Raw genomic sequence first — 543,656 nt, 5'->3', positions numbered from 1 at the left:
GTTGCTAGGATTGGAAGGTTTCTGCTTCACACTCAAATATGTACCGGGGGTTCAAAATGTGGCGGCTGATTTCTTGTCCAGAAGTCCCATTGACAAAGAGGAACAATTTGAAACGCCCGAGTACCCAGTCTTACAGCTCAATTTAGACACCATCACCACGCAAGAGTGGCTAGAGTGCATGAACTCTGATACTAACATGACACAAATCATTAGTTACACAGTACAGGGTTGGCCTGAGTCTTCAGATCAAATTAGTGCAGAGTTGAAAGCGTTCTGGGAGGTACGGTTAGAGCTTAGTGTGGATCAAGGCATCCTGTTCAGAAATGACAAAATAGTGCCACCAGAGTCCATGAGGGGTAAGATAATTGATCTGGTACATGAGGGCCACTTGGGCAGAAGCTTGACGAAGGCAAGGTTACGAGAGAGGTACTGGTTCCCCAGGATGGACTCCTTGGTAGAAGCCAAGGTGAGAAGTTGTATCACATGCTCCAACAGTGACAAATCTAGGGTAACCAGGAAGCCACCGTTGTCACCCATAGCTGTACCGGACAAACCGTGGGAGAAAATCGCGTTCGACATCATTGGTCCTCTCAATTCTAAGGGGGTCGGGAAACAGTTTGCGTTGGTTTTAGTTTACTTCCACTCCCACTGGATTGTGGTCAGAATGGTCCACCAGATAACGAGTGTCGGTAATTCAATTCCTAAAAGACACATTTGCACAAGAGGGCATACCATCCTCCATGGTAACTGATAATGGGGTTCAGTTTACGTCCCAGGCCATGACGGAGTTCTTAATTAATCTTAACATAACGCACTTGAGAACAGCACTATACTGTCCTAGGGCGAATGGATTGGTCGAGAGGATGAACCGCATGGTTAAGGGGTGCATTCAGTTGGCGGTAGTGAACAGAATACCAGTTGAGCAAGCTATACAGGAAATGTTGTGGGCATATCATACCACTCCTAATTCAGTCACGGGGGTTTCACCTTTTTCAGCTCTCAGAGGCAGGAAACCGGGTACCAAATTCTTTCCGTATTGGTTAGGAGGGGGATCCCACATCACAGTAGACAAACATGATTTCAGGGACAAAGTTGATACACATCAAAGCAGGTACGAAGCTCAGTATGACAATAAATATGGAACCAGAGTTCCGCAATGGAGAGTGGGGGACTGGGTACGCATAAGGGTACCAGAGAGGCGCAAAGAGGAATCCAAGTTCTCAAGACCTATGCCCATCAAAGTGGTAAGGAAAAACACAGCCACATTAGACAATAACCAAGTGTGGAGCATGGATAGGTTAGTGAAACTGCAAGGCTCACCCAACCACTGCGACGATCAAGTTACAATCCCACAAAACCCGGACACTATGGGGTTACCTGTCACTCGCAGAACACGCAAAGCTCCTGGGTGGCATGAAGACTTTGTTAGGTATAAGTAGAAATGGCTACTAGGCATGTTATGTTCTTTGTTCATTTACCTTTAGGGGGAAGATGTGTTACGTTGTATTGTACATAAGTTGTACCATGTATTTACACATATGTCGCAAATGGTATGTCCCATATCCACCCCTACCGTACTTGGTTGATCCCAGGTCCCTGGAGGCGACATTAGAATGTTGGCGATGCACACTCACTGGTGGAGAGAGGAGTCAGGAATAAAGGACGTTACTTACCTTCATGAAGTTGTATTCTTCATTACATCATAAGGCTTCTTTATTTAAAAGGGCCTCCTTCGACCCAACGACCGAAGAGTCGCGTTTCGGCTGCACCAGCAGCCTTTATCAATCTGGTCTGCGCCAATCTAATTGAAATATTTATATATCGCTCCCCAATCATAGACATCAAAGAAATTAATGGAAAACATGTAAAACCATACACAGTGGCTGTTTGGAAATGTTGTCATAAGTCACCATAAACACGCGATTGCGCATATTGTAAACTATTCCCTGTGTAATACATCAAATATGACACATCCCACTTGAATTAGTAAACATGAAGATCATTCACCCAATTCTTTTAGGGACAAGTGATATCCACAATAATAATTTAAAGCAAAATTAAAATTGAGCGCACAACCTCTTCAAGAAGTGCTAACATAAATAAACAGGTTGCATTTTAACAAATATATCATTTTTAAAGAGACCGCATTGATCTGAAATAATATCATGTGGCATGATATAATCTCCAATCAGAGTCAGTGACCCGTACATATGCGCTGCCCATGGAACCACAATTGACCTTTAACTGATTTGACTAATGCATCAGAGCCATATATAGGGGCAATGTGTCAATGCAAATAGGGACAGACCGAGTAACTCAAAACACAAAGTGTGTACTTTTAACTCAAGAGTCAACCTCTAAAATGTAATGGATATTTGGTTGGAACTCCAAATCCCATAATGCCCCTTAATCAGCACGCGTGCAGTGCGGCCAAACACCTGAAGGCTGTAGGCATTCGCCTTTCATATTAAATACATTGTTCTGAAAAGCATCGTTTCATAAGTCCATATTATCATTGGAGGCAGGCCCAATCAAAGCAAAACTGCAAATCGCGCCACTGGAGGGAAGAATGGCACCCTCGATGTTCAGGACATCGGCTACGAATGAAAATCCAAAATGCGAAAAGTTAATACAATGATTTGCAGCCGAACACAGGTTGAAGTCTGAAAGTCTCGTTGTGTAATGCAATACCAAATCTGAAAAGTCTAAACGTGGGGTCGGAGGAGACCATATAATAAAAATTGTTAAGCCACATCAGTCCTCAACGCTTCTGCTTAGGCATCAACGGTCGAAAACAAGGACAAGGGAGACCCTACTCGCTAGGAACCAGGGCAATTGGTTTGTAACCGAAACAGCGGTTCCTGCGGGACATTGAAAAACTATCTTGATAATAATATGCACAATCGCAATGGTTAAGAGTTATGACGGCAGAAAGAAAGGCTAGCAAGGACACAGACAGCTATATTTCCAATATTGCTTTTATATATCAAACAATGAATCAATTTATACATAAAGGAAAAAACATGATGGTGCTAGGTGTCCCCAGTGAAATTGGAACCAAAAGTAAAGAAAAAACTTTTAAATTGGTGACAAATGTGACCATAAACAATTGTACAATGATCACAGCCACTGTGTACAATGATCAGGGCTGACTAAATTGGTTCGTTTTAATAGGTTGTCCACGACGTTTTGACCATTTAACACAATACAGGGTCTCTTCAGGACCTATGGGTGTAGGGACATCTATGATTAAAAGAAAAAGAACGTCACTAAGAATACTACAGGTGACTTTGTTACTGGTAGGGAATGCAAGAGACCATATAGTACCTGAACTATGATTGCGCAGCCATGTGAAGAGTGTAATACACCGTTTGAGTGAAAGAAGAAATAAAAGATAGTCACAAGGGACCCGGCCGGGTACTACACGAGTGAAAGAGAAAAAAAGGAAGGGTAAACATGGAGACACAGTGGTACACAAATAGAGGCCCTTACAACGGATAACTTACCCCTTTGTGTGTATCTGGGTGAAGGACTGGCAACCAATTGGTTGCAGAGCGTGGTCAAAGCTGAAGGATGAGGAGGATGATGTGCACCGCCTGTGGTGGGAGCGGGGAGATCTCTGTGAACAATGTAGGGACCCACTTTCAGAAGGGAGAACTAGAGCTCAGTGAGTATGCACAGGCAGGGAGAATGCCAAAGGCTTACTGGGAGGTAACTGCACGCGTAGTGCAGTAGCGACTATGTATGTAAGTCGTTTTGCTAACACGAGTACTGAATCGTGCCTTCGTGTCCAGGTATCTTCTGTGAATGTAGAAAATAGGTGGTCAGAATGGCCGGCCCTACTGCGCAGCCTAAGAATTGCATAGCTATAAGAGGATGATCTAGCTCTGTGGGTGTGGTGGTTGTCATGCAGTCAAGTAACGCACACCGTGCCACAATCTGCTAAATGCTGGGGACGAGTGCCTCCCTGGTAATTTTTCATACATAGAAATGTAACTTGTGTGAAAGCCCACTAGACACCAGGGTTTTGTTTTTTTATTAGAGGGATGGGAGCTGTCCACAATGGGTAAGACCATGTATGTGGATACAGTCTCTGCTCTCCCCCCCCCCCCCCCCGGGGGAACAGATGGGGACAACAGCTCCCAATCTTCTTCCCAGGAGGGGCAGAAAGCACACTAGGCACCAGGGATTTTTACATTTGGGGATGGGGGTTGCTCAAATAGGCATGCCACCCTCAAAAACAAAATTGCCAGTCTCTTTATGCCTCCCCCCCCCCCCCCCCCCGAGGAAGGTGGAGGCAATAGCCCCTGATCTGCTTCCCCTGAGGGGGCACAAAGTCCACTAAGCAGAAGGGATTTTTTCTTTTTAATACATTGGGGTGGGGGCACTGGCATGCCCATTTTGGGCAGCCCCCACCCATAATAATTAGACAGGGGTGTCCCCGGGAGGCAGAAAGCCCACTAGGCAGCCAGGACTATTTTTTGTGTATTTGAGGTGTAGTGGCTGCCCAGAATGGGCATGCCAGTACCCCCACCCCCTAAAGTATTTGCCAATGACTTTCTGCCCCCCCGGGAGGCAGATGGGGTAATAGCCCCTGATCTGTCCCCCGGGGGGGGGGGGGGCAGAAAGCCCACTAGGTACCAGAGATTGGTTTTTTTATATGTAGGAGTGGGGGCTGCCCAAAATGGACGTGCCAGTGCCCCCAAACACAGTGTACCGTCTTTTTGACCCCCTGGGGGGGCAAGATGGGGGTTATTACCCCCGATCTGCCTCACAGGGTGGCAGAAAGCCCTCTAGACACCAGGGATATGCTTATGTGCATGTCAGAGAGCGGCCCCTTAGACACAAGTGTAGCTCCCCTTTTTCTAGGAACACATTTCAACTGTTTCCGTCCCCGTTGGGGTCGGGTCAGCAATATTTCTAGGTTCATCTGACCCCCAAGTAGGGATGAAAATCACTAGATACCAGGGAAAGTTTCTGTGTGTGGGTGCGAACTGGAGTGCTGCTGACGTTCTGCGTGTACTCGCGTTTGGCTGGCGGTATGTGTGGACTTGCACTTGACTGATGGTGTGTGGACTAGTGCTTGGTGTTGGTGTGTGCAGACTGATGTTTGCTTAGCTTTGTGCATGGACTGGCGCTTGGCTAGCGCTGTGTATGGACTGGCGCTTGGCTAGCAGTGTGTATGGACTGGCGCTTGGCTGGCGGTGTGCATGGACTGCTTGGCTGGCAGTGTGCGTGGATAGTGCTTGGCTGGTGGTGTGTGTGGATAGTGCTTGGCTGGCGGTGTGCGTGGAGGGTACTTGGCTGGCGGTTTGCGCAGTGGACACTCCTTGGCTATGGCAGAGGAGCGTCTTCCCCCCCAAACACGGCAGGAAAGGAAAAAAATAAAACGATGATAAATGTTCTTTTTATTTTTTCTTTCTTGCCCAGTCTTGGGGGGAGGGCCAGGGGACGTAACTTAGGGGATGGTAGATGCACTTCCTTCACTGCGCATGACGGTTTGGCCGGCCGTCTCAGGACGGCCAAACTGTCATGCGCAGTGAAAGCTCTCTTCAACCCATAAATGCAGCTGGGTTGGAGAGATCAGGCACAGACTCAGTCTGTTCTGAAGAACCAATCGAGGGTGCCCAGGCCAATCCTGAAGCTTCTCTCACGCATGGGAGCAGCTTCAGGATTGGCCGCCGGGCATTCTGGCAGCCTGTGCCACCTGGAGAAGAGAAGAGCACAACCCGGCTGGCTGCAGGTACGTTCTTTTTTTTCTTTTTTTCACACTGGTGACACCTATGCCCGCCCCACCTCCCCCGCCGCTCGTCCAGCACACCGGCCGCGCTGGGTGTGCGTAGACTGGCAGTGTGGCTGGTGTAGATCCCTCAGTGTTTGTTTTTACACAGAATCCCCTGCAAACCTCAAATATAGCTAAAAAGTCATATTTTCCTGATATTTCTCTGTGGGAAAGTTATAGGATCACCGTGCCAGTACAAATTTCCTAATACCCAGCGTTCCCCTCAGCCTATCGATCCAAATGATACCTCACTTCGGTGGGTGCCCAAAGCAGTCAGCCTACAAATGTATAAAGAAACTGCTCTTTTGGACCCACTTTGGTCCCCCCTCAATCTCAACAGGTTTTGGGCCCTTCCCTGTCGCAGGCACTTGGCCCACCCACACAAGTGAGGTATCATTTTTATCGGGAGACCAAGGGAAACGCTGAGTGGTTGGATTATGGGTAAGAAAATGTAGGAGGATCCACGCAAGTCGCACCTCCCTGGACTCCACCAGATATCTGGTTTAATAAATGTCTGGGTTTGGTAGGTTTCCCTATATGGCTGCCAAGCCTAGGACCACAAACACAGGTGCCTCCCCACTAGGGGTTACTTGAGTTTTTGGTTCTGGGCTCAGCAGCAATTTAGGGAAACCTACCAAACCCAGACATTTCTCAAAACTAGACACCCTGGGGAGTCCAGGGAGGTGTGGCTTGTGTGGATCTCCCAACATTTTCCTACCAAGAATCCACTGCAAACATCAAATTTAGTTACAAATGTTATGTTTTCCTCACTTTTCTGTGTGGGGAAGTTGTGGGATCACCGGGCTGACTCAAATTTCCTACCACCCAGTGTTCCCCCAGGTCTCCTGATAAAAATGCTACCTCACTTAAGTGGGTGGGCCAAGTGCCGTCCACAGGAAAGGACCCAAAACAAATTGTGGAGACATCAAAATTATCAATCACAAAGCGACCTGGTTTTCAAAGGGGGGGTCACCAGTGTTTTTGGTCTCGGGCTTGGCAGCCATCTAGGGAAACCTACTAAACCCAGACATTTCTGAAAACTATCGGGAAACTTGGGGGTGGAAGTTTGTGGCTCCCCACAGATTCCAGAAATTTCCATCACAGAAAAGTGAGGAAAATTAGATTTTTTTTTTACAAAGTTTGAGGTTTGCAAGTGATTCTGGGTGACAGAACCTGGTAAGAGCCACACTAGTCACGCCATCCTGCATTCCCCTGGGTGTCTAGTTTGAAAAAAATGACAAGTTTGCTAGGTTTCCCTAGATGCCAGCTGAGTGAGAGTTCAAAATCCACCGTTAGGCACATTGCAAGATTAAGGTCCGTTTTCACTGTAAAAATATGATGGGTCCATGTTGCGTTTTGGGCCGTTTCCTTTCGCGGGCACTAGGCCTACCCATACAAGTCAGGTAAAAATTTTATCAGGAGACTTGGAGGAACGCAGAACAGTAGAACAGGTGTTATTACCATTTCTGCCTTCCAAATGTAAGACAATATGTAAAAAAAGGTCATTTTGAAAAATGTCCTCTAATTCACATGTTAGTACGGGTATCCACAATTTCAGAGATGTGCAAATAACCACTGCTTCTAAGCTCTATAGTTTGTTCCCATTTAGGAAATACAGAGGTTTCCTTGATACCTATTTTTCATTATTTATATTTTACCAAATGAATTGCTATAGACCCGGTACACAATGAAAAACCATTGCAAGGCGCAGCTCAGTTATTGGCTTTGGTTAACTCAGGTTCTTATTGAACCTAAAAGTCCTATATATCCCTACAACCAGAAGGGTCCAATAGAGGTAACGGTATATTGCTTTAAAAAAAATCTGCCACTTACAAGAAGTTACAGGTTGAAACAATGCCACAATTGGCTGTTTTTTTCAACTCAGTTTCAATATATTTTGTATTTCAAATGTTAGTTTCTATAGGAAACCCTAGAGGGATCTACACTAATGACCCTTGCTGAATTCAGACTTTTGTCTACTTTTCAGAAATGAATAGCCTTCCGGGATCCATTATTGCTTTTACACCCATTTCTACCACCTAACTGGAAGGAGGTTGCAAGCACAAAAAATAGGAAAAATAGGTTATTTCCTAGTAAAATGCCAAAACTGTGTTGCAATTTTGGTTTTCTGACAAAAGTCTGTATGTTCCTGAAAGCTGGGAAGATGGTGATTTTAGCACCACCAACCCTTTGTTGATACCATTTGCAAGGACAAAACCAGACGCTTTCGTCTGCAGCACTTTTTTCCCCCAAACTCTGAAATTTAGCTGTATTTTGGCTAATTTCTCGGTCCCCTCCAGGGGAATCCACAAACCCTGGGTATCTTTAGAATCCTCAGAATGTTTGAAGAAAAGGACACAAATTTGGCGTGAATACATTTTGTGGACAAAACGTTACAGGGCCTAAGCGCAAACTACCCCAAATAGTGATGATATAGTTAGGAATTGTAATAATATCTTACTATATAGTAAAATAAAAAACTTAGAAATTTATTGAAAAAAACAAAGATTCAAGGATGTTGTAGTTAGGGGAAAATGTCAGTCTAAACATACCTATTTAAACAAAGAAAACCACTGAAATTGACCAGATATAGTTGTCTCAAGTAACTCACTCATGCCCTAAAGTAACTAGAACTCGCACCCCCGCCATGCAGATTGTTGTCATCACGTTATTTCAAATAGTGCACTGATACTATTAATGATGTCATAGAACATGTAATTAGTGATGTAATAAGGGAGGTAGTTAGAAGTGCTTACCAGGGCGCGAGTTATAGTTACTTTAGGCCACAACCCAACTCCACCGACAGAACACTGCTGTGCATGGCGTGTAGTTGGGCGCAGGGCAACCCACTATGGATGCACATGTCTGACGATGTGAATGTGATATAACAATATAAAGAGTGTCATTTTAAGTAATGCGTACCTAAGTAGGCCTTTTGGCTTTATCAAGGGGATCAGCATATCAACATATACAAAGCAGATCTCTTGACTTTGTCAAATAGTCACGAATAACCATAATCAAATGTATATTTTATTAGTTCACCATGGCAATGTTTAATAAAAGTAATTGTAATTGTACTGAAATGTTTTCAATAAAGTCTTTAAATAAAAAACATTAACATGTCTTCGCTAAAGAACCAACCACAAGAGCTCCCCGCACTCCAACTGAAGGGCATACAGCTCCAGCCTGAAGTACTTAAAAAAAATATGGTAAGCTCTCCTGGGGTCATGGATTCAATTCAGTGGATTCTAGTGGTTTTTGTTGTTTTTCTTTTTTTGCTGGGGGTTGGTGCATACCCTGCAAGCCCCTAGAACATAAAAAATACTCAGTTTTGCCCCTGCCTCTTCAAAGAACACCACCAGGATAATTAAAAATAGTTTTGAAAAAGCCCTTGCAGGACATAATGGGGTGCTTCTAAGCCGGAGTAGTGAATGTGAAGTGAGCGGACACTCTGCTCATTTCACATTCATTTTTTAGGTCTCGCCAGACCCAGCACATGCGCTGGTCTGGCGAGACTTATTGAGAGGGCTCGAAAAAGTGCTACCAGGCCAGCCTAGAGCTACAGTGCATGTGCGCGGGCGCGCGCTGTGCTTTTCCGCGATTACTTTCACGGCCGCACATCCGCTTTGATGTTTGATCGTGATCGCGATCACTTTCACTTTCGCGGCCGCTTTGCATAGCCAATAGGTCTTGCTTTTGGGACCTTATAAGTATTTAGTTATGCAACTGTTGCATGGCTAAACACTTATAAGGTCCCAAAGGTGAGACCTATTGGCTATGCCAATGCTTGTTTTATTTGGGCAGGAGGGCAGGCTGTTCTTCATCTTCAAGCTATTTCATAGCCCCCGGGACTCCATCCCCAAAACCACTTTTTTAATGTTCTTTTAAATGGGGAGGGGGTATGGCCCCTCCCTCACAAGCCATCCAGGGTCCCCCATTTCCTGATACCCAATGGCAGCAGTGACCCCAGCTCCCCGGACTCTGCACTTCCCTGACTGCAAGAGCACAGGCAGGGATAACTTAACCCCCCGTCTCATGCTTTTGTGGGCAAGGAACACGGGCGATAGCAAACCCCTATGGCCAGATTCCTCTGCACTGTGACCAGTGCAGGCAGGAGATTCAGCAGGTGGCACCAGGGCTCCCCCCGTATCCCCGTGTGCTCATATTTCTATGGGTGTCCCAGATGGGCATATGTGCATCCACATTAACTTCGGTCCCAGGGTATGTTAACATTTCAGCCATGGGGAATGGGGTTCCTGGGGCATTTTAAATGCTCGGAGAAGGGGGCCGGATTTACACCAAATCACAAAAAGCATGCTTTCTTGACCAAGATCTAACATTATGCCAAATGTGATGTAATTCCTTTCAGCCGTTGTTGCGATATCGCTGTTGAATTTTCCTGTGGAAAATTGCATGGCAAAAGTGGGTTTGCAGGACCCAGACCCTTTTTTTAGTCCTTGATTGTCTATTGCCCATCCGTCCGATGACCTCAAAACTTTCCAGGCTGGAGCTGAGGCGGATGAGAAAGTTTTGTGAAGATTGGTCAAACGGCACCAAAGTTATTAGTAAACCCCAAAATTGATTTCCTATGGAACCCTGGTCCTAACTATCCAGTGGCGAAACCGGACACCGACACTGCTGACCCAGGTTAATTCAAGTTTATTTTCTTCAAATACTGTGCTGTTGTAACACGTTTCGACAGGATCCCCTGCCTTGCTCACACTCCTCTATATATATATATATATATATATATATATATATATATATATATATATATATTATCTACTGGCGATCGCCAGTAGATAGTTATAGTTAGCACCGTGTTTCCATAGGAAATCTGAAAATTCTATTTTGAATAACTTTGGCACCGGTTGACGAATCCTCGCGAAGTTTTCAAAATAGGTGGGGCGCTCCGCTCCTACCCAGAAAGTCTCGGGGTGATTAGTCAAGCGGGGGCCGAGAAAAAAGGGGGGTCCCAAAACGCGTTTTCCCCATGCATTTTTCCATAGGGACCTTTAGTCCAAGGTAGAGCCCGAACGGCTGAACAGAATTATTTGAAATTTGGCAAAGAGAAAGTCCTCAGGTCAGGGATGTGCCTTTTGAATATCTGGAGTCAATCTGTTCAGTAGTTCCTGAGAAAATTTCAGTTAAAAGTACATATATATTTCTTAGCGCGCACCGTGCGCGTACGGTAAGCATACCGTACGCGCACGCTGCCGTGAGCGAGCGTAATTCTGATTGGTGGTTACATGACAGTAAACATTCCAGTCGGTCGAAATCAGGAAGTGTCGGCCGCCATTTTGTCTCTCGCAGTCTGAGGCAGTGAAAAACAAAGGTGGAGAATGTGAAAAGGGGGCAGGGTGGACAGTTTCTGACCCCCTAGCCTCTGTCAGGGGGTCACTGAAGAACCCCCAAGGATGAAAAAAAACATTTTTTTTTTCGAAAAAGCGCGGGGTGCGCGCACTGTGCGCGCACGGCACGCACAACGCATCGTGGGCGCTCAGTGCGCGGAGCGCACCGAGCGCCCACAGCGCGCGCACGGTGCGCGCACGGTGAAGAACCTGAAAACAAAAATATTAATAAATACATAACTTAGCATTTAAAAAACCGTACAAATTCACTTAAAAAACCATAGGTTTCACACACGTTATAGTTGGGAATTAGCATTTAAAAAACCTTGCAAATTCACTTAAAAAACCATAGGTTTCACACATGTTATAGTTAGCTGGACATTTCCCTCGTAAAAACCAATGAAATTCCCCCGTTATAGTTAGTGCAGGCAACTATAACTCGCGCGACCGCAAGCCTCTGCTGATGACGTCAGATATTACATCAATGATTAAATATGTGTCTTTCTGAAAAATAAATATTTGTAATATATGCATAGCTAAAGATTAATGGAAGAAGACATGGGTAAATAGGTGTCTAAATACAGTGATGTAATATCTGACGTCATCAGCAGAGGATTGCGGTCGCATGAGTTATAGTTGCCTGCACTAACTATAACGGGGGAATTTCATTGTTTTTTTACGAGGGAAATGTCCAGCTAACTATAACATGTGTGAAACCTATGGTTTTTTAAGTGAATATATATATATATAACACCACTCTTCGCTCACAAGTTTCTCCAGGAAAAAGAACGAACGTAGACCTCATTAGATGAATTTGCATATTTTTGTTCCTCCTCACCTGCCATTACGCGTTTCAGCCGTCAAAACGGCCTTGATCACATGACACTGCTCAGGTTTTTTTGCCAGTTATTTAAAGTGCATTAATGCCAAATTGGCAAGCTTTGCAGGTGGAACACTTAAAAAAGCCTTTTCTTGCCGTAAGCCACATATCTTTACGGCAATCCTCTTGTCTGTTATTGACTAATTTGTTTCCCATGCTTCTAGTTTTTCTGAAAGTGATCGATGGATTGGTAAGCATCTGATTACCTATTACTGGGTCATCTTGGATAAAATGCCAATTGCGCTTAACTATGCTCCTAATTTGTTTTTCATGTTTAGAATATGATAGAATCAATCTCACAGGTTGTGCGGTAGCAATGACCCCTGGTTGTGGCGTATTGGCCTTGTATGTTAAAAGATCTTCCCTCGCCTTGGTGCGTGACCTTCTGATGGCTGCATCTACAATCTCTGTATTGTACCCTCTGGCTAAAAACCTAGCACGGCTCTCTGCCTGCTTGATTTTCGCATCCTCCTCATTGCTACAAATTCTACATATGCGGAGCATCTCCCCCTATGGTATACTTTTGATTAAGTGGGGGGGATGGGCACTAGATGAATTTAAAACAGTATTTCCCGCAGTGGGCTTTCTAAATAGAGTAGTAGTTAAAATGTTATTGTCCACTGAAACCTGCACATCCAAGAAAGTCACTGTTTGTTTGCTGATGGTAGAAGTGAACCTTAAGTTAATGTCATTCTGATTGATCTCTTCAATGAATTTAATAGCTCCATTTTTGCTCCTCTTCAAAACAATAAACAAGTCATCTATAAAACGAAGCCAACAGATCACATTGTTGTTGTAGATCTGCTCAAATTGACGCATGAGGACCAGTTCCTCCCACCAGCCCATGAAAATGCAGGCATAGCTGGGAGAAAAACTGGCCCCCATAGCCACACCCTGCGTTTGCTGGTACATTTGGCCATTAAAAAGAAAAAGATTGTTTTCAAGACAGATTAGTAACATACCCAATAACATTCTAGTATGTTGGGCATATATAATAGGTCTACTGCACAGAAAATGTTCGACCGCCCTCAAACCATCTTTGTTACGGATACAAGTGTACAGTGAGCACACATCCAATGTTATCAAAAGGTAATCCGAACTCCAATTCAAATTTTTGATTTTGTTCAAGAAGTCACATGTTTCTTGGACATATGATTTCAAATTCTTCATATAAGGCTGCAAGAAATAGTCAATATATCTGGATAGATTCTCGAGTGGCCCATCACAGGCCGCTATGATTGGTCTGCCTGGGGGCCTGTTGATATTTTTGTGTACCTTAGGTATGAAGTAAATAACAGGAACCGAAGGATGTTCTTTTTTGATGAATTTATATTCGTCCCCGCGAAGGAGTCCCCGACTTTTCCATGCCAAAAGATATTTGAATAGTACTTCCTGAATGTTCTTATATTTGAAAGGAGTGCTTTTTTTGTAACATTCTACATCGTTGAGCTGGATGTGAGCTTCTTTCATATATTCCTCCATAGGCCACAGGACGATATTACAGCCCTTGTCAGAGTTCCTGATAACAACATTTTATTTTTGTAGTTTAGAAATCAGTTGATTGTATTTTCTTTCTTTATTAGTATATTTTCTGTTCGGTCTGTTGATGACATAGTTTAGTTTTTTGATTTGATTTACAACATGCTCACTGAAAGCGTCCAAGCCATCTCTAGCCATGATAGGCACAAATTTGGATTTGCTTCTGAACGGTGTAGTTGGTCTAGCACATGCGCCCAGGGGGGACAGGTTTGAACTGCTAGCTTGTGCTTCTTCCCCCAGCTCACATAGGTCCTGATAAATGCCCAGATCTGATACAGTGAGGCCTGAATAGTTGTCAGCTTCTGTGATTTGAATGTTCCTTTGACTTTGGTCTGTTGAAGATCTCAACTGATGGAATTTGAGCAACTTGAGTTTGCGAATGTACTGATATGTCTACACGCGTTTTGGTGTATTGAAAATTAGATTCCGAACAGTGAGACAAGCCGAGAGATAAGATTTGGGCTTCTGCTGCCGAAAGGTTGACATTGGCCAAATTGATAATAGTTTTGGCATCATGTTCGATAGTGGGTCTATTTGTTCTTTCGTTTTCGGTTTGCCTGGCGTCGCTCCCTTCGCCTTTTGGATTTTGTTTTGCAGCTGGCCCCTGGTTGCGTGGTCTCAATGTATCTCGTCTGCTTTGCTTTAAAATGTCCAACTCTTCCCAGAGAGTGAACTTGATTCCTGTGTGGGTATTTCTCCTTGCACTTTAATTATCTGATTCACTTTCGGGGGCTGAACTTAAGTCGGATATTGAAGTCAATTCAGTATGTTGCTGCACTTTTTTTGTTGAATCATCACTTTGTGTGCGCCTATTTGCTGTTGCTTCTCTAAGTGAGTCATTGCGCCGCGCAAATGTGAATATTTGGCCATTAGCATAGTCATCACGATTACGTTTAAACTTGTATGTTTCGCGTGTTTTGATTTTTTTCCTCCTCTTTGGCCAATCTGCTATTCATTTCCTCCCTCAATTTATGGCCTGCATGGGAGTCTCCTTCCTTATCTTTAATGTCCCCCTCTAGGGTTTCAATTTTTCTCTGTAACTCCTCTCTGTCTATTTCAGCATACTTGACCAAAATTTCCACCAAGCGCCGTGATGATTCCAAATTACATTCCCCCCATTCTGCCATCATCAATGGGTTTGGTGCCTCGTAACTGGGGGCAATCATGATGCGGAGTCCTCTTGGTATTCTTCCTACGTCAAGATATCTTCTAAGGGAGCGTGCCTCCCACCATTTAGATTGCTCATGCCGTTTCAGTTTTTCCAATAATTTAAACTTCTCCCCGATACCATTAGTGCGGACATTGGCATTCAACTCTTCATTTCCCCCTTTATTTGCACTTTTAGTGTCTCCAATTGCATCTTCGAACATCTCCTCTGCGGCAAGTTCTCAACTTCTAAGCATGTCGGCAGACATACTGAGTATTTGGAAAAAATTCTTTGAAGTCCCTCCAATAAAGCCCTCGTAATTTAAAATGAAATTTGGGGCTGTACAGAGGGATAAATACCACCCGACCCGTATATATATTAACCACCAAATTCCCATTACAGGAAATCACGGAGCACACACTTTAATTTGGCAGACGTGTTTCTGCAATTATGCCTTTCTCAATGCCATAGTGTTCCCATTTTGACATGCATAGTTCATTCATAATCTCTCCGTGAGTGTGCCTTTATACTCGTAAATCTCATTTCAGTAATGCTAGTCACTTAATAGAAACAAGTTATTCAGGGCACCAATATATCCAATTGCGTGTCCGATATTTCACTCACCAATGTGGCACATTGAAGACTTAGTCGATCGCCCTACCGTGCTCTGACCAACTACAGGCAAGTATCCATAAGTGCTTTGTTTGGTAACTTGCTTCCTTTCATTATAGTAATGACGATCTCGTGTCGATGAACACAGTACACTGGTGGACAGCGGCGGTTCTGGGAGACATCCCCTAAATTTTTCACCAAATGCCACAAACTGCCGAACAACTTGCGGGCGGGTGCCTCGGTCATGACTGCGGCTGTCAACAAAAACATTAACCACCAAAAGTCCCATTACAGGAAATCACGGAGCACTCTGTGGTTCAGTCTTCACATTTAATTTGACAGACTCTTTTCAGCAAATATGCCTTTCGCAATGCCACAGTGTTCCCATTAACTAGTTCACCACATTTAAAATACTCCTGTCTCCTCTTCATTGGAGAGGAAAAAACGGACTGCATTATGCTCAATGTTATCTATTTACTCAGTCCGCCATTTTGACATGCATAGTTCATTCATAATCTCTCATTGAGTGTGCCTTTATACTCGTAAAGCTCATTTCAGTAATGCTAGTCAATTAGTAGAAACTAGTTATTCAGGGTATATGTGTTTGTGTGTGTATATATATATATATATAATTCTTTTTTTAATTGTTATGTCTCCCCCAAAAAATTCAGGACGTGGCACTACAGGGATTCAGGTATTAAGGCGTTTATTTACAAACAAACTGCTGTTTCTCAGCTAAACCAACGCTTTTTGACAATCGAGTCTTGTTCACGGTATATAAGTTAGTTATTGATTGCTATTTATCTACATTCAGACCCATTATGAAGCATTGTGGGGTAAGTAGTTCACAACAAGTGTTTTGAACACAAAGAAAGATTATTTCAGTTAACCACTGGCAGATTAGTGTGAGTGATTGAGGTGTCTTGTTGGCATCCTTAATTTATCATACATGGAAGTATCCTTTTTCCATGGTGCTCTCTAACATTTCTATTGTGTCTATTATTTCCATTGACCATACGTCAAGATTGTTCACAGTGACGGTCTGGGTGATGTTATGGCATCTTATGGCGCATACAAGGACGCACTAATCTTTATGTTCCACTTTAAATCAAAGTACCCTGTTTCTTAAATTCACTATTTTTTATATAAATTTTTGGGTTGAAAATTTTTGTTTTTCAAAAAAGTACATAAACCTAGTACATGGTTGACATTTCAGTATTAATATTTGGCAAACATACGTCATTATTGCATGAGAATGAACATGTTAACTAGCAAAGTACGTCCGGGGGGGAAAAGTCGGAGGATCGATAAAAGGGACCACAGGAATATGGTCAAAAGGGAGACAACAAATTATAAATTGTACAAATTTATTAAAAATTCATCAATAATCACAAATATCAAACAGTACACATTGTCGTGTAGCTATTTATGAGGCAATGACAATGTCACATGATACAATACAAAAATAATTATCAAATATTCGTAAACAACTACCACTTTTTAAAAAAAACATTTACAAATGCAATGAGATAAGCAGCATAAAACATAGGATTGGGAACAAAAAAAGAAAGAACATATAAGTCCTATTGAGACAAAGAAAACCACCAAATCAAAGATTCATCAATTGTGACCCTACCAGATATCACTTCCGTTATATATGTCACAAAAACAAACATAGGATTCGTGTGGTTTCCTTTTTTAGGGGCATCGACGCGTTTCGGTGGGCACTGATTCACAGCCAACACCTTCTTCAGGAAATGTTATAAAAGGTCCCAATATCAGTTACAATTAAAAGCAATAATCTGAAAAAAAGCCATATACAATAATTTTAGTGGCAGCCAAAATAAATTCATTATCTCCGTGTTTGACTCATCCTACTGTCCAACAACTCATCCCACACCTTAAGAGGTGAGACTAGCATTCATACATATCACGCACTCTTGGAGTTATACATTGTATATGGGTTCTATAAGCTACTAGAAACCACTTAGCACTATAGTGCGCACAGAACATATTTATAAACTATGAGATAGTCCAAGTATTGTTTAGATACTCCTCATGTTACAATCTCATCTATGGCTATAACATCTACACTACCACTTATATTTAACAGTTGGTAGGTGTTTTCCTCATATTAACAGATAACCAAAGAACCGCAATTCACATACTCTCCTATTTGTTAGGCAGTGATTGTCAATCTTATTGTTTAACTCACATTTCTTATTAGGAGAAATATATCCTTATGTATCCTGCCGTGGTTTTATCCATGTATCTGGTCCATAAGATATCTTCATATAATTTTAGAAGAAGTTTTATTTAGATAGAACATGTATGCTGTAATAGTAACACGACAATAAATTAAAATCAAAATTCAAAGTATTGCAAGTTAGTAATGTATGAAAACTATTTGTCTTTTATACCTTGGTTATGTCAACTCCGGGTTAAAGAAAACCTCAGGAAGCTAGTCTATTTATCCGAATACGGTACTCATTCGTATTCTGATCATAAATAGTCAAAAGACCTATAGATAGAAAATGAGGAATTTTATTGGTACTCATTTCTGGGTTCCTTTTGGTATTCTTATGAAAAAACGATAAGTATTACAACACTCCTTGGTACAATTGTCCCAAATGAGGCATTATATCATCATTAACTTGAGCAAAAACTATGGTCAGATAGTAAAAGGTTTTACTCAAAATGTGGGGTTCTCACAGCACCTTTTTGGGTAAATATTTAGTTGTTCACACCCACTGTGCGTTTGTAGTCTTATAAAGTTATATACCCATTAATAACTTTCCCTGCAATCACCATTATCTAAGCCTCAGAAAAAGACCGCCGAGCAGTCAGTCAGAGCCGCTACATAGTGTATCTAATATATGTATGTATGTATGTATTTATATTTGTAGAGCGCACTGCAACCCTATGGGCATCCTGGCGCTGAAGACAGAGTGAAAGAGGAACGGAGGGGGGGCTGAAAATTAGGCTCTGGGGAACAGCCAGGTTTTCAGCTGTCTGCGGAAGAGGGTCAGATCCTGGACCAGTCGTAACTCCACAGGGAGGCTATTCCATAAACGTGCAGCTGCAGTGCTGAAAGCACGACCTCCCAGGGTGGCTCTCGTTGTTTTGGGAGTCAAGGCCAACCTAGCTGAAGAGGAACGCAGCATGCGCGTGGGAGTATACCATCTGAAAAGATTTTGCAATGGTATAGGGCCAAAGCCATGAAGAGCCTTAAAAGCTACACACAGATTTGAACGAAATTCTCTGGTGCACGGGCAGCCAATGTAATTCGAACAAGGCCCTAGTGCTGGAGAAAGAACGCGGTCTTAGAAGAGCAAGTTTTGCGGCAGCTGCCTGGATCCGTTGAAGTCTCTGAATCAGATATGCAGGGGAGGCAAGCAGCAAGGCGTTACAGTAGTCCAGGCGACTGAGAATTGTGCATTGGACTACTGTACCTCGTACATGAGAAGGAAGAAGGGGCAAAATCCTACGTAAACCTCTCATGATCCGATAACAGTTTGAAGCTACCTTGTTGACATGCGACTCCAGACTTAGCTTCTCATTAAAGCAGACCCCCAAATTGCGAGCAGTGTTTACTGGAACCAGAGGGGTGTCCAGAGGGAGAGGCCAAAAATTGGAGGGAAGGGTAAAAGGCACCCTTCCCACTGAGCAATGTAAAATCTCAGTTTTGGCACCGTTAAACTGCAAAGCATTATTCCTCAGCCAAGTCGTTATTTCAATCATGCAATTGTGGAAGGTGGATAAGGAGTCCACCTGATCATCACCATCCAAGGAGATGATCAATTGCGTATCATCGGCATAGTTAACTGCCGAGATGTTACAGGATTTGATGATCTGCACCAGAGGGCGCATGTAAACATTGAACAAAATAGGGCTAATAGAAGAGCCCTGTGGAACCCCCTGTTTGTTCAGCAAGAAATCTGACTGAAATGGAGGCAGAAAAACCGCCTGCCGTCTATCCGATAGGTAGGAGCAGAGCCATTTAAGGGCCATGCCTGTGACCCCTATCTCCTCGAGCCGATGTAGGAGAATGCTGTGGCTGACCGTATCGAAAGCGGCGGACAAGTCAAGCAGTATCAAAGTCGCAGAGTGCCCCTTGTCCGCCCGCATTCGCAAATCGTCCAAGGCAGTGATCAGAGCAGACTCGGTACCATGCCCCGGACGAAAACCAAACTGATTCTCCTCCAATTTCCTGTTGCTCTCAAGAAATCCTGAAAGCTCCTGGCTGACAAATTGTTCAGCTATCTTAGCTGGATAGGGCAGTAAAGAAATAGGACGATAGCTCCCGTAGAAAGCGGGATCCAGCGAGGGTTTTTTTAGAAGGGGGGAAACCAACGCATCCTTCCAACAGGCTGGGACTACACCACTGATTAATGACTGGTTAATAATCATATGGAGGTGCGGAAAGGTATCTGACCCTAATTCCTTCCAGAATTTCTGCAGAATAGGGTCTAAGGGAGAACCAGAGCAGACTTTCATAGCCACACTGGAAAAGTCCTCCATGGAGGGACAGGTCCAGTGATCCAGGCAAAGTCCCACGGGTGCCTCTACGCATGGCCTGAACACAGTACAGTCAGGCAGATCCACTATGGAAGTACATGTTCCAGCCTTGCAATTAGTTGCAGAATTAGGCTGCATACCCTCGAGGATTCCCTTTATTTTGTTGTGAAAGAAGGCAGCCAGCCCATCACACAAATCCTGCGAGGGGGTGATCTTATTCGCCAAACACTCTGGGTTAGCAACACCTCTCAAAATGTTAAAAACACATTTAACACTGTTCGGGGAGTTTGAAATAAGATCAGCAAAATACAACTTTAGTGGAAGCAATAGCTTGCTTGTACCTGACCAATAGTTCACGCCAGATAATCTTATCGCTGGTCAGGTACTGCCTACGCCACTGCCTCTCTGCGTGTTTGCATTGAATTTTAAAAACTCTTAGTTCCTCGGAGAACCAGGGGGCCGACGGGGAACTTCTTTTCCTAACCCGTTTCAGTGGAGCAATCCTATTAATGGTAGTTGTGATGTAGCTACAGAGCTCCTTAAAGTTGAAGTCGACTGAACGCCCTGGCACAGGGAGAGGAGCCTCCTTAAATAAAGAGGCACACTGAGCTTTCCTTCTCAGGGATTTCCAGTCCCTGCCCAAGACACTATTGCTATCTTTAGGCGGGGGGGGCAACCCCTAAGGATCGACAGGACTCTGAATCTAATTAGATGGTGATCAGACCAATCCACTGGGAGGATGTTGTCCACGGTCACTACATTCTCTGCCGCAAAAATTAGATCTAGAGCATGTCCTGCCGAGTGTGTGGGCTCCAACACATGTTGTGACAGATTAAGATTGGCGCATGATTGAACGATGTTATTATACGCAGTTTTCATCATAGCATTGGGCCAGAGATTAAAGTCTCCCAGAATCATTAGCCTGCGATGAGTGAGTGCCAAATTACTGATCACCTCCAGGAACTGCTGTTGTGACTGTTCGCTCATAGTCCCCGGAGGTCTATAGCATAAAATTCCAGTCAAGACATGGCCTGATCTGTCTTTCAATGAGAAGCCCAGAGATTCAAACTGCGAAATCTCATCAATATCTAATGGCGAGAAATCCCAACTTTCTTTGAAAACCATCCCAGTTCCGCCACCCCTGCCACTAGGTCTAGGCTTGTGAAAGGCTTTGAACCCAGGGGGGCAGATAGCGCCAAGTTCCAAGTCAAGACCGGGTGCAAGCCAGGTTTCCGTCATGAACAAAATATCACAATCATGTTCTTCAATCAGCAGCTGAATTTCCATGGAGTGTTTAGGAAGAGACCTCACATTTAAAAGTCCACACTTCAATCCCACCTGAGGAGAACAGCCAGTAGTCATTGAAGCATGTGCCAATGCCGGTACTTCCGGACTCCGGGCACCGGTGCGGAACTGGAGCAATTGTGACCGGGAGTAGCAATGCCGCATAGTGGAAGACTTCGTGCACAATAAGGGCTCGTCGGCAGCATTGCTAGCAGTATTAGGCACAATAGGCACGTCCGAGGCGCGGACGGGCGCAGACGAGCTTGCCTTTGGCGCGCCGCCGGCGCGCCCGCTGCGCGGTCGCTCCAGGGTGACGTTTATGGAGGCGCCGGCCAAAAGACTAGAGTGCTGACCTCCTAGCGCAAAAGCGCTAGTTCCGGTCAAGCGCGAGTGCAAGAGTTAAAAAGAACGAACTTTGTGCAAAGGAGCAAAGCAGCAGCAGAGTAAGTTTTGTTTTTTTAAAAGCAGTTTTGTATTTTTAAAAGCAAAGTAAATATATTTTTAAGAAGAGCAGAGTAAAAACGCAGTTCCCAGTTCAATTTTTCAACACCCCCACACCAACACTCTTTCAAACACTGTCAGCTTGTGCGCGGTCGCTCCAGGGTGACGTTTATGGAGGCGCCGGCCAAAAGACTAGAGTGCTGACCTCCTAGCGCAAAAGCGCTAGTTCCGGTCAAGCGCGAGTGCAAGAGTTAAAAACGAACGAACTTTGTGCAAAGGAGCAAAGCAGCAGCAGAGTAAGTTTTGTTTTTTTAAAAGCAGTTTTGTATTTTTAAAAGCAAAGTAAATATATTTTTAAGAAGAGCAGAGTAAAAACGCAGTTCCCAGTTCAATTTTTCAACACTCTTTCAAACACTGTCAGCTTGTGCACGGTCGCTCCAGGGTGACGTTTATGGAGGCGCCGGCCAAAAGACTAGAGTGCTGACCTCCTAGCGCAAAAGCGCTAGTTCCGGTCAAGCGCGAGTGCAAGAGTTAAAAAGAACGAACTTTGTGCAAAGGAGCAAAGCAGCAGCAGAGTAAGTTTTGTTTTTTTAAAAGCAGTTTTGTATTTTTAAAAGCAAAGTAAATATATTTTTAAGAAGAGCAGAGTAAAAACGCAGTTCCCAGTTCAATTTTTCAACACCCCCACACCAACACTCTTTCAAACACAGTCAGCTTGTGCGCGGTCGCTCCAGGGTGACGTTTATGGAGGCGCCGGCCAAAAGACTAGAGTGCTGACCTCCTAGCGCAAAAGCGCTAGTTCTGGTCAAGTGCGAGTGCAAGAGTTTAAAAGAACGAACTTTGTGCAAAGGAGCAAAGCAGCAGCAGAGTAAGTTTTGTTTTTTTAAAAGCAGTTTTGTATTTTTAAAAGCAAAGTAAATATATTTTTAAGAAGAGCAGAGTAAAAACGCAGTTCCCAGTTCAATTTTTCAACACCCCCACACCAACACTCTTTCAAACACTGTCACAATGAGATTGATAATAAAACAGAACATCGGGTGTCTATGTAATAAATTATTTGTTTACCTCCGCACGTTTATATCCAGAGGTACACAGCCCGTTTCTTCATCGGGTTTCAGAGAATAAGAACGTCCCAGACCTGGGATCTATATCAATGGAGTACTGTAAAATAATTAAAAACGTCAACCAAACCTCGTGGAAAGTGTCTAAACTACACTGCGACATCTTAAGCAAAGCGTCCAGCCACCAGTACCTACCTTTATGCCGCCTAATGTGATATGCACGGTGTTAAGATGGGAAATATACCATTGTTCGCGTGCTTTACGCTTGTTCCCAATATTGCCACCTCTCCTGTCCACTGTAACTTTTGCCAGGATAAACCATAGGAAGTCATTTTCACCATGTCCGGACTCCAAAAAGTGGGGCACAAGAGGCGCAGTAACTTTTTTCGTTTTAATTGCTGATCTATGCTCTTGTAGCCGAATTTGCAGTTCTCTCCCCGTTTCCCCTACATAGCCTAAGCCACAGGGGCACCGGAGAAAGTAAATCACATTCTTGCTTTTGCAATTGTTGAGACTATTTGCTTTAACTACAAATCCGTTGTGTGTAATCTCCTTTGTTTGTATACATAGGGGACAGATATTGCAGGTACCACATCTGTAATTACCAATCGCTGGAATGTTAATAATGGTTTTTTGGCTTTCAGCCCTATCTTCACAATACGTATGCATTAAGATATCTCTTAGATTATTGTTTTTCTTAAAGGCATACAATGGTCTCTCCAGTTTGATCTCTTTTTCATGGTTCAAAATGTGCCAATTTCTATTGACAATGTTTTGTATTTGATTGCTCAAATTAGAAAATTTACTCACAAAGACCACTTTATTAGGTACTTCCTTTCTAGCTGCAGGTTTATTTACCAAGGCGTCTCGGTCATAGAACCTAGCACGCTTCAAGGAGTGGGTCAAGAGTTTTTTTGGGTAACCCCTATCACTAAACTTACGTTTAAGCTCATCAGCATGTTTGTAAAAATCCTGTAAATCAGAACAGTTTCTCCGAAGACGGAGAAACTGGCTAAAAGGGATACTATCCCTTTGGGATTTGGGGTGAAAGCTGGAGAAGTGAAGGAGAGTATTCTTGGCCATAGGTTTAGTAAATAATTCCACTTCCAGAACTCCATTGGAGTCTTTTATCGTGATATCCAAGAAATCGATTTTGGTTCTACTATGATGAAAAGTGAATCTTAGATTAGGGTCGCCCAGGTTAAGCCAGTCCAAAAACAGTTCCAATTCTTCAATGGTGCCTTCCCATTCCCATGAATGCAGAACCCACTCTTCTAGCAGGTGAAGAGCGGGGGATATCATGCATGGGAAAAAGTGGTGTAAAAGGAGGAAATACCATCCCCTCCTCCCCATCCTGAGAGGTTTGGGAAACGTAAAGCTGAGCTGGCTGTAGGATGTCTGATGGGATGGCTCTCAAATACTTACTTTTCAACCCAAAAACTATCGCACAAAGACAAAACTAAGAAAAGCTTATTTTGTGGAAAAATTACTTGAGCAAAGCAATCCAACCAAGAAACGTTTTGATCCCTCCATTATGAGAAACATTGAGTCACATTGCATCGGGTATTTATTGAGGATACTGATTTTTACTGATTGAGTAGTACTATTATTGTTAAAAAAAAAAAATAACTTGGGCATTGATAGGTACATGGACCAAAATGTATTAAATATGGCTATGTCAACAAAGAGGCCTGTTCGCAGGAAGCAGACGGAAACATTAGACCGGATATTCAGGTGAGAGGAGAACACATTTGTGATATGAATCCAGTAAGAAGCTGGAAGCATTTGTAGGGGCAGGCCACATAGGCAGCAAAATCCCAAAGCAATGTCAGACGGTAAAGACAATAGTAGCTTCCAGCATCAGGTGAGAAGAAATGGGAAATGTACCCAGGACAGATGTGGCTGGAGTGCTGAGGTCTGCAGAAGGTACAATGGTGGCGTAGGATGACCACTTACTCTGTTGGATCCCCCCTTAGCTGCAAGCTAATGTTCCCCAGTTGCACCCTGAAGTACACGGGCCAGGGGAGAAGGTGTATGAGGGGATGATCCCGCTTTAGTCCACTCCGTTCATCAGAGTTCCAAAAAAGCACATTGAAAACTTTTCAAAGGTAAACCACATATATCCACCATACATTTGACTGGGAGTCTTCCGAAGCAGAGATTAACTGTCATCACTTCCAGTGCGTAAAGTGTTTTGTCACGCGTATTGCAGGGCACGATCTGCAAGCAAACCTCCCTTGCGTAGATCTAAAGTTAGGGTGATGACTTGGTCGTAGATGATGGATTTGTTGTTTAGAATAATATAATTGTATTGTATTGTAATTGCATTTATATAGCGCTTACTGCCCCTGACAAGGCGTTGAAGCGCTTTTTCGGCGCGCAGCACACTACTCCGGAACCCATTAAGGATTAGTGTTGAATTAGTATAGTGAAATATGAAAGTAATTTGAGTGGTGGAAAGGTTAGTCAGTTATTTGGATTGAGAAACTTAGTGGAGGGGTAGAGAAGGGAAAAAAGGTTTGTATTTATATAGCACTTGTTGCCCATGATGGGGTATTGAAGCGCTTTTTTTGCAAATAGCACGCTACTCTGGAACCATAAAGGATTAGTGTTGAATTAGTATAGTGAAATATGAAAGTAATTTGAGTGGTGGATATTAGTCAGTTATTTGGATTGAGAAGGAAAGCGGAGGGATAGAAGGGGAATGTTGCTCTCGGGGTCACATTAACAGAATTCTTTTGCAAAAGGTTACGCATTTAAGCTTATTTATTTCGGATACACCTGCACCTCCTAATGGAAAAGTGTCTCCAGCAAAATAGTGCTATCAAGGAAGGAGGTGTGGCCTTAAAATATGTAACAGATCAGTTTTTGAATTTTACAACTAACAGAAGGAAGAGTCTATGAGAGAGGATATTTGTTTTCAGATGGGTTGTTTAGTTCGGCAAACCACTGCATACATGTGCTTCGGGACCTGATATGATATATATGAATCCACCTTTGTTTCATGTTCAAAATCAGTCGGTCTACAGAGATGAGGAATAACCAATGGGACCCCCCCTTCCCCTTTTGTTCCATCCTACATCACTCTCTCTTAGGGTTCGTGGCGAGGATTGTGGCTTGTGACCCATCACTGATACATTTTAGAAACTACAACAAAATAATGGAGGTATATCAGGGACCGCTTCGTAATATAATTAGAATGAGTATTGCTTCTGCCTCATACATGGGATTCTTGAATGGGAATTATTTGATAGGAAAGCTGACTTACCCAGCAAGTAGAACTTAAATAGTGTTTAAATATAAAGGTTACCGTAACTGACTATGAAGTTGATACATATACACTATAACCCCTCCTTAAAGAACAGCATATTACATGCATTTCATGTGCAACCAGTGAAACAACATTTTTTGAAGTCCCAAAGAGAAATGATAGGATAAGAATGGAATTATTATACATGTACATCAGCGCGCCATAGAAATCTTAAAGTGCAAAGGTTTCTGTAGCGCATACTCTGGACATTCCTCCAACTCTTTTGGACCTGGTGCTGCCACTCGTATCAAATACTGAAGTATACAAACCAAGTGATGGGTGGATTGATTGAGTTAATCTCGGGCACTTTCAACACTGGGGCCGCATCAAGACCATCTTTATTTTGCACACCACGCAATCTCGGCTTGGACCCAGCCATATGCAAATCATTCTTGACCTTGCTTCAGTAGGAATAGTCCAGCCTGAACCGCCCGGTCAGATCATCCCTGAACCGCTCCTTGGTACAATCTATAGAAAAGCTTTGTGTCCTCTAAGGATCCAAGCGATGGAGTCTCTCCTTCTACCTAGAGGGATATAGTGGAGCAAGGAATGTCAGTAGGATGATAGCTTCCCCGACATGAAATGGAGTGACCACTTCTGGAAAGAACGTGGGATAATGTGGGTTGAGAGGCAGAGCCTGCAGCTCGCTCACACGTCTAGCCGATAGGATGGCAACGAGAAAGATTGTCTTATATGTCAGAAGTTTCAAAGGCGAACTGTGCAGCAGCTTAAAAGGGCTGCACATCAAAAAGGTGAAGATTAAGTTCAAGTTCCCCTGAGGCACTACAAAGGGTTTTGGTGGAAACAAATGTTGCACACCTTTCAAAAATCTCATCACAACGGGTGATTTAAATAACAAAGGCTGAGCTGGCAACCACAAAATATTCAAAAGAGCTGATAAGAAGCCATTATCAGTGTCCAGAGACTTTGCTGTGCTAGGGAGAGATTCTGCACCAATCCACAACTTTGCCCCAAAGGCTGGCGTACACAGATTTTGCGCAGGGGCACTTCGCTGCCAGGATGACCTCCACAACCTCAGGGGAAGATAAAATGTTTGACTGCTCAATCTCCAAGCATGGAGATGCAAATTGTGCAGGCTTGGGTGCAGAATCTTGCCCTGCTGCCACAACAGAAGATACTTCCAAAGTGGCAGCTTGATCAGAGGACAAATGCCCATGCCCAGGGGTCCCAGGTACCATACCCTCCTAGCACAATCCAGTGCTGCTAAGATGATACGGGACTGGGTGTTTCTGAACTTCTTCAGAACTCTGGGCAGGAGAGACAGGTGCAGGAAGGCATACAGGAGTTCCCAGCTCCACTCTAAACGGACGGCGTCTCTGAGAGTTGGAATCTCCAACATGCAAAAATGCCGATTTTACACGCGCTCAGCCGTGGCAGAAAGGTTGAGCCAGGGTGCTCCCCATTGCTGGAAGACTCCATGCACCACCTCAAAGTGCAACTGACATCTGTGATCGGCTAAGCATCTCAGTTTGTCCGCCTTGTCGTTTAAAGTATTCGCTGGGTGGATTACCACCAGAGAAAGTCCTTGGCAGCCCTGCCCCTTCCAGAGGCGCAGAGCCTCCTCTGACAGATTTCACTGATGTTTTGCGACCTGAGATTTAACGTCCCACAGCAGAGCCCACTGCTGACATCTTATATGTTTGGCCAGCAGTGTGCTGAAGGACAACAATTCTAAGAGCCTCAGAGCTGTCTGCACTGAGATCCAGAGCATAGGCTGAAACATCTGGATCATAGCCTGAATGTCCTGGACTCTCTGCCCCGGGGAAAAGACACAAAATCATACATTATCCAGAATAGCTCTGATCAAGAGGAGCATCTGTGAAGGAGTCAAATGTGACTTGGGCACGTTGATAATAAAGCCTAATGATGTTAAGGCCTTTGCTATTGTCTTGAGGTGGTTTGCGACTGCCATGGGAAGGCCTGCCTTCTGCAGCCAGCCAGCCATCAAAATAGGGTAAGGCGGCTACCCCCCCAACCTCTGCATGTTTGCTGCGACCACAGCATCACTTTTGTGACCACTCGAGGGGCAGTGGTTCGGTAAAAGGGAGAACAGCAAACTGAGAGTGCTCCTGGCCCACTGTGAAGCAATGAAAGCGCCTGTGTGACTGCAGGCCAGGGATATGGAAATAAGCATCCTGCAGGTCCAAAGCCACCGTCAAGTCTCTAGGGCCTAGGGAATGACTACAGGAACAGGATTTTCCTTTTGACTCCGATCGGTCGCGGCTGATGTATGTGAATTAATGGGAAAAACGAAAACTGAGGAAGCACATTGGAGGAAACCAAATCATGGAAAAACTATTTTAAGGAAATACAAATAAATCAAAAATCAAAGGAAACATTTTAAAAGAAAGGTAATTTTAAGGAAAGATCCAAAATCACACCCTTGGGTGAAGACTAGGGGTAGTGAGGGTTTTTCTGGGGTCAGGGATTGGTGATGTTTAGGGGTGATAAGGGTTTTTTAGGGTTCAGGGATGGATGGAGTTTAGGGAGGTGAAGGGTCTTTAGTGTTCAGGAATGGGTGGAGTTAAGGGTGGTGTGGGGTTTTAAGGGTTCAGGGATGCAGGAGTTTGGAGGTGGTGAGGGATTTGAGGGGCATGAATGGGTGGTTTTCAAGGTGGTGGTTTTTTAGGGTACAGGGATGAGCGAAGTTTAGGGGCGGTGCAGGATTTTTATGGAATTGGGATGGGTGGAGTTTAGGCATCAAAGGGTTTTCAAGGTTCAGGAATGTCTGGAGTTTTGCTGTAGTGATGGGGTTTTAGGTTTAGAGATGGGTAAGAGCTGAGGCGTAGAAAGGGCTTTAAAGGTTCAGGGATGGTTGAACTTGAGGGTCAAAGATGGGTGTACTTTATGCACGGAGAGCCATTTTAGGGGGCAGAGATTGATGGTGTTTGGGGGTGGTAAGGGGTGAGCAAATTAAAAGCATCCAAAGTAATTGCTTGACCATGTAAAAAATATAAATCCAAAATAATGTCCCATGAGGTAAAGGATTGAAATAAATACCATTCGCCAAAAATGTTTCTGAAAGTAAGACCTGCAACCATTTCATGTATACCCTAAAAAATAAGTATGCAGGAGTAAATTTTGAAAAAAAAAGATTTTCTATGAATTGGTTTCTATCAAATGGTAAATGCCATTCAGCCTGAAAATTCCCATTAAACCGTTTGGATGAAAGACTTTTTCAATAATGGTATTCCATGAAATGGTTTTTCTATGAAATCACATACAACCATTACGGCGTGAATCTTGTGAATGGCGACAAAGTTTGGCCTCACGATCCTGGAAGGCCTTCTGGTTGATCTGGACGTGGGCATCACAGGCCTTGAGATTGGAGTTCGATTGAGGCAACACAAACAGATTTCATGCAGGTTCTTCAAAAACCTCTGTTTGCAACAGTTCCTACACTGTTTAAACTGTGTAGTGTTTGTAGTGAGATGTTCCCTTGCGCACTGAATAAATTTGGTAAGAACCTCAATCAAAAGACCAAGTAGAAGGTCCTGACCCTCATCTCGAGCCACGGAAATAAAAAGCTGAAGTCCGTGCCCTCGAGTACCGATATATTTTTAGCATAGTGTAACTGCAGAATTTATTGTAGTAAATATCATTTTAGTAAATGAATACATTATTTGTAAGACTGTTGATGACCTAAAATTAACAATCACCATATAAACTTGTTGTACTTGGAGGCCGTGATGCATTTTAAACACAAATGCTTTCACTAGATTTAATTTCAAATCCTCTCAGCCCTTCTGGAGTGGAACGATTCTGATGCGTCACCACACAACACCACCCACTGGCGTGCAGGAGAACAGTTTTAAAGTTTCTGGATCAAGTCTGACACCTGAGAAATATTCACAAGGTGAAGTATCTGCGGTTAGAATAGTCTATCAGAAATACTTATATGTGTGTGTTTGTGTATTTTGTGTGTGTATATATATATATATATATATATATATATATATATATATATATATATACACATACACAAATAGGGTCATTTTTACCACTATTTCATTTTGGAATACCAAGCATATTCTCAATGGAGATATGGTCTGTAGATAATACTGTAAAAGCAAGTGAGAACCTACAAAATATATGCTGTACCAGCTCGACAACAAGACGTACATATGAAAACTTGTAATAATGGTCACGTAAATAATAAAGGGGTAGCACAATCTATGAGACATCATTAACACTAATACTTCTCAGAGTTATCAAAGAGCATTGTTTTACGTATTCAACTAAGCAGTGCTCGCTGTAGGATTCACAGTAAACAAAGAACTATTGGCTGCGATTACTAATGTTATTTCTGTCTTAACCTGCAGATACTATAACTGAGTAAGTCACTCAGAATGGTTCATGTGACATATTTTGATTGAGTGTGACTATCACGTTCTGGTACCAATGAAAACATATATGTAATTGTGAAAACATAAACCCAAATAGGGACTTGAGTAGGGATCCGGAATTCAGTCCTGATGAAGGCCAATTGACCAGCTGTGGCAAAAGTTGTAGCTGAAACACGAAGTCTTCAGATGCTGGAGTCAATAGATTTCTCCTACAGTACTGCACTTTGTTTTTAATATTGTAAGGGAATTCTGGAATAAATATTGGTATAAACATAGAGTACCCCTAGGCAATTTGAATTCTAGATCCCTCTCCAGGACAAAAGCACTGCCTTGATGATCAAGGTTGTGCCCGCCCAGATCCGTATTGTATCTCGGTGAGGACTCCATGATGAAGCATGCCACTAGAAAACCTAGAGGGTGAGTCTTTTAAACAATGTTCTCACTGGTTGAGAGACACTAAAGTATCTCTTTTGTGCGTGTTCGATCTCTTTTGATGAACTGTGTATCAAACATAGAGGTGAAACGAACCCACCAAAAATCTTTTTACGCCCTCTGTAGATTATGACACCACTCGGTGTAACAAGGATGGTTCTGTCCATGTTACTTACTGCAGCACCCACTAACACTCACCTAGTGGGCTACTGCTTGCTAGTTCATGCCGGTGATGTGCCTTATACTTCATCCCTAACTGTGCTATCCCTCAATCTAGGGAAATGTAATACAGTGAATGGCCTCGACATTAGAAAAATGATTTGTTGTACTGTGGGGCCACCACTGTGCCTACCACTATCCATTTAGCTATATGTTTCCCTCTTATGGTTCTTCTGGGTTCCCTCAATATGCTGCTCCCTGTACAATCCACTTGTTTCTCCCAGACTGCTTGCCACCAGTGCAGCAGGACCAAAGTATGTAACCGAGGTCAGCGTCCTCCTCATGAGAATGTCAATACTTGCATTTCGATGCCTATCCAGCCTTCGGCAAGTGTCGGGCGTAGGGTGACCACCTCACTCCGTGTCATTCTAAACACTGTTTCTACTCCAGTGCTTTTCATTCGCAGTGAATTCCTATCAGGTGTGTTAGTTTAATAAGGTCAGTGGCTGCACCAAAGACTAAAATACCCAGAATGAATTAGGTGGTGATTCAAAATCCCAGGGCTGGATAAAGTGTCCATAATGGCAAACTGCCATCCCAGCCTCCTCCTCCAATGTGGCCTCAGCTCCTCACTGTTAATTTTAGATATGGTTCAAGTATAGGTGTTGCTTAAATTGTTGACGATCACCCTTTCTAGCTGTAGCTGCGAGGATCACTGACCTCTCAAATGGACCCATCACCCCTCATTCGCAACTCCTTAGGCACTGCACATGCTGCACCTGCCTCAAAGTTTGGTTCTGCTGGGACCTCTGTTGAGCCCTAATCTGGTAAAATGCTCTGATCTTCTGGCTTTTTCCCCAACCGTCCAATCATGGCCACTCCCATAACTGCGCATGCATCTTAAAAAATACTTCCTTCCCTACCCTGACTGCATTGTTTTTCCATCTTTTTTACCTCTTTATGACAATCTGAATGCATCTTTAGCATTTTGTGTGTTCTTTCTCATATCTTCCCATGAAAATACCGATTTCCACCCTCAGACCATAAAATATGTCCAACAGTGTTCAGGTCCCCAGAATCATATTCTCTGAATTTACCCATGTGGGTTGTATCTGTCCATCTGTCAATACAAAAGTGTATTGTCCTAGATGGTGTGCTTAGTAGATTTGCATACCACCACACTGTGTTCACAGTTTGGACATTTTAAGACGTGCTCTTTTATCACCCCACATACATCTTTTAATCCTATCTATTAATATTTTAATGGTGCTACAAGGCATTTGAGTCTGCAGCATTTCAGACAAGCATTTCAGCTGAGGCGCTACAAGCAACTTAATTTGTACTCTTCCCACATACTGATGTTTGCAGTTAGCTCCAGATTTGTAATTGAATCAATATCTTATCCCAAAGTGATAGTATACTGCCTTTGCCCCCCCCCCCGATTCAGCTTAATTCCTAGCTACTTAATTCTGCAAGAAACCCACATTCTGTTTCTGATTGCCTCCCTGACCAGTGAGGCGTCGAGAGGCAGCACATCACATTTTGTCCAGTTGATTTTTTAATTTTTTTTTAAAACAATTTTTATTAGAAACAAAGACATCAGCAGAGACGATAACCTTGACAATGTAGATAAGCCAGTCCATACGATTACAAATCAACCTCAGCAATCCTCAACCTCGCTGGATTCCAGAGTATCACAATCCAATCGCCGCCATTCGCTCCCCCTGAAAAGCACTTGCGTGTCCATGGGTCATGAGCCTGCATATCACTCTGTCTATTCATGACCTTTCACCATGTGTGCCATCCAGTCCTCCGCTCACCCCTCACATCCCAGCGGCCTCTCCCTCCTGAGTTCTATCGTCGGAGAGACACATTTCTCCTCTATACTTATTCCATTTCCCCCACTTGTGGTCCCATTTGGGCGGGCATCCCCTCCTGTCCAGTTGATTTTTATAACCAACTGCTCTGAGAACTCTCTAATAGTTTCCAAATCAAGTATTTTATTATGTTTTGGCACTCCAAAGAGTACCACATAAATACAACCATAAAAGGACTGTACAAAGGCCAGTGCAAAGACACTAACATTAAAATAGTACAAATTTGTAAAACTCTGAGGGTGCCATGCAGGCTTGATACCATGCTCTGCGGTGAAACCCGAATACAAGTAAAGTGCGAATGCAAAAGCTTTCAATTCTATAATACAGTGCACAACTTAAACAGTAACGTGAACTATGTATCCTTAATACAATATCAGGATAAACAGCGCAAAATAGGCGGATAAAATACTTTATAAGTAAAAGAAAGATTCATTTAGCATTATGAGGCAATCCTACTACAGTACTTCTATTATAGAATACATCATCTTTAAAGTGCAGCAAAGCTGTTGAAGTACTACAAAGTCGAAGGGAGGAAGAAGGTGCAAAAAATAAAAATAAACAATAATACACCCAACACTCCTTATACCAATCGAGCATCCGGCTTATTACATAACTTGAGATACTGTTTCGAGGAGTAATTGCAAAGGACCTATACTACCCTCATCAAACAAATACAAGGCCAAAAGCCAATTAATACAAAAGAAATACAACATATAATACATCTAAAAAATACTTTAAAGTATTTGAAAAATGTAAAACAATTTATGTAGTTTGATTCAGTTTGAGGGGTGAATAGGTATTTGCGAGCTTCTGCTGTCGAGGTTATATTATACTTTATGAACAATGGTCTTCGTAATTGACAACGCAGTGAGTGAAGGAAGGGACATACAAATATCACATTGTAGGAAGCTGGCTCTGTATATGCTATACCAAAATGAGGTATAGTGTGCACAGAGTCCAGTGGCACCCCAAAGGTAGGCAGAGGTAAAAGTAGATAGCACCTTACTCTCTATTTGTGGTAGTGTGGGCGAGCAGTAAGGCTTTATCAAAGGGTGGTGTTAAGCATTTGTTGTACACAAGTCTGAACTCAGACCAATTTGTTTGTATAAAAACATATTATTTAGTTATTTTATTTCTAGAGCCATGCATGGTGCAGGTAAGTGAAATAATACTTATGCAGTAGTTTACAGTGGAAATGCAGTTGGTTGACTCACAGGTCAGTCAACAGTTCGAAATTACTTTTCCATTACTTTACAGATTACTGTGCATGTTACTTTTTAGATTACTTTTTAGGTTACTGTTGCCTAGATATCACACTGAGACATTTCCTAGACAAAAGGTAAGTAAATCACTTTAACTACATTTGCAGTTTTTCAATGTTTCATATAAACAAACTCCACACACACAAGAATTTTCAAGGCAAAACAGTCAATGCTATCCTAAAGAAGGAAATGAAGTTAACGGTTTGCAGGTAAGTACTTTTTGTGGGAGTTGATATTCTGGGGTTAGAACCAGGGTTCCCCCAGGGTCGAGGATGCTCTCTTCAAGCACCCTCAGTGGCACTAGGGTGGCTGGTTGCAGAGTGCTGAGGACCAATGTATCCAATGGGAGATGGGGGCCTCAGGTTGGTGGCTGCTCACAAGCAGGCCACAAGGTTGTGGGAGCAAAGCTCCTGGTGTTAGGCTCAGGCAAAGGGGGATCAGGTTTAGCACACAAGGTGCCCCCACAGCGGCGGCCAGGTGCAGGGTGCTCGTTTGGCATTGGTTACCCTATTTTTTTCAATGGGGATTCTCCGGTTGCAACAAAGACAACAGGCTCAGGGACGAAGATCTTCTGGAGGTGACCACCGGTTGGAGAGGTAAGTTGGGATGCTTGGGGATGCTGGGACACCGTCGGTTTGGCCACCCAAGGCCATGTGACGTCGGGTTCAGGGGTGTCTTTAGGCATCAGATTTTTCTTACCAGCTCCGCTTGTGGTCGGGGGGTACCTCCAGAAAGGGACTGCAGGCGTCGATTGGAGATTCAAGGCAGATCTGAGATCACCAGATCTCAGGTCAGGATCGCCGGGGAGACCTCCTTGTGGTGTCAGGCCACTCGAACCCGGGACGTGGGCGACTGGTGCAGAGTGGTGCAGACTTGTGGATTTGGCCGGAGCCAGGGTCTATTGGTGAGCAAATCCGGTGCTCATGGGAGACAAAGTGTTGGTTTAGGAAGGCAGGGCAGGTCCTTCGGGTTCTTGGGGGCTACTGGCTGTAAGACACACTGGGATTTCGCTGGAGCAGGTTCGAGGTGGGGACAGGCCAATAGTGCTGGGTCCAAGTCAGTAGGCGTCCTCCTCTCCTTAGTTTCAGCATGGCTTCTACGGTCCTTCGTCTTCTGGTTGGTCCTTGTCTGAAGAGGCAAAGTTCAGGGTTGTCCCTAATGACTAGATTTAGGGGAGTTACAGGTAGGTAAAGGTCGGAACCAATGGGTCCCTTCCTTGGGGTGTGTACACCCCCTATTATGCCACCCTCCAGTGGGAGGGGGGCATATGCCTCACTCTGGTTGGCTGGGTCCCCCATCTGCAAGATGGCGGGGACTGAGAGTTGTGCTTCACCTCGTCTCACCCACCTGAGGGGTGGGGTTGGCAAAGGTGGGCACACCTCCCTTCCTCGCTTGGTTTTCCCACCGATTTTCCCACCGATTCTCCCACCCAAAGTTGGGGTCAGAACCGGTGAGGGCCAGTTGCTGGAAGCAGCAAATGGCTGGGGTAGCTCACAAAGGCGGCAAGCCTTTGAAGCTTCCCGTTCGTGGACCATGCCCATCCTGGGGGAGTAGGCATGACACCTCTTCCCAGGATGTGCATTGTTCCAGACCCCTTAGAGCAGCGGGCCTAAACCGAGGGGTCCAGAAACATGTCTAGTTGTGGCAGCTGGCGAACAGCCACTCAGCCAGGACCATAGGGTTAGGTCGTTTTTCAGGGGGCATCTCTAAGATGCCCTCTTAGTGCATTTGTTCATTAAATCCCACACTGGCATCAGGGTGGGTTTAATGTGCTGAGAAGTTTGATACCAAACTTCCCAGTTTTCAGTAAAGTCATTATGGTGCTGTTGAGTTCGTAATGACAAACTCCCAGCACCATATACTCTTAATGGCAATGCTGCACTTACAATGTCTAAGAATTTGTTTATACACTGTAGGGGTACAGGGCTCATGCACCTGTACCCTCACCACTGATATAGTGCACCCAGCCAGAGGGGTGACTGACCTATGCCAGGGCAGTGGGTTGTAGGCATGGCACACAGGGATGTGTGCCCTGTCGATAGCATCGGATTGGTAATGCGGGCACTCGGGCAATGCCCGAGGGGCCGGTGTCCTAGTTCCAGCTCTGGGCTGCTTTTTTGATCAGTCTGGGGGGACAATTTGAGGGGTTTCTGCATTGTTTGGATACCGCCGGTGGCCCAGTGGGTGTCTGAGTGGCCTTTCTGGAGGCAGATGGGTGTCCATTACCTCCCTTTTATCAACAGGCAGAGGCGTCACTCCCTTTCTGCTGCTGGGCTGACCTATTCTTTTTTTTATTTTTTTAGATTTCATGTAGGTCTTTATTTTTTGTTTTTTAATACTTGTATTGGAAACGTTGGGCATCACAAAATCACATGGTATACACATTGTTTAGCATCCAGTTGCACATTTACCTTTTAACATTACTTATGAAATAATTAGCCATTACATCAGGGACTGCCCCAGCGACAGTACAATACAATAACTTTGTTCCCTCCCTTCCCCCTTTAATCGGACATTTGATCAGTTTCCATTCTTGGTGGTTCACAGATATGCCCCCTGAATTTATTCCAGTCTCCCCAGACTCTTCCTCATTTTTGAGGACACCTCCGATGCACATACGCCGCCCTCTCCGCCACCATAGCTTCATCCATGTCTTTACACCATTCTTGCAATGTAGGTGACTCTCCTGACCCCCACCTCCTCGTAATATTCCGTTTAGCAAACATAAGTCCCAGTGTTACCCAATCCTGCGCTGGATGGCTCAGGCCATTTGGTTCCCACATATTTAGCAAACATCGTCTGGCTGGCCTATTCTTGTATGCATATTGAGCCAGGGCAGGGGGCCTGAGCAGAAGTGGCCTCACTTGTTTTCAGGTCTGTTTCACCAGTGTAAACTTTTCCGTGCATTTTTTTTATTTTTTAATTTACCCCCCCCCCTTTTTTAATAACATTTTGCCAAAGCAGTGTTTTGAGAAAAGGCAATATGCAAATGTGGGCCACTTTTTTTTAGCGTGCCCGGGCCGATTTTTAATCCCAATCCAACCCTGCATGTCGACTCTTCACTTTGTTCTGCTCCAAAACACGCAGCCTGCAATGGCAGTGTGTGTGCGCGTAAAGGTACAGGGCATCTAAGGGTGGCTCAAGAAGTGCTGCCGCACATAGAGGCCCTCCCTGGCCACAGTGCCCTTGGTACCTATTGTACCATTTAAAAGGGACTGACGTGGCCAAGGAGTGCCAATTTGATTTTGCATTAATGCAGTTTTAGGGAAAGAACATAGGCCCTGGGTACATGGTTGGCAGGAACCCAGGGCACACTCAGTCAAAGTACATCAACAGTTCAGCAAAAAGTCGGGGCAACCATGCAAAAAGAGGGCAGTTTCTCGCACACATGGTTTAGATCTTAGACATAACTCAAACAAAGATCACAGAGCCTCTCATTCCTGGGTATACCCTCCCGAGATCTAGTAACAACGTGTAGTTAAATCCGTTTCAACCTTAATAATAAAATTATTCTACGCCCGCCATGGGGAAAGTTCCATAAAAATCAAGGTTGTGTTTTTTTTAGTTTTTTTTACAGATACTACTCTCTAAAGCAACATCATTTTGTGTGTGTTGAGCACAAAGCAGGATATCCCTTTTCCGACTCACTTCATAGATGGATTTTATAAGCAAGTTGTTAAAAAGAAGCTGGGGACGAGGTGCCATCTCATTCTGACCAATTTCAAACATATCCTAAACTTTCAATAATTTGAAAAAAGGGCTCTTCCTTCCTTCAAGCTATAGAATATTTCCTTTTTTTTATGCCGCACAGATGGAACCAGGGGCACTATTTAATAAGTTGTTCCTTTTCTAACTCTACATCAGAGACCTAAAAACATTAATTTGCTCTTAGAAATGTTTATTTTTCGGAAATGTTCATCAGTGTAAATTCCTAATGCAGCAAGACGCCGCTGTAATCCTATCGGGGTTAAATACAAAATTACAATGTCATCAGCATAAAGTAAACAATCAACATTCATTAACCTCAATTTAGGCAGATCCCCTTTCATCTATCCAACTTCCGAAGGTAAGTCGTGGATGTAAAGAGAAAAAAGAAGGGGCGCATGTAAGCACCCATGCTTCAAGCCATTATGTGTCTCCACTTTACGCGACAAACCCTGATTCCCTCCTATCGAGACCTGAGTCTAAGTGGGCCAGAGCAGGGCAATAATTAGCCTGAGGAGGTAATCTGGAATACCCAGTGCAAACAAATTTCAAAAGTATATTGGCATGCCTTACCCACAGGGTACTCTTCAATCCATGTTTGGAGAGCCAAAATATTATCTAAGGTTTCACAGTCCTTGCGAAAACCGGCCTGCTCAGCAGGAATTACGCTATTACCAAAAGCCCATTCCTATAGATGAAGAATACTTTTGTGTAGCAATTGTTTATGAAGTAAAAAATAGAAATGTACAGCATGGGTAAATGCCATCCAACAGTCAGGTATGACAACTTTGTACAGTAGTAAACAGGATGTGATGATACATAACAAAGAGAATGAGAAGGGAGGAGGTTGGCGGGATGTGGAAGCAATAATGGGGGGTGAGGTAGGAGTCAATGTCCTAGAGCTGCTGGGGGGGCTAAAAAAGGCCCTTGGGCAATTCCGAGGAGCAAGGGTGTAGAATAAGGACCTGCAGGGAGAGGAACTGTAAAGGCCCATGTTGCTGGCGTAGGGCTGATTCCTGGGGGGCGAGTTTCGTGGTGCCTGTAGTGTCGCATGTTAACGGGTGGGTATAGGGGAAGATAAGCACCTTGAGTAAGAGATCTCCTGTGTAGAGGGGCGGTGAGACTAATGAGTAGGTATAGCGCCTGGGGTCAGGTGGCGCAGGCCGTGTGTGGTGCAAAGGTCAAGGTTGGATTGCAAGACAGGGAGGAAGGGAGGAGTAGCCCCTAGTACTGCTGTCAGTGGTATATTCATGCATTGTTGTATAAATGGGTGGGGATGTGATGAAAAAGATAAAGAAGACGAAGATGAGAAGACTGGGCTGGTGGTGCTGGTGGCCTCGTCTGCTGTCACTGGGGTTAGGGGGGTAGTCCATATCATTTGGGGGTTCTGCGTATCCAGGAGGGGAGGGATTGTGGAGGGGGAGTGTTAGTGGAGGTGGAGGGGAAGAAGTGAGGGAGAAAGGAGGCAAAGGTGGGGAGATGGGGTGAGTAGGGGAGGGGTTGGTGGATAAGGGAGATGGGGTGGGTAAGGGGAGGGTCAGGAGGGGGGGTGAGAGAGGGGATAGGTATGGGGTTATGGAAGGGTAGGGTGTGGTAGAGTAGGGCAGTGGTGGAGGGGGTTTATAAAGTGACAGTATGCCTATAGTAGTGAAGGTAGGAAGGGGGAAAGTGAGTAAGTATTCTGAGCTATAGTGGTAGTCAGTTGTACGGTTCAGCGTGGCCCAACATGGTTCATGCCGGCAGGGTAGCCTGGGGGGAGCATGGGAGATCTGGAGTGTCTGAGGTAGGGTGTCTGCTGGCGTTCTAGTTATGGAGGAAAGGTGCCCACATCTGAAGGAACAATTTAGTCTGGTCCTGCGGATTGTAAATGATGCGTTCATCCGAAGCTGTTTGGACCATGGCCACAAGCCAAGCCTCCTGTGATGGGGGTGTTGGCGACCTCCATTGCCAGAGGATACATATCTTGGCTGTGGCCAGGGCTGTGTGAAGGAGGCAATGCTGTAGGCGTGAGAGTTCTGATGAGTTCCGTAAATCATGGAGGAGAATAACTGAGGGGATGAGTGGTAGACGTAGAGGCATAGAGGTACTCCTTCAGGTAGAGCCCAGGGCGGATTGGCAACGCCTATGTCCAATAAACTTCTCTGAGCCCATGCTAGGAAAATATGGTGCCCTTCTCACTTTTTAGTGGTTGTTTTCCTTTAAGGGATCTTTTTATTTTTTACTTGTTAATTTCAATTATAAAGTTTTTTAACCATAAACTCTGTGATGTTATTGATTTTGATACATTTTTAGAAATCTTTTTTGGGGTTGCAAACATAATGTGCACTTTATTTGGGGTTATGTTATGTTTATGCAATTTGTAAAGCGCCTATATACCCAAAAGGTGACTTGGCACTATCTACTTCTGAGCCAGAAATGCCTACTTTTTTGAAAAGCCAGGTTTTTAGCTGTTTTCTGAAAGAGATGAGAGTGGGAAGGGCTCTGATATGAGGAGGTAGTTTATTCCACATCTTTGTAGTACCCACCACAAAGCTTATGCCTCCCCAGTTTGTTCTGTAAATTCTAGGAGTGTTTTACAGGTTTGCCTCTAGGGAACGCAAATGTCTGCCAGGTGTGTATATATGCAAAAAGTGTTTAAAAAAACAGGGCCTATATTCTGTATCTCCTTATAGGCTATACACAGCGCTTTAAATTTTATTCGGCTTCTGATAGGCAGCCAGTGCAATTGTCTTATAACCTTGGATACTGAATCATATTTGGGAGTCCCAAAGAGAATCCTTGCGGCTGCATTCTGTACCATTTATTGAGAATAGATTCCTGAGCATTGATCAACAGACTATTGCAATAGTCCAGTTTAGACATAACCAAAGCAGTGACTTTTGTCCTTCTTGCATCCGCCGGAATAAATGAAAAAAGTTTTCCTACCATTCTAAGTATGTAAAAGCAGGAACCGATAATTGATTTTAACATTCAAACTTGTGAATTTTGTATTAAATAAATATATGATTTTCAAGATTTAAACCTAGCGAATATGACCAATTTTCAGCACTCAGCATACGGTGAGGCATTGAGTGATTTAATTTAATTTTAAGAATATAACCTACTGTTTTCTAGTGACTTGGGCACCAGGATTCCCCAACCACTCCAGCTTATAGTGGTAACAGGAAAGTCAGCACTATCGATTTGATTTTAGTTTCTACAGATTTGTTTTGCAAAGCTTTCACATTTTTCAGTTATCAGCAATTGTGTCAGTGACCATAACCCTGTTGGTATCATTTTTAATATTATTATGAAGATCCCTTATAATATGAAAATATGCGAACCAATTAGATTCTCTCTTAACAAGGGACTAAGAATAAGTTGGAACAAAGGTGACCCTGAGCAGTTTTTAACTGAATTAATTACAAAACATTCTATAGCCTTACAGTCATGTCTAGATCCTGGGGCCAATACGCATATTAATATAGACAGTTGTGTTACCATCTAGCACTTTGCATCTACTAAATTATTTGCTAAAACATGAGGTTCATGTAACTGTCCATATAGATGGTTCAATTCAGCTATTTCGTCAAGACATCAAAATTTGAAAAACACTTTACACTCCCACCCTCGATATACCCAAGAGGTTAAGACTGCGTGAAGGGAGTACAAACATATTGTTGCAGAGTGAATCAGAAACCAGGACACAAGCTATGAATGACCTCTTGGAGGCAGCGAATTCAAAAGACAATTTCTAATTCTTGTAGGTAATTAAGCACCCTCTTTTTTAAGGTCTTTTAACATAAAACATAGAGGCCCTGAGTCCCATGAATGAATGCTTTAATGACATTTTCTCCCATGACCAATCAATCAATCCCGATTTGTGTACCGCGGCTAACTACCCGTGAGGGGATGTATGACGGAATAGCGAATGCCTTTACCCCACATGCCTTTACAATGTGGTCCATACAACAAACCTACAAGTACAAAGCTTTTCTTTACAACAAATGTCACTACCACTCATATACATAGGTACCATTACCACGCATATATTGAAATAGATGTAAATTTATATTTTTACATAAAAAATGTCATAAAATGTATTACAATTACAAAAACATGGAAAATAAGGCATCACAGAAATATTTCTCAAAACATATTTAACGTGTAAACATTATTTTAAAAAATTTGCAGAACACCCAATACTTAAAGAAACGTGTTTTGAAATATCCTGTTTTTACAGTAGTTCTTCCTTTATTTTAAGCCTATTAGTGTAGCTTTTGCTATAAAACAAAATGTCTGTCATTCTATGTGAGGAAGGTGAAAAACGTCTTTTTACACCAAATACAATAAATATACATTTTGTCAGATTCTAAACAACATTAAAAATTACAGTCCAAAACATATTTTAGTTTGAATTATGTAATGCCACTCAAAAAAAAGTAGAATTATTATACTGGTGACCACATGCTTCAGTGTGAGCTGCAGATAAACAACAGTTTGCTGTTGAGAGACTGCCATCTATCAGTAGAAGTACTTTTACTAAACATCTTTACTATTTACAAGTGAAATCCCATAAACATATATTTATGTATTTTTATTTCACAGATTAATTCTAGATTATCTCCATAACGTTTTCTAGCCACATTTACTGGAATCCTCTTAATGTTAGTCAGCATATAAAACATTTATAGAGTATTTTAATTCCGATTTTAGGAGGACATTTTTAATTATAATTTTTCTTGAATATAATAACTATGTAAGACTTCGACAGGACATTACCTCAGGGCAGATGCAGGACATAGACTTAGGGGACAAAAGATAATACTGGCTGGGCTGGCAAAATTACTATTCTAACTCCACCGGGAGCATAACTCAGGGCAGGTGCTGGACAGTGATTTGGGGCAAAATTACTATTCTAACTCCACCGGCGGCCTACCTCAGGGCAGGTACTAGACAGTGACTTGAGACAAAATTACTATTCTAACTCTGCTGTGGGCATTTCTAAGAGTAGGTGCTTGCCACTGACTTGGAGGAGGGGGGGGGGCAAAATTACTATTCAACCTCTGCCATGGCATACCTCAGGGTAGGTGTTGGACAGAGACTAGGGGTAAAATTACTATTCTACCGCCATCGGGCGCATACCTCAGGGCAGGTGCTGGACAGTGACTTGGGGGGCAGAATTACTATTCTAACTGTGCCATGGGCATACCTCAGGGCAGGTGCTGAGCAGTGACTTGAGGGGCAAAATTACTATTCTAACTCTGCCGGGGGCATTCCTCAGGGCAGGAGCTGGACAGTGACTTGAAGGACAAAATTAATATTCTAACTCCGCCATGGGCATACCTCTGGGCTGGTGCTGGGCAGTGACTGGGGGGGGGGGGGGGGGGGGAATTACTATTCTATGTCCGCCTGGGACATATCTCAGGTAGAGAAAGAAATTGGTGCCAACACAAGTTATAAAGCTATGGCAGTGCTACTAGCCAATCTAGACTCCAATAAGGTAGTTAGACAACCCCAGTTCGGATCAACGAGAAAATGAGTGTACCACAAAACAGAAAAAAACAAGTCCAGTTGAAGTAAATTAGAAAATTTTATGACATTTAAACATATACACATAAAATGCTTTTTATATACATTGGTCGCTCCAAAACGTGAATAGCAAGTGCTAGAAAAATTGATTGTGCAGAGGTGAAGAAAGACGAAGAAGTACAGTACAATTATTTACAACCAGATGGCATTCATGCCTGTCTGATTTACATTTTTAGTTAATTTTACATCCATCAAGCATAGATACAGTGTACACTTCAATGCTGTCCCTCTATGAATAGCATATCAATACAGGTCACACAAATAAAGTATGCCGACGATTCGACCCAATATAACGAAAGGCCAATTAAACCTTATTGAAGGGTCTTCATCAGGAAAATTAGGAGCAACCTAAAAAATGGGGAGGAGAACACCAGTCAAAAAGCTAAAGAGAGTGTTTGTGATATTGAGAAACACTCAAAAACGGTAGTCAAGCTCACCTGAAATCAAACGTATTCCAGCCACTTAGATTTGATATTAACTGTATTGCCCAACCGGCTCTTCATCTATAGAAAAATTACTATTCTAACACTCCCGGGGGCATACCTTGGGCCAGGGCTGGAGATTGACTGGGGGCAAAATTACTATTCTAACTCTGTCAGGGGACATACCTAAGGGCAGGTACTGGAGAGGGGAATATGCCTTTACAAAGTGGTTGTTACATTGCTTTACCTTTACAACGCGGTCGTTACAACGACCGCCTTGTTACAATGCAATGCCTTTACATCGCAAGTCATTAGATCAACTTGCTCTAGATGGCGCTCCAACCTAAGCAATAGTATGATTTACTATTCCAACACCTTCCCTACTGTTGCGCAGGGTGGAGTTGGAATAGTAAATTATACTATTCCTAGGGTTGGAGCGTCATCTAGAGCAAGTCGATCTAATGACTTGCGCTGTAAGGTATCGCTTACTAACAACTCGGTCGTTGTAATGACTGCGTTGTAATGGAACGCAATGTAAAAGCAGGAGTTGTAGCATGCTATATTCCTGGACAGTGACTTGGGGTGAAATTACTATTTTAACTGCGCCGGGGGCATACCTCAAGGCAGGTTTTGGACAGTGACATGGCGTGGGGGGTGACAAAATTACTATTCTAACTTAACGGGTTAGTTACCTCAGGGTAGGTACTGGACAGTGACTAGGGGGAGTAAAATGACTCCTAAAAATAGAAACCATATCGATCTGTTTTTTTCCACATTCCATTAGACACATCTACCAACAAAAGCAGAGAAAATTCTACATAAAAATCACTATTTCTGACATGAGTAACAAAATATAGTAAAACCAAGTAATTCACAACAATTTCAAAAACAAATTGCAAAATTCATATTTCTATTTTTTAACAGATAACAAAGTAACGGAAATTTCCACAATTTGTGATAAAGTTCTACCAAGAACAAAGTCCAGCTGCCGGTTCCTAGCTTTAAAAAGTCACAAGAGATCAATCTCCAGGGAAAACAACTACCATTCAGTTTTCCCTAGCACAACTAACCACATTTTATACAGATGAAAAACAACAAACAATGAAAGTTGTCAATTTAACAGGGCATCCAATCTTTTTTCTTTCTCAATAGAGAATTACAATACATTTTTTCTTTCACTTACCAGGAAAAATGGCAAAGGAAAAATGAACAATATAGCAAAAGTACATTCTTATACTTTTTTCTATTATTATTTATTTATTTTGCTAACCAACAGTAATGAAATCTGCTTGGCAAAGAAATTACGTCAAGTCAAGGAGAGGCAATATGCTCCTAAATTGTGGTGACTATCTTTATTGTAAGGAGAGGTTGACTGAGCTCAGGACTCATTGGAGGTGTGTGGAATATTTTTCATCCCATTGCAAAGGCAGAGTGGTTACTCTGGTGACACTGTGGAAAGGACCACAGAGCATAACCATTCTGCCTTAGCAATGGAGATAGAAGTACATGAAAATGTACAACAAATTCAACTACTTGGAACCACCTCCAAAGAGTCTTGTGGGTCTGTTTTGAAGGAAGTGTCCCAAAAACATTCCCATGCATGTAGCAAATAGTATGCCCACAATACCCAACCTTAGGATGATGGTGCAGTGGCAAAAGCAAGCAAATAATACCCAATGAGTAACTCCACAAAACTGTTCTGACATTAACATCCCTCGTGAACTACCTGTTGCTTTCACTGATGAACCTTTCCTTTTGCATGACAATAAAAAGCCCTCAGAAAAGAATACTAATATTTAGCACAATCCATACCCGGGTAACCCTTTAGAATAGTGAAATTTGGATGATGCATGGGACTTTTAAGTCCACACCCCATCCATGCATCCAAATGTATACTATTCATGCTAACATAAATAACACTACAGTCCCATTGGTGTACAGCTTAATACCTGACAAGCAATCATCAGCATACACTTGTCACTCAGGCTAGTTGACTTACTTGAATGAGCTTAGAGCGAACGCCAACATCCACAGGAGCGAAGATCAGAATCACGACTCTCCCCTAGGGTATAGTCATCATCAAGGGTGACCATAAACTGAGTAATGAGTTATACCCAGGGGAAGAGCCGGGACCAAGGATGGATCTCAGGGTAGCCCACCAGGGAGGCTGAAGGGTATCAGATGGGAGGAGTCAGGTAGTGACACAGAAGGCTGCAGCACAGGAAAAATAATAAACAAGGAAAAAGAAAGGGAAGACTTAATGGCAATATTACCATAAGCTAAACCACACTTCTTCCCCCATTCACTGTGTAAGACGTTATGTGTTTTAAGAGAGGTGTGTACCTTCGCAATCTGTTGCTGTTCTCAATGACTCTGCTCAGTACCATACGGATGTTCCATCCAGTGAGCTAGGCATGAAGTATGAGGGAGAACTGGACTCTCCTGAATGAAGCAGCTTCCAAGCAACTTGAAAGGCAGTAGTGTCAATAAAGTTTTGTTGTAAAAAAGAAAAATAAACAAAAAACAAAACGTAACACCTCAATCCGCTAGGAAGTCTTTGAGATTGTGCAAGAGGCAATTTAGTAGATTGGCAGAGTCTCGAGTGTTTGTTGCCCTGAATACGTAAACACCAAATTCAGCCGGGATGCGAATAGAAATGGTAGCAAGAGTCCTGAGAAGAGTTAAATCAATAACAGCTGTACGCGCGCTGCGCGTGTGACGTACCAGAATGCCGGGAACTGGAGCGGGAGAAGGAGCGGAGAGAGACTCTGATGACTCTGGATGAAGTCTCCTGACACTGGTGCAATGCGGTAGGCGGAAGAATTAAAGAGACTCGTTCCCCCTGCAGGCAGCGCGGGGACCCGGGGTTCATTACACGGGAAGCGGAGACAATATTGCAGGAACAATCCTCGGCTCAGGGTTGTCGGTGACAACAAGTAGCGCAGGGAAGTACCCACCAGGGATCGGGGAACTTCAGTACAGCTAGATCCGTTTTCCAGGGAATACAGGTAATCCAGATCACAGAAAGACAAGGGTTCCAACGAGATTCGCCAGAGCTTTGAGAAGCCAAGCAATGAACTCAAGGCGGAGCTTAGTTTTAAATCATCCAGGACCAATGAGATCGTGCAATGAGGGACGGACCAATGAGCTCGTGCAATGAGGGATTGGGACGGTACACAACTCGAACCCTGAAGTGGTGCATTATGGGTGTTGTAGTGCGAAAGCGGGATGCTTGCTTACTGCACAGGTGGATGAGTGTGTAACAGTTCCCCCCCCCCCAAAGGCCTATTTACAGGTCGGGGCTTGTCAGGATACAAGACATGAAATCGTCTTACTAGACGGGGGGCATGAACATGTTCTGCAGGTTCCCATGACCTATCTTCTGGCGCGTACCCCACCCAATCCACTAGATATTGAAGTCGACCTCGGTGTCTCCGAGAATCGACAATTCGTCTCACTTCATACTCGAGTTGCCCTTCAACAGTAATGGGAGGAGGAGGAGGTTCCGGACAAGAAGGGGGTTCGTATTTCTTTAATAAAGAAACATGAAAAACAGGATGTATTTGATACTCAGGGGGCAAGTCAAGTTTAAGGGCTACAGAGTTGATGATGCGCGAGACAGTAAAAGGGCCTATATAACGAGGTTGGAGTTTCCTGGGACCAGTTAATCTTAGATTCTTAGTAGCCAACCATACTTGTTCTCCAACTATATAAGGGGGAGCAGGACGTCTATGTTTATCTGCTTGCTCTTTCATATGTTGTTTGGCTTCTTGTAGTCTTTGTTTAGCCATGTCCCAGATAGAGGAAAGATGTGCATGGTGTTCCTTTACCGCAGGTATGTCTGACAATGAGGGAGGGAATCGTACAGGTAGACAAAGGGGATGGTAACCCGTTAGAAAATAAAAGGGAGATACTTGAGTGGCTGTATGACAGGCGTTGTTGTATGCAAACTCCGCTAAAGGAAGTGCTTGTACCCAATCACTGGTAACGGTTCCCAACAAACATCGTAAATACTGTTCTAAGGTTTGATTTGTCCTTTCTGTCTGCCCATCTGTTTGGGGATGATAGGCTGAGGACAGCCGGTGATCGATATGGAGAGCCTTACATAAACCTTGCCAAAATTTGGAAATAAACTGGGGGCCTCTGTCTGAGACAATCATAGAGGGCAATCCATGCAGCCTCACGACATGTTGTATGAATATGTAAGTAAGTTCTTTAGCTGATGGCATTTTGGTAAGAGGTATAAAATGGGCCATCTTTGACAACATATCCACTACCACAAGGATAGTATGGTACCCTCTGCTAATGACACCACTCCAAAATCAGATCTTTTAAATCCTGAGAGGGAACAAATAAACGTCCTTTATGATAAAATAAGCCGTTGAGGATAGAATTCTCAGGAGTCACTAACCAGTCTTCTGGTTTCAATGAGGAATACTCAGAGGCCAGTCTTGTCATAAAGGCACATTCAATGTCTGTCTCTCCTAGGGCCACAATCTTATGTTCAGGGATGATAAGTGGGGGTGTTTCTTCAGTGTGTTTGTTCTCTTTCCCTAGTCTCGATAGAGCATCGGCCTTGCCATGTTTGGCCCCAGGTTGGAAATGGATTACAAAGTCGTATTCACTGAAAAAGGACACCCACCTCATTTGTCTTGGAGTAAGAGCTTTGGCAGATTTGCAAAACTGTAAATTGCGATGGTCTGAGTATATGGTAATAACATGTGGTGACCCTAAGAGATAATGCCTCCATTCTTGAAATGCCAATTTAATGGCCAATAATTCCCTCTCGCCTATGGTGTAATTTTGTTCGGCAGTAGAGAGGGTTTTGGAGAAATAGGCCACTGGATGTAAGGTCCCATTTTGAGGGTGTCTTTGTGAAAGGACTCCCCCTACCGCATATTGGGAAGCGTCCGCTTCCACGAAAAAAGGTTGTGAAGTATCAGGATGTCGGATAACAGGGGCTGTTATGAACTTATTCTTAAGAACTTGGAAGGCTTGTTCAGCCTTGTCATCCCACTGAAAAGCTACTCCTTTCTTAAGAAGTCTGGTGATGGGCTCAATGTGATCCGAAAAGTGTTCTATAAATCGCATGTAAAAATTGGCAAATCCTAAAAAAGACTGTATTTCTTTTACAGAACTGGGACTTGACCAGTTGATTATGGCCGTCACTTTTGAAGCATCCATGTGTATACCATCAGGGGATATGACGAAGCCAAGAAAATCCACCTTGGTGGTATGAAAAAGACATTTGTCGAGTTTGGCAAAGAGATGGTTCTCTTGCAGCTTTTGCAAAACCATTCGGACATGCTGCACATGCTCTTCTTTGTTTTGTGAGAATACCAGTATGTCGTCAATATAGACGATCACAAACACATCTAAATATTCTCTCAATATTTCATTATTGAAAAACTGAAAAGCCGCGGGTGCATTGCATAAGCCAAACGGCATTACACAATATTCAAAGAGTCCGAACTTTGTGCGGAAGGCCGTTTTCCACTCATCTCCCTGCCTGACACGAATTAAATGATAGGCCCCCCGCAGGTCTAATTTTGTGAAGATCTTTGCATTCCGAACCTGATCGAGAAGAGTGGAGATGAGGGGAAGAGGGTATTTGTTTTTCACAGTAACTTTATTGAGAGCTCTATAATCCAGACAGGCTCTCAAACCTCCTTCCCTCTTGGGAATAAAAAAAATGGGAGAAGAGACCGGTGAGGTAGAGTGCCGGATAAAACCCTTTTTTAGCATATCCTGTAAATAATCATACAGGTACTTGTTTTCTGGCTCAGTGAGAGCGTATATTCTGCTTACAGGCAAAATTGCCCCCGGAATCAAATCAATACGGCAATCATATGCCCGATGCGGGGGCAACGCTACAGCTTTTTCATCATCAAACACGTCTTTGTATGCCGCATATTCAGAGGGTAATTCGGTGGTCACAGCTGCTTCTGTTGCACAACATAAAGATGTGTGCCATGTGGGGGACTCCTGATAACAATGCATTAGACAATAATGAGACCTCAGAGTGACCGTACAGGCTACCCAATCTATATGGGGGTTATGTACCTGTAACCAGGGCACCCCTAAGATTGCACCAAAGTTGGGCGTATCTATTAAATCGAACTGGATTGTTTCGGAGTGCCCATTATCACATACCATAGTCAGTCGGGGTGTCTGAAAAGCAAGGAGCCCGGAGGACACAGCAGTCCCATCCACTGCGCTAATTTTCTCCCGCTCAGTGCTAGATAACGGGCCGCGGATGCCTCCTATTTGCATAGGTTCCCCTAGATCTTTATTTTCCTTCTTCTCAATCTTTCCTAAGAGGAAGCAAGGATAATCGGGTTTGGTCTTTTCGCCTCTTCGTTCGCTAAGACGATGATCTAATTTCACTACCAGGTCGATAAATGTGGAACAGTCCTCAGGGGGATCTACAATCTGGGAAAGGATGTCTTTCAATTCATCTTTAAGGCCTCTATAAAACAGGGAGGTTCTCTTTTCTTCAGGCCACTGCGTTTCCGTAACCAATCTATTGAAAGTGGTGATATAAGTTGAGAGATCTTTGGAGCCCTGTTTCAATCCCAGTAATTCATTGTCACTGGCTTGCATGTAGGAATGACGAGCGAAGAGGTTTTTCATCTTTTCTTTAAAGAGGTTTAAGTCATATAAGATGGGGTCGTCATTTTCCACTAGGGGCACCGCCCATAAGGCGGCATTACCTGACAAATAGGATATAATGAATGCCACCTTTGCTGCATCGTCGGGGAAGGAGGAGGCTCGACAAAGGAACTGCAGATGGCACTGATTTATGAATACCCCATACTTGCTACTGTCTCCATTAAATCGTTCTGGCATGGCTAATGGAGTTGGAGATGGGGTTAATACTGTGACGTTGACAGGGGGATTCTCACTGTCCCTGACCGGGGAATCTGAAAGCGTTGTGTGATGGGAAGTACCAAAGAAGGTAGCAGGACGGATATAAGATTTCTTGGGCCTGGTCGCGGTCTCGTCTACACCAGCCCCCACCCTTCCTTGGTTTTTTAAGTGGTCTAATTCGGCAACTAGTCTCTGGTTCTCTGTGCGTAATAGACTGAGTTCAGTCTGGAGATTGACTACAACAGAGGCTAAGTCCTGCATGGTTGTTTCCTGGGTGTCACTGGACTGGGTAACGTCCAGGAGGACACGATCCATCTTCGCTCGGGGGATGTACTATTAACGTGGGCTTGGCTTTCTGTCACTCAGGCTAGTTGACTAACTTGAATGAGCTTAGAGCGAATGCCAACATCCACAGGAGCGAAGATCAGAATCACGACTCTCCCCTAGGGTATAGTCATCATCAAGGGTGACCATAAACTGAGTAATGAGTTATACCCAGGGGAAGAGCCGGGACCAAGGATGGATCTCAGGGTAGCCCACCAGGGAGGCTGAAGGGTATCAGATGGGAGGAGTCAGGTAGTGACACAGAAGGCTGCAGCACAGGAAAAATAATAAACAAGGAAAAAGAAAGGGAAGAATTAATGGCAATATTACCATAAGCTAAACCACACTTCTTCCCCCATTCACTGTGTAAGACGTTATGTGTTTTAAGAGAGGTGTGTACCTTCGCAATCTGTTGCTGTTCTCAATGACTCTGCTCAGTACCATACGGATGTTCCATCCAGTGAGCTAGGCATGAAGTATGAGGGAGAACTGGACTCTCCTGAATGAAGCAGCTTCCAAGCAACTTGAAAGGCAGTAGTGTCAATAAAGTTTTGTTGTAAAAAAGAAAAATAAACAAAAAACAAAACGTAACACCTCAATCCGCTAGGAAGTCTTTGAGATTGCGCAAGAGGCAATTTAGTAGATTGGCAGAGTCTCAAGTGTTTGTTGCCCTGAATACGTAAACACCAAATTCAGCCGGGATGCGAATAGAAATGGTAGCAAGAGTCCTGAGAAGAGTTAAATCAACAACAGCTGTACGCGCGCTGCGCGTGTGACGTACCAGAATGCCGGGAACTGGAGCGGGAGAAGGAGCGGAGAGAGACTCTGATGACTCTGGATGAAGTCTCCTGACACTGGTGCAATGCGGTAGGTGGAAGAATTAAAGAGACTCGTTCCCCCTGCAGGCAGCGCGGGGACCCGGGGTTCATTACACGGGAAGCGGAGACAATATTGCAGGAACAATCCTCGGCTCAGGGTTGTCGGTGACAACAAGTAGCGCAGGGAAGTACCCACCAGGGATCGGGGAACTTCAGTACAGCTAGATCCGTTTTCCAGGGAATACAGGTAATCCAGATCACAGAAAGACAAGGGTTCCAACGAGATTCGCCAGAGCTTTGAGAAGCCAAGCAATGAACTCAAGGCGGAGCTTAGTTTTAAATCATCCAGGACCAATGAGATCGTGCAATGAGGGACGGACCAATGAGCTCGTGCAATGAGGGATTGGGACGGTACACAACTCGAACCCTGAAGTGGTGCATTATGGGTGTTGTAGTGCGAAAGCGGGATGCTTGCTTACTGCACAGGTGGATGAGTGTGTAACAGTTCCCCCCCCCCCAAAGGCCTATTTACAGGTCGGGGCTTGTCAGGATACAAGACATGAAATCGTCTTACTAGACGGGGGGCATGAACATGTTCTGCAGGTTCCCATGACCTATCTTCTGGCGCGTACCCCACCCAATCCACTAGATATTGAAGTCGACCTCGGTGTCTCCGAGAATCGACAATTCGTCTCACTTCATACTCGAGTTGCCCTTCAACAGTAATGGGAGGAGGAGGAGGTTCCGGACAAGAAGGGGGTTCGTATTTCTTTAATAAAGAAACATGAAAAACAGGATGTATTTGATACTCAGGGGGCAAGTCAAGTTTAAGGGCTACAGAGTTGATGATGCGCGAGACAGTAAAAGGGCCTATATAACGAGGTTGGAGTTTCCTGGGACCAGTTAATCTTAGATTCTTAGTAGCCAACCATACTTGTTCTCCAACTATATAAGGGGGAGCAGGACGTCTATGTTTATCTGCTTGCTCTTTCATATGTTGTTTGGCTTCTTGTAGTCTTTGTTTAGCCATGTCCCAGATAGAGGAAAGATGTGCATGGTGTTCCTTTACCGCAGGTATGTCTGACAATGAGGGAGGGAATCGTACAGGTAGACAAAGGGGATGGTAACCCGTTAGAAAATAAAAGGGAGATACTTGAGTGGCTGTATGACAGGCGTTGTTGTATGCAAACTCCGCTAAAGGAAGTGCTTGTACCCAATCACTGGTAACGGTTCCCAACAAACATCGTAAATACTGTTCTAAGGTTTGATTTGTCCTTTCTGTCTGCCCATCTGTTTGGGGATGATAGGCTGAGGACAGCCGGTGATCGATATGGAGAGCCTTACATAAACCTTGCCAAAATTTGGAAATAAACTGGGGGCCTCTGTCTGAGACAATCATAGAGGGCAATCCATGCAGCCTCACGACATGTTGTATGAATATGTAAGTAAGTTCTTTAGCTGATGGCATTTTGGTAAGAGGTATAAAATGGGCCATCTTTGACAACATATCCACTACCACAAGGATAGTATGGTACCCTCTGCTAATGACACCACTCCAAAATCAGATCTTTTAAATCCTGAGAGGGAACAAATAAACGTCCTTTATGATAAAATAAGCCGTTGAGGATAGAATTCTCAGGAGTCACTAACCAGTCTTCTGGTTTCAATGAGGAATACTCAGAGGCCAGTCTTGTCATAAAGGCACATTCAATGTCTGTCTCTCCTAGGGCCACAATCTTATGTTCAGGGATGATAAGTGGGGGTGTTTCTTCAGTGTGTTTGTTCTCTTTCCCTAGTCTCGATAGAGCATCGGCCTTGCCATGTTTGGCCCCAGGTTGGAAATGGATTACAAAGTCGTATTCACTGAAAAAGGACACCCACCTCATTTGTCTTGGAGTAAGAGCTTTGGCAGATTTGCAAAACTGTAAATTGCGATGGTCTGAGTATATGGTAATAACATGTGGTGACCCTAAGAGATAATGCCTCCATTCTTGAAATGCCAATTTAATGGCCAATAATTCCCTCTCGCCTATGGTGTAATTTTGTTCGGCAGTAGAGAGGGTTTTGGAGAAATAGGCCACTGGATGTAAGGTCCCATTTTGAGGGTGTCTTTGTGAAAGGACTCCCCCTACCGCATATTGGGAAGCGTCCGCTTCCACGAAAAAAGGTTGTGAAGTATCAGGATGTCGGATAACAGGGGCTGTTATGAACTTATTCTTAAGAACTTGGAAGGCTTGTTCAGCCTTGTCATCCCACTGAAAAGCTACTCCTTTCTTAAGAAGTCTGGTGATGGGCTCAATGTGATCCGAAAAGTGTTCTATAAATCGCATGTAAAAATTGGCAAATCCTAAAAAAGACTGTATTTCTTTTACAGAACTGGGACTTGACCAGTTGATTATGGCCGTCACTTTTGAAGCATCCATGTGTATACCATCAGGGGATATGACGAAGCCAAGAAAATCCACCTTGGTGGTATGAAAAAGACATTTGTCGAGTTTGGCAAAGAGATGGTTCTCTTGCAGCTTTTGCAAAACCATTCGGACATGCTGCACATGCTCTTCTTTGTTTTGTGAGAATACCAGTATGTCGTCAATATAGACGATCACAAACACATCTAAATATTCTCTCAATATTTCATTATTGAAAAACTGAAAAGCCGCGGGTGCATTGCATAAGCCAAACGGCATTACACAATATTCAAAGAGTCCGAACTTTGTGCGGAAGGCCGTTTTCCACTCATCTCCCTGCCTGACACGAATTAAATGATAGGCCCCCCGCAGGTCTAATTTTGTGAAGATCTTTGCATTCCGAACCTGATCGAGAAGAGTGGAGATGAGGGGAAGAGGGTATTTGTTTTTCACAGTAACTTTATTGAGAGCTCTATAATCCAGACAGGCTCTCAAACCTCCTTCCCTCTTGGGAATAAAAAAAATGGGAGAAGAGACCGGTGAGGTAGAGTGCCGGATAAAACCCTTTTTTAGCATATCCTGTAAATAATCATACAGGTACTTGTTTTCTGGCTCAGTGAGAGCGTATATTCTGCTTACAGGCAAAATTGCCCCCGGAATCAAATCAATACGGCAATCATATGCCCGATGCGGGGGCAACGCTACAGCTTTTTCATCATCAAACACGTCTTTGTATGCCGCATATTCAGAGGGTAATTCGGTGGTCACAGCTGCTTCTGTTGCACAACATAAAGATGTGTGCCATGTGGGGGACTCCTGATAACAATGCATTAGACAATAATGAGACCTCAGAGTGACCGTACAGGCTACCCAATCTATATGGGGGTTATGTACCTGTAACCAGGGCACCCCTAAGATTGCACCAAAGTTGGGCGTATCTATTAAATCGAACTGGATTGTTTCGGAGTGCCCATTATCACATACCATAGTCAGTCGGGGTGTCTGAAAAGCAAGGAGCCCGGAGGACACAGCAGTCCCATCCACTGCGCTAATTTTCTCCCGCTCAGTGCTAGATAACGGGCCGCGGATGCCTCCTATTTGCATAGGTTCCCCTAGATCTTTATTTTCCTTCTTCTCAATCTTTCCTAAGAGGAAGCAAGGATAATCGGGTTTGGTCTTTTCGCCTCTTCGTTCGCTAAGACGATGATCTAATTTCACTACCAGGTCGATAAATGTGGAACAGTCCTCAGGGGGATCTACAATCTGGGAAAGGATGTCTTTCAATTCATCTTTAAGGCCTCTATAAAACAGGGAGGTTCTCTTTTCTTCAGGCCACTGCGTTTCCGTAACCAATCTATTGAAAGTGGTGATATAAGTTGAGAGATCTTTGGAGCCCTGTTTCAATCCCAGTAATTCATTGTCACTGGCTTGCATGTAGGAATGACGAGCGAAGAGGTTTTTCATCTTTTCTTTAAAGAGGTTTAAGTCATATAAGATGGGGTCGTCATTTTCCACTAGGGGCACCGCCCATAAGGCGGCATTACCTGACAAATAGGATATAATGAATGCCACCTTTGCTGCATCGTCGGGGAAGGAGGAGGCTCGACAAAGGAACTGCAGATGGCACTGATTTATGAATACCCCATACTTGCTACTGTCTCCATTAAATCGTTCTGGCATGGCTAATGGAGTTGGAGATGGGGTTAATACTGTGACGTTGACAGGGGGATTCTCACTGTCCCTGACCGGGGAATCTGAAAGCGTTGTGTGATGGGAAGTACCAAAGAAGGTAGCAGGACGGATATAAGATTTCTTGGGCCTGGTCGCGGTCTCGTCTACACCAGCCCCCACCCTTCCTTGGTTTTTTAAGTGGTCTAATTCGGCAACTAGTCTCTGGTTCTCTGTGCGTAATAGACTGAGTTCAGTCTGGAGATTGACTACAACAGAGGCTAAGTCCTGCATGGTTGTTTCCTGGGTGTCACTGGACTGGGTAACGTCCAGGAGGACACGATCCATCTTCGCTCGGGGGATGTACTATTAACGTGGGCTTGGCTTTCTGTCACTCAGGCTAGTTGACTAACTTGAATGAGCTTAGAGCGAATGCCAACATCCACAGGAGCGAAGATCAGAATCACGACTCTCCCCTAGGGTATAGTCATCATCAAGGGTGACCATAAACTGAGTAATGAGTTATACCCAGGGGAAGAGCCGGGACCAAGGATGGATCTCAGGGTAGCCCACCAGGGAGGCTGAAGGGTATCAGATGGGAGGAGTCAGGTAGTGACACAGAAGGCTGCAGCACAGGAAAAATAATAAACAAGGAAAAAGAAAGGGAAGAATTAATGGCAATATTACCATAAGCTAAACCACACTTCTTCCCCCATTCACTGTGTAAGACGTTATGTGTTTTAAGAGAGGTGTGTACCTTCGCAATCTGTTGCTGTTCTCAATGACTCTGCTCAGTACCATACGGATGTTCCATCCAGTGAGCTAGGCATGAAGTATGAGGGAGAACTGGACTCTCCTGAATGAAGCAGCTTCCAAGCAACTTGAAAGGCAGTAGTGTCAATAAAGTTTTGTTGTAAAAAAGAAAAATAAACAAAAAACAAAACGTAACACCTCAATCCGCTAGGAAGTCTTTGAGATTGCGCAAGAGGCAATTTAGTAGATTGGCAGAGTCTCAAGTGTTTGTTGCCCTGAATACGTAAACACCAAATTCAGCCGGGATGCGAATAGAAATGGTAGCAAGAGTCCTGAGAAGAGTTAAATCAACAACAGCTGTACGCGCGCTGCGCGTGTGACGTACCAGAATGCCGGGAACTGGAGCGGGAGAAGGAGCGGAGAGAGACTCTGATGACTCTGGATGAAGTCTCCTGACACTGGTGCAATGCGGTAGGTGGAAGAATTAAAGAGACTCGTTCCCCCTGCAGGCAGCGCGGGGACCCGGGGTTCATTACACGGGAAGCGGAGACAATATTGCAGGAACAATCCTCGGCTCAGGGTTGTCGGTGACAACAAGTAGCGCAGGGAAGTACCCACCAGGGATCGGGGAACTTCAGTACAGCTAGATCCGTTGTCCAGGGAATACAGGTAATCCAGATCACAGAAAGACAAGGGTTCCAACGAGATTCGCCAGAGCTTTGAGAAGCCAAGCAATGAACTCAAGGCGGAGCTTAGTTTTAAATCATCCAGGACCAATGAGATCGTGAAATGAGGGACGGACCAATGAGCTCGTGCAATGAGGGATTGGGACGGTACACAACTCGAACCCTGAAGTGGTGCATTATGGGTGTTGTAGTGCGAAAGCGGGATGCTTGCTTACTGCACAGGTGGATGAGTGTGTAACAACACTGAATTATTAACTGTGATAATATCCAAAACAATGAATAAAAGTCCTAGGAAAGTGATAATTGACTTTGAATTGGATATGATTAATACCATTACAAACATGTACCCTGATGCCCAAATTCAAGGATTTATTTTCTTATGTTTGCTTGCCCTGCCTATAAGAGGGCTAGAATAAGATGGCTTAAACCCATCTGCAGTCAATTGGGCACCCATGATCACAGTCTTGCTTTGCGCATTCTGAAATTGGATGCAAAGACCCTCTTTGCCTGTGACGTGGCCAAGTATCTTGGCCTTGCTTGGATAGTAAGGTTTAAAGCCCTACGCAAGCCACTCCAATGAATTATCATGTTTATATACAATTTTAATCCTGAGGCCTATTGGTTAGCTTATTCTTATTGCACTGTCACTTTATATAATATTATGCATATTAGCTGGAACTAAATTAATGTTATTGCTGTAACAAGTTTTTATTCCCATCAGTTTGTCCTCACTATCTTCTGGAAATAAGAACCTATTGTCTTCATGTATTTACATAGTTTTTCTTTTAAATTGTTGCTTATTTGATAACTTGCATTTTTATTGATGGTTGTATGTATGTTATTGCTTTTAAGATACTTGATATCGAATAAAGCTATCTTTGATCTGATCTGAATAAAAGTTCTAGGAAAGTGATAATTAACTTTGAATTGGATATGATTAATACCATCACTAAAGTTTACCCTGATACCCAAATTCAAGGATTTCTTTTCACTTTTCACCCACATATTGGCAAACAATTCAAAAAACATACTTAGTTGAGGATTACATGTCAAACAGTAAATTGCAGTATGAGTTAAGAAAGCAAACTCTGTTGAGCTTCATGCCTCCTGGGTGTGTGGATAAGTTCTACACATCAATTATTGAATCAGACTACTTTACTCAAAATGAGGAGAAATTGGTCCCACTACTAAATTACTTGGTTCGGTCACCTAAGCCGGTCGAATCACCGGAGGAAGCCAAGGTTTCCCATGGACTGGTGGATTTGTTTCGCGACCTGCTTTGAGGGAGGTGCAAAGACTAACAATGCCATTGAGGGCGGGCACAATTCCTTCAATAAATCAATTGGAACACCTCACACAAACCTTTATAATTTTTGGGAAACTTTGAAGAAGGAGCAAAGTTTCCAAGAAACGAGAATTGCCCAATTATTGGCAGTAAGTCTGAACTCACTTTTTTTTTAGTAAAGAGATGTTTGAGCGATTATTGGCAGAAATTCAACAATTTTCGTGGATGGTGGCTTCAGACTACCTGTGCAATCTTGAATACATACTACATTTCTAAAACATACTAATACCTTTTTTAATTTAGAAATTCTTTTTTCTAAATTAAAGGAATAAAGGAAAACGGGATGCATTTAAAAAAATTAAAATGAAACTTTTCAGTTAAATTTTTTAAGGGCAGGCAGTGGTCCCTGTGACCACTGCCTGCCCTTAAAAAATATTTGTGCATGCATTCACAAATGGGAAGGGGTTCCCTGGGGACCCCTTCTCGTTTGCGAGTGCTTTACCACCCTTCTGAGAAGGGTGGTAAACTGCGAGTGTTTTGCGACCGCAATTGCAGTCGCAAAACATTCTTACATAGCTTGAGGAGTCGCTATTAGGAAGGGACGCCCTTGGAACGCCCCTTTCTAATACCGAGTATCTAATCCTATTTTGCGAGTCGTAAATTGATTTCCGACTCGCAAAATGGGATTAGTACATGGGCCACAGGTTTTATGCGGTCGCAAATGGGTCTAAAACCCATTTGATCACGCAAAAAACCTTTGTACATCTGGCCGTAAGTACCAAGAATGGCTGTGGGCCATCAAAACGGGCCAACGAGATGTACGATGTGACCAAAGGCATAGTACTAACTTTGTCCATCCTTGCTGCCCTGTATATTGCGTAACACATGCTCTCAGTGTCCATTTTTTGAGGGAGAAGAGGGATGATGGATTGTCATACAGATCTGGTCAGGACAAAGCCAATGCTATATCCCTAACCTGCCTCAGCCAAAGGATTAATAGGCCACGATCCAATGACAAACCATCTCCAATGATCGCTCTATTAAGTGCCAGTGTCTCATTGGTCCGAACTCATGACCACAACATGAGAAAGTGAGTCCAAATGTTATCCTCTCAAGGGGTTAGCCTTTCTCATTAAGACAAATAAAAGTGGTAGTACATGGCAGGAAGGAAAGCAGGGGACAGGCGAACCTGTTTTCTGTTAACTGTAACCTGATTGCTTTATTAAGACCCCAAACCCCGGCTCCATAGGTGGCCACGCTTAAGCATTTTGTCTGATAGATCGTTAACATATGGTGAACAAGCCTCCTGCCTAATTTAATGGCAAATCAGAAAGGGGCGTTAATGCTGCCGGTAATTTCACTGTTTTTGGTCTCAAACTGCTGGTACCAAGACCAGTTGTTGTTAAAGACCTGACCAAGATAACTGAAATTGTTCGTAGCTTGAATGGGTTTGGAATCCAGAAAGAATTTTGACTTAATGTTGCGTTTAAGGCTACAGGACATAACAAAAGTTTTACTGATATTAACTTTCAGGTCCAACCCTTCCATAAAGACTGAGAATCGATCTAAAAGATTGGCAGTGCTAGAGGAGTGTGCTCCATATGGACAGCGTTGTCTGCGTACAGCACTGTCCAATCTGGGGCAGGTCCCTGCACGTTAGAACCACCTCTCTCTCCAAGTGATTGATGTAAAGTGTGAAGAGGAAAGGTGCAAAGGTGCAACCTTGCCTTACCTCCTGCAGACACCAAAGGACTCTGAGCATTGACCCCCCTCCCCCCCACCTAACCGATGCACTGGAGTCATGATATCTCTCCCTGATGGGGTTGATTATGGACCTGTCTACGGGGAAGAATCCCTATGAAAGAAGCTAGTTCCAAAGACAAGCTACAGTGGCGATGGAGCAAGACTCACATTGGCAAAGTAAATTAACTTCTATTCAGAAGTATCCGAAATATAACAGAGACAAATACTCAAGAATCTATGAAATAGATGTTTTATCCAAGTAAGCCTTGGCAGTGGCTCTAAAAAAGTAAGATTGGGATCAGATTCACTATTGTTTTTAAAGTCCACCTGTAGTACGGGTAAATATTGTCAAAGTGGCACCCAGGGGGATGCTCGTAGAGAATTATGAAACAAACCTTTTCAGCAAATTTTAAAATAGCATTTTGGTTTACCCGTTTAATGCTCAAATAAAAGACAAAGCGGTGGGTATAAAACGTGTTGTAGCAGGGTATTAATATTCACAGTATATACATATTTTCTGGCTAATGACACATGTCGAAGCATGAACATATTACAAACATTTATAATGGTAGTTTACCATAGGACCATGAAAACTACACCGGGATCATTAATGCCAAAGGTTCTACATTGTTCGCTGTCTAGGTAAAGAAACACCTTCGCAAAGGAAGTGGCCATGTTGGAATGTCTAAGCTGAAAGCTGTGTTTAGAAAAGGTTATAAGCATGCATTTGGAGGTGAACCCTTTACATTGAGGGGTTGATCTCGAAGGTGAATCATTCACCGCCTGGAAGACTGTGATTGTGAGAATGACAATACTAGCTTTTATACCAAGAAGTTACAGAAAGTTCCAAATGGCCTATAAAGTGATTTCTGCGTAGCAAAGAGCATAACCTGGCAAGACATAGGGGCTAATAAACAAATTATAGTCAAATAGATGATCGTTTTAAGAAACAGTACCTCACTCTTTAAAGCCTGTGGCGTTCCAGAAGAAGGGAACATTGATTTTTTAAAATGTTATAATACCTGTCAGAGTCGGCATATCTTTATGTCACCACACAGTCAGATTCCATTGTAAAGATGGCGTATTTAAAAGTTGCCTTTGAAGTTGGGTTCACAGGTGTGCAGTGCCACCACAATGGGGATACATTTCAAGACTGTGTGTACAACGGACCATGAGCAGCCTGTTGCTTTACTACACGCAGCATGTCTTCACCAGTGTTACTTCAGCATAGCATCAGGATTATGCTCACTCCTGGGCAGATTTAACCCCCTCCTGCTAATTGAAAACAGCTCTTAAACATGCAGGGTGCTTTGCATGTATACAGAGCTCAATCCGCCTTGGTGGCAGCAGGCTCTACCTTCTTACTGTGTGGGGGTCAATGAAAGGCCTTATCCCGAGAGACGACAGACTGAACTGTCGGACAACAGAGACTCGTGTGAAAACCCCTTATTACACGAATAAATAATATTTATATTCACAAACGTTTACTGCAGGAATAGCAACTTAAGCAGCAGCTTGCTAACAATATTGTTTCTTGTTCAAAGGCCAGGCAACCCTCTAATGAAGATATGGCAAACATATGTATTCACCCTCTTGCATTCTAATGCAGTGCTGGATATGCACCACTCTGTGCTTATCTCTCCAGCTGCCTTCTTGCCATCACTAAAGCACTCCGCCTTGAATTAACTTCAGAGCTTATCTGCCTTGTCCTGTATTATCACATCCCTTGATAAAGGCTGGCACCGTGCCACAGCGCCTCTTGCAGCAGCTTCTATCTGCCCTGCCTTCAAGGGCTGCCTCTGTGAGCCCCTTCTGCAAGCAGCAGGTTTGATTTTATAGGCTGAACGCACCCCTGGCCAGGTTTGTATCTGAGGGTTTGTAAAATGCCACAGGGTAAACATGGTAGAGTCCTAGCATTTAAGGTAAACATTCTCAAAAAACTGCTTGCCACAGGCCTTGGCATGTGGCATAACATCAACAATCGCAGCATCTTGATCGCATTCATGTTCGAAAACCCCTCTGTCACATTATGAAACAAGTAATAGAAGCCCTCTCAAGTGATTGGTTGCCTCTCAGGCAGCTTGGCATACTTTTATGAAAGTAGTAGGACACAAATAATATATGGGATAAGTACCCGCTACTGTACATTAGACGCATATTGTAGGTTCACGAGGAGTTCTGTGATCTTACAGAGGAAGGAGGCTGAAGGAGGAGCTCCTTTATAAGGGTATGAAACTCCTGGGTGACCTGCAGTATCCTTTTTAACATACAGCAGAGAGTATTTTATTCCTTATAACACATGGTCATACTATTATCCATCCAACTATCAAATTGTTTTTTTTTCTTCTGAGTTTTATATAGCGCGAGCTATACCCGAGACATTGGGTATCAGAGCGCTTTACATGAGCACCAGTTTCATTACAGGTGGACACTTTTTTTTTGTTAGGCACGGGGAGATTACGTGATTTGCCCAGAATCACAGGATGTTGAGCGTCGTTGCCGAGAATTGAACCCGGTTCCCCAGCAACGAGGTCGACCGCTCCGGCCGTAAGACTACATCCTCTTCCTTAAATCCTTTTTTTTGTAAAGCTGTATTTAAGTTTTGAAGGAACAGATGAGTGCGGAACTCAGGAGGAACCCCTCTTCAAAGCCCAGGGATGCCCGGAACTATTCTGAAAGATTTGGGGTAAATGGTTAAATTTACTGCCCTGAGGGATGTAAATGTGCACATGTACCATGATACCCTCGCACAAGACTCTAGCCTTATGTTTGATTTACAGCTCTCTGTCATCTCCCCTGCGGACGTATATCACCCAGACATTGTGCTTGATTTTGCTGCCATTGTATATTTGTGATCTGTTTTAGAAATCAATAAACTATAAAAAAAGTTTTGAAGGAACAACAGCGAATAAACACATAGTGACCTTTATGATGCAGATCGTTTTCAGTCCCAAAAGCATTACAGAAAGAAGCTGGATGTAGAGTTTATACTGATGCATCGTGACCAGAGTGATGAGGAAGATACCATCGTCCATCCCTTAGTCCAGCTCTCTTCATCATCGAATTCCCCCTTGCTTCTGTGACAGACATAGCAGTAGGGCCAGGCCAACAAGCATCCTACAGTGTTTGGGTATCCCTTTAATATAGCTCCCAAGCGCTATCGGGCATCTGGCTGAATTGCCGGGTCCACGATATCACTTAGTACTTGGAATAACCGAGACCAATAGCTTGCAATCTCTGCACAATGTCGCGCCAGGCTTATGAAGTCAGACGCTGTTTCTTTACATCTCTCACATGTATCGCTGTCCCGCATCCCATATCTATGTAGGTTAACAGCTTTGACTGAGGACATTATAATGCAGCAGTCTACGCCTGCTTCTCATAGGGACCCCCCCAGTGTGGCGGCAGCAATATCCCCACTGTGTGTCTTGTCGTGTCGTGATGCCCCCCCAGGAACGACCGACACAAGGGACTTACTTGACGGAATCCTTTATTTTCCTTCCTCTCACTTTCTCGTCCCTACTCTAACTGCCCGCTCTTCCCGTCACTCCTCCTCTTCCCCTCACCACAGCTCCGCCCCACCAACTACTAGCATGCTCACAACATTACATCTCCCCCTTTGTTAATAAAGCTTGTGACCAGTGCTCACATCTCTTCGATCAGCCGTCTCGGTTTTTGAATGTCTCTTCTTGGCCGGAGGGACATGCTTTCAGACACAGTTCCATTGTCGCCCTCAGTGTCCCGTTCCTGACCTATAGGTGTCCGATCATGTCCTTCACAGTGTTTAGTCACAGACGTTGTAGGCCCCAGCGTGAGTGTCTCTTTCATGGTGGGACTGCATCTTTGAAAGTGGGGGACATTGCGAGTGGTGCACCTGTTCTCCGACTCGGCCGTCGGCGCGGTGCCCGTTCGTCTAGTGGCTGTGAGGGGCTTTGCCCAGAACCAACAGTCCGTTTCCTTAATTGGCTCTTGTTTGACCACGACGCAGTCCCCTTCATGAGGCGAGAGGGATCTAGCTCGTCTCTTGTGGTCCGTAGAAGTTTTCGTGCTCTCCTCGTCAGCGCGATCAGCATCAGGTGCTACTCCTTGGTGAGGACGACCTGATGGCACCGGTCTTAATGCATCCTCCCACGTGGGTATCCGCGTCCAGATGGGGCGCCCTAACATGAGTGTCGCTGGACATTTGCCTGTCGCGGCATGGGGTGTTGTTCGATATGCTTGAAGCACTTCGTTGAGAGCCATTTGCAAATCTCGTCTATCACGGGTAGCCTGCTGGAAAGTCTCTTTCAGTATGGCCATAAACCTTTCGCCAGTGCCATTGGCTTGTGACCACACAGGTGTTATCCGCCGATGCCGGACACCCACGGATTTCGCAAACTCGCTGAATGTCCGTCCAGTGAACGATGGACTGTTGTCTGTTTTCAGTTCCTTGGGCACACCCCAAGCTGCAAAGACTTCATCTAGGACCGCAATGGTGGCGGCAGCACTGGTGGACGGCACAAACTGGGCAATGGGAAACCGGGAGTATTCGTCCATTATTACGAGAACATATTTGCCTGATTGCATTGGGCCATAAAAGTCCAGGGCTAGTTCGTGCCACACTTCAGGCGGCGGCGGTGTCATCTGACTCGGGGCCGGGGGATCACCGTGCCCTACTGCTGGACACTGCGGACACTCTTTCAGGGTGACGTGTGGGGTGGTCTCCAGGGAGACCGCAGGCGGTCGCGCTTGATCCTCCACTAGATGGACATCTTCCTCTACACCAGACAGTCCTAGTGGGTGTGGTGCCCTGGGGTGTCGCGACTTGTAATCAGCCAGGCTGACTGATTTGCCTGGCATGTACGCGATGTCAGTGCCATTGTTGACGCGATAGAGAACCTCCACCAGACGCAGCCGCTCGGCCGTCGGCAGGCTAAGAAGACAGTCAGCCTCCGGCCCTTCTATGACGTGGATCACAGCGGGGACTGACATTGTGTTGTGTCTCAGCGTAGTTGAAAACTTCCCGAGACAGGGAAGGGGCTTCCTGGACATCCAGGTGTAGACCCGAACAAATGCAGGACTCAGACGCGGGAGGGGGTTCATTTTTTTGTACTCCGTCACCGGAATGTAATTTAGTGACGCTCCACTATCCATCACAAATTTTGTGGCATGTCCGCCGACGCTGATGTCCAGTCGGGAATACGTCTCCAGTTGGTCCGGGTCAGCGACCATGCTCGCGTATTCAACTGAATATTCTTGTTCGTCTGATGTCGATCTAGAGTCCCGAGAGGGTGATCTCCTTGACCATCGCGATGTCCGCGACTCCCTACTGGAGTGCGATGATCTTGATGACGACTTCGGACGACTATGCACAGCTCGCGCATGGTATCGGCGAGTATCGCTCCGCGGCGTCGCGGGCGAATTCTTTTCTTTCTCGCGGCGATACTCCCCGCACATGGCTTCAAAGTGGTTGCTCCGACCACACTTGCGGCACTGCTGTCCCATAGCCGGGCACACTCCGGAGTGCGGGAAGTCATACCCGCATCTGTAGCATTTTTGTGCTGTCGCCTTCTTCGCATGATCATGTCGCCTGTTGTTTCTCCCCGAGTCCGGTCGACGGCGCCCAGCATGGCGCCGGCGCGATGATGGCCGATCGTGTTGCCTGCGCTCCCTGGACCCTTGGCGAGGGCGACCTGTTCGCACCTGACATATCTGCTCTCGGCGTTCCGTACGCCCTGCTTCCATGGTCTTGGCCTGTTCCTCAGTCTGGTCATGCACTCTCGTCAGTTCTTCTATTTCGTCTAGGGTGTGACTTTTCTTTAACAATTTTCTTCGGAGGGTCTCAGACTGACAGCCATCGATGACACGCAGCCGTATGGCATCATCCGTTGAGAACGCTTCAAAGTTGCAGTGGCGGGCCAACCGTCGTAGTCGAGTTATGTATGTGGTCATCGCTTCATCTTTTATTTGGTGCGCCCGCTGGAACACATACCTCTCGTAGTCTACATTTTTTTTGTGTACAAATTTCTTATCCAGGGCTTCCCGTACCTTGGCGTACGTCCCTGCATCCGCAGCTGGGATTTCCTTAATTATCTTGCTAATGTCCTTCCCCACGAGATTGCGGAGTGCGATTAGTTGATCTTCATCACCAAGTACCTTAGAGCCTTTGATGTAGTCCTCGAAATCTTCGATCCACTCTTCCCAGCGAGGTCCCATGCTGCTCCCTACCACAAGCGCCAGAGGCTCTGGGGGTCGCAAGTGAGACAGTCCCAGGACGATGGGTTTCACCTCCTGACGCGCCGGTGATCCTTGATTTGACATCGTGCCTTCGCCTGGGTGTGTTGTAGAGCTTTCCTTGCTTTTACTTGTGCTTGTTAATTTTAATTCTTGTCTTGGCTTGGGTTTGTTGTGGATGTTCCTTGCTGGTTCCCAGGTGCCTGATCCCAAGATGGCCGCCTACACAATTTGAAAGGGGGTGTCCCAAGTGACTGCCTGATTCAAAGATGGCCGCTGGGCTGACACGGTATCCGGAGCTCACCACGAGGTTTGGCAATCTTTCAGTCCTCCCTGCTCGATCACGCTGCTCCCGAGCTTCACTCACCGGCACTCTGGGATCTCAGTCAGTGTAGGGTATGTGTGCTTCTCTGTCGCCGCTCTTCCTTCTGCACGCGACGCCCACGCTTCCCGTTTTCTTTTCGGCAAGGGGGGGGGGGGTCCTTTGAATTTCGCGCGCCGATCCTCTCTCTGCGTCTCCGCTGGTGCCACGCTCCGGTCCACGCAGCAGCGACCAGACTCAGGGGCTCACCATCGCCCTGGTTACTTCATGACATTTACTCCGGCGTGGCTCCCAGCTGCAGCGCGCACGGCGGCGGCTTCACTTGCTGTTCGCTGTTCTTCGTGCCGGGCAGACCGCTTCTCGCCTTGGGGTTCGGGATGGCACAGCGCCGATCCCACCCTCGTCGCCAGCTGTCGTGTCGTGATGCCCCCCCAGGAACGACCGACACAAGGGACTTACTTGACGGAATCCTTTATTTTCCTTCCTCTCACTTTCTCGTCCCTACTCTAACTGCCCGCTCTTCCCGTCACTCCTCCTCTTCCCCTCACCACAGCTCCGCCCCACCAACTACTAGCATGCTCACAACATTACATGTCTGTAAAGTGAATGCCTAGATTGTTGATCCGCTCTGGGCATGTCTCGCAATGTAGTGGTGGACGTTACAGTAATGGCCGCCTTGGGGTTCAATGAGCCGGTGGCAGCAAGACTCGGCAGTCTCAAGTCTGCCGGCTACTGAGGGTAGGGGGGGAATGCCTGTTTCATTGCCTCCCACGGCCTGGTATACGTGAATATTGCTAAAGGAGTAGTGCTACCCGTTTTATTAGATATTCAGTTAGGGGGAGAAATTACCCCCCCCCCTGCCCCCGCCCCCCCCCCCCACCTCATATATGCTCCCCAGCGTAAGAAGCTGTTTAAATCTGTAAGTGACGAATTACCACGGGTTTTCTGGTGAGGGGTATTTTCTGGTTGTGTATCAAAAGCACTTAAATCCTTGGTGTCGCATAAGGAATAAAAACAGAATTTGTAGTACATCATTAAACACACCCCAAAACAGTTGGTAATTTATTGCGAAAACATATTAGAATCACTTTAATATAATTCAGATAAAAAATAAAAAAAAGTCAGTAACTCAGTGTAAGTAGTGACATGCATACAAATTATTTTTGTTCAGTAATGGACTATAGAGTACAAAAAACATAAACATGTTTACATACATTTCTGCTTTGTGCTGATCACTGTTCATTTTAAGAAAAACAAATCATAATAATGGAAAGTGTTTAAACTGCAGCTGTAATGGAGCTCCATAACCTGCCATTCACCTTGGCTGCTGGTTCTGGTAGCAGGCATTATGATGTCGCAACTCAACTACACTAAATTTAAAGTTATTACAGGGGAGAAGTTAAATTGTTTTCTTATTGCAGGTGACTAGAGACGTCACAACTTGACTGTAATGGAGAAATTAGAGAGTTTTTTGTGTTTGGATTGCAGGCGCTCATTTATGAAATAAACACTGGAGATTGTCTGTCAAGTAGCTGCGCATATTACGAAACACGTAATCAGTGCTTAATTTGTAAAATATTAAAAGTGCTAGGGCTCTGACCAGGAGGCCACTGCTGCTTGTACCACCCATCTCCCTTGTCATCGCTGCCAAAACAACTACTAACCATCTCTCTCGCATGTAAATGCCACAGTTCAGATTATTCCAGGTCCCCAAAGCTAAAGGAATGGCTGGGGAGGCAGGTATTAGCAATCTTAATGTATATTGTATTCCTAAACTACCGCTGTTCAGCTCATCTCTAAATTAGATGAGCAGCGCCACCATGTGGTGGACTGTTCAAAGTGTGGTGCGGACAATTAGCTGCTGGTGCCGAGCACCGAAAACCAATTAAGTGCTGGTGCTGAGCACCGGAAAGCACCGTCTCAAATTAAGCACTGCACGTAATACAAACACTCTCAGGAGGCTGGCTTCTTTTTAAAGGCTTCAGCCACCGAACAAGGGAAACAAGAAAGCAATGAAACATTATAGCTCTATTTGCACTAACAAGTATGGTCCAGCCAACCCCCTTACTAATACATGCTACACATACAGTAATAACCGAAATGTCTAACAGCTGAGGAATGAACACACGGTATCAGCACAAATAAACAAGCACTGCACATCTATCACAGGTCAAGAGGGACTCAAAGAATAAGTGAATGAATCCGCCACATTTGAAGCCATCAACAAAGATCTTACCAAAACCATGACCTTTACAGACAGACAATGTGAGAAGGAAAATCTTGTAGAATCTCAAACCTCAATACAGAATTTATATGTCCTGTAAAGTTAAGTCGGGTGTTGGGAAAAGCACATCAGGTAAAAACATTGACTTCAATCAAACTGTATGTGCCCAAAAACTATAAGAGGCTTCTTCGGTCACTATATATGGTGTCATTATAGAACCTCAGGTGTGTGGATGCCAATAGGGGATATTAACACAGTTGTTGAGATACAGGATAGTAATGTATATAGCACTGCAAAGTGTTAATATAATTAGTTTCTGAAACTTTTCATTGTTTTTAAATTTAGCAATACACTAACACGACTTTAGTTGCATAGCACTCACGGTAGGTAGGACAATAGTAATGTTTGTTGCCTTACAGATAAAGAAAATACAAACATCAAATCAATAGGGGAATATCCATGTGGACTGTAGTCATCTTCACCACCACCTGCAGCCTTCATTTCAACCCCTTCATGCCGGCATTCCATCGCCATAGGAAGTCGTGCTGCAATTCAGAAATCCCTTCTTTAGCCCCATATTTTTCTTCCATTTCCAGGGAGAACCTTTTCCTTCCCCAGTCCATGCATCACTACCAAAAGCCTATGTCTAGAGTACTGTCATTGCCTCATTCCTGTTCTCTATCCCAGCATTCCGTCATCAGGTCTACATTATATAGAATCATTTAAACATTTTTTTAGATAAGGTTATTTTTCATGTTATACCCAAAAATATCATTTTGGCTCTGAACTCCATTTTAACACCCTAAATATACATTGCTTGAGAAATGATTGCCTGCATTTAAATTTGCTATTTAATAGCTTCATCCATATCCCTGTCAGGTTTGGGGATATGACAAGGAAATCATATTGGGAACTCTGGGAACTATCTGGATTATTACCATAAATGAGCTGGCTATTGACATCTATTTTTCAGGGGCTCCCTGTAATCCAATAAACTTCTGTGGTGCTGGTAGTTTTAGAATTCTTTTAAGAAGAACTAGTCCTTTTTTTAAAAAAAAGTTTTTTTTAATTCCCAAATCTCTTTATAACGCCTGTAGCTACACATTTCACCCAGGTTGTAGTGGGGATTGTTAAGTTGGTCGTTGCCCAGTGTTTAAATGAAGAGACCCAAGATGGGTCTGGACATATGTAAAAAAAAAAATAAACAAATAAAGAAATGGAAGTGGAAAAGTCATAACATTTGGACATCCCTGGGCCTTTAATTAAAAGCAAGGAGAACTAACAAAGCCGCTTACAAAATGAGATCTGTGTGTCAGAAGAGAGAATGGAAGAAGAATTGACATTCGTAATTTAATATTTACAAAGAAAAGTGGAAACAATCGGTTTGGTGAAGATAAACTCAAACCTTCAGAGACCACCACTGAAATCAGCTATGTGAAAGCAGACCAGCAGGTGGGGGCTCATAGATCATACGTTCCTATTGTTACTGAAAAAAAAACACATTGCAGTCCTCCAAAAGTACCGAACTCTGAACAACAGATCATTGCCTCTGGTCTGTAATATCACAAAAGCAGACGGAGGCAGTGCCACAGTCGTTCAAAGAATTCCGGCCATTGCCTGCTCTGCTGCCTCTATTTTTTACCAATTAATACCAAGGGGATGGGGTGTCATCTGACAACCTACTATCTAGTCCCACAGAATCTGTGTAGAGCACATTTTAAAACCTAGTGTGTTCAACATGATCTTATACGTTATCCCTCACTCATCCACAGATCTTCAACACTGCTAATACTTTGAACCCTTTGTAGGGTCTGCATCCCAGCAACCTCCTTTCCTCTCGACCACTGGGCCCTGCAGAAGCGATGGTCCCTCAGGTGTAGACCCACCAACTACAGTTGATAGAGTACGCAGTATGAATGTATGATGGAATTCCGCATGCGTTTTTCACGCATGCCTTAGGAACTGCGTCATTTGAACGAATGAGTCTTGAGCACACATTTGTTCTGCAAGCAAGTCGTTTTAACAGCTAGCCTTAGGGTGGGGCTGGATATTGGAATAGTTTAATTTACTATTCCAACTCCAGTCTGCGCAACAGTAGGGAAGGTGTTGGACTTTAATTCCAACACCACCCAACCATCGCACCCCCTAAAGCAAGTCGTTGTAACGACTTATGTGCAGAACGATTGCGTGCTAAAGATGCATTCGTTCTGTTGCCGGCGCTGTGAAGGCATAGCGTGATTCTGGCTTCGTCCTAAAGGTCGTTTCCTGCGCAGTACAGTGTGCTTGTTTGAATGGTTGTGTTTTTTGGTTCGCATAACATTGTGTTAATTTGTGCATTGTTCTTTTCTTCTTTTTTCTGCCTACTTTTTTCTTGTTTTTTCTGTGCACATGCCCTATTTTTTTCTAGAACGTCAATGGTCTAACGCTTTTTTATCAAACTCAAAAAGCTGCTCTCCTATCTCACTTCCAAACACGCTGATATAGCTCTCCTTCAGGAGACGCATCTCATTGAGGCAGAGAAGCTACTGTGTGATTGCGTGGACAAAGAGATACACAATTGCGGTCTTCTGCGAGTGGCAGATGACCCATTGGCGCCCAGGTAACGTGGTGCAGCCATTTTGATTTGGAAAACACTGCCCCATGTTGTGCTTAAAACCTGGATTGATCCTTAGGGTCGCTATGTATTTGTCAAACTAAAGAAAAAAATAAAGGTATTATGTATAGGTTCAGTGTATGCGCCCATGGGTCAGAAGCGAACCTTCCTTCTTTACTCACCCGTGTATGGACGGAAATAGATACAGCAAACATCCTGATAGGCGGTGATTGGAATGTGGCCTGGGATGCACTGGTCCGATTAATGTATTCAGTAATGCGGACAGAGCCCTCTTAGGAGATCTTGGGGATGATCATGGCCTCCACGACACATGGTGTCTCTTACATCCAAGAGACAGGAAGTACAGGTACTTGTCCTCATTTCATGGTATACAATCACCGCTGGATTTTTTTTTGATGTCACACCCCTTGCTTCCCCTTCTTTGCAAGACTTCAATACTAGAGCGAGCATTTTCGGGACCACTACCCTATTGTCCTGCAGGTTGATATGGGCCCGTCACTACCAATTCATAAACTCTGGTGTCGTAATATGTCGCGCTACAACTACCTAGTAGGTAAGAACTATCTTAAAACCCACGTGCATTCTTACCAGGAGAACAATGATGGCTCAGTTGAGACTGCTTCGACATTATAGGCGGCGGCAAAGGCGACCACCAGGGGACAGCTGATGAGCGATGCAGCCCTGTCCAATAGGCACAGGGAGAAGCGTCAAAAGGCACTGGAGGCGGACAAAGTCCACCTCACGAGCGCTTACACACCACACCCTTCTGCTATTGCCAGGCGCAACCTTGAGTAGGCGCGTATGGACCTCAATACTCTTTTTACTTCCAAAGCTGAGTATGCACTACAGAGGTTGAAATACCTGCACTACGAATAGGGAGAAAAGGTAGGGCGGCAACTGGCAGCGCAGCTCAGGCAGAGGGAGGCAGGCATGGCCATTCTTGATAACTTCACTGACTCAGGGTCATTAGTCACTAAGCCACAGGAAATTGCAGATGCGTTTGCATCCTACTATAAGCCCCTCTACTGCCCGAAAATGTTATATCCTACTGGAGTGAGTTTGTACTAGGCAATTCCTGGCACTCACTAAATGCATCTTGATTATATAACATAGGCCCACTTAGCTGCGATGCTCCAGGGGAGGAGAATCACCTTAAACCCTCCAAATAAAGTCAGCTTTCGAGTCACCGACTACAACACTTTTGCGGGAGATATGTACACGAGCATACTCGCTGACAGGACATTATACTGACATTTTTTAAAGTGCGGATTGCATTATACTCGACTGGATTGAAGTAATTTGGAACAAAACCCGTATTTTGGGGTTAAACCACACTGAAGCTTAATCAATACACGGGAGAGGACAATAATATATGAACAGCCGGGACGGAAGTAGAACCGGCGGAGAGGTGGGAGAGGAAGATAGGAATTGCGAGCCTGACAGCCCAGAAGAAGTCGCGGGGTAATCCCCTATCAACAAAACACGTGTTGGCTGAGCGCAGACAATTAAAGACAAAGACCAGAAAATAACAAACTATACTGCCCGGAAATTGTCCAGGGATCAGCACAGATGAACGCCTTTTTGGATGGTATTCATACACCGTGCCTCTCAGAGGAAGGTAAATGCAAAAACAAGAATTGATGGACAGAATGCAGAACAATGTCATGCATTCACCCCAGTACAGAGATCTGGGCCTAAATCCATCGTTTTTTTGCTCACCATGCCATTCCAGTTTGGACCCAGCCATATGCAAATCGGTCTTGACCCTGCGCCCAATGGGAACAGTCCAGCCCGAACTGCCAAGCCAGGTCCTCACTGGACTAGAAACAAGCATCCTAGGACCGGTTTCGGGCTTTCAGCCCTCATCAGCCAGGATAGCTTGACTCCAGTGGCATGGAGAGCACGGGACCCACGTCTGGGCATACCCGTCCCACTCAGGGTGACAAATGCAAAAACCACAATTGATGGACAGAATACAGAACAATGTCATACATTCACCCCAGTACAGATATCTGGACCTAAAGCCATCGTTTTTTTTGCTCACAATGCCATTTCAGTTTGGACACAGCCATATGCAAATCATTCTTGACCCTGCGCCCAATGGAAACAGTCTAGCCCGAACTGCCAAGCCAGGTCCTCCCTGGACTGGAAACAAGCATCCTAGGACCAGTTTCAGGCTTTCAGCCCGGATAGCTTGACTCCAGTGGCATGGAGAGCACGGGACCGACGTCTGGACATACCCGTCCCACTCGGGGTGACAAATGCAAAAACAACAATTGATGGACAGAATGCAGGACAATGTCATACATTCACCCCAGTACAGAGATCTGGGCCTAAATCCATCGTTTTTTTAGCTCACCATGCCATTCCAATTTGGACCCAGCCATATGCAAATCATTCTTGACCCTGCACCCAATGGGAACAGTCCAGCCCGAACTGCCAAGCCTGGGGTGGCGTAGTGGGCAGAAGAATGATGGATTTAACCCAGATCTCTTGACTGGGGGTGAATGTATGATTTATTCAGCATTCCGCCCATCATTTGTTTGTGTATCACTTTTCGCCCTAAGTGGGATGGGTATGCCCAGACGTGGGTCCCTTGCACACTTTGCCACTGGATTCAAGCTAGCCTGGCTGATGAAGGGTAATACCCAGAAACCGGTCCCAAGATTCTTGTTTCCGGTCCAGGGAGGACCTGGCTTGGCAGTTTGGGCTGGACTGTTCCCATGAGGCACAAAGTCAAGACTGATTTGCATATAGCTGGGTCCAAACTGGGGTGGCGTAGTGAGCAGAAGAACAATGGATTTAACCCAGATCTCTTGACTGGGGGTGAATGTATGATTTATTCAGCATTCCGTCCATCATTTCTTTGCGTATCTCAGAGGAAGGTAGGCAACTGCTTCAGGGCGTGATCACTAAAGAGTAGATTGAGCAGGTCATCTCTGATCTACCCTCTCATAAAGCCCTGGGTGAAGACGGCTTCCCAGCAGTTTCACAAATGGACGAAATTCAAGGTAGTGGATCTTCTCCATGGACCTTCGCTGAGGCCAATAGCACAGGCTCCTTGGGTTTAGCTTCCAACAGGGTGCTAATTTCGGTCCTTCCCAAACTAGGAAAATACCCTTTTCTTCACAGCAGTTATTACCGCATATCCTTGCTCAATGTAGATGTCAAGATACTGGCTTGTATTCTAGCTGCCCGCCTCAAGCGGGTCCTCCCTTATTCACCCTTCGCAAGAATGCTTTGTCCCAGACCGCTCATCCCGTAATCATCTTTGCACATTAGCTCATGCGGTCTCGCTAACAAGAGATCTTCTGGATCAGGCTTTGGCGCTGTTGTTGAATGCTGAGAAGGGCTTTGACAGGATAGAATGGGACTACCTGTTTCCCGCACTCTGTAAATTTGCGTTGGTGATGACTTCATCTCCAGAGAGAGGTGGCTCTACGATTCCCCCTCAACACAGGCCAATTACGTGGGCTTTCTTTCTGATCCGTTCCCAGTTCGCAGGGGTACCCGTCAAGATTGCCCTCTCTCCCCCCTGCTATTTCTCCTTGCGATGAAGCCTTTAATGGCATCCCTATACCAGTTAGACCAGATCAAAGGTATCCCCATGCCTGGAAGTCCCTCAACACTGTATTTATATGAAAATGGCATTTTACTCAACCTATCAGCTTTATCTTCCTCCAGTCCCATAGTGCTAGAGATCATTGATGTTTTTGCTGCAATATCCAGCTATAAGGTAAATTGGGGAAAAAGCGAGGCCTTGCCGCTGTCGTAAATCACCACATGTGTCGCCATCGCCGGTTATTCGTTCCAGTGGGAGAATTCCTGCCTTAGGTACTTGGGCATCCTAGTTAACAGAGGCCTGGAGCACATGGTGGCAGATAACCTGGACCCACTTATGGAGCGGATGCGATTGGACTTTGTGAAGTGATCCCACCTGAATCTCTCTCTCTGGGGACGGACTCAAGCAGTGAAAATGGTTACCCTCCCCGGAGTCGCGTATGTCTTGGGCATGCTTCCCCAACTAATACCCCTCTTGACCATCTGTTGATTCTCTCATCATTGTCACTGCACTCCACCCCCCAGCATTACTATGCTTTGCCTGAATGATCCATTTCCCTGCCCTCTCTACCCTGCTTTGTAGTTTAGTTTCGTCAACACTCCCTTCTTTTTCCTCCTGTCCTTTTTCCTTTCTTTTCTTTTCTTCTCTACATCTTTGGCTTATTTTCTCCCACCTTTCCATCTTATTTCTTCCTTTCTTATATTTTAGTAACGTTTGGTATGGGTACATGTATCGCAAACAGCATTTGTATCTTACTATAGATTTATTCTGATCTTGCATTTCATTGAATTTGCTGATATTTCTTTTTTTTACTTATTTTATGCCAATAAAATAATTGATAAACAAGCAAAAAAAAAACTAGGGACTAGTTGCCAAGTACACTGCTTTCATCTGCCTTCTTTTAGAATGAAACCTCTCACTTCAGACATGCTACTGTTGGTGACTGCAAACAAGAGTTTATCAAGAGATCTAAGTACATGAAAATCAGTCAACAAGTTGATCTACGTGGAAGAACACATTCCAGTATTTTTTTCAAAGATAAATACTTATTATTTGAATTGAATTGATTGTACGGTCAAAAATTTTCAAAAGCTCGCTACTCATTGGTACCATTGGTGATGCAAAGCAGTTCAATCTGGTAATAGTTTTTTTTTTACTAAAAAGCTTTTTATCAAAGATTTTCACAAACCAGGAGATGGTGGAAGGAGCGCTGAAACTTTTCAGACACTCGCCCACAGTCACAGTCACAGATCTGGGTTGAATCTATCATCATTCTTTAGCTCACTTCGCCACCCCAGTTCAGACCCAGCCATATGCAATTCAGTCTTGACCCTGTTCCTCATGGGAACAGTCCAGCCCGAACTGCCAAGCCAGGTCTTCCCTGGACCAGAAACAAGCATCCTGGGACCGGTTTGGAGGTAACAGCCCTCATCAGCCAGGCTAGCTTGAATCCAGTGGCAAAGTGAGCAAGGGACCCATCTCTGGGCATACCCTGCCAACTTAGGGCAAACAAAGCAAACACAAGGAGATGATTGACGGAGCGCTGAAACTTTTCAGACACTCACCCCAGTTACAGATGTGGGTGGAATCCATCATCAGTCAAAGAGTTGGAGGGCTCTGAGCCTGGGCAGTGTAAAGCAGGAGTATTACAGACGGGTAAAGTAATGAATCAAGGGTTGCCAGATGCTGGAAAATTTAGCATCTGTGTGTGCTATCCTATAGGACAGGACTTCCATGGCCATGACATGCCAAAGGCATGTAAACCATTGGGCAATAGGAGGAGCAGAAGGTTTCTTCCAATGAATTGCCATGATTAATTTGGCAGCGCCCAGCATGTGACTTATAAAGTGCCAATCTGTCTGAGTCATCGATTCCATCGGTACTGGCGCTGTGTCCCCAGCTGCGTTGTTGGCGGGGGTCCGACGATTCCGTATCCACTGGGGGTGCTTTTTTCCAAAGCGAGGTGACTGGATTGTCCTTAGTTGATCAAATTGGTGTGTCTTTTGCAGATAAGTTGTCACTTATGCTTCCTGTTTTACCACAATGTCCATTATTCACACCATGCACCCTTTTGAGCTGACCAGCACACCATCATGAAAGGTGCCAAAATAGAAATTGTGGGTGACACACCTAGCGACTTACTTCCCTGCTGCTGGCACCGATGAGGATCAAAAGGGACTGCTGCTTTTTTTATTTAGCTGGGAAAGGCATATTCATGCAGTCTTGCAACCTACCAGAGGATGACTAACCTTTTGTCTACACCACCACGGTGCTGAATGCCCACTCTGCCACTATGGGAAGCCCATACTATGAAAGATTCATTTTATGTCAGGTGAAGCAAGTGCATGAGGGACCTGTTGATACTTTCTATGCCAGGCTGAAAGAGCTCGCCAGCTTCCGCGCTTTGAATGATGAAAATGTAGAAATGTGTTCGCAGCTGACGTGGGTGTGCATCAGCAAATTTCGTGGGTGCGTCATGTGTGAACCAGGCAGGTCTTTACCCAACATCCTGACTCTTGGCCGTCCACTAGAGCTATCTCACTCCTGAGCATCACATATGGGGTCAACCCTATCTACCCCAATCAGATGCACAGAGAAACCACCTGAAGCAAGCAATCCTTGAGATCACAGAAATGCTGCCAGTGTTCCCACGCTCTGATGGAGGCTCAATAGAAGGGAACAAATGCTAAGTATGTGGGAGGTTCATGTTGTTCACCCAAGACTGCCGCTCATACACTTGTCACTGTTCTCAATCAATTCTCGTCACAGTCAGTATTAGTGTACACAGTAGATCCTGTTCCGTCTACACTGGTTGCGGATGACATAGACAAAGATGAAGGCAATAAAGGGGCTGTACACCTGGGCTATGCTATAGCCCTCTGTGAGCCAAGATTCCACACCATGGGGTCTATTCACTAGGAAATGGCGCACTGTGTCATTTCAAAAACACAGGGATGTGACTTATTTACAAAATGTATGGCGTGCCCCTGTGTTTTCCCTTCCGCTGTCCCTAAGAAAAGCTGCCTAACACCAACACAGACACCCTTGCACTATGGTGCAAGGGTGGCTGCGTTTCAGGAATGATTGTGTATGTGGAGGAAGGTATCTCTTCCTGCACATAGACAATCAATAATGGTGATTTGCTACTTCTATGTGTGCTGCATTCTGCAGGACACATAGAAGTAGCAAATCGCCATTATCTAATGATTACTTTTGTGCAGGAAGGTGCGCCTTCCGGGACGTAAACACCAATTAATGGATCAAACAATGAGGAGACATAAAAGTATTTCTCCTTGCTGCACCATTCTAACGCCTACTCTTGCATGGCGTTAGTTTTTGGCGCTGCCTCAGATTTACAGATCCTTGTAAAAGCAATTGGTGTTGCGATGGAATGCCCTTAGCAACACCTATTGCATGCCCCTTTCACACAGATGCCTGTGTGAAAGGGTACCATATTTACAAAGCAGCGTTAAGCCACTCAGAGTGGCTTAACGCCCCTTTTTAAATACAGTGCAGGGCATTGCGCAACCAGAACATCGTTCCGGTGGTGCAATCCCCTTGTAAACATGCCCCAACTGTACTGCAAAATACATGTGAGTGGCCTGCCAGTCATTGCACTCATCGACACTGGTGTGTCTATTCATGTCATCCCTAACACTTAGGAGTATATTTACTAGGAAATGGCACAGTGCAGCACTGTGAGCAATTTTGCCGCGCTGCAGCATTTAAAAAAACGCAGGGACGTGCCATATTTGGAAGAATATGGCACATCCCTGTGTTATCCCTTGCGCTAAAAAAAGCTGCTCAGCGCCAACACAGACACCATTACACCATAGTGCAAGGGTACCTAGGTTGCAGGGATGGTTGTTTGTGTGCACAATGAATCAATATTGGTGATTTGAGACTTCTGTGTGTGCTGCATTCCACAGCACACACAGAAGCAGCAAATGGCCATTATTTAATGATTGTTTTTCTTCAGGAAGGGACACCTTCCTACACGTAAACAATCATTAATGGCATTTTGCTCCTTCCATGTGTGCTGCAAAATGCAGCACACATAGAAAGAGCAAATAACGAGGAGAAATACAAGTATTTCTCCTTCTTTCGCCAATCTAACCCCGACTTTTCAGTGGCATGTGTTTTTGCGGCTGCCTCAGATTTACAGATCCTTGTAAATCTGGGGCAGCATCAAAAAGCAATCGATGTTTCTGTGAAACACCTACTTTGAATGCCCACAGCAACACCCATTACACGCCACTTTCCAGAGGTGCAACTAGAGCCAAATTTGGGGTGGGGGCTAATAAATAAATTCGGGGGGGGGCTGAATCTTTAAGCAATAGGCAGAGTGGAGCTGATTTCGGGGGGGGGGGCTGAATCTTTAAGCAATAGGCAGAGTGGAGCTGCAGGGGCTCTTAGAAGGGGTGAAACAACAGCAAGGCCTCATTAACATGCAAATGGTCTTTTAAAGACCTGTAAAGTGCTTGGGTGCGGCTGTGTGTGTGCCCGGGAAGCTGTCTCATCCCGGGCTGCCACACACGACGGGGGGGGGCTGAAGCCCTTTGAGTCCAATGGGTGTTGCGCGCCTGCCACTTTCACACAGAAAAGTGCATGAAACGGTACCGTATTTACAAAGCGGCATTAAGCCATGCAAAGTGGCTTAACGCCACTTTGTGAATATGGTGCAGGGCATTGCGCCTCCGGAACGTTGGAAAAAGTGACGTTCTGGTGGCACAATCCCCTTGTAAATATGCCCCTTCATTTGACAATCTCTCCTGCACCGGAGTTGAGACACTCATTAATTCACCTCTTTGCCTATGGCACTGGCACACCTCTCCCGGTGCATGGGATGTTTACCACCAACATCTCCCATGAAAACCAGCATGTCTCCACAAAATTCTACATTACAGAGACTGACTCTTGAACATTAGTTGCTAAACTATTATGGCTTGTATTTTTGCCCACAAGTGTCCATGCTTGTGACCTCATTGCCCTCCTGCAAAACTTTGACTCTTTGTTCCAAGCCCTGGAGCTCTGGAAAACAACTGTTTGGCTTTACATCGACTGTTCCATCCTCTAAGTTCAGGAAGAGTTGTTTAGTGTTGTGTACAAACCTGATATGCTTGTCTAGACAAAACAGCCGCGGCCCATTCAGTGATAGGAACAGAGGAATAAATAAGTCTAATTAATTTCCAAGAGATGTACCCTATTGCCTGTCTCTCTCAAAAACATTCTGGACATCCTATACTAAAGATGGCTGTGTTCAGTTGGCAATCCTGGCCATCCGAAGGGGAAATTGGAAATGTTGCCATGGGCTGATGGCTCCATAGACCCTCAGAAAGAAGGCGGTACAACCGGTGCACACTGCATATGAAACAAGAATTTGCAATGCAATAGGGCTCGCAATTATTAGAGTTAGAACGATTGGTATTGTGTATGATAATGTTTATTTTTTACCTAGGGCAGGTATGTAGCAACGAGAACCCGGTACGGCCGATTCTGCCTTTCATGTTTCCGAGATATAGAACAAGAGCGCTATTAAATGCTACGAGATATTTAGTGGTCTATTATTAAACAATCTACCGTGCCAGGGGCAATTTAAACAAAAGAACATATTCCTATGAAGAAAAGGGTGTTTCAGACAACGATAAACAGTCATACAAAAATGTCCCTACCAACCCCGTTTCCCGTAAATACTCTTAGGGTTCTTACTACTTTTCACTACCATTGACCCCTAGTTTCAGTCATTTCCAAAAAATCATCTAGATGCTCAAAATACACATCAGAAATGTTGAAAATTCTGGAAAAGTACTTCAAGCCACATGCTCCAATAGAATTTCGAAATTATGAAAATGTCTCACATAAGCAATCTGAAACCTTGGGCCGTATAATGACAGTGTGTGGCACTGGACAGCTGTGCTTGCCCCCGACCGGGGGGGGGGGGGGAGGGATGGGGACGACTGAGCTCTACTATCTGGCATGTCAGCTGCAGTGGCTGATAACATGGCAGTCCACGAGGCGCCACTACCTCTGGCCACAGGTGGCGAATGACAACACCCTCAGAAGAGTATTTGGATAGCCATGCGCACGGAACAAACCCCACTTTTGTTCCAGGGGGGCTGACATTCTTGGATGCGCCCACGGTGCGGAAATGTTCGCTGGATCTACCTCTTTGGTAGCTTTTGCTAGGGCCGGACTCACGGTGCATCAAATGCCATGGGCCGTTTGTTTGCAAACAGGACCACTGTCTTGTCTGAAGACCTCTGCAGTGTAAATAAAATTCCGGCAGGGCAGTTTTTGACCCATGCGGTGCTTAAGCTAGCCTTAGCAGAGGTATGGGGAGGCCTTGACCACGACCCAGAGGCAGACCCTGTATTGCAGGTACTGCTAACATGGAGCTTGAGCACCACCAAACAACCAACGTGTACTCTGCGATGTGCCAGGCTGTGGGACCGGCACTGCTCGACCCGAAGAATAGAAGGAGTCACGCCTTACACACAGACTGGAATAAGTTCTTTGGGCACATACAATGGAATTCAATTACGACCATCACACGTCTTACTCTCACATGACTCCACAGGATATTTCCAGCTGTATCTCATTCTCCAGATGGAGTACCGTGCAAAAAAACTTCTATCACATGCGCAAAGTTGCACCCTTTTTGGAGAGATGTGCATACATCACACAAGTGGTAAGCATGCAGGACATTCATACACCCAAGACAGGTCTGCTAGGGTTGAAGAATCGCCCCAAGACAGACAAAGTAGGGAACAGACTTATAAACCTAGCGCAAGTGTTGGTGCCCCATGCGATAGCTATGCACTGGACGGCAACTTTAGCGCCGCATGTGGTGGCGTGGAGAAGAGATATTACGCAAAGAAGAAGAGCGGAGTGTAGCGCGGTGCAGCACCTTCAGGCGCGAGAGCTACAGATCACGGGATGGAATGTACTACTGTAAGCGTTGGAAGAAGTCAACCCGGCCTGAGACTGCCATGAAGCGTGATGCACTGCACAAAACTGGTAGCTTCTCTGGGAAGGCTGGTAACCCCCTGATGTGCTTCTAAAACCTCACAAATGACACAATTCACACCGCAGCTCCTGCAGATAGAACCAAGTTTAGCCTATTTGTGTATGACGTTGCTTCTGGTCCACTCACCTGCGCTGCTTCCCCGTCTTCTCGTGGGTCCATCGCCCCTGGTCCTCCACCTTCTGCTCCGGTTTCCTCCAGTGGCCGTTGACGCCAGTCTTCTCCCGCGCCCTGATCAGCCATCTCTGTGCCGGGAGAAACACTGCAACTTCTTCTGCTTCCTGCTTCCACCAAAGGTACAAAAAAAAAAGCGGCTACGTCACCTATGAAAGAGCAAGAGCCGTGGGCAATAACGGCACCTGAGAAACCATGGTGACAAGGAAGAACCGCTCGGACGAGAAAGTAACGTGACCTACCAGACTAGCCCTTTATTGGAGCTTGTGTGCTGATGACAACTGCTAACAAGCAGCAGTGAAAGCGATCGCGAAAGCGATCGCTATTGCAAAACACTGAAACCCGCGAGTGTGCTTTCAATTATCGAGCCCGTGTCTGGGCACGATAATTGAAACCACATGGCTTTTGGTGCGCGTAATAGACACCAATAGGCCATGGGCGGAGCAATGCGCCCGCCTTTGGCCTATTGCGTGCTCTGTTTCTGAAATACACACACGCACAAGCCAATCCGGTAACACAAAAGAAAAAGCACACGCACGAGCGTGAGCGATTCCAAGCTCCGTTTTGGAAATCCGGACAAAAGGACTCTCGCTGCGCGAGCAGTGTTGCACACTGCAACGTAGGCGCGAGCCCTAAAAATGGGGGAGAGCGGAGGAAGAGGTGCTCAGAGAAGAGGAGGTAAAGGGAATCCGTAAGCATCCTATCTCTTTAGAATGGGCACAATTATTACACACATTCACACATTCACACATCCGACAGAGACACCTGCGGACTCCCAACCCCAGACCCCACCGCTATCTCCTGCAAGATCCAACGCAGAACTTCCACAGTAGGACCCACCTGTCCAGATCCAATCCCAGGCGGACGCCACGCCTGGAGTCCCCCACTAGACTGCGCTAGAGTACCCCGCAAAAAAGGTTCCACAATTCTACCCCTCCATATGCATACTAACACACCTTCACACCGTAAAAAGGTAACGATACCACCGGCACAATTGATCTTGTTGACACATAGTCCGATCGCTCCTCAACATTCGCCACAGTTTACCCCTATTGTTGACAGTTCGCCGGTTCGCATCGGCAGATACAACTCCGATGACAGTTTAAAGGGAACACATTCAGACAAGACTAGAAACGATAACATTGGGAAGAATACACAAAAGCGGAATATTTATGCATGCCCATTGGTGGCAAACTCAATCAGAACACAAGACAGGAGCGCTGAAAAGCACGAATCAACAGGAGGGCTCCTCCCTAAAAGTCTCTCTCTAAGGACTAATGGTTATAATAATGTGAATTAGTAACAATTTGAATGCTTATACTTACAAGTACTCCACACCCAACTGTAATTGTGTATTAATACATCGTAATAACGTAAAATGTTAACAAGCAATAAGAAATGTAAAATCCCAATAAACAAATTTTAAACAAGAACCGGTGCACACTGCACAACAGGAGATTAAAAGTGAGACTATGCAACAAGGTGTGGTTTCTCATGCATGATGAACTTGTAGAAACAACAGCTAATGAGTGTGTCACTTGCCAGGTGACAGGTTCTGCTGACTCGTCTGCACCAATGATTGCTGAGGATATCCTGTACCCTCCCTGGATTCAAGCAGTGCTGACTACTGCAGACTGTCCGATGGGTGGCATCACCTTATTATACTAGACGACCACTCAAAGAACGTGGAAGTCGGGATTCTCACCACCATGACTGCAGAAGACGTCATTGCAAAGTTTGAAAAGATCTTGGCTACTCATGGTTTAATTCAAGACCTAATAATTGAGAATAGCCATCCACTTCAGGAGCAAGAGTTTGCTGACTTGCATCTCTGAGTATGAAATATATCAACATCACCCCAAGTTTACCTCAAGCCAAAAGGGATGTCAAAAAGTCCATGCGAACCATCAACAAGGCTATCCACAATGCTCTATTAGCCATTTATGCTTTCTTAAGAGAATACCACCAAGCTCCTCACATGACTGCTTTCTGCAGTTCTGCCGAGATGTGCATAGGCTGTATTTTAGAGGACACTATTTTCAACCATCATTAACAAGTCCTAGAATCTCTACATAAGTCTGCTACACTATCCAAGTGTAAATGAAGCACAACAGCACCGGTGCCCATCACTCAGACGGTATCAAAGGAGATTGGGCACTAGTCAAGTACTGCCATTTTGTCAGCTCATTCTTTTAGCCTTTTGAGTCATCTCTCTGGCAAGGCACCTGATAACTGTCAGAAGGAGAGGGAAAGTGGTGAACCAGAACATTTCCTTTTCCAAAAGGTTCAATAAACCCTCAAGAAACTGTGAGGTGGAGGATGTAGCACTCTGTCCAACAATTTCGACAGGCCTGTAGGTACCTGGTCTCCAGTCCATTGGTTGAAGATGATCATTCAATGGTGACCACCCACTTTGATGAAGTGACCCTACAGGTTTCCATCCAGAGATTTTCAAATCTTAAGAGACTTTGATGAGCTGTCACCAATGCTGTCTGACTCCTCAGGCAGATCTGAAGTCTTGTTACCCTCTCAGGGTCTACCCTGCTCCTTCTCAGCAGGAAAGAGACTTTGTGAAGTAAAGGGTTTGCTCCTCTCATCATCTGGAATAGACATTTCTGTGTGTTCTAATGTATTTGTTAGAGGAATGTAATCCCTGTATTTTTGCATAAATGGTTGAGTCTGTAAAGTGGGAACATTAACACATAAATGTGGTTGGCTCTTCTAATGGCACTTCCAACAGATTTAATACTCCGCTTAGTGTCTCTGTGTGGTCTTTACCCAGCCGCGCCCCGTGTATGTAAGAGCAGTGGGGCGGTGGGGTCGGGTGGGGGAATTTCAACAGATAGAGACGAGGGTAAATTAAATAAATCATTAATTTTCCCTCATCGTATGTCGCAATCCCCCCTGCTTGGCCCCACCGCTCTTACCTGCACGGGCTGCAACTGTCTTTATCATTGTTGTAGCCACCGACACATTGCTTACCGACATGGAAAACAGAGACACTAAAGCTAATGAAATGAAACTTTTACACACAGTATCATAAGTGTTTATTCAATTGCTTTCTAACAAGGGCTGCTAACTAATCCTGCACAAGAAGACATGAAACCATACCTCCCTCCATGTTCCAGTCTGAAGAAGGTGATTGGGGACTGAAAGCACGCAGAGCAAGAGAGTACGGTGTCTGGAAACATGTGCAGCCTAGATCTGAGCGAAGACCAGAACAGCTCTCTGGAATCGAGAAAACCTCTTGGGTGTTGGCTTCTCGAATGTGGCAGCCCCTCTCAAAACCAAACACGAATAGTACTCACGGCTGAGAGGACACTGTAATCCTGTGCCGTTCCCGGGCAAGATTTCCAACATGGCACCGGGGATGCTGTGTCAGGAGTGTGAAAACAGTGCTCTAGCTGCCCCAGGGGACGTGATGAGGACACGTCAAGAAGGCAGAAGCAGCGACATGAGGGAGAGAACTATGGATGGGGGGAGGAGGAAGCCGAGAGGACTGCAAGAAGGAACAGCGAGCCACAAGAAGCCGGCAGCGATTGTTGGGTCAAGAGGAGAGACGCAAATGCTGCAGGGTGGAGAAGGAGGCTCCAGGGAGCAGTCAGGAAGCGCCAAGGAAGAGAGAACCGAGGAGCCAAGAGAACTGATGCCGAAAGGCACTGCCAGCCAATCAAGCCATTCTCTGCCATGACCCTGGAGGGCCGTGGCTCAAAGCAAGTACCCTTCCTAAATTTCCTTACATTTGGCAGGTGGGGGTTGGGACACAAATAGGTTTTGTCCCACTCACTGGTGTACTGAGCATGCCACACTGATAAAGGCATGACGACACCCCTGGGTGATGGTGAAGGGTTAATGTGTGAGCAGGAGTAAGACACAGACGCCTGACCTTTTGTTAATTGATTATTTTGAGAGACGTATGTCAACCCACTTCTTCTGACGGGACAAGAGGAAGCAGGAGACCACTGCTCAGGCCAGGAACCCCTGGAGAGAACGAACCACCCAGGTGTACAGTGAGGAAACTGGCACCGCTAAGGCTGTTTATTCCCCATTTGTGTTTAGAGATATACATCCAAGGACTGCGCCCCATCACATTGTTTTTTTTAACTATTAAACATATAGTAACACCACTCTCCGCCTGAGCATCGTATATGACCGAGTGACCACAGACACACTCTTTTTAAATAGAAGTGCCAACCCAGAAGGCGATGCCCTCAAGTATGCACCACGTGCTTGAAAAGAGTAACAACTAATGAGTTATCGGAGTCAGCACAAACAAATGATTAACAGATTGAAGCTATTACTGGCATGCGTGTTAAAGTAAACAAAACAATAAAGAAAGACATTGCAGTAATACACGATATCTTGTTGTTTAAGCATTGAAAAATTATTGGTATATACAAGCTGATGAGATGGACTTTTAATATTTGTGGCAAGGAGTTTGTGACAACAGCTGAGGTATGTTTTGTTCTGCCCAAAAATCCTTAAAACATCACTGGGTGGAGAGAGCGACAGAGAGGAAGAGAGGTTCTGATAGAGAAAACAATAAAAGTGAGACAGCATAAGAGAAACTGAGAAAAAGTTCACTTTCAGTCAGTCAAAAAACTTTATTTCGGCCACAAGGGCCATAAAAGCAGAATACAATACAACAATTTATATGTCGAAAGCAAGAGCAGATCACATTTTAACCACCAAAACAGAATAAAATAATCAAATTAAAATTTTCACATTATTAAAAATTGGTGGAAAGTTTCCTACGCTGAAACCATACAGCATTAAGAAAGCGTGAAACTGCGAACACAATTGGGGGATGGGTGTCGTATTTTAAAACTCGCAGGGCATTAACACAATCTCTAAAACCAAGGTTCCTACAAATCGATTTTACCCAACGTTTCCTATGGGTAAGGTACGCAGGACAAACAAAGAACACATGAATTTCATCCTCCAGTTTGTAGCCACATGCAGGGCATGAAATACTATTCTTAATGTCCCATCTAGAAGTGAAAGACCTGAGTGGTAAGGTACCCATTCTAAATTGAACATATAATTTCCTGGCTAGAGGAGGGAAAATCAGATCCAGGAATAACTCCCTCCCATAGTTCGGTTTAATCTGGAGAAACTGTTCGGTCAGCCTGCCTATGTTAGGATCCATGTGCAGGCATGTTAGATGAAAGTATCTTAGTTCTTCAGCAAGATTGGTTTTAGAAACAGATAGGCAGGAAGCTTCTGGGGTATCCCAGAGTTCCCTGCGACCAATCCTGAAGCAAGTTTCCCTAACGTGAGTTAACCAAGGGATCTTCATGTGTTTGAGTGTAGGCCAGAGATCCAGAAATTCATCTCTGAAAATTTCGAGGTCTGGATTGGACCATAATCTCTTCCAATATTGGACAGGCCGGGCCACCACCACTTCTTCAATGGGAAGCAGTCCCAGATCTAATCTAATTGGGACCAGCGGAGTACTAGGGGGTAAACTTAATAGTTTCCTGATAAAGGAGTTTTCGACCCTCATTAGACTATCTATTTGGGAGTGGCCCCATAGTTCTGCTCCATAGGTAGCGGCAGATCGGGCTTGAGTTTTAAAAATTTCTACCACTGGGGCCGCTGGTTTAAAAACCGTGCCACTAAACAATCTAGCCATACCTCCTGTAGTTTGGGTCAACTTAAGTGTAGAATTGACCACCTGGCCTCCCCAGCCAAGATCTTCCTGGAGTGTAATCCCCAAGTAAGTGAACGTTTTCACCCTTTCAAGGGGGATACCATTCAATACTGGGCTCGGGCGGGTACTTTTAGGAGGGTTGAGAATCATAAATTTCGTTTTGGCTAGGTTGATCTCAAGGCCCCTGTCACCACAGAAGTCAACGAAGCCATCTAAAACTCGCTGAATTCCCATGGGAGTGCGTGACAACAACAGGGTGTCGTCAGCAAACATTAGAGCAGGAACCTTGCCCGATACAAGCCTAGGGACGTCAATGTCTTTGAGGGCTAGAAGGTGTTTTATGAGTCCATTAATGTATAGGCAAAACAACGTGGGAGCTAGCACACATCCTTGTCGAACTCCTCGACTAACAGGAAAGCGGTCAGAGAGTTCGCCATACTTCCCACATCTAACCTGGGCGAAATTGGCCTTGTGTAAGTTCTTCAAAACATCCAAGAGATAGGGGGGAATGTTGAGCCTTTGCAGAACGGCCCAGAGCTTTTCTCTCGGGACCAGATCAAAAGCTGACCTTAGATCAACAAAAATGAGGTAGAGGCTGCCACCCTCTACTCTCACAGTCTTCCAGAATATAACCTGAAGACGAAATATCTGGTCAAGGGTTGAAGTACCCTTCCTGAAGCCGGCCTGCAAAGTGCTTAAAACGTTATTTTCTTCTTCCCAGGCCTGTAATCTATTCAAAATTATGCGCCCGAATAGTTTTTGGGTCGTATCAATTAGGCTTATCGGGCGATAATTTGAGGGCTGTAAATGGCAGCCTTTTTTGTGAATAGGCACTATCTCCGCGCCACGCCAGGTTACTGGTGGCTCTGCACCATACAAAATGGAGTTAAAAAGGACACATAAGTAGGGAGCCCACACCGTAGGTTCAGACCTAAAAAGATCGCCAGGGATTTTGTCCAGGCCCGGCGCTTTGTTAGGTATGAGCATAGAGATGGCATTTTCAACCTCCTTAATTTCGATTCGTGGGATAGCTGCAGCACAACAAGCTGTAATAGAGGGAGAATCAACTGGGGGAAGTGAATTAGAATCCGCTATTGAGTATAGGCCACCGAAATGCCCTTCCCACAGTGCAGGGGCAATATTAGAACCAGTAATGGGGTCAGAGTCTTTCTTACCATTGCTAACAATGGCCCAGAAGGTCTTAAAGTCCTTATTCTGTAAAGATACTCTTAACTCCTCCCACATATCGTCTTCCCAAGACTTCCTTGCCCTGTTGGTCTGTTGTTTATAAAGGGCACGGAGTGATTTAGTTCTAAGTTTATCCTTTGCTTTTATTGCCACAATCAGCTCAGTTTTTAATTTCCTGCATTCACCTGTGAACCAAGATTGCTTGTTGGGCACTGGTGCCTTAGGAGCCTCTGAACGAGAAAAAACGTCCAGGATTTTCGTTGATAACTGAGTGTGGATAATAACGGGGCTGGATAAACTTTCCGCGGAAGAGCAGTCTAGCACTACACCGGCCATTTCATTAAGGCAGGGAAGTGCCAATCTATAAGTTTCTGCCAGTTTCTCAGGATGCATGAGGATGCTAGACCATTTAACTCTTCGTTTGTTGTTATGGAGAGTTAGAGATTGCAATGGAGGGGACACCCCGCTGACATACGTTGAAAATCCCCAATGATCTGGTTTTAATTTCAGAGTAAGGGCATTGTGGTCACTATCATCACGAACGACCACTCTAAAATCTAAGACCTTGTTCCATGATTTTGTGTCGATCAGGATATAATCCAAGATCGACAAATGCCCAGCTCTATTAAAAGTAGTATGTCCAGGCTGGTCGGATTTAAATCGGCCATTGCAAGCCCTCAATGATAAAGAAAGGGTAAGAGAAAGAATTTGAAGTACTAATGGGGTCCAAGCTCTGACCGTAGGGATCATAGGGTCAGGGATATTTAAATGTGTGTCTTCCGCCACAGGATCATTTTGGGCTGAGAGACTGAGCGGCTCAAACTGACAGTTAAAATCGCCGCCTACTATGACGGAATAATCTGGATCTAAAGTCAGAATAAAATCATTCAGAGCTGTAATGACCTTAGATTCACGTCCTCCTGGAGATGGTCTAGAATAGACATTTATGAGAACCAAATGCCTGTTCTCAGGCAAGTCCAGTATAACACATAAAATGTCATCAGATCCTGTTTGGAGTTGCCTGGCTTTAGCACCCAGATGAATTGCAACCCAGGTGCTAAGACCTCCAGAAGGTCTCCCCCTGCCACTAGATAAAGCCAGAATGCCAAAAGAGGCGAACCCCTCTCGTTGGTAGTTATCCATGGCCCATGTCTCTTGTAACAAACAAATATCAAAAGTGTCCATAAAATTACCCCACTCATTGCATATCTGTTTGTTCTTTAGGCCCGCTACATTCCAAGAGATAAGGTTGACATCAGTTTTGGGCTCTCCTATGGTAGGGGCATCTATGCTTAGGTTTGGAGAATCAGCTATAGAAGGAGAATTAGAGCATACGACAAAAACATTATCCCTGGTACAGGGGCCAATAGGGGAGCTCACAGGAGACACAATCTGTGGTAAAATTTTAAAATCCTCATCCGGATTTGAATATGGAGTCGGGCTTGGTGGTATGGTTTTAATAACTCCCATGTCTAGATCTCCTTGGGAAGATGGTTCAGCGTAGAGCGACCCACTGATTGAACATGTATTTGGAACCAGTCAATCAACCTCGCTAAGACATCTGAATCGATTGTAATCCCCCAAATATAGGGAAGAGCCCTGTAGTTCATATCTAGTACTATGCCCATTACAGAATCCATTACGACCCACACGTGTCCACCCTTGGTCATAATCATGTTCCTGTTGTCTTCTCGGTGGGGGATAGAAAAGAGCTAGTGGGAAGGGCTTTATTAAAGATTCAGACCCCACATGAGGGGAGTTAAGGATGAAAGAAACGGCTCCCTTATCCCTCAGGGTTATAATCACACAATCCCCGATAAGATCTTTCTTAGTGTTACCCACCCAGTGGGCCCTACGAACCATCAAAATCTCACCCGAATAGTTTGGGGGGAGAGGTCTATGGTTTGTAAGCCAACTCACCACTTTATTCTTAAGCGATGAGAATGATTCGATGGTTCCTTCAGTAAGTTTAGGGACTCCCGTTAAAACTACAACAAACGGGGCAGCATCTGGGGGGAGGTTTGGGGTAAGATGTACTCCAGCAATGGGAGGATTGGTAGTAATGGTCTGGTGGAAATCTGGCTCTACCCTTCCTAGAGAATTTGTGTTTGTCACCGTAGAGGAGGGAGGGATGAAGCTGCTGATAGGGAGTGTGGGAGCCTGGGCTGGCAATGTCGAGGATACGGGAGTATGTGTGGGTAATTGTAGAATTGGAGCGCTTGTACTCTGTAGTGCAGCGACATTACCCCGCTCCCTTTCAGAAGAGGATGGAACTATGAGGGGATTGGGGTAAGACTCAATTACCCTTGTCAATTTGGCTATTCTATCCTCCAATTGGTCCAGCTTGAAACAAAGAGGATCAAGCAAAGATTTTAATAAAGCCTTTACATCTTTGTGAAGCGGTTCAGTATTTGTGCCCAAATTAGTATTAGAAGTAGGGGTAACTAAGGAATGGAGGGAAGCCACCTGATCTGGACAAATAGTCATGGTAGATACAGATCTGCTTATTGCGACGGGAGACGCGCTAGAGTTTGAAGTGCTTTCAGGAACTGTATCAGTACAAGGGGGAGAAACTAATGGCTTGTGCAACTTGTTTCTCTTTATTGGGGGGCCTTTGTTCTTCTTAGGGATGGCTCCCTCCCTAACAGGTCTAGAACGCTTCCTACAAACCATACTGTTTTTAATAGTGGGATTAGGATTGGGGCTTGTCACGGGCGATGTCCTAGCATTAATCGTTCTCTGGGGACACTCATTATCGATAAGGGAGTTAAAAACAGGAGTAGCAGGGCTAACAATAGATAGTGTCTGTATGCCGGGCAGAGGGACATTGTCAGGCGTCCTTGCCTGGGCAATATGACCCAAAGAGGATCTTTTGGCATTTTCAATGCCTATAGAGAGGCGCTTTTCAAGGACCGTTATCTCATTATTTAATAGAGAATTGGCTCGAATTAAAAAAGCATCTAAAGTCCCTGATACAGACCCACTACTTACAAGGCATTTACTACGGGTTTCCCTTGCTGCCATTTTAAGCTATGGTCACTGAAATGAAAGAGAAATGGCCCGGTCCGGTCTTACCCGGTCTGTAACGGGCTAGAACGGGCCCGCCCTTGGCCCGGGCTTCGCCCCGGACTACGCCCCGCACGCGTCCCGCTAGCGCGAGAGCAGGCAAGGATTAAATGGGCCGGAGTAAGGGGCGGGAAGAGGAGCCAGGTGCGAGTAATCAGCAGGAAAGAAAGCACTCTGGTCCTCGCAGTCCCGCGAATCACACAAAGTCAAAATTAAAACCCCCTGTAGAGTTCAGTGAAGATCCGTGCTGTCCTGCGCCAAGGTCTACTGCGGGAGACAGTTCCAGGTGAGTCTGAATGGGAGCAAGGTCCTGCGCCTGCGAGCGGCACCCCTTAATAATAAAACAAGCCGTATCCTAAAAGTACAATGTATAAAAGTGCCAAATGCAAGTTGTAAAGTGCAAAGTGCCAGTAAGTACCCTGGAGGGATATACAGCCTTGGTGAAATTGTCCGTATCCTCAAAGTGCAATGTGCTAATGTCAATATAAACTAAAGAGCGAAATAGCAAAATACATTAGTATATGGAGGAAGGGGAATATAAAACTATCAAATATAATAAAACAGAGCTAGGTACGACAAATTAGTGACCCACGAGGATTAAAATAGGTTTTGTGTTAAAAAAAGACCAAAAATTTGGCATTTAGAAAAAAATTTAATTAAATAGCGCTAATCACCCCAAATAAATTCGATACTAAGCATATAATAAACAATATGCTACACATGGATAAAATTTAACCTATACGGTTGAACCGGTCTTAAAAATCCTATCTATAAGTACTTCAAGTAGCACAGACTACTTACAAACCCTCCTGACTACAAAGTCAAATAGAGTCACACAGTCTTGGTAGCCATCTACTGCAAACAAAAGGGACGGATCTTTATCTTAACAGCTCACCGTCGTACTGCTGGATCGGGCGCCAAAAATCAATCCACAGGATCTGAAGCAGTATTTAGGCCCTATAATCAGCAAACCAAGAGGGGTTGCAGAGCCTCTTTCCGCGTGCGTCCTGTGCTGCGGGAGCCCTGTCCGGCAATTAAGCACCTCCTGGCATGAAAGGGAAATGTTGGCGGCGTCCTCGCCACAAGGCAGGCCGGATATTGTGGTTCCTGTGGGCTTGGCTCCTTTGCTGTGGCAGCAACAGTCGCGGACTTGCTCGGCGCTCTCCCGCACTGTGGGAGCCCTGTTCGGCAATTAAGCGCCTCCTGGCACGAAAGGTAAATGTTGGCGGCGTCTTTGCTGCAAGGCAGGCCCGGAAATTGTGGTTCCTGCGGGCTTGGCTCACCCACTGTGGCAACGGTTGCGGACTCACTCAGCGCTCTCCCGCGCTGCGGGAGCCCTGTCCGGCAATTAAGCGCCTCCTGGCATGAAAGGGAAACGTTGGTGGCGTCCTCGCCACAAGGCAGGCCGGAAATTGTGGTTCCTGTGGGCTTGGCTCCCCTGCTGTGGCAGTAACCGTTCACTTTCCAAAGGGGCCCCAGAAAGTGGGAGGCCTGGGCAATTGCCCAATTTACCAATACCTTAATACCTCTCTGGCTACACATAAGCCACAAGTTACTCACACACTTTCTATAAATCCATGCACCAGACTCTAATGCTCAAGTGTCCTATCTCGCACCTTTTTGCTTGTATTCCCCAAGGTACAGAGACAAAACATAAGATCACAACTCTGTTCCTCAGCATGTCAAAACACCACCTGCATAGGTCACATGCCACGCGCCTCCATCTAAAGCACTCCAGTGGTGTTGCATGCTACCCATCTGGAAATGAGCTTCAGCATCTCATTGGGGCTCGAATCTCCATATATAAACGTGACTACCGAATGCTACAATGTTAAAATAAAACAAGCACTGGCATAGCCACTAGGTCGCATTGTTTTTAAATAAATGGCGGCATTCACATTTTCATTCTCTTCAGTCGCTGCAGTCACCCCTTTCCTCCCTCCAGTACTCAATTCCTTATGTCATTACTTGAGATACCGCAAGTTTTTAAAAACATTTTTTTAATTGTATTGTGCTGAGTAGTGTGTGTATGTTGGCTTTTGTGGGTGAATTTGACGCCATGCATCATGCAGTGCACATGAGATTGGGGCTTATTTAGTAGGGCTGTCGCTGTGCTATCGAACGTCGGGTCTAAAAAGATGTTGAGGTCACCTCCTAAAAAAATGTGGTCAGCATCTACGAAATCTCTCTGTGTTTGCAGGTGTTGATAAACTCCGGACAGTCCACATTTGGGGAGTATACATTAATCATCAATATGCGTTGCCCCAGGAGCCAACCTAGTACCAATAGATGTCGTCCCTCCACATCAGCAGTTGTGGACAAATATTGAAATGGCAAGGATTGGCGTATTAGAATGGACACCCCCCAAGAATAAGATCTATAGTTGGAGAAGTAATGATGGGAGCTCCAGGTGGAGCGAATGTAGGCGGGCATGTGGGCGTTAAATGCGTTTCTTGCAAAAATACTACGTCAATCAAATGCTTGCGCACATATTGCAACACCTGTCTGCATTTACGCAGATTATTTAGTCCCCTAACATTCCAGGACATGAACGTGATGTTCGCATGTGTTCGACATTAGACTGCATTGATATATCGTGTAGGAATGTGTTTGAATTAGTATCTCACCGAGAGGGTCAGTTAATAGTTCCCCACATAAAGAAAACATCCTACCTTTCCCTTCCCCCTCCCATACCTGTCTGCTGTCCACCAAGCACAATCCCCAAATGTCGAACACCTCAACTGTAGTACTTTCCATAGCCAAAAACGGCTACCAGTTATCTGAAGAGTGAACATCGCTGGGGGGTGGCAAGGCCACGTTAATTCGCTGCGTCCTGTAGGTGTAAATGCTTTTGACAAGGCAACCTCAGCTGCATCCCCATATCTTAACACCTACGCTACAATCAAAAGCAAAGAACAGTCTTAGACATGCAATGCCAATTACTCCAACAATTGAGGCAGGCGTTTTCACACATTTAATGATCAGCCAGACGGGAAAAGGTCCATGCTTGCACTGGAATGGATGTGGGCTGTGATCCCCCAGGGGATTCTCGCGGGGGTTCTTTTTTCTTTCAGAGTCTGTCTTACAGAAATATTGGACTTCCGTGGGATTGTCAAGGATTGGTGCATTACCATTTACATGCACACGCAATCGGGCCGGGTATAGCATGCCATAGCGCAAGCAGAGATTTCGAAGAGTAGCTTTCACGCCCATGTATTTACGCCGAGCCTCTTGCAAAAGGATAGTAAAGTCCAGAATTATGTATATGACCGATCCTTGCCATGTCACTGGGCCTTTTCCCCTTGCAAGTCTCACGGCTGTGTCCCTGTCTCTGAAATTCAATACTATCGCAAATATTTGCCTGGGGGGGCAACCAGGATAGGACGTGGTCCAAGCGACTGGTGGGCCCTCACCACCACAAATGTTGGCGCAAAATGGTCCTCACCAAAAATGTCCCCTAGTAGCCGTTCAACAAATTGGTCATGCGCCCAGTGTTTGTTGATTCTGGCACCCTCAGAATGCGTAGATTATTTCTTCTACTCCTTGCTTCTAAATCTTCATTTTTCATTCGCCATGGTTTTCATCTGTTTTTTCAATGTGTCCAGTCTCTTTGCAGTTTGGGCCACCCGTCCTCCAAATCCTATACTCTGCCCTCCGCGATGTTGAGTCTGACCTCATGGCTGTCTATGTGCTCCCCCATTTTGTCTAGCCTTTTGTCCAGTGCATCGAACCGTCTGTTGAGTGCTTTAAACACACTGTGAAGCTCCACCATGAGTGCATCAGTACCCGACGGCGCTGGTTCTCCTCCCATCTCTTGCGCCATATCTTCAACTATATCTTTATTCGCTGCTGCAGGTTTATCTTTTACTGCATCAAAGGGCAATTTCTGCTGTTTAGGGTGGCTTTGTGCCATTTCCGCCTGCCTAAGGGTGTGCACCCCAGTTGCAACCAAGCCGGCCGCTGTTCTTCTGTACTGTGGCCACTCACCACTCGGTTTTAAACTGTCTACTCCAAGCAAGAGGGGCCTCTGCTCTCTACAGCCGTATGGTCATACTGGAGGGTGGTGGAGGAGGGGACTCCCCTGATCTAATAATAGGGGAAGGGGTCGACTAATTGCCTGAATCCCCGGTCTTACACCTCCGCCGAGGGAGGGTTGGCAAGTCATAGATCTTTATGCAGCCCCTGAATCAGTAATGTAGATTTTAGTGGTCTTAAACCTCCCCAAGTGCCTACAGGCACTTCTTCTACAGGTGTGTTGGTTGGGCCCCTCTTCCATTTGTCCTGTAACCGGGTTGGTCCGCCGATTGGGCAGGCGAGAGTTTATATTAGGGAGGCGCAGCTTGGGGAACAGGCAGAGATTTTGCAAGTTAGACATGAGTGGGTTCTTTAGTAGATTGCTGAACCTTAAGCCATTACTAAAGATCCCATAGGCATGAGCTGCCTGTTTGTCATAAAACTGCAATTGTAGGTCACACATAAAGTATACAGACTGAGGAGGTAGAAGTAGATTAGATATGGTAATTTAAGGATAGTAAGTATCTTAGGATAGATATGATGGGGAAGGCTAGGTATGGTGGGTTTGGTTAGGGAAGATACAGTAGGTAAGGTAATGAAGGTAAGCTAGATTTGTGTGTCAGGTTTGCTATGTCAACTGCCATTTCTCTGAAGCCTCCCTTTTTAGGTCTCCGCCTACCAGACAGCGCATGGCTATGCGAAACACATGTCGAGGACTTTCAGAAAATTGACCTGGGAATGCATTCCGCCCGTGGCTTGCTATTGGCTTTGTGGTTTTCAACTCACATTTTCTGCCTTTCAATTTGCTGCCTTTTTTTTACTAGGCTGTGCAGTTTGAGTTTGTACCTCCCCATGCTAAAGCTGTGTTTACAGTATTCTTCCACAAACTTGTTTTCTGTAATAAACAGGCCTTTAAATCTTGTTCTTATCTCCTTACATTTGCTGGACATTCAAAGACAGAGGTTAAATATCAAGCTGTATTTTTGTGGGAGCCTGGTGTTTACTTTGCTTTTGGCTGACTTCAAAGTGAGAGCATTTCTAAGAAAGAGGAATGCAGCATACTTTCTCCATGGCACCTGCTTGTGCCCTTTTTTTATTTTTTTATTTTAGTCATAACCATCTCAAAAGGTATCTCATTTTTCAGCTGCACAAAATATTTGCACGTTTTTTGAAAAATTCCTCTTTGGTGAGTCCATAAAATTTGTGAATTTTAGGAACAAAGTACACAACCCCATTTCAGTCTCACCATCAGCCAAAGATATGGTGATCTTGGCCAATTTACACTGTTGATGGCCGATTCACTAAAGCACAGGATAAGATATTTTCACAGGAAAGAGCCAGCCACATTGTACCACAATTTAACAATGCATGGTTTTCACTTGATGTGTAAAGCATATGCTTTATTTATGACATCTATGGCAACTTGTTTTAGGGAGTTTATAAGTTTAAAGGCACTTTTCATGAAAGCTTTTCTGTTTATATGTAGCTACACAATAATTATGTACTCCATCTGAAACTGTGCCTTTTTCGGAAACACAAGTACTGGATATAAATGATTTCCTCATTTGTCCTTGTAGGCACTAGGGTCATGATTTGAAAGGTTCAGCAGGCGTAGTGGCACAGGGGCCAAAGGGTCTATGAAACCCACTGAACACTGATTATTGCTATATTTTACTACTAAACAATTAGTCAAGTGCACTTACTTTGCAGGCACTTGGGTCATGATTTGAATGGTGCAACAGGTGCAGTGGCACAGGGGCGAAAAGCTCTTAGAAACTCCACATAACCCAAAACATCACTGTAATAAAAGCTGTAACCTATTGGGCTTTTCTGTCTACCTACAAGTTATGTTACATTCAGCACATTTATATGACATATTTTCAGATTTTTTGTATGGTCCTAAAATACTTCTGAATCTGGAAACACTAACACCTTGGTAAATACATTCTTCAATCTATAACATTATATATATAACTTACAGTATAACATTCCATACAAAGCATTGGCAAAGCCAATAGGTCTCGCCCATGCGAGAGCTATTGGTTTTATTAATGTTTTTTAGCCATATTATACAACAGCTCTAGTTTCAGTGCAGCATAACTGAAAATAAAAAAGCGCTATAACGCGGACAACGCTGGCTGCATCATACAGCTTTTTAACATCACTTTCAGCCATTTGCAACATAGCTAAAAAAACAATAGCAAAGCCAATAAATCTCACATAGGGAGGACCTATTGGCTTTGCCAATGTTTGTTCAAAGAAGCTGTTATGGCTACGGATCTCTATTGATCCGCATTGTGCGGGGTGGTATCGCAGCGGCGTAGCGTGTGTTGTCTGCGCCCGGGGGGCAAGGCATGTAGTGCGTGGCACAATTTGCACCCCCAAGAATTTTGCGCCCGGGGCAACAGCCCCTGTGGCCCCGCCCACGCTGCGCCACTGTGGTAACGTAATGGGTAGAGCATTAGTGCAAGAGCAATGGGGTTAAAATCCCGGCGAGCATGTCTGGTGTAACCTGGTCACTATATACTGGCTGAGATGGTTGTGTCAATTCCACAGTTAAAGCTACCTGTGCATCTAGCTGTGGTAGGGGTTGTTTGTTGTAACTTGTCGCTGGAAAAACAGTTTAAAAAACTGAATCTGCTCTTTGGACTCTCTGCACATGCCCTGAAGATTAATTACATAAAAGCAAACATGAAGAATCTTTATTATAATGTTAATTAAAATCATCTCTACTATAATTGCAACTCAAAGGGTATTAAAATATTCACAGACTTTCATTTCATCGTAATACTCAATATGCAAGTTAAAAATATGAATATCAAATATCAAATAAGGAATCACTTTGATTCCGCAGAGTCAAACGTCTGATATTAATTAAAAGTTTCATAAGTGTTCTTATGCATCCAATTCCGATAAGAAAACTAAACCTCATCTCACAAACCAGCCTTGAGGGTAAAAAATTAAAACAATGTGATTCAAGGGCTGAGTGAGCCTTCTATGATCCATGTAGGTTCAGTCGTTTATGCTGCATTATAATTGCTCATATATGTCAAGAAGCTGTGTGCCACTACAGTTAAAACAGTTTTCAATTGCAAGTTCTCAGGGCGAGTCTACGAAACGGTGTTATTAAAAGATGTTGTGTCTCTTTTTGTGAATCTGTGATCGACAGACGTAAAGAACAATTTACAACACTGGTAAAACAATGATTAAGGGTTGTCATGTGTTACCGCCTCTGTACAGCTTCCCTGGAACTGAACAGCCTGAACTTAATTCGCCAAAAATCCATTCTAAGAGTTGTTTTTACAGCATATGTAAAATAACGTTGCATACCCGAGTCAGGACACTTTTAACAGCACCAAAGAATACGCCCTTTTTTTAATATTCCTCGATTCCAAGATCAGAGTTGTATTCAGGGTAAGAGGCAAAGCAACTTCTGCACTTGTCTCTAGAAATGTTTAGTTCCACCCATAAAAGAGCTCTTAGATTTCCAAGACCAGAGATGTTATTCCTGTACCAGCACCGAACTAGTGCAGCTTTTCCTGCTCACTGGGGGTTAGGAGGCCGAGCTGCGGTCATGCTTGAGCCTGAGTACACACCTGGATACATCACACTGTGCCTGATCTACCCAAGGGGATCACTCGCCCACATTCGCCTCATCACCATAGCTAAAAGCTGGTAAGAATCCTCCATTCATTATTCCATAAACAGATTTCACAGTCTGGCTTGTTAGGTCTGTAGACAGATGTCATATAGCAAAAAAAAAAATCTGCTTTTTTAGCTTTAGGTTGGCTAGATGATGTTAACGCCTCCTCTCTGTGCAGCTAAAATCCCAAATAACTGTATTATGCAGCTCTTGTGATAGGTTCTCCCTTAAGCGAGCAATTGGCTGTTTTTTTTTTTTAGCTTTTTGCCAAAAAGTACTACATTCGTTTTTGAGAGACTGAATGGCAAAAATTGTTTTGCAATAGGTCCCCAAACCAGAAAGTAAATGCTGCACACCAGCACCAGTCATGTCTAGCAACACAGTGTTGTCCGCGGACAGCACTGTGTGGATAGGATTGCTGAAGGATTGGCACTGCATGCCTCTGTGGGCTTTGTGTGGGGATCTTTCGTTTGCAAGGGCAGACCCCATATTTGCGACAGACAAATTCAACGGTGAGGGCACACAACCCTGTGTCAAACCTCTATTAATATGTACACTATTTGATATAAAACTGTTCTTTCTAGTTTAACACAGACCCAGGTGTCATGGTGTAGCCGCTAGACTACTTGGAGACATCAAGTGGGGTTCCCCAAAGATACAACTTACGTCAAAGAACATTTTTGCTTATGTCATCGACGCTGTTTGGAAGTCTACAAAGCAGGTATGTAACAGGGTGCCGCAGGGACTGGTACGAGTTTGTCAGCATCAGCAGTGCCCCCCCCATTGAAACCCCAATAATGATTGACATTTGTTAACCCATCTTCTTATACCCTATAGCAAGGTGCCATAAAACATTGAGTGAACGTTGATTAAGGTGATCAACCTTCTATCGCTCTTGGAGTCGGCAGGGCTGGCCTTCTGCAATAAAGGATGTGCCACCGCACCCTGCCAAGGATCTGGAGTGCCTGCTTCCTTATGCCAGTTGTTGAACAAGGAGCTTAGGCATCCTACCAAAATGAAGTAGCATGTTTAGAAAGAGCTGAAGGTAGGCTATTGGGGCCTGGGGCAGAATCCATCCTACTATTTAAAAAAATCTTCTTAACCCTTTTGCTAGAAGCCTAGACCCTGGTGTCATCATGGCCTTCAGTTTGAGGCGGTTCTGGTCCTTTATCCACCTTTATGTGCCGTGAAATAATATCCGCGTCAAACTGGTTTTCTCAGAAATGATTGCCTGATTTTATGATCTGCCGTTGGTCCAACTGATGTATAACAAACGTCTCTGGATCTTTACATGTTCTTATTGCATACAAGTCGCGCCATTATCCATCCTCCACTTGCACACAAGCATTTGCAAATAGATGGCAAACTGTGTCGATCGGGTGCTGAAGGGACTCATTAAATCCTAACATGCTGATGTCCAAGGGTTTCCTTCGTATTCCCTTTCAATCAAGAAAAAAAGCAGATGTAGCAGTAAAATTCTCACCTAAGCAGCTTTTAAAACTTGATATTAAAAATATAAGCATGTAGAGTATGGGAAATTGCAGGAGTGGTCATGGTACCAAGGAGCGTGGTATTCAAAAACTGTCATGCAGGACTTTCGAAGACTTTAATAACAGGGCTCAAGTCGAAGAAATTATCCATGGCATATCTTTTAATAACATATGAAATCTTCACAGAATATAGGGGGGGAAATTTCAGTGGTTAAACAATTGTTTTTTTAATTCAGGAAAAAAGCAGACTTTCCAAATCATTTCTCTAGTCCTAAAACTGGAAACCTTTCACAAAGTTCAGTGAGAAATGCAGTGGACGCAGCTGATTCAAAAACACACCCAAAGTTCTGTGAAGTATCCTATGCAGACAGGGACATCTTAAGGATTTTGGGGGCCCTGGGCAAAAAGTATTTTGGGCCCCCCGTTTGGAGCAGTTTTGAACTAATGATCCAATTTCAGCTTTTCCATGTTGATTTTGGCTAGGTCACTGACACTGCACGGACACACTAGTCCAAATTCTAAATGTGTTTTCATCTAATATTCAGGGATAGTGATGTGTGCTTTCTATATTCTAATACAGCAGCAGCTCAGTAATATTATTGCAAATAATTTCTGTGAGCCACTGCAATTTCTCAAATGGGAGGTCCTATTTCGATCTAAAATTAACTTTATTTATGGCTGTTGCATGGTGTTGAAGAACATAAACACAACATTTCTCCGAATAATGTCTGTAAAAGACTCCCACTCACCACCTGTATTAAAAATAAACTAAAATAAAGTGGTATTTAAAAAATCTATCTTTAAGAATCCTTCAAGGTCATCAGGGCAGGACTGTGTAGAGAACAAAGCTGAATCTATCAGCCCCCCCCCCCCGCCCCCACAAAAGGCTGGGACCCTGGGCCAGAGCCCACATTGCCTAAGCCTTGAAATGTCTCTGTATGCAGACAACAGTCACCCCAGGACAAGCTGGACGCCTCAATCGCTCATGCATGCCTACAGCTGTACTCTCCACAAACCAAGAGCTCTGGTCAACACCCGAAACCCTACAATGTTTGTCAAACTTTGGACCACTTACATGCATGCCAAAATTTTTAAATTAGAAAGAGGGAGATTATGAAAAGAATTGGGGACTGTATTTACTCCATAGATTTCCATTGAAGCAGGGTTCAATTTCAGGTTGGAGGCGGCTGAAATAAAGTTGTGTTTGGCAAACAAATCGTGAATCTTCCACCTGAATTAGGTCTATTGGCATGCGTGCACTGGCTCTGGGCTCCTGGTGTGGGGGGCAGAGGGGAGAAATCCCCCATCTAGATTTTGGAGTGAGGGGGACACAGGAGGCAAGATGTGGAGACGAGGGGTATACAAAGCAATCTACAGAGCTCCTCCAGGGTTAGCAAGGCCATTTCCTCTGTCTCTCTCCTCTTATTTCCCTGCAGCGACAGAAGGTCATTATCTTGCAGTTGTTATATACACCCCCATGCTGTGCTGCAGTGTCTCAGTGAAGCATCAGAGCAGGAATGATGTAAGGAGAGGCAGATCAGCATCTGAGAAGACCCTCAGCTGATGTCCAAGTCCATGAGATTTCCTCTTAGCTTCAAAACAAACGTTTGAAAAGGAGAGGCGTTATTTAATGACATTATTTTCATTTGAATTGTAATAGAATTTGACAAAACTTTGATGCACTATCAAGTTTAAAAGAAGACCATGTGTGTTTTCTTATTATTTCCATATTGTTGACAAGTCAATTTTTTATGGATCCTTGTGATTCTCTCCACCACCTTCCCTTCAGTCTTGTAGGCACATATTTAGGTCCTGGTTATATAATTTGCTTTTAGGAACTTTCATTTCTGTTTCTACTTTTGTGGCAGCAAAACATCAAGTTCCAGAATGCAACCAAACTGAACGTATAAGGTGGGCGAGTCACTCGAAGTTTGAGCCAGGATTTAGCCAGATGCCTGGCTCTGGCCCAGCTTGAGGTTCTCTTGGAACCTTGTGCCCAAAACAAGCCTAGCTTTCAAGGGAGGCGATGTGACCTCATGACTACAGCTGCTCACCAGGTAACATGGGGAACCAAGTTTGAATACCAGCCTTGACTCAGCATCCTGTGAACTCTGGCAAAAGTGCTAAAAAAACTGTTTCGCAGTCTGTCTTGTGAGGACCTCTTATGCCCTTTGGCAAGGTTTGTATTATTTAAAACTTACCAAAATTAAATGTGGATTCTGCCTTTTACCCGCTCTCCAATCTCATTCTCTAAGAATTACGGACATTACATCAACCTTTTATGTCAGAAAAGGACACCCAACAAGTGGCTGATTTGCTCAGGGTGAAACTGGCAAATCTGGGTCCAGCTTTCCTGCTTGACCAAACTGTGTGATCCTAGGCAAATACTTTAGTACACCAGATCTCTCTGTTGTTCATTCTCTCCCTTAATCATACAAAATTGTAGCCCTGCTTCTCTGTTTGTCAAATATTCCAGTTTTTTGTTTTTCAAAATGTGGTCACCTTAACCTATGATGTCCATGGTTTTGCCTTTTGGACCTGAACCTAGCACTTGTGATCCCTTTACACAACGAGTCAACTGTCTCGAAGGTCCCCCCCATCTTAAACTCTCAGCCTTTTTATTTAGACTATAGGTCTTTGCCCAATCTTTGTGTGTTCACCTGTCTTCTTGTCTACAGCTTCAAAGTGTTCTGTGCTGCTGAGGACAAGAGAAAAACAGGAAGCTGTTTGCTGCCTTCTGTTTTCTGCCCGCAGCCTGCCCGGACGAGAACCAGAATCTCGGCATGCTTCACACTGGCTGGCAGGCCCTGGCTCTGGGTTGTCTAGGTTCTCAGGCAGTCCTCAGCAACAGCCCAGCCAAGTTTCCTAGGTTCATGCATTATGAGTTGCTCCAGTCCATGCTTTTTTTGTTTGAATTCTGGGACTTGTAGTTTTGTTTATTCATTATTAAACCAAGGGCCAGATTTACGAAATTGCGTGCTTGCAATTTCCTAATAGAGAATGTTAGCAAATTGCATTAGGAAATTGCAAACTGCATTGTACAATAGTTTGTTTGACACTGTTAGCAATTTGTAGTGGACAAAATGGACCTGCCTCATCAAGAATGAAGAGGCAGGTCGCAATGTGCGACCCGTTGCGAATGGCTACAATCACAGAGATTGGGGCCTGGTGGGTCAGCAGACCACCATGTCTGTGATTGCTTTTTAAATAAAGCAATATTTTTTGTAATGCAGCCCGTTTTCCTTAAAGGAAAACGGGATGCATTTCAAAAATAAAATTGAAAAGCTACCTTTTCATTTTTTAAAAATAGGCAGTGGTCCGTGGGACCACTGCCTGCTCTTAAAAAAGTTGGCTCCCACATTCACAAAGGTGAAAGGGTCCCTTGGGGACCCCTTCCCATTTGTGAACGGGTTACCTTTGTGACCGCATTCCTGGTCAAAAAACATTCGTACATACCAGTGCTATTTGGAATTAGGACGGGACGCCCTAAACATGCCCCTTCCTAGAATCGAATCGCAAAAGCAATTTGCGATTCAGAAACAAGTTACCGAGTCACATTCTACCTTCTGTACATCGCAAAATGCATTTTAGCAGTCGCAAACTGCCCAATGGGCTGTTTGCAACCGGTAAAATGCTTTGTACATCTGGCCCTTAGACTACAAGTCCCAGAATTCAAAGGGAAAAAATCTCAACTGGAGTAGCTCATCTGCATGGACCTGGGAAACTTGGCAGCTATGCATCCCTACCCCACTTGCCGCTTGGAAGATGAGCTTCACGCTGAAAAAGAGGACGATCAATGTGCCAACTAGACCATGCTTGCAGACTGGCACTGCCAGGTAAGAGATTATTGTTAGAGTATAACAATGTACAGCCTAACAACATGTGAAGTTTAAACAGGCAGAAATTAAATCCCTATTCAAACTTCACTCATTTTTTAGTTCATAAAAAGCATTTGAACTGTGATTCTGACCACAATGAAAGCAGGGGTAAAAATGTGGCAAAAAACACAACAACATATTAATTATTTTGCGGCATTTCACACACAGATAACTTGTGAATGCAGTTTTACTTACAGACCCAGCAGACTTTTCACCCCAGTGTTAAGGGTCTGTCTTTTTCTGCTTTATGAAATATTTAATCATCATATTCTGGTTAAAAAATTGAGAAGCCCATGCTGAAAAAAAATCAGTGAATTAATCATGTTCATTTCTGACTTAAATTCAGCATGACTGTTTTCAAGAAGCGGCTAGCGGCTGCAAGTGCATCTTAAGCAATATCTCAACCATATGTTAGGACCGCTCAGCCAGAGGTGGAGTTACTTATGTAAATGAATCCAGTCCCTGAAATAATGTATGTTTGAATATCAGGCGGTAGGATCTCAGGACTTCTGTCTTGAACCTTTACCTTTTAGTCACCTTTCAGGAGCTATTTTTCCTGTTCTGCAGTTCCTTATCGTTACTGTCCAAAAATGCATTTTGGAATTCATGACGGGTCACCTGATGATGGCTGCGTTTCCGTCAGACTGAACACAGCCAATCTTGACAAGTGCTTTCATTGTGCATTGTGCTAATGTTTAGTACACATATGTGTGACCCAACTTCTAACTTTTCTTAATACCCTGTCAAGCAGTTCACCATGAGCAGGGTCACTGGAATAATGTGATTCTATACCTGTTGCATTTTCCACATAGTTATGGATTTGCCGCATTTGTTACATTATTCCCAAAAATATATGGTTAACCCTGATACTTGAAACAAAAATATTAGGGACTTAATTTCTATTTTCTTGCGGATTTGGTCAGGATAGGGTTGAACAGATTCATTTGTAATGTCTTCTTTTCCAAGTTTGTCAGGATGGTGCCACCAATTCCCCTTGAAGAAAGAAGAATGCCTAGGTAAGGGTCTGGTAAATGTTTTTTATGATCACTCCTATCTCCCTTTACAATGCATCTTTTCCACTGTGTCCTGCAAATTCTCCCAGATCAGGTAAGTATTCTCAGAGGAAGCTCCCTCCACAAGCACAGATTGCCTAGTAAAGGGCGTGGTGTTTGGGCGGGGCTTTTACACTTTTCTATTTCAAAATGGCCGCTAAGATTTGCATATTTCTGGAGGTCTTTGTTGGAATCTGAGATGGCTTTGTAAGTGATGCAGCTGGTTTTAAAGATGGTGCGGACCAGCTAGGAAAGCGAATGGAGTTTCATCAGGATTTAGGTGCAGACTTCCGATTTTTTGTGAAAAATGATGCAATGTTAGATTTCTCCCATATAAAACTTCCTTCACTCCAATGTATGTTCATGAGAAAATAGCCCCCCCCACCCAAATGTTTCCCTATATCATCTTTCTGGGTGTCCCCATCTTTGCATGTATGGAAAAGCACTGTGACACAGGGCAGATGTAAGAAAAACAGACCAATCTTTAAATCTGGAAAGGCTGTTCTTCCTAAAAAGAGCTTAAGATCAATAATTTGTGTGCCCCGCTTTATGTTCAGCACCCAATTCCACAACGGGAACTCAGACTATTCATCCTCTCTGTCATGCAAGAGCTTTATACTACCTAGAATTGCAAACTTACCTAGTGTTTTACCGCCTGGATGATGTATTAATGCCAAGACAGGTAAGTTACACGGATCATAAAATCTGGAATGTGTTTCCCAGTGAAATATAAACTTAACCAATAAATGCTAAATGAAACTACATCACAAGCATCCTAGGGTTGTCTAAACTATTTTTACTTTATTTTAATGCATGTAGAATAAAACTGCAATGTTAAAGAAGACAACAACACTTTTTAGACAGTTAATTTAAGTACTATATTCGGGCCCTTTCAGTGCATCAAAACATGCACAACAACCCCCTATTTTTCAGTAAGAACAGTGGCAGCCCTAATACTACCTTGATTTTAAAACTTGCAAAGAGAACCAATTTGAAGACAAATACTGGTGTGTTAAACTTCCAATTTGAATACAATTAAGTGGTATTTAAAAAGAGTAGTTTTGTGCCCTAAACAGAGGCGGCTGCCTCCAGAAGAGGATACTTTAGACACACAATTCATTTCCTCTCTCGGTTCCTTTCTTTTTTACTTCTATTCATATAATTGCAACAAAGCAAAATTATATTTATCTGAATATTAATGCAACAACCGATATAGAATTTTTTTTTGAAACAATGTATGCTGTGCCTGCAACTTCTGTTTTCTTAACAACTAAATGAAAATATTGCATATGTCAGCTGTTACATAGTTTGTGCTTTGATAACATTAGATTTCTTAAGTTTTCCTAAGCTTTCCTGTCAAGGGTGCAGAAAAATTGGACATTTCCTTAAGGTTTGCAGAACTTCGCGCTCTAAAAAGATTTACACTGTAAAAGAGTCCAAGTCTGAAGTAGACTCAGACGAGAGTGAACTACTGGAGAATTTGGTGCTGCTGGTTGCCACTATCAACGGTGAAGATGCACAAAACCAACCCAAGTGTGATGTTGGTGTGTATGATGAAGATGTTGAGATGTTGGTGGATACTGGGTCAAGAATTACAATTCTGTCTAAGGACACGTACAGCGGTCTCAAGTGCAAGACTCCGTTGGAATCCAGCAGAATTATTCCAGGTGCATCTGGCGGATACAAGATCAAATTGGAAGGGGTCTTCAAGGCGGATTTGTCGTTTAAGAGAAAGAACACCTCCACAAGGGTCTTTGTAGTGGATTACAATGTGAACATTCTGGGTTGGCTGGAACAACAAAAACTCAAGATGATCATTAACCCTTGTCAATCACCGTATGTATTCAGCATTCAAGAGGGCAGCATGGAGGCCATTCTCAAGGAATTTGAGTGGGTGTTCAACGAGCGATTGGGATGCCTAAAGAACTTTGAACATCAGATTATCCTGAAGAGTAAAGCATAACCAGTGAAACAGAAGGTCAGGAATATACCCTCATCTGCCCGCGCCAAAGTCAAGACAATCCTGGAGAATTGGTGCAAGGATGGCATTATTGAGCCAATCAATGCATATGAGTGGTTGTCGCCCATGGTTATCACTAGGAAAAGGAACGGAAATATCCGTTTGTGCATTGACCTTCGCGAACTGAACCGCCACATGGTAGCTGATTGCCAACCTCTGCCTTTGATTAATGAAATGGTAATGACGTTAGGTCAAGCAAAGATCTTCACGACACTAGACTTTAGCGCCGCCTATCATCCAACACGATTGCAAGATGAATCAAAGAAATACACAGCATTCGTCACACCAGAAGGAGAGTATCAATTGCGCAGGTTGCCCTTCGGGTTGTGTTCGGCGTCAGCTGTATTTCAACGCACAATGAACCAGTTGTTCAACGGCATGGAAGGAGTCAGATCGTTACAGGATGATGTTCCGATTTACAGCAAGACAGAAGAGGAACACCTGATCATCCTGAGGAAAGTTCTTCAGAGGATTCAGGACAGTGGTCTCACATTGCAAAAAGACAAGTGCAAATTCCTAAAAGGAACTGTTGAATACTTGGGACATCTCATCGATGGAAATGGTATACGACCCAAACCATCCCTGATTTCTGCAATTTCATGTTCACCAAATCCAAAAAATAAGGAAGAACTTGAATCTTTCTTGGGTATGTGTGAATTCCATTCCAAATTCATACAACATTATGCAGCCAAGGTTGAACCGCTTCGGAAAATGGTAAAGAAGGATGCGGAATTCATTTGGGATGAAGCATGTGAACGAAGCATAAAGACCATTAAGATGGAACTTGAGCAAGCACCGTCTCGCCAGTCATTCGATGAGAAGTTGAAAAGCACTGTAACAACGGACGCCAGCCAAATCGGGTTGGGGGCTGTGCTTAGACAAATGACAGAGATCGGGGAGAACATCATTGCATTTGCATCCAGGAAGTTAAGAGGCCCAGAGACAAAGTACTCGGTAATTGAACGTGAATTGTTGGCTTGTATTTGGGCTGTCACAAAGTTTAAAAGTTTCCTGTGGGGCAAGGAATTCACCATCAATACTGACCACAAACCGTTGGTCAGTATACTTGAGGGAAAGGGTTCGAGCCAGCCTTCGCCAAGAATTGCGAAGTTGGCATGCAAATTGCAGGAGTATCAAGTTAGGATGGAATACATTCCCGGCCGAGTGAATGTATCGGCAGATTACTTGTCACCTGCTCCATGTGAGGATGATTCTGAATGCGAAATGGATGAAGAAGATGATGTACTTGTTGCATGCTTATTTGAAGGTCATGAATCCAATGGTACCATTACTAAATCAGAATGGTTAGAAGCTACAAAAGATGACACAGTGTTAGAAGCAATTAAAAAGTATGTGATCAAAGGTTGGCCACATGAAAGGGCACTTGACGAAGCACTCAGACCCTACTGGAAAATAAAGGATGATATTGGTGTTGTCGAAGAAGTCATTCTCCAGGGTGGAACTTTAATAGCACCAATGTTCATGAGAAGCAAGTTGGTGACTTTAGCCCATGAAGGGCATGTAGGAATGACAGGCACCAAACAGAGGTTGAGGGAAAGGTACTGGTGGCCCTCAATGGATCGTGACGTTGATGTGTTTGTTACTGACTGCTCGATTTGCAATGAAGCTGACAAAACTTTGACAACACACCATTGCCCCATGACCTCCGTTGAACTACCAGAAGGTCCATGGATCAAAGTCGGCATCGACTTCATAGGTCTCATGAATACTTTGGGTCTAGAATTACGCTATGCCATAGTGTTGATTCATTATTTCAGCAAGTGGGTGGAAGTCAAATTTGTGTCTCAACCCACCATACGTGAGGTAATTGACTTCTTGAAGGAGTTGTTTTGCAGGGAAGGTTTTCCCCATCAGCTTGTCTCCGACAACGGAGAGCAGTTTGTGTCCTCTGAGTTAGTCTCATTCTTTAAAAAAAATGGCATAGAGCATGTTAAATCCTCTTTATATCACCCACAAGGCAGTGGCCAAGTGGAACGGGCCAATCACCTGATTAAAGAAACCATCCAAATGGCCTTGAAGTCACATATTCCCGTTGAGGCAGCACTACGCACTAGGTTGTGGTCGTACCGTACCACCCCCCACAGTACCACTATTAGAACCCCATTTGAACTCATCAGGGGTAGGTCAGTGATCACACGTTTGCAACCACATTGGTGTTTGGCTTGGAAAAAATGGAAAAATGAGAACCACAAAGGGAGTGAGAGCAGGATGAGAAGTCTGGTGAATGAGTGCTAGAATTGCATGCGCACAAATTATGACACAAGGAATGCTGTACGAAAGATGTCCGTGAAGGAAGGTGATGTGGTGAGAGTGAAGTATCCCAGGAAGGGTGCCAACATGAGCAAGTATAGTGAACCTAGGCATGTGGTCAAAACAAAGGGTACTGCTGTTCTTCTTGACAATGGTTAATTGTTGAATGGTTCGAAAGTTGCCAGAAGCAGGATCTCTGAGCCTGTGAGCAGGCCTAGTGGATTGCAGAACGATGGTCTGGTGTCCTCTGCTGAGTCACACATGGGTGGAGAATGTGGGGATAACACTAATCCTGTGTCTATTGATGATATTCCCAGAGTATCTCCTCCTAGTGTGGCGGCTGGTCCTGTTGATACCATTCGTAATAGGAGAACAATTGTTCCGCCCATAAGATTTAAGGATTATGCAATGTATTAGCTCATTTTAGGGAAAGCAAGAAAAAAAATGTGTTTCCTTTGCTTATTTGAAAACTATGTATTCCAGAGTTGTTTTTTAAAAAACGGGAGAAGATGTAACATGCTGTCACCTCCCAACCCGTCTTGTCCCTTCCCTGTTCCAGTCCTACCTGCTGTGTCTGTGCGCGTATCTCCCGGCACGTGTTTGGAACGTTGAGGTTGTGTGAGTGGGAGCCGTTACTCTAACGTCCATTCCATGTCATGCCATGAATAAAACTGGTTGCTTCCTTCACCTCCGCCTCTCGCCTCGTCCTTACAAAGGCTGCTCCTGGTGGGGCTCTAGATGATAACATCCATCTTAAATAAACCACCTAAAATCTACATGGACCAGGCGTCATTTATTCACAACAATTTACAAACTATTTTATAGACTAAAAAGACTTTACATGTTGGAATACATTAGAAAATCTTATTCAGGGTCTTAGCTTAGGGCAGTTGCTCACTCTGACATAGAAAGCATTCAATTAACAGTTTATTCAGCATCACAGAGGCCTTGAATTGGGTCATTCCGAAAGTAGCGTTGCTCTCTAGTTGTTTCCTTCAGCTGTTGGAAAGAGTTACCATCCTAAGATGGCCGAAGAGCTGTGGCAATACATTGTGTTTATGATTGTCCTCTTTCTATGTCTTCCTGCAAGAATGTCCTGCCTGTGCATCGGCAGTGGGGCTTGAGTGCATTTCTTCATAGGCTGGAAGGGAACATTAGCTGCTCCGGGGTCTGCACCGATGCAAGGCTGGTGCTGTGGCCGCGGGAGAAGGGAAGGAGGAAGGGTGACTCTTCCCCCTCCGTATTTTCTTCGGGAGAGGCGGTCGTGATTTCTCGCATCTCATCATCCTCTGTGGTTGGGGTGAGTGCCGCACTTTGTTTAAAAGGTGGGGGGCCTTTTGAAGCCTGTGGGTTCTTTACATATATGTCATAGGGGTGGAGGATGGGTTTTTTGCGAAATAAACCGTTAGAAAAGCAGCGCACAGGATCGGGCAGAGCGTAAATGGATGTATTCGGTCATTGCTACTTAAAGAAGCAGCCTCTAACCCAGTATTCAAATGTGTGCTCGCTGCAAGCAGCAGCAGGTGCTCACGCTGATTTAGAAGTTTATAGCATCCTTTTTACTTTGGGCTTAAGCCCATTCTTTAATCGATAGAAACAGAATCTTGATTAGTGCGAGCAGCGATGGCACTGATGGGGTAATAACGATGCTGTATTTCTTTTATACCACCTGTGGTGCACGCACAGTAATAAGGCGATACTGTTATTGAGCAGATGTGGATTAACATGGGAGTGAGGCGAGTGAGAGCAAAGATGAGGACAGAGGGAATTGGGATGGATTGCGAGGAGGCAAGGGAGGTGGGTGATGGGGCGTCAGTGGGAAGGAACAGAACAGCAAATGGGGAAATGCCACGCATTGGGAGGGAGACTGTTTCAAAAATGCAACTTTCCGTAAAATGCAGTGTGCTTGAAGGACAACCCAGCTACCCAACAGCTAAGCATGAAAAGTACCCGAAAGGCAGTGGTTAAAAAGTGGTAATCCAAAACTAATTCTCTCTGTGATCTGTACCGTAGAGCGGTGGTGAACCACTGAACGCTCGAGCCATATGTCTGGTTTTGGCTCAGCTCGGGTCCTTCTTCAGCACTCAAGCCCGAAATAAGCTAAGCTTTCACGTGGCTTCTGCCTGCCTCCTACGCTCTAATCTTGTGTGCCAAGAATTCAAGACAAATTATTAACCTTCGTTACAAAAAAAGGAGAGAGAATGAGATGCACATCTAGTTACTGAATTTGCGCAATGTGAAACTAGAACACCTGTGATCTGTCCTGGCTTCCCTGCTTACTTATGTGATCCTAGGCACATATTGTATTTCACAGAAAATCTCTTTTTTATGGTCTGGTTTGACACCGCAGCTGTTGCCGTACAGTTATGCAAGGAACACTGGAGAGGGGCTTTGGCTCCGCCCACATGTCAGGAGGCAGGAGTACATGTTTTGATTGGCAGAGGTTGTGTGCTTCCACAAAATTAAAGTGCTTTTGTTTACTTATCCAGCTGCCTGAGCATGAACTTTTAGGGGCAATGACATTGGAAAGCTATTAAAGCATGTTAGATAACTAGAATCTTTATGGTATTTTTCTCTGGCAGCAGCACAGTCGGGAGTTGAGCAGTCAAATCAAATCAAAAATCACTTTATTCGGTTTTGCGAAGAAGACCATAAAAGTTCATAGAAATACATTTCATACATTAGTTCAATTTAAAAAGACTGTTAAAAAATCATGAGTTTAAAATGCATTTTGTAAAATCATTAAAAGAAGAGGTTAGACTCTTACTACCAACCCTTGTAGTCTCTTCATACATTTGATTTTCAGAGATTAGACCTATGGCGTATGCAAAATTTCAAAAAACGTACAGTTGCTTTTGCTATCAATTCATTTTCCAGATATTGTAACGCCAGGTAGGCTGGGCGACATTGGCGTAGACCCCAATATTTAAATATGGGCAATAGCCATTGTCTGCGGGGTGCCTCAAAAAATGTACAAAATAAGACTGTATGTATTGTCGACTGCTTTGATTGGGAGTCACAAGGGCACAATGACATTTTTGATGACCAATCATTTTGTGTGGGAAAGCAGACCATTAAGTGGAACATGTTGAACCTGAAGCGTGTCAGAAGTAGTTTTTCAAATTGGGTCATGTTATACAGCAAATAAGGTTCAATGGATGATACTGTTTGGACTAATAGACTTTGTTGTACAGAGGATTTATGGATTTCTTTTAGCAGACGTGTTTGGTGCAGGTGTGATAGACATGCTTTCCTCAGATCTTTTTTGGAAATACTGTATAAAGATGATGGATCTGTAAAATAATGACTGTGTCCCATATCTGTAAGAAAGGCTTTTACATAGGCTGTCCATTTCATCCGCCCGTAGTGCTCCAGCGTCTGAATGTCTTGAATGATGAGTCTGGTTAAATTGCATTGTTCAGTGACCCAAATTCTTCTCCAGAGCATTATAGGTTGTGTTCTTATAATGTCCTCTAGGTGGTCTATGCCCAGCTCTTCGTGACAGGCGTATGTTGAAGAATTTTTCGGCAGCCCCAATAAGAATCTTAAAAAGGCATTTTCTATTTTTTGTAATTCAGTCACGTTTGCGTAGCCCCATATCCCTGCCCCATAGATAGCAGTACTGACACATTTTGCCTTGTAGATTTTTAAGGTTTCTAGAGGTGGCTTGTGGCCCAGTTTTTGGACAAATGTTCTCAAGGCCGCTGTTGTTTTTAGAAATGATAGTTTTCTCGCCGAAATTGCCGCTTTCCACTTAAATTTATCGTCAATGACAATTCCCAGGTATTGGTAAGTGGGTGTTCTTTCCAGGGCTTCCCCTTTCACAAATAGTCTTTTAGGTTTCATGTTTTTCCTCCCCGCATGCATAGTAAAAGTTTTTTTAACATTTAAAAACAAGTTCAAACTTAACATGAATTCACAGTATCTATCCAATTCTCGCTGCAGTTCCACAGATGTTCTCGCTAAAATGACCGCGTCGTCGGCATATAGCAACGCGGGTATATGCCGACGACCGACCGATGGGAGGTCTTTACTTCCCTCAAGCAGTGCTGTCTCAAGGCCATTTGTGTAGAGGGTGAATAGAAAGGGGGCCAGTACGCATCCCTGTCTGACCCCCTTTTCTACCCAAAAGCTATCTGACAATTGACCCTTTGTCCCGAATCGCACTCTGCCTGTTGTTCCAGTGTAGAGTTCTCGTAGGAAATCTACAATAGGGGGATCTACTCCCATATTCAACAGGATCGTCCACAGCCTTGAATGTATAACACAATCAAAGGCTGCGGATAGGTCCACATACACCATGTGAAAGGCACTCCCCTTGGCCTCTAAGTATTTTCCTGCCAATAGGGTCAAGTTTAGTGCTTGATCCACAGTGCCTAGGCCTTCGCGGAAACCATATTGTATGTCTGATATGACATTGTTAGTGACTGCCCACTCCTGGAGTCTCTCGAGAATTATCCGACCAGCGACCTTCCCGAGAGAGTCCAGGAGGGAGATAGGCCTATAACAAGTTGGTGAGTTTCGGTCTCCCTTTTTAAAGATCGGGACGAGTACAGAGGTCTTCCATGATTTAATCAGGCCTTCTTCTAGGGAAGCGTTTAAGACATTTGTCAGGAGCGGGGACCAGAGTTCTTCCTCGTATTTATAAATGTCAACGGGAACCCCGTCGGGCCCCGGGGCTTTGCCTAATTTAGTGGATCTTAATGCTTTCTGTACCTCGTCATGCGTAAACTGCAGGTTTAGCGGATAGATAACTTGCTTCAGCAAGTCCGTTGTTTCCATATTATCTGATGGACTTAAACCAAAAACATTTGAGTAATGTTTTACCCATTCAGTGTAGGAGATCGCGACGTCAATAGAGGGTATATCCTCCTTCCCTGTGAGGTATGGTGACCTTACTATTTTCCAGAACTCAACACTATCTTTGAGTTCTGTACTTTTTTTTAGACACTCCCAGAGGTCAGTTTTTATCTCATGTTTTCTGTTTTTAATTGCTAAGGCATAGTCTCTCCTTAGAGCGGTAATTTTCACCCTGTCTCTATACTTACTGGCCAATGCTTTTTTTAGTTTTACGTGTGCTTTCGTACAAGCTGAATTGAACCAGCCTTTCTTATCACGGTTAATCTGTTTGCAGGATCTAGTTAAAGCCTTTTTTATCTTATCTGTGATAATATTGAAGCTAGCTATTATCTTGGAGCTTTCTGCCTCATGGTCTAGACAAAGTGATATCTCACTTTTACATGCTGTAACAATTGTTGAAATGGTCGCTTTTTTATCAACATTTCCCCATTTTAGGGTGTAGCCATTAAGAGACCCCATCTCTAAGTTTTGTTGATGCAGTAGAGAAAAAGTATCAAAGTCTTTTTGTTTTCTTTGTTCTCTTAGGCTGATTACAATCGGAAAGTGGTCACTTAAAGGATTTTTGGTTACTTCGAATAATTCTATAATTGGACCTTTATGTGCTGAGATCATAACGTAGTCTATCAGACTCGTCAGTCCCCTGCCATTAAAGGTTGGGGAAAAAGGTACTTGAGGAGTTTTTAGTTCGTTTGCATAACCCAGTTCTAGTTCAGTTACAGCCTCATTCATTTTTTCACCTTCGTGTGAATGAGTAAAGTGAGTGATCATATTTCCATCATCTTCTACTATCCCACATTTATCAGTATTATTGTTGTCACATAGATGGATGTTAAAGTCTCCGCCCCATAGTATGGTGCATGTTTTATTAATATATTTCTCTTTTAGGTTTTGTAGAGTACCAGAGATTTCTTGAAGAAGGTTAATTAGGTCGTCTAGTTTTTTGTTATTGTAAAAGTTTACAATAATGTATACTGTCTGTTTAGTTGTCTTCAAAATTACTATTTGGTAATTCTCATGTAGTTTAACTGGAACTATCTCTTCATGTTGTAGGGTGTTGGCTATATAGATAATTAGACCGCCACTGTTTCTTCCAGAAGAAGATTTTTTTGCTGAAGAAAGGAAAGTCTTGTATCCCATTATATGCAGTGGGACGATAGCCCAAGTTTCCTGAAGACAGATAATACTGCTCGCAGTTACTTGGTTTAAAAAGTTAGGATTTGTTACTTTAGCCAGCAAGCCTGCTATATTCCAGAAAGTTAAAATTATTAAGGAAGTGCTTTTGTTATTGCAGTTTGAAATTTTCTTGATTAATGAGTTTCCATGATGTTGGTGGCTAATTTTTGATTGAGCTAAGTTAATTTCGTCATTAGGTCCTATTTGATTTTGAGTATTTAAGGTATTCTCTGGTATTATGTTCTGCATGTCTAATCCATAGGTATTAGGGGGGCTATCTGACGTCTGGCCTACTGGGTTTAATGTATGGTTCACTGAGTCTACAGGGTAGATATTTTCTTGTCAATCGTTAAAGTCAGGAGTAGAGAGTGCAGCAAACCTGTTTTGAGTTGGAATACTATAAAGGTTACCAGGTGCTGCGGCAACATGTTGCCAACGAGGGTCCCTGTATTCTTTGTTTGGCATTGTAGACAAGTAAGGGTGAGATGTGAAATGAGGATGAACCTGTGGATGATATCTATGCATGTGAATGTTTGGATATGTAAATTTGGGATACTGCTGTAAAAAGGGGGAGTTGTTTGCAAATATTGAATGATGATCGAAGAAAGGTGTGACTAGGTTAGATTCTGTTGTTGGTACATCAGTGATCAGATGCCTATAGAAGTACCCCAGTGGGAGTAGGGTAGTATTAAATTCCCATACGGAAGGTGGAGGGGCTCTGGCCAGAGTTTTCTCGGCCCACTGTGAATTCTTGAAACTAATAGATACACAATCACCTTCAAATTTCTTTTTTAAAGGACCTATCCATCCTACTCTCTGTACATTGTTTATTTCTGCTGTGCATTCTATCGGATAGTTACAGTTTGCTATCAACCAATGCAGGATCTTGTTTTTCAAGGATGAGTGAGTTTCCTCTTGATCGTTCCTAAGCCTAGGCACATTCACTAAAATCAATACATAAGCACCACATTCGGGAGGAAGATTGATTCTTGAAGGGATCTGCCTTGAATTATATGGTGGATCGTGTGTTAACCGGGGTTTTTGAGAGTTTGTGGTAGTGAATGTTGAATAATTTTGACTCTTTTTTTGATCTTGAGATGATGTGGTCGTCTTTCCTGGAGTAGTGTTTACCGCCTGAGTACTAGTGGTTGTGCTTGAAGTTGGGCCACTTCCTGTGGTAGAGTTGTTTGTAGGCTTATTTTTGCTCACTGGAATGGATAAGTTTGGTTGCGGTTTTATTGTACTAGTTACAGTCGATGTAATTTTTTCTGTCTGTTTTGTAGTGGTAGTTTTACCGGTGTTTGGTTTTCCTGCTGTATTAGTAGGTACAATGTCTCTAATGAGAGTCTTTTTATTAACAGCGATGAGTTCCTCAAGTTTCTTTTCAATTCTAGTCAGTCTAGATTCGATGGGTGAGATGTAGATTGCCAGGAGATTGCCGACGCTTTCTATCAGTTGATCATCTTTTATTAGCTTTACTGATGCGTCAAGGTTATTTACATACTCCTGGACCTTTTCCTGCATGGCTTCAGTTGAAGGGCCAGGTTGTTTAAATGTTCCGTTGGCTATAGGATACTTGATTGTGGTTTTTCTAGATTGAACTTTGGATTTTTTGCGTAATTTACCCACGGAAGGGATGCTTATTGTTGGTTGTTGAGTCTGTTTACGAATGGCGCCCTCTTCAGTGGGTCTTATTAGTATGGGACTATTTGGTTCTATGTTTTCCGGAGTAAGGTTTATGTTTAGATCTGGTGTCTTTTCGAGATCATTGCTCGTGTCAGAGTCGCACTCTATCAGTGGGTCTGTGGCCGATAAATTAATTTCATTAGGAATGGTGTGAATATCAGGCCGTATTTCTTGCGGGCAGCCTAGTTGTTGTTCATGTTGTTTGACAGGAGTTTTTGCCAACAAAATGTCGCCAAGGGAGGAGCGTTTAGTTGTTAATAGTTCATATGAGGCCCTACGCTTGGCAGCTTCTAAGTCTTGTGAGACTCTTCTTTCAAGGAGAGAGATGCTTAAATCGATCGCGTCATGGGTTCTCGTGATAAAGTTGTCAATGGGGCCGATGATGGATGTACTGTTTGCAGCAGCAGTTTTGCTTCTACTTCCCCTGGTAGACATTGCGATATAATTGTGGGCCGGGTGTGATGGCAAGCAGTGATAGGTGAAACCAGAGATCTCTCAATCAATCCGATGCAGGGGAACTCAATATCATGCAAGCAGTTTTGGTTTAATATACTAAGGAGCGAGGGAGGAATTTTAGACACGTGTAGGTAATAATAGAAAAGTACCTGGAATGACGTAGGGCACAGATGATGATAGAGGGGTGTACCCAACCCAACCTCCTCGACCTCAGAGGGCCTCAGAGGGCCCGCCCTTTGGCCGGGCTTCGCCCGGCGTCCCGCGAGACGGGGATGATGGTTAATTTATGCGCCTCCTGGCGCCGAAATATCGCGGTATGTACCGCTAGGCCTGCTAGGTGTTGTGGTCCTGTGCCTGCACCACACCCACACTCCGCTCGTCAGCCGGACTCCCGAGATGGCAGAAGGGGTCCCACGGCGAGAGGCGGGAGGCGGGCGGGCGGGCAGGGTCTTAAAGAGTGTCCCAAGCGGTGTCCCAGGGCAGAAGACAGGCAGCGCCTGTCCAACAGTGAAGGATTCAGGAATTTTTTTAACAAATGAGTTACAATGCAAATCCGTGTTTGTCCGTATGGGCAGTCTTCCCTTGCCAGAGCAGACAACCGAGGCTACCACTAGTTCTTCAGTATAGCCGAACTTTTCTGCTATTTAGCTATTAAGCAACTAAAGCGAGCAGGGAGCCTCCAATCAAAGAAACCTCGGCATGAATGTTTTCCCAGAGGGTCCTGATCTCCTCCCCAGGCAGCAGAATATTACACGCTAATGAATTACGGAGTTCTCACCGCAATTCCCTCTTAACGAGTTCCGCAGAGCATCCACCAGGGCATCCACCGGCTTAACGCTGAAACAGAGTTTTCCACTGTGTTTGTCCAAGCGGGCTCCGAGTCGGGTAGAACGCCCTGGCCGCCGAAAATCAACACAGGTGTGCCCGGAGAGCGGAAGCTCCTCCTCCCGGATACTCAGTCACTCCCGGATACACCAGGGTCAGAAAGTTCAGAATGCGATGAGCAGTCATTAACCTACATGGATGTTTAGGTGTGGCTTGAAAGTTGAACTGTCTCTTCACCATTTAACCTTAACCAATATCATTCTACAATTCTTTACTTCCACACAAATATATAATAATTCCTGTACTATTTACTTCACATTACTATACACACTCCTTTAAAGCCAGACCTATTGGCATTGCCATTGCTTGTCCTTGATTATCACATTTGAGAGCAAGTGCACCGCAGAAAATCCTGCTTTGTTTGATTTAATACACTCCAATGTTGCTCCATCTATAATAAGAATCTAGTGGGTGTCTCCGCGTCACTGCACTAAAATGCATTGTCACATATATTTAGCTCTTCTTCTTGGCTGGAGGCGCTATAATCACAATGCAGCATGTGTAAAGCCAGCGGTAGTTTGGTCGATATTTAAATGTACCCCAGGCTCTGTGAGCTGGGCTCAAAGAAGTGACTGTAGTTGCCATGGAAACCAACTTAGCTTTTTGTCCTGGGCGGGTGAACTGTGCGTGAGAAAAGCAGTGACACAGCAGAAGCCCGACTGGCGCTCCTTGACTGCAGCACGGACTCAGCCAGTGCAGCCCAGATTGAGTACCCAACAATGTTTGTAAACCCTTAAAGCGATCCATGTCAGCGATGCAAGATGAGTCCCGGTTTACATTTCACATTTTTATCTCTATTTTTTTTTCTTGCAACATTTAACTTGTGTAAAGTGAATTCTGAGAAGTGAGTTGCCATTGGGTCTTTAAATAGCTTCAGGTAATGGGTGAGTGCACATGACTGGGAATGATGGACAGCTTTGACTTTAGGTTGAAGGCAGTGAGAATTTCTCAAAGGGTATGCTGGTGGGTCATAAAGGCGTTCAGGCTACATGTTCATCCAATCCTTTACTTTGTTGCATGATTTTCACGCCATATATTTACACAGCTCTGCTCGTTCTTTGGCTTTTAACCACATAAGTGCTTAGTACGAGATGGTCTCGTCCTCAGCAGAACCAGCTTTGTTGTGACATAGGTTTGGCTTACAAACTGCTCACTGGCACGGGATCCAGGAAAAATCTCTGCCCCCTGGTTTGGTATTTTGGCTTATGCACATTGTTGGCTGCTGCCATCATGATGGTACTCTGTTGACTACCTTTACTGACCCGCGCCATCTTCAACACCAGCTGCATCATTTACAAAGCTGTCATGTTCAGCACCCCTACTTATCTTGAAAACAAGCTCACCATCTGTGGTGGATCTCAGCACACCAGCAGCCAGGACACCATCAGACTGCAGTCTAAGAAGTGTAAAAGAAAAAAAAACAAGACGTCATACCTTTTACTGCTGTGCACCCAGGATCAGGAACAATATCCCTTTATCTATCGGGACCACCTCAAAACTGCTCCGATTCAGGAAAGAGTTTAAGACTCACCTCTTCAAGGAACACCGCATCACAATGTATTAAATATCCACAACCTAACTTCCTCTTCTCTTACTCGTTAACCTTATGCTTGTCTTTGACCTTGTGCAGCACTTCACTGCATTTTGACTAGGTTTGTGATGTAGAAATACCATATGCACAACTCCATGTTTTTTGAGGTTTTGGAAGGGGCAGAAGATGGTATTTAAATAAGTCTGTGTAAAAGCCTCTTAATTATTTTTTAACACATCAATACTGCCGCAGTTTGTTGTAGTTTCAGTGGTTTATATTTTGTATACTACATCCTGGGCAAACAGGTCCACTTCTTGTAGTAGCATCCACCTGTAATAAATCTCCAATAACCTTCTCCCTCCCACCGAATCACCCCCTCCCCCCCCCGGGTCTCTCGCTGATATAACGCAAAATTCTAGTACATTTCACTCTGCCATGATCAATGATGCGGCAAATCAGGATAAAACAGCCTATTTTACCAAACCCAAGGTCATTGGGGATTGCGAACAGGTTAGGCCTCTAAAATCTTAGCTTAAGTAGGACTGGGGTCAATAATCTAGTGATGAGTTGAGAAGTTTCTGCAAAATCATATGCTAGTTGGTCATGCCCCAGTACATTCCATAGTTTATGTATATAGATTCAGTTTGTTTTTAAAGCATTTTGGAATGGTTTGGACCAGGATTTTTTGACCTATGGTCCGAGGACCACTGGGGGTCCGCAAGTCCTCTTCAGGAGGTCTGCGACTGTTACAAAGCTAATTGATATTAAAATTAATACATTAAAATTAAGAAAATATTTACAAATAAAGGTGCACGAGTCAACATGTGAAAAACCTTTTCTATATTTAATTGTGAATTAAACAAAATATATCAATATTTGACCATTCATTGATGTATGCTTGTTTTTGTATTTTTGTGCATTGTTTTGAAGTTCAAATCTTTAAATTTGCATAGGCTGGTGGTCTTCAGATTCCAGTAATGATTCAGTGAGTATCTACAGAAGTCACGAATCGCTGGTCTAGGAAGCTCTAAACTATGTCTGGTGTGTTTACGTCTTATTTGAGTTGCTGTAAAGGGGACGTCAAGTGAAAAGAGAAAAGCACTTTTCTTTACGAGGCCTGCATCATTAAAAATGACGAACAGTAAACATCCTAGAATGTTACTTTGCTTGACATCTGTTTGGGTTTAAAACTGTTGTGACATCATGAACCCCCTCCTTCCCCTCTGAGGCCATAGTTGTGGCCTCAGAGGCAAACTACACAGAGACCTGTCATATAAAATGCAGCAGGTGTAAAGATCATAGAAGATCCCAATTCATAAACAGATCATTTCTGCCATGTCTGGTTTGTTAGTGCAGCTGTTGCTGGACCTTATGTGGTCAAAAGATAAAGTTTACTTGATCAAGATGTAAAGAGCTACTACTGAGAGAGGTGCTTTGGCTTAGCGTACATGCTGATTTGTCTTTTTGCAGCATTTAATTGGACAAAAAAGAGAAACATTTTGATTTTTATGCCTTGTTGGAAATCTTATGCTAAATACAGTAGACCTAAGGGTGGTTTTGATGCCAAGTCAATGATGTCATAAGTTGGAACCATTTATTATGAGAAGATTTAACAAAGCTGTAGACCTGGATTGCTTATTATGAAGAGTATATGTTGAAGCCAGTGCTCTTTTAAGTGTTGGTTGTTATTACTCTGTGAAAGCCTGTAAACAGGTTGTTACTCAGAATCTAAGCGGTTATCATAGTAGTCAAGGGTATTGGTGTCTGCTGCTTCCTCTGACAAACCATGGGTTGGGAGTAGACCAGTTGCATTGTAAAAATCATTGTTAGGCCCTCTTCGAAGAGTTGTGTATTGCTTAGCCAAGATTAATTTTGTAGCAATTTGTACTTTTATGCCTAGTATTTATTTGTGTGTACATTAAAGTGCATTTGTGACCTGACAGTTTTAGCGGTCTGGCAGGCTATTGTATTCAAATGAATTCATAAAAAATACACATCTACACATTCATACATAGAAGGGCTTTGGGTCAGCCCACTTCAGCCATTGGCTCTTTTGCCTTGCTTTTGATACCATTTCGTCTGATTGCAAGTGCATGTAGCCCTAACATTGAGTGTTATTAACTGCCTGTGCTGGTGGGAAAGTACTTTAGTTTGCCATGTTTCCTGTTTATGGGTCCCGTTCATTTTTGTTCTTAATTTTGTTTTGAGTTTACTGTTTTAGTGTGTCCAGCAGCTTCCAAGATAGTGCTGCTTGTTTGCTGCATTGCTCACAGCCGCTACTGGTAAACTGTCATGGTTCCCGGCTATGCGCGAACAGTTACCTCTCTGCGCATGCGGGCTTGCACTTCTCTTCCTGGTACGTAGCGAGCGGGTGGCGGTCTAGTTCTCAGACCGGAACCGCTGCTACGTGATCCGAGCGCTTCCGGGGACACCGCTTAAACAGCAGCGGAGTCCGCCGGCTCAGCGCTTCGGATTAAAGCTGACACCATTCCTGCTTGAGGTGTTGTTCCGGATTCCGAGGAAGGTGAGCGCTTCAAACCACGAGGCTTCTGGGGGCATTTTCCGTTCAGCGCAGGAGCGCTTTGACCACAAGACTTCTGGGAGCATTTTCCTTTCAGCGCAGGAGCGCTTTGACCTCGAGACTTCTGGGGGCATTTTCCTTTCAGCGCAGGAGCGCTTTGACCTCGAGACTTCTGGGGGCATTTTCCTTTCAGCGCAGGAGCGCTTTGACCTCGAGACTTCTGGGGGCATTTTTCTTTCCGCGCAGGAGCGCTTTGACCTCGAGACTTCTGGGGGCATTTTTCTTTCCGCGCAGGAGCGCTTTGACCACGAGACTTCTGGGGGCATTTTCCGTTCAGCGCAGGAGCGCTTTGGCCACGAGACGTTGTGGGGGCATTTTTCTTTCCGCGCAGGAGCGCATTAGACCACGAGACTTGTGGGGACATTTTTCCTTTCCGCGCTGGAAGCGCATTTAACCATGAACCTATGTACAAGGCCTACGCTGTAGCGCTTGAGAATTCATCTATAGCGCTGGAGCGCGTATCTTATGAGTTCAGCCATTCTTCTTCATGCTGTCTTTCACCAGGTATGAGTCCAAGCCCTAGGCGCATAGGTGGTAACATAGAGAAGGGGGTTGCGCGCTCCTATTCTAATTAGTTTCCCTTGCTTCCTTCACCAGGCAGAATCGAAGACTGGTACTTTCCAGGGAGGTTCCCGGTTCTTGGTTGCCCATCCTTGTTCGCCTCCCTCTTTACTTTGGCTACTTTCCCCGGTTCCTCTCCATCCTTGTTGGTGTACAGTTCCGACTGGGGTGAGGTGGGTACGGGGGCGATAGCTCATGTCGTCTCTGTGAGAACACTCCACAAGCTACAGGTGAGCGTTGTGGGGTACCTGACATAAACAAGGCAGTACAGCACTATACTATGTGTAATACCATTTCTAGATGGTCACCTACAGCAATGTATTTACCAAACCGGAATGAGAGAGAAGGGAACTTGTTTGTCTTCCCTGAACTGTATATCAACCAAACAAAAGGAACAAGCTCGCTGCCAACCTAACAAATGTTACTGAGGGGTCTCTTGCTAGGTTCGCCTACAGTAATGTTCATTAGGTGGCCATCTTGAAATAGTATTGTACATCATAATGCATTGCTTCTTAATGTTGTGACTATGATAGCATTTCAACACAAGGATGCACAAAACCATTGCAAGATGGCAACCTCTGCTTTTTTAAATATTTTACTTGTTTCTTACAAGCACTTGCCTATTTATGCTGCAACTTTTTTTTCTTCATTTTTTAATCTTTTAATGTATCTTGCATCTGCTTGCTGATCTTGTATATATGTTTTTTGAGTATGGGTGACAGGGTGAGTACATCAGTCAGTCAGTGGGCAGATGAATGGATGCATGAGTGCGAGGGTGAGTGACAGAGTGCATGTATGATGATTTATTGAGAGCCTGAACTCACCAGTCGCTATCAAGGTGCTTTCAGCTATAAGCCAGACCTATTGCATTCCCTATGTTTTTATACATTATGTTAAGGTAATAGCTTAGGTTAGATTATTGCATTACATATTGTCTTACAAACACTCCCAAAAGGTCAATTTAGAAAGATTGAAGAAGGAATTTCTTGACAATGGTGCCATGACTGAGCCAAGACATAGTTACATTTTCTGTGTATGCTATTTAAATGATGAACTTATATATCGAGATGTTGCCCTTTTTAGAACACATATATATATATATATATATATATATATATATATATATAAATATAATGTTATTTTGTATTGCCAAAACTGTGGGCTTATTTGGTTTTAAATGGTCCCATATTTAGCAGCTCTGGAAGGTAAGGTCCTGTGAGCTCATGTGGTATGTCCGGCATCAAGGTTTTGGCTTTATGTGGATTCTCTGATTGGCACACAGGTTTTCCAGTCACATAGTCTACACGTTAACCACAGGAATGATCTCCTGTTTTACAAGAAAAGGCAATCATTTGTACACGGTTGTCCTATAAGACTAGAGTTTTAGTACAGCGTTCACTAAAGCTCCCACTTGTAAGTATAGAAATGTCATGATAAATCTACCTGTCGTTGCAAAGACGTTGTAGGCCAAAGTTGGGTCAACTGTTACTCAAACCCAAAAGGGAATGATTTGCTTGCTGCAAAATGTTTCAGGACATTGCGGAAAGTACAGCAAATTCACTAAATGTAGCATGGAGCTTGCTCTAATGTTAAAGACATGCATCAAGAAGTTCAACTAGCTGCAATACATGCCGGACATATATTGACTTTCTCATTCGGTTTTTATACAGATTTCAGAATCTGCTTAGGCTTCTGCATTATAAACATTTACTTTTAAGGCTGAATTGGTCTGTCTGAACATTTTGTCGTCCTTATGCTGTCACTTAGTCGCATGTGAAGCAGAAGGTACACCTATAGTGAACACTTTCTGGCGTTGCCCAAACTAATCACCCTCCCCATGCACCCAGCCACCTGAATTTGAGCATTAAAATACCTCCGACATGTGTCTTTTGTTGACAAAATGATTGTCCACATGTTGGTAATTGCCTCTAAACTGGCTTGCATTTCTGGGTGGGTGGAATGACTAAGGTGAGTAAATGTTCTAGATCCTTGGGCATGGCTAAATATCCAGTGTTGTTTTAAAGTTAATCACATAATATGGATAAACATTGTGTTTTATTTTTCTATCTTTTTAAGTTTAAAAACGATTTTATTGAATATCAAATACAACGATAGTACAGTACATCTCAATTAGCCAAAATAGAACAAAGTCAATAAATATCATAAAAAAAGGGGGAGGGAAGAAAATATCAAATGATATAACAAAGTTTATGCAATTAAGTGTAGGAATTGACATGTTAGAAATCCTCTAATTAAAACTATATAAGGTAACCAAGATAAAAATCTCCATATACAAAAATTAACCATATTAACATCAAGGAGGTTTGGGAACTTCTTCAATGCGAGAAGCATGTAAAAGTGAGGCTTGAGCGGACCTGTTCAAAAAGTCAGTGATGGGCAACCATAATAAATCTCGCTTAATAGCAAGTGAAATGGGATAAACATAGGCCCTGTCTAATCTATGATTATAACAAACTCCATACCACCAAGCTTGGAAGGAGACATCCGAAGCGGTCTTCCAAGACTTAGTGATCTGTTGGAAGGCTACAGCAATAAGTAAGTCAACAATGGAGGTATTCACAGTGGAGGAGGACCAAATCTCAGAAAGACTACCTAAGAAAATATGAGAGAGTAAAGGGGAAATGAGTAGAAAAAATAATATTGATTTGATTCCACACCCTAGACCAAAAAGTAGAGATCGCTGGACAAGTAAATAACATGTGCTTAAGATCCGCCACTGCACAAGGATAAGACCAGCAGGTGGAAGGGATAGAGGGATCAATAATATGGAATTTGGCAGGAGTAATCAGAAGTCTGTTGTATATAAAAACATAAAGTTTGAGTTGTATTCGCTGCTCTAGAGGACTTCCTTATTTTGGTCCAAATTTTTTGCCAAGTTATAATTAGGGCTCCCGGTTTTATGGTATTTATTTTTTTAACCTTTCCGTCTGTATTTATCCATATTTATTTTTTGATCATTTTATCTGTATTTATCCACATTTATTTTGCCGCAAGCAAAAACAGAAGATGCAGCTAGTATTTTTCCACATTTATTTCAATAGGCAATGCACGCTTGGTTGTTATAGGTTTAGATAGATTTATGTAGATGGTAAATGGGTAACTGCTTTTAACATAGATCCTTTTTGTTTAATTTAATTTAATAACGATTTTTAAAGCGCCTGGTGACCCAAGGGCATCCCCGTGCTATAAGAAATGTGATCCTGTAGAGGGAGAGAGGAGAGACACTTATTGAGGGACTCTATTTCGGGAATAAGTGTGTTTTTAATTTTTTGCGGAATACCAGGTAGTTGGGTTCCAGTCTGAGGGAGCGAGGAAGAACGTTCCATCCAGCAGCTGCTTGAACGGAGAATCGTCGACCTCCTGTGCGAGTCCTTTTGAATCTAGGAGTGTTGGCCAGGTTCTCATTCTGGGATCGTAGGGATCTGGGTGCTGTGTAGGGGGTGATCATGTTGCTAAGGATCGCCGGGCCAGATCCGTTGATCAGCTTATGCGTCGTGCACATGGCTTTGAGGGCCGGCTTGGCGGACATTCTGGAGGGGAGGTTGGTTAGCAGGCGTGCTGCAGCGTTCTGTGTCCGCTGGAGTTTCGTCAGGGTGGCCTCAGGGGCTCCCAGGTAGACCAAATTGCTGTAGTCTAGGCGAGACAATACCAGTCCCTGGATAAGCAGTTTCCTGGAAGTAGGTGGCAGTAAGGGGAGAATCTTGCGGGTCGTGCGCATAAGCCCGAAGCAGGTGCCCGAAGTTTTAGCTGCTTGTGTCTTCATAGAAAGCTCTGATTCGAGCCACACCCCGAGTGTCTTAATTTCACGCTTCGGGGGGGGAATTTCCCCGAACACGTCGGGCCAGAGTGCTGGGGGAATGGTCGTCCATTGTTTCCCCTGGAGCATCACCTCCGTCTTTGACCCATTAAGTTTTAATGATGAGTTATTCATCCAATTGTGGATTTCTATGAGACAATTGGTCAGGTTTTCTGGGTGGTCGATCAGTTGGGCTAAGGAGACGACCAGCTGAGTGTCGTCAGCATAGCTTACCATTTTTATGTCAAATGGTGTCACTACGTCCTCAAGGGGGGCCATATAAGCATTAAAAAGCGTCGGGCTCAGGGAAGAGCCCTGAGGGACACCGCTTGTAAGTGGAAGGGTGGACGAGTGGTGATTGTCGTCCCACACTTGGAACGTGCGTCCTGTGAGGAAGGATTCAATCCAACTGAGTGCCGTCCCGGTAAGTCCTGCATCCGCCAGTCGATGTAAAAGGACACGGTGGTTGACTGTGTCGAAGGCTGCGCTCAGATCCAGGAGGATCACTGCCACTGACCCTCCTGAATCCAGTATGCGCCTTGCCTCCTCGATGACGGCAAGAAGGGCGGTATCTGTGCCATGACCCGGGCGGAATCCAGTCTGGGATTGCCTAAGTACGTTGTTGGTCTCAAAGAACTGAGATAATTGTCCGTTGACCAGTTTCTCTGCTACCTTGCTGATACCAGGGAGGAGTGATATAGGTCGGTAATTTGACATGTCTGCTGGGTCGAGCTGGGTTTTTTTTTGAAGTGCCTTTACCACAGCACTCTTCCAGCTGTCCGGGACAGATCCCTGGGCAAGCGAGCTGTTGATAAGTTCCGTGACCGTAGGCACGATGACTGAGGCTACGGTTTTAAGGAACCTGATAGGTGCTGGATCCAGAGGTGATCCGCTTTTCATTTTCGTCAAGGTTCGTTCTACCTCTAAGCAAGTTACTGGTCGGAATGTCGGCAGTGTGGGGCGTAGTTTGCTTTTGGCCTGGTCGAGGGATAAGCGGCTATCCATGTGACTAGGGGGGCCGGGGGGTGGGAGGGAGGCCAGGATACGGGTGATTTTGTCGTTGAAGTAAGTAGCTAGTTCATTACTTCGGTCGACTCTAGGGGTGATGGAGGAGGGAGTGTTGGGTACTTTGAGCAGCTCCTTTACAATTAGGAAGGATTCCCTGGCTGAGTTGGATGATTCTTGTATCCGCTTATCATAATGTGAAGCTTTGGCGAGTCGGATGGCTTCTTTGTAGAGCCTGACTGTGTTCTGGTAAGCTTCTTTGTTGGCGTGCTGCCAGTTTCTCCTCCAAAGCCGTTCGGCTTTTTTGCAGTTTTTGCGAAGTAGTCGGAGGTCCGCGGTATACCACGGGGCCGAACCAGGTTTGCCGTTTTTGTCCTCCCTAGTTCTAAGTGGAAGCACTAAGTCCAGGGAGGAGGTGATCCACTCTCTGAATTTTTTGTCGGCGATGGTCGGATCTTTCGCGTATGCAGGGGTGGTCCTTTTTAGGATCTTGGCCCATTCTTCAGTGGGGAGTCTGGACCAGGTCCTGTCCCTGCTGTAGGTGGGCGGTTTTTGAGGTTTCCTGAAGGTTCCAGGTAGTTGGAAGGAGACTAAGTGGTCTGTCCAAGGAAGGGGAAGAGCCTCCTTCGCTTGCATCGAGGGAGAGCTAGTGAACACTGGGTCCAATAGATGACCCTTGATGTGGGTGGCTCCGGAGTTAAGGAGGCGGATGTCAAGTGCTGCCAGATCTAAGATCAGGTCATTAGCTATCGAGTCTACCGGGTCGTCGAGATGAATGTTCAGGTCACCTGTTATCATGAAGTTCGATAGAGAGTGGGCCTGGGTTGTTACTGAGTCCAGGAGGGAACTAGCGAAGGGACCTGGGGGGCCGGGAGGACGGTACACAAGTATTCCTGTTAGTGAGTTGGTTGGGTTTAGCTTGAAAGTAAACTGAAGACTTTCTGATTCGGGAATCTGCGCATCACTGGTTTTACAGTGAAGATAGTCCCGGTGAATAATGGCAACACCACCACCTCTACCTAGGGGGCGGGGTAGGGACTGAATTAGGTAGCCAGGTGGAGTTGCTAGTGCCATGTCTGATTGTGAATGTGGAGCAAGCCACGTTTCCGTTAGGAAAAGGATGTCTATCTCCAGGTCTTCTATAAGATGGTTAATTTGTGTCGCGTGTTTAGGAAGTGAGCGACAATTTAGTGATGCGAGTTTGAGGGAGGCGGGCTTGTGAGATTTAGTGGGGAGTGTGAGCTGGGCTGGCTTACAGAGGGAGCAGCGGGTGAAAGGTCCATTTAGATCATGGACATAGTCACAGGAGGAGGTTGGGGGTCTAAGACTTAGTAGCTCTCTACGTGAGTAGCTTACCTTTGGGTTGGCTGTTTTAGGCAGGGGTTCTGGCCCTGGGCCCGGTCGTGCGCGGACGGGCGCAGACGGGCTTGCCTTAGGCGTGCCTTCGGCGCGCAAACGGCGCTCCCGCTGCGCTCGTCCGCTGCGCTGGTGTGGCCGGCACATTTGTAGTCTCTGGGGGTGGGTGTGGCCTCGCAGTGGGCGTGGCTACCGCCTTTGGGCGTTTCCTGAGTCAGCGCTGGTGTCGCTGTGTCAGGGGTGGTCGAGGAGGGCTGTGAGAGCGCGTTCAAGTCGGCGCTTCCAAGCAGGTGAGCTCTGAGGTTTTTTTTTAAAATTTAACACAAGTGAAAACAGTGCAGTTTTAAAAACAGTGGAAACACGGTCCTCCGGCTTCCGCCTCAGAGGATACACAAGTCAATATCAAGTCCGCTTGTAATCGGCGTATTTGTAGTCTCTGGGGGTGGGCGTGGCCTCGCAGTGGGCGTGGCTACCGCCTTTGGGCGTTTCCTGAGTCAGCGCTGGTGTCGCTGTGTCAGGGGTGGTCGAGGAGGGCTGTGAGAGCGCGTTCAAGTCGGCGCTTCCAAGCAGGTGAGCTCTGAGGTTTTTTAAAAAAATTTAACACAAGTGAAAACAGTGCAGTTTTAAAAACAGTGGAAACACGGTCCTCCGGCTTCCGCCTCAGAGGATACACAAGTCAATATCAAGTCCGCTTGTAATCGGCGTATTTGTAGTCTCTGGGGGTGGGCGTGGCCTCGCAGTGGGCGTGGCTACCGCCTTTAGGCGTTTCCTGAGTCAGCGCTGGTGTCGCTGTGTCAGGGGTGGTCGAGGAGGGCTGTGAGAGCGCGTTCAAGTCGGCGCTTCCAAGCAGGTGAGCTCTGGGGTTTTTTAAAAAAAATTTAACACAAGTGAAAACAGTGCAGTTTTAAAAACAGTGGAAACACGGTCCTCCGGCTTCCGCCTCAGAGGATACACAAGTCAATATCAAGTCCGCTTGTAATCGGCGTATTTGTAGTCTCTGGGGGTGGGCGTGGCCTCGCAGTGGGCGTGGCTACCGCCTTTGGGCGTTTCCTGAGTCAGCGCTGGTGTCGCTGTGTCAGGGGTGGTCGAGGAGGGCTGTGAGAGCGCGTTCAAGTCGGCGCTTCCAAGCAGGTGAGCTCTGAGGTTTTTTTAAAATTTAACACAAGTGAAAACAGTGCAGTTTTAAAAACAATGGAAACACGACACGGTCCTCCGGCTTCCGCCTCAGAGGATACACAAGTCAATGTTACTTGCAGTCAATAAATTGCAGTTCTCCTAATGTAACCCTCACAGTCTTATGCAACACATCATATACATTGATTTACACACATATGATTTATTGTCAAGCGCTCTGACACCTTGCATTATGATGAGTAGGGCTATAGCGCTATAAAATAAATAAATCCAATAGCAGAATTTAAATTATTTGTGAAAATACTGGGATAAACCAACACATCTAATATTCCTACAATGCGTGTATATCTTTTTGCTCCAGTGACTGAACCAAGTCAAATGCAGGCCTCTCTTAAGTACCTGTGAAGTGACAAGCTGTGCGCATTTGTTTTCTCTCAATTGCTTTTAGGGATGGGTCTTCCTCCTCACCGACCCCCACCCCCCATAGCTTCCAGACAGGATACTTAACCAAAAGGAGGCCTGATGGCCCCTTAATGTCGACCTTTGTTATGGGCTCAGCTGAACTTTGATAAGCCCTCTCCCGCACTGGGACAGGCTCGTCTTCTCGTGGCACACAGTAGCAAAGGTAAACATATTTATTGGCATTTTCCCGTTTCTATTTATAAATACAGACGAAAGAAAAATATTTTTCGGTCTGTATTTATATGCAAAAATCCGTTTAAACGGAAAACCGGGAGCCTTAGTTATAATAGAGAACGATTCATCAAAGTCTGATTCCCAATCACTTTCTATTTTAGATTTTTCTCGAGTAAGAGAAGGATCGCGCAGTTTTTTATAAATTTGAGAAGCAGAGGAAGAAGAGAGTAAGAAGGGAAGAGTGATAGGAGAAGAAATGGAATGAGGGACAGAAGAAGTGAGGGCATCCTAACTATGCTGAGCAGCATTACATAATAATCTAAATTTGGATTCAAAAGATATTGGTAGAGAAAAGTGAGCCTGAAGAACAGAGAAGGGAAGACAAGAACCATCTTGAAAAAGTTGGTGAGTCCACTTAAGACCGAGATCTCTCCAATTCTTCCAAAAATGAGTCTTATTGTTAATCTTAATAAGAGGATTGTACCAAATTGGGAAAAGTAGAAAATGTGAGCGATCATCAATACCCTCTGAAAAAAGAGGAGAAAATATTTTACGGGAATTTTTGAGAATAGGGAGCGAAAATTTCTGCGGAATTCGAGGCAATAATACAAACTCTTCAAAAGTGAAAGGGTGAAAAAAGGAGGATTCAATCTCTACCCAGAGAGGCTGAGAGGAAAGATCAGACACATGTTCGGGTAACAAAGAAACAGAATGTTTAAGAAAAAATGAAGTATGATAAGAGGAGAAATCAGGAAAATTAACTCCACCCAAATGTTTAGGACATTTAAGTTTTGCAAAGGACATCCTAGCTTTCTTATTCTGCCACAAGAATTTTGATAAAACAGAATACCTATTTTTATAACCGGATTTAGGAATATTAACTGGGAGATTCAATAGATAAAACAGAATTATTGGAACTAACATCATTTTAATAGAATCTAGTCTACACCACCAGGATAAGTTTAAAGGGTTCCAACAAAATGTGGAATTGATTAAAGTTGTTTGCAAGTTTTTGATATTTAATGTTACTGTATCTTTAATAGAGGGAGTAAACCATAAACCCAAATATTTGATCTTAGTGGGGCTCCAATGAAAGGAGGACGTTAAGAAATCTGCATGAAAACAAAATTTATTTAAGGGAAGAATCTCACATTTATCAACATTAAGTTTGTAGCCAGACACCTGTGCGAAATCAGAGACTTCTAATAGAAAAGCTGGGATGGAAGTTTGGGGATGAGAAATGAATAAAAGAATATCATCTGCATAAGCAGAAATGTTTAAATGTGTATCGCCATAGGGAAAGTCTGTGATACGATCATTCAGACGAATTTTTGTGAGAAAGGGCTTCAATGCTAAAATAAACAATAAGGGAGAAAGAGGACATCCTTGTCTAACACCTCTGAAAAGAGGAAATGAAGAAGAAATAAGGCCATTGGCTAATATAAAGGACCTAGGAAAGGAATATAATAACGGGATATAGGAAAGGAACTTTGGACCGAAACCAAACCAAGCAAGGGTTGAGAAGATAAATTGCCAATTGACCCTGTCAAAAGCTTTCTCAGCATCTAAAGCAACAGCAGCTAATGAGTGCTTGTAGGAAAAGGACTTGCTAAAGACATAAAAAAATAGACGAGTATTATCGGAAAGATGACGACCCTTGATAAAACCGCATTGTTCTCTACCAATTAATTTAGGTAAAATTTTGTCTAAATTAAGTGCGAGGATTTTGGCAAATATCTTGTAGTCTAAGTTAATTAAAGAAATAGGCCTATAATTTTTACATAAAGTGTGATCCTTATTATCCTTGGGAAGAAGACAAATCAAAGCTTCTTGAAAGGTGCCTTCAGATTTATTGGAAGATATAAAAAAGGAAAAAAGTTGATGAAGTTTAGGAACAAGTACCTTGGAGAAATGTAAATAAAATTCTATAGTGAAGCCATCCGGCCCAGGGGCCTTCCCTTTTTTAAGGACTTGGATGGACTCTAGAATATCTTTAGGACATGTATCAGATTCTAAGGAAGAGAAATCTATATCTAGAATGGAAGGAGAAGGAATTGAGGACAAATATTGATCAATATCAGAAATTAAAGGAGAGGACTCCGGAGTGTAAAGATTCTGATAAAAGGTAGTAAACTCTGACAGAATATCTTCATCTTTATAAAGCATGATATTAGAAGAGTTAACAATAGATTAAATTTTAGTACGTTCCTTTTTAACTTTGAGATAATTAGCAAGGAGGTTGCCAGCTTTATTTTGTGCGCTATAATATTTAGCACTAGATTTGAGTAGATATAAATTTGCAGACTCGGTAGACAATTTATTAAAAGAGAATTTCGCTTTAAGAAGGGAATCTAAGTCAGATTGAGAATTAGTTAAATAATAAGAATGTTCCAATTGTTTAATTTGCGTATTAAGTGAATGTAAGGACTGAGAGGCTGTACGTCTCTTTTGTGCAACAAATGAAATAATGAAATGTGAGGGGGTGCCTCTGCATGAGCAGGACCCCTCTGCAGCTGGCAGAGTCTATTCTCTGTGGCTGTTTGTGGATGCGGTTAAACCATATACTCTTAAGTGCATTATAACCTACCGGTAAATGCTAACTTTGGAATGACTGCATCAAAACATGTCGTGTTTGGTGTTAAACAACTTGGAATCATACCCCCACACCAGTAAGGTGTGGGAGTATGGTCCCACCCTTCTAGAGGGGACGACATGTACCCAGTGTGGAAACACGGTAGAAATCTGAAAGAGCCGTGGCATCACAAAATGGATGCCACCAGCACAGACACTGGGCTGCCCTCCTGCTGCTGACTGAAACTCGTAGTGGAGGAGGCCCAACAATAGGCATCCTGTCACAGGGAGGTGTCACCACCTTCCAGATAGGATTTAGTGTATTGGGGCTGGGTGGGTGCACTCCTAGAGTGCTTTGAAGTCCTGCACTTGGGGAGCAGTCGGCTCCTCTGTGCATATGCCAGCTCAAACTGGTTCAGGGGCTACCTGTCCCTGCTCTGGCGCGAAACTGGACAAAGGGAAGTGGGTGTAACCACCCCCTACCCTGACCCTCCCAGAGGAGTGGTCATAAAGCTAGTCCCTCCCTTTCTTTTAGTGTAAGATAGGGAACCCTTGCCATTGCACACTAGATATCCATGGACGACGCTTTACAAGAAGAATCCTAGTCCTTCGACGTTCAACTACCTTTGGAAGACGGAAGAATCTCCCTTGGAGTCAAGGAGTGACTCCCCTGCTTGGCAGGCACCAAAAACTCTAATCAACGGTTGCAAACTTTCCCGCTCCCGCCGGAGTCCGAAGTCCTTGCAGCCCCGGAAGTGGATTTCCTGACTTCTCGACGGCCATTTGAGTCCCCAGCAGAGCTGAGGCGAGTGGACCCCACGAGTGACAAGGAACAGCAATACCCGGGTACTGTGCACTATTGTCGAGTGCAACCCCTTCACGATGTTCTACGAACTTGTGCTTTGGACCATCTGTCGCCCAAGCCTCCAGCAGGTTGTGCACCGCAAATCAGAGGCCTACCCCGTCCCGAGTGACCATGGGCTCCTGTGAAGTATTTCCTCACGAGGCGTCTTCGCGATCCATTGCCCGTTGGCTTGTGGGTCCCCTGAAGACTTTCTGATTGAACCAAAGGGCTCCCCTGGTTGCTCCAGGCCTGCCCTCACTTACCCTTGCTGGGTGAGTCCCTCAGACCTTGCTGGTGTGCACCATTGACTTAATTCACTTTTCACGAGACTTGCTGTTGCCAAGGCTTGTTGGCTCCAATCCAGTTGCCGACACCTCAGTAAGCTGCAGACGTTGTGGGACACTCCGAATCCAGATGCTGGTCATCGTCGATGCCTCCTGGTCCTCGTGAGCGAAGAGTCAAAACACCCTTGATCACCTGAAAACACCCGACTTCCGTGGGCATCCATCTTCCTGGCCCCGGGTCACTAGCAAGTGACTGTGAACACTGTCCCTTCTGCTTTCAGGTCATCTTCATCTTGAATCCAGCCTTGGATTCCACCGGACACTTCTCCAGTCTTCGCAAGCAGTAAATCTTCTTTGGCTCCCATAGAAAACAGTGACGCGACCCGACACCAAAAGACACCTATGCACCCGGCTTCCCTGGGTGAGGTAACTCGTGCACTCTGGTGCCCTAGTGTGTGTTGGCCCTCGAATTACTTACCTTGTAAGTAACTTGCTTGTAGACTTCCTCGAAGTACCCTAAAACTTTAAAAATCCAACCGCGACTTGCTCCATTGAAATCAATAGGGAACCCGCGGCTGTGTTCTCACACTGCACGTGTCTCCTATGGGTCTTTTACTTACCTGCCTTGAGTGGATTAGTGAAGCCCCAGCGATTGTACAGGCCCTAGGCCTTGTCCCCTTGCAAGTCGACTTTCCTAAACCTCTTTTTTAGTATATGGTTTTTAGTATATGGTTTGGTACGCCCCTAGGGACCCAGCCATATTTGTGCTTCACTTATTGTGAAACGTTGATATTTGAATGTGTTCCTGACTTCTAATCTCATAAAGAGATTAGAGTGTGTTTTAGTAATAAATACATATATATTTGATTTATATACCTGTGTGGTGTCCTTTCATTTGGTAATTCGAGATTATAAGGTAAAACAAGCTGCTTTACATTCCTCTGAGACTTAGCCTGAAGGCTGCTCTCCACAGCTACCACTAGGATAGCTTTCTTTAAAAGGTTGTCTTAAACCTATCTACCATATGAGTCGAATTGGACTGGTGCAAGGTGGCCACTATAACTAGTGACCAGCATATGCCAGGCCAACTTCTCACACCAATTAAGTCACTTTACCAATGACATGTTAACAGTGGCCAAACACTTAAATCAATAAATAGCTCCTGAGTCTACTTACAAATCCACTTATCAATCGATGACTACAGCATCAATACAGCATCAAAGGGGGCTAAAAAAGTGCAGTTAGCTCTGACATTTTCAATAGATGTCTGACCAGATCCCTACATTTGAGAGAATGCTATGTTGCTTGTTTGAATATCGCTGTATACTAGGCTGTCACTTGAAAGAAATGGGGGTGAGTAGGCAGGAGACCTGGGAGAGAAGGCCCATGGGGGGGGGGGAGGGGGCTAAAAGAAGGGGCAAGATGGAGGGGGATGATGCAGGTCTGTAGATGGAGCAACCTTCACAAAATGCTGATATCTTCCTGGGCACACAATAGAGCACTGTGGGTAGAGAGCCTGAGGTGGCAAACGTGGCACCCACACTTTAGCTTAAGATGTTTAAAGCTAAAGCGGGGCGTGCTGCGATTGTAACAAAAGAAATAAAATTTAAAAAGGCATGCCGCAGAGTAAGGCGAGCCGTAAATAAGAAAAAAAAGGTGAGGCCGCCATTATTGCAGCAGAGGCGCGCCGCGCTGGTTAAAAAACAAAAAAATGAGTTGCGGGAGGGTGTGACCTGCTTGCAACAGCAGAAAGGAGTACATGATTTCATGTCATGTCAGGAATAGCATGTTATGGAATGGAATGTCAGGAATGGAATGGAATAGAATGTCAGGAATGGAATATCATGAATGTCATGGAATGTCAGGTCATGAATGTCATGTCATGGAATGGAATGTCAGGAATGGAATGTCAGGAATGTCATGTGTTGGAATGTCATGGAATGTCAGGAATGTCATGTCATGGAATGTCAGGAATGTCATGGATTGTCAGGAATGTTATGTCATGTTATGTCATGTCATGTTATGTCATGTTATGTCATGTTATGTCATGTTATGTCATGTTATGTCATGTTATGTCATGTTATGTCATGTTATGTCATGTTATGTCATGAAATGTCAGGAGTGTCATGGATGTCAGGAATGTCATGTCATGAATATCAGGAATGTCAGGGATGTCATGTCATGGAATGGAATGAATGTCATGGAATGTCATGTCAGGAATGTCAGGAAAATCATGGAATGGAATGTCAGGAATGTCATGGACTGTCAGGAATGTCATGTCAGGAATGTCAGAAATGTCATGTCATTGAATGGAATGTCATGAGTGTCATGGAATAGAATGTCAGGAATGGATTGTCAAGGATTGTCATGTCATGAATAGCAGGAATGTCATGTCATGGAATGTCATGGATTGTCAGGAATGTCATGTCATGGAATGGAATGTCATGGAATGTCCTGTCATGAATGTCATGGAATGTCATGGAATGTCATGCCAGGAATGAAATGTCATGAATGTCATGGAATAGAATGTCAGGAATGGATTTTCAAGGAATGGAATGTCATGAATGTCATGGAATAGAATGTCAGGAATGGATTGTCAAGGAATGTCAGGAATGTCATGTAATGGAATGTCATGGAATAGAATGTCATAGAATGTCATGGATTGTCAGGAATGTCATGTCATGGAATGGAATATAAGGAATGTCATGGATGTCAAGAATGTCATGTCATGAATATCGGGAGTATCATATGGAAACTCATGGAATGTCATGGAATGGAATGTCATGGAATGTCATGGCAGGAATGTCATGGCAGGAATGTCATGTCATGGAATGTCAGGAATGGATTGTCAAGGAATGTCATGTCAGGAATGTCAGGAATGTCAGGAATGTCATGTCATGGAATGTCAGGAATGTCATGGAGTGTCAGGAATGTCATATCAGGAATGTCATGTCATGGAATGCCAGGAATGTCATGTCATGAATGTCATGGAATGTCATGTCATGAATGTCATGGAATTTCATGTCATGAATGTCATGGAATGTCATGAATGTCATGGAATGTCATGAATGTCATGGAATGTCATGTCATGAATATCATGTCAGGAATATCATCTCATGGAATGGAATGTCAGGAATGGAATTTCATGAATGTCATGGAATAGAATGTCAGGAATGGAATATCAAGAATGTCATGGAACATCAGTAATGTCATGAATGTCAGGACTGTCATGTCATGAATGTCATGGAATGTCATGGAATAGAATGTCAGTAATGGAATGTCATGGAATGTCAGGAATGAAATGTCATGGAATAGAATGTCAGGGATGGATTGTCAAGGAATGTATTGTCAGGAATGTCATGTCATGGAATGGCAAGTCATGAAAGTCATGTCATGAATGTCAGGAAAATCATGGAATGTCATGTTATGCCAGGAATGTCATGTCATGAATATCAGGAATGTCATGTCAGGAATGCCATGGAATGTCATGGAATGTCATGGAATGTCATGGAATGTCATGGAATGTCATGGAATGTCATGGAATGTCATGGAATGTCATGGAATGTCAGGAATGTCATGGAATGTCATGGAATGTCCTGTCAGGAATGTCCTGTCAGGAATGTCCTGTCAGGAATGTCCTGTCAGGAATGTCCTGTCAGGAATGTCCTGTCAGGAATGTCATGAATGGATTGTCAAGGAATGGCATGTCAGGAATGTCATGTCATGGAATGTCAGGAATGGATTGTCAAGGAATGTCAGGAATGTCATGTCATGTAATGGAATGTCAGGAATGTCATGGAAGGGAAAGTCATGAATGTCATGGATTGTCATGTCATGGAATGTTAGGAATGTCATGTCATGGAATGTCATGTCAGGAATGTCATGTCAGGAACGTCATGTCATGGAATGCCAGGAATGTCATGGCATGTCATGTCATGAATGTCAGAAATGTCAGGAATGTCATGTCAGGAATGTCATGTCAGGAATATCATGTCAGGAATATCATCTCATGGAATGTCAGGAATGGAATATCATGAATGTCATCTGTCATCGAATCGAATGTCAGGAATGGAATATCATGAATGTCATGGAACGTCCGGAATGTCATGTCATGGAATGGAATGCCAGGAATGTCATGGAATAGGATGTCAGGAATGGAATGTCAGGAATGGAATATCATGAATGTCATGGAAGGTCATGTCATGAATATCAGGAATGTCATGTCCGGAATATCATGTCATGGAATGGAATGTCCTGAATGTCATGGAATAGGATGTCAGGAATGGAATATCATGAATGTCAGGAATGTCATGTCATGAATGTCAGGAATGTCATGTCATGAATGTCATGTCATGGAATGTCAGGAATGGATTGTCAAGGAATGTCATGTCATGAATGTCAGGAATGTCATGTAATGGAATGTCAGAAATGTCATGGAAGGGAAAGTAATGGAATGTCAGGAACGTCATGTCATGGAATGCCAGGAATGTCATGAATGTCATGTCATGAATGTCATGTCATGAATGTCATGTCAGGAATATCATCTCATGGAATGGAATGTCAGGAATGGAATTTCATGAATGTCATGGAATAGAATGTCAGGAATGGAATATCATGAATGTCATGGAACATCAGTAATGTCATGTCAGGATTGTCATGTCATGAATGTCATGGAATAGAATGTCAGTAATGGAATGTCATGGAATGTCAGGAATGAAATGTCATGAATGTCATGGAATAGAATGTCAGGAATGTATTCTCAGGAATGTCATGTCATGGAATGTCAGGAATGTCATGTCATGGAATGGCAAGTCAGGAATGTCATGAATGTCATGAATGTCAGGAAATCATGGAATGTCATGAATGTCATGGAATAGGATGTCAGGAATGGAATATCATGTATGTCATGCATGTCATGGAATGTCAGGAATGGATTGTCAAGGAATGTCATGTCAGGAATGTAATGGAATGTCAGGAATGTCATGGTAGGGAAAGCCATGAATGTCATGTCATGGAATGGAATGTCAGGAATGTCATGGAGTGTCAGGAATGTCATGTCAGGAACGTCATGTCATGGAATGCCAGGAATGTCATGTCATGAATGTCATGGAATATCATGAATGTCAGGAATGTCATGTCAGGAATATCATGTCAGGAATATCATCTCATGGAATGGAATGTCAGGAATGGAATTTCATGAATGTCATGGAATAGAATGTCAGGAATGTCATGGAATAGAATGTCAGGAATGGAATATCGTGAATGTCATGGAACATCAGTAATGTCATGTCAGGACTGTCATGTCATGAATGTCATGGAATGTCATGGAATAGAATGTCAGTAATGGAATTTCATGGAATGTCAGGAATGAAATGTCATGGAATAGAATGTCAGGAATGGATTGTCAAGGAATGTATTCTCAGGAATGTCATGTCATGAATGTCATGAATGTCATGAATGTCAAGAATGTCATGGAATGTCAGGAATGTCAGGAAAATCATGGAATGTCATGGAATGTCACGTTATGTCAGGAATGTCATGTCATGAATATCAGGAATATCATGTCAGGAATGTCACAGAATGTCATGTCAGGAATGTTATGTCATGTCATGTCATGAATGGATTGTCAAGGAATGGCATGTCAGAAATGTCAGGAATGCCATGGAATGTCAGGAATGGATTGTCAAGGAATGGCATGTCAGGAATGTCATGTCATGTAATGGAATGTCAGGAATGTCATGGAAGGGAAAGTCATGAATGTCATGTCATGGATTGTCATGTCATGGAATGTTAGGAAAGTCATGTCAGGAATGTCATGTCAGGAACGTCATGTCATGGAATGCCAGGAATGTCATGGAATGTCATGTCATGAATGTCAGAAATGTCAGGAATGTCATGTCAGGAATATTATGTCAGGAATGTCATGTCAGGAATATTATGTCAGGAATATCATCTCATGGAATGGAATGTCAGGAATGGAATATCATGAATGTCATGGAACGTCAGGAATGTCATGTCAGGAATGTCATCTCATGGAATGGAATGCCAGGAATGTCATGTCATGAATGTCATGGAATGTCATGTCATGAATATCAGGAATGTCATGTCCGGAATATCATGTCATGGAATGGAATGTCATGAATGTCATGGAATAGGATGTCAGGAATGGAATATCATGAATGTCAGGAATGTCATGTCAAGAATGTCATGTCATGGAATGGAATGTCAAGAATAGAATGTCAGTAAAATCATGGAATGTCAGGAATATAATGTCATGGAATGTCAAGAATGTCATGGAATGTCAGGAATGTCATGGATTGTCAGGAATGTCATGTGTTGGAATGGAATATCAGGAATGTCATGGATGTCAGGAATGTCATGTCATGAATATCAGGAATGTCCTGTCATGGAATAGAATGTCAGGAATGGAATATCAAGAATGTCATGGAACATCAGTAATGTCATGAATGTCAGGACTGTCATGTCATGGAATGTCATGGAATAGAATGTCAGTAATGGAATGTCATGGAATGTCAGGAATGAAATGTCATGGAATAGAATGAAAGGGATGGATTGTCAAGGAATGTATTGTCAGGAATGTCATGTCATGGAATGGCAAGTCATGAAAGTCATGTCATGAATGTCAGGAAAATCATGGAATGTCATGTTATGCCAGGAATGTCATGTCATGAATATCAGGAATGTCATGCCAGGAATGCCAGGAATGTCATGGAATGTCATGGAATGTCAGGAATGTCATGTCAGGAATGTCATGTCAGGAATGTCATGAATGGATTGTCAAGGAATGGCATGTCAGGAATGTCATGTCATGGAATGTCAGGAATGGATTGTCAAGGAATGTCAGGAATGTCATGTCATGTAATGGAATGTCAGGAATGCCATGGAAGGGAAAGTCATGAATGTCATGGATTGTCATGTCATGGAATGTTAGGAATGTCATGTCATGGAATGTCATGTCAGGAATGTCATGTCATGGAATGCCAGGAATGTCATGGCATGTCATGGCATGTCAGGAATGTCATGGCATGTCATGAATGTCAGAAATGTCAGGAATGTCATGTCAGGAATATCATGTCAGGAATATCATGTCAGGAATATCATCTCATGGAATGTCAGGAATGGAATATCATGAATGTCATCTGTCATCAAATGTCAGGAATGGAATATCATGAATGTCATGGAACGTCCGGAATGTCATGTCATGGAATGGAATGCCAGGAATGTCATGGAATAGGATGTCAGGAATGGAATGTCAGGAATGGAATATCATGAATGTCATGGAAGGTCATGTCATGAATATCAGGAATGTCATGTCCGGAATATCATGTCATGGAATGTCCTGAATGTCATGGAATAGGATGTCAGGAATGGAATGTCCTGAATGTCATGGAATAGGATGTCAGGAATGGAATATCATGAATGTCAGGAATGTCATGTCATGAATGTCATGTCATGGAATGTCAGGAATGGATTGTCAAGGAATATCATGTCATGAATGTCAGGAATGTCATGTAATGGAATGTCAGAAATGTCATGGAAGGGAAAGTCATGGAATGGAATGTCAGGAATGTCATGTCAGGAACGTCATGTCATGGAATGCCAGGAATGTCATGTCATGTCAGGAATATCATGTCAGGAATATCATCTCATGGAATGGAATGTCAGGAATGGAATTTCATGAATGTCATGGAATAGAATGTCAGGAATGGAATATCATGAATGTCATGGAACATCAGTAATGTCATGTCAGGAATGTCAGGACTGTCATGTCATGAATGTCATGGAATAGAATGTCAGTAATGGAATGTCATGGAATGTCAGGAATGAAATGTCATGAATGTCATGGAATAGAATGTCAGGAATGTATTGTAAAGGAATGTATTCTCAGGAATGTCATGGAATGTCAGGAATGTCATGTCATGGAATGGCAAGTCAGGAATGTCATGAATGTCAAGAACGTCATGAATGTCAGGAAATCATGGAATGTCATGAATGTCATGGAATAGAATGTCAGGAATGGAATATCATGTATGTCATGAATGTCATGTCATGGAATGTCAGGAATGGATTGTCAAGGAATGTCATGTCAGGAATGTAATAGAATGTCAGGAATGTCATGGTAGGGAAAGCCATGAATGTCATGTCATTGAATGGAATGTCAGGAATGTCATGGAGTGTCAGGAATGTCATGTCAGGAACGTCATGTCATGGAATGCCAGGAATGTCATGTCATGAATGTCATGGAATGTCATGTCATGAATGTCAGGAATGTCATGTCAGGAATATCATCTCATGGAATGGAATGTCAGGAATGGAATTTCATGAATGTCATGGAATAGAATGTCAGGAATGTCATGGAATAGAATGTCAGGACTGTCATGTCATGAATGTCATGGAATAGAATGTCAGTAATGGAATGTCATGGAATGTCAGGAATGAAATGTCATGGAATAGAATGTCAGGAATGGATTGTCAAGGAATGTATTCTCAGGAATGTCATGTCATGTATGTCAAGAATGTCATGGAATGTCAGGAATGTCAGGAAAATCATGGAATGTCACGTTATGTCAGGAATGTCATGTCATGAATATCAGGAATATCATGTCCGGAATGTCACAGAATGTCATGTCAGGAATGTCATGTCAGGAATGTCAGGAATGTCATGTCAGGAATGTCATGAATGTCATGTCATGGAATGTCATGAATGGATTGTCAAGGAATGGCATGTCAGGAATGTCAGGAATGCCATGGAATGTCAGGAATGGATTGTCAAGGAATGGCATGTCAGGAATGTCAGTAATGTCATGTCATGTAATGGAATTTCAGGAATGTCATGGAAGGGAAAGTCATGAATGTCATGTCATGGATTGTCATGTCATGGAATGTTAGGAAAGTCATGTCAGGAATGTCATGTCAGGAACGTCATGTCATGGAATGCCAGGAATGTCATGGAATGTCATGTCATGAATGTCAGAAATGTCAGGAATGTCATGTCAGGAATGTCATGTCAGGAATATTATGTCAGGAATGTCATGTCAGGAATATGTCAGGAATATCATCTCATGGAATGGAATATCATGAATGTCATGGAACGTCAGGAATGTCATGTCAGGAATGTCATCTCATGGAATGGAATGCCAGGAATGTCATGTCATGAATGTCATGGAATGTCATGTCATGAATATCAGGAATGTCATGTCCGGAATATCATGTCATGGAATGGAATGTCATGAATGTCATGGAATAGGATGTCAGGAATGGAATATCATGAATGTCAGGAATGTCATGTCAAGAATGTCATGTCATGGAATTGAATGTCAAGAATAGAATGTCAGTAAAATCATGGAATGTCAGGAATATAATGTAATGGAATGTCAAGAATGTCATGGAATGTCAGGAATGTCATGGAATGTCATGTGTTGGAATGGAATATCAGGAATGTCATGGATGTCAGGAATGTCATGTCATGAATATCAGGAATGTCCTGTCATGGAATGGAATGTCATGGAATGTCATGGAAACTCATGGAATGTCAGGAATGGAATGTCAGGAATGTTATGGACTGTTTGGAATGTCATGTCAGGAATGTCATGGAATGTTATGAATGTCATGTCATGGAATGTCATGTCATGGAATGTCAGGAATGGATTGTCAAGGAATGTCATGTCATGTAATGGAATGTCATGGAAGGGAAAGTAATGAATGTTTGGAATGTCAGGAATGTCATGGAATGTCATGTCATGAACGTCATGGAATGTCATGTCAGGAATATCATCTCATGGAATGGAATGTCAGGAATGGAATATCAGGAATGTCATGTCATGAATATCAGGACTGTCATGTCATGGAATGGAATGTCATGGAATGAAATGTCATGAATGTCATGGAATAGAATGTCAGGAATGGAATATCATGAATGTCAGGAATGTCAGGAATGTCAGTCATGTCATGAATGTCATGAATGTCATGTCATGGAATGTCATGTCAGGAATGTCATGTCATGGAATGTCTTGAATGTCATGTCTTGGAATGTCAGGAATGGATTGTCAAGGAATGTCATGTCAGGAATGTCATGTCATGTCATGTAATGGAATGTCATGGAAGAGAAAGTCATGAATGTCATGGAGTGTCATTGATTTTCATGTTTTGGAATGTTAGGAATGTCATGGAATGCCAGGAATGGATTGTCAAGGAATGTCTTGTCATGAATATCAGGTATGTCAAGTCAGAAATGTCATGTCATGAATGTCAGGAATGTTAGGAATTTCAGGAATGTCATGTCAGGAATATTATCTCATGGAATGGAATGTCAGGAATGGAATATCAAGAATGTCACGAATGTCATGGAATAGAATGTCAGGAATGTAATCTCATGAATGTCATGGAACGTCAGGAATGTCATGTCATCAATATCAGGAATGTCATGGAATGGAATGTCAGGAATGAAATGTCATGAATGTCATGGAATAGGATGTCCGGAATGGAATATCATGAATGTCAGGAATGTAATATCATGAATGTCATGAAAATAATGGAATGTCAGGAAAGTCATGTCATGGAATGGAATGTCAGGAATGTCATGGACTGTCAGGAATGTCATGCCAGGAATGGAATGTCATGAATGTCATGGAATAGAATGTCAGGAATGGATTGTCAAGGAATGTCATGTAATGGAATGCCATGGATTGTCAGGAATGTCATGGATTGTCAGGAATGTCATGTCATGGAATGGAATATAAGGAATGTCATGGATGTCAAGAATGTCATGTCATGAATATCGGGAGTATCATATCATGGAAACTCATGGAATGTCATGGCAGGAATGTCATGGCAGGAATGTCAGGAATGGATTGTCAAGGAATGGCATGTCAGGAATGTCAGGAATGTCATGAAAGGGAAAGTCATGAATGTCATGTCATGAAATGTCAGGAATGTCATGTCAGGAACGTCATGTCATGGAATGCCAGGAATGTCATGTCATGAATGTCATGGAATGTCATGTCAGGAATGTCATGTATCATGTCAGGAATATCATCTCACGGACTGGAATGTCAGGAATGGAATTTCATGAATGTCATGGAATAGAATGTCAGGAATGGAATATCATGAATGTCATGGAACATCAGTAATGTCATGTCATGAATGTCAGGACTGTCATGTCATGAATGTCATGGAATGTCATGGAATAGAATGTCAGGAATGGATTGTCAAGGAATGTATTCTCAGGAATGTCATGTCTAGAATGTCAGGAATTCTTGTCATGGAATGTCAGGAATGTCCTGTCATGAATGTCAAGAGTGTGAGGTATGTCATGTCAGGAATGTCATATCGTGGAATGGAATGTCAAGAATGTCATGGATATCAGGAATGGAATGCCAGGAATGTCCTGGAATGTCATGTCACAATTGTAATAGAATGTCATGTGTTGGAATGTCATGAATGTCATGGAATGGAATGTCAGGAATGTCATGTCATGAATATCAGGAGTGTCATGTCAGGAATGTCATGGAATGTCATGAATGTCATGTCATTGAATGGAATGTCATGAAAGTCATGGAATATCACGAATGGAATGTCATGAATGGCATGTCAGGAATGTCATGTCTAGAATGTCAGGAATTCTTGTCATGGAATGTCAGGAATGTCCTGTCATGAATGTCAAGAATGTGAGGTATGTCATGTCAGGAATGTCATGGAATGCCAGGAATGTCAGGAATATCATGTCATGGAATGGATTGTCAGGAATGTCATGGAGTGTCATGTCATGAATATCAGGAAAATCATGGAATGGAATGTCATGGACTGTCAGGAATGTCATGTCATGAATGGCAGGAATGTCATGTCATGAATGGCAGGAATGTCATGTCAGGAATGTCAGGTCATGGAATGTCTGGAATGTCATGAATGTCATGGAATAGAATATCAGGAATGGAATGTCCAGAATGTCATGAATGTCATGGAATGGAATGTCCTGAATGTCATGGAATGTCATGGAATGGAATGTCAGGAATGTCATGGAATAGAATGTCAGGAATGGATTGTCAAGGAACGGAATGTCATGAATATCACGAATGTCAGGAATGTCATGTAATGGAATGTCAGGAAGGTGATGTCAAGAATGTCATGGATGTCAAGTCATGGAATGTAGTGGAATGGAATGTCATTTCATAGAATGTCGTGGAATGGAATGGAATGGAATGTCTTGGAATGGAGTGGAATAGAATGCAATGTCGAGTGGAGTGGAACGGAATGTCATGTCATGGAATGGAATGTCATGGAGTGGAACGGAATGAAATGCAATGTCATGTCGTAGAGTGGAATGGAATGGGAATGTCGTGGATTGTCATGGAATGTCGTGGAATGTCATGGAGTGGAATGGAATGTCGAGTGGAATGGAATGCCATGGAGTAGAATGTCATGTCATGGAGTGGAATGGAATGTCGTGGAATGGAATGGAATTTCATGTGGAATAGAATGTCGTAGAATGAAATGGAATGTCATGGAGTGGAATGTCATGTCATGTCACGGAGTGGAATGGAATGTCGTGGAATGGAATGGAATTTCATGTGGAATAGAATGTCGTAGAATGAAATGGAATGTGATGTCGTGGAATGGAATGTCATGTGGAATGGAATGTTGAGTGGAATGTCATGTCGTGGAATGGAATGTCATGTTGTGGAGTGAAATGGAATGTCATGCCGTGGAATAGAATGGAATGTCATGCCGTGGAATGGAATGGAATGTCATGTCGTGGAATGTCATGGAATGAAATGTCGTGGAATGTCATTGAATGGAATGTCATGTCGTGGAGTGGAATGTCATGGAATGTTGTGGAATGGAATGTCATGGAGTCAAGTGGAATGTTGTGGAATGGAATGTGATGGAGTGGAGTGGAATGGAATGTCATGGAGTGAAATGGAATGTTATGGAGTGGAATGTCGTGGAATGGAATGTCATGGAGTGGAATGAAATGGAATGTTATGGAGTGGAATGTCGTGGAGTGGAATGTCATGGAATGTCGTGGAATGGAATGGAATAGAATGCAATATCGAGTGGAATGAACTGGAATGGAATGTCATGGAGTGGAATGGACTGGAATGAAATGCAATGTCATGTGGAGTGGAATGGAATGGGAATGTCATGGAATGGAATGTCATGGAGTGGAGTGTCGTTTAATATCATGGAGTGGAGTGGAATATCGTGGAATGGAATGTCATGGAGTAGAATGTCATGGAATGTCGTGGAATGTTATGGAATGGAATGTCGTGGAATGGAATGTCATGTCATGTCGCGGAATGTAATGTCATGTCATGGAATGTCATGTGGAACAGAATGGAATGTCGTAGAATGAAATGGAATGTCATGTCATGTGGAATAGAATGGAATATCGTGGAATGGAATGTCATGTAATGGAATGGAATGTCATGTCGTGGAATGTCATGGAATGAAATGTCGTGGAATGTCATTGAATGGAATGAAATGTCATGGAATGTCATGTCGTGGAGTGGAATGGAATGGAATGGAATGTCATGGAGTCAAGTGGAATGTTGTGGAATGGAATGTGATGGAGTGGAATGGAATGTCATGGAGTGGAATGAAATGGAATGTTATGGAGTGGAATGTCGTGGAGTGGAATGGAATGTCATGGAGTGGAATGAAATGGAATGTTATGGAGTGGAATGTCATGGAGTGGAATGTCATGGAATGTCGTGGAATGGAGTGGAATAGAATGCAATATCGAGTGGAATGGACTGGAATGGAATGTCATGGAGTGGAATGGACTGGAATGAAATGCAATGTCATGTGGAATGGAATGGGAATGTCGTGGAATGTCATGGAATGGAATGTCATGGAGTGGAGTGTCGTTTAATATGGAGTGGAGTGGAATATCGTGGAGTGGAATGGAATGTCATGTCATGTCACGGAATGGAATGTCATGTCATGGAATGTCATGTGGAACAGAATGGAATGGAATGTCGTAGAATGGAATGTCGTAGAATGAAATGGAATGTCATGTCATGGAATGTCATGTGGAATGGAATGGAATATCGTGGAATGGAATGTCATGTAGTGGAATGGAATGTGGAGTGGAGTGGAGTGGAATGTCATGTCGTGGAATGGAATGTCATGTGAAGTGAAATGGAATGTCCTGTCGTGGAATAGAATGGAATGTCATGGAATGGAATGTCGTGGAATGGAATGGAATGGAATGTCATGGAATGGAATGGAATGGAATGTTGTGGAGTGGAATGGAATGTTGTGGAGTGGAATGGAATGTTGTGGAGTGGAATGGAATGTCTACGACGGATAATGTACCTTGTATAATCGAGCAAAATAGCACCCCTGGAGGGGAGGAGAATAACTCTCAGGATCTGGACCTTTTGGTTAACGAAATAATGGCAGAAATTGATTTAATCCTCGACCAACGATGTGAACTCACCCATTACCCCAGGGGTTGCCCCCAATAATATTATGCATCTAGGGCCTAGAGAAGGGACTATCCCAAAAAGGAAAAGAGTCTATAACAAGAAAGGAGGAAGCCTAGCGAAGGTTGCCAGGTATAATAGTAGTACTATCAAACCAGGCGGGCCTGCTGCAGGGCTACAAGATTTGGGTAGTGGATTGGTAGACCTGACTTTGCCCCCTCCCGTTACCCATATCCCAGGCCAGCATGGTACTGCATTGACCCTTGAAAACCTGGGAGCGCTATTTAAATCTATATTATACCCCCTAGAGGTCAAATTGGAACAGATTGAAACTAGATTGGCTAACATTGAGAGAGCAACGTCCACTTTAGTAGCAAGACCTATTCCTGCCAATATTCCCAGTACAATTATTTCCGAGGGTGCTCTCCCCCCCTCGGCTAGTAGTTTGCCTATCCCCAGCTGTAGATTGCCTGGACTACCGGGCTCTAACCCTCTTCCCTTGGTACCTCCTAGGCAGTCGCCAGGCCTGTTCCCTGGCAGGTGACAGAGGTAATGTTAACCCGGGGGATACAGTTACAGACAGGGGTAATAGTGTACCTCCAACGTCAGTGAAAGATACCAGGGCTGTTAAACCCCGATCCCCGGACTTTCCCCCTGAAGCTAACCGCTTTATGGTGGTCTTGGCGGGTGTCCCAGCCCTAGAAGAAGGGGAAGATGAATCATTTACCTCACTTAAAAGCAAGGTTGTCAAATGGCTTAATTGGAACAGACCCCTGCCACCCCAGCTGTCTAGCGAGATCATAATGCTAAGAAGGGTACCTTGGGTGGGAAAGCTGGCAAAAACTATAAACGGGGACTGTATAACAATTAATTTTAGGGACCCCAGAACAGTTCACCATATTTGTGCCGGTTTTAATAGGTCTTTTGACTCCACTATTCAGACCCTGCCGCTTTCTTTCTTTTATCCCCCATCCCCGATGCCCTATTGGAGTGGCAGTAATGAGTGGATTAGGGTCAACTATAGGGGCAGAAATAGGAGATATCATGGCGTTTCAGGCCCTATGCCACCCAGAGCCATGTTTTGTGATTATAACCGTTTTAGCTGCCTTGATGCAGTTGACTGACTACCCCAGGTAACACAGCCATCTCCTGGGGAGGGGAGTACTCCCCTGAGTGTAAAAGCTTTAATAGGAAGTATCGATCAGCCAGAATTGGCCCGTGCGGAGTATCTGCCAACGGTTGGTGCTCGGCTATGGCCAAACAATCAGCCCCAATCTCCCTCCGTGTGCGCCAGCCAACTTAGTAGCTTGGCGGCCACTAAGGATTTGACACCCCTCAGTAGTCCCGTGGGGTATATCCTTGGATCTGATGCGGTGGTTTATGGTGCAGGGTTTAAAATCTTGAGTTGGAATATTGCAGGCTGGCGTAAAAAGGAGGAGGCCTTAGGGTGGAGGGAGATTGTTAACGGCCAGGATATACTCTGCCTCCAAGAGACCTGGTCCATAGAAGAGATTTTCTTTGATGGTTTTGTCTCTTTTAACTACCCGGCACAGGCATCAACCATGGGTAGGGCCAAAGGCGGTCTTGTGATCCTTTTGTCTGTAAGCTTCCCTGTCCAAGTTAAATCTCACACCATTGTAGGATCTCATTCACAGGTCCTTTGGCTGCAGCAAAGTGGGGGCCGTGATGTCCTGCTGATTAACTATTATAACAACATGTTTGATTCCTCGAGCTCATTTGTAGTCAATGAACTTGCAACTGAAGTTGATAATCTATGTAGGGCTAACCCGGTTCCATTTGTTATTATCTGGGGGGGTGATTTTAATATTCCCACATGTACTTCCTCTTTCTCTAATGCCTGCGGGTTTTATGGGGACCAAGGGGCCGTCCGGGCACATTTCGTACATACACCTTACGGAGGATCACTAAACGCCTTATTGTTAAGATTGGACCTACTCGTCCATGTGCCCGCTAATGATAGGGAGGGCAACCCGATTCCAACTTTCGTAGGGAGGAACTCAGCCTCTGTTATTGACCACCTGTTGGTTTCGGAGAACATCAGCTCTCTCTGTTCTGTCCCGCAAATTGTAGACCTATCCCTTAGTGATCATAACGGAATTACTTTTACCACCTTGATTTGGGGGAGGAAGGTCCAAGTTGCCCGTAGGACAGTTGCTGAATTAATCCCTCATAGGCCTAATGGATGTAGAATAAAATGGTGCAGTGACAACTCTGAGAAATTGATGTAAAAAATTGTGGCTGTAAGTCTCCCTGAGCTGCAGCGCTGTTTAGATGATAATACAAGTGCGGCAAACATTATTGTTGACTTCGAGGAAATCAGTGCCATAACTAAAAAAATACTTACTGTCCCCAACAGGCCCAGGGCTAACGTTGGATGGTTTGACAGGGCCTGTACGAAGTCCTTGCAGGAACTAAAGAAAGCCCTATGCAATCACACCAGGGACAAGTGTGTTGTTAAATCCCTCTGAGCAAACTACAAGGACCAGTTATCCCGTAGGAAGCACGAATTACGGGAGGAAGCCTGGGATAATTTCTCCAAAGCAGCAGAATTGCGGGACAGCAAACTCTTCTGGAGCACTGTGAATAGTTCTTTTCTGCATCAGAGGGAGGCTTACCCAGTATTGTCAGCCCAGGTTAGTGAAGAAAACTGGGTTGTGTTTTATAATAGCATTTTTAATCCAGGGGGGGAATTTAGTTTGTGTCATAGAGCAGCAGCCCTTGGTCCAAACCTTCCCCTAAATATTACATCTGATGAGGTAGTTACTGCCATCCAAACCAGCAAGGGAGGAAAGGCCCAAGGGCCTGATGGGGTGCCGATAGACCTCTACAAGGCTGACACTTGTTTGTGGGGCCCCCTTTTGACCAAAGTTTTTAATGCGGCAGTTATGGTAAGCACCCCTCTTACATGGGGTGAATCAATCATTATACCAATCTACAAGAAGGGCGTTAGGAGCGAGGCAAAGAACTACCGCCCTGTGATGGTGGGGAGTGGCCCCGTGCGTGGAACAATGAAGACCACTAGTCCGGATCAAGAGCTGTAAACGTGTTTAATGATCACACTGCAGTACACGAGTGAATAACTGTCCCTCTTTCCTTCTTGGTTTCTGTTCCGCCTTCTTCGGGGGTGCTAGGTCCGATGGGATGGCTCCGGCGGTCATGCAAGGAAGAGAAAGACCACTCTTAGATTCACTGTTCACCGGTTTTGATAGTGGAGGGGGGGGGGGGAAAGGAGTGATGGGTCACCGGGGGTCCGCCACCAACAATGCTACCTTTGGCCCTGGTGAGGTGATACGGGGGTAATGCCCTGTTAACTAGCCCCCACAGAACCACCCCCGTGACCTCCCTGCTACTGTTACCCGGTCTACTTCCCTCCCCTAGGTGAAAGAAAACCCAGGATTCGACCCCGTACCTTTCCCAGCCACGCTCCTCCCGTGGGTGCGTGGCAGGGCGAGACACCGTGTCGTTGGCCTCCAGGCACTCCGTCCCTCTCGTTGTTGGGGTAGCCGTCTCCTCCGCTCCCGGTTCTCCCGATTCTTCCTCCGTGTGCTTCCTCTCTCTCCTCGACTCTCGCTCCGTCTGCGTCCTCGCTCTCCTCGACTCTCCTTCCGTGTGTCTCCTCGCTCTCCGTCTCCACTCGCTTTCCGATCTCCTCTCCTCCGTGGGCTTGCGCGCCGGTCCCTTCGAACACTTCGTCCTTACGTGCACTGCTCAAAGCGGATTGGTGTGCCTGGGGTGACGTCAGGAGGGGCGTGTCGGCCTCCGCAGCAAGCCAGGCCATATTAAAGGGGCCACGGGCGTCCTGCAGAGATGGTGGAAAGGCATAGTCACTAAAGGTTCGTTCCGTCCCCTCCTCCTCTCCAGCGACCACGCGACACATCCCTCCCCCTGGATTTTCCCGATCGGGGGAAATCGGGTATCGGGAGAGAAAGTCGGCATTTCCCTGGTCCATCCCTTTACGATGACGTACTTCAAAGCAATAGGGCTGTAAGGCCAGGAACCACCGGAGGATGCGCTCATTGTGACCCTTATTCCTCTGGAGCCAAGTGAGAGGGGCATGGTCCGTAAAGAGAGTGAAGGGCCTACCCTCTAGATAGTACCGCAACTTGTCCACCCCCCACCGAACAGCCAAACACTCTTTCTCCACAGTGGAATAAGCCTGTTCACGTGGAAACAGCTTTCGGCTGATGTATAGGATGGGGCGTTCGCATCCCTCAGCGTCCTCCTGGGAGAGAACCGCCCCAATCCCAACCCCGGAGGCATCAGTCTGGAGGATAAAGGGTTTCTGGAAGTCCGGGGTCACCAATACAGGGGAGGAGGTGAGGGCGTTTTTAAGGGACTGAAAAGCAGCAGCTTCCTGGTCGGTGGGAGCCCGTAACCGGGGAGAGGCATGAGATTTACGGAGAAGATCCGTAAGGGGCCCTGCCAGGGTTGCGAATTGTGAAATAAACCTTCTATAGTACCCCACCAGTCCCAGAAACGCCCGGAGTTCTCTTTTGGTTTTAGGGTATGGTAAGGCCTGAACGGCTGCCACTTTTTCTTTTTGGGGTTCTATGTTTCCATCCCCGAGGAGATATCCTAGGTATTTCACCTGTTTAAAAGCCACTCTGGATTTCTTTGCGTTTATGTGGAGCCCCGCCTTGCCTATACTCTCAAGAATGTTGGCCAGATGTTGAAGGTGCTCGGTCCAGGTCTTACTGAAGACCACTATGTCATCCAGATAGGCGGATGCATAGGGGAGATGTGTGGAAAGGAGGGTATCCATAGCCCGTTGAAAAGTGGCTGGAGCCCCGTGTAGCCCAAAAGGCAGTACGGTGAATTGGTAATGCCCAGACGGGGTGGAAAAGGCGGTTTTCTCTTGGTCTGCCTGGGCTAGGGGAATCTGCCAATAGCCCTTGGTGAGGTCGATAGTTGTTATGTATTTGGCCTCACCAAGGCGTTCCACCAGTTCGTCAACGCGGGGAAGCGGGTAAGCATCCTGCTTGGAAACTTTATTAACGGCCCTGAAGTCTATGCAAAACCGGATACTTCCATCCGGTTTTGGCACCAAAACCACTGGGGAGCACCAGTTGCTATGGGAAGGCGTGATCACTCCTGTTTTGAGCATTTGTTGTATTTCTGCTTGAAAGGCCACTCTTCGGGCTTCCGGTATCCTGTACGGTTTTTGTTTTACAATAACCCCGGGTGGGGTAGGGATGTTGTGTTCTGCTAAGTGGGTTCTCCCTGGTTGATCGGAGAACACCTCCGAGAACCTGAGAAGAAGGGACAGTGTTTCTTCCCGCTGGGTTGTAGAGAGCTCAGGATTGATAGGGACGTCCTTGACGGTATGTACCAGGGGTAAGGTGACAGAAACGGTTTGTGACGGTTGTGGAGGATTTCCTAACCATTTCTTCAGGATATTGATATGATATATTTGTGTTTTGGTTTTTGTCATCTGTAGGACATACGTGGTTCTCCCTATCTTTTTAATTATCCGGAAGGGACCCTGCCACTCTTTTTTTATCTTTTGTGTGGAGGTGGGCAATAACACCAGGACCCAGTCACCTACATCGAGCTCTCTCCACTTCTTCCCCTTATCATAGAAGTATTTCTGTTTTGTTTGGGCGATGGCCAAATGGTCGTGGGCTAGGGTCCTCAACTTGTGTAGTCGGGACTGTAACTGGCGAGTATAGTCTAACAAGGCCTCGGCTTCCTGTTTCCCTTCTTTTTCCCAGCTGTCTTTGGTTATTTCCAGCAAGGTCCTAGGTTTCCTGCCAAAGAGAAGCTCAAAGGGGGAGGCACCTAGGCTGGATTGGGTCTGGCTCCTTAAAACAAACAAAGCCAACGGCAAGAGCTGGTCCCAGTTCTTACCATCCCCAGACAGAAGTTTCTTCAGGGTCAGTTTAAGACTGCCGTTGTATCGCTCAACTAAGCCATCTGTCTGGGGGTGGTACACCGAGGTCTTTATATGTTTGATTTGTAACTGTTGGCATACCTGTTTCATTAAGTTGGACACGAACGGGGTCCCTTGGTCTGTGACTATTTCTCTGGGGAAACCCATCCGTGAAAACACCTCAACCAGATGCTGCGCTATGGCGGCGGAAGTGGCTGCTCTAAGGGGAAAGGCCTCTGGATAACGGGTGGCGTAATCAACCAGGACAAGGGCGTATTGATGTCCTCTACTGGACTTGGGTAGGGGTCCTATGAGGTCCATGCCTATTCTGTCAAAAGGATTGCCTATGATGGGCAGGGGTTGCAGGGGGACCGCAGGAGGGACGTAAGGGTTTCTTCGTTGGCATATCTGACATTCCTGACAGTACCTCTGTATTTGGGCATATACCCCCGGCCAGAAAAAGTGCTGAAGAATGCTCTGCCCTGTTTTTTCTGCCCCAACGTGACCCGCCATAAGATGGGCATGTGCAAAGAAAAGGATCTGATCCCTAAAGTCTGAGGGAACAATAAGTTGAGGGGTCGCGTCTGCTTTCGCCAAACGGTATAGAAGACCGTTTTGTTCAACAAACGTGGGATACACTCTGGTTGAGGGGTCTTGGTCGGCTCGGGCTTTGTTCCAGGCATTGATAAGACTGGCATCGTTTAATTGGGCTGTTCGAAAGTGGGTATCCCTGGCCCAGGGTTCGGACGTCAACAGGGAGACACGACAAGGTTTGGGGGACATGAGGGCTTCGCTCATCATGGACGTAAAGCATGGATTGTCAGTCCCTATAATGAGTGGTTCGGGAAGGTTTGTGAGGACCCCCACTATGGCGTCCATGGTGGCCCCGGTGTGGGTTTGTAGGCTGATTGCAGCCAGAGGATATTCATTACGTCCCCGTGAACACAACGAATGCCCACCCTCCTACCAGGTAGGATCCATTAGGGTTGAATAAGATCCTGCCTGACTACGGAATGTTTGCAACCGGAGTCTAGCAGGGCCCGTACCCCTTTTCCCTGTATGGTTACACTCACATAGAACACCGGTCCTGTTTCCTGAGCGAAAAGAAGGGAGTGGGGCAAGTAGCTCACGTCCATTGGTTCCTCCTCTTTCTCCCTCTTCTTCCTGCAAAACCTGGCTATATGTCCCCACTCCCCACATTCATAACACTGAGGGCCTGAAAAAGGGGTGGGATCTGGCCGGACTCCTCGTGGTCGTACGGACTCAAAGACAGGCTTAGCGGGGTTTCTTTCTCCTTTTCCGGGGACAACAGGTCGAGCGTGGCGTTCGGGCTCTCTTGGGGTGGGTCGGCCTTGCGCTCTGGCGTACGATGTGGCCATTTCTACCGCCTGTTCCAGAGTCAAACCGGCGTGTTGCTTCAGCCATCGCTGGCTGGCATAGGGGAGAGATTCAAGGAATTGTTCGAGGTAGATTTTTTTCATTACGTCCTCCATACTGGACTCCTGGGGTTTCAGCCATAAATCAGCCGCCTCTTTAAGTTTGAAAAAGAGAGTTTTGGGTATGTCCCCAGGGGCCCCGCGTTCTTGTCGAAAACGTAGCCTGTGTGTCTCATCATCCACTCCCAACCTATCCAGTATATACTGCTTTACGAGAGCATAGGTGGCGGTTCCATCCTTATTCACGGTTTGGTAGGCCGCTTGAGCTTCACCCACCAATAAAGGCGCCAGGTAGAAAGGCCATCTTTCTCCAGCCCAGGCACTAGCCCAGGCGGCTCTTTCGAAATTCAAAAAGAATGCCAACGGGTCTTCTCCTGGCGTAAACTTCTGAAGGGGGACCACCGCTCCCGGGGGTGCGGCTGCTCTAGTTTGTCCTAGCGAAGCCATGATGAGTCCCTGTCCTTCGGCCAATTTCACTAGATTATCGGCTTGGTTCTGAATAGCCGAGCTGAACACGGCCCGGTCGGCTTCCGCCTGGGAGGTGGTGCGTTCTATGGCCCATTCCATTTTGGCCTGGCTCTCCTTCATCTGGTGAATGAGCGTGTCCATCCTGTATCGGTGGGGTTCGCACTAAATGCTCCTATCTGGCTCGCCACTTGTGATGGTGGGGAGTGACCCCGTGCGTGGAACAATGAAGACCACTAGTCCGAATCAAGAGCTGTAAACGTGTTTAATGATCACACTGCAGTACACGAGTGAATAACTGTCCCTCTTTCCTTCTTGGTTTCTGTTCCGCCTTCTTCGGGGGTGCTAGGTCCGATGGGATGGCTCCGGCGGTCATGCAAGGAAGAGAAAGACCACTCTTAGATTCACTGTTCACCGGTTTTGATAGTGGAGGGGGGGGGGGGAAAGGAGTGATGGGTCACCGGGGGTCCGCCACCAACAATGCTACCTTTGGCCCTGGTGAGGTGATACGGGGGTAATGCCCTGTTAACTAGCCCCCACAGAACCACCCCCGTGACCTCCCTGCTACTGTTACCCGGTCTACTTCCCTCCCCTAGGTGAAAGAAAACCCAGGATTCGACCCCGTACCTTTCCCAGCCACGCTCCTCCCGTGGGTGCGTGGCAGGGCGAGACGCCGTGTCGTTGGCCTCCAGGCACTCCGTCCCTCTCGTTGTTGGGGTAGCCGTCTCCTCCGCTCCCGGTTCTCCCGATTCTTCCTCCGTGTGCTTCCTCTCTCTCCTCGACTCTCGCTCCGTCTGCGTCCTCGCTCTCCTCGACTCTCCTTCCGTGTGTCTCCTCGCTCTCCGTCTCCACTCGCTTTCCGATCTCCTCTCCTCCGTGGGCTTGCGCGCCGGTCCCTTCGAACACTTCCTCCTTACGTGCACTGCTCAAAGCGGATTGGTGTGCCTGGGGTGACGTCAGGAGGGGCGTGTCGGCCTCCGCAGCAAGCCAGGCCGTATTAAAGGGGCCACGGGCGTCCTGCAGAGATGGTGGAAAGGTATAGTCACTAAAGGTTCGTTCCGTCCCTTCCTCCTCTCCAGCGACCACGCGACACGCCCTATCTCCCTTCTGGATTCCTCCCTAAAAATAATGAGTAGGGTGCTTTTACAGCGTCTGGAGGAATGGGCAGAGGTCAATGGTATCCTGGCTGACTCCCAATTTGGGTTCCGTAGGGGCCTTGGTACCGTTGAGCAGTGTGTTAATTTGGATCTTATTATTTGTAAATACACCCGAGCCAAACAGGGCTCCTTATTCCTCTGCTTTGCTGATTTGTCCAGCGCTTTTGATTTTGTGAACCATGCCCTTCTGTGGACCACGTTATTAAACATGGGCGCCCCACCCGCAATTATTTATTTTCTGGCCAGATTATATAGTAAACTATCGGCCAGGATTCGTTATGGCCAAGCAGGTGAATGCACTGATGATATCGAGGTCAAATCTGGTATCAGACAAGGCTGCGTCCTTGCCCCACTGCTCTTTTCTCTTTTTATTAATGACATGGATTCAGAATTGAGATTGGTTTCCGCTGATGCACCTCAAGCCGAGGGCCAAGCCATTCCTGTATTGCTCTACGCAGACAATACTGTTTTATTATCTAGAACTCCAGTGGGTCTGCAGAGACTAATGGATAGTTTTTTCAGTTTTATCCAGGGGAGGAAATTAAAAATCAACAACTCCAAGACGTTTATTATGGCTTGTGGCAAGAAAATAAAAAACCTGAGATCTTTCCAGTTTGTGGACCAAAAGATACAAGTGGTGGATACATTTTGCTATTTAGGCATCACTTTTAGTAGTAATGGCATGTGGGCACAGGAGATTCGTAACGTTAAGGCCAAGATGGGCAAAGCCATTTCTGGTGTTTTTAAATTTGCCTCAAAATTAGGAAGCCGGCGTCCATGTGATATGTTGCACATTTACCGCCTTAGATGTGTTTCTGTGGCCCTCTATGGATCAGGGGTTTGGGGTCATTGTCGCCATGGAGACCTCCAGGTGGAGGAAAATAGCTTTTTAAAGAGGCTTCTTTGTCTCCCAACGTCAGCCTCTACTGGACTGTCCCACCTTGAGGTTGGGCTGGAATATCTGACTGACCTTACGGGGTTAGGCCCACTAATGACCTGGAGATCGATTTGGGCTAAGGAGGAAACTGGTTTCACTAGGAAAATTATCCAAGATTGCCTCCGTTTGGATAAATATAACCAGATCCCATTGCTTAATTACGTGATCTTATCCTATAGAGAGATATTCGATATGAATGTTTTGGTGGACCCTGCCAGGGCTGTAGATTCCTCAAAAAAGGAGCTAAAACTTATTTACTTGGGGATTAAATCCAAAGTGCGTAGAGACATAACTTGCACGTTGGCTACTCACCAATTTTATTATTCCCTTAACAAGGCAAGTTTAGGTTTCGCCAAGTACCTAAAAGTGGTCACCAAACAATCTCATCAGTTTGTCCTTACCAGACTACGTCTAGGTATTGCCCACATTTTAGTGGCCTTTCCGTTGATTAATAATTACACGGTAATGCCCTGTCCTTGTGATGGGACATCGAAGCAGAGCACTGAGCACTTTCTGCTTCTTTGCCCCCTGTATTTATATCTCCGAATTGCCTATCTTAAACCCCTCTTTAAAAAATATTCAGTGTTTAATGTCAGATCTGCGATGAGCATTCTTTTTGCACTTGTCGAACCGGATGTATGCTTTTTTACAGCGACCTTTATTTTGCAATCTGTGTCCGTCAGGAAAAGTATGATCTACTGAAATTACATGTGAAATGATACTCAGATGTTGTCCATTTGGCTCACCCCCCCTTTCTGCTCCATTTTCTTATTGTTAACTGAATGTATTGTTTCGGAATTATTGAATGGAATGTCATGGAGTGGAGTGGAATGTCGTGGAGTGGAATGTCATGTCCTGGAATGTCGTGGAATGGAGTGGAATAGAATGCAATATCGAGTGGAATGTCATGTCGTGGAATGGACTGGAATGGAATGGAATGTCATGGAATGGAATGTCATGGAATGTAATGTAATGTCATGGAGTGGAATGGAATGAAATGCAATGTCATGTCGTGGAGTGGAATGGAATGGGAATGTCGCGGAATGGAATGTCGTGGAGTGGAATGTCATGGAATGGAGTGGAATAGAATGTCGTGGAGTGGAGTGGAATGGAATGTCATGGAGTAGAAGGGAATGTCATGTCGCGGAGTGGAATGGAATGGAATGTCGTGGAATGGAGTGGAATGAAATAGAATGTCATGTCGTGGAATGTCATGTCGTGGAGTGGAATGGAATGTCATGTTGTGGAATGGAATATCATGGAATGGAATGTCATGTCGTGGAATGGAATGTCGTGGAATGGAATGGAGTGGAATGTCATGTCTTGGAGTAGAATGTCATGTCGTGGAATGAAATGTCATGTTATGGAGTGAAATGGAATGGTTTCGTCATGTTGTGGAATAGAATGGAATGGAATGTCATGTCATGGAATGGAATAGAATGTCGTGGAGTGGAATAGAATGTCGTGGAGTGGAATGGAATGTCATGTCATGGAGTGGAATGGAATGTCATGGAATGTCATTGAATGGAATGTTGTGGAATGAAATGGAATGTCGTGGAGTGGAATGTCATGGAGTGGAATGTCATGGAGTGGAATGTCATGGAATGGAATGTTGTGTAGAATGCAATGGAATGTCGTGGAATGTCGTGGAGTGGAATGTCGTGGAGTGGAATGTCGTGGAGTGGAATGTCGTGGAGTGGAATGTCGTGGAGTGGAATGTCGTGGAGTGGAATGTAATGTCATGGAGTGGAATGTCATGAAATGGAATGTCTTGGGGTGGAATGGAGTGGAATATAGAATGTCGTGGAGTGGAATGGAATGGAATGTCATGGCGTGTCGTGAAATGGATTGTCGTGGAATGTCGTGGAATGGAATGTCGTGGAGTGGCGTGGAATGTCGTGGAGTGGAATTTGGAGTGGAATGTCATGTTGTGGAATGTCGTGGAATGATTTCGTCGAGTGGTGTGGAGTGGAATGTCGTGGAGTGAGGTGGAATGGAATGTTGTGGAGTGGAATGGAATTGAATGTTGTGGAGTGGAGTGGAATGTTGTAGAGTGGAGTGGAATGTTGTAGAGTGTTGTGGTGTGGAGTGGAATGTTGTGGGGTGGAGTGGAATGTCGTGGAATGGAATGTCATAGAATGGAATGTGGAGTGGAATGTCGTGGAGTGGAATGTGGAGTGGAGTGGAGTGGAATAGAGTAGAATATTGTGGAATGTCGTGGAGTGGCGTGGAATGGAGTGGAGTGGAATGTCATAGAGTGGAATGTCGTAGAGTGGAATGTCGTGGAATGTCATGGCGTGGAGAGGAGTGGAATGGAATGCCGTGGAATGGAATGGAATGTCGTGGAATGGAGTGGCGTGGAGTGGAATGGAATGCCGTGGAATGGTATGGAATGTTGTGGAATGGAATGTCGTGGAATGGAATGTTGTGGCATGGAATGTGGCGTGGAATGGAATGTCATGGCATAGAGTAGAATGGAATATTGTGGAGTGGCATGGAATTTTGTGGTGTGGAATGGAATGTTGTGGCGTGGAAAGGCATGGAGTGACGTGGCATGGAATGTCGTGGAGTAGAATGGAATGGAATGGAATGTCATGGCATGGAATGGCGTGGAATGGAATGGCATGGAGTGGCGTGGAATTAAATTGAATGGAATGCCGTGGAGTGGCGTGGAATGGAATGGAATGTCGTGGCGTGGCGTGGAATGGAATGGCGTGGCGTGGAATGGAATGGCATGAAATGGAATGTCGTGGCTTGGAATGCAGTGGCATTGAATGGCACGGGGTGGAGTGGCGTGGAATGCAGTGGCATTGAATGGCGTGGCGCGGGTGGAGTGACGTGGAATGTCGTGGCGTGGAATGCAGTGCATTGAATGGCGTGGCGCGGGGTGGAGTGGCGTGGAATGCAGTGGCATTGAATGGCGTGGCGCGGGGTGGAGTGGCATGGCGTGGCATGGCGCAGAGTGGCGTGGCATAGAGTAGGGTGGAGTAGAGTGGAGTGGAGTGGCATTGTGTGGTGGTATAGCATTAAGTGGATTAAAGTTTCGGAGAGTGTAGTAAAGCTTTTTCCGTGCTTGAATTTTACCAGGTAGTACCTGCCAAAATTGTTATTTTGGAAACTGATCTTAAAGAGGAATAATGTTTTGGAAACTGATCGTGAAGAGGAAAAATGTGTGAAAATCTAATGTTATAACCCAGATTCCACACATTCTTTCTTATTCTTATTCCGAGAAGAAAAATTCATATTTGCCCCCTGGAAAAAAATCACCAAGAACCTCATTTAGAGCTGTCTGGAGTGGTATACATGGCGGAATATTGCTCTGGGCAAAAACAGTTTTTTTGAGTTTCTGGACCCCGAGATATCGGGTCCTCAAACTTCTGAACTGATTTTTCTAAGCCAAGAGACACAGGATGTGAAGACTTCCTAGGAGCATCGGGGCTGCGGGAGGCTGCTGTGCTCAGACACTGCCCACACTCATACTTCAGCATGGGAAGGAAAATGCTTTTCCCAGCTGAAGTTAAGGAAACTGTGCCTTCCAGCCACTCCTGACCCCTTCTACCGATTGACACTTTACCCCGCACGCATTTACAATGCGTGCCATTACCCCGCATTTTTTACTCCGCAAAATCTTTTACAACACAGGGCTTTACAACGCAATCCATTACATTTTGAATGGTTCCTAAAGGGAAATTAGCGCACAGTAATTCTTCTAGGATCAGAATGTGGACCTAAAAGAGAGGAAGAGGACTGGTAAATTACTGATAACTAATCCAGACATTAGTATGACCTGAAAAGCTTTCACATCCAGAGCCAAATCACAACTGCACTACGCATGTTGACAGTGAGAGAATTTGGAACGTTTTATCTAGCACTAATATCTCATTCTAAGCAGCGGGTGCAAAAACACCCTGGCACAAAAACATATAAATTGGGTGCGTGGTGTGTCTTTACACCAGATTTACAAGTTAGTGTGGGCACAATCAGTTTTTCTACTTCACCATTTATGTGCCATGTTCCAATCTGCAAAAACAGGTGGTATAATCATGCTCAAAATGCCAGTGGGCCCAGTTTACACCTGAATGGTAATCAGTGGAGGGCAAGGGCGAGCATACAATCTTTTTTATACCAGTTTTGTAATTCAGGTAAAATTAATGCTGCATAGCTAATTCGTGCCTTTTGCCCAAAAATAACAGTGAAAGAAGCACCATAATATAACTACTCTTTCTGCAAAATAACGGGTGTTACTATTACCCACCTTAATCGTGGTAGGTTTAAAAACTGTAAAAGAACGGAAGGTTGAGTAGGTTTTATTGGGATTCCAACACATGACCTACAGATTGGCACACTTTTCAGCATCTAGCGCTTAACTCACTGAGCCATTTTGACAAAGGGAATAGAGTTTTTTTGGCAAATGGAGCGGTTTAATAATTGTTTTCCTAAAATTTCTAACAATGCAAACTGTAATGTAATCAAATACGCTCACTTCAGAAATACTTAATGCCAAGGCCTTCGTTATTATTTGTGTGGGAAAAACATATTGGTAGTTAGTTACCAGTACCATATGCTAAAGTAATTTTAGGTGCATAGCTCCTCGGTGTTATGCACTATAACATGAGGAAGAAAGAACCGAATACAGCTTACTGCTTTTAAAAAAAAAAATCAAAAACACTGCACTATTTCAGTTAGATTATCAGCTTCTACATTCGACAGAATTAGATGTCGATATTCAGTTTCAGAATACAAGTCAAATTAAATAAAATGTTCTCGTGAGTAGTTCATTGGGTTTCCATAAACCTATAAGCCTGCAACAGGGTCCAGTCCACACTATTTTTAACTGGTAGAAATGGGCTGACTGTTTTAATGAAATGTCATTTTTTTAATGAAATGCTATAGAATTATGCTACCTCACTTCCTCTGGGTATTCCCCACTTTACAATGCAGTTTTTGTTGCATGTGGGAAGCTAGAATATAAAGTCCTACAAGTATAATGGAATCCCTTCTTGAGGAGCCGTTAATTATTCTGTAAATCAATTCTACACATCTTTTGTAAATAAACCGGAATTATTTTTATCATTTGCTGTTGAGATGTTCTAATCCCTTAAGGGAAATATACTGCAGAAATAAATATGGTTAATTTAATTTACACATCCCAGGTATGTTTCTGCAAGGGGCAGAGCTTTCTTGGAGTTTGGGACTTTTAAAATGCTAGGTCTTCTTGAAAGTGCAATTGGTTTGAAAGTGACTCCAGGATGACTGCTCGCCCCAGTCACAGCATGAGGCAGCTGCACTTAACAATGCGGTAATTAGCACATCTCTTCACCTGGGCTAGGCTGCGCGGCCCACCCTTCCTTCAACAGTAGCACAAAACACGAGTTGAAGGATTTCATTAACATATCTATAGTTGCTGAGCAACTGCTCCCAGCCCCCATGCCCCATCGGAATCTCCAAGCATTAGCAGGACTTTAAGATGCAATGTCCCTTTGGCCTCTCCAGAGCAGCAGCGTAAAGTGAATTTCAGAGTGAAGACTGACAGGTGTATACATCCTGTAGGAAATGCTGGCTGTAGTTAAATCATTTACAAGTATACGGCCTTACAATTTGTTTTATTATTAAATATACATTTTGATACTGTGTGTAATAAAAATATAGTTTTAAAACCTAGTGACTCCTTCAGTTTGTAATAACTACAGATAAGATGCTTTAACTCGTATTACTGCTCCGATAAAAGTCGCAATGATTTTGTATTGTAGAGAAATAATTGTTTAATCGATGGTGTCATTAAAATGTCTGTCAAGCAGTTGTATTGCAGTCCACAGCGTTTGAAATTATTGTAATGCACAGAAGCCACCCTAGTTAAAATCTATCTGTGGTTCCATAAACTGTTTAAATAACGAAAATATTCTTATTTTTTTATAATCATGCACATTTTCTTTAAATGAAAATGCCAGCAGCATTTAGAGGAAAAATAAAGAAAATGCGCACAACCCTTAAAAGCATAGGTGGTAAGCAATCCCCAGTTTTACTTTCTCAGCTTTGGTTTAGCATTCAACCTATTGCAACGTAACATACAGAGATAATGTGGAATGGCCTACACAAACTAGCCATTAGTACAATTCGACATTACACTAGCGCTAATATAATTTGCGCACACAAGCAGTCTGGCAATGCTGCGTACTAGAAATACATAGCACCATAAATGATTTTCCTATAGCGGAGCGCAAGAAGTGAGTCATTTGAATATGCAAACCTTTTGCACATGTTTACTATATAGAGCACCAGAAATTTAAAATACAAAATGTTCTCTGATAAGATAGGTAATGCAAAGGGGTACGTTGGTCCTGGTTTTAGGTTTTGAGATAGATCGAAGGTTGGTAAGAACAGAAAATATGGTATGGTATGGTATGGATATTGTGTAGGACTAATACCCAAAGTGCTGAATTGACTTGTAGACAGATAGTACGCTAATCTATACGAGGAGTTGCAGGTTATCATGCACAACATTTACAGACTATCATGCTTTTATTACATAGTTGATATGCATTTGTTTTTGTGTCACTGATTAAATGTATGAATATTACAGACTGTTGTTCAAACTTCACAAAAGGGATGTTTTCATATTGGAAATGTTGTGTATAGTAAATTACAATTGTTACACTGTGTATCACACAGTTGTCAAGAAGTCTCCAAAACCTTAAATCAGAAACTAGTTACCAGGTGTACAAATCTCCATTGCTGTCAAACACACCTTCCGATTGGCAAAGCGCCAGACTAACTGACCTATTTTGTGATGTCAAATTCGCAAATTAGCTGGATTTGCAAAGGCAAACTAGGTTTTCCCGATCTATTAATCAGGTTTTAGGAGTCTGTAAACTTTTACCAATTCCTAAATTGGGATTTCGAAGTGCTACCAACTGGGCTGAGTCACAATTTGTAACCTATGTCATTAATACTAATGAGGTAGGTTGGATTTTGAGCCACTTTATACAGGAATCTTGCAAAATTGCCTATTAATGCATAGTTCAGTTTGCAAAATCTAACTGGATTCACAGTGCGACTAGTTCTGGTGAATTCAACCTTAGTACATCTGGCCCATAATCAGAGGATCTGCAAACTCAAAAGGGCATTTGCTATTCTTTCTGCAATGGAAATAGGTAGGATCATGAAAGAGGTGTGATGAATTACCAAACCCTGAGTTGGGGTAGTATCTGGTGCGCAAAGGGTACACGCTCCCCTTTTTAAATCGTGCCAGAGCCATTGGGGGCAGTAGAAATTGGTCCAGGGGAAACCTAATTTTTTTTTTTAAACACAGGACTTGTGCTTTAAATGGACATCAACTTGCTGCTTCTTAAAAAAATGTTGAAGGCTGAAGGTCTGATACGCTTTAAGCAAGTCGTTTCGCCAAGTGGATTCTCCTTCAGCACATCCCTTGTTAGTGAACGGAAATGACACATCTGACTAAAGGAAATGTAAATTGTCATGATGTTCCTCCAAAGGGGTTACTGACTGTCAAGCTCTTTATCCCGTGATTGTAATGCTGGGTGTGACAATCTGCATGCAGTTTTTTGTCTCATTTGTTTTATATATATGTACACAGATTGCTCTGCACATTTATATACATCATCCTCACAATATTACTAACTTTGTCATGCATAAGGAAATTGGTTTGCAAAGCTATTGTCACAAACAATGCCATTTAGTTGGGTATTTATGGTTTTTGTAAGCAGTTATACACTATGTACTGTCTTACAGAAGAAGGTAAAAAATGGTAATTCATACATTACCTACAGTAGTAGAAATACTATACAGTTACGGAACACTAGCTACTATCCTAGCAATATTTGTAGATGCCTACAGTAGTAGGTCTGAGAGGCCCACTTGGTAAGTAGTAGCTACCCTAGTGATAGCTATAAAAGCCCATAGAGAATGAAGCCTTAGGTTGATAAGACCCAGTCAGGACTGGAAAATTTGCTATCTTATGACGACCATGATGTAACCCAAGCCCACAGGTGTAAGACAGAAACCTTTTGAACCAAGGATGTCATGGGACTTCTTCCAATTGAACAAAGATTTGTTTGGAAGCAGCAGTAGCGGCTGCTACTGAGTGGGGGTGGTGGGCGGGAAGGAAGAGGAGAGGAATAAAAAATAAAATAAAATGACTTACCTGGGTGCCACCGGCTGCCGCCTCTCCTCCGTCGTCTTCTCCGAGCTGCAACAGGAAGCACACAGCCTCCCAGAGTCCCCTGGCCAAACACAACACTGCAATGCAGCGTTGGTATTGGTCTGAGCATCGTGATCTAGCACTCAGATTGGAACATTTAGGCTATGCATGTTCCCCACCAGGCTGTGTAATGCATCCTGGTGGGGAACATGCAAAGTGCGCAGGACTGATTGGTCGGCCCAAGCGGGCCAGCCAAACCGTCTTGCACACTTTAGAGTGTGCTTAACACTCCTCCCCCTGGCCCCTTGCTCTAGCCAGCCCAGCCCCACCCGCCGCCCCGCCCTGCACCTAAGCAGGAAGGAAAACGAAATGATAATATTAGTTATTATCATTTCGTTTTTCTTTTTAAACTGCTCCCAGAGCAGATGGGAGATGATCCTCCGTATTAGCGGAGGAGCCGCGGCTGGGAAGCAGGGGCTCCAAAATTGATTACTGATTATTAAGTGGTGTGCCTGTATCAGAAAGAGATAACCATTGTAGGTTTGTGGCCTGCGGCTCTATCGCGTCCTAAAAAGTTCAAGCATGGATGATGTCACAGGAAGAAGCAATTCATTCACGGATTGCACTGGGGTGTTACATAGCCCCAAAAACCCACCTGTTCCAGGAAACATACATCAGTCTTTCCAGGTTGTTTTCCCACAGGTTAATCTAAAACCTATCATTGTTCTAATTTATGATTTTTCAGAATTGCCAGTCAACTTGGGGCTGTAATACGAATATGGTACATTTTCTTTGTTTGCGCCAGGGTGCACCTTTCAAAAGGGGTGCCCTGCGCAAACAAGGAAAGTGTGCCATATTAGGATGACGGCACTGCCTCCAGGGCAGCGGCTCCTAGAGCAGCGCATTCAAGTGAAAGACAGAGCACCTTTAAAGCAGCTGCTCCGTGTTTCACTGTGCAGGTGGCAAGCCACCTGCACTTTTACGAGGGGATAGAGAGCAGTATGCAGGTGGGTATAGTGAGTGACTGCACCCGCCTGTAAGGGGATGTCTGGGGGGGGTCTGTAGAGCCCCCTTTACCCCCCTCCAGAGGTCTGCCATTAAGGGGAGTACTGACTGTGTGCTACCTTTTTGTGGAGCACTCTCAGTGCACCTCCTGAGTGCTTCTTTGTCTTTGCGCCCGCATCTGTAGTACGGTAGAGGCAAAGAGACTCCCTCCGTTGGATGGGGCCATGCCCCCATGCAAATGAGGGAACAACCTCTAATGATAGTGCTATAAATGCACCAGTGCTATCTGTAGTACAGAAGGGGCGGCACAAGCATTTGCAGCCTCTTCTTTAATACCAAAGTGACTCTGACGCGCAAAGAGGGTGCAAACGCCTGTTGTGCCCCCGGGGCACTTTGTGTAATAAGGCCCCAGGTGTGCTCTTGCCATCTTGTATGTTTTTTTCCTACTATTACCTGTAACACACCATGCGATGTTGCACGCATGCAATACATGATAACCCCTATTGCAGTGTAGTGTGCAGTACTAATCCCTTGTACTAACTAGCTCTTAGGATATGACTTGTATGAGTAATGATGTATATTTTGGTTGAGTGAATTTTGCTACATATTATAGTGTATCTAACAGAAATTATTTAAACAGCCTGTGTTGTGCCTATAATCACATAAGCTATACAATCTCTATCTGTCATACTGGCTGCCATGCCATTCTGCCCACAAATGGCTTATTAAATGATTTACTCAGCAATAGGTGTTACCAATCCTTACGCAGCAAATGCTAAACAAGACCTTCATCTTGTAGTGGGTTGCCATCCAGACTAAGCGCCATGGTATCTTGGAAAAAATCTATATTACCATATTTTTAGCTAGTGAGAGGGGAGGAGGACTCTTTCTTTCTACACACCTGCAAGCTGTGCCGGTCCAAATATATTTTGCACTAATTTGCCAGAACCCCAATTAGACAACAGAAGGGGTATGCGATACCTGGCTTTTTCTCTTTTTCCGTAGAGTCAAGGCTATTCCCACCTCTCTGGGAACTGTGGCTGTTTAACTGGGTGCACTTCCATACAAAGAGTGGACATGCTGAACAGCTAGCTGGAAAAAACACCATTGGTACCTCTGGAAGGTCCACTTCAGACTCAATTTTATTTGACAAAGGATGGTAAAGAAAGGGATGCTTACTTATTGTGAGATGTGCTTCTTCTCACAACATTTGCCATATTGTCTTGTCAGCATAGGATTTAGGCTGCACTTTACTTCAAAAAGTGGATTTGTGCACGGCTGGTGTTTCTTTAATTTACAAACCGTTACATTTTACGCCTACCTTCAGATCCCAACTCATTGGCTTTATAGTTGACTATCTCCCTACTGCCTTGTGATTACATAGTTGTCTTCTACCTCATGGGTGTCATAATATTTGTGAAAGCTGATATGTTGCAAGCAGCGTTATACACTTAATTAAAATATGTTTTTTAATGTGTCTTCCAGTCAGCTACTGTCATGAGTATTTGGCTCAGATACTTGTAATTATTAGGGATGTGGTGAATTTGCACAACTTATTTTTCTCCAAAGTTACGCAAAATTTCAGAAAAATAGTTGCTCAATTACACAATGTGCACCTCACATGACTTTTCTAGGTGATAGGTGATGGCTGTGGGCATACCCAGAACAGAAAAGTTACAAAATGTGCAGACAGACAGAGATTGGCTTAAGCAGAAATTGACTAGTTCATGGATAAAAGGCCTCCCTGCTAGACAACTTCTATTCAAACCAGCATCCAACAGGCGAATATAAGTATAAACTTTACATCATGTGAAATGGTGAGCATTTTGCACATTTTACATAATGTGACATTTATAAATTACTTAGGATTTCACCCAACTAATGAAGATTATGCATGGGCCTAAATGTTACCTGACACTTCGATAACTTACAGTTAACTAGGCAAAGTAGCACTTGATCTGAACCATTGTACTGACCTATGATGAGTCATACCTTTTGGAATGGGAAATAACTATGCAGATGCCAAATTACAGTGTGGAATTCTGCACATTATTCCCAGCTAGGTTTAGCAGATTGTAAGTAGAAGCGGTGGCTTCTGAGTGGGTGGAGGAGTTTGGAAGGTTGGGGAGACAAAGGGAAGAACAGTGCTGGCAGGGGAGGCAAGTGAATGCTTCCCTGTGACCAGACAAAATGCTTGTCCAGGATTGGGGATGAGGATTGTATGCTGTTTCAGCCAAAGCTTCATTCAATTTTTCCAGCTGGAAATTTCAACCAGGAAAATAAGATCTGGTGTTCTTGTACACCGGAAAACTACGTGTGCGAAACCTGTCCCGGTCGTGATAGGGCAGATAAATGAGAATTCTGCTCTGTCAGACACATAATCAGTACCTTACAGGTTATCTTCATTACCCACTGTCATACTCTTTCTCATCACAGGCCGTACTAATGATGTGGATTACACCTCAGAGAAAATAACTTGCATTTATAAACACTAAAAATCTGTAGAAGATAGTTTTCTTGCCCACCAAATAAATTTGCTAAAAGAGAAGCTGGCCAATTATAGAAGCATTCCAGGCAAAGCAAAGCTCTAGGTGGAAAGATGTTTGGTAGGATGTAAAGACTATGCCAAAGAAGCTTGGACTACAAGAATTGGAGATTACCATTAAGCAATCTAGGCTTTACATAAATAATGCTATTCTCTGTCACATTCTTACTAATCAGGTATGTTAAATTAGAGTTGTTCTGGCCTCAGACTATCCTGTACATGAACTAAGAGGTTTGAACCTGCTTTGGAACTGGGCCAAAGTAGGCAGCTCTGCTGCAACACCACATCCTCTTTTCTGTAGCTCTCTGAAAACCCATTGTGGTTCAAGTTTTCTGACTTGACTTCAGTCTAAGTAGTCAGCATTGTATTTGTGGAACAACAGGGCCAGTGAATGTTACATTTTAAGACCGCAATTGATAAAGTATGCAGCAATCTCAAGATTAGACTATAAAGGAAGTACTATACAAGCTGTTAAATGTGCATGGAGTGAGTTCAACAACAAGCTCTTGGCATGGAAATCTGCGGGTCTGCTAAGTTCACAGGAATTCAAATTCTTGAAAGTAGACTACCCTGTGATACCAGCTATTTATTTTATCCCCAAAATTCATTAGAACATTCATAAACCTCTGGGGAGGCCCATCGTATCGGCCCAGGGTAGTCAACTGGAAAACGCATCCAAATATGTGGATTTTTTCCTTCAAGAACATGTCAGAAAGCTACCATCATACATCCAGGATACGGGGAACTTCCTGCGTAAAATACAATATGTAAACTGGGAAGTTGACTGTGTACTTGTAGCGCTTGATGTTACCTCGCTGTACACGAGTATACACAGTTGTGATGGTATGAAGGAGGTTGAATTCTATCTGAACACCAGACCTATACAGTATTATGCACATAACAAGATGTTATTAACCATGATTTCCACATGCCTAGAGAATAACTTTTTCCTTTTTCTCAATCAGATCTTCCAGCAAGTCAGGGGGGTTGCCATGGGGGCCTGCTTTTCTCCCAGTTAAGCCTGTTTGCATATGGGCATGTGGGAGGAGCGGGTCCTCATGGCATCACACAGGGAAACCCTTGCCAGACATGTGCTCTGCTGGAACAGATACATTGATGATTTATTCTTGGTTTGGAGGGGTAGTGAAGTTGATGCGCATGCATTTATATCGGACCTTAACAATAACTTGAATTTGCAATTCTCAGTGCAGATGAGTAAAGTAAGCATAGTCTTCCTAGACGCGGACATATATGTTGAGAACAACAGGTTGGAAACACGTCTCCACAGGAAGCCATCTGCGGGCAGTATGGTGCTGCATGCCTCTAGTCATCATCCAGGCCATCTGATCAACAGCATCCCCTACGGTGAGATCCTGCGGATCAGAAGGATATGCAGCACGGACTATGATTGCAGGCAGGCCCAGAGAGAAAGCAAGGAGAGATTCTTGGCCAGGGGGTATCCAGAGGGGGTGGTTATGACGGCTATAGACAAGGCAAGCAAATTACAGCATACGGTAGCACTTACACCCAAAGCCACCAAGGAGAACAACACCAATGAATCCATGGCGCAACCAACTCGGTTAGTGTTAACCTTTAACCGTCAACACAAAACCCTACATAAAATTGTGAATAGAAACTGGCCACTGGTACTGAATGACCCAGTACTAGGTAGCTGTTTGACAGCTACTCTGAGTATTTCCTACAGGAAGGCTCGCTCCATGAGCAACGCTCTGGTAAAAAGCAGCCCTGAAGTCACTCTGACTAAAAATTGGCTCTGCAGCAGGACAGGCTTTCACAAGTGTGCCACTTGTAAAGCCTGTAAATATGGCTATAACACCAAGTCATACATTACTCCATTCAAACCAAAACCTGTTGCCATTACTAAATCTCTTAACTGCAAAACTGACTTTGCAGTATATGTGCTGGAGTGTCCGTGTGGCCTGCGCTATGTGGGAAGCACTAAGCTGCAGGTCCACAAACGGATACTCCAGCACATGAGGGCCAAAACCAACAAAGATGCTGCTTACCCAGTGGCAAGACATTTCCAGGAGTATCATGGCAGTAATTTACAACTTTTAAAGTACTTTGCCTTGGATACTGTCTTGCCCCTTAGAAGGGGCAGTAATCAAGAATACCTACTTAGGAAACTTGAAACAAAATACATCTTGGAGTGGAATTGTAAAACACCGCATGGTCTTAATATCAGTGAGGAGTTCTTTACCTTCCTATAACCAACTTTGTTCTCACATCCAGTCTCGTTTAGCTGACATCAGTACCGATTCACAGTAGATCATTTTTTTTTCTAAGTATTTTATTACCTATTTTACACAATTTCACATCTTTGAATCACAGCTGAGGGTGCCGATTTATTGAAAATAAGAGTGCCAGCGGGAACGTGATCTTGTGCACAACCACCCACTTGGGACTATTTGTGACAAAGTAGGGGTCTGAGCACGGGAACTCACTGCAATAAAAAATGTGGCACTGCCAGTACCAGCAGGCCACGGGAGTGGTCCCGCCCACTGAGGCGGGGTACAAGATTTCAAAATGCTGGTGCCGAGATACTGCCGTGTCTCACACTCCACATTCGCTGCCTTTGAAGAAGTGGTATACGAAACGTGTCGGCTTTGTGGACTTGATGTTTGTGATGCAAAGATTTTTCCTCGTTGTGCCTTTCAATAAAGAACTGTGGCTACAGACTTACCTGGCGTGGGTCTCTCTACAACAGGCGCTTTTTGTGGATTGATATATAATATAGCAAGGGATTACAGACCAATAAGTCTGATTAATGCTATGCAGAAGGTCTTCGGCCGGATGCTTATGCATAGAATACAATCATGGTCTGAAGATGAGGACATCCTTTCCCAGTTTCAGGCCGGTTTTAGGTCAAAGACCGGGACAATGGACCAAGTGTTCAGATTCCTTCTAATTTACTGGAAGGTTGTGGTGCTAGGCAAAGGCAGTCTCTACCTTGCATTCATCGATCTGAAGACTGCCTTTGACCTGGTTCCTAGATCCAGGCTATGGGCAACGCTTGGCGAAATGGATATCCCCTCTTTTGTCCTTAAATTATTGGTCTGGTTTCACAAGGGGCATTTTGCCCAGGTCAGGTGGGGGAACAGGGCAACTAACAGAGCGCATCCCTGTTAATAGAGGAGTCAGGCAGGGCTGTGTTCTGGCACCAACCCTGTTCTCCCTATATGTGAATGGGGTAGTAGATTTTCTCCTGGAGGAGCCAGCAGACTCTCCCACCCTGGGGGGTAAAAAGATACCAACTCTGTTGTTGCCGGACGACACTTTGTTGGTATTGAAGACCCCAGCAGGGTTACAGCGCCTAATCAACAGATTCCAACTCTTCTGTGACAATCGGGACTGGTTATAAACGGGGTCAAAACCATATTTATGGCCTTTGGCCGCCATAGATAATGCAGGAACTGCCCTCTCCTAGGTGGGATTCCCCTTGAAAAGGTCGACACCTTTGATTATCTAGGTGTAAGACTTTCCGATAAAATGTCTTGGAGACCCCACCTAGGTAAGATGCTGATGGTACACAAACGTGTGGCCGGAGGAATAGCGAAGGAACATTGGCTATCCCACACTGGGCCTGTAGCTCCAGCCCTCCAAATATATGACACAAAGGCGATTAGCGCTGCCCTTTACAGAGCAGAAGTCTGGGGATTTGACAAATTAGATGAGCTTCGTAGGTCAGAATATAAATTCCTAAGAGACCTAGTTACGACACCCAAATACATGCCTCTTACCCTGTTGCTACTGGATATGGGTAGGAGGTCAATAGACGATGTAGCCAGGCAACGCCCCTTACTTTTCTGGGCTATAATTAGGCGGAGCAAAATGGTCTGTAAACGAGAAAAATTGTCCAAATTGCAAGGCTCCAACAGAAAGCATTGCTCACTTACTGTTGGCTTGCCCGGTGTATAAAATGCCACGGGCTAAATGGCTGAAACCGCTTTGCCGGCAGCTTGGCACACGGGACCAGCACACGGGACAACCACACAGCACTACGCATTCTCAAGTTCGACTCCAGGCCCTATTTTTCCTGCTGTGTAGCAAAATTCTTAGGTCAAGCCTGGCTTATAAGGTGGAAAGTCCTCTTGAGATAGATACTGTTTTTATTGTATACAGGACAGCAGGGATTTTAAGGCCACAACAGTATTGTTGTTAGAATTATTACGCACAAGCACTTTACTTTTTAAATTCCTTTTGTCAGACTAAGCAAACTTAAAGCCTTTTTTAGCATTGTATCACCGCCTACCCGTAATGATGAAATATTGATTGTTTTTATACTGATTTTTAGGACAATTATGTATTTATCTACCATTGTTACTCTCCTTTTTATTAATATTTTTAAATATGACATATGTACATCAGATTAAAGGTGCTAACAATTGTAATGTCATTTTTATCCTGTAGCTTTTATGACAATTTTGTCGAAATAAAGCTTAAATTGAGAAAATATATATATATATATATATATATATATATATATATATATATATATATATATATATATATATATATATATATATATATATCCACTTGCAGGTCAAAAGCACACTCAGAGTCACGGGTATTCCATAAACGGCAGTAGTTTATTCTTCGCTACGCGTTTCGACACAAAAAGTGTCTTGTTCACACGAATCTACAAACGTTTTGCATTGTTTTAAATAAAGTTCATTGAAGTGATTTCACCCAAACACAGTGATAACAGAAATAGGACTATACCTTCAGATAGTCAAATCTGATGTTATAGTGCGGCAGACATATTGGAAAGTGCATTTCAACGTTTTCACAATATATAGTCTCTCTTCACATTGTATTGCTACTGTTTTACACATTGTAAAATAGACACCACAATTACTTGTCAAACATAGAAACATAAAATTCAATATGCCCCTGATTACAGGTTTCTGTTAGTTACATTCATAAACGATTTGCCTTAAGTACTAGTTCAAATATGTCTCGCCATACATTTGGGCTATATAGTCATTATAGTTAGGGCAATCGTTATGTTTGGCAATCTGTATAGTTGGTAATTGCATATATCAGTATTCATGGTTACCCGTGTTCCTGGAAAACACTTGTTTGATTTGTAGGCGCTCTAGTGGCTAAATGGTATAAATTTGGGGTCTATTATTCATATATTTGTATCGGTCTAGTGCCTGAAAGAGCATATATGTTTCTACATTACACTGATTTCGCACTGGTTAATATTATTTGCAACATCTTTCTAGACTAAAATCATTATATAGGTTAATGTCCTCACTTCACCTGTGATACGATCAAATGTGCAAAATTGAACACAAAAAAACAAATTATATTCTGAAACAAATAGACATTTCATTATAAAATTCTCTTATCTGTGTTATAGTGTAGTCCCGAGCCCGGGGAAGAAAAGGTTAGGGAACCCGTGAGACAGTCAAACATATGGTGGGCCCCTTCCTTTCCTCCTGTAAAAAAACACAAAATAAGAGATACACAGCCATTAGGTTCTCAAAGAGAACGGGACAAAGTATCCATATCGAAACAACACATTCATTATTTATCACAGAACTACAGTCACTGTTTATTGCTACTGTCTCTGGTTGATTATTCTATATGAAGATGTGAAGCTAGTTCCTCGTCAAGGTTGTGCCCTCCCGGGAATCTAGTTTCCAACTCAAGTATCCATTTTGATTCCCGTTGTCTTAATCTGAGGTCTCTATTACCGCCTCTTGGATTTAAGACTATTTGTTCAATGGCAAAGTACCGTAGCAGAGAATTATTGGATTGATGAAATTCCAGAAAGTGCCTTGCAATTGGGTATTGTACATTTACATTGGTAATTGCTCGAAGATGTTCCATCACTCTTTTCTTTACCATGCAAATAGTACTCCCCACGTATCTACGTTTGCAAGGACATTCAAGTACATACACAATACAGTTACTGCTACACGTTAGAAATTGGTTGATTACCCATTTTTTGTTTCTTCCTGGAATATTAAATTCTTTTACAGAGTGGCTGAATTTGCAGGCTCCGTTTATGGAATACCCGTGACTCTTGAGTGTGCTTTTGACCTGCAATTGGATTTATTAAGAATTTGCCGGTTTTCTGGTTTACCGGCATCGTGCACCACCTGACGACGGGCTCGGTTTCCAAATAACCCGTTTGGATGAAAAGAAATATATATATATATATATATATATATATATTCGTGTAACGCCGACCGAGGAATCACCTAACCTCTGGACCCTTGCTGTTGTTGGAGCCTCCTTGTTGACCTGCCGCCACTGCTTGCCGCACCCGCTTCGCGGGTGCCGCTTCGCGGGTGCCGCTTCGCGGGTGCCGCTTCGCGCTGTGGGTCCTGTGGAGGTGCGGTCCACGGACTCTGTGTGTGCCTGGGGCCTGGTAGGTCATCACGGGGAAGTAACGCTGCAGGGACTCGCTTGACCAGGAGTCCCTGCACGGCATAGGAGATCTTGCCGGCGCCCCCTGCTAGCCCCGCCCACGGCCTGAAAAATTGCAGAAATTGCCCGGAATCCTCATCACCTGCGGGAATCGTGAAACGCCGACCGAGGAATCACCTAACCTGTGGACCCTTGCTGTTGTTGGAGCCTCCTTGTTGACCTGCCGCCACTGCTTGCCGCACCCGCTTCGCGGGTGCCGCTTCGCGCTGTGGGTCCTGTGGAGGGGCGGTCCACGGACTCTGTGTGTGCCTGGGGCCTGATAGGTCATCACGGGGAAGTAACGCTGCAGGGACTCACTTGACCAGGAGTCCCTGCACGGCATAGGAGATCTTGCCGGCGCCCCCTGCTAGCGCCGCCCACGGCCTGAAAAATTGCAGAAATTGCCCGGAATCCTCATCACCTGCGGGAATCGTGAAACGCCGACCGAGGAATCACCTAACCTGTGGACCCTTGCTGTTGTTGGAGCCTCCTTGTTGACCTGCCGCTTCGCGCTGTGGGTCCTGTGGAGGGGCAGTCCACGGACTCTGTGTGTGCCTGGGGCCTGATAGGTCATCACGGGGAAGTAACGCTGCAGGGACTCGCTTGACCAGGAGTCCCTGCACGGCATAGGAGATCTTGCCGGCGCCCCCTGCTAGCCCCGCCCACGGCCTGAAAAATTGCAGAAATTGCCCGGAATCCTCATCACCTGCGGGAATTGTGAAACGCCGACCGAGGAATCACCTAACCTGTGGACCCTTGCTGTTGTTGGAGCCTCCTTGTTGACCTGCCGCCACTGCTTGCCGCACCCGCTTCGCGGGTGCCGCTTCGCGCTGTGGGTCCTGTGGAGGGGCGGTCCACGGACTCTGTGTGTGCCTGGGGCCTGATAGGTCATCACGGGGAAGTAACGCTGCAGGGACTCACTTGACCAGGAGTCCCTGCACGGCATAGGAGATCTTGCCGGCGCCCCCTGCTAACCCCGCCCACGGCCTGAAAAATTGCAGAAATTGCCCGGAATCCTCATCACGTGCGGGAATCGTGAAACGCCGACCGAGGAATCACCTAACCTGTGGACCCTTGCTGTTGTTGGAGCCTCCTTGTTGACCTGCCGCCACTGCTTGCCGCACCCGCTTTGCGGGTGCCGTTTCGCGCTGTGGGTCCTGTGGAGGGGCGGTCCACGGACTCTGTATGTGCCTGGGGCCTGATAGGTCATCACGGGGAAGTAACGCTGTAGGGACTCGCTTGACCAGGAGTCCCTGCACGGCATAGGAGATCTTGCCGGCGCCCCCTGCTAGCCACGCCCACGGCCTGAAAAATTGCAGAAATTGCCCGGAATCCTCATCACCTGCGGGAATCGTGAAACGCCGACCGAGGAATCACCTAACCTGTGGACCCTTGCTGTTGTTGGAGCCTCCTTGTTGACCTGCCGCTTCGCTCTGTGGGACCTGTGGAGGGGCGGTCCACGGACTCTGTGTGTGCCTGGGGCCTGATAGGTCATCACGGGGAAGTAACGCTGCAGGGACTCGCTTGACCAGGAGTCCCTGCACGGCATAGGAGATCTTGCCGGCGCCCCCTGCTAGCCCCGCCCACGGCCTGAAAAATTGCAGAAATTGCCCGGAATCCTCATCACCTGCGGGAATCGTGAAACGCCGACCGAGGAATCACCTAACCTGTGGACCCTTGCTGTTGTTGGGGCCTCCTTGTTGACCTGCCGCCACTGCTTGCTGCACCCGCTTCGCGGGTGCCGCTTCGCGCTGTGGGTCCTGTGGAGGGGCGGTCCACGGACTCTGTGTGTGCCTGGGGCCTGATAGGTCATCACGGGGAAGTAACGCTGCAGGGACTCGCTTGACCAGGAGTCCCTGCACGGCATAGGAGATCTTGCCGGCGCCCCCTGCTAGCCCCGCCCACGGCCTGAAAAATTGCAGAAATTGCCCGGAATCCTCATCACCTGCGGGAATCGTGAAACGCCGACCGAGGAATCACCTAACCTGTGGACCCTTGCTGCTGTTGGAGCCTCCTTGTTGACCTGCCGCTTCGCTCTGTGGGACCTGTGGAGGGGCGGTCCACGGACTCTGTGTGTGCCTGGGGCCTGATAGGTCATCACGGGGAAGTAACGCTGCAGGGACTCGCTTGACCAGGAGTCCCTGCACGGCATAGGAGATCTTGCTGGCGCCCCCTGCTAGCCCCGCCCACGGCCTGAAAAATTGCAAAAATTGCCCGGAATCCTCATCACCTGCGGGAATCGTGAAACGCCGACCGAGGAATCACCTAACCTGTGGACCCTTGCTGTTGTTGGAGCCTCCTTGTTGACCTGCCGCTTCGCGCTGTGGGTCCTGTGGAGGGGCAGTCCACGGACTCTGTGTGTGCCTGGGGCCTGATAGGTCATCACGGGGAAGTAACGCTGCAGGGACTCGCTTGACCAGGAGTCCCTGCACGGCATAGGAGATCTTGCCGGCGCCCCCTGCTAGCCCCGCCCACGGCCTGAAAAATTGCAGAAATTGTCCAGAATCCTCATCACCTGCGGGAATCGTGAAACGCCGACCAAGAAATCAACTAACCTGTGGACCCTTGCTGTTGTTGGAGCCTCCTTGTTGACCTGTCGCCACTGCTTGCCGCACCTGCTTCGCGGGTGCCGCTTCACGCTGTGGGTCCTGTGGAGGGGCGGTCCACGGACTCTTTGTGTGCCTGGGGCCTGATAGGTCATCACGGGGAAGTAACGCTGCAGGGACTCGCTTGACTAGGAGTCCCTGCACGGCATAGGAGATCTTGCCGGCGCCCCCTGCTAGCCCCGCCCACGGCCTGTCATACGCCTTATTTCATCAGCTCCTATTCCCGTCTCGCGGGACGCCGGGCTAAGCCCGGTCAAAGGGCGGGCCCTCTGTGGCCCTCAGAGGCCAGAAGAGGCTGGGCTGGGGCCACTCTCTTGCCTACGTGAAGGACACTTATTGTACATTCCTTCATTAACCCATTATGGCCTTGAGTCATGAACATTTGACATCTGTTAAGGCTGGGGTTTTTACTAAAGGCACATTAGACCGTTATTTTAGCAAGGTTCCCATGGATCTAGGGAGGGAGGACACATTAGCTGAGCGCCCGGCCGAGCGCTGCCAGTCAGTCGAATGTATGAAGAATAGGCCCCTTATAGATCTATCACAACAAGCCATTTTGCCTGATGTAAGCCCCTCTATTGAAATTGATGACTTGCTCTCTATAGATAGTGTTCCCGTACTTTTGCGGGAGTTATCCCCTCCATTTTCTTTACCTAATTCGTCTGATAGTTTACATGCAAACACCATCCCTCCTCCTAGCGATTCCCTATTAGAAGTAGAAGCGATAGTTAACCCTTCCCTGCCAAATGTGGTGATCACGAAAAAGAAGAATAGGAAACCATTGTTGTCCAAAGCTCTTGGCCCACCACCAAATAAAAGGAGGAAGAAGGGCGGAGACCCATGTAGACCCAGGATCAGCCATTCTGATTTTGGGAAAAACACTAAGGCTGTTAAACCAGCTGTATCTATCTCAAAGGCCCCCATAGTAATTGCACCAACCCCAAAGGCTGCTTCAACTACAGTACCAACATTAGCGGAATTAGGCACTCCTTTGCATTGTCCTCCAAAGGAAGTACAGTTTACTGACCCTTTGGAAAGTATCGAACATCTCATAAGGTCATTCATGTTACCAATTATCGAGAGGTTGAAGAGGGTTGAGGAAAGGCTAGGGAATATAGAGCTGGCCATTAGTAGTAAAGCTGGGCAGGTTAAGGACGAAGCGGTCCTGGCCCATTCTCCCGTAGCCACCATGCCGTCTTCTTTTCCTGCTGCGCGTGAAGGCCCAACCAAAGTTAGCACGACCACAGATTTTAAACAACAGAGGCTAATACCCCCTAAACCTGCAAGGCAATCAGCTTCACTTATTGCTAGCGAAACCCAGAGGGTTGGGGAAAAACAGGGCGCAGGAAACATGGGTGATGAGAGTAGGAGCTCTAGCACTGCTAAGGACGCGAAACGTAAGGAGCCTCAAGTTGAACTACCGCCAGAAGCTGTCCCCTATGTGGTTGTACTAGCGGGGGAGTCCCAATACTTCCGGATGGTAAGAGGGAAGGGTTTTCTCAGCTGAAAAATAAAACTGTACATTGGCTAAGCCAAAATCGTCCCCTCCCTTATAACATTAACGGCGAGATCCTTCATGTTCGCCGACTCCCCTGGCTGGGAAGTAGGGTGAAGGACATTAAGGGGGATTTAATTGTTATTAATTTCAGAGACCCCGAGGCCGTTAGACATATTCTAAACTGGTCAGTAGGGAATCCTGGTAATTCTATCGCCCCTTTTGAACTCACCTATTTTTACCCCAGAACCCAAGGGACCAGAGTTGGGCACTCTGGGGCTCTTGTCTTCCCACAGACTAACCCACGTGTATTTTATAATAATGGGCACACAATGTTGGAACCTAATTTCAAACCAATGACCTTTGATAACGTCCCAAGGTGGGACATTGTACCGCCCAGGAGCTATGGGAGTAGAAACGGGAGGATGGACCACCTGGTACCATTCACGCCATTTGAAGCCTTAAATAGATTTGAAGCCCTTTCTGGCCTCGACGGTTGTGATTGACAGATGTGGCCATTGACCAACTTACCCCTCGCTACTGCCCAATCTGACCCAAGTAATAATCTCAGACCACTGCATATTGGTAAATCTGACCCAATTGAACGATTCAGACCACTAGAGGGGATCTTGACATCAGAATCATCTGCCGAGTCCCCATCTACTCCTTCCCTTATCTTTCGTTCTCTCTCAAATTGCATACCTGAGCAGAGGGCTGGTGTTGGGTCCTTCACCTTGAGCGATTCCAATGGTTCCTTGGACTCCCTAACACCTAAGCATGCTACTGATGTTGAACATGTTAAAATTCTCTCGTGGAATGTGGCGGGTCTCAAGAATAAATTGCCCATTCCTGAGTGGGGTGCGTTTATTGCCTCATTTGACATTTGTATGTTGCAAGAAACTTGGATGCTCAAAGAGAGTGTGGTCCCGGGCTTTGCAACATACGACATTCTGGCAAGTATGAGCAGTAGGGGCAGGCCCTCGGGCGGGCTGTCTATATGGGTTGGCACGTATCTAGGAGTGATGGCACTAGAAATTCCAACTACTTCTCGGGACTTACAACTTGTTCTGCTGGACCCAATAAATGGCCCAAATATCGCTTTGATAAATGTTTACTCAAGGCCAATTAAGCGGGGCCTTGAATCTGAGGCTATTACTGCACTGTCTAACCTCATACAGTCACTTGACTCCTCCACTGTGTTAATCTTGGGTGGGGACTTTAATTGCCATTTTGAGCCCCTTTGGGATCCAAATGTAGGAGACTCAGATGAAGTGGATTTACTATGGAATATTCCAGACCCCTTTGGTTAAGGTCTGGACCCCCCCTGTCTTGCAACTGCAGTCGCTCTCCTTAGCTGCATCGTTGCGAGCATGCAACGGAAGGGTGAAGCCAGATAGACCTGGGAAAGTAACGTTCAATAGATTAAATCATACCTCGATAATTGACTACATCTTTATTGAAGCAAGGCATTGGGACAGGCTTTATGAGTTTGTGGTCATTGAGAGGTTTGACAGTGACCATAATGCTCTAGCTTTGACCCTTAAACCGGGGAGCTTTGGACTAAAAAACCCTCCCCCGGATGAGAACCAAGTCACTGACCCATTGATAATTACAAACTGCAGAAGGAGGGTCACATGGCCAGAATTTCAAATGTCCGACAGTAAACTTGCGGAACTGTATGAGATCATCATACCATTCATTGAAGAGATGGGGAGAGTTGGCCCTTTGGGCAGCTCAACCGATATTCATGGCCAACTTGTTGTTGCTCTAAAAGATATCCTGTATCCAGTAAAGAGGGTAATTCAGCTCCGGACCGCAACAGCTCTGTGGTTCAACACGACTTGTCGCATGGCCAAGAAGGCTCTGTTGCTGGTCTTAAAAACCAACAACAGAGAAGCCATCCGGGTAAATCGCTCCCTGTATAAAAAGGCAATCAGCGATGCGAAGAAGGAAAGGGAGGCTGCAGTGTGGGAGGAGTTGGGTTTTGCGCTTAGTCACAATGACGCCAAATCATTTTGGTCCATCGTAGCAACTGGAGTTAGTGGGCAATTCCACGCTCCTGCCCCCAATATTGCCTCCTCAATCTGGGAAAGCCACTTTGGTGATCTATATAGCACGCCTGATTATGATGGTTTGTCTGTTAGTACTCCTGAACCTCCGCCACCTCTTGTATGTTGTGCTCCATCCAAACTTTTTACCCTGGTTGAGGTAGAAACAGCGATAGGAAAAATGCTCCCTAATAAGGCTCCTGGCCTTGATAAATTGCCTGGGGACCTGTTTAGGGCACAACCAAAGATATGGGCCCCCTATTTGGTCGTCCTATTTAACCGTATCTTGCAGGGGGATGATGTGCCCCCCACCTGGCTAGGAGCAGAAATTGTGCCCATTCTAAAAAAGGGCTGCCCATTAACTCCCTCTAATTATAGGCCCATTAGCCTAATTGATACTTCGCAAAAACTAATGGGGAGGGTTCTCCTGGACAGGGTCCTGGGGTGGATTGAGGAGAATGGGATTCTGTCTACATTCCAGGCAGGTTTTAGGGCTGGTACCTCCACTCTTGATCAGATCTTTCGCCTGCAGGTCTTGCACTGGAAAACAGCTATGGTGGAGGGTGGCAGCCTCTACCTTGTGTTTGTGGACCTGCAGGCAGCTTTTACTGGCCGTCCTATCTAGGCTCCATGCAAATAATTTCGCCCAGGTAAGGTGTGGCAAGCATGGTGGTCTTACTGACCGATTTCCTGTCCAAAAAGGTGTCCGCCAAGGGTGTGTGTTGGCTCCCACACAATTCAGCCTCTATATTAATGGTCTAGTGGACCATCTGAATTGTGTGGTAAACAATGATGCCCCTAAATTGGTTACAGGTCGAGTGCCCGCTCTGATGTTTGCAGACGACACTTTGTTGCTGTCTAGAACATCATCGTGCATTCAAAATACACTGGATGGTTTTGTGAAGTTCTGCGAGCTGCGGGGATTGGAAATCAATCTGGGGAAAACAAAATTTATGATTTTCAACCCCCCGAAGTGGGTGCGCCCAAATCCAGTTCTATTTGGCACTCCCCTTGAAAGGGTTAAAACCTTTGTTTATTTGGGCGTTACTTTAACTGAGAACTTTAACTGGAATGCGCAGATTGCTAAGTCGACACTCAAGCTCTCTCAGTTGGTGGGGGGGGCTAAACAAAGTTTTTAAAAAATCAACTTACAAACCAGTGTCCCCTGCTTTGGAGATTTACTGTCGGCAGGCCAGAGTGGCTGCAATTTATGGGGCTGAACTTTGGGGACATAAGCAGACAGGGACCCTCATAAAGGCTGAGCAGTCCTTTTTAAGAACTCTTGTAGGGCTCCCTTCTAGCACGCCTTTGATCCCCCTTAGATTTGACCTTGATTTAGTCCCAATAGAGGAGATCATAAGTGCCAGACCAATCTTGTATTGGAAGAGGTTGTGGTCAGTCCCTGAACTGGCCTCATATAGAGCAGAATTTGCTGAGATTTGGCCTGTCCTTAAACACAAAAAGATCCCTTGGCTCCAGCATATTAATGCAGTTAGTATTTGTCTAGGACTGCCGGAACTGTGGGTAACCCCGGAAACCTACTGTTCTGGGCTATCAAAGAAAGAACTCCTCTCCCTGATATGTATACAGAATTCTCAATCAGTTTCGAGTTCTACAGCAGTGGGTAGGTTGACTTCAGAGTTCCTCATAGTTAAACCAGACCCAAAACTTGAGGAATTTATGGATCAAATTGAACCTCCGCTTGCCCGAAAACTATACATTCAGTTAAGACATGGTACCCTACCGGTTAGGTCCTTCTCATCTAAGTGGCAGACGCAGAACCAGGAAATTTGCCCTGCATGTAATTATAAAACGGAGACTGTTGCACATGTGTTGTTCTTCTGTCCTGCCTACTATGTAATCAGAAAACGTTGGTTGATTCCCATCTGCAGGAACTTGGGATTTCGTTATTTTATGCAGGCTTGTAGGTCTTTAACTTATGACACCCACCCCCCTATTGTCTTTGCAGTATCTCGCTATCTATACAGCATGTGGCGTAGGAGACGATTTTTTTTAAATTAATTTTTGTACTTATTCCTCTTTCACTGATAACTTCTAGTTTAACTCCTCTTTTAATCTTTTATGCTTATTTATTGTCTTATTGTATTTGCTGATGTACTTATGTGTACTTTTATGGTCTTATGACCGAAATAAAGTTATCACTGACTGATATATTACCTACTGGCGGTCGCCAGTAGGTAGTTATAGTTAGGACCCTGTTTCCATAGGAAATCCGCAACATTCTATTTGGAATAACTTTGGCGCCGGTCGACGAATCCTCGCGAAATTTTCAAAACTAATGGGGCGCTACGCTCCGCTCCTACCCTGAAAGTCTCGGGGGGGATTCGTCAAGCGGGGGCTGAGAAAAAAGGGGGGTCTCAAAACGCGTTTTCCCCATGCATTTTTCCATAGGACCTTTAGACACAGCTACAGCCCGAACGGCTGAACAGAATTACTTGTAATTTGGCAGAGAGGTAGTCCTCAGGTCAAGGAAGTGCCTTTTGTAGGTCTGGTGTAAATCTGTTCAGTAGTTCCTGAGAAAATAGCATTTAAATCAATATATATATCTGTAAGCGCGCTCCGAGCGTGCACTGTAAGCTTACCGTACGCGTACGGTGCCGTGCGCGAGCGCGATTCTGATTGGCTGTTAGATCTTAGTAAACATTCGAATCGGTCGAAACCAGGAAGTGTCGGCCGCCATTTTCTCTCTCGCACTCTGAGGGGGGGATGAAAAACAAAGTTGGATATCATTAAAAGGGGGCAGGTTGGACAGCTCCTAACCACCTAGCCTTGGTTATGGTGTGCCAGAAGGCCATCCAAGGCCCAAAAATATTTTTTTTTTTTTTGAAAAAACGCCGAATACGCTTACCGTACGCGTACGGTTAAAAAAAAAAAATCCATATTATCCCCCCCCCGTGTGCAAAAGGTGCCCGCAGGGCACCTTTTGTGCATTGCATATTACGTCGTTGAACATGTAATAGAAAACCTTTCACAACTAAGCGCATAATATGTCCTCCGTGTGCGGACGGTGCGCGAAGGGCATCGTGCGTACATGGCCCATCCAGCGTAACGTGGGCACGCGGTGCGCGTAGCGCACCGCGTGCCCACAGTGCGTGCACGCCACTAACTGCGTTAAGTGGGCGCGCGGTGCGCGAAGCGCACCGCGTGCTCACCGTGCGCGCACGGAACGAACTGCGTGAAGTGGGCGCGAACGGCGTAAAGTAACTTAGCATTTAAAAAAACATACAAATTCACTGAAAAAACCATAGGTTTCACACGTTATAGTTAGGAATTAGCATTTAAAAAACCTTGCAAATTCACTGAAAAAACCATAGGTTTCACACAAGTTATAGTTAGCTGTACATTTCACTCGTAAAAAACCAATGAAATTCCACGTTATAGTTAGTGCAGGCAACTATAACTCACGCGACCGCAATCCTCTGCTGATGCTAATACTGTATTTAGACACTTATTTGCCCATGTCTTCTTCCATTAAATTTTAGCTATACATATATTACAAATATTTTTTTTTCATAAAGACACATATGTCATTAGCAGAGGATTGCGGTCGCGTGAGTTATAGTTGCCTGCACTAACTATAACGTGGAATTTCATTGGTTTTTTACGAGTGAAATGTACAGCTAACTATAACTTGTGTGAAACCTATGGTTTTTGCAAGGTTTTTTAAATGCTAATTCCTAACTATAACGTGTGTGAAACCTATGGTTTTTTCAGTGAATATATATATATATATACCCCATACTTTGCTGCATAAGCGGGTTTTCAGATTTGTTAAAATCACTGGTGTCTGCGCCAAGATTTTTTAGAGCCCTTGTGATTTTAGTGAACTGATGCCATAAGCTAGCATCCTGCAGAGGTCTGGCGTGCCCGCTTATTCATAATGGACTAATACCCTGATGAAAATGGCAAAAGATGGACCCCCTGCCAGACAGAGCAAGCTGGACAAATTCAGAAAACCACTCCCTCAGGACAAGAATCCTGCCGTGCTCCTGCTGACTGATGCCGTGGCTTTGGCGACACCTGGCACAACATCCACCATAAGCAACAAGGATCTGCTGCACATCATTGAAGACTCCAGGCACGCGCTGGAGACCAAGATAGGGGAGGTTGGAGAGCATATGGTACTTCTATGATAGGACCACTGCAACACCCTTCCATTGAGGACGCAATCCCTAAATTGAAACAAGCAGTAAAACAGTTGCAAATGGCAGGGGGCTTAATGGTGGCAAGAATTGAATATGCTAAGGAACGCTCCCACTGCAACAATCTTCACCCAGTGGGATTGCCAGAGGGGGCCAATGGGTGTCACCCGAAGTGTTTACTGGAATTGTGGTTGAGGGTTTCTCTCAGATGATCAGTTGTCCAATTATTTTTTTATCGAAATAGCCCAACGAGCCATGGCTGGGAAGCCACCCCCGGGAGCACCTCCATGTGCCATCATGGCATTTATACTTAACTACTAGGACAGGGACTTGATTCTCCGAATTGCTCGAACTCTGGGGGAGACACGATATTAATAGTCCAAAATCCTTATTTTTCTGGACTACAGTAGGCTAGTCCAGACCCAGAGATAGTTGTTTGAGCTGGTCAAGCAGATATTATGCACCATGGACATTAAATAGATCCTATTTCTGGCCAAGCTGAAAAAGATCTTTTGGGGACATACTCTGTTCTTCAACCACACAACTGGGTGTGGGAGTGTCTCGAAAGAACCTCCTTGTCACATACACTACATGAGGTATTGTGCTAGAGAAAAGCAGGGATGCATACACCTCCGTGAAGGATTATAGTTAACTTTTCACAGTGGAAATGTGGAGAAAACACACTTGCTTAGCCTTGACCACGCGCACAAAGTTAGGCTGATTAATACCTTACAGAAATGTTGTGCTCGAGAATAGCAGGGATGTGTTTACATCTCCAGCCAGGATTACCGCTTACTTTTCATGGTGGAAATGTGGAGAAAACACACTTGCTTAGCCTCGACCATGCACACAAAGTTAGGTTGATTAGTACGTTACAGAATGTTTGCTCTCAAGAAAATTGTATTGTATTGTATAAATATTTATAAAGCGCAAAAGACTGTGACCCTACGGGTATCCAGTGATTTATACACCTCCGTCAAGGATTACAGCTAACTTTTTACGGGAGAAATGCGGAGAAAACACACATGCTTAGCCTTGATCACGCGCATAAAGTTAGGCTGATTAATATGTTACAGAAGTTTTGCGCTTGAGAAAAGCAGGGATACATACACCTTCATCAAGGATTACAGCTAACTTTTCACGATAGAACATCCAGAAGAGAACGCCCTCCGTTGCATTATGTGTAGGAACATCATGAGTGGGATTCACACTTGCACAGTGAATCAGCTGAAAGCCCCGCCCACTGCAAATCATGCTTGTTGAGAGTAGCCAAAACATGTAATAAAAAAATGTGATGAAGCATGAAGCGAGGCGGCCTGCTATGGAGCGATGAGGGGAGGGAGTGTCTTACTTGTTTACGTGATGAAGCGTATCTGTTGTTTCCCAAAAAGTGTGCTTGTTGCGGCGCCCATGGCTACTTTTTACGGTGCACTGGGGTGCCGCGACACACTTATTGTGAACCAGTGAGAACATGTTCATTTTAAGTAAACCTTTTAAAAAAAGAAATGATCTCGGAGGCGTCCTGGGAGTGAGTAAGCAGTGTTTTGGGAGGGGTGAGGGGGGTCCGCATTATTAAAGTAAAAGCAGCTAATAAAATATAATCCGAGGAAGCATTAAATGAGGCAGCCGGCATGGAGCAGGGAGGGAGTGTCTTTAAAAGATAAAGCATGATGTCCATGATCGGGTGACGTGCTGAGCCACGAAAACACAGACTCCGGTTTGCTAAACGAAGAGCAGAGAGCCTGTTGTGCTTGCAACAAGAAAGTTATTAAGAAAATATTGCTCACCAACATGAAATAAAACATACTGACTTACAACAAATGTAACAGGAGCAGCCCTCATGGGAGGTTACAACAGGAGAAAAGGAGGTACTAAGGAGGGACTACTTAGCCTATTAACGAATCAAAAGCCGCCATTTACAGTGGACAGTAACGGGAGCCAATTAAAACAATGGGCGGAAAGTGGGCTGAGCTTAAAGTCCATACCTGAATACAGCATGTCTCGAAGAGACTATGCAAGCGCTGCCTAGGCGTGGCCTAAAAGGTGTTTGACACAGTGCATTGGCAATTTCTATTCCAAATACTACAGCAAATGAATTTTGGTCCCAAATTCCTTGCTCTTATTGAGACGCTATATGCCTGCCTGTGTGTGAGTTTGGGTCAATGGAACAGTCTCTGCCCCCTTTCTCATCCAACGAGGCACTCGACAGGGCTGCCCTCTTTCGCCCCTTCTCATCGACCTGGCGTTAGAGCTGCTGACGTGCTGGATCAGAACTGACACCCAGCTCTGGGTGTCTCTGCTGGTCCCCACAACACGAGGACAGAGAAGCATTGTATGCTGATGTTCTACTATTATACAAACAATCCCTCCCCCAAACGACCATGACCCACCTAATTCAGATGCTGGATGTCTATGGTGCCGCCACTGGGCTACAGGTCGATTGGGAGAAATCCCAGTTCATATACCTTACAGGCCCAACCCTGTTGCAGCTGACAGACGCCAGACTGAAAATGGCACAAAGATCTTCGTGTACCTAGGCATCACTTCAACCCAAATCCACAAACCGCCTGGGACTTAAACATCGTCCACATTCTGAAGTGGATCTGGGTCTTTCTTTATGTGACCTTGTGTGGCTATTGAACACGTATTCGCAAAATCCAAATTAAAAGAGTTATAAAAAAATGTGAAGGTCCCAAATGAGCAGCGTCAAATACATATGGAATGTTTCTTCGAAATATTGCCAAAAAGGTCTTTCATGTTTTGGTAAGATTGCATCCTTTTAACCTTGCAAGCTGCCTAAATTGTCTGTGATGATTGAACTGAACTGTGATGACTGCGCACATTTCTAATTTTGATCTTGAGTGAGGTGAATGTATAGTTTGTTTGAAATCCGATATCTGTGTTTTTTTTTATAACTTCTTATTTGTTTTTTGCCAATACTTGTACAATTAGATAACTTGTTCACTCATGTATATATATGTGTGTATGTATATATATATATATGTGTGTGTGTGTGTATATATATATATATATATATAGATAGATAGATAGATAGATAGATATTGTAGGAGAGTAGGATCTGCTTCTTATAGTTACCCCCACTTTTTGCTGATGTTTCACTGTTTTTAAGTTTTTCAACTTTAGTCTGGCTGGGGCCCTGCTAATCGGGACCCCAGCCTAGCTGCTTCCTCTCTAAAATGATTCCCAGTACTTTAGGTACACTCCATATTGGATTCTGGGGTAGCCTTATACGTCCCTAGTATATGGTATACTATGTACCCAGGGCATAGGTACCTCAGAGGTCTACCAGGGGCTGCAGCATGTATTATGCCACCCCTGGGAAGCCTTCCAAAATGACACCACAGGACTGCTACTACAGCCTGGGTAAGGTGGTGCATGCACCCCTTACTGAGATATAGGTTCACTATAACTCTCCATATCACTGCACATATAAACCTATCGGTCACCTCTATGGCAGGCCTTACTAATCCTGAGGGCAGGGTGCTGGGTTTTATGTGAGAGGGTGCCCATGCATGAGCAGAGCCCCTCTGCAGCCTTCTGAACCTTTATTCCGGGGTTGTTTGTGATGCAGCAAAACCATATACTCTTAAGTGCATTATAACCAAACGGTAAATGCTAACTTTTGGATGTCTGCACAGAAACATCTCGTGTTTGGTGTCAAACACCTTGGAATCATACCCCCACACCAGTAACTGGTGTGGGAGTATGATTCCCACCCTTCTAGAGGGAGAGACATGACAGCACCGGTATACCCGGTACCAGCTAACAGAGCCCTGGCATCACAAAATGGATGCTGCCAGCCTCAGACATGAGTCTGCCCTCCTGCCTCTGGACGAAACTCAGTCAGGGGAGGCCCGGACAATAGGTTTCCTATCACAGGGAGGTGTCACCACCTGCCAGACAGGCTTTAGTGTATTGGGGCTGGGTGGGTGCACTCCAAGAGTGCTTTGAAGTTCAGCACTGGGGGCACATTTGGTATCCCTGTGTATAGTCCAGTTCAAACCGGTTGCAGGGGCTACCAGCCTCTGCTCTGGCGCAAAACTGGACAAAAGAAATGGGTGTAGCCACCCCTCTTTCCTGACCCTCCCATAGGTGGGTCCCTAGAGTATGTCCAACCCCTTCCTTTGGTATAAAGAAGGAACCCCTGACTACAGGACTTTAGATTACACCTGGACGAAGCTCTGATACTGAATCCTGGAACTTTGACGCTCTACCTTGAACTAGATGCCTGAAGAATCTCCCTTGGAGTAAAGGAGTTACTCCCCTGAAAGGCAGGCACCAAAGACGCATCTGTCCGGTTTGCATCTCCGAAGCTCCCGCCGGACTCCGTAAAATTTGACAACATAGGAGGTGGGTTTCTGTGGTCTCTGAGGTCGATCTGTGCACTCAGCAATTCTGAGGCCTGTATCCCTCGTGGAAGACCGTGCAACCTGAACCCCTGGACACCGCAACCATTTGCAGAAGCATCAGCCCTCCAGTGACTCCTGCAGCTGAACTTTGGGTTACTTGTAGCCCTGACCCCGAGCAGCATTTGCACCGAAGATTGCCAGCTTACACTCCACGAGTGTTCCGTGAGCTGGCCGTTTGTGTTTTCTCTCAAGGTCCCTTCACGATCCCTAATCCATCGACTGGTGGGTCTCTGTGAAGGCAACTTTACTTCTAATTGGGCTTACCTGGTTGCTCCAGACGTGCCCTGACTACATCACTTGGGGAGTCCCCAGGACCTTGCTGGTCCACACCGAAGCATCTTTTCTCTTCCTGCGTGGGTTGCTGTTGCCAAGGCTTGTTGGGTCCAATCCGGGCACCGACACCGCAGCACTCGACATCCTTCGTGGGACAGTTCGAATCCAGCTCCTGGTCGTCGTTGACGCCTCTTGGTCCTCGTGGCTGCAGAGTCGAGCTTCACCTCTTCGCACCTAAAACACCCGAGATCGGTGGGCCTTCGTCTGTCGTGCCCCTGGTCACTGGCAAGTGACCCAGACTCTGTCCCCTCTGATTTCAGGTTCTTCTGATCTTCGATCCAGGCTTGGATCACACTGGACACTCTTCTCCTTCCCAGCAGCAGCACTTTGCAGCAGATCGCTATTGAAATCATTGACAATTCCCGACACCATTTGACACCTATGCACCTGGCTTCCCTGGGTGAGGTAACATGAGTACTATGGTGCTCCCGTGGGTGTTGGCCCTAGAACCCCCTAAGTCCAAAGGGTTTGCTCAAAGTCCTCTCCTAACTGTCCTTAACTTAAACAAATTCCAACTGCGACTTTCCCATAGAATAGTACGGGGCTTGCGCCTGTGTTCTCACACTGCTCGCGTCCCCCGTGCGTCTCCTGTGTCACTACCTTGGGTGGTTCCTTGGGGTCCCAGTGATTCTACGTGCTCTAGGCACTGTGTCTAGTCAAGTCGTGGTTCTTATACCACTTTCTTAATATATGGTTTGGTCCGCCCCTAGGGCCCATTGTATATTGTGCTATTTACTGTCGTTTTAAAACTGTATTATTGTGTGCCTTCATAAAGAGGTTAGTAGAGAGTGTTTGGAAATACATACATATGTTTTATACATATACCTTGTGTGGTTTTCCTTTCATTTAGTCATTCAAGAGGTTATAATCTGGTAAACCAAGCTGCTTTACACTCCTTCAAGACTTAGCCTGAAGGCTGCTCTCCATAGCTACCACTAGGATAGCTTTCAATAAAAATAAAGGTTGTCTTTAAACCTATCATCAACAAGGGTTGTTTGGGCTGGTGCAAGGTGCCCACTATAACTAGTGGACAGCATATGCCAGGCCAAATATATATATATATATATATATCACATCACACAGAAAGAGGCCCAATACTTGCAAAACTCTCGTTTATTCAGCGTCCAGCACGGCAGTATCCTTCCTGTACCCAACGTTTCTGCCTTTCCCGGCCTTGCTCACAGGTGGAAGGACAAAATTTCAAATGCTCATTGCGCTCTGCTGCGTGCTTTTAAGTTCTTTCAAACTCACGTGACCTGGTCTGAAATACTAGTCCCAGAGTGCACCACCAGTGTCCTTGAAATAACAGCTGGAAGTCCGCATTAGTATTCATCATGTGTAGGATTAATGCTTTGATTGTGGTGCCACTCATCCACGGAAAATACTTTAAAAGACAGGTGGGTAAATATTCATTTGCACATTGCTGTAAATTGCTACCATGACGTGAAATCACAAAAGTTCAGCAAGCACGATCGTTGGTGAAGGTCATTCACCCCGAATCCCTTCCAAAAACGCGTTCCCATTTGCCACATTGGCGTCTCCTTAGTAGGCTGGGGCGCGTTTAGTGGGTCATGCTCCTCGATTGTAATCACAAAAAACACGCCTCCTGTTACTGGAGATATATATATATATATTCACTGAAAAAACCATAGGTTTCACACACGTTATAGTTAGGAATTAGCATTTAAAAAACCTTGCAAATTCACTGAAAAAACCATAGGTTTCACACATGTTATAGTTAGTGGAAATTTTACTGATAAAAAACCAATGAAATTGCCCCGTTATAGTTAGCGCAGGCAACTATAACTCACGCGACCGCAATCCTCTGCTGATGCTAATACTGTATTTAGACACTTATTTGCCCATGTCTTCTTCCATACATTTTTAGCTATACATATATTACAAATATTTTTTTTTCCTAAAGACACATATGTCATCATCAGAGGATTGCGGTCGCGTGAGTTATAGTTGCCTGCGCTAACTATAACGGGGCAATTTCATTGGTTTTTTATCAGTAAAATTTCCACTAACTATAACATGTGTGAAACCTATGGTTTTTTCAGTGAATTTGCAAGGTTTTTTAAATGCTAATTCCTAACTATAACGTGTGTGAAACCTATGGTTTTTTCAGTGAATTAGTACGGTTTTTTAAATGCTAAGTTTTTTTCCCTTATAATATGCCCTGTACATTTGGTGGCCTACGGCCACCAAAAGCACAGGGGGTGGGGTAAGTGTGGATAGTGTTTTTTTCCATTGTAATAAGCCCAGCACATTTGGTGGCCTTCGGCCACCAAAAGCACAGGGGGTGGGGTAAGTGTGGATAGTGTTTTTTTTATTTTTATTTTTTTACCGTACGCTTACCGTAAGCGTACGGTAAGCGTACCCCGCGAAATTGCCGAAAAATAAATAAAACCGTTTTTGCACTTGGGGGATGTTTGGGGACTCCCTCCACATGACTATGTGGGAGGGAGTTGTCAAAACAGCCCCTTTACATGTTTTTGGGCTTCCGATTTTAAAAATCTCTCTCAGTGCGAGAGACAAAATGGCGGCCGCCGCTTCCTGGTTTCGGCCGATTCGAATGTTTACTAAGATCTAAGAGCCAATCAGAATCGCGCTCGCGCACGCCACCGTACGCTTACCGTAAGCGTACGGTAAGCGTACCGTAAGCTGGCTCAGATATATATATTGATTTAAAGGCTATTTTCTCAGAATCTACTGAACAGATTTACACCAAACCTACAAAAGGCACTTCCTTGACCTAGGGACTACCTCTCTGCCAAATTTTGAGTAATTCTGTTCAGCCATTCGGGCTGTAGCTCGTTCTAAAGGTCCTATGGAAAAATGCATGGGAAAAACGCGTTTTGGGACCCCCCTTTTATCTCAGCCCCCGCTTGACGAATCCCCCCGAGACTTTCAGGGTAGGAGCGGAGCGTAGCGCCCCACCTATTTTGAGAAATTCGCGAGGATTCGTCGACCGGCGCCAAAGTTATTCAAAATAGAATGTTGAGGTTTTCCTATGGAAACGTGGTCCTAACTATAACTACCTACTGGCTATCGCCAGTAGGTAATATAGATATATATATAGATATAGATATAGATATAGATATAGATATATATTATATGTATATTATCTACTGGCGGTCGCCAGTAGATAGTTATAGTTAGGACTGTGTTTCCATAGGAAATCTCAAAATTCTATTTTGAATAACTTTGGCGCCGGTTGACGAATTTTCGCGAAATTTTCAAAACTAATGGGCCGCTCCGCTCAGCTCCTACCCTGAAAGTGTCGGGGGGATTCGTCAAGCGCGGGCCGAGAAAAAAGGGGGGTCCCAAAACGCGTTTTCCCCATGCATTTTCCCATAGGACCTTTAGTCTAAGGTACAGCCCGAACGGCTGAACATAATTACTTGAAATTTGGCAGAGAGGTAGTCCTCAGGTCAGGGATGTGCCTTTTGCATATATGGAGTCAATCTGTTCAGTAGTTCCTGAGAAAATTGCAGTTAAAAGCACATACATATCTATAGCCGCGCACCGTGCACGCACCGTGCGCGCACCCTAACGTGCGCGAGCGTAATTCTGATTGATTGTTACATGTCAGTCAACGTTCGAATCGGTCGAAATCAGGAAGTGTCGGCCGCCATTTTGTTTGTTTTCAGTGCGAGAGTGGAAAAGGAAGGTGGCGAACGTAAAAAGGGGGCAGGGTAGAGAGTTCCTGACCCCCTAGCCTTTGTCAGGGGGTCCCTGAAGGACCCCGAAGGCAGAAAAAAACATTTACATTTTTTTTTTTTTAAATCGCAATTTAAATTGAAAAATAAATATATATAAAAAAAAATAATACATACATAACTTAACATTTAAAAAAACGTACAAATTCACTGAAAAAACCATAGGTTTCACAAGCGTTATAGTTAGGAATTAGCATTTAAAAAACCTTGCAAATTCACTTAAAAAACCATAGGTTTCACACATGTTATAGTTAGGTGGATATTTCACTGGTAAAAAAACAATGAAATTCCACCGTTATAGTTAGTTCAGATAACTATAACTCGCGCGACCGCCACTCTATCACAAGGATGATGTCATCAGTGATGTCAAGAGTGATGCCACTGACCATGTCATGAGTGATGTAATATGTGAGGTCATGAGCAGAGGATTGCGGGCGCGCGAGTTATAGTTATCTGAACTAACTATAACGGTGGAATTTCATTGGTTTTTTACGAGTGAAATATCCACCTAACTATAACATGTGTGAAACCTATGTTTTTTTAAGTGAATATACATATATATATATATATATATATATATATATGTATATATTTATACTGAGCAAGTTATCTAATCATTTTAAAATATGAGCTGGGAAAGTACAGACCACTGTGTTTCAGCCTGTGAAATCTGTGATTACATGTGATCACAATATAGCCTAATTGGCAGCCCCACTCCCCTGATTAGGGCGGTCAGTGTGACCTAATGTTGTAATCTATCAATCCAATTCTTTGTCTGTAATAACCTTATATAGGTTGAGCCCACTTGAGGAAATTTCCTCTTGACCCTCTCACACTGCTGTTTTTAAAAGTATGCTATTGGTTCTGTTTAGGCACGGATCACAGTTGTGTTGGGTACACCTGTTCTTTTACGTTATATTCCCTTGGAGGGACTCTAGACAGAGCAGCCCAGAAACAAGGCCTCCAGCTCCAAAACCCTTTATGTATTCGAGATATCCTAGAAAATTAGGAGTTAAACCAGTTCTCCTCCCAGACTAAGGTTGGCCAAGAATCGAGGAATATGTTAAACAGTTAGCCATAAATACTTTCGGGAGGGAAACAACGGTTACAACGCATGCATTACAACGCATGCTTTTACCCCGCATACCATTACAACGAAAATGGCTTGCTGTAGGGGGTATAAGGTGTTGGATTTAACTCCAACACCTTCCCTACTGTTGCACAGACTGGAGTTGCAATAGTAAATTATACAATTCCAAACTCTAGCACACCCCTGACAGCAAGTCGGAGTAACAAATTGTGTTGTAACGGCATGTGGGGTAAAAGCATGCGTTGTAACGTCATACAACCCTTTCTGGAAGCTGTGAAGTACACACACACACACACGAGTTTTTTTTAAAAGCCATTAATCCCTTCCCTACTCATGTACCCTCAAACCTGGCACTCTCCCTTTGTGGGTGCATCCTGAGAAGAACAAAAATCTCAATTCCCCGGCTACATTACAAGTGAAAGTGCAGTAATGCTCTAAGCTCATGAAACTGTGTTTTCCGGCTATTACTCAGATTTCCAGTGGTGACGTCGGGTATGTTTTTTACAAGTTTTCCAGCCAAGTAGGTGGTCTTGACTTCTTCACAGGGCTGTATAATGAACAAAAGCAAATAGCCTTCTGTTACTCTTGTACTTGGAACCATTAACCAGCTTGAGCATGCTATGTCTGTGGAATTTCTCTTTGTTACTGGGTCAATCACAAAAAGAAGAGCTGTATTTTTCCTGAAATCTTTCTATTGAAGTATAGTGGTGTTTATATTGCGCAATTGGCTTCTCTAAATCTAATTGATTCTTAAAGATGATGATTTATATGCAGATTCACACTCATTCTTGGTGGTTTCATTTTCATTTTTGATGTTCTTTCACGTGACTCCATTAAAAAAATATCCAGCATTTAGAACACAAAACACTTAAACGGCTTTCTCAGAAGCTTTTTTTTAACAATTTCTGAAGCACACGCTAAATAAAATACATGTAATGAAAGTAAACACAAATATATTTCTTTTTTGGACCTCTCCAATTCTTTAATCTTTCAGAGTCCTTCCATTCCCAACGCGTTTCGTCGTATGCGGGTAATACACCCTACGACTTCCTCAGGGCTGGAAGTAATACAAATGATTTTTTTCAGAAAACGATATTACAATTCATCAAATACTGCCACCAAGGTCTCCTCCGTGTTACAAAAGACCAAACGAAAAAATTAAAATTGGTGTGCTCACTTGGCATGCGAGAGTCAAATGTCATCCACATTTGATTGATACTTCTACTAGAGCATTATTACAGTAAGTAATTGTTGTTATAAATGTAAACGTAAAGTGAAACTAAATATGTGAAATGCCCCCGTGCTGGTCACGGTGCAGTTTAATAATTAAAGAACCCCCTGTGCGTATCCTATGTGTGTTTAACATTTTATACGGTTTCAAAATCACAATACCTTTCGAAGTAGTATTCCCCAATTGATCTATTGGAGATTAGAGAAACAAAGAAAACGGATATCCTTAAAATTAAGATCACAGTGGCATGAGGCAACAGCATCCCTGCAGACTGCCATTAACAACACCAAATTCTAAATTAATTCACTAACGCTTACCTCCTATTTCATCCACAAATTCCGAGAATGTATGCCTTTTAGAATATTCATCCACATTCAAAATCCGCAAATGTCATTAATATTTAGCATCAAATTCCAACCGATCATTCCAAATTATAGATATTTGGCAGCCGATATGTCAGCCTATAATGTAACGCATTATTAATTGAGTTAACAGTCGACATTGATAGCATCGATTAATGATACCAGCAAGAATCCGAGAGTAAACGAAACCACGATTCCACTCACCCAAATAATCCGCACAATAGTCTTGTCTGATATCACAATCCATTTTAATCAGTCGCCGAGTTTCAGCATAAATATATTGCTTCTAATTCAAAAGAATCCCTGTAGTACGGGGTATCTGTGTATAAAAACAAGGAAAGTATAGCATAACCGAGCTCATCTAACGGCTATAACTCATTGGGTCTTATCGTAAATCGTCCTCAAACGCTCGCTTACCTTGGTGAGTTGATCTCCTCACTTCTCTACCGGATACGGTCAGGCCCATTTCCGTGTTTGAGTGGGTCTAAGTGAATAACAATAAAAAGCGTAAAGGTGACTACAAGCACCTAGAAAACAATCCCGCCATTTTGAAACAGTGTATTAAGCGCAATACTATAGTGTAAATCACGATGTATTCGCATGATAAATTCCACATAGTTCCGTGACCATACGCTATGGTAACAAGAACCAAAATTTGTGTAGTATAACGTATGCCTCTGTTGAAGATTCTATTATAAATAACAACTAAATGTCAATAAAAGTGAAAAACGGATACCCAAAGCCAGGAGTTTCTTGTATTAATCATATCTAATATTGCAGTATACTATGCTGCAGTTGCATATATATATGCTTAAAATGTAGTAAGTGTGAAATAGGGGCAACAACATGTATACCATGAACACTACAGCCAAAATTCACTAAAATCATCGGAATATAGCACTAAAGTAGGGGGTATAGGTAGAAGTAAGAATACAGGCAGAGGACTTGAAATCTTCAATCACCAAGAAAATATTGTAATTCCTGATCATAATTAAGTCCCTCCTCTACCGCACGTAAGCGCATGATCCACCGTGCCTCATGCCGCCGCAATCTCAATTCCCTATTACCCCCACGCGGGTCTAACTCTATGTGTTCTATACCAAAAAATCGGAAGGTTTTATCAGAATTTTGTGCACTACATGTTTGAACATGCTCTGCAATAAGATATCTGTGATCATTGTTCTTTATCGCTCGCATATGTTCTGCCACTCGTTCTTTTAAAGCCCTAATAGTATTTCCCACATATATCTTTGCACATTTGCACTCAATGATATAGATAACATATTTCGTATTACAATTGATATTCGACATAATATTGTACATCCTACCTGTACAGTCTTTAAATTGTTTGATCTTATGCTCAGCAAACCTACACATCCCACATTAGAACATTGGAATGTTGGGAGCTCCATTGAAAACAATGGAGTGCTCCGGGCTTATAATGGTTGGTATAAGCCCTGAGCTCCAACATTCCAATGTGTCTTTGTTCACAGCTCTGGCTGTGAACAAAGACTTCAGGGAGCCTAAGGGGATTTCAATCCCCTCGCGCTCCCTGAAGGCTTTGTTTTGTTAGAACATTCTGCCCTCTAGTGGCAGAATGTTCTAATAGCCTTATAGCCCTTCGTAGCAGGGCTATACCGGCTTTAAAGTCCCTCTGCTTTGTTAAAGTCCCTCGCATTCGGCTCGGGCCTTTAACGCTGCAGCGGGCCTTTAACAGCCGGTATAGCCCGCTACGGCAGGCTATAAGGCTATAATAACCACATTTGAAAATGTGTTAGCCATGTCTCTTGTTTTGTTACATTCGGATAGCTAGGGATTAGTAGGGTCCCTAGTGTTCTCCCTTTCCTAAATGTAATCTGTGGTTTATCAGTCACAAATTCTTGTAAGGTTTTGTCTGCTTTTAAGATATGCCAATGCCTGTTCAGGCTCTTACATAATGTAGCATTCACATAGGTAAAATCCGTAATTAATCTGATATATGTCGAAGATTTGCGGTCAATGGTTCTTGGTTTCAAAGCAGTAGTCCTCTTAACCTTAACAGCCCTTTCTTTTGCTTCCTTAATATCGAGAGGTGAATATCCTCTCTGAATAAAACGTTTTTCCATATCAGTTAGACAGGTTAAGAAGTGTGTGTCATCACTACAGTTACGTCTAGCTCTCAACATCTCCCCATAGGGGATTGCCTTAATCTGACTCTGAGGGTGTGCACTTTTGGCATGTAGCAATGAATTGCAGGCAGTAGGTTTACGGTACATCCTACTCTGGATTAACCCATCTCTAACGAATAATTCCACATCAAGAAATGTTACGCTGTTTGTACTAGAATATGTGGTGAACCTAATATTCATGTCATTAGCATTAAGATACTCGATAAAGTCACTCAATAATTGTTCTGTCCCAGTCCAGATCATGAGGCAGTCATCTATAAACCTCCCCCAATAAAGGATATGTTCGTTCCATCGACTTGCAGATGTGCCCCAAATCATAACTTCTTCTACCCAACCCATAAAGATATTTGCATAGGCTGGTGAGAATTTAGAACCCATAGCAACGCCTTGGGTTTGTTTATACCTTTGGTCTTTGAAAATAATTTTTTTTTTAGTGAGTATTAGTTCCGCCATAGTTAAAATCATTTTTGAATGCTCCCAATGACAGGCCAAATGCCTAAGCCTCTGTGAACATGATAGATTAACAAAAGCCAGGATACCAGACACATACAGTCAAGAACTCTGTAGATGAACACATCTGTCTACCATGCAGTGGTTTTTCCTGTCCTAACACTTTCCTTAATGTATCTATACCCGTCTAATTTTTCTTTACCTAAATAAAAATTTTATTGGTTGGATACACGTTTTGTTATAGCGTGCACTTATTTAAAATACCAGCCAGTGTTATTTTTCTACATCATGAAGCATATCAATTAGTGGTTATATTTTTCATTCAGTCAACATAATATCTTGGAGATAAAGGGACTCTTAAGTCTGACTAGATGAATAGGCAAGCTACCCGAACCAGACCAAATTAGTCTGTGTACCCATCAGGGAAGGGAGCCCATACATTGGGCCATCTACAGCAGGAAAAGGCTACCTCAGGGTTGGAGAAGCAGTGGAACTGTGGAAAACTGCAGCACATCTGATTGCCTCTGGCATTTTGCCTTCCGCCCAAGAAAGAGGATAAGTAATACCCTCTTTCTTTCTTGTATCATATCTATTGCCTGGACACGAGGAGGCTTACACACAAGTGTAAAACCGAAGACAAGGGCCAGAAGTTGAACAATTGTGTGGTTGCCATTTTTACTCCAGACTAGGCTTTAAACGTAGGAAGCTCACAGGCCCTTCTAGTTACTTGATCTAGAACTTCTTGCACGTGGAGCTGTACTGCGCCTGTCAGGAAGAACGAACACATTTCTGAGAATAGAGCACAAGACCCAGTTGACTAGAAAGCATGTCAGAAGGTTTCTCAAGGAAATGACACTGCATAGAAGTTGAAAGGTTGCTACTTTCTGCTACCCAGAAAAACAAGAACTTCCAGTGGGTTGAGGAACTGCTACATCATTATCAGAAGTCTAGATTTGTGAGTCGTCTTTGTAACAACCATTTTGTGCTCCTACCTTCTGTTTCTTTGCACCAAAGATATCGGGAGACAGTGATCCGTTAATCCCTTGGTGTGAGACCCTGTCCTCCAGAACAGTTTGATCCCTCATTCTAGCATTTTTAGTTCTGGAGTTATTACCACTTAAAGTTGCAGTCTCCTATAATGCTTATCAAACCAGTAGTTTTTGATTACCTGTGATTACCAGAGACTCCCTGGACTTCTGTGGGAGTTCTGCTATATAAAATCTCTACCAGGTTCGGTAGAAACTAAGAAGCACCTGAACATTTAGGGAATGGCTTTGAGGAGGGGACTAGCTGACTATTGTTCTGTCATACCCAAACTTTAACTTAAGTGAACAAGTTGACCGTGATTCCTGAGAGCGTGAATCCGGTTGATTGGGTGGAGGTTTTGGGACTTTTTTTGTAAACCTATGGTTTTTTACCATTTTTTATTTTTATTTTTAAGAGCATCCATGACTACCAGTGTCTGTTACGTCAGACTACAGCCTTGAGTGTCTCTATTCCTGCCTGTGTCCCATCCATCAAAACCTTTTATTAGCTGAAGGAGCCAAGTGTTTGCAAATATTGAATCGTCCGTATCATCTTCGTTAGGTTAACTTTGATAATATGGTTCATTGTTGAACGAAATGCTAGTGCCTCGCGGGAGGGATCTGTGAAAACCTTTTGGGTAGGGGCTTAGCCTCAGAAGGTGCTAGGATATTCTGTTTTTGGAGTGTACACCAGTGGTAAACGGCCTGATGCCCACACCGTAGGGCCCTGTGATTTATGACTGCTGCAGGAACCCAGGAGAAGATCACACATTAATGATATATCATTTTGGAACTACCTTTGTGACTGGTGTTTGAGTGAAATGTGAGTTTCCATTTTCTACTTCTATTCAACATAACGTGACCTCTATAAACAAAATAGAATAAATAAGGTTAATGTATTAGACGGAAGTTCCTTTGAAAGTTCAGAATTTTTAAACAGGCTATAGACCAGGAACCAATCAAGTGGCATTAGATGACTTAATATGACTTTCAATCTATCTTGTTTTCTTTATATCTAATTTGTAATTTTATGTATGACGTAGTAAACTTTTTGTGAAGCACTTTTGGTACCCTTCTGGCTGTAATATTTATAGTATTAAAAAATAACGACTTGACCTGTGTGACTGAAACCTTTGGGAATGAATTAAGTGTCGAAAAATTGAGGGTCAAGGAGGTATGGAGCAGAAGGAAAAAGATTTAGCATAAGTGGGAGAGGCAGCAGAATCTTAAGGCAAATGGAATGATCTCTGTCTGATGCCAATCATAAGAAATTATTTTCAAGTGGCTCCCCACCAAAACAAGAAGGACAGTCACCCAGGCCCTCGTCAGCAGTAGACTGGACTACGGAAACGCACTCTACGCAGGAGCCCCGGCCAAACTCCTGAAACGGCTTCAACGCATCCAGAACGCCTCCGCACGCCTGATCTTCAACATCCCTCACCACAGCCACATCACACCCCATCTGAGAGCCCTACACTGGCTCCCTGTCAACAAGAAGATAACCTTCAAACTCCTCACCCACGCAGACAAGGCACTCCACAACACCAGACCAACGTACCTCAACAGCCGACTCAGCCTCTACACCCCCACCCGCCAGCTCCGCTCCGCTCCGCAGACCTCGCCACTGTCCCCCGCATCTGAAGAGTGACCGCCGGCGGCAGATCATTCTCCCACCTTGTCGCCAAGACATGGAACACCCTCCCCATCCGCCTATGGCAGACCGAAGACCTTCTGACCTTCAGAAGACTTCTCAAGACCTGGCACTTTGAACAGTAGCAGCCCCCCCCCCCCGCCCCCCCCCCCTCCACCCCCCCGCGCCTTGAGACCCTCGCGGATATGTTGTGCGCTTTACAAATACCATGATTGATTTGATCTAGTGCATAATCATCAGGGTAATGTCTTGTATGTGGTAACCTGCAGGTAAGTCAAGAAGGGACCCTGATATTGAGAATAGTAGCATGGATAAGGGCAGGTCCTCTAGCTAATGTGGTTGCATCAAAGGGGACCATGGATAAGTAAAGGAACAGGTGTCGGTGTGAAATGGAGTGCACATTACTCTATTTAATTCTTATATTTTTTAACGTATCATTTATATAGCACAGCAGCTGCCTCTTAAGTGGCGTCCTCGTGCTTAGCAAGAATACCAGGAAACTGAATGTAATATATACAGGGGTGTGTGGAACTTAATAAAATATCTACTTGTCCATGGGGCAGGTTGCTTCATAAATCTACTTGTCCTGTAAGAAAATCCACTTGTCCCTTTGGTGCCATGTAGTGCAGCTACAAATTATGGCAGCAATCTCACTATATAAGAGCTCTGATATACCCTCTCTGAGTATGCCAGAGCCCATACCATAGTAGTTTTTGAATACTTGCATCCCCATATGTTTCCACGTTTCCGCAGATCTACATACTGGAGCTGAAGGTAGTGGTAAACAATAGTTCCAGGGTTAGAATGCCCTTTTGAGTCTGTGCAAATCTACTAACTTGCATGTTTTAAGAGTTTTCAACAACTCATCTCTAATATTTTCCCATACTGAGAAATGTTAGAACTTTACACCTGACAATGGCAGATGTAAACCTTCTTCCAGAGTTGAGGGAAAAAAGTGGTTGGAGGTAAAGTGAACTTGCAAACATTCATTTCCGCATGAGCAAATCTGTACATGCAGATTTGCACATGCTAAAATGCAGTTCACAAACATTTTCTAGGAGTGCTATTTCTTGTCCTACTTCTGTAAATCCTTGGTAATTCATGAAAGCCTTATAGCTGCACTTAATGCAAGGACATGTACCATGGGTGCACTTTTGAGACTTTCTTAGTTGGGCCCCTCATGGGAAGGGTATGCCCAGACGTGGGTCCCGTGCTCTCCATGTCACTGGAATGAAGCTATCCTGGCTGAAGAGGGGAGAAACCCCGAAACCGGTCCTAGGATGCTTGTTTCCAGTCCAGGGAGGACCTGACTTGGCAGTTGGGGCTGGACTGTTCCCATGAGGCACAGGGTCAAGACTTATTTGCATATGGCTGGGTTCAAACTGGAACGGCATGGTGAGCAAAAAAACGATGGATTTAGGCCCAGATCTCTGTACTGAATAACATTGTTCTGCATTCTGTCCATCAACTGTTTTTTTGCATTTGTAACCCCAAGTGGGAAGGGTATTCCCAGACGTGGGTCCTGTGCTCTCCATGCCACTGGAATCAAGCTATCCTGGCTGACGAGGGGTGAAACCCCGAAACCGGTCCTAGGATGCTTGTTTCCAGTCCAGGGAGGACTTAGCTTGGCAGTTCGGGCTGGACTGTTCCCATGAGGCACATGGTCAAGACTGATTTGCATATGGCTGGGTTCAAACTGGAACGGCATGGTGAGCAAAAAACGATTGATTAAGGCCCAGATCTCTGTACTGGGGTGAATATATGACATTGTTCTGCATTCTGCCCATCGACTGTTGTTTTAACTGTGAGTGACTGCATTCTGATCTTTCACAAGGAGCATATTGTCACACAAAGTAGTTTTGTTCAGGCCCAGTAACTACTGTGACAGTGTGTGCTTTTTGCTAATATTTGTTATAACAGCGAGGGCCCGGGAGCTCCCACACCTATAATGTTTTACAAAAGTGTGCCAAAAGGAGTCACATATTGACAAAACTAAAAAGCTGACCACCAATTTCAGACCTACTGGCTTTGCCAATGCTTGTTTATGTTTTCCATAATCATATTGAAACTGTTACACTGATTTTCTATGATGAATATTTTTGGGAAATATTAGCATACATCAACATATGTTACTAAATGATGCTGCAAAGAAATGGTACCTGAAATTTTACAGTAGTTTTGCAAAATGTTTTTTTTCCGGTTTTAACTTTTTAATGAACATTTTCTTTTTAAAACGAAGATTCTTCAATCTTGCTTTAAAGCTTACACAGATATTTGCATCTAATCAGTGAGCATTCTGGGAGCATTATACATAGCCTCATATTGCTAAACTTTGAAAACGTGTGTACACGTTTTTATACTGGAACCACTGTCAGTAGTGCGGTCGGGGCTTACAACATTTACTTACAGCGCTCACCCTAATAATAAAGGCTTTCAATTAATCAACCATAAATAAAAGTTTGAACAGCATTAACATATGGGCATATATATTACCTTAACTGCAGACAGTGCCCTTCCCTGATCCATAATGTGGTACTGCAAACTGGCAGCCAAAGGGTTTGTGCTGCAGGGGGTTGGGCCTACTTGTCTCAAGGACAAAGTACACATGAAAACTTGTTGCCCTTGACTCCAAACAATATGTCCTGGGTGTCGGGCTATAGGAATTCCACATCCCTGTATATAACTAATATGAACAGTGTATAACCTCTTGGATTTCTGCATAATTGCTGTGCCTCTCTTTACAGGTGCCCCCTTACAGAGCAGTGCCAAGACCGAATTTTCCATAATGACTTCTGCAAGACAGAGAAAAGGGGTCAGGCTTTCGGATTCTGAAAAAGATCTTCCAGCAGAGGAGAAATCGCCGATCCTTGATGCAGGGGTATCTGGTAAGTGCTTGAAGTAACCACCTTTAAGTGGCATCTTATCGCAAACTGCTCTTTTGAAGTCATATGAGGTAAAATCTCTGCCTACTAAGCCTTCACCTATAGTTGAGCCTCACATGTTTATCAGTTCGTGAAATGTTAGAAAATAATTTTTTGAGATTTATAAAAAATAAAATGCGAAACCGATGAATACGTAAGTCCTATTTTGTATATGCAAGCTCAGTTCCTCTGGTCTTGTTAGTAATCTTCTAATTTCTTCTTCATTAAAAAAGCAAATTATGTATATGGTTCAGAATACTTTATAAGGGGTAATGTACCTCTGCTAATTTTAAACTAAAACTGAAATAAGTGGGATGAATTATTCATTCCTCACACGGTTTCCTTTTTTCACAAAACTCTGTTATATTGAGCTTCATTGTAGTTTCCGACTTCCCATTAAGTTTGCAACATGATTAATTGCCATTGGGTATGCGTTTCCCTCTGTCCAGTTGTGTAGACCTTCATACAGATGTATTTTGTTGCATTTTATTGCAAATCCTATAGAAAGAATGTTTTATCAAGATTTCACCTGAGACTGCTGTAGTGCTCTTTTCCCACTCACTTAACATCTCTGGTTTGGGATCTTCATGACTATGGATGATCAATATGTGGAGTTCCCTTGGTACTCTTCCTATATCGATATAACCCTATAATGAAGTGCTCTCCCACCATTTTCATTAACCCCAACATTGTTATATTATCACGGTCATTAAATAATGCTGCTGCCACTATTTGACTTTTATTTAAAGAGCTATCTGCAATATTCAGTCTACTTCTCTTAGGTTCCTTGAAGCTTTACTTACACTTCCAACAAAACTTTGGCCAATATACTGTAGGTCTTTCCCAGTGTGAATTCACTTGTGTGTGAAATCAAAGCCGCTTTCGGAGCCAAAGACTTCAGCATCAACCAGCATGACTGATGTCTGTGCTTGCACAGTCGAACCGATCTTCCACAAACTGCAGGAGGAGGTCGACGCAAGACGGAAAGCCCTGGTCATTCCCCGATACGGACTAGATCCTTGTCCACCCTCTAAGGTCTGCTGCTGTTCCAGCCTCGAAACACCAACTGTCCTTCGAGGTATCCTTGGACCTTCCGGTTTCACCAAAGCAGAGCAAGAAAACTGATAAGGCGACCAGCCCTTACCTCACGCACAACCATCCCTTTACCATGTTCCTCAGCCTTCACCTATTCCCACCTGCTTCTCCAGGGGACGCCCTTGACATCACACATCAGGGATCTCTTCACCCTGACGTGGGTGGGCATGGGTAAGGGAGCGACACACATGACAACTGTCTGCAGGATGCCCCATGTGATTCCTATGACGCAGACCCACTGGGGGATTCAGACCATGACCTGTACCCTGCCTGTTCCTCTGCTCCGGACGATTCCATGTCCTATCAGGAACTCGTTGGAGGGCAACCTTATTCCACAAGGTGGATGATAATGCAGAGCCCTTAAACGAGGACTTCCGTTTTTAAACCCTCTCCTTCACTCGCCGTTCTATTCAGTAACTCCCAGTGCTTAACGGTATGCTACCACACACCCTGTCCTAGCTTGCGTCATAACACCTAAGGTAGATAAAAAATATAAAGCTTCATCTACTGACCCTATTTTCATTCATGACCAACTCCTGCCCGACTCTCTAGTGGTCACTACTGCTCATAAGTGGGCCAACTCCCAGGCCAGTGAAGATGCCCCCAGCCGGAAAAAGAAAGTACGTGAATAGATGCGGTGGGCAAAAATTTGTCTGCCCAGTTGGCCAACCAATGGCGTATCGCCAATTCAATCTGCCTTCTTTCACAATATGATCATGCTCAGTGGGCCGAAAAGGTGGAGCTCCTCCAATACTTCCCAGAGGAACACAAGAGGAGGGAACATGAAATAGTCTCTGAGGGCAAGCAGATGTCCAACACTAGTATTCGCTGTGGTCTAGATGCCGCAGACACCGCTGCTCAGGGGTTTTATTCAAGTGCATCTCTAGCTTCAAGCCGAAAGTTCATCAAAACCTGTTGCACATCCTTTTTGATGGGCAGCATCTCTTTGGTCCAAAAGTGGACCAATTGTTAGAAAAGAGCAAAAATGTTACGGAGACAGATAAAGCGATGGATGCACTTCAAACACTTGCTCCCTGTGACTTCTTTCGCCGCACACCCTTTCGTCCGGGTTCAAAGACCACCTCCCTTGAAGTGCAGTATATGAGTCAGTCGTCGAAGGTTCATGCTGTTTTGTGACCTGGGATGAAGCTGAACTGGTCCTTTTGGACCAACTGCGTCATATGAGGCGTTAATAGATAGGCCAGTGATTTAAAAAGCACCTCCATGTCGGAGTTAATCATCGTAAGAGGCCTATAAGCAGTAGGGCTGTCTGCGGCTCCCCCTAGTTTAAGTAGCATGCATATTTCACCCTCCTGCATGGTCTGGGGCAGTATCCCAACCTCCATGGCCTCCAAGAAAACCTCCAGGAGGCCCTGCATTAGATGGGCTGAGTATGCCTGTTAAAATACTCTGGGAACCCATCACTCCCAGGCATCTCAGACCACAAAAGCGGTTTCAATGCCGTTTTGACGTCTTCCGTCTCTGTCGCGACCTGCCCCAGCCTAGAGAGGTCTAAAACTTCCAGGAATGGGAAGTATGTATGAAGGACTATAGTCTGGTCCGCGGCGTAGACTTTTTGTGACTGTGTGCGAAACGTAACTACAATACCCACCATGAAGGTGACAAAACCACCTCCGGGGGGGGGGGGGGCAATTCTTGTTATTAGTAGCAGTGAATGTTCTCAGTGGAGGATCCAGACCAGAAGCCACCCAGACTTATCGCCCGCCTGCTGTAGTCATCGTCGATATTATTTCTAGGTATACTTATCGAGACCGTTCCAGATATCCGTTATGCGCCCACGAACCGTATGTTCCTCCCTGAGTGTGTCCATGGTAGTCGATTCTCCATCTGTAACTTTGCCAGGGCAACTCCTCCCTAGCAAATTCGACCTGCAGTTGTCACCGTACCCCTCATCTCAATCCCATCCAAGTACCACGCAAGACTTCCTCAAGGTCCTCCCACTCCATGAATCTACTCCCAGCGGAGCTACTGTTTGTTTCAAAGTAGCCTGTCAAGGACTGCGAGAGTGCCTCTCATCCCACCAAATCCTCAAGGACATCTGCTGGCAAGCGCCAAGACCTCAGTCTCTGGGACCCGCCACCCATCACAACAGTGCAGCTAACGGGAGAATGATCTGACCAGAAACGCGCAAGATGAGTTATCCTGATGGCCCCCTGTCTAGGAAACCCCGCCGCCAACACCCTTTCCAGTTTGCTATATGTGTTATTTGTTTCAGAGTGGCAAGTATATACTAGAAGGCCAAAGCTCCGTTTGTGATGCTTCAGTCTTGGTCGTAAGGCAAGGACTTTCTTTATGGATATTATTAGTCTCGAAAGAGAAATCTGCTGCAATTGAAACAGAGTGGCCTTGAGGTTGAATGGGCCATAGTATTTTTCTGATTGAATGATATTGCGTACTTGTTGGTGACCGAGGGGATTGTATAATAGGTCGTTTTGCATTAATTTTGGACAGTGGGCCCCTCAGGAATTCCAGTGGCAGGTTAAACTCTAGGTTGAGGAATGAAGGTAAGGAGGAAACCTGGTATGTCGTCCCCTTCCTCCATTTCTGGAACTTCGTACCGACGTACATTATTTTGTATTCTGTAACATATTTTTGAATGTGCCTAGTCGGAGGGCGTCGGGCACTGTAGCTTCTAGGGCCTCTAGTACCCTTTTAGATCAATCCATCTGCAATCGGACAACTGTCATTTCCGTATGGAGGACAGTCCGTTCCTTAGTCGTATCTGTTGATGAGAGTTTGACCGCATTGGTAGCTGACTATATTTCAGTTCCTTCATTAATGTGTCTATGGTTGCAGCCGTCATGGTGGTATCATCTTCCTTTGAGGGTGACTGTTTCAGGACAGCCTTTAGTGCATTGGAGAAAAATAATTGCCTAGACGCGTTTGAGCCTGGCATGGAGTCAGTTAAATAATCTGAAAATTATTATAAAGTTCTTGCCCAAAAGCGTAATGTATATTCCCAAAGGTTTAATCTCCTGTGTTGTGATCAGAGAGGTGTGTTTTGGCTCAGATCATATAATTAGGTGCTTTTGGAACCTTTTACCAAGATCAGACATACAGATCTCCTGTGGGTCTGGGTGTGGCATGAATGTCTGGTAGGTGGGAACAGGGCTGTTCAGTGCCCAATCCAAGATGGAGGTCGCTCAGTCCTTTAGATCCTACAAGCGTCTCAGTGGGTTGCAGACTGCAGCAAGACACCTCGGATAAGCACTCAGGCAGTGTGTTATGTTGAAGGTAAGTTGTTTTGTGACTGGGGCGCATCATGCTGGGTTGGGGAGCTACCATGTTTTCCGGTGTGGTAAGAGGCTATTGCTGTATTCGATGGTAGCGCCAGCACATGCTGCTACACTGCGTCTTGGTGATTCAGTGTCTGGATCTCTATGGGAAAGTGTGCTGCAGCCAAGGTGCAGGTGCCAAAGTTAAGTGTGTGGAGGTCTAAACAATGTATTGTCTGTGTTTATCCACAAGGGTGTGGCATATGAAATAATAAACAAAAATGACAAAGGACAGTTTAATTCCATGTGGTGCTCATAGATTGTCCATGAAAATGAAGTTTTGTTGTAAACAATTGAAACACAAAAGTCTGTTTGGGATTAATTTTCATGTTTTTATTCTTTAAGGACATTGTATTGCCAATTTTATGGAGTAATTATTGTATGATAAATTGAAATAGTGGAGAAAACATACCTCATATAGTATTTCTCCAGTCTTTATTAAAAAAAAAAAAGTAGCCTAAATAAATGGGGAAAAAAGTGTTATGGGATTCATTGAAGGCCACTGAAAAATATTGGAAGGATATTTAGTGAATTCTGGACATTAGAGTTACGCTGATCTCACTGAAGGGTTTGGCCTATGTCTGTTGATGTCACACAAATAGGTGATGTTTTGTTTTAAATAAAACACAAAGTAATGGCCTCTTTATGTGAACAAGCCTGGTGAGGCTGAAATGCGTGTATCTTTCTTCCACTAAAGCAAATGCTACCAATATGTCACATTGAAACCATTAGAGAAATAGATGAAAAGAAATATATTTATATATAATATATATATATGTGTGTGTGTGTGTGTATTATCTCCCCCGTGCCACCCCAAAGGAACGGAGCACTCATGGGTAAGTAGAAGCACAATTCATTTCATTAGCCAGACGCGTTTCGGCAAGGACTGCCTTTCTCCATGGCAGTAAGTGCGCAGGAAATCACCTTACTTTTAAAAGGAATGAAGCAATCCCATTGAATAATTAATCATGGATGGCAGAAACAAACTACCCTGCCTCCACGAACTTTAAAGCCAGCATGACGCCGTGTATGTGAAGAACAGTTCACATCTAGTCTTGATGACTGGGGTCGCTAGAGAGCCCACTGCAAGATGGCCGCACTGTAATGCAGCTCTGCAGGCCAAGTTCAGAATCCTCCAATTATCCTGCACATCGATTCCAATATTGACCTTGATTTGTAAAACAGGAGTGATCGAACTGCAGTGCGCCAGAGGGGGTCGGACAAAGATTGCAGATGTGGTTGCTGGCGACTGAGGCCTAGTGAGCGGCGATAATGCGAACAAGACTGCAGCGAGTGCAGCTACGCACGGACGATGGCGACGCAAATGGCATATCAGCCCCCGACGCGGGAGAATTTGCTGGGGGCAACAGCCCGGTTGGAGCTGATTTGAAACTGGCTGTGAGACGGGATTATGCTCCCCTTTGACAAACGGAGACAAGGAGTGGGTCAAGCTCTGCTGACGGAGGAGGCCTAGAGGTTATCTCCCTTTGGATGTGAACACATCACAAGGCCACAGCATAGACAGGGAAGAGACACGGCGGAGCGGAGCGGAGGTGAGGCCGGATCGGGCAGCTGCGATGAGACTGCTCCTGGCAGCTGCAGTGAGGCGGCCTCCGGCAGATGATTGCTGATAGAAGGTAGGCCGCAGCCTCGGTGTGGTGTAGTGCGGATCGGGTGGGCGACATCGGGGAAGCCCCCCAATGGCCCCCTTGCCCAGCCGAGTGAATCCTTAATCGAGAGAGGCTGGCGCGATTTTGACACGCTCAAGAGGCCGGCAGGAGGCATGGGAACGGGCAGAGCACCGACACCCCCCTGCGACCTGACGTACCATCATAGAGGCAGTTCTTCGCTGCGACTGCTCATAGAAGGGCGGGCGGACTGAAGATCACTGTGACTCCTGCCCTGGCAATGAAGATCCTAGGGGCACGGACTCTCTATTAATGAGGCACAGACTTGAATGATGGCCAGAGAGACACTAAGAGCTGCCCGCGACTGCTGGTGGAGTGCTGCTTGGGCCAAAGGAGGGAATAGGCCCACACTTGTGGACACGTATTGAGCATCTGAACGGGGTGTTTCATTAACCAGTGGTTCCACCTGGTAGCGAAGACACGCGACACACCTAGCCCCCACGTGGTGATAGCCTCAGGATATATGGGGAAGATGGACAGAACCCAATCCCGACTGAGTAAAAAAATGTTTTAAATAGGACCGGGGAGGACAGGCACAATCCGCCGGAGGATAGGAGTGATGCAGTTCCCCCGGTGAAACATCAGAGCTAGATGCTACGCTGCAAGTTATGCAGCAGAGCCTGAAATCAATAGATTTAAATATCGACACACTGAACACCTGGATGGACGACCTCACTGCGACACTGGAGAAACACACGACACGCCTAAATGGAGCCAAACCCTGTATATCCTCTACAGAAGATGACATACGCTCTGTGAGTACCAAATGTCTCAATATGGAAAAAGTACTGGCTGTCATACAAGCCAAAAATGAAGACTTAGAAGCCTGCTCCTGAACCAACAATGTACGCATCCTGGGGGTCCTGGAGTCCACAAACCAGATGGCAACCTATGCCGAAACGTTGTTGACGGACGTCTTTGAGGCTGATGGCTTTTCACATGTGCTGGTTGTGGAGCGGGCACCCAGATCTCTTATGGCCAGGCCACCACCGCGGACCCCCATCGCACTGTTGTGTCAAAACTATTGAACTACAGGAACCGGTATACGGTTCTGAAAATGGCCAGAGAGAGGCACGACATTGCATATCAAGGAAACTCCGTGACCTTGCCCGACTTTACAGCAAGTGTCCAGGAGGCGCAAAAGGACTCCCTCCCAATAAAGAAAAAGCTTCAACTGGCGAAGATCCCCTACGCCACTCTGTACCCATCTAGACTACAAATAGAACTTCGCGGCAGCTCTGAGATCTACACGTTGACCAAGTTGGCAATGGACTATGTGGAAAAAGTTAACAGCACAGAAGCAGGACCATGGTGAGAACGACGAGGCACCCACCACAAAGTGACGGCGACCAAAATATGTCCGTATCAGCGGCCAGCAAGCCCAAGGGGTTAAATGCGGTTTCGACATACCACTTGCTTGGGGGAAAGATTGGGGGAAGGGGGGCGTGGCCGGTGGAATGCTTGGTGAGTGAGCTCTTGCCTCCTCTGTCACCCTGCTTAGCGGACTTCAAATGGAGCGGTAAGATAAGCTTACCCGAAGAAGGCCGGGTGAATCTGCATGTATATTCTACTAACCTCCCTCTATATACTGGTGGAACTCGATGGGAAGCCATCATACTACACCCTTTATCCCCCGTTCGGTGGAATCTGTCTGTCATCGATCATCATAAACCTTCTTGGCCACCTCTCTTACACCGGGAAGTTTGAAGGAACTCTAGCTGACCCACAATGGGTAATCCCCAAATGTTCGCCCAGTTACTGTTAGCCCGAGGACTACGGGCCTGGTTACTGATGGTTTTGTTTGTACTACTGAGAATGTTCAATATAAGGGATGTCTTTAGCATGATTGGGATGCTGAAGTGGGAGGGGGGTGGGAGTTGGGCAGATGCGGGGTTATGTACTGAACACACAGTGATCATGAATGAGGCTATCAGGAACAGGCACAGGACACTCTTGGGGAACTACACATTACAACAGGAGATAACACTGCCAAAGTGACCGGGAATATGTTATCAAATCAGATATCACTCATCACATGGAATGTACAGCATTTAAATAATCCTCATAAGATTTGGCAAGTACAAGCGTACCTAGATGGGCACTTTATACAGATCACACTTTTAGAAGAAACACATCTTACTAAACAGACAGAAAATAGGGTAGGTACAAGATGGGCATCGATAAGTGGCCTCCTCGTACTCTAGAGGAGTACTATTGTTGGTAAAGAAAGGGACCCCTTTTCTAATTACGCACCTGAAAATAAACATGCAAGGCAGGAACATCATTGTACATGGTAAACGGTGCGATATCTTAATAACCATAGTAAATACCTACGGTCCTAAGACAGATGACCCGGAGTTCTTCATCCAGATATGGTCCAAACTACACTTCTTACCCCCCTCTGTCATTATATGGGGTGGGGACCTGAACATATGTCTTGACCCGGCCCTGGACAGGTCAGGGAACTCTAACTGTCCCAGGAAACAGGCCTCACGTATAGTCTGGGACAGTATGATGACAGCGGACTGCTGGATCTCTGGAGAGCGCGCAACCCCAGTGGGAGGGAAGGAACATTCTCATCACCGACACATGACGTGGTCAAGATTAGACTACTGGTTGGCAATCCCTAAGCTAAATGCATGGATGAGAGACTTGTGCCATATGCCCAAGACACTCTCAGACCATGCTCCGGTAAAGCGAATACTGGCGAACCCACTTGTGCGCAGAGGAGCTTTAGCTGGAGATTCCCTGTGATGGCACTAGGGCACAGTTAAATTGTGGGAGGCATTTAATGTCACTATAAGAGGAGTCTGCTTCAGCAAACAAGGTGGCATACTGAGGGACATACGTCAGCAACTGTAAAGGTTGGAACAGGATATTCAAGGCTTAGAGAGACCGTATGAGGAGACACCAACACAAAAGATTCTGGCAGACATTAGGGAAAAAATTTCGGCATTCCGGAAATAGCTAACCGGGAGATTAAATGTTTGAACCAGCACCAGGAGGCGAGAGCCTACAGCGAAGGAGGTCGACCTGGCCACAACCTTGCCAATAAACTTAGAAAACTTTCGGCACCCACATATATAGTACAGATAATGGACACCCTGGGGAGATTACACTACGACACCCCCTCCATTACACAAACTTTCCAGGTGTTCTACACTGAACTGTATTTGCAGCTCGCGACCGCTACGGCACTGGAAATCACAGAATATCTGGACGATATAGCACTAGCTTGGCTATCCCTGGGTCAGTGGGAATATCCAACACAGCCCATCACTCCTGAAGAGATCCAAGAGGCAAATTGTTTGTTACCTAATGGCAAAGCTCCGGGAACAAATGGACTTACCGGAGAATTTTACAAAGCATTTAGTGATCTTCTGGCACCGTATCTGCATGAAATGTATTCCGAAGCGTACACTAAAGTTCTACTATCCTCTTCATTGAGAGAGGACTTGCTCATTTCACTGCTCAAGCCGGATAAGTCTCCAGAGAAATGTGGCTCCTATAGACCCCTTTCCTTGATAAATACCGATGCTAAAATACTAGCTAAGATTCTGGCTATTAGCCGACAGACGCTATTACACGCATTAATATTACCAGACCAATCCGGGTTCACACCAGCTAGATCGACAACACATAACCTCTGTACTATATTCGCCCTTTTTCACCAATTGAAACCCTCAATGTCAGCTGTGGCAGTGTTGCTTGACGCGGCCAAAGCTTTTGACACTATAGAGTGGGCCTTCCTCTTTAGGGTATTGCAGCGCATGGGTGTCCCCCAAACATTCACAAAATGGATAAGGTTGCGATATACTGAACCAAGTGCGCGTATCAAAATAAATGGCACAGTTACATCCCCATTGAGCATAGGCATGGGCACACGACAGGGATGCCCACTGTCTCCACTACTGTTTATCCTAACACTGGAGCCCTTAGCAAGCAAAATTCGTAAGAAACACAAAGAATCGACTGAGATTTAGGCTTGGGTGGATTTAACATCTCTATATATGCGGACGACGTGGTACTGTGTGTCTGACACCCTGTCACTCACCTAGCTGCTCTGATTAGAGTATGTCTGCTTCGAGTACTATGTGGGACTGTGCATCAATTGGACAAAGTCGGTTATTATACCGCTAACTCCAGCAACACAACCGTTTCCAATTGAGTTCCCTCTAGACTTGAGTGAAAACCCAGTCAACCTGGGAGTCTGGGTGCAGAGAGATCCAGACATGGTCATCCTAGAGAACTATAGACTGGCAGTAGTACAGCTTGAAGAACAAGTCGCCATATGGATCAAGTTCTCTACCTGTCACTCGCAGATAGGATAGCCCTCCTAAAGATGGTCTTCCTCTCCAGGTTTCTTTATTTATTTGTAAATATCCTGATTGTGCTGCCCACACACCTGCTGAACACCATACGATCACACATGATAACATTAGTTTGGGCTGGCAGGCAACCTTGGGTCCATGGCAGACGCTCACTCTTGCATATGCCTAAGGGGTTTTCAGAGCCCCAGACATTCACCTTTACTACCTATGTCCCCAAGCACACTTCTCACACTATTAGTATCACCCTCATGACTACATGCATACCACAAGTAGCGATTGAGGCCGATGATGCACACCCTCTCCCGGTGTCGGCCCTCCTACTTCAAAGTAGTTCCCGCATCTCCTCCTCTGAGATCAACACAGTCAAGTGCACGACCCTGGCTTGGTAAAAGTTGGGCACCAGGCCTCAAAAAACGCTGCTATATGCACCAACGCTCCCACTTGCATGCCATCCGGACCTATCGGTTACACACGACGCAGGCACGTTAGCATTATTAATGGATGCCAGCTGCACAACTTTGCGAGACGCATTTCCTGAGGGGTCCTTTATCACATAGATGACTTCACAGCCGGACAACCCCAAACCCCCCCTCCTGAAATTCACAAATGCCCGCCTACGGGTGCTATGAAACAACTTTTTGCGTCATTCCCTACAGAGCCAAAAACCCTGGGATCCCTCCGGGCATTACTCACCACCACCACTCGAAAACAACTCATTACCACACTGTACAGTGCTGCACCCCTGGACAGGGCAAGGGCTGGAATGATGGCCTAGATAGGTGGAACAGGGTCATAGACAGCTACTGTTGCACACTTACTGGCAAGCTTACCCCAAACTGTCATCTCCACATAGTACACTGCATGTACCTTCAGCAAACATACTACACCCTGGTCAAACTATTCTGACAAGGTTTGCAGCCAGATGCGAACTGCAGTAGATGTGGTGTTGGGGAGGCGGATTTGCTTCACCTGGCGTGGTCATGTCCCAAATGCAACCAGTATTTGGCGGAGGTAACAGGGAGCCTCACTAACATGAGATCAGAAACCGTCCCCCACAGACCACAACTGTGCCCACAGGGATATTCTAAACCGCTTCAGGCATCACACAGAAAATTGTAGCTGTTGCACTTTAGCTTGCAAAAATGAGAATATCCTTGGTTTGGGGACAAGGTTTTGTACCAAAGCTAACACAGTGGCTCATAGACATGTCACTGCAAGGAATGTGTAGAGCTCTATGCTGAGGAGCTGTGTACGGTCTACGCCGAGCGATCCTGGAAAGGGCGGCAGTCAAGAGTCCTAGCCTGCGTTCGCATTGTGGTAAAACTAGAGGAGAGGAGTTGGCTTAATGGCTTAAAGGCGGTCCACCTCAAATCAGGGGAACCGGGTTCTAGTCTCTGCAAGGGAGCGCAACCGCCTGTGATTTTGGGCAAATGACTTAATCTCCCTGTGCCTAACAAAAACCAGCATTGGCATAGCCAATAGGTCTCACCTTTGGGACCGTATAAGTGTTTAGCCATACAACAGTTGATGTTGCACCAAGAATATTGTGCAGCATACCTAAAAACGTATAGGGTCCCAAAAGCAAGACCTATTGGCTATGCCAATGCTCTCTGCCCCCAAGACACTTTTTTTTTTGTAGTAACTTTAATAAGTGCGGCACCGTCTTCACAGACACCGCGCTATGCAATGCAATAGGTGTTGCTTTTGATATTGTAAATAACAATGCCTTTTAATTTTTTTAAAGGAATTGCCATTTACAATGTCAATAGCTCAAAATAATGTAATTTGCATTTTATTGCCACATAATTTAGTTCTCCCCTGTCGCATAATTCCAGTGGGCCTGGGTATACTGGAATAAATTCAAGGTGGATGATGCAGTAATATACACCACTTTGGTTGACAGCCTCTCTTACAGAGACCGCTACACCTCTTGGAAACACTCACAATCAAGGATAGAAGTGTGCCCGAGAACGTACAACACCAAGATGTGAAGAAAGCAACATGGTTTGCTACACAAAAACGGCATAAAGTATAGAGAGACAGTCACAAAAAGCAGCGTGAAGTAGAACTCGACGTCTATAGGCATGTACAAAAGTTAACTGAACCCATAAACGTTTCCACATATCAAGAAACTCAGAATTGCTGTTTTCATTTTTCATAGTCATCAATAAGCATTTAAGATACTGTAGCAAAATAATAATAACAAGGTCAAACACTGCATTACACAATGCTGTCTCCAACTTTCCCCAGGTGAAACAGTCCTCTAGATACACAGGCCATAAAACAGCTCGTATTACACAGCACCAATTACCCATCAAGAAAGGCCTAGAAGGATAATAACACCATCTCATGGGTTTCCTCCCCTATGTCCCACAATTTGGGAAAACCGAGACCCACAAGTGTCTATCAATTTGATTTGTCCTTGTATTAATATCAACGAGATTTCAAACAATAATTTGAGCCGTAAATTAGTACTTAACAAATGCATAAAGATAACTTTATAACTAAATAACAATAATGCCTTCTTAGGATACAAGTTAAATCCTGGATTTGAGTCTGGGTGTTTTTACTTTTAAAATTAATTCACAGTGCAACAGTTCTTTGCTAGGCCAGTGGATAAAAAGTCCACTTCTAACTGTCTGCAATGGCGGAATCAGGGCAGATGATGGGTGTGAGCACCAACGGGGGAGTTTGACTTTTTTGCCACATAATGCACAGTGATGCGGGTACTGGAAGGAAGTGCCTCCCATCATGCAGTCTTTGCAGAGAGCCGCGGGTCCCTCTGGGGCAGAGTGCACTCATCTGCATTTGCATAGGGGCCGTCTCCTTTACAGGAGAAACAGAAACACAGAGGGCTCAGGTTGGATGTTTATCACCTCTGGCATCTAGGTCATAAAAAAGAACCTTACATCGCCCCAAGTTGTCAACATGCACACTTTTCATGTAAAGTTGTGAAAGGTGATCTCCCTTTAAGGGGTTGGGGGCAGGAGTAACTCATGTGAAACACACATGGCTTAAATAGGTCAGCATTTTTAAATCCATATTAGTTAAAAAAAAATGCACAGTGTAAAGAATAAAGTGAGGTAGTGCATGAAATGGGGGTTGCGTGCTTCGGGCAGGATCTTGGCTTGCTGGCACAACATTCTATATTCACTTTTAAGTTTTCCTTTCTGACGCAAGGCAATAACGTCAACACAACATCACTTTACATACATCACCGGCAAACTTTGCAGCGGTTGAGAATGTAACAGCAAAGACTAATAGAGGGGAAACAAAAGCGAAAGGAAAATTTTAAAAAATGTGCAAATGAGGAAAAGGCCAGAGACGCTCTCTCTGCTATTTTTCTTTTTAATTTCCTCCATGAAATGCTGTCCGGCGGGGCTTGGACTAGTTGTCCTTTGCTACAGACCCAAGCACTTTGCTCGAAGTTCTTAAGACGTCACTCTGCATAAAACAAGAGGTCTGTCTTTTTTTTCGCCCCTAAGAAAAGAGGAACGAAAAGATCCATGAAAATAGAGGACAGTTTTCCCCTTCTCTGCTTTTAACGGTAGGCGGTGTGAAGCAAAAACAAGCCCGGGAGTGGTGTGCGCGCTAAAAGGAATTTTATAAAAAGCCCGTGAGTGGTGCTCGTTGGGGCGCGCACAAAAGAATTTAAGTTATGCAGCAGGCACAGTGTGGGGCCGCTGCTCGCTCCCGAGCTCCCAAGGCCAGGGGAGGGAGAAGGCGGGACATGCACTCGCCTTTGGCCAATTGCGTGCTGTCTTTCTTAGAAAGACGCACACAGAGGCCAGTAGCGGGTGATGGAAAAAAAAAAAGCACACGCACGACAGTGTGGTCTGAGTTTAAAGTCCTAACTAGAAGCCTCGCAGAGAAGCGCATGCGCGCTGGCTCAGACGACTCCTCGCTCTGATACCCGAAACCTTCTGGTCAAGTTTTCGCTGTATTAAACTCCGTAAAAAAACAAAAAAACTGCACAATAGCTTGAAATGTGTGCCCCCCTTCGTGTATGTAAAGATCTCTAAGATAATATATATGTAATGTACTCAGGTTCCGAATGCCACTGTGAAATGTCTGTACTTCGTTCTTTTTTCTTTCCTTTTTGACGCTGTTATAGAAAAACCTAACAGATTAAAAAAATTAAAAAACGAGCCCCGATGACGACATTTTGAGCACACCTTCCCTTAAGTAGGTTTTCAAACCATAATGGACAATGGCCACACGGACAGTCCAATTATAAGATGCCGGCTTGATTTCTCCGCAGGAGTAATTTTCCTTACTTCCGCTACACACTGCACCCCTCGTTACCACTAATGCCTTTCAGTGTATCATCCTGAAGACACTAACTTGGTAGCACGTGTCTTTACCTTCAGTAAAGTCCCATTTCGGCAGGCACTTCACTCTCCCTGGCCTGCGGCCATTCTGGCAGTTTTTACACATCCCATAGCCTTCTGACTGCCGAACACCATAGAGCGGGTGCCGCCTCCGTCGTTATAGTGGTCAAACCATGCATTCATGTATAAACCGATCCCAGAGGAACGTAGCACTCACGGGTTAGTAGAAGATCAATTTATTTCATCAGCCAGATGCGTTTTGGCGAAGACTTTCTTTCTCCGTGCCGGTAATGTGCGCAGGAAATCACATGACATTCACTTTTAAAAGGACTGAATCATATTTCACCCACAAGTTTGTTTCTGTCTGAAATGGATCAAAATACTGTCCGAAAATGTGACGCATGCCTTGCACGTTTTGCAGCATATTTTAAATAACTTTGTGACGTAATGTGGTGCTACTTGCCGCATATTCCTTGTAGACCTGACAGTGTTAAAGCTCTATAGAGTGGTATGGGGCTATCCCTATTATTACGAAATATGTATTTTACAGGCTACTGTAAAGTGAATCCCATATTTCATTCCCTGTCAAATGTGAATTTTTATATCATTGCATTTTGTTCAGTGAAAGCACAAAACGCGTAATATATACATCTTTCGTGGTTCTTCACTGCTGAGATAAACATATATGTGCCTTTTTATCAGACATGTACATGCTTTATGTTTGAGCTTTCCAGATTTAATGTTCTTAAATCTAGCATCACCATTGTTTGCCATCTAATACTTACGGTCATTCTCATTGTAGATGTCTCCACAGGGTTTGTGCTAAAGGAGATCTTGTCTTTGATATTTGGTGGAATTGCTGCTATTTCAGCTGGACTTTTTACTTACTTTTATGTTTCAACTCTACATGAAAACGATCTGTGGTTTTCCAGTATTAAGGTAGGTCTAATGCGTTTACTTTCATTTCCTAAATTTGGTATTCTATGATACGTTATGCAGTCATATGGATTCCGAAAGTGCGTTACTATGAGCAAATAACTTAAGACAATGATTGGAATATGTGTAGAGAGATATATATTTTTTCTTAATCAGTTTAATTGTTTCCTATCATATAAAACAGAAAAAGCAACATACAAACCAACAATGCACAATCTTTTGGGGGACAGTAGAGGGTAGAATTTGGCGTTACTTAGATATACCGCACTTCACATTATCTTTCTGCACCAAAGTTTGTGTATTCACGTATCCAATGTTGGTGTTGGCTTGCATACTTGTGCACCACAGAGCATGGCCAGACTAGGCTGGTTGGATCCATTCCAAAGCCTGTATGTGTCTTTTCTCTGATCCACATTTGCGTACATATGTCTCTGGGGGTGGGGAGGGTTGCTAGTCATTTCCCATTATTGCTCAACACATTCCCATTCCTCATGTTCTCCCATAAGCTGCTTGCATGTGGGCTTCAAGGCTGCACCCTCTGTTGTCTACTAGCTCAGGGGTGTGGAAATTTTACAAAAATCTACTTGGCCAATGGACAAAATGTTACACAAATCTACTTGTCCTGGGAAAATATCTGCTTGCCCCACCTATTCCATAAATAAGTGAGGTGGGTCTGCACGGAGAGAACCTGCACGGGAATCAGTGCAATATACTGTGGAAAGTATACTTCAAATGCAAGTCCAATTGTGCAGTGCATGGTCATACACCCTTAAATTCAACTGTTGTACGGGCTGGATGTACAGCATGTGTGCAGATGTGTCAGTGTGCACTGCACTCAATTAGTAACCAGTATGCATGTGACAAATTTTCAAATTTAGAGAAATAGTACCTAAAGGCAGAGTGCAGGCTGGTAATGGACTACATTTCTTGGAGCGTATTTGGCATAGAATGTGCCGGAATATGAACCTGTAGGGCAAAAGGGTGTTCTCAGTCCTAGGGCCAACTCATAGCTGTCCAGTTTCAAATCATGCTCTGATAAATGTGTGGATGGGAATAACCACTTCTCGGCAGAGTTTATGAACTGTTCATGGGGCAGCAAAAATCACATAGCAGAGGTTTTTAGTTCACTGAAGCAGTATCCACAAGTACGAATACACAAGAGAAAGTAATGGGCAGTTAAATCAATCTCTGCTTTTACACTCCTGGGCAGGTGTGGTGTGATTATATTATTGTACACTCATTGCTACATCTCCACATTCTTCAACCACACAGAGCACATGCAACACTGGCAGTAGCAGTACAGGGTTCTCTTGTGCACAGTACTGGTTAGTAATGGCACCAGCAGAGTAAGCTTCCCTAACATGAAGGAGTGCAGATCAGCAATAGATGTGCAAGTTTGTCTCACTGAGATTTGTAAAGTACTCAGTTTTTTCTTTAAAATCCAAGTCTCTCTCTTTCCAGTGTCCCCAGCTCCCCACTGCCCACCGAAATGTGTGCGTTATCTTCTGGGAAATCCTATAATTCTGTTGCAGGAAGCTGATATACGAGCATTGGGAAGCCTGGTGAAAAACGGTTTTAACGTTGCAGCAACTTGTGCAATCAGTTTCTTTATTTCAGAAGCTGAGCATCATGAGGGTCCAAGGGATGATACTAACTTGGATATTTGAAAATGGGCACATGCATAAAGAAGGCACAAAGACAGGCACATAGGAAAACACCCATTGGCAAATCATGTAGTGAAAGAAAAACAAACCTTTATGTCTACATAGGACGAATATTCACACAGGCGGAAGAGCCACTTTTCCTTAGATATGGTATGGGCTCGTTTTTACTGCTGACGTAACTGTGCAACAAAAATGCATCACTACAGCGGCTGCATAAAATTCTGAGGTTGGAACATGATTTATATAATTTATACAAATTTATATTTTGATAATTTCTGCTTTATATTGAGCGCGCTTCTGCAAGTTTTGCCATTTAATATCGTTCCAAATGAAATATGGTCCCCCACTGGTGACAGCTCCCGTGTGATTAATATATACAGAGCCACTCTAATTATGAGATTCTACAGCTGAGGAGTTTTCCACATAATGTGCCATATAATTCAACACATGCTGCCTAAACTGCATATTTGAATGTTGATACTAGCTCAAACAGATCAAGTTACTAAAAAGGGGGTAACATGTCCTGCCACACAGTGAAAAGCCCATCAGAAGTAGTGACTGCTATTGCTGTATTTGGGTCTTAATCTTAAAGTAATGAGGCAAAACATTTATATAGTGTTAAGGTGTACAGATGTCAAAATAATGAAGTAATACTATCAACGAAAATTTGCTGCATTATGCTACATAATTCTAATTTTTTGTGGCCACATAATTTAGTCAACCCTGCTGCGTAATTTAGACCTTCCCTGACGCATAAATTAGGCCTTCCCTACTGCTTCATTACAATGGCTTTGCTAATTTAGCACAAACTGCTAGAGAACTGTGCATGGTGAGGGCTGTTTACAGTAGGTACAGGAGACGAGAAATGCAACCAAATAAAGGTACAGGCTAACAGAAATGAGCCCTAAATGTGGAGAAAACCCCGTTTTTTGACAGGATTACGCCTATAAAAATTGACACGGACGTGAGGCATTTCCTCTGCAGCACTGGCAAGATTGAAAGATAAAGTGTGGGCACTAATTAAGCTAGAAGCGGTGGAGCCGAGGGGGAGGTAACGGAAAAAGGAAAAGGCAAAAAAGACTATGGGGGAGGGTATTGGTAAAGGAGATCTCATCTTGGGCAAAAATGTGGACAGTGCAATGTTTCAGACGCCAAGAGAGGCCCACATCTCAGTGAACAGTGTGAAATACGCTGCACACATAGCATTGCCTAGATTACGAAGATACTTTCTGCCTTCTGCATTATGTGGCGTTTCCTTTATTCGACTTTAGCTTGATTTGTTTAACAGCAGGAAAACAATACAATTTAAAAAATGTTTCTATTAACAGCGCACGCAATAATCTTTCAAGGCTTCATTTTCTGTAAGTGTTTAAAGTATTATCGTTTGCTTCGTGCCCCCAAATGCGACCTCGTCCATAAAAGCAGAGACAAAGTAAAGGTCAATGTCTATTGTAAACTTCCTTTCCTCGTGTTTTCACGATATACTGGTTCCATTGCTAGATTGCAAAAGGAGAGGTTCCCGCCTTATTGTAAATTGTTAACATCCCACACATTTAACCCTGCCCCCACGCTCACTGAATCCAGACCACTGCATGCAGAATCACAGTTAATAATATTTTCTTAAAGCTCGGACCGACCGGCCGCTGCAAAACCCATTATCAGACGGACTCACCTGCTGGGGAGGCATACAGTGAGACGCCGACTTGTTGCTCCTGACTCCAGGAAGTGCGCAGCAGCGCACCAAAGATCAGTGACCTGCCTTGGACGGATCCCACGGGACAGGGCGATCGAGCCACGCAGCAATCCACGGCAGAGAGACCACTCGGCCCACAGCGCTGTGACCTGTCTCAGGGCCTGCCCTTGCACGTTCGGCAGCTGGGTTCCTAGAGCAGGTGGGCTGCACCAGTGACGGAATCCGCGCCAGAACACTGACGTTTAGCGCAAGACTCCCCCGCCAATCACTGGCTAGATAGAGTACAGTCATGTGCTTACAGCCAGTCAATGGCCTCCAAGCTTTCTGACTGCATTTCTAATTGGCTGTGAGCCCCGGAGTGCCCACAGCTCAAATATCTTTAGTGATTTAATGTCTACTTGTCCGTCGGGCAAAATAGACAATAAATCTTCTTGCCCATTATAAAAATCTACTTGCTTCGGGCGTCGGGCGATACGATTTCCCCACCCCTGTAGCTGTTAGGTCTGTACCAGCATATGTCCTCCATTGCATCCCTCTCCACTAATCTGTCTGCCACACTTGTTTCAGCAATATGATTTGACTGCAGGGGGTGCCAGGAGTATTTAGGTCTTGCCTTAGGATGTTGTATGTTGACATATGTTTTGGCTCTGTTGTTGCACGTTACCATATCTTTCATCCAGTGCTTAAGACCTGGACCTCTGAATCACGTCATCTCTAGTCTGCATTTCATGATCTGTAGGGCTATCGCCACAAATCTTCTCACTGACTTTGGGGCAGGGTCAACATACCCAAGCAATGGTGCATTATGGCCTGTCCAGGGCACAGTCTATCGTTTGCATTAACTCCTCAAATACCTGGTCCTAATTTAGGCTAACCCATGGGCAAAGCCATGCTACATGTATTGATGTGGTGTGTTGTGCATTATTTTGTTTGTCCGGTGCATGATAAACCTAGTGAAGGTATTTAAAAGGTAGTAATTTGTGCCTGGAATTCATTTTTATAAGCACTATTTCTCCTCAGGATGTATGCCAACATTTATCATATATCATGCCCGTAGATCAACTTCCCAATCAGTCCTTGTCTTGATTACTGTATTAGGCATCGCGTACCAAGTTGTATAACCTGGGTATCCATCTGCAGATACAGAGGGACACTATTATTTAGTCCAGGGTCTGGAATTTTTGATGGCTCTTTTAGGAAATAAAGTACACTTTCTCTCACAGTGTGCTTCAAGCGGTTGAAGGTGAATTTATGTAGTGGTGTAATAGTGGTGTCTGCCTTATAAGGGTCTGGAGTGTGGAACGCCCATTTCCTAAGGTTCCAAAAGGTGACCCATCTGTAATATCCGGATTTTCTTGGTTGAGACTGTAACCAATTTTTCTTCCATTAATCGTTACATAGAGTTTAGTCTTAATGGCAAATGTTATTATTTCTGGTATGATTGGGGATTCTTCCGGGTTTTTCACGAATAGTAAAATGTCATCTGTTTACATTGATATTAAGATGGTCAAACCCGAAGGTCATCCCCCCTGCCATGTGCTTTTCTCTTAACCAGCAGGCCAGATCCTTCATGGCTATAATGTATAGCATAAGTGAACGGAAACTCCCCTGTCTGGTTCTCCTGTCAATGTTAAATGTATCTGCGATAAGGCCGGTTTATGCTAGCCGTGGCTATAGGGCAGAGTATAACAAGGAGGTCAATCTCCACATGTAGGATCCCAGCCCCACATTTTGGAGCGTAATCTGGAGAAAAGACTATTCTAAAACATCTGAGGCTTTTGCAACATCCAAAAAGGCCACCACTGCCTTCAATTCAGGGTTCAGTTGATGCAGAAATGCAAATAAAGTTTGCAAGTTGTTTGATGTGGACCTAACTTGTACAAATCCTCACTGGTCTGCATGGGTTATGCCATCGATGAGGGGTGTCAGTCTGGTGGTTATTGCTTTAGATAATATTTATTATGTAGGTTCAGTAAGGACAACAGTCTATAGGACAAGCATTGCGTAGTGTCTTCATTGGGTTTTTGGCAACACTGTAAAGCCTCATTCAGGGCTTGCGCAAGTGTGCCTTTTTCCAAAGCTTCAGCGTATAGGGCCAGTAGGTGTAATGCTAGCAGATCTTAGTTTTTTTTAAATTTGAGTGATAGGCCTGTGCCTGGAGCTTGCCAGGCCATCTGTGGGCGCTAGTATTTTCTCCGGCATTAGTGGGATACATAGTGTTTCGCTGTGATGGCTTTTTAAGTCATGTCATGGCTAGGTATTGTTCAATAAGGCCATTCACATGTTTCATATAATTGGGTATAGTATTCTACAAATTTATTAAGACTGTCTTGACTCTCTCTGATGTCCATGCCAAAAGAATTTCGCAGTTTTCTAATGGTGTTTTGGAGGGGTTGAATTTCTCTGTTTATTAGCCATGCTGTATCCTACCCAGTCTTTCCCCTTCTCCTTGTTTCTTAACAAGGTGATGTTTACCTAGCAGGAACACCTCTTTGATTGCACTCTCCCAAAACTCTGTAACCTGATAGATTGCTGTCAGCTATTTTTTCCATTTCAAATTGTGTACTGTTTTTCGGTCACTTATATCTTTTGTTCAAGATATGTGTGCTTATTCTTTATATCTTTAGGAATTCCGGGTTGTTTGGTGTAATTATTCCCTGCATAAAGGCTTTGAAATCCTCCCATAGTGTTGCCTAGGTGGACAACAACCCGGTGTTTATTTCAAAGTAATAAATGATAGCAGAGTGGATCTCGCTGCGGAATACTGCATCTAATAGTGCATCCAGTGGAAAACTCCAATTGGTGCTATGGGGTCTAACAGTGAGTATCTTCAGACTAAAAATACTGGGGAGTGGTCCGACAGATATCAGTTCTCCAGGAGAGGGTTTCTGACGTGGATATCCAGTATTCAATGTGGGACATGGAATTATGCAGCGAGAAGTAGAATGAGTATGCCTTCTCCTCACTGCTCTTTGGTTCCCAGACATCGGTTAATTATCTCTACAATATTTACATTTGTATTAATGCTGTACATATGTGGTTATTCAGGACTCTTACATTCCAAGACAACTAACATTGTACACATAGGTGCCAGTAAACTGTATGCATATTGGTGTCCACCCAGTTTGTTTCTTGTATCGGACTTCACTCAAATTCCAACGAGTGCAGTTCCCCCACTGTCAACCTCTATCCACCCTGAGATCCCCAGCCCGAGTGCAACGACCTCAACCAAAAGTTATCCCAACTATCTGCAGTTCCTGTGATGCACACATTTAAGCATTGGATTGCCTCCCCTGGAACTGTGGCATAAACTGATGTATGTTGACTTTGAATGTATTGCCTCTCCTCACCTACGATCATGATTCTAATTTTTTTAAATAAATCTTCTTTATTGGCATTTAAAACATTCAAACAAAACAAACCATATGTCATATTTACATCATCAATATGTGCATATTCCAGCCATCTGAAACATTTAACAGCATCTATTATAGACTGCAGGGTAAAAGAAACATGAAATCATTTCCAGGAGTCTAACCCCTTTATTTCCTTTTAAACCTGTTCTTTAAGACGCAGCCGACTCTTGTTACCAAGACCTTGTCATGCTAGGATATCTTACGGGGAGCAGTTGTGTCCGCTGTCAAGGTATCATTTTCGCACACCTCTGCCCTTTATAAGTTGGCGTATAAACCCTCAAAAACAAGACAGTGGAGAAGGAACTTACAAAACATCGACCCCATCACCTTGGTGAACCAATACAACTCTGCCCTGACCCACATGATGGACATGACTGATGTACATGACCTCACAACCTTCTACAATTCCACTTTACTCGAAATCCTGGACTGTACAGCGCCCCTCCAAGAAAAAAACGACTCCTCCAAAATTTCCAAACCTTGTTTCAATGAGACCCTGAACTCGGAGCGACGCCACCTAAGAGTTGCAGAGCGTCTATGGAAATCTGCCCCTACCACTGATAACCTTGATCACCTTAGAAGGTTAAGGAACTCATACAATAGACAGATTCTGAAGGCAAAGGTAGACTTCTTCAGAACCCAGCTGAACCAAGCAATCAACCGGCGAAAAAAACCTCTTTGAAATCGTCAAGCAACAATCCTGCAATACGACTAACTCTAGGGAACTAAATGACCAGGCCACACCTACCTGTGATGTGCTTGCCAATTTTTTCAGTGAAAAGACTAAGACCATCGAGCTAGACATTCAATCCAAGAAGGTGCTACCACAATCTATGGCCCAAGATATTAAATGTGGCGCTCTACTCAAAGTCCATTTTATTACACCAGGGGAAGTCACAAAAAACAATGCATCATGGCACACCTTCTCGCCAATCTCTCAACAAATAATTGATAACACTCTTCAAGCAATCAACCCCTCCAATCATTTCTCTGACCCCCTGCCTCCTGCCCTGTTCAAAATGTTAAAAACTACTATCCTACCGCTATGGGTAAAAATTGTAAACACCTCCCTGAGACAAGGCGCCATTCGGACTGTCTTAAAGTAGGGCAGGTCACACCACACCATCTGATCTCAACAACTACCGCCCTATATCCAACATCCCCACTTTGGCAAAACTGTTGGAGAAATGTGTACAAATTCAATTATGCAACCATATTGAGAATTACAACCTCTTAGACAGTCACCAATCTGGCTTCCGCCATGGTCACAGCACAGAATCCGCACTCACACACATTATGGACGACATACTAAAAATGCTTGACCGAAAACGAGTCATGCCTAATGATACTTCTTGACCTGTCCTCCGCCTTCGATACGGTCAAGCATGACAACCTTTTGTCCCTATTGGAACGAAGGATGGGCCTCTCGGGCACAGTGTTGCAATGGTTCTCCTTCTTAAATAACAGAACACAAAGAATCAAGATGAAGAATTCACCCTCGCAACCCTCTGTGGTCACCCTGGGTGTCCCTCAGGGATCAGACCTATCACCCATTCTTTTCAACCTACTAATGGAGCCTTTGGCGAATGCACTGAAATCAGCAAATATTCTATATCACCTGTACGTGGATGACACCCAGCTGTATCTGAAAATCTCCACCCCAGAAGACTTCATTTCCCTCAACACTTTTCTACTGAACACACAAAGCTGGCTCACTAACAACCACCTCATGCTGAATACCAAAAAAACGGAATTCATTCTCATCTCGTCACCGAGTCACACACCTAAGTTAGACCTGTGGTTAAAACACCTAACTTCCTTTGACTGTGTTCCCCTCATCATTGACTCAGCAAAATCCCTAGTAATCACCATAGACAAACCTCTAAATATGCAGCCGCACATCTCTAATGTCACCAAGGGAGCTAACCACAGGTTGAGTATACTAAGGAAACTCAAACCCTTCCTCCCTCAGGCCATTCTAAAAATGGCAGTACAAGCCCTAGTGCTACCAAGATTAGACTATGGAAGCACCACTCTTTGTGGTTTCCCCAAATACAAGCTGGCTCCGCTGAGGGCATCACTTAATACATGCGGCTAGACTGGTATCAGGAACCAAAAGGAATAGTCACATCTCTCCGACCCTGAAAGCCCTGAACTTGGCTGCCTTAAGAGACAAGAATACACCTAAAAGTGGCCTGCGTGACCCACAAAGCAATACATAACAATACACCCAGTTACTTGGCTCTAAAGCTAGAAAGGTCGGGAGGTTACAGACAACTTCGAAGTGCGAGTCCTTTCCTTCTGAAACCTCAATCCTTTCATAAGAAGAGAACTGGCTGCAGAGCTTTCTCAGGGATTGCACCAAAGATTTGGAACTCCTTACCTCCAAGGGTGCGTGGAATCTCTTCCTTTACCGCATTCAAAAAAGAAGTAAAAATACTACTAATGAACAAATTCACGTCCTAAGTCTTAATTCTAGGCTGACCCCGAGTCACCTATAAGATCCGCATATCATTGCCATCTCTGGTGGAATGTACGAGCCTATTATAAGTAAGATTAATACCACAGCCACTTAATGCTCAATAACTGTATGTAGTGTAAACTTAGTTGGCCTTGGGTCCCATTTATTATCTATATACTTTATACCCATTGTGAATCGAAGGAGTATATTATGTTTGTTTGTTAGCACAATCACCTAATGCTCAATAACTCTATATTGTGCAATGTCCTGCAGATTCCCGGTCCCCTATGTTTGTTATCCATATATTATATATCTCTTTTGTACGAAATGACACATTCGAATGCATTTCATCCATTTATGTTTTTATACTGTATACTGTAAAGCGCTCTGATACCCTCGTGGGTCACGTTCGCGCTATATAAAACTTTATAAATAAATAAATATACAGAACAGTTAGAAGACAAAAAGAAATAGAGAAACCAACAATAAGACATCTGTGAAGCAGTAGATACCCATCTAAACTAAACAGTAACTAAAACTTTCAGGGGTCCACTGCCTGCGTAGCAAATCGTCTTTTCTCAGTTTCCGCGGATTTGGGGGGTTTAGTGCTCTTAGGGTCAGAGGGCCCTAGGGGGAGGAGGATAAAAAAAAAAGTAAAACAAAGGGAGGGGAGGGGGAACAGAAAATAAACAGAAAACATGGCAGAGAGAGGCACGCGGGCATGAAAAGAGACAAAATGGGACAGGAGCCTTCCACCATTTTCCTGGGGCGAGTTGTAGCTGTGTCTAACTCCTCAGCATGAGTCCACTAGCCGATGGACCCCCTACTGTCCCCCATCCCTCACAGAACCGGTCTCCATGACCAACATCCCCCCGGAGCCTGAGTCATCGGACTGCGACTCTTGGTCTGTCTCATTGCAGGTGTCCCATGCCCCCAGTATCTCTACCCACGGTTCTGCCAGGGGTTTACGCCTCTTCATGATCCTGTCTTCACATGTCAAGGCTCTCTCCTCTTCTCTAGCCCAGTTGTCAACATCTTTCTCCCAATCCACTATCAGTGGGCGCTGCACCGACTTCCATCTCAGAGCTATTATCCGTTTAGCCAGCAAGAAGGCCAAGTCCACAAATCTGTGCCCCAACTTCTTGGATTTAGACCTCGGGAAGAGTCCCAGTAAGCAGATTTCCAGACTACATGACCGGTCGCGGGCCAGGACCTTATTTACCCTCTCAACCACTGTGGTCCAAATTTTTTGCAGTTCCGGGCAGGACCATACCATGTGATCAAAATCGGCATCTAATGTTCGACATCTAGTGCAGCACAAGTCATCTCTCCTATATATTACATTTAGGCTGTCCGGTTTTAGGTTTAAACCTATAATAACTGATAAAACCTCACCGAAAGGGAAATAGCCCTCACCAGTGTAAACATATAAACGCTGAAAAAACACCTGCACAACCACAAAATAAATGCCATTCAAAGAAAGGAAAAGAAGAGTGAAAGAGTCATTTTTTTTCCTCTTGAAGGGGCCAGTACAGTATAACTTTGTAATACAAGCTAGCAGCAAGAAAGACTGGGCTAACAATTTTCTGCTTGAGTTTTGTTGTCACTAAAATATTGTTTCTTCTTCCTTTTGCTTTTTTCGGTTTTGTGGTCCTTGCTCTAAAGATGCCGGGTTAAGAACCATGTTTTAGGTCTTGTTTAATTATTTTATAAACTGTAGAGAATCAGGAAATATCAACATCTTATTTGATATTTTGGCTGCTTTTGAGTCTTTCACCGATAGGTAAAATAGCTGGTTTCATAAGAATCTTTCCTAATATGTGAAATCACGTTTATCCACAGAAAATGGGTAAAAACCCTTGATACATCAGCCCCCAGTTTCTAGTGAGTCAGTATTGATAGTAGGTGAACTGCCAACACCACAGGTTTAAACATTCAGTGCAAGGTATAGTGACAAGTATATGTGAAAAGAGTGCTATCACCAAGCATATGGGATAGTGGTGAAAACATGATACCAGACTTTTGGAAAACATGGAATGCAGTGTCACTTGGAATACTGCTGCTATAAGGTTCTTTCTAAGTTCAACAAAGATTGGAGTGATATTGTTTGTATTTGCAGTGATTCAGCTACGTATATATGAAAAAGTTGTGTCATGACCTGACAAAATCGATATCTGAGCTGGAGTGCTTCCCTGTTACAGATCCTTGCCACTTGTTAGATGGTATGCTGAAAGCACCTTTACAATCTTCAGATTTAATGAAGAATTCTATTAACTTTTTAGACCCTTCTGGTGCACTGTTTTGTTATGCGTGGGAACTACAAAGCAAAAATTTCTCTTTTTGTGCTTTGTGTGGCATCAAAGAAAGAGTCATCCCAACTGTGTCACTTAGCTGGTGGTTCTCAGTCCTAGAGGCCATGAATGCTATATTATCCATGTGGCAACTGTTTACAGAAATTTTGCTCAGTGATAATGCCAAAGGCAAGTATTGTGATAATCTATGGTCTCATATTGATAGAGATGCGAAAAAAGTACACTGTACTGCATTCTTAGATTTTTACAGGAAAGCATGACTGCTGTAGTGGACATAATAAAAAAACTGGAGTCTGAAAACACACTTGTCTGCCAAGTGTTCAGTATAATTGGTGTATATGTGAAACATCTCCTTGAGAGTAGGCTAGGCGACACGCTTAGTGACTTGGAACTGCAAAGTATTACATGTTAGAGTGCTTGCCACTTGGTAAGCAAAGCAATGTTGAAGAGCAATTCAGGAACTTTTATTTTACAATGTATGAGAAATGGCAAGCAATGATGCATAGAAATGTCCCTTCACCAACCATGGTATTTGAAGTCAATGAAACCTCACTGTGGTACTCTTACAAATTCTAGATCCCTTCCTTAAAGGGGAATTTTCTCTGTAGTTTCAAAAGTGCTGCTACATTTTTGACCGCTTCATTAACTTTGAGGGCATTAGTGCCCAGTTCAATACAAATGTTGCAGAACCTGCCCAGAGAATCGCAGTCTTCAAGTGCACCAGTATTGGCATGGAAAGCTATGTCAGTGTCCAGAGATAGCAAATTGTGTACTGGCTGTTTTGGCGTTGCCCGTCTCAAGTCCCAATGTTGAGAGGACCTTTTCATAGAAAAAGGTTTACATGGGAAGGAAAGAGCGAGCGCACATGACCAAAGAGTCACTGAAGAAGTATTGTATGGTGTACTGCAATAAGTTTGATTTGCAAAAATGTATTTGGACCTCATATACACTGTATGGACACTGTCTATATACCATGCACAATAAGTGTAGAAAGCAAGCAATAATAAAAGCAAAACCTTCCATAAACACCGGAAAAACACTGTTTCTGTTGTTTTTAATGGCTCGAAAATGTGTGACCACTGATAACTACTGTTTTTTTAAGGAAATGAAATCACTTGTAAACACTGAAAATACCCCACCAGAATTTACCAAAAGTAGAAACTGAAAACAGGAAAGCCTAATTACATTCAATTGATGCGGCGTAAGGTAAGTTCTATGCAAAACATTGAATTGTGTGAGCTTAATTGCTGTATTCCTTGACACCTTTTTCGGACTCCTCAAGTCCTTTTCCCATTCTTTCTCCGACAGCTGCCTGCCCAGAGAGTCCTCCCATTTCTCTTTTATACAGGGCAAGTTATTCTGCGTCATCTCCATGATTGCCAGATAAAGCCACTTCACCAAATGGCCCGCAGACCCCAACGTCACAAGTGCCTGGAGGGCCCCATGAGTGGCCAGTTCTCTCGCGCTATTCCCCCACAGTTCAGCCATCGCCCCCCTTATTTTATGGTAATTTAAAAACTGACCCGGTGGTAGATCATGATACTCTAAAAAATCATCAAGTGTGAGCAACTCACCATCTCGGTAACAATCTCCCACAGTCAAGACCCCAGCTTCTTCCCAACCCTGTGGCTGGGTCGGAGTGAGGAGTGGGTCCCATTCCCTTCTGCTGAATACCCGTAAGGGGTAAGTCTGGCGCATAGAGTAGCACATCCACTGCTCTCTTGGTGCATCTATCCCAACACGCCATTGCCACCCCAAGAAGTACACCCATGGTTTTAATCCTTTGGCTAGGGATAAGCATTCTGGTGAGTAGAGTTCCCCGGAATGTCCGAGCCGGTAGCATCAACGTCTCCAGGCCTCTTCCATCCAACCATCTAGCCAGCCACTGTAGCCTCGAAATATGGGGCTCCTAGTCCCCCCCCCTCCCTCCCGCAGAGCATTCGTAATGTTTGCAACGAGACCCTATTGCGTCGGTCATCCCAGATTATATCTCGCAACAGCGAGTCCAGGATCCTGAACCAGCTTCTCAGAACCATCTTAGAGAGCGCCACTCTCGCCATCACGGGCACCTTGAGGGAACGCCAAAATGCTATACTCACCCGCAGAGATCTCAGGGCTCCCCCTAGGTTCCCCTCCATCAGGTCTACTTGCCGATGGTACACTTGAATTCTCAAATATTTAAAGGAGCGCGTGGTCCATTCAAAATCAACTGGGAGGTCCAGTGGCCTGCTAAGACCGGGTTTCAATGGAAATAGATATGTTTTTCTAGTGTTTATATGCAGTCCCGACAGCTCCGCAGACTCCATCAGTGTCTGCATCACTATCGGGATCCCACAGGGGCCATTACGTAAGTAGATCAAGAGGTCATCAGCATAGAGCAACACCATGTGCACAGTCCCATCCAACAATATACCAAGGTTCCCGCCCTTCTGCCTAAGACGTTCTGCCAGCAGCTCCATCGCCAAAGCAAAAAGCAGTGGCGACAAAGGGCACCCCTGCCTGGTTCCCCTATAGATAGTGTGCTTGTTGGATACCGTGCCTCCCGTTCGCACTCTGGCCCTAGGTTACGCATATAACACTTCAACCACTCGTCTCCTAGACCCATCTGCTCCATGACCGCTAATAAAAAGTCCCACCGTAAAGAGTCCAAAGCTTTTTCCAAGTTTACAGCCATCACTACTGTATCCGAAAACATCTCCAACTCTGGATGGTGCATCACATGATACAACCTCCGTAAGTTATTAGATTTTGAGTGAGTGGGATTGAATCCGTTTTGGTCCGTGTGTGTACCAATCTCTGCATGTGCGGCAAGAGCCGGACCGCAAGCCCTTTGCTAAGAATCTTAAAATCAAGGTTCAACATGGAGAGCTGTCTAAAGTCTGTTGTGCTTGCCACTTCCTTCTTGGTCTTCGGCAAAGGGATCAACAGTGCCTCTCTAGCTGATGGAGGAAGATGACCATCTTTGAACGCCACTGCATACATCTGCACCAACCTCGGGGCTAAACTATCTACTAACGTAATCTAGAATTCAGCTGGGAGGCTGTCCGGCCCCCGGTGTTTTCCCCCTTGACATGCTTTTGATAGCTGATCTAATTTCATGTAGGGCTATTGGTGGCTGAACTGCATCTCTAGTAGCCTGATCCAGGCCTCTCAAACCCAATCCCTCCAGATACTCCATCAGTTTCTCTTTCTGTAGATTAGCTGGCTTCCCATATAGTTTTTCATAGTAATCTCTAAACGCAGCATTAATGCCCTTCGGGGAATAGATCACCTGTCCAGCAGAATCTAGGACGCTAGAGATCAGAATCCCCCTACCCTCTGGCTTAATCAACCAGGCAAGCAATTTCCCAGCTCTACCACCCTCCACATGTTGCCGTTCGCGGTAGGCCCGGAAATCCAACATGCGCAGCCTATCCCATGTGGTGTTATAAACGGTCTTCACATCCGCCAGTTGTCTTCGAGTGTCAGCCCCCACTCCTGACCCCCTATTCAGTGACAAAATCTGGGCCTTAAGAGTCTTGAGTTCCCGATTGATCGCTTTCCTAGCTCCCACCGTCTGTCCCAGACATTGTCCCCGAATTACCACCTTGAAGGCATCCCAATCGACCAAGACGGAACTCTCTGTCCCCTGATTCTTCTCAATTTATGTCGCTATAGCCCTGGAGAGTGTCTGCCTAAAGCCATCATCATCAAGCAAATTGGGGTCTAAGCGCCACAGCGGTATGGGGGCCCTCTCAGGTGTAGGAGCGAAACGCATCAGAAGGGGGCTGTGGTCACCTACGATCATGATTCTCAACAAGATCAGCTACATACCTCCAGGTTGTGAACATATACAGTTGGTATACCACATGAGTAGGGGTACATCTCGGTGCCATTAATCTATGTCGCAATTTAAATCAGATCTCCAATTGTTGATGCTCCATTGTGGTTATTGCTTTTAGACCTCGTAACATGCTCCTGGATGACATTTTTGGCAGCCTTAAGATCTGTGATAAAGTATGTTGTTCCTGCTATCTCTATCCTCCCCTTCAGAGGGTACTAGTGTCTTTTTTGTTTATACATTTATCCTGTTCTTCCTGAACCGATTTTGTCATAGTATATGGCAATATTCAATCCCTGGTACTGCAACTCGCCATATTCCTTGGTCAGCCTCTGAACTAAATCCCCATCCTGGTAATTTACCATGCGTCAATCATGGGTCTAGTGGATGGCACCAGCTTCTGTGCCAAGGAACAATTCAACAGCAAATGGCACTGTGAAGTTGGTGTGGTTTAAAGTTCAGTGAGTAGTTCCTGAAAAAACAGCTCAGGTGTGCTCATGTTTGCAGTCTCTGTAAGGCCGAGAATTTGAATATTATTGCGGCTCGGCTTTGCCTCTTAGCGGAGATGAGGCCCAAGACCTTTTTCAAGTAGCTTTTCTTTGGAGGGGCCAGCATCACGCTCGAGACCAGAAATGCACCATTCACCATTCTGCAGGGTCGGTGCAATCTTTCTGCCATTCCAGTCACTCCATTAGACGGTCAAGGCTAATTGTAATTGAATCAATCTTCTAATCTATGGACGATATGCCATTTTTCAGTTCTAGCAGCAGTGCTGTGGTGTCCAGAACGCTTTCAGTTTGAATAGCCGCTGTTGGCACTTATTGCTCTTTCAGCCCTGTTCTGTGGGGTTTTCATTGCTCAAATGAAATATTGCTTTGCTTCTTGCTTTCCTTCCCTATCCTTAATCCATCAACAGTGGGCAGGCAGCAAGGGATAAGTCTCTATGGAAATATGTTGTGTTTCTCAGCCCTATGAGCTTTCGGTCTCTCAGTAACCTATTGCTGCAATTGGGTTTTATCCATTTAGAACGCCCAGAGTTTTTTCCTTTTTGGGTCACCCAGTTATGGACTTTTTACTGCGGGTGAGACTCGCTACAGTTGTCTCGCCCACGGTAATCACATGGAAAACTCACTGCGCATGTTTACCGCCAGTGTCTGCCTTTTAAGCTAAGGCCACTGCGATGCAGCAATGGCAAGAGCACTTGGCGGGTTACACATGAAAATGTGTTCACATGTGTGTGCCGCCTGCACATGGGAGACTGTTGTGTGCAGGCCAGTAGCTGCGCGCAGGTAGCCTGGCGTAATGGAGAACTCTTCAGGAATAGATATTGACCTGAGACAGGCCTTAGAAGTGTGCACCAATAGGGAAAGTCAGTGCGATTTATTGTTTTGTCTATAGTGACAATTTATTATTCACATGAGGAGAGAACTACCCTAGAGTGCAGTTTCATCAACCTTTGGCCTACAGAAACTAACTGACATCTTGAATTAGGGTGTAACCTGTGCGGGAAAATCAATTCTGTAATTTCCAAAATAATATCTGTACACTTCTGGACCTGAGGATATCCTGCTAAGAAAAAGGACTGCTATGCTGCTGAAGGGCTGCCACTCTGCTGGACTCCTGCTCTGGTAGAACTGCGTTCTTGCTGTGCTGACCTGCCGCCCCCTTTGCTTGGGTGAAAAGGATTGGACCTGCCTCTATTGTCCCCAGAACCCAGAGTGACTCCAAGTGCTGGCTGGCATCCTGATCTGAAGTCTCAGGGACATAAAAGACTTCCAACCACTCTGCTCCTACACCTGGACCATTGGAAAAGGGCCTAAGGTGTTTCCTTCATCAGAATCGACACATCCTCTGCTGCGAGAGCAGAATCAACACATCGCCGCCGTTGTGGGAGCAGAACCGGCGCATCGCCTTTAGAACCAGCGCATCCCTGTTGTTGCATGGAGAATACCGATGCATAACCTTCACTGTGTGGGCTGGCTCATCACCTTGTCTGCACTCCGCATGTCATAGTTGTCGTCGATGTAACAAGGTACTTTCTCAGCAGGCCAAGCCTGGTCCTTGTAGCCTGCCTTCGCTCCATCGTAGTCAGCCTGAACGTTTGACTCTATCCCGTTCTTGCATGATTAGCTATCCCAATTAGGCACTTATTGCTTCTCAACACCATTTTACAGGGTATTCTTTAAAAATGTTTATCTCAAGTTCTGCTTATTGGATTTTTGTCTTATGGGCCGTGTTTTGTTCATTAACAATAGCATGCCACTTTTTTGTTTGCTCTTTTACTGTTTGACGTGTTACACAAATTCTTTACACATTGCCTTTTATGTTAATCCTGACTGCTCTGTGCCAAGCTACCAGAGGGTGCGCACAGGTTAATTGAGGTTGTGTTTGTGCCTTACCTTGACTAGGATTGTGGTTCCTGTTTGGACAGGGTGCATACCTCTGCCAACCAGAAACGCAATGCCTAACACATATACTTTTAGACAAGGGTGGCAAAGCCTCTGTCAAATTTCAATCAACACCTGTCTCGAGCAAGGAAAGGCCACAGGCTACCGCCCACCAAGAATTAATATTATTAAGGCAAATGTTTTTGAGAACAAAAGTGTTCCATGCTATGTTCCAGGGCCCGCATCCACCTTTCAGTCCTGTAGGGGGGGATCTGGTTGGTTTCTCCAGTTTTCCACACTTACTGTTTCGCTATCATTCAACTGTGCAGAGACTCAGCTGGACCCCTCCTCAGATCTCCATCTCTGGGGTGCGTTGATATGTGGCCTGGGGGCCTTTCCTCTATATCCAAATGTACATGGCATACCTCCACTGATCAGACCACCCAAAACTCAGTTTCAGGCCCTGCAGCGGTCCATGGCACTCAGAGGCAGACTGGGTCTGTGTCGTCCAAAGCCCTGACTGCGTCAGACATCCTTGCAATACCTCACCACTCCCACACTAAGGACAGCGCTGTCCCCCATATTTGACTACTCCTACCATCTTCTTGCTGCTGCAGCCAACCACAATGCCGCAGCTGGTGGCAGAGTTCTCCTCTGCCACAGTCATGGCCCCTCACCATCAGCTCATCAACCTGGTGGGGTCTTAGAGTGCAGTCCTAGCCAATAACTTGTTCCTGTGTCCTGCACTGTCTGTCATATTGGGCCCGGCAATGTTTGGCTACTCCAGGCTGTATCACCCAGTGCAGGATTTGTCCCAGCCTCCGGATTCATGACAGTGCTGATATATATAATATCAGTTTTTGCTTCCAACACCAGGTGAGTGTTGGAAATTTAAATCATTGTCTGCACTAATAAGCAGTCTAAGCTAGTAGTGGTTGAGCCATTTTTATTTTTGTTGTGCTGTGCTTATGAAATCTAATGTATTTAATCTACATCTTAATAGGGGCTTACATCCCGCCCTTACTTTTCATTTGTTCGTGTGCTGGCCACTTACCTTTTCTCTGTTTGTTTTGGTTGTAGCATACTATATCCTGTTGTTCCTCGCGTGTTTCTCTTATCAGTGTCCCACAGCCCAAATACTACTTTCATTCACTTTGGTGGAACCTCTTTTAAGCGTGCCACTACCCCTGCTGCCACTACAAGATCTACAAACTTGCTTTGAAGCTACAGCGTTGCCTGAGTGCGGTGGGCTCAGCGTGCTGTGCTGGTCTCAGTGGAGACCTCGTGATCCCAGTTCTGTGTACTTTGTGGGAAGCCAATGTTCTGATTGCAATGCACGCTTACCAGTTCCCCCTCCCCCCCCATGGAAGCAGAAGCAGAGACCCACTCAAGTGCTCCCTTTTTGTGTGCAAACTGTGCAACTCGTGAAGCATCAGCAGCGAGTGGGAGCACCGCATCAGAGGTCACTGCTTGTTTAGATTGCAGCAGCAAAGACAAAGTTCTGTGAGCAAAATAACCAGTGAGATTGAACTCTCTCGCTTGTTTTTTTTGCTGTTGCAAAAGATGAATCCATGGCGGTAATTGTTCTGGTACGACATGCTCATGTTTGTCACTTTTCGTTGAATATTTCTTCAATCGACCACTTAAATATATCGCAAAATAACAACTTTTACAGTGCTTTTCGATCTTGACACCGATTTGAGATGACATAAATTCTCCTCTCTTTGTTTTTAGGTCTCGCCTAGCAACGCAGCGCATGTGCTGCTTGCCTTGGCGAGACCTATTGTTGTCGGTTTCTTGGCTGAAAGGGGACAAGAGATGTGCACGCCTACGGACAGGAGATGTGAACGCGTGAACATTGCCAGTCCTTCCCTGTCTCCTGCTCGCTGTGCCAGCGCGGACAGGAGATGTGCACGCCCGTCAATTTTACTCTCGCCGTTTTCGCCATTCTGAACACCCCTGGCTCTTTTATGGAGGTTAATCCAGGCGTAGGAATCAGAGTGTAGATTTAGAACACTATTAAAGAGATTTACTTCCATGTATTGTGCGACCAAGGGGTAGGGCACGGACGTTACGTGGTGGGAATGCTCTGGGACTGGAAGTTTCTCCCTGCCAAGCTTGCGTGTTTGTGGGTGTTCTCGCAATCCGTTCCTTCCTGTGACACGGTCCAAAATGTAATATTGTCCGGGCAGGAGTACGTTTTTAAGGAGGGTGGAAACGGAAAACAGACTCACCCAAAATTGTTTGCGATGCAGGGGAATGGGTTTCTGTAACTGAGAGGGATTAGCGCATGTGTAATGTACGTTACCTATATTTGTTTCCTAAAATACCCATATAAGCATGTGAGAACGTTGAGATTTACAAAGAATTCCACAACTGGCCTCACGAAAGTGTGATTGTCATCATGGTTTCCCGGCAGTACTCCTGCAATCCTCTGCCAATTCCAAAATGTCGGAAATTTACTCCTGGGTGACTTTTCTTCAGAATCGACCCAGATCTGTCACAACCAGGTCAGCAGGGCCGTTGTAGAGCCAGAGAACCAGGTCAGCAGAGCTGCTCTAGAGCCAGAGAACCAGGTCCGCAGAGCTGCTTCAAAGCCAGAGAACCAGGTCAGCAGGGCTGCTCTAGAGCCTAAGAACCAGGTCAGCAGAGCTGCTCTAGAGCCAGAGAAACCAGGTCCGCAGAGCTGCTTTAGATGGAGCGAACCAGGTCAGCAGAGCTGCTTTAGAGGGACAGATCCAGGTCAGCAGAGCTGCTCTAGAGCCAGAGAAACCAGGTCAGCAGAGCTGCTGTAGAGCCAAAGAACCAGGTCACTAAGCCGTTGTAGAGCCAGAGAACCAGGTCAGCAGAGCTGCTCTGGTGCCAAAGAACTAGGTCAGCCGAGCTGCTGTAGAGCCATAGAACCAGGTCAGCAGAGCCGCTCTAGAGCCATAGAACCAGGTCAGCAGAGCTGCTTCAAAGCCAGAGCACCAGGTCAGCAGAGCTGCTCTAGAGGCTGAGAACCAGGTCAGCAAAGCCGTTGTAGAGCCAGAGAACCAGGTCAGCAGAGCCGTTGTTGAGCCAGAGAACCAGGTCAGCAGAGCTGCTGTAGAGCCAGAGAACCAGATCAGCAGAGCTGCTATAGAGCCAGAGATACACGTCAGCAGAGCCGCTGTAGAGCCAGAGAACCAGGTCAGCAGAGCTGCTTTAGAGCCAGAGAACCAGGTCAGCAGAGCCGTTGTAGGGCTAGAGAACCAGGTCAGCAGAGCTGCTTTAGAGCCACAGAACCAGGTCAGCAGAGCCGCAGTAGAGCCAGAGAACCAGGTCAGCAGAGCTGCTTTAGAGCCAGAGAACCAGGTCAGCAGAGCTGCTCTAGAGACTGAGAACCAGGTCAGCAGAGCCGTTGTAGAGCCAGAGAACCAGGTCAGCAGAGCTGCTTTAGAGCCAGAGAACCAGGTCAACAGAGCCGTTGTAGAGCCAGAGAACCAGGTCAGCAGAGCCGTTGTAGAGCTAGAGAACCAGGTCAGCAGAGCTGCTGTAGAGCCAGAGAACCAGGTCAGCAAAGCCGTTGTAGAGCCAGAGAACCAGGTCAGCAGAGCCGTTGTAGAGCCAGAGAACCCGGTCAGCAGAGCCGCTTTAAAGCCAGAGAACCCGGTCAGCAGAGCCGCTGTAGAGCCAGAGAACCAGGTCAGCATTGCCGCTGTAGAGCCAGAGAAACAGGTTGGCAGAGCTGCTTTAGAGCAGAGAACCAGGTCAGCAGAGCTGCTCTAGAGACTGAGAACCAGGTCAGCAGCGCCGTTGTAGAGCCAGAGAACCAGGTCAGCAGAGCTGCTTTAGAGGTGAGAGAACCAGGTCAGCAGAACCGCGTTGGAGCCAGAGAACCAGGTCAGCAGAGCTCTTTAGAGGGAGAGAACCAGGTCAGCAGAGCCGTTGTAGAGCCAGAGAACCAGGTCAACAGAGCTGCTGTACAGCCAGAGAACCTGGTCAGCAGAGCTGCTGTACAGCCAGAGAACAAGGTCAGCAGAGCTGCTGTACAGCCAGAGAACAAGGTCAGCAGGCCTGCTCTAGAGCCAGAGAAACAGGTCAGCAGAGCCGTTGTAGCTTCAGTGAACACCAAAAGGTGGCAACACTGCTTAAGAGCAGGATTTTCGAGCAGCAATCGACTGGCATCTTTAAAGCATTCTGCCAACGACATTGGGGCTTATTTACAAGCCCCTTGCACCGCCGCTGCGTCACTTTTCCCCACACAAGAAGTGAAGCACCGGCGGTGCAAGGGACTTGTAAATAAGCCCCATTGTGCCCATTCGAACGCAATAAAACAGTTACGTAACCTTCACACCAGTTTCTAAAGTTATTGCTCTTTCCACAGTTACTGGTAACTCAAGTCTCCTGCCTGAGGTCTACTACATTTATTGTAATTTAAAACTTCAGGTATCAAAATGCAAAGTTGTGTGAGCTATTAGCCTTACATTGGCTGAACAATTGCCTCCTACCATAGGACTGTTACGAGTGTCTACAAATCTAAGATTGTATTTTGGGAAGTAGATGATGCACCTCATGCCTGCAACATAAAACAAGCATTTGCAATACAATAGGGCTGGCATTACTAAAAGTTTGAGCTATTGGCGTTGCAAATGATAATGTTTGTTAGTTTTTGTATTTTTTTGTTAACAAATACTCCAGCAGTAGCATAAGTAATTAAATAAAATCCACGTAGACCACCAGTACCACCACCACTAACACCACCAGTACCAATACCACCACCACTACCACCACCGCTACAACCACCACAAGTACCGTAACAACCACTACAATTATTACTATTACTACTCTGTGGTGATGGTAATAATAATAGTGGTAGTTATGGTACTGGTGGAAAATTACTATTATAAATTGCAATACCTGTTAATTTTTCAAAAGGCATTGCCATTTACGATATCAATAGCTCTAAAACTCGCAGTTGTGAGACCTATTGCATTGTAAATGCTTGTTAACTTGTAGTCATCCAAACCAGGTACACACACCTTTATTACACCTACGATTTTTCTAGTCTCTGAAACTATGGTGTAAACAATGTTTTTGCCCACAAGAGGGCACTCGAGTCTAGGTCTGAAATCCGATGCAATCTATTACAGCAATGCTGTCACCGGACCAGGAGCACTGGCAGTGTGAATGGTACACAGACGCTACCCAAATATTGCATTATTTATTGTCATTGGGTGAAATATCAGGCCAACTTTTCAGAAACAATAGTACTAAATATGCAAAATTGCTGTTGCTAACGCCACCAAGGGTGCTTTTGGAACCCAGTGTGTTTCATTTCCAAGTATGCAGCGTCTTTTCATGAGATACTACAGCAATTGTATCTAATGCTTGCAAACAATGTGACATGACTGTTTACATGCACACTTTCCAAGTCTTGGGCGGGTTCAAGATGGACATGTGTGCTTTTACATGCATACCCTCCCTATGGCTTCACTGTATGAACCAATCAACATGCAAACATGGAAGGTGTGTTACTGCATACATCTCTGCCTGTAACCATATTGTTGGGCTGTAGCGCCATGAAACCCTCGCATGTGAGTAGTTCCACTATACAAACCCCTGATTGATTGACTAACCACTCAATGGCACAAACTGTTCACTGCTCTGAAGCCACCGTCCGTGTTCTAACAAACTGCACCTCAGACATAGCTACTGCCCTTACATGCTATGTCGCCGAGGGCACGTCTATGCCCAATACTGGCACACCCGATGCCCAATCATATTGGTGGCTTCTGGGTTCAAGACATCTCTATAGTGCCCCAAGTACCCCTATCTACATGACATGGGTGCGCTCAAGACCACTCCTGCCTTCTATTGCCGCAAAACACCTGCCCCTCACTGTTCCTAATCAATCCACACACACCGCTGCAGACCAGCAACAATGAGTTTGAAACATCCAACCAGGGTCTTCTACAGCACACACCAAAACAGACGCTCTCACATGTAAATTACATTGACAAAGGCAATAGATATTCTATAGACGAAACTATTGGCTTTGCCAATGCTTGTTTGTGATTTGATGCCATTTAGTTGTAGTTTTACCACCTGCTTGCAAAATCTTAAGGAGTATTCTGATTTGAACACATTTTAGAAGCAACGTTGTGATTTGAAATTCTGGTTGTTGCTTGACATCGCATGATCAGTCACGCCAAAGGAAAGTCCGCCCACGCTTCGTCTGCATGTCTGGCTTGAGATACTATTGAATTTACCTGCCAAGATGACCCATTGTGTTATACGGGTGAGCTACTTCTCAGTTTATATGACACTACCCTAAATTCGCTCCACATTTAAAACCTATTTCACAGCTAGGCTTCAGCCCACACTCTCTATGCAATCCTGCACCGGTGCGTAATGATGGGCCCAAGCTCTGTGCTACAGCGCAAACCTAATAAGTGTCACATTTGAACATTCTTCAACGTCTGTACAGAGCAACCACATGCCTATAATGCACTGTTTTTGCACCCTAGAAGGTCATTTACAAACCTAATAAATTGACTTTTTTAGAATCTGACACTCTGGTCTGTGCCTTTATTGAACTGCCATTCACTCAGTAAGCACCAATGGGAAAACTGTGACCTCTTGACTATTCATTTGTGGGAATTGGTTACTTCTTACAGAGACTTGGTAACGGGAGGAGGATAATTCCACAGTGGATAACGCCCATCTTGAGGGCTACCAATGTGCTTTTACCAACAGGGCGGCGATATAGGGAGGAGGTTTTGCACACATTTCTGTAAAGCACTTGCCTCTTACACCCATTACTCATATCTTGATCCCGTAATGAGACATCGTCGTTTGTGCCATACAATTATCCCTCCTAAATTCAATCACTTTTGGCGTAATTTTCAGGGCACTTAATTCTGATTCTTTTAGAGCTATTGTATCTTGACTGTAATAATGTAACAATAATGGGAGACTTCAGTCTCCATGTAGAGGAGTGTTCTGATCGGCAGCCTGTACGCCTCACCCAATGTCTTGAAGTGCTTTGGCTGCGGCAACTACTAGATGTACCAACACATAGGAAAGGCCACGCATTGGACCTCTTCTGGGCCTCTTCGGAGACTCCGGGTCACCAATGTAAAGCCCAAAGCAAAGTCATATCACCATTTCAGCCTGTTTACCATACTTCATAAGAAGTCAAAATCCACCACCTACTATTTCCACTCTACACACATCTCACAAAGGGGCCTCCCTCATCGCTGATTAAAAAACAAATACGGACATGGAGACCCTTCTCGGTCAAAGGGACAGTTTAATTGTATGTGATGATCTCAATAAAATTCTATGCTCCCTTATTAATGGTCTGGGTATGATCATTGAGAAAGACCTGGCATCAATAAAAAAAATACTAAGACGATTAAGGAACATGGACTCCGTGCTACTCGTAGTCCCTTTGAACATTCAGCTCAATATGAGGAGAGCCCAATGTAAATCGAGAACAAATCACTCCAATATGGACAAATCGCCATACACCGCCACAAAGTTCAAGTACAACCTCATCATGCAACAAACTAATCTAGACCTTCTCACCAAAAAAGCCTGACGGCAGCCTCCTTAAGTCAGACCTTTAAAGTAATATCTTTCTTCACTGAACAGGTTTGCCTACATAGTAACATTTGGCAATCTTCCGAACGTTGTAACAGACATCATTCTTCATCACAAAAATAAACAAGCATTGGCATAGCCAATAGGTCTCGCCTTTGGGACCTTATAAGTGTTTAACCATGCAACAGTTGCATAACTAAATACTTATAAGGTCCCAAAAGCGAGATCTATTGGCTATGCAAAGCGGCCCTGTGGCCGTGAGAGTGATCACGATCAAACATCAAAGTGGCCGTGCCGCCGCGAAAGTGAAAGTATTCGCGGTAAAACGCGGCGCGCGCGCGCCTGCGTACATGCACTGTAGCTCTAGGCTGGCCTGGTAACACTTTTTGGAGCCCTCTCAATAAGTCTCGCCAGACTAGTGCATGCGCTGGGTCAGGCGAGACCTAAAAAAGATCTATAATAGTATCAGTGAGGAGGGGTAGCATCACTCATTGCCTCGCACCTGATTGCTTCAATTTTAAGCCCTGAACTGCCCAAGGTCGAGTGTCAATCAGTGACACTTAGTCCCAGATTGGGGTGGGGTCAGCAGTCTTACTGACCCCATCCCACTCTGTGACGACGTAGGGACTGCGGCCCTCCCTCACTGGCTGACCTTAGCGACCTCCGAGGCAGACCTGGAGGTAAGTGTTATTTAAAAAATATATATATTATTAATGTTCCGTGCGTGTATGTTGGAATATTTGGTAATTCATGAGTACTGTGTGTGCGTTTGTGTGAATGCATGGTTATGAGTGTGTATGTGTAAGTGTGCGTCCCGTCTGCCCCCTACCACCTAAAATTACCAGCCGCCACTGCAATAGGATCAAGCAACTCTGTTACAAAAATGTTCACCTCTAGTCTATGAACCAGCAAGGTTCGTAAAAATGGGGATAGTATTCCTTTTACTGGAAAAAGCTGATTATGAGTACTAATGACCCTGAAAACTACAGACCCATTACACTCCTACTTGCTTTAATAGAAATTCTGTAAACAACTGCTGCTCAATTACCCAAACATCTTGAAGTTTGTAGGATTATATCTCAATGGCAAATTTGCATGATCAGGATGAATGCGAAAGAGCAGCCTAGTCAATTGAAATGTTACGGTCATCAATTCACTGCCTTTGATACTGTAGACCATAACATTCTAAGCTCTTGTTAGGTCAAAATAGACATACCGCCACATACCTCATGGCTCAAATCATTTATATCCAGTTTCACCTAGATGCGAGCACCGGGGACTTTCTTTTCCGACAACACTTCTGTCACCTGTGGCGTCCCACAGATTTTTCATTGTCAAACATTTATGTATATCCCCTTCACAATTAATTGGATCCTATGTGCTTGATGCAATATCGTACACAGATGACGGCTAGCTTATTATCCGATTGGATTGACCAGATCCCATATCAATCTGACGATTAAGAGAAGTGTTGGTGGCTGTTCAGAAATTGAGGAACAACAATTTTTTTAAAACACAAAACTGAATCCAGATCTCAGGCGATAATCCATCATAATGGGACAGTATTAGGGCCCCAAGTATTATGGAGTCCTCCATATGCTGATCAGAAGAAAACTAACATAATTGGTTGTACGTTTGGCTTCTCTTGTACAGCACACATAAATGTGTTCGCTTCCTGTTTTCTGATGCTGCGAAAACGAGGAAAAATCCTTCCTTTCATACTTGCGAGTACTCAGTTGTGATCTCTGCTTTAATACTATCATAAATTGACAATTGTTGCAGCCTATTTCTAAACCTTCTGGGATATTCATTGACACAATCTCAGCCCACCCAAAACGTAGCCATGCGGGTGATATGCAAACTCTCGAAATTCAATCATTTCAGAAAGTCTTGCCGCTCCCTACACTGGCTCCCAGCTGAACAACGTATACAGTTTAAGACCCTCTTACCACAGAATTACCTATAGTTTTGAAAAATACAACTTAAAAATGTGTTGAGACTCCCTCTATTCCATCTGATCAGCTGTTTAGTGGTTCTGTGAGTAAAGAAAAAGTAGATAGGTCATCAGTCTTTCTGCCCTCTTACCCCAAATTTCTGGAATTTGCTTCCCATAAGTCTCAGAGCTCTCCAGACCACCCAGTGTTTAGATGTTGAATGAAAACCTGCCTTGTTTGTTAAATTCTCAAATCCTTGTTCGTACTTCCCTTTTTAGTTCCATTTGTGCCAAGAAACCTTTGGGTGACAGTTTGCACTTTAATAAATAAAAATAACCTTTCCTTGGTCTTGTCCTAGTTAGTTATTTCAGCCTGGTATATTCGTCTATATCTTAAAAGCATTGTTGGAAAAAGATTAAGTAGGACCAGACTACTAAGAGATCCAGTATTTAGAAATCCAGACTTCCATCTAGTGACATTACTAATTACATCAACTTTCTTTATATCAAGTTGTCCCATTGCCCTCCCCCCCCGTGCTCAGTCCTTTTGTGGCTATTTGGGGTAGTATGTGCGTAGGACTCCATAACATTGTTTCCAAATAAGGTATCCGTGCCAAATTTGTGTACTTTTTCCTCCCACATCCTGGGGTTTCTAAAAGTACCCAGGGTTTATGGAATCCCTTGGAGGGGACAGAGAAAATTGGCAAAATATAGCAACATTTTGAGTTTTGGGGAAAAGTAGGAAATAAGTGTCCCCCCCTTAAAAATGGCATCAGAGACCGGTTTGTGGTGCTAAAGTAACTATCTTCCCAGTTTCTCAGGAACATGCAGAGCTGAATAAGAAAAAAAACGACTGTTTTACCACAGTTTTGGCATGTTTCAAAGAAATAGTCAATTTTTCCTATTTTCTGTGCTCTGAACCTACTTCCAGTTTGTGGTGGAAACTAGTATGAAACCCATGGGTGATCCAAAAAAGCGAAAGATTTCTGAAACAAGAGTCAAGCTAGCCTGGCTGATGAGGGGTGAAACCCCAAAACCGGTCCTAGGATGCTTGTTTCCAGTCCAGGGAGGACTTGGCTTGGCAGTTTGGACTGGACTGTTCCCATGAGGAACAGGGTCAAGACTGATTTGCACATGGCTGGGTCTAAACTGGGGTGGCATTGTGAGCAAAAGAACAAGGGATTTAATCCAAATCTCTTGACTGGGGGTGAATGTTTTGATTTGTTCTGCATTCTGTCCATCATTTGTGTGTCTTTTGCTTACTGACAAGCTGGGCGTGGGGGCGTCTGGTAGCAATGCGCGAGTTGCTTAGCCTTCAGTAACTCATGATGATTTTCACTGATCAGAAGTAGCTCTCACTACGGAATAGGTTGGAGCCCCCTCGACTATAGACCAATTCATATGGTGAACTATGGAGAGTGAAACATGGGTATCATGGAAACCTCTGTATTTCTGAAATGAGCACAAAGTATGGAGTTTAGGAGCAGTGGTCATTTGTACATCTCTGAATTTGAGGGTACCCATTGTAGCATATGATTTAGAGGGTATTTTTCAAAATGTCTTCTTACTTACACACTGGCTTATATTTGGAAGGCACAACATCGTTAAACCACATTATTCCACTCAAAAATCAAAGGGGGTTGCTGTGGAGTCTGGCCCGTAGCTCAGCCTACACCCAGGGATAACTAGCAAACTTGTACATTTTCGAAAAATGGACACCTAGAGTAATCCAGGATGGGGTGACTTGCGTGACTCTCACCAGTTTTTTTTTTTACTCGCTTGCAAACCTCAGATGTTGACTAAACAAATACATTTTCCTCACATTTCTGTGATGGAAAGTTTTCAAATCTGTGGGGAGCCACAAACTTCCTTCCACCCAGCATTCCTTTAAATCTTCTGATAAAAATTGTACCTCACTTGTATGGATAGGCCTAAAACGCAACATAAAGATATCACATTTTTCCACGAAAGTTGACCTGTTTTATTGCAAAGTGGGTAGCTGTGGATTTTGGGCCCCAACTCAGGGGGCATCTAGGGAAACCTAGCAAATCTGCACATTTAAAAAAACTAGGGAAATCCAGGGTGGTGTGCTTTATGTGGGTCCCATGAGTTGTTGTTTTTTTTGCCCACAATGCCATGCAAACCTCAAACTTTACCTGAAATCATGCATTTTCTTTACATTTCTGTGATGGAAACTTCCGGAATCTGCAGGCATCCACAAAATTCCTACCACCCAGCATTGGGGACTCCTATTGTGGCTCCCTGCAGATTCCAGAAGTTTTCCTCCCCGAAATGTGAGGAAAATGTATGTTTTTTTTATTCAATGCTTGAAGTTTGCAGGGCATTGTGGGTAAGAAAATGGCGTAGGATGCACGCGAAGGACACCACCATGGACTCCCCCAAATGTCTAGTTTCCACATCTCAGCCTACCTAAGCCCAAAAAGTGAAGCTGTTAACCATTACAAGTGGGACGGTATTGGGAGTTAGTCACACTCTCTTGCCCCATATGTAAAAACAACACCCAAAAGATTAAAATGTCCTCTCGCTTGCCTCGAGATGGGATGTTTTAACCCTTAGGGGAGAAGAAAGATTGTTGAGGTTTTAGGGGTGAGGATGGGGCCTGTTGTTCTGATATGAAGGACTCACCCCATTATTTTATTAAAAATATATTTTTTTGCCATACAGTGGGCTTTCTGCCCCTCCCCCCCCCAGGGGGGCGGAAAGTCTGTTGCCCCTCTTACTGGGGAGGGGGGCTTGGCCGTGCCCATGCCAGACAGCCCCTACCCCTATATTTAAAAAATAAAAATAAAAAATCCTGGCTTTTAGTGTTTTTTTTTTTGTCCATCCCTGAGGGGCAGAAAGACTATCTCTCTGGTTGGGGTGGGGGCATAACTATGCTGATGGTGGGCAACCCCTACCCTATATTATAAATACAAAAATAAAAGTCCTGGTGTCTAGCGGGCTTTCTACCACCGGAGGGGGGGTCAAATTGGGGATAATCACCCCATCTGCCCTCAGGGGGAGACAGAAAGACTGATTAGGTATGAGGGTTGGTGGGGGCACAAGCCCTTGCCCAAGGGGCCGCTCCCTTCAAATCCTTGGTGTCTAATGGATGGATCCATGGGAAAGTGATCCCCAAGCAGAGATCCACTGAGGAGGGATATCATTGGAAAGGGGAGGTTCTCCCCTTTCCAACAATACCTCTTCCACCCCAATTAGTGCTCGAGGGGCTGAGATATGACCCCCGAGTACTGATGCAGTGAAAATAAAACTAACCTATCAGCTTGTTTTACTTTCACTTTAGTGTAATGCGGTCAGCGGTACCTGCACACTGTTTGCCATTGCACAAAAAAAAAAAAATGACTCCTGCAGCTCAGTAAGAGTTTAAAAAATAATAAAGGAATCTCTCTGAAGCTTAGCACCAGAGGGGCCTTTATGTGCCTCCTCAGTGTCGGTCAATGGCCGAACTACGCACTTGGGAGGTAGTGCAGCCGTCGGCCTCATTAAAAAGGTTCAAGAAATTGGAAGAAAGGAGATTGAGGACCCCTTTGTGGAAGTTAAGTAAGACTGCTTTGGTACACTTGCTGTCTAACTCAAGTTCTAAAAAGAGTCTCAAAGACTCAAAGCAGTTTTTCTCTTTGCATGAAGCTGTACTAGCAGTCTGCCCATTCAATTTCATAATTTCATTTTGAAAAAGAAGCAGCACTGTTATTTAGATGTTGAGGCCCTTACTCTGTCAAATGGTCGACTGAATGCATTATTGTAAAATAAAAAAGAAAAGGTTTTCCCTTGTAAACGGTTTGAAGATCCTGCTCTCAATTGGAATTAATCAGTGAAGCTTCCTATGATGGAAAACTAAGATTAAACATAACCTTTTTTAACCCTTTCGCTGCTAGGCCTTTTCCCCCCGTGCTAAGCCTTTTTTTGGCTATTTGGGGTAGTTCGCGCTTAGGCCCCTTTAACATTTTGACCACATAAGGTATCCATGCCAAATTTGAGTCCTTTTCTTCTAACATCATGGGGATTTTTAAGGTAACCAGGGTTTGTGGATTCCCCTGGAGGGGACCCAGAAATTAGCCAAAATACAGCCAAATATTATTTTTTTTAAATGGGGAAAAAAGTGTTGCAAATGAAAGCGTCTGTTTTTTTTCCCTGCAAACGGTATCAACAAAGGGTTTATGGGGCTGAAATCACCATTTTCCCAGCTTTCAGGGACTGACAGACTTTTGTTACATATGACCTTATAGAGCCCCACATGGTGCACACAGCTTTTAGTATACAGCACATTCATTGTATTGGCCCCAGCCATTTACCCCGAACCTTACAGTGTTTAGCCGGACACCCTCTGGCCTCAAACATCTGCTTCTCTTGGGCTGCGCACCCCTCTACGCCACTTTGCCGAGCCTGGCGACTTCGGATTTATCCTATTAACATCAATGTCTCGTTTGGCCACCATTACGGCAGTAGTAAGGAATTGTTTATCGGCTTGAGAGCCATCTAACCGATCCGTAATTTCCAGGAGTATATGCAGGGGGTTGTGTGGGACCTCCCAGCCCAGGACCTCTGTGAGCCCTGTTTCTATGGAGTCCCAATATCTTGTTATAAATGGACAGGCACATACCAGGTGGAAGAAATCTGCTTGGTCATGATCGCAGCGTGCGCATAATGCATCAGGTTCCATTCCTGTGCTGTAGAGGCGTTTGGGTGTTGGGTAGGCAGCGTGTAAATAGTATAGCTGAACCAGGCAGAGCCTGGCTTAGGTGGTGACTGTTTTGGGTGCCATCAGCGCGTCTCTCCAGTCTTCTTCAAGCGGTCTTATCCGCTGTTCCTATTGATTCCTTATCCTGTCTAATGTGTATGGAGTGTTATTAGTGAGGGAGCGATAAATACGAGAGTCACCCCCCTTTCCCAAGTCACCTGTCATAGTTTGCGCCTCGGTGGGGCTGTATTCCGGGATCGATTTACCTTGTGGTATGTGCATTTGGAGGGCGTGACATAGTTTTAAATATTTATAGAATTGTGAGGGATGTAGGGAATAGCAAGTTTACAAATCTTGGAAAGTGCGGATATGGTCGCTCGCCCGCACGTCTCCAAGTTGTGAGATACCATTGAGGTCCCATGCATGGAATCCCTCCAATCTGCTGACCTCCCGAAGCCAAGTTCCCTGCAAAAGTGGAGTATATTGGGTCAACGTATTCATCCATTGGGTATGACACAGGGAGGTACGCCAAGCCAGGAGAACCTCCTGTGGCACAGTTGGTAAGGTTCTGGGGATAGAACTCCCATGCAGCATCGCCTGGCTCGTGGGTAAGCCCAGGTTACCTAGTTCCACTCTGAATGCTGCGTCCAACCAGCCACCATTGAACCAATCATGAAGCATAAGTAAGCAGGTTGCCAAGTAGTAGAGGTATAGATCGGTCATGCCCATGCCTCCATCAAAGGGTGGAATCAGGCATAGGGTCAGTGCTTAGCAAGGTCGTCGCCCACCTCAAAGGAAGTTGGTGGTCAGACTGTCGAGCTCTCTGAAACAGGTGCGCTGAAAGTGAAATGGAGTGTTTTGGATCATGTAAAGGAACCTGGGGAGTATCATCATCATTTTAAAGAGGACAATTCTTCCGAGGCGATTGAGTGGTAATTTCTGCCATCAGTTTTGGCATTTTACTGGGACATAGCCTATTTTTGCTATTTTTTGTGCTTTCAGCTTTCTTCCAGGTATAAAAGCAATAATGGATTCTGGAAAGCTATACATTTTAGAAATGTAGACATAATTCTGAATTCAGCAAGGGGTCATTTGTGTAGATCCTTCAAGGTTTCTTTATAGAAACTAGCAGTTGAAAATAGGAAAAATTGAAAATGAGTTGAAAAAAGCAGCCATTTGTGCCAACGTTTTCACCTGTAACTTCTTCTAATTATGACAGATGTTTGAAAGTAATATACTGTTATATCCGCTGGACTTTTCGGGTTGTGGGGATATATGGGACTTATAGGTTCACCAAGAACCCGACGAACCCAGAGCCAATAACTGAGCAGCGTCTTGCAATGGTTTTTTATTATGTACCGGGTATATAGCAATTAATTTGGGAAAATATATACATTGAATAATCGGGATGAAAGACACATATGTATTTCTGAAATTGGAACAAAATATAGAGTTTAGAAACAGTAGCTATTTGCACATTTCCGAAATTGTGAGTACCCATAGTAGCATGAGAATTATAGGACATTTGTCAAAGTGACTTCTTTTTTACACATTGCCTTGTATTTGAAAGGCAGTAATGCATCGAAAGTCAATAGGTAATAACAGTTGATGTACAATTCTGTGTTACCCTAAGTCTCTTGATAAAAATGGTACCTCACTTGTGTGGGTAGGCCTTGTGCCCGCGACAGGGAATGGCCCAAAACACAATGTGGACACACCACATTTTCACAGTGAAAACTGACCCTTTTTTTGCAAAGTGCCTAGCTGTAGGTTTTGAACCCTAACTCTGCCGGCACCTAGAGGAACCCAGCAAACCTATACATTTTTGAAAACTAGACACTAAGGGGAATCCAGGATGGGTTGACTTGTCTGGCTCGCATCAGGTTCTGTTACCCAGAATCCCTTGCAAATCTCAAACTTTGTAAAACAAATTAAAACACTTTTTTCTCACATTTTCTGTGGTGGATAGATCTGGAATCTGCGTGGATCCACAAAATTCCACCCACCCCGCATTCCCCAAAGTCTTCTGAGAAACATGGTACCTCACTTGTGTGGGTAGGCCTAGTGCCCGCGTCAGGAAGCGGCCCAAAGCGCTACGCGGACACACCACATTTTCACAGTGAAAACTAACCCTTTTTTTGCAAAGTGGCTAGCTGTAGATTTTGAACCCTATCTCTGCCGGCACCTAGGGAAACCTAGCAAACTTGTACATTTTTGAAAACTAGACACCAAGGGGAATCCTTGATGGGGTTGGTGTCTGGCTCTCACCAGCTTCTGTTACCCAGAATCCCTTGCAAACCTCAAACTTTGTTTAAAAAAACACATTTTCCTTACATTTCTGTGGTGCAAAGTTCTGGAATCTGCATGGATTCACACATTTCCTACCAAAAAGCGGTCTACCAGGTCTCCCGATAAAAATGGTACCTCATTCGCGTGGGTGGGTCAAGTACACGCGACAGGCAAGGGCCCAAAACGTATTGAGCAGACATCAAAATTACCTTTCACAAAACAACCTGGTTTTGAAAGGGGGGGGGTCCCATGAGTTTTTGGCCCCGGGCTCGGCGGCCATCTAGGGAACCTTACCAAACCCACACATTTCTGAAAACTAGACACCCGGTGGAGTCCAGATAGGTATGGCTTGTGTGGGCCTCCCAACGTTTTTGTACCCAGAATCCCCTGCAAACCTCAAATTTTGATTAAAATATCAAATTTTTCCCAAATTTCTTTGTGGGAAAGTTCTGGAATCTGCATGGATCCACAGATTTCCTACCACCCAGCGTTCCCCCTGGTATCCCGATAAAAATGGTACCTCACTCGCGTGGGTGGGTCAAGTACCCGCATCAGGCAAGGGCCTAAAACTTATTGAGGAGACATCAAAATTACCTGGTTTTGCAAGGGAGGGTCACCTGGGTTTTTGGCCCCGGGCTTGGTGGCCATCTTGAGAAACTACCAAACCCACACATTTCTGTAAACTAGACACCCGGGGGAGTCCAGCGAGGTATGGCTTGCATGGATCCCCAACATTTTCCTACCAGGAATCCCCTGCAAACCTCAAATTTAGCTGGAACCCCCCCACATTTTCTACATATTTTTGTGTGGAATCAGTGTGCCGGCACGAATGTCCTACCCCACAGCGTTCCCCTCATTCTCCTGAGTAATATTTCCTGATGCCTAGTGGGCTTTCTACCCCCCCCCCCCCGGGGGTGCAGATAAGGGGCTATTGCCCCAATATGCTTCCCATGGGGGACAGAAAAACTGTGGTAATTATTTTTGGGGTGGGGGCAATGGCAGCCCCCACCCCTAAATCATAAAAAGAAAAATCCCTGGTGCCTAGTGGGCTTTCTGCCCCCCCCCCCCCCCGGTTAGATCAGGGGCTACTGCCCCATCTGCCCCTGGGTGGGAGCAGAAAGACTGTTGCATTTTTTTGCGGGGGGGGGGCATTGGCCTGCCCATCTTTGGCAGCCCCACCGCTACATCAATAAAAGAAAATCCCTGGTTTCTAGTGGGCTTTCTGTCCCCCCCGGTTGCAGAAAGACTGGAATTTCACTGGGGGTGGGGGCATTCTCATGCTGGCATTTTGGGCAGCCCCCACCCTTAAATCACTACAAAAAAATCCCTGGTTTCTAGTGGGCTTTCTGCCCCAGGGGTCAGATTGGGGGCTACTGCCCCCGTCTACCCTCTGGGGGGGGGGGGCAGAAAGACTGAAATTTCTCGGGGAGGGGCATTGCCATGCCCATTTTATGGGGGGAGCAAAGGCCCTTGCCCAAGGGGCAGCTCCCCCCTCCCTGGGTGGAGCTGCCTGCTTGGGGATCGCCCTCCTGGGGCGATACCCAAGCAGGGATCCACTAGGGGGCTACCATTGGAAAGGGTAGATTCTCCCCTTTCCAGTGATACCTCTCCCATCTTTCTACGTGCTCGGGGGGCTGAGATAGCCCCCTGAGCATGTGGAAATTGAAACTGAAATGAGCATCTTGGTTCATTTCAGTTTCGGTTTCCCTGAAATGACGTCAGCTCCAGGAAGTTTTTAAGCAATCAAGTCACTATTGTTATACATTTGTTTTCATCATCTGTCCTCTTCCTCTTCTAATTGAGAAGGTTATATTTGTAGCACAAGTTGTTGTTGATAAAAATGATCTGCATACTCCTGCCACCCAGTATTGGATTTGGACGGTTGCAAGTTGTTATTCTTCGTTGAGGTCTTTCAAATCATGAGATGCATTGTGAATCCAATCCTAGTGGGCGATGAGCATGAGACTCTGTTTGGTTGTTTTGTTCTGCAATTGGGTTCCGATGTGTATTGGTGGGGCTCAGAGACTTGTAGTGTTCTCCATGTTTTTTCAGGTCCACACTGAATCCTTGACACCCAAAGTCAAACAGCCTTCACCGTCTGTGGTTTCTCCAGATGACACCCTCCAGAGACACCTACTGATTGATTCCCCGAACCCCAGGGCCTTTGTGCCCTTTTCTGTCAACCTATACAAGGGAGGATGCAGATCCTCACAAGGTACTGGAACGGACACCCTTCCAGCATTTCTCCTCGTGCCACACGACATATCGGTGGGTGGATCACCAAGAGGATTATTGCCTCTACCTCTGCCCCAAGCAAGACAACCTCTCATGTCAAATTTGCCTGCCCTCCGGTGGAAGAAAGCTTTACGATACCAGAGGGACATATTTAGCACCCCTCAAGATGCAACAGCACCCATCTGCCGATATGCCCCACATCTTCCGCGAGCAAGAAAGCACACTGGCCCTTCAGACATTCTGCCGCATCAGCTGACTCCTAATCTAGAGGCCATCTCCTCCAGTGACTCTGCCCATGAGGAAAAAGAAGAGGCTCCACAGACCTCCATAACCAGTGGCCCTCAAATGAAGACGTTTGCCAGGATCATACGGATGGTCAGCACTGACACCCGCTCCAAGCCTCCCAAAAGGCCTCCCACCGAGTTGGAGCACTGCTTCCGACAGTCAAGTGTTGAGCCCGGTGCATAAAATATCACAGCCTCTGCTGCTTTCAGGCTCTAATTGGCACCAAGCAAAGACATCTGATCCGAAGAAGGACCCATCCAATTGTTTCTATCCCTCTTGGCTGTCATGGCTCAAGGCCACCAACAAGCCTCGACTCCATTTGAAGCCGAATGTTCCATAGATGCCGTCATCCATACCACAGCCAACTTCAAAGCCATCATCGTCTCCGAGAACACTGCAGACAACTAGCTCCGAGGATTTAGAGCAGCAGAACCTCCAGAGGCTACTCGAGGAGATTGATGCGAGGCAGATGCATTTCTTTAGAGATCCCCTTACTGGGAAGATTTCTGCAAAACCACCCCACCAAAGCCCACAGAGACTTTGCCTTGGTAGAGGAGGCTGGCATTTCAGGAGGACCCTGCATCAGATTCCCTTCCAGAGCCGATGGCCAAGAACCATAGAGACAAGGTAGCAGCCCTCCTTCTTTTGCTCCACCTCTTTCACTTCCACTGACACCTCCACCACCATGCCCACACACACCACCTCCACTGCCTCCGACAGAGGCATCAGAGGGATACCCACTTTCCTCTTACAACCCAGGCCGTCCTTTTGGCCCTGCTGATCCTTGCCATGCATACTTCGAGCCTGGGCCCACATATGGCCTTTGGGAAGAACCCCCTCTCCCACTCCAGGTGACCCAGATCTGGATCATTACCCCATTGAGACATTTCTTGACAACAATACCACAGCCTATTACAAGGTCATCCAGTGAGCAGCCGCCTTTTATAAAGTGGGCAATCATATCCTCTGTGAGGAAGACTATTTCCTCTTTGAGACGCTCTCCAAGTCTGGATGTACAGTGCATTTTCTGGCCATGCTGAAGGGCAAGCTCAATAACACCCCTGATGGATTCAAGGAACACGTGAATGCTAGAGTAGTAACACCCATGGGTGGAGAAAAAGTATAAACCCTCTCCCAGTGACCCTGTATACATCAGGGGCCATGTTCCACCCAACTATCTGGTTGTTCATACCGGAGAGCAAGAAGCTTGAAGCTGCCAGCAAGAGGGTTGCCATAGGAGTAGTCACTCACTGGCACATTGCCAACTCTATTCTCCGCTATGGTAGGTCCCTATGGGAGGAAATGCAGGAGCTGATGAAGCATCTCATTGAGGAATTCAGGGAAAGGGGTTGGAGATATAGGGACCTTCTCCAACACTAAATTCTGTTGTACCGTCAATGCCACAGACCGAGCCTCCGGGGGAGTTAACACCAGTGTCTTTCGCAGACGCCATGCCTGGCTCCAAATCTTGGGGTCTAAGCCACAGCATCAACAGTATCTCATCAACCTGTCTTTCAATGGAGAATACTTATTTGGGCCTCAGGTTAATGATATGCTGAAGAAGATAAAGGACACTGACATTGCAAAATCAATGGGTTCCATTCAAACTCCGGCTTCCAGAGGCTCCTTTTATAGGTAGCAGCCTTGAGGAGGGGCCAAGGGGATTTCCCCTGATGCACCCACTGATATCAAAGAGAACAGCAGATTCTTCATCAGCAGGTGGACAACTGTCCACCAGGGGTGACTACTGGGGCAACAACCACAAGGACAGTGGTGGATTTGGCGAAGAGGTCTCCACCTTAAAACCCCGACATGCCCCACCTGCCCGCCAGATCACATAGTACATGTCGGGAGCAGATTGTAGGATTTCCTCTAATGCTGGGAGGAAATCACATCAGATTAGTGGGTGCTTGCAGTGGTTTGCCACAGCTACTGCCTAGAGCTTCTCACAAGCCCTCCCAACGTCCCTCCCATCACACATACCCTCAGCCGGGAACATTTCTGCCTACTAAAGGAAGGGTTCTAGGTTCTTCTCCAGTAGGGAACCCTTAGAGAGATTTTCCCATCAACACAAGGGAAAGGACATCTACTCTCTTTACTTCCTTATCCCTTATGCCAGTCTTGAACCTTGAGTCCTACGATCAGTACATCCTAGTAGGACATTTCCATATGACAACCCTGCAAGATGTCATCCCTCTGCTCTCTCTAGGAGCACTAGACCCGAAAGAAACCTAGTTTCACATTCGTATCCATCCCACTCACCAATGTTACCTCCGCTTTCTGGTACGTGGTCATGGTTACCAATTCAAAGTGCTTCACTTTGCGGTTACCACCTGCAGGTCCAGCCCTTCCTGGAGTCCGTCCTTAAAGTAAAGTTTGGGGGGCTTGGGGGGAAGGGGGAATCTCCACAGTGTGACAGTACAGAAGGTGTGGACTCTCTATCACTAGAGGTAGCATGTCCACTATCTCGAGCTGCCAGCCATGTGCCTCACTCTCAAGGTCTTTCTTTAAGTCGTTAAGGTCAAGGAAGTCCTCATCAAGACAGACAACATGACCGCCATGTATTACCTTCAGAAGCAGGGTGGCACACTCTCTCCCCTATTTTCAGCACTAGCACACAAGACATGGTATTGGACTGTTCACCACCTCATACTCCTTCTAGCAGAGTACCTTCTGGGAATGGACAAATACCTGGCAGACCTATTCTGCAGAATGCATTAACAAGTCCATGATTGGGAATTACACCTGCAAGTCCTACTACAGTACTTCCAGTGCTGGGGAGCCACTTAAAATGTGCAAACTTCCACTCCTGGCCATAACCTTGCTCAAATGCATAAATGAGCTGCAGGCCATTACACTCCAAGAATTCAGGTTTACAGTGACAGGTGTCATTCTCAGAATCATCCCAAAGTTCCTCCCTAATGTGGTTTTTCCCTTTCCACTGCAACCAGACTATAGAGCTGCTATTTCTTTTCCATCAGCCAGACTTGGTAGCAGAGAGAGCTCTTCATACCCTAACTAGTAAACCATTTCTCATGCATTACATTGACAGGCCTTAGCCCTCCTAAAGTTCCGATCAGTTGTCTATAGTCTTTGCAAGACCTCACAAAGGCCAAGCTATTTTTAAGGTGGGTATTGCCAGATAGATAGTCAAGTGCATTCAAACCTACTATCATAGCGTGGAGAGAGGCAGCAACCATAGCCTTCCTTGGCAAAATCACCCTTACTGACGTATGTAAGGCAACCACTGGGTCAACCTCACACACCTTTACTAAATTTCTGTTGCATGGACATAGTCACCTGCCATCTGGCTGTTGTTAGCCAGACAGTCTTGAGGACTTTGTTTCAGACATCTGCGTCATCCACACACTCGCCACTGCTTGTAGGGTTGCTGCTTTACAGTCTATGTAGATTATCATGCATCACATGCTATGAATGGAAAATGTTACTTACCCTATAAGTATCCGTTAAAAACAAATAGTGCTGTAGATTTACATGTGGCCACCCTCCTCCCCCACAGGTGTGTGGCTCAACTTGGAGATCTTCTCTTTTATATTTAACTTGCCTTCACAGTTAACATAATGCCCCATGCTGCATTCATTCTCCACTCCATAATTACGCTCACCCTTTGTGCAGGGACCCACTGGGAACCAATCTAATATGGAGGGCATTGCCCATTAAGAGAGGATTTACAGTGCATCCTGTGACTCAAAAGACTTCTTTGAAGAAAAATTACTTTCAAACACCACTACAGGACTGGAGTATGCGGAGTTTGTGAATATACAGCACTACACGCGATTCACAGATGCTTATAGCTTTAGTAACATTTTCCTTCTCCCCCCTTCTAGGTTTGATCTCTATTCACACTGTCCAGAAATCCTTGTGCATATTCTACCTTGTTAAAACTGTACGTCTCCCCTTGCATATGTTTGGCAGGCCGGTAGCCCGATATTTAAACCCATCTCAGCCACATCTTTTCTAATGAACTGGAAGAACCTTCTTCCTTACCTGTGTTGCTGTGGTTTCCGAACACTGCAGGAATTCATTAGGGCTGCTTGTGCTCATAGTCAAGGATATGGACCCGTTCCTACTCTCTGAGACATTCCTGCAACAGCTCGTCATCGTGGTCCAAGTCTACAGTTCAGTCCAAATCCAAAAAGAAGCACAAGAAGTCGAAGCAGGCCTTGCCAGTGTCACCACTCTCCTTCTGATAAGTCGCGAGGATGCCAAGATGCGCCTCAATCTTGCTCCCGGTCCCTTGTTGAGGAATCGATTCTGCAGATGATCATGATTCATCCCAAATTTCTGGGACCGTTGACCGTCCCATAACAGATTAAGGTCATGCTTCAAGTCTTTGTCATCCCTTCCAGCTCCCTCTGGCGCTCATTTGGCCCCCAGGATCCATGGATGCCTTCAGTCGAGTCACTGGCGGCGGGTCTGCCCTCGGAGCACTCTGTACTTCCTGAACCCCCTTCAGGTTGAGCTCTGTCTTTGGAGCCAATTACATGCCTGGAACCAGGATCCATGCCGGTTCCTGACACCTATTCCAGAGGAGGACTCCGATCTTGTTGTCCTGCACAACTCTGAACTGAACCTGACCTGACCTAGGCCAAAATCACGTCCTGGCATAGTGCCGATGCTCCAAGTTGCAGCGTGTTCTGCCTTTGTTTTTGCCTAGGGGCTGTCCTCCAGTAGTCCTACTAGTTTTTAGAACAGACTCTGACCTGAGTCAACCAGCTTATGGTGATAGTGGGGGCACGTTATGTCACAATATGTTGAAGACAATTTTTATGTAGACCTACAAAAGGCTAGTGGCCTGGGCACTTCCCCTGACACAGGGCTGGGTTCTATCCCTACCCCTTCTACAGAAGTCCACCTCATTCGCTGTAGTCATTAGAAGAGCAGGTGATGTTCTAATGTTACATGTGATGTCCAGCATAGAGAGATCTCATCTCATCTGAACCTTTGCTCCAAATCAACGAGGTCCTGACCGACACCCTCATGTGTACTTGTGCTAAACCCTGCTCCTACCCACCTGTGAATAGCCATGAGCTTTTTCAGTTTGCAGTTCTCCGTTTCAGCCTCACCAGTGCCCATTGGGTGTTCACGATAATGATGGTGGCAGCATTCTTTTGGAGGTCAGGGGTAGCAGTGTTCCACTACCTCAGTTGTGGCCCACTGTTAGAAAACCCCGGGCAACCGGGTTAGCAGTCACCCGGTTTTTCCCAACACAAGGGGTAGCTTGGCTCGAGCGGTCGGGGGTCAGGCACCGTGTTAAGCGTACTTCACACCCTCACAATAACCATGCGTTCATCCGTTCCAAAAACAACTCTACACCGTAAAAATTTATGAAAGAATCTTTGTGTTTATCTTAATTTTTCTCTTAGTTGCAGGGTTATGACACAAATACAATACAAAAGGATTTTCTTCAGAAATAGCAGGTCAATTAAATAATAACACTTTGCAGGTGCAATAAATAGGATTAGGTCATAAATACACAAGGAATAAATAGAGGTGCGATAAATACATAGGGCAAATAAATACTGTCAGACAATAAATACAAGGCAGGAATAAATACGGTCAGACAATAAATAAAACACCTTCAATACATAATATAGCCATCAAACAATTGCAAATCAGATCACATTTATGAGGTAGATTGATTTTACCATGCCCAAGTACAGCTTATGGTCACTGGGGTGGCCTGGGGATGTCCCACCTAGAGTGGTCAAGGCTGGGGCCTAAGCTGAGGTAGAATGAGGGAAACCTAAGGTTCTGATTCTTCCAACTACACAGTCCCTCACACAGGTCCCTGCACCAGTCTCAGTTCACCCCCTAGCACTCTCAGGTTGGTCCTAACACCCCTCTAGCCCCAAGAATGGTCTTTTAGGGCTCCACAGGGCCTCAGATGCCCTTTCTACCACTTACTGCCCTTTTCACGAAGATCGGCTCCGCTCGGCGCCGGGTCGACGTCGCTGGGCGGCTCCGGTTCGATGTCGCGTCGATCTGTTCCACTTGACGCCGTGTCGATGCCGTGAGGCGGCTCCGGATTGATGTCGCTGGCCGGCCTCGGTTCGATGTTGCGTCGATCTGCTTTACCTGACGCCGGGTCGATGCCGTGAGGCGGCTCCGGATTGATGTCGCTGGGCGGCCTAGGCTCGATGTCGTGTTCCGGCGTCACAGGGTCACGGTTCCCTACTTCCGGGTGTCTCCGGAGTGCGACCTCCACTCCCGACCTCCGGTGCTCTTCCCTTCAGGTTCCGGCGACTCCGGAGTGCGATCTCCACTCCCGTCCTCCGGCACGATTCACCTCGGTCTCCGGCGACTCCGGAGGGCGGACTTCACTCCCCCGTCGATGCCGCACACTCGACCTCAGGTGACTTCCTCCTCGACCTCTGGTGTCTCCACGACCTCCGTCGGCGCCCTCTCTCGACCTCTGGCGGCTCAGGGTACGACGTCTGCTTTCCAGTCAGCGCCACTTCTTCACCTCCGGCCCCAGGTCTCTAGGCTTCTCGGCGTCGGACTCCAGGAAGATACCAATAGACAGGTCAGGAACTTGCTGTTCTTTACTTCCAAGGCCTGTTCCGGCTGTTCAGGTCCTTGAGTTGGTTCTTCTTGACTTTATCCCACACAGGGCTCCAGGCTGGGCTCAGTCAGTAGGGACTAGTATCAAGGGTGGGTTTCTGGACCCCACTCCAGGCACAAGTTTCCACCCCTGCTGCCTCACTCCTTCCTCCTTCAGTGTTGTGCTGCTCTCCCTTCACCAGTCCGGTGCCAACTGCCAACTCCAACTGCCAACTCTGAGCTGGCTTCCCAACATTCTAAACCTGCCTCACACTGTCACAGGGTTCTAGAATGTTCTGGAAGGTACTAGTAGGTTCCAGCTATGTCTCAGGTGACAATGGGTGGCCACCATTTTGTGTTTCAGGCCCTCAGACAGAAGTTCCAGGGGTAGGGAAAATGGCTCCCTGACCCTGCATCAACACTAAAAAGTCTGGTGGTTCCCAAAAAGGAAAAATACTAACAGGGTTTGAGGCAAAAGTGGGACAAAATAAAGAATGATGAGGAGGGACCACCCAAAGGGCTGACAGGTCTAACACGCGTCCCCCCCAGCTGAAAGTGGGGAGAGCTACCCAACCCCTTGGGAGTTCTCATCACTAAGGCGGAAATACCTTGAGAGACCGTCTGCATTGGCGTGGTCCACTCCAGGCCGATGTTCCACCTGAAAGTCCATTCCCTGTAGGGAGATAGACCACCTCAACAACTTGGGATTCTCCCCCTTCATCTGCATCAGCCAACGAAGGGGTCTGTGGTCGGTCTGAACTAGGAAGTGCGTGCCAAACAGGTATGGCCGCAGCTTCTTCAGAGCCCATACCACTGCAAAGGCTTCACGCTCTATTGCACTCCACTTCTGTTCCCTGGGAAGTAGTCTCCGGGATAGGAAGACCACGGGTTGATCCAGACCCTCTTCATTGAGTTGCGATAATACTGCCCCAATGCCATGTTCCGATGCATCCGTCTGGACAATGAACTCCTTGGAAAAGTCTGGGGCCCGTAGGACCGGGGCCTCGCACATGGCTTGCTTCAGTTTTACAAAGGCCTGCTGACAAGCCTCCGTCCAGACTACCCGTCGAGGTTGTTTCTTGGACGTAAGCTCCGTGAGGGGGGCCACAATGGTACCGTATCCCTTCACGAAGCGGCGGTAATATCCGGTGAGGCCCAGAAAAACTCGGACCTCAGTCTGAGTCTTGGGGGGTTCCCAGGCCATGATGGCCTCGATCTTCGCCTGGAGGGGTTGCACCGCTCCCCTTCCCACCAAGTGTCCAAGGTACACTACCGACCCCTGCCCGATCTGGCACTTGCTGGCCTTGATCGTTAAACCAGCTTGTCTCAGGGCCTGGAGAACAGCTCGCAGGTGACGCAAGTGATCCTCCCAGCTGTTACTGAAGACGGCTATGTCATCCAGATAAGCAGCAGAGAAACTCTCCATTCCAGTGAGGAGCTGGTTCACCAGACGCTGAAACGTGGCAGGTGCGTTCTTGAGCCCAAAGGGCATCACACAGAACTGGTAGTGGCCTTTGGGCGTGGAGAAGGCTGACCTTTCCCTAGCTCCGTCAGTCAGAGAGATGTGCCAGTACCCAGAAGTAAGTTCAAAGGTACTTAGATATTGGGCAGCTCCCAGCCGGTCAATCAATTCATCCGCCCTTGGGATCGGATGAGCATCAGTCTTGGTTACTGAGTTCAGTACCCGGTAGTCCACACAGAACCTCAGTTCCGGTTGGGCACCCGGCGGTGCAGCTTTTGGTACTAGCACCACCGGACTGGACCAGGGGCTGCTGGAAGGTTCGATCACTCCTAGCTCCAGCATCTTAGTGACTTCACTGTGAATGCTGGCCTTCACCTTGTCTGACATCCGGTAGATCTTGGACTTCACAGGTGGGCTGTCTCCTGTGTCCACATCATGGACGCACAGGTGAGTCCTACCCGGAACAAGGGAGAACAACGAAGAGTACTGTCCCAGGACCTGGCGGCAGTCCTCCTGCTGTTCAGGAGTTAGAGATGGGGAGAGAATCACTCCCTCCACCGACCCATCCTTCTCTTGAGACGCAAATAAATCGGGGAGAGGCTCGCTTTCCACGTCCTCTGCTCCGTCAGTCAACATCATCAAAATGACTTCGGGCCTCTCGTGGTGGGGTTTGAGGCGGTTGGCATGCAGCACCCGTAGGGGCTGACGAGGGGTCTTAAGATCCACCAAGTAGGTAGCCTTACCCTTCTTCTCCAATACCTCAAAGGGTCCTGGAGGGCGCTAAGCTCTCCTGGTTCGATCACCCACACCTTCTGGCCAGGCTCCAATTCCACCGGGTGAGCATTGTGGTCATACCACGCCTTCATTACTGCTTGGCTGGCCTCCAAGTTGTCAGAAGCTTGCTTCCACAACTTAGCCATTTGGCTCCGGAAGGCCAGCATGTAGCTCACCACGTCCTGGGGAAGCTTTCTGGGAGTTCTTTCCCATCCGTCTCTCACCAGGCTGAGAGGTCCACGCACAGGGTGCCCATACAAAAGCTCGAAGGGGCTGAAGCCCACTCCCTTCTGTGGCACTTCCCTGTAGGAAAACAATAGACAGGGTAGGAGGACATCCCATTTCCTCCGCAGGCTTTCAGGCAGACTTCTAATCATGCCTTTCAAGGTTTTGTTAAACCTCTCCACCAGATCATTGGTCTGGGGGTGGTAAGGAGTTGTGAACCGGTAGGTCACTCCACACTCCTTCCACATGGCCCGCATGTATGCTGACATGAAGTTGGTCCCCCTGTCGGACACAACTTCCTTGGGAAAACCCACTCGGGTAAAGATTCCCATCAGGGCCCTAGCCACAACAGGTGCTGTAATGGTCCTTAGAGGTAAAGCCTCTGGGTACCGTGTGGCATGATCCACCAGAACCAGGATAAACCTGTGACCAGCTGTAGTAGGCGGATCTAATGGACCCACAATGTCGATGCCCACCCTTTCAAAGGGGGTGCTAACGACAGGAAGTGGTTCCAGGGGAGCTTTCAGCTTCACCCCTGTTTTCCCACTGGCTTGGCAAGACACACATGTCCGGCAGTAGGTGTCGGACGACACTTTCATTTGAGGCCAATAAAAGTGTGGGACAAGACGGGCGAAGGTCTTGTCTTGCCCCAGGTGTCCTGCCAAGGGGATCTCGTGAGCCAATTCCAGTAGGAAGGCTCGGTAACGTTGAGGGACTACTAAGGCTCGTGACGATCCATGTAGGGGTGCCTTGGGTTCACTGTAGAGGAGGCCATCCTCCCAGTAAAGGTTGTAGTTCCCCTCAACGTTCCCTGCTGCCTGGGCTTCGGCCTGTCGCCTCAGTCCCTCAAGGGTAGGGCACTCCCTCTGGCCCTTGCTGAATTCCTCCCTGGTCGGCCCTCCCTCCACGTGCCACTCGGCCGGGATGGGTAGGTCCTCCAGTTTGGTAACATCCCCCACCGCGGACTCCTGGTCCACCACCTCCGGTGGCCTATCCGTCACACGGGGCGCGGATGCCGAGGCAGGCTCCTCCTGTCCTCGGTTCTTCCCTTGGTCGGCAGCCGGCTGTGCCTTGGTTCCAGGCTCCAGTCGAAACAAACTCCCTCTCCGGGTAGTCGCGGACCCTGTGCTAACACAGGCCCAGTCAGGTGTATCCAGCATCTCAGCATGAGTCCGGTATTCCACCTCCTTCCAAGCATTGTGCTCTATGTCATTCCCCAGTAGACAATCGACCGGCACGGCAGGGCTTACGGCAACTCGAAGTGAACCTGCAACCCCCTCCCATTCAAAGGGAACCTCGGCCACCGGATAGTGGCCGGTTCTGCCGTCAGCCATCGCGGCTGGGTGGAGTACATCGGGAATTACCTGCTCTGGAGACACCAGTTGGCTACGTACCATAGTCATACTGGCTCCTGTGTCTCTCAGAGCCTCCCCTCTTTGGCCGTTGATGGTGACCCACTGCTCATACTTTACGGTATTTGCGGGCACCTGGATCTTAGGAACCATCTCCCGTTCTCCCAGGGACACTAAAGTGACACCCGCCCACTCCCTTCCCTTAGTTAAGGGCATCTCCTCCCCGAGCACTGCACTAACTACTCCGGGGGCCTTTCCTCTAATGGGAGGGGGTGGTCTTTTTGGGCACTTCGCATCTCCCTTATAGTGTCCAACGCCACCGCACTCGAAGCAATGGACAACCCTTGGCTGCTGACTCTGGCCAGGATTAGGGTTTCTGGGTGGGTTAGCCCTAGGGGTGAATCCTGTTCCCTTCCCTGGGAAACTATTTTGGGGGCCTTTAGAGAACTCCTTTTTCTTTTCCCCTCCCTCTTTCTTCTGGGGGGCGCCCTGTCCGGCCTTTTGAGTATCCCCTCCAGTCCCCCTTGTGGACAACCGGGTACTAGCCCAAATGTCCGCCTCCTCAGCAAGCTTCCGAGGATTGGTCAGCTTGCTATCCACCAGGTGTTGACGCAGTTCAGGGAAACATTTTTCGAGCAGGTGTTCCTTCAACATTAAATCAAACAACCCCTCGTAGTCCCTCACCTCACTGCCCTGAATCCAACCCTCTAATGCCTTCTTTGCATAGTCCAGGAAATCCACCCAATTCTGTGTGCCCAGTTTGTGGCTACCCCGGAACTTCTGTCTGTACTTCTCGGGTGTTAGTCCAAACTTTCTTACGAGCGCCACTTTCATGGTGGGGTAGTGGGTCTGCTCATCCTGCTCTAGGGCCAATAATGCATCCCTACCAGCTGGAGGCATGTATTTGTACAATTCTCCTCCCCAGTACTTCTCTGGCACCCCATGGGCCCTTAAAGAGACCTCATAGGCCGCTAGCCACTTGGCAATATCATCCCCTGCACTATAGCTAGCTACTATGTCTTTTGGCAGATAGGGTTTGGGTTCCCTGGTGATTTCTCTGTCTTGGCTGCCACCATTAGGAACAGTGTGTGCCCCGACTTGTAGGATCTGGAGATCCATCTCCTTGAGCCTCAACTCGTGAGCCATCCTCCGTTCCTCCTTTTCTTTCTCCAGCTCCGCCAACTTCCATGTGAGCTGTCTTTTCTCCCTCCGGTCAATTAACTCCGCTTCAGATAAGCCACCGCTAGAGACAGTGCTGCCCTTCCTGGAAAGAGTTTTGGGCCCCGCTAACAGGTTCCCCACCTCAGGTTGGTACAATCCAGCCCCCTCGCTGTCAGGCTCTCCATCCCTGTCCTCCTGCTCAGCCTTACTTTCTCGTCGTGCCTCCCCCCAAGCCCTCAAGCTGGTCTGGAGTTCACCCTTCTTTGCACCTTGGGGACAAAACACCCCCTCTCTCTGACAAAACTCTCTGAGTTGGGCCACAGTGTAAGTTTCCACATCTTCCAACACAAACTCCATTTTGCCCACTCAGATTAGAAGACAGGTGTTTACAGAAGCTATGCAGGGGGGTACCTTTTATAATACCTCCTCCCACCACCAGAGTAAATTTGGAAAAAACAAAACTCAGAATTAGGAAGTCCGCTTTGAGAAAACTCCAGGTGTAGGCCTATGGACTACCCACAGTTATTGTCGAGTAGACGCAAGCACAGCTCTATCCCACTGCTGAACACCAATTTTATGTTGGAAACCGGGCAACCGGGTTAGCAGTCACCCGGTTTTTCCCAACACAAGGGGTAGCTTGGCTCGAGCGGTCGGGGGTCAGGCACCGTGTTAAGCGTACGTCACACCCTCACAATAACCATGCGTTCATCCGTTCCAAAAACGACTCTACACCGTAAAAATTTATGAAAGAATCTCTTTGTGTTTATCTTAATTTTTCTCTTAGTTGCAGGGTTATGACACAAATACAATACAAAAGGATTTTCTCCAGAAATAGCAGGTCAATTAAATAATAACACTTTGCAGGTGCAATAAATAGGATTAGGTCATAAATACACAAGGAATAAATAGAGGTGCGATAAATACATAGGGCAAATAAATACTGTCAGACAATAAATACAAGGCAGGAATAAATACGGTCAGACAATAAATAAAACACCTTCAATACATAATATAGCCATCAAACAATTGCAAATCAGATCACATTTATGAGGTAGATTGATTTTACCATGCACAAGTACAGCTTATGGTCACTGGGGTGGCCTGGGGATGTCCCACCTAGAGTGGTCAAGGCTGGGGCCTAAGCTGAGGTAGAATGAGGGAAACCTAAGGTTCTGATTCTTCCAACTACACAGTCCCTCACACAGGTCCCTGCACCAGTCTCAGTTCACCCCCTAGCACTCTCAGGTTGGTCCTAACACCCCTCTAGCCCCAAGAATGGTCTTTTAGGGCTCCACAGGGCCTCAGATGCCCTTTCTACCACTTACTGCCCTTTTCACGAAGATCGGCTCCGCTCGGTGCCGGGTCGACGTCGCTGGGCGGCTCCGGTTCGATGTCGCGTCGATCTGTTCCACTTGACGCCGTGTCGATGCCGTGAGGCGGCTCCGGATTGATGTCGCTGGCCGGCCTCGGTTCGATGTTGCGTCGATCTGCTTTACCTGACGCCGGGTCGATGCCGTGAGGCGGCTCCGGATTGATGTCGCTGGGCGGCCTCGGCTCGATGTTGTGTTCCGGCGTCACAGGGTCACGGTTCCCTACTTCCGGGTGTCTCCGGAGTGCGACCTCCACTCCCGACCTCCGGTGCTCTTCCCTTCAGGGTCCGGCGACTCCGGAGTGCGATCTCCACTCCCGTCCTCCGGCACGATTCACCTCGGTCTCCGGCGACTCCGGAGGGCGGACTTCACTCCCCCGCCGACGCCGCACACTCGACCTCAGGTGACTTCCTCCTCGACCTCTGGTGTCTCCACGACCTCCGTCGGCGCCCTCTCTCGACCTCTGGCGGCTCCGGGTACGACGTCTGCTTTCCAGTCAGCGCCGCTTCTTCACCTCCGGCCCCAGGTCTCTAGGCTTCTCGGCGTCGGACTCCAGGAAGATACCAATAGACAGGTCAGGAACTTGCTGTTGTTTACTTCCAAGGCCTGTTCCGGCTGTTCAGGTCCTTGAGTTGGTTCTTCTTGACTTTATCCCACACAGGGCTCCAGGCTGGGCTCAGTCAGTAGGGACTAGTATCAAGGGTGGGTTTCTGGACCCCACTCCAGGCACAAGTTTCCACCCCTGCTGCCTCACTCCTTCCTCCTTCAGTGTTGTGCTGCTCTCCCTTCACCAGTCAGGTGCCAACTGCCAACTCCAACTGCCAACTCTGAGCTGGCTTCCCAACATTCTAAACCTGCCTCACACTGTCACAGGGTTCTAGAATGTTCTGGAAGGTACTAGTAGGTTCCAGCTATGTCTCGGGTGACAATGGGTGGCCACCATTTTGTGTTTCAGGCCCTCAGACAGAAGTTCCAGGGGTAGGGAAAATGGCTCCCTGACCCTGCATCAACACTAAAAAGTCTGGTGGTTCCCAAAAAGGAAAAATACTAACAGGGTTTGAGGCAAAAGTGGGACAAAATAAAGAATGATGAGGAGGGACCACCCAAAGGGCTGACAGGTCTAACACCCACCTACAAACGACGGCAAACCATCTTACATCTTTGAGATTCATAATCAATGTGCCAAAGCCACACCTGACTCCTTTGCAGAGGCTCGCTTTCATTGTGAGCCATTCACCATGTGGTACACATTCAGGCATTCCCTCTAGATCAATGTGTCCAGGACATTAAGGCTACGATCCCGATGTTTCAGCCACAGTCCTGGTTCTCAGTGAGCATGGTTCTGAGGCTTCTTGGCCTATTGTCCTCCTACATCCTGCTCGTTGACCATGCCAGATGGAGCATGCAGCCTTTGCATTGCGATCCAAAGTCTGTATTCCCAGTAACAAAGGAACCGGTCAGATTCCACCCACATTTCAGAGCAGACTGCATAACATCTGCTGTGGTAATTGCTCAATTGCAGTTGAATCAGTGGCAAATGCCTCTCCCTACCCCATCCAGAGCCAACTATGGTGAAGGACGCATCATTGCTGGGTTGGGGTGGCTATCAGGGAGTGCTGGAGATCAGAGGACAGCGGACACCTGCCTCCACATCAACCTTGCTCCCAGGCCTACGCAATCTACACATCCTTGTATGGAGATTGAGTTGAAACAGCTTACCACTATTGAGCGGCCTTCTGACGTGGCTGTCATCCTTGCTGCCGGATGTCCTTCTTCAGAGTCTGTGTATGTTGAGCGCTTGGACAAATGTGTGGCCTTATGTGGCACCCGCAATACAGAACCTATTGCAGACCAAACTATCAGATATTGCTGTTCCTTCTGTCTTTGGCCTAACAAGGACTTGCAATGGGCATGGTTAAATGTTATGTATTAGCCCTTTAGGCCTTTTTGCATTTACTTGACCAACCGTCCTAGTTTAAATCATCTGTGTTTTGATGTAGTTTCTTAAAGTTTCAAACCATTGTTTCCTCCCAATCCTTTCGAGATGTCACAGTGGGACTCAATTTGGTCCTTACTTTTCGGATTTGCACCTCTTTTGAACCTTTGAACAACTGTACTCTGTGTCTCCTGGCCCTGAAAACAGTCTTTCTTATCACAAGAACCTAAGCTAGATGCATAAGTGAGCTTAAGGCTTTATCAATCCAGCCACCCTACACCATCGTCTTTCTGTACAAACTGGTGCTGTGGACTAGAGCTGCCTTTCTACAGAGGGTTGTAAATCCCTTTCATATCGGACATTCCCTCATTCTTTCCACGTTCTTTACTACACCTCACCACTCAGAAGGGGAGGAGAAACTCAATAGTTTGGACCCCAAAAGAGAGGTAAACTTTTACATTGATCGTATGAAAAGCAGTCGGCTCTTTGTGGTACAGAAACAGGCTTTTGCCAAATGGATAGTCCTCTGCATTAAGATCTGTTATGCGTGGGCCAAAAAGCAGCCTACGGAGGGCTTGAAGTGTCATTCCTGGATTTTCCTCAGGCTGCAATGTGGGATTCAGTACACAAGTTCACGAAGCACTACTGCCTTGACAACCAGATCTGACGGGAAGGGCATTTCAGATGTTTGGTCCTGCAGAACTTTTTTCATCTCAGTCATTCCACTGACACACCACCGGAAGAGGTAATGATTTCATATATATTCTAAATGTACGGAATCAGTAGTTAGAAGTATCCATCAGAACAAAGTACTTACTTTTGGAATTGCTCTTTCTCGTGGATGCGCTATCTAACCGCAGATTCCTCACCGCTCTCCTGCCTCCCCATTCTGTGGAATTAACTCTTATCCATATAAAAAAGGTTCCAAATTAGAGATGTGCACACTGCACGAACAATTGTTTTTTGAGCTCCGCATCCGAGAGCACAGACGGTGTCAAGGAACTGACATCTGAACACTTGTTGCCACCTCCAGCCATTACCTAATGGGGAAGTTGACATGGAACTGGACAACACCACGTATTGATATGCGTGGTCTATGCGGAAAAATCTTCCTGATTCAGTCTATCCCCTGGGAATTTTCTAAAGGTGAGCAGTATAAATGAAAATCTTTAGTATGGGTAAAGTTGCTTTGAAGTTGTCTCACCCCAGGTTTCATCACAGTGACTCGCACTTTCACATGCTTTGCGTTGGTCTCCACTCTACTATGGTGGACATTTAGAGCTTTCCAACTTTCCCTGAAGCGTCATGATGAAGCTTTAATATTGGCTGATTTTCTATTGACATCATCAGTCTTTTCTGGCCCCTCGTGATACTAAGTAGACCCCACAAAGGGCAAACTCTGTCAAGATCGACTTACTTGACTGAGGTGGGAGGCAGAGTTCATGAATTACAAATTAATCTACCTCTCTGAGACTAGTTCATGTAGTCTTTGATGACTTGGAATGAGAAGAATTATTTTAAACTAACTCTCCAACGTGGCCTCCAAGTGGCACTGTCTACAGAGGGACAGGGAACTTGTTACAGGAAGCTCCTTGCATCCTGCTTGGCCCCTTATGTATCTTCTAGGTCTTCTTCCATCTTGGTGTCAGGTGGGTCTTGAGTCTTTAGATTCCAGGAAGTCTTTCAAGGCATACATTTTTTCATTTAATTTTTTTCGATGTATTTGTATTTTTACTTTTTTCCCCTCTGCATTACTTTGGTGCTTCCATAAGTGAAGGCAGTGCCTTACTTAAAAACATGGGGTTACCTATCTGTTTTTACTTGAGCTTCCGTTTGTAGGTCTCTGAAAGAGCTAATGAACCCGAGGACTGTAAAACTGTTCATCACTTCCAGTCAACCTCTTGGTGATGGATAATCCACTGGCCACCACTGCAGATGGTAAAGTGTAATATGGAGACTTGAGTCCAAATAAAATCTCCCAAAAAGCACTGATGTGACTTCTCCCACTGACAACTACTCAGAGCTGTAGAAGCAAAAAAGGTCGTCATTTTAAATTCTTGGTTTCTGTTTGACTTAAATATATAATGTCTTTCAATGATATTCCTAGTAAAAGTGGTCCCATACGCTTGTTTTAAGTGCAGCACGTGTGTGGGCATTGTCTCGTTTGATGTCAAAACTGACGTTGAAGTGTTTGCGCTTGGCGCTAAATGGAGCAAAGCTTTTTCAGCCTCTTCTTTCATGATTTAACACACCAAAAACTTTGAAAAAGTGATTCGGCCGATGTATAAGTCAGAGGCCTCCAGCAGATTCCTGAATTCTCTTTATTTGGTATATAGCCAGGCTTCCCCCTTTGGGGTTTCTCAAATTTCCCTTTTTAGGTCTTGCCTGAGCCAGCGCTTTAGCGCTGCTCTGGCGAGAGCTTTAGTAAATGGGGATTTGGAAGTGCAAACCAGTGCTTTCAGGCCTCCAAATACAGTGCATGTGCGCCGGGCGCGCGCACCATTTGGCAGTCTGCGTGATCATATCGCGGCCGCTTTGATGTTCTCAGTGAGCCGTGCGGCCACTGAGAACATCAAAGCGGCCGCGAAAGTGCTCACCATTTGCCAGCCTGCGTGCCTCTCTCCCTTACCCCCTCCCTTATCCCACTTCCTGCTTGTTTAAAGCTACATAAACATGCTGCTTGGACTCTGCTGCAGTTTGTGCCCCGTTATGTCATAGAGCAAAACTTTGTCTCATGTAAGTGCCTTTGCAAATATATAGTAAATCTGGGCACGATTTGTTTATATCGTAAATTGTAGAAGCACTTTCACCCATGTCTTCTTCCATCGATGAACAGACGCCTTGCTTTGAGCAAATCACATGAAATGCACATTTATTTTCAAAACTCAGGGTTATTAACAAGCCCCTTAAACCGCAAGTGTTACTTTTTATGTGATGAAAAGTGACGGGGCTTGTAAATAAGCTGTCACCTGGTACAGCAGAAACCTCCAAAATGAGCTGCCACACTTTCCTGAAGGGCCCCTCATGTTTGAGAGGCGTGCTGGGATTTGAGTGCATGATATACGGTACAGTGCAGGGCCCCTCCGAATCATGGCTTTTATCTAATTCTGTGCAGGCCTCCCTGGTTCAAGGGCTGCTTCTGAATGTCTTTTCTTTGTGTGCCTAAATACAGCATATCACATCACCTCCCCATTCAGGGCGCCTCTAAGACGGCCGCCACAGAGCCCTACCTGAGCAGCAAATGCAATTAAGGCCGTCCGAAGCAGCCTTTTGGCAGACGAGCTACCGAGATGACAGCTGCAGCACAGAGAGCATATGCGGAGGGCTGGGCGTGCTGCAATGGGAATCGGTCGTTTTACAAAACAAGCATTGGCATAGCCAATAGGTCTCGCTTTGGGGACCTTATAAGTGTTTAGCCATGCAACAGTTGCATAACTAAATACTTATAAGGTCCCAAAAGCGAGACCTATTGGCTATGCCAATGCTTGTTTTACACCCACTCCAGAGTAGGGAAATGGAATGGACGTCCTTCTGGTGGTTCACAGATCTAGTAGCTTGATTTTGAGGCTCCTTGGACTGCTGTTCTCTTGAATCGTATGTTCACACAGAGAGCATATGCGGAGGGCTGGGCGTGCTGCAATGGGAATCGGTCGTTTTACAAAACAAGCATTGGCATAGCCAATAGGTCTCGCTTTGGGGACCTTATAAGTGTTTAGCCATGCAACAGTTGCATAACTAAATACTTATGAGGTCCCAAAAGCGAGACCTATTGGCTATGCCAATGCTTGTTTTACACCCACTCCAGAGTAGGGAAATGGAATGGACGTCCTTCTGGTGGTTCACAGATCTAGTAGCTTGATTTTGAGGCTCCTTGGACTGCTGTTCTCTTGAATCGTATGTTCATTATTCCCATTTGGTTTTAGTTTGGAGCCTTTCTGCACAAATGCTCCTGTTTGATAAACTTCTTTTCTGCTCCCATTATTCTGGAAGCATTGGGTTTAATTATTTCAAAATGATTCCTATTTCATGGCTTTTCTACTTTTCCTGGCTGCATGGCTACCTTGGACTTGGTAGATAAAAACAGACATAATCTAAGAAGCCAGTGGTCCTGCTGCATTAAGTAACTTTTAACCGTGGCCGCTGTTGATCCTTTTTCGGGCTAGGCTTTCACTCTTGCTGGTAGGAAACCCTAGCAAGTGAAGATGGCAATGAAAAGGCCTACTACCCTGGAAATCAGTGACCAATGGGGTCTGCATCCCAAAATGCTCTAACCTGGACTTCAATCCTTAGCACTCAGTTTTAGGATTTTACAGGGGTAGTGAAACCATGTATGTGTCGGATTTCTGGTCCATGGTTAAATAAGAAAAAGTTATAGCTATGCGTATAGCCTGAATCTGAGGACCTCACATTGGGAGGTTCCAATTCACACCCGCCGGCGGGTGTCATTGGTGGGTGATGAGTAGGATGTCTGTTGTATAGTATATTTGCACCGAAAGGCCCAGGAGGTAGCTGGATGGCCACATTATTCCTTTGATTAGGTGAAGGACTAAGACATTGAGAGCAGTTCTGATTGTGTGGATGATGACTACCTATGTAGGGGCGAGTGATGACAAGAGTGCAACGCCTCAAATTCAGGTCAGGCAGCACGACCCTCCGGGGTGAGTATGTGCATCAGCAAAAGCCATGTCCTGCTGCTGTCCCAGACATCCGGCTAAGAAGGGGTACCAGCATCGGGGGTCCGGAAGTTCATTTCCAATATTCTTGAGCAAAAGTTTGAGTCGTCCATGGTTTGAATGTGTTGTTTGAGACTTGGGGAGACATGTCTACAAATATTATGAGATGCACTCAGGTGGTGTGTGCCCGCTGCTCCTTCCCTAAGCTGCAGCTTTTCAAAGCCTGCACGAAGGAGGCATTTTCTAGGATAGATTCCTCACCCAGGATTCATGCGGCTAAGTGAGGCGGTGAAGTTTTACAAATTGACACCACTTTCCACTCTTTGCTGTTCGACTTTGATTGACATTTAATCCGAAGTGTAACCAGAGATACTTTTTCTAACCTTTTCACATCTATCCACCCACAACTTATTTGTTCAAAGATTTTTATCACACTTGTTATCACAGGCACGATAAAATTAACCTGTAGGTGGTAATCAGTGGTTGTAGATTTTATAAGTGGTATACGGTACTTGCAGATTCATGAGTGGTAGATTCATGAGTGGTATTCGGTACTTGCAGATTCGTGAGTGGTATTCGGTACTTGTAGATTCATGAGTGGTATTCGGTACTTGCAGATTCATGAGTGGTATTCGGTACTTGTAGATTCATGACTGGTATTCGGTACTTGCAGATTCATGAGTGGTGTTCGGTACTTGCAGAGTGGTATTCGGTACTTGCAGATTCGATTCGTGAGTGGTATTCGGTACTTGTAGATTCGTGAGTGGTATTCGGTACTTGTAGATTCATGAGTGGTATTTGGTACTTGCAGATTCATGAGAGGTATTCGGTACTTGCAGATTCATGAGTGGTATTCGGTACTTGCAGATTCATGAGTGGTATTCGGTACTTGCAGATTCGTGAGTGGTATTCGGTACTTGCAGATTCATGAGTGGTATTCAGTACTTGCAGAGTGGCATTCGGTACTTGCAGAGTGGCATTCGGTACTTGCAGATTCGTGAGTGGTATTCGGTACTTGTAGATTCATGACTGGTATTCGGTACTTGCAGATTCGTGAGTGGTATTCGGTACTTGTAGATTCATGACTGGTATTCGGTACTTGCAGATTCATGAGTGGTATTCGGTACTTGTAGATTTGTGAGTGGTATTCGGTACTTGCAGAGTGGTATTCGGTACTTGCAGATTCGATTCGTGAGTGGTATTCTGTACTTGTAGATTCGTGAGTGGTACTTGCAGATTCGTGAGTGGTATTCGGTACTTGTAGATTCGTGAGTGGTATTCGGTACTTGTAGATTCGTGAGTGGTACTTGCAGATTCGTGAGTGGTATTCGGTACTTGGAGATTCGTGAGTGGTATTCGGTACTTGCAGATTCGTGAGTGGTATTCGGTACTTGGAGATTCGTGAGTGGTATTCAGTACTTGGATGTTCGTGAGTGGTATTCAGTACCTGTAGATTTGTGAGTGGTATTCAGTGCTTGTAGATTTGTGAGTGGTATTCAGTACTTGGAGATTCGTGAGTGGTATTCAGTACTTGGAGATTCGTGAGTGGTATTCGGTACTTGCAGATTCGTGAGTGGTATCCAGTACTTGGAGATTCATGAGTGGTATTTGGTACTTGCAGATTCGTGAGTGGTATTCAGTACTTGGAGATTCGTGAGTGGTATTCAGTCCTTGGAGATTCGTGAGTGGTATTCGGTACTTGCAGATTCGTGAGTGGTATCCAGTACTTGGAGATTCATGAGTGGTATTTGGTACTTGCAGATTCGTGAGTGGTATTCAGTACTTGGAGATTCGTGAGTGGTATTCAGTACTTGGAGATTCGTGAGTGGTATTCGGTACTTGGAGATTCCTGAGTGGTATTCAGTACTTGGAGATTCGTGAGTGGTATTCAGTACTTGGAGATTCGTGAGTGGTATTCAGTACTTGGAGATTCCTGAGTGGTATTCAGTACTTGCAGATTCGTGAGTGGTATTCAGTACTTGCAGATTCGTGAGTGGTATTCAGTACTTGGAGATTCGTGAGTGGTATTCGGTACTTGGAGATTCGTGAGTGGTATTCGGTACTTGCAGAGTGGTATTCGGTACTTGCAGATTCGTGAGTGGTATTCGGTACTTGTAGATTCATGAGTGGTATTTGGTACTTGCAGATTCGGTACTTGCAGATTCGTGAGTGGTATTCGGTACTTGCAGAGTGGTATTCGGTACTTGCAGATTTGATTCGTGAGTGGTATTCGGTACTTGTAGATTCATGAGTGGTATTCGGTACTTGCAGAGTGGTATTCGGTACTTGCAGATTTGATTCAGGAGTGGTATTCGGTACTTGTAGATTCGTGAGTGGTACTTGCAGATTCGTGAGTGGTATTCGGTACTTGGAGATTCGTGAGTGGTATTCGGTACTTGGAGATTCATGAGTGGTATTCGGTACTTGCAGAGTGGTATTCGGTACTTGCAGATTTGATTCAGGAGTGGTATTCGGTACTTGTAGATTCGTGAGTGGTACTTGCAGATTCGTGAGTGGTATTCGGTACTTGGAGATTCGTGAGTGGTATTCGGTACTTGGAGATTCGTGAGTGGTATTCGGTACTTGCAGATTCATGAGTGGTATTCAGTACTTGGAGATTCGTGAGTGGTATTCCTCTCTTGGAATCATCCCATCAGGGGCGCAGCCCGAAATGCATTGGGTCTTGTACTAAATGGACAATAAAAAATTAACCCTTGATGTACTGTGACTCTCAACATTACATTCCTTTTTGGAAAGAAACAATAGAGAATACATGATATTGGAGTATAACCACAATGGATGAATGGCTCACTTTGTTAAACTTCACCACAGGAGTTCCAAGTGGGGACGTTTTGGCCTTTGAGGACAACGCCTCAGTTATTGGAGTACCTGCGCACCTGTTGATCAGGAGGTGATACCCACAGGCACCCACAATAAAAATTTAAATAAATATTTTTGTGTTAATTTTGTGTGACACCCAAAGGAGTGCGACTGCCACTTTGTTATTTCTTCTCAGCTAAGTGAGGCGGGACAGGTCTGTGGCATACGTTTTCTAGACTTCAGGCGCCTTCGTCTCGCCGCACTGTTACTGGTGTGCTCTTGTCGGCCTCACAAAGTGGTGCTGCGGCTGTGGGACAGGACCCCCTCTAACCTTGGGCCAGGACCCCGGAGCTGTGGCTGGCACACCTGTGCGGCTTAGTATTCGCCCAGGCTTCTCTTTCTCAGTCCTGGCACTGTAAACCTCGTAACAAAATTGGAAAGCAGGTTTAAAATTATATTTTATTTGGCAATTACCTTTTTTTTTTTTTAATATGAATCTCTTCTCTGTTCGGTTTCACACATTGTGATGTTTCCAACATTTTTCCTCACTGCAAAAGAAAACAGCCGCCCTTAAAGTGATGTAACACTGGGGTGTGGATTTTGTTCCTCAGGTGGGTGTGCCTCGGGACAGAACACATCTATTTTTCTCCCTTTTCGGGCCTCCTGCCCTGTGATGACTTTGTCCGGGTCTGTCTGGGACTGAGCGTCGGATTGTATTTGGACTTGTCCACTCCATGGCACCTGTCTAGCTCGACAAGTGAAAAGAAACCATTTAAAGCGGCGTGAGAAGGAAGCAAGGGAGGCGCTCCTCTCCGAATACATTCTCTCTGGGTGCCATGATGACTGTTCGAAGGCGGCGAAGTGCGTTGGCAGCTGTTCGACTTTCTGAGGAGGACGGCGGTAACCAAAGCAGCAACCCACGGCCCAGGAAAGGCCCGGCTCCGAGGGCCGCCCTGCAGCTCGCAAAGTTAACCCCGGGCCTGCTCCTGGCAGGCTTTCATTGTTGGAGCACATACTCCGTGCATGAAAATCTGCTCTGGTTCTCCAACCTAAGGGTGAGACTCTTTTACACTTTGAATGCTCTTGTTTCATACTGCGTTTTTTCCATAATCTCTAACGGGATGTATGGTTTATTTCTTCTCTTCTCTTCTGTTCTCTTTTCTCTTTTCTGTTCTCTTTTCTCTTTTTCTCTTCTCTCTTCTCTTCTCTTTTCTCTTTTCTCTTCTCTTTTCTCTTCTCTTTTCTCTTCTCTTTTCTCTTCTCTTCTCTTCTCTTCTCTTCTCTTCTCTTCTCTTCTCTTCTCTATACTAAAACAATGTTTAGTTAACTGACGAGAATGCCCGTTTTGCAGTTATACAGAGTGCGATGCACAAAGCACATTTTATGGTACTCAAGTGGTACTACTGATTTACTCCAAAGTCCAACTCAGACTTACGGCTTGAGACCTCTCTGCCTCCCCTATGTGCGCGCAGGTATACATTTTAGCAGTCATTTACTACAGCCTTAAAAGTGTCAGAATAGGCTCATATGAAAGTCGAACACCACAGCCACTGGTACTACAATACACTCCGTAGAAAATAACGGAGACCCCGGGAAAAAACAATCCTTGGCAAAGCCAACGGGTCTTGCCTATGCAAAAGCTATTGACTTTGCCAATGTGTTGCAATGTTGTACACTAGTGTGGCTGCTGTTCAGCATTGCTAAAAGTTACTGGCGTAGAAGAGAGTCACGTGGAGTGTTGTACAGTTGAATGGCGTAGAGTAGAGTGACCGATTGTTGTGTATTGGAGTGGCATAGTGTGGAGTTGCATAGAATATCATACAATGGAGTGGAATAGAGTAGTGTGGACGGATGTAGTGTTGCAGAGTATAGTGGCATAGTATACAAGGACATTGAAATCCGCCACATTGAATGTAGCGTCGTAGAAAGCAGTGGTGAGATTATAGTGGTGTATAGTAGAGTGGAATGGCGCAGGGTGGAGTGGCACAGGGTGGAGTTGTGCAGGGTGGAGCGACACAGATTGGAGTGGCGCAGAGTAGAGCAGCGCCTAGGCGTAGTGTAGTGCAGCGTAGTTGAGTGATGCAGTGGTGCAGAGCCGAGTGGCATAGAGTGTAGTGGTGTAGAGTGCAGAGTACATTTGAGTGGCATAGAGTTCAGTGGCGTAGAGCGATGCAGAGCTGAGTGTAATCCCAAAGAGTGAAGTAGCGTGGAGTGGAGTAGAGTGGCTTAGAGTTCAATGGCGGAGAGTGCAGTGTTGCAGAGTAGAGTGTCAGAGTACAGTGATGCAGAGTAAAGTGCAGTGGCATAGAGTGCAGTGGTTAAGAGTAGAGTGGCGCAGAGTGCAGTGGCATAGAGTAATTTGTACCTGAGTATAATGAAGTTGCATACAGTGGAGTGGTGCAGGGTAGAGTGCAGTTGCATAGAGTGTAATGGCATAGAGTAAAGTGGTGGAGAGTGCAGTGGAGCAGAGTAGATTAGAGTAGCATACGTTGGATGGGTACAGAGCGCAGGGGCATAGAGTTGAGTGTTACAGAATGTGTTGCTATAGAGTGCAGTGTGGCCTAGACTGGAGTGGTGTAGAGTGCAGTGGCGAAGAGTAGAGGGGCAAATAGTGCATTGGTATAGAGTAGAGTGGTACAGGGTAGAGTAGAGAGATTTAGCGTGCAGTGGCGTAGAAAGAGAGAGTTTGCGTGCAGTGGCGTAGAGTGGAGTGATGCAGAGCAGAATGCAGTGGTTTAGAGTGAAGTGATGTGAAGTGGTGCAGAGTTGAGTAGAGTAGAGCAGAAGAGAGTATGCATGGTATGGTAGCGCACTGCCATCACAGACAACACATTTTCAATTGAAATGACCATTGCATTTGCACAGACATACAGTTTTTTACTAATAAACCTATACAGTGCACAAACGAGAATGTGGAAATTGCATCACCCAGTGTAATCAACTTATTAAAGTTTTTGTTTCCAACACACTTCAGAATTAACAAAACGTGCTTAATTTGTGTTTCTAATTCTGATATATTCTGAAAATACTTACACAGGGGAGCGGTGTGGTGCCGCAGCCAGGGCGACTGACACTGGACGCTGGGGATCACGGTTCAATCCCTGGCTCCGGCGGCAGGGTTCTGCCCAGTACCATGCGACTCTGGGCAATATCTCGCTTAATCTTCCCAACGCCCCCCAGCGCCGAGATACCCCTATGGGGGTGATTTGTTTGCTATACAAGTACTGGATTTTACAGTTCATTTAAATGTTGTCGTTTGCAAATGCCCTCGAAGACAGAACCTCACATTTGACCTCAGTCTTTAAATACTCAGCAAATGTGACAAGATAAGAACAATATTTAAAGGCCTGTGTAAAGTAAGGGAGTTTGTGGAATAAAGCAGTAAACACGGTTTAGGCAACAGGAGGGACAAACTGAACCTGGAGAGCCTAAAACAAATAAAGCCAGCAAATAGAAAGCCGGAAAATGTGAGTTACAAAGCCAGTGGTAATCAGCGGGTGGAATGCATTCCTAGGTCAACTTTCTGAAAGTCCCCAAGATGTCGTTAGCAAACCAGTCAGCTATACTGTCTGGTAGGCTGCGACCTAAAAACAGCCCACTGGAACTAATGGTAAATAAATTGTTAGACATGTAAAAAAAAACATTGTATTAATAAAACAATTTATACCATTATTGATTGATGATTTTATTAATATTTTTAATAATAAGCCTAATTTAAATATAATAAATTTTATTTAAAAAAGTAAAAATCATTTAAATTAAGCACAACTTGTAACAAAATATACTAACTAATAATTAAAAATATTAATTGGAGGGAGGGATTTTTTTTTTTGAATGTTTACAAATTATTTATAAATTATTTAAATTCATTCTGTAGTACATATTTAATGTGATGAATTAATGTGCTTCAACTTTTTAGTTAATTATAGGTTAACTATAAATATTTAAAATTAATTTAATTTCTATTATATAGCAACATATTCATAATTTTCCCTATACTTTTCCATAGGTAGAGCTCCACCTTGATGGCGAACATCTCCAAGAGGTGCAAAGTTACTAGTAGTAATGCTACACTTGTAAATGATGTGTTGGAGGCTATGTCCTCTGATTTGCAAGGAAGGAGATATGTTAGTCTGTACCAAGGTGTAACTGTCCACTTGAAAAAAATAAATGGCAAAAAAGTAGAGCGTTATTTCTAGCTGCAGGAGTAAGTATATACATAGCAACCATACACGACGTGCATTTACCTTTGTAAATTGGGATCATAGTCTTTGAGCCAACTTTCACTCCACAACCTCCTTGTTTCCAGTAGAGAAGTGCTCCTGTCCACAAACAGGCAGTACTCAATGGTAATGTCCCTAGCTCAGAGAATGTGCAGTATTACAATGTTAGCCTACATTTCCACCACATAAAATAACACATTTCTGTATGGCTCCTCCACCACAGGAGTAAGAAAGTTGAGGTATCCTTAAAGCATAGATCAATAATAGAGAGAACAACACAAATGAGTAGGACAGAAGAGAAAAAAACCAAAAAGAAAGAGAAAAAGATAAAGAAAAATTGAGGATCTTGGTGGGTGCCACACAGCAGTGCCCACAGCCTGCCCCCCTGAGCAATGTGCCCAGGTACCTCTTTCCCCTCCAAAGGAGGAAAACATCACCAAGTCAGTTCTAAGTTGTTTTCCTCCCCACAACTCCCTGTTGTTTTCCTCCCCACAACTCCCTGTTCTTCTCCAGGTCTTCCAGAACTGTTGTTCTCCTTTTATACTTCGTACACTACAAAAGATGTGAAGGTATTTGCTTTGTGCATGCTCTATAGGGCACCTGAATATTTACTAATAAACTCTTCCCAGTCTGCCAAAAACTACCTTTCTGTGAGGATATTAGGATTGTTGTCCCAGAGCTTATCATTGCTGTCAGCGCTGTTTGCCTTCTAAGCAAGAGACTGATGGACAGATATCTCCAGCTATAAATGGAATTTTCTTCTGTTAAAGGTCCAACAAGATTGACATGCACTCATGACCATGGACCAACGTAGAGGCCACGCTGCTATTTAATATTTATTAAATCACTTGATGAAGGTTGTAGCAGAGATTAAATTCATTAATCTGGTTCAGCCAGAGAACAGTCAACTGACTGACTGACCGATTTTTAGTGCATGCTTTTTTAGCATATGACATTCACTTTGACCTTCTTTTAACTCTGCATTTTTTCTACTCAAAGGAAGTTAGCAGTGAGTGATGAAGTATTTATTTTTTAAAAGCTTCATTTTTCCATTTTACAATAACAGCACGGTGGGTGTTCAGGTGCGGACAGCCGGCCTGCATGAACTCAAGCATAAGATTTAGTGGAACATATTGACATACTGGAGTCAGCCAATTGCAGCACTCAGCAGCTAGAGAAAGGTCAAGAATTGTTTTACATGTAAAATAATTTGTGCTCCGTAAAGGGACTGAACTGTGTTTCCAGATGCGTCCATGCTATGGGAAGGGGGCATGGGTAGCAATGTTCAGTGAGATATTCTTGTGGCTGAAAAAGGGGTTTTACAGAACTGTTGTGCGGCAACGACTCGTGCATGGGGAGAGAGCAATACATTAACGGAGTCGAGACCGAGGGACTGCTATTGTTGTGTGGGGCAACCCATTACTACATGCGGAGTGTGAGGAGGAACCTCAGGACCTGTACTTGGAGATAGGGATTTAAAACATGAGTCGCCCTGAGCTGGAGTATGAGACATCTTCTATACCAGATGAAGACCAGCTCTAAGTGGGTGGGGGGAGGGAACAGAGCATGTTTCAGCACAGGAGGGTTCTTCAAGGGTGAATTTAAGTGAGGCACTGCTGAGGGAGACTCAAGGCTCTGCTACACTGCTGGATTCCTGCTAATTACACAGCTGTTGTGTAGCGGGGCAGACTAAACAAAGATCATTGTGCACCTTAAACCCCTGGGTTCTTTTTAGGCCATCTTTGTACAAAGCGGCAACAAGTTAAGAAGCAAACACTGTGTGTATGCTGAACTCCTTCTGGCTTCTCATCTTTCAACAAGGCTTATGCTTCTTTAAACAAAGGTAAAATCACATCCAATAGCTGACTGCACTGACACTTGCAGACATTGTAACACGTACATTCAGACTCTTTCCATTAAAATGTCTTTTGCTTACCATGCCGGGATCTTAGATCTGCCATTCATAACTGATTGAATCCTGTACAATAGAATCCCAAAAACGGCACAACGCAAGACTTACCGCTCATGAAGCAATTTTCTTGTCTTCCATGCAAATTTCTTCTAGGCAATCCTTTGAAATCTTTCGAATTGTACAAATAACATTCTTTTTGCATCCAGTGCCAAATAATATATCTTTTTTTACATCGTCAGATACATTTTGAATTAAACACATTGAATTTATAGCTCTATATACCACCCTCTGCCCTTAGGAAGACCCCCCGTATTAATTACATATTGAGGTTGAAACATATTCATGTTTTGTTCTCAAAATATTTAAAAACCATAATTTTTTATATGTGACTTATGGCTCATGCTGCAACAAAACATTTGTTAAACAGCAAAACATGAGGCTTTCTTTTTATGTTTACCTTCTGTATGAATAGTATTCACATTTATTGTTACGATACTTTTTACTTGTGCAGCACTTCATAATTGCAGCATTTGCTTGATCGATATAAAACCTTTTTTTAATGTTTTTTAATGTTTTGAATATTGTGCTAATAGATGACTTTGCACTTTGTTTTGGGAAAAATGTTCTTTGTAAATGTGTGCAGAATGACCAGGTTCATTTATTAGCTAGGACAGTGATTCTAAACAGAATATCTACAAATGAATCGAAATTATTTATGTAGGTATAATGGCTATTTATTGTTGCATGGTTAGGTACCTCTGGAATACAGGGTGGCACAATTTTTGGTTATGTACACAATGATAGATGGCAGGATAGATATAACTGTGGATAGCACGTCTTCGGTGGGAAAACCCTATCCACAGACCTAATACACCTCCATTTTTCTCATCAATATATATGGCATTCTTAGCTCATAAATGTGATGCAACAAAATTAAACTTGGGTGGTTGTATATATAGATAAATGTGTAGGGAGAGAACTGCATGCTTACGTAAATGTAATGATAGATGTAAAAGGTTAATATGCCTGAAGATTATTTGCATGTTTACAAATGTGATACAATGTAGTAAGTGTTATGTAACAAAATATGTGACATGGTTTACTAATAGGAATTCTGATTGTGTGTGACTATTTGGTAAGTTCAGTTCATTTCCAAGCTGCATGTGCAGAGGAGACAGCCTTCTGATTGGTGAGACTAATTCAACAGGCCAATTGAAGCAATCTGTTTGCTTTTGGTAGAATGTTATAGGTCAGCCCCAAAGCTTCAGTGTGGTCTAATGATATTTATAATATTTGGATTTACTCATCATCCAACACACATATAGTGCTTAGAGGGCACTTTCGTGATAAAGTCTGTCCTCAGCAAAGCATTGAAATAAAGCATGGCATTGAAGCCTTCAATGGTATATTACAAGCTGCACTCAGTTTCCTCTTTACATCCCTAGTGTGAGCTCATCCTTGACGTGATAAGAAATTGTACAGCTCAATGTAATCATGCATTACAGTTATGATCACACACAGTGTGAACAACATCACTCTGAACAGAGCACAGACTGACACTGGAACCATGGTAGAGGTGCCCACCTTTCCTGATAGACTTTTAGCCACAGGTTCCTTACCTTAGAATTAACCCAAGGTGTCAGACTGGCCCCGGAAATGTTTTGTGAGCAGTACCCATGCTCTCTGGTAGGTGGCATCTTTCGACTCCGCGTGGTGGCGGCGTAGTCTGTGTAGGAAGTGACGTGTGCGGTGCCTATATAGGTGCGACACCAGCATGCTGACACCAGTTCTTTTCTTTCTGCACCAGTCAACACAGATCCGGAGAGAGCTTCCCCCAGTCAATGTTTTACTGACTTTCTTTTCTTTTATCAAAATCTTTTTTGAGACATCTCCTGGTATGGCAGGGATGTCAACTAGGAAAGCCACTTCAAGCCACGCGACGCCGGTCATTGACAGATTTCTGTGACTGATTCGAATCTTGTTTGCCTGTGGTGCTTGGAGTGCAATCATGATGCTTCCTATGCCATGCACCCAAACTCCTTGCCGCTCGACGCCGCAATAGCCTCGATCCCATTCGAGAGTAAAGTCCTGGGATTGGTCACGGAGCCTAAGTTCCTCGTCACACTTGAAGTCCAGGGGTTCGGGTAAGTCCCACAAGAAAAAGAACAAGAAGTAGTCGAAGAGGTCTTCGACCTCGCCCCATCCGTCTCGGTCTTTAGATGAGATGAGGGAGTTTCTTCATTCGAGGTCTGGTTCTGGGATTGAGCCTGTGCCTGGGCCGGCTCCATGCCTCCTGGAGTTTCCGAGAACCTCAGCGACCCCTGCCCAACTTGGAGAGTTTGAGGCCATGGACATCATGTTTGGGCAGTCCATTCCAGTCGACGCACCTTCGGGCCCTGGGGTTTTGGGAGGGACCCTTACTGAGTCCCTGCTGACTGGTCCACCCCAGGCACCAATCAAATGTCTTGGATCCATAGTTGGATCTGAACAGTACTAGTCGTACCATCTTAACCTTTCCCGGTGCTGGTCCAGATGTTGACACTCCCGGTGCGACTGGCGCCGCCGTCCCCATTATGATCCCTGAATCCGACACAGGGCTGTAGGGACATCGTCCTTTGCCGACTCTGGCCCTGACTGGAGCCATGCCTTACAGGCCTGAGCTTGAGCCATATTCCTCTGGATTAGGACTTTGGGAGGGGTCTCTGGACCCTGGAGAAATACCAGCCTCTAGATCCCAACAAGTGGTTTGAGGACTTGGCAGAGACAAGTGGACTGAATACATCCCCAGATTCTGGCTTGCTTTCTTCCTCTACCGTGGCTTTGAAGGAGGGAGCCTCATTTGCTATAGTGGTGAGAAGGGCAGCCGAGGTCTTGGACTTTAGCCTACTTTCAGTGGCAGTCAAGACAAATGTCTTGACAGAGGTGCTTTGTCCGGGAGTGACCCCCTCAGAACCGCTTCTCTCATTGAATGAAGCCCTCACGGACGTCCTGCTTGGAACTTGGTCTGCACCCGGCAGAGGGGCTCCTGTGAACAGGACTACTGCCCGCAGCCACTGCACTGCCCCAGGGGGCCACCGGTTCCTCATGCAACACCCTACCAGAGAGAGCTTGGTCGTCCAAGCCTCTACTTCTAGTGTAAATCCTGGAGCATTCCCTACTACCCCACCAGATCGGAATCTAAGAGGCTGGGCAGCTTAGACAAGAAAATGATTTCTTCCACCAGCCTGATACTGCGGTCTGTAAACACCATGTGCCTTTTGGGCTTTTACTCCCATGCTCTATGGGATTTGGTTGTGCAGGTGCTGCCCATGGATCCAGAGGAGGCCCAGGCCATACTATGCCAAGTTGTTGCTGACGGGAGAGATGCAGGCAAGTTCAGGATCAGATGTGGACTGCATACCACTGACTCGCTGGGCAGATCGGTTTCATAGACAATGGCCTTACTGTGCCATGCCTGGATGAGAACTGGCTTTTCAAGGGATGTCCAAGCTTCGCTTATGGATATGCCCTTTCATGGCTCCCGTCTCTTTGGAGAGAACGCAAACTCTGCACTGGAGGGCTACGGCAAGATCCTTGGGCCTGTCCATGTCTTTTTGCCAGCCCCAGTCTGCCTTATTTGCTCCTTTCATGGACATAGAAGAGGCTTACAGTCTTGTCTTCAGACACTCAGCCACCACAGCTTGCAAGCTTCCCAGCCTATGTGTGGCGGAGTATGCGGTGCCCATAGATCCCATGGATCGGGCAGCCATAGGTCTGGCCAGTTCACCATCCCCCAGAAATTTCATCTTAGCAGCCAGGCGTTCCACCAACAAAATGGTATAAGCCTGCTGTTGGGATAAGTTTGTGGCATGGTGTGCAGAGAAACATGTTGACCCTCTTTCTGCTTCCCTCTCTCCGGTCCTTTTCTTTATAATTTCCCTACCTGGAGGGCTCTGCTCTGAGCACTTTAAAGGGCTATCTTTCTGACATCTCAGCTTTTCTGCAGTTGCCTGATCAGCTTTCCCTCTTCAAATCCCCTATTGTACATAGGTTCTTAAAAGGTTTGGAACACAAGTTTCCTCCTTCAGCCTTCATCATGCCTCAGTGGGACCTTAATTTAGTCCTAACATTTCTGATGTGCACTCCCTTTGGGCCCTTGCAAAACTGCCCTCTCAATCTCCTTACCATCAGGACGGCCTTCTTGGTGGCAATAACATTTGCCCGGAGAGTCACTGAACTTCACGCTTTGTCATCCAAGCCTCATACCTGACAAGCTGGTTCTTTGCACTAGAGCTTCCTTTCAGCCGAAAGCAGTAGCTCCTTTTTTATGTAGGCCAGTCCATCACCCTGCCTACTGTTTATGCTCCGCCACATCCCTCTGAAGAAGAGGAGTGACTTCACTGACTGGACAGACAAAGAGCGTTGTCGTTCTCCATTGACCGCACAAGAGAGTTCCAGGTGGACGACCAACTCTTCGTGAGGTATATCTGAGCAAAAAAGGGAAAGACCGTGCAGAAGCAGACCATCTCCCGATGGTTCACGCTCTGCATTAAGATCTGCTACTCATTGCCCAAGAAGCAACCCCCTGAAGGTTTGCATGCTTAATCCACCAGAGCTAAGGCTGCAACCACTGCTTTAGCATGCGGAGTTCTGGTCCTGGGCATCTGCCAGGCAGCAATGTGGGCCTCTTTGCGTACATTTACCAAACACTACTGCTTGGACAGCCAGGCCAGTAGAGACTGGCACTTTGCTTGTTCATTCTTGCAGGACTTTCTAGTGTGAAGCAGTTTTGCAGACCCACCTCTGGGGAGGTATTGTTTGAGTATCTATTCTAAGGTAAGGAATCTGAGGCTAGAAGTCTCTATCAGATGAGCCAGTTACTTACCTTTGGTAACTCCTGATCTGGTAGAGACTCTATCTATCTGCAGATTCCTTATTGACCCACCCATTCTCTCCACTCTGCGAACAAATTTCTTGGGACAGGACTGTTCCCCTTTCAGGAACCTAGTTTTCCACACCAGTGGCCAGTGTTCTTCTTGGCTCCATGCTCTTGGCATGGAAAGTCGTGAAAAGAAACTGACGTCAACATGCTGGGGTAGCACCTATATAGGCACTGTGCACGTCATTTCCGGCACAGGCAATCCTATGCGGAGCCAAACGATGCCACCTACCGGCACTCAGGGGTATGACTCGCAAAAAATTTCAGGATCCAGTCTGAATCCTGAGGATAATTCCAAGGAAAGGAATCTGCGGCTAGATCTCTACCAGATAAGACGTTACCAATGGTGAGTAACTTGTTCTTCCAAACCCTTTGTTATGAATTATTCCCTTAAATTAAATCATTGGTTTATGTGGAGGTATTTTTGTTTTATATATATTTATTTCACTGTTTAAGATCTGAGCATGAATCTTTATGTAAACATAGATTTCAAATCACAACACTACCTTTAAAATGAATTTACACTAAACTTCTAAAATGTTTCCATAAATTAAATATTGCATGCTGGAGTACCTAATTGCCAAGTATAGGTTCTATATTTATTCTACATATCTTGAATTAAAAGAACTCTGTTTCACCAGAGGAATCATTATAACAAGTATCGAAAAAGCCATGGAGGAGTGAAAAGATCATATTTTAAAATGGATCATTTGTCTTGTACTATTAAAGTAGAAGTGACCTCTGAGTTCTATGACTTTATAAATGACTCCTCCTTGTCCTCGTTCCTTTGAACGTCTCAGTAACTTGCATCACTCTTATAGCAAGAAGTACTATATCCAACTTATAGAAACATGTTTTCATCAGTATTGTATTCTCTAATCTCAACTCTCTCACTCAGGAGGTGGAACGAGAAATCTCATTCAGAACAGAATGTGGATTGTATTATTCTTATTACAAACAACTCCTGCAAGCTCCATCCATGAAACAGGGTAAGCCAATTTCCATTCCTTTGCTTTTATTTTCCTAGGTCAATTTCTTCATCACAAGTATGCTAAACAAATGCATTTTATAATTTGCATCTTTTCTAAATAGTTGCCGCAGTACAGGCAATGTTGGAAGTCAATGCTAGAAGTATTTATATTTTACAGTGTATTCTGCCTCAACACAAAGTTAGATGTTTTCAACCAGTATTGAAATGAAGACATGAATTTGTTTGCTCGCACAACCGTAGCTTGAGTAATTGGGGTGCATTATTATGTAAATGATTTGGAAAGTTTTAAAAGCATACCTACGTCTTCATTTGCGCGGGTTGCTGAGTGCTGTGTCGAATCCAAATATTTTCTGTGGTAAACTACAAAGTATTATAACCAAAAGTGGGAAGAGTTGTATTTATTTGTACACAATGACAATACCCTAAAGCTATTGAGGCCAACATGAAATTATTTCAAAGAGTGAATCTCTGGCAGTCCCAACCAGAACAAATTACCTTAAGGTTCTTCACAAGCATAGACATAAACCAGTATGTGACATTTGCTTTTGCTCATAATTGGATGCTCTCTGGTCTATCTCAGTTAGATGCTTCTGCTTTAATTTCTTACCTCCCTATTCCAGCCCCTGGAGTGTAGCTTCTTTGCCATTCATGTTGAATGAATAACCTTTGTGCAGTGGGTGGGAAGTGTGACCAGACGTGAGCTGGGAGTGGCGGAGGGCGTGCAGTGTGTTGAATGAAGAAAGAAGATCAGTGTTTGCAGAAGGTGAACATTGATGTTTAGGACGGGAGTGTTGCTGCCAATAGGTCAGCAAATGCAGTGGCACCGGGGCCCAGAGATGCTGGAAGTCCACTTCAGCCAATTAGTAGCTGTTTTCTTTACTAGTTAAAAAAGACGGGGTTGGGCTAGTTTCTTTACTTGTATTAGAGCCATTATGTCCCTACTACGCCACTGGTTTAGGGAGTTTGATCAAGGTATAGATAGCTTGGTAGAGGGACTCCAGTGGTAGCAGAGAGTCTGAAAGGGGAGGACACGGAGTCCTAAGGTATGCGGCGTGTTGCTGCATAGAACAGCAGTGGCAGTTCAGCGATTGGCCAAGGGTGTTCAGACGATGGTTGAGGGCATGCGCATAGCATTGCTAAGAAAGAGTGTTAAGAGCATCACTGAGCATTGCTGAAGGTGTTGTGGTGCAGATTACAGTTTAAACAGTATGACTAAGGGTGTGGAGCTGGAATTGAAAGGTTACACAGAGGGTGACTTTGAGCGGCCTGGACAGCAGAAGGTGGCTTTCTGCAAGTCTACTACTGTACTTTGGTTTCACAGAAGAGGCCAACAGCTTTACTTTTCAAGCATAATTCAGGTGGTCTGTCACTTTCATGATGACTTCTTGCCTGCACACCCTACCACTGGGGTTCGAGAAAGATAGCAGCAAATCAGGCTGGGGTACCCTGTGCACATTTGTGGATACACCCGCAGCCACTGTGGGAAGGTTGCAGCAAGCAGCTACACTCCAAAACATGCATTTCTCATAAGGCAGCGTCTTCCATTGGACTCCCCATACTTTTTCACCTGTCATTTCTTATGCATTTTTACCCCAGCTGCTTGTCATTTCATCACAAGATATTTTTGAGAACTGCTTCATATGTTAAGACAGTATAATGTATAGATGAAGTCCCCACTTTTTGATTTAATTGTTTTCAAATATTTAGGTTTATTTGAACTCCTGTATGACAACAAAACTGAATCCATGAGGACCATCAATATATTGGAGCGAATGAATGTTTACCAGGAGGTGTTCCTCGCCATGCTGTACAGGATTCTATCAATTCAGGTACATATTTCTAAGCAGGACCTCTCGTCAGCTAGCACAAAATACTACGAATGAAAGTGAAGCCTTTGATACTAAAGATTAGCAACTGCATGCATTTATGTAGGCGTGATCCTGGGGTCAGTGTAGTATCATTTTGTGGGCATTGATCCAAACTATGCTTTTCTAAAGTGTTTTTTATTTTACATTAAATGATTTTCCTTCAAATTCTTTTAAGGATTTCCTTGTCCCTATTGATTGTTAAGACCATTAAGTTCTATCCACAAGGTGGGAGACCTAGAACCTTTCTGATAAGTTGTTTCTATCATAAGTGCCTTGGTTTCTGTTTTTCTTTGCATAACTGAAATAAGCCTTTTCTGTAAGCACCTTCAAGGTTAGGTTCTCACAAAGCCCTCAAGTATGTCCTTAAGTTCAGTTGTTAGCATAAACTATTAACTTGCATGTGCCCGTTGGCATCTTTGCATTTGGTAAGCCTTTAGAGCTGTTTCTATAGGTATAGCGAGGATGCAGCCGTGTTTTACGCCTTCCTAAACTTCGAGTTCCACCTGCCAGCTGTCTTAACTAAAAATTATCTTCCGCTAACAAGAGCTGGCTTTGTAAATGGACCCACCAGGCACATAAATGCCTTAGAGTGGAGATTAAGGCTAGGATGGGAAACTCAGGGCTTGTCAGTCAGAAACGATGGACAACGCTGATATAAAGCTTCGTATATCAACTCAGTGCTTTATGCTTTGTTCTTTCCTGTACTGAAGGCCAATACATTTGCCTTAAAGAATGCTACAAACCTTCTTGAACTGCAGCATTACACAAACAAACTATGATTACTGTTACATTATGCATAAAAGTCAAGAATGCAAGATGTTTGTTTACCTGCAAGTGCAAAAAATGAATTTCTAACACTTTACTTCAGCTTCAACACCAGAATTTTTTACGCCAAATTAATGCACTTCTGAAGGAATGGCAAGAAATTTGAGCTAGGTTTTCTGTGGCTCTTTCAGACTGCGCAGTATGAAACACATTCAGGTGTTCATAAAGTCAGTAGTGTATCAATTATTTTTAATTTAACCATTACCTTCAAGTGAAAGGAGTTTTGAAGCGTGAATCTCTTTTGGATTCACATTCAGTGCATTATTCCATGATAAAGTGGTTGGATCTGGAGTTGTCTGTAGGTTTTCTGTTATTTTTTCTCCGTTGGTTGTTGTCAACCATTTGGTGCCATGTCCATCTCCCGGTGAAGGCCGAAGTACTCCACAGAAACCCATTTATTTGCATGGTCACTATGTTCAGATAGTTTTGTAAGTCATTGGATCTGGAAGCACAGCATAGGGTCCTGAAGCCATTGAAGAACAGAAGACAAAGTTACATTGAGGGATTAAAGACCAAAAAAAAAAAAAAAAAATCTGAAGCGGATCACAGATTGGATAACTGACTTTGAGGAAATTGAGTTAATATTGACAAACTGAGGTTTCATGAGTTTTTTCAATACAAACACATGGAGCATGTGGTTCGTGGAATGAATATCGGGGATGGAACATAACCTTTTTAGGTTCTGTAGGAAGTACCACTACAATTTCACCCAGAAGAGGGTGCCACAAGATTTGAACCTTTTGTCTACCAAAATATTATAGCTAGGAAGGATATGACGCTTGTACAAAGTTCCTGTCCAAGACACTGAAGACAAGGTAGAAGCAGAGGTGGGCACAGTGTGCCGTGACGCATTCATAGCCGAAAACCTCACTGAAGAAGTTTGGTCTGTTGAGCAGATCCCTGAGTTAATGGAAGTGACAAAATGAGGGGGCTCAGATGCTGAGAAAGTTGTTGAAACAAACAAGGATGAAGCATTGAAGAAGACGTAGAAGGATAGCGACGTTATGGAGCACCCTATAAGTTTGCAGGGCACAGTGTACAGAGCTGAAACCCTAGGACTTGAGGTCCTCCAAAGGTACCATAACACCAGAACCATTGGTGATTCAGGGCAAGCACTAAAACCGACAACTCCACAGGTCACTTTCGGAAGATACCTTTGGCAGTAAGCCCTCAGAACCGGAATCGACTAACACTGAGAGAGGATCAGACGTGCAGGGGGGGGGGGGGGACAAAGAGCCTTGAGAGAAGAGATCTCTGAGTTGAAGAGGAAGGCCTCAATGCTGAGCAAAAATCTATTGACCTTGAAAAGAAGAAATGGTGACTTGAGGCCAAGAGGGGGACCATCATGAAAAGCAGAAAGTTTGACGATTCTCTCAAGAGGGAGTAGGGTTAGGAAGAGGAGTACACAGAACTGGAGCCTCCTACAGCACCAAAGCCGCAAGATGAAATCTTCTACAAGGAGGGGGACCTAGAAGGTCTATTTGAGCAAGGCTATTTTTTGACCTAGAATTAATGGAGGAGAGAAGACGAACTGCATACTGACTCTGCCGAAGAAGGGGTTGACACTTACCCCTACAGACCTTTACCATCCGATAACATTGCAGTGTACAATGCCCTGGGTTAAAGAGTAAAAGACACCTATGGAGTCCAATTGGAGAAGGTTTAGACTGAAATGTGTTTTATCTTGGAGACCCTACTATCACCCAAGAAGGAAAAATAGTTCCTTCCAGTTCTCCACTGCATGCTGGGGTGAGTGGCTTTTAGAGAGACAGCCTCAGCCAAAGCCATAACTCCCAGGATGAAGAAGAAATACTGATATTCTTCTCAGGACTGCGACTAGATCATTGTGACTACAGAGAGCAAGAGATTCAGTGCACCAACTGCATGCCATTGGACTTCCGCCGGACAAGGAGAGTAAGAGGATGGAGATGGTGGGGTGTAAAATGGAGAGGTCAGCTGCCATGCAATGTTGCATTGCCAACTCCAGTGCACTGTTCAAAAGATACTTTCATTAACAATGGGAAGAAATTGAGATATTTATACAGCGTCTTCCATAGCCGAACAAGAAGAGAACAAAGGCAGTGATCTAGGAGGGAAAGACAAATTTCCAACACTTGCCTAAAATCTGCACTGGATGCGACTGATACAGCCATCAAACAGGTGTGTGTCGGAACCATTCTAAGGCACACATTGCAATGAGTGTCCGGTTCCAAGCAAGAGATGCAGGCTCCAGTAGTGAACATCCCTTTCATGCGCGAAAACCTCTTCAGACATGCAGTGGACAAGTGTCTTTAAAGGATGGAGATGGATAGTGAGATAGGAAAGGTGACGGGTGTTTTGCAGTTCGGGGTCTGTTTCAAGAAAGGGCACCACCAAGAACAAGGCTCCCTGCAAAAGGAGGGTCAAAACTTCACACTACTAACTAGCTCCCAGAGTACATAGTCGCAGTGGCAATACTCCACTGCGCCACGGCAGCACTTTCGAGGGAGAGGGACCTCTGTTGAGGTTAAGACTATCAAGCAAGTGACTAATGGAATCACCCCTGCACACAAAACCAGTATTGGGAAGAATAGGAGGATCCCTTCAGGAATGGAGCACAATTCCCTCTGACAAATGGACACTAAACCTAATTCCACATTGTTATTGTATAGAACTAATATGAATGACTCCAAATATCGGGCTGAAAGCAAGATATGCTGCATCTGCAACAAAAGGTCAAGGACCTACTAAGCAAAAAGGCAGTAGGGAGGGTCCCTGTGAGAAAATGGTGTTCTGTTGCAGTACCCCCCTCCCCACACACTTTCTGACGGCCTTTTGATGCAACTCTGATTGTAGAGTACTGGGTCCCTACTTTCAAGGTTCCCAGTACCAGTGTTCCTTACCTAAAACATATCCACAGTTGGTACTTCTGCCCCTGTAAATCACCAGTACCTGGTACCCTGGGTACCATCGGGCCTGGAAGCTGAAGAGGGTCCCCTGGGACCCCCTCATTAGGACCAAGTCACTGCCCTTTCAGCGTGCATGCCCCTTTAAGGTAAAAAACAACAAAGTCGCCAGGGCACCCTGCTTGAGTGCCTTGCCAGCCAGCACTGCCTGAAGGCATGGGTAAGTCACCCCTCTAGCAGACCTTACAGCCCTAAGGCAGGGTGCAGTATACCACAGGCGAGGGCATATCCACATGAGTAGATATGCCCCTACGATACTAAAGTCAATTCTTAAATATTGCAAGTGCCAGGGAAGCCATAAGGAGTACATGGGCTGGACATTTGACAACTTTGAGGTCCCCAGCACCAAGATGGCTTCACTGAAACCAGGAGTGTTTGGTAGCAAACAACTCCTTGTAATAAATCTACACTGATGCCAGTGTGAGATTTATTAAACCATGTACTGAGTAGACACGTCAGAGATGCCCCCTGAAAACCTACCAACTCTGGTGTGGTCACTGACTGTTTTTAGGCAGCCTTCCACACACACACATGATTCTGGACCCCTGGGTGGAGAGCCTCTACTCACTGGGACAAAGAAACAATAATTTAAATACAGCCTTAGCTGGTGTTCTTTTGAGATTCAAGTCCCGAGTAGTACACGTCTCGCTAGAAATGAAAGCTGAAGATCAGCAACTCTACCAGCTCTATAATTATGATCCTTCTCTATTTTAGTTAACTATATCCTTATCAGTTGTCTTTTTCAATGTGCTCACACTCGGCTGCACATCTCAATCGTTTAGTTGTCAAACCTGTCTGTAGGATCTTCGCACCCGTGTTCATCAACTAAAAGTTGAGGATATCAACTGTATGCCGGGTTTGGTCAGTGTTGCAGAAGATTCTTGTGGTTCTGAAGGAAAAATGCAACCGGTTTGTGCGCTTAATACAAGCAAAACTAAGTTAACGATAACTGTATTACTTCACTATGAAGAAATGCAATTATAAGGAAAATCAGTTAATAACAAATTGTATAATAGGTCGCTTATATATTTTTTTTAAATATGCATTTTCATTATCAGTAAAAACGCAGGGCCTAGCAGTTAAATGCCACCAGTGGACTTCAGCACCTGTTGTGCCATTCACTATAGTGACAGTGCAAACATGGCTTGAGGCTAACCCTGTGTAGCCTGACTGTAGCAGTGTAAAAATTGCAATTTGACCTTTCAAAATAAACCTTTTGACAGGTCATAATCTCCCTTTTAAATATTAATAAGTCACCCGTATGTATGCCACTGTATTTAAAAGTAGGACATGAATAAATCTAAAATGTCCTTCTAGTAACTAGCAACCAAAAGGTATTTTCACTGTAGTAGAACTGCTATCCCAGAGAATTCTGTAACTCAGGAATTGGACTAGCTAGAAAAATAATTAATCAACTATTTCTAAAAGTTAATAAAAATCCAATTCAATCGGAAGTCAGATTTTTAATAGATATTAAGGAAAAATAACTTTTAGAAAAGTTATTTTTTCTCTGCCTGAAGGTCCTGGAGGCTAATATGTATTTGCTTTCCAACTTTTTCCAGCCAGGGATTAGCATTTAAATAGGTGTGGAAAAAGGTGCGACAATCCCCCAAGAGTTACCCAATAGGTCACTGTGATGGACAGGTCGACCTGAATGTGCAGGGATGGCTCCTCTGGATCTCACAGAATATGCCGGGTGGGGGCTATGCAAAATCAAAGGGGATGATGGACGGAGTGTTGAACATTTACCGCCAGCCAACTGATCTGGGTTAAAGCCATCATCATTCTTTAGCTCACTCCGCCACCCCAGTTCAGACATGGCCATATGCAAATCAGTCTGACCCTGTGCCTCATGGGAACAGTCCAGCCCGAACTGCCAAGCCATGTCTTCCCTGGACCGGCAACGAGCATCCTGGCATCGGTTTCTGGCTAATCAGCCGTCATCAGCCAGGCTAGCTTGAATCCAGTGGCAAAGTGAGCAAGGGACCCACGTCTGGGCATACCCTGCCAACTTAGGGCGAACAAAGCATCCTTTTTGACTTTACAGTGTCAATTCCTGCTTGAATATCAAATCCTATTTGCCAGGTCTTCTGGGTTTGAATATAACACTTGAGGCTGTTTGACAGGTCTCCTGGGTTTAAATATAACACTTTGGGCACACTCAGATTGCACCTTGGTCCCAGTCTACTACGACCATTAAGTATCTCAGGCGATTTGTGCTTCTTGACACTATTCCTACAAAAAACCATAACAAATCATACCTCCTGTTACCCTTATTGAATTCTTTTTCATTTTGGTGTCAGTTTGTTTACTCTGTTGTTCTAGTTCGGTTTGGGTCTCTTAATGATTTGCATTTTGACTTTATTACTGTTTTGTTAATGCTTGTCCGCTCCGTGCTATAGCTATCATGGGGTTGGGCTCAGTTTAATCTAGTGACTTTGAAGGTTCACACTGAAAGGGGTTGTGATTAATCCTTGCGGTGAGTAGCCACCCACCCCAATAAATATGAACATTTCTTAAAAAATATTTGGGGATCTTGGTTAAATGAGAGTAGGCTTCACTGAATGTAAACTTTGTGTATTAACCTTTTTTGATTACATTTGCTTCGCTCAAAATTATTTTTGTTAACATTTAGTGAAGTGACATTGATGTCTTTTATTTTGCAGCACTATTTTGAGCCCATATATTTTTATATTTGCACTCTTTTTGGACTTCAGGCGCTCTATGTGATTGCTCTCTTCATAACCAGCTGGCTCCTTAGTGGCACATGCTTATCTGGGTTCCTAGCAGCTTCTTGGTATATTGTGAACAGGTGAGTCCTTGCTCTATCCACACATTCTTACATGTATTGTATCTAGTTACCCTTTATTTCCTTAAAAGGTCTGCCAGTGTTTGTAAATTCACATAACCAGTGCTGAATGTCAGTCTTCCTCTGTTAACAGGAGCCGAGTTACTTTATATCATTGGATTTCTGTGAAAGGGGTCAGCGATGCTAGTTGTTAGACCTGGCACCTTGGCGTGAGTCTCCCTTCCTCTTTTTGTCGCTGTGCCTCATGTGTTTTTATGGTGTTGGCCGCTCAGCGCGCTGTGCCACTGCCAACCAGTGTCGCGGTGCGAGTGCTCCCTATGTAAATTGTATATGTTGGTTGGATTCCATGATTGGATTGTTTGATTTACTGTCAGACCCTAGTAAAGTGCGCCAGGGGCGCCAGGGCATGTAAATGCGAACACCGCTGGTGGGCTTGCAGCACTGGTTGTGCCACCCACAGAAGCGGCCGGTAAAATATGTCTGAGGTCTGCCACCGCAGAACCTGCGTGCAGTCTGGTACTGACATGCTGACCGGCAAGTGCCCACACTTGCCAGTCCCTAAAACCTTCCCTTAGCTGCATGTTAGTCACCCCTCTGGTAGGCCCACGGGCAGGGTGCGTTGTAAGCCTAAGGTAGGACAAGCCCGGATGCGTGGCATGTCCTAGTAGTGAATTACCGCCATCTTGTTGTTCACTACTGCAAGGCTACCCTGTTCTCATAGGCCAGTATGGGCGGCCTGGATTATTACACCCTATGATCCTAACCGACCCAGGGAACATGGTAGAAGATCGAGTTTAGTATGCCTGAACTCGGAATAATAAGGTACATCTTTTCGCAAGGTTTATTTTAATATTCCGGGTTTGCAAATGCCGCTTTTAGAAAGTCGGCCTTTGCTTGCCTAAACATTTCAGCCGCCTCTGCGTGATGTGTATCTGATGTCTGGCTGGTGTGAGTGACAGGGCTAGGGGAACCCAGATGGGCAGGGCCAGGTAGCCTGGTATGAATAGGACGATCGACAGGTAGATGGGTGGGAGGAGTGCTCCTAGGTTCTGAATAGGACAGTGCTCCGCTACCTCGATGCCGGCTCCACCCCCTGTGGAGCGTCTGATGACTCTGCCCTGCACTCTGAAAGAAGAAGCCTGCATCACGTAAACAAAGTGCTCAGAAACCGGACTGAACTAGGCAAGGGCCCCCCTGGCCTGGGAGAACAAAAGATTTGTGGTATAAATGGAGGAGCCCTGCTCCTAAGAAACTAGATCCGCTTTTGACCAAGAAGAATCTCTGCCTGAGGAGGAGGCACCGGGAAAGCTGTAGGAGGAAGACTGTCCCTATCCTGGGGGATTGGCCTGCAGTGGTGACCTTGCTGCCAAAGGAGAGAAGAGAAACTGTTGCTGAAAACTTTACTTTACTTTTACTTTCAAGACTTGTGCTTTTCCAAAACGATCTCCAAGGGCTTGGAACTGAGCTTGCCCCCTGAACTGAGCCCCAGGACCATTGGGCTCTACCTGATCTTCACTCGCCTGCTGCTGGACTGTGGTGTCCTTTCCCTCGCCGGAGCTGTGACCCTCGTGCCCAGTCCCTCCCTGAGCCGTGACCAGGACTGCTTAGCCGCCCCCGCCTTGGGAAGAGCCTCGCTCGATCGGAGCCGCTCCCCCTACGCTGTGCTGGGCTGCCCCGTCACCTCGCTCGTGGAGGCTCGCTGTGCACCTTCACCCTCCCGCCGGAATCGGCGTGTGAGCATCTCCAAGCCTCGGACGGCCCGGACGCATCTGCGTGCCCGGCTGCCCCGCTTTGTTCACCCGCCACCTACAACACCCCGCTCTTGTCGTGAGCCTGAGGATCAGACACCCTCGTGAAGTGTGGGAGCCCCGGACGCCGCCTCGCTCTTCTGTCGAAGAGCCGCTGAAATCCCGCCCCCGCCTTTGCGTCAAGAAACAAGGTACTGTACTTACGAACTCGACCGCGAGCTCGCATCGGATCCAGGGTCCGCAACGTTCTTATTTCCCTGTCATCTGCTGTGTGCTTCCGGGGCGCTGCCTCAGCACAAAGTACGCTGAGGCCTACAGTTACCTTGTGCCCGCCTAAAGAACTTTACGTAAAACAAAGAGAACTTTACCGTATTTCCAAGAATTGTGGCCCCATCAGTTCAACGTTACTGGGCCTTGTATTTGAATCTGCTGAATCTACATAAAAGCTTATTTTTATATACTTCCTGATTGGTGTCCATTTGTGGTGCATGCAAGGGGTTTACTGTATGTGTAATTGCATTTGCTTAACCGTGTACGCCTGAGACTTAGCCTAGACTGCTCGCGCCACGCACCTAGAGGGTGAGCAGGGGTTATTCTGGGGAGTCATCCTTCGCCCTGACAAGAAGTAAAGGGTCCCTGCTTGTTGTGGGTTCACACCTGCGTCAACCAGAGCCCCCTCATTTCTAACATTGGTGGCAGCGGTGGGGATTTACGGATTTGCATTTGTGGTTTGCGTATAGTGAATCACTGATCACCACGTAGTGAGAGCAGACCAGTAACACAGCCACAAGGCTAGCATTTGTTTTTGTTTTGCCAAGAGTCTCCGTTGTTAGAGCCATGCCTGGTTCACTTTCCGCCGGAAGGGCGGCTTCCATAATCTCTGGATTTGAAGATGTAGATTGGGAAGAAGACGCACTTCTGAATCGTACCAATGAAGACTTGAAAGGTCTTTGCTCCAAGTTCAGGATTGCCCAAACTGGATTGAAAAAGAAGGAACAATTTGTGAAGGCGCTGAGGGCCTGGTATGAGTCAAAGGCACCAGAGAATCAGGTGGAAGTGGTTCCACCGGAAAGTGTCCATGAGCTTGGCAGATGCCTGACGCCAGAAGAATTGGCGGACAGGGCAGCAACCCGGGCACACGAGGTGGAAATGGCAAAACTTCATGGGCAGATGGATATGGAAAAACAAAGATTAGCCATGGAAGAAAAGAAACTACAATTAGAGCATGACATGAAGCTGAGGGAGCTGGAGCTGAAAGCAAAAAGTTTGGAGCTTAATCCCTCTGGTGGCAGCACACCGCCAGTACCGGCGGAACCAAGAGTTTATATTCCCAAGGATGTAGTGAAGGAGTTCTTCAGGAATGACGACATCGGGCAGTGGTTCAGAGCCTACGAGGTAGCCATGTCTTCCCACCGGGTCCCTGAGAAAGATTGGGGAGCGGGGTTGTGGGGACGGTTCCTGAGTGAAGGGCGGGACACACTGTTAGATTTACCTGCTGATGTTCATAATTCTTATGCCCATATGAAGGAAGCATTGATGGCTAGGTATGGGTTGACCCCTGAGTTATATAGACAGAGGTTCAGGGGTTGCACTAAGATTCCCAATAGTACGTATGTGGAGTATGTGACTTTCTTTTGCAGAGCGCTGGATGGTTGGGTAAAGGGTAGTAAGGTGAATGATTATCAAGGGCTTCTTGATTTAATGGCATGGGAGCACTTGTCCAGTAATTGTTTTCCTGAGCTACGCCAGCACCTGATCGATAGTAGGCTGACTAACCCTAGGAAGCTTGCTGAGGAGGCGGACCGCTGGGTCAGTACCAGGGTCCATAAGGGTACCGTGGGAGATTCCGCCAAAGGTGGGCAGGGTCCCCAGCAGAAGAGTGGGGGGGACAGGGGTAAACAGAAGCAGTTCCAAAAAGGGCCCCAAAATAGTCCCCAAGGGAACCAAGGGAAGGGTTCTCAGCCTCCCCCACCCCAGAAACCGACCGGGGCCCCGACAGGTCCTCCTGTTCAAAAGGGGCCCGTAAGATGTTACAGGTGTAACAATTTGGGGCATTTTGCCTCTGATGTAAAGTGTCCATTGTTTGGTAAACCAGCACCCACTGGTGCTCCATCCCGGCAGGTGGCTAGTGTAGCCTTGGGGGAGGAGAGGGATGTCCAAGGTGGGTGGGGTCCCGCAGAGATGTCCCTGGTCTCGCTAGGAGACCGTGAAGTGGTCCCTCCAACCCAGCTGCCTGAGAACACTAAGAAGTACAGGCAGTGGGTGACCATAAATGGCCATAGAGTGGAAGCTCTTAGGGATACAGGAGCCAGTGTGACAGCTGTCAGGTGTCACCTGGTGTCTCAGGAGCAGGTGGTCCCCAATGCATTCTATCCCGTTGTTGCCGCTGACAACACAGAGAGACACTGCAAGGTGGCTCAGGTTCCCTTTGAGTGGGGGGGGGTCTCTGGTACTCTTCAGGTAGCTGTGAGGCCCGCCATGCCTGTAGACTGTTTGTTAGGGAACGATTTGGAGAGCTCACCTTGGGCTAAGGTGGAGCGGAGTGCTCACCTGGAGATGTTGGGTATGCCGGATTGGGCGTGTGTCACAACACGGTCCATGGCAGCCAGTAGAGGTACTCAAGAGGTCCTGGAGCCTGAGAGGGAGGCCCAGGAACCGGCCTCAGAGAGAAGGAGCAAGGGGCGCGGGAAGCCGGCCCCTGAAGTTCCCACGGTCCAGGAGGGAGCAGACCTTGAGGGGGATGCCCTGGAGCCTACAGGGGAGCAGATAGCTGAACTGGGAGACCTGCCGGAGCTGACCCATTGGCAGCAGGAAGGGGGTCCCACCAGGGAGGACTTTTGCAAGGCACAGAAGGAGTGCCCTTCTCTCGTGGGTATGCGGCAGCAGGCTGCAGACCAGGCCGCAGGTGATCAGTCAGGATCACATTTCGTTTACTGGGAGAACGACCTCCTATATACAGAGCCTAAGGTTGCTGAGCCTGGGTCAGCCCGTGCGCTGGTGGTACCCCAGGACTTCAGAGCCTTCCTACTGGGGCTGGCTCACGATGTGCCATTGGCAGGGCATTTGGGGCAGGACAAGACCTTTGAAAGGCTTGTCACCCACTTTTATTGGCCTCAAATGCGCAGGAGTTCAGATACTCACTGCAGGACATGCCAGACTTGCCAGGCAAGTGGAAAGAGTGGAAGGAAGCAGAAGGCTCCACTCCAGCCATTCCCTGTGGTCGGTACCCCATTCCAGCGAGTGGGGATTGACATTGTAGGGCCACTGGACCCCAGGACAGCGATGGGCAATAGGTTCATCCTGGTCCTGGTGGACCATGCCACCCGGTACCCGGAAGCCATTCCTCTAAGGACAGTGACGGCCCCCGTGGTGGGACGGGCACTGATGGGAATTTTCTCCCGAGTGGGATTCCCTCTAGAAGTGGTGTCTGACCGAGGTACCAATTTCATGTCCAAGTACATGAAATCTCTTTGGCAAGAGTGTGGTGTAACCTACAAGTTCACCACCCCTTACCACCCCCAAGGAAACGGGTTGGTTGAGAGATTCAACCGAACCCTCAAAGGCATGATAATGGGCCTAGAAGGAGCCATGAGGCGTAAGTGGGACGTCCTCTTACCATGCCTTCTCTTCGCTTACCGTGAGGTGCCACAGAAGTCTCTGGGGTTCAGTCCCTTTGAGCTTCTGTATGGCCACCCAGTCAGAGGACCTCTAAGTCTGGTCAAAGAAGGCTGGGAGCAATCTCCCAGGAAGCCTCCCCAGAATGTATATAGTTACATGCTGGCCTTCAGGAATCAGACTAGGCGATTCAGGCAACTTGCTGAGGCAAATCTGGAAGCCAGCCAGGAGGAGATGAAGCGGTGGTACGACCAGAATGCCACTCTGGTAGAGCTTCAGCCTGGACAGAAAGTATGGGTCTTGGCCCCCGTGGAGCCGTGTGCGCTCCAGGATAAGTGGACCGGTCCCTTTGAGGTGGTGGAGCGCAAGAGTCCTGTTACCTACGTGGTGGACCTGAAGTCTCCTAGGAACCCCTTAAGGGTCCTACATGTCAACCGCCTCAAGCCCCACTTGGAGAGGTCCCAAGTGGGCATGCTCTTGGCAACAGATGCTGGAATGGAAGAGGAGACAGAACCTCTTCCTGACCTCCTGTCAGCCAAGGAGCAAGATGGGTCAGTGGATGGTGTCATCCTCTCTTCCACCCTGACCCCTGAGCAACAGAATGATTGTCGCCAGTTGCTGGGACAGTTTTCTGACCTGTTTTCCCTGGTCCCTGGTGTCACTGATTGGTGCGTCCATGATGTGGACACTGGGGATAGTCCACCTGTGCGGCACAAGGCCTACAGGGTGACTGACAGGGTGAGGACATGCATCAAGGAGGAGGTCTCCAAGATGTTTGCACTCGGGGTAATTGAGTCTTCTAGCAGTCCTTGGGCCAGCCCCGTGGTCTTGGTCCCAAAGGCTGCAGCGCCGGGAGCCACACCCGAACTCCGGTTCTGTGTGGACTACAGAGGACTCAATTCGGTCACTAGGACAGACGCCCACCCCATCCCCAGAGCTGATGAGCTCATCGATCGGCTAGGGGCTGCCAACTACCTCAGCACGTTTGATTTAACGTCTGGGTATTGGCAGATCGCCTTGACCGAGGGGGCCAAAGAGAGGTCAGCATTTTCCACCCCAGATGGGCACTACCAGTTCCGGGTTATGCCATTTGGGATGAAGAATGCCCCTGCCACCTTCCAGAGATTGGTCAACCAGGTGTTGGCTGGGCTGGATTCGTTCAGTGCAGCCTACCTGGATGACATCGCAGTGTTCAGCTCCACTTGGGAGGAACACTTGCGTCACCTCTGGGAAGTGTTGATGGCGCTGCGCAAGGCAGGCCTCACGATCAAGGCGAGTAAGTGCCAGATCGGGCAGGGTTCCGTGGTGTACTTGGGACACCAAGTTGGGAGTGGCCAGGTGGCACCCCTTCAGCCCAAGATAGAAACCATCCTGAATTGGGAGGCGCCCAAAACCCAGACGGAGGTGAGAGCCTTCCTAGGTCTCACCGGGTACTACAGGAGGTTTGTCAAGGGGTATGGCAACATGGTTGCCCCCTTGACAGCGCTGACTTCGTAGAAGCAGCCCAGGAAAGTGATTTGGACTGACACCTGTCAGAAAGCTTTTGAGGCCTTGAAAACTGCTATGTGCACGGCGCCCGTGCTCTTGGCTCCCAACTTCTCCAAAGAGTTTATCGTTCAGACAGACGCTTCAGAGCATGGTGTGGGGGCTGTTCTTTCACAGATTAATGAGGAGGGCCTAGATCAACCCGTAGCCTTTCTTAGCAGGAGGTTACTTCCCCGGGAACAAAGGTGGAGTGCTATTGAGCATGAGGCATTTGCTGTGGTCTGGGCGCTGAAGAAGCTAAGACCCTACTTGTTTGGGTCTCACTTCCGGGTTCAGACGGACCACAGGCCCCTCAGATGGTTGATGCATATGAGGGGTGAGAATCCAAAGCTGTTGAGGTGGTCCATTTCCCTACAGGGTATGGATTTCACGGTGGAACATCGCCCTGGTACAGATCACGCCAATGCTGACGGTCTGTCCAGATTTTTCCGCCTTAGTGATGAGGAACTCCCTGGGGTAGGGTAGTTCTCCCCACTTTTCAGCTGGAGGGGACACGTGTTAGACCTGGCACCTTGGCGTGAGTCTCCCTTCCTCTTTTTGTCGCTGTGCCTCATGTGTTTTTATGGTGTTGGCCGCTCAGCGCGCTGTGCCACTGCCAACCAGTGTCGCGGTGCGAGTGCTCCCTATGTAAATTGTATATGTTGGTTGGATTCCATGATTGGATTGTTTGATTTACTGTCAGACCCCAGTAAAGTGCGCCAGGGGCGCCAGGGCATGTAAATGCGAACACCGCTGGTGGGCTTGCAGCACTGGTTGTGCCACCCACAGAAGCGGCCGGTAAAATATGTCTGAGGTCTGCCACCGCAGAACCTGCGTGCAGTCTGGTACTGACATGCTGACCGGCAAGTGCCCACACTTGCCAGTCCCTAAAACCTTCCCTTAGCTGCATGTTAGTCACCCCTCTGGTAGGCCCACGGGCAGGGTGCGTTGTAAGCCTAAGGTAGGACAAGCCCGGATGCGTGGCATGTCCTAGTAGTGAATTACCGCCATCTTGTTGTTCACTACTGCAAGGCTACCCTGTTCTCATAGGCCAGTATGGGCGGCCTGGATTATTACACCCTATGATCCTAACCGACCCAGGGAACATGGTAGAAGATCGAGTTTAGTATGCCTGAACTCGGAATAATAAGGTACATCTTTTCGCAAGGTTTATTTTAATATTCCGGGTTTGCAAATGCCGCTTTTAGAAAGTCGGCCTTTGCTTGCCTAAACATTTCAGCCGCCTCTGCGTGATGTGTATTTGATGTCTGGCTGGTGTGAGTGACAGGGCTGGGGGAACCCAGATGGGCAGGGCCAGGTAGCCTGGTATGAATAGGACGATCGACAGGTAGATGGGTGGGCGGAGTGCTCCTAGGTTCTGAATAGGACAGTGCTCCGCTACCTCGATGCCGGCTCCACCTCCTGTGGAGCGTCTGATGACTCTGCCCTGCACTCTGAAAGAAGAAGCCTGCATCACGTAAACAAAGTGCTCAGAAACCGGACTGAACTAGGCCAGGGCCCCCCTGGCCTGGGAGAACAAAAGATTTGTGGTATAAATGGAGGAGCCCTGCTCCTAAGAAACTAGATCCGCTTTTGACCAAGAAGAATCTCTGCCTGAGGAGGAGGCACCGGGAAAGCTGTAGGAGGAAGACTGTCCCTATCCTGGGGGATTGGCCTGCAGTGGTGACCTTGCTGCCAAAGGAGAGAAGAGAAACTGTTGCTGAAAACTTTACTTTACTTTTACTTTCAAGACTTGTGCTTTTCCAAAACGATCTCCAAGGGCTTGGAACTGAGCTTGCCCCCTGAACTGAGCCCCAGGACCATTGGGCTCTACCTGATCTTCACTCGCCTGCTGCTGGACTGTGGTGTCCTTTCCCTCGCCGGAGCTGTGACCCTCGTGCCCAGTCCCTCCCTGAGCCGTGACCAGGACTGCTTAGCCGCCCCCGCCTTGGGAAGAGCCTCGCTCGATCGGAGCCGCTCCCCCTACGCTGTGCTGGGCTGCCCCGTCACCTCGCTCGTGGAGGCTCGCTGTGCACCTTCACCCTCCCGCCGGAATCGGCGTGTGAGCATCTCCAAGCCTCGGACGGCCCGGACGCATCTGCGTGCCCGGCTGCCCCGCTTTGTTCACCCGCCACCTACAACACCCCGCTCTTGTCGTGAGCCTGAGGATCAGACACCCTCGTGAAGTGTGGGAGCCCCGGACGCCGCCTCGCTCTTCTGTCGAAGAGCCGCTGAAATCCCGCCCCCGCCTTTGCGTCAAGAAACAAGGTACTGTACTTACGAACTCGACCGCGAGCTCGCATCGGATCCAGGGTCCGCAACGTTCTTATTTCCCTGTCATCTGCTGTGTGCTTCCGGGGCGCTGCCTCAGCACAAAGTACGCTGAGGCCTACAGTTACCTTGTGCCCGCCTAAAGAACTTTACGTAAAACAAAGAGAACTTTACCGTATTTCCAAGAATTGTGGCCCCATCAGTTCAACGTTACTGGGCCTTGTATTTGAATCTGCTGAATCTACATAAAAGCTTATTTTTATATACTTCCTGATTGGTGTCCATTTGTGGTGCATGCAAGGGGTTTACTGTATGTGTAATTGCATTTGCTTAACCGTGTACGCCTGAGACTTAGCCTAGACTGCTCGCGCCACGCACCTAGAGGGTGAGCAGGGGTTATTCTGGGGAGTCATCCTTCGCCCTGACAAGAAGTAAAGGGTCCCTGCTTGTTGTGGGTTCACACCTGCGTCAACCAGAGCCCCCTCATTTCTAACACTAGTGACCATCACAAAAACATCAGAATGCTTGCTCACAGTGTATCTTCTGTCCATATGCCATTATAAGTGTGTGTTCTGTTTCTATAAATGTTCTAGTAATTAAAGTTTACATTATTAGCTGCATAACAGGCACAAGCATAAATTTGAGCGCCCCTACAACATTTTGACCTCTTCAGCAACAATTATATCTTCTCATTGGTGGACTGGGACTTAATGTTTTTACTGAATCAGTTAAATATTTACAACTATTTAAATTGAGTACATTTGCAGAATTGATATCCATTACACAGTAGTAATATCTTTAAATATAATATCACTGATTATGCAGATTTAATCAGATCAATTTTAAATATTTATGATTTTATGGACTCTCTTCAGCAATGGATTCTTCCTAGATTTATAACCTGAACATCTTTCCCACCATCTGGCTGGAAGTCAAAACCATCCGAAATTATTTTACTTTTTCAAAACAAGCATGCTTTTTCCTCCCTTCCATGTTAAAATTTTGTTTAAGTGCAACTGTGTCGGAAAAAATAATTGGAATAGTGTTTTTCTCTTTAAGTCTTTCTTCAGAAAAAGTGGAGCTTTCTTCAAGACAGTGGTCAGCCCCATACTGGCCTTTTACCTCCATTCTTTTACCCCACTTGGTAGACAAGGACCCAAGAAAATATTTCTGTTCTTCACACTATATCCATCTTCCCAAGGCATCCCTATTTCTCGTAAGAGTGTTTTAAATCTTTTTTTTTGTTTCTCTTCCCTTTTTTCAGGAAATGCTTCTCTTTTCTCTGTCAATTGTGCTCTTCTAGGCTATGCAGCCAGTGCGCGATGGCAAGCATGGGCACTCATGGCATCTCTGTTGCCACCCCCGTAAGCCACGTAGGGGCTGTGGTGAAGATAAGCACCCTGTTGCAGCGCTGTCTCTCCATGCAGTATTGTGACCCCAATGGCCCATCACCTTGTGTATCCGCAGTGCACTTTGGCTTCTTCCAGGCACTCTCCTCCTCTGCACAGGGTCCTCTGGTCTCAGTAAGCAAGCAGACGCTGGTGCTTCTGTGTGTGTGTGTGTATGTGTTTCCCACCCAGCTCTCAGGAATGCTGGCAATCCAAAAATCTGTTTGAGATAGCTTCTCCACATGCCTTCATCAAGACCCTAGACTTCCAGTGTCGAACCTACAGGCTTTCTTGTATTGTACCACTTACGGGCACAGCTCATTGCTACATGCTAACACCATGTAGGACAAGGGTGAATTAAGCACACTGTAGTGGAACTTTACATGGGATAGTGATAATCGTTAGCTGCTGCATTTCAGGCTTTTAACCTTATTAACTTTTCCTATGATTTATTTTATAGTGCTTTTACATCACTGTATTAATTGTGTAGCATGGGGGAGTGGCCAAGAGCGTCAAGAGTGCTCCGGACCCCTCCGTCATCCGCTCAGCCCTAGCTCTTAGTCATGAAGGCAGAATTCTGTCTAATTAACACCGGAGTGCCTCCACGAGACACCGGTGCGTCCCTAATCCACAGGGATGCCATAAGACTTGAGCAGTCGTTTGAGAGGCACTGGGAGGCCCGGGCTCAAGATGGCGGCGCCCATACTGCGGTGAACCCTGCCGCGAGTGCGGCTGACTGAGTGGCAAGGGAGATCCGTTATCCGACCGGATTCCCCTCTGCCTGTCCGCAGTGCTGGACCACAATCTGCTGCGGCTCGATCCGGAAGCTGGAGGTGGCTGAGCAGCAGCCGGTGGCCGATGGAGGAGAAGGAGGCAGTGACGTGAAGTGACGCCAGATGGCTGCCGGAATCAAACAAGGTTGAGCCGGGAGGCCAAACTGTTATGTAGACACTGACGGGACCCGCACTGTGGTGATCCGACGTGGCCCGGGAAAGGGCAGGGCCGGTGGGGAGTCCCTTCTGGGATGGTGATTGGCTGTAAGGCCCGCAGCTGGGGACTGCCGTTCACTGAGGGGAGTGCAGCAAGGTTTACGGCCTGACCCACGGGCCCGGGACCAAGTGAATGTGGTGGCCAAGGTCCACTCCCCCGAGATCCTGAACAGTCCGACATCGCCGCTCCCGTAGGTGAGGAGTAAGGGGGGCGGCTGGAACATACATACCCTGGGATTAGACTACGCCTTTGATCCACTGAGCAAGCATTGGCACCGGCCCGGTTGAAGAGAGGCTTTCCCCGTCTCTGTGGACTAATCAGCACCGGCGCCAAGTAATCAAAGAAGCACCTGATGTCCTCAGGGTGCCATAAGGCCCCACGTCGTTCCCCCGGCCGTCAGGAGGACAATACATGACACGTATGACACGGATTCACTCTGCATGGGGGGGGGGACCAATAGAGGTAGACTCACAAGACCGGGTGGCACCTCAAAGCAACTGTCGGGGTGGTGCCCCAGCTGCCCTCAACACCCGACCTGAGACCATTTCCCCGCCACTGAATCGTCCTGAGAACATATATGGTGCCCCCAACCAAGAGGCCTGAGGAGGTTGCGCCTGAATTTTCCCGCTAGAGGGCATGTAGACCTTTGACCCATGCGTACCTGAAGTAGGCACGGGACACCCAGGTGGCCTGACCAGACCCCCGAAAAGGTGCCTAACAGGCTGTGTGACACCTACTCAACACACACGGGGGACCTGGGGGCAAGTATTTCTGGAGCAGACTCACAAACACAACAGCCAGAGATAGGGTATCCGACCAACGCATCCAAGAAACCATAGGAATCCAGTGCGGGTCATACCAGCGGGGGAGACGGCAATACATTTGTTCCACCAACGAAGCAGCGCAGACGAGATCCCGAGGTTGAACGAGCAAAGGACGGGGAGGGCCCTCCCAAGCGAACCCTATCCCATCCTAACGCATCAAAACTCTTTTCTGTAGGGGGACTAGAGAGGCAGACAACAGACCAGCATGGGCAAAGACAGACAGGTGAAGCCTCCCCCCTCCCAGACACGAATGGATCAACACCACAAATAGTACAGGCGGGAGCAACGCTGCTGCACCCAAGCCCACACTACCCGAGGGAGACCTTGCTATTATCCTTCAAGCAATCCGCCCTTTCCAGGACTCCGTGGAAACCAGAATTGGGGAGGTACAGATATATATGGCACTTATCAGGCAAGACCTCCGAAACGCTACTGCCAGGATCTTGGAAGCGGAGTCCCGTATATCTACTGTTGATGATGAGGTCTCATCCATGAAACAGCAGGTCTCAAGGCTCCAATCTCAAACAACTGAGCTCCACAGGCGTGCAGAAGATGCCAAAAACCTGTCCCGCCGGAACAACCTCCGGCTAGTGGGTATTCTTGAAGGATCAGAACCCAATCAGGTGTCCGCTTTCATTGAAACTTGGATCAAATCATGGATGCTGTCAGAACGTCTCTCTGCATGGTTCGTGGGTAGAGAGGGCGCACCGAGCTCTCGCACCTAAGCCACCCCCGGGAGCCCCCCACAGGCCCATTATAGCGCACATCCTTAACTTCAAGGACAGGGACGCTATTCTTCAGGAAGCGTGCTGACAACCCAATATTTCTTATCAGGGGTATTTCCTGATTATATTAAAGAGGTCCAGGCTCAATGGAGATCCTATATTCCTGTCAAGCAGAAGCTGCGAGCCCTCAACCTCCCATGTAGACTACTGTTTCCAGCTCGACACAGGGTTATCAACAACAACAAGAGCCATTTCTTCGACTCCCCGGAGATGGCATGGGCAAGGGTCATGGAGGAACATCCCCTTGTCAGGAACACAGCATTATCCTCCTCTCCTACGCGAAAGCCTTCAAGGGCCGCAACAGACGTAGCGGCTAAACCGCAGCGTAGGTGCACCCGGTCCCGATGGGGACGTAACACGCAAAGCAGGAAGTCTTTGTCTCCAGAGGATATCCAAAGAAGAGCCCCTTGGTCTCCAACGGCAGTGGGATCACACCCTCCTCACCGGTGCGGGTCCCAACCGGAGAAGCTCACAGGACCCGATCATCAACCCCAGTCATGGAAGGAAGCGGGGACACGGACCTATCACGCAGCCCAACAATCTGATCTTTCTAACCCAAAGCTGGGAGTGCTGCTATAAACGGGCCTTGATGACTGCGACATTTCCAGACTTCAGACTAAGTATAAATCCTAACCAGTGAAGGGGTACACCACTTTGCCCTCAACATTGCATGTCAGCACTTATTCTAGTTTATATTGTTTGGGTGACAGATGCTTCCAGGGACGAAGTATGGGGAGGGGGCTTACAGGCGGGGGTTCTGTTCTGCTTTCTGGGCTACTCCCTTTAGATATTTAGAACACATCACGCGAAGCACCCTCATCGATCCCATGACGACATTTCTCAAGTACACACAGGCTCACCCAGTACATATGCTATATGCAAAAAGGGCCTGGAAACCCCGGCGCCGCCAGTTATACCCCCCAAACACAACACCCATGGCAACTCCCAATCTTGACCTGGAGCCCATACGCATCTTCTTGTGGAACTTTTATGGCCTCCTGGACAGGGTGAAACATACTGCAGCTTTGAAGTTCTCAAGCTGCTCCACCCCCTCTGCCCTTATGCTACAAGAAACCCATTTATTAGGCAACCATTGATCCTTTTTTAGCCCGCCAAGGATTCAACAGGGTATACCACACAGGCTTCATGCGAGGGTTCCGAGGAGTAGCAATCCTGCTCTGCCACTCCTTCCCCTTTGTAGTTACACATGAAATCTGCTATCCGCAGGGGCGGTTTCTGGCCCACGCGGGGACAGTGGGTAGATGGGCAGTCAAACTGTTCATGGCCTACATTCCTCCTGCGGTTCCTGCACCCTCCTTGCGTGACCTAGCAACTCTACTGCTGTCTCTTCCCCAGGGACTAACCGTGAGTGCAGGGGACTTTAATGCAGTCATGAACCCAGAATGGGATGCCCCTGGCACCCCTTCCCCGCATCGGAGTGCTGATGCTAACAAACTCGCAGATTGGGCCACCCGGCTGGGTCTATGCGATGTCTGGAGAATTTGGAACCCACGTATCTGCCAATACACACACACACACCCCTCTGCTGCCCATTGTACCCACCCACACACGCATTGACTACTTGTTCATACCCGCTTTGGACTACCGATTGGTCACGACCATACATACACTCGTTCGAGGAATCTCAGATCGCGCGCCCCTGATTCTGGGTCTCGGAGGGCCCTCAGGTGCGCTCGCCCCATGTGGCGATTGATTGCCTGATTCCTGCAACAACAAAACTGCAAGGATGCTATTGGGCATGAATTAGAAAGATATTTCAGACTATTGATGGCTCTGTTACCTCTCCTGGCACACTATGGGCGGCTGACAAGGCGACAATTAGAGGATTTGCTAGGGGACACGTCAAGCGCACATATCAAGCCCAAGATGAACGCCTCTCCCGGAGAGAGTATCTCCTTAGACTCAGCCAGGCAAATGTGGAGGTCCCCCACTGCCCGTGTTATACGGATGGGGTGACAAAAACGGCAAGGTACTTTACTGGCTTGCCTCCCACCCCATAGTCAACCGAGTCATTCCTGAAATAGTGGACGCAGAGGGCAATACCCAGCGTGCCTTAGAAGCGATAGCACAGACGTTTGCTTCTTACTACAGCCGTCTCTACTCCGCACCATGGAGACAAAACTCACTGTCGAGCTCCGATTTCCTAAGAGAGGTCTCGCTCCCGCGATCGCCTGAAGTGTAGATGCAAGCACTTGACCAGTCACTCTCGCAAGAGGAGATAACCTAGGCCATCTCAATGCTAAGTTCAGGCATGACCCCAGGCCCAGACGGCTATCCTGCGGAATATTACCAGGTGTCCAGGGAGACCCTCACATCACACCTCGAGGCAATATACTCTGAGGCCATAAAGAAAGGGACCTTTCTGCGTGAGATTGATGTCGCTACAATTGTGGTCATTCCTAAAACAGACCCTCCCTCCAACCTATACTCGGACCATCGTACGATTTCATTAATTAACACCAGAGTCAAATTGTATGCCAGGATCCTTGCTACTCAAGAGGGTCATCACGACCCTGATACACCCCGACCAATGTGGGTTTATGCCCCTTCAGGGCTCTAGACACTGTCTGAGGCATCTGCACATGGCGCTGGCCCACCATCCTCTCCTGACCCCGTACATGGCCTTACTGTTAATCGACTTCGAGAAGGCCCTCAACACGGTGGACTGGCGCTACCTGGAGGTTGTGCTGGCCCATGTGGGTTTCGGCCCATATTTCAGAAGCATCGTAAAGGTACTCTATTCCAAACCTTCGGCTCGGGTGCTGACCAACAGAGTCCTTTCAGATAAATTCCATATTGATCGAGGGACGAGACAAGGCTGCCTCCTCTACCCACTACTTTTCTCCCTCGCCATAGAACCATTAGCTTGTCTCATTAGTGGAGATGATCAGATTCGGGATTGGCGACTGAGCGAGTCCCAAGAGGAACGTATTGCCCTATCCACGGACAATGTGCTTTTATTCATGGCCAAACCCGCCCACGAAGGCCCCTGCTGCTTTCAAATTCTGACACTCTTTGGAGATGCGTCTGGTCTGAACCGCAGTCCAGCCAAATCAATACTGGTCCCTTTGCTTCTCTCCCGGGAATGCGTGGATTGGCAATCGTCCATCAGGATCAGGCGGCTAAGGTTTTGCTATTTGGAGATCTTAGTGGCACTCCACCCAGAACTAACCTGATCTTTCAATCTCACTCCATTACTGGCAAAGACCAAAGACGATCTTCGGAGGTGGCAGACCCTCCCGTTGAACCCAATGGGGTGAATCGGATTATACAAAATGATGACACTTCCCCGTTTCCTATATGTGTTGCAGAACATTCCTCTTCATATCACGAAACAATAGTTCTCGGCCCTAGACAAGATGGTGACTGCGACAGAGAGTGGCACTAGTCCATTGCCAAATGGCCCCGTATGAAGGTGGGCTGGGGATGACCAACCTCTTCCTCTTTTACTTAGCTATGCGCCTATTGGTGATCAACAAATGTTTTTCTGGAGGGTGGTCAGATCCAACGTACCGAGTGGAGCTATCGGCACTGGGATTCTCGGGGATCCAAGCAATGCTGTATGGTACATCGGTCTCCCACCACATCCCAGATGTAACCAGATCAGTCTCCTCGCGTGGCGTTCAGTGCTTCTACACACACAATGGGCAGCTAGAGTCACATTGCAGACACCCTTGCGGCAGGGTACGTGGCTGAGAGAAGTAGCGAAGCTGGAGGGATTCCAAAAATGGGACCTCATCTGCATTTCCCGGATAGAGGATGTCTGGAGGGGAGAACACATTCGTACATTCCAATATCTGCAAGGCCTATACTTCCTCAACAACACATAATTCTACAAATACCTCCAACTCCGACACGCCATCGCAACACACATCCCTAGCTGTACCATCCCCCCCGAATTCAGCCCCCTAGAGGCCAAACAACCTATGGGCGAATTGGCTAAGGGTGGGGTCTCACAGATCTACAAAACAATGGTTAACAACTCCCCCGCCACCCTAGATCACTTGAGAGCAAGATGGGAGGGATGGCTCGGACCTATGGAGGATGAGGATTGGAGGGACGCTCTTATGGCCCGAGTGATCACTATCTCAGCCGGCTTGCGACTGATCCAAACCTACTATCTTTATTGTTCATATCCCACCCCTATCAGGCTCTTTCAAGCAGGACACCTTCCAACCTGAAGTTGCACACGCTGTATGAGTCAGCGGACTTCTATCATGTGACTTGGTCCTGTCCTGTTATAGTGAGATTTTGGGCAAAAGTTGTGGGAGAACTGGATGGGGTTCTGGGCTGGTAGGTCACACGCATGCCCCAGGTGCTGCTCCTGGTATCCTGGCAGGCACAGGGGGCTCAAGGGCGGACAAAGCTTTACTGGCCACAGCCACAATGGTGGCCAAGAGAGACATAACTGCCAAATGGAAGGACCCGAACCCCCTACCATTGCCCAATGGCGGAGAGGAGTGGACTGGTGTGTTGCTCAAGAACTACCTGGGTATGAGGCCAGGGGTTGCCCATCCACACATAAGTGGGTGTGGGGTAAATGGTTGGGAGTGTTGGAATTACTGCGCCGGGGACGGTTGGGAGAGACAGCGTATTTAATATTGCTCCTAAACTGCATAAAGTTCTTGAAACTTGTAAGGGGGGGCAGCCTGGCGAAACAGATGTATCAGATAATATGGGGGTTTGTCGAGAACACTAAGAGGTCGTGTTTATTGTTGATCGAAAAAACAAGGAAAATGGAGTATCCCCCAAAAAATTGTTCCCCAGAGCACTGAAACCTAAGAAATTGCAGGAGACTATGGAAAATGTTATATCTTCCGCTAAAATGCTAGAGATGACACTCAACAGTACATTCCATTAATCTGCCCAAACGAACGGATAGGACTGCCTTTGACCCCCGCCATAGTGGATGATTTGATTTTGTGAGCACTTGACTGATCATCACTATTTCTGTTAGGCACATTTATACTGTTATTACTACTTTATTAAAAAATGTTTGCTGTAATATAGGGACTCCTCTGCTTCATCAAACCCTCGTGCAGTACCCCTTGCCGTTTGGGCAGAAGAAAGCACTCCATAAATTGTTTATAGTCTTACTAGTTTACATTTGAGGGGGCAGGAGGGACTAATCCTATTTGTAAACAATATGTGAACTCCTGCAGACGTTGTTCTTCCTTCTTAACAATGTAATATAGTAGTGAAGAATAATATTTGGTCTTTGTACATTTATAACCTTTCAAGTCTTTGAGAAGTCCCACACAATTAATATCTATAGTGGTGAGATCTTGTAGAGAGCCAGTGCAATTAAACAGTTCTAACAAAGGTCACCCCTTTAACTTTTATTCCTCATGTGAGGGTTCCAGGGGGTAAGGATGCTCAAGAGTCCTCTTCCTTTCAACAATGCCCTTCACTTAGGCAAAAAACCTCTGTTGACTGTGATGGGGGTCAAATTAAGATCCATAAATAACATTTTCTTTAATGAATGAAGGTCTGTCTTCCTCTTTTGTTTATGCTTTGGCGCACTTGAACGGCAGAGTATCTGACTTCAAATCATGCACAATTAGTGCATCTGAATTCTTACTCAAACCGGATAAACAATTTTTTCAATCCTATCACCAGTCTGTCTTTAGAAAATCAGTATTGGAATTTTTTTTCTCTGTAACATACCCCCCCTATTTTCTCTGCACCTGTCATTTTAAATCCAACTTGCTAGGGCTGTTAGATGGTTCGCATTGGTGTTTTTTTTATCATGTTAGGTAGGTCCAAAATCTAACAATTTTAGTTGGTCCCTCCTGCCGGAGCTTTAATTGTCGTTTATGAGTGAGACCATAGCTCTTATCTTTTCCTTTATATTGCTGCGGTGGTCTGTTTGAATTAAATTCTTCTTGATTTTGGTCTCCAAAATGCCTCAAAGCATTTCTGCACTAGAGTTCATTGGACCATTACCACACTAGTGTGAATCATTGCCTTGCAATTATTAATTCTCCACTCATTGCTTAAACCTTCCTTCCAGCTTCATTTAACAATGTTTTATAATGCCCAGCATTTTCCATGATCTGAAAACTCTTCGCCCGAGGCCTGCTTGTTTATTATTTTGGTCTGTAGTCACTCTAGAGTTAATAGGTGCTCCTTTGGCACCTCTCCCTCATAAACCCACACAAGATGGAGGTTCCAATTTGTCCCCAATACTGTAATTTAGTTTAAAAAGCATTTTTTTTAGGCCAACACAGATTCACTTGTCGATCATGCATGGGACCATAGTCCCATTCAAAGGTGGTTGTGTCTTTTACGGGTAAGGCAATGCTTGAACCTGTTTAAAAGTGTTTGCCCTTTGGTCATCGGCTTGCCACTTGAGGTATCAATATTTTTCAGACTGCTTATTTGGGGAGCAACTGAATGAGGCTTACTCAATTTCTATTATCACCACCAGAATTATGAAAGGGGCCCAAAAAAATTTGTTCTCTAGTCTCCTTTTTTTAAATCAAAAACTGTAACTTTACTACAATAGGATGTAGACTGTAGAGCGGCCGGTGGTCCTGTCACAAGGGCCTGTTGGTTCTGCTGGTGTGCATGTCTGTGACATGCTTTGAGTGTTGGAGTGTCACTGTCACACATCGTCAGTAAGCGTAACTTTTAGAGAGGTGTAGGACTAGCTTGGAGGTAGGTGCTCTAGCCCAGCTTTCAGAGGTGATGAATTCTGACTCTAACCTCACATCACTTCCTAAAGTTTGTTTTGTGTCACTTTCCTGCCTTGTCATCTCCAATTAATTATTAGGAATGTATTATGTAGAACAAAACATTTTAACAGGAATTAACAAAAGCCTTCATTATACTTTCTGCTGGCCCCCAAAAATGTAGCCCAATCGATATACAATACTTCTCCTCTGTTGAGGTGAGTTCACCAATCACAGAAAGAATGATCCTAGTTCTTGGGGAGGACACTTTTCCGCTGTCAAAGTGCTCCCTTAGAATCGTATGATCTCCTATCTAACCATTAAAACATAGGTGTTTTTATATACTGTTACACTAAGAGAAGGTGATGTTTTGCTTCCAAAACTGATCACAAGATGTGCATGAAGTTATGTGAAAGTAGTGTTCGAGGCATATGAGCTGCAGATCACACACTAAGGATAAGATCGCCATCTGGTGTTGGGCTCGGATGATTGCAGGTTGTTGTTGTCTTGGAAGAAGTCTTTGGTCACGAGATTGGTGACTCCTCCTCTGGACAACAGTGCGCATGGGCATCCACTCCATCCTCAGATTGTTTTTTTCCGCCATTGGGTTCGGATGAACTTTTTTCCGCTCCAGCAGAAAACCTATTACAATCTCTACAACTCTCAAAACTTGAATACTCGACGTCGAACTCGATATCGGACCGACTCCGGACGCGGCTGATGGAAAGGATACCCTTTAAAAAATGCCCCCAATGTGGAGCAAAGTTCCCTCATAGCGATCACCACGAGGTCTGTAATTTGTGCCTTTCACCAGACCACAACGAATCCAGCTGTCCAGCTTGCGCCGCATTCCGTTCGAAGAAAACCATCCGGGACCGGAGGGCTCGACGCCATATCATGGCCAAGCCGGTTCCGGAACCAGAAGACATCTTTGCACAGGACGTCCCTGACGATGACTCCGAAGATCTCCAAATCGTGTCCGAGGCCGACGATTCAGATCCGGGGCAGCCTGTGAGTACCAGCCCCCCTACCCCAATACCACCCAAAAAGACATTGGTCAAGACTCTGCCAACTGGGCACAGTCGCGAACCGAAAACATCTTCTGAAGCCCCGCCCTCGGGTTCGGCTCCGAAGAAAAGTAAGCCTGCAGGTGGCTCGGGATCGAGCAAACCTCACGTCATTGTGCCTTCGGCACCAAAGCAGGCTTCGTGACTGAAAAATCTATCGGACCCGAGACGTCACTCGGTCCCGACATCTCCACCGGCACCGAAACGTTCGTCGACGCCGAAATCTCCACCGACTCCAAAAGGCTCGTCGGCACCGAAAGACTCGTCGGCACCGAAAACATCCTCGGCACCGAAAGATTCTTCGGCACCGAAAAAACAACCGGAACCGAAAAGTTCTTCGGCACCCAAAACATCTTCGGTACCCAAACACGTCCAGAAAGACACAAAAAAAGTTGGCGCCACAGCCGCCTTCGGACACTGAGGAACTCTTTCGACCTGATCCTAAACAACAACGGATTTACATAAATCCAAAAACTGGACATGTCACAGCGGTGCCCTACAAGAAAAGGAAGCTGGACTCACCTCCTCCAGCACCTCCAAAGAAGGACTGTGCCACTTCACCCTTACGTCCTACATTACCCCCTATTCCATCCCCCCCAACACCACCGCCTGCACCTCTACCATCTCCTTCTCATACACCACCTCCACAGGATGATGATGATTTTGGGGTAGGGGGAAGACCCAGATTTCTTCACTCATCCCACTGATCCTACTGATCCCTTTACACTCCCGGACACAGCACCAGTAGATGACTGGACTTACCCGATACCTGACGTGCCTGACCCCGCTCCATACCCCTCAAAACCCTCCCCTCCTGATGACCATTTAGGGTTCGGTCAGCTTATTAACAGGGCAGCGTCATTTCATGGTGTCGCCATGCACACCGACACTCCTGAGGAGGATTTTCTCCTCGACACCTTTGAGCAGTCCCAGAAAACAGTCCACATTCTACCCATGATCAAGGGAGTGATAAAGCATGCCACTGAGGTCTTTAAAGACCCTGTCAGGACCAGGGTTCTCAACCCCCGAATAGAGAAGAAATACAGACCAGCGCCACAAGATCCCGCGTGCATTAAGGCGCAACTCCCCCTAGACTCACTAGTCGTCTCTAATGCCAGAAAAAGGGCCAACTCCCAAACAACCGGAGATACGCCACCCCCAGACAAGGAGTCTAAACTCCTGGAGGCTTCCGGTAAACGGGTTGCCGCTCAAGCGGCTAACCACTGGCGTATCGCAAATACACAGGCCCTATTGGCTCGTTATGATTGAGCCCATTATGATCAACTGGAGGATCTCTTGCAACACCTGCCTCAACCTTTTAAAACACAGGCCACTGACCTCATACAAGAAGGCAAACTAATATCTAATGCCTCCATTAAATGTGCATTAGACGCAGCGGACACCGCCTCTAGGGCAGTTAACACAAGCGTTTTGCTTAGACGCCACGCATGGCTCCGCATCTCCTGCTTCAAGCCAGAAGTACAAACCTCCATTCTTGCTCAACCCTTTAATCAGGAGCAACTATTCGGACCGGCAGTGGACACTGCCCTAGAAAAGATGAAAAAAGATAATGAAACTGCAAAATCTATGGGAGCATTGCAGTCCACTCAACCCCGAGGCTCCTTTCGGCGCTCCTTTTATAGAGGAGCTTCCAAAAATGTGGGAACAGACAACTCTTCCACATTCAAAACATCAGGTCAAACATCCCCTAACAAAGGATATTTTAGAGGAGGGTATCGGGGAAACAATAATAAAGGCCGAGGACGGGGCAACAACATCACCCGTTCCTCTACAGCCACCAAACAGTGACTTGCCACAACTCCCCCCAGACCATTCCACTCCAGTCGGGGGCAGACTTCAACAGTTCCTACCTGTCTGGAATACCATCACTACAGACAGGTGGGTAAGACAAATTATCCAATCTGGCTACTGCCTCGAACTCATAAACCCACCCCCAAACATACCACCCAGACACCGTCCCATGACGCCTCACCACCTCACGCTCCTCAAACAGGAAATACAGTCTTTGCTTCAGAAAAACGCAATAGAACCTGTTCCACTACAACATCAGGGCACAGGAGTATATTCTCTATACTTCCTCATTCCCAAAAAGGACAAAACCTTGAGACCCATACTGGACCTCAGACTTCTGAACCAGTACATACAATCAGATCATTTCCACATGATCACTCTCCAACAGGTCCTTCCATTACTCCAACAAGGAGACTTCCTTGCCACATTAGACCTCAAGGACGCATACTTTCACATCCCTATGCATCCCGCTCACTGGAAGTATCTACGATTCGTGGTGGACGGTCAACACTATCAGTTTACAGTTCTCCCATTCGGAGTAACAACTGCACCCAGGGTGTTCCCCAAATGCTTAGCAGTTGTGGCAGCATACCTCAGGAGACAGGAAATCCATGTCTTCCCCTATCTGGATGATTGGCTCATAAAAGCCAACACTCTAGACAAATGCGTTCTCCACACTCACCGCACTATTCACACCCTGCACGACCTGAGATTTACCATCAACTATCCCAAGTCTCACCTACAACCCTCCCAAGTACAACAATACCTAGGAGCCACCATAGACACAGCCAAAGCCGTAGCTTATCCCAGCATAGCCAGGATAGCCACCATACAAAGTCTGATAGAAACATTTCAAACACAACACTCTCTTCCCGCAAGAGTGTTCATGCAACTCTTAGGCATGATGGCGTCATGTATCTCCATAGTACCCTACGCACGCCTTCAAATGCGTCCCTTACAGGAATGTCTAGCACAACAGTGGAATCAGGCCCACGGACAACTTACCGATCTGGTGTTGGTGGACAGCCGCTCACTTCGCTCACTGAAGTGGTGGAACACCATCAACCTGTCCAAAGGGCGGCCGTTCTTGGAGCCCCTTCCACAAGTTGTGCTGACCACCGACGCATCTCTCACAGGGTGGGGAGCCCACCTCCTTCAACACACCACTCAGGGACGGTGGACCACTCAACAAAAACAGTTCCACATCAATCACCTAGAACTTCTAGCGGTGTTCCTAGCACTGAAATCCTTCCAAGTGCATCTCCAAAACAAAACTGTCCTCATCCGCACGGACAACATGACCACAATGTATTACATACAGAAACAAGGAGGGACACATTCTATGCAACTGTCCCAACTGGCGCAACAAATTTGGAGATGGGCAGTTCCCCGGAACATCTACCTGCTAGCAGAACACCTCCCAGGAGTTCAGAACCAGGTGACAGACCTCTTAAGTCGCTACACACAGCAGATACACGAATGGGAACTACACCCCAAAGTCTTACTCCCATTATTCCAAAAGTGGGGACAACCAGACATAGACCTGTTCGCCACACCAGAAAACGCAAAATGCCCAACCTTTGCCACCAGGTTCCCACACCCACGGTCAAAGGGCAATGCAATATGGATGAACTGGTCAGGCAGATTTGCGTACGCTTTTCCGCCTCTCCCTCTCATTCCATTTGTGGTACGCAAACTGAAACAACAGTCGCTGACACTCATCCTAGTGGCTCCCACTTGGGCACGTCAACCCTGGTTCACCACACTTTTGGAACTATCACTAGTTCCACATCAAAAACTGCATCTCTCCCCGGATCTCTTAACCCAGAACCATGGAGAAATCAGACACCCAGATCCTCAAACACTGAACTTGGCAACCTGGCTCCTGAAGTCTTAGAGTTCGGGTACCTCAACCTTCCTCCAGACTGTATGAATATCATTAAAGAAGCCAGGAGACCTACTACTAGGGCATGCTATGCTGCAAAATGGAAACGATTTGCCATTTACTGCGCTAACAATGACATACAACCACTGGATGCTTCCATCCAAAACATCATTTGCTATTTATTACACTTACAAAGATGTAATTTAGCGTATTCCTCTATACGTCTACATCTAGCGGCATTAGCTGCCTATTTGCAAAATAGACAACACCTGTCCCTCTTCAAGGTACCAGCCATTAAAGCATTTATGGAGGGTCTTAAAAGAATCATTCCTCCAAGGTTGCCACCTTCCCCGGTGTGGAACCTTAACATTGTTCTAACAAGGCTCATGGGTCCCCCATTTGAACCAATGCACAAATGCGAACTGCAGTTCCTAACATGGAAAGTGGCTTTCCTCATCGCAATCACATCCCTGCGAAGAGTAAGTGAGATACAAGCCTTAACTCTCGAAGAACCCTTCCTACAACTACATCGGAACAAAGTGGTTCTTAGGACGAATCCTAAATTCCTCCCTAAAGTCATTTCCCCTTTCCATCTAAACTAGTCAGTGGAACTGCCAGTCTTCTTCCCTAATCCAGACTCAGTAGCCGAGAGGGCACTTCATACCTTAGATGTTAAAAGAGCCTTGCTCTATTACATCGACAGAACAAAACCTTTTCGGAAAACCAAGCAACTATTTGTTGCTTTCGCTCCACCACACAAAGGCAACCCTATTTCCAAATCGGGTATCGCCAGAGGGATAGTCAAATGTATCCAAATATGTTACCAAAAAGCTAAACGTACTCTTACCGTTCCCCCTAGGGCGCACTCCACGCGTAAAATAGGGGCCTCTATGGCATTCTTAGGGAACATTCCCTTAGAAGACATTTGCAAAGCAGCAACATGGTCTACTACACACACCTTCACTAAGCATTACTGTGTTGATGTGCAATCCAAACAACAAGCTTCAGTAGGCCAAGCTGTCTTAAAAACTCTATTCCAAACTGCTGCAGCCGATACAGGTGACCACCGCTAGGGGAGACACTGCTATATAGTCTATCCTTAGTGTGTGATCTGCAGCTCATATGCCTCGAACGGAATATGCTACTTACCAGTATGCATCTGTTCTTGGCATGTAGAGCTGCAGAGCCACACACGCCCACCCGCCTCCCCGGTGTTAAAAGGTAGCGGCAGTTGCAGTCGATAACCTTTCGAGTATTGCCCGGCGGTAATCGCGTCTTATACCATCCGATAATTAACCAACAAAGAGGCAGGCGCCGGAGACTGGAAGGCAGGAAACCAAGGTTTATTCTCTCCGGAGGAGAACACATCAGATCAGACAGCAAGGTATTGTCACGAGGTGCTCTAACCACATCTCTGAGGCCTGGCCTCTTATACACAGGTTTATGACTTTATTGCAGGTTTATCATACATGGCACATTCTTGAGATCGCTTTGATACATGAAAGAACATCCTCAGAATCCCCACTTCAAGCTCGTTCCCACACATATCTACAGTGGAAGTCCCCACCCCGCACACAGTAGGAGATGGCTATCACACAGCTGGACATTCCGCCAATTCCCGGGGGTGTGTGCGACTGGTCGGGTCTCAGGGGGTGGGGGGCCTTGATCTACTGTAATCCCTTTGATGTGGGGTGTTTCCCTTACAGTAGGGGCAATAAACTGCATCCGCAGGGCTAGGTGATGGCCTGGGATCGGTTCGGACAATTGGGCGCAGAGGAAGGGGGTTATCAAAGAGATGTATGACCATGTATGGGATGTCGGTCAGGCGTGGGATGTGGTTCCATGGCAGGGTCGCGCAGAAGGAGAGGGTTTATGGCCCATGTATGAGAGAGCGGGGGTGGCCGGCGCGCGGGGGAATGTTCGCAGCGCCAGGGGGACGCGCTGGCGATCGGCAATGAGCAGGGAGAGAGACCAGGGTGTCTAAAATGGCTGCCGTGCGCTTTCCAGTGTGTCGCGCTGGGGAGAGACAAGATGGCGCAGATAATGTTCAGTTACGAGCTACTTTTCCACACCGGGACCCGTATCTGTTCCAGCATTGTCTTACTTAGACACTACACATGGACATCCTTTCTCTTTACTTCTTACACACTCCATCATTTCCCATCATGGCGAAAAACAATCTGAGGATGGAGTGGATGCCCATGCGCACTGTTGTCCAGAGGAGGAGTCACCAATCTCGTGACCAAAGACTTCTTCCGAAGACAACAACAACCTGCAATCATCTGAGCCCAACACCAGATGGCGATCTTATCCTTAGTGTGTGGCTCTGCAGCTCTACATGCCAAGAACAGATGCATACTGGTAAGTAGCATATTCCTTATGAGCTTAGCAGGAGATGTGCAAGAATTTATATGAATAGTGCAGGTTTTCCAGGTTTCCAAAATCTCTGCACATCTTTGCTAAATGAAGAATGAAAGCAATGGAAAATTGTAACAGTATTACAATTTACATCCATATGCCATTTATGCCAGAATTTGACAATGTGATCCGATAAAGACTTTCACAGCGTTGATATTAGTTCAGAGTCTGACAAATTAGTGACTGAAAGCCATATCTTTTCATAGCAGTCATCTAAGGTCATAGGTCATAGCTCCTAATGATTGGAAATATATGACAAGGGGGAAGAGTAGGGTAGTTGCAGCAGCCCCACTTCTCCAGCTAATGGAGTGCAATAGTCTAAACAGTGAAAGGCTCTACAATTCCCAAAGCAACATGGTGGTAGGTGGGTTGCAAAATATTCTTCCAAGCTGGGATGGAATACAACAGATACCTGGGTGCTGGATATCATGGCCTTGGGTCACAGCATCCACTTCGTTCAGTTCCCACCGAAATGCCACCACAGATCATCTTCAAGTGAGGGAACATCCCTTGTGGACAAAGTGGTTTGTGGAGGAGGTGTCATGCCTCTCGGTTTTGTACACAATTCTTTCACATCAATGCAGTCATGGTCACTTCATCCATTTCGTCATCAAGCTCCTCCCTCGACAATGGTAGAAGTATTGCAGGATTCAGGATTTGCATTGTTTAAATGAAATATTTTCTTCTGCTAGAATAATTTGCTCATAATTAGTTAAGAGACTGTTTTTAAGATGCTGAGTACTTGCATGAGTCAGCAGTGTTTTAATTGAATGTGGAACCCGCAGAATAAGTGTGCGTCCCATCATAATTGTCTCTTTTTGTCCAATTGCCAAAAAAAGTAGCTGCAACACCGGTAACGCACCCTGAAAGCGCGGCTGCCACTACATCAATTGTAGCAGACAAACATGCAATAGGCAACATCGTCCCCTGCTTTCACAGGCACCTTTCTTATTCATGACAAATTTAATTAAAATCTTACTTGTGGTTTGCTGTTCCTAGAATGGGGGTGCTTCACAAACTTAGTCTCAGCTGCAGGAGGGCTTGCATGCTTTCATTGCCCCATGACATTGGGTCCCTCACATCATTGTGAATCAGCCTCTGTAAAGGCTTTGCAATTAGGGAAAAGTTTGGCATCCACTGACGACAGTAGCCACCCATCCCTAGAAACACCGTTACTTCTCTCTGTGTTTGTTGGATTCATTTTCAGAATCGCAGAAATGCTTTTTGTGGACACCTTCCTTACTTCCTTCTCCAGTTGGTGTGCTAAATAAGTCAATTCCTTCTGACAAGACTGTACATTCACAGGGGATAACGTGCGCCCATTTTCAGATAGCTGATTCAACAAGGCGATTGTGTCAAGTTTACATCCTGTTCTCGTTTTGGTTGCTACCAACATGTTGTCAGTGTATTTGACTAGCACTGAGCCACAGGTTAGACTTTCCAGGTCCTTCTTCAGGATTTGTTAAAAGATTGACGGACTTTGAGTGCAGCCTTGTGTGATCCTAAACCAGAATTCTGTTGTAGAATTTGAACACAAAAAATATATTGACTATCATTTTGAAGAGGAATTGAGAAAACTGCTTGGCACAAATCTATGACTATGAACCACTGTTCTTCCACAGGAATTGAAACAATATTACTGCAGGATTCAGTACCACGGGACAGTGAGGAATTAGTAGTCCATTCATTTTGCGCTGGTCCTGTACTATCCTTATTTTCCATTGCGCTTCTTTATTCTCATGATCAGGGAGTTACATAGGATCACTAGTAATACTTTTAGAATGTCCTGCTCAATCATATAATCAATAACAGTTGAAACCCCATCCTGCTCGATGAGTAAACTTGTATTGAGGGGTACAGGGATACACTGCATTTGGTTTGACAGTGATCTGCAATCTAATCTAGAGCTACATTGTCCTTTGTAAAAAATAAAAATAAAAAAAAACTGGGAACATTTTAACTCTTGTGATGTTGTTTTGAATTTGGAATCTTCATCCTTTGTCGGAATACTGATACCATCCAGTGTACACTAAATTACACAATTAAGTTTACAGGGAGTCCCAACAAATCAACTGGACTTGTCTCACTGATTGTGAATTAATGATCATTTACTCTTAGGCCAATTTTTACTGTGACATTAGCTGACAACTTATTAATCAATTGTTTATTTTAAATGCCAACAGCTTGGACTTGGTGTCCTTGGAACGGGTAGCACTTGTGTCGATTATAAATGATACTGGTTGTCCATTCACTTCTATTTTCACAAAAGGGCCATTCTGGTTTACCTCTAGTACTACATCAAACAACTGTGCTGAGCTAGATCCTGTGTGACGGTCCCTGTAAATTGTGGAAATTATCATTAAGCATTGGAGGTTTTTGCTGAAGTCTGAAACACTCTTGGAAACCCTGAATATTTTTATTTATAAGCTGTTGCATGACTGGAACTGAAGGCATATTTCCATTGAAGCGCTTTGGATTTTTCATGTTGTGCTCACAAGCCAGAGGGCTAGAGTTGGGGCCGTGTCTGCATAATTACATTCTGTGCCATTTGATTAAACTTCTACTGCATTTGGCGACCTATTAAAAATCTGTTGGGATTTAACTTACAATCCTGTTTCTAGTAATCATTTTTCCCACAGGTGTGGTTAGGACCATTTCTCTTCCTTGCTTTATTAATATTCAGATGAGCCGTGTTAGTAAGACCTCTACCTCTTCCGCGAGGGCCACCATTTCCACCTTGCACAAATAGTGCACCAGTGCCTTGTGCATTATCACCTTGCACACAAGCATCAAAACTAGGAACCTGAAAACCACCTTGACCACCCTTTTGGAAAAACGGTGTTTTCGCCACCATCAGTTTCTCCTTCATAGTTTTCTTCTTAGTGTTGCAGCAATAGCTACAATACTTCACATAAGTTAGAATCACATCCTGTGGTTTAGCCTGCTAACACATCACACTTTGCTGAATATGCAAGCAATTTCTAAAGTTTCTTGACGATAATGGTTTTCTGCTTCTAGATCCAAAAATGCTAATTTATCTTTATTATACTTGGAAACAGTCGTTATCAATTCCTGTCCCTGCCATTATTTCAAAATCTCCTTTGAGTTTGAAAGCATCAATCACTACCATTTAAGTCTCACTTTGCAAAAACGAGCTAGACACTGTCTCATCTCTCCTGACACTCAATTGTCCTGCTCCTATCTCTTCCACTTGCTAGTGCTCGAGTCTCATTTAGGCTTTCATGTTTTAGGTTTGAACATATACCTGATAAAATTCCACCGAAATAGCCCTCGTCGCTGAAAGCATAAACCCTGATAAACACCTGCACATCCACAAGCTAGATTGCCAATCAGAGAAAAAAAGTGAGAGTGAATGAGTATTTTTTTTCCTTTCTTAAAGAGCCAAAACAATGTAATTTGGTTATACAAGGTAGCAGCAAGAACGGGTGGCCCAAGATTACTCTTTAGTTTTGTTGTTTAGAGAGGTCGCTCAAATATGGTTTCTTCTTCCTTTTGGTTTTCCCAGTTGTATGTGCTTGGATGAAAGGTGCAGTGTTTAGCAGCATGTTTTGGATCTGATGTAATTATTTTATACACTGTAGGGAATCTGGAAATGTTCAAATCATATTGGCTCGTTTGGCAGTGTTTAATTCTTTCACTGATTGGTGAAATGGCTGTCTCATAAGACTCTTGACCAATATGTATTATTACATTTACCTACAGACACAGAATGGCATTGATACATCTGCCTCCTTTTCTAATAAGTCATTATTGATAGCAGGTCAACTGCCAAACACCCCAAGCTTCAAACATTCAAAGCAAGGTGTAGTGACCGGTACCTGTGAAAAGAGTGCTGCCACCATGCACATGGGATAATGGTGACATTACACAAGACTTTTAACATAAACAACAAATTCATAGCTGTAAGGCAAGGTATCCCATTATATGAGATACCTTCAGACAATCCTGGCTTTTTACCCAACTACACTTTACTGCTGGGGCTATTGAAGCCCATAGTTACAATGTTAACAGCAAAATATCAAGTCCCAGAATACAACGTGATATCTCCTAAAAAAGGTCAGGACTGACTTAAAGTGAGGCATTTACAATGGGAACACTTTGCAGCTATAACTGTCCGCACAACACAAGCACCACCTTAACCCCTTAACTGCTAGGCTGTTTGTCACAATTTACAAAAGCAGTATACCATAATGTCCGCTAGGCCCTTCTGGTTGCAGGAATATATCATTTTTGTAGGTTCTCCAAGAACTCGAAGTACCCAGAGCCAACTGAGCTGCACAGTGCAATGGTTTTTTACTGTGTACACAATAGATAAATTAATATGGTGAGCTATGTAGAGTGAAAAATGGGTATTAAGGAAACCCATGTATTTCTGAAATAGGCACAGGATATGGAGTTTTTGGAGCAGTGGGTATGTGTACATCTCTGAATTTGTGGGTACCCGTACTAGCATGTGATACAGAGGCTAATTTTTAAAATGTCTTTTTTTCTTACACACTGGCTTACATTTGGAAGGCACAATTGGTAATAACACATGTTCTCGCTTATCTTCCGATAAAAATGGTACCTCACTTGTGTGGGTAGGCCTAGTGCCCAGGACACGAAACGGGCCAAAATGCAACATGAAAACATCACATTTTTTCACAGAAATTTATTTATTTATTTTATTATTTTTTTTTGAAACCGTTTATTACAAGACTCAAAAATATACAAATATGGGCCTACAACCTTCCGGCCGGCCGCTAGCAATGAAAGGAGCCTACGATATACATTTATAAAACACATGGTGCTGCGGCTGAGCATACACAGTAGTTAACATCGTTGCGAGCCACACCATCCAGACCCCACTATACGGTTCCATTTTAAACTTAAAGAACAACAAGTACAAACAAACCCACAAGGCAATCCTCAATCGGAAATAGCAACACGTGCTCCCCTAGAGGGGGGATCCTAGCCATCCATAGGAATCTCAAGAGGGGGGAGAGATCAGAACTAGGGCTGGGTAAACCCAATGCCCGGTACCGGGGGGATGAGTTGGCTAAGGGGACGGGGCCGGCGACGGATCAGGCAATAACGGTGGAGCACAGATTCCCCCGCGGTAGGCGTTCCAGGGGCCCCATACTTTCACCCATGTCCCAGGCTTACCTCTCGCCACATACACCACCTTTTCCCGAAACATGCACCAATCCATATGTTCCTTCCAGGCCGAGACAGTCGGGGGCCTCTGGGATCCCCACAGTTGGGCAATATCACGCTTGGCAACCATATACCCCAGAGTCACCCACCACGTCTGCGGCACCGAGTAATCGGTAGGTTCCCACACATTCAACAGGCATCTCCTCGCTTCGGGCAACAGCGCCACATGCGTAACCACTCGCAGCACCTCATGCACACCACGCCAGAACCCCTCCACCTCCGGGCACTCCCACAAGATATGCAAAAAAGTCCCCAACGCACCACACCCACGCTTACACAAACCGTCCTCAGCATAGCCCATACGCAGGAGCTTTGGCCCCGTCATGTAGACCCTGTGGAGTATCTTGAGCTGGACGAAACGAAGGCGAGCCGGTATGGCCACCTCTTTCGGGGAGGCCACCGCGGAGATCCAGTCCTCGTCGTCCAGCTCCAGCCCATCGGCTACCCAAGCCTCACGAAGGGCAGTCAACAAGTCTGAGCGGTCGTTGATCAGTTTTTTGTAGATCAGTGAGATCGTGCTGTCAGGGACGTGTCCATCCAGCACTCTATCCTCCAGGGGGGAACACTCCGGGATGGAGGCAACGTCCGGAAAGACGGAGCCCAGCGCATGACGGACCTGCAAATACCGAAAGTACTCGCTGCCCTGCAACTGAAATTCCGTCTGCAGCATCTCGAACGTTTTAAATCCTCCCCTCGTCCAGAGATCCCCCACTTTGCTAATGCCTATTATGTCCCACTTCTCAAAGCCCTTCGAGGTCCACAAGGAGCTCAGACGCGTATAGTGGTGACGCCCGGGTCAAACGGTCCTTCCACCCCATAGCTGCATTGGCCGCGTGCCACACTCGCACCATGACACGCGTGGGGCCCGTTAGGCGAGCGTCGGGCGCGTTAGAGTAGAGCGCTCGATTATGGTCACCACCTGGAAGTAGCATCCTATCCATTTCAAATGCCGGGTTTAAGGCGGGCCCATATAGGCCCTGATTAATCGCAGCTAGCTGGGAGGCCCAATAGTACCGTTTAATATCCGGGAGGGCAATCCCCCCGTCATACCATGGGAGCGTCAGCTTCGCCAGGGCAATACGTGGCCTCCCGTCCCAGAACAGGCGGCGCTGCAAACTCTCCACTTCGCGGAAGTAGCGCGCTGGGACGAGGTCCATCGTGTTCTGCAACGCGTACAGGAAACGCGGCAGCGACATCATTTTAAACAATGCCGCCCGGCCGAGCGGCGAAAGCGGCAAACGCCGCCAGCGCGCGACATCCTCTTTCAGACGCTGGAGGGGGGGAAGCAAGTTCCAATCATACCGCGCCTCCGGGTCCAGAGTAATGAAGACACCCAGGTACCTAAATCCCTGCGGGGCGACCTGGATCGGACAGCCCCGCGGGAGGATAGGAGCCTCCCCGGAGAGAACATACACACACGATTTAGCCCAGTTGATGACAAGACCGGAGTTACGACCGAATGAATGCAAAACATCAACCAGTACTATGAGTGATTTACGTGGGGAAGCTAGGTACAAGAGGATGTCATCAGCGTATAGGGATACGCGGTCCTCATACTCGGGGGTCCCGCGGAGACCACGGATGGAAGGCTCCCACCGCAGCCACTCCGCCAGGGGCTCCAAGGCAAGTGCAAAGAGGAGCGGCGATAAGGGGCAGCCCTGCCGTGTGCCCCGGCCCAGCTCGAACGGAGCCGATACTCTTCCGTTCACCACCACCTGCGCCAATGGGCCCGAATACAGCAATTTGACCCAACTGATGAACCCTGGGCCAAATCCAAACTTCGCAAGCATCGCCCAGATGTATGGCCATTCAAGCGTGTCAAACGCCATGGTGGCGTCTAAGGACGCCAAAATGGCCGGCTCCCGTATGAACGGGACACGTGCGAGCACACCGTGCAAACGCCGCAGATTAAGGGCTGTGTTGCGATGGGGAATAAAGCCGGACTGGTCCTGATGAACCAAATCGCCCACCACGCCGACCAGCCGATTGGCCAGTACCTTGGCGAGAATCTTGGGCTCCGCATTCAGTAGCGAAATGGGCCGATAGGATGTAACCCGGTCCCGAGGTCTCCCCTCCTTGTGGATGACCACGATTGTAGCCAGACGCTGGTCCAGCGGGAGGGAGCCCACCGAGTGTGCCGCCAGGAACATAGCCCGGAGGTGGGGTGCCAGCGTATCCGGTCGCAACTTGTACAACTCGATAGGGAGACCATTCGGACCCATGGCCTTGCCGGAAGCGACCGAGCGTATGGCGAGGGCGATTTCGTCGGAGGTGGGAGCGGCGTCCAGCGACACCCTGTCATCTCCGGAAAGGGACGGCAGCGCGATATCCCTGAGCAGGGCACGGGAATCCTCTTCCGAGCAGGGAGACACCGGGGAATACACCCCACGGAAATAATCAGCGAAACAGGAGACGATTTCTTCTGGCTCAGTTACACACACACCATCCGTTTTCTCAATCAGCGGGACCACACGATTCGCTCTCTCTTTTTTGTCCAACCACGCTATCAGTTTACCAGCCTTATCACCCACATCATACAGTCGCCCCTGTTGCTCTCTACTGAGGCCCCTGGCCGCCTCCGTGACGAGGGCCCTATAGGCCGCTTGCTTGAGTTGGAGGACATGTAATGCGGCATCCGTCACCCCACCTTCTAGATTACCCTCCAACTCGGCTATTTCAGCCTCCATCCGGGTCACCTCCTCCCGCTCGCGCCTCCGGGCGTGGGAAATAAGGGATAGGGCCTCCCCTCGGAGTACTGTCTTGAAGGCCTCTCACAGTGGTACAGCCGAAGGCACGGACCCCACATTCTCATCAAAATATCGCTGAAGGGATTTAATCAATTCTGCGCGAATGGTGGGGTCGCGCAGGTACCAAGGATTGATTGGGACCACCCTACCCTCACCCCTCGGAAAGACATCAAAGTGCAGTAGGAGCGGGGAGTGGTCCGAAATACCCCGTGGCAAATGGCGCACCTCTCCCACCCTCCCAACATAGGCCGCCGGGACAAGGACATAGTCTAGTCGTGAGAGACTACCATGGGCTCCCGAGTGGAAAGTGTACTGCAGCTGCGTGGGGTGTTTTAAACGCCAGCAGTCCACTAATCCAAATGTATCCAAGAGGCCGGGTAGCCACGCCTGTGCCCGGGGGAGGTCCCTAGGGGGGTGACGATCCACAGTCCCAGATACCACCGCATTGAAATCCCCCCCCACAACTAAAAGCCCCCCCGGAAGGCCAAGGAGAAGGCGCCCCAGGTCTGCAAAGGTGGTCGACTGCAGCCCCGGTGGGATGTATACTGACACAAAGACAACCACTTTGCCCTCCAGTCTTCCCACCAAGACCGTGTAACGTCCCCTGTCATCGTGGAGCACCTCATCAATCTCCAACGGGAGCGAGTTCTTCACCATGATGCCCACACCCCTGGAGCCAGACGTGAAGCCCGAGTGAGCCACTAGGCGATAGCCACGCCGATTCATGGCGCAGAAGGAGTTGCCAATGAGGTGTGTCTCCTGCAGAAAGACTACATCGGGCGAGATTCGCTTCAAAAACTGCAGGACCACACCTCGTTTGATCCTGTCCCCCAGTCCATTCACATTCCAAGACAACAAAGTTAATTCCCTACCCCCCATCATATACAGAAGCCATCATTCGTCCCCCGGAGAGCACTTTAGAACTAACACAAAAATACGTTTGCCTTGTGATAAAAACGAACACCCCATCCCTACCCACCCACCCCAACAGAACTCCCCCCTCCCTGCACCCCTGCATGAGCCCGAACAGCCCCCCCAACGTGCAGTGTGCCTGTCGCCCCATATATAGTTAAACTAACTAGACCCTCTAGAGGAGGAGGGAGAACCCCCAATAGACCCAACACAACCTCCATAGGAGGGGAACTTACAAAGACTGACGCAGAATCGAAAGTGGCATCATTTTCGTCCAGAGTGAGGCCCAATATTAAACCCTCAGTCCCGATCCAGCGTGCCGTCTCCCCCCGCCGCCCCCCCCCCCCCCCCGCCCCCCCGATCACGATCCCCGGACAGAGTATCCAGCCAGTCCCCGGCCGCTTCGGGACGATCAAAGAAGTGCGTGCGACCATCCACCTCCACTCGCAGCTTGGCTGGGAAGAGCATGGCGTATTTGAGGTTTAGGTCCCGAAGACGGCGTTTGACGCCTAGGAAGCTCAGTCTCTGCTTCTGGACCGCTGGGGTGAAATCAGGGTAAAAATTTACCTCCATATTGTCAAACTTGACCGGTCCATGCAGTCTGGAGGTTTGCAGGATAGCGTCTCTGTCCCGAAAATTGAAAATCCGTGCAATGAGAGGTCTCGGAGGGGCTCCGACCTTCGGCCTTCCCCCGGGAACCCTGTGGGCCCTCTCCACAGCGAAGAGTTTACTCAGCCCCCGTGGCTGGAGATGGGTAGCAATCAGGTCCTCCACAAAGAGATCCGCCGCCGCCTCCTCGCGTCCCTCGGGCACCCCGATGATGCGGATGTTGTTCCTCCGTGCCCGACTCTCGGAGTCCTCCAGGCGTCGATCCATAAGCGCACTTGCCTGACTAAGCCGGCGCACCTCTGTTTGTAAGGCCGCCACATCTGTCGTTAGGCCCGATGCGGTGTGGGCCAAAGAATCTACTCGGTCGTTGGTTTTGGAAAGATCGGCCCTCACCAGGCCAACATCCACGAGGACCGAGTCGATCTTCTGCGCCAGTGTATCGAACCGCTGGCCCACCGAGGCCTTCATCTCGGCAATGGCGCCCATGACATCTCGCAGAGTCAGATCTGCGGGCAGGTCTGGGGCATCAGGAGGGCTCTCAGGGGACTTGCGCGGTCCATCAGGAGATCCCTTCTGGAGGGTATAGCGGTCCATACTGTTGGCCTGATGGACGGCGCCACGCCGGGTCGATTTGGTCTTTGCCCGGTCTCCATCTTGTTTCGTGGCCATGGCCACCAGTCTCCCAGTCGCACCAGCCACGTCGTGTAGGGCAGGAAAGCAGGGCCACGAGCTCCGGGGGGGGCCACCTCAGAGCAGCGGGGTGGATCACAGCCTGCAGGCAGGCAGGGTCTCCCAGCAAGGCCACACCAACACCAAGGGTTCCGCGACCCAACCTCGCAGAGACGGCAAGGGGGTGCGAAAGCGAAAGCAAAAGTGCGGGGTACGCGAGTCGCCAGGCCCTGCCTGCCGCTGTTGTTCACTTTGTCACTGGATCACCCCACAGCGCAAATCCGGGGTCCGGCGAGGGGAAGGCCGCAAACCTCAATCGGTGCTCACTCCGGTGTCAGAGGTCCGATTCGGAAGCGGGAAACGGGTGCCACCTCAGCTCAGGTTCACCAACATAGTCCCCTCATCCAGGGCAGGATAATTTCAGGATAATCGTAGGAGGTTGCGGAGGTCCTCGGGAGCCTCGCACCTACGCGGCCATCTTGGTTGCGCGCTAGGCTCCTCCCCTTTTTTTTTCACAGAAATTTAGCTGTGGATTTTCGGCCCTAGCTCAGCCAACACCTAGGAAAACCGAGCAAACCTGTACATTTTTAGAACTAGACACCTATGAAAATCCATGGTGGGGCGTCGTGTGTGGCACCCACCCAATGTTTTTACCCAGAACCCCATGCAAACTTCAAACTATGCCTAAAAATAAATTTTCCTTTCATTTCTGTGATGGAAAGTCATGGAATCTGTGGGGAGCCACAAACTTCCTCCCACTTACTATTTCCCCAAGTCTCCCCCCAAAAAACGGTACCGTACTTATTTGGGTAGGCTTAGTGCCTTCAACAGGAAACAGCCCAAAATGCAACATGGACACATCGCATTTTTTCACCGAATACTGACCTTTTTTTTGCAGTGGGAATAGCTGTGGATTTTGGGCGCTAGTTCAGCCGGCACCTGTGGAAACCAAGCAAACCTGTACTTTTTTGAAAACTAGACACCTAGAGGAATACAGGGTGGGGTGGCTTGTGTGGCTCTCTCCAGATTTACCCAGAAGCCCTTGCAAACCTCAAACCTTGCCTTAAAAAACATATTTTCCTCACATTTCTATGATGGAAAGTTCTGGAATCTGCGGTGAGCCACAAATATCCTAACAGCCAGCATTCCCTCAATTCTCCCGATAAAAATGCTACCTCTCTTGTGTGAGTAGGCCTGGTGCTCTTGACAGGAATGGGCCCAAAACGCAACAAAGACACATCAAATCTTTGCACTGAAAACACATCCTTTTTTGCAGTGTGGGTAGCTATGGATTTTGGGCCCTGGCTTAGTCGGCAACTAAGGAAACCTAGCAAACCTGCACATTTTTTAAAACTAGACAACCACGGGAGTCCAAGGGTGCATGACTTGCGCTGCTCTCACTTTATAATTTTACCCAGAAGCCCTTGCAAACTTTGGTAAGAAACACACATTTGCCTAATATTTCTGTAACTGAAAGTGCTGGAATCTGCTTAGAGTGACACATTTCCTACCACCCTAAGTTCCCACAAGTCCCCTTAGAAGAACAGTATCCCATTTGAGTGGGTAGGCCAAGAGACCAGAACACAAAAGACCGTAAACCTCTATGTTGAGAGATAAGCAGTAGGGGTAGTAGTGGTATTTGGGGTTGTGCTGTTGACCCATGCAAACCTACGAACCACAGACATATTTTAAAATGAGACAACCAGGGGATTCCAATGTAATGTGCTTTGCATAGAACCCACAATGTTTTCTTACCTTTAATGACCTGCAAACCACAAAATGTCCTGAAATCACGCATTTTCCTTAAATTTCTGTGTTGGAAACTTCCCGAATATGCAGGAATCCACAGATTTCCTACCACCCAGCGTTTCCCCACTTATGCCAATAAAACCGCTGCCCTACTTGTGTGACTGTTCCTAGTGCTTGCTAAAAGAACGAATCAAACCAAGGTCAATAGGAGCCACCCTTTACTAGGTAAACCTACCTAGTGGGAGCCATGCGGGTCATGCACCTCTGGACCCCCCTGGTTGTCTAGTTTTCAGAGATGTACAGATTTGGTAGGTTTCCCTGGGTGGCGGCACAGACAAGCCCCCATAATCCACAGCTACCCATATTGCAAAAACAGGGTGGTTTCAATGGAAAAATTTGATTTGCCATTGTTGCGTTTTTAACAATTTCCAATTTTGGACACTAGGCCACCCACAAAAAAATTGGTTCAGTTTGTATGTGGAGACACAAAGGAATGATGGTTGGTTGTCTCAACAGATTTCAGAAATTTCCAACACAAAATATAAATAAATGTGTAATCTTAGCCATGTACTCATTTTCAAATTCTGTAAGGCATTATGGGAAAAAGAGCAGAATTAATATCATTGCAAGTTACACCATGTTGGACACCCTCAGGTGTTTAGTTTGCACAACAAATATAAGAGGAGTTCTTACTACTGGTCAGATTTACATTTTTGCGGACAGGTTTGACTTCATCGGCCTGGCAGATGATTTGACGTCCTCCATCCTGAGACTACTCCACCTACCAAATTTAGAAAGGACTGCCAAGCTGGCAGTCATTTAAAAAACATTGGCATGAGCTGCTGTCACAGCAGTTCCTGTCAATGCTTTTTTATGTTTGACTCAAGGCTCCATCAGCATGACGAGGCCGTCCATTATTTTTCTTTTTCGTTTTCAAAAACAAAATCCTGAAGCCAGAATGGCCTTTTCGCCATGGAAGTTATCTCCTATAGTGAGGGGGCGTTAGAATGTTTTCACTGCCCCTTACTGCCAGAGATTTTCAAGTGGTGACGGACTGTGAAAGTTAACGTGTATGTCTGCCCATCTAAATTTGGTAGGTAGACATAGAGGTCAGCCTCAGACGCCCCTACTTGGTCAGTCCATAACTATGCAAGACAAACACAAGTATATGTTAGATGGAGCTCTGAAACTATTTCAGTTTCAGCACTCCGTCCATCATCTCTTCGTATTTGCGTAACCATGCAAGAGACAGAGTACTTTTCCCCATGGTTACACCAATGGTTCAACTACATATAAAGCAGGCGGGCAGACCATTATGTTGATGGGAAGGATACTCTGTTGCCGTTGCGATGGAGTATCCTCATCCCCACAGATACAAATTTGGCACAAATTATTTTAAGTTAATCCATACTTAAAATGGCTTGTTTTGACACCTACAGGAGAGCTAGCTTAAAAGAACAGATGCTAATAATCACAGTATCAGACTATTGAAACCAACCCTACTGAAGGTGAGCAATAAAGCCACTTGAAAGGCACCAACTGCTTTATTATCATTCGCTTGCCATTCACGCACCACACTCAAGATTTTCATACCACCAGCCACAAGCAGAATCCAACAGATCAGTGCACTCACATCAACATACCTCCTTCATTCAAGTGTCCCATCACATTCATATGCCACAGGACGGAACCCCTATTCCAAGGAACCTCTCAACCAATCATCAACCAACTTGCATACAAACAGACAACAAACAAACCTCTACAAACACATATGTCCAGACATGTTGATGGTTAGTGCCTTTACAACCTTCACAAATGAATAAAATGTTTGACCACGTTTTTATTACCTATCAAGTATCTGCCTCCGTCGACATTCTAAACGTTACTGATTGCGTGCCTAGTGCACCTTTACTAACAGCTTCCATGACAGCCACATAACGCTCAGGAAGATGTCGTTTATGTGCCTTTAGCATACTCACTCTGCTAAATCCAACTCCTTCTAGTTTGTGATTTCAATTTGGGGGTGTTGGAGACTTCAATGCAAGGCCCATAATTTTCTGATTGAGTTAGCATATCTATTTTTGAAACCAAGGTAAACATGCTGGGGAAGAGTGCCAAAGTTCCCTAAAGAGCACTTCCTAAACTAGGAAGAACGTTAGTTCTTGACACACAGGATAGTCAGTGAGAACGTAACATTTGTCCCATCCACCGTTATGTCTAGTGCTGTAACTGTAATGCACTTGTGAGACTGCAAACTGAACATCTACTAAGTTTTGACGGAGGATAACCATGGCAAGCAGGACACATATATCACCCATACTTGAGGCATTAGGTGCAGAGTTCTCTGTAATTTATTGTGTGTTTGTAAAGTGCAGTATCATCCGGGATGGCACTTGTAGCCTACCCTGTAGCAGTCAGGGCTGATCCATGGATTCACCTAGTTGAAGAGCTAAGCGTTCGGCTTTGTGTGAAATGCAATCATTTTAGAGATAGAGCAGCAATGTAGGGGCAGGTCATTCCGCTCTTTCGGAGCAAATTAGAAGTCGGTTCTCCCTGTCGTGGTGCTGCGCATGCATGGGATGTGTGAGTACGAGTCCAGCTGAGGAAAGATGTCTGGAAGGTTTGTGAAATCTGAGGCGGTTTGAGGTATGCTGGGCCAGTGTATTGGGAGTTGGAAAATAGCTGTGGATGTGGAGCCAGTGAACGTGTTTGAAGTGCAGGATGTGTGTGTGGTGGGGGCTTGATGGAGGAGGCTGCCTGCTACGTTCACTACGGTTTGGAGTAATCTGCTTAGTTGAGTAAGGGGGTAATTCAGTATTGGGGGGAGTGTGGTGCTGATGGGATTGAGTGTATTGGTGGAGATGAATTGATGGAATGTGTATCTGTACTACCTTGACTATCTGGCTCCTACCTGTGCGATATCCCTGTGAAAGCACACCTAGCCTAAGCTTTTCTTACTTCTTTATGTCTCTGTTCCCTTCTAGGTCTTGACTAATCCCATATACTGCCAAGCGAATCTTTACTATTGCCTTCCGTTGGTTGCTCAAGAAAACATGTCTTTCAGGCGCCTTCAGCGTACTCAGTATGCTTAATTGAACTCCTTCCAGTTTGTGGATCCAAGTTGGGGGGTGTCCGAAGCTGCCATGAAAGGCTACCAGTTCTCAAAATGAATGGGCATATCTACCTTTGAAACTAAGGCAAATGTGCTGGGGAAGACAGCCTGAGTATCCTCAAGAGAACCTCCAAAACTAGTTAAGACTTCACATTTTTCTCACACTGAAAATTCTGTGACAACGTTGCTTATGTTCATCATTATATGCAGTGTGGTGACTATAATGTGCTTGTTATTCAACAAACTGAACACCTACCATGTTCTAACGGCCTTGTTGAGCAGGCCATAAACAAGTCCATGATATCCTCAAGTAGAGGAAAAACAAAACTACGGCTACTTGGCTAGTGATTTAGTGGCTCATCAAAGGTAGGTATCATACACAGCCATTGAAAGGTATATGTTCAGCAGCTCCCCCTCAGGCAATTTTCCAATACTTCATGTTTGTATGGTACAACATAAAGCAAGTAGGAGAACACAGGGCTGGCTGAAATGGGCACTGGGGACAGTATCAACGACTCCCCTGCCTCTTTCTTTGCTTAGAGTAGACTCTGCATTGACGACATGGTAGAGTCGCTTTAGCTGTTGCAGGAATACCGTCAGCAAAGTGTAGATCCTCCAGCCGTGCCACGTCCTCTAGTGCATAGGAAGTAGAGGCTGCTGCTTCTGTAGCTGTAAGACTTTCAATGACAGTCAACTGAAAGTCAAAGAAAGACATGAATCTTCCCTAGTTGGTCTGACTATAAACATATGCGTTGTATGTTACCATCTGGATCAGGTGAGTAAACTGCTTATTATACCAAGTGCAAGTTTTACGAATCGCATTTCATGGCTGAAGAACCTGGTCATTCTTGTCCACTCTGCCCATGTACTTGTTGTAATTGAGTATACAGGTGGGCTTGTGAACTTCAGCCATCTGACCTCAAAGCGTGACTGAGAAAGTGCTCTCATCATAAATTGTAGTGAGCACGTATACATCACTCCTATCTGAGAACTTGACTGTGAAGAGTTTGTTCTTACAAACACGCTCCTGCAGGAATCCTTTGCGGTGACAACAAATGGTACTGCATGCTACAGTGCCAGCTTTGTACAGCTCACATAATAGTTCCACTCCCGTATAGAAGTTGTCCACATAAAGGTTATAACCCAATTCCACAGCACACTTTTGTCATGTCTTATGCAAAATATTATTGTTGGGGAACATGCTGAGCCACTGCCAGTATTAAAGTAATTTCCTGAAGTTACAAATCTACCTTTGGTCTCAAAAAGCACATGTTCAAATAGCAGCCCCTGCAACTTTTTGCGCAGACGTACTCCTTGTGAAAACTCACGGTGCTATCACCTAGGTTACTGGAATCATGCAGCAGGAGAGCACCAAATTACGTGACCGGGTTGGCTAAATTATGCAGCAAGAAAAGGCAAATCATGCTGCATAATGTGGCACATTTCTTTGATAGTATTACTTCATTATTTATTGAATTGTAGACAGGGTAATACTGTCTGGGCAAACATTTCAACTCACTATTACCAGTTTAGCAACCAAATGCAGAAATAAGCAAATGAAAGATTACCAGTCAACCTTTGCACAGGCCATTCCACTTCGTGCAAACACGTCACCGCATTGTTCCCTTTGCGCTAGAAACTCTAACTGCATATGCCACATAAATCTACTATCTGCTGAAAAATCTGCAGATGGTAAATTTATGTGGCATACATTTCTTTTATTTTTTTGTTGAAATGTGTGTTTTTTCCAACACATTGTACCCCCCAGGGGAAGACACATATTTGAAAAAATATGTATTTGGCCCCCAAAAAGAATCGTCCCATGTGCTGAGAACCAATCCCCTACCTGTATTTTTTTTACTTTTCTGTGGAAAAATGTAGGGTTGTCCTGGGGGCAACGATCCCTCCCGAAAAACACATCACCACAGGAAGTCAGCCCATATGCAAGGAGTGCCTACCTCCTGACAATATCACAGGTTAAAAATAAATGTACATTTCCCTAGCGGTGCAATTCCCTCTAGGAGAGAAATACTTTTATTTAATGTCCCCTGAGGGAAGGGGGTATCAGCCCATTACCACGAGTCGACTCCCCACACAAACGTCCCTGGTGGCCTAGTCTGTTTTCTGGCTGTGGATCATGGCACGACTGCGATCCACAGCCAGGAAACTGGTTTAGGATGGCCTTATTGGAAAGGGGAGACTCCGCCCCCTCACCAGTGAGGCATTCCTGAAATGTAGGGAGGCAGTTTTAGGCTCTTATTTCTCCACCGGAGAGGGAGAGAGAACTCACCTGCTCAATTTGGCTGGTCCGGGAGGGGAATCTGTGACATCAGCACAAACAGATTGGCGGGGGAGTGGGAGATCACGCAGAAGTGATTCTGCGTCTCCCCCACCCTTTAATTAAAAAAAAAAAGAAAAGAGAAAGGATCATTTTCATCCCTCCGCTGGGGAGGGGGTGTCGTCGTTCATTGGCTAAAACCCGCAACAAAGGGGTTAATGTAGTCCGGCATAGAGTGCAGTAAAGCAGTGGTGAACATTCTTTAAGTCATACAAAGAGAGGGTACGTAGTTCCTTATTGTGGGTCTAAAAAAGAGGTGAGAGAGCTTAGTGAAACATCCACTGTAGTGAATGGTCGTACTATGAAAAAGGGAGGAAAAATCCTCCCTTTGGAACTAGGGCCCTCACACACCCAGCCCGCTAGGTGTCATTCTTCATCATTGGGCCTGCTCCTCGTCGGGTCGGCGCTGCAATACCCGACGGGCACCCAATGAGGGGCTCTTTAGCGGAGATCTTTTGTTCCTCGCCGTATGGTGCCGTGGGGGTGAGGGGCCTAATAGGTGTGGATGTGATGTGCTGGTGAGTGCTAAAACTAAAACAGGTGCGGAAGTCCAATAAGAAACCTTTATTCTGGTAGGCTCCCTACCTGATTAAAAATAGAAAAGAAGTGGCGGCTATCTGACTATAATGAATCAAGACATCATGCTCTACTTTTACTTTTCTGGTCAACATGTTTCTTGCCTGGTAGTCAGGGGGATCAATGGCAATTCTTCAGGACCAAATTAAAACTATCCACACACTATGGTAGGGTGAGTCTACTACCTACCATATAATTGAACTGCGGGGAAAAGTACCCACAGATATGGAGGACGACCTGAAAAGATGGGAAAACAATTCATCAATAACTGTACAGGTGAAGTAACAGGAAAAGCTCTCTCAACATCTTTAAAAATTATAACATTGATAATAGTGACCCATTAAAAAAGCAAAGTTTGCCTTACATCATCACACACCTGTAGTGCTAGAATGCGGTGAAACAACTAACAGCAAACTCAAGGTGAAGTAGCTTAAAAAAGGGGGGCACTCCCAATGATCACATGACTGGTGAAGAACAGGAAATAGGACTCACCTAAAATATGTAAAAGGCATGCCTCAACAGTTTCCGGCGGCTTAAGGACACACATAGTGCAGTGTCCTATCAGGACAAAGTAATAAAGAAATATTAAGTAAACGGGTTCACAAATAGAGTCATCAAAACCCCTGCTACAAATCACATAATATATGCAGCTAGTGAGTGGAGGTGGTATAGCAGATGCATAACACGTCTTTCCATAATGAATTGATCAACATACGCAAACCACCATAAGCCGAAAAGTCGGCAAGCCACAGACACCTCTAAGTGCCCATTCAAAAAGACACCTGGAGCATAAGGTGTAGACCTGCCGAATAACTGAGGATTGTTTCCCCGTATTCACAATCAGCTTAATGAGTGGCTCTATGGAATAGGCGTTAACATGCTAAGGACGCGATGTAGTGATCAATCGCCTAGCTCACCTCCAAATCGGGCAATGACTGCTCGTAATTTCCTTCATACCAGATATCCACAGGATTTTAGAGGTGCACCTAACCCTACGTCGCCGGAACCGGGTGGTGGCAGACGCTACGTGAAGGTGCTGATAAATCCACCGGTTCCTGTTAGAGGGCGGGGTCAACATCCACATGGTAAAGTGTGACGTATTACTGTCAGCGACGTGTATCTAGGAGGCAACAGTAGAGATGTTGTGTCAGCCATCTTAGAAGGTGCAAAGAGGCCTATAAACACTATGTGAGAGCGTAATAATACAGGCGCCTGTGCTTGACAGTGTTTAATATGCATACAATATATTAAATATGTATAAGTTTCCCCGAGTAAACCAATATGTAGAATGGCAGTGACATACTTAATCCACGGGATGGGGCAAGCTAATTAGAAGTCTCATCCACAGTGGACTAGCCACGTCGACCATATCGTCAGGAAATAAAAGTCATCAGTGCAGTTTATTTGCAGATGTCACACCGGTGTCCCAATGGTCCATAGTAATTTTCCATAGTGACCTGGAGTCCCAGATTGGTGCTATAGGAGTGTTGGTCCCCCTGACTACCAGGCAAGAAACATGTTGACCAGAAAAGTAAAAGTAGAGCGTGATGTCTTGATTCATTATAGTCAGATAGCCGCCATTTCTTTTCTATTTTTAATCAGGTAGGGAGCCTACCAGAATAAAGGTGTCTTATTGGACTTCCGCACCTGTTTTAGTTTTAGCACTCACCAGCACATCACATCCACACCTATTAGGCCCCTCACCCACACGGCACCATACGGCGAGGAACAAAAGATCTCCGCTAAAGTGCCACTCATTGGGTGCCCGTCAGGTATTGCAGCGCCGACCCGACGAGGAGCAGGCCCAATGATGAAGCATGACACCTAGCGGGCTGGGTGTGTGAGGGCCCTAGTTCCAAAGGGAGGATTTTTCCTCCCTTTTTCATAGTACGACCATTCACTACAGTGGATGTTTCACTAAGCTCTCTCGCCTCTTTTTTAGACCCACAATAAGGAACTACGTACCCTCTCTTTGTATGACTGTTGGGCATGTACGTTGGACCTTTCAAAGCCCTTTTGTCCCTCCCTCTTGATATATATAACATTCCTTAAGTATCAAGTTTTAGGTGCCTTAGAATACAGTGCAACAAATTATTCTCTAAGGAGTAGGTGAATGAACCTCAACAGTATCCAGGGATTGGTTTATTAAAACAGTTGAATATAGCACTCTACTTTTTTTAATCCATTTACAGTTCTGTAAAGCAGGCACAGTCTTGACAGAGTGAGAGTTAGAAGTAATGAGATGTGAGAGAGGGTTATGAGATGTGCATGTGAGTGTTCATATTGAAAAAGTTGATGTCCGTATTAATACTGATACATTCATATGTAAGAACGAAATCACATCTCTATTGAATTCGCCCGTCATCAACTCTGTCAACCCTGACTCAGAAATACATAGTCAAGCGGGCAGAGACCTAGGTCTGAGGTTGCTGATTGACAGGTCACAGGTGGTGTGGCGCGTGGCTGGCAGACAAACTCGTGAACAGGAAACTCCGATCAATCCCACAGATAGGCGCAGCGACACCACAATGGTCCTGGGAAATTGGCCCCAATAAAGCATACATGGCTGGAGGGTTACACACATTCCCCCAAAAATCATAGTCAGATGCCACATGAAGTTAGGAATACATAGCCTGTCTGGACACGGCACACACATCGATCATGCACTCCTCATGCAGGACATCTGGACAAATTACCCACTGGCCCCCATTGTGTCCACGCAAGGTCGAGGCCCACCTGCATTTGTTATCAGGGGCCTTATTTATGGCTCCAAAGACAAGCCCGCATTCTTTACCAAAAAACTGATGGACGGAAGCATTTTATGAAACCCAAAGAAATCTATAAAACCTTGCTCAGAACGTTTTACTTTGAAACAGTCCTCAGACCGGCTTCTGTAACTGTACTCATTGCCAAAGCGTTTAATTAAACCAACTGTTCCTGTTTTTCCAAACGCCGTTTGTCGTTGTTTTTTTCAAGGTAAATTCATATTCGAGCAACATGAGTAACACTTTCTATGCTCAAAGCTGTCTAACATAAGTCCGTTGGACACACTGCCAATGGAAAAATACTACATACGCTGCATTACTTCTCCTTTGAATTAAATATAAGCTTTATAATAATCACTGCAGATATGTTTTGTAGACAATGGAAAAACACACATTTTGTCTACTGTTGGGGTTATGCTGCTGAATAAATGCTGATAAGCACTGATTTCAAAATGTTTGGAAAACATTGAAAAAACACTACTGAAATCCACAAAAACACAGGATAGATTGTTCTCATTATACAGATGTTGTCTCACTCCAGTCAACATTCTGTCCATAGCCTCATCCTCTCCCTCAGAACCACTCTCATTCATTTCCATCTCATTCTGATGCTCATTTTTGTCGTCTTTTGTTTTATAAAGCCTCCTAGTTTGGCCTTCTAAAAAAATGTAAGAAATAAACTTTCCAGAATTATTACAAAACTTAGCATCAAGTATGATTTTCAACACAAAACATTTCACATATTTTTGCTACTATTTGATCTTTAGTGGTTTTCAGTGTTTTATAGGTCCACATCCATTACACCTTTAGGAAGTGTGATATTAAATATTTACAAAACCGCGTACAGCTTCCTAATCCTTCTTGCACCTTCTTTTTAAAGATTTTTTTCAAGTGATAGTTGCGCAAAAAACATCAAGGAGATAAATCTTTCATCCACATAGGTACTCAGATTGGAGTACAATTCCTACAATGTACTCTGGACCAATCATATTGCTAGACCATATTCTTTTTAAAAGCTGATTGTTTACTCCAGACTTTTTTTTTTTGTGGAGTTTTATATAGCGCTAACTAGACCCTGAGGTATCTGAGCGCTTTACATGAGCACCAGTTACATTACATATGGACGCATTCATTTTTTCTTTTTTTTTGTTAGTCACAGGGAGATTAAGGGATTTGCCCAGAATCACAGAATGTTGAGCATCCCTGCCGAGACTCAAACCCGGTTCCCCAGCTCTGAGGTCGACCGTCCAAGCCGTTAGGCCACATTCTCTCTCCTTTAAAGAAGCAATTCTTTTCTACCTCTCCCTCAAATTTTTTGGGGCACTTTCCTTCGCACCTGCACCAATGTAAGTGGTTACTTTGCGCCATATGACAATATACATATATATTAAATAAATACTTAAATACATGAATAGCTATTTCCAGGTTGCAGCTACCCGGTGTAATTGGTAAGTAAATTGAACTTCTTTAGTCATTGGAAAAAATATTTACATACCATTTTTACTATGTTACTAACTTTGATTGATAAGGTTGCGAATCGCTGATTGTGTGGTGGTGAAGATAACTTTGTTCTCTTGATGGGTTGTTTCTCATTCATAAGTTTCATGTTGAAATAGTGCAGTAAAATGTATTTTGACCTTGGTTGGGATTACCTTAAAATTGCTTCAGTGGAAATCACAGGACTTTGAGGCCCTTCTTGTTAAAAGTGCAGTGGAACTGCCTTAGTTGTTGCGCATCCATAAATATCACTACCTCCGGTATCTGTATTTTGTGGATGAGGGATTACTGGGCCATAATGAATTTTGGAATCATTGATGGGCCATAAACTCTGTGTGATTCACAACAGACTTTTTCTCATTATCATACTGTTTTTCCATGCAGTTGTATGATTCAAGGGCACAACTTGCATTTCCAGTGCAAGCAGAAACTCCTGTGCCTTTAACGAGGGCCTCAATGTCAAACATCACAACGACGTTATATTTCCAGCCAACGTCTTCCTACAAGAAAGAGCTCCCTATGATTTCTGAAACTCTGTGAGATCTGAAACGACCAGAGTATGAGGTTCAGATAATCGTTGATCGCTTTCGCTAAGGAGGACCTACCTTTATTTAATACTAGGTAATCTGGAAAAGTATACTTTATGGGTACCTGAAGCATATGGGGCTGTTGTATCCAAGGCAATTGATAGGTTGTATTAAGCACTTATAAGTATTTAGATTTTCTGCTTCTGATCAGTACTTCTTTCTGTTGAAAACTTAAATCATAAAATGCTTCTGCAAACTATATATGAAACCTCATCTTTGTTTTGTGCAGAATAGATACCACACGAGTGGAGTTCACCATTCCACTGAGAGAGAATTGGGCACTGCCATTCTTTGCGGTTCAAATCGCAGCTATTACATACTTACTGAAACCTCATTTGAAGCCTCTCCAGGAAGTAAGTACAAAAACACCATCAAAATCATTTTCTCCTCTTCACCATCAAACACCTTCATCAACCATCCTCATCACTGTTTAAGTCGTACGGCCTCTCTGACAGTCTGTCAGCTAAGCACTAACATTGATCAGTCATGCGCCATCTATTCCTTACTGGACTGTGTCCTGTTTCAGAATTGAGAGATGCCATTGGCATGTCAACAGGTATAGAACGTACTGTTAGAAACAAGTTGATTCATACAGAGTTTAAACATCTCCTTCCCTGTTGTTGCAAGTTGTGGATGCTAATAAAAATACTGAAAGTTACACACAAACTACCTCTAAACAAAAGCCTTTTATGCTTCTTCCGCCATCCTACTGCAAGGCAGTTGGTTTGCATTTAACACAGTGAGAAATTGTCCTGAATCCAAGACAACACCTTTTAATTGTCTCCTTTATTATTAGGGTATGTACGGTGGGTGAAGCATTCAGCATCAGGCACTGTCCGATTAAGCAGAACATTTACCATCTAGCAGTAACATGTTCTTGCAAACATTGTGGCATCGCTTTTTAAAACCGTAGTTCCAGAGACTCCATGTTAGGTTTAACTTCACCCCACTTAAATGCAAATTATGAATAAGGAAAACCCAGCGACATATAACAAGAAGTTGCTAAACTCCCCCCAATTATCACTCTGAATAGTTGCTCATTCTCCCCCAGCGCTGGCAGGCTAGCCCATCTCACTAGTTCTCAAATGAACCAAACAGCTGGAGAATACAAAGTCTGGGTGGTTAGTCCTTCCACCTGGTTGTTAGCTACAAAGGGTTAATAAAAGGGCTCCAAGTCTTGTCAAATTGTGCAGTGGTTTGCTGAATATTATATATAATTTTCTCTATTGGTTGTATCATAAAGTAGTGATACTGTGTGTCTCTATTAGGATTTTTCCTTTTTAGAGTATGTAGTTATGAGTCACTTGATTGCACCCAGCAAATGGTTATAATATGATTGTACAAACTTTAAACCTCCTATTTCACTCCTCCCTCCTTAAAATGTAACCGGATTTTGCTTGGGTCTATGGGTATCGCTTCTCTTAGAACTCTGTCAATCTGTATAGAGTCAAGTATCAATGTATCATTAGCTTATATTTGTATTCACAATGGTGGATGCTTTGAAAGTATGTGTGATGTTATGCAATCTCTCCTGCAACCCTTTGTCAGCGATCTTTCCCCCAAGGTCTCCTTCCCACTTTGTTTGGTAACCCCATCTTTTCAGTTTTATTCTTTCATTGAGTATGGTTTGGCTGTCCTATTTTAGTTTTGAACCTATAATAACTGATAAAACCCCAGCAAAAGGGAAATAGCCCTCACCAGGGTAAACATATAAACACTGAAAAAACATGTGCACAACCAGAAACTAAATGCCATTCAAAGAAAGGAAAAGGAGAGTTAAAGAGTAACTTTTATTCCTTCCTGAAGGGACCAATACAATGTAGCTTTGTTATATAAGGTAGCAGCAAGAAAGACTGGGCTAACATTATTCTACTTGAGTTTTGTTGTTTAGGGATGCCACTAAAATATTGTTTCTTTTTGCTTTTTTCAGTTTTGTGGTCTTTGGTCTAAAGATGCAGGATTTAGAAGCATATTTTAGGTCTTGTTTAATTATTTTATAAACTGTAGAGAATCAGGAAATATCAAAATAATATTTTATTTTTTGGCTACATTTGACTCTTTCACGGATAGGTAAAACGGCTGGTTTCATAGGAATCTTTCCCAATATGTACCATCAATTTACCCACAGAGAATGGGTAAAAACCCTTGATACATCATCCCCCTTTTCTAGTGAGTCAGTATTAATAGTAGGTGAATTGCCAAACACCCCAGGTTTTAAAAGTTCAATGCAAGGTGTAGTGACCGGTATATATCAAAAGAGTGCTGTCACAAAGCATCCGGGATAGTGGTGAAAATATGACACCAGACTTTTGGAAAACATAAAATGCAATGTCACTTGGAATGCGGCTGCAAAAAGTTCTTAGCAAGTTCCACCAAAATTGGAGTGATATTGTTTGTATTTGCAGTGATTCAGCTACATATATGAAAACGTTGAGTGATGACCTGTCAAATTCGATACCTGAGCTGAAGTTCTTCCCTGCAAGAGATCCTTGCCATTTGTTAGATTATATGCTTAAAATATCTTTACAATGTTCAGAGGTAATGAAGAATGCTATTGACTTTTTAGTCTATTCTGGTGCTCTGTTTTGTTATGCGCAGTAACTAAAACACAAATATTTCCCATTTTGTGCTTTGTGTTGCATCAAAGAAAAAGTAAATTTAACTGTGTCACTAAGCTGGTGATTCTTGGTCCTATAGGTCTTGAATGCTGTATTAGCCATTTGGCAACCAGTTACAGAATGTTTGCTGAGTGATGATGCCAAAGGCAAGAAATGTGAGGATCTTTGGTCACATATTCATAGTGATGTAAAGCAAAAAGTAGACTCTACTGCATTCTTAAATTTTTAATTGATAACATGACTGCTGTAGTGGACATAATAAAAAAACAAAAGTCTGAAAAACACCCTAGTCTACCAAGTGTTCAGCATAATTGGTATAGAAGTGAAACATCTACTTGAGAGAAGGCTGGGCAACACTTTTAGTGACTTTGGCACTGCAACATGTTCCATGTTAGAGTGCTTGCCACTTGGTAAGCAAAGAAATGTTGAGGAGAAATTCAGGAAATGTTATTTTACAATGTATGAGAATGGCTTGCAATAATGCATACAATTGTCTCTTCACCAACCATGGCATTTGAAGTAAATGAAGCCTCAGTGTGGTACTCTGCAGAAGTTCTAGATCCCTTCAGTAAAGGACAAATTTCTCCAGAGTTTCAAAAGTGCTGCTTCATTTTTGACCGCTTCAATAATTCTGAGGGCATATGTGCAAAGTTCAACGCATATGTTGCAGAACCTGTACCAGAAAATAGCAATCTTCAGGTGCAAGAGTATTGGCATGGAAAACTACGTCAGTGGCCAGAGCTAGCAAATTGTGTGCTGGCTGTTTTGGCATTGCCTTACAAGTGCCGATGTTGTGAGGGCCTTTTCACAGATAAAAGTTTACTAAGGAAGGAGCGAGCTAGTGAGCATGACCAAAGACTCACTGAAGAAATATTGTATGGTGTACTACAATAAGTTTAGTTAATAAAAATGTATTTGGACTTCATATAAACTGTATGTACACTGTCTATATACCGTGCACTATTTGTGCAGAAAGCAAGCAATAATAAAAGCAACACATTCCATAAACACCAGAAAAACACTTTGTTGTTTTCAATGGTACAAAAATGTGTAACCACTGATACCCACTGTTTTTTCAAGGTATTGAAGTAATTTGAAAACACTGAAAAAACCCCACCAGAATTTACCAAAAATAGAAACTGAAAACAGGAAAGCCTAAGTATGATAAATAACTTTCAGATCAGGCCTTTTATGGTGTCCTATATTTCTAGAACATTTTGAAAGAGATTTAGTGGCATGGTTGCTTCTTCCCTGCTTGGGGGTTGCATAACCCAGTTTCTAACTTGTGTGTATTGCAGCCTATCCAATTCTGTCACTTCCAATGCTTTCCTGCAATTTTGAAAGTATTGCCCCTGATCTTCATCAAACATGTCTTCGATCTGTAGACATTCTCCCGGACTTAATCTCTCAGATCCCTTGCTCTCCATGGCTAGGGAAAATACTAGCTTGAGATTAATCTGTCTATCTGGGCCTGCGAAAGTAGTGAGATCTTAATTGATCACTATTTTTACCCATACAATAAATGGAGGTTTGATGATCTTTAAGATATATAGATTTTGTGTGCATGACTTTCTGGGGACACGGAATATCCCAGAGAGAGTGACCTGCCATAATCACTCAGTGTGGGACTATCTCTTTTCTGTTTCTTTAGCTGTGCATTCAGCTATAATCTTAAAATGCACTGCATAGTGGTATTTTAGGAATTTCGGCCTGCTCTGTCAATGGGATTTTCTTATTGAATCTGACTCATCCTCTTGCCAATATAAAATTTGTCATCAATTTCTGTATGGCCTCTATCTCTGATCAGAAGTGGTTGCAAGAGAGATAGCCAGTGTGCGACGTTATTCATTTTCACTACATTGATCTGTCTCAGTCTTGAAATGCAGGAACTCCACCACCTAGCCAGTTCCTGGGGGATTTAGACCGGGCTAAATAACTGTGGTCCAGTTAGACGCACACCTAGTGAGAGAAATACCCAGATATTTAAAGGATGATTTGGTCCATATAATTGGCATTGTATTTGAAATAGACCTTCTTTTGGGTTGAAATATTTAGAATCTCAGATTTGTTTTTCATTTATTTTTTAGCCTGTAACTTTTTTTAAAGTTTTCCAAACACGGACAGTAGTTTTTCAGGGTCAGTGAGAGAAAGACACAGATTATCAGAGAAAAAAATGACTTTGTGCTCCACTGTTCCAAACTGAACATCTTTTATGTTCAAGTTGGACCGTAGCAATGCAAACAATGTTTCAGTTGTCAAGGCAGTGAGAATAGTCTCATGAGACAGCTCGTTCTAGTCCCTCTCTGCAGCTGTAACTTTTCTGAGCAGATACCATTCACCTTAATCCTCGCCTCTGCAAATGCATAATTGCACATGATCCAGTTTCTCATTCACTCCCACCCCTATTTTGTCCAGGGCAGCTTCCAGCTAATCCTATCTAATGCCTTTTCTGAATCTAAGCTTACAAGGAGAGCTGGGATCCATTTCAGTTGGCTTTCTCTTTCAGGTGTGCTGTATTTTCTTAAACTATCTGAACCCTGCTGTCTTTAACAAATCCCACTTGGTTGTGTCTATAACCAATGTACTAATAGGTTGGTTTGTAAAATTCCGATTTGAAGAAGGTTATAAACCGAACTACCTAATGAATATTAATGAGGAAGGCCACAAATTATGATTCACTCAGTTTGATATACTTCTGTGATTGCCTTTTAATAAAGCAAAACATTTTGTAAACATTTATTTTTAACGCGGCCTTAAAGAAAAATGTGCTGTTTATAAAAATCAAAGTTTACTTTTTTTTTTTTTTAACATTTGTTTTACAGTTGGCAGATGTCCCGAGTCGCTGCCTACTTCCCTACCAACCAACCTTTTTTTTTTTTTTTATATTCACAAAAGGTAAGAGGATCCAAGGGAGTCTATTCCCCTTTGCGAATGGCTTACCACTCCAACTCGGTTGTCAGTAATTTTTCAGTGTTTTTTTTACCAGATTTTGGTTGCAAAATGTACAGGCCGTGAGTCAGTATTTGAAAGTCACACCTACAATGGGATTTGAAATTGCAAAAACATTTTTTGTGGTTGCAGACACCGATTTTAAGTGTTTGCAACCGAAAAAATGGTTGATACTTTTGGCCCCTAGTTCTTGTCACAATTTAATCTATTGCATCCCTTCACTGTATGAGCTCTTGCCAATAGGACAATAACAAGACCCCTAATAGTGATTCAAAATGCATCCCAGTGATTGTCAAGTCTATTGTGGGTCATTGTCTAAGAAATGAGTCTCCAATAGTCTGCTGTGAACCAGTTCAGTTCTGTACACCAGGTCTCAACTCAAGCCCAGCTGATCTTTCCAGCTTCCTCTCCTTTTGGCTGTAAAAACCCCCGTCCTGTGGTATCTCCACATGAGTGATCAGACAGTGTTACCCTATCTAGCGTAAATCCTGTAGTCTGTGGAATAGGCTTGTAGATAGAAATATATAATCAATTCTTGTGTACCATTTATGTAGAGGGACTAGTCCTTCTTTTCTGGGTGTAAGCATCCCCAGACATTGATCAGTCATTGGTCAGTGAACTTGCCTTTTAATTTCCTACAACATAGCCTTAGAATATTGGGACTACTGAGCTTACCTGTTTGTTGATGGGTCCCGTATAATATTAATGTCGCCCCTTTTTTTTTTAAATGTCTTTTGCATAAAATGGCCACCCCTGCTTCATTCTAAATTGGTTCTTTCTCAACAAATTAAATTCCTGGATGAAAATGATGTCCGAATCATGGTGCTGGAAATAGCTCTGTACCCTGTTTTGTTGGAGTTTAGACCCCTCACATTCAAAGAAATTATCATAAAACTTCCAGTTTAGCTGTTAGCCCAACAGTTCATTTTCTCTCGTAGATACGTTCATGGAGGTTTGGATGACGCTCTAATAAACAAGCAGAAAACCTCTTCTTCAACAAACTGGTAAATTAAATAAAAAATGTAACTAGGATGAACTTGTCTCTCACCTGGTCATCTAGTGAGAAGAGATTTCAGTCCCATCAACACTTGATATTTGTATCTGGTGTCCTTTTAGTGGGTACATTTTGTGTTTTAGGTTTCCTTGTTAATCTTTTCTACCCTCTTGGATTGTCCTGGACCCTTTTTTATTTACATTTCATTAGGTGATGGTGTTTTAAATGACATCTGCTTGGGCATAAATGAGTTACAGTGTCTATGTCAAAACTCGTGGGCCTTTTCCCCTGATGTCCTCTCCGAGACCCGTCTGTAGGGGGACTAAGTATTATTTTGCCCCTAAATATTTTCCACCACCTTCCTTATGTCCCAAAGAGGCATGGATTAAGGAATGTCTCTCCTATATATCTAGTCTCTGGAGAGTTTTTCTTTCCCTTGCTGGCTACTCCCTTTGATTGCAGGTTGGGTTAGCTGCTTTACGTAGGTTCTTGAGTAGCGTTATGAGACAGGGGGGTCATCCAGCTGTGATTTCCACTCATTGTTAGCCTGGAGGCCCAATAGGACCCCACCCTCTCTTGGTGATATGATGGCGGTTTCTGTACCTTTCCATTTAAACTGCCGGCCTTTTGGCATGATCCATCTGTTGCAAATCTGTCTCTTGACCATGTCCTGAATAACCTTATATATTAGTGTTTTTGTAGCGTTGCTGCCCCAAGTTACTGTAGCAGGAAGATGTCACAGTAAAATCATTTTCAAGGAGCGAGTGTAGGCCATGGTTCTCTATTTAAGTTGATAACTAGTAAGCTTGACTACTGCTATGGGGAGAGGATGTAGCCTTCTGGCTAGAGCTGTCGACGACGAAGCTGGGGAACCGGGTTTGAATCTCGGCTACAATACTCAACATCCTGTGATTCTGGGCAAACCACTTAATCTCCCCGTGCCTAAGAAAAATGAATGTGTTCTGGTGTAACGAAACTGGTGCCATGTAAAGCGCTCTGATACCTGATTTAGCGGGTCTTGTTCGCACTATATGAAACTCCCCTAAATAAAAATAAATAAATAACTAAAAATCTCCCTTGGCTGCTCGCTTTTTGTGTCTTTGTTGCCTGCCCACTCTGGGCTCTATCGATGCTAATATGCATACGGGAATGGCTCTGAAGAACTGCATCGCACGCTTGATCGTGTTAACACCTTTTGTCCCCTTCTTCATATTACTGGTACGGATCTTATTCCTCCAGGATTTATTTGAAATCTGCACATTTTGCAAATAGCCATTTAGTTTATGATTTCAGTTGACAAATTATAGTGGTAACTAGGAGGTACGATTCAGCAGTATTGAGCAGCTGGGTCGCCGCATCTCCAGTCTCTTGTCTATATTTTGCAGATCTGCCTTGATCTCACCAACATCTCTTTTGATGTTTGCTGTCAGGTTAGCGAGAATTTCAGGTAATTGATTTTTATAGGTCAGACCTACTTTCAGCCAAACAAGACCCAGATCTTCTTTGGTAAGGATATGCATAATAGGTTTTTTCAACACCATTCTGACTGCATCGACTGGATGGGGCATGTTCCCGCCCCTGTGTTCAAAAGAAATTGTAGATTGAAGTCTGGTGTTATCTTTTGTGTTAGCGGGGCATGCACTGTCCCATTGCACATGAGTACGAATGAGGCATACAAATGGCAGCTTCTGCCTTACTACCTCCTCCTAAAACTCTCAGCACTGGAGCTCACATTTTGCTTTTTTTCATTCTGTTCCAGGGCTTGCTCATGGTGCACCCTCTGAACAGAGCCCTCTTCTCTCTTGCTTCTACGAGGCGCCTGTGACATTTTATGCAGTGTGTTGGGTGGCTTCTGCTGACTTCAGCTGCTTCTTACCCCTGCTGATACTCGACCTGGATCCTCAAAATGAGGGAGATGACTCTGCCAGTCCAAGTTCCTGGAAAGGACTGTAGACCCCACTCTCGTCTTCCTCTGGCCTCTAAAGTTATAGAGACTTACTGCTGCTGGCAAGCGGGCCTGCATGGGTGGGGTGTCTTCTCTGCTTGGAAGGGAGAGGGCAGTCTTGGCTTCTCACAGCCCACTGCCACTACATATTCTTCCCTGCGGACTGGAGTGCAGGTCAGAGCCGTGGTACTTAAACTGGCAGGCAGGGCTTATATTCGGTCCTTGATGCTTGTCTGGGAGCCTGGACGGATTACCCAACTCTCCCATAAATTGATGGTACTGGATTTGCCACCCTCCCATAACAATGCACCTCTCATGTCTATGGGTCACAGCACCACGCTGTGCATGCTCTGCACAGCTGCCTTCTTTGGTGAAAGTTCTTAATAGCATACATTGTCACAATTAACATTAACATCTAAATTGCCCCTCCATTCACCTTTGCTTAGGTTTCAAAACCATTTTCTAAGCCTTTGTCGTCCACAGTCTCAGACTTTTGAAAGCTTCCAAATTCAAGTATGCTCTTCCTTCACAGGTTGATATCTGGTGCATGTTAGGTTGGCATTGTAGTGTGGTGGGTTAGCAGGCCCCTGCATCGCGACCAAGGCTTTCTATATGTGTCCTTTACCAGCCTTGGAACCCATCGTTGTTTCATCACCATGCAAAGTTTAAAAAAAATCAAGCTCATGCTTGCTTATTGAAACCGCCTAATTCATTATAAAGAAATTAGCTGGATAATAGGTCTAGCTGAATGTGGTTATTCGTTATTAGAAAACGTCCTAGCATGATTTTAGAAATTCCTGCCTCATCAGACAGTATTATCAGGAAGAATGCCTTTTCCATCAGTCTGTATTTGATATTTCCTACCTCTGCCATTTTAAGAGCCCTCCTGCACCACCCCTATATTTTAACTCAGTGATTACCAGAATTGTGCAGGTTATTTACAGCTGAGTGTCTGTAGCAGCCTCTATTTTGTCACATCTTTTTTGACTCTGTGCCTCAGTGAGTATTAATTGAGACACTACCATTTCCACACACTCATTATTGTTTAGGGATCTGTCACTTTTTAAAAAAAATTATTTTTATTAGAAACATTGGGCATCACAAAATCACATGGCCTATACAAAGGATAGCCTCCATCTGCACTAATACTTTTTAACATTGTTAATGAAATAGTTATGCATGACTTCAGTAACATCTACCGCGGATCTGTCACTTTTATGTTGGATTCAATCGTTGTGTAAAAATCCCCTATTCCATTGGCCAGTTTTTAAGTGTGAGGATTTCTGCGCCCAGATTTATCAGTATGGTGCTTGATTATGTTACCACCCCATTGCTCAATATTACGTAGGCGTCACATCTACGGCCCCGGTACCTCTAGACCTCACGCTCCCTCTGAACCCCCTCCTTCTGACTCTCATTCCTCTGCCCCAATCCCCTCTTTCACTCTTCTGGCCTTACCTTCTCAGGCTTTTCACCCGAGGATCCTACTGCCAGCAGAGAGTCCCCACAATTCGCCCCTGTAGATGCCCACCTAGGCCTATCAGTCAGTTCCCCGCCAACATGCTGACATCCTAAATCCTCAGCCAGGCTATTCCCACCATCCTAGACTTATGAGACCAAAGGCGAGGGAAGTAGAAAGCTCTTTGTTTGGAGCCATTGTACCATTTAAAGCAACCGTCTTTTTCGGCTCCGCAGCACTCTAACGGAAAGCACAGTCAGGCAGTGTAGCCAGGATACAGTTAGAAGTAGATAGCTGTGGACAACTGCAGACCTTGTGATCATCAAGAGTCCGGGAAACCAATTTCTCAAGCAAGTGCTCCAGGGGAGCGCTTGCAACAGGCTGGACTATATGGCCATGGAAATCGCTCCAAGCAAGAGTAAGCCTAGGTTCTGCAGACTGTCTAATAACATAAAAGAGCAGAATGAAAATACACTGTTCGGCATGCTTCTAACCCAGCACATTATACTGATGACAGGTGTGTAGTAAAAATCTACGCACCCTATCTGATGTGTGATATGTTGAGAGAAGCAGGTGTAAGAGAAATTATTTGGCAATTTCTGTACATGTTTGAGGACTGGCCAGCACCTGCCTACTGGCTAACCCCAACATAAGGGAGAAGGCCTAATTTATACTTGGGTGTCAGTTTGTCAAGCTGATTAATCAGGAGAACCAGGGTGTCTTTGAAGATAGTGCTAGAGCTTGATAGCCTCTTTAATCTTTTAATGCGAGGGCTTCTGATATGGATAGTTACTTCAATAGGGTAATAGATATGGCATCCTTCTGAACTCTCATATAGAAACACACAAAGCTTTTCTTAGCAAAGAAAGAACATCTATAGGTGTTACTATGAACAGCTTGTTGGCAAAGACTCCAATCACAAATCTCACTGTGCCTTGAGAGCAATCCTACATTAAAAATGTGCTCCTGGAATATAACTGGTCTTGTGAGAAGGCCTCACAGCTTCTATGTGGATATGCCAATGATAATGACCTCATCTTCCTGCAGGAAATATGTTGCCTTAGCTCATAGGAACCACAGTGTTTGAAACCATTGGCTCACCCGCAATAGAGTGGAAAGTTGGTCGGAACTCGACTGGCCAAAATTAAACTGATGACCCAGGTGACCATCACCAGCCAAGTGCTGCTCATAACTGATATTATTGTACTCGACTACTCAGGATAATAAACATGTATGCACAGTGCCCCAAATTAAAGGAATTTGGAATTTTGTGTGTCTTACTCAAAAGTCATATTGTGGAAAAACTGCCATCTAAATGTCAAGTCATCAAAGCAGGAGACTTGGGTACCAAATTAGGCAAATTCAAGGAAAAGGCAATGGTTCCTTTCGGGAGAGGTTTAGAGCCTAAATCTCATAGGCCAAGTGTTAATGATTCAAAAACATATGGTTTTGTCAGAGAATTATTTTAATTCAATATATCATATCACATTGCAGAGCCTCCAAAAAATGTTGCGGTGATCGTGAATAGTGTCATCAATGAAAAAGTTGTGCGTTTGTGCTGTTCGTGAATATATATACAACATATATGTACATTTTTATCTAGGGGAGGGTAAAGTTGAAGATTCTTAACACGACTCAAAATTAGAGTACAATACATGTATTATGATAAATCATATCAGTTCACTAGTTCATATATCGACGTTTCAACCCTTTACTTTGTTGCCCTGATTAAGAACCTTGTAAATCACTCCTAATAGAGCATCGGGAGGAGCAACGGAGTACAGCAAGCTGGTAGCAGTGGGGAGTAGAGAAAATAACATTGTGCAAAATGAGCTAATTCCAACCAGGCTCTACAAGTTGCGCCAATCACGTTCACATCGTACCTGAGACACCGCGGTCTTCGGCAGATAGTAGCCATTAACGGGGAAGGGCACACCAGGGTGTGCGCTCAAATCTGCTTGACCTATGCTGGAAAGAATTCATGAATCCAAATAATAAAGCTGCCGATAAAGGCAAGGTGGCCTAAGAAGCAAGAAAGTTGAACTTCTCTCCCAAACGTTCCTTGTTCCTAGTCTTCTTTCAAGCCAGGCAGTACACAAAACGCCAGAATGTGGATTTGGTTAAAAGCTTCCCGTGATCTGAGGACTACGGGCTACGTCCGCAACATCCACTAGGTCACCACTCTCCAATTCAGGGATCATCAAAGAAACTTCTCATTAGCAAGATTTATTCCGTTTGACTCACATGAACAAGGCCACAAATGGGACAAAATGTCCCAAACAGGATCCTGTGACAATAGGAAATCAAAGTAAAACATTGTACACATTCTTCTAGACTAATATTCTTTAAAAGGAGAAAGAGTCTTCCGAAAAAAAACACTACATTTAATTCAAATTGAAGACCATGAAACACTTTTTGGGAGACCAATTCTCAGAACGCACTCAGAAATTTGTGGCCCTCTTCACAGCAGTTTAAAAAACAAGGGAACCAGAGACTCCGTCCCAGTGTAACAGATGCCCTTTTAAGCATTGCTCCTACTCCTGAAGGTGCTGTTAGTATATAACCAAACTCGATTTTGTTTTTGTTCATTAAAGTCTGTGATGTGTGTATTTATAGCTATATGATTAATATGGCTTTGGCCAGTGCCTTGTTTCACCCTCACAAATGCACCAAACTCAACTTCACTTCAGCACAGGCATTTTCTGTCACTGTTTGGGTGAGGTGCAGAGTTTAGTGCCAACAGTGATAACTGAGACTTGACCATGCTAGGCTGGTAGTATGGTATAAATACAAAGCCATCTAGATAAGTAATATGGCTGCAACCTATGTATAATACATTAGTAGAATCAAGTAATGATAAAATAGATCACTGGGACAGCCCAGAGAGGTGGTGCTCCCTTTCATAGTAAATCACAAATTCAAAATTACGTTGATCTATGTACAAAAGGTTTGTACAGCCAACAGGTTACCTTGCCACAACATAAAAAGACCCACCCAATGCCTAATAGTTAGATGTGCTGCACAGTTGTTTCAAGAAACCACATTCTCCTCAAACACATTTGTCACTAAATTTGCCAAGGTGTAAAATCATGTCAGAGACCGACTGAGAGGCCGTCAACAGACCAGAGACGGTGTGGATACAGAACAGACCACTCTGTGCAGGACGATGTGAATGTCGCTGCCTATGTTCTCATGGTCTGGCACAAAGAACGTTGGAGCAGGGGTGCATAGGCATTTCATGTACTAATGGGCTCATTTGATGTGTTATGTATATTTAGTTTCTTTTGTGAGCAATATATGTTACAGTAGTAATTTACTCTTCTCCTACTTACCTAACCTTTCATTTTTCTTTTTTTGGGCACTTAGCAAACAGTGAGTTTGTCCTTTTCCCCTTGCATTATCGACTTTTATTGTTGGTATTAGTGTGTGTTCAACCCCTGTATGATTTTGTACAGTAACTTTCGGGAGCTACGAATAAGTAGATGAAATAATGTCCCATCTGGAGTGCACATGCAGAATAACATAGCTCTCCAGTCAGCAAAACGAATCCTCACTTGCCACATTCAACCCAGCTACCCCTCACATGCCACAGGCAGCAGTTATCCCTTAACTTTCCCAGATCAATCCCTCAGTCAGCTAATTGATATCTAGATCAGCACAGAAAGCAAAGCTGCTTCTCATCTGCCCCAGACTGCAGAATTACCTCTCTTAGCAGAAACAGGCAAGCTACCTCTCACTGGTTGCAGAGTTGGGCTTTCTTCAGCGGGGCTTTACCTGGAAGGTCCATGTTTGTCTGATTATGTGACTTTGCCCACTTGTCTGTTCTGTCTGTTTACATTTTATCACAGGGAGCTTTGGATATAGAGCCTCAATGACAATAACTCTTTAGGGATAGGGTAGCAGGGAACGGGGGACCCTAGCAGAAGAGAACCTCTCAAACACTACCCTGGTGATACAGGAAAACCAGGCCCTGCAGATCGGACACTGGAACAGAGGGACTCTCTCTGCTAAGAGACGTTCGGCCAGGAAATATCAGACACAACCATAAGGAGGGTACATCCAAGAACAATAGAAACAATGCAAAATAGGGACAAATCTTTTGTAACTACAAGGAGACGGGAGAACAAGAATTCCATATGAAATGTTTCCATTAGAACGTAGATCAGGAGCCATCCATATCAGATTAGAGACTGTGTGGGGACCTCTGTTGGATGAATCACAACCCTAGACAGATGTCTGCACAAAGCACCAAGAGGCCAAGTAATTGTCTTTACAGATATCCTTTAACCTAACCTCACGCAACATAATCGGACAAAAACAAGCAATTAACCTTACCAAACATCCTGGGCTAGAATTTTGAAAAGCAGAAGATTTAAGCCTCTCACAAGAAGCATACTGTTCAATGGAATATTTTCTAAATTGTACTAAAGTTGTAGCATGTAGATCCCTTCAGAAAGTCTTGACGTATGCATCAAATGGTAGACTTGTTAGGTAATCTCTTGTGATTTGTACTTTTTCATAATTTGTTACTTAAGTTTTGGAGCCTGCTGTTCCTAAAAAAGCATGTAAATGCTGCTGGACTTTCTTTTTTTCAGAGACTGACACTAATTGCACTTTTCGTGGCTACGTTTATCTTCAACCTAACTTGGCAGTTTAATCAGTTTGTGATGCTGATGCAGGCCATCGCTTTATTTCTTCTGGATAGCCTTGATATGCTTCCTGCAGCCAAGGTATGTTTTCTTGGGACCCTTTCTTTGTTGCATGCATTTCTGTCCATGAAACACTTGCACAATGGTGCCACTCAGCATTAAGACTGTGTTTAAAATTTAATGTAAAGAGGAAGGCCACAGTATGTGCCTTGCTAAAATTGTTGCACACTCAAGTTTTTTAAATCAAATATTTCCTTGTTCTAGCTCCTATAAATTTGAAATGATCTAACCTACTGAGTAGAAGTCGGTACATGATTAATTTCATAATGCAGGTGAAATAAGCAAATCTGAGGCAGTGATGTAAAAACAAAACTGGTCCGCCTCAAAGGGGAAACATGGAATCTAAATATCAAATACTTGTTGCAATACAATAAATTCTAATCCTGTTCATGTTAACAATCAAAATGCACAGGGCAAACTCCACATCTATAAAGGAGCAGTGCAACCATACCGTCTATGAAGGAGCAGTGTTAACATGCTACTCTATTCTCAAAGTTAACAGAGTTGATTTGTACTTTTCAGTAAATTATTTGTTTGGTCCAAGTAATTACTGTGCACTTAGATGAAGTATTTATTTTTCTGAGAGACTGTTGTTCTCTCCCTCCTTTTCTGTCAGCTAATGCAAAAGAGTTTTTGCAAGGCCAACAGGTCTTGCTATTTGCAGCCACCAGTCGCTTAGTCATACGAACACGCAAGTATCCTATCTGGTCTTTCCTGTGCTCCATCTTGAGGCATACTGTACATATGTGTATATTCCCAAGAGAGTGACGATTTCTATATTCTTTGGCAATGTCAAAAGTATAAATGTAGTATAAATGTAGGAAGTGAAATAAATGTGTGAAAAGACACCTTGAACAGAGAGGCAAGAGGCAGGCTATGTGAGCAATTTGTGAGTGAGAGCTCCTCTGTTGCCAATTAAACCTGCTCACTCTGCAGTACACCATACCTTATTTCTGCTGAGAGCAGACAGCCAAGAAGTACTGTGAAAGCATGTCCTGCATCTTGCAAACGTTTTGATGGGCCTCAGTAACTTGCAGACCCCTACATGTACAATGTTAAATGTGCTTGGCTATATACTCTTCTAAGTTGATCTAGATACATGACATGTATAGAAGCAAGTGTGTAATGGTCTTACAGGTGTGCCGAGTGCTGGACATCCCTTGTGGCTACAGTAGCACTTTATAAATCATCAAATCAGTTAGGTACAGGTGCACACAGGTGCAGCTTCAGATTTATTTGAAAATGCATACATCTCCGAAGGCTCAGTTTGGGAGATCCCTTGGGAAGGCATCAGTGCATATCTGAAGCACCGTCTAAAAATGTGCTTGTTAATCTGCTGAAGACACAAGCAGAGCTACATAGGGCCAAATATTGCTTGCTAACTCCAGGACTCCTAGACCTGAGAATGAGTATGAGACGAATGAAAGCTTTTGCAGCACTATTAAAAAATAAAATAATTTAATGAGCAAAATCGCTGCCTTATAACTTAGGAGTGGAAGCTCCCTCCTGTTTGCAGTTTGGGATGATTTACAGAACCTATTTTGCTAGTCAGAAAGACTTTCCAACTTGTGACAGGGGTTTTGTACATAACAAAACACACTTATAGTCACAGACCCTGTGATTTAGCAAATTGTAGGGTTGGCGACTGTAAAAGTATTTTGGGCATTGGGGCCATAAGTCCTTTAACTTAAATATGCAACACTGCGTTGAAATTACTCTATGCATCTTTGCTCAGTCCTTATAAGCAGCTGACAAGTCAGCAGAGAGTTTTTACTGTACAGGAGGCCTCCTGGTTTCCCAAGCTCCTTCAAATCCAGGCTCGCATGTCTTTAGGACTGGATTCTCAAGACCACATTTACTTGATTTAGGACTCTTTATAGTCCGCATCTCCCAGTGGGCCCAGGGTCTGTGCGGTTTCCAGGCTTACAGCTCTTTGAATAAGTCTGATTCTTTCAGGACATTTTCCCAGCAGAGAGAGGTTCAACTACTTCTGTAGACTAGTAAGGAAATTGGTTCCTCCATTTTCCCAAGAAAATACTTTGACAAATCAGGGTGGCAAACCTCTCCTCTAACATGTGGCAGACTGTGTTCTTGCTGCAGGTAGGATGACTGCTTCTGTGTTTCCAAGGTAGTTCTGAATATTTTCCATTCCAATATGTTTTTCAGGAAGACTGCAAATGAACGTTGGGTATAAGTGGTGGGATCTCAAGAAGAAGGTGTATGCTTCTCATTAGGCCACTGCCGTTGGAATAGGAGCACAATGTTCCATGTCTCTAAAGTCACAAATTTGAATACAGATTTCATTGCTGCAGACCAAATTACACTTAAAATGTAACTTTGCTGTTGACTGCATTTACCAAACCTGGGATCCAAATAATTAGAGCTTTCTGGAGAAGTGTTTACACTGATAATCAATGTCAAAAACCACTTCCACAAATGACGTCATCAAAGGCTGTCAAGCCACTTTCCACAAAACCTCGATCTGATAGATTTGCCAACGTATCTATGATTTCTGGCTACGATGATAAAGAAGGCCATGCAACCCTGCTGCATTACAAGATTGAGTCTTGTACCCTTCTCATGACCACTAGTCCGATTGCAGGCCTTGCTGTGGCACTGTTACAGCGACCATTCAACTAATTGACAACACTCTTGAAATTAGAAAATGGCGACCCGCCTTGTCATCCTGTGTAACCTCTCCACAGCCTTTGAAACCATTGATAATAATGTCCTGATCAGCACCATTGCATTCCTCATGGGTTTTGACAGCGTTGTCTTAAAATTGTTCAAATTGTTCCTAAAGAACAGACCTCAAATGCTAGAGCTGTCCTTCTCCAAGTCTGCTTCCCTCTCAGCTAGCCTCTGATTTCAATCTGTTCCTGGAATTCTGATAGGCAGCGATATCTTCATTTACAAATAAGTGTACAATAACCATCTCTACTTCAAGCTTACAGCTAGCATGATTGAGTAACTACATCACTGCCATCCAAGAAGGAATATACAAGGCCCTGCTTCAAGCAGAACTCTACCAAGATGAGGTTTGTGCTTCTTGTTAATCCCAGAAGGCAACACTTGCTCTTGGAATGACTCAACAAGATAAAATTCAATGGCTTTACACCTTGACACATCAAGAGAACCATCTCCCTGGTCTTCCACTGCAATACCTTTCTTAGACTGGAGTGTGATTGGCTTTCTAAAGCTTTAAGTGTGTGTGTGTGTGTGTGTGTGTGTGTGTGTGTGTGTGTGTGTGTGTGTGTGTGTGTGTGTGTGTGTGTGTGTGTGTGTGTGTGTGTGTGTGTGTGTGTGTGTGTGTGTGTGTGTGTGTGTGTGTGTGTGTGTGTGTGTGTGTGTGTGTGTGTGTGTGTGTGTGTCGGTGTGTGTGTGTGTGTGTGTGTCGGTGTGTGTGTCGGTTTGTGTGTGTCGGTGTGTGTGTGTGTCGGTGTGTGTGTGTGTCGGTGTGTGTGTGTCGGTGTGTGTGTGTGTCGGTGTGTGTGTGTGTCGGTGTGTGTGTGTGTCGGTGTGTGTGTGTGTCGGTGTGTGGGTGTGTGTGTGTCGGTGTGTGTGTGTGTCGCCACGAAACGCCGGGGGGGGGGGTTGAGGGGTCTGCAATAAAGCACTTTTGTAATGGATACCAGTGTGCTTTCCTCTTTCGACGTTGGAGAAAATACGCCGATAGTTTCTCATATATATTGATAGATAGAGATATATGTATCTTTGTGAAAATGAGTGGTGCATAGGAAGTCACATATATACAAAAAACAAAACTGCTGAATTCTTGTTGTACATATTGAGCAAAAACAAGCAGATATACACTTGAAAGAAAAATAAAATAACCAAAATCTACATATTTACATTGAATAGAGCTATGAGAGGTCAGAATGAACCAGGGCGTGCCAGTATTATAAAATAATATGTTAGGACAGATTTGGGTTCCTAGACACATGGGGTGGCCTCATTGTGATAGAAGAAAAATAGTTCCTGTGAGAAAGTGAAGTAAGTGGAAGGGCTGGAATCTCGATGGAGCATACGGTGGTTTAGATGAAAATAGAGATTCGGAATCACCGATTGTAGGAATGAAGGTTATGGTTAGTTCATAGCAGGTAAGAGTGGAAGAACTGTGATAAGGTGCTAAGCCCGGGTAGTTGAAGCACTCTGCTTTTAGCAAAGAGTGAGCTAGCCTTGTGTCAATAGGAACTGGTGGGTGTGCGCTTTCAAAGCTTACAACGTGTTCTTATGTTTAAGTTTATTACCTAGCCCAGTGGTGCAAAGGAATAGACAGGAAGGTCTACACTCCGTTACCAGAAGCCAGTTCACTGAGAACAAGATAATTAGTCCCAGCTTTTGCCATGTGGAAGGGTTGACTTCCATACATCTTTAGTACTTGATTCCAAGCTGCGGCAGCGTTGTTAATAATGAATATCAGTTCACTGGTTGGATTGAAGAAAACACAGAGAAATCTTCAGAGAAGAGAATGCCAAGATATCAGGAGGAAAGTTGATCAGTAGTGGTAAAGAGTCATGTGCTGAAGATGAAAGAACCTGTAAGGCGTCAGTCTGACAAACTCAGTTAAGTGTTTGTTATGTTTACTGGTGAATGGCTGTGATTGTATGAGGAGTGAGAAAAGTGGGAGTGAGAAATATTTGGGTGTCGTCAGAGTAGATGGTAAGGGAATTCAAAGGAGATGATGTCACCAAAGGGAATGGTGTAAAACGAAAGCAAAAATGAACCCAGGACGGCAACTTGAGGGATGCCATCTGGACTTGTCACCAGTTGGATCGATTATAGGAAGCGATCATACTAATGGCATAGCTGGCAGCGGCGGCCCCGAATTAGGGCAGAGGAGCGTCGCCCCCCTGCTACCAGTGCAGCAAAAGTGAAAAATAAAATATTAATAAAATTAATTACTGTTTTAATTTTCACTGTTCCCAGCCTGAGCAGTGTTTGGTGGTGGGGCATTGCTGCTGACTGGCATCAGGGAAGATGTGCTCCCTCAACCAGTTAACATTTCACAAGTCAGTTTGGTCGGCCGTCTTGTGACGGCCAGCCTGACTTGCGCAGTGTAAACCTCTCCACCTAGCTGTCTCAGATAGCTGGGTAAAGAGCAGGCACAGGCCTCCTGTGCCTTCTAGAGCACGAGGCAGCCAGCTCCAGCCAATCCTGGCGCTGCTCTCATGCTGCACATTTGCAGCATGAGAGCAGAAGAGAAAGACGAAGGAGAGCAAAACCCAGGTAAGTACATTTTTTTAGAATCTTTTTCGCCCCCACTGGGTTCGACTCTCAGTTCCCTCAACCCTCCTCCAGTGTTGAGGGTCAACGCCCGCCACTGATAGCCAGTGATGCCAAGAAAGTTGAAGACGTAAGTGAGTTAAGTTGGTCAACTGTGGTGTACTGGAAGACTTAATAAAATGTAAATAGCTTTGGCCCGTTAAACATCATGGAACTGCTCCTTCTTATGAAATACTTAAACTTGGTGTGATTTATTTTCGTTATAGGTTACATGGCTGTACGCCATACAGGCAACCAGCTTAATATTGGTGGCTCTACTACAGTTCTTCAATTCCATGATTCTTGGCTCATTACATCTCAGCTTTATTGCGTCTGTATTCATAGCACGGAAGATCCAGGTACTGTACCACCCCAACACAGCCATAATTGTAGAAATGTACAATTCTAGTAAAAGTCATTGATGTTACATGTCATGTCGCAAACAGAAAAGTATTACAGAAATGTGGATGTGTTGCTCAGCAAAACAGAGATTGTGAAGAAATAGCATGATAATCTAGATCATTAAATAGATTGTGTTTTTATATGCTAGTGTGCTTAGATTCTAAACATGTGTTTATTACTACGGCTTTTCCCAATTACAGAAAACGAAGTATTTCTGAATTGCTATTTATCACTCCGTATATGATCAGCTCTGAGCTAGTTTAGGTAGTGTCAAAAGTATAACCACCTGCCTCTAACGGCTGTGTACCTTAAGTAAGTCCATTACACACGCAGGTAATGATTTAGGATTTTTTTGCCACTGGATTCCTGTCTCTGCTGCAGAAATTCACGCTTGAAAATAGACTAATTCTGACAGACATTTAAATTATAACCAGTGGTATTTCTTCAGTAATAACCCCTTTTAACAACTTCAAGGTTTTTGAGAAAATATTGATGTTTTCCATCTTTTTAGGTCGAGGACTACCGGTCTGCCGAAAGGCAGAACCGGAAGTCGGAGATTTAATGACTTGGAGAAGAGGGGCTTGAACCAGCCCCTCTTCTCCCCTGTTCTCCATTGGCTGGCCTCGTAAATGCTGGCCAGCCACTGGAGAAGAGGTCAGTCACTCTGATTAGGCCCCGTCCATTTCGGATCGGGGGGCGTGTTTTTTGCGAGAAGTCTCAAGGAGGAGACAACAGCAAAACACGCCCCCGAATCCGAAAAGGACGCTGCCTTTCTCCGAGGCATTTCTGCTCTGCCTCGGAGAAAGGCGGTGGTGTCCAGCATCAGGTTTGTGCAGCTCGCAGCTTCCTCCTTGTTTACTGTGCAAGGACGTCCGACTCGGAGACTCCAGTTTCGCTTTAGACACGCCAGCCGGCCTCCGTGGTTACCAGGGGACAGCATAAATTCTTGGTCATCAAAACGCAAAGTAAAAAAACAAGCATTTACAATGCAATGGTCTCGGCATTGTTTTATTGGTCTTTGCGTGTGTCTTTCTGGGAAAGACATCACGCAATTGGTCAAAGGCGTGTGCAATGATCCGCCCCTGGCCTAACGCTTGCAGTTATGTGCAGGGGCCATCTGTTCCGACATCTGTTTTTAATTATCGCGGCGTGCACCACGCGCGTGTTTGATATTATTACTTAACTGAGGCACTCTATTTATTTTTTAAAGTTGCCAAGCCTGTGTGTGAGTGAACTTCTATGATGGTCCGTTCATGGGTCCCTCTTTGTTCGGGTGCCTCCGAGGCGTCATGTCTGGTATCTGTGGGTCTAATGGAGGCCGTGTGTTTGTGTCTTTGTGCTGGTCTGTGCCTGCACGTGCCTGTTTTTTTTTGCAGATTAATATAGCGCGAACTCGACCCGTAGGCATCGGATCGCTTTACATGGGCACCAGTCACCAGTCACATTGACACACTGATGTCTCTAGTTTCCAGCTGCCATCCAGACTTTTCAGTCGATTTCCTTTGCGACCAAAATAAAGTCACGCGATGTTTTGTTTCCCCTGGTGTTGTGAAGGCACCACGAGAAGGCAAACTAACACGTTTGTTGATGGTTGTTAAACGTCTGACGCAAGTTAGTTGCTGGAGCCACAGTGATTGATTACTTTGTAGGTCCCCACAAAACACCGAACACTTTACCTACCCCTCGAGCCGCAGATTTGTTCTTGCTCTGCCATTTTGGCTCTCCACCTTTCATCCCGGATGTTTTAGTTTTCATAAGGACGCAGTTATGTGCAGGAAACCCTCGGGCGGCATTAATTGAAGGAAAGGTGCATTTTACGACCCTTTCATGCACCTGCTTTCATTGAACACATTAGTATTTGTGTTGTCTGGTGTTTATGCGCGGGTTATGCAGGAGATCTCATCGCGATGCGCTGCTTGCGTTTCTGTCACTTCTGTTTGATTTATGTCGGAAGTTGTCCAGAAAATGGTTCAGGTGGCTTCTTGTTTCATGTCCTTTCGACGGATGCCTCGCGCAGGACCTTTTCATGTGTGAACATTAGACCGGGGCAGCCTCGACAGCCGGTTTGGATGCCTTTTATGCCGGAGGTGAGGCGAGTTTTGTGCCCTGGAACTTTGGAGAATGGACAGAAGGTGAGAATGTAAAGACATTACTGAACCGGCGAGAGACGATGTGTGAGGAATGCAGATAGACGACATTGTTGGAATGTTGGAAGGAAAAGGTTGTGTGGAGACCAAGTCGAGGGGAAGAAACAACAAGCATTTACAATGCAATGGTCTCGGCATTGGTAAAGTTAGAGCTATTGGCATTGCTCATGACATTATTTTTGTTTATGTTTTTGTTTTTAAAACATTTAAAGAAACGGCATTGTCATGAGCAATGCCAATAGCTCTAACTTTAACAATGCCGAGACCGTTGCATTGTAAATGCTTGTTTAAAAATGCTCTTGAGTTTAGTTTGAACTGTCTTGGGTACTCGGGTGCAGTACAAAAAGCTTATGCTGGTTTATTTCTGTGTTTTGTGCTGGTGACTTTACTTTGTCTGGTATGGGCTGGATTAGGATATATGAGGGATTATGTACTTTCAGCTGTAGGGATATAGCAAGTCACTGAGGAGTCCCATGATCATTTACAAGGGCCTGGAACTGTGAGGTGACTTGTTATAGCCTTATTATGTACCCAGTTTGAGTTATTTTATTCCTAATAATCATTAGGCAAAAGGTAATTTTGTACATACATCCGTAAATTAGAGTAGCGCATGCCGAAACATCCTACTTGCTTGTTATTAATTATTAACTGCGAATAGCTGAATTAATTTCCTACAACAGAACACATGTGCGATAGAAAATAATGTAGTACACATATTGGCCTGGAGTAAATCCCAGCGATTATACAGAGGATAAGGTGTGGCAGTAGAAGTTAAGCATCCCACCCTCATAGCCTATTCACTGAATAATGCAAAGATCAGCTCATTAATAAAGTAGAAAATCATACTATGCATGTGTCTTAGGATATCAAACCTATTATGTAGTAGGGTATTTTAAAGTGCCATTGTAGGTCCTGGAAGGGCTGGTGTTGCTAAGAGTCAGATAGTAAATATTACTGTGCTGTTATGTGGTTATGTGGTCATTGATAACTTTAGCCTTAGTTATGTCAACTATGTCAACTGGTGCGCTGACACATTTTTCTGGTTTGAAAAGAATAACTGATGTGCTTTTTGCATGCCTAAAACATTTTGAAGTCCACTTCACTTTTGCTATGTTGAAACCCTTATATCCCATGTATTCATGTATTCTGATACAGAATTGTGTCTGCCCCCATAATAAGTGTATGTACTAGGGTATGTTTATTAATGCTGATTTAGTACCCTATACTGACTCGAGAACCCTTACTCAAAGTGCTTTGCAGGAAGTGATTGTCTTAGATTGGAAAGAAACAGTATTTTTGGCTTTCCAAACGCTGATTGTACAAGTGATTAAAGGTAACTCATTTCATGTTCCTTTTCAGCATAATCTAAAAACGGGAAATTTTCTGAGTAGACTGTCAAAGCTTGTCCTGCATTTTGTACTGGTTCTGGGTTTGACATTTCTTGTTAACATCACTATCAAGGTATGTAAATTCAGCTTTTTATTATTAAAAGTTTGTGCATTTCTCAAAATATATGCAAAACTCTTCTTATTCAAGAATAGTACATTTGTCATCCATTTGCTCAAAAAATGTATACCAAACATTTTGTAGAACACAACCAACAGTCAGAGACATTATAAGGCACCGGTAAAGTGGGCTCCGGCCCAGGGCCCCAGCCTTTTAAGGGGGTGCCCCGATAGCTTCAGCTTTGTTTTCCACACAGTCCTGCCCTGATGACAATGAATGATTCTTAAAGATAGATTGTTTTAAATACTACTTTCCTTTAGTTTATTTTTAATACGGGTGATGAGTGGGAGTCTTTTACAGACATTATTCGGAGAAATGTTGTTTGTTTTTCAACTCCATGCAACATCCATAAAAAAGTTCCTTTTAGATCGAAACAGGACCTCGCATTTAAGAAATTGCAGTGGCTCACAGAAATTATTTGCAATAATATTACTGATCTGAATATAGAAAGCACACATCACTATCCCTGAATATTAGATGAAAACACTTATAGAATTTGGACTAGTGTGACCGTGCAGTGACCTAGCCAAAATCAACATGAAAAAGCAGAAATTGGGTCATAAATTCATAAATTCCCTGCCAACAGCATTTAATTTTTTGCAGATAGTCACCATGTTTAATAATGTTCAAAACAGATGATTGCAGAAAGGGCAGTAGTGGTGTAAATTATAATTGAGAATAGACCTTTCTAGTTTTTGTTGCCGCTGTACCACAAGGCCAAGTAGCTACACTTACAGCTTCAGCTCATTTACCTATCGCACTCCCACAGGAAGCCTATGGTAGTATGAGGTAGTGAGGCAATAGAGTGTATCCTCTTTGAAGATTACTGGACGACAATGGATCAAAAGTTCAGTCAAATGAGTGTGTTGGCAGGTGTTCCAATGTACTTGAATGCCTTTCCTTGCTTTGGATGAGGATGGAGTAAAAATAGTCCGATACTGCAGTCAAATGGGCATTAGCCCTCTAACAGGTAATTAAAAAGGGGTGATACATTCATTGTTGAATTTCCCAAACATTAAGGGTGGAACCAATATAATTAGAAAACGTAGTGTGCTTAAATTCTTGACCAGAGGAGCACCTGTGCCGGATGTTGGGTCAGTAGTGTGCAAAGAGACCTTTTAGCCCTTTGGCTGGCCTAATGGTATAAACACTTAACAAAAAGATGTTGTCAGGATACCATTATGAGTTATATGTAAATATACCAAAGGGTATAGTAATAAGATCTTAGCTTTCCTTTAAAAAAGAAAACCTTAGAAAGTCACTGGAAAAAAAAAACAAGCTTGAAGTGACAATATAGTTAGGTGTTGAAATAAGATAAAAACAACATTGAAACTCACCAGTTCTAGTTTACTGAGCTAACTATAACTGGTGGCCTCTCCATGCATTGCTTATGATCTCGCATATTGCATCACTCATGACACGTTAAATTACATCATTGATGACATCACTGATAACACAATAGCCATATAAAGCATAGAGTTTGAGTTTCCGGTCATAGCATGGAAATAGCCTAAGTGTGATTGTGCAAGCTGAAAGGTATATGGGTCAACTTTTAAAAAGTTTGCGGTTCAAGTATTACTCCATGTTAAACGAGGTAAAGGCTGAGTGCACCTGATGTTGGTTGCAGAGGTAGAGGTATGTTTAAAAGCAGGTTTTGGCTTAAAGTTAAAGACTGTTAAAAAAAAAACTGAGAAATTCTAAATCCTGCGTTGATAACAGATTATCCACCAGTGAATATCTGTGCATGTGCCCATGTTTAATAGTTGCAATACACTGCTGTAGACAAATTGTTTATGTATCAAAGGCATGTATAAGTGTGGCTTTAAGATTCAATGCCATTGTGCTCATCACAGGAATGTTTATAGTGTATTTACTAAACTGTGGATGGTTGTCTATGGTGCCAGGCACAAGGTGTCTTTTCAGTGGCAAATATATGCCTGTCAACATCTTGACTTAAAATTGCAGAGCATGTGAAGTCTTAAGAGAGTAATCCTATTAAGGTGAATAGAATATTGGCCACAGGTGTAGTGTGCTGTATTACTTGAAGTCCACAATCTTTATAGGATGGTGCCACAATTATTGTATGACATCAGTAATGTTATCAACAATGCCGTTTAAGATGTCATCAGTGATGTCATTTCACATGTAATGAGAGGTTATAAGCTGTGCATAGCAGGGGTTCAAGTTATAAGTAGCTGAATAAACTAGAACTGGTGAATATCAGTGTTTTTTTGTTTTTAACATTAGATTTTATCGTTTTCAAAACCTCAATACAACATCACTTTAACATTTTGTTTTTTTTGTGTGAATTTCAGTTTAAAAAAAAATCCTATTCAGCCAACTCCCCTCTGCTCATGCCGTGCGCAGCAGGGGGCTGGTCGCAGGGCCTGACCCTCTGGCCAGGACTTGCACTCAACTCCCTGCAGATGGCATACCTCCTGCTGTTCTAGGCCTTCTGCTGTGTTCAGTAGGGTGTGAACCGCAGGGCCTGGTCACCAGCTAGGCACATGCCCAACCTGCCCCAGGTTGCCAGCCCCCCACTGCACACAGCATCAGGCAGCACACGGGGGGGATTGGCCTCTGACCTGGCTCTGAGCCCAACCCCAGCACAGCTTCATTGGGAATCTTTCACTGCACTACCACGGGGTGAAGCTTGAGCGGCAGCTCCCATGTAAGTACTGCGGAGCTCAAGGAAGGGTGCTGGGTCCTGCGGGAGTACTGCAACACAATTTGTTATAAAAAGTTGGCGCTGGGGAGCTGTCTCTTCCCCTACCAACCTTAATCCCTACAAGTACCACAGGCTCAGGGTGGCCCTATCCTACCCCCTCATACTGCCTTTCTAAAACATTTTCAGGACACCGGGATGGACACCATTTTCTTCTGAGATGCGCCAGCCAATCAGACTGCTTGGGACCAGGACTGGTCCTGCGGTACCGACCTAGCGGGCATGAGTAAAAGCTCTCCCAGCCAATCGGAAAGCCCTATTTTTTCAAACATTCGGTACCGCAGTACTCCTGTGGGACCAACCTTCAAGATATCCCTAACTTTTTAACTCCTTCAAGCTAATCCGAGTAGCTAGCTCTTTAAATGCATATTTTTCAAAGGCTGAATAGATTCACACTAAATTACAAAAAGGGCGCTTTCTGAGTAACTTTCTAACTTTCTGCCAAATTTGGTGTAGTTCCGTTCAGCCAATTTTTTTGTGTTTGAGAGCCATGTTTCGCATGGACATTAACATAGGAAATCAATGTTTAGGGAAGCACCTCCTTTTTCCTGACCCAACATGACAGACCAGTGCATAACTTTCCATGAATGGACTGAGTTGGGTGAATTTTTTTTTTTTTTTTTGTAAGTTCTGTGCAGGTTCTTCAAATGGCGCTAGCAGTACTAACAAAACAAAAACCGATCTTCCTGTGAACCGCCACTGTGTAATATATATTTGTTTGTAGCATGTGTGCCTGTACATACATATGCTCTGCATACTACTGCCATCTAGTGTTGAACCCGGACATGTGTTGAGCTTGTTTTTCTTTGGCAAACGTTTGTATCACAAGACCTGTTGTGACTCCACCCTTTGTCCACAATCACCAACACATAGCCCCACAACAGTTTTTTTCCTTCCACAATTGATCTCGAACATTCAGGAACAGTGCTCTGAGATTGACACGGTAATACACACTGTATCTTCTTTCTCGGTTCTAGCGGTTCCCCCTTTTGACCCTGCAACAAAAACACGAAACCTTCACCAATGAAAGCTTTCACTCATGACACTGGGATTTCAAATCTGGCAGTCAGCGGCCAGGACACCTTGATTCTTCATGACCTCAAACTACCTTCATCTCGATTCTCTGCTGCGGCTTTTTCGAGAATGCACCTGGGGCAGTGTTATTGAACATACTCCCTTCCACTTATGCCCTACGTGTAATGCCAAATTCTCTTGAGCTGCCATTGCGAGGTCTGCAAGCTCTGCCGCATCCCAGAACATTCAGAGACCTCCTTCACAGGAAGGGGGAAAATGGGTTTCTCACAAGATACAAAGGCAAGCCAAATCGGAGATGCCTGACATTTTTGGATCGGCAGGCATTCTGGGTGCTGAGGAGGAGGAATCTGTGCCCTCTGGCATTCTGTCAGCTCAAGGAAAAGAAAGTTCGGAAGCCATCTTCTCTGAGGGCTCCGACATCAATGAGGAGGTCACATTCCCCAAGCCAGTGGTAGAGCACCCAACAGCATTGGGACTGAAGTCAGGTTTTCTAAAGCTCCTGCAGGTGCCCACACTTTTTTTTTTTAACTATTGTGCCGTGGATCATCTGCAAATTTGCTGCTCAATTATTATTTTTTATTAATTAGGTTTTTTGGTCCCTGTGGGTTCCATCTGGGACCCCTCCACCAGAACTAGGAGGGCAAAGTTCATCTTACCCTGCCCTCCGTTATTTTTTTTTCTTCACGTTTTTCTCAGGACAGAGAACTGAGTCCTAAGATGGCTGCCGCCACACATTTATTGATGTGGTGGCAGTCAATCAGATCACATTTGTTTGAGGCATATGAGCTGCAGATCACACACTTAGGATAAGATCGCCATCTGGTGTTGGGCTCGGATGATTGAAGGTTGTTGTTGTCTTCGGAGAAGCCTTTTGGTCACGAGATAGGTGACTCCTCCTCTGGACAACAGTGCGCATGGGCATCCACTCCATCCTCAGATTGTTTTTTTCCGCCATTGGGTTCGGATGAACTTTTCCACTCCGGCTGAAAACTTCTGAAAATCCAGCTTTCGAAACCAACAACATTTACAACTCGACGTCGAAATCCAATCAGACCGGTTCCGGATACGGCTCATGGAAAGCACACCTTTTAAAAAATGCCCCCAATGTGGAGCAAAGTTCCCCCACAGTGACCACCACGAGGTCTGCAATCTGTGCCTCTCGCCGGAACATAACGAATCCAACTGTCCAGCCTGCGCCGCATTCCGGTCCAAGAAAACCATCCGGGACCGAAGAGCTTGACGCCATATCATGGCCAGACCAGCTCCAGAACCAGAGGACATCTTTGCCCAGGATGTCCCGGAAGACGACTCCGAAGACCTCCAAATCGTATCCGAAGCGGACGATTCTGATGACCTCATCACTCCGAGGCAACGAGTGAGTACCAGTGCCCCTACCCCAACCCCCCCAAAAAAGACATTGGTCAAGACTCCGCCAGCGTGCCCCAGTCGCGACCGAAAATCGTCTTCAGAAGCCCCGCCCTCGGGCCCGGCTCCGAAGAAATATAAGCCTGCAGGTGGCTCGGGCTCGAACAAACCTCATGTTATTGTGCCCACAATACCTTCGGCACCGAAGACTCAATCCCTCTCGGCACCGAAGCAGGCCCCGAGACCATCGAGGCCGAAATCTCCACCGGCACCAAAACGTTCTTCGGCACCGAAATCTCCGCCGGCACCGAAAAGTTCTTCGGCACCGAAACCATCCTTGGTACCCAAAATAGTCCACAAAGACTCTACCGATCACCCAAAACACAGATCGGAACCGAAAAAGTCTGCGCCAAAGCCACTTTCGGACAATGAAGAACTTTTTCGCCCGGATCCCACGCAAAAAAGGATTTATTTCAATCCAAAAACCGGACATGTCACCGCTGTGCCATACAAGAAAAGGAAGCTGGACACGACACCTCCTCCAGCTCCCGTAAAGAAGAAGGACTTTGCCACCTCACCCATTCGTCCTTCCTCTCCTATATTACCTCTCATCCCACCCTCTCTGCCCCCACCTCCTTCTCCTCTACCATCTCCTTCACATACACCACCTCCGCAGGATGATGATGATGATTTAGGGGGAGGGGGGGACCCGGATGACCTTAATGATCCTACTGATCCTAATTATCCTTTCACACTCCCGGATACGGCACCCTTAGATGACTGGGCTTACCCTTTACCTGATATTCCTGATCCCACTACATACCCCTCCAAACCCTCCCCTCTTGATGACCATTTAGGGTTTGGACAGCTGATAAACAGGGCGGCACTGTTCCATGGCGTCACCATGCACTCAGATACACCTGAAGAGGACTTTCTCCTCGACACATTTGAGCAGTCGCAAAAATCAGTTCAGATCTTGCCCATGATTAAGGGAGTGATAAAACATGCCACTGAGGTTTTTAAAGACCCTGTTAGAGCTAGGGTTCTTAACCCCCGCATTGAAAACAAATATAGACCGGCCCCACAGGATCCCGCGTATATTAAGGCACAGCTCCCTCTAGACTCTTTAGTCATTTCAAACGCAAGAAAGCGGGCTAACTCCCAAACAACAGGAGACACACCGCCCCCAGACAAAGAGTCCAAGCTCTTAGAGTCCAAGCTGCTAACCACTGGCGTATTGCCAACACACAAGCCCTATTAGCCCGATATGATAGGGCTCATTATGATCAGCAAGAAGATCTTTTACAACACCTGCCTGATCAGTACAAATCCCAGGCCAATGGCCTCATACAGGAGGGAAAACTGATATCTAATGCCTCAATCAAATGTGCACTAGACGCAGCGGACACTGCCTCTAGGGCGGTCAACACAAGTGTATTACTTAGACGCGACGCATGGCTACGTATTTCCGGCTTTAAGCCGGAAGTACAAACACCCATTCTTGCTCAACCATTCAATCAGGAGCAACTATTTGGACCAGCAGTCGACACTGCACTAGAGAAAATGAAGAAAGATAACGAGACTGCCAAATCAATGGGAGCATTACAGTCTCCACAACCCCGAGGCTCCTTTCGACGCTCCTTTTATAGGGGAGCCTCTAAAAATGTGGGAACAGACACCTCTTCCACTTTCAAAACCTCCGCACAAACATCCCCTAACAGAGGATATTTTAGAGGAGGATACAGGGGAAACAATACCAAGGGCCGAGGACGGGGCAACACCAACACCCGCACCTCTCCAGCCACTAAACAGTGACTTGCCCCCGCTCCCCCAGACCATTCCACTCCGGTCGGGGGCAGACTCCAACAGTTCCTACCTGTCTGGAATTCCATCACAACAGACAAGTGGGTAAGACCAATTATCCAGTCTGGCTACTGCCTCGAACTCACAAACACCCCCCACACATACCACCCAAACACCGTCCAATATCACCACACCATCTTACACTCCTCAAACAGGAAATTCGGTCCTTGCTTCAAAAACACGCAATAGAACCAGTTCCACTCCAACATCAGGGTACAGGAGTATATTCTCTATACTTCCTAATTCCCAAAAAGGACGTGACTTTAAGACCCATACTCGACCTCAGACTACTAAACCGGTACATACACTCAGATCACTTCCATATGATCACTCTCCAACAAGTCCTCCCACTACTTCAACAAGGCGACTTCCTTGCCACATTGGACCTCAAGGACGCATACTTTCACATCCCCATGCATCCCGCTCACAGGAAGTATCTAAGATTTGTGGTAGACGGACAGCACTATCAGTTTACAGTCCTCCCATTCGGAGTAACGACTGCACCCAGGGTATTCACCAAATGCTTAGCAGTTGTGGCAGCGCACCTCAGGAGACAACAAATCCATGTCTTCCCGTATCTCGGCGATTGGCTCATAAAAGCCAATACTTTCGACAAATGCGTTCTCCACACTCACCGCACTATTCAAACCCTACACAACTTGGGATTTACCATCAACTATCCCAAATCTCAACTACAACCCTCCCACATACATCAATATCTGGGAGCCACCATAAATACGTCCAAGGCCATAGCTAATCCCAGCACAGCCAGGATAGCCAACATACAAAACCTCATCTTAAAATTTCAAACTCAACACTCTCTTCCAGCAAGAGTGTTTATGCAACTGTTAGGCATGATGGCGTCATGCATCTCCATCGTACCCCACGCACGACTTCAAATGCGTCCCTTGCAAGAGTATCTAGCACAACAGTGGAACCAGGCTCACGGACAACTTACCGATCTGGTGTTGGTGGACAGTCGCTCACTTCGTTCACTGAAATGGTGGAACACCATCAACCTGTCCAAAGGGCGACCGTTCCTAGAGCCTCTTCCACAAGTAGTGCTGACCACCGACGCATCTCTCACAGGGTGGGGAGCCCACCTCCTTCAACACACCACTCAGGGCAGATGGACCACTCAACAAAAACTGCTCCATATCAATCAACTAGAACTTCTAGCGGTGTTCCTAGCACTGAAATCCTTTCAAGTACATCTAAAGAACAAAACTGTCCTCATACGCACAGACAACATGACGACAATGTATTACATACAAAAGCAGGGGGGGGACACATTCTCTCCAACTGTCCCACTCGCACAGAACATCTGGAGATGGGCAATTCCCCAAAACATCTACCTGCTAGCGGAACACCTTCCAGGGGTTCACAACCACGTTGCCGATCTCCTAAGCCGTCAGACACAGCAAATCCACGAATGGGAATTACACCCCAAAGTCCTATTCCCATTCTTCCAAAAATGGGGCCAACCCGACATAGACCTGTTCGCCACGCACGAAAACGCAAAATGCCCAACCTTCGCCGCCAGGTTTCCACACCCACAGTTGAAGGGCAATGCAATATGGATGAACTGGTCAGGCAGATTTGCGTTCGCTTTTCCGCCTCTCCCACTCATTCCATTTGTGGTACGCAATCTCAAACAACAGTCACTAAAACTGATCCTAATAGCTCCCACTTGGGCACGTCAACCCTGGTTCACGACACTTCTGGAACTATCGCTAGTTCCACATCAAAAATTGCGCCTTTCCCCGGCACTATTAACCCAGAACCATGGAGAAATCAGACACCCAGATCCACAGCAACTGAACTTGGCAATCTGGCTCCTGAAGTCTTAGAGTTCGGTTACCTGAACCTCCCACCAGACTGTATGAACATCATAAAAGAAGCTAGAAGACCTACTACTAGGGCGTGTTATGCTGCAAAATGGAAAAGAGTTGCCATTTACTGCACTAACAATGATATACGTCCACTGGATGCTTCCATCCAAAACATTATTTGCTATTTACTACACTTGCAAAGATGTAATTTAGCGTATTCCTCCATACGTCTACCCCTAGCGGCCTTAGCAGCCTACTTACAAAATAGACAACACCTGTCCCTATTTAAGGTACCAGCCATCAAAGCCTTTATGGAAGGTCTGAAAAGGATCATTCCTCCAATATTACCACCTTCCCCAGTGTGGAATCTAAATATTGTTCTAACACGGCTCATGGGTCCGCCATTTGAACCTATGCATAAATGCGAACTGCAGTTCCTAACATGGAAAGTGGCTTTCCTTATCGCAGTCACATCCCTGCGAAGGGTAAGTGAAATACAAGCCTTAACTCTTGAAGAACCATTCCTGCAACTACATCGTAACAAAGTGGTTCTTAGGACAAACCCGAAGTTCCTCCCTAAGGTCATTTCCCCTTTCCATCTTAACCAATCAGTAGAGCTACCAGTCTTCTTCACTAAACATTACTGTGTTGATGTGCAATCCAAACAACAAGCTTCAGTAGGCCAAGCTGTCCTAAAAACTCTATTCCAAACTGCTGCAACGGATACAGGTGACCACCGCTAGGGGAGACACTGCTATATAGTCTATCCTAGTGTGTGATCTGCAGCTCATATGCCTCGAACGGAATATGCTACTTACCAGTATGCATCTGTTCTTGGCATGTAGAGCTGCAGAGCCACACACGCCCACCCGCCTCCCCGGGACCTGTATCTGTTCCAGCATTGTCTTAATTAGACAGTACACATGGACATCCTTTCTCTTTATTCTTATACACTCCATCATTTCCCATCATGGCGAAAAACAATCTGAGGATGGAGTGGATGCCCATGCGCACTGTTGTCCAGAGGAGGAGTCACCTATCTCGTGACCAAAAGGCTTCTTCCGAAGACAACAACAACCTGCAATCATCCGAGCCCAACACCAGATGGCGATCTTATCCTAAGTGTGTGGCTCTGCAGCTCTACATGCCAAGAACAGATGCATACTGGTAAGTAGCATATTCCTTTGATCTATTGAATCTGCGGATCCTCCACAGTGTAATATATAAAATTATTTTTTAACCTTTTATTTTTCCAAAACTACTGAACAGATTTACACCAAATCACAAAAAGCCTTCTTTCTGGACCAACATCGAAGATTGCCAGTCTTGCCTTCATTCTGGGTACAAGCAAACTCAAAACTAGTGTTCAGCTACTCACTTTCAGGTGGCCTCACTTTGTGTGTTATTGGATGGACCTACTAGTCATTCCCTTGCCCCACCGAAGTCCTTCCAAGGATGATTTTAAAGCTTACTGAGAGGTTTGTGGTGCTACTCACAAAAACCATGTGGTTCTGGGAGTTTGAGGAAGAATGAGAAATTCTGTCTCTTTATAGTACTAGTTGAACTTCCAGGCTTAAATTGTTGTTTGCTATTATTACCTTGTGACAGTACAGCTCTCTGAAGAGGGGGAACTAGAGTTAAGTGAGAGAAGGAGTGAAAATTGAAGCATGGCAGGTTGTTGGTGGTTAAGTGTGTAAGTTTAGTTCACAGACCATCCTCAAGGTCCAGCGAGAAAGAGCTCTCGGAGGCCTTCACAAAGTCCCATCCTGTACAGTTTATATGGAATAACATACATGGAATTCTCTTCTCTCCCTTACCTCACTTAATTGACCTACCAGGTGAGGTAGTGCCACTGCATGGCAAGGTATAGCTAACAGATGGCTAAGTGTCTGCAGCCGCCAGCCCAGGACCTATAGCCAAATGTTATGGAAAACCCTGTCATGTTCCATTAATACCATGGTATAAGCTGATTCTGTGGTTCCACTGGAAATGAGTGCACTCCATTGCGTTTGATCTCATGGCCACTGGTTCAGATTCCAGCAGATTCAATCAATCTTTAATCTTTGCAGTTAATAAAATGAGCACTGTAGAGTAGCAATAAACATTTATTAATCAGCATTAAGAAGCCACAATGGGCTGCAAGTGTACTCTGCAAATCGTATGTGAGATATAGTTAAAAGAACAAGTAGTTTCCTAGCTAGTTCTTCTGCTTTTATGTCTTAAATGAAGACTTGTTTGCCTTAAAGGCAGGCTACGGCTGGAAGGCAAACTTGCTGGGGTCTGTAATGTAAAGTTGAAACTCGTAAATTTACCTTAACATTATGAACGTTCAGCCTGAAATATCAAATGCTTGTTTGGACTGCCGATTCCGAACAACAGAGAAAATCTAACATTATGTTCTATGGATGCTTTCACTGAAAATCAAATTCTTTGCAAAGCAGACATTGACCATTTTGCTAGGCCTCATTATAGGTACACCTGTAAATATACCAAACATTGCCAATAGGAATGTGAACACAACTGAATCTTTTTAACTAGTTTCACTAGTCCCTTTCTATTTTCTAAAGCAGTGGACGGGAGATTCATAACTTTGGGACATAAGCATGGTGGATGGTCTTTCATTGATTTCTGGGTTAGACTTCTGGTTTTTAACCATTCTTAGAGCCTTCTTCTTTGCAGAGTTTCCTCTCTCCTATAATTCATATCCTCCTAGATTAGGTATAAGCAATTTCTGTGATATTAGTGTACCTGTACTTGAGGGACTAGAGCAACACTAGAGCATGAAAAACTATTGGGACTCCAGTTGAGATAACTTAGCATGATGTGCGAACCTGTGCCAGCACAGGGTTAGCTATGTTGTTCACGTGGTAGTATTACGGAGAATGAGTCTCGGATGCACCTTAGTGAATTAGAGTAACAGGAAAACACCCACATGTCGATGGACAGACTTGATTTTTTAACTCAGTGAGTACAAATTCAGTTTTTTTACTTTCTGGTTAATACTATAATGAAAACGCTCCACCCTTAAATCAGGGCCATTGGAAATGTGCGATTTTGTAGCCGCAGTGATTTTCACATAATTATAGATTTACCAAATTTGCCACATAATCCATCATCTGCCGCAAAATCTGCACATTTTAATTAAAAAAACTATTTTGTTTCTAGCCCAAATGGTGCAAACGTTCCTAAAAAAAAAAAGCAACAACACATATTGCCATGCCATGGAAAGTGCTTTGCAAAGCTGGACTGGTCACCTTTCTGTTCACTATTGCTATGCTGTTATATTAAACTGGTACTAATGAGGTGCAACCAATGCCCAGACAGTGTTACCAGGTTTTAAAAGGATGAAATAATGAAGTATAACTGTTACACATGGTTTTTCTTGCTGCATAATTTACTCAGCCTGACACATAGTTTGGGCCGTTTCTGCTGCATAATTTCAGTGTCCCTATCTTAAATGTAGTTTTCTATTATAATCGTATTACTGCATGGTGACAGAAGAATAACCAATTATACAGTGGCAAGAGGTACAAGTCCACCAGTACAGGTTACAACACAGTTGTGGGGCTTGGCTATTTGCTCTATACTTTACCTTGTGTTACTTTGTATTTGTGTTGTATAATACTGAAAGTGATACTCTATATCACAGTTAAAAGGATATGTTATACACTGAAATTTCACGCAGACTTGTAGTATGCAGCTAATTGAGGAAACACTAAAAGGTGAGATCAAAAGATCTGTGACTCAGCACTGCGTCATTACAGGTTTCACAATTTGCAGAAAGTAATGCTTCTGTTTTGTATTTTGTTGCTACAGAAAATTCTGAGTATTGAGTCAGATGAGCATATATTCAAATTTATAAAGGCCAAGTTTGGATTTGGGTCAACAAGGTATGATCTGCATTTTATTAAGTTTTATTTTTAATGTATTTATCTGTTTGGCTTCAAAACATACATGTCATTAAACTGGCATTACAGACTTCTATTTTATTGAGCATGCAGAAGACCTTTATCTTAATTTTAGTGGTGAGGTGACATTAGGAGTCAAGCAGTCGAAATTCTTTATTCGATCAAAACGAGTGTCTATAAAAAAGATGCATTCTAACATTCCATCAAGATAAAAAAGAAGCACAGTTCTTACAAAACTTATATTGAGATAAAATCATTCAAATGCATAGTATTTGATGGTTCAAACATTCGCTGGCTAAAAATATTTCATACCATAGTAATTTGGCATTGTAAACTTACCCTCTGATGTTTAGTATGCCATATATCACTTCATTGACCCTTTACCTCCGAATATCTTGACGGAGATCAAATCTTCTCTTCTCCCTTTATGGACCATGCTCGTAAATGTCTTGCTCAGCCAAGGCTCTATACCTGACTGCCTAAAAGTAGGGCAGGGAACCCCATCTTGAAAAAAAGACAACTGCAGATTGCTCAGATCGTAACAATTTCCTCCCAAACTCCAACATTCCCACTCGAATCTTCTTGAAATATGTGTTCAGATCCAACTCTGCAACCACATAGATCATTTCCAACTCTTTGACCAATGCCAATCCGGCTTCCATCAGGGTTACAACACAGAATCAGCACTCAAAACAAACACATAGTAGATGACGTATTAAGAATGAATTGTGGGTGGGAGGAGCCTAGCGCTTGACCAAGATGGCCGCGTGAGCTCAGAGCTCCCGAGACCCTCGCGCCCTCCGTCGACTATCCTGTCTTTAATCCTGTCGGTATGCATGGCATCGTGTGGATGACCTGTCAGGGAGGCGATTGATGCTACCCGCGGTCGGATCGCCCACCGGGAACCGGACTTATGCCTGGCGGAAGATTGCGGCCTATCTCCGGGGGATGCCAGGGGCTAGAGTTGGCAGGATGCCCGACTCCTAGTTGAACAACAACGGCCAGGCGAGGTGTGAACTGTCGGACGGAGGTCCCCGTCCTTTCACTTTCGCTTTCTCTCCCTTTGTCAGCCCTGCCCCTGGAGAGCTCTTGGTGGCTTTATTACCCTATGGACGCTCTGCAGGCTACTCCGGCGGCCCACTGCAGAACTGATCACTCCTGATTCCTTTCGTTGAGAGGGACCCGTCTTATCTGAACCGACCTGCCTGGTGTCAACCATGTCGGGCAAAGCAGAAGTGGATCGGCTGAAGGCTAAGTCTACCATGCGGGGAGCCTATACCCAAGTCAATAGCATGGACCGCTATGCTCTGCAGAAGGGATCACCGAGTGGGTCGAGCCAGTCGCTGGATACCCAGAAGGCGGCCTCGCCTTTGGCCCCGGAGCTCTCACTACAGGATGTCATGGGCGCGCTCGAAGGGATGCAGACTTCGATTGGGAGACAGTTTGATGCCCTGGCGCATAAGGTGGACGCCATCTTGGTGGATGTCAACCTGATCCGTGCGGACTTGGGCAAAACGAATGAACGGGTTAAGAACCTGGACCTCAAGACCACGGGCCTCACCGATGATGTCACGGAACTGCAGACCGAGGTTCGTAAGCTGAGGACCGAGAGTGATCTCGCCGCCCGCCGGCTGGAGGACTTTGAGAGCCGGGCCAGGCGCAACAACGTGCGCGTCATCGGGGTCCCGGAGTCCTCGGATGAGGCTTCGGTTGACCTGCTTGTCGAGGACTTGGTGCTTAATCATCTGCAGCCTAAGGGTCTTGGAAAGTTCTTTGCGGTTGAAAGGGCCCATAGAGTGCCGGGTGGGAGGCCCAAGGCGGGTGCCCCGCCGAGGCCGATCGTCGCCCGGCTCTTTCATTTTCGAGATCGGGACGCTATCCTGCAAGCATCGAGGGTGACGGGCCCGGTCCCCTTCCAGAACGCGTCGGTGAATTTCTATCCGGACTTCACCCAGCAGGTGCAGAGGCAGAGACAGGGCTTTCTGGGGGTGAAGAGGCGGCTCCGGGAGAGGGATCTGAAGTATGCCATGCTCTTCCCTGCCAGATTACGTGTGGTGCACGAAGATCGGACATTCTTCTTTGACTCTCCTGTTATGGCCGATGAATGGCTGGACGCTTTGCCCCGACGACGGACGGGGGCGGACACTGCCGAGGATGGAGACAGTGGCCGGGATGGGCAGGGCTGATTTTTCGGAGCCGGTCTGACCCGATTTGGCTATATTTGAAGACTTGAATAGAGTGCAGTAAATGCGGAGGGTTGCGGGAGGACGAGGGGTGCTCTTTTCCTCCCTTAGGGTACTTTTTGTAGATTTTGGGTTTTTGTAGGGCGACAGGCACACTGCAAGTTGGGGGGGCTTTGTAAGCTGCAGCAGGGGTGCAGGGTGGGGGGGGTTTCTGGGATTTTGGGTTTGTTGTTGGGGGGTTTATTTCTGCAAGGCATGGTGATTATTTCCAGGACTGTTCCATGGTGGCTCTTCGGGTGTGGGGTGGGCCTCTTTACGTTTGAGGATGGGGGGTAGGGGTTTAAGTGTTATAAGCTGGAATGTTAATGGTTTGGGGGATCGCATTAAGCGTGGGATTGTTTTGCAATTCTTGAAACGGTCAATGCCGGATGTTGCCCTGCTGCAGGAGACGCATCTTATAGGTAATACGTGCTATGCTCTGAATAGGAAGGGTTATAAATTCATAGCACATTCGGGATTCTCTTCCGGGTCCAGGGGTGTGGGCATCCTAGTCAGAGCCTCGCTGCCATTTGAGGTGGACTCCACCATTGTTGATGATAGGGGGAGGTTTGTGGCGGTGGCGGGGCGGTGGGAAGGAAGAACTTTGGTTTTGGTTTTGGTTTCGGTTTATGTCCCGCCGGCCCTGCAGGCCTCCACGTTCACAGATCTGGGTAGGGCCTTGCTGGATCTCCCCGGGGGTATGCTTGTGGTGGGAGGTGATTTCAACGCTGTTGGCTCCGGTCTGCTGGATAGACACCCGCCCAGAGACACAGGGGGGGCTCAGAAGTGGCTTCCAGACTTCCTAGACACGCTTGGCCTGATAGACTGCTGGAGGCTCCGGCACCCCACACAGAGCCAATACACGTTCCACTCCGGGGCACATGGTAGCCTTTCCAGGATTGATTACCTACTCACTCTGGCTGCGCATGCCTCATTGGTCTCCGAGGCGAGGCACATGGCGCGTGGTATATCGGACCATTCGCCAGTATGGATCCGGCTGGATCTAGGTCGGGAGGGAGGAGGAAGGGTGGCCCCTATCAACCCGTGGTATTTCCGAGACCCCAAGATGCGCAGCGCGCTGGTAAAGAAAGTAGATAATTTCTTCAAGGACAATCAGGGATCCGTGGACTCGGCAGTGTCGCTGTGGGAAGCATTTAAGACCGTGCTCCGAGGGGTAGCCCTCTCCCTTGTAGTAGCTGCCAAGCGGCGGAGAGATGGCGAGGTTCTGCAGGTTGAGGAGGAGATCGCGGCTCTGGAGGGAGCGCTAGAGGAGGAGGTTACAGAGGCCTCACTGCATGAGCTTTGCTTGAAGCAAACTGAGTATAAGGACCTGGTGACGAACGCCGCTAAGACCCTCAGTAGGGAACAGCAGGGCCGTTTGTATGATGTAGGTGACAAGGCAGGGAAGCTCCTGGCTTGGCTGGACAGAAAAGAACGGGTCAATAGAGTTGTGCCAGAGTTGACGGGAGAGAGGGGAGAGGCGATTGTGGAACCTGAGAGGATTGTAAAGTGTTTCTCGGACTATTTCTGTAGGGTTTATGCTTCAGTGTCGGACAAGCCGCCCGAGGACTCGTGTGACCTCCTCCGTGATATCGAGTTGCCCTGCCTCTCCGATATAGATAGGGACGATCTAGATGGTGACATAACGGTTGACGAGGTGGCGGGGGCCATCCGCGCGTTAAACTCGGGCAAGGCCTCGGGACCGAACGGCTTGCCGGTCGATCTGTACAAGCTGTTTCCGGATAGGGTCGCCCCTCACCTGCGCGCCATGTTTGTGGAGGCGCGGGGGAGTGGGACCCTCCCGTTGGACCAGCGACTGGCGACGATTGTGGTTATACACAAAGAGGGCAAACCCCGAGATAAGTGCGCCTCATATAGGCCTATCTCACTCCTTAACGCAGAGCCAAAAATTCTGGCCAAAATCCTGGCGACCCGATTGATTAGGGTACTCGGTGACTTGGTCCACCCGGATCAATCCGGCTTCATCCCGCACCGAAACACAGCGTTAAATCTTCGGCGCCTCCATGGCGTAATCGCCAGGGCGGGCACGCTGCGTGAACCAGCTATTGTGGCGTCTCTCGACGCCACGATGGCCTTTGACACGGTGGAATGGGCATATTTGTGGGCCGTGCTGACCAAGTTCGGCTTTGGCCACGGTTTTGTGAGCTGGGTGAGGTTGCTGTATGAGGGGCCTCTTGCGAGTGTGGTGGTGAATGGTCGGGCGTCGACTCCGTTTCAGCTTGGGAGGGGTACTCGGCAGGGTTGTCCCTTGTCGCCTTTGTTGTTCGCCCTCGCCCTTGAGCCGCTGGCTGCGTGGATACGTTGGCACCCGGATATACGAGGCCTTAGATGGTCGCCTGAACACGAGGACCGTATTTCGCTCTATGCTGATGATATCCTGCTGTATCTTGCCTCACCCAAGAAATCACTTATAGTGGTCTGTGACGTACTCACATAATTTGGTAGGAACTCGGGTCTCGTTATCAACTGGAGTAAATCGTATTTGTATGTTCTTAGTGGCGAGGTACCACCGATCCCTAGAACATGCTCGATACAGGTCGCTCAGCAGGGCTTCGTGTACTTGGGGATCTTTATCTCCATGGACCCTGCTGTGCGATATGAGAAGAACCTGCTCCCCCCCCTGGCACGCCTGAGGCGGGATGTTGAAGGCTGGCGGAGGCTGCCGCTCTCCCTCGTTGGGCGTGCGGCCCTGTTCAAAATGATGTCTCTTCCCCGCTTCCTCTACGCACTGCAGAATACTTTGGACTGGGTACCGGCCAAATACTTTCGGGAGGTCGAAGGCCTCCAACGAACGTTGCTGTGGGATGGGCGGCCGCGAATAGCTATTGCCAAGTTGACGCTTCCATGGTACGACGGGGGCATTGCGCTCCCAGACATCCGACGGTACTATTGGGCCACCCAGCTGAGCGCGATTAATCATGGGTTGTATGGCCCTGCCCTCAGCCCTGGGTATGCCATGGACAGGTGGCTGCTGCGTGGTGGTAACTACTACAGGGCGTTGTACTCGCGGTCCCTAGACTCGTCCCTCACGGGGTCCACTGGTGTGGCAGTGCGTGTGTGGAAGATGGCAACTGACTCGCTGGGCTGGAAGGATAGGCTCACCCTCGCTACCCCGCTGTTTGAATCGGAGATGCTGGGAAGGCTTTGGCACACAAAAGGTTTTGATAAATGGGACCTGATCGGCATCTCCAGGGTGGGAGATGTGCTGAATAAGGGGAAGGTAAAGTCCTTTGAAGAGTTGCAGATGGAGTATGAGCTGGGGCCTTCCGAGTGTTTCCGATATATTCAGGTGCGTCACGCCCTCCGATCAGTCCTCGTAGAGGGTGAGAAGGTGCCTGAGTCCTCTCCTTTGGAGGACCGGGTCCTTGATGGCCATATGCCCGAAAGCACGATCTCGCTCATCTATAAGAAACTGATCAACGTTCGGGCGGACATGCTTCTGGGGCTGAGGGACCAGTGGACTAGGGATGGCCTCGAGTTGGATGATGAGGATTGGCAGTCTGCTGTTTCCTCTCCTAAGGAGGTTGCGATCCCGTCGCGTCTGAGGCTGGTGCAGCTTAAAATACTGCATCGAGTGTATGTGACGGGGCCAAGGCTGGTTCACATGGGATTCTCGGAGGACGGCCTATGTAGGAGGGGATGTGGTATGGTGGGTACTTTCCTGCATATCATTTGGGAATGTGGTGTCATTACGGAATTCTGGAGGAGAGTCCATGCAGTGATGGGGGAGGTGACGGGCATTGCTATGCAGCCGGAAGCGCGGTGTTGCCTCCTGAATGTCTGGGGGCCCACTGACCACGATGCGGCACAGACCCAATGGGTGACTCTGGGCAACATGGTCGCTAAGAGAGATATCGCGCGACTGTGGGGCTCCGCGGGGCCCCCCACATTGACCGCGTGGAAAGAAAATATGGACTGGAGTATGCTAAGGGAGAAGACGGTATATTGCGCTAGAGGCCGCCCCCGGAAGTGGCACGCCATCTGGGGGCGGTGGAATCAATACAGGGGGGGAATATGTGTTGCCCCGGATCTGGATCCTCCCGAGGAACAGCTTTCCTCCTGACCTTCTTTCCAGCTCAGTATGGTTAATGGACCCTTTTTTGGCCTCTGCTCTCCCCCCTTCTTCCTCTTTACACTGTACTGTAACTGGTAGATGAGTGGGGTCCGGCCTCCCCTGGGGGGCTTTCACCATGGGCTTTCAGTGTTCTTGCCTTGCTGGGGTTTGTTGTGTGTTTTGTGTTTACTTAAAATTGAACCTTTGCACTTCTCCTGTCACGCTACTGGGGACGCATCTCTGTTTCTATATATCGATGCTGCCGAACCTCCTGGTTGTCGGCTGAATAGCTGTGTCCTCACTTTTGAAAATAAAGGTTTTTACAAAAAAAAAAAAAAAAAAGAATGAATTGTGCCTTCTTATCCTCCTTGACTTATCGTCTGCGTTAGATACTGTCAAACACGACAGTCTACTAAACCTACTTGAATGGAAGATGGGGTTATCAGGGACCATCCTACATTGGTTTACTTTATTCTTCGATAACAAAAGCCCAAGAGTAGAGGTTAAGCAATCCCTGTCCAAGCCCACTGCGGTCATCCTAGGGTCTATCACCAACTCTCTTCAACATGTTCATGGAACCTCTAGCAGCCTCCTTGACATTCTCTAAAATTCATTATCACATGTATGCAGATGACACCCAGTTGTGCCTGAAAAGCTCCTCCCTAGAAAACATTATGTTCCTCAACACTACTCTACAAAATACCCAGAATTGGCTTACTCGCAACCATCTCAAACTTAACGCTGTCAAAACGGAATTCCTCCTCATTACTCCATCTAACCTCAATCTCAAAATCGAACTATGGATGAAGAATCTAACTGCCCTCAACTGCTCACCTCACATTATAGTCTCTGTGAGATCTCTGGAAATTACACTAGACAGATACCTGAACATGCTGGATCACATCAGCACTTCCGCCAAAGGAGCGAATTATCAGATGAGCATTTTAAGGAAATTAAAACACTTCTTCTCCCAGGACGACCTTAAATCTGCGGTCCAAGCCCTAGTCATTCCCAGTCTGGATTACGGAAGTGCTACTATCTTTGGCCTGCCTAGATACACCTCTAAGGTCCTCTCAACACTGCTTCCAGACTTGTCAGGGAACAAAAAGAAACAAACACATCTCCCCGGATCTAAAATCCCTGACCTGGCTCCCTTATGAGGCAAGAATACAAATAAAAATTGCGTGCATGACTCATAAAGCCTTACATTTCAATACCCATAGTTATTTGGCACAAAAGCTAGAATTATCGTGCGAATGCAGATCATCACGTAGTACCAGCTTGCTGCTGCTGAAACCACAGATTTTTCACAAAAGGAAAACCTGCAACAGAGCCTTCTCTGGTATTGCCCTGAAAATTTGGAAGTCTCTGCCACCGGAAATCCGTCTATCCGTCTACCACCTCCTTCAAAAAAGAAGTGAAAACACTTCTGACGAACACATTTTTGCCTTAAGATCACACCTTTGTCTCTTGATCTTACCCTCGACTATTATTCATTTGTTGATCATGATTCCTATCCTGGTGATTTTCTATGGAGGTTATGTTCTTCAACTTGTTGTTCTTCTCTGATTGTACCTCTCTCGTATGTGAATGTTCTCTTGTCTCCTATTTGTCTCTTACTTTGCCCACTAGTAAAGCGCTCTGATACCCTCATGGGTCATGTTCGCACTATATAAAACTTTATAAATAAATAAATAGCACTTTGCATGGAATATGCTACTGTGAAGCACAAACTGGGTGGTGAAAGAGAATGTAAAAACACCATTGCAGCCCTACATTGTCTGAAATTCATTTGTTTTAAACTGCCAATATATATAACGTCCTCAGTGCAGAATAAAATTTGCAAAAAAGCATAAAGTGCATCGAATTTTGTGAAGAGGAGCAATCACATAGACAAACAGACACATTCCTAAAATAAGTACCCTGTACAGGAAAAGGCACAATAAAATATACAATATTCAGCCTCAGCCTTGTCAACAGAAATCTATGATTCTTATTCGTAACCCCAATGAGATATGGTTCAATACCAGGGGTAGTACAAATCATGTCAAAATTGATACTGTTGATTTCTCAGAAAGGCGGTGCAGTCTTACCGCAGTATAGTTAGACATAAATTGCCTTCAAAGATTTTGAGTGAATAGTAGAAAAGGTTTCCAGTTTATCAAAAAGATCTGGTATATTCGATGTGCTGCAAGTTTTGTGACTATACAACAGGCAAGGGATCTTTAGACCTTTCTCAGATTAAAGACCACCAACTAACACTAATCGGTTCAAAAATTTCTCCTTTGTGCTCCAGATCTTAAGCCACAGTAGCAGTGGCCGCAATTTAATCAAATTGTTAATATAGTTTGACCCCCACTTCAGTGTGGCATATATAAGTGGAAGTAGTTGTCAGAATGGGCAGCAATCTTCTTATAAAGCCATTCTCGACCCACAAGCCAGACCCATAAGTAGCAATTGAACTGCATGTGGCACTGTATGCCGCCATAAGCTCTCTGTTTGGTATTAAACCAAGTCTAGAGGCAAAACTAAAAACAGCCTCAGTGCTTCTAGCTAGGTCTGCAGCTTTAGCCATACGCAACTGGCCCCATCTGAGTCTGTCATCAAATAAAACCCCCAAATATGGGTATGAGGAGACTGCTCTAATTTGTTTGTTATTGACAGTAAAATAACTAACTTTCTTTTTTTCGGATCCATATATCAACATGTGCATCTTGGCCTGATTAACAGTCAGATCTAAGTTGCCCATAAATACACAGAACCGATCCAACAGGTGTTTGAGGTCAATTGCGGTCCTTGCAAGAAGAGCTCTGTCATTAACGCCGGAACAGGGCGCTCACCTACCCAAGGGAAATCAGTATTAGGACTACACAAATATTTGTCCAAACCATTAATATATAAAGTAAAAAGAAAAGGTGCCAGGACACAGCCATGGCGTACACCTCTTGCTAATCTGAACGCCTGTGTGGTCTCCTTGTATCTAAACCTAACACTGGCAGTTACCTCAGAGTAGAGTTCCCTCTAAAAGCTGATAATCCTTGGTTCCATCACTAGTTCAGTCATGATATTCCATAGTTTAGATCGACCGAATCGAACGCCGAACTGAGATCCATGAAGGCAAGGTATAACTTCCTTCTTTAGCCTCTGTATATTTGTTTATCAAAAGGAAGAGATTGAAACACTGCTCAATAGTCTCAAGGCCAGCATGGAAACCAAATTGCAGATCAGATAGGGTTATATATTTAATTAATAATGAAGTAAGGGCATCTCTTTATGGACTATGACAAAAATGTGTAATGTGATCTCCTTCTGGGCCCATTAACCCACAAGACCCAGTAGCGGGCAATTGACAGTGACGTGTTAAAGTCTCCCTCTTGTAAGGAGTTAACTACAGCAAGAATGTTTGGGTTACAAATATTGTTATAAAAATGTATTCATTAACAGATCGTGTGCACAACAGTGAATAAGAATTAATTGATAATGAGGGTTTTCAAGATTTGTCCATACTACCCTACTGGGAAATGTAATGCATGATAATGTTAACAAATCTTCTTTAGCCCTTCCTGAGTTCCCAGGGGCTGCAGGAGTGAAGTTAAACAATCTATATATTCATTGGCTGTTATCCAGGTTTCTGGCAAGCACATCACATCATAACTCCTGATTACACTCCTCCAATCTGCATTGGACAATTTGGTAGCCAGACCTGCAACATTCCAGGTAGAAAATCTATAGACTGTGCTGGTGTGATTGTCAATGCTGTTGCTAATGTGGGTCTCACCTGCAGCACTAGAAGTAGCCAGAACCAAATGTGATGGTATAGCCAGAGGAGGATCATGATGGCTCCCTCTACCAGGCCAATCTAAAGAGCTATAAAGGGGGACCTCATTTTGCTGTCCATCAAGGTGATCAAGATGTGAGAGTGGTGTAAACCTGTTGGTGCTTGGGTAACGGGCGATCTAATGGTCTATATAAAAGGCCTAATGGGAGTGCTTTAATCCTGCTGTAATCACTCACTGGATGGTTAAGCCTTTTCAGTATATTGCATAGTACAATCTTATTCCTTAAAATCTAGCCTGGGCAGCGAATGTGCTGCTCTGCAAGGCATGCTGTATTTAAGTATGGGCTTGAAGCTCCGCCCACTCCGCCAATATTTGTCATTAGCTTGTGTCATTGTCCTTTGTAAATGCTGGCTTCTGATTCGTTAATAAGCTTGTTAGTCCCTCCTTAGTACCGCCTTGTCTTCATTTGTAACTTCCCATGAGGACTGGCCCTTTTACTTCGCTTGTTACACGGTACTTCTTATTTAATCTGAGAGCACCATTTTCTTCCATGGGTTTCTCCTACTGCAGGCACAACATGCTTTACTGCAACATTCAGCGCGCCATACACACTTTCACTTTCCAAGCATCCCGGGACAATGGCAGCCGCTTCTTTGAAGTGAAAAAGGTCTGGCATTTACAAGAGTTTGAGCTATTGGCATTGTGAATGACAATGCCTTTTATTTATGTGTTAAGTATCAAAACAGATAAATAAACGACATTGCCATTTACAACGCCAATAGCTTAAATTCTCACAAATGCGAGACCTATTGCATTGCAAATGCTTGTATTTGAAGGTGTAGGACATACACCCTGCCCCCACAAAACGAAGGGGGAAAGGGGAATGGGATACGAGAGACATCGGTTATCACTGCTCTGTCTCTTCACTCTGCCGGGTCCTGACATTTGCAGGTTGGAGTGGATGTTTAAAGGCAAATAAGAGGTCCTTTGTAATCTGCCAAGAAGGCTCAGCATACAACTGCATCGGAGTGACCGTGACCTACCAGGAAACTGTCTGTGTGCAACCAGCTCCCCTATTCCTGATCTCAGGCTGACTTCCTAAAACTGAAATGTAGCAAACCATCAGTATCAGCTTATGGACCTCCCTCCCAGCTAGTAAAACAACAACAGGAGTCTGAAAACAATTACTGCTCATTCATTACCTCTGAGGCTTCTGCAACCCATTTCAATGTTATCTGATTTACAGCCTATTTTCATAGCATACTGTTAAAACGCGGCTGCAGTTGGAATGCATTTTAAATTAGATAGCATGCAAAGCTTTGTATATTGAAGTGCTGCATAGTCCTGCTGAGCTGAAGAACATGTTTACGATGGAGCATCAGGGTGCGTGAAGGGGGCAGTGACACAGGAAGGACAAACAAGGGCAATGCCCCTGTGACTGCTGTTAGGGTTGCAAAATACAGCAAGTATCGGGGTTCAGTTGAGCCCCGGTGCCGCTGCACCAATGGTACCTATGCCCCTGATGGTTTGTAGGGATATGTGGTCTGGTGACTGTCGCAAATGAGAGATAGTGTGCCAATGGGGAAAACAGTCCACTTAGTCAGCAGTGAATTTACAAAAAAATACGATTTCATTTGCTACAGATAGTTTTTGACAACTTAGTTTTACGGCGTATTTGATATCTTCATTTTCTAAATAGCTGGTTGTTGCTGCCACCTAGAGGACAATGAGGGATGGCAGTCTGCAGAGGATCATTTTCAATGACTTGCTCTTAAAAAGCATTTTTTTGTACATCACATTTTGATTTACATCGTATGCGAATTGTGTTTGTACCTGAAATGCACATTATATATGCATATTCTACTCAGTGATGTTCCGTGTTAGAATTTCTCGGTTAATTCAAAAAGATTTCAGAGTTCAAAAGGAATGAAACTCCCAAAATATTTGATAAGTTCAAGATAAAAACAGTTTAAGACAGTTCTATTTTTCCAGACTACTTCTGAATTCAGAATGTCTTTTAACAGATCCCCAAGTATGGCAGCCAAGATGGCGGCTGCGAGTTGATGTCACTCCTGAGGCCCCGCTGATTTTCACGGACATCCTCACCTGGCAGCGCTTCCTTTCCCCTCCCCCCACATCCATGGGGCTGCATGGAACTCGTGTAACGAAAGGCTTGAGTGCGTGAGCCACCAGGCCGCACGGTGACCCTGATGGAACTCCTGCTGCGGTGGCTATGTTCTAAAATGACAGCCCGCTTGGTGATTGCTCTAGTCGCGGTTTAGCTCAGGCCGCAACTTTAGCAGCCCGTAATGTTGGAGGGCCGCAGTATAGAGGCCCGCAGGACTGGAGGCAGGTGCGGCCACTATGTAGCGACGGGGAGTGTCATCGTTCACGGGACTGGAGCGGCACCAGGGGATCCTGGTGTGGTGGTCCCCTTGCTACTCGGGGATTGTAGATGCTGGTGGAGCCTCCCTAACTTGCGGTGAGGCCACGCTGCATCAGAGCCTGCCATCGGGGCTCTTAGGGGGGCTTACCGTGGCTTCTATCGGGGGCACTTCCCCTCATGGTGGGACCCACCCCCCCTTGCTCCCGGGGAAAATACTGGAGTGACACTTGGAAGCCGGGTGTGCCTCCCTCCTCCCCCCATTTCTGTGTTGTTGCGGCCTGCTACGGCTGGAGCGGCACCGGACCTAGGGTGTACAAGTGGTCCTTACTGTTGGATGCCTACTGTGTCTGCACCTGTTGTCGATCGGGCCCAATGGGGGGGCTGCCCTGGATTGTTCACTTGGGTGGAGCAGCATCACCAGATTTCCCCATCAGGATTGTACGTGTTGAGACTGGTGGCTAGACACCGGAGCTGAGCTTGTCCTGGACTATGTGGTGGATTTTTGTGCTGCTGCAACGCTTCCCCGGGGTATCTCCTGTCTTGGTTTTGTGTCTTCTTCCTTGGGCCTCGCTCCTGTGTTCAGCGGCTGCCTTGTTGTAGGGGACTCTCCCCTGGTTGCGCCCCTTGCCGGGCCTTGGCCATGGGAGGTATCTCACATCTCCTTCCTTCACCAACACGTTGTATTGATGACTCTTATGGGCCTGTCCTGCTGGTGGTGGCCCCACGGCTGCGGCGTTGGTGAGGCCCTGGGACCCCTGCCTGGTGACTGACCCGTCTGCTCCATCTTGTGTCTCTGTGGCTGTATACCCAGCACTCTCATGCAGTTGCTGCTGCGCTGGTAGCTCGCACTGCCTCTCGAGGGAAGGGTAGTTTCCAGTGTCATGCTTAACAAGCATTTGCAGTGCAATAGATCTTGCATTTGCGACAGTTGAAGCTATTGGCATTGTAAATGACAATGCCTTTTATTTATCTGTTTTGATATTTAACACAATAAATAAAAGGCATTGTCATTTACAATGCCAATAGCTGAAACTCTTGTTAATGCGAGAGCTATTTCACTTCAAAGAAGAGTCCACCATTGTCCTGGGCTGCTTGGAAAGTGAATGTTGCAGGAAAGCATGTCGTGCCTGCAGTAGGAGAAACTCATTAAAGAAAACAGTGCTTACAGACTAAAAAAGACTCAACATGTAACAACCGAAGTAAAGGGACCAGTCCTCATAGGAGAAGACCAGGCGGTACTAAGGAGGGACTAACAAGCCTATTAACGAATCAGAAGCCAGCATTTACAAAGGACAATGACACATGCCAATGACACAATCCAATGATAAATATGGGCGGAGAGTGGGCAGAGCTTCAAGTCCATACTCTAATGCAGAATGCCTCGCAGAGCAGTGTATGCGCTGCCCAAGGTTGACCTGAAAAGGATAGCTAGGATCCTGAGATTGCCCATGACCACACTTTGACAGTTACACCAGAGCTTTTCCGGTCCAGGAACATTGACTCCCCAGCTTCTCCATTAGGACCTGGGGGGTGATTGGGCACATCCTAGAATTCTGCAGGAGCTCCGTAAAGGTGGGTAGTTTATATTTTTTCTGGGTTCCTTGGTTAATTAATTTTTTCCAGGATTCTGAGATGATTTGTTTTGTTTGTCTTTGATGCTTTCCTTTGCAGGTTTCATATGAGACTTTACTCTTGATTGCTGCCTGGCACTAGGATCCTATCCATAGGGGACCTCTATGGCTGTTGGGGCTGTTAGCCTTCGGCCTAATTGTTAACATTACGTGTGGGGTTAGGGCAACAGATGCTGCCAGGGGAGAAGTATTGGTGGGAAGGAAGTTGGGGTTTTGTGTGTCATGTTTTCTTGTAAGAGTTTGACCACACCGCTCCTAGCCAGACTACAGCATTTCCAGCCGTGCATCTCTCCTGTCGGTGACACTGCTGCCCCACCAGGGGTATGCCCTCCCTAGGCCCCCAGGTGTCTCTGTCCCCGGGCCAGGCCCGAATGCCTTTCTGCTTTGATGCTTGCGGTTAAGGTACTATCTTGGCATGCGAACGGTCCGCTGGATTGCATAAAGAGGTCAGCTGTCCTTTGTTCTGTACGGCGATTCCAACCACCGGTTCTTATGTTTCAGGAGACTCACCTGTTGGGTACACACTGTAATTCTTTTGGGCCGCTTTGGATATGATGGGATCTACCATGCAGGGTTTTTCTGGGGAGTGGCCATCTTGCTGCACAGGGGATTTTCATTGGTGGTGTCTGCGTCTCACGTGCACCTCCAGGGTGGGTATGTGGGGATAGGTCGGTTGGAGGGTCACAACTATAATTTCCTGTCTATGTTCCACAGTATCGGCTCCAGGGCACGCTGCAGTCCCTTGGGGCCCTTTTGAACCGCATGGTGTCACTGTGGTGGGGGGGCGACTTCATCGTGGTACCCAATCCTGAACTTGATACCTCTGGCCCCATACAGCTAGGCCATCAGACGCACTCCCGACAGTTTCTGGCCTGGGCTGACTCCCTTGGGTTCTCTGATGCGTGGCAGAAGTGGCATCCCCATGATTCTACCTTTACCCGTACCTCGGCGGCACACAAAACCATATACCATATTGACTTGGTTTGGCTTCCTGCTGTGGACGTCCTCCACTTCTTGCTTTTGTTCCAAATTGGCCTTGCCACTGTGATGCTGTGGTACCTGTGGCCCATTAATGCCTGGCATCTTATGGGTCCTTCATGCACCAAATTTACTGAGGAGGAGATTTGCTCTTACTTCAAGATAAATGAGGTACGGTGGAGTCGCGGGGCACATTGTGGGCGGCCAGTAAACCTGTCTTATGAGCTTTGGTTGAAGGGTATGTTCAAAACCATGAAGCCCAAAGGCTGGCGCAGATGATAGCTTTGGAGACCCAGGTCCTTTCCCTGGAATAACTGGCACTACAGCAGCCCTCTACTGAACTTGACCACCGGCTGGTGCTGGCACGGGCCCAGCTGCATCCGGTCTCGCTAGAGGAACCAAGACAATGCTGGAGGGCTTCCACACAGATGGTTTATGAGCATGGAGGTATGTCAGGGAGGCTCCTTTACTGGCTGCCCACTGGAGTGGTGCCCTCGATTAGAGATACTGAAGGCCATCTGTGCGAACAGACCCTTGATGTTGCGCAGGTTTTTGCGGATTATTATTGTTCACTGTCTGTGAGTAGACCTTGACCACACCATGAAATTGTGCACCAGGTGTTGGGATATTCCGTTCTGTAGTAGGGGATCTCTGTGTATAGTCATAATCTAGTGAATAGTCCCGCCCATGTGCGTGGACCCCGTAGCAATAAAAATAATCTCTTAAGTTGTCAAATCATGCAGACCTGCATCCAAACTTAAGAGAGAATTTCAAAGACAGATAATGCAGCCTATATCCACAGGCTACACTGTCCAGTACTTCAACTAGAAAGAATTCCACCAGCAACCACCAACAGCACTGCCTGTCCAGTTTTTTCCATAGAGAAAGAAACCTGCCTCTTCCAGCAAAAGCCTCTGGAATGATAGAGAGGAAGGAATGGACAGACAAGCCCCATAGGCTGCCATTATGTGGCTCAAAACAGGATACTGTGCCTTTAAGAAAACTTTCCAGAACTTTCCCAGTATCCCAGAATGCACAGCAGGTCCCTTCTACTTTCAGTTCTTTTTTCCGGCTCCTGCTAGCAGGACCCTGGAGCATTGAGCTCTCCCTTTTCAAGGGTTATTTGTTACTTTTCAAGTGATCTAAAAGTGTTAGTAAAGTCCTTCCCTTCTGGTATTGTCAGCATGCCTGGCTTGTTCGACAAGTGTCCTGATTGTGAAAGGAAAAAGGCGAAGTCAGACCCACACAGGGTGTGTATCGTCTGCCTTCCCCAGTCCCCCGTGCCTGAGGAGTGTGAGATCTGCCGCTCTTTTTCAGCCAGGACCCTGAGAGAGAGGATGAAGATCAGGCTCCAGGTCCTGGAGGACAGAAGGCTGAAGGCACGAGGTGGGTCTGGAGGGGCTGATTCAGCCCATGCTGAGGCCTCTGGGGGGCTCCCCAGGGGCAGGAAGACCAGCAAGCGTCCCCTCTCCCCGTCGACGTCGAGGGCGTCGACGGCGGCGGCGAGAGGGATGACTACGGTCTGTTCGCCATCTCCCCAGGGCTCTGGGGAGAAGCGGCGTCGACGATCGACGTCGAAGGAGCTAAACAGGCCGCCGTCGACAACATCGGCATCTTCTGCGACGACGCCGTCGACGTCAAGCCATCGGCGTCGAGGTCAGGCCCGGCGTCGGCGCTCGCCGTCGAGGGGAGAGCGCCGATCGCCGTCGGCGAAGAGACGAAGGTCGCCGTCGAGGCGGCGGTCACCGTCGAGGCGATCGACGTCACGAAGATCGACGTCACGAAGATCGACGTCACGGAGATCGACGTCGAGAAGACGGCCGTCGAGGAGATCGACGTCGAGGAGATCGACGTCGAGAAGATCGACGGCGAGAAGATCGACGTCGTGGCGGCGGTCGCCGTCGAGGAGGCGGTCTCCGTCGAGGTGGCGGTCGACGTCGATGAGGGGCTCGTCGTCGAGACGGCGCAAGGGGAGCCCTGACGCCAGGAGTAAGAGGGGAGCGGAGTCTCCGGGATCGGGGTACTCCGTGGTGTATACACCCCCTCGGAACCCTACGCCATCACCTCCTCCTCCACCACCACGACCACCGACTCCTCCTCCTCCACCTCCACCACCGCCACCGCCACCACCGCCTGCGTCACCACCTCCACCTCCCCCGCCTCGTTCTATACCACCTCGCACTCCGTTGGTGCCGCCTGCAGTTCCGCCGCGGTCGGTCTCCCTGCCCAGGTACCCGACTCCACCGCAGGGGACGCCGAGGCCGCGACACCCACGGTCGCCGGGCCCGGCTAGACCGGCGGACAGGCCAAAGCCGAGGAGGTCGCGCTCCCGCTCCGTCAGGAGGAGAAGGTCGCGGAGCCATAGGCGGTCGTCATCGTCAACATCAGGACGGCGCCATAGGAGGCACAGGTCCAGGTCGCGCACGCGTTCCTCGTCCAGGGATTTCTCGCCGACGCTGTCGGACTCACCGGGGACTAGGGTGTCTCCTGTGGACGAGCTAGTCTCCTTCCAGGAGGTGCTGCTGAGGGGGGCAGCCAAGTTGGGTATCACGGTGACGGTGCTGACACCCACGACGTCCGTGATATTCGAGACTCTACACAAAAAACACCTGTCTCGCCCCCTGCTGCCGCTAGTGCCGGGACTGGTGGAGCCCGCGTTGGAGTTGTTCCTCACTCCCGCGGTGACGAAATCCGCCCCCTCACGGCTCCTGAAAAAGTATCGGGCCCTGGACTCGGACCCTGCTTTTTTACGGATGGACCCGAAGCCGGACTCTGTCATCGTGACGGCGGCGAGGAAACAGCACGCGACCGCACCTTCATCGACGGTTCCGCCCGACAAGGAAAGCCGCTGGCTGGACTCGGCGGGCAGGAAGGTGTGTGGGACCGCGTCTACCACCATGAAGGCAGCGAGTGCGGGGGCGCTGTTGGGGCGTTACGACCGGGCCCTGTGGGAGTCCCTCCAACAGTATGCGGACTTGCTGCCTCGGGACAGGAAGGAGGACTTCCTTGAAACGGTGCGAGAGGGGATGCTGGTTTCGAACCAGGTTATCAGTGCTGCAGCGGATGTCTCCTTGTTGGCGGCGCACTCCTACTGTCATGGCGTCCACCAAAGGCGTCACTCGTGGCTGCGCCTGACGTCGCTCAAGCCAGAAGCTCAGCACAGAGTAGCCAATCTGCCCTTCTCGGGGGAAACCCTGTTTGGTAAACATGCGGATGATGAGATGGCCCGCATGAAGGCGGAGGCAGAGACCCTGACGGCTGTCGAGTTGGAGAAGGCCGAGAAGAAGAAGCGCCCGTTCCAGAGACGGTTCGGGTCTACGGGCAGAGGGCGTGGGCAGGGTTCGGGACAGCAGCAGCACCAACAGCAGCAGTTCCGGAAACCCTTCCAGAAACGCCAGAGGGGTAGAGGAGGCCAGCAGGCCGCTACTACTACCAAGGGCCCGGCCAGGTCTCGACCCTGATCGACTACTTCCCCTGCAACCATTACCCACTCCAGTGGGGGGAAGCATTCAATTTTTTCCGGCAGAGTGGAGAAAAATTACTCAAGACAAGTGGGTGCTGAATATTGTTTGCAATAGATACAGTCTTCGGTTTATCAGCCCGCCTCCAGCGATTCCGCCGGTAAGCTCTCAGTTTCAGCTGCGAGAGCTCCAGGCGGAGGCAGACATCTTGTTGAGAAAAAAGGCGGTAGAAGAGGTACCTCTGTCTCAAAGGGGAAGAGGTCTGTACTCTCGGTTCTTCCTCTTTCGCAAGAAGGACAAGAACGAGTTCAGGCCCATTCTGGATTTGCGACCGGCAAACAAAGGGATTCGCAGAGAGAAGTTTCGCATGCTATCGTTGCACCAGATTTACCCTCAGCTGCAACGGGGAGACTGGCTCTGTGCCATAGAGCTACAGGATGCGTACTTCCATGTGCCCATTGCACGGAAGCACAGGAAGTTCCTGCGATTCCAAGTCGGCGCCAATCACTATCAATACACAGTACTGCCGTTCGGGCTAAAGTCTGCGCCCAGGACCTTCTCGAAGTGCATGGCGGTGGTGGCGGCACACCTGAGGAGGAACAAGGTGTTTGTCTACCCGTACCTGGACGATTGGTTGATCAAGGCCTCATCCTTCTCGGAAGCGCAGGAACACTTCCGGTGGACGTGCGTTCTCTTGAACAAGTTGGGGTTACACGTCAACATGTCCAAATCGGTCCAGACTCCGGTCCAGTGCATACATTACTTGGGAGCCTCCATCGATACGCGGTCAGCAAGCGTGTCTCCTTCGGAGGACAGACGGTTATCACTCCTTCGGAAAGCCCAGGACCTCAGGACTGCTCCATCGATGACGGTGAGGAAGGTGTCTTCACTGCTGGGATCGATGGCCTCCTGTATCTTCCTCACACCTCACGCACGGCTGCACATGAGACCACTGCAGGAGTGCTTGGAGGATCAGTGGGATCAGAGGATAGGTTCTTGGGACGACAAGATACAGCTGTCTCTGCATGCTCTTCAGACTCTGAAGTGGTGGTGTGCGGCGGAGAACCTCCTCAGGGGGGTTCCCTTCCACAAGGAGATCCCTGAGACAAGTATCGTGACGGATGCGTCTCTCCAAGGTTGGGGAGCGCATTCCGGGGAGTTGCAGATTCAAGGAAAGTGGTCCCCGTTGGAGTCGACGTACTACATCAATTTCCTGGAACTCAGAGCTGTCTTCCTGGCGTTGAAGGCCTTCCTTCCGTCCTTCCAGACCACCTCGCTGCTGATACTGACGGACAATACAGCCACTATGTATTACCTCAACAAGCAGGGGGGATCGAGATCGCGCACTCTGTCGCAGGAGGCGCAGGCGATCTGGCACTGGCTTCTGGCCCGAGGACTGACGATTACGGCCACGCATCTGCCAGGGGTGCAGAATGTTCAGGTGGACGCACTGAGCAAACTGATTCAGGAAAACCACGAATGGGTCATAAACGATGAAGTACTAGGAGAAGTCTTCACAAGGTGGGGGACTCCAGACGTAGATCTGTTCGCCACCGCCGAAAACAGCAAATGCCGAGACTTCACATCCAGGTACTACCAGCGGGGGATGCTGGGGAATGCGCTATGGATCGACTGGTCGAACAGCTTTCTGTACGCTTTTCCACCCATTCCCCTGATTCCGGCGGTGCTCATCAAACTGTCCCAGTCAGGGGCGCGGATGATCCTGATTGCTCCGGAATGGCCCAGACAGTGGTGGTTCACGGACCTACTTCACCGGTCTCTCCTTCCTCACATACGGCTGCCGTGCAGGCCGGACCTTCTCACGAAGTTCGGGGGGCTGATGGTGCACCCCAACCTCTCGTCTTTGAGTTTGGCGGCATGGCTCCTGAGATAGTGCAATATGGCCATTTGAATCTACCAGAAGATTGTATGGACATACTGAAGGAGTCTAAACGGCCTTCCACTAGGACGTCCTATGCCTACAAGTGGAAGAGGTTCTGTATCTGGTGCAAGTCCAAGAGCTTTGACCCTACGACATGTAAGGAAGAGGTCATCCTTCCATATCTTTTACATTTGGCGCAGTCCGGCCTTAATTTCCATTCCATTAAGGTTCATCTGGCTGCTTTGACTGCTTACAGGAAATGCCCTTCACAGACTTCCTTCTTTCAGATCCCTGTGGTCAAGGATTTTTTGGAAGGCTTGAAGAAAGTGTTTCCTCCTGTCAGACTTCCCTCGCCTTCCTGGGACTTGAATGTGGTGCTGTCTAGACTGATGAAGGAGCCTTTTGAACCCATTCACAAGGCTTCGTTGCAGCACCTATCCTGGAAGGCGGCGTTCCTAGTGGCCATTACATCGGCCCGCAGGGTGAGTGAACTTCAGGCATTATGTTGTCAAGAACCTTATACTGTATTTCATGCTGCTAAGGTTGTTATGCGTACTCACCCTAAATTTCTTCCTAAGGTTATCTCTGATTTTCATGTCAACCAGACCATAACTTTACCTACGTTCTTTCAGAATCCCTCTTCGCCAGCGGAAAGGTCTCTCCATTCCCTGGATGTTCGGAGGGTGTTGAAATTTTATCTTGATAAAACCAAGGATATTCGTAGGTCAGACCAATTGTTTATTAATTATGGATCAGTCAGGACCGGTCTCGCGACCTCTAAGCAGTCCATCTCTCCGTGGATTGTGTCCTGCATACAATTGTGTTATCAAAAGGCTAATAAGACCTTAGGGGGTAAACCTAAGGCTCATTCCACCATGGGCAAAGCTGCCACGACTGCTTTGCTGCGTAATGTTCCGATTGCAGAAATCTGCAAGGCGGCCACTTGGAAGTCGGTCCATACCTTTGCTGCGCATTATTGTCTGGACTCGGATGCCAGGGCTGATGCTCAGGTTGGGCAGGCTTCGCTGCGAAATCTGTTCGCACAGTAGTGGTATTGTCTTGTATCTTCTCCACCGCCTGTTTTGTGTGGGGAGGGGCTTGCCATTCTATTCACTAGATTATGACTATACACAGAGATCCCCTACTACAGAAGGAGTAGTTTATTTTCTGTAACTCCAGTTCTGTAGTAGGGGTATCTCTGTTATAGTCATAAGCGCCCGCCCTCCTCCCCGGTGGAGAGATGATTATTCATGTGAGGAATGCTACAGGTCTGGCGTGCTACGCCTTCAAAAAGAACTGAAAGTAGAAGGGACCTGCTGTGCATTCTGGGATACTGGGAAAGTTCTGGAAAGTTTTCTTAAAGGCACAGTATCCTGTTTTGAGCCACATAATGGCAGCCTATGGGGCTTGTGTGTCCATTCCTTCCTCTCTATCATTCCAGAGGCTTTTGCTGGAAGAGGCAGGTTTCTTTCTCTATGGAAAAAACTGGACAGGCAGTGCTGTTGGTGGTTGCTGGTGGAATTCTTTCTAGTTGAAGTACTGGACAGTGTAGCCTGTGGATATAGGCTGCATTATCTGTCTTTGAAATTCTCTCTTAAGTTTGGATGCAGGTCTGCATGATTTGACAACTTAAGAGATTATTTTTATTGCTCCGGGGTCCACGCACATGGGCGGGACTATTCACTAGATTATGACTATAACAGAGATACCCCTACTACAGAACTGGAGTTACAGAAAAGAAACTACTCCTTACCTTCGATCCCTCCTCCGTCACTGGCCAGTGACCTTGGCCAGCGATTCACGGCGGAGGAGACTTGGGAAGTGGCCTCTAAGCTGTCCTCGGAGAAAACTTACGGCCCTTACGGGTTTCTGGTCTAGTACTGTTGGAGGTCTCCCATTTTTCTGCCTCCTCACCTTCTCACAATGTATACGGAGGCAGCAGATCGCAGGGCATTCCCCACAGGGTCGGATGAGGACACGATTGTGCTGTTTCCTAAACCAGGCCAGCTGTTAGATTGGCACTCTTCCTACTAGCCTATTTCTCTCATCAATGTGCATGTGAAGGTGGTCATAAAGGTTTCGGTCAATCGATGGCTCCGTACTTTGTCCTATTTGGTGCATCCGAACCAATGTGGCTTTATGCCTGCCTGGGACACGTTCCATTGTATCCGTAGGGTCTAGGTGGCCCTCGCTCAAGCACATCGTCTTCGCCAATCCTCTGTTTTGCTTTTGGTGGATTTTGAGAAAGCCTTTGACACCATGGAATGGTCCTTCTTAAGAGCTGTGTTAGAGCGGGCCGGGGCCTCATTTTTGTGCCTTTGTGTGTCTTTTGTATGCTTGCCAAACTGCTTGGGTTCGGGTCAATAGCACCTTGTCACCTCCTTTCCCTATTATTCAGGGTACCCGGTAGGGCTGCCCCCTTCCCCTCTTTTCTTTCCTTTGGTGATCGAGCCTCTTGCACTCCTCATTTATTGTGCTGATTGTACCCAGGGGTGGTCTTGGGACGGAGGCTCTAAGGAGCATATCTCACTGTATGCAGACTATATTTTGATATACCTTTCAAACCCCAAGGCCTCAGGCCCGCGGTGCTTGGAGATCCTGCAGCTCTACAGGGAGGCATCTGGCTTCAGAGTCAATGAGTCTAAATAGCTGTTAGTCCCTATTGCTGGCCTGGAGTCTTAATCTGATCACCCCCCTTCCCCAACCCCACCCCTGGTTACTAAAATAAAGCAAGACTTGCAGAGGTGGGCCTGTCTGCCATTGCATGCCCTCAGGAGGGTGGCTTTTTTCAAAATGATGGTTTTGCCCCAGTTTTTGTATGTCTGTTTGAACTTACCTTCCTCTGGGCCGGCGGTCGCCCTTGCGTGGCCTACGTAAACTGCTGGCAGTCCCCCTTTCATGGTGGGATGGGCATGGCTGATCTTTATTGCTCCTATTTGGCCTTGCAGCTGGTTGAGATTAATAACTGCTTTACTGGGGGATGGGTTGATTTTACTTACCAAGTGGAACTTGCCTCACTTGGCTTAGATAGGCTGCTGGGCCTGGTTTATAGGGCCCCAACCCCCACTCCCTCCCTGATCGCACCCAGGTGAGGCTGCAGTGTTGGAGGGTGGCACTTTGTTTTGTGGGTTGGAAACGTTGGCTTACTGGGCTCCTCCCCCCCCCCCCCCCCCCCCTCGTGTCGAGAGATGTGGCAACAGCATACCATGGGTCTGGAGGGCTTTGCGCATTGGGACAGGATTGGAATCACTCATCTTGGTGATGTCTGGGAGGGCACGTATGTAGAGGCGTTTCAGGAGTTGCAGCGGTGTTACCATTTTCCTACCACCCAATTCCATAAGCACTTGCAGCTGTTACATGCCCTGTCAACAAATGCACCTCGTGACACAGAGCTAACGGAGTTTAGTCCCCTCGATGCCAAACTGCTGATGGGGAAGCTGCAGACTTGGGCTGCCTCCTTAATCTATTGCTCCTTGATTGGCAATGCCCCAGATCACTCCTCCAAATTGCATCAGCGGTGGCAGGCCTGGTCGGGAGACCTCGAGGATACGGACTGGCGGAGGGCTAGGATGGCCCACCGGTAACTGACTATTTCCACACACCTCCTACTGGTACAACTTAACTACTTACATGTAACTTACATGACCCACTGCGGCTAGACTGAGCAGTCAAGGCTCTCCAGGCAAACTGCACCAGGCACTATTTTCCGGCTGCGGACTTCTTGCATGTTGTCTGGTCCTGCCTGGGAATAGTTTCCTTCTGGTAGGGGATTGGGAGGGAGATTTCTGTGATTTTGGGCCGCAGCCATGTTCTTACTCCCAGGGTAGCTGCAGGAGGATGTGGGTGGCCCTATGATGGAGCAAATTTTCATTCAGGTGGTGACGTTGATGACCTAGCATATATTGCTGTAAATGGAGGTCACCGACCCCTCCTAAATTGGCAGAGTGGCGGAGGGGGAGGATTGGTGTGCTCAAAAGGAGCAGCCCAGCTACGAGGCCCGGGTACGCCCTGGTAAGCATCAAAAGATCTGGGGTGGGTGGTGGGCTCACTACGGACTGGATGCAGGCAGGGGCTGACTGTTATGATTGCCATTGAATTTTGCATGTGGTTAATGTAATCTTTGCTGACTTGATGCACTGCAGTCTTTTGGGTTTTCTTTGTTGTGCCATGTGAAAAATCTAAAGATTGGTTATAAAAAAACAAATTCCCAAGGAAGAGAAATGTTCTGAAACACAAACCCAGGAAGCAAGGGCCCTGGCTGCAGCAACATTGTAACTTGATTGCTTAGCAGGGACACCTTGAAAAGTTACACTTGTACTTCGTCCAATATGGCTGCCACCATATCCAACTCTCATGAGACTTTAGGCAACTCTGAGAAATGTATTTTGCTGTCTGTCAGTGTTGCAGAGTGCAGCCTCGAAAAACATGAAGCCTTCCAGCAGGTAGCACCGTCGATTGATGCATACTGCTAGCCTTTTCTCCTTATAAATATATTCAGCACAGGCAGGTTTGTATTATTGTATTGTATTGGAATTGCTTTTATATAGAGCTTACTACCCCCTACGAGTGCTTCTGTGCTTGTCTCATGGAGCGCGGTAAGCCCTGCTTCCTGACATCGAAGAGCTGAGACAAAGCATATGTATTTTGGACCATTCCCAAAAGCTTACATAAAGCTTTGGTCTTTTTTAGAATCCTGAGATCTTAAAAGAAAGCATTGGTCTTTTGCAGCAGTCGGAGAACTCAAAGTATAGGTCATTTGACTATTCCAGTTTGTGGGAAAAATTACATCAGACCAGTTCCATTACCCCAAGCCGCATATGGAGCAAATGCCAGTTAACAAGGAATATGTTTTTTCACCCTGATTAAAGGCATGATCTGTTTTAGACCTTATTGTCTCTCACTGCCTCAGGGTTAGTATTGTATAAAGCTTTTGTATCTAGAACACTAGGCCTCGCAGGAAACTGTAAGGTAGCCTTGAAGTCACAGGTATCACTTCCAGAAACACCTATTGTGCACAAAATCAGTATTTAGAGTGTGCTTTGAGGCAGCCCGTGGCTCATTATTGGTTGTTTTCTTGTTTATCTCATTTGCTTGCTTCTTATAAAATAGCTTTTCTTCTCCTTCCATGACTTTTCTTCCTTTTCCTGTTTTGTCTCTCCCTTGAAGCATAGCTGTTTCACAGACTTTTTAACTGGATGAGTCCTTCCAGTGTTAATTTTCAGGGAACTACTTTTTACTACTTTCTTTCAGCACTCCATCAGAGTGCAGGGGTTTTCTTGTTCTGTCCCCTGTATGGTGTTTTACCCTCACACCGCTGCCCCTGTTGTGCTGTCTGTGTTACTCTCGCTCCTCCCTGTCGTGCACATTTTTTCCCTGTTTTTTATTTAGTGCTCTACCTCCCCAGCTCTGCTGTGCTGCTCCGCTCCTCCTGTTGTTTTCTCCATTCGCTTCACTGAATTTTCCGGCCCATTCCCCCAATCCAAAATTCCTCTCCATCCCGTTTTTGACTGTATTTTCTTTCTTTTTCAGAGGGCATGGCAGCTGCAATTTGCTACTGGCCCACTCCTTTCTTAATAATATGCTTTCACAGGCACATACTTTTTATTTTATTTATTTATTTATTTATTTATTTATTTATTTTGAAACCGTTTATTACAGAATCCAAAAAATATACAAAGACGGGCCTACAACCTTCAGGCCGGCCGCTAGCAAACAGGAGGAGCATGTAATACAGACAATAGAACGCACGCTGCGGCAAAAGGGAATTCACAGGAGTTGAAAGAGGCGTTGGCAGCCACACCTTCCGGACCTCACATGACGGTTTCATTTTTATATAAATAACAACAAAAAAAGCAAGTCCACAAGGCAACCCACAGTCAGAAACAACAGCATGTGCTCCCCTAGGGGGGGGGACCCCACTGAGTCATAGGAATATCGAGGGGGGGAATAGGTCAGGACGGGGACTAAGTAAACTCATTGGCCAGAACCGGGAAGACAAACAGGCTAAGGAGACGGGGCCGGTGACGGATCAGGCAGTAGCGGCGGGGTACAGATTCCCCCACGGTAAGCGTTCCAGGGGCCCCATACTTTCACCCACGTCCCAGGCTTACCTCTCGCAACATACACCACCTTTTCCCGAAACATACACCAATCCATGTTGTCCTTCCACGCCGAGACAGTCGGCGACCTCTGGGAACCCCACAGTTGCGCAATGTCACGTTTGGCCACCATATATCCCAGAGTCGCCCACCACGTCTGCGGCACTGAGTAGCACTTTTTATTTTTTAATTTACCTCTCCAAGAAGATGTTCACCATCTTCAAATAGCAAATTAAAACTGAAAAATAAAATGGCTGCTCCAGCGGCATGACTTTCACATGAGCATATGTGGTGTTGCATGCGCGCATGCTTTGTCATACAGGGCCTGTTCAGCATCTACCACCAGCATTTATTTTTCTTTTTGTTGCCGATGTACAGCTTGAGTAATAAGCATGGGCAAAACCAAAATGTCTGCTAACGCCTTTCAAAGGAAGATCCTGTAAGCTTTGCCAATGCATGCTTCCAATTTGCAGTTACTGCCTGCATCTCAACATTGCTGCAGTGGCCTCCAGAAAGACATGAACTCTGGTGCCATACAATGTATTCTTTCCCTTCTGTCTCTTCTGTATTCTTTCCCTTTAGCATCTCTCGGCTCTGCTGACGGTGTACCTATGCCAGATCTCTTTCCTGGTGAGTCTCTAAAAAGCTAGCATGTGTGTCAGTGCTTGCACTGTACACATCTCTACAAGGTCCAGAAAAGCTTCCCTCAGGAATCATTTTATATCCTCCCCCTTATATCTACTGTCTCGATCATAGTTAGTTAGGAACCCCATTCTTCAAACTTTGCTATATTTAGCATTGTTTTCTAAACAGAATTGCACTTTAAATTGAAATGCAAAGAACTTGCAGTATCTAATGATTGATTCTGATCCGCTGCTGTCTTTAAAACATTTTTTTTACTACTGCATTCATGTGTAAGGTCCTCTTTTTTCCCTTGCTGGCCTTGGTTTGTTTCCTTTGGGCAGCATATCAGGGCAGCCACATTCACTCCCTGAGCTCAGGACCCTGGGTCCGATCATGAAAAATAATTGTACAGGGATTGCTGCTCATCCTTTTCTTGGGCTTCCCACCTCTGTGGCTGCCACTTCTCCACACCATGTCAGCCCAAAGGAGCATGCACTGACATCCAGTTTTTCTCTGGGGGGCATTTGCAGTCTGGCTCCTCTCTAGTAGGTCAGGAAATTCTAACTACCTCACACCAGCAGCACCACCGTGGGTGGCCCTGTATGTGGCAGTTACCTCTATTCTTTTTCTGGCTGTTGGTGACAGCATTTTGGAGCTCTAGCTTGGCCTACTTAAGGCTTTTTCCTCAGAAAAACTTTCCAAAATACTAGTATATGAGAGCAGAGGAAACCGTATATGCAGCCTGCAGATTCCCACTTAAGGCGGATAAAGTCACGGGACAATGGATGGTATACCATGGAATGAACTAAAGCCTTCGGTGTTTGTGACCAAACTACAATTTTACAGACATATAAATTTAGGATCAAGGAAATGACGAGGCACCCATGGTTGAGGAGCAGGGGGAACCCCTACTTCCTGTATTGTATTTGTATGCCCCTGGTGTTCCATATACCACTTACCCTGATAATGTTTAATGTTTGGTGAATAAACCTTGAAGAACCTTCTTAAAATTAGTTTACTCAGTGTCCTTAAGGATTGAGAGTATTTTTCTGTTTTTCCTGACAGATTTTTTTTCCCCAAATGCAATCAGTTTTTGCGAAGTCCCCAAAATGTGTCAGAAAAATGATCAAAACAGACCCTCACCAGGTCTGTATCCAATGCCTACCAGAATCTCACAGCCCCAGAAAGTGTAATCACTGCTTCTCCCTCCCCTGGTGCACTTTGAGAGGGTATTAGAAGATTCGCCTGTATGGCCAGAAAGAAAAGTGGAAGTGGCAAGAATCACTTTCAGGAGGAACATCTGAGGAGCAAAGAGAGGCTGCCCTCTATACCAGTGCTCCTGTCTCGCTCACCGAGGGCTAATGCAAGGGGAGGTTAAAATGGAGAAGACCTAGCGAGAAATAATGTCCCTTTTTGACATTGAGGATATAGACATCAAGAATGGGTACAGATTCAGCATGCTCACTGTCAAAGGTTAGATAACCATCAAGGACACATTTGATGTAGAAGTGGAATATGCCCTGTACGTCAAGGTGATCATTGATGTTGAGACAATCATCTGCTGCTGTGTAGAAAACTGTGGAGTGACCAAGGACGATGAAGCTCGAAGGCTTCCTTCAGAATCACACTCTGAGTACTCCAGAGCATATTCACTAAGTAGACTGGCTTCTCTAGTCCTTATACCAGACTCCTTCCCTGCCACCATCCACACTTTCGCTGGCTCCTCTTCCGCCACCTCGGTGATCTTTGACACCTCCTCCACCTCTGGTAATTCCTGAGGAGTTTTCTCCCCCAAGAGCGCTACCAAGGGTTCCTCAAAATCCGTGCTCATACCTCTTCTGCCACCAAGAAATTTCAGGTCTCGATCTCAACATTCTAGATCTCATCGTAGGTGTAGGACAAGGTTTTTTAAATATAGTTTTTATTGAGATTTACAAGGACATTTATTGCATAGACTTATAAATAGCAGAGCATTTACTCACAGTCATGTATCGGGTGAAGGACAAGATTGTAATCTCACTGCCATCCAAATAGTTCAAGATCACCAATCCATGCGCACTCACGACACAGATAGGATTTCATAACCTGATCACATTTGCCAAGGTTTTCAATATCATCTATGGGGAGATACTCTCTTATCGTGACAGACTCTTCTCTAGTAAAGGTATCTTCTGTTGATGGAATTGATACGGTTAAGTCCTTATAAGAGAGGCAAAAAGCTGAATATCTCTCTTCCAGCTACAATATCCACCTTATCTGTCGTTTTGGAAACGTTGCACCAATTTTTTGTCTCAAGCACTTTGTTACCATTGGTTTCAGGGACATCTCGAACCCGCCAAGGAACTTTTCTTAAATCCAGCTTCTATCAAGGCACTCTCATCCCAACTTTGAAAGACGTACCTGCCTCCAGACCAGGATCCACTGTTTCTTCACATAGGTCCTCCTCCAGATTCCGTCATTGTGTCAGCTAGTTGCAAATCCCATGCTACTGTCCCCTTATCTAAAGTGCCTCAGGACAAAGGGCAAGAAGCTGAATTCATAGGGAGAACAATGTGTAGCACGTCTACTACTACTATGAAAACAGTGAGTGCCACAGCACTTTTATGAGCTTATGACAAGACGCTCTGGGGCTCACTAGCTGTTCATAGACCACCTTCCAGGAAACCAGCATGAAGAGTTTAGAGATACTTAATGAGAGTATCATAACATCCAACCATGTCTTCAGTGCTGAAGCCGAGTGCTGATCATGTTTTCCAGCTCATGGGTACTATCCTGACTTGGCCTTACCCAGTTCTTCCTAGCTGACACTCACAGGTCTCAGACCTGAGGCAAAGCACAGGAACTTGAACCTTTTGTTTTCAAGTTACATATTGTTTGGTGCAGAAACCCACCACCAGCAATTCCACCAAAGAAGTCATCCCTTTACATCCAAGATATTTCCATCCTCTTGCAAAAACCGGCTGTGGAAAAGTCCCTTCTGGTCAGAAAAGAATGGGAAGTTATACCTGCTATTTTTGATGAAGAAAAAAGGGCTGGCGAATTAACTAAGACTAATTCCATATCTTAAGATGGTGAACAAATGGATGTGCAAAGACACATTTGGGATGGTGACACTTCATCAGGTGGTTTGGCTATGCTCAATTGATGTTAAAGATGTTTATTTTCAAAACATAGAATATTCCTGAGATTAATAGTGGTAAGCGACTATTACCAGTTCAAGGTCCTTACTTGTGGGCTAAAGTTTGCAACCATGACCTTTTCAAGGTTAATGGACATCATTGCAGCACATTTCAGGAAGTTGAAGATCGTCTATCCTTATCTAGATGTTTGGCTGATCAAGACGTCACCATATAAACAAGTGTGCCATAATTACCTTATTGCAGTTACTACCGTCAACTAATTGGACTTGCACATCAGTCACGAAAAATCGGTTTTCAATGCAGTTTCTACATAAAAGGTTTTTCCTTTTAACGGTCCTCCTAAAATATCACAGTCTGAAAAAAACAGCCCATCCAACAGCGAACCAAATATCGTCTCTACTTGGTTGGATTTGCTCCCTGCATCTCCTGGTACCAAATGCACACCTCAATGTAAGAGTGCTACAACAAGGGCTGGGGTATCAGTGGGGCCACTTTTCAGGTAAATAGGAAGACAAATTAATTCTCATCACCACAGGCAGCGCAATCTGTCTGTTGGTGGTGCCGTCCAGAGAAACCTGGTTTGTGGAATGAGGTTCCATGAAGACATCCCAAAGCAGACATTTGTAACATATGCTTCCTTATCATGTTGAAGTGCCCACATGGATCATCTTCAGGTTCAAGCACATGGTCTCCGAAGAAAGCAGCATATCGCATCAGCCTGCTGGAGTTGAGGTTGGTGCACCTAGCCCTGAAAACGTTTCTTTCACCCTTCAAGATGGACTTCCTGCTTGTCCAAATGGACAACACAACAACCATGCATTACCTGAACAAGCAGGGATAGGGAAGATCTAGAGCCTTGTCACAGGGGGCTGAATCTGTCTGGAGACGGCTAGTAGCCAAAAAGATCAGGATTACAGCTGTCCATCTGCCAGGGATCCAGAATGCTCAAGTAGACTCTTTGAGCATGACCATACAAAAAACATTTATGGTTCAATAACTGTTCCGTTTTGCGAGACATATTCTGCAATTGGGGTTTCCCAAAAACAGACCTCTTCTGAAATTATAAAAGCAGCCCAAACATTGCTTTGAGATTTTACTATCCGTGGGCGGAACTTTTAATTCCCCCTTCGGAATCGGAGGAATTTTTAGTTCTGCCAGTGCAATCGAAGGAATTTGGTAATTCCACATTACCCTTGTAATGTGATATTACAGATAAATTCCACCGCTCCGTCGGCAGAATTCATTTGCAGTGGTTGTGGTTTCTAAAACAGGGCTGAAAAAAGGAGCAGTCACTCGGTTTAAAAATTACTGCAGATTAAAGTTTAATCTGCAATGGTTTTTAAACATAGAGGAACTGCTTCCTCTTGAGGCCCTCTTTAGAAACCAAACCACTGTAGAGCATACCCCTCTTCTTCCACACAAACTCTGCAATAATCACTGCAGAGTATGTAAGGGCGATGATGGGGGATGCACTGCAGTGATATCTGAACAGGGCAGGCAGAGGAAGCAGTGCCTCAGTTTAAAAACCACTGCAATGGTTTTTAAACCTAGAACGTCTGCTCCCACTTCCCACCCGGTTTAGACATCACTATAGTGCATACCACTCTGCCCTTACATACTCTGCAGTACTCATTGCAGAGTATGTAGGGACGCCAATGGGTATATGCCACAGAGTGATATGCAGTGGTTTCTAAAGTTTAGGTACAGTATAATCCCTGCATAGTAAGTAAGGGTGTTGAGTAGTGTTTGAGTGCACTATTTTCTTAGCGCAAAATGCATCTTCGCATCCATTCTTGGATGCAAGGGTGCATTTTGTGGTAAGACAATTGGGTCAAATCCCCACTCCATCACGCTGCGGAATCTTGCAGAATTTTTATGTAATTCTGCGGAATTCCATGGAATCAAACTCCACCAATTCTGCCCACCCCTAGATTTTACCAACAAGGGACAATAGGGAATGCCCCGTGGATCAAGCACATTTTTCAGCCTTTCCTCCCATTCTCCTATTACCAGTAATCTATCAAGCTGACTTACTTGAGGGACAGAATAATTCTTATTGCTGCAGAGTGACTTTGTCAGTGGTGGTTCACAGACTTCCTCCATCTCTCTGAATGCCCACGCAGGAGGCTGCCATGCAGACCAGACCTTTTGCACACATTTGTGGGCCAGATACCGCACCCCAATCTTCCATCCTTGAACTTGCCATCCTGTTTCCTGAATCCATACAACATGGCCCATTGAACCTTCTTCAGGAGTACATGGACATGTTAGAAGAAGCTATAAGGCCATCTGCGAAGGCCTCCTACTCCTTTAGGTGGAAGAGGTTCTGCATCTGGTGTGCTCAGAACAATTGTGACCCTACCCTCTGCCAAGAAGAAGCACTGCTTCAATATCGTTTTCATTTGGCTAAGGCAAAACTGAAATTAAACTCTATTAAAGTCCACCCTGCAGCAATCAATGCACACAGAATTTGTCCTTCACAAACATCTTTTTCAAAATCCCTGTAGGGAAGAATTTGCTGTAGGTCATTAAGAAAGTTTTTTTTTCTCCCTATTCAGAGACCTTCTCCTACATGTGAATGAAACATCATCCTTTTGTATCTCATTAGCCCTCCCTTGGAGCCTATTCACAAGGCTTACTTAAAAGACCTTTCCTGGAAAGTTCCTCTTCTATTTACGATAACATCTTTGTGCAGAGTTATTGAGATAAAGGCTCCATCTGCCCATGAACCGTACACAATATTTCATAGTAATAGTAGTAATGAGAAAACTCTATGTTCCTCCCTAAGGTATTCCAGACTTGCATGTTATGCAAACTATTCCTTTAGATTTTTTTCAGAATCTCTCTTCTGCAGCAGAGAGGCACCTCCACACAGTTAATGTAAGAAGAGTTTTAAAGGTGTATCTGGATAAGACCAAAGACTTGAGTCCAAACAGTTATTTGTCAACTGTGATCCATTATGTACAGAGTTTACCATATGGCAACAATCACTGTCGAGATGTATTGTTTATTTCATTCTCTTGTGCTATCAAAAAGATAACAAAGATTTGCCTGGTAAATCAACTACCCATTAAACCAGAGGCAAAAACACGTGTACTGCTGCTTTATCGAGAAATATTCCAATTTCTCCACTCTGCATAGCCGCTCCCTGATGTCTGTTCACACCTTTACGACACAATTGTCTTGATTCAGATTCTAAACAAAAATGACTGCATTGACTGTTCTCCTTTATAAATCTCTTTGCTGAGTTCTACGGATCTGTGTCTTATTCCTTCCATTGCAAATTATAGGGCGTGCTAGGTATTCTAGTCAGTGCTTACGATTATCAGTGTAGATTTCCTGGAGGAGAATAAATGGATTCAGGAAATTTCCCCTGACACCACAAGCAAACGTCCCATCTCGTTTAGATAAAGTTGATTTATGCTTAAAATTGACTTTCAGCTCAAAAAGAACCGATGTATGCAACCTACAGGGCACGATGAGACACTGGAGGACTAAGAACTGTTAGAGGCTTAGCTGCAGCCTACAGAGCTACATTGTCCTGACCTTCCCACTCACTTTACAAGACAAGCATCGGCAAAGCCAATGGGTCTCGCCTACTTGAGAGCAATTGGCTTTGTCAGTGTCTTTTAGCCATGTTGTACAGCAGCTTGGCTATTAGTTACCATGGCTACAAGTTACTGGCGTAGAGTAGATTGGCGTAGAGGAGAGTGGAGCTGAGGGGCGTGGAGGCGCATAAACAAGTTGTGGAACAGTGTATAGTAGAGTGACATATAGAGGCGTGGAGTGATGTACAGTAGGGTGGCATACAGTGGTGCAGAAGGACATTGTGTAGAGTGAAGTGGTGTATAGTAAACTGGTTTAGAGTGGGGGGAGTAGAGAAGAGTTGCATTGTGTGGAGTGGCATGTAATAGAGTGGATCGGAGTAGCATAGAGTAGTACAGTTGGGGGTTTAAGTAACTAAAGCGTCAACAGAGACAGCAGGTAAGGTGAAAGCAGCATAAATAAGAAGCCACATTCCCGTGTTAAAAGTAAAAAAGCACATTGAATGCCCAGGCATACCGAAACGTCTATGAAATAGAAAACATTATGCATTGCAAAAAGACGAGGAAGGACACGTACTTGTTCTATAGTCCTGGGATGAACTAACACAAGAAAGGAAGGGAAGCCTACAGGAGCTAAGCAATTGAAAGATTGCAAATGAGAGTGACCATGAAAACAACGAATGGTATGCTGTGGGTGGCTTGTAAGCTCACTGAATTGTAAACTATATTTCTCACAGCACAACAAATGCGCGGTGAGACCTAAAAAAGGGGTAGTTCATGTATTTATCTCATTAAAGAGTCCAGTGCAGGTCTGCAAACACAGCTACCAAATAATCCCATGTTTTGTGTGACACCTCCTGCCAATCCTGACATTTCAGGCAACAGCATTTTCTTATAGTGGAACTTGTAGTTTTCCCTTTTATGAAGAAACCTGTTGGCACAAACAGCTCAGCGTGAAAAGTGCTATTACATAAAATAAAAAGCCAGGATTGGCTGGAAGTTATCATGCATGGCATAGAAGCAGTTGGCAGGTACTTGCACGTTACAGGTATCAATCACAAGGTCAGCCCAGCACATCCCTACAAATGATGAACATCTTCAGACTTCCTTAATGTCAGTCACAGTTAATACAATTGTTCTTTAGGGCAGAGTGTTACTGGGAGTCTTGGTTAGGCCATCTATGCAAATGTGTTGTTGATTACATTAAGATTCAGGAGCTGGTCCAAAGTGTAGCAATACTTGGAAATATTTTCATTTTTGCTTTACAATATAGAGAGAAGGGAACCCAACGCAATGCTTCATGAGTACAGATATTTCTGTTCGCTGGTGCATGTTTCTCCTGGCGGCTTTCAATGCATACATGTTTGGTCCACGTTGTAACTAAAGAACTGGTTACCACTTGCCAGGAAAGTCCCAGGATAAGCATTGGTTATGATCAGTAGTGTAATAAGGATGCCAGAGGCCCTGGTGCATGCAAGGAAAATGAAATGGTCCTTTTCGTGCGGTTGATTTAGTAAAGTACAAAACTTGTCAGGGTTCAATGGGTCCATTAGGGCGCTGGGCCACTGTGCCACTGCACCTGCTGCATCAATGGTGACTACACCCCTGCTTAGAGTTGGGCAGGCCCCAGTAAGGACTATAGCCACGGCACCCCAATTTCTACATAATATGGGCAAGTTCTAATCCGAAAACTGATTTAAGTAACGCAGCAAACCAGTCATTGTATCTGTGGAAGCATGCCGGCCCCGCCTCTGGGTGGTAGGTGCGATACAAAAACTGCAATACAATATAAGCATCCGAACGTGAACTGGCGTCCCCGCTTCCACTCGTCCCTCTCTCCCCTACACCCCTGGACATTCAGGGTGGAGCGGGTGCTGGGTTACCCCAGAGAGGGAAGAAGCCCGGTTGCGCTCTAGGCGTCGGTGCAGCTGCCAATGTAACCTGAATTGGAAGCTCTTGGAGTCACGGAGCGAGCAGTTCTGACACAGGAGTCTCACAGAGGGCCATGGAAAAGATGGAAACAAGCCAGCAAATGAACAGGTCGAACCCCCCACCAAGGGTAAGGCTTGGTTCTTAGAGCCCGTGCATGAGCTGAGCCATGAAAAGTTCTGCCATTTAAAGCATGCAACATCAGTATGATAAGGTCTCCTAAAAATGCACGAAGCGTACTTCTTTAATATGTGGAAGCTTTGATACTAATATGTCACATTACAGTACTCCACTGAGAAGTACTTAGAAGGGATGGTTTTCAAACATGATCTTAGAAGCATTCCTGCCCCACCACCACACTGGCGAGAGTGCTATTAGAGGACTAGGAAAGAAGAAAGTTGATATTTCAACCCTGTATGTGGCCCAGATTATCACAGATAGAGCAACATTATGGTCTATTAAATGGAACACGATCGGTTTTCGCACAGCTGATATTGAACTCACACGTTTGAAGGTGCTTTTATATGCAATTGCGTAGAAAAAGGAGGATGGTAAAATCAAATATCTGCCTAGGATCACACAATATGGTTTAGCAGGGAATCCATGATTAGCCCAAGTTTTCTGGTTTAAATCAGCCATTAAATGAGTACCTACTTGTCTCTCCTTTTTCCCCCAAATGTTAATACTTTGTTTTTACCTCTTTATGGGTGAGTGAAGAGCGAGGGTTGCAGGCTGAAACCACATCAAAACTCAGCTTGTTATGTGCTCGAGGTTCCAAGAGGACCTCGGGCTGAGCCACAACCAGGCTTCAGGCTCGAGCTTTCAGTGGCTCGCCCTCCTCTATATTCAACACAACAACCAGTCTGAATGCTAAGGCCGCTTCCCTATTGTAACCCTTAAATTTGCCTCAGGATTTGACAACACGTTTGTTTCACTGTGCCTGGGAGCAAGCTGCTTCAATTATTTTATACATCTTAAAGCAATTAAAAAAAAAAATAGAAGATGGCACACCCCTGGCAAAAAGATCCTAGTTGTTTCACCTTCTATTTATTTCTCTTTCTGTTAAAATAACACACTTATCAGTTTCCAGAGAGGTATTTTGTTTGTTGAAAAGCCTGTATTAATAGTTCAAAAATATGCAAGTCTTTCATCTCATAATATAGAACTAAAGATTGACAAACCTAGTTCCTTGGAAGAGAAGCTTCTGTAGCCTCTGTACTTATATTAAAATGTTTACGAACATGATGTTATGCAAACTAAACAGCGTAGTTCTCTGTAAAAGTGGTATTTGCTCATCCTCCGCTCAAACGCTTTACACAGGTTTTTCATCGAACAAATATAGAGGACTGCTAGGGAATTGGTTCGCGTCTACCTAAAACGGTACTTTGTTTTTGATCCCTGGAAAAGTCACCTGCATGTTGTCATTAACCTGAAGATTTGACAGAGGACGCACAACCTGTTTTCTGACGCTTTAAGAGAGCGTGAAACAACTGAACCCTGAAATTTCGGAGCCCACGTAAAGCTTTTAATCTTGCTCTGAGATGTCCCCAAAAAATGTAAACCGCCTTGATTTCTTCTTCCCTACAAGCGAGCTGCTTAGTGTTGCTCTTGACTATTCTCTTCCCAGAAGAAAGTTTACTTTTGCGTTATACCCCCAGTGTGCATGCGCGGCTCACCTGGTTCCTGTATCTCACTCTGAACAAATCATGCAGATTCACAGCCATCTCAAAAGGTATGTCTAAAAAAAGAAAGGAACGCGCAGGATCCATGGGCAAAGGAAGCTGCATTCCTGTTTTCTGCAACCGCTCTCACTTTGAAGTCAGGCGAAAGCAAAATAAACACCAGACTCCCTCGAAGACACAGCTTGACATTTAACCTTGGTCTTTAAATGCACAGCAAATGTGACAAGGTAAGCTTGGAGCAAGTGAAAACGTGCGCAATCATGTGAAGTGCTCTTTAACAAAGAAAAAAGTAGTTCCTAAAATGGGAATGGGGATTGTGAATAGATAGTAGTAATCAGGCCATTTTCTTGTGGAGGGCTAAACACAGGAAGAGGCATGAGGCATGCATGCCGTGGACAAATGGGGAGGAAGAATACAAGAGCGACGAAGCAGCCAACAAATGGGAAGCCTATGGGCGGGCTGAAGCCCATAAAGCATATACAAGAGCATATTCGAGACAGCGCATGCGCTGTCTAGTGGAGACCTAAAAAAACAGGGCATGTGAAAGATGTTTTAAAAAATCACTTTTCTTACTTTCTAGTGAAATTTCTTGATTTTATGTAATTTTCCAGTTTTTAAAGTAAGTTAATGGAGTTGGCAATGTACCCATAGGCTGCTAAATTGTACATATGTGTCACATGTACTTCCTGGCCTTGTCCAAATAATGGAAAGATGTGACACAAATGTAACTTTGGAAGAAGTACTTATTAGATCAGTGGTGATTCCCCATAGTTGGGACCAGGCTAACATGTATAAAAACATTCACCCTTTCTCATCTGTGAAAAACTGCTCTAAAATATATATGTGTGTGTTTTTTAATCTTATTTATTTTAAATGTTAACTTCAATACCATCTATTTATTTTGCCTGCACTTTGGGTCCCCCGTTAGATGGTGATGTATTTTATATCCCCTTTTTAAAGTTAGAAATTGTTTAAATAACATTGTAGCTGCCTGTGAGTTGAGTGTTTTCATAAGTACTGATTTATTCTTGTGCCCATCACAAATAATTACAATAATAATAATGTATGTAGCACAATTGCAAGATTTCTTATTTAAAAAAGATTACACATGAAAAGGCCACATCAGTGAATTATTTTGAAATCGAATTCATTTAATGTAAGCATGTGGCAGCCCAGTTTTGTTTTGCGGCATCTGCTTACAATAAAAAGAATAACCAATGCAGTTTGGCAAGGCCAGATCAATAGGCTTTGCCAATGCTTAATACTCTTGCTGGCAAGTAGTACATTCAGTGTAATTATGGTACTTATGTAAAATCGTGATCATGCATTGTGTTTGTTATTGAAACACCCCCCCCCCCCTTAAATGTTATTTGAAACCATATTATTTATTTTTGGTAGAAAAACTGAAAAAGTAATTTATTGTTCTAAAATGTTGTTCTACAGAGATTTTGATGCTAACCTCTACCTGTGTGAAGAAGCTTTCGGTCTGCTGCCGCTCAACACGTTTGAAAGGCTCTCAAGTACATATCTTCTTTATCCGTACATATGTACCACCCTCATTTTGGTGATAGTGGCAGGGATTGCTGCTTTTCTCAACCTTAGGTATTGTATTTATACGGTTTCAACTTTATTATTCACGTGTCAATTAAATTATGGAACCAACTGAATAAAACAAAGATGTTTTTTTTTGGGCCACAAGTATGTTGGTCTAGTGTTCGTTTCACATGAAAGTTGATATGTATTCAAAACATTTAAGATGGCACTAATTCAGTAATAAGAGGTATCTTTACTTACTGGTGAACATATTTGAGGTGTTGTCATATTAGCTATAAAAAAATGTAGTAGACCAAACATTTTTTTTTAAATTCGAATTTATTTACTGAAATCATATATCTGATAGAGACATCTAGCCACAGATTCCTTACCTGTGAACTTCCAGGCGTCAGCCTGGATCTGGCAAATTTTTGATAGCAGTACACTTGCACGACGGTAGTTGGCATCAGTCGACTCCGCATGATGTCGTCATTTTTGTGGTCGTTGTGCCGTCCGTGTTGTCAATATAGCTGCCACTCCGGCATGCTGACATTTGGATCTTTTCTTTCCGCACCAGCCAGGGCAGATCTGAAGAGAGCTACCCCTTGTCATTTTTTGACCAACCTTTTTCAACATTTTGTCAACTCCTTTTGCTGTGTTAGGATGTCTAGCAAGAAGACCTCGGGGTTCAAGCCGTGTGGCGCCTGTCACCATGCCATGTCAGTGATAGAACCCTATCTAGTTTGTCTCTGGTGCCTGGAGCATGACATGAATTCGTGCTCCAATTGCCTGGCCATGGGTCATGGCTCCATAGGCTTTGAGGGAGCGGTCCCTAAATCTGATCGCGGTCCGGAATCAGGCGTCACGGAGGTCACCTCGTCTATTTCGTTTCCGTTCTAGATCGAGAAGAAGGTCCGAGCACTGCTCAGGAGGGTCGAAGTCCTCTACCTCAAAGAGATTGCGGTCTGGTAAGAGGCACCACAAGAAGTTGAAGCGTGCTTCGACTTCGCCCCGTCCGTCCGTCATGTGACAAGATGGAGGAACCTCTGCGTTAGAGGACCCACTCCGCATAGCGAATGCCTGGGTCGGCTCCGCATTTCCCTCCCTTTCCGAGGCCAGAAGTGCCCCCCACACAACTAAAATAATTTTTTGACACCATGTGCGCCATATTTGGAAAGCCTAACCCTGCTGGTGCGACTTCGGGCCCCGCAGGGTCAGATGAAGCAGTACCCGTGGGTTCCGCGGCTCCGACGCCACGTCCTCCCGGGTCTGGACCGGCATTAGTCATACCTCTGCGACCTTCCCTGGAGCTGCGACCAGCGTTGAGGTGCTCGGCCTCACCGGTGCCCTTCTGCAGCCCTTTCCCAATCGACACAGAGCTGGTCGTGCATCCACCAACTAGGTGACTGGCGCCGACGGAGACATATGACTCCATGCTGTTCAACCTGCCCTATTCTGAAGGGTTAGGAATGGATGAGTAGGATTGGGAGGGGGAGCAGGATCCCTTGGAAATTCCACAACCTCAAGATATGGACTGGTATGAGGAGCTGGGTGATGCCAGCAGCCTGGACACCTCTCCAGATTCTGGCGTTGCTGTCTCCCCCTAACCTGGCTACGGAGGAGGGTGCGTCATTTGCAGTGGTGGTGCCTAGGGCTGTGGCGGTCTTGAGCCTGCAGCTTCCTACGGTGCAGTAAAGACTAATGTATTGACAGAGGTCCTGCAGCCTGGTGCCTCCACCTCAGAACCCTTGCCTTTCAACAATGCCTTATTGGACGTTCTTCTGGGCACCCGGTCCAAGCCAAGCACAGGGGCTCCTGTGAACAGAACGATTGCCCACTGTCACCACCTTGCACCGGGCGACCCAGCTTTTCCTCACTGCCCACCCCACCCCACAAAGGTTGGTGGTCCAAGCTCCCACTGCCTGCCAGGCTATTTCAGACGGGAGGGATGCAGCGAATATATATTCTATCCACTGTGGCTTGGACATAACAGACTTGCTAGGCAGAATGATTTCCTCGACATTGGCCATACGGCGTCAAGCCTGGCTGAGGACTTCTGGATTTTCAGGGGTTTCCTAGGTATATCTTATGGACATGCCCTTTGATGGCTCCTGTCTCTTTGGAGACATAGCAGATGCAGCACTTGAGCGTTTTAAGGACTCATGTGCTATGGCTAAGCCCGTAGGCCTCACCACAACATCCCGGCCTGTGTCTGCTCCTCGCTCCTTTCGTGGCTATGGAAGGGGTTTCCACCCGCGCCAACCTTACTCCAACCAGAGAGTCCCGCAAGTTCCGCAACTTCTGCCGGGCTGTGGATGCGGTTCACCATGACCTCAAGGTTCGGGGTGGGCCGGAAGTCGAGCAAAGCCCCAATCCCTTCCTCCACCGCGAAACCTTCCTAGTCTGATTTCCCCCCCCCCCCCCCCCCCCCCCACCCCCGGATCATAAACGTCCACTTGGTGGCAGGATACGCCATCACCTCCACCACTGGCAGGACATCACCTCAGACAGGTGGGTGTTGCAAATAGTCTGAAGAGGCTACTTCCTACCCTTTGAGACTACCCCTCCATCCATGCCTCTAGCTTACGATCGACTGATGGAGGATTACCTTGCCCTACTCTGCGAGGAAGTCAAGACTTCCTTTGCCAAAGGAGCTATAGAGAGGGTTTCTGGGCAAGAAATAGGCTGTGGTTGTTATTCCCGCTATTTTCTGGTTTCAAAGAAGGACGGAGGCCTTCGTCCTATCCTCGACCTCAGAGCCCTTAACTACTTTACCAAGCAGGAGAAGTTCAGGATGTTCACCCTTGCTCAGTTCTGTCTGCCCTGGATCCGGGAGACTTGATGATACCGTTGGACTTGCAGGTCGCCTATTTCCATATTTATGTCCTGCATGCCCATCGTCGCTACCTGAGGTTTACGGTGGGTCACAAGCATTTTCAGTTTGCCGCGCTCCCCTTTGGCCTCACCTGTGCCCTTCGGGTGTTCACAAAGGTGATGCCGGTGGTCTAAGTCCATCTGCGAAGATCAGTGGTTCCAGTCTTCCCCTATATCGACGACTGTTTACTGAAGGTGGGCTCATCCCAAGCAGTCGCCTCCCACCTCCAGACTACGGCAAACCTCCTGCACTCACTGGGGTTCTCTATCAACATTCCAAAGTCATTTCTGACTCAATCAATCAATCAATCAAGGAATTTGTAGAGCGCGCTACTGACCCGTAAGGGTCACAAGGCGCTGGGGGAGGGGGGGGGGGGTCACTACTGCTCGAACAGCCAGGTCTTGAGTTGTTTCCTGAAGGAGAAATGGTCCTGGGTCAGCCGGAGGTGGGTGGGGAGGGAGTTCCATGTCTTGGCTGCCAGATAGAAGGATCTTCCTCCGGCGGTGGCTTTGCGAATTCGTGGGATGGTGGCGAGGGCGAGCCTGGCGGAGCGGAGCTGGCGGGTTGGTGTGTAGAATGCGAGTCGGTTGTTGAAGTACCTGGGGCCCGCGTTGTGGAGAGCCTTGTGTGCATGGGTGAGGAGTCAGAATGTGATTCTTTTGCTGACGGGGAGCCAGTGCAGATCTTTCAGATGGGCAGAGATGTGGCTGTGGCGGGGTATGTCCAGGATGATTCTTGCCGAGGCGTTCTGTATGCGCTGTAGTCTTTTCTGGAGCTTGGCTGTGGTTCCGGCGTAGAGGGTGTTTCCGTAGTCCAGGCGGCTGGTGACAAGGGCCTGGGTGACCGTCTTCCTGGTTGCGGTGGGGATCCATCGGAAGATTTTTCGGAGCATGCGCAGGGTGTTGAAGCAGGATGCTGAGACGGCGTTGACTTGCTTGGTCATCGTGAGGGAGTAGTCCAGGATGAAGCCCAGGTTGCGTGCGTGGTCTGTGGGTTTGGGGGCGGTGCCCAGGGCGGGTGGCCACCAGGAGTCATACCAGGCAGAGGGGGATGGTCCCAGGATGAGGACTTCTGTTTTGTCTGAGTTCAGTTTCAGACGGCTGAGCTTCATCCATTCCGCGACGTCTCTCATGCCTTCCTGGAGGCTGGCTCTGGCGGTGTCGGGGTCGTTGGTGAGGGACAGGATCAGCTGTGTGTCGTCGGCGTAGGAGATGATGTTGAGGTTGTGTTTGCGTACGATGTTTGCGAGGGGGCTCAAGTAGACGTTGAAGAGGGTGGGGCTGAGCGAGGATCCTTGTGGGACGCCACAGATGACTTCGGTAGCCGCGGACAGGAACGGGGGAGGCTGACTCTCTGGGTTCTTCCGGCGAGGAACGAGATGATCCACTCCAGGGCCGCGCCTTGGATTCCGGTGACGCTGAGGCGTTGTATCAAGGTGTGGTGGCATACCGCGTCGAAGGCTGCTGAGAGATCCAGGAGGATGAGGGCGGTGGTTTCCCCGTTGTCGAGCATTGACCTGATGTCGTCGGTAGCTGCGATGAGGGCGGTCTCGGTGCTGTGGTTTGCTCGGAAACCAGACTGTGACGGGTCGAGGGATCCGTTTGTCTCGAGGAAGGCAGAGAGTTGTTTGTTGACCGTCTTCTCGATGACTTTGGCAGGAAAAGGGAGGAGCGAGATGGGTCGGAAGTTCTTGAGGTCCGTGGGGTCCGCGGTGGGTTTTTTCAGGAGGGCGCTGATCTCGGCGTGTTTCCAGCTCTCCGGGAAGGTGGCGGATGTGAAGGAGCTGTTGATGACGTCCCGGAGTTGGGGTGCGATGATGGAGTCCGCTTTGTTGAAGATGTGGTATGGGCATGGGTCTGTTGGGGGAGCCGGAGTGGATGGTGCTCATTGTGCGGGCGGCGTCTTCGGTGCTGACCGGGGTCCAGGTGCAGAGGGTGACGGTTGGGTGCGCGGGTTCGGTGGTTGTGTGCGTGGTCTGAGTGCCGAAGCTGTCGTGTATGTCGGTGATCTTGCGGTGAAAGAACAAGGCGAGTGAGTCGCAGAGGTCTTGGGAGGGTGTAATGTCGTTGTTGCAGGCGCTGGGGTTGGAGAGCTCTTTGACGATGCTGAAGAGTTCCTTGCTGTTGTGGGTGTTGTTGTCCAGACGTTGTTTGTATGTATTTCTCTTGGTGGTGCGGATCAGTTGGTGGTGCTTGCGGGTGGCGTTCTTGAGGGCTGTCATGTTCTCTGTTGTCTGATCCTGGCGCCAGGATTTCTCCAGGGAGCGGCAGGTTTTCTTCGAGTTTATGAGGTCGTCGGTGAACCACGGGGCTTGCTTGCTGTGGGGTCTGCTGGGTGGTTTCTTCAGTGCTGCGAGTTCGTCGGCGCAGTTGGCGAGCCATTGTGCGAGGTCGCGGGCTGCTTCGTTGGGGTCCGTCGTGATGGTGGGAGGGTTCAGGCTGAGGGAGGTGGTGAGCTGGTCGGCGGTGATCTTGGTCCAGTTTCTGCGGGGGGCCTGTTGTGGGTGGTGGTGGGTCGTGGTGTTCCTGAAGGAGAAGTGGACGCAGCTGTGGTGTGTCCAGTGGAGTCCGGTGGAGTGGCTGAAGGAGATGTACTTGCTAGAGGAGAAGACGGGGTCAAGCGTGTTGCCGGCGTAGTGGGTGGGGGTGTTCACTAGTTGCTTGAGTGCGAGGTTGGCAAGGTTGTCCAGCAGGGTGGTGGTGTTGCTGTCATTGTTGTTCTCCAGGTGGAAGTTGAGGTCTCCTAGGAGGATGTAGTCTGGGGAGGTGAGGGCGTGCGGGCTAATGAAGTCTGCGATGGCTTCGCTGAATTGAGTGCGTGGTCCCGGGGGTCTGTAGATAAGGGTGCCTCTGAGGGTGGTTCTGGGGTCGGTGTGTATCTGGAAGTGCAGGTTTTCGGCGGCTGTGAGGGTGTCTTCCGAGTTGGTCGTGATGCGGATTGTGTTTCTGTGGACGATGGCGATGCCTCCTCCGGTTTGGTTGGTGCGGTCCCTCCGGGTGATCTTGTTGCCGTACGGGATGGCTATGGCGATGTCGGGGGCTGAGGAGGCGTTCATCCAGGTCTCTGTGAGGAAGGCGACGTCGGGTACTGTAGTGTCTAGGAGGTTCCAGAGTTCGACTGCGTGTCGGTGAACCGAGCGGGTGTTGAGCAGGATGCACTTGAGGTGATTCTTGCTGGTGGTAGGCTTGGCGGGTGCCGGCCTGGGACGGCTGCAGGTGAATTTGCACTCTTGGCAGGTGAAGGGTCCGTGGGTGCGTTTCGGGGTGGCCAGGTGGCAGGCGGGGTTCCGGCTGGTTTTGAGTGCGCGGAGGGTGGAGGCGTCGTAGGTTCGCCGGGTGCGTTGGCATCGTCGAGGTCCAGGGTTCCTGGCGCTGGGCGCGGTCGGGCGCAGACGGGCTTGCCTTTGGTGCGCCTTCGGTGCGCCCGCTGCGCGTGAACGCTGTGCGTACGCGCGGACACTGCCATAAGTGGAGAGTGGGAGGGAGGAGGGAGGGAGGAGCAGCTTGGAGGCGGGAGCGGGGTGGCGAATGGGAAGGGGAGAGGGTACAAAAGATAAAAGGGGGCGGGGGAGCAGCGGCGGGGAGCGGGGTGCAACGGCGGGAAAAGCAGAAAACGACAAAAATCACTCAGTCAGGGGCACCACACGGGGAGAAAACAACAACTGCTGGCACAGAGAAAGTACGAAAAACGGAGGAACAGGAGTCACAGCCTCAGGGGCGGCGGCGAGCGGGCGGTGGTAGCAGGGAGACCGGATGCACTCAGGAGGAGCCACGCGGCGGGTGGAGCGACCGGCTCGGACGAGGTCAGGTTAGGTCACTCTCAGATGCTCCCTTTCATCTGAGCAATTCCTCCTGTGCGGCGAGTCCACAATATTTGGGCTATGATACGGATGTTTGAGCCTCTATCTTGGATTTCCGTGAGAATGACTCTGAGGCTGTTGGGCCTCATGGCCTCCTGCATCCTGCTTGTGGACTATCCCAGATGGCACATGTGGGCTCTGCAGGGGAACCTAGAGTTCCAATGGGCAGAGCATCGGGGAAATCGCACCAACCTGGTTCAGATATCGGAGGGCGCTGTAAGAGACCTACAGCGGTGGCTAACAAACCGCAATTGGGTTAGAGACAGACCCCTCTCCCTTCCCCACATAGAGTAGTGACTGATGCATCTCTTCTGGGATGGGGCTGCCACCTGGGGAGATGGAGATCAACCTGTTGGAACTTTGAGTGATCCGGTTGGCACTGAAAGCTTTTTTACCATCCATCAAGGTAAGGCTAGTTGAGGTGTTTACGGACAACACTACTGCCATGTGGTACTGCAACAAACAGGGCGGTGTGGGGTTGTGGACCCTCTGTCAAGAGGCCCTGCGTCTCTGGACCTCACTGGAACAATAGGGCATTTCCCTGGTGGTTCAATCTCTGGCCGGTTTAGATAACGCCAGAGTGGACAAACTCAGATGATGGTGCTTTGCCGATCGCGAGTGGCGTCTCCATCCGGAGGTGGTGCAAGGAGGGGGAGAGCCTTGGTTAGATCTGTTCGCCTCCGAAGAGTTTGCACAATGTCAGCAGTTTTACACATTGGAGTTTCCTGGCTTTTCGTCGCAAGTGGAGCTCAGACCTCCTGTACGCCTTTCCGCCCAAACCACTCATGCCCAGAGTTCTCAAGAGGATCAGGAGCAACCAAGCACAAGTCATTCTTGTGGCTCAGGACTGGGCACAGAGTCTGGTATCCTGAGCTTCTGGCAATGAGCACTGATCCTCCCCGTTCAGGCTGCCCCTTCGGGAGGATCTTCCATCGCAGCAGCAGGGGAGGGTTCTCCACCCAAACCTATTTACTCTCTGCCTCCTTGTGTGGAGAATGAGCGGCACAGTTGACATCTTTTGACCTTCCTGCCGAAGTCTGCAAATTTATCATGGCAGCTAGGCATCCCTCCACGAAGTCTGTATATGCCTGCCGATGGAACACATTTAGTAAATATTGTACAGATAGGTCTATTGACCGCCTATCTGCCTCTCTGTCAGATGTCCTGTTTATTCTTTTCTTGGCCCAGCAGGGCTCTGCTCTGGGCACTCTGAAGGGCTACCTTACGGCCCTATCTGCCTATCTTTGGCTGCCAGATCAGCCTTCCCTTTTTAAATCCCCGCTTGTGCAGATGTTTTTGAAGGGGTTAGCCTGTTTATTCCCCCTTTATTATGTCACAGTGGGACCTTAACGTGGTTCTTACCTTTTTGATGTGCGCACCATTTGAACCGCTGCACAACTGCCCTCTATGGCTGCTTACTATCTAAACAGCCTTTTTTGTGTGACCTCTGTCAGGAGGGTGAGCGAACTGCACGCACTGTCTTCACAGCCTCCTTACCTGACTGTCTTTCTGGACTAAGTGGTACTCCGGACTAGAGCATCTTTCCTGCCTAAGGTGATAACACCCTTCCATCTGGGACAGTCTGTTACGCTGGCCACTTTCTATGCACCTCCGCATCCTTCTAAGGAGGAGAAGCGTCTCCATCGTCTGGACCCAACAAGAGCATTGTCGTTCTACATTTATCGCACCAAAGAATTCCGTAAAAATTGCCAACTCTATATGGTACGTGGGAGCAAAGAAGGGGCATGCTGTCCAAAAGAGGACCATATCACGCTGGGCTAGCCTCTGTGTCAAATATGTATCGCGTTGCGTTGACGAAGAAACAACCTCCTGAAGGCCTTAGGGCCCATTCTACTAGGGCAAACGCTGCCACCACAGCGCTCCAGCGTGGTGTCCCAGTTGCTGATATCTGCCAAGCGGCCACATGGACATCTCTGCACGCGTTCGCCAGACACTATTGCCTGGATCCTCCGGTTCGCAGGGAGGGTATGTTTGGCCACTCTGTCTTGCAGGATTTTCTGGATTAAAGCTTTTCCGCAGTCCCACCTCCAGGGAAGGTATTGCTTGGGTATCTGTTTAAAGGTAAGGAATCTGTGGCTAGATGTCTCTATCAGATGGACAAGGTACTTACCTTCGGTAACACCTTTTCTGGTAGAGACATGATCTAGCTGCATATTCCTTACCGACCCACCCATCTTCCCCGCACTGCGGAATTGTTTTTTTGAGTCAGGGTTGTTCACCTTCAGGGCCCTAGTTACTTTTTTAACACACCATGGTCAGTCACTTCATGGCTCGGCGCTTCTGACGTGGAAAGTTGTGAAAAGTACTGATGTCAGCATGCTGAAGTGGCGGTTATATTGACAATGCGGATGTCACGACGACGATGAACATGGCGACGTCACATGGGATCAACCAATGCCATCTACCGGTGCACAGGAGTACTGCTATCAAAAATCTTCTGGATCCTGCCTGACGCCTGGAAGTTCTAAGGTAAGGAATCTGCGGCTAGATCATGTCTGTACCAGATAAGGCGATACCGGTACAGCGAAAAAAGCTTATGCGTCTTTTTTCCTGTTAACTTCCTCTGTCTGATAACATATTTTAGGCAGCATATGGAGAGAGCATTGTTTGAAATTATGTAGTAGTGGGTATGGGCAAATATCTTGAAACTTATAGAAAAAAAAAAGAATAAATGTGAAACTTAAAAAAAAATATTATTTTGAAGACCTTTAGTTTGAAATAACTTACCATTAGGTAGATGGCCTGTCCGGGCAAGATGGAGAGGATGTGTCTGTCAAGGGTTCCAGGCAACAGCCCCCATCAAATCCTGCTAAATCCTATTAATGGCCGTCTGTACAGTCTCAGTGGTGCCTTTGAAGTGACTGAAGCTTTCAGGCATATGTGGGTGCCTCTAGTGATCTGGGGTTAAATGTGCAAACCTCTGCGTGTGTTCCCTTCTTGCTGCCGCGTGCAGAATGCTCCCAAGGAGCTGGGGCATGGATGTAGGCTACCTCTGGTGATTGGGTGACAGTGGACCAGTCACTTAGTTCAGCATGTCCATGGAAGAGAAAACAGTTTAGGGATGTCAGCGCAAGCTTAGAAGTCAGGAGCAGTGGTGACTGAGGGTTGTAGCAGTTCCCCATCATCTGCAGGAATGACCTGAGGGTGACCGTGAGGTGCACGACTCTTGGGTAGTCGTTGCTACAGCTGTACTTCACAGTGCGGTGCTCCTGGGGCAACTATCCATCTGCTCGGAGCCCCAGGCGCTGCATCTGCTTGCAACTTCAGTGAGCAGCAGCATGGTGAGGTTGCTGATTGTGAGGCCTTAAGTGGAATCCACCACTACTATTCGGGACTAGGTAAAGGAGAGGAGGGGAGAGAGTTAGCTGCCTAATGGGCACTAGTCAATGCCCTTTTTTTTTGTAAAACGAGTGTTATTGCAATTTTTATGAAATAATAAGGCATATACAATACATGTATGGTCATACATCTTATTTGAGTCACACAACATCTGAAACAGGGTGTATTCCATATGAATGATCAAAACAAATCTGCTTCATACTGGAGGACGCTGTGACGACTTTATATGTGTGATTGAGGCCCTATGGCAAGCTCTGGAGCTGACCAGCCTAGCACAGCAGGTACTGGAGCGCTTCTTCTTTACAGTATTTTGTCCAATCCTGGAGGCTCAAATGCCCATGACATGATTGGCATGGACCAGGCGAAAAATGGAGCTTTAAAGCAGACAAATTGCGTGTGCTGAAATGTTTAGCACTGGCCTCTGGTGGCAGACTTCAAGAAGGTAGTAGTTGGCAAAAGGAATATAGCTCTCTGTGGACTTGCATCCCTTGCTGCCCCTGGAGAGCCGAGGGCTGTTCCTCCTGAGGCCCACTCCTGAGACTATGGTGCATGCACGGTCGTCTTCACCTTTGTGCTGGGGACAATGTGGCCTGTTGTTGCTCCGACTTCGCCGTAGCCTGCCCTTACAACTATTGTAACAATGGTTCTGGGGTTCACGGAAAGAGATAGTTTCCTGTATCTATTGCTTTGGTGTATAGTAACTGAACCTTCATCATGAACCTCCTGGTAGGCACTCCATTTATCTCTGGCCTGGGAAATCTCCACTCACTGACTGCAGTCCATTGTGAGAAGATGGCAAAATGGCAAAGGATAAGGGATAGCAGTGTCATAACCATAAAAAACTAGACAAGTTCACAAAGCACACTCAACCTTTCAAACACTCCTCACCCCCTCCCCAACAAAAAAGGAGCCAAACAAAGCCTGAACATCATCCGTAGAGGTCAGTCTGAAGATCTTAAATGCTGCTCTGTCCTATTGGAAAATGAAGATTTGTGAGACGTTGCCCTGCTGCTTCAAGAGCACGGTCAACTTAGTGATGAGGAAGAGGTAATGTGTCGGAGCCGAAACTCGCTGTCTGTATGTAAGAAACATAATTACACTTCCAGTGAAGATCCTCTACGACTCTTGAAGAACACATGGAAGAAGCTGTGGTCCAGGCATGATGAAACAACTTGCAAGTTGTGTGGATCCCAGAGGGAGCATGGGGCACACAGCCAGAATGATTTCTAGTGGTTTGGCTATGCATCTTGCTCCCAGCTGAGGACATAGCCGACTTTGTGTTGGACGGCTGCTCGCTGTTTGGGCTTATTTAGGTATGAATCAGCCCACATCACTTTTTTCCCTGATTAAACTGGTCCAACTGCAGTGCAAGTCCTTTGATTAACTAAAGAAGAAACTAACAGCGATCCGCTTAAACTATGTGCTGCTTTCCCTAGCCAAGTTGAAAATTATGTTCAACTCAACTCAAAAAAACATAACTATTTAAAAATACTGAGGCAGCGTGCTATTGGGTAGTCTAGTCTAGGAACGTCAGCCTAAGCTTTATTGAACAGAAACGTTGGGAACAGCCTAATGATTGCCTGAAACAAAGCCAAAAGAGACCAGATGAAATCGGGGACAGCGACACAGAGAACTGAAACTGATCCCACGAAACCATCAGGGAATGCGTACAATGACGCGAACTCTGAGGCATTCTGACACACCTAAGAAGCCGGAGCACTTGCCTTTTGACTATCCTGATTGGCCCTTGGCATGGGTAGCTGGTCTACCTTTTGTCCTATTTGTGGTCCTCCCTCATGTGCCCCTTTTGGGTGCTGCCTTTCTCTTGAATTGTTGAATGATTCAAGTGCATTTTGAACGTCCTATTGGTTTGATGCATTCCCTTGAATTTACTAGTACCTTGTGCTCTTTATTCCTGTCCAGATGTGCTAGTGTTGGGCGCAAAGCCTGCTTCAGTTTTAGTTTTGGATGGTAGGTTACGATTTTTTGAGCTGATTGCAGACTTGTTTCTCTGGCTGTTGTGGGGAGGACAACAAATGATTCAGTGGTAGGAATTAATGGTGGGGATGGTTGGGTGTGTTCTTATGAGTTATGTTTACTTAATGGCATATTCTCAGGTCACTAGATTTTGCACCGAACTTTCATTGATGGCCAGACCAACGATGGGGGACCATTTACAATTCCTGTGTATTGTTTCGTAGATTGTTAGTTTCTTAAATTATACAGTTTAAGTGAACAGAAGTTCTTATGTCAACAAAGGCATCCCCCAGATATATTGATGCTTCACGTATATTGATGCGTTCTGAAAGATCCTGACCAGAAAATGGAGGGCATAAACGCTGTCATCACCAGAAATATCCATTTAAATGATCAGTCGCCACCATCACTGAGGCATGATGGTACTTGGGTAGACATGAAGAATGTTCTTCAACATGTGCAAAACTTGGAAGCTGTCGCCCTCGTTTTCAGTGGTGCTTCGTGGTCAAGCAGGGTCCTTTGACCTTCGGAGTGGGTATTTCGGGTGGGGTGGTTTACAGCACACTGTTACAGAAATCAGGGATGTTTTTTTTTTCTTCAGAGCCTTACACTGCTCCAAAATGGACGGTCATGACCTGCTCACTCAGATAAATCACATGCCTTGTTCTGAAGAGGAAAGCGAAGCAGTGTTATTTTACTTATTTAGGAGCAAGTTTACCTTGCCAAAGTAGTTTAATATCATTGTGCCGGAGTGAAGCATAAAAGCTATTAATGGTGCTTCTGAAATATGCATAGTGGGACACAGTGTACTGCAAGGCTCGCGGATGAATCATGCTGGAGTGCATTCCTGTGTAGCAATGACAAGCCAAGCGCATGTAACCTCCTCCCACATCAGAAGGGCTTGACTGAAAAATGCAGTGTGCGATTACACCAGACTGGGATAGCTTGCTCAAACAGCAAGTAAAACATGATACAATAACAACACTTCTATGTGAAACCAGATCACACCTCTGTAATGTGTTGCTGCTCGTTATAATGTGTTGCTGCTCATTACATTTTTATTATTGATGTTAATATTTAAAATCCTGATTGTTTGACCAAGTTCCAGTCCAACAATGTATTTTCTTGGTTTTGCAGTGCTCTCTAGTTATTTGTAGATACGCAGTATATATTTTGTAAAATTTAAATTTGAAAAAATGAAAAACCTGTCAACAACTACACCTGCATTGTTACAAATATATATATATATATATATATTTTAGCAGGGTATTCGGTTTTTGAGATCCAAGCACAGCCTTGCACTAAATCAGGTTTTCCAAAATTCTTTCAAGCCCTGTTAATGAGTAGACATCTTAAACTAATTTTCAGTGTGACAAATATAAATGTTCCATATTCGTTTTGAAAAAAACAAACATTGGCAAAGCCAACAGTTCTTGGCTCTGAAATGAAAATCTTTTCCAAGATGGCCGCCGATGCAAACACCTGGGTCATGAGATATGTTTCCACTTCAAGACTTATGTCTGCGCAGACACAGTGTTGCTTGGTGTCCATTTTTAATTTAGAGCTTTAACATGGTGGATGGCCAAGTTAGAACAGCAAATTAAAATTTAATAAAAAGGAAGACAAGGTGCAGGCCACTGCAACAAAAAAACCAAAGAAAGGTGGGGAGGAATAATCATCCCAGGAGCACTTTTACAGATGCAGGACCCTCTTAAAAACAAATACATACATGATCAATACATTATCGAAACAGAGAAGTGGGATGGAGAGAAGGTGAAGGGAGTCCAAGAAGAGCACACATAAACATTTGGGGGAGAGTGCATAGAAGCACATGCCCTCATAGGAAGTGCATGTGCCAGTTGTGGCAGAATAAAATCTGTCCAATCAGAACTGTGACTAGAATGCTCCTGGGTGGCACAAAACATGAATAGGGAGAAAAGCCATTGAATCAAGATCAGCCACCTGAGACGGACAACAAAGTGATCCAGTCATGAGCAAGGGAGTGACCTATAGTAGCCCACTCTAAATGTATGTTATGGTTTGGACCTAAACGTCTGCCAACTGACGGCTAATTTGTAATGGTGACCTAAAAAGACCCCAAAGGACATGATTCCCAAATATTGGAATTTCCTGAAGAGTAAAAACCGAATACTGTGTAGCTGCATCTCGTAAAGCCATTTTTCTCATCATTAACTTTCCAATTAAAAGTGCTGCTCGTGGCATCTAAACGCAGAGCTGAACCAGCTCAAGCATATTGCTGTTTTGTGAAGATACAGATTAAATTATTATGAACTTCGTATTTCGCTTAAAGATGTTAGGAAATGCTGACTTAAGCTCTGTTAAAACAATGTAAAGCGACCACTGTTCTTTCAGTAACATTTGCTGTGTCAAGATATATCAAAGGTGCCTGAAGAATTCCCAAACAATTTGGTTGAGTGAATTATCTTATGAAGAGGTGTGTACTTAAATATTTACAAACCATTATTTTCAAATTAATTACATTGCTTAATTTTTAAATGCAAATTGGTACTTTTGTTTTATAGTCTTTTTGTGTGTGTGCATTTGCATTTAACAGCGTAAACCTGTCTATGGAGCAGTGGAACACCGCACAAGTGGAGGGGTGTAATTTAAAGTACTGGAGATCACAATGAATGGGGCATGGAGAGTAAAGTGTGCAAAGAAAAGGGAAAACGAATCAGTTAGCTGATAGAAGGGGGAGAAGGGGTTATCAGGCGAATTGTAGTTGGTGATAGGATGGTTCTTTATGGGGAGTAACGTAACTCATTGGTGACAATGGCACGTAATGTTTTATGAAAGAATTGCGATTATTTTGGGTAAATTCCTTCTTTGATATTTTAATGCACAGATCAGTCCCAAGATGAAAAGTAATGCAAGCAGGAAGTCCATGCATTTTGGAAATAAAATTGTATCTGAAATGTATATGGAACCCAGGTTAAGAAGGAAAAGAATGAAAGAAGGAGTTGTGCCAGAAAAGGTTATCCTAATTGGAATGGTGTAAAAATGAGAATAATTTCTGCAGCATGATCTTTGTGAGATTTCGGACTTTAAAAAGGAACTTATTTTTCATTATAATGCAGAGATTCCTCATCTTTACCATCCTTGGATGACCAGGGAAATGGATCAATTGCACTGAAACCGGAAACGGCCTATAACTTGATGCACACCGTTCTCTTCGGATGCTTGTCTATAAGTACAATGAGGTACATTCCTTTCCTGTTTGTGTCCGTGTGGTGGTGGGAATCGACACTTAAGATTCATTCAGGAGTCACTGAAAATACAAATGTCCTATTAATTTGCTGTTTTTGAATAATTAGTGAATTGATTATTTTTTTCCGAACTGTGATGGCAAATGATTGCTTGGTGGGAGGTTGCACTATATCAAATGTACAGTAGAAAATTGTTGTACAGGAAGGCAATTCAGCTATAGAACTGTTGTGGTATAATTCACCGCTCTCTGTGTCGTTGTGGTATAATTCACCGCTCTCTGTGTCGTTGTGGTATAATTCCCCGCTCTCTGTGTCGTTGACTATAGGACAGGTGCTCTACTCCCAGGGCTACCCGTCCCAGAAACACCCTCCGACTTCAGAATACAACAAAACACAGGAGAAGCACTCTATATATGGCGGTGTAGAATACAAACATTTGTATTGCCATAAGGGTATGTGAAAACAATTAGTAAAATACCCAATTCAGAAAGAAAAATGTTGTTTCGATTCGTCAAAAACCAAAAGATCAAATACAATCAATTGGTAAGTAAGTTGCTTTAAAAAATAAAAAAAAAGGCAATTTAACGGATCTGAGGTCTTGGCTTCATATGCATTTTGTCTTAGTGCAGCTATGGGAAACCATTCATGATGGACTCCACAAATGTTGCTGTCTCCATTGACTCCAACTCCCCGCTGCTGTTTTTGTATTTGATACATGTACAGCACCCTGATAAAATGAAGAGCAATAAATAACATATTCTGCATGGTTGATCAGTGTCTCCCACCTAAGTCTCTCTATTCTATTTCCTGTTGTCTGTTGGCTTGTCTTTCTTTGGCATTGAGATCGCTGCCCTTTATTTTGTTCTCTCGTTATCTGGCAGGAAATTGCTGCTACTGAAGAAAAGACAAAGCGTGTTCCACAATGTGATGACACCATTTTTTTTTTTTTAAAAGGGGCAAAAAGTAAGAACAACTGTTAGTCTTTTGAAGATCTGTACTTAGAGGGTTGTATATGAAATCTGTTCTGATGATTCTTAAATCAACCATTTCTCACAAATTTTACACCTGGAATAACAATTTACGAAGATGACTAAACCAACCTGCCCTTCTCAGCAAAAAATTCTAAAGGATACTTTCCCCCAAATTTCTTTTTTCCCCATTCCTCCTGGTCCATCCTTTTTCTTTTTTCAGGGAGAGATGCTTACCCTGTGTACCCGCCCAATCGATCAGTCAACTCTGCCTCTGCCACCCTTATAGCCTTTCCCTACCCAAGGCATACCATCCTCCATACCTTGCCTTTTTAGGTTTTGCTAGAGATAGCTTTAGCTGTCTGGCAAGACCTGTTGTTCCCAGTATACACACTGCACATTCCAAAAGTACACTCTACAAACAACGCATAACACAAAATACAGAAATTTGTTTTACATGAATCCTCCTCAGCCATTGGCTCTCTTGGATGAGCTCCCATCAGGTATTGGCTACTAAGATGTGTGTTGCATTTTGGGACAACACGGGGCATATTGTGGATGCTCACTTTTTTTTAATATTGCATTTTGCAGTGGTGAGGCACATCAAAAAGTAGTTTGCCCGCAGTCTCATACATGCGATATGCACACCACAGAAAACAAACTATATTGCTTACCATGGGGACCGCGGCAGTCATCCATCTCTGGGGACTGCCTGTGCTCTCCGAATTTGCTACCACAGAAAGCCAAGCGCATTGAGCCTCCTGACTCCGGATAGAGAGCCTGTAACACATTGATGCATTTAGCAAAAGAGTTGTTTTCCCCCGCCTGCTTAGCTCTAATGCCCCTGAACGCCATTTGCCTTGGGGAGGAGGAGGGGGGGGGGGGGGTCCTGCCTATGGCCAATGATAGACCTCATAACCCATGCTGCAGCCCGAAACATACTTTCATGTGAGCATGATGGTGACAGAGATGGTGGCATCACCATGGACAGTAGTCCTCTCCCTCCTCCCGCGATGCAGCTGTGGTCATACTTCTTTGGTTCTACCTTCCATGGTAATGCGCGAACAGTAGGGTAAAAAATTAGTTTTTCCTACTTGGAGTGCTTTAAGTTCAGACCAGTTGTTCATCTTGGTTGGGCTCTTTCCTTCACATCCGCTCCCTCCAGTGTTCCACCTGTTTCTGGCAGATTATGCCTCCATTCTGTCACAGGAAGTTCAGTGTTTGCTAGCCAAAGTAGCCATAGAGAGGGTTCTCGAGGTGGAGAAGGGCAGGGGGTGTTACACCCGCTATTCTTTGGTACCTAAAAAGGACAAGAATACTGAGGCCAATTGTAGACCTTTGACATTGGAACACCTTCCTTTAGAAAGACGAGTTGAAGATGTTGCCCCTGGCACAAGTTCTTTCTTCCCTGGATAAAGGGGACTAGATGGTGTTCTTGCACTTGCAGGACATGTACTTCCTGCTCTTTGGCTTTGCCTCAGCTGCTTGGGTGTTTATGAAGGAGACAGGGGTTGTTGCAGCCCATCTTTGAAAGTCGGGGATATTTGTTTTGTCATATCTCCGACTGGCTGCTGAAGGTGGGCTCACTGAAGTTAGTAACTAATCTCAGACATGTATCACTCTTCTGTCATCACTGGTAATTTCCATCCACAAGCTGAAGTCCTTCCTGCAGCCTACGCAGAGGCTCATAGGGGTAGTCCTAGATACAAAGGCATATGAAGCCCCCGCCCACACCAACATGTCCGGGTCATTCAGGTTATGAGCTCAATGTTTTGGGCTTAAGTTTGTATTCCGGCGGACTTTTCTGTCCTAAACAAGTATCAGGCTAGATTTCACATGATTCCACGGCATTCTGTCATGGTCATCCCACTCGTGAGGGCGTGGAGGAGTCCCAAGGAAAACCAACGTCATCACATAGGGGGCACCTTTATATACCTCTGTGTTGTCACTTCCTTTGATGGTGCAATGGCGCCACCTATCGGCGCTCAGGAAAAATTGCTATGAAAAAGTTCTGGACCCGCTCTGGTCAGGAGTCTGCGGTTAGATCATCTGCCAGCTCAACAAAGAATAGTTACTTTTTATGTCTCGCTTAGCGATGCAGCGCCATGCGCTGCCCGCTAGCGAGATCTATTGTTGCCGACTTGCTTAGCGATGCGGGACAGGATAGGTGCACGCGCTCTTGAAGACATGAGCTGTGAACGCTTACAGCGGCGTTAGCTGAGGAATTGATGCCGCGTTAACACGCCTCTTACGTGCTTTTGAAGACATGAGCTGTGAACGCGTACGGCGGCATTACCTAAGGTTGCAGGACAGGCTATGTGCACGCAAAGTGATGCCGCGTTAACACGCCTCTCACGCGCTTTTGAAGACATGAGCTGTGAACGCGTACGGCGGCGTTACCTAAGGTTGCAGGACAGGCTATGTGCACGCAAATTGCTGCCGAGTTAACATGGCTCTCATGCGCTTTTGAAGACGTGAGTTGGTTTTCGCTACCTTGCTCAGTGCAATAAAACTATTCAAATGCGTATTCGTATTAGTGTCGTCTTCTGAATCCGCTTTTCGTTTTCTTGCTCAGTGCGGCATGCAACATTAAAATATACGCGTGCCTCTTGTTTTTAATGCGCATGCGAGGTTTAAGCTGCAAAATCAATAAATCACACACTTGTAAACCCTAGTCCTCCACCATATAAGCATTTCGCGTGTCCGCTTTGGATACATTTCTACAACAAAGAAAGCGTTTTGTAATTTCTTGGCAGTATAAAGCACGCGAGCTCCAAGCGCGGCGCGCTTTACACTTACAGCATGCCTCACCCCACTTACCGGTTCTTGTGGGGACTCTGCGCTGCTCCTCGGCTGGTCTCCGTCTTCAGCCGGTCACTGCAGCAACACGCGGGGCTCCGTCTTGCTCACAGGAGCCCCGCCTGAAATCCTGCTTTGGCCGCACCGTGCGGCATTCACGAAGGCGGGGTGGGCTCCCGCCGGACTTTCTGTACTGATTTTTTTTTTTTGTGTTTTGGGCTCTTTGGCGGCCCCCTCCCTGGGCCGCACCAAGCCGCACAGCATTTATTCAGGCGCCGCCACTGGGCACAAGACGCAGGCCACACCGATGTGCACGCTCACGCCGTGCCTGCAACACGTGCATTGCGCTCTTTCACTTTCCCTTGTTGTAGGAAGCGGTGGGTGTAGCAGCACCCCTGAAGGCTTTTGAAGGTGGGCCCTGAGCGGGCGGGGCAGGGTGACAGGCTGAAGTACCAGCAACCAACTCATGCCCGCCCCAGGTCTCGAGTATCTTGCGTGTGCTAGACACAGCCCCCTCGCTCTTAGACCCTCTCCATATGCTGCTTGTCTCCCTTCTTTCTCCTCTCCACTACTCTTTCCTTCCTTCCTACCTTATTTCTTATCCCTTCCCTCCCCACCTTGCTCCCGTTCCTACTTTACTCCCGATAGTGAGGGTGCTGTTCTGGGGTAGTTTAGAGTGGGCGTTGATAACGAGATCTCTGTGTACAAGCCACAAGTTTGCGAGCGCGGACCGAGCCTTTCTGCTTCTCACGTTGATAACAAGTCTATATAGTGATTAAATCCCAGAGGCACCCACAGGTGCTTCCCGGGACTCTGCAGTTTTGTAGGCTAGGTGGTGAGAGCAGTAAAGATGTTAGTGACGCAAAGTGATGGCGGCGGTCACTTTAGTGGTGGGCGAAGGGCTGTAGGGGGGTAATCATGATTGTGCGTGTGTGCTTGGGAGCACGCGGGGGGCAGCGGTGCTGGCATGGATAGTGGGTCTAACTTTGTGGGGGAAATGGTGATAGTGGTGAAGGAGATAACTGTACCACAGATAATGGTAGCATGCATTACCCTTCAGTTTTATAGAAGTCTACGATGTGCCCACTAAACAAGTATAGCCAAGGCAGCTGCGATGCACGCTTCTTAAGAGTCTTGTGTATTGGCCCAAAGTCTGCCCTCTGTTGCAGAGGTAGCAGTAGCATGCACTTGTCTTCTGTGCGCAATCTGCTGTGAGTAGTCTGCTTTTAAAAAGGGTTATGGGAGGTTAGTGCCTCTACATATTGGGTATGTTTTTGCATGCAGTTAATGGCAAGAATACACTTTTTTCCTCAGTAAGGGCATCTTTGAATGTTGTTCAGCAATAATCTCTTACATGCTGTCTAAGCACTTTTGATATTACTTGTGGGGTACCAAATATATCTATTTGTGGTTTGTCTGTTGTCATCCGTGTGAGTGAGCAGCCTACTCAATTAACACTGTTGCACCTGTGATTCATAAATCGCAGGTTGACTTGCTGTGTCTTTCATTACTGTGTGCCTTTCTGTGTGCTGAGCACTGTTTGGACTCCTCTCTCTGTATCATAGCCATAGTTGTGCACTACTGGCTGCAATCGGTTTCATCAGTTGGGGTTGGAATGTCCCATGTAATTGCAATGTTGTTGTTTTCTGTGGTTCTTGCTGAATCCCAAAGCTGATGTCCGTCTGGCATTGATACAGTGTTTGTTTGCACAGTTTCTAGAGGATGAGACTGGGCCTGTTTGTACATCAGTCTCCCAGCAGGTGCCCTTGACTTCCAGGCGTGAGACAGTCTTCAAAACAAGCATTGAAAATGCAATAGGTCTCGCCTTTTATTAAGTTAAAGCCATTTGCTTTGCTATACAATACCATTAGCAAAGCAAATGGCTTTAACTTAATCAAAGGCGAGACCTATTGCATTTTCAATGCTTGTTTATCTGGGTGTAGAATGTTTGCATACCAAGAGTCCTTCACACTGTATGTCACATTGAGTATTATTTCATATGAATAAGCAGATACGTACATTTCATCACGCAAATGCCACATTATTTTTCTCTTCAGGAAACACTTTCACCATAATTCTCATGGGTAAAAATGCAGGGGGCATGGACGTTCTGAACTATTGATTATAGTCAGAAAACAAAGATTAAATACTTAATAGATATGGTGAATGGGACAAGTTAAAGATGTGCACAGATAGGTTTCAATGTTATTGAAGATTACGTTTTTCGAAATGTTAGCTGAATGTTAAGTACATTTTCTGGTTCTTTTCTTTAACATTAATTTAAATCTGCTGTCTAAAAGCATGTCTTGAAATTGTTTGGGCCTTACAAAATATTTTTAATTAGGGTTTCAAAATTGCTGTGTATGCAGATGAGTTTCCAGCAATAAATGCTGGTCTGTTCTTTGCACAAGCACTAACATCAGCCCTTTAACTATCAGGAGAGGAGGAAGGAATAAGGACAAGGAGGTGGTGTGAGGCAGGAGCATCCCCCAAAATTGAAGCCCTCCCTTCTCCATCACTCAGTGTTCTCCTTCACATTTCAACCCAGGCTTTCTCTGGGGCAGCACAGTATTGGAGGATGTCCATTCGTTTTTTTTTATTTTGTAAAAATATTTGCAACACGTTGTTTTGTCACATTCTCTCTGTGACCAGAAACGTGGATTAGTTAACAATTGCGGTGGCATTGTTGGTATGGATTTATTTTTTGCTTCAAGGCATCTGTATGTTTATTTTGTTCTTTCCCATTTTTTAACCTTGCCCCAAGTGCTGTGCCTACTTAATTGAATAACATATATATCGTGGCACACTGTGGCAGTTTGCTTTCACTTTAATGGGTTAAAAAAAGAACTCCAAAAATAATGGCATTCCAAAATATTGAAGAAAATGATTCTGGTATGACTGCTGGAAGGGAGTATGAGAGGAATAGGGCAATGTACAGTTATGGTGGTTAAACAAAATGTCACTACTGTTTTATGCTGGAAAAGATGGTTGATCATAGCATGGAAAATTAAAAACACTGAAGGGTTCATGATTGTGAAAGATGAAGACCTGGGCCAGCTCTTTAGTGCTAGAATGTCACAAACATAATAATACCACATGCAAATCCAGCCCACCTAGGAGAACCACAGCATGTTGTGAATGTGATGTATGTGCTGACAGTGGCAAAGGGGCCCAACCATGTGGATCCTCTTTTATAACGTCAAACATCTGCAGAGTTTTGCCTGCACATATGACATGTGCAACTGCAGAAAATATATGCGGTATGTACACTTTTTCAGCACATGTTTATGGATTTGTGGAGAGCGCTATCAATGAGGGAAAATTAAATGATTCAATAAAACATTAAAAAATAAAATATTTAAAATGTTTTTTTTCCAACTTGCATTGCCCTATAAATATCAGAACTATACTACAGTAACCTTCAAGTGTTTACATTTTAAAATTTTATATTTACGGACTGATTTACATTATATGGTTTGTTAACCCTCCAGTTGAAGATACTCAGCTAGCTATAAAGCAGAGCAGCATTGTTTAAATTATTTTCCCTGTGAAGAAAAGAATACTTGTAACAATTTCACACTTCCTCACCTCTACATTGTGAACATTTCCAGCAGTCTACTGGATCTACAGATATAGGTTTAGACTGGAGCAAGACAGTACAAAAACTTTCCTTTACACTGACATATGCTTTGAGCTTTGGTGAATTATGACAAATTGTTTTAATCTCTTCTTTGCATAGTCATAATTGTGCCCATGAGAGACTTAAAACTTATTCTGATTAGTGTCCATTGTGTCTCCTGTGTGCAACTGCTGTATTCTTTTGTTTCGACATCCACTCAACACTCAAGGCCTTCTGCATTTTTCAGGTGATCTTACTTTGCCCATTGGAGGTGCTTCGTTCCAAATAGACCACTTAGTCCAGCATCGCCTTCTCTTGTCCACAGTTTCTGCATCCATTTTAACACAGAGCGTTGACTTAAAGGAGTGTTCAATATTTCTTAGAATTCCCAATGTCATTGTTGTTTCAGAATGAAATATATCTGGACATCACACGTGTGCGTCTTTGCGTCCTTTGGTCTGTGTAGTGTTGAAGTGTGGGGATTCCTCCTGAAAGCTGTTCGCCTTTACACGCCACAGAGGGTAAGTATTTTACTAGAGGACTTTGTAAGTCCAGTTGCAGCAGCATCTGTCCTCCATCTCTAACCATTTGTTTGCTTTCCTCATTGGGCTGGCATCCAGATGATATAGAGGAAGCTGGTTTTCCCAATCTAAACATGTTTTTATTTCAATAGTTGTTTAATTATTATATGTTGAAGAGGGAAGTTCCAGCATAAGATCAGGCACAGTCGAAACCGATGAAATGATGTGCAAACACAGAATGCAACTGGAGGGTCATTAAGCCTGCTCTTGGCAGTAGCATGTTTAAAGATAGCAGGTAGTTGGCCAATGCATAAAACACCATGAAGTTTATGCACAAAAGACCTTGTGCATCATTTTCTAGTTTTTGCAAGTAGTAGCATTCGGATCCCTACTTCATTAATATTTGAGGCTGACCGAGTGCAACATTTTGCATAAAGGGCTTTGAATAGCCTTTGCACCTCAAGGAGGAGGTTGAACTATATGGTATAATGCCCATATATTTCTGTCCATTGGGGCCCTTGTATTTGTTTTGTATAAGTGGGATAGAAACAATGGTTGTGTTGGCTGACCCGAGCAGTTTGTTTTAACAAGGGAACTAACCGAAAGATTTGGGTCACTAAAAAATGAATATTGCTCAATCCTAAATGGTATATCCAGCCATTATATGACTTTTTTGCCAGACAAATGTTAATATGTTGTGACTGCTTACACCCTCCTCCGAGCTGTCTGTAATAAGGAATAGTGTGGAAGTGACGTGTCCTGAGAAGGAGCAAACCAATGTGGGATGACAACATTGCATCTTCAGAAGAGAGGGACTCTGTGGAACAGACGACACTGTTTACATTGCTTGTGCTCTGAGCCACAAGGTTGTGGAGTGGACCTTGTTGTTTGAGTTAAATGAAGGAGGACCTATCGGGTATTGATAGTAGATGGAGGAGTAACATGGAAGACACTAAGACCTCCCTAAAGACTTCTGTGGTGGGAGGAATGCGGCTTATTTGGAATACTTTTTGGGTTCTCCTCCTCTCCGCCTTTTATTGGGCCTCTGAAGATATGATGGTAACCGGGAGGGAAATGAAGGTAAAGTACAGGTGAAGCTGCCTGTATGCAGGAGAATGGATGCACATACTGGAAGCATTAAATAACAGCCCTTACCCTAGGGAACTCCTCGTTCACTAAGTAGCATGTTTTCATAATATTTTGGAAGGTATCTGGAGAACTCAACAGCGTACTTCAGTGTGCACAGAGTAGTAAAAGTTTTTGTAAAATATGGTCTGTGGTAAAATCACATTACCCTTCCAAACACTGAGCACAAGGAAAGAGCAAAAGGAAGTAAAGGCAAAACACAGTTTTTTTGTTTTTGTAGAGAGTTTGATGTTTCTTTAGGTAAGCAATAAAGAAAATATGTTTTAGAGATTAGAAGTTTCACTATAAAGCATTGCCCATCTTTGATGGTGCATCTGATTTTTAAAATTATTTTTAGAGGTGTACACGCATTATGAAATGTGACCTCAGCACTAAGGCTGCGGTATTCCATTTTGTCTGCCCTGGTGGGTGATCACAGCGTTTAAAGAGAGAAATAAAAGATAATAGCTCATGAAGTAAAGATAACTCTGGCTCCTTGGCTTTCTTGATCAGCAGTAGATACCTAGATGTGATTTGAATTTATTGAAATACTAAACTGCATTTCTTATCGGTGGGATAAAATACTCTGCATCAGTGTCAAAGCCCAGACAGCTTTCATTGCAATTCTATAATGCAGGAGTCTTTGGCTTACTGCCAATGACCAGCATCTGTGACATGCATCTAAGCCATAATGGAAATAGATGGACTGTTCTGTGCTTTCACCTACAGACGGGGAGGCAAACAGTTTTGAACATTCTTGAAAGGTGTCATGGTTAATCAAAAAAGATCCCAGTTTGAACAATAGTTTTTAAAAAAGTAGCATATGTAATTTGGGTCTTGTAGAATATTGAGCGTAAGCTTGAAAAGTGAGGGTGTGTGTGGCGGGGTTAAAGAATAGATATTTGAATGGGAATGGGGGGGCTGTCATGAATCTTGAGTTATTTTTCACAATAGAAAGTCAGATTTAGTTTAAATTCTGGCATTGGAGAGTGAGGGGTATCCTGGTCGGAGGTCACCAGTGAGGTCATAACTTTGTCAGGGTTTGCCAACCGCTCATGTAACTGAAATGTACTAGGACATGTAACTGGTAAGACCTGTTGGAGGGCATTTGGGAGAACGGCCATGTTTATGTTGCCTAATACTGTAGATCTTTTTCAGTAAATGTAGAGAATGCACCCTACGTTGTAGTGTATGTCTAGGAGGACAGGCACATTGTTCAGATGGACCAGTCCTGCCCTCCTTCATTCCTGAAATAATGATCAGAAATGGGTTACTTTTTTCCAGTGTATCCTGCTTGTTTCAATAATTTATCCCATATTTATCTGTACTCCACTGTATGCCGCGTAATCTCAATGAATAATTGCACCTTCATATTTTGGATTATTGCAAATGGGCTAATGATACGCATTTTTTCCACAGATAAATCTGCTTCAGTATTTTACGCCCCTGATGATTATACTCTGCCTTTATTACAAGGTGAGATTCCACTACATTTGTTGCCATGCCTTTCTGGGGTTATGTTTTTACCTTCCGTTATGTGTGATGTCCCAAAAGTTGTCATTGAATCATGCCACGTTTACAAAAAATAAGATGTAAGAAAACCTTGTTTGAACAAATAATTCTCAAGGATTTTCCAAACATCAATGATGTTTCAGTTCTTCTGGGTTTAATTTGCAAGATGTTTGAAGATACCTGACCTTCGAATGGATGGAATCAGTCATCCTGACCTTGTGACCAGTTCAGAAAGATGCACATGTTTGTCACAAGATGTGTTGGTGGCTCAGTGTACCTGGTTTAGTTTGTCAATTGGGTGTTTTTGGTGATACACAAAGGTTTTCATGAACAAAATGAACCGAACGAATCTAGCAAAAGTTATGCTTATATCGTGTTTGCTTCATGAAAAAGGACAATTTACATATCAGTACTCTAGCAACTTATGTATTTAAAATTCTGTAGATTTCAACAGTCAAAGGCCTTTTCAGCACTTTTCCATGACAAATATTGTTGTAACAGATACTACTTTGCGCAGATTCCTCTTTTGGGCGTCGGACTGGATATTGAAAATGTTGCATATGTGCTATGCTGGTGACATCGAAGTCTCCAGGAGCAAAGTCATGTGTGGGTTGTCTCTAAAGGCAGCATACGCAGTCCAAAGAATCATTCCAGGACCAATGACTGCAGTTGTTTTTTTGTGCATGCCAGGTTTTCGTTATCCTTTTTTAAAAGTGTTTGAGATTTCTACTTTTAAGATGCCTCGGGCATTAAATCCTGCAAGGATCGCAGATAACAAATGTTAGTTTAAGGTGATGCACATAGTGTCTTGCTATTTGATTCCGGTGTGCTGTATCCACACTGTGTAGGAATCGGTACAGAGATTATGACATTAAAAAAAAAACAGGTCGACTTAATGTCTCTCACCATCTCCTTAGGGATTGCAGGCTTGTCTCGATAGAGTAAATAAATTGTCTAGGTCAGAATGGCCAGATAGATCCATGTGCAAACATGCTTGGATGTGGTGTGACGCCCCCACAACCCACCAATCTCAGCAGTGTTACTTGAAGGCCTTGAGCCTGTCTCTTAGATTGTTCTCTTCCAGAAAACATACTTTGTTGACCTGTACAACATGGGAAGTCTATCCCCATTGCCTGCTTCATTGTCCTCATCCTTCAACTTGCAGTGTCCAGGCTGGAGAAGGACTCATTGTTAAACACAGCAATAGGCTACATGGTGGCCATTTCTTAATTTTCTAGAACAAAGTTTCTAGTTTGGGGTCCCTTTCATTAATAGCTTTCCAAAAGGTGAACTCCTTTTTAGCAAAGCCGTTTCTCCCGACTGACATTTCAACTAAGTTCTTGCTTTTCTAAGTTGCTGACCATTCGTACCTGATAGCGCCCAAACCACTAGCCGCCAAGCTTTGGTCCTAACACACACATTATGCACTGCATTTCCACGAATGCCCCCTGCTGATATTGCTCTATGCTGACATCAGTGTCTGCCTCAGGGAACCCCAGGTATTTTAGAAATTCGCCATAGTCAGCAAGCGGTTGAACACTCCTTTTCTAGGATTGAGCCAGAATGATGTCTTTGAGAACATGCATGTTCTGTAGATCAGTAAATGGCCGTTGGCGTACTGAACCTCACAATGAAGTTGATGTACTCCTCAGCTGTCTTGGATGTCGAACTGTGACAATGTAGTGGTATTCATGAAAAGCAATCAACAGAGTTCTGGTATTTACCCTTACAGTCTCAGACCCCACCTCTCAATGCGAGAGGGCATCTTGGATTTCAGATTTTCAAAGATAATGAGCAACGCTTGGTGGTCTGTCATGATAGTGAAATGTTTTCCATATAGAAACGCATAAAAATGTTCACAGGACCACACTACAACCAGAGTCGCATTCTCTGGCTGCGAATAGGCACATTCTGTGTCAGAAAGGCTCTGACTTGCATAGGCCACAATGTGTCTCCGAACATTCGGAATGTCAATTTTGTTGAGCAAGGATTGCCCCCTGTCCCACCGGGTTCACATCCACTGTGATCTCAGTATGTAGTCTGGGGTCAAAGTATGCCATCTTGGTTGCATTTTCAATTGGTCTGGAGCGCCGTAACGCAGCGCTCAGCCAGGGGCTAGAGGGGTGTGCATGTTCTCCATGCAGGTTGCAATGAGCCTGCATGTAGAAGGGCAAGGTGCACATGACCGGTTTGGGGGGCCCAAGAGGGCCGACCAAACAATCTTTGCGCACTCAGGAGTGGGCAAACCACTCCTCCCCTGCCCTGCTCAGAGATCTGAGAAGCCCTGCCCACCCGCCTGCAAAGTAAACATAAAATGGTAATAAATAAAAGTTATTACCGTTTTATGTTTTGGCTTCTCGCACTGCGAGAAAGCAGTGGGGTGACGCTTCTTCACCATAGCGGAAGAGCCGCCCCTGGATTTAAAAGCATTTGTGACAGGTTGAGTTATTCGTGTATAATATCCTGAAATATTTCTGCAGCTGACAGCGCTCCTAAGCGCAACCTTTTGTATCTGAACAACCCAATATGAGTTAAAAAAGTAGTGATGCAGCTGCAATTCTCTCTCAAATCTAGTGGATGATATCCCTTGTTCAGGTCAAGATGGGAGAAAACCTTGGCACAGTTCAGTTGCATGATCATGTCCGCTATGTGTGGACCAGGATTTCTTTCCCTCTTGATTGCTTTGTTGGCCTAGCGCATATCAACACAGATGCACACTGCACCTTACTGTCCTTTATTGGCACCACGACTATGCGCAACACCCATGGCGTAGGGCCAGTGGAGTGCTCAATGATGTCATGCTTCAACAATGTTTCTAGTTCTTTCTCAAAGGCTTCTTGCAGGTGGAAAGCAACTCAGCTGTGCTGTTGGGTAACAGGGCGAATGTCCTCATTGATGTGAGCTCGCACTTTAATTGTCTTTAGCCTGCCCAGGCTGTGAATAAATGACAGGAACTGATTTACAACTTCGGACTGAGCGTGGAGGTGGTAATTGACAGATTACAGTCCCATGTCAGCAGCGATGGCAAAGCTGAGGTGGCAAGCACTGGACGAAGCTCCTAGAAGAACAAGAATCAACGCTGATACTGCTTCATGTCTCAAAGTCTGTGTGAATGACCCTTTACTCTGCAACGGTTTAGAAGCAGCCCACGTATACATTTTCGTGTTTGACAGGCTGAGATGTGGCTCAGGAGATAAGCTGTTGAACTTTTCAACTGGCATGATGTTAATCAGTGCACCCCTGTCTATAATGAAGGTTATGGGGCAACCGTTGAACTTTATCGTAATCTTGGGGCAATGTCCAAATGAGTTTTGTTGTTTTGTTTGGTGGTTTGCTTTTGTCACTGGTATTTCCTTTTAAGTAACCAGACCTACATGTGCCCATTGTTTGTTGGTTGATGCCCTCCGCGCACATCCGTCTTTCTCTCTAGCGCTCGATGATGACGTTGACGAGCCACTGTAGGATGAACTTGAGGACGATCAACTTTGTCTGATTTCTACTTGTTGTAACTGATGCTGCCTTTTTGTTTTGTGGCGGTCGCGAGAATGCTTCTGGAACTTTCTGGCATCCATTTTCTCTTCTCGCTGTGACATAGTTAGTTTCTCTTTTGCTTTGCAAACCGTTATGAAGTTTTTCTCTTTACTGCAGCCGTTGCAAGTTTGTCCCATGGCTGGACATTTGTCTTCATGTGGATATGAAAATCCACATCGGAAGCACAACCTTTTCTTCTTGGTAGACGACGACCTATATTCGTCAACTCGGTGTCTGTTCTTACTCTTCATGGCCAACGCTGATTCACTTTTTGCCGTTCCACCTTTCATGTCAGCGGCTTGTTGGTCTGCTCTTTCCTCGGCGTTGGCGCCATTAGTACTTTCTCTAGGCTCAGTGTCTCTCTCAACATGCGTCTTCTGAAGGAGTCTGAAAGACAGCCATCGATAACTCTGAGATGTACGGCTTCTTCAACACTAAATTCACGAAACTTTCAGTGTTTGATAAGCAGATCACGTTTTTCAACAAACTCTTCCATTGTTTTACTAGCTTGCTGTCGTGCTTGATTGAAAATGTACCTTTCATAGTCGACGTTTGGCATCTGATTGAATTTGGCTTCCAATGCTTCCTTGATTTGACGGTCTGATACTTCGTCAGCTAGTAATAGTTTCTTCAGCACTTCTTTTACTCCATCACCGACACGGTTCCTAAGGTACTTAATTATTTTCTTTCCCTCTGATTCTTCCAGGGCATCTATAAAATTGTTGAATGTCTTGATTCATGCATTCAATCTGCTGCCAATACTCTGCTACTGCGCCTTATCAAATGATAGTGGCAGTTTTAGAAACACAGTGGCATAGTACTTCTCCCTCTTCTCTACTACCAATGAGAGTGTATGCTGTTTTGGTGACGGCAGCTGTTCTCCTGGGTCAGTACCTCCTGCAAGCACTGGCCGTGTGCTTGTACTTGGGCTGCTACGCTTGATCGGAGGTTGTCAGGTGGCATTTTCGTTTTTGAAGGTTTAGTCTCTTCTATTTGTTTATCACTGCTTTCAGCTTTTTCAATTGTACTTGGTTGTGGCTACCTCTAGCATTTGGCTTTGTATCAATGATAGCTCTGTGTTCGGCTGTGGTGCAGTATCTCTCTTCTTGGTCATAGCAGTGAGTTTCTGGCAGACTTTTTGAATTTGCTCCTCTGCAGGGACTTCAACTTCTTCTTCTTCGAGAGTCGTATATAGGCTGGAGCGGGGCTTGGATTCCACATGCCACCTTCGAACTGCTTCTTATTGTAATAGGCGGATGTGACACACACGAGGAGTTTGCTGTAGCGTTGCAAACTTCCAGGGAAAGCAGTGTAATTTCTTCAGGGCACAGATACCGCACTCAATGCCAGTTGTAACGTCCTCCCCAGCCTTGGACATGCAAATAAATATGCCACACATGGAGCTCTGGTTCGTATGTCTTTATTCCTCAGCATACAATCTCACTCTTTTTTCTAGTTAGGTCATAACTGCTAATAACCACACCATAACACCTTTCAAAAAGTTGCATAGTCTCGTATTGAGTAGACCAAGAACTCCAAGGGTCCTAGCCCACAAAGTCTCATAACACTACAGTCATAATCCTCTAATCGCTTGACATATATCAGAACATTGTCCTGAAACACCAAGACCCAGTGAATTTTTCCCAACAACTGATGCATGATGCGCTCAAAAACAGAGGCGGCAGATGTCAAACCAAACAGCATGTGGCAGAATTGGTATGTGCCGAAAGGTGAATTGAACGCCGTATAATGCCTGTAGGATTCTTCCAACACCACCTGATGATCGATTTTTGAAAAATATTCGGCCTCACTCAGTTCTTTTAACTAATTGTAGGATATTTGGTAATGAGTGCAAGTCTACCCATATTTCCTTGTTAAAACTCCTTAAATCTACGCAAAGTTGCATATCCTCATTGTGTTTTTCTGGCCACCACCAATGGAGATGACCACAAACTTGATTCAACTGGTTTGATAACCCCTCTATTCTTCAAACTGGCATACTCTTTCTCTGGCTCATTCCTTAGACTTAATAGTACTAATCTGATGTTATGCTTGATTTGGTTAGCACCCTTTATCATATGCTTGAATCCTACTATTCTTCCTAGAAGGAAAATCTTGCTCAATCAAATCAGAAAGTAGTAGCTCTTTAATTGCCAGCACCTGCTCACTAGTGCCAGGTTTAAGCACCAAACGGTACTACCCCAAAATATTGAGTCCTTCTCCTGCAATATACACCTTTCCTTAGATTCTGCGACCCTTGACCACCAAAATGTCTTCGATAAAAATGTCTCCAGCTTTCATAGGACACAGATGACCTATCTGGGGAAAAGAACTTCCTGTCACCCTATGTTTCATGGAACTGAGGTAATCATCGTAATTCATGCACCTGAGTCTACAAAGTGTTGTAACCACTTGTCACCTACAAAGACATCTTTGTATGGATTTACACAATTATTGGGATCCCAACTCACCACATTATCCTCTGTGACAACCAATATCATGTCCTGGAATGCTTTTATGATCTGATAATTCCCCTCCACTTGTAACACCTGCTCAACCACACTGCTCACTTTGGTCACATTGGGCTGATTACTTTGGCACAATTTAAGTGCCCAATGTTTGAACATTTGGGGCAAGCAACATTTATTGCTAGACATCCTCATTCTCCTCTACCATGTGGGCTATGTCCACCACTAAAAAATATGTTAGTACATTTGACAAAAATTCCTTTAACTGTTTTTCACCTCTTTTCGTAGTGGTAAACAGCCTTGCACCACATTCACCCTTTCTTTTAATGCTGTTTGACCATTCAGTTCCTTAATTAATATTTGCGCCAATTATACACCCTTGGCTACCTTAATCACCTCTTCCAAAGCTGGATTACCTTTAGTGAATCATTTTTGCTAAAATGTGTTTGTCTGAGCAAATGCCAATTAACTGATCCCATATCAACTGCTCTGTGAATTCCCCAGTTAGCCATTGTGAGCACAATTTTCTCTGCAAGCTTATGTATGCATCCACATTCTCACACTGTGTTTGGCTTCTTTTAAAAAAACTTGTGTCGGAGTACAACCAAGTTGAATGTCAAATCTTCCTTTCAACTTTTTGACAACTTCCTGGTATTCATCTAACTCTTCCCCCTCAACTACTGTCAGCTCAGCAAGATGTTTGAAAAGCAAGAGAATTCAGTAATAGGAACCTCTTCCTCTCAGCCATTAAGCGTGATGCCTCAATAGCTCTGAGATACATCTCGAACGCATCGAACCACTGCTTCCATGGGATCGCCGGGTTGCCCGGCGATTCCCGAAATGGTGGCGGTGGGTTTATTACTGTATATCTGATATACTGTTAAAATATGGTAGTCAGCAGCAACAAATTTACTTACAACCAAACAGGTTGCAGTCAAATCTATAGTATAGTGGCACTATTTCCTATACAACACAACAATGTTCTCTAGTATACAGCTGTGTTCATGGGCAATATTGTTCAAGAGTCACTTGACTAGTTGGGTTGCGATGTTCCACCGATCCTGAACACGCTCTTACCTTCATGTAGTGCACACCAATAGAAGCAGTAATTCGTTCATCATATGTTTAATTAACTTCCCAGGATGCATCAAATAGTTAATCAGCAGCTTGAACTGCATTGCTGAACATGCTCTTAAAGTTTTTTTTTTTTAAACAACACAGCGCAGAAAACCTTCATGTGTAGGCTGCTTATGCACTAGCTTCTTTATGTTGCTGATATTAGCCCCATCAAAAATGGCGTTCCGTCGTGTTGACAAATGACTGTTCCAAAATGGCAGCAGACTATCGGACAGTGCCTCTTTAAAAAAATGGCGGCTGCAAACTGTGTAGTGATCACAATGCTGATGCTAAAGCTGTCCCTTTACAAAATAGCGTCTGTAAACTGCGTGGTGATTGTAATACATAAGCTGCTCAAAACTGTGTTGTTCCTTTCCAAAATGGTGGCTGTAAGCTGTGTGGTTATTCCCCTGCAGAATGGCAGTAATATAATGTAATATGGAGCACTAGCGTCTTGAAATGCAGTATGTCTGCTGCGCAATCTTACCAACGCACAATGGCGGCCTGCAAACAACGGTACTGTTTGAAGGTTTCAAAATGACGGCACTGAGTTCAGCGTTACAGATCTGCGAGTCAAAATGGTGGTGCTGAGTTTCTATGTTGCTATGGGCGGGATGTACTGGTCCAAACAAGTATTTGCTCCTCACTGGTTAGACGCACTCAGAATTTGGTTGTGCACCAAGTTAGTTGCAGACCGTTCTCAAAATATTCATGCTGGCCAGAGTATGCCTTTCCGTCCATTTTTTGCTGTGCAGGCTGAGTGCAGCTATGTGCACACACAGTGCCTGCTTCAACTTTTCAAGCGAATCCCTGTTAAGTCTATGCAGCAACGGTCAACGATCTCAAGACAGTCTTGTCTTCAGTGCCAACCAGTAAAATCACCAGGGTCTGTGGTTACGTGCAGCCACCTCCGCTGTATTTTTCTATTCATCTCTTCACAGGCATGGCGACTTTTAGTGGGGGTTCCTGACTGTAGCTTTGGCTCATTGCCAAAATACGTTAGGCCATAATAAGCAGGAACTCCGGTAAGGATCACAGCTGTTCATTTGTTAAGCTGTACATAAACGATGCCACCGCTGTCATGCTCTCTCAAGGGACACTCCAACTGATACCAATGGAATGTTCCTCATGAGAGACACAGCTATGGAACATCATTACTGAACATTCTACATATGTTAAGCTATACATAGTTGAAGTACAACAAATTCTCTAATAAAAAAAAAAGATTAGAAGTGAGGAGTCTAATCAACTGATCACATTGAGACTTTTTTCTGCATTGTAAGGCAATATGTATCTGAAAGAGACACGTTAGTGATAGATTCCTTACCTTAGAATATCCCCAGGCGTCAGACTGGATCCGGAAAGTTTTTCATCAGCAGTACCCCTGCGCGTCGGTAGGCGTCGTCATGCAGCTCCGCGTACGTCGCTGGCGTCGTAGCCGCCGAGATAACGTTGTCGGAACTACTTAGATGCGCCCACGCGCGCTGACGTCAGTTCTTTCTTTTTCCGCACCAGCAAGCGCAGATCCGAGAGAGAGCAGTACCCCTAGTTAACATTTTAACTTGGTTCTCTTGTTTTGTCGAGTACTCGACTCCTGTTGCAGTAGGGATACCTGGGTTTAAGTCGTCGGAACATGTCGGTGGCAGACCCGCACGACGTGTGTCTCTTCCGCTTGGGGCACGCCCATGGGCGTGCCCCGATTGTCTGGCCATGGCGTCGAAAGCTTTGCGGGAGCGTTCCCGAACGTTGTTGGAGGTCCGACAATCGGTTCCGTGCCGCTCGAGGTCCCGCTTCTGTGGGAGGTCGAGGGACCGGTCGCGAAGCCGACACCATCGCTCATCGGATTCGGGGACAGGTAAGTCACGGCACCATAAGAAGTCGAAGAAGCGACGTCGCTCTTCGTCTACCCCTCAACGGTTGCGGGACGCAGTGGAGGTGGCGGGCAGTCACTCCCCCGCGGCTCCGATGGAGCCTCTGTTGTTGCCTGCGGCCTACCCACCCTTCCCGGGCCGGCACCCGTCTCCGGACGAAATACAGGTCTTCCTGTCGGCCATGGGCCGCTTATTCGCCCCATCGGGTCCCTCCGGAATGCCTGCGGTCCCCGTGGGCCCGTTGGGTAGTTCTGCCCCCGTGCCATCGGCACGATCCCCTGCGGCACCGCCGGCTCCGGGCTCGGCGCCACTGTCGGGGATGGTGCCAGACGCGGCGCCGGACTGCGTCGATCCTGGATTGGTCTACTGCCCTCCAATTCCAATTCCAGGTGGGGAGTTTTTCCCATTTCCCCGGGCACCTCGTCCTTACCGGCCTCTTCCACAGCCAGAGGACAAAGGGGAGTACTGGGAGGGGTCTGGGGACCCTCTCGCAGCTCAATGCGAGGATGAGCTAGACTGGGAGGGTGATATGGAAGGTCCAGGGGATCTGGATTTCACTCCACACCCTGGTACCCTGTCCCCTTCTTGCGTAGCTACGGAGGAGGTTGGGGCTTTTTCTGTGGTGTTGCGAAGGGCAGCTGAGGCTCTTAACCTCGAGCTCCCTTCTGTGCCTATCAGGACCAATCTCCTGATGCAGCAGCCAGCGTCGTCCTCTGCGGAGCCGCTGCTGTCCTTCAACGACACCCTTACTGACATCCTGGTAAGCACCTGGAACAAACCTAACACGGGGTTCCTGTGGATAAGGGTGTAGCATGCCGCCATCGCCCGGCGACCCCAGCTTTCTCACACAATACCCGACGCCTCAGAGTCTGGTTGACTAGGCCTCTGCCTCTCCGAGCGCATTCCCTTCTGCTCCTCCAGACAAAGAATCTAAGAAAATGGAGCAATTTGGGAAAAAGATCTTCACTTCTGCCAGGTCTGGATTGCGGGCAGTGAATACTGCGTGTCTGTTAGGCCGCTACTCACATTCTGTGTGGGACACCGTGGCACAGCTGCCTCAGTGCCCTGTGGAAGCTCGGGCGGTGCTCTCCCAGGCCGATACTAAAGGGAGAGATGCTGCCAAATTCACTATCCGTTGTGGACTTGACACAGCCGACTCTCTCCGCAGGGCTCTTTCCACAACGGTGGCGCTCCGCCGTTACGCTTGGCTCTGAACTACTGGCTATTCCGGGGATGTCCAGAACACTCTGTTGGACATGCCCTTTGTCGAGGCGGATAGCACCCTGGAGCGCTTTAAGGACTCTCGGGCTATGGCCCAATCCTTGGGTCGCGCTTCCACGCGCGCTCCCTCGGGGTCTGCTTTTCGCTCCTTTCGAGGTCTGGGTCGAGGCGCCCAAGCGCGTTCCTTTCAGAACCGCCGGCCAACGCAACCGCAACCTCAGTGCAGCCGCGGTTGTGGGGCCCGCCGTGGTGGGTCCCAGGGCCAGCGGGCGAGTCAATCCACCACCGCCCCTGCCACCATCGCCTCAAAACCTTCCTAGTCCGGTGTTTCAGGCCCACCAGACGCCAGTGGGCAGCAGGATTCGCCATCACCCCCCCCCCCCCCCCCCCTCCCCATTGGCGCACCATCACTTCGGACAGGTGGGTTCTCCAGATAGTCCGAAGGGGCTATTCCCTCCCCTTCGTGTCTACCCCTCCAGCTATGCCACCTCAGTGCCACCGCATGTCGAGGAATCACTTGGCACTTCTCCAGCAGGAAGTTGCGGCCCTCTTGGCTAAGGGGGCCATCAAGCGCATTCCGACGCCAGAAGTAGGTCGTGGTTGTTATTCCCACTACTTCTTGGTTCCAAAGAAAGACAAGGGCCTGCGTCCTATCTTAGACCTCCGGAACATCAGATGCTTCCTCCGGAAGGGGAGGTTTAAGATGTTCATGCTTGCTCAGGTCTGGCCTGCCCTAGACCCGCAAGACTGGCTGGTAGCGTTGGACTTGCAGGATGCTTAATTTCATATCCCCATCCTACGGTTCACGGTAGGCCACGAGCCCTTTCAGTTCACCGTGCTCCCTTTCGGCCTTACCAGTGCCCCTCGGGTGTTCACGAAAGTGATGGCGGTGGTCGCAGCTCATTTGCGCAGATAGGGGGTTTCAGTCTTTCCATATTTCGACGACTGGCTGTTGAAGGAAGGCTCGCCCCAGGCAGTCGTCTCCCACCTCCAGACTACGGCCGACCTCCTGCATTTGCTGGGGCTTTCCATCAACGTGCCGAAGTTGGACCTGATTCCCTCTCAGAAGCTCCTTTTCATCGGAGCGGTTCTGGATACAGCGCAGTATCGGGTTTATCCTCCCAAACAGCGAGTCCGGGACATTCGGGCTAGGATTCTGATCTTTCGGCCCTGGTCCTGGGTTTCGGTCAGGAAGACCCTGAGGCTGCTGGGCCTCATGGCCTCCTGCATCCTGCTCATCAATCATGCCAGATGGCATATGCAGGCTCTGCAGTGGGACCTGAAGTTCCAGTGGGTGCAGCATCAGGGACACCTGTCCGACTACGTCCAGATCTCAGAGGGCACTGCAAAGGACTAGCAGTGGAGGCTCACGGACCAGCGTTGGGTCAGAGGCAGATACCTCTCCCTTCCCCAACCGGCACACAGTGGTGATGGACGCGTCCCTCCTGGGATGGGGCGGCCACATGGGAGAGGCGGAGATCAGAGGCCTCTGGTCTCCGGCGGAGTCCAATCTCCACATCAACCCTTTGTAGCTCAGGGCGATCCTACTTACACTGAAAGCATTCCTTCCCTCGTCCAGGGGAGAGTAGTGCAGGTATTCACAGACAAAACCACCGCCATGTGGTACTGCAACAAGCAAGGCGGGGTGGGGTCGTGGACCCTATTTCAGGAGGCTCTGCGTCTCTGGACATGGCTGGAACGTCAAGGCATTTCCTTGGCGGTTCAACACTTGGCAGGTTCTTTGAACGCCAGGGCAGACAAACTCAGCCGCAGGTGCATGTTGCATCACGAATGGTGTCTTCAATCGGAGGTGGCACAAGGTCTCTTTCAGCAGTGGGGAAAACCTTGGTTAGACCTAATTGCCACCGTAGAGAACGCGCAATGTCAGCAGTTCTGCGCGTTGGAGTTTCCAAGGCGGCACTCGCTCGGAGACGCTTTTCGTGGCAAGTGGAGTTGCGGGCTGTTGTACGCCTTTCCGCCTATACCACTTCTACCCAGAGTGCTGAAGATAATCAGACGCGACCGGGCCCAAGTCATTCTTGTGGCACCGGACTGGGCTCGAAGAGTTTGGTATCCCGAGCTACTCAGTATGAGCGTGGATCCCCCGATACGACTGCCTCTTCAGGAGGATCTCCAGTTGCAGCAACAGGGGACAGTCCTCCACCCGAACCTGTCCAGCCTCCACCTCTTTGTGTGGAGATTGAGCGGCGACAGTTGATTCCATTTGCCTCCTGAAGTCTGTAATGTGATTCTGGCAGCCAGGCGTCCCTCGACTAAAACTGTATACGCCTGCCGGTGGAAGATGTTTGTGGCATGGTGCACGGCGAAAGCTGTGGATCCTGTTTCTGACCCTCTTTCTGAGGTCCTTTTGTTCCTTCTCTCTTTGTCCCAGCAGGACTCTGCTCTGGGCACTATCAAGGGCTACCTTTTGGCTCTTTCGGCCTTTCTTAGGCTGCCTGATCAGCCCTCTCTTTTCAAGTCCCCAGTTGTCAATAGATTTCTCAAAGGCATTACTCACCTTTTCCCTCCTATTCCTTTTGTGATGCCTCAATGGGACTTGAACCTGGTTCTCACACACTTGGTGTGCGCTCCCTTTGAGCCTCTTCATAACTGTCCTTTGCGGTTATTAACTTTAAAAACTGTCTTCCTGGTGGCCATCACCTCCGCTTGGTGCGCTCCAGGCTCTTTCCTGTAAATCTCCTTTCCTGGCGATTCATCTGGACAAGGTTGTGCTTCGACCGCGTCCCTCCTTTCTGCCAAAAGTAGTCTCTGCCTTTCATCTCGGGCAAACTGTCACTCTGCCCACTTTCTTTCCGCCTCCGCACCCTTCAAGAGAAGAGGAGAGGCTCCACCTTCTGGACCCAAAATGTGCGCTTTCGTTCTATCTCAACTGCACACAATAGTTCCAGGTGGATGACCAGCTCTTTGTTGGCTATGTGGGCACCAAGAAAGGCCAGGCTGTGCACAATTGGACTATCTCCCGATGGGTTGTCCTGTGCTTTAAAGCTTGTTACTCTCTGGCTAAGAAGGAACCTCCGGTAGGACTGCGCGCCCATTCTACCAGGGCAACTGCGACTACTACAGCATTGGGACGCGGTGTCCCCCAGCAAGACATCTGTCAAGCAGCCACTTGGGCCTCGCTGCACACTCTCACTAAGAACTATTTCCTTGACAGTCCAGTCCGGAGAGACGGCTTCTTTGGCTGTTCAGTTCTCCGTGTAACCATCACCGTTTGCGCTCCAAAGTAATGTGTTATTCAGTTTTATGGAGCAATGTAATAAGGCAAATATAGTTTCAAATTTGCTATGTTGCACTACTTTTTAATTTTTTTATTTTAGATAGACGCTACGAAAGGCCAGTTTTTCCTGTGATTATAATGCCATCCATTTATCGTTTTCTATTATATCAAGACTTACAGCACAGCGTCTAAGGTATTACCATTCTCGGCTTATGCAGTCTTAAATTGCATCGTGTATATATCACATTGAGGTTCACTACAGTGGATCTATTACCTCCTGCAGATACGTGTGAAGGAAGGTTTCTCCCCCCCGAAGTCCCGCTGGCATGATGACTTGGGCTCAAGCATCACCCCAGTATCATTGTTTCTTCACTCTGAGACCTGTGCAATAATTCTCAGGTGAATTTTTCATTTATCAGGCTCTAAATTAATCCCTTACACTCTATCCCTGTGCATAATTTTTAGTACATAATTTTTAACACATGGTTATCTTTATGTTCCTTAGATTTTTTTATCGGTCTTGATTCATCCAATACCTACAGTTGTCTACATATCTCGTGGACCTAGGGTCCTCCTCTGGTAATTATCTGTATGTACCTGGTTGTCCACCAATTCTGATTCAGTTTTCCTATGTTTTCAGTACTCTTTGGTTGGTCTTTTTTGCAGAATCGCTTATCGTTTAAAGACTCGCACCCAGTGTTCAGCTTCCAAATCTCTTTTTGGTAAATTGCACTTACGTACACTCCAGGGTCTCTAGATGTTATTGATTACATCTCATTTTACACTATTGGTCCTGCCTCTGTACTTTTTAAATCACCAGATCAGGTGTAGAGGTATGGGTATTTCTTTCTCTCACTTTCAACTTTATGCACGGTCTGTCTTTCCAATCCTACAATTTCCCCCTTGGCAACATTATTATTCTTTATTTTTGTTATGTATGGAGTTCACCTTTATGCATGCATATTGTACAGCCCATATCCTTACACAGACTCAGTGTACTTTACTGTCTTACATGTGTTATGTGTTTTTTTCGTACAGACATTTATGTGGCTCTTCCTGAAGAAAGCGTCTGGTACGCCGAAACACGCGTAGAGAAAATAACTAACACCTACAAAGTTTAGCCACTCGTGGTTTATACCACATGAATATTATTGATTTTGTCTTGGATAATGTTCATTCATTTGTTTTATGATTATATTTAAACTGATCATTTCAGTGTATATGTTGTTACATTGTCTGTGATGTTATTTAGGTTTCATCATGGCTGCTTATGTCAGAATTTTAAAATCTGTATGAATAAAATAAAATGTTTTTAACTGATTTGTGGTAGTACACTAAGCCTGTGTTGATATCATCTTATTATGTATAGGACTTGATTTTCGTATGGTCCCAAGTTGCTTAGGAATGTTATTTCAATAAGGCTTCTCCGTTCATGTACATAGATGCAGCACATCTCCAAATGTGTCTCTCTACAGGTACTCCACATGTGTAAACATTACCTGGTGTTTTCCAGCAGCCCGCAGTATCTGTTGTTAAAGACATAGGCAGGCACGGTATATGAAACCCTCGCATTTCACTCAGTATGTTCGGTGATGTAATGGTGCTCCTTCCAATGTATAATATAGTAAAAGATCATGCATTGGGGTAGGGCGTAGATCTATTAAACAGCCATATAAAACAGAGTGAAGCAGCTTACCTTTAGATATTTCTAGGTTGTTGCTGGTGAAACTATATTGTGTGAGGTAGGAGTACTGATGATGAGACTTGGTAGCTGGTGCATACTATCTCTAGTCATGCAGGGGCCTGTCACTTATGACAACAAGCATAGAAAACCCTGCCATATTTCCGTTTAAGAAGTTCAATCAGCCAAGTTCAATCCAGATTCTGGCAACTTCCATCTATGCTTTAGCGCCTGAATGAAAGTTTGGAGAGGTTTTAGGAGACACTCTAGAGGAGGCCAGTTAGGTGATATCCTTGGTCTCCTACATGAGATATCCGCTTTGGTTGCTCATTTCAACATAATTTGTAACCTTTTTATCATTGATTTACAAAGGTCTTATTTGCAGCTAATGCAATGAGCAACACTAACCGAAAAGCTGTGTGCAAAATGTATAGTGAAAGAAAATTCTGAAAGAATATGCTTTTAAAATATTTCAGATTTGTAGTGTTGGGAGCACAGAAATATAGTTTTCTTTTGCGGACCCAAGGGCACTTCATAGAAAATCCCAATTGTTATCGATTTGCATGTTTTAAATGAGTTATTTTTTTAATTCTTTTTTATATATTTCAGTTTTGGCCACGAGTGATGGATGAGATGTCAGAGTTGCGAGAATTCTATGATCCTGATACTGTGGAGCTGATGGACTGGATAACGTGAGACATTGTTTTCATTTATCCTTTTCTTTGTTTTAGGACCAGTATTTTCAGGCGACAACAAAAAAGACAGACTTAATGGCTATTATGATTCTTCCTAACAGCCACATGTTTTCTGTGGCTTCAGTAGCATTTTGCTTATTGACCCGCATAGTAGTAAAATGTAGATGTGTTTTCAGAATAGAACAAAAAATAGAGTTGATTTACAGATCAAGTTCACCATATGCATATTTTGCTCATAAGTATTCATTCTTGAGATCTTGAAAACCTGACTGGATATTACTGTTCAGTAGGCCAACACGTTAGGTACTTGTATAAGGATCCAAGATAAGCAGTTGATGCTTTTTAGAACTGACGATGCCCTTGCCTCAGGCATCACACTAGATCGGGAATATGTCATAGTTCCTCCATGCCAGTAGGGGGTGCTGGCTTCTCAGTGCAAAAAAAAAGAATCCTGGTGACACTATGTGAGTTCATAAAGTGCTCCCTTGGGCACTGATGTCAGTTCCCTTTTTCTAAAAGCCTGATGACATGGATCCAGAGCTCCTCAGAGTCACAAAATAAGTGGCAAATCAGTCTTTACAGGCATCCCATCGTCTTCACCTGTGCCCACCCGTGCCTCCCCCGCCGGCTCTGCCTGCGCCACTTAAGGCTCCATAGTTCTGAGCTTCACCAGTGCCAGTTTATCTGGAATTCCCGACGCTGAGAGCAGATCCTTCTGCCTTCCTGCACATAATGTGGGACACGTTTGTTCGAATTTCGGCTCCCTCTGATGCACCTTTGGGCCCTTATCGGTCCATACATGGTTTGGCTTGGAGTATTGCCGGCGGGACCTCCCTTGGCCATAGAGTTCCTCGTATATAGCTTGCATGTTACCCAGGTCTGGCCGATGTCTCACCAGCCCACACCCAGCTCACGGTGCCACAGACTTCCCCTGCTCCACCACTTTTACCAGCGTTGTAAATAACCGTTCCTCCTACTAAAACACATCTCTCTAGGAAAGAAACTCAAAGGATTATTGAGTGAAAGCAATTCCATATGGGACCATATTCTCTGCAGTGTTCCTTTTAGGGGCCATGGCTCATTTAAAAGCTGTCTCATTTCCAGAGCTGGGAATGACATGGCAACCTGAGCCATTAAAATATCCAGATTGCTCTTAGTCATAGGGATGAAGGGTATCTCAACATAGGCAGAGTACTGGAGGGCTTAAAATGTTCTGTTTCCTTCTGGTTTAATTCCCATTGTTGCTAATGAGTTGAGCTGGTAAGAAGGGTAATACTTACAAGGTGTATTTTTGTCTTTCAGATAGTGATTTGCCTCCTGGCCGAGAACAGATTTCAATAGATTGACAGTTTGTTGACGACTTTGCTTTGTGATGGTTCTTGCCTCATGATTAAATTCCCTTACTGGAAAGCAGAAAATGAGGAAGGATACAGCAGTGTCCTGGAGCTTTCTGCAGGCCTCTAGGGTATTCTCCCTGAATATCGAACCCACAATATCAATTGGACAGAATAGAGAGGAAAAAATACCATAAAAAAATATTGACAAGTGGGCAAGTCTATCTTTTCTATACCTAACACCACATATATATGCCTGCGTGCTACATATATCTTCAAGGTACGTAGTCGTGAAGTTAGGAATAGTAAAATGTATATTTCTTAAAATGCACTTATCTTTCAATATTATGTCCTCGATATTCTTCTGTCTCAATATTGTTGGTGGCGATATTCAGTAGTCCAACATCCTCTAGGCTTTGAATATTCTGTCTTATGTATTAAAGAGATCTTCCTTCTCCTGTGTATTGGCGATACATGATTGCCTGGAGTGGGCCTCGTCACACCCCAAGAACCTCCTCTCCTAATTCCTATTGGTTGCAACCCTCTGATGCCCCCGCTTATAAAACCAACGCTCTGTCTTCTCTCACAAAGAGATAACCATGCAGCCCGATTACATTCTTGTTACATTTTTAGTGGTTTGGAAAACACATCTCCAAACATTTTGGGGCTTAAGCCACAGTGGTAAAGAACTCCTGCCATTCACCTTGGGATGGTCCTGGAAAGTGAGACTACACCTGTGGCACTGAGGACCCTTCATTGTGGCTTCCTATGTTGCTGTCCTAAAATACTTTTCCCTACAGGTAAGGAAATAAACTGCAGCTGCACCATAGGAATAGAGTCGGGATCCCAAAAAGGCAATTTCTTGAATTTGAGAAAGTTCCGTAGGTGACTCCCTGCCCAACCTGTAAAAGCAGCTGTACTTGCGGTGGTGGAGGGGGTCCTAATTGGAGCCTGTGGTTGCTCAAGGTACAGCCATGGCTCAGTATAGGCAGAAAGTAGGTAAGGGCTGTCAGGTACTGGCACACTCCCTTAAATAGGTTTCCCCTTCAATCTCTGATGTTTTGTCAGGGCGGATTATGGAATACCACTGGTGCCAACTGCAGTCCAAGTTTGCACAAGGTATGGCGATATTGGTGGCCTGGTAGATGCATAAAGTAGGGAGAGTCTGTCTTATCCTCGCGGCGCCTCTTTACACTACAGCTGAAAAGACCAAAATATAAGCTTATAATAAAACAGTTACACGCAGTGCCAGGTCCGTCTTACATAACTGACACTACTACATAGAACATATTTAACCCCTATTAATAACTAAAATGTATTGATGATTGCTCAAGATGGCACTCTAGTCCAGTCAATCTCAAACATATGATATGGTCATTCAGGATCATAATGGATTACTGGAAACTTGTAATAAAGGTCGTGGAAAATGCTTTAGGATATATTGTTGCACTCTCTATCTAACACAGCATCTTGGCTTTACACCCAAAATTTAACAAGTGCAATATTTAATTACAATTTGTATTCCAATCTCTACTTTTAGCCATAAAGTGCTCTCTGCGTCATTGACCGCAAGCAGCAGGTCCCTTGATTATCCTGCTAAAAGGAGATGCTAGAGCATGGTAGTAACTGTAGAACAGAAGATAAGTTGCAAGAAGATTTGCGTGGCTGGAGAGTGATGACAAAGGTCATGCTAAATGATGATGGAGATTTAAACTCTGTATGTGGGGATGATATTTCTGACCACTGTGCCATTGAGATAAAACACCTGCTACTGAATAACTACAACTTGATGATTGTTTTGATTTAATAGTTAATATTGCACCGCCTGGTTGTGATCATTTTGCGCTTGACCACGTGTAAGGGTAATAGTTATGTACATTATATTAAGCCAATAAACAAATTAGAACAAACTTCATTCTGTATTGTAAGGAAGAGATAAGGCTAATTATATGTAAAGGGGTCCTGTTACATAACTTTGCAGTTTAGATAATGATGGCTTGCTTTTCGATTCATTCTTTCGTGCATTTTTGAAGTAAGAGATTCATATATTCATTTTCACGCTTAATTACTTTTTCAGCATGACTTAATCATAGTGTTTGTGGAAGTTCTTTTACTCAGCAAATATCTTTTTTAAATAATCTTTTTTAAGTAAATCTGATTGCCGAATTTTCTCTCTACCGTAGCCCTTTCTAGGTTCGGAATCAGCAGAAATCACTTCTGCATTTAACCTGCATCCACTTTTCTAATCTCCTTGTGTGTGTTTTTGCTTGCAAAGGTTTCTGAAGCTCAGTGCTGTATAAGCAGGATAATACATTTCTGCAACCAATGCAAATCACAAAAAAAGCTAAAAACTCACTGAATTAAATTTATTTAAATTAGTTTGATATTCATGAATAATATAACTGTATAAACATGCCAATAGTTACTCAAGCCAAAATAAAATTCATCATGATACAAGAATTTATCAATGTAAGAGATGAGGCATTTTATCCTTTTTGCCACCTTCCAATTCATAAGACTAAAATGTAAATTGATCAAGGTCTGCACACATTTCAATTGTCAATCTAGCAGCTTTGATTCATGTTACATGGTTACGTGCTGCTGGTTGGGGGTAGAATTTGTTTTTTCATATCCGGCTTGCTCACTTAAACATCTCACCAGAAACAGTTGCAAATTCTTCAGAGAGGTTACGTCCTTAACTTCGTATCCACTACCACTCGCTTCCGACCTGCTCTCTCTCTCTCAATTCATGCTTCCGTCCTTCTTCAGTAAGTTAAACGAGCCATAGAGAGGCTCACTAGAAATGGAGAAAGGCTGGGAGTTTGACTCCTGCTATTTATTCAGTGCCCAAAAAGGATGTCAGCCTCAGGACAATTCTGCATCTTCACCTTTTAAATGCCTTTTGGCTGAAGGATAAATTCAAGATACTATTCCCGGATCTGCCATGGATCCAGTGGATTAGATAGTGTCCTTTGACCTGCAGTACACGTACTATCATGTGCTTATCCTGTAGTCTCACAGTTGCTTCTTTTGGTTTGTTGTGTGGTCAGAGCATTTCCTTTTTTTGCCATTCTTCCTCTTTGGTACTTAAAATAGTGATGGGTGGAATGCTTGAGTTAATCTCAGCCACTGATAAATAATCTGGACCACATTCCAGTCAACTATTTTTTTGGCCACCATGCCACCTCAGACATGAAATAGTCATATTGAAATCACTCTTCATCCTGTTCCAAAAGGAACAGTCAAGCCTAAACTGCCAGGTCAGGCTCCCTCTGAACAGGAACACAAGCAACCAAAGTCTGCTTTTGGCTCTTTGGGCCTCTTCGGTTGGGTGTAGCTTTAGCCTTGTGGCATAGTGAGCACAGGACAAGGCATCTAGGCATCTCTCTCACTCACAGGCATTACACTGAGATACACAAAACAATGATGGGCCACATCCCAGTCCATTGTACCCGTTTGACCTCACCACTGGCTCTCAAGGTGTTACAAAGGTAATAGTGGTGGTCCTGACCCATCTTTGCCGGACGAGATTCAGGTAGCCCCTTAGCTCAATGAATGACTGCTGAAGGCATGCTCACTGTAGTCAGTCATGAAGCAACTCCAGATGATGTAACTAGACCTGAAAGGTTTTTCCAATTCATTGGACCTGCCCTTGGTATCAACTCTTTGACCATTAACCTTTCTTACCTACTTCATAAGTTATCAATAAAAAGGGAGCAAATAATTTGCAAATTCTCATACATTCACGAATTCATAAATGACAGACAGGTTACGTCCGAATAGGCACACACAAATCTCTATAACTTATATATTTTGTATTGCACATATACTTACACATTAGAAAGACAAATCATTTTCATTCCACATTCAATCAAATGATTTATATTTCATGCCCATCATGTTTGAAACATCCCTACCAATTACAATTCTTGTCACGCAATAGTTCATCATATTCGTATCCAATTGTAATAACTATATCCAATACAATTGCTATCGGTGTAGTTAAAAAAAACTCTGAGTTTTTCACAATTCAAATCAAAATGATAATCCAATTCTGATTTAGGTCACAGCCAGATCTTTTACACTGGAGCCACTGACAGAATTTGTAGACCTGAGCCAACATGTGTTGCGTGGCTTTTTGCGCCTTCTTCAGGCTTCTTGTATATGTAACTATTTAATATGGTACACCATATTGAGGTGACATACCCCGACAGTCATCTTATCCTATGTAGCATACCATCATATCTGATGTAATCTGTGCCAGTACAGTATTGAAATAAGATCTAAAATCCACTTTAAGATTAAGATTGGCTGGAAATTCATGAACCAATTCAAGCCTTCCACTTCTGATGTACACCTCCAGATGATGGCTCTCTTTTTCCTATCCTGTGGGATTTCCATCAACAAGCCAAAGTCCCATCTGACACCCACACAAAGAATTCCCTTCATAGGGTGGATCAGTGGAGTTCAAGATTTTTCCGTCCCCTGATGTTCTGGGATCGTTCCTGGGGGACAGTTCTGAGGCTTTCGGACTCTTGGCTTTGTAAATCCTAGTTGGTTCCAAGTGCTTGATGGCATTTTCATGCATTGGCATATGCAATTATATTGCCACTCTAGATTCGCATTTGTATTTTGCACTATTACCTAAAAGAAAGTCAAACCTTTAGAAAGCACCATATCACCCATATAACCATCTGAATGTGTTAAATTTAATTGCTTAACCACTTTTGTTATGCTCTGTCTCCTCCTTTGTTCCTGTCATCTTTTCTTGTTCGTCATGGTCATTTTCTTTTGTTTGTTTTCCTTTGAAGCAGATAAAACTTATAACTGATACATTTTTGTGCTGCAGTCCAGTTTAATTCTACTTGACTGTTAAATACTGCAGGCATACTCTACAACAAAGAAGTCATTCATACATGTCACATAAAAATATGTTGCTGAAAGCTGCAATGGTTTCAAGTAGGCTAAAGGATCCAGTTTAAGGCTTTATACTAAGCTCACAAAGCCAGTCTTTTACAACGCCTGGCTCAAGCTGTTGTAATAACTCTCAACAAACCAGTTAGTGGGCAGTTAGCACTTACTGGTTTGCAAACATGGTCTAGAATATTGGGCCAGTGATCTTATTGTTCATTTTGGTTAACAGCTTGTCCTGCATAGCCAACCAACCAACCACCACCAGCATTTACTGAGATACATCACAGTTTATATGCTAAACTCTGCATTGAGTGAAAAAGAAACGTTTTTATGTATGTTGCAGAGGTAAACATGGAGTTGCTAAATGGTTTTGATATAAAGAAAGAAAAACAAATCTCCAAAATATGGGCTTGTGTACTTTGTATAGGAAATGCGACCATTCTTCCAGAGCTCTAAAATATGTGGTAGTTATAGTTCCCAAGTCTCCTTTTTGAGAAGGATTCTTTGTAAATAGAAACATATATCACATTACACTTGAAAGTGCTTAAAATAAAGCAACATTTTGGCATGTGAGTAGTAAATAGTCAGGCCTGTTTTTTTAGTGCATTAGAACTTTTTACACTTAACATTTCATTTAGGTTAATTATTTATTCATGCTGTTCGTATCTGTAATTTATTTCTTAGTCTCCTTGTGTATATAAAGTAATTGTTCATGCAACACAAACTATGGGCCTCATTACGATGTTGGTGGGACTGACACCGACATGCTGTCGGTCCCACTGACATCTATATCCACAGACAGGTTGCTGCATTACCATGCGGTTGATTGCATTGCTCCAGGGACTGACCGACAGCTTCTGACGGGCTCAAGAAGGCGTGCCTTCTTAGGTACCGCCATGGGGATTACGATCCACATTTCCGCCACCCATTTCATGTCGGTTCTTCTGACGTGAAAAGGCTGGTGGAAAGGCTTTTTTGGGGCCCGCTAGCAGGGCCCCTGTGCCCTCCGCTATAGGCCCTGGGGGGGGGGGGTGTAACTGTGGTGTCCCTCTAAACATCCCTGCATCGTGTGGTAGGCACCGCATGGTGCCTGCCACAGGGTGCAGGGATGTTTAAAAACATGCCTTTTTGCTTTGCGGCTTGTGCTGCACAAGCCTCAATGCAAAGAGGCATGTTTCAGACTGCCTCCACGGCAGTTGGATCCTAATTTGGTAGTCAAACCGCTGACTACCTGTTGGCCGGTCCCTTTACTGCAACAATACTGGTCAGAAGCTCATGCGAACGGCATCATAATCGGGTCCTGTATCTTAAATTCAGCAATTGTGCAAGCTTTGAAAAAGCAGAATGTAAGAAATTGGGTTTTTAAGTCGGGGGTGGGGGAGGGGAGGTAAGTGCCTTCCCAAAATGAAAAGTGGGTAAAATGTTATATACAAAATGACACCAACACAACAAAAACCTAATAGGGGAATCGAAGATATGAATTTACTTTTTTTTAAACGTATAAATAGCATAAAGAAGCCCAAAGTACCGATGATATTTAATGGTCGCAATGGAACAGGACATCGGCTTAATTTAACGATGACCTCAGTGGAGCGCAGGTCACATACACGACCAAGGTGTGTCCTGGTCAAATATTTTACATTCTGACTTTGGTCTTATAAGTTCCAATCCACCACATGAGTACAGTTCTAAAGCCCAACAGGACCTTAGGAGAGGCACTTAAAGACTGACTTACAGGGTTGCAGGCAGAGTCCAGTCCAGGTCGAGTTGCCATTGATCAGCTGGGTAGTTGTGGAAAAGGCCTCCTGGAGATTGTTGTATCACTGTAGTTTGAACAGGAAGTCTTCCTTGTCCTGGACAAAAGAGGGAGAGCAGATCCAGTCTGCTACACATTGTCAGGTCTCAGGCCATAGGTGCAGTCGTCTACTGATCTTTTACAGGTCCAGAAGTGTTCTGAAGTGGGTGCCTGGAGGAGCCCCATTTATTCCTAGCATATGCTAATGGTTGAGATTGACCTCTGGAGAGACCCTAACCAATGGAGTAAATGTTTCCTGGGCTAACCTTACCTACTTTGGGCATTTTCGAGAAGGACGAAGACTTCAGTCACAATAAACTTAGGCTCTGTGTGGGGAAAGTGTACTATGGTAATCCTAGTGTCTTCCCACGTCTATCACTAAAATCCAGTTTTACGCAGTCCCTGTACCCTCAACAAACTCGGAGGCAGATGACTAGTAAAAGCAAGGCTGAGATTTCAGCAGTCAGGCAGTGGATACACATAAAGTGTTTTGACATTCTGTTTCCCTCCTTTGAAGACCATGCCAGGTGTTATGTGTACAACCCCAGCAGAACTGTCCAGCAGGATTCGACATTCAAGCAGGATTTGACACTCTTAGGTCAAATAGCTCCACACCATTGATCACTCAATGATTTTATGGTTTGTTCAAAAAGCATGAGCTCCTATAAAATTAATTGTGTTCAATTTAAATATAAGACGATTAGGCTAACATATGTCTTCTACTATAGCCGTTGAATGTGTTTTTTGTCTTTTGATAATTGAACTCTAAAATGCCACCATCCAAATACAGTACCCTGATATAAACTAAGGAGTGGTAATTCTACAGTATTCCCCCTTTACCTTGTGGTCACATCAAAATGAATGCTGCTGTGGGATTATATTCTGGCAGCCCCGTTAGTTTAGTTCCTTGTGGCAGCTGGAGAGAGTATGACAGAGCTCAGGTACTTATAGAACTGACTTTGTGTAAATCCGAAAGAGTTTGTAGATTTAAGAACGATTTAATGTGCTATCCCTGCCAGACATCTCTCAAGTTTGAGCATTTCGTATCCCAACTACGAAAACCCTGCAGGCGGGTCGTATACGCCAACCATTGTCTTTCCACAGCAGGGTTTTTTATGTCTGTTTTCCGTCTCATGTGATCAGTCGCAATGCCGCACCCCAGCAGAGGGAAGTAACTTCAGTGACCATGGTGCCATATTCAATATAACCTCCACTCTGCTACGGTTATTGTGTATCCCAGTACCCTACATGTTTCTGCCTGCTTGTACTGACCTTGTGTAAATATCTCTAAAAATTCTGTACGTAGATATTTGGTGCGCGGGTAGCAGCAGTCTGACTGCAGCAGGATTATGACAGCTGGTTCAGACAAAAACCATCAAGTTAAAGTATAATAGACATTACATCGAAGTAGAGTTTAATCTAAGGCGTGATCACTTTCTGGCCTTTGAATCGAATGACACATCGTCTACTTTCAATTTGGACTATTATGATTTTTAGAGTTTAAATAGAACACATAATATGCACCGCAGCAAAGCAACGCCACAAGATGGGAGAACGGTTACCTATCCTGCACTTGCAAATTGTTGTGCGTTTTTCAGGGTGTGAGTTAGTTTAGCACAGTTTAACATTTTTCACTCTCTTCATTTATCTAGGGCGACCACTCCAAAAAATGCTGTGTTTGCAGGGAGTATGCAGCTTTTAGCAGGGGTGAAGCTGTGTACTGGAAGGACCATAACTAACCACCCCCATTATGAAGACAAAGGACTGCGAGAGAGGACAAAACAGGTAAGCTTAATTTAATACTTCTAAAAGAGTCCTTAATAAACATGGATAAGTTATAGATCCTGTTTTTCAAAGATGTCTTTGGTTTTCCAAACTAATATCACCCTGCTTATACTCCATCTCATGACCAGCAATGGATAACAAAGGCTTCATCAGAAACTCCAAGATGGGTGACATCCTAAAATGTAATTCACGTCATCTCATTGAAGAAGACAGACAAATTATGTTCCTATCATCCAAAACATTGATAGAGTAGACCTTTTATATCCGATTAAAGGTGAAGAGATTTTATTGGCCTAAAAGGATTTGTCCGGGACTATATTAGAGTGATCAGATAAAATATCAAATACCACTCGAGATATTGTCAAATGAGAACAGTTTCTTTCTACACTTCCACCTTCTATGACAGTCAAAGGATGAATCATAAAATGTGAATTTTCAAATTGGTCTTCCGTCTCCTTCCTCACACATATTATGCTCAGCCTCTACAGTACACAGGTTTACAATAAACGATGATCTCCTGCTACAAGAGAAGCATAGGAAAGACTGGAAAATGTACCCCTGTTATCCCACCCCTCCAGTAATATGACACAAATAATCGACATCACTAGGCATGACCAGTAATAACATGCCAACAGTAGACATAATGAGCACCAAGCAAGTGCCCTTGTTAGACACTGCAAAAAATTAAGCTGCTGGAGATGTAAATACCCACATGCAAATCTAGCGCCTATGTTTGCATAGAGTGCAACAATTACAGAACTGGTGATTGAGGATGCAGAGAGGATATGTTCAACAACATCCCATGATATTTGTTTATCAAAGTCAGCAGTCCTACTCAATGGTGACTGAGTTTGCTCTCCAGGCAACACATTCTAAAAAGGGTGGATCATTCAAATCCTAATAATCGAAAAAATATATTACTTAGTAATTCATTACTTAAGAATTGGAAGTTCTCAACTGCTCTTAAGAATAGAATCCTGGAACTAGCCCTTACTCCACAAGTTTCATTCTAATATGCAAGGTGAGGCACACATTTTTCAGCAAATATCTGATAACTTTTTGCCTTGTATGGCTAAATGCCAACTGCCCAACCACAGCATTTAGTAGATCGGTATCAGACGAAATAAGAATAAAAGTAGCAAGAACTTTTACAGTACTAATATTGTACTATTACTTTGAACGTTTTTGCCCTGAACACCAACAAAACAGTAGATTAAAATGTATGTGAATAATTACAATATCTATAATCTAGATCATAAACAAATTGTTCTTGCTCCTGATACAAATATTGTGATCTGCAGAAATCGCATTTTATTTACTATACCTTTGATGTGGCAATATTCTATATAGTGTTACCAAATATACTGTTTATTAACCACTTGGTTTGTCTAAAAAAAAAAAAATTCTTAATGAGCAAGGAATTTTTGAACATGGATGTGCCTCGCAAAGGCAAGCAGAACACCTCCATATGCGAAATTTCAGGTAGCATAGATATCTTTACTCCTCCCTTTCAGTGCCAAAAGATGTCGTCTTCCACTCTATCCCGTAGAACTTGCAGCGATTTTTGGAAATGTACTGCAGATGATTTGCTTCCCCCTTTAAATTGAGCGGTGAAACACCAATTCGGCACTAATTCATGTAATTTATCTTGGTCTTTCCTGTTCTCAGTTTGTGGGTATCACTTAGCTAATTGTGGGACCTAGGTGTTTGAAGACCTCTGTTGCATGTTGGTACTGCACATGCATTCAGCTGTTGAATGTAGTATATTCCCTTCCCTGCACATACAGTTCCTTTTTTAAACCCATCAATGTGGATCGGAATTTGTGGAGAAAAATATTAGCTGGTTTTTGGTTCCTTTTATGGTCTTTTTCTGGCTGTTTTCTTCCTTTCCATCCCCTCTCCTAGTTTATTCTGCAACTCTGTATTTAAGGTATAGACATTGTGCTATTGGCCATATGCAGCTGCTGAGCCTTCTAATTTCTTTATCTCAACATTACACACCTCCACTTTGGGTGCTACCATCACAATGCAGTTCCTCCAGAGCTCTCCAACTTTCACAAAGAGCAGGGCTGCTCCAGTTGTAAAGGGGCCTTGGATTTTATTACCAGGAAGAACTAACCAGAAGTAATTACATGATCTCTGTCCTTGTGCCACTAAGGTCCAAGGCATTACTGTCAAGGACCCTCCCACCTGGTTGTGGAGGTTGCCCTCGCTGTCCCTTCATAAGTGATGGACGTAACTCAGGGGAAGGTAAAAGCACCTGGTTGCTAAACTATCAACTGCCTCATTCTGCCTCTTGCTGGATGATTTGTTCCAGCTGAACCCTCTTTTCACATTCTGTGGAAAGAGCATGAAACATGGAAACAGCATAAAGCGCCCCGCAGCAGAAGATTCTTTGAGATCAAGAGTCACTGCTCTAGGGACTCCTTTTCACTGTCTTGATAACCTAACCCCTATGCTGGGAGTGGGTGACCCCAGCCACCATTGCACTGCAGAGTTGAGTTAGTTTCTCCCTCTAGAGTTCTTTGCTGCAGGCCTTTTGCACCAAGTGATCTTAATCATCTTCCTCCTAGGGCGTGTGACTGGGTGCCATAGTTTCTTGCTGCTTTGGTGACTCCAGAGGATTGCATCGGGGAGTCTATCCCAGGTCCAGAGACTTGCATCAGGGAGTTTATCCCAGGTCCTCATAGGTGGCCTCAGTCACGGTCCCAAATAGCATAGTCCCCTCTCCCTTGCATTTATACTGGGCTTTCACATGGAGTATGTGTCTGTTAAGCAGGAGAATGCCACCCTGCACTAAGAATTGAGCCTCAGTAGAGTAAAAAGCAAATAATTCAAGACTGCCCAGTGGTCGGACACTCCCCGTGTCCTCTCCAAAGCCCGCAAGGTACAAAAAGAAGAGGAAGCACCAGTATACTTTGGCCCCTGCTGAATCAGTTCAGCACCTCACAACTATGCTCCAGTCCTATTAGATGGATGGTTTGTGCACACTTCTCAGCACCTGTTGCCTTTTGGTGCCACTGATCACAGATTCCAAAAACATATATGAAACTATATGAAAAACACTGGAAACTATGTAGTCTACTTCCTCGAGGAGCATGACTAGGCATAGCAGTTGTGCTTTTAGATGTCTGGCCCAATAATAGCAGTCCCTTCTTAAGAGGTGTAGGCTCCATTGTAAACAGGTCAGATTAATCTGACCCTTTGGACCAAGAGTAGCTAGAAGAGATTTGTTCGTCAGACTTCTTCCTGGATCTTGGAGTATGAAGTTGAATGCCAAAGAGGCACCCAGTGAACCTTCTGAGCAAAGTACCAGTGCAGCTCCTGCTGTCTCTTTGAAGGTCTGTCTTCCCTGATACAGACCTGCAGAACCTGGTACACATCCCTAGGCCTTTTTCATTTCATTATTTTAAGCGGCACAGCTGACTCTAACGAAGGCACTGGCGAGTATCTTGGCTGCTCCTGCTGGTCTTTCAGGGGGTGAAAGATTTTTCTGTGAAACCATGTACTAGGCCCTCACCATGCAAGAGTATTTCACTTGTCAGATCCTGGCACTAACCAGGAGAATGGAATCATTAACCACAAGGACCTGCACCTGGTCATGCCCTACCATGCGTAATGGCGTTTGTGGTGTTGTCCTTTGTGACCTCAACACTGCTATCAGGAACAAGTAAATTTATGTTGTGGTGGCTATAACAGCTTCCCAACAAAGACCAGCCAAGTCAAGTCCTCAGGCACTCCCTTAGAAATGGGTTTTCTGGATGGATAGGGTATGCACCGAAGCCAGGCAGAATCCACCTCTCTAGTCAGGATAAGGGGATTACACATCTAAAACAACCCCTGCTTGGTACGAGCAGTCAGGCTTATCTCAGAGGCAGTGTGTAAAGTATTTGCATATAACAAACCGTAATACAGTGAAAACACTACAAAAAGACACCACACCACTTTTAGAAAAATATCCAGTATTTATCTGTGTAAAACAAGACCCAAAGCGATAAAAATTCCTATATACAGTGATCCAAATATCAATATAGCAAAATTAGACTTGATATATAGTTCCTTGAAGTCATTAGCTCCATCCGGGGCTATCACAACGTTGTGTGCAAACAAATCCAACATTTTGGCCCACTGTAGCTTCGTGGGCCAGCAACGGTGTCGGGGTGACCTGTAAAACAGTACCTTTGAAGATATCAGGGCGTCGGACCTTGCGGTGAGCTCTGGAGGATCGGCATCTGCAGGCGTGGTTTCCTGTAGTCGGTGCAGGAGTCGTTGGGCTCTTGAAGTCACACTCGTTGCAGGTCGAGCTCCTTGAGTCTGAAGTCAGGAGGGCCAGTAGGCATCAGGGGTGCGGTGTAAAGTGGAGGGGTGCGGTGTGCAGCGCCCGCAGGTTGCGGTGCAGGCAGCGGCGTCGATGAGACCAGGGCTGCGGTGCGACATGGGGCAATGCAGCGTGTGGGGGTCGCAGTGCAGACAGCGAAGTCTGTTGACGAACTGAAGTCGCTGGCTTTGGTGGGCCAAGGCTGCAGTGTAGAACGGGGCAGTGCGTCATGTAAATTACGAACGGTGTCCCCAAACCATGGTGCAAGCAGTGGCGTCGATGTCTGCTTGGAGCGTCGTCATCGGTGAGACCAGGGCTGCGGTGGGAAGTGGGACGGTTCTCCTTGTTCTCCACGAGCGGTGTCTACAGGTCACGGTGCAGGCAGCAGTATCAGTGACAGCATTGCAGTGGTGTCGAGGATACCAGGGCAGCGGTGTGAAGCGAGGTGGTGCAAAGTGCGGTGCCCACCGGTCACGGTGCAAGCAGCGGCTCAGTGGCGAAGCAGACGGCGCCGTCGGTGAGACCAGGGTTGCCGTGCGAAGTGTGGTGGTGCCTTCAGGTCACTGGAGCCGCGTCATTGACGGCGTCTAGTTACCTTTTCTCCTCTGTGGCAGCTGAAACATCCAGTTCTGGAATGCGCTACCCAGAAGAAGTTGAAGTCTTTGATTTCCCTAAGACTTCCACCAGGAGGCAAGCTCTACATCAAGCCCTTGGAGATACTTAGGATGTAGAAAGCACAGTCCAGTCCTTTCCCTGCCCAAGACAGAAGCAGCAACTGCAGGCCAACCCAGCAAAGCACACCACAAATTGGTAGTCTCTCCTCACAGCTCTTCTTCCTGGCAGGTTCCTTGGTCCAACAGTAATCTAAAGTTCTGGGGTCAGTGCTCAAATATTTGTACTACATTTTCCTTTGAAGTTGGTACAAACAAAGTTCCTCTGGCACACACAAATCAGTTCAGCCTGGTTCACCACAGGAGGTGGAGACAGCTTTGTGAGAGGCAGCCACAGTCCATTCAAGTGCAAGCCACAACTCCTCCCACTACTCTAAATGCAGCCAGATCGATTCAGCCTGGCTATGAGTCACCCAGGAAAGGCAGAGCACCCTCAGCCCCCCTCCTTGTGTCTGTCTAGTGTGAATGCACATCCCCTGCTCCTGTCACTCTAAACCCAGACAGGGAATACACAAAAGGCAGAGGCACACAGGATGGTTAGACATAAAAATATTCACTTTCTAAAAGTGGTATTTTCAAACACAATATAAAAATCATCTTCACTAAAAGATGTGTTCTTAACACCTGAGTTCAGGCATGCTAAACTACATTTTTTTATCAGCTCCCACTGTCAAGCTACCTTGGTAAAGTGTTACCAAACAGCTCCCATGTTAACCTATGGGAGAGAGAGCCTTTCAACAGTGAAAACGAAATACACAGTATTTCACTATTAGAACGTGCAAAAATACACAACTACATGTCCTACCTTTTAAATACACTGCACCCTGCCCATGGGGCTACCTTGGGCCTACCTTATTATTATTAGTTGTTTAACCAGATTTTATTGATTTTCAGAATGTTCACATCACTTATCCTACACATTGGTGTCCGCTATGCATTCTTATCTTCATGCAGGCTGGCTCTTTTAACAGTAACTCTGAACTATCCCTTTCCTCCCCCTCACCCCCTTGAGTTGCACTCGCTCTTACTAGTCCTCTATACAGGTAGTGTTCATGCGTCTCGGGCTACCTTTGGCCTATCTTAGGGGTGACTTAGATGGAAGGGAAGGGCAGGGCCTGGCAAGTGGGTGCACTTGCCAGATCGACATGGCAGTAAAAACTGCACGCAGACACTGCAGTGGCAGGTCTGAGACATCTTGAAAAGCTACTTGTGTGGGTGGCAAAACCAGTGCTGCAGGCCCACTAGTAGCATTTGATTCACTGGCCCTGGGCACTGACAGTGCACTGTACTAGGGATTTAGTAGTAAATCAAATAAGCCAATTATGGAAACACCAATCCATAACCACAATTTACATGGAGGGCATCTGCACTTTAGCACTGAATAGCAGTGGTAAAGTGCCCAGAGTCCTAAAACCAACAAAAACAAGTTCAAAAACAGGAGGCCTAAAAGAAAAATGTCTGGGGGTGGAACCAGTTGAAAAAAGCCAAGTCTAACACACTCTAACAAGACCTTTCTCAGGCATGCAATTTCCAAATAACTTGACATCCCTGCTGCCTTAAAGGAGAAAGCTTCCCTGAAGGGCAAAGCAATAACCTCCCTCAGTAATAAAGAGGCAAAATGCCTGGAGAGGCATAGAAAGATGATGATCCAGTTAAAGGTCCATTCCTGCGGCATGCCACCTACAGTCTCCATCTTCGACATGAATTTAACCACTATACCTCATTTATCCAAGACCACGCCAAAGAAAAATACCCATTCTGGTACCGTTTCTCCAAGGACGCTACCAGAGCAGAAAATACTGATGCCCAGGGACCTCATTTATGTAGGCGCCAGAACCATAAACACCAGTTTAGTAATGTGGTATTCATTATGGCTCAAATTCTTGGACATCAAGTCAGGGGCCGAGAAGAAAGTATTCAACCTCTCCTTTGATGGGAAGAACCTTTTGGGCCGCAAGATGGACAAAGTAATTCCAGCAGTACAAAATGGGCATGATCACAGCCAAAATCCTCACTATTAGCCTTTTGGTACCAGCCAGATATCCTCTTCTTTCCAGCCAGCGAGCGCCTTCCACTCATTCAAGGTTTCTTTTAATCCCATGATTTGGCCCTCCTCTTTTTCAGGCAGATGAAGAGGAAATGCTTCCTATGCAAGTAAAAGCCCACTACCTCAACTGGCACCAAGAAATCACTGTAACTTCTTTGTGGACCATCCACCCTCTGCAACAGCTCAGGATGCCACTCTGCAATACCTACCGTACCCAGATTACCACAGACACAGGGTGTTCTCAATAAGTAAGAAGAGCTACACTCTAAAGCTTCCACAACCTTGTCTATCCATGCAACCTTGATGCTCTCCTTAAAGGCAATGAAAACATTCCAGACCTCAGAAAGGCACTACTCCTAATTATTTGATTATACAGAAAAAGTCTCCATCCTGGTGTTTTATGATCTAAACCAGTTACTCTCCTTACAGAACTTAAAAATGCTGAACTTGGCTGCTGTACTGGGGGCTATGAAGAGCAATGACTGGATGTGCTTGGTGCACTTTTAGTGTGCTTCCTTTTATGTGCACGAACTGAAGGAACACAGGAAGTACCCCCCCTCTATAATTTGGGGGAAAACAACAGTTAAAAGTACAGGACTCTACTGTTTGATCTAAGTAATACCCCTTGGGTCTTCAACAGGATCCAGGCTTCAGTGGTAGCTTTTCGGCATCATGAATAGATGCACTGCTATGCATAGCTAGAAATCTGGCTCATTTTTGATTGTTTCCCTGGAAGAGTGCAAAGTCTGCTGTTTCTCAAAGAACACTCCAAAATCTCCAGTGGTTCCTTCCAGCAAGATTCCAGAGAGATGGATGTAAAGTCTGTTTCTCATCACCTGGCTGAAACAGGCATGAAGGTGGATACCCATGCATAACAGCCGACTACAACAGGTTGGGGAATCCTTTTCCATGGCCAGCAAAGCAGTCAAGAGACATCTGACAGGCTTGGTGCCTTTGCTTCCACCGATATAGTGCCCAGCCACCACCTTGGACTTAATTTTTGTTCTCACCAGTCTTTTTGGTTCAGAAGCATCCTGCGAATTCTAGCTACTTTTATGAAAGGTGAACTTTTTAATTGCCATTATTTATGCATATATGTATATGGTATTTCTTTAGGCTGAACCTACTCAGAAGGCAATGGAGTGCTGTTCATCGTCAAAGACAAGGATAATACGCCAATAAGCAGAGGACATACAAAACGTACACCCCTATGTACCTTGGAATCATTTTCAGCTTTTAACAGGGAGTAAGTGGTTACTCCAATCCACCCTTTTTTCCCTTTCCAAAGGTGCTTTTGATGTTATGTTTAAAAAAAATAAATCTTTTGCAAGCACGCCTGACACTTAATGCCCAAGTGTTTTCCTGCTGTTATACTGCTGGATAAATAATGCATATCCTTTTTATCTCCTTGGTGAAAAAAAATCAACAAGCATGAACAAGTATTTCTTTTGCTGAAATTTCAAATTTTGAATTTGCTTGGTACAACCTTTCTCTAAATATTTTTCAAACAAAAGTAGCACTGTATTTGAGGCAGTAAAACGTCTGCTTATTTAGAACACAGTAAAAAATTCACATGTGATAACTGAAATTTGCGACTTCAGGGTTAAAGAAGTGTAGTTCGGTCCAGAGAAAGCCCTCCATAACGTAGAATGGTCTAGCTGAAATGTGGCATCAGCAGGATTTAGTGTTGCCTGAATCATTTACTGGAAATCTTCATTGTTCTGAATCTGGATCCCCCTCCATACAGTCCTAAATATGTGAGGGTGAGTCTCACTTTTGAGATGGGCACATTTAAAGAAAATTGTACTAAGGATGATTCTTTCTTTTTTTTCTTGTTTTACTAATGTTTCCATGGCTATGCCTAGGCTGTCTTGTTTTAATTGATTATTTTTTCTCGATTTCAGTGGTGTTGTATCAGTGTTTTCCAAACCATTTGACATTGGGGCATATCTGTGTTTATTCAGCTGCCTATCCCCCAAAATAGACACACACATCTGTTTTTTTTCTAGTACTTAACAAAACATGTTTTTTTTGCAGTGATTGTTCTAAATCACTTATTTAATTTAAAGGAGAAGTAACACAGAGTATATAGTGTCTTCCCCTTGGCAACTTGTCTAATGGACTTCTCACGCTCTCTCTGTTAGGACGTTTTTCGGGCCTAGTAATGATTTACAAAGTAAGAGTGCTATATTCAAATATTTTAATAAACAAATTCCTGGGCACCCTTACTGAATATTATGGCATTGTAGGGTGGTCAATCGTGCCAACCGCATAGTACCTTTTGAAGCCTTTAACATCTTGAATTGCACCAGATTAATTTGTAGCCCTGCATGCAAAGGCAACTGCAACTTGATGCTTTAAGCATGGTTGCTACTTTTCTTCTGTGCTCTTTGCCTGAGTACATTAAGGCGGTGCTGCTTTTGTGTGAACATTCATAGCTGCCAGGTGTCCCAGTGGCAAATGTCTCACTTTAAATCTGTCCTAACCTTTTAACAGACATCACATTGTATTCTGGGACTTGAAATTCTGCCATTAACATTGTAGATAGGGGCTCAAACATCTCAACATCAAAGTTCAGTTGAATAAAAAAAGATTAGCTGAGGGTCTCACACATAACAATGGGACACCTTGTAGGTATGACATTTGTTGGTATGTGGAAAGACTTGTGTCATGTTTTCATCACTATCCCATGTGCATGATGAAGTCACTTTTCTCTCAGGTGCTTGTCACTACACCTTGCATTGAATGGTTAAAGCCTGTGGTGTTTGGCCATTGATTTTCTATCAATTCTGAATTGTTAGAAAAGGGGCTGCTGTATCTAATGGTTTTAAACATATTGTGTCTGTGGGTAATAGTGTATAAAATATTTAGATCATACTTAAAACATGCTTCTAAGCCCTGCACCTTTAATTCACACACACAAATGGGCAAACATAAAGGAAGAAGAAACAATATTTTAGTGACAACAAAACACAAGCAGACTAATCTTAGACCTGTTCTTCTTGCTGCTACCTTGTATTGCAAAGTTACATTGTGCTTTCGCCCCTTCAAGAAGAAATACAAATGACTTATTCTCTCTCATTTTCCTTTGCTTGAATGACATTTTAGTTGGTGGTTGTGCAGATGTTTATCAGTGTTTGTATGTTTACACTGATGAGGACTTTAGCCCTTTCAGTGGGGTTTAATCTAATATTTTAGGTTTAAATGTAAAACAGGATAGCCTAGAAAGATCCTCTCTATTTCGCTCCTAATGTCTAGTAATACCAAGCGTGAACTGATGACAGCAGAACCATTCTTCTGGGAGAAAGTGGTGGGATTGAAGAGTACAACAAGCAATATCCAGATTTAGAGTAATGAAGATTACCGGTAAGTAATTCAGGCATTACCTCCTCATTGTCTGCTCCTAGTTACAGTCCTAACTACATGAGGACATACCAAGCCAAAATATCCTCTGCTGACCACCCTCAAGCAAAATTAAGATGCCACACCAAAATTATGCTACAAACTTTTATGACAAAATTAAAAGAAGATTCCAACTAGGCATGTACATTGGTTGCAGGTATGGCACCTTCTGAAAATGATTCTGTACCTAGTGGGCATTCCTCCAAACGTTTATGCTAGACAAAATTGATGGGAGTATCTCAGGTGGTTGATCTACAAATCTCGAACATTGGAATGCTCTTTGCTTTTGCCTGTGAGGTTGCTGTCCCTCTGATGGAGCTACCTAGGATTCCCACGAGAACAAAGAGATTTGCTGCCTTACATACTTTTGAAGTGGCCTTTTCACCCCCCAAATAATAGATTTGGAAGCTTAATAGTAGAATTGGAATCTTAACTTCCTGTCCCAAAGGTTAAAAAAAATAAAGCACAGAAAAAACAAAGACTCCCTACGAGCTAGATAAATCAAAAAGGCCCACCTTACTTTTAAGATATGTCAGCCTCATAATCTCTTCCTGAGAGGTTGGGTCCTTAAATAGCAGGTAGAATTTACTGAAAATTAGAACAGATCTTAGGATAAAACCCCAGGCCAGGTTTTAAATATACTTTGTTCGGTATGGTTCAATAGGTATTAAAGATCCGTATTCCCTTGAACGCCAAGCCATTGTTATTAGCAGTAAAAAGTATACTGTGACCGAGAGAAAATGAAAGGCCACTAAATCTAAGGGTTCAAAAAGGTGACCTTTTAGGCTTCAAGGTTCCCATACTGGAACTGGGGAGTGAAGAATTGGTTTATACTGCTTGAAGCTGCAAAGGAGCTGACCAACTAATTTTTCGAATTCTTCTAAAGCCTGACCATGCAATCTTACTGATTTAATGGTTGCCTGTTGAACTTTGAGAGATGATACTGACATATCTTTTGAAAATTCTTGCCCTAAGAACTGTAGGCTTTTGAAAGAATCACAAGAAACTGAATTGACCCCTTTTTTGGAGCACAACTGAGAAAAATCTCTTTACTGCCCTATTATAAGTGGATAAAGTAGAGTGTCTACAGCTCATTTGTATACGTTTCGCTACTTCTTTGGAACAATAAGTTCATTGAATATCTGACTGCTCAACCTCCAAACGCTTTGGCGGAGTCTGGGCGTAGCTGCTTAAGAAAGGTCTGACCACAGTAACAGGCTTGGGAATAATGGAAAGTGAATGGGAGGACCTAATGGCAAACTGTTTACCAAGGAAATCAATGGCTTCCTTGGCCAAAATGTGGCAGGTATCATGGCACAGGCCTTCTCATGCTGAATCTTATCCTGCTACATCTTCCTCAGCAAATTCATATAGGAGCCCTGTGGGCCCCCTATCTCCCAGGGCATCTATCCCCCCTGCCGTTGGGCATGTTGCTTTGGTGCAAAAATTGCCGAAGTAGATCAGTTGTAATTGATCTGGATGGAGTGGAAAACCTGACTGGGAGGGGGAATCTCTGCTCACACTGTCTGTTAGGGAAATCTCCGACTGCGCTAGCTAACATGCCTTCAAGGGCACCAGATTAGATTCTGTCCAAAACCCTTGGCATATTCTACCCCTGGACAATCTTCTACTTAGCAAGCTACTTGGTTGTCTGAACAAGCTAATACTGTAAGGCATGCCAGGAGAGGATGAAATGCTCTGAGACCCTGGAAAACTGCAAAGAACTCTCTCCAGTTCAATGAATGATTTGCCTCCATTTTTGATGACGGACCCTGAACCACAGAGTCCTCTGGGGTGGCCCCAATCCCTTTTTACTAGCTTCTGGTTCAAGTCTTCAGAAGAGGTGGGTCCAGCAACATTCCTTTCATCGGGTACAAGTCTACTAACCGCTGCAACAGTTGCCTTCTGTTGTTATGAGAGACTGGAAATAGAAATTCCAGATTCATAGATACCACATCCCAATGAGACAGTAGATAGTAAACAAGTGGTTTGAGGTCAACAGGAAACCACAGATGTCATGGCTCACATGAATCCCTTAATCTGGATCCACTCTTTTGATAGAGCCCTCGTTTTGGCTTACAGAGGTATGAAATTGAAGGCTGGCCATTCATCCCAGTAGAAGAAACAATCTAACCAGATCTGTTTGTAACTTGGCTCTAATGAATACTCGATCCTGTGCCAAAACCACAGTTTTTTTCCCAATTTAGTCGGAATCCTAAGTTCTGCAGAGTGTAGCATACTACGGATGCATTCTTCCGTGCCTTAAAAAAAGGCGAAGAGACTAACCAGTCATCCAAATAAGGGAACAACTGAATCCACTATATTTGTAAGAAAGCAGATAATAGAGGCAATATCTTTGTGAAGACTCCTGGGGCTGAAGACAATACAAAAGGTAGGACTTTGAACTGATATTGGTTATTGCCCACTGGAAATTGGAGTCATTTCGGTGATGATTGATGTATTGACACATAAAGATAGGTGTCTTGCAAGTCTAGAGTTGCCATACAATTCCATGGACTGATGAGAGGTATGTATGTTTGTAGATTTACCATAATTGAATCTTACTTCTGGACAATAGTTTAGTCCCTTCAGGTTCAGAACTGGTCTCGTCTCACCTGATATCTTCATTACGCCAAAACTAATCAAACACCTTTTTCCTGTTAAAGATGGGGTACTCAAATAATTTAGCAAACACAAGAAGATGATGGACGGAGCGCTGAAACTTTTCAGACACTCACCCCCAGTCATAGATATGGGTTGAATTCATCATCGTTCTTTAGCTCACTTCGCCACCCCAGTTCAGACCCATTTATATGCAAATCAGTCTTGACCCTGTACCTCATGGGAATATTCCAGCCTGAACTGCCAAGCCAGGCTTCCCTGGACCGGAAACAAGCATCCTGGGACCGGTTTCGAGGTAACGCCCATCAGCCAGGCTAGCTTGAATCCAGTGGCAAAGTGAGCAAGGGACCCACATCTGGGCATACCCTGCCAACTTGGGGCGAACAAAGCAAACACAAGGAGATGATGGACGGAGCACTGAAACTTTTTGGACACTCACCCTCAGTCACAGATCTAGGTTGAATCCATCATCGTTCTTTAGATCACTTCACCACCCCAGTTCAGACCCAGCTATATGCAAATCAGTCTTTACCCTGTGCCTTATGGGAACAGTCCAGCCCGAACTGCCAAGCCAGGTCTTCCCTGGATCGGAAGATCGGATACATTTTTAGATTCTGTGGTCCCTAAAACGGGGTAGGTAGACTGGTATAAGAAGTACTTTACTGGTGACTCAAACAATCCACATTGGTATCCCAACATTGTCTAGAGACTAATTCGTTTTTGTATTGTATTCTGATACAAAATTATCTGAAATACAATACAATATGTACATTTTGTTTGGCTGTGGTCATATGCCATGATAATACTAATTTCTTATACCTCAAAAAGTATGATAGACCTTAAGAGATGTGAACATGATTTTAAAAAGTGTTGGAAGAATGCAGAGCAATGTGATAGAATTAGCATACAGGAGTGAGAAAGATGTGGAACCTGCGTATGAGGACGAACTTGCTATCGCTTTTGGCCATTTAAAAAAAAATCTGCAACCCAGTGAAGAATATGACACTGAACTGATATATGAACATTTGTTCAAACTCAAGATCCCAAGTAGATCCCAATTATAAGAAAAGAAAATTAAATCCTGGATTATAACATATCAGAAACAGATGATAAAGAAGCTAAGGAAAAGTTACTGATGGGTAATGGAATCAGCTAGATTCAATTGATTCTTTGGAATACTCCATAGATCTTTGGTCAAGGAAGCTTCTCAACTATTGCATTTACAGCCAAGGCATGGAAACAGGGATTTTCCATAGAGGCATGAAAGGCTTACTAATTTCAGTGATTCACAGAGAAAGCTAGGATCCACAAATGTGTGGTAATTACAGGGCAGCATCTCTTTAAATGTAAACCTTAAAATACTGTCAAATTGATGCAATTACATGCATGGTGATCCTTGAAGGTTAGCAAGAGTTATCTAACAATATTGATTGGCCATTCAAAGGTGCCACAGATTACGTAATGTATTTAAGCAAAAAACAAAGTGATAGAATGAATGCTTGATTTAATCAGAGCACTAGGGATCACTCAGACTACATTCCAATCTTTATTCATTCATTGTGCCTCTTTTAACAATATATGCAAATTATATGCAAATTATTCTCGGTCCTGCTCCTATAAGAACACTCAAGCCTAAATCACAAAGTGAGTTGCCTTCATGATGAGTAATAAGGTTTTGGTAACACCTTTCTCTCCGCTGATTGGGAAATCTTGAATTCCTGGGTTATTCAAGTAAGGAAAAGGTGGGAGAACACTTGCCGGTGCCACCAAAAAGTGTGTATGGCTTGTTGTGATGAGCCCTAGTTCTCTGGGTCTTTCTGTGTCTGGCTCTTCTCTAGTCTGTGCAACAAGTCTCCACACACTCTCAGCCAGAGCCCCTTCTTAACTAAAACTCTAAGGCCAATTGGAATCTTGTTATTAACTTGGGTACATAAATCCTAAATGACAAGTGCAAAGTTCCAATCCTGGTAGTTATGTTAAATTGTTATTTCTCAAGTTGATGGTAAGTGCTATTGTGTTTTACCTTCTAATTCCGGAGTTAAGAATGTTTAACCATTATGTCATCTTATGCTGAACAGTCCCTTCACCCCTTTGGAGCCTGTGTGCACATTTGGATTTTTTCACCTCAGCTAAAATCTACTTTTGACACCGTAACATTGGCTGTTGGGTCACATTCTCGGTTTTTAGAGTTAATTTGGCACCAGTACTGGTAACATCATAGGCGACCGAGCCATCTCGCATTAGAACTGTCCGTCCTTTAGCCCTTTATTAAGTCATTACACTTCAGAAACAAAGTTGAACTAATGAAGGCCCAGAGTTCGACCTCAGATAAGTAGGGCCCGAGTTTTACAGCTATACATTATAATATGTTTCAGCTTAGACTTATTTAAATGAAAATTGAAGAAGCACACTCTTTTGGTCTTAACAGTGGGTTTTCAATTTGTTTGCAGGTCTATCAGATCTATGCTAAAAGATCCCCTGAAGAAGTCCATGCCATTCTCCAATCTTTTGGCACAGACTATGCGATACTAGAAGACAGCATATGTTACGAGAGAAGACACAGCAGAGGTTGCCGTTTAAGAGATCTACTGGATATTGCCAATGGCCATGTGAGTTCTAATTCATGCCAAATAAAGGTGATCATTCTGGTTCAGAAGTAAAATTCAGGGGTCTGTCATTGTGCTGCCTGTAGCGTGCCACAGAGGCCTTCGGGTGTGAAAGGCCGCTGCTCCCGGTTATAGGTGTCTTTTACTACCCCACCGGGGACAGGTTGCTTATTGTGTTCACTTCTTTTACGGCCTATAATACCCTTGTTACCTGTATAAAATCATTTTATATTTGTAAGAACACAACCCTGTATTAAAATAATATTTTTGTAATCTGCAGATTTTATGATGAAGTATAGTTTGGTGTAAATTATAAATATGAAGAGCAAACTGTAAGTAGAAAAGTTTCTGATAGCTACTTCTTTCTAACCCCAGATTCCTCAACTTTAGAATATCCACAGGTTGTAGACTCGGTCTGGAGAACTTCAACAACAGTGCTCCCATTCATTGGCAGGTTGTGTTGTGTGGTTCCATACCTCCCTAGAGGTGGTGAAGTGAAGCGACATATAAGTGCCACCTCTGTGCAATGATGTTGGTTCCCTTCTGTCCTAGCCTTCCAACAGGGATCCAGAGCTGTGCTTCCAATTTTGTTGATCTTATGATAATTTCCAAAACTATTGAACAGTGTCCATGGTAGAAGCACAGTGCTCTAAGCCAAGAGCCCTATCTCAATCGCCGTCTCAAGGCTGCTCCTGTGAGCTGTCCACTTCTTGCTTGTCTTCACGTAAGTCAAAGTCCAAATGCATACATAAAAAGATTAAGCGGGACCCAACCCCATACTGACATTCTAGCTTAAAGGAGAATCCGCAAGGGTGTCAAGTTGAAAATAGCATCCTTCGAAATCTTTGGTCTCAGAACAGATTCCTCAGCAGGTCTTAGCCTGCCCTAAGCTTCCAGGGATGTTGTCAAACCTGCAATCATGGAGGACATGCAGCACATTTTTCACAGAGCTGCTGGGACCCCCAGTTGGTTTATCTTACCTCGATGCCATTTGACTCCTTGGGACCCATTTCCAGGCCTGTTCTGACTGTAGTACAGACTTCTCCACTGGCTCCAAAATCCATATCAGTTGTCATCAAACCAGTGCCAATAAAGACTCCTCCGGCATCAAGAGAAGAGCTGGTGCCCATGTTGTACCCTGAACCGATCTTGGTCCAAGCTCTACCGATTTGCGCTATGAAGTCACAAAAGGGCAACTGGTTGATATACCTCCTGACCAAATGCCTCTATTGCACTGCAGCTGTCTGTAGAGGCTGAATTCTTTGTTTTTTGGCTTAGATTCTGACCTAAACAAGAAACGCATAAGATCTCTCAAGATACTAATCATGATGAGTAGAGAGATGGGCTACTCCCTTCCCCCTGCCACCCCGCTCACTGGAGTGATGAAGCAAAATATTGTATCTTCATAATGCCAGTGGGATCAGCACCTCCCAGAGCTTCAATTACCCCATGGGCCTCTAGTGAAAGAAAGTGCCTCATTTGCAGTGGTGGTCCGGAGGGCAGCTGAGGTGCTAGAGCTACAGTTGCTCTCCAGTGACGCAAAATATACATTTTGACAAACTCTCAAACCATGGCAATTGTCATCTGAGCCCTTGTTACTATTTAATGATGCCCTCACTGGGGATTTGATGGCTATGTGGTCCAGGCCTTGTTCCGATTCACCAGTCAGCTGGCCAGCAGCTCATCGACATAGACCTGTGCATTGATCTGCAGTTCCTAACCAATCACCCTACACGAGAACCTCATTGTGTAGATTTCCTCTAGCAATGTCAAACCTCGTTTCCTCCCAGCAATCCTTCCGATAGGGAATCTAACAGGGTTGTATGACACTACCACGCTTTCTTTTACCACGCGTTCTTTAACAACGCAGCTGTAACAACTAATGTGTCTAAATCACGCATTCCAGTTACAGCGCAAGTCGTTACAACGACTTACCTTGGAGGGGCGCTGGACTTTGGAATGCACAAGTTACTTACTTGTGTAACGATATATCTGTAAGAGACATTAGTTAGTGATAGATTCCTTACCTTAAAATATCCCCAGGCGTCAGACTGGATCCGGAAACTTTTTCGTCAGCAGTACCCCTGCGCGTCGGTAGGCGTTGTCGGTAGGCTCCGCGTACGTTGCTGGCGTCGTAGTCGCTGAGATGACATTGCTGGAGCTACTTAGACGCGCGCACACGCGCTGACGTCCGCTCTGTACACGACTTTCCATGCCAGGAGCGCAGAGCCATGCAGGATACTGACCACTGGTGCATTGAAACTAGGGCACTGAAGGGGATGACCTTAACCCTAGAAATCAGTTCGCAGAACGGGGAGGATGGGTGGGGCGGTAAGGAATCTATCACTAACTAATCAATCAATCAATCAATCAAACAACATTTGTAGAGCGCACTACATACCTGTGAGGGTCTCAAGGCGCAGGGGGGGGGGCTACTGATCGAACATCCAGGTCTTGAGTAGCCTCCTGAAGGTCAGCAGGTCTTGGGTCTGTCGTAGGTTCAGTGAGAGGGTGTTCTAGGTCTTGGCGGCAAGGTGATGGAAGGACCTCCCGCCGGTGGTTGTTCTTCGGCTGCGTGGGACGGTGGCGAGTGCGAGGTCGGCGGAGCGGAGCTGGCGGTTTGGGGTGTAGAAGGAAAGTAGTGTGTTGAGGTAGGCTGGGCCGGTCTTGTGGAGTGCCTTGTGTGCGTGGGTGAGGAGCTTGAAGGTGATCCTCTTGTTGACGGGCAGCCAGTGCAGGTTTCTCAGGTGGGGGATGATGTGGCCGTGGCGTGGTACATCGAGGATCAGTCGCGCCGAGGCGTTTTGGATGCGTTGCAGTCGTTTGATGAGCTTGGTCGGGGCTCCCGCATAGAAGGCGTTTCCGTAGTCGAGTCTACTGCTGACGAGGGCCTGGGTGACTGTTCTTCTTGGATCTGTCGGGATCCACCTGTAGATCTTGCGGAACATGCGGAGGGTGTTGAAGCAGGAGGAGGAGATGGCATTGACTTGCTTGGTCATGGAGAGCGTTGAGTTGAGGATGATTCCCAGGTTGCGTGCGTGGTCGGCGGGTGTCGTGGCTGTCCCCAGTGCCGGCGGCCACCAGGAGTTGTCCCAGGCTGAAGTGTTGGAGCCGAGGATGAGGTTCTCCGTTTTGTCCGAGTTCAGCTTCAGTCAGCTGGTCTTCATCCAGTCGGCGACGGCCTTCATTCCTTCGTGGAGGTTTGGCTTTGGCGGTGATGGGGTCCTTGGTGAGGGAGAGGATCAGTTGAGTGTCGTCGGCATAGGAGATTATGTTGAGGCCGTGCTGTCGAGCGACGTGTGCGAGCAGGGCCATGTAAATGTTGAACAGTGTCGGGCTGAGGGTGGAACCCTGAGGTACGCCGCAGATGATCTCGGAGGCTTCGGATCGGAATGGGGGGAGGCGGATGCTCTGGGTTCTGCCGGAGAAGAAGGAGGTGGTCCATTCCAGGGCTTTGTCTCGGATCGCTACTGCGTGTAGGCGTGCGTGTAGTGTGTGGTGGCAGACGGTGTCGAAGGCGGCGGAGAAGTCTAGGAGGATGAGGGCTGCGGTCTCACCGTTGTCCAGCAGTATCCTGATGTCGTCGGTGGCGGCGATGAGGGTGGTTTCGGTGCTGTGGTTGCTGCGGAACCCTGACTGGGAAGGGTCCAGGATTCTGTTTTCTTCGAGGTATCGGGTTAGCTTTCTGTTGACGATCTTCTCGATGTCTAATGTCTCTTACAGATATATCGTTACACAAGTAAGTAACTTGTTCATCGGAAAGAAACACGTTAGTTAGATTCCTTACCTTAGAATAGATACCCCAGCAACACCAACCCCGGTGGTGGGTCTGCGAACAAAGATCACACCAGAAAGTCACGGAGAACAGATCGGCCAAAGAAGCCGTCTCTCGGGACTTGACTGTCAAGGCAATAATGCTTAGTAAAAGTGTGCAGCAAGGCCCACATGGCTGCCTGACAGATGTCTTGCAGGGGGACACCACGTCCCAATGCAGTAGTAGCTGCTGTCACCCTGGTAGAATGGGCGCGCAACCCCACCGGAGGTTCCCTTTTAGCCAGAGAATAACAGGCTTTGATACACAAGACGACCCAGCGGGAGATAGTCCTCTTGTGTACAGCCCGGCCTTTCTTGGTGCCCACGTAGCCAACAAAGAGCTGGTCATCCACCCGGAACTGTTGTGTGCGATTTAAGTAAAATGAAAGCGCACGTTTTTGGTCTAGACGGTGGAGCCTCTCTTCCTCTGTAAGGGTGCGGAGGCGTAAAGAAAGTGGGCAAGGTTATAGTTTGCCCAATGTGAAAAGCAGTGACAACTTTTGGCAAGAAGGAAGGACGAGTGCGAAGCACAACCTTGTCCGGATGGACAGACCGAAAAGGAGGCTTACAGGAAAGAGCCTGGAGCTCACTCATGCGCCTAACGGAGGTGATGGCAACCAGGAAAGCAGTCTTCAAAGTCAACAAATGAAGAGGACAGTTGTGAAGCGGCTCGAAAGGAGTGCACATCAAAAAAGTAAGTACCAGATTCAAGTCCCACTGCGGCATCCCAAACGGAATAGGAGGGAAAAGGGGACTTGAAAAGAGAGGGCTGAGAAAGTCCGAGATTGCAGAAAGGTAGGCCTTGATAGTGCCCAGAGCAGAGCCTGGCCAGGCCAAAGAAAGAAGGAGCAAAAGAACCTCTGGAAGAGTGACAGAAAGGGGGATCCACAGCCTTTGCTGTGCACCATGCCACAAATTTGTTCCACCTGCAGGCGTATACCGATTTAGTGGAGGTACACCTGGCTGCCAGAATGACATCACAGACTTCAGGAGGCAAGTCAAACAGAATTAACTGTCGCCGCTCCACGCATGTAGGTGGAGGCTGGAAAGGTTCGGGTGGAGGCCCGTCCCCTGCTGCTGCGACAGAAGATCCTCCCGAAGAGGCAGTCAGATCAGGGGATCCATGCTCATACTGAGTAGCTTGGGATATCAAACTCTTCCAGCCCAGTCCGGGGCCACAAGAATGACTTGTGGCCCGGTCGCGCCTGATCTTCTACAGCACTCTGGGTAGAAGTGGTATAGGCGGAAAGGCGTACAATAGACCGCAGCGCCACTCGTGCCGAAAAGTGTCGCTGAGCGAGTGCGGTCTTGGAAATTCCAACGCGCAGAATAGCTGACATTGCGCGTTCTCTTTGGTGGCGAATAGATCTAACCAAGGCTCTCCCCACTGTCGAAAGAGACCTTGCACCACCTCCGAGTGAAGACGCCATTTGTGATCCATCAGGAACCGGCGGCTGAGTTTGTCCGCCCTGGCGTTCAAAGAACCTGCCAGGTGTTGAACCGTGAAGGAAATGCCTTGACGTTCCAGCCATGTCCAGAGGTGCAGAGCCTCCTGACATAGGGTCCACGACCCCATCCCGCCTTGTTTGTTGCAATATCACATGGCGGTGGTGTTGTCTGTGAACACCTGCACCACCTTTCCTGTGACAGAGGGAAGGAATGCCTTCAGTGCAAGAAGGATCGCCCGAAGCTCCAAAAGGTTGATATGGAGCCGTGACTCCGCCGGAGACTAGAGGCCTCTGATCTCCGCCTCTCCCATGTGGCCGCCCCATCCCAGGAGGGACGCATCCGTCACTACTGTGTGCTCTGGTTGGGGAAGGGAGAGGGATCTGCCACTGACCCAATGCTGATTCGTGAGCCAGCACTGCAATTGTCGTGCCGTGCCCTCCGAGATCTGGACATAGTCGGAGAGGTTCTCCTGATGCTGCGTCCACTGGAACTTCAGGTCCCACTGCAGAGCCCGCATATGCCATCTGGCATGGTTGGTGAGCAGTATGCAGGAGGCCATGAGGCCCAGCAGCCTCAAGGTCGTCCTAACCGAAACCTGGGACAAGGGCTGAAAGATCGAAATCATAGCCCACATGTCCCGGACTCGTTCGGGAGGATAGACCCGAAACTGCGCCATGTCCAGAACCGCTCCGATGAAGAGGAGCTTCTGAGAGGGAATCTGGTGCGAATTTGGCACGTTGATGGAGAACCCCAGCAAATTCAGGAGGTCGCCCGTAGTCTGGAGGTGGGAGACGACTGTTTGGGGCGAGCCCGCCTTTAACAACCAGTCGTCGAGAAGACTGAACCCCTGATCTGCACAGATGAGCTGCGACCACCGCCATCACTTTCGTGAACACACTAGGGACGCTTGTAAGGCCAAAGGGGAGCACGGTAAACTGAAAATGCTCCTGCCCTACCATGAATCGCAGGTAACGCCGGTGGGCCGACAGGACGGGGATATGAAAATAGGCGTCCTGCAGTTCTAACGCTACAAACCAGTCTTGCGGGTCGAGGCCAGACCAGACCTGAGCAAGGGTGAGCATCTTGAACTTCTCCTTTCGGAAGAAGCGATTGACATCCCGAAGGTCCAAGACAGGAAGCAGGCCTTTGTCCTTCTTTGGAACCAAGAAGTAGTGGGAGTAACAACCACGACCTACTTCTGGCATCGGAACGCGTTCTATGGCTGCCTTGGCCAAGAGGGCCATAACTTCCTGCTGGAGAAGTGCCAAGTGATCCCCCGACATACAGTGGTACTGTGGTGGCATGGCTGGAGGGGTAGTCTCGAAAGGGAGGGAGTTGCCCCTTCGGACAAGCTGCAGAACCCACCTGTCCAATGTGATGGTGCACCAGTGGTGGAGGTGATGGCGAATCCTGCCGCCCACTGATGTCTAGTGGGCTTGAAACACCGGACTAGGAAGGTTTGGAGGCAGTGGCTGCAGGGGGGGTGGTAGACTGACCTGCACGTTGGCCCCGTGACCGGCCTCTGCGCGTCCCATGTTTGCGACTGCGCTGAGACTGTTGCTGCGCAGGCCTGTGGCTTTGAAACAAACGTCCTTGGCCACGAAAGGAGCGAAAAGCAGAAGCGGAAGGAGTGCGTGTAACCGAAAGGCCTAAGGACTTGGCCGCAGCCCGTGAGTCCTTAAAACGTTCCAACGCGCAATCTGCTTTATCGCCGAACAGACGAGTTCCATCAAAGGGCATGTTCATCAACGTGTTCTGGACATCCCCAGAAAAGCCAGTCGTCCTCACCCAGGCATGACGGCGTAGCGCCACTGTCGCTGAAATCGCCCTGCCCAGCGAGTTAGCAGTGTCAAGACAACAACGGATGGTGAACTTGGCTGCTTCTCTCCCCTTAGCGATAGCTTGGGAGAGTATCGTACGAGCCTCCACCGGACACTGAGGCAGCACTTGCGCAACCGTATCCCATACTGAATGGGAATAATGGCCCAAGAGACATGCGGTGTTCACAGACCGCAGGCCTGAACTGGTGGAAGAAAAAATCTACTTCCCAAACTGTTCCAGTTTCTTGGATTCCCTGAACGGAGGTGCGGAAGGGAACGCGCTCGGGGATGCAGAGGCTTGGACAACCAAGCTCTCAGGGGTGGGGTTTTGGTAGAGGAAAACAGAGTCGCCCATGCCGCGCAGGACTTAAAACAGGGCATCCCTATGCACCTGTAGATTGATATATACTTGAAAACAGAGACAACAGAGACAAAAAGTCCCCCCCAAAAAATCAGTCAAAAAATGACTGGGGGTACTGCTCTCTCCCAATCTGCGCTTGCTGGCACAGAAAAAGAAAGAACTGACGTCAGCGCGCGTGGGCGGATCCAGTCTGATGCCTGGGGATATTCTAAGGTAAGGAATCTATCACTAACGCGTCTCTTTCAGATAGTATCATTTACTATTCCAACTCCAGTCCCCACAACAGTAGGGAAATCGTTTGAATTTAAAGTCCAGCACCGCTTTACCGAACGCATGCCGTTGTTCAGTGGTCATTGTGTTTTCTGTTTCGCATCCAAGTGAACACGTTTGGTAAAAGAATGTTTTCTTCCGCAAACTTGGGCAGGTAAACGCATGCTATGTGGGACCTTGACCAGCGAGATCTTGTCGGTTCTGGAGGACCTAAGAGCTTCATTGCTTAGCCAATATCTGAACAGGGTGTAATGAAGTTTGTAATCTGTGCAGACCTGAGTGCTACAAATTGCATTGCAGGGCCACTGGCACCAGTGTTTGTGCTTAGAAGGCATGTGTGGATGAGGTCATCTAGATTTGTTTTCTGGCAGTGTACAAGCTTCGGTAATAGATATGCCCTTGATGGGTCGAGACTCTAAAGGTAAAAAGTGGACTCGGCACTAGAAAGATTTAAAGACAGTCAAGCGACGGCATGCTTTGAGTTTGATAGGCAACATCAGTCTTCCCCGCCAGTGCAGACTCGGCAGACATCGCACAGGGCCGCAGGGACAACAATCCTCTAATTCCTCCTCAACCACTACAGTAACTACCAAACCGCTTTATTGTATCCTTAGTGTTTCGTGTTAGGCCAATAGAAGGCAGGATTGAACATTTTCTCCCTGGATGGAGATCCATTACATCAGATAAATTCAAAGATGCTACTCCGTACCCTTAATTCACCCTTACCCCCACCCCATGCTCCATCTTCCCGCCCACATCAGAACGAATTTCAGAGGACCATTTGGCAGTTCTGATGCAGGAGGCCAATCTTCTACTCTCCAAGGATGCCAACAAATGGATACTGGACTCTGAGAAAGGCGAGGGATGCCATTCACACTACTTGCTCGTCATGAAAAAGGACTAAAGCCTCAGTTCTATTGTGGATCTTTACCCATTTAATGACTTCCTGCAGAAGAACAAATCAAAATGTTATGCTGGCTCAGATACTATCTGCTGTAGACCAAGGAGACTGAATGGTGTCCCTGGACATGCAGGACGACCTATTTTCAGATACCCATCTTGCAGTCCCCCAAGTTTTACCTGTGATTCAAGGTTGGCCAGGAATACTTTCAATTTGCTATGCTCCCCTTCGGCCTTACCTAAGCTCCTCGAGTGATCACAAAAGTGATGGTGGTCGTGGGGGCCCATTTTTGGGATGTGGCAGTACATATATTCCTGTACTTCGATGACTGGCTGATATAGGTGAGCTCGCCACAGTTAGTCATAGATAAACTCCAGACGATGACTGAACTCTTGACATCATCGGCCTTCACACTCAACAAGCTGAAGTCCAACCTGAGCCCCACAAAGAGACTTCCATTCATTGGGGAAGTTCTGCGCAGGGTTGTGTTCAAGGCTTTTCCTCCACCGCAGCCAATCGAGGACATTCAGAATACGATCTTGATGTTTCAGGTTTAGATCTGGGTCTTGGTGAGGAAGTCGGAGTCTTCTTGGGCTCTTGGCCTTGTGCAGCGTCCTGATCCACAACAACATGTAGCACATGCAAAATCTACTATGGAACCTCAAATCCCAGTAGGTACTGCATCAGAGCTGCCTAACAAACTCCTTTCAGATCTCAAGGGCAATGACTCAGGATCTTCAGTGGTGAATGAGCTATGGCAGTCTGAACCGCAGCAGGCTTCTCATCCTTTCCCACCTCCAGAGCTCCTGCTTCAGAGCCAGAATACCCTCCGGGGTGAGTTGTGCACTATAGAAATACTTATCACATAACACTCGAAAGTCACAGTTGTGACAGAGTCATCACTTCTGGATTGGGGTGGGGTAGCTGTTGGTGTGGCAGTCATAGGCCTCTGCTAGAGCTTTGGGGGAATCTGCTTGGTCCGCAGAATTTCCTGCCATCCATTGAAGGGAGGCTGGTGCAGGTTCTCACGGACAGCACTACTTCGATGTGGTACTACAGTGAACAGTGGTTTCCTGGGCCCTGTGACAAGAAGACCTTTGTCTCTGGAGGTGGCCGTAACAAAAGAACTTCCTGATTGCCAATCACCTGGCAGGGTCTCTGAATGCCAGGCGTCATCTGGCAAATCACAAGTAGCATCTCCATTCTAAAGTGGTGTAGGGCATTTTTTAATACTGTTCGGCGGAGGGAGGATCCTTGATTAGATCTATTCAACGTCATAAAGAATGTGCAGTGTCAGTAATTGAGTTTCTTCCAAGGCACTCACTAGGAGATACATTCTGGCTGGAATAGAACAAGGCACTCATTTACACATTCTCACAACTACCATTCCTGGGTCTGATTCTTAAGTTCAGGAAAGATTGGGCCCAAGTCATCTTGAATGCGCCAGACTGAGCCAGGGAAGTGTGGTACTTGGAGCTTCTGCACCTGAGTAATTGCCCTCCGATTAGGCTTCCACTTCAGAAGGACCTTCTGTCTCAGCAACTGGGACATGTCCTTCATCCAAATCTCCATAACTTACACCCCCATGCATAGAGATTCACCTGCGGCAGTTTAAATGCATTTGATATGACAACCAAGGTGTTGAATGTTATTCTTGCTACCACTCACCCTTCTACAAAGTCCATTCACGCTGTGCACTGGGCTAAATTTACTGCCTGGTGTGGTGCATGGAATACCAATTCCTTACAGGCAATGTTTACTGATGTCCTTTTGTTCATATTATTTCTTTAGCCCTTAAAGGCTTTGCATTTAGTACAGTGAAAGGTTACTTGTCGGACGTCTTCGCCTTTTTGTGTTTGGCGGCCTTGTTTAAATAACCAGTTGGAATGCATTTCATCGAAAGTTTGACACAAGCGTTTCTTCCTAAACCATTTGAGATGCCTCATTGGTGCATCAACCTAGTTTTGATTTTCCTGATGTGAACATCCTTCAAGTTCCTGCACAGTTGCTCCTTCAGTCTCTTGATGTTAAAAATAAAGTTCCTTATCACCATCATATCAGCACACAGCAACTGTTGGTCTGACCACCCTATACCACTTTCTATCCAGGCAAGTTGTTGCTAAGCCTTCCTTCCTAAAGTTGATACTCTTCCATGATTTGCCAGCATCCATTACTCCACCTCAGCTCTCAAAAGAGTAGGAGAGGCCCTATCACTTTGATTCAAAGAGGGCATTGAGCTTTTATGTTGACCGCATAAAATACCATTGGCTAGATCATCAGCTTACATCGGGTTTTCAGGGGCAAAAGAAAGGAAACAAGTGCAGAACAGGACCCTGTTAAGGTGGATAGTCCATTGTATCTGATGTTGTCGAGGCCACAAAACAGCTCCCTGAATGTTTAGGAGCCCATTTCACCAGGGCAAAGGCTGCTACAACGGTGTCATGCCGAATATTTTGCATGTATTTTATTAAAGCTACTTATTATGCACAAGTCTAATTGCAAAGGGCAGCAGAGTCTTTTGCATAGCTACAGGATATGTGTCCAACATGTGAAGATACAGAGAGATGCTATTATGTTTACATTGTGAAATAAAATAAGCTTGTTAAAATAAAGAGGCGATCAGAAATATAGCATCATAGTGGAGTGTCGAGGGAAGGCATGCAAAGTGGTAGGAGTATCAATCAATCAATCAAGGCATTTATATAGCGCACTACTCACCCTGAGGGTCTCCAGGCGCTTGGGGTGGGGGGGGGGGAGGGTCCGCTACTGTTCGAACAGCCAGGTCTTGAGCTGCTTCCTGAAGGCGAGGTGGTCTTGGGTCAGGCGGAGGTGGGTAGGGAGGGAGTTCCAGGTCTTGGCGGCCAGGTAGGAGAAGGACCTTCCTCCAGTGGTGGCTCTTCGGATGCGGGGGACGGCGGCGAGGGCGTGGTTGGTCGATCAAAGCTGGCGTGTGGGGGTGTAGAAGTTGAGGCGGCTGTTGAGGTATCTTGGGCCTTGGTTGTGTAGGGCTTTGTGTGCGTGGGTGAGGAGACGGAAGGTGATTCTCTTGTTGATCGGGAGCCAGTGCAGGTCTCTCAGGTGTCCGGAGATGTGGCTGTGTCGGGGGATGTCGAGGATGAGTCTTGCTGAGGCGTTCTGGATCCGCTGGAGTCTCCTCTGGAGTTTGGCGGTGGTTCTGGCGTAGAGGGAGTTGCCGTGGTCCAGGCGGCTGGTGACGAGGGCCTGGGTGACCGTCTTCCTGGTCTCGGTGGGGATCCACCGGAAGATCTTACGTAGCATGCGCAGGATTTTGAAGCACGACGAGGAGACGGCGTTGACTTGTCTGGTCATGGAGAGGGAGGAGTCCAGGATGAAGCCCAGGTTGCGTGCGTGATCTGTGGGATTGGGTGCGCTGCCCAGGGCGGTGGGCCACCAGGAGTCGTCCCAGGCGGAGGGTGAAGAGCCCAGGATGAGGACTTCCGTCTTGTCTGAGTTCAGTTTCAGGCGGCTGTTCTTCATCCACTCGGCTACGTCTGTCATCCCTTCGTGTAGGTTGGCTCTGGCGGTGGCGGGGTCGTTGGTGAGGGAGAGGATGAGCTGGGTGTCGTCGGCGTAGGAGATGATGTTGAGGTTATGTTGGTGTGCGATGGCTGCGAGGGGGCTCATGTAGACGTTGGAGAGGGTGGGGCTGAGCGAGGAGCCTTGAGGGACGCCGCAGATGACTTCGGTGGCTTCTGATCTGAACGGGGTGAGGCGGACTCTCTGTGTCCTTCCGGCGAGGAAGGAGATGATCCATTCTAGTGCCTTCTCTTGGATTCCGACGTTGCTGAGGCGCTGTACTAGGGTGCGGTGGCAGACAGTGTCGAATGCCGCGGAGAGGTCCAGGAGGATGAGGGCCGCAGTTTCCCCGTTGTCGAGCAGGGCTTGGATGTCATCGGTGGCTGCGATGAGGGCGGTCTCGGTGCTGTGCTTGCCCCGGAAGCCGGACTGCGAGAGGTCGAGGGATCCGTTCATCTCGAGGAAGGTGGCCAGCTGTTTGTTGACGGTCTTCTCGATGACTTTGGCCGGAAACGGGAGGAGCGAGATGGGGCTACCAAAGGAGCAAGTTGGTAGTACAAAGTGAGATCATTCAAAGCTCTAGATGTATACGATCTAGCGTGTGCCTTCGTTTAGTCTTTCTGATTTTTTTTGTTTTTTTATCTGGCCATGGACGTATTCTTGCTAGTGACAGTGCTGCTGAATTTAGAAGTAAGGTAGTCCTATTTACTCTTATGACATATCTCCTATGTCCCACAAGGAATTTCGAAGAGGATTCTGGCATGGAAAGGGAGCCATTGTCTTTCTTTCAAGTAAGGGCAGGTGTCCTCAAACCTTTTTTGGTTTGTGGTAAATCATACTAATGAGTGATGAACAGATTTAATTGGAGTCCATGAGGACTTGAAGTACGCTAAGGAAAGTGAAGCATCTCTGGATGTGTGATGAGAGGAGCGACTGCGCCTTGTATAAAATGCTGTTGCAAGGGAGTTAGGTGCTTAATTTGTGCAATAATGTGAGCTAGAACTAAGCAGTATGTGCTTATTACTGCAAATGATATCTGACGAAAAAGAAGTGTTCATGAGAAAGCACAGGGACTTAGTAGATTATGAGAAATTGGGGAGAAGTCATCTAAGTTCATATTGTTGAGGTACTCCAGAATAGGCACTGGAAGTTTGCTATGTTAAAGAGAACAATCTCCGTCTTAGTAGGGTTGAATTTAGCTTGCTCTGCTGAGATGCCAATTCATATGACATCTAGGAAGGAGTTAAGTCATTAACGATGACACATGAAGTTACAGTCTGGCGTCATGATTGTTTTGGTGGATAGCAGTGTTATGTTAGCCGAGTACTCCTAGTCTCTCCGGTTACATGTAGAACATCTTGGGTTTGAGGGTTGATAGTATCAAAGATATGTTCAACAGCCCGGAGATATATGGATCAGCATCATCAGTGACTGATAGATATAATTTACTGTCAAGATGATGGCAGTCTCTGGGTGTAGATCTCAAGGTGCGCTTTAAGCTGGTTAACCACTTCAACCTTTTTCCATTGGAAGGGAAGGTCAGTACTGGGGCACTAACAGAAGAGTAAAATTACAAGTACTGACTGCAGTTGTGTGATTCAAAATGTCTGTGTACTTAAACCTTTCAAAGTGGCTTCTTGGAACAACAGACCCATGTCATGGAGGCCATAACGAGAATATTAATTAAAAAAACTGTTCCCCGAAATGTCCTCGGCAAGTGGTGCACCTGGTACATTCGATTGTGTAGAGGTCGTACCCAGAAAAAAATCCCTGTTTATGTATTTATCTATTTGTGGTTTTACATAGGGAGACCAGGTCAGTGGTGACATCATGACACTTTATAGTTTACAAACGTTCAACAACGTTGAGTGTTAATAATTACAGTTGTTAGCACTATTTACTATTTCCGTTTTTGCATATTGTTTGTCAGATACCGTTACGGTAAAGGTGCGTCTTGTTTTGCAAGACATTTTAATTTGTACGTAAAAATTAGCAGAGGTTCCAATTTTATGTGAATAATGTGGAGGGCATAACTACCATTGTTTACAATTTCAGTCAGACTACGACATACTGTTTGGCATATATATTTTTTAAAGTTTGCACACTTTATGTTGAGGGCATTTTCGTATTTACAGAATAACGATGTGTCTGGAAGAAAAGGATGCTCACTTATTCCTGACCACTTTAAAGAAGCAGTATGCCTCTGTTAACCAACAGAAGTGGGCAAGGAAAGACCCTCTAGCAAGAAAGTGACTGAACAGTTTACTATGGTATGCAAATTGTTTGGATGTACCTGAAAAGAACTTTGAACAACATCTTCTACATTAATGCCATGATGTTGCAGTGGCGTGACATGCAGGGCATAGGAAAACTGGAGAGCTTCTGAAACAATGTTTCTGGAAGGAAAAGATTGATCAAGACATAAAGGAGTACAATCAGCCGTTTTGTCCTTGTGTCAGAGCACAGAATATCCACAGTAAACCTAGTCAACTGTTACAACCTTTGCCTGCACCTAGCCAACCTTCTTCCCAAATTATCAATAGATTTCATTGCTGAAATTCCTAGTTCTGAGCACATGACTATGCCAGTTTTCACCAAGACTGGTCATTTCATTCCTCTTGATAAGATAGTTACTGCTCATGATGTAGCCCAGGTTTTCATAAAAGGAATGTTTATCTTCATGGACTTCCTAAGTTCATTATTACAGACAGGGAATCCCAGTTTCTCAAAGTTCTGAAAGGAACTAATGGGTAATTTATGTACAATGCAATTGTATTCCACCAGTTATCACCCACAGATGTGCACAGTAAATCAAGCTCTGGAACTGTATCTCTGTTGATTCTTAATGGCTTTCCTAGAACAATGGTGACCATGGCTCTGTCTAGCTAAGATTTCTGTAGAATAATTAACTCCACAACACCTTTGGTTTCTCGCTTTTTTCCATGTTCATATGGTTATCATCTCTTTGTAAATTCCTGATTCCCTCCTTAAGTGTTTTTCATTTATATTTGGTCACTCTGCCACTCAATGGTCCAATGACTGGTGGCCAGAGGAATTGGGGCTTTTCCCCTCCACCTTCTTCTATGGTGAGAAACCTAGGGGTTAAGTTTGACAATTCTCTGTCCTTTGGCCACCAGATCTTGTCAGTGGCAGGGTTCTGCTTTGCCTTAATACGGGCTTTGGAAAAAAATCTGGAATTTGTCTCCCTAGACACATGCAGAACCATTGTGCATTTGTATTTGTCCATCACCTCCAGATTGGACTATGCCAATGCACTCTATCTAAATGTACTGTCTTATCTGTTAAAGCATTTGCAAACTGTAGCAGCCAGGCTCATTCTGCGATTGCCTAGAACTCAATTGATAAGTCCCCATCTGAGAGAGCTTCCAAGGCTTGGAACAGGTTAACTTTGGCTCTGTGACTTCTTAAAAACGAATGCCTGTTTAGCTTCAAACTGAAATCTTGGCTCTTTGACATGGATTAATTTGACCTTGCTGTTGGTTTCCTTGCTTGTCTTGTTAGCGCTGGGATGTCTTTTGGTACCTGTGTGCACTATAAGTTAATTGATTGATAGATTGTTTGAAGTGCTTTCCCTAATTTGAGGGTCCTTTTATCCCTTTCGGTTCAATGATTTGTAAGGACGTCCTACAATACGTACCTCACATTTCCATGGCAAAAAGAGCCTCCATTATGGGTATGTCACCTCCTTCTCCAATTGTAGTTGATGGGCCACCTGCATATAAGGTTGAGGAGACACTCGACTTCCATGGAGTCTGGGGACAATTGCAGTATCTGGTGTCTTGAAAATTCATGCACCTTGCTTACTACAAACATTTCACAATTTTTCCAAAAGTATGATATCCCATTTTAATTCTTGTTGCAAATGTTTCTCTTTGATAAAGAAAGAATGGCTGAATGGAATTAAGCCAAATTTGGCATGAAAGTAGACCTTTACTCAAAGAAGTGCTTTGCTTGTTGTAAATTCATTCATGAGTTTTCAAGTAATTATCAATCTGATAGAGACATCTAGCCGCAGATTACTTAACTTAGAATATCCCCAGGCGTCAGAATGGATCCGGAAAAAACTTTGCAGCAGTACCTCTGCGCGCCAGGGGACGGCGCCACACGACCCCGCCCTGACGTCGTCTACGTACGTGACGTCAGCGAGATCATACAAGTCCCTCCTGGCGCGCTGACGTCAGTTTCCTTCTTTTCTGCATGCAACACGGATCCGGAGTGAGCGGTTCCTCTGGCCTGTTTTCAGGCCTTGTCGACGCTTCGCGTCGGGAACAGTGTACGATGCCTTCGGACTTTGAAACTTGTAATTCCTGTTCACGACAGATGTCCGCATCTTATTTGTATGTGGTTTCTGGGCGAGCACCATGACTCCACGGACTGCGAAGCGTGACAACACCTGAAGTCAAAGTCTCGGTGCGAGCGCCGTATGAAACTTCTCTCGGCGCGGCTGTCCAGGTCGGAGTCGTCTCGCCCCCCAGCTTCTTCTTCAACGGCAGGTCCCTCTACTGTCCGGTCCCGCCGTCGTTCGGCGTCCGGGGTCGCCGTTCGCCACTTGGTAAGTCGAGGTGCTTGTCGCTGAGGTCTTCAACCTCCCCTTCTTCTGTTGTCAGGGGCACTGGTTCCCGGAACATTCCGAACGTGCGCTCCCGACAGTCGCCCTATCTGCCCTTTCCAGGTGTGGGGGCGACTCGGGCCCAAATGGAGGCATATGCTGCAGCTCTGCAGGCCTCCCTTGGGTCCTCTGCTTCTTGTGGGATATCCGGCAGACTCGCCGGCGGGTTCGCCCCCGGCGGCGATTGAGCCTCTGCCCCCCCAGGGACATCAGAGATTTGGTGCCGTTAGGAGGCGGCCCGGTTGGGTTCCCTTCTACGGTCCCCATGGAGTTGTTAGGGCGTGACCCACCTGGGTCCCCCTCTACAACCCACGGCGCCTCCGCCGCGCCGCATATACCCGCTGGGCTCCCTGTGGCGCCGCAGGTGGTTGCCGGTGTTCATTGCCCTGCTTTGAGCACACCCCGGGCTCCAGGGCAGGCAGTCGCCTGTCCGGCGCCGGAGGCTCGCCTCCTCGGCTCCGCCTCCGCTCCTTCCTCCGGAGTCGGAGCCTGTCATGGATAAGGTGGAGTTGGTGCCGGGGCGGCGCCGAAAGCTTGCCTCCCCGGCTCCGGCGCCTGCTCCTTCCTTGGAAGGGAGGCTTGTCATAGTCTCAGCACCGGATGCAGCCGAGTCGGTGACTGAAGACGCAGGGCTGGCGCCGATGCGCATCGCTTCGGCGCCGTGTCGGTGCAGAATTATGGACTCTTCTCCAGAGGCCTCTGGAGAGAGTTCGGCGCCGTCCTCTCACCCAGCGTCACCGGGCGTACTGTTGCCAGTGCCCCCCTTGGAATTTGTAGAGCCTCCTCAGGAGCTCCCAGATCCGGCAGGATCTTCGTCTCCCCAGGACCCACGTCAGGATCCTCAATGGGATTCCCTTCCGTGGAACATTGGTCGCACCCCCAGTGGCTTGGGATGGTCAGCTTACTACCCTCCCCCACTGATGAGTTCTTGTCCCCTCCGCAGAGGGCTACCTAGGCCGGTGCGGCTTTTTTGAGGGTGGTCTCATTGGCCACCCGCATTTTTAACCCCCTTCTGCCTCCTTGCTTGAGGTCCTTCATCAGGGGTCCGGGAATGTGGAGCTGCTTCTGCCCTTTAAGGCTTCCCTTCATGATACCCTTTTAGGTTCCTGGGTCCGGCCTGCTTCAGGTGACCCGGTGGCTCGTTCAGTTTTGCACCGCCACCGTCCAGCACCGCATGATCCGATTTGTCTTTTTGTGCACCCTGATGTGCAAGGGTTTGTGTTGCAGACTGCTTTTCCCTCCCTGCCCCCTCTAACGCTTCCTCCCTCTCTGGAGTCCAGTTGGCTAGAGTCATGGAGCAGGAACGTCTTTGCTTCCACTAGTGCGGCCCTACGGTCCTTAAATACAATGTGTCTTTTGGCGCGGGCTGCAGAGTCTTCGCTTTTAGCCACCTCTGAAGGTGCTTGGGTTGATCTCCTCCGCCTCCTCCGGGATGGCCGCGACCTTGCCGAATTCACAATCCGCTCAGCCTTAAATACTGCGGATTATTTGGGCTGTGCTATAGCGAGCTCTGTGCCCTTAAGGCGTCACGCTTGGTTGCGCGAAAGTGTCTTCCCTGAAAATATCCGGGAGTGACTGGTTGACTTACCCTTTGATGTGGTTTTGCTGTTTGATGCTCACGCCGAGTCGGCGGCTCACCGGCTCCTTGCGGGCTTTCGTCCTCCCACTTAGGCCTATCTTCCGTGGTGGTACTTTTTCATTTCGCATCATTTAGATGCGCTCTGTGTTTAACATGGGTGGTGAGCCTTACGTCTTCTTTTCTGTGGTCACGGGTGATTACCCTTTCATTGGCATCCCTCGGATGCGTTTTGCTTTGAGCTGCCTGTTGGCCTGCTGTGGCCGTGTTCCACAGATTGCTGTGTCTGGTCCTCTGACTGTGGTATTGAGCCGGTGGCTCAGCTCGGTAATGCCATACTGCTCGGAACTCACGTTTGTTGGTTCAGTTTGTTACTGCGCTCTTTTAGCTTGGCTTATTGCCCTAAGAGGTGTTCCCCGTTGTTTGGGGTATGCATACTCCATGTGGGGTACTTGTATGCTATTATATAGCTTTGCTTATCTCACAGCTTATCTCACATGGGCCTGGAGATCCTGTGGGCTCCATGCGTCGCCTGGTGGTCCGTTGTATGGTGCTCTATGTTTTTCCCTGGTGCCATCTTCTTACGCCATGGTCATCCTGCCTGTTGCCTGTTCCACCTCCTTGGGAGGTTGCTTGATCTCCTCTTCAAAAGCGGCTCCCACCTGCCCTTACTGTACAAGGTGTGCTCTGGTAGGGACATGTTCCTGCTCCTGGCTTGTTCTGTCTCTACATATTTATATGTTTATATATTTATGTATGCGTGCCGGTCGCCTTGGTATTCCTTTTCCTATGTCGCCACCTCTTTTTGAGGCTGCGAGGTAAACACCAATATCTCCATGTGTGAGGGAACTTTTCGGAGTTGTTGCAAGCTGCCCATAGGTTCTTCCTTGCTTCTGCTTCCTGGGTTGATTTCCCAATTTGACAAATGCTCCCTTTTTGGTGTTTGACACTGTACGTGTCTTTTCTGGAGTGTGTTGGTCACGGATTCTGAGGCTCTTTCCACAATTTGTTACCTTGGTGATTTTGGCCACAACCTTCGGCTATGCTACTGCCTGCAAGTCTATATTGTGGGTTGTTTCTCACTTTGGCTTCATACTGCCCAGTCGGGCACTGTTATGCTTCTTGTGTAAGCCACTTTAAGGTCTCTGTGGCCGTTTTGCCTGCTGCTTGTTTCTACCTGCTTCAGCGAGTTTAAACTTGATGCTATTCACCCCTATTTTTCCCTTTTTGGGATTGGGTGTGCTCTTGGCGTGTTTCTTGTCCCGCCAGCTGTTCCAAACGCATTGCTCAGATTCTAGCTCTTGCCTTTGGGTCTCTTGGCACGGGCTCCTTCAGCCTTCCTTCTATAGGCTAGTCTGTTAGGCTCTTGTTGCATCTCTTCAGTTTCTTTTCGAGCTTGGGACGGTGTCCTCATCAGTTGCCATTACGTGAAGAGTGGACCTGCTTCCCCTCTCTCTCTCTTCTTTGCTGTGGTATGGGGCTCTACCTGTCATTTTTCAATACCATTATGGCATTTTTAGGAAATCTGCCATCCCGTTATTTCTGCTCTTCCGAGCTGCTTGAGTTGCTGTATAGCTGTTCCGCCACAGCCTCCCCCCTTTATCCGTCACTCTGTTGCCGGATCGGATGCTTGGTGTTTTCTGTTGTTCTGGCGCAGACCCATCTCCCCTTTGGGGTATGGCTGAGGTATCTATTCTAAGTTAAGGAATCTGCAGCTAGATGTCTCTATCAAATGTACGAGTTACTTACCTTCGGTAACGATGTATCTGGTAGAGACGTTGTCAAGCCGCAGATTCCATAACACCCACCCAGCCTCCCCGTTCTGCGAGAACCTTGCCAAGTGGGGTTCTCCGCTGGCCCCCCGGTTACAGTTGGCATTGGCTTTTTCTCTCATGGGTGCTCACATTGTTGCATCCCTTTGAGATTTGCCATAATACCACTGACTCCCTCACAGGGGTTTCTGTCACAATAATACCGTTGGCTCCCTCTCAAGGGTTTCTTATCGGTAAAATGAGGCCTTTTCTATTGTCCTTCACCAGGAGATTCTTCTTCATTTTCTACTCCTGCTGTCTTTCCGCCTTCTCTATTGGCTCAGGGTACTGGGCTCCTCTACGGTAGTCTTCTTGGGGGCTCTGTTCGCTTCTGTTTCAGACCTCTGCTCCTATAGGGGCGGTGCCAGACTTTTCATTCCTACAGTGGACTGTTGTCTCTCTGTGCTCCGTTCTTGTTGGACGGCACAGTTCTACATGGTTCTGACCGTCTATTTTTGTCTGTTATTCTGCATGGTACCAACAGTCTATTTTTGTCTGTTGTGCTGTTCTCCCCTTGTTGTACTAGGGAAGGGTCTTTGCTTAGCTTGCGAGGTTCTTTCTCACAGCTTTTTCACCTAAATGTAGGTAGTGTCTAATTCTATCATTTACGATGGTGTCTTGCTCCATCCTCTTTATTTAGTCACGTATTTCATCCATCGCACACTGTTCCCATACTTTCAGTTTTTTTATTGGCGGCTCCGCGTTGTCGCGGAAAAGTTTCTCCGAAGAAAACTGATGTCAGCGGGCCGGGAGGGACTTGTATGACCTCGCTGACGTAACATACGTGGACGACGTCAGTGCGGGGTCGTGTGGCGCCGTCCTCCGGCGCGCAGAGGTGCTGCTGCAAAGTTTTTTCCAGATCCAGTCTGACGCCTGGGGATATTCTAAGTTAAGGAATCTGCGGCTAGACAACGTCTCTACCAGATACATCGTTATCGAAGGTAAGTAACTCGTACTTCAAAGAAGGGCTTCGGGTATGGTGTAAACCTCCAAAAGGATCTGATTGGCTGCCACAGCATTGAAAGAAAATGTTGTATCCATCATTACAGAACTCTAGGGCTCAATCCTCGAGTAATGAAAAAACAATTGAAAGGTGATAAGGCTAGTGCACTCTGACCCGAGGCCTGTGTGAGGCAAATAGACCCCCGCTAAAGAGTTGGTTAGAAACTGTTGGTTAGAAACTGGTGGTTAGTTCTTCCCAGTCTCTTACATTCCCATCCACAGTTTAATGAATTTATAGCTAGGTAAAAGTGTGGGTTAGTAACGGATTTGTTGATTCATATGCTGTTTATAATACTTCCACCATGCAGAGTTTAGTTCAGAAACTGACAAGTTGTTTACTTATAATATATGCCCATTTGGAATTCCTTCCTAGAGACATCTGCTAGTATCAATGGAAAATTCGTAGTGCAGAGGTTACCCACCCAGGCACCCAAATCCTGACAGTCCATGGAATACGGGTGCATTTGCATACATTTTTCCCTCCACTGCAGCAGTCACTCTTAGTGAAATCGTGGGACTTTCCAAGCATGGTAGTCACATCTCTTGGCAGAAGCATAAATATGGCATTTTTGCACATTCTACTCAGCCAACACCAAGGAAAGATTTTAACCCCAATCCACTCGAAATGGTAGTATGACACATGAAGCAGAAGAGTTTGTAAATCTAGACTTACATTCATAATATAAAGGGTTTTGAAAGAGGGGCGAATTCTTTTGACCACCTCATGTTACACAGCAAAATAGAAACTATTCCCGCCTCATGTTCTAACTGATTACATGCTACTGTGCAGGAAATTATCAAGTACTTATGCTAATGGTACCAGGCATTGCATAAACCTTGATACCTAGAAAACAGAGAACAGGACTCTGTCTTCAGGATGCCTCTCATAAAGGCTTTCATTAAAGGTTTCTAAGCCCACCACACACTGTCCCAGCATCCTTAATGGACTTGAACATTGTGAAAGATTAGCTTATGGGTCCACTCATTGAGCCCACGCACCCATGTGGCTGCAGAGAAATATCATGAAAGGTAGTTGTTTTAGGAGTATCATTTCCCTGATAGTAAATCCTAGGCTACAGAAGAACCCTATTAGAAGACACACAAAGACATGGTTATACTTCACTCACAACAAGTCTTTCTACTAACGCTAGACTCAGAGAGGGCTGCCAACTTTCTACACAAACGTCCATTCAGCTGCAGAAATCTCCTTCTGCACACTCTTGATGTATCAAGAAACCATTGTATAGTAAATTGATTATGCTAGTGCATTCCATACCACAAAACTACTTTTCATTTCGTTCACCTAACCACACAAATGGAAAGCAATTTCTAAATTGATATTGGCCAGATAGATTATCTATTTCAAACCGACGTCCTGCGCACAAGCAAATGGACAACTTGCTAAAATGCCTTCTCCTAATTCTATAGTTAATAAAGAGAACAAAATGGCTTGCAAATGAAATAATTGGGGAAGCCATGGTCATTAGTCCACAATTACCCAAACTTTACTTGTTTGTATTACGCAAGAGTAAAAGCTTTTGCAAGTTATACAGTATCAAACACGTTATTTTGCATCCCAGCACTTTAATGGGTTGGTAGTTGCTTCAGTGTACAGTACTGCAATATAGAAATTCTGCAAACGGAAAATATTAACTAACGGTAACAACTGGTTTGAGTTTGTTCCTGTAATAGATTTACATTTGATCTTCTCAAGCCATGGCTAATACACACTCTATTGTTAGACGCAATGTAGCCAACTCACGCGTCACATAATGTGCAAAAATTTATCTAAGGTGGAGTGGGTGTTCCTGTGCATTGTAGGCTTTAAAGCAACAAGAGTCGAGCCGATGGCTGATACTTAAAAACAATACCTGAAAGAAACACGTTAGTTAGATTCCTTACCTTAGAATATCCCCAGGCGTCAGGCTGGATCCGGAAAGATTTTTTGTCAGTAATACCCTTGCGCGTCGCTAGGCTGCATTGCCGTTTGAGCGGCGGGAGAAAACACCACATTCACCCAATACCCACTTCCGGCAGGACGCGGTCTAGTCGTCCGCCGGAAGGGAAGGTACTTAAGCAATCTTGTGTTGGGGAACGGCGGATTGTCGGCGCCACTCCTTACTACTAAGCGCCTGGGAACTTAGATGTCCTCTATCTCTCTTTTAGCATAGTATATATTTTACCTTTGACGCTTTTATACCTGCCTTTCTTTGTGACTGTGTCTTTGCACTCTCGGTGTCCTTGCCCGATCCGCCGCGGCTGCATTGCCGTTTGAGCGGCGGGAGAAAACACCACATTCACCCAATACCCACTTCCGGCAGGACGCGGTCTAGTCGTCCGCCGGAAGGGAAGGTACTTAAGCAATCTTGTGTTGGGGAACGGCGGATTGTCGGCGCCACTCCTTACTACTAAGCGCCTGGGAACTTAGATGTCCTCTATCTCTCTTTTAGCATTGTATATATTTTACCTGTGACGCTTTTATACCTGCCTTTCTTTGTGACTGTGTCTTTGCACTCTCGGTGTCCCTGCTCGATCCGCCGCGGCTGCATTGCCGTTTGAGCGGCGGGAGAAAACACCACATTCACCCAATACCCACTTCCGGCAGGACGCGATCTAGTCGTCCGCCGGAAGGGAAGGTACTTAACCATACATGTGTCATACGCGCAGCGGACGAGCGCAGCGGGCGCGCCGAAGGCGCGCCTAAGGCAAGCCCGTCTGCGCCCGTCCGCGGCCGACCGGGGCACGGGGCCATACTCCCTGGCAGTCTCCGGCAACCTCGCACATATACTAAGGAGGAGCTCACCAGTCTCCGTACGGAGATCTTTAAGGAGTGTGAGCATGGCATTGTTCTAAGTAAGCAAGATCAGGAACTGCCATGCAGGCATTGTGGATATATCCTGAGCAAACACGCCACAGGGAGCCTTTCTGGCTTTCCCAATTCGCTAGGTGACAGCAGGAAGATTAGTTGCGCCCTGCTCAACTGCAGGTCCCTAAAAAAACATAGGCTAGAGATTCATGATCTCCTGACTGATAACAGATGGGATATGCTGTTTCTAACAGAGACCTGGCTTGACGAGGACTCGGATCCTGAACTAACGGAGGCTCTTCCCCAAGGATATGAAATCTGCAGGCAGGACAGACCCAGCGGGAGAGGGGGGGGCATCGCAATAATTTACAGGGAGAGTATCAAATGCACCATAGAGCCCGCCAATATCGCAGACAGCGAAACAGGAGCCTTCTCCATCTTGATTGATACCAACACGGTTATCAAGGGTCTATTAGTGTATAGACCTCCTGGTGGCAGTAGGGCCTTTATTGACAGTTTTGTACATAATACCATCTCCTCAGCCATGCGCTTCAACAAATTTCTCCTGCTAGGTGACTTCAATTTACATTTTGAAGATGTCAATAATACAGCAGCACAAGAAATGCGGCAAGAGCTGCATACTATGCAGCTCGAACTGTGCTCTACCCTCCCCACTCATCGTCTAGGGCATCAGCTGGATCCCATTTTCAGCAATTGGGATAATATTAAGCAGGAACCCCCCTTACCATTGATATGGACTGATCACTTTCTGGTCCCATTTTGGTTCCATGTGAGGGCTCATAATAATCAGAGCCATACCACTGGCACCAGGAGAAGACAGAGGAAATGGGCTAAATTTTCTCATGACACGTTCAGGGACAGTTTTATCCAGGAAGGTCCCCCCACTGGGCTGGGCACCATTCTCAATGAGGCTTGCGTAACCTTGGATGCACACATTACGCTTGCACTGAATTCAGCAGCTCCCTGGTCTAATAAGGGCCCGGAGTGATTAACTAAATCAGCACCTTGGTTCAATGCTGAACTAAAAGAAGCCAAGGCTGCCTGCAAGCGGGTAGAGCGAGCCTGGAGAAGGGCCTACCTATTAGAAGTAGGAACGCGGTACAAAGTCAGCCTCAAGAACTACCATGCCTTGATCAGGAAAACCAAGGCAGCGTTCTATACCGATCGCATCAACAGGGCTAACTGCTCTACCAAGGAGCTATTCACGATCTATAAAGAGATCTCGACACTAGCTTCCATGGATGAACAGGTGGGCGCCTCGGCACAAGCCTGTAACAAAATTGCTGAGTTCTTCCAAAAAAAGGTGTTGGACATTTATTCCACCTTTCCCTGTGATGCCAGAACAGGCTCCAATAGACTCTCCCCCCATGAGGAAGTCAGATGGGAGGAAGAGAAGGAAGGCTGCATCAGCCTGTTCCATGTCCCAGAGGAGGAACTTCTGATAACAATAGCGAGAGGAATTAAATCCGGCTCCCCCAGGGATCCTGCACCGGCCAGAATATTGGCTAGTTCTATGAGTTTCTTAGCCCCCTATGTCAGCCACATACTCTCCCTATGCTTTGACTCAGGCAAGGTTCCGCCAGGGTGGAAACAGGCAGTCGTGCTACCCCTCAAAAAGAAACCTCAAGTTAGTGCCACTCAGCTCAACAACCTACGCCCGATCTCCCTCTTACCCTTTTTCTCCAAACTGGCCAAAAAACTGGCCAATCAACAACTTACAGCACACATAGAGTCAAACGGCCTCTTTCACACTAGCCAGTCAGGCTTTCGTGCTCACCACTCCACGGAGTCAGCCCTACTCTTTTCTACTGAGGCGCTGAGGAAACATGTGGATGAAGGGCAAGTAGCAGCACTGATACTCCTCGATCTCAGTGCCGCCTTCGACACTGTGGCACACCATACCTTGCTACAGTGTCTGAAGAGAGGGGGAGTGACTGGAAAAGCGTGGCTATGGCTAGAATCATTCTTGGCTGACCGTAGCTTCTATGTGGAGCAAGGGGGCAACAGATCAGATGTCTTTGATCTTAGGCAGGGAGTCCCTCAAGGTTCTAGCCTCAGCCCCACCCTATTCAACTTATATGTTACACCTGTGGCGCTCATCGCTGAGCAGTATGGGGTTGAGGTAGTAACGTATGCCGATGATACTCAGCTGGTCGTTGCTTTGACCCAGCCATCCGAGCAGGCTGCTAGAAAGTTCACATCCTGTCTCCAAGATCTTTCAGGCTGGATGGCCAGTAATTGCCTCCGCCTGAACGGAGACAAGACAGATGTACTTATCGTCGGCAGATCCCCCTCAGTTTGGACCTCGGCCTGGTGGCCACAGGCCCTGGGACCACTGCCGATTCCAAGGGATCAGGTGAAGAACTTAGGCTTCTGGATCGACTCAAACCTGACTTTTGACTACCACTCCCGGTGTGTCTCTGGCACCTGCTTTGCTATCCTTCGCAAGCTAAGAAAGACGCTTGACTTGCTCCCGGAATCCGCTAGGAAAACCTTAGTACATGCCCTAGTCACCTCCAGGCTGGACTATGGGAATGTCCTTTATCTGGGAGCAAATGCAAGTTGCCATCAAAGACTCCAGACTATCCAAAACGCCGCTGCTCGCCTGGTGCTACGGCTACCAAGAAGAGCTCCCTCAAAAAAAGCCTTGGAGAAATTACACTGGCTCCCTATCAAGGAACGTATTGATTTCTAGCCTCTATGCATGGCCCACAGGATAGTCCAGGGGGAAGTGCCCGGGCTTCCTGCGCAACTTGCTCTCTCCCTACATTCCTGCTCGACAGTTGCGATCCCTCGGAGCTGGACTCCTCTCGGCCCCTAGAATTAAGAAAGCTAGGATGGGAGGGAGATCCTTCCGCTCCTTAACTGCCCGTAGATGGAATACCCTTCCCCCCCCCCCCGTCTACGGATAGAATCATCAGAACTGACTTTTCGAAAAGAGTTGAAGACGCTTCTCTTCCCTAAAGGCTAACCCCTCTGCTTTACTTGGTCTCGTTGAGTAGGTGCTGTTGCAATCCTTGATAGCGCGGGGACACACTGGTAAGTGTAACCAGGCGCTCTACAAACTCAGAAATAATAATAATAATAGGTGTCATCTGCGGCTCCGCGTCCGGCGTCGTGATCGCCGGGATGACGTCTTCGGAGTACTTAGACGCCGCCCTCGCGCGCTGACATCAGTTCTTTTTTCCGCGCCAGTAAGCGCAGATCCGGAAAGAGCATACCCGTTAGTCACTTTTTGACTAAACTTTTTGAACTTTTTTGGTTCTAATTTCGAGTCGACCTCGACTCCTGGTGCCGGTAGGGATGCCCGGGTTCAAGCCGTGCGACGCCTGTCACCGCCTGATGTCGGTCACGGATCACCACCGCCGGTGTCTCTACTGCCATGGGGCCGACCATGATGCCGAGTCGTGCCTCGACTGCCGGGCCTTGACCTCGAAGGCTAGGTGGGAGCTTTCCCGCAAGCTGCTCGAGATCCAGCAGTCGGCTCCGCGCCGCTCAAGGTCCCGGTCAAGGAGGAGGTCGAGGGACCGGTCGCGGATCCGCAGCCATTACCGCTCGTCGGTGTCGAAGTCCTCGCATTCCGGTAAGTCGAGGCGCAGCAAGAAGTCGAAGAGACGACATCGCTCTTCTGACTCCCCTCGCCGGTCGCGCGACTCGGCTGAGGGTTCGGGTGGCACCACCCGCGCGGCTACGTCGGAGCCGCGAGAGTCGCATCCGGCCCCATACCCTCCCATCCCTGGGCCCGATGCAACTCCGACAGAGATCCGAGACTTCCTCGAGGGCCATGAGGAGTCTCGCTCCGCCGTCGAGGCCTGCCGGCGCACCTTCGGGCCCCGCAAGTCCGACTGGGGGGCCTAGCGAGCTGGCGACTCTGGCGCCGTCGTCGACTTCGGTCCCGATGCCGCAGGCCCTCGGGGGATCCAGGCTTGGATCCCAGTCGATGCCGGTCGACCTTATGACCCCTCCGCCGGCGCCGACCCCTTCGGAGCCGCCCCCGGCGCCATCTTCAGACGACGTCGTCCCCAGGTTTAGTCCCGTCCGGGCCCGGTGTCGGAGCGGCGCCGTATCCGGCGCTGATGGATGACAAATTCATCTACCGCCCGGCTCCGACCTTTCCACCTGTCTACCAGGAGTCGGATGACGGGGACGACTGGGAGGGGTCTGAGGACCCTCTGGCACAGCAGTGCCAGTTATCTCAGGACTGGGCAGAAGAGCTGGGGGATGCCGGTGGACTTGACACCTCCCCTGACACTGGCTTCATCTCTCCTCCCTCCGTGGCTACGGAGGAGGGTGCTACCTATTCTGTGGTGCTGCGCACGGCTGCCGAAGCCCTTCAGCCGGAGCTTTCTGCAATGGCCGTGAGGACTAACCTCCTCACTGAAGTGCTTCAACCGCCGGTAAGCTCCTCGGAGCCTCTGCTGCAGTTCAATGAAGCACTGGCGGACGTTCTGATGGGCACCTGGTCCAAGCCCTCCACAGTCCCTCCTGTGGACGGGAACGTGGCCCGGCGCCACCGCCCCGAGCGACCACAGCTTTGTCGGTGCACCCCACGCTTGAGAGCCTGGTTATCCAGGCCTCTACCTCCCAGACCGCCTTCCCGTCCGCTCCCCTGGATTGGGAGTCCAAAAGGTTGGAACAGTTTGGAAAGAAACTGTTCTCCTCCCTTAGTTTGGGGTTGTGGTCTATCAACACCGCGTGCCTTTTGGACCCTTACACCCACTCTCTGTAGGATACGGTGGCGGAAGTGCTGCCCCAGTGGCCGGAGGAGGCCCAGACACGGCTCGCCCAGGCTCTTGCCGAGGGGTGGGATGCAGCACGGCCCTCTATACGATGTGGACTTGACACAACGGACTCGCTAGATAGGGCAATTGCGACCACGGTGGCGATTAGTCGCCATGCCTGGCTGAGGTCCACAAATTTCTCCGGGGATGTCCAGAGGGCAAGCAACTTTTAATACGCAACTATTACATCGCACTACACTTACAACGCATGACACTACAACGCATACCATTACAATGCATACCATTACAACGCAGACACTACATCGCATGTCACTACAACGCAGGAATTACAACGCATACCATTACAACGCATACCATTACAATGCATACCATTGGAGTTAGAATATTAATTTTTAACCCCTACACTATCCAACACTTACCCTACTGTTGCACCCCCTGGAGTTAGAATAGTAATTTTTACCCCTATACTATCCAACACTTACCCTACTGTTGCACCCCCTGGAGTTAGAATAGTAATTTTTACCCCTATACTATCCAACACTTACCCTACTGTTGCACCCCCTGGAGTTAGAATAGTAATTTTTACCCCTATACTATCCAACACTTACCCTACTGTTGCACCCCCATGAGTTAGAATAGTAATTTTTACCCCTATACTATCCAACACTTACCCTACTGTTGCACCCCCTGGAGTAAGAATAGTAATTTTTACCCCTATACTATCCAATACTTACATTAAATGTAATGTAACATTATGCGTTGTAATGGTATGCGTTGTAAAGGTAGTATGCGATGTAATGGAATGCGTTGTAAAGGTAGTTTTGTAAAATGCTTTTTAGTGTCATGCGATGTAATGGAATGCGTTGTAGTGGATGTTGCGTTGTAAAAATTGCGTTGTAAGTGCATGCGTTGTAAAAGTATGCGTTGTAACGTCATACATCCTGTCCAGAGCACCCTCATGGACATGCCCTTCGATGGCCGTCGCCTCTTTGGCGACAAAGCAGATAGTGCGCTGGAGCGCTTTAAGGACTCCAGGGCTACGGCCAAGTCCTTGGGCCTCTCGGCCCGCGCCCGCAAACTTCTGCTTTTCGCCCCTTTCGTGGCCAAGGAAGAGGCGCCCCCACACGTCCATCTAGCCACAGGCCGCAGAACCAGCCTCAACGCGGTCATGGACGTGGATTCCGCCGAGGCGGAGCGGGGGGACAGAGAGCCGGTCAGCCCACATCTACCCCAGCAGCATCTGCCTCAAAGCCTTCCTAGTCTGAGCTTTCAGGCCCATTACACGCCAGTGGGAGGCAGAGTTCGCCATCACCTGCTCCACTGGTGTACCATCACATCGGACAGGTGGGTGCTGCAAATCGTCCGAAGGGGCTACTCCCTCCCTTTTTGAGGCGACCCCTCCAGCCATGCCACCGCAGTACCACCGCATGTTGGGGGATCACTTGCAACTTCTGCAGGAGGAAGTTACGGCCCTCTTGGCCAAGGGGGCCATCGAGCACGTTCATGGCCCAGAAGTAGGTCGGGGTTGTTATTCCCACTACTTTCTGGTTCCCAAGAAGGGCAAAGGGGGCCTACACCCTATCTTGGACCTCAGGAGCGTCAACGCCTTCCTCCGGAAGGAAAAGTTCAAGATGCTCACCTTAGCTCAGGTTCTGGCTGCCCTAGACCCTGGATGGTAGCGTTGGACTTGCAGGATGCTTATTTCCACATCCCCGTCCTGCCGGCCCACCGGCGTTACCTGCGGTTCACGGTAGGCCCTGAGCACTTTCAGTTTACCATGCTCCCCTTCGGCCTCACCAGTGTCCCTCGGGTGTTCGCGAAAGTGATGGCGGTGGTCGCAGCTCATCTGCGCAGATTAGGGGTTCCAGTCTTCCCCTATCTCGACGACTGTCTGTTGAAGGCGGGCTCGCCCCAGCAAGTTGTCTCCCACCTCCAGACTACAGCCGACCTCCTGCATTTTCTGGGGTTCTCCATCAACGTGCCAAAGTCGCATCTTTGTCCTTCCCAGAAGCTCCTTTTCATCGGAGCTGTTCTGGACTCGGCGCAGTTCCGGGTCTATCCTCCGGAACAGCGGGTTTGGGATGTTCAGGCTCTGATTCCGATCTTTCAGCCTTTATCCTGGGTTTCGGTCAGGTTGGTACTGTGGCTACTGGGTCTGCTGGCCTCCTGCTGGTACATCACGCCAGGTGGCAGATGCAGGCTATGCAGTGGGACCTGAAGTTTCAGTGGGCCCAGCATCGGGGCAACCTCTCCGACCATGTCTTGATCTCAGAGGGCACTGCAAGACAGTTGCAGTGGTGGCTCACGGACCGCGATTGGGTCAGTGGCAGATCCCTCTCCCTACCCTAACCGGAGCACGTAGTGGTGACGGATGCGTCCCTCCTGGGATGGGGGGGCCACATGGGAGAGGCGGAGATCAGAGGCCTCTGGTCTCCGGTGGAGTCCCGGCTCCATATCAACCTGTTGGAGCTGCGGGCGATCCGACTTGCACTGAAGACATTCCTTCCCTCTGTTCGGGGAAGTGTAGTGCAGGTGTTCACGGACAACACCACCGCCATGTGGTATTGCAATAAACAGGGCGGGGTGGGGTCGCAGACCCTTTGTCAGGAGGCTCTGCGCCTCTGGACATGGCTGGAACATCAGGGCATCACCCTGGTGGTTCAACACCTGGCGGGCTCTCTGAACGCCAGTGCGGACGAACTCAGCCGCCAGTGCATGATGGATCACAAATGGTGTCTGAACTCTGACGTGGCACAAGGACTCTTTCGGCAGTGGGGAGAGCCGCGGTTAGATCTATTCGCCACCGAAGAGAACGCGCAATGTCATCAGTTCTGCGCGTTGGAATTTCCAAGGCGGCACTCGCTCGGAGACGCTTTTCACCGCAAGTGGAGTTGCGGTCTGTTGTACGCCTTTCCGCCTATACCACTTCTGCCCAGAGGACTGAAGAAGATCAGGCGCGACTGGGCCCAAGTCATCCTTGTGGCTCCGGATTGGGCACGAAGATACTGGTATCCTGAGCTACTCAGTCTATCACTTGATCCCCCGATTCGACTGCCTCTTCAGGAGGACCTTCTGTCGCAGCAGCAGGGGACGGTCCTCCACCCGAACCTGCCCAGCCTCCACCTCCATGCGTGGAGATTGAGCGGCGACAGTTGAGGCCATTTGACTTGCCTCCTGAAGTCTGTGATGTCATTCTGGCAGCCAGGTGTCCCTCCACTAAAACGGTATACGCCTGCAGGTGGAACAAATGTGTGGCATGGTGCACAGCAAAGGGTGTGGATCCCCTTCCTGCCCCTCTTTCTGAGGTTCTCCTCTTTCGTCTTTCCCTGGCCCAGCAGGGCTGTGCTCTGGGCACCCTCAAGGGATATCTTTCAGCTATTTCTTTCTTACGGCTTCCTGATCAGCCTTCTCTTTTCAAATCCCCTGGTGTTGCTCGATTCTTTAAAGGCATTACTCGTATGTTTCCTCCTGTCCCTTTCGTAATGCCTCAGTGGGATTTGAACCTGGTGTTAACCTATCTGATGTGCGCTCCCTTTGAGCCACTTCATAATTGTCCTCTTCGTCTTCTGACTATTAAGACTGCTTTCCTGGTTGCCATCTGCTAGACGGGTGAGTGAGCTCCAGGCTCTATCTTCTAAGCCTCCTTTCCTTTCTGTCCATCCGGACAAAGTTGTTCTCAGGACTCGTCCTGCCTTTCTCCCTAAGGTGGTAACTTCCTTTCACATCGGGCCAGTATGTTACAGTGCCCTCCGCATCCCTCGAAAAAGGAAGAGAGGCTCCACCGTCTGGACCCAAAACGGGCGCTGTCCTTCTATCTGGACCGCACAAAACAGTTCCGGGTGGACGACCAACTCTTTGTTGGCTACGTGGGCGCTAAGAAGGGGCGGGCGGTACACAAGCAAACCATCTCTCGGTGGGTCGTTTTGTGCAATAAGGCCTGTTATTCCTTGGCTAAGAAGGATCCTCCTGTGGGGCTGAGAGCCCATTCCACCTGGGCCACAGCGGCTACTACTGCCCTGGGACGGGGAGTCCCTCTGCAGGACATTTGTCAGGCAGCAACGTGGGCCTCGCTGCACACGTTTGCCAAGAATTACTGCCTGGACAGCCAAGTCCGGAGAGACGGCTTCTTTGGCCGTTCCGTTCTCCAGGACTTCGTGGTGTGATCTTGGTTCGCATACCCACCACCTGGGTTGGTATTGCTTGGGTATCTATTCTAAGGTAAGGAATCTAACTAACGTGTTTCTTTCAGATGAACAAGTTACTTACCGTCGGTAACGATATATATGTAAGAAAGATTAGTTCGATTCCTTACCGCCCCACCCATCCTCCCCATTCTGCGAACTGATATCTAGGGTTAAGGTCATCCCTTCCAGGGCCCTAGATTCATGGCACCAGTGTCGGTCTCTTGCATGGCTCTGCGTTCCTGGCGCAGAAAGCTATGTACAAGAACTGATGTCAGCGCGCGAGGGCGGCGTCTAAGTACTCCAACGACGTCATCCCGGCGATCACGACGCCGACGACGGACACGGAGCCGCAGACGACGCCTAGCGACGCGCAAGGGTATTGCTGACAAAAAATCTTTCCGGATCCAGGCTGACACCTGGGGATATTCTAAGGTAAGGAACTAACTAACTAACTAATGTTTCTTACAGATATATCGTTACTGAAGGTAAGTAACTTGATCTTTAAGAATAAAACTTTTAATTGTCCAAAGACGAGCTCTAGGTAGTGCAATGATACAACAACATTTAAGCAGAAATCGGAACAAGCCATAAACAGATGAGTAATGTTTTAAATGTATCCGATCGTTACGCCTGCTGTGCATGAAATGCAACATCTTCTGTGCTCCCATTCCCTTCTGAGAAAAAAACTAAGGAGTTATCCATGCACTCATAGCATCCTTAAAAAGCCTACATTTCTACTATGCCTTTGACCTCCCTGGCAAAATGGCTCTGTAAGGTGCCAACTTACTTAGTCGAGCAGAATCACATTTTCCACTGCCACTTGTATTTCTTCCAACAACTAACCTCTGTACCTCCGCCAAAATAAATACACCACGCTGATCCCTACTCTTCTTAATATATAACTCTACTAGCTTCAAACCGATGTATGCAACACTGCATATTCCACAAAATCTAGAATTCCTAAAAAACTGCAGTTCTGCTCTCTTTGCTGGTTTGCATGACCGCCAAAATATGTCTAACTTGCCTTGTATTCCAACCAGCTGAAAGAATGCCTTATTCTTTTTTTTCAAAAGACTGTGGATAGGCTGTGGCACTGACTGTTCATTGCATGGTAGCCTATGGTCATTTGTTACTGCTTATGTATATTTATATACCACTGCAACGACTGGGATGATACAAGCATGTGAATCTATGAAAGATATCAATACGGGAGAACCGTAGTTACAGGTAAGTAACTCATTTTCATATTTACAACTATCAGCAAAGTGCACATGATTGTGACTAGTGTTTTACATTACTTAAACGAGAATCTGTAAAATTAAACAATTACATGTTTCTTTTTTTAAAAAGAGGTGAGGCAACCGGTTTCTCCTCCACCCCTAACTAACCTCCACAACCTTTCTTATAGTACACAACGCTCCATAACTCACCTTTATATTTACATTTTCTAGCATGCACTTATTCGAGCGGGATCCTCTCCTAACTGTGAAACTGAGCTGTTCTGATTGGATGTGGTATGTTTTAGGCATGAAACCTTTGTGGGATTTTAATGTATTTTTTGGTGGTTCCTGTCAGTTATTTTTATTAGTTACGGTTTCAACCACTTGAGTTCACCATAGGTTGTATTTGATAGCAGGGCGAAGACTTTGGAGCGGCAAAAGATGGTGGTATAGGAAGTGGAGAGGAAGTTCATGAGCCAGAACATTTCTTTAGGAGGGGCCTCAAAGAGCAGCAGCAAACTTTGGTTTGGCATATGAGGAGACTCAGAGAAAATGTTTTTTTGTGGTGCCGAGCGAGGAAAAGAATCTTCTGAAGGAAGGGACATGTGAAAGCGAACCAAAACCAATTAACAGTTAATCAGGCGACAGCACCCTCTAGAACAATCCCAAGAGAGGCTAGGTTCCTCAGATTTTCTACCGCACGTCCTGTGAATGGGAGTCTCCCTGAGCTCTGCTCAGTTTTTTTCCCTGTTTTCTTCAAATTTCTGTCAATATTTCTTCAAGCATGTCTGAATCTTCTAAGAAAGGCCTCTTCAGGTCGTGTGGATCGTGTGGAAAAAAGAGGCTGCATTCAGAAGACGCACATAAGGACTGCATCTACTGCCTTTACCCTCAACACAAGGTAAAATATTGTAAAATATGCAGAACCTTTTCTACTAAGACCCTCAAAGATAGAGAAGGTAGACTTCTGATTTGGCATCAAAAAATTAAGGCAAACTCTGAAGTTCTCTCTGAGGATGAAGAGAGCTCTACCTCATTGACATCTACAGAAACACCTAAGAGGAGAGAAAGATCTCTTGATTCTCCTGAGGTTTCAAAAAAGAAGGCATCAAAGAAATCTCGCCATGAGGAAGAAAGTACCTCACAAAAAGGAAAGTCAACATTTCCTTCTGAGGAGAAAAGCCTTAAGAGGGGCTAGGTTCCTCAGATTTTCCCGCACAAATGTGCAAGTATAAACCTTAGAGATTAAAGTAAGCCTCTCCGGGGAGGAGGGTGGGTCGCATGTGAATCTATGAAAGATACCACCACTGGAGAACCGTAGTTACAGGTAAGTAACTAATTTTCTTCTCCAGTATTGGATCTTTCATAGATTAACATGCTTGTATCAGAGTAGCTAGCAGTTTCCTAAACATGCATGTTTATATCATTGTACATCACCTTTTATACCATAGAGGTATTGAAAGAGATGGTGTAGGACTGCCTGCCCCACCGTTGCTTCGCTGTAAGATGCCATTTCCAGGCAGTAATGCCGCGTGAAGGTATGAGCATTCTTCCAGGTAGCGGCACGGCAAATCTTGTCAAGAGGGACACCAGCAAAGAGAGCAGAGCCGAAGAAGATACTGCTCTTGTGGAATGCGCCTTGGTCTTGGTGTTAAGGGGTTTACCCGCTTTCACATGACATAGTTGGATAGTAGAAGCAATCCAACGTGCGACAGTCCTTTTTGTAACCGCAGATCCTAACTTAACAGGTCCATAGGATACTAGGAGTTGATCTGTTCTGCGTAGATTCTTAGTTCTTTGCAAATAGAATTTGAGGCACCTCCTTACATCTAGAGAGTGAAGCGACTTCTCCGCTGGAGACGAAGGATGCGGGAAAAAGGTGCGAAGAATTATTGGCTCATTGAGGTATAACTGGGATGGCACCTTTGGAATAAATTTAGGATTTGTTTGCAACATTACAAAATCCTCTGTGAAACGTAAGAAAGGTTCCTTAATGGTGAAGGCTTGGATTTCACTCACTCTTCTAGCTGATGTGAGTGCGAGAAGCAAAGCTACTTTCCATGAGAGTTATTTGAGCTCTGATTTGTGGATCGGCTCAAAAGGGAGCTTCGTTAATTGTGACAAGACTATATTCAGGCGCCATTCAGGCGGAGGAGGCCTGATTGGAGGAAAAGTTCTGAAAAGGCCTTTCATAAACTGTTTGATGATGCGAGCAGAGCAAAGAGAAGAGGTATCCAATGTTTGTCTGCAACGAGAGATAGCCGCAAGATGTACTCTTATTGAAGCATAAGCGCAAGACCTGACCTTGCCAGGGATAAAAGGTAAGGCTGTATTTTTTGGGGGTAGAGTCAAAAGGGTGAATACTATGGCGATGGCACCAAGAGCAGAAACGTTTCCATTTCAGTCTATACGTTTTTGACGTCGATTCAGCTCTTGCCTTTGTCAAAATACATTTACAGTCTTGAGGAATGTCTAAATGTTTGTACTCCTTGTGCTCAGGTTCCAGTCATGCAAATGCAGTGAAGCTGGATGAGGATGCAGGATCTGTCCCTTGTTCATCGTCAACAATGTGAGAGATGGAGGAAGGTGATAAGGACTGGACTGCGATAGCAGAAGAAGTTGTGTGAACAAGTGCTGACAAGGCCAACGTGGGGTAATGAGAATGAGTTGGCACGGTTCCCTCTTCATTTTCATCAACACTCTGGAGATTAGAGGATCTGGGGGAAAAGCGTACGCAAAGATCCCAGGCCATCTTATCGAAAACGCATTCCCCCATGACCCTGGCTGAGTATTCCTGCTGGCATAGAACCAGCATTTCTGGTTCTCCTGAGATGCAAACAGATCCAGGTTGGGTGTTCCCCCATTTTCGAAATATGTGGTTGAGAATCATTTGGTTCAGTTCCCATTTGTGGTTCGATACAGTTAAACCTGCTCAGTGCGTCTGCTAGGTTGTTCTTTATTCCTGGGAGATGCTCCACTTTGATGGTTATCTGGTGCTGTAATGCCCATTTCCATATCTTCTGAGCTTCCCAAGATAGAATGGGGGATCTCATCCCTCCCTGCTTGTTGAGGTAATGCATGCAGGTAGTGTTGTCCGTGCGAATGAGGACTGAGGATGCTTGTATCCTTGGGAGGAATGATTGAAGGGCTAGAGAAATTGCTCGCAGTTCCAGAACATTGATATGTATTTTGGAGAGAGAGAGAGAGAGAGACTCCATTTGCCACTTATTTGCAGGTCTTGCAGATGCGCTCCCCAGCCTTCCAAAGATGCGTCTGTTGTCAGAACAAATTCTGGAAGAGGAGAAAAGAATGACTGTCCCAGAGAGAGATTGTGAGGAGATTGCCACCAAAGAAGTGCTTCTTTCATGATCGGAGTTATCCGAACTATGTCGTCGAATGATCCTTATATCTGAAGCCACTGGGCATCCAATTGATCTTGAAGTGGTTTCATTCTCAGCCGAGCATGAGGAACCACGAGAATGGCGGAAGACAACATTCCTAGAAAGGATTGGAGGAGACTAACCGAAGCGCACTTTCTTCTGTGAAGGTCGTGGGCCAGAGACAAAATGGCGTTCATTCTTTACGTTGAGAAGAATACCTTGTTTTGTAGAGTGTCTATCAGTGCTCCTAGGAACGTTATCCTCTGAGAAGGAGCTAGAATGGATTTTTGGAGACTGACTGCCAGACCCAGAGAACAGAACAGTTGCTGACAGAAAGAGATGTCTTCTGAAGCCTGACGAAGAGAGGAAGCTTTTACCAACCAATCGCCGAGGTACTGGAAGACTTGTAAGCCTTTCAGTCTCAGAAAGGCTGCCACAGGGGCAAAGCACTTGGTAACAACTCGTGGAGCTGAGCGAAGGACAAATGGAAGGACCATGAACTGCTAATGCCTGCCACTGTGAACCGTAGACATTTGCGATGTTTGGGGTGGATCGGGATATGGAATTAAGCATCTTCCAGATCCAGGCTCCTTAAAAAATCCAAATGATTCAAAAGCTGTAAAATCTCTTGGAAGAGTGACCATGCGAAAGGATTTCTTCAACCGGTATTTGTTGAGTTTTCTGAGGTCTAAAATGGGATGGCAATTCCCCGTTCTCTTCTTTTTTTCTGAGGATAAGTGAGAGTAAAATCCCTTCCCTTTCTAAAAACGTGGTACAAGCTCTATTGCTCCTTTTTGCAGCATTATCAAAGCCTCCTTCTTTAATAAGTGGAGATGATGAGTTGTCGATTTTTGGGGAGGGTGATGAGGTGGCGTTGTGGTAAATTCTAGGGTATGGCCATACCTTATTATATCTAGGACCCATTTGTCTGATGTTATACTTTCCCATTGGTCCAAGAAAAAGGAGAGAGGGACTTTGTTTTTGGAAGTCAGAGGAGCGGCAGGCGGCGAAGCATTGTCACTGCTTATGGCCTGTGTCTCTAGATTGAACCTGTTGTTTTCTCCTGGGCTGTCTGGAGTAAGCAGCCTGTGGTGGTGCTTGATATTGTTGTTGCTTCTGATAAGTTAGTCTGTAAGAGGTGTATGATTGAGGTTGGTACCTTTGATAACCTCCTCGAAAGGAATAATTTCCTCTGCGCCACAAAATGGGGTTTTCCTGTATTGTAGCACTCCTAGGGCCCTAGCAGTGTCCGTATATGTTTTTATGGTTTGTAAAGCATCATCAACATGCTTGCCGAATAGTGACCATAAAAACGCATATCCAAAAATGTTCCTTGTACCTCAGGGCGGAACATGGTTGCCTTTAGGGAAGAGGTGTGGCGCCGCGGAGGGAAGAGGTGTGGCACAGCGGCCAGTGCGACTGACTCCTGAATCTGGGGATCACGGTTTGATCCCCGGCGCCGGCAGCAGATTAGCCCAGCACCATATGACTCTGGGCAATAGCTTGCTTAATCTTCCTGACGGCCCCTAGCACCTAGAGACCCTTACGGGTGATTGTTTGCGCTTTACAAATTTGGATTATTATTATTATTATAACCCTGGTGTCTCAAAGCACCCGCTCCAGCCAGCTGGCGGAAACCCAAAGATGCAATATCCATGGATGCGTCTATGATCTCGGAGGCCGACCTTTCTCCTTCAAGGAGGATTTTCCTTGCATCCATCCTTTTGTCCTCCGGAATTAATTCTAACAATTGGGCAATATCGGACCACATCTGCCGATCGTACCTGGCTAGAATCGCAATAGCGTTTGCTGCTCGAACAGTTGCCCCTGATGTGGTCGTAAATCTCTTTCCAAGATTATCTAAACGCTTGTATTTTTTGTCAATTCTAGGCAAAACAGGAATAACAGTGGCTGGTGTTTTCATCACTTTCACTCCTTCCTCCCATATGTGATCAACGATAGGGATAGATCTAATCAATTTCCTAGCTGTGTCTTTAAAATCATAAAGAAAGCAATCGGTTTGCTTTACTGAAAGAGATAGTTGGAAGCGTGCCGCTGCTCTCTCAATTAAAGCATGAACACCACTGATGTCCTCTGGCGGAGATTCTACCATTTGAAGAGAAGGAGAAGCTGATTTAGATATGACATAGTCATCCTACTCGTCTCCTGTTTGAGCGTCCTTCTGAGGAGGTGGATCTTCAATCTCACCTTCATCAGAGGTATCTGGATGCAGCAGTGCTACACTAGTATCTCCTCTCTGGGACGGTACAGATACCGGCAAAGAAGTTTGAGGTGGAGTATTGCCTGGCAGTGGAGGTTGAGAAGCAGCAGTCAATGGTGGCTGCGGAGGTGGAGGAACAGGAGCTAAAGGAAAACATGTATGATAGTCTCGTAACAAATCCTGCAGATCTTGAATCATTGCAACAGGCATGTGAACCATAGGTTCGGAGACCGGCTCCATGTTTTGCATCCTTGTTTGTAGAGGAGGATATTTTCGTTGATAGTATTCACTATAATCCTCATCATCATCTCCCTGATACTTCACATGTAATTGTGATGGACTATGCTTGTGCAAACATTCCTTCATCCTCATTAGATTCCTCCAGGAATGTTGAAGGAGGTAAAGGAGAAATTATTGCCGGGTTCTGCAAAATTTGTCTCGTCAACAGTGTCATCGACGAACGTCGATGGTGAATATAATGGTGTAAGCTGAAGAGAAGATGGTCGCTTGCTACCAGGCGTAGTGTAGAATGACTTCGTCGACTGTAAAGGTGTCTGCATCATCCACGAGGATATGATTGGACCAGATACAGCCGTCGACAAGATCGTCGTCATGGCCGTAGACGTAGCTGTCGACAAAACCAGTCGTCGACGGGATGACCATCGTCTATGAGATCCCCACCGACGAAAAAGTTGCAGTTGTTGTCGTCGATGTTGTCATTGACGATGAAATCGTTGGCGGTACAGCACTCATCGTCACCTGAAGCATCGTCAACGAGATTGTCGTCGAAACCGCCAGCGGCGATGGAGATTTCTTCATCGACGATGAAGGAGAAACTTGCTTTGGAGATGATTTTCTCAACGACGAAGCCTTAGAAACTAACTCCGTCAGCGGTAAAAGTTTCTTTGAGACCGATATCTTCATGGACTGATAAGAATAATATTTGTCCTTGTCTTTTTTAAGGCTTTTCTCATCAGAAGGAAATGTTGACTTTCCTTTTTGTGAGGTACTTTCTTCCTCATGGCGAGATTTCTTTGATGCCTTCTTTTTTGAAACCTCAGGAGAATCAAGAGAGCTCTCTCTCCTCTTGCGTGTTTCTGTAGATGTCAATGAGGTAGAGCTCTCCTCATCCTCGAGAGAACATCAGATTTTGCCTTATTTTTTTAAGCCAAATCAGAAGTCTACCTTCTCTATCTTTGAGGGTCTTAGTAGAAAAGGTTAGGCATATTTTACAATCTTTTACCTTGTGTTGAGGGTAAAGGCAGTAGATGCGGTCCTTATGTGGTTCTTCTGAATGCAGCCTCTTTTTTCCACATGATCCACACAACCTGAAGAGGCCTTTCTTAGAAGATTCAGACATGCTTGAATAAATATTGACAGAAATTTGAAGAGCTCAGGGAGACTCCCTTTCCACGACGTGTAGTAGAAAATCTGAGGAACTTAGCCTCTCTTGGGATTGTTCTAGAGGGTGCTGTCACCTTATTGGCTGTTGATTGGTTTTGGTTCTTATTTTTTTTTTTACAAAAGAAGGTGGATAGGCTATGGCACTGACTGTTCATTGCATGGTAGCCTATGGTAATTTGGTACTGTCACCTTATTGGCTGTTGATTGGTTTTGGTTCTTTTTTTTTTTTTTTTTACAAAAGAAGGTGGATAGCTATGGCACTGACTGTTCATTGCATGGTAGCCTATGGTAATTAGGTACTGTTTATGTATATATATCTATACCGTGGGACTCCCACTACGACGACGGGGATGATACAAGCATGTGAATCTATGAAAGATACAATACTGGAGAATAAACATTTCTATTTCTCTTTTTTAAGTCACTTTTTATATCTTTAAAGATGAATTCTGCCTACAACTAAGGGTACTTCTTTTTTGTTTTTAGTATTTTCTTTTTTAAAGTTTGTGATTTGGAAGACCAACATTGACATTTAGTGTTTGCCAGAGCTGAAGCAAGACCATAAATCGGTAGTGCTTATGCCTCACAAAACCTGTGGTTTTGCTACTCTATTTAAAGTTGGGGAAGTGCTGGGTTTCTGACTTCAAAGCCTCAGCTGACTTCAGTGTCGGAGTCCTGTGGTCTGACATTGTCAGGTCATAGTAACAGTCGCCCATTCCTGTTTAGGACGTGTTAACTATCGCTCATTTTCCCTCCCCTAGTACAGAAACACAAGCATGCACAAAGGAAACTCCCTATGGGTCAGGGCCACTGTTTTTTGTGTTCTGAAAAACAACCTCCGGGTTTGAGATTTGTTTTTCTTCCAGAAAACAAAAACATTTTTGGAGCAGATACATTAAACTTAGCACCCGCCTGGCAAAGAGTATCTTCGGTGAAGCGGCTGTAACAGCAACTTTACTGAAGGCACAGAGCTTCCAACCTCACTGGCTGGGATCTGTAAATTTGGTGGGCATCCCTGTACCCAGGGAGCAGGCACGATAGATTCCACTGACTTGGCTGGCTGGTGGGCTGCCTGCCACACGCTAAATGAGGCCCTATGTAAACTAAATGAAGCAAAGGTTAAAAGGTATTAGATGAGAGCTGTTATGAGACAATAAACAGGTGCTTTTTGGATAGAATACATTTTGTGGGCTCTAACGTGCCAATTGAAGTAGTGAGGAATAATCAGTAATATTTAAAGTATTGTTTTCCTGTTTTTATTTGCTCATTGTTGTATTAACGTTGCGGCATGTCCAAGGATTAAGAAGCACCAAAATATCCATCCCATTAAATGATAATATGTGACTACTCTAGGCCAAAAAGAGACATGAAGAGTTGTAGCTGCTTGGAAGTACAGAGCAAAATATTTGTTATAAAACATTTATACATTTTATATTTTTTTGTTTGTTTTTCAGACTATGGATGGCCCGGGACTCAATGAATCTGATTTGAAACATTCAACTTTCCCTCGCTTCTGCGATGAAATAAAAAAAGAGCTACCTCCTTATACTGCATATTTCACTCAAGTTTTTAAGAATAAAACATTCCACGTTTATAAGCTGTCTAAAAAGAAATGATATCGAATTTTATTGCACTATAGCGAAAAACATGACTAAAACACTTCAGGGTGATTACAGATATGTTATTTTTATCCATAGTATTTTGCACTGCCTTATGTTTTTTAATTAGCCATTCTAACTGTAGTGTAATTGGTGAAGGCGGGTTCAGGAAAAACATTATTACAAATATAGTAATCAAAGCATATCCAGGAATCAATTAAGCTACAAATTGTATACATGAACGTTTCTCTAGATTGACTTAAAACTTTCACATATAGCCAAGCATGAATGGAAGAGGTTGTATCCTTTTTGCTAAAAAGATAATATTGGTGCACCCATGTTTACATAATTGTAAATAGAATTGCTCTTGGAGACATCACAATGACCAAATTAATGGTGAAAATTACTGTGATCAAAGTGAATGTAACAAAACATTTCACATTTTGTGCATGTCGTTGATGAATGATTTATGGAAATGTGCCAAATATTGGCTGCTCTGGTAGCTTTTGAGTTCATGCCTTAAACAAAAAATTGACAGATTTACACCCAGACCACAAGTCTTTGGGCGCCAGTTATTCTGAATGCAAGTTCTGGGACCATAGACATAGCACTATCTGTATTATTTATTGTTGTTTTTTTGGAGCCCCATAAAACAATACTTAAGGTTTGCTTTTGAGGGTCATTACAGTATTATTTTAACAGTGATTGATGTTGAGTATCTTAGATTTGAAAATGCTTTGGTTTCTTGATTTTTTGTAGGTGTAAATATTTTCAACCCTGATAGTTGTGATTTACTTACTTTATTGAATTTTTGTTTATCATACAAGTGCCGAGTAAAAACGAAATACTTAAAACAGTATTGTGATTTAATCTACAGCTTACCATGGGTAATATATTTTTTACTGAGTCACGGAGAGGAGAAGACCTATGAAATTACATAAGTGATCTTATTTGTCTGTATGATTTACTGTAAATACCTCTGTATTGAGGTATGCAAATTTCCATACTGTCTGACACCTTTTCCTCTTTTTGCGTTCGAACATTGATAAATAATAAAGGGTTTTCAATACAAATAATTCACTGTGATGGTTTCGTCTTTTCTGAAGTATGTTTGCATAACAGCAATGTTTGTCCATTTCACTTGGTATCATCCATCAAAATCAAAGCAGTCAAGTATCACAGTTCATAAAAACACTATAGAGTTGCTATGTGTTGCCAAATGTGTTTTTACGAATGGGTCTTTTCATGGTTGTAGGAGTTAACCTTTTTGAAAAACTTAAACGCCAAACTTACAAATGCATCCAAACCAGTGGAATAAAGAAAGCTGAAGACAATGGTGGTCCGTAGTGAGGCCAAACTGTTGGTAGAATTAAGTTCGAAGTCATAATGATTGTGCACAAAACAGTCTACATTAGCAGTCCCACATTACTAACTGGAATGTTTTACCATCAGCCCGCCAACATCACCTTGTTGTCCGAAAGTCTCATATTGTCATTTATGGATACAGATGCTACTATATATCTGCAGGCAAGTTGCAGAACTCCAATTAGGAATTTGCGGGGAAAATCAAATAATCTGCATTTCAGAAAGCTGTTACAAACATTGCCCATCAATGATGTGTGTCTCTTCCACCTTGATGACCTTCATAAGAGCCATATGTTGCTTTCAACAGTATTGTCTTTTAACTAGTGCAAAGAAGCTCGGTGTACTTACAAATAAGAGAAACTGACTGTGCCCACTGTTGATGCTCAAAGTAAAAAAAAAAAGTTACTTTTTTTTTTGCCGTTTTTCCTAGACCCTACCACACGATGTGGAATATTGCGCTGCATTTGAAACTAGAATAGGCCCAAGCTTCAAAACTATTGTTACAGTTAAGTAACTAGTTTCGTATCCCTGTAGGGTAGCACAGTCTACCTCTCTCCCACTTTACCTGTATATCGTATATGTTGTTCTCGTCTGTTCGGCTTGTTCGAAGATTGATGCATTAGGCTGCTCCAGGCATTTCCCACCTGTCCTCAGTAATAGCCCACTATGCTTGGGGTCGGAATCTCTACATTTCGTTGGATGTTCAGATGGAGTAAGCTTTTGCTTCTCAAGAAGCATATAAAATAGTCAATGAGGCATTCAACAGCAGTCCTGTTGTTCATTTAATGAGAGTGCACCATTAATTCTCATCATGCCCACTAGGCTTCCCTAAAGTAAAGCGTTCTTTTGAACTTTTAGGCGGCCATTCACACCATTGCAGATCCAATGTTCCATGGACGGTGCTGAATATGGCATTACCTTTCAAAGATAATTTCCTAAATTTGAAATCAATTATTCAGGATACCAGTGAGGGTTGCAGGGGATGCAGCTGAGCAATTCAAAGTTTAGGAGAAAATCAATATCATTAAAGAAAACATACTTTTCACTGTTCATGTGATGTGCCCCACTACTGCCAGTAAAAAAGAAGATACAACATGGATTTACAAAATGCAGCATGCCATCCTGTCTTCTGGGGAGAAAAAGCCCACGTTCTTCAGCCCCTGGATCGTTTATAAATTCACATGCTTGAATTATTTCCCACTGTTGAAGTATAAGTTTCTGGTTACATATACCAGTAGCAAATAACCAGCCATGGAAACAAGCGAACAGCCATTAATTTAGTAGCTCATCCACGGCATTGAAAATGACTAAAACATCAGACAATGAGGTGGAGGTTCGCTGACATCCAATCTCCTTAGATGCCACCATACCTCATATTTCTACCACACGTCATGTGTATGTGGAGTAATTGCTGAACTCTTTAATTTCTTCTGAGGCAGCAGATCTGATGAACAACTTATAATAAAGATTTTAGGCAGCCTTTTCTTTGAAATTGTTGACTCTGAGGAAAATTTGAGTCTGGGAGTTTGACTCAAGGCGGTTTTCTTCAGAACTTGTGTGACGTGGCATAACGCTCCCCCACTCTGAGGATGTGCATAATCAAGTGAATTAAATTGCTTGTACAGCCAGCATAAGCCACAAGAGTGCAAGACTGAGAAAGTAGTGTCCCTTACAGGTTAAAAAGAGAAATGTCTTCATCTGATACATTTCTTATAAATGCCCCACTGTCCACTTCAAAAAGGTGAAAAGGTAGGACAAATAACAGTCAGAAAAAAATGTACATTCTCACATAAGTCTCAACTATGGATGATTCTACCCCAAGGGAGTCCCTTGCATGTGTCTAAATGGTCTGACACGAAAGCTGCAATGCAGTTTAAGGTGAACTACTGCTCAAACGCTTTCACGCCTAAATGACCGTTGATAAAGATATAATCGACACCAACTAAGAACCCATCTTCATCAAGAAAAAACTTGTTAAATGATGAGACTACCATTGATGACAACTCCATCCGTGACCTCCTCATCAACAACTTTGCACTCATCAGCAGCATCCTCGTAGGCAGATCCATCAACAAAGGCATCTTTCATGACTCCATTTGCTTATCAATGATACCCTTGTCTACAGTATTTTCATAGACCTCGTTGATGACAAAATCATAACCAGCAACCAAGATAGTTCTTGCGTCTGCAGGCCCAAAAAAGAACGGATTGGTTGCTGTTCTGCAGCGCCACGGCTACCTTAGTTACACTTCTACTACTTCTAGGGTAATTACCCTAATAGGTCTGGCACTGCACCGGCAGCACCAGTATAAAGACCCCCTACAAATCTCCATTTCCAATCCATTAGAACCATTTCTTCTATCCTCTACAGAAGCTAGATTATTCATCTGTGTCACATCCCATACGAGGAGGCAACCAGTGATTGTTTGCCCGTGATACCCCAGGCTCTGTTCTAATATAGCTGTGCAAACTGGGCCAAGTACAACACCATCAACACTTCACTCCCAGGGGTAGCGACGATGAGCAGCCCCAGACCCCTCACAGAAGTTAGTGTGGCAATACAAGCTCAGTACTCAACAGACACTGGTTGATAAAGGCACTCACCTGTGGCATAGGCATGGGCATACATTTAGGGTAAGCCCTTTAACTGCCGGTATAGCCTCCAGGTCCAGGCTTCAAAGCTATATAAAAAACATAGGAATCTATCACTTTCAATAACTAGGATAGCATCCCTGAAATTAATCATATCAGTTATTAAAACATAACAGTGAAAAGATCTAAGTTGCGATATTGATTATTCAGATTTATTACCAGTGAAATAGGAACAACATGCAAGTGGAGTTTAGAGGACGGAGGAAGTTAACAATGATTTATATGTACATGTGTTTTAATGTGAAATACTACAATAACGAGTGTATGATTCCCACACTCCTTTTCTGGATCTGTGAACCTCCTCTTAACTGTTTGTACACCAAAAAACATTAAATACCAAGTGTTTACACGAGAAGTGGAAATGTCATGAGTAGGTGTACACCATATAAATATCACTGTGGTCAATGTATCGTTGCAGTACCAGCAAAAAACATTTTACATTTGTGCAAGAACTTTAAAGAGTCATTTTCTATGAATAATTATATATTATATTGTCTGTTCCTGCTAATCTGTGTAGAGTGGTCAGTGAGTGGTAGGAAATTGACTCTCTGAATGACCTTTTATCAGTTCCCATGTTGGACGTAACAAGAAAGCAAGATTTGACAAGCATTGTCTCTTGAAATGTCAGCTCTTTCCGAATTGTGCTTTGAGAGAATTAAAAATATAATCGTGTCCTGACTCTTATGTTCTAGCTTAATAGACTTTGGTATTATCTTAGCCGAGTCACACCAAAGGG

General features: G+C 45.5%; 2 protein-coding genes across 4 annotated transcripts in view; one reads left to right on the top strand and one right to left on the bottom strand.

Annotated features, from left to right (window-relative positions):
* The first annotated feature begins 111,700 nt into the window (after positions 1–111,700).
* On the top strand, positions 111,701–539,979 carry DPY19L3 (dpy-19 like C-mannosyltransferase 3). 3 transcript variants are annotated; one of them, XM_085637855.1, is made up of 19 exons: positions 111,701–111,983; positions 208,069–208,209; positions 223,789–223,925; positions 294,974–295,064; positions 296,774–296,895; positions 303,371–303,516; positions 353,543–353,666; positions 367,874–368,008; positions 373,480–373,611; positions 377,161–377,262; positions 389,944–390,017; positions 428,911–429,069; positions 444,170–444,292; positions 452,094–452,205; positions 454,750–454,806; positions 470,578–470,660; positions 480,359–480,491; positions 496,002–496,160; positions 538,760–539,979. In XM_085637855.1, exons 2-19 carry the CDS (start codon positions 208,110–208,112, stop codon positions 538,919–538,921), a joined length of 2,151 nt encoding a protein of 716 aa, XP_085493981.1. In that variant the 5' UTR covers positions 111,701–111,983; positions 208,069–208,109; the 3' UTR covers positions 538,922–539,979. The 3 variants fall into 3 exon arrangements, with proteins under 3 accessions (XP_085493981.1, XP_085493982.1, XP_085493983.1); XM_085637856.1 differs by having other exon boundaries at positions 111,851–111,983; positions 223,801–223,925; XM_085637857.1 differs by lacking the exons at positions 303,371–303,516; positions 353,543–353,666 and having other exon boundaries at positions 111,851–111,983.
* A 3,109-nt stretch (positions 539,980–543,088) lies between these two features.
* LOC146776290 (neural-cadherin-like) overlaps positions 543,089–543,656 on the bottom strand; it is a 567,428-nt gene continuing 566,860 nt past the window's right edge. Inside the window, exon 33 of the mRNA XM_085637108.1 lies at positions 543,089–543,656. This exon is cut by the window's right edge and continues 496 nt beyond it. The gene's annotated coding sequence lies outside the window, so the exon portion shown is untranslated.

Source organism: Triturus cristatus, chromosome 12, assembly GCF_964204655.1.
Source record: "Triturus cristatus chromosome 12, aTriCri1.1, whole genome shotgun sequence".
NCBI classification, from domain to species: domain Eukaryota; kingdom Metazoa; phylum Chordata; class Amphibia; order Caudata; family Salamandridae; genus Triturus; species Triturus cristatus.
This window is presented reverse-complemented; position numbering and strand designations above follow the sequence as displayed.

What these genes read in the sequence shown, in the direction of transcription:
- DPY19L3 (XM_085637855.1), top strand. Translation starts at nt 208,110, where the DNA reads ATGACTTCTGCAAGACAGAGAAAAGGGGTCAGGCTTTCGGATTCTGAA. An exon ending in ATATGCTTCCTGCAGCCAAG is followed by an intron (nt 368,009 to 373,479) that starts GTATGTTTTCTT and finishes TTTTCGTTATAG; the next exon opens with GTTACATGGCTGTACGCCAT. An exon ending in TTGTTAACATCACTATCAAG is followed by an intron (nt 377,263 to 389,943) that starts GTATGTAAATTC and finishes TTGTTGCTACAG; the next exon opens with AAAATTCTGAGTATTGAGTC.